General features: G+C 40.7%; 2 protein-coding genes across 3 annotated transcripts; both read right to left on the reverse strand.

Annotated features, from left to right (window-relative positions):
- Positions 1-53,044: 53,044 nt before the first annotated feature.
- Positions 53,045-309,106, reverse strand: FRY (FRY microtubule binding protein; the record flags this gene model as incomplete). 2 transcript variants are annotated; one of them, XM_079722072.1, is made up of 62 exons in its annotated part: positions 53,045-53,303; positions 53,942-54,144; positions 57,460-57,570; positions 59,331-59,348; positions 63,586-63,669; positions 65,527-65,625; positions 67,036-67,185; positions 70,942-71,131; positions 72,301-72,467; positions 75,535-75,693; positions 76,246-76,446; positions 82,472-82,642; positions 85,634-85,708; positions 88,051-88,212; positions 90,446-90,625; positions 92,906-93,046; positions 96,903-97,073; positions 97,409-97,506; positions 98,417-99,024; positions 101,033-101,127; positions 102,151-102,338; positions 105,205-105,326; positions 106,742-106,940; positions 109,118-109,303; positions 110,070-110,173; positions 110,730-110,880; positions 115,633-115,715; positions 120,812-120,902; positions 121,864-122,032; positions 123,410-123,556; positions 124,006-124,262; positions 128,564-128,735; positions 129,050-129,149; positions 136,491-136,645; positions 140,351-140,461; positions 142,022-142,182; positions 143,257-143,429; positions 143,718-143,809; positions 145,040-145,097; positions 147,288-147,412; positions 148,021-148,210; positions 148,614-148,873; positions 151,559-151,645; positions 153,938-154,120; positions 155,622-155,880; positions 166,945-167,052; positions 179,403-179,535; positions 181,122-181,293; positions 185,732-185,818; positions 187,471-187,579; positions 188,059-188,162; positions 198,481-198,582; positions 200,244-200,342; positions 200,437-200,529; positions 203,410-203,578; positions 208,626-208,706; positions 208,824-208,903; positions 209,130-209,220; positions 220,606-220,745; positions 234,358-234,411; positions 263,528-263,727; positions 309,037-309,106. In XM_079722072.1, 62 exons carry the CDS (start codon positions 309,104-309,106, stop codon positions 53,045-53,047), a joined length of 9,057 nt encoding a protein of 3,018 aa, XP_079578198.1. The 2 variants fall into 2 exon arrangements, with proteins under 2 accessions (XP_079578198.1, XP_079578197.1); XM_079722071.1 differs by lacking the exon at positions 59,331-59,348.
- Positions 309,107-507,431: 198,325 nt separating this feature from the next.
- RXFP2 (relaxin family peptide receptor 2) lies at positions 507,432-568,119 on the reverse strand (the record flags this gene model as incomplete). The annotated part of the gene is made up of 18 exons (XM_079721713.1): positions 507,432-507,691; positions 510,932-511,150; positions 517,265-517,675; positions 518,284-518,513; positions 522,022-522,093; positions 524,218-524,289; positions 524,397-524,468; positions 527,779-527,850; positions 529,710-529,781; positions 532,911-532,982; positions 534,052-534,123; positions 535,716-535,787; positions 536,368-536,439; positions 544,568-544,639; positions 545,451-545,556; positions 549,239-549,316; positions 552,389-552,535; positions 568,077-568,119. 18 exons carry the CDS (start codon positions 568,117-568,119, stop codon positions 507,432-507,434), a joined length of 2,214 nt encoding a protein of 737 aa, XP_079577839.1.
- Between the last annotated feature and the right edge of the window lie 8,597 nt (positions 568,120-576,716).

Here is a 576,716-nt window from a genome sequence, read left to right on the forward strand (position 1 = left end):
TGTCTATTCTATTTCCAAGATTATGGATCTTGGAAAAAGAATCTTGGATCAGCTTTACTATCATTATTCTGAATTCTTTTTCAGGTAGACTGCCTATTACCTCTTCATTTGTTAGGTCTGGTAGGTTTTTATCTTGCTCCTTCACCTGATGTGTGTTTTTCTGTCTTCTCATTTTGCTTATGTTACTGTGTTTGGGGTCTCCTTTTTGCAGGCTGCAGATTCGTAGTTCCCGTTGTTTTTGGTGTCTGTCCCCAGTGGCTAAGGTTGTTTCAGTAGGTTGTGTAGGCTTCCTGGTGGGGGGGGGACTAATGCCTGTGTTCTGGTGGTTGAGGCTCGATCTTGTCTTTCTGGTGGACAGGTCCACGTCTGGTGGTGTGTTTTGGGGTGCCTATGGCCTTATTATGTTTTTAGGTAGCCTCTCTGCTAATGGGTGGGGTTGTGTTCCTGCCTTGTTAGTTGCTTGGCATAGGGTGACCAGCACTGTAGCTTGCTGGTCGTTGACTGAAGCTGGGTGCTGGTGTTGAGATGGAGATCTCTGGGAGATTTTCGCTGCTTGATATTATGTGGAGCTGGGAGGTCTCTTGTGGACCCGTGTCCTGAAGTTGGCTCTCCCACTTCAGAGGCACAGCACTGACTCCTGGCTGCAGCACCAAGAGCCTTTCATCCACCCGGCTCAGAATAACAGGGAGAAAAAGTAGAAAGAAAGAATTAGTAGAAGAAAGAAAGAGAGAGGGAAAGAAAGGAAGAAGGGAAGAAAGGAATGAAGGAAGGAAGAGAGAAAGAAAGGAGGGAGGGAGGGAGGAAGGATGGAAAGAAGGAAAGAAAGGAGGGAGGGAGGGAGGAATGAAAGCAAAAGGAAGAGTGAATGGAAGAAGGGAGGGAGGGAGGAAGGAAAGAAAGAAAGAAAGAAGGGAGGGAGGGAGGGAGGAAGGAAAGAAAAAGAAAGTGGAAAGAAGAAGGGTGGGAGGGAGGGAGGGAGGAAAGAAAAAGAAAGAAGGAAAGGAGGAGCGGAGGGAGGGAGGGAGGAAGGGAAGGTAGGAAAAAAAGAAAGAGCAGGTAAAGTAAAAATAGAATAAAGTATGAAATATAGTAGTGTTATTAAAATTAAAAAGTAATTATTGAAAAAAAACACGGACCGATAGAACCCTGGGACATATGGTGGAAGCAAAGCTATACAGAGAGAATCTTACACAGAAGATTACACATACATATTCACAAAAAGAGAGCAGGGGAAAAATCAAAAATCTTGCTCTCCAAGTCCACCTCCTCAATTTGGGATAATTCGTTGTAAAAAGAGGAAACGGGCGAGAAGTCTGAAATCTTGCTAAGTCCATCTCCTTAATTTTGGATAATTCGTTGTAAAAAGAGGAAAAAGGGGGGAAAGTCTTAAATCTTGTCCTCAAAGTCCACTTCCTCAATTTGGGATGATTCTCTGTCCATTCATGCACTCCACAGACGCAGGGCACATCAAATGGACCGTGGAGCTTTAATCCGCTGCCTCCGAGGCTGCACAGAGAGATTTCCCTGTCTCTGCTCTCACAACTCCCGGGTCTCAGCCTTGGACCTGGCCCCGCCTCTGCGCGTAGGTCGCCGGAGGGCGTCCGTTCTTCGCTCAGACAGGACGGGTTTAAAGGAGCCGCTGATTCGGGGGCTCTGGCTCACTCAGGCAGAGGGGAGGGAGGGGCGCGCAGTGTGGGGCGGGCCTGCGGCGGCAGAGGCCGGCGTGACGTTGCAGCAGCCCGTGGCGCTCCGTGCGCTTTCCCGGGAAAGCCGTCCCCGGGTCCTGGGACCCCGGCAGTGGCGGGGTGCACAGGCCCCCCGGAAGGCGGGGCGGACAGTGACCCGCGCTCGCACACAGGCGCGGCGGCGGCGGTGGCGGCGGCGGCGGCGGTCGCCGCCGCCCCAGCGTCCCACGCCCGTCTCCGAGGTCCGCGCCTTACCCGTGGCTCGCGCCTGTCTCCGGCGCTTCCCCAAGCAGCCCTCTTAATGCCCTCTCCTCGCGCACCAGGAAACAAAAGGGAAAAAAGTCTCTTGCCTCTTCGGTAGCTCCAGACCCTTTCCCCGGACTCCCTCCGGGCTAGCCGTGGTGCACTAACCCCTTCAGGCTCTCTTCCTGCCGCCAGCCCCAGTCCTCTCCCTGCGCTCCGACTGAAAGCCGATACCCGAGCCTCAGCTCCCAGCCCCGCCCGCCCCGGCGGCCGAACAGACAAGCCTCTCGGGCTGGTGTGTGCCTGAGGGCACCGATCCTCTGTGCCGGAATCTCTCCGCTTTGCCCTCCGCACCCCTGTTGCTGTGCTCTCCTCCGCTACTCCGAAGCTTTCCCCCTCCGCCACCTGCAGTCTCCACCCGCGAAAGGGGTTGTAGTGTGTAGAAACCTTCCCTCCTTCACGGCTCCCTCCCACTGGTGCAGGTCCCGTCCCTATCCTAGTCTCTGTTTATTCTTTTTTTCTTTTGCCCTACCCAGGTATGTGGGGAGTTTCTTGCCTTTTGGGGGGTCTGAGGTCTTCTGTCAGCGTTCAGTAGGTGTTCTGTTGGAGTTGTTCCACGTGTAGATGAATTTCTGATGTATCTGTGGGGAGGAAGGTGATCTCCGCGTCTTACTCTTCCGCCATCTTCCTCCGGGTCCTTGTTAGGGAGTGTTCTAATTTCATTCTTTTACATGTAGCTGTCCAGTTTTCCCAGCACCACTTATTGAAGAGACTTGTATATCCTTGCCTCCTTTTTCATAGCTTAGTTGACCACAGGTGTGTAGGTTTATCTCTGGGCTTTCTATCTTGTTCCATTGATCTATGTTTCTGTTTTTGTGCCAGTACCATAATTTCTTGATTACTGTAGCTTTGTAGTATAGTCTGAAGTCAAGGATTCTGACTCCTCCAGCTCCGTTCTTTTCCCTCAAGACTGCTTTGGCTATTCGGGGTCTTTTGTGTCTCCATACAAATTTTAAGATGATTTGTTCTAGTTCCATAAAAAATGCCATTGGTAATTTGATAGGGATTGCATTGAATCTGTCTATTGTTTTGGGTAGTATAGTCATTTTCACAATATTGATTCTTCCAATCCAAGAACATAGTATATCTCTCCATCTATTTGTATCATCTTTAATTTCTTTCATCAGTGTCTTATAGTTTTCTGCATACAGGTCTTTTATCTCCCTAGGTAGGTTTATTCCTAGGTATTTTATTCTTTTTGTTGCAATGGTAAATGGGATTGTTTCCTTAATTTCTCTTTCAGATTTTTCATCATTAGTGTCTAGGAATTCAAGTGATCATTGTGCATTAATTTTGTATCCTGCAACTTTACCAGATTCGTTGATTAGCTCTAGTAGTTTTCTGGTGGCATTTTTAGGATTCTCTAGGTATAGTATCATGTCATCTGCAAACAGTGACAGTTTTTACTTCTTATTTTCCAATTTGTATTTCTTTTATTTCTTTTTCTCCTCTGATTGCCATGGCTAGGCCTTCCAAAACTATGTTGAATACTAGTGTTGAGAGCGGACATCCTTGTCTTGTTCCATATCTTGGAGGAAATGCTTTCAGTTTTTCACCATTGAGAATGATGTTTGCTGTGGGTTTGTCATATATGGCCTTTATTATGTTGAGGTAGTGTCCCTCTATGCCCACTTTCTGGAGAGTTTTTTATCATAAATGGGTGTTGAGTTTTGTCAACAGCGTTTTCGGCATCTATTGAGATGATCATTTGGTTTTTATTCTTCAGTTTGTTAATATGTTGTATCACATTGATCGATTTGTGTGTATTGAAGAATCCTTGCATCCCTGGGATAAATCCCACTTGATCATGATGTGTGATACTTTCAGTGTGTTATTGGGTTCTGTTTGCTAGTATTTTTCTTGAAAATTTTTGTATCTATATTCATCAGTCATAATGGTCTATAATATTCTTTTTTTATAGTATCTTTGGCTTTGGTATCAGGGTGATGGTGGCCTCATAGAATGAGTTTGGGGGTGTTCCTTCCTCTGCAGTTTTTACCTGTGAAGCCATCTGCTCCTGGACATTTCTTTGTTGGAAGATTTTTTTTTTTTTTTTTGGCGGTATGCAGTCCTCTCACTGCTGTGGCCTCTCCCATTGCGGAGCACAGGCTCCGGGCACGCAGGCTCAGCGGCCATGGCTCACAGGCCCAGCCGCTCCATGGCATGTGGGATCTTCCCGGACTGGGGCATGAACCCGTGTCCCCTGCATCAGCAGGTGGACTCTAAACCACTGCGCCACCAGGGAAGCCCTGTTGGAAGATTTTTAATCACAGTTTCAATTTCACTAGTTGTTATTGGTCTGGTCATATTTTCTATTTCTTCCTGGTTCAGTCTTGGAAGGTTGTACCTTTCTAAGAATTTATCCATTTCTTCCATGTTGTCCATTTTATTGGCATAGAGTTGCTTGTAGTATTCTCTTAGCATGCTTTGTAGTTCTATGCTGCCTGTTGTAACTTCTCCTTTTTCATTTCTTTCTTACTGAATTGAGTCCTCTCTCTCTTTTTCTTGACGAGTCTCGCTAATGGTTTATCCATCTTGTTTATCTTCTCAAAGAACCAGCTTTTAGTTTTGTTGATCTTTCCTATTGTTTTCTTTTTTTCTGTTTCATTTATTTCTTCTCTGATCTTTATGATTTCTTTCCTTCTGCTAATGTTGGGTTTTGTTTGTTGTTCTTTCTCTAGTTCCTTTAGGTGTAAGGTTAGATTGTTTGTTTGAGATTTTTCTTATTTCTTGAGGTAGGCTTGTACTGCTGTAAACTTCCCTCTTAGAACTGCTTTTGCTGCATCCCATAGGTTTTGGATTATCATGTTTTCATTGACATTTGTCTCTAGGTATGTTTTGTTCTTTGATTTCTTCAGTGATCTCTTGGTTATTTAGTAGTGTATTGTTTAGCCTTCATTTGTTTGTGTTTTTTTTTCAGTTTTTCCCCTGTAATTGATTTGTAGTCTCATAGCGTTGTGGTCAGAAAAGAAGCTTGATAGGATTTCAATTTTCTTAAATTAACCGAGGCTTGATTTGTGACCAAAGATGTGATCTATCCTGGAGAATGGTCTGTGCACACTTGAGAAGAAAGTGTAATCTGCTGTTTTTGGATGGAATGTCCTATGAATATCAATTAAATCTATCTGGTCTATTCTGTCATTTTTTTAACATCTTTATTGGAGTAAAATTGCTTTATAATGGTGTGTTAGTTTCTGCTTTATAACAAAGTGAATCAGTTATACATATACATATGTTCTCATAACTCTTCCCTCTTGCATCTCCCTCCCTCCCACCCTCCCTATCCCAGCCCTCTAGGTGGTCACAAACCACCGAGCTGATCTCCCTGTGCTGTGCGGCTGCTTCCCACTAGCTATCTACCTTACGTTTGGTAGTGTATATATGTCCATTCCACTCTCTCACTTTGTCACAGCTCACCATTCCTCCTCCCCATATCCTCAAGTCCATTCTCTAGTAGGTCTGTGTCCTTATTCCCGTCTTACCCCTAGGTTCTTCGTGACCTTTTTTTTTCTTAGATTCCATATATATGTGTTGGAATATATATTGGCATATATGTTGGCTTTCTGACTTACTTCATTCTATATGACAGACTCGAGGTCCATCCACCTCACTACAAATAACTCAATTTTGTTTCTTTTTATGGCTGAGTAATATTCCATTGTATATATGTGCCACATCTTCTGTATCCATTCATCTGTTGATGGACACTTAGGGTGCTTCCATGTCCTGGATATTGTAAATAGTGCTGCAGTGAACATAGTGGTACACGACTCTTTTTGAATTATGGTTTTCTCAGGATATATGCCCAGTAGTGGGATTACTGGGTCATATGATAGTTCTATTATCAGTTTTTTAAGGAAGCTCCATTCTGTTCTCCATAGTGGCTGTATCAATTTACATTCCCCCCAGTGGTGCAAGAGGGTTCCCTTTTCTCCACACCCTCTCCAGCATTTATTGTTTCTAGATTTTTTGATGATGGCCATTCTGACTGGTGTGAAATGATATCTCATTGTAGTTTTGATTTGCATTTCTCTAATGATTAATGATGTTGAGCATTCTTTCATGTGTTTGTTGGCAGTCTGTATATCTTCTGTGGAGAAATTTCTATTTAGGTCTTCTGCCCATTTTTGGATTGGGTTGTTTGTTTTTTTGTTATTGAGCTGCATGAGCTGCTTGTAAATTTTGGAGATTAATCCTTTGTCAGTTGCTTCATTTGCAAATGTTTTCTCCCATTCTGAGGGTTGTCTTTTGGTCTTGTTTATGGTTTCCTTTGCTGTGCAAAAGCTTTTAAGTGTTATTAGGTCCCATTTGTTTATTTTTGTTTTTATTTCCATTTCTCTAGGAGGTGGGTCAAAAAGGATCTTGCTGTGATTTATGTCATAGAGTGTTCTGCCTATGTTTTCCTCTAAGAGTTTGATAGTTTCTGGCCTTACATTTAGGTCTTTAATCCATTTTGAGCTTATTTTTTTGTATGGTGTTAGGGAGTGTTCTAATCTCATACTTTTACATGTAGCTGTCCAGTTTTCCCAGCACCACTTATTGAAGAGGCTGCCTTTTCTCCACTGTATGTTCTTGCCTCCTTTATCAAAGATAAGGTTACCATATGTGCGTGGGTTTATCTCTGGGCTTTCTATCCTGTTTCATTGATCTATATTTCTGTTTTAGTGCCAGTACCATACTGTCTTGATTACTGTAGCTTGTAGTATAGTCTGAATTCAGGGAGCCTGATTCCTCCAGCTCCATTTCTCGTTCTCAAGATTGCATTGGCTATTCGGGGTCTTTTGTGTTTCCATACAAATTGTGAAATTTTTTGTTCTGGTTCTGTGAAAAATGCCAGTGGCAGTTTGATAGGGATTGCATTGAATCTGTAGATTGCTTTGGATTGTAGAGTCATTTTCACAATGTTGATTCTTCCAATCTAAGAACATGGTATATCTCTCCATCTATTTGTATTATCTTTAATTTCTCTCATCAGTGTCTTATAATTTTCTGCATACAGGTCTTTTGTCTCCTTAGGTAGGTTTATTCCTAGATATTTTATTCTTTTTGTTGCAATGGTAAATGGGAGTGTTTTCTTAATTTCACTTTCAGATTTTTCATCATTAGTGTATAGGAATGCCAGAGATTTCTGTGCATTAATTTTGTATCCTGCTACTTTACCAAATTCATTGATTAGCTCTAGTAGTTTTCTGGTAGCATCTTTAGGATTCTCTATGTATAGTATCATGTCATCTGCAAACAGTGACAGCTTTACTTCTCCTTTTCTGATTTGGATTCCTTTTATTTCTTTTTCTTCTCAGATTGCTGTGGTGAAAACTTCCAAAGTTTTGTTGAATAAGAGTGGTGAGAGTGGGCAACCTTGTCTTCTTCCTGATCTTAGTGGAAATGGTTTCAGTATTTCACCATTGAGGATGATGTTGGCTGTGGGTTTGTCATATATGGCCTTTATTATGTTGAGGAAAGTTCCCTCTATGCCTACTTTCTGCAGGTTTTTTTTTTTTATCATAAATGGGTGTTGAATTTTGTCGAAAGCTTTCTCTGCATCTATTGAGATGATCATATGGTTTTTCTCCTTCAGTTTGTTAATATGATGTATCACGTTGATTGATTTTCATATATTGAAGAATCCTTGCATTCCTGGAATAAACCCCACTTGATCATGGTGTATGATCCCTTTAATGTGCTGTTGGATTCTGTTAGCTAGTATTTTGTTGAGGATTTTTGCATCTATGTTCATCAGTGATATTGGCCTGTAGTTTTCTTTCTTTGTGACATCTTTGTCTGGTTTTGGTATCAGGGTGATGATGGTCTCGTAGAATGAGTTTGGGAGTGCTCCTCCATCCACTATATTTTGGAAGAGTTTGAGAAGGATAGGTGTAAGCTCTTCTCGAAATATTTGTTAGAATTTGCCTGTGAAGCCCTCTCGTCGTGGGCTTTTGTTTGTTGGAAGATTTTTAATCACAGTTTCAATTTCAGTGCTGTGATTGGTATGTTCATATTTTCTGTTTCTTCCTGGTTCAGTCTCAGCATGTTGTGCGTTTCTAAGAATTTGTCCATTTCTTCCAGGTTGTCCATTTTATTGGCATAGAGTTGCTTGTAGTAATCTCTCATGGTCCTTTGTATTTCTGCAGTGTCAGTTGTTACTTCTCCTTTTTCATTTCTAATTCTATTGATTTGAGTCTTCTCCCTTTTTTTATTGATGAGTCTGCCTAATGGTTTATCAAATTTGTTTATCTTCTCAAAGAACCAGCTTTTAGTTTTATTGACCTTTGCTATCGTTTCCTTTATTTTTTTTCATTTATTTCTGACCTGATCTTTATGATTTCTTTCCTTCTGCTAATGTTGGGTTTTGTTTGTTCTTCTTTCTCTAATTGCTTTAGGTGCAAGGTCAGGTTGTTTATTCGAGATGTTTCCTGTTTCTTAAGGTGGGAGTGTATTGTTATAAACTTCCCTGTTAGAACTGCTTTTGCTGCATCCTATAGGATTTTGGTCATCGTGTCTCCATTGTCATTTGTTTTTAGTTATTTTTTTATTTCCTCTTTGATTTCTTCAGTGATCACTTCGTTATTAAGTAGTGTATTGTTTAGCCTCCACGTGTTTGTATTTTTTACAGATCTTTTCCTGTAATTGATATCTAGTCTCATAGCGCTGTGGTCCGAAAAGATACTTGATATGATTTCAATTTTCTTAAATATACCAAGGCTTGATTTGTGACCCAAGATATGATCTATCCTGGAGAATGTTACATGAGCCCTTGAGAAAAATGTGTATTCTGTTGTTTTTGGATGGAATGTCCTATAAATATCAATTAAGTCCATCTTGTTTAATGTAGCATTTAAAGCTTGTGTTTCCTTATTTATTTTCATTTTGGATGATCATTCCATTGGTGAAAGGGGCGTATTAAAGTCCAATACAATGATTGTGTTACTGTTGATTTCCCCTTTTATGGCTGTTAGTATTTGCCTTATGTATTGAGGTGCTTCTAGTCTGGGTGCATAAATATTTATAATTGTTATATCTTCTTCTTGATCGATCCCTTGATCATTATGTAGTGTCCTTGTTTGTCTCTTGTAATAGTCTTTATTTTAAAGTCTATTTTGTCTGATATGACAATTGCTACTCCAGCTTTCTTCTGATTTCCATTTGCATGGAATATCTTTTTCCATCCCCTCACTTTCAGTCTGTATGTGTCCCTAGGTCTGAAGTGGGTCTCTTGTAGACAGCATATAGATGGATCTTGTTTTTGTATCCATTCAGCCAGTCTGTGTCTTTTGGTGGGAGCGTTTATTCCACTTACATTTAAGGTAATTATCGATATGTATGTTCCTATTCCCATTTTGTTAATTGTTTTGGGTTTGTTATTGTAGGTCTTTTCCTTCTCTTGTGTTTCTTGCCTAGAGAAGTTCCTTTAGCATTTGTTGTAAAGCTGGTTTGGTGGTGCTGAACTCTTTGAGCTTTTGCTTGTCTGTAAAGGTTTTAATTTCTCCATCAAATCTGAATGAATTCCTTGCTGTGTAAAGTAATCTTGGTTGTAGGTTTTTCTCCTTCATCACTTTCAATATGTCCTGCCACTCCCTTTGGGCTTGCAGAGTTTCTGCTGAAAGATCAGCTGTTAACCTTACGGGGATGCTCTTGTGTGTTATTTGTTGTTTTTCCATTGCTGCTTTTAATATGTTTACTTCGTATTTAATTTTTGATAGTTTGATTAATATGTGTCTTGCCGTGTTTCTCCTTGGGTTTATCCTTATGGGACTCTCTGTGCTCCCTGGACTTGATTAACTATTTCCTTTCCCATATTAGGGAAATTTTCAACTATAATCTCTTCAAATATTTTCTCAGTCCATTTCTTTTTCTCTTCTTCTTCTGGTACCCCTATAATTTGAATGTTGGTGCATTTAATGTTGTCCCAGAGGTCTCTGAGACTGTCCTCAGTTCTTTTCATTCTTTTTCCTTTATTTTGCTCTGCAGTAGTTATTTCCACTATTTTATCTTCCAGATCAGTTGTCCCTTCTTCTGCCTCAGTTATTCTGGTATTGATCCCTTCTAGAGTATTTTTAATTTCATTTATTGTGTTGTTCATCGTTGCTTGTTTCCTCTTTAGTTCTTCTAATTCCTTGTTAAATGTTTTTTTGCCTTTTCTCTGTTCTATTTCCAAGATTTTGGATCATCTTTAATATCATTATTCCGAATTCTTTTTCAGGTAGACTGCCTATTTCCTCTTCATTTGTTAGGTTTGGTGGGTTTTTACCTTGCTCCTTCACCTGCTGTGTGTTTTTCTGTCTTCTCATTTTGCTTATCTTAATGTGTTTGGGGTCTCCTTTTTGCAGGCTGCATGTTCGTAGTTCCCGTTGTTTTTGGTGTCTATCCTGAGTGGCTAAAGTTGGTTCAGTGGGTTGTGTAGGCTTTCTGGTGGAGGGGACTAGTGCCTGTGTTCTGGTGGATGAGGCTGGATCTTGTCTTTCTGTTGGGCAGGTCCACGTCTGGTGGTGTGTTTTGGGGTGTCTGTGGCCTTATTATGATTTTCAGCAGCCTCTCTGCTAATGGGTGGGGTTGTGTTCCTGTTTTGCTAGTTGTTTGGCATAGTGTGTCCAGCACTGTAGCTTGCTGGTCGTTGAGTGAAGCTGGGTGTTGGCATTGAGATGGAGATCTCTGGGAGATTCTCGCCGTTTGATATTACATGGAGCTGGGAGGTCTCTTGTGGCCCAGTGTCCTGAAGTTGGCTCTCCCACCTCAGAGGCACAGCCCTGACGCCTTGCTGACGCCAAGAGACTGTCCTCCACACGGCTCACCATAAGAGGGAGAAAAAGTAGAAAGAAAGAAAGAAAGAAAGAAAGAGGATAAAATAAAATAAAGTTAATAAAATAAAAAATAATTATTAAGAAAAAGTTTTTTTATATAGAAAACAAACCAAAAAGGGAAAAAAAACGGACGGACAGAACCCTAGGACTAGTGGTGAAAGCAAAGCTATACAGACAAAATCTCATACAGAAGCATACACATACACACTCACAAAAAGAGGAAAAGGGGAAAAAAATAATATATCTTGCTCTCAAAATCTGCCTCCTCAATTTGGGATGATTCATTGTCTATTCAGTTATTCCACAGATGCAGGTTACATTAAGTTGATTGTGGAGATTTAATCCACTGCTCCCGAGGCTGCTGGGAGAAATTTACCTGTCTTTTCTTTGCACAGCTCCTGGGGTTCAGCTGTGGATTTGGCCCCACCTCTGCTTGTAGGTCGCCTGAGGGCGTCTGTTCTTCGCTCAGACAGGACAGTGTTAAAGGAGCAGCTGATTCGGGGGCTCTGGTTCACTGAGGCCGGGGGGAGGGAGGGGTATGGATAGGGGGTGAGCCTGTGGCTGCAGAGGCCAGCAGGAGGTTGCACCAGCCTGAGGTGCGCCATGCGTTCTCCTGGGGAAGTTGTCCGTGGATCCCGGGACCCTGGCAGTGGCAGGCTGCACAGGCTCCCGGAAGGGAGGTGTGGAGAGTGACCTGTTCTTGCACACAGGCTTCTTGGTGGCGGCAGCAGCAGCCTTAGCATCTCATGCCCATCTCTGGGGTCTGCGCTTTTAGCCGCGGCTCGCACCCATCTCTGGAGCTCCTTTAAGTGGCGCTCTTAATCCCCTCTCCTTGCGCACCAGGAAACAAAGAGGGAAGAAGAAGTCTCTTGCCTCTTCGGCAGCTCGAGACCTTTTCCAGGACTCCCTCCCGGTTAGCCGTGGCGCACTATCCCCTTCAGGCAGTGTTCACACAGCCAACCCCAGTCCTCTCCCTGGGATCCAACCGAAGCCGGAGCCTCAGCTCCCAGCTCCGCCCGCCCCGGCGGGTGAGCAGACAAGCCTCTCGGGCCGGTGAGTTCTGGTCAGCACCAATCCTCCATGCGGGAATCTCTCCGCTTTGCCCTCCGCACCCTTGTTGCTGCGCTCTCCTCCGCGGCTCCGAAGCTTCCCCCTCCGCCACCTGCAGTCTCCACCCGCGAAGGGGCTTCCTAGTGTGTGGAAACCTTTCCTCCTTCACAGCTCCCTCCCACTGGTGCAGGTCCCATCCCTATCCTTTTGTCTCTGTTTATTCTTTTTTCTTTTGCCCTACCCAGGTACGTGGGGAGTTTCTTTCCTTTTGGGAGGTCTGAGGTCTTCTGCCAGCGTTCAGTGGGTGTTCTATAGGAGCAGTTCCACGTGTAGATGTATTTCTGATGTATTTGTGGGGAGGAAGGTGATCTCCGCGTCTTACTCTTCCACCATCTTCCTCAACTCCCTACCTGTTTCCTCTTTTGGAGGCTGATACACTTAAGGATGACAAGTGAAATTTGTGAGCCTGCTAGAAGAAGAAGCAAACTGAATCCAGCCTGCCTCAGAAAAGAACTCTTGAATCTCGAGCAGCGGAGATGTACGTAGAGCTCATTGGAGCCAATACATTACTTTGCTTGGGAAGAAACTGAGGATGTCTCGTCCAAGGCTAAGGTGCTTAAGGACCAGTTGTTGTGTCATTTAAAGGTTGTGTTTCCTTATTAATTTTCAGTTTGGGTGATCTGTCCATTGGTGTAAGTGAGGTGTTAAAGTCTCTCACTTTTATTGTGTTACTGTTGATTTCCTCTTTTATAGTTGTTAGCAATTGCATTATGTATTGAGATGCTCCTATGTTGGATGTATATATATTTATAATTGTGAAATCTTCTTCTTGGCTTGATCCCGTGATCATTATGTAGTGTCCTTCTTTGTCTCTTGTAATAGTCTTTATTTTAAAGGCTATTTTATCTGATATGAGTATTGCTACTTCAGCTTTCTTTTGATTTCCATTTGCATGGAAAATCTTTTTCCATCCTCTCACTTTCAGTCTGTATGTGTCCCTAGGTCTGAAGTGGGTCTCTTGTAGACAGCATATATATGGGTCTTGTTTTTGTATCTATTCAGCGAGCCTGTGTCTTTTGGTTGGAACATTTAATCCTCTCACTTTTAAGGTAATTATCGATATATGTGTTCTTATTACAATTTTCTTAATTGTTTTGGGTTTGTTTTTGTAGGTCCTTTTCTTCTCTTGTGTTTCCCACTTAGAGAAGTTCTTTTAGTATTTGTTGTAGAGCTGGTTTGGTGGTGCCGAATTCTCTTAGATTTTGCTTCTCTGTAAAGCTTTTGACTTCTCCATCGAATCTGAATGAGATCCTTGCCGGGTAGGTTCTTCCCTTTCATCACTTTAAATATGTCATGCAACTCCCTTCTGGCTTGTAGAGTTTCTGCTGAGAAGTCAGCTGTTAACCTTATGGGAGTTCCCTTGTATGTTATTTGTCATTTTTCCCTTGCTGCTTTCAATAATTTTTCTTTGTCTTTAATTTTTGCCAATTTGATTACTGTGTGTCTCGGCGTGTTTCTCCTTGGGTTTATCCTGTATGGGATTCGCTGCACTTCCTGGACTTGGGTGGCTATTTCCTTTCCCATGTTAGGGAAGTTTTCGACTATAATCTCTTCAAATATTTTCTCTGGGCCTTTCTCTCTCTCTTCTCCTTCTGGGACCCCTATAATGTGAATGTTGTTGCGTTTAATGTTGTCCCAGAGGTCTCTTAGGCTGTCTTCCTTTCTTTTCATTCTTTTTTCTTTATTCTGTTCTGCAGCAGTGAATTCCACCATTCTGTCTTCCAGGTCACTTATCCGTTCTTCTGCCTCCCTTATTCTGCTATTGATTCCTTCTAGTGTAGTTTTCATTTCAGTTATTGTATTGATCATCTCTGGTTTTTTGTTCTTTAATTCTTCTAAGTCTTTGTTAAACATTTCTTGCATCTTCTCGATCTTTGCCTCCATTCTTTTTCCCAGGTCCTGGATCATCTTCACTATCATTATTCTGAATTCTTTTTCTGGAAGGTAGCCTGTCTCCACTTCATTTAGTTGTTTTTCTGGGGTTTTATCTTTTTCCTTCATCTGGTACATCGCCCTCTGCCTTTCATCTTGTTTATTTTTCTGTGAATGTGGTTTTTGTTCCACAGGCTGCAGGATTGTAGTTCTTCTTGCTTCTGCTGCCTGCCCTCTGGTGGATGAGTCTGTCTAAAAGACTTGTGCAAGCTTTCTGATGGGAGGGAATGGTGGTGGGTTGAGCTGGCTGTTCCTCTGGTGGACAGAGCTCAGTAAAACTTTAATCTGCTTGTCTGATGATGGGTGGGGTTGAGTTCCCTCCCTGTTGGTTGTTGGCCTGAGGCTACCCAACACTGGACCCTACTTGGGCTCTTTGGTGGGACTAATGGCAGACTCTGCCAGGACTCACGCCAAGGAGTACTTCCCAGAACTTCTGCTGCCAGTGTCCTTGTACTCACAGTGAGACACAGCCACCCTCCACCTCTGTAGCAGACCCTCCAACCCTAGCAGGTAGGTCCGGTTCAGTCTCCTATGGGGTCACTGCTCCTTCCCTTGGGTCCTAATGCACACACTACTTTGTGCGTGCCCTCCAGGAGTGGAGTCTGTGTTCCCCCCAGTCCTGTCAAAGTCCTGCAATCAAATCCCACTAGCCTTCAAAGTCTGATTCTCTAGGAATTCCTCCTCCTGTTCTCAGACCCCCAAGTTGGGAAGCCTGAAATGGGGCTCACAACCTTCACTCCAGTGGGTGGAGTTCTATGGTATAAGTGTTCTCCAGTTTGTGAGTCACCCACCTAGCAGTTACGGGATTTGATTTTATTGTAATTGCACCCTTCCTACCGTCTCATTGTGGCTTCTCCTTTTTCTTTGGATGTGGGGTATCGTTATTGATGAGTTCCAGTGTCTTCCTGTCGATGATTGTTCAGCAGTTAGTTGTGATTCTGGTGTTCTCACAAGAGGGAGTCTCCATCCAAATTTTAAAATACTTTGTTTTAGTCCTGTGAAAAATGACATTGGTCATTTGATAGGGGTTGTGTTGAATCTGTAGATTGCCTTGGGTAGTATAGTCAGTTTTATGATATTGATTCTTCCAATCCAAGGACATGGTATATCTTTCCATCTGTTGGTGTCATCTTCGATTTCTTTTATCAGCGTCTTACAGTTTTTGGAGTACAGGTCTTTTGTCTCCTTAGGTAGGTTTATTCCTACGTATTTTATTCTTTTTGATGAGATGGTAAATGAGATTGTTTCTTTAATTTCTCTTTCTGATCTTTTGTTGTTAGTGTATAGACATGCAAGAGATTTCTGTGTACTCATTTTGTATCATGCAACTTTACCGAATTCATTGATGAGCTCTAGTAGTTTTCTGGTAATGTCTTTAGGGTTTTCTTTGTATAATATCATGTCATCTGGAAGCCGTGACAGTTTTACTTTTTCTTTTCTAGTTGGGATTCCTTTTATTTCTTTTTCTTCTCTGTTTGCTCTGCCTAGGACTTCCAAAGCAATGTTGAATAAAAGTGGTGACAGTGGATATCCTGTGCTGTTCCTGATATTAGAGGAAATGCTTTCAGCTTTTCAGAAGATAAACAAAATTGATAAACCTTTAGCAGGGAGAGGGCCCAAATATTTAAAATTACCAATTAAAAAGGAGAAGTTACAGCTGATACCATGGAAATACAAAGGATCATAAGAGACTACTACAAGTAAGTATATGCCAATAAAATGGACACTCTAGAAGGAATGAACAACTTCTTAGAAACGTACAATCTCCCAAGACTGAACCAGGAAGAGGTAGAAAATATAAACAAACCAATTACAGATACTGAAGTTTAATCTGTGATTTAAAAGCTTCGAAAAAGCAAAAGTCCATGACCAGTTCGCTTCACAGGTGAATTCTATCAAACATTTAGAGAAGAGTTAATACCTGTGGTTATGAAAGTATTCCAATAGGAAAGAACATTTTCAAACTCATTCTATGAGGCCACCACACCCTGATACCGAAACCAGATAAATATTCCACAAAAAAGAAAATTATTGGCTAGTATCAGTGATGAACTTAGATGCAAAAACATTCAACATAATACTAGCAAACCAAATGCAACAAGATGTTAAAAATGATCATATGCCATTAACAAGTGTGATTTATCTCAGGGATGCAAGCATTTTTCAGTATCTGCAAATCAATCAGTGTTATACATCACATTAACAAATTGAAGAATAAAAACCTTATGATCATCTCAATAGATGTAGAAAAAGCTTTCGACAAAGTTCCACACCCATTTATAACAAGAGTCTTTAGAAAGTGGGCATAGCAGGAACATACCTCATTGTAATAAAGGCCATGTTACAGATCCACAGGTATTATTATCATACTCAACAGATTATCTGTTTCTTTCTGATTCAGTCTTGGATGATTGTATGGTTCTAAGAGTTTATGCGTTTCTTATAATTTGTCCAATTTGTTGGCATATAACTGTTCATAGTATCCTCTTATAATTATTTGTATTTCTGTGATACCAGTTTTGATATCCCTTTCTTATTATGTTTATTTGGGTCCTTTTTATTTTTTACATGAGCCTGGCTAAAGGCTTATCAGCTTTATTTATCTTTTCAAAAATCCAGTTCTTCGTTTCTTTGATCTATTTTTTTGGCCTCTATTTTATTTCTTTTAAAAGAAATAAAAGAATTAAAAATAATTATTTTTATTATTTCCTTCCTTACGCTGACTTTGGACTATTTGTTCTTTTTCTCATTCTTTTTTTTTTTTTTGCAGTACGCGGGCCTCTCACTGTTGTGGCCTCTCCCATTGCGGAGCACAGGCTCTGGACACGCAGGCTCAGCAGCCATGGCTCACAGGCCCAGCCGCTCCGCAGCATGTGGGATCTTCCCAGACCAGGGCACGAACCCGTGTCCCCTGCATCGGCAGGTGGACTCTCAACCACTGTGCCACCAGGGAAACCCTCTTATTCTTTTAGCTGTTAGGTTATGTTGAGATTTTTGTTGTATCTTGAGGCATGCCTGTATCACTATAAACTTCCGTCTTAGAATTGCTTTTGCTGTGTGTCACAGATTTTGGAAAGTTGTGCTTTTTTTTTTTTTAAACAACTTTATTGGAGTATAATTGCTTCCCAATGGTGTGTTAGTTTCTGCTTTATAACAAAGTGAATCAGTTATACATATACCTCTGTTCCCATATCCCTTCCCTCTTGCGTCTCCCTCCCTCCCACCCTCCCTATCCCACCCCTCCAGTCGGTCACAAAGCACCAATCTGATCTCCTGTGCTATGCGGCTGCTTCCCACTAGCTATCTACCTTAAGTTTGGTAGTGTATATATGTCCATGCCTCTCTCTCGCTTTGTCACAGCTTACCCTTCCCCCTCCCCATATCCTCAAGTCCATTCTCAAGTATGTCTGTGTCTTTATTCCTGTTTTACCCCTAGGTTCTTCATGACATTTTTTTCTTAAATTCCATATATATGTGTTAGCATATGGTATTTGTCTTTCTCTTTCTGACTTACTTCACTCTGTATGAGAGAGCCTAGGTCTATCCACCTCATTACAAATAGCTCAATTTCGTTTCTTTTTATGGCTGAGTAATATTCCATTGTATATATGTGCCACATCTTCTTTATCCATTCATCCGATGATTGACACTTAGGTTGCTTCCATCTCCTGGCTATTGTAAATAGGGCTGCTATGAACATTTTGGTACATGACTCCTTTTGAATTATGGTTTTCTCAGGGTATATGCCCAGTAGTGGGCTTGCTGGGTCATATGGTAGTTCTATTTGTAGTTTTTTAAGGAACCTCCATACTGTTCTCCATAGTGGCTGTACCAATTCACATTCCCACCAGCAGTGCAAGAGTGTTCCCTTTTCTCCACACCCTCTCCAGCATTTATTGTTTCTAGATTTTTTGATGATGGCCATTCTGACTGGTGTGAAATGATATCTCATTGTAGTTTTGATTTGCATTTCTCTAATGATTAATGATGTTGAGCATTCTTTCATGTGTTTGTTGGCAGTCTGTATATCTTCTGTGGAGAAATTTCTATTTAGGTCTTCTGCCCATTTTTGGATTGGGTTGTTTGTTTTTTTGTTATTGAGCTGCATGAGCTGCTTATAAATTTTGGAGATTAATCCTTTGTCAGTTGCTTCATTTGGAAATATTTTCTCCCATTCTGAGGGTTGTCTTTTGGTCTTGTTTATGGCTTCCTTTGCTGTGCAAAAGCTTTTAAGTGTTATTAGGTCCCATTTGTTTATCCTTGTTTTTATTTCCATTTCTCTAGCAGGTGGGTCCAAAATGATCTTGCTGTGATTTATGTCATAGAGTGTTCTGCCTTTAAGAGTTTTTTCCTCTAAGAGTTTGATAGTTTCTGGACTTACATTTAGGTCTTTAATCCATTTTGAGCTTATTTTTTTGTATGGTGTTAGGGAGTGATCTAATCTCATACTTTTACATATCCCTGTCCAGTTTTCCCAGCACCACTTATTGAAGAGGCTGTCCTTTCTCCACTGTGCATTCCTGCCTCCTTTATCAAAGATAAGGTGACCATATGTGTGTGGGTTTATCTCTAGGTTTTCTATCCTGTTCCACTGATCTATCTTTCTGCTTTTGTGCCCGTACCATACTGCCTTGATTACTGTAGCTTGTAGTATAGTCTGAAGTCAGGGAGCCTGATTCCTCCAGCTCCATTTCTCGTTCTCAAGATTGCATTGGCTATTCGGGGTCTTTTGTGTTTCCATACAAATTGTGAAATTTTTTGTTCTAGTTCTGTGAAAAATGCCAGTGGCAGTTTGATAGGGATTGCATTGAATCTGTAGATTGCTTTGGATTGTAGAGTCATTTTCACAATCTTGATTCTTCCAATCCAAGAACATGGTATATCTCTCCATCTATTTGTATTATCTTTAATTTCTCTCATCAGTGTCTTATAATTTTCTGCATACAGGTCTTTTGTCTCCTTAGGTAGGTTTATTCCTAGATATTTTATTCTTTTTGTTGCAATGGTAAATGGGAGTTTTCTTAATTTCACTTTCAGAATTTTCATCATTAGTGTATAGGAATGCCAGAGATTTCTGTGCATTAATTTTGTATCCTGCTACTTTACCAGATCCATTGATTAGCTCTAGTAGTTTTCTGGTAGCATCTTTAGGATTCTCTATGTATAGTATCATGTCATCTGCAAACAGTGACAGCTTTACTTCTTCTTTTCCGATTTGGATTCCTTTTATTTCCTTTTCTTCTCTGATTGCTGTGGCTAAAACTTCCAAAGTTTTGTTGAATAATAGTGGTGAGAGTGGGCAACGTTGTCTTCTTCCTGATCTTAGTGGAAATGGTTTCAGTTTTTCACCATTGAGGACGATGTTGGCTGTGGTTTTGTCATATATGGCCTTTATTATGTTGAGGAAAGTTCCCTCTGTGCCTACTTTCTGGAGGGTTTTTATTATAAATTGGTGTTGAATTTTGTCGAAAGCTTTCTCTGCATCTATTGAGAAGATCATATGGTTTTTCTCTTTCAATTTGTTAATATGGTGTATCACGTTGATTGATTTGCGTATATTGAAGAATCCTTGCATTCCTGGAATAAACTCCACTTGATCATGATGTATGATCCTTTTTTTTTTTTTTTGCGGTATGCGGGCCTCTCACTCTTGTGGCCTCTCCCATTGCGGAGCACAGGCTCCGGGCGCGCAGGCCCAACGGCCATGGCTAATGGGCCCAGCCGCTCCGCAGCATGTGGGATCTTCCCAGACCGGGACACGAACCAGTGCCCTCTGCATTGGCAGGCGGACTCTCAATCACTGCGCCACCAGGGAAGCCCCGGTGTATGATCCTTTTAATGTGCTATTGGATTCTGTTTGCTAGTATTTTGTTGAGGATTTTTGCATCTATGTTCCTCAGTGATATTGTCCTGTACTTTTCTTTCTTTGTGACATCCTTGTCTGGTTTTGGTATCAAGGTGATGGTGGCCTCGTAGAATGAGTTTGGGAGTGTTCCTCCATTTACTATATTTTGGAAGAGTTTGAGAAGGATACTTGTTAGCTCCGCTCTAAATGTTTGATAGAATTCGCCTGTGAAGCCATCTGGTCCTGGGCTTTTGTTTGTTGGAAGATTTTTAATCAGAGTTTCAAATTCAGTGCTTGTGATTGGTCTGTTCATATTTTCTAGTTCTTCCTGATTCAGTTTTGGCAGGTTGTGCATTTCTAAGAATTTGTCCATTTCTTCCAGGTTGTCCATTTTATTGGCATAGAGTTTTTGTTGTAATCTCTTATGATCTTTTGTATTTCTGCAGTGCCAGTTGTTACTTCTCCTTTTTCATTTGTACTTCTATTGATTTGAGTCTTCTCCCTTTTTTTCTTGGTGAGTCTGGCTAATGGTTTATCAAGTTTGTTTATCTTCTCAAAGAACCAGCTTTTAGTTTTATTGATCTTTGCTTTCGTTTCCTTCATTTGTTTTTCATTTACTTCAGATCTGATTTTTATGATTTCTTTCCTTGTGCTAACTTTGGGTTTTTTTGTTCTTCTTTCTCTAATTGCTTTAGGTGCAGGGTCAGGTTGTTTATTCGAGATGTTTCCCATTTCTTAAGGTGGGTTGTATTTTTATAAACGTCCCTCTCAGAACTGCTTTTGCTGCATCCCATAGGATTTTGGTCGTCGTGTCTCCATTGTCATTTGTTTTTAGTTATTTTTTTATTTCCTCTTTGATTTCTTCAGTGATCACTTCGTTTGTAAGTACTGTATTGTTTAGCCTCCATGTGTTTGTATTTTTTACATATCTTTTCCTGTAATTGATATCTAGTCTCATAGCGTTGTGGTTGGAAAAGATACTTGATACAATTTCAATTTTCTTAAATTTACCAAGGCTTGATTTGTAATCCAAGATATGATCTATCCTGGATAATGTTGCATGAGCACTTGAGAAAAATGTGTGTTCTGTTGTTTTTGGATGGAATGTCCTATAAATATCAATTAGGTCCATCTTGTTTCATGTGTCATTTAAAGCTTGTGTTTCCTCATTTGTTTCCATTTTGGATGATCTGCCCATTGGTGAAAGTGGGGTGTTAAAGTCCCCTACTATGAATGTGTTACTGTCGATTTCCCCTTTTATGGCTGTTAGTATTTGCCTTATGTGTTGAAGTACTCCTATGTTGGGTGCATAAATATTTAGAATTGTTTTATCTTCTTCTTGGATTGATCCCTTGATCATTATGTAGTGTCCTTCTTTGTCTCTTCTAATAGTCTTTATTTTAAAGTCTATTTTGTCTGATATGAGAATTGTTATTCCAGCTTTCTTTTGGTTTGCTTTTTCCATCCCCTTACTTTAAGTCTGTATGTGTCTCTAGGTCTGAAGTGGGTCTCTCGTAGACAGCATATATATGGGTCTTGTTTTTGTATCCATTCAGCCAGTCTGTATCTTTTGGTGGGAGCATTCAGTCCATTTACATTTAAGGTAATTATTGATATGTATGTTCCTATTCCCATTTTCTTAATTTTTTTTGGTTTGTTATTTTAGGTCTTTTCCTTCTCTTGTGTTTCTTGCCTAGAGAAGTTCCTTTAGCATTTGTTGTAAAGCTGGTTTGGTGGTGCTGAACTCTCTCAGCTTTTGCTTGTCTGTGAAGGTTTTAATTTCTCCATCAAATCTGAATGAGATCCTTGCTGGGTAGAGTAATCTAGGTTGCAGGTTTTTCTCCATCATCACTTTAAGTATGTCCTGCCAGTCCCTTCTGGTTTGCAGAGTTTCTGCTGAAAGATCAGCTGTTAACCTGATGGGGATTCCCTTGTGTGTTATTTATTGTTTTTCCCTTGCTGCTTTTAATATGTTTTCTTTGTATTTAATTTTTGACAGTTTGATTAATATGTGTCTTGGCGTATTTCTCCTTGGATTTATTCTGTATGGGACTCTCTGTGTCTCCTGGACTTGATTAACTATTTCCTTCCCCATATTAGGGAAGTTTTCAACTATAATCTTTTCAAATATTTTCTCAGTCCCTTTCTTTTTCTCTTCTTCTTCTGGAACCCCTATAATTCGAATGTTGGTGTGTTTAATGTTGTCCCAGAGGTCTCTGAGACTGTCCTCAGTTCTTTTCATTCTTTTTTCTTTATTCTGCTCTGCAGTAGTTATTTCCACTATTTTATCTTCCATCTCACTTATCCGTTCTTCTGCCTCAGTTATTCTGCTACTGATCCCATCTAGAGTATTTTAATTTCATTTTTTGTGTTGTTCATCATTGCTTGTTTCATCTTTAGTTCTTCTAGTTTCTTGTTAAATGTTTCTTGGATTTTGTCTATTCTATTTCCAAGATTTTGGGTCATCTTTACTATCATTATTCTGAATTCTTTTTCAGGTAGACTGCCTATTTCCTCTTCATTTGTTAGGTCTGGTGGGTTTTTTTCTTGCTCCTTCACCTGCTGTGTGTTTTTCTGTCTTCTCATTTTGCTTATCTTACTGTGTTTGGGGTCTCCTTTTTGCAGGCTGCAGGTTCATAGTTCCCATTGTTTTTGGTGTCTGTTCCCAGTGGCTAAGGTTGGTTCAGTGGGTTGTGTAGGCTTCCTGGTGGAGGGGACTAGTGCCTGTGTTCTGGTGGATGAGGCTGGATCTTGTCTTTCTGGTGGGCAGGTCCACGTCTGGTGGTGTGTTTTGGGGTGTCTGTGGCCTTATTATGATTTTAGGCAGCCTCTCTGCTAATGGGTGGGGTTGTGTTCCTGTTTTGCTAGTTGTTTGGCATAGTGTGTCCAGCACTGTAACTTGCTGGTCGTTGAGTGAAGCTGGGTGCTGGTGTTGAGATGGAGATCTCTGGAGCTTGGAGGTCTCTTGTGGACCAGAGTCTTGTGGGCCAGAGTCCTGAAGTTGGCTTTCCCACCTCAGAGGCACAGCACATTCTCCTGGCTGCAGCACCAAGAGCCTTTCATCCATGCAGCTCAGAATAAAAAGGAGCAAAAGTAGAAAAAAATAATTAGTAGAAAAAGAAAGAAAGAAAGGAGGGAGGGAAGAAGGAGGGAAGGAAGGAGGGAAGGAAGGAAAAAAAGAAAGAAAGAGGATAATGTAAAATAAAATAAAGTATGGTAAAATATAATAAAGTTATTAAAATAAAAAATAATTATTAAGGAAAAAAAACGGACAGATAGAACCCTGTGACAAATGGTGGAAGCAAAGCTGTATAGACAAAATCTCACACAGAAGCATACACATACACACTCACAAAGGAGGAAAAGGGGAAAAAATCATAAATCTTGCTCTCCAAGTCCACCTCCTCAGTTTGGGATGATTCGTTGTCTATTCATTTATTCCACAGATGCACGGTACATCAAGTTGATTGTGGAGCTTTAATCCCTTGCTTCTGAGGCTGCTGGGAGAGATTTCCCTTTCTCTTATTTATTCTCACAGCTCCCGGGTCTCAGCTTTGGCTTTGGCCTCGCCTCTGCATGTCGGTCTCCGGAGGGCATCTGTTCTTCGCTCAGAGAGGACGGGGTTAAAGGAGCAGCCGCTTTGGTGACTCTGGCTTACTCAGGCCAGGGGGAGGGAGGGGTACGGAGTGCGGGGCGAGCCTGTTGCAGCAGAGACCGGCGTGACATTGCACCTGCCCGAGGCGCGCTGTGCGGTCTCCCGGGGAAGCTGTCCCTGGATCCCGGGATCCCGGCAGTGGCGGGCTGCACAGGCTCCCCGGAAGCAGGGTGTGGACAGTGACCTGCGTTCGCACACAGGCCTCTTAGTAGCGTCAGCAGTAGCCTCAGTGTCCCACGCCCGTCTCTCGGGTCCGCGCTCTTAGCCGTGGCTCGCGCCCGTCTCTGGAGCTCCTTTAAGCAGCACTCTTAATCCCCTCTCCTCACGCACCAGGAAACAAAGAGGGAAGAAAAAGTCTCTTGCCTCTTAGGCAGGTCCAGACTTTTCCCCAGACTCCCTCCAGGCTAGCTGTGGCACACTAGCCCCCTTCAGGCTGTGTTCATGCCGCCAACCCCAGTTCTCTCCTTGCGCTCCGACCGAAGCTCGACCCTCAGGTCCCAGCCCCGCCCACCCCAGCGGGTGAGCAGACAAACCTCTCCGGCTGTTGAGTGCTGGTCAGCACTGATCCTCTGTGCGGGAATCTCTCCGCTTTGCCCTCCACACCCCTGTTGCTGTGCTCTCCTCCGCGACTCTGAAGCTTCCCCCTCCGCCACCCACAGTCTCCGCCCCCGAAGGGGCTTCCTAGTGTGTCGAAACCTTTCCTCCTTCACGGCTCCCTCCCACTGGTGCAGGTCCCATCCCTATTCTTTTGTCTCTGTTTATTCTTTTTTCTTTTGCCCTACCCAGGTACATGGGGAGTTTCTTTCCTTTTGGGAGGTCTGAGGCCTTCTGCCAGCGTTCAGTGGGTGTTCTGTAGGAGTTGTTCCACATGTAGATATATTTCTCGTGTATCTGTGGGGAGGAAAGTGATCTCCGCTTCTTATTCTTCCACCATCTTCCATGGAAGTTGAAAGTTGTGCTTTTATTTTTATTTGCCTCAAGGTGTTTTCTGATTTCGTTTTTGACTCATTGACCCACTGGTTTTTTAGTAGCTTGTTGCTTACTCTCCACATGTTTTTGTTTTTCCCATTTTTCTTCCCATTTTTCTTCCTGTTATTGATTTTTAGTTTCATACTGGTGTAGTTGGAAAAGATGCTTGATATAATTTTTACATTCTTAAATTTGTTGAGACTTGTTTTGTGGCCTAGCTTGTGATCTGTCCTGGAGAATGTTCCATGTGCACGTGAAAAGAATTTGTATTCTGTGTTTGAATGGAATGTCATGTAGATATTTATTAAGTATAACTGGTCTAACGTGTCATGTAAGTCCACTGTTTCTTTATTAATTTTCCATCTGGATGATCTGTCCATTGATGTAACTAGGGTGTTAAAGTCCCCAACTATTACTTATTCTCTTTTTCTCCCTTCATATCTGTTAATATTAGTTTTCTATATTTAGGTGCTCCTATATTGGGGTGCGTATGTGTTAATGAGTGTTGTATCATCTTTTTGTATTCATCCCTTTATCATTATATAATGCCCTTCTATGTTTCTGTTATAGACTTTGATTTGCAATCCATTTTCTCTGATATGAGTATTGCTATCCTCACTTCCTTGTCATTTCCACTTGTGTGAAATATCTTTTTCTGTTCCCTCACTTTCAGTCTGTATTTGTCTTTTGCTCTGGATTGGAAGAGTTAATATTGTTAAAATGTCCATATTACCCAAAGCAATCTACAGATTCAATGCAATCCCTACCAAACTACCCATGACATTTTTCACAAAAATTGAACAAACCAAAAATTTATACAGAATCACAACAGTTTATGAAAGCCAAAGCAATATTTGGAAATAAGCACAAAGCTAAGCACCACACTCCTGATTTCAATCTATATTACAAAGCTATAGTAATCAGAATCATTATGGTATTGGCACAAAAACAGACACACAAATCAATGGAACAAAATAGAGAGCCCAGAATAAACTCATGCACATATGGTCAATTAATCTACAACAAAAGGGTCAAGAATATCCAGTGGGAAAAGAACAGTCTTTTGAATAAATGATGTTGAGACAACTGGACAGCCATGTAGAAGAGAATGAAACTGCACCACTATCTTACATGATACACAAAAATTAACTCTAAATGGATTAAGGACTTGAATGTAAAAACCTTAAGACTCCTAGAAGAGAACCAGGTCATAATCTCCTTGATGTTGATCTCGGTGATATTTTTTTGGATTTGACTCCAAAGGCAATGGCAACAAAAGGAAAAATAAACAAATGGGACTACAAACAAGAAAGCTTTTGCACAGGGAAGGATACCATTAATGAAATAAAAAGCCAACCTACTGGACTTCCTTGGTGGCACAGTGGTTAAGAATCTGCCTGCCAACAAAAAGAATAAAATACCTAGGAGTAAACCTACCTAAGGAGACAAAAGACCTGTATGCAGAAATCTATAAGACACCGATGAAAGAAATTAAAGATGATACAAACAGATAGACAGATACACCATTTTCTTGTATTGGAAAAATCAGCATTGTGAAAATGACTATACTACCCAAAGCAATCTACAGATTCAATGTAATCCCTATCAAAATACCAATAGCATTTTTCACAGAACTAGAACAAAAAATTTCACAATTTGTATGGAAACACAAATGACCCTGAAAAGCCAAAGCAATCTTGAGAAAGAAAAACGGAGCTGGAAGAATCATGCTCCTGGACTTCAGACTATACTACAAAGCTAAAGTAATCAAGACAGTATAGTACTTGCACAAAAACAGAAATATAGATCAATGGAGTAGGATAGAAAGCCCAGAGGTAAACCCACACACATATGGTCACCTTATCTTTGATAAAGGAGGCAAGACTATACAGTGGAGAAAAGACAGCCTCTTCAATAAGTGGTGCTGGGAAAACTGGACAGCTACATTTAAAAGAATGAAATTAGAACACTCCCTAACACCATACACAAAAATAAACTCAAAATGGATTAAAGACCTAAATGTAAGCCCAGACACTAGCAAACTCTTAGAGGAAAACATAGGCAGAACACTCTATGACATAAATCACAGCAAGATCCTTTTTGACCCACCTCCTAGAGAAATGGAAATAAAACAAAAATAAACAAATGGGACCTAATGAAACTTCAAAGCTTTTGCACAACAAAGGAAACCATAACTGAGATGAAAAGGCAAACCTCAGAATGGGGGAAAATATTTGCAAACGAAGCAACTGACAAAGGATTAATCTCCAAAATATACAAGCGGCTCATGCAGCTCAAAATCAAAAAAACAAACAATCCAATTCAGAAATAGGCAGAAGACCTAAATAGACATTTCTCCAAGGAAGATATACAGATTGCCAACCAACACATGAAAGGATGCTGAACATCACTAATCATTAGAGAAATGCAAATCAAAACTACAATTAGGTATCACCCCACACTAGTCAGAATGACCATCATCAAAAAATCTAGAAACAATAAATGCTGGAGAGGGTGTGGAGAAAAGGGAACCTTCTTGCACTGTTGGTGGGAATGTAAATTGATACAGCCACTATGGAGAACAGTATGGAGGTTCCTTAAAAAACTAAAAATAGAACTACCATGCAACCCAGCAATCCCACTACTGGGCATATACCCTGAGAAAACCATAATTCAAAAAGAGTCATGTACCACGATGTTCACTGCAGCACTATTTACAAGAGCCAGGACATGGAAGCACCCTAAGTGTCCATCAACAGATGAATGGATAAAGAAGATGTGGCACATATATACAGTGGAATATTACTCAGCCATAAAAAGAAACGAAATTGAGTTATTTGTAGTGAGGTGGATGGACCTAGAGAGTGTCATACAGAATGAAGTAAGTCAGAAAGAGAAACAAATACCATATGCTAACACCCATATATGGAATCTAAAAAAAAAATAAAATAGTGGTTCTGAAGAACCTAGGGGCAGGACAGGAATAAAGACACAGACTTAGAGAATGGACTTGACATGGGGAGGGGGAAGGGTAAGCTGGATGAATTGAGAGAGTGGCATGGACATATTTATATTACCAGATGTAAAATAGGTAGCTAGTGGGAAGCAGCCGCGTAGCACAGGGAGATCAGCTCGGTGCTTTTGTGTCCATCTAGAGGGGTAGGGTAGGGAGGGTGGGAGGGAGATGCAAGAGGGAGGAGATATGAGGATATATGTATACATATAGGTGATTCACTTTGTTATACAGCAGAAACTAACACACCATTGTAAAGCAATCATACTCCAATAAAGATGTTAAAAAGTAAAAGAATCTGCCTGCCAATGCTGGGGACATGGGCTTGAGCCCTGGTCCAGGAAGATCCCACATGCCATGGAGCAACTAAGCCCATGAGTCACAACTAATGAGCCTGTGTGCCAGAACTACTGAAGCCTGCGTGCCTAGAGCCCGTGCTCTGCAACAAGAGAAGCCACCACAATGAGATGCCCACGCACCACAGCAAGGAGTAGCTCCTGCTCATCGCAGCTCGAGATAGCCTGCATGCAGCAATGAAGACCTAATGCAGCCAAAAAAAAAAAAAAAAAAGCCAGCTTAGTGAGTGGAAGAAGATATTTGCAAATCATATATCTGATAGGGGTTAATATGCAAAATATATAAAGAAGTCATACAACTCAATAATAAAAAAATAAACCAATCCATTTAAAAAATGAGCAGAGGATATAAATAGACATTTTTTCAAGGATGACATAGAGATGTCTGACAGGCACATGATACGATGCTCAACATCACGAACCATCAGGGAAATGTAAATCAAAACCACGTGAGATATCACCTCATATGTTTCAGAATGGCTACTATTAAAAGGGTAAGAAATAACAAGTGTTGTCAAGGATGTGGAGAAATGGAAACTCTCATGCATTGTTGATGAGAATGTAAATTGGTGCAGCCACTATGGAAAACAGTATGGAGTTTCCTCAGAAAATTAAAAATAGAACTACCATATGATCCAGCAATATGACCTCTGTTATTTATTCAAAGAAAATGAAAACACTAATTCGAAAACATAAAGGTACCCCAATGTTTATAGCAGCATTATTTACAATAGCTAATATATGTAAACAACCTAAGTGTCCATTGGTGGATGAATGGAGAGAGAAGATGTAGTACATATATACACAATGGAGTACTACTCAGCCATAAAAAAGAATGAAATCTTGCCAATTGAGAGAACATGGATAGCCCTTGAGAGTATCATGCTAAGTGAAATAAGAGAGTCAAGGACCATATGATTTCACTTACCTGTAGAATCTAAAAAACAAAACAGGTAGACAAAACTGAGCAAAACTCATAGACACAGAGAAAAGATTGGTGATTGCCAGAGTTGGGGGAGGTGGTTGGAGGGTGAGCAAAATGGGTGAAGGAGATCAAGAAATATAACTTCTAATCATAATATAAATAAGTTATTGGGATGTAATATACTGCATGGTCTATAATGTTATGTTGCAAATTTGAAAGATGCTAAGAAATTAAATCTTAAAAGTTCTCATCACAAGAAGAAAAATTTATTTTAAGATTTAATTTTTATTTTTTGGCTGCGTTAGGTTTTTGTTGCTCCATGCAGGCTTTCTGTAGTTGTGGCAAGCGGGAGCTACTCATTGCGATGGCTTCTTTTGTTGTGGAGCACGGGCTCTAGGCACATGGGCTCAGTAGTTGTGGCTCACGGGCCCTAGAGCGCAGGCTCAGAAGTTGCGGCGCACGGGCTTAGTTGCTCCGCGGCATGTGGGATCTTCCCAGACTAGGGCTTGAACCCATGTCCCCTGCGTTGGCAGGCAGATTCTTAACCACTGTGCCACCAGGGAAGTCCCGAAAATAATTTTTTTTGTAACTTTGTGTGGTGACAGATGGTAAATAGACTTATTGGGGTGATCACTTTTCAGTGCACACAGATGTCAAATCATGTTCTATAACTGAAACTAATGTTGTATGTCAATTATACCTTAATAATAATAAATACAGGCTGGAAAACTGCGGAGGGAGAGCAAGATATGAAATAATGATCTCATAATAGGAATTTGAAATTATCAGGGAGCATAATTGTATTATAGGATTGTCTGATAGCATTGAGGGCTCATTGTGAGATTTGGCACTCTAAGATATGCTTGGTTGCATTTGTGGTCTAGTAATGGCACATTTCAACACGTGCAGATGTGGAAAGGTTTTAACTAGTTGATATTTTTGATTGTCATCAAGGGAGTGATTATAATCCATGGAATTTAAACTTGTTTGGAAGAGGAGTGAAGATGGGTGGTGGGTAGTGGAAAAAGTAGCGAGGTCTACAGATTGTTATTGATGATGGGAGAAGAATTTTTGAAAAGGGTGGGGGGCTAGAGCAAAAGGGGCCTGGAAGCATATCTGAGTGGGATGCTTAAGCATGAGATTCTGGAGCTGATACACTTATTGCTATGGATGGGGTTTTGGTGTAGCCATGAAATTGGGTGGCCAAGGTGGGATGGAGGGGGGCAGAGATTTCCTGGAGGTAAGAATGTTAAAACTGAAGGAAAAAGATACTGTTTGGGTTAGCCACGAGGATGTTGCAGTCCCTGAGAATGACATCAGACATTGGGTTGGATAGGAAGACAGTGAGCAATAAGCTATTGTTTATTCAATGAATAAGCCAGTGTGACCAGGAGGGCTTTAGGTCAGCGGTTCTCAGCCACAGCTGCACCTTAAGATCATATGAGGGACAGTATAAGTAACTATGGCGGGCCGCTGTCCTGAGGGTTTGATTTAAGGGATCTGGGGTGGGACCTGTGTCCCAGAGCATCTTAAAAGCTTCCCCAATGACTCAAATGTACTCCAAGGTTCACAACTACTGCTGCGGGTGATGGGGATGGCGATGGGCTTGAGGAAGGAGGATGGTTAGTGCACCTGGGCAGCGTGAATTTCAAAGTCTCTGGGCTGTTTGAAATAGAAATAAAGAAAGAAGGGTTGGAAATCTGTAGAGCGGAGCGGTGGGGGCCGGTTGTCAACCTCCTGGCCCAGGAACTCCTGGAAGTTGTTGGCAGGTGGCCAAAGTTCTTGGAACCCAAAGTTAGTGTACAATGTTAGAGAAAGAGTTTGCTGTTAAAAGCACAGTCTGGGCTAGAGGAGATGGTGACAGACAAGGAAGTGCCTGACAGGAAACTGCTTTGTAACGGTCTGCGTGAATTCTAGTCATTCACTTCCTGTGACCTCAAATACAAAACAAAGTAACAAATCAATGACAGATTTGGAGTTGAATCACTACACAAACACCCTCCATGGAAAAATGATTGAGGGTGTGAACTTTGCTGGAGAATAAATTTCTCCTAATTCAACAACTTTCAAAGTGAGGTGGCTATTAAAATGCTGGTTTGGTGGACCCTGCTCCGGATTTACCTGAGTGAGCACTTACTTTTGACTAGCCTCCTCCAGTGATTCTTAGGTTCAAGAACCACCAGAGCAGTGTTACAATCTTAGAGTGGATTAGAATCACCTGGGGAACTTTAAACATCCCTGGAGTTGCACACTTCAGACCAGTTAAATCAATCTCTGGAGGAGTGGAGTGGTTATTGGAGTTTGTAGTTCCCCACATGATTTAATGTGCAACTAAGGTTTCAATCTCACTGCACTACACTCTGATTCTTACAGGAGAGACAGGTGTGTATCCTGTTTTTTCCTCAGAGGCTTTGCATACTACCTCTATGTTTTTAGACTTCTCAATAGCAGACTCATACATCCATCCATTTGCTCGCCATTTGTCTGGGGTGTCTAATTAGGCAAATCAAAGTTAACATGTCTAAAATTAAATCTTGATTTCCACTTTCCAAATGTGCACCTCCTTGTGTTGGTAAATAGCAACTCTATTCTTCTAGTTATTTGGGCCAGATTTTGGAGTCTCTCACATTTCCATGTGTCATCATCAAGTCCTGTCAGCTCTATCTCTGAAATGTTTCCAGAATAGGCCCACTTCTAATAACCTCCGTTGCTACGCCCCTAGCCCAAGCCAACATAACTCGTGAGTGCAGTGTTGCAATAGCCTTCTAACTGATCTTCCTGCTTCTGTGGTCCTATAGTCTATTCTGCAACACAGCAGCCAGAGTGATCCTTTTTTAAAAATTTACTTTTATTGTGGTAAAAGATGTATAACCTGAAATTTACCATCTAAGTACACAGTTAAGCGACATTAAGTACATTCACCATGTAGTGTAACCATACCACTGTCTATTTCCAGAGTTTTTTCATCATACAGATCAATGGAACAGGATAGAAAGCCCAGAGATAAACCCACGCACATATGGTCAACTTACCTTTGATAAAGGAGGCAAGAATATACAGTGGAGAAAAGACAGCATCTTCAATAAGTGGTGCTGGGAAAACTGGACAGCTACGTGTAAAAGAATGAAATTAGAACACTCCCTAACACCATACACAAAAGTAAACTCAAAATGGATTAAAGACCTAAATGTAAGCCCAGACACTATCAAACTCTTAGAGGAAAACATAGCAGAACACTCTATGACATAAATCACAGCAAGATCCTTTTGGACCCACCTCCTAAAGAAATGGAAATAAAAACAAAAATAAACAAATGAGACCTAATGAAACTTAAAAGCTTTTGCACATCAAAGGAAACCATAAACAAGACGAAAGGACAACCCTCAGAATGGGAGAATATATTTGCAAATGAAGCAACTGACAAAGGATTAACCTCCAAAATTTACAAGCAGCTCATGCAGCTCAATATAAAAAAAACAACCCAATCCCAAAACGGGCAGAAGATCTGAATAGACATTTCTCCAAAGAAGATATACAGATTGCCAACAAACACATGAAAGGATGCTCAACATCATTAATCATTAGAGACATGCAAATCAAAATGACAATGAGATATCACCTCTGTCCTGTTTTCTTGTTCTTCATGGCCTGGCATAGACAAACAAGCATATCTCCTCTCCATGAAAATATAAAATCTTTGAGAACAGGGATATATCTGTTTTGGTAACTGCAGTATCCCCTGAAACAGTGCCTAGCCCAGAGTGGGTACATAATAAATATTTGCTGAATGAAGGAAAAAACTCAGCTCATGATGGGCATTCAAATATTAATTAATTGTGAGTAAGTGTATAAAAAAGCTTAAAAAAACCCCGGCTTTAGTGAGATATAATTAAGATACTGTAAAACCACCCATGGACACTAATGTCTATGTTCTTCAGGCAGGTATTTGGAAGCAGGTGTAAGCTATTGATGTAAGCAGCCTGGAGGTCCCCTTATTTCTTTTTTTTAATTTGTTTTTTAAATTTTATATTGGACAATATTTGATTTACAATGTCATGTTTCAGTTGTACAGCAAACTGATTTAGTTATACATATACGTGTCTCTACTCTTTTTCAGATTCTTTCCCCATATAGGTCATTACAGAGTATCAAATAGAGTTCCCTGTGCTATACAGTAGGTCCTTGTTGATTAGTTTATATACAGTAGTGTATGTATGTTAATCCCAAACTCCTAACTTATCCCTGCCCTCCACCTTTCCACTGTGGTAACCATAAGATTGTTTTCTAAGTCTGTGAGTCTGTTTCTGTTTTGTAAATAAGTTCATTGTATCATTTTTAAAGATTCTACATATAAGTGATATCACATGATATTTGTCTTTTCTCTGTCTGGCTTACTTCACTTAGTATGATAATCTCTAGGTCCATCCATGTTGCTGCAAGTGGCATTATTTTGTTCTTTTTAATGGCTGAGTAGTATTCAATTGTCTATATATACACCACATCTTCTTTATCCAGTCATCTGTCGATGGACCCTTAGGTTGCTTTCATATCTTGGCTACTGTAAATAGTGCTGCAGTGAACATTGGGGTCCATGTATCTTTTTGAAGTATGGTTTTCTCCAGATATATATCCAGGAGTGTGATTGCTGCATCATATGGTAGCTCTATTTTTACTTTTTTAAGAACCTCCATACTGGCTCCCTCGGCGCCCCCGCCGCCGCCGCCGCTGCCTAGCACCGAGCAGCCTGGCTGCTGCGGCCGCCTCGCCACCAAACTTTCCCGGGAGCCGGCGCCAGTGTCGTGTAGGAGGCCTGCTGCTGAGTGGTTATCACTCACAGGAATCCCTGACAGCCCCACATAAATTCCCTAATCTGACCCAGGGCTAGTTGGATCCTCACACAGAAGCCTGAGGCTGCCTGAGACTACCCTGCTGTCTCAAGAGGTTCTCTCTTCATGGTCATTTCTCAGGGACAAGTGTGGGCCTCTTGATGGTTGTGGGAAGGCAGAAGTCATAATGCATGAGAATCACATGGGCCAGGATCGAAGCTGACAGCTCTCAATTTGTGCAGCAGCTTGGATGGCAAGACCCATTGAAACTTGTTGCTGCCAGCAGAGTGGATGTTAGAAACCATTACATCACAACGGAGAGGATGGAGCAGAGGAAGTTGAGGAAGGCACCTCGGGGAGTGGTTAAAAGCATGGATTCTCATGTCCAGCAGACCTGAGTTTGAATCTCGGTTCTGCCAGCTTGTTAGTTGTGCTATGATTTTTGTCTGTCTTCCCACCTCGACTGTCAGTTCTGAAAGAGCAGGGACCATGTCCATCTTACTCACCAGGGTATTCACAACTCTTGGTACATAGAAGGGGTTCATGAATGTCTAATGAATGAATGAATATATGAATGACAAGTTGCTTGTTTGAGCCTCAGCTTTCTCATCTGTAAAATGGGGCTAACATAGCACCCACCTTATAGGTTGCTGTGAGCACTGAATGAAAAAATGTTGTACATAGAATAAGCACTCAACAGTGCCTTGATGACAAGTTGATGAGCAAAAGCAAAGACACAGCTGGCCTAATCTGGGAGAGAGAGCTTTTTCCCTACCCTTAGACCAACAAGGGGCAAAAATGCTAGTCATAAGAATCCCTGTTTTTATACAGCACTCTGCAAAGTGCTTTCTTTCTTTTTTTTAAGTATAGTTGATTTACAATGTTTCAGGTGTACAGCATAGTAATTCAGTCATATATATATATATATATATATATATAAAACAGGTATTGAATATAGTTTCCTATTAGGTCCTTGTTCTTTATTTATTTTATATATAGTAGTGTGTTTCTGTTAATCCCAAATTCCAAATTTATCCCTCCCCTCCCCCCACAAAGTGCTTTATTATCTATTGACTCCTCACAACTAGGCAGGAATGGCTATCCATGTTTTACAGGTGAGGAAACTGGGGTTCAGAGGGCTTGGTCAAACACACCAGAGTCACACATTTTAGAAGCAACAGGAGGTAGAATATAAGCCCAGGTTACTCTGATCTGCCAGGTGTTCCTGCTGAGCTCTCTATTGCCCCTTGGGGGTGGAGGGTGCAGTATTTAGACTTCCATGAACATGGTATCTCTCTTCATTATTTAGGATACAGTTTAGGTCCAGTTTCTTAATGTCCCTTGGTGGTCTTGCACATCTTTTGTTAGATATATTCCTAGATATTTGATATTTTGTATGCTATTGTAAATTGTATATCTATATCTATCTACACATGTATATTTTTAAAATTATGCTATGTTGGTTGCTTTTTTGGAGAAATATTTTTGCATTTTGCACATTGATTTTGTATCCAGAAATCTTGCTAAACTTTCTAATTCCAAAAAAATGTATTTGTAGATTATTTTGGAGATACTGTGTATACAGTTACAGGCGGTGCAAATAAGTTTTGTTTCTTCCTTTCCAATCCTTTCTTCCCTTTGGGTTTTTTTTTTTTTTCCTCTCTCTCTCTCTTATGGAAGAGCTGTCTACATTTGACAGTTAGGTATAATGTTTATCTAGGGTTTTGGCAGATAATCTTGTGAGATCTTAGTTCCCTGACCAGGGATTGAATCCAGGTCCTGGCAGTGAAAGTGCTGAGCCCTAGCCACTGGATGGCCAGGGAATTTCCTTGGCAGATAATCTTTACTAGATTAAAGAAGCTCCTTTCTATTCCCAGTTTGCCAAGTGTTTCTTTTCTTTTTAGTCATAAACGAAAGTAGATGTTTTTCCTGCTTCTGCTCGGATGGTCATGATTTTTCTTTTTCAATCTGTTAACATGGTGAACTACATTGATTTTTGCATTTCTGGAATAAACCCAACTTGAGTTAAAAAAAAAAAAAAACCTCCATACTGTTTTCCATAGTGGCTTCACCAATTTGCATTCCCACCAACAGTGTAAGAGCGTTCCCTTTTCTCCACACCCTCTCCAGCATTTATTGTTTGTAGATTTTTTGATGATGGCCATTCTGACCAGTGGGAGGTGATACCTCATTGTAGTTTTGATTTGCATTTCTCTAATAATTAGTGATGTTGAGCAGCTTTTCATGTGCCTCTTGGCCATCTGTATGTCTTCTTTGGAGAAGTGTCTATTTAGATCTTCTGCCCATTTTTTAATTGCGTTGTTTGTTTTTTTCATATAGAGCTGCATGAGCTGTTTGTATATTTTGAAGATTAATCCCTTGTCGGTTGCATCGTTTGCAAATATTTTCTCCCATTCTGTGGGTTGTCTTTTCATTTTGTTTATGGCTTCCTTTGCTGTGCAAAAGCTTTTAAGTTTAATTATGTCCCATTTGTTTTTGCTTTTATTTTCATTACTCTGGGAGGTGGATCCAAAAAGATATTGCTGTGATTCATGTCATAGAGTGTTCTGCCTATGTTTTCCTCTGAGAGTTTTATAGTATCCAGCCTTACATTTAGGTCTTTAATCCATATTGAGTTTTTTTTGTGTATGGTGTTAGAGAATGTTCTAATTTCATTCTTTTACATGTAGGTGCCCAGTTTTCCCAGCACCACTTACTGAAGAGACTGTCTTTTCTCTATTGTATATTCTTGCCTCTTTTGTTGTAGATTAATTGACCATAAGTGTGTGGGTTTACTTATGGGCTTTCTATCCTATACCACTGACCTATATTTCTGTCTTTGTGCCAGTACCACGCTGCTTTGATTACTGTAGCTTTATAGTATAGTCTGAAATCAGGGAACCTGATTCCTCCATCTCTGTTTTTCTTTCTCAAGATTGATTTGGATATTCAGGATCTTCTGTGTTTCCATACAAATTTTAAGATTTTTTTGTTCTAAACCTGCAAAAAATCCCATTGGTCATTTGATAGGGATTGCATTGAATCTGTAGATTGCCTTGCATAGTATAGTCATTGTGACGATATTGATTTTTCCAATCCAAGAACATAGTATATTTTTCCATCTGTTTGTGTCTTTGATTTCTTTCATCAGCATCTTACAGTTTTCAGAGTACAGGTCTTTTGCCTCCTTAGGTAGGTTTATTCCTAGGTATTTTATTCTTTTTATTGTGATAGTAAATGGGATTGTTTCTATGTTTTGTGGGGGGAGATCTTGTCTTTGTGCAACAAAGTCCATGTTTAATTTTTTAAAATTATTTAATATGATTTTCTTTTTGTATGAAACACGAAACTTGACAGGTTTCAAAACTAATTATCCCATTATTGTAGGACTATGGGAATTACTCTTTGATTTTCAAAAGAGAAAGTTAGATTTTTATTTTATTTTTTATTGTTTTAAGTTATTTTGGAGATATAAATTTTAAAGTAATAACTAGAATTATGACTTATAACATTATATCAGAACATATGATTTTTAGAAATTTCATGTAATGTTTGAAACATTTATATTAACATATTTCCATACAAATAAGCAAAGAAAGTTTAGTATTAGTTTTTGTTTGTTTGTTTCTTTTCTTATACTGCAGGTTCTTATTACTCATCAATTTTATACACATCAGTGTATACATGTCAAACCCAATTGCCCAATTCAGCACACCACCATCCCCACCCCACCGTGGTTTCCCCCCTTGGTGTCCATACATTTGTTCTCTACATCTGTGTCTCAACTTCTGCCCTGCAAACCGGTTCATCTGTACCATTTTTCTAGGTTCCACATACATGCATTAATATACGATATTTGTTTTTCTCTTTCTGACTTACTTCACTCTGTATGACAGTCTCTAGATCCATCCACGTCTCAACAAATGACTCAATTTCATTCCTTTTTATGGCTGAGTAAATTCCATTGTATATATGTACAACAACTTCTTTATCCATTTGTCTGTTGACAGGCATTTAGGTTGCTTCCATGACCTGGATATTGTAAATAGTGCTGCAATGAACATTGGGGTGCATGTGTCTTTTTGAATTATGGTTTTCTCTGGGTATATGCCCAGGAGTGGGATTTCTGGATCATATGGTAATTCTATTTTAGTTTTTTAAGGAACCTCCATACTGTTCTCCATAGTGGCTGTATCAGTTTACATTCCCACCAACAGTGCAAGAGGGTTCCCTTTTCTCCACACCCTCTCCAGCATTTGTTGTTTGTAGATTTTCTGATGATGCCCATTCTAACAGGTGTGAGGTGATACCTCATTGTAGTTTTGATTTGCGTTTCTCTAAAAATTAGTGATGTTGAGCAGCTTTTCATGTGCTTGTTGGCCATCTGTATGTCTTCTTTGGAGAAATGTCTATTTAGGTCTTCGGCCCATTTTTGAATTGGGTCGTTTGTTTCTTTAATATTGAGCTGCATGAGCTGCTTATATATTTTGGAGATTAATCCTTTGTCCGTTGATTCATTTGCAAATATTTTCTCCCATTCTGAGGGTTGTCTTTTTGTCTTCTTTATGGTTTCCTTTGCTGTGCAAAAGCTTTGAAGGTTCATTAGGTCCCATTTGTTTGTTTTTATTTCCATTACTCTAGGAGGTGGATCAAAAAATATCTTGCTGTGATTTATGTCAAAGAGTGTTCTACCTATGTTTTCCTCTAAGGTTTTATAGTGTCCGGTCTTACATATAGGTCTCAAATACATTTTGAGCTTATTTTTGTGTATGGTGTTAGGGAATGTTCTAATTTCATTCTTTTACATGTAGCTGTCCAGTTTTCCCAGCACCACTTATTGAAGAGACTGTCTTTTCTCCATTGTATATCTTTGCCTCCTTTGTCATAGATTAGTTGACCATAGGTGTGTGGGTTTATCTCTGGGCTTTCTATCCTGTTCCATTGATCTATGTTTCTGTTTTTGTGCCAGTACCATATTGTCTTGATTACTGTAGCTTTGAATATAGTCTGAAGTCAGGGAGTCTGATTCCTCCAGCTCCGTTCTTTTACCTCAAGACTGCTTTGGCTATTCAGGGTCTTTTGTGTCTCCATACAAATTTTAAGATGATTTGTTCTAGTTCTGTAAAAAATGCCATTGGTAATTTGATAGGGATTGCATTGAATCTGTAGATTGCTTTGGGTAGTATAGTCATTTTCACAATCTTGATTCTTCTAATCCAAGAACATGGTATATCTCTCCATCTGTTGGTATCATCTTTAATTTCTTTCATCAGTGTCTTATAGTTTTCCGCATACAGGTCTTTTGTCTCCCTAGGTAGGTTTATACCTAGGTATTTTATTCTTTTTGTTGCAATGGTGAATGGGAGTGTTTCCATAATTTCTCTTTCAGATTTTTCATCATTAGTGTATAGGGATGCAACAGATTTCTGAGCATTAATTTTGTATCCTGCAACTCTACCAAATTCATTGATTATCTCTAGTAGTTTTCTGGTGGCTTTTTTAGGATTCTCTATGTATAGTATCATGTCAGCTGCAAACAGTGACAGTTTTACTTCTTCGTTTCCAATTTGTATTCCTTTTATTTCTTTTACTTTTCTGACTGCCATGGCTAGGGCTTCCAAAACTATGTTGAAAAATAGTGGTGAGAGTGGACATACTTCTCTCATTCCTGATCTTAGAGGAAATGCTTTCAGTTTTTCACCATTGAGAATGATGTTTGCTGTGGGTTTGTTGTATATGGCCTTTATTATGTTGAGGTAGGTTCCCTCTGTGCCCACTTTCTGGAGAGTTTTTATCATAAATGAGCGTTGACTTCTGTCAGAAGCTTTTTTCTGCATCTATTGAGATGATCATATGCTTTTTACTCTTCAGTTTGTTAAAATGGTGTATCACATTGATTGATTTGTGTATATTGAAGAATCCTTGCATCCCTGGGATAAATCCCACTTGATCATGGTGTATGTTCCTTTTAATGTGTTATTGGATTCTGTTTGCTAATATTTTGTTGAATATTTTTGCATCTATGTTCATCAGTGATATTGGTCTGTAATTTTCTTTTTTTTTGTAGTATCTTTGTCTGGTTTTGGTATCAGGGTGATGGCGGCCTCATAAAATGAGTTTGGGAGTGTTCCTTCCTCTGCAGTTTTTTGGAAGAGTTTGAGAAGGATGGATGTTAGCTCTTCTCTAAATGTTTGACAGAATTCACCTGTGAAGCTATGTGGTCCTGGACTTTTGTTTGTTGGAAGATTTTTTTTTTTTTTTTTTTTTTTTTTCAGTACGTGGGCCTCTCACTGTTGTGGCTTCTCCCGTTATGGAGCACAGGCTCCGGACGTGCAGGCTCAGTGGCCATGGCTCACGGGCCTAGCTGCTCCGTGGCAGGTGGGATCTTCCCGGACTGGGGCACCAACCTGTGTCCCCTGCATTGGCAGGCGGACTCTCAACCACTGGGCCACCAGGGAAACCCTGTTGGAAGATTTTTAATCACAGTTTCAATGTCATTAGTTGTTATTGGTCTGTTCATATTTTCCATTTCTTCCTGGTTCACTTTTGGAAGGTTATACCTTTCTAAGAATTTGTCCATTTCTTCCAGGTTGTCCATTTTAATTGGCATAGAGTTGCTTGTAGTATTCTCTTAGGATGATTTGTAGTTCTGTGCTGCCTGTTGTAACTTCTCCTTTTTCATTTCTAACTTTACTGATTTGAGTCCTCTTCCTCTTTTTCTTGATGAGTCTGGCTAACGGTTTATCCATTTTGTTTATCTTCTCAAAGAACCAGGTTTTAGTTTTATTGATCTTTGCTATTGTTTTCTTTGTTTCTATTTCATTTATTTCTGTTCTGATCTTTATGATTTCTTTCCTTCTGCTAACGTTGGGTTTTGTTTGTTCTTCTTTCTCTAGTTCCTTTATGTGTAAGTTTAGATTGTTTACTTGAGATTTTTCTTGTTTCTTGTATAGCTATAAACTTCCCTCATAGAACTGCTTTTGCTGCATCCCATAGGTTTTGGATCGTCTTGTTTTCATTGTCATTTGTCTCTAGGTATTTTTTGATTTCCTCTTTGATTTCTTCAGTGATCTCTTGGTTATTTAGTAACGTATTGTTTAGCCTCCATGTGTTTGTGTTTTTTACTTTTTTTTCCCTGTAATTCATTTCTAATCTCATAGTGTTGTGGTCAGAAAAGATGCTTGATATGACTTCAATTTTCTTAAATTTACTGAGGCTTGATTTGTGACCCAAGATGTGATCTATCCTGGAGAATGTTCCATGCGCACTTGAGAAGAAAGTGTAATCTGCTGTTTTTGGATGGAATGTCTTATAAATATCAATTAAATCTATCTGGTCTATTGTGTCATTTAAAGCTTATATTTCCTTATTAATTTTCTGTTTGGATGATCTGTCCATTGGTGTAAGTGAGGTGTTAAAGTCCCCCACTATTACTGTGTTACTGTCGATTTCCTCTTTTATAGCTGTTAGCAGTTGCCTTATGTACTGAGGTGCTCCTATGTTGGGTGCATATATATTTATAATTGTTATATCTTCTTCTTGGATTGATCCCTTGATCATTATGTAGTGTCCTTCCTTGTCCCTTGTAACATTCTTTATTTTAGTCTATTTTATCTGATATGAGTATTGCTACTCTAGCTTTCTTTTGATTTCCATTTGCATAGAATATCTTTTTCCATCCCCTCACTTTCAGTCTGTATGTGTCCCTAGGTCTGAAGTGGGTCTCTTGTAGACAGCATATCTATGGGTCTTGTTTTTGTATCCTTTCAGCAAGCCTGTGTCTTTTGGTTGGAGCATTTAATCCATTTATGTTTAAGGTAATTATTGATATATATGTTCCTATTACCATTTTCTTAATTATTTTAGGTTTGTTTTTGTAGGTTCTTTTCTTCTCTTGTGTTTCCCACTTAAAGAAGTTCCTTTAGCATTTGTTGTAGAGCTGGTTTGGTGGTGCTGAATTCTCTTAGCTTTTGCTTCTCTGTAAAGCTTTTGATTTCTCCATCGAATTTGAATGAGATCCTTGCTGGGTAATCTTGGTTGTAGGTTCTTCCCTTTCATCAGTTTAAGTATATCATGCCACTCCCTTCTGGTTTGTAGAGTTTCTGCTGAGAAGTCAGCTGTTTACCTTATGGGAGTTCCCTTGTATGTTATTTGTCATTTTTCCCTTGCTGCTTTCAATAATTTTTCTTTGTCTTTAATTTTTGCCAATTTGATTACTATGTGTCTCAGCATGTTTCTCCTTGGGTTTATCCTGTATGGGATTCACTGCACTTCCTGGACTTGGGTGGCTATTTCCTTTCCCATGTTAGGGAAGTTTTCGACTATAATCTCTTCAAATATTTTCTCTGGTCCTTTCTTTCTCTCTTCTCCTTCTGGGATCCCTATAATGCGAATGTTGTTGAGTTTAATGTTGTCCCAGAGGTCTCTTAGGCTGTCTTCCTTTCTTTTCATTCTTTTTTCTTTTGTGTGTTCTGCAGCAGTGAATTCAACCATTCTGTCTTCCAGGTCACTTATCTGTTCTTCTGCCTCCCTTATTCTGCTATTGATTCCTTCTAGTGTAGTTTTCATTTCAGTTATTGTTGTTCATCTCTGTTTGTTCTTTAATTCTTCTAGGTCTTTGTTAAACATTTCTTGCATCTTCTCGATCTTTGCCTCCATTCTTTTTCCCAGGTCCTGGATCAACTTCACTATCATTATTCTGAATTCTTTTTCTGGAAGGTAGCCTGTCTCCACTTCATTTAGTTGTTTTTCTGGGGTTATATCTTGTTCCTTTATCTGCTATATAGCCCTCTACCTTTTCATCTTGTCTATCTTTCTGTGAATGTAGTTTTTGTTCCACATGCTGCAGGATTGTAGTTCTCCTTGCTTCTCCTGTCTGCCCTCTGGTGGATGAGGCTATCTAAGAGGCTTGATGGGAGGGACTGGTCGGGATTGTTTCTTTAATTTCTCTTTCTAACCTTTCGTTATTAGTGTATAGAAATGCAACCGTTTTCTGTGTATTTATTTTGTATCCTGCAACTTTACTGAATTCATTGATGAGCTCTAGTAGTTTTTTGATAGCGTCTTTAGGGTTTTCTATGTATAATATCATGTCATCTGCCAACAGTGACAGTTTTACTTCTTCTTTTCCAATTTGGATTCCTTTTATTTCTTTGTTTTCTCTGATGCCATGGCTAGATTTTACAAAAGTAGATTGAATAAAAGTGAGGAGAGTGGACATCCTAATCTCGTTCCTGATCTTTCCGCTTTTCATCATTGAGCATGATGTTAGCTGTAGGTTTGTTGTATATGGCCTTTATTATGTTGAGGTATGTTCCTGCCATGCCCACTTTCTGGAGAGTTTTTTTTTTTATCATAAATTGGTGTTGGATTTTGTCAAAAGCTTTTTCTGCATACATTGAGGTGATCATATCGGGTTTTTTTTTACATCTTTATTGGAGTATAATTGCTTTACAATGGTGTGTTAGTTTCTGCTTTATAACAGAGTGAATCGGTTATACATATGTTCCCATATCTCTTCCCTCTTGCATCTCCCTCCCTCCCACCCTCCCTATCCCACCCCTCTAGGTGGTCACAAAGCACCGAGCTCATCTCCCTGTGCTAGGCAGCGGCTTCCCACTAGCTATCTATTTTACGTTTGGTAGTGTATATATGTCCATGCCACTCTCTCACTTTGTCACAGCTCACCATTTCCCTTCCACATATCCTCAAGTCCATTCTCTAGTAGGTCTCTGTCTTTATTCCTGTTTTACCCCTAGGTTCTTCATGACATTTTTTTTCTTAAATTCCATATATATGTGTTAGCATATGGTATTTGTCTTTCTCTTTCTGACTTCACTCTGTATGACAGACTCTAGGTCCATCCACCTCATTACAAATAGCTCGCTTTCGTTTCTTTTTATGGCTGAGTAATATTCCATTGTATATATGTGCCACATTTTCTTTATCCATTCATCGGATGATGGACACTTAGGTTGTTTCCACTTCTGGGCTATTATAAATAGAGCTGCAATGAACATTTTGGTACATGACTCTTTTTGAATTATGGTTTTCTTAGGATATATGCCCAGTAGTGGGATTGCTGGGTCGTATGGTAGTTCTATTTTTAGTTTTTTAAGGAACCTCCATACTGTTCTCCATAGTGGCTGTACCAATTCACATTCCCACCAGCAGTGCAAGAGTGTACCCTTTTATCCACACCCTCTCCAGCATGTATTGTTTCTAGATTTTTTGAGGATAGCCATTCTGACTGGTGTGAGATGATATCTCATTTTAGTTTTGGTTTGCATTTCTCTAATGATTAATGATGTTGAGCATTCTTTCATGTGTTTCTTGGCAGTCTGTATATCTTCTTTGGAGAAATGTCTATTTAGGTCTTCTGCCTATTTTTGGATTGGGTTGTTTTTTTGTTATTGAGCTGCATAAGCTTCTTGTAAATTTTGGAGATTAATCCTTTGTCAGTTGCTTCATTTGCAAATATTTTCTCCCATTCTGAGGGTTGTCTTTTGGTCTTGTTTATGGTTTCCTTTGTGGTGCAAAAGCTTTTAAGTTTCGTTAGGTCCCACTTGTTTATTTTTGTTTTTATTTCCATTTCTCTAGGAGGTGGGTCAAAAAGGATCTTGCTGTGATTTATGTCATAGAGTGTTCTGCCTATGTTTTCCTCTAAGAGTTTGATAGTTTCTGTCATTACATTTAGGTCTTTAATCCATTTTGAGCTTATTTTTGTATATGGTGTTAGGGAGTGATCTAATCTCATACTTTTACATGTCCCTGTCCAGTTTTCCCAGCTCCACTTATTGAAGAGGCTGTCCGTTCTCCACTGTACATTCCTGCCTTCTTTATCAAAGATAAGGTGACCATATGTGCGTGGGTTTATCTCTGGGCTTTCTATCCTGTTCCATTGAACTGTATTTCTGTTTTTGTGCCAGTACCATACTTTAAAAAAAATTTTTTTTTATTAGTTTCTGCATTATAACAAAATGAATCAGTTATACATATACATCTGTTCCCATATCCCTTCCCTCTTGCGTCTCCCTCCATCCCACCCTCCATATCCCACCCCTCCAGTCGGTCACAAAGCACCGATCTGATCTCCCTGTGCTATGTGGCTGCTTCCCACTAGCTATCTACCTTACATCTGGTAGTGTATATATGTCCGTGCCTCTCTCTTGCTTTGTCACAGCTTACCCTTCCCGCTCCCCATATCCTCAAGTCCATTCTCAAGTAGGTCTGTGTCTTTATTCCTGTTTTACCCCTAGGTTCTTCATGACATTTTTTTTCTTAAATTCCATATATATGTGTTAGCATACGGTATTTGTCTTTCTCTTTCTGACTTACTTCACTCTGTGTGACAGACTCTAGGTCTATCCACCTCATTACAAATAGCTCAATTTCGTTTCTTTTTATGGCTGAGTAATATTCCATTGTATATATGTGCCACATCTTCTTTATCCATTCATCGGATGATGGACACTTAGGTTGTTTCCATCTCTGGGCTATTGTAAATAGAGCTGCAATGAATATTTTGGTACATGACTGTTTTTGAATTATGTTTTTCTCAGGGTATATGCCCAGTAGTGGGCTTGCTGGGTCATATGGTAGTTCTATTTGTAGTTTTTTAAGGAACCTCCATACTGTTCTCCATAGTGGCTGTACCAATTCACATTCCCACCAGCAGTGCAAGAGTGTACCCTTTTATCCACACCCTCTCCGGCATTTATTGTTTCTAGATTTTTTATGATGGCCATTCTGACTGGTGTGAGATGATATCTCATTGTAGTTTTGATTTGCATTTCTCTAATGATTAATGATGTTGAGCATTCTCTCATGTGTTTCTTGGCAGTCTGTATATCTTCTTTGGAGAAATGTCTATTTAGGTCTTGTGCCCATATTTGGATTGGGTTGTTTGTTTTTTTGCTATCGAGCTGCATGAGCTGCTTATAAATTTTGGAGATTAATGCTTTGTCAGTTGCTTCACTTGCAAATATTTTCTCCCATTCTGAGGGTTGTCTTTTGGTCTTGTTTATGGTTTCCTTTGCTCTGCAAAAGCTTTTAAGTTTCATTAGGTCTCATTTGTTTATTTTTGTTTTTATTTCCATTTCTCTAGGAGGTGGGTCAAAAAGGATGTTGCTGTGATTTATGTCATAGAGTGTTCTGCCTATGTTTTCCTCTAAGAGTTTGCTAGTGTCTGGGCTTACATTTAGGTCTTTAATCCATTTTGAGCTTATTTTTGTGTATGGTGTTAGGGAGTGACCTAATCTCATACTTTTACATGTACCTGTCCAGTTTTCCCAGCAGCACTTATTGAAGAGGCTGTCCTTTCTCCACTGTACATTCCTGCCTTCTTTATCAGATGTAAGGTGACCATATGCGTGTGGGTTTATCTCTTGGCTTTCTATCCTGTTCCATTGATCTATCTTCCTGTTTCTGTGCCAGTACCATACTCTCTTGATTACTGTAGCTTTGTAGTATAGTCTGAAGTCAGGGTGCCTGATTTCTCAAGCTCCGTTTTTCGTTCTCAGGATTGCTTTGGCTATTCGCGGTCTTTTGTGCTTCCATACAAATTGTGAAGTTTTTTGTTCTAGTTCTGTGAAAAATGCCAGTGGTAGTTTGATAGGGATTGCATTGAATCTGTAGATTGCTTTGGGTAGTAGAATCATTTTCACAATCTTGATTCTTCCAATCCTAGATCATGGTATATCTCTCCATCTATTTGTATCATCTTTAATTTCTCTCATCAGTGTTTTATAATTTTCTGCATACAGGTCTTTTGTCTCCTTAGGAAGGTTTATTCCTAGATATTTTATTCTTTTTGTTGCAATGGTGAATGGGAGTGTTTTCTTGATTTCACTTTCAGATTTTTCATCATTAGTGTATAGGAATGCCAGAGATTTCTGTGCATTAATTTTGTATCCTGCTACTTTACCAAATTCATTGATTAGCTCTAGTAGTTTTCTGGTAGCATCTTTAGGATTCTCTATGTATAGCATCATGTCATGTGCAAACAGTGACAGCTTTACTTCTTCTTTTCTGATTTGGATTCCTTTTATTTCCCTTTCTTCTCTGACTGCTCTGGCTAAAACTTCCAAAACTATGTTGAATAAGAGTGGTGACAGTTGTTTTGTTCCTGATCTTAGTGGAAATGGTTTCAGTTTTTCACCATTGAGGACGATGTTGGCTGTGGGTTTGTCATATATGGCCTTTATTATATTGAGGAAAGTTCCCTCTATGACTACTTTGTACAGGGTGTTTATCATAAATGGGTGTTGAATTTTGTCGAAAGCTTTCTCTGCATCTATTGAGATGGTCATATGGTTTTTCTCCTTCAATTTGTTAATATGGTGTATCACATTGATTGATTTGCATATATTGAGGAATCTTTGCATTCCTGGAATAAACCCCACTTGATCATGGTGTATGATCCTTTTAATGTGCTGTTGGAATCTGTTTGCTAGTATTTTGTTGAGGATTTTTGCATCTATGTTCATCAGTGATATTGGCCTGTAGTTTTCTTTCTTTGTGACATCCTTGTCTGGCTTTGGTATGAATGTGATGGTGGCCTCGTAGAATGAGTTTGGGAGTGTTCCTCCCTCTGCTATATCTTGGAAGAGTTTGAGAAGGATAGGTGTTAGCTGTTCTCTAAATGATTGATAGCATTCGCCTGTGAAGCCATCTGGTCCTGGGCTTTTGTTTGTTGGAAGATTTTTAATCAGAGTTTCAATTTCAGGGCTTGTGATTTGTCTGTTCATATTTTCTATTTCTTCCTGTTTCAGTCTTGGCAGGTTGTGCATTTCTAAGAATTTGTCCATTTCTTCCAGGTTTTCCATTTTATTGGCATAGAGTTGCTAGTAGTAATCTTTCATGATCCTTTGTATTTCTGCAGTGTCAGTTGTTACTTCTCCTTTTTCATTTCTAATTCTATTGAGTTGAGTCTTCTCCCTTTTTTTCTTGATGAGTCTGGCTAATGGTTTATCAATTTTGTTTATCTTCTCAAAGAACCAGCTTTTACTTTTATTGATCTTTGCTATCGTTTCATTTATTTCTAATCTGATTTTTATGATTTCTTTCCTTGTGCTAACTTTTGGTTTTTTTGTTCTTCTTTCTCTAATTGCTTTAGGTGCAAGGTCAGGTTGTTTATTCGAGATGTTTCCTGTTTCTTAAGGTGGGATTGTATTGCTATAAACTTCTCTCTTAGAACTGCTTTTGCAGCATCCCATAGGTTTTCGGTCGTCGTGTCTCCATTGTCATTTGTTTCTAGGTATTTTTTGATTTCCTCTTTGATTTCTTATTGATCACTTCGTTATTATTTAGTGTATTGTTTAGCCTCCATGTGTTTGTATTTTTTACAGGTGTTTTCCTGTAATTGATATCTAGTCTCATAGCGTTGTGGTCAGAAAAGATAGTTGATACAATTTGAGTTTTCTTAAATTTACCAAGGCTCGATTTGTGACCCAAGATATGATCTATCCTCGAGAATGTTCCATGAGCACTTGAGAAAAATGTGTATTCTGTTGTTTTTGGATGGAATGTCCTATAAATATCAATTAAGTCCATCTTGTTTAATGTATCATTTAAAGCTTTTGTTTCCTTATTTATTTTCATTTTGGATAATCTGTCCATTGATGAAAGTGGGGTGTTACAATTTTTGTATCTTCTTCTTGGATCGATCCCTTGATCATTATGTAGTGTCCTCCTTTGTCTCTTCTAATAGTCTTTATTTTAAAGTCTATTTTGTCTGATATGAGAATTGCTACTCCAGCTTTCTTTTGATTTCCATTTGCATGGAATATCTTTTTCCATCCCTTTCTTTCAGTCTGTATGTGTCTCTAGGTCTGAAGTGGGTCTCTTATTGACAGCATATATATGGGTCTTGTTTTTGTATCCATTCATCCAATCTGTGTCTTTTGGTGGCAGCATTTAGTCCATTTACATTTAAGGTAATTATCGATATATATGTTCCTATTCCCATTTTCTTAATTGTTTTGGGTTCATTATTGTAGGTCTTTTCCTTCTGTTTTGTTTCTTGCCTAGAGAAGTTCCTTTAGCATTTGTTGAAAAGCTGGTTTGGTGGTGCTGAACTCTCTCAGCTTTTGCTTGTCTCTAAAGGTTTTAATTTCTCCATCAAATCTGAATGAGATCCTTGCTGGATAGAGTAATCTTGGTTGCAGGTTTTTCTCCTTCATCACTTTAAATATGTCCTGCCAGTCCCTTCTGGCTTGCAGAGTTTCTGTTGAAAGATGAGCTGTTAACTTTATGGGGATTCCCTTGTGTGTTATTTGTTGCTTTTCCCTTGCTTCTTTTAATATGTTTTCTTTGTATTTAATTTTTGACAGTTTGATTTATATGTGTCTTGGCATATTTCTCCTTGGATTTATTCTGTATGGGACTCCCTGTGCCTCCTGTACTTGATTAACTATTCCCTTTCCTATATTAGGGAAGTTTTCAACTATAATCTCTTCAAATATTTTCTCAGTTCTTTTTCTCTTCTTCTTCTCGAACCCCTATAATTCCAATGTTGGTGCGTTTAATGTTGTCCCAGAGGTCTCTGAGACTATCCTCAGTTCTTTTCATTCTTTTTTCTTTCTTCTGCTCTGCAGTAGTTATTTCCACTATTTTATCTTCCACATCACTTATCCCTTCCTCTGCCTCAGTTATTCTGCTATTGATCCCATCAAGAGTATTTTTAATTTCATTTATTGTGTTGTTCATCATTGCTTGTTTCATCTTTAGTTCTTCTAGGTCCTTGTGAAATGTTTCTTGAATTTTGTCTATTCTATTTCCAAGATTTTGTATCATGTTTACTATCATTATTGTGAATTCTTTTTCAGGTAGACTGCCTATTTCCTCTTAATTTGTTAGGTCTGGTGGGTTATCTTGCTCCTTCACCTGCTGTGTGTTTTTCTGTCTTCTCATTTTGCTTATATTACTGTGTTTGGGGTCTCTTTTTTGCAGGCTGCTGGTTCGTAGTTCCCGTTGGTTTTGGTGTCTGTCCCCAGTGGCTAATATTGTCCCCACAGTGAGCCACAGCCACCTCCTGCCTCTCCAGGACACTCTCCAAGATCAGCAGGTAGGTCTTGCCCAGGCTTTTATGAAGTCACTGCTTTTTCCACTGGGTCCCAGTGCACATGAAATCTTGTGTGCGCCCAAGAGTGACATTTCTGTTTCCCCCAGTTCTGTGGAGTTTCTGCGATCAAGCCCCTCTGACCTTCAAAGCCAAATGCTCTGGGGGCTCCTCCCCCCAATTCCAGATCCCCATAGTAAGGAGCCTGACCTGGGGCTCAGAACTCTCACTGCAATATGATTATTTTACAGCTTGGGGGTCGCCCACCTGGTGGGTATGGGATTTGATTATATCGCGAATGGAATCCTCCTACCGTCTCATTGTGTCTTCTTTTTTGTCTTTGGAAGTTGATTATCTTTTTGGTAGGTTCCAGTCATTTTTGTCGATGGTCGTTCAGCTGTTAGTTTTGATGTTGGTGTTTTCGTGAGATGGGTGAGCTCAGGTCCTTCTACTCTCCCATCTTTCTGGGGATCTCTCTGAGGGTTCTGTCAAAATGCAGATTCTAAATCTTTAGGTCTGCAGTAGGACCTGAGAGTCTGTGTTTCTTCCAGGCTCCCAGAAGAGGTAGCTAATATTGGTCTGTGTGCTTTGAGCAGCAAGACTGTAGTGAGGATAACACCAAGCTTCTGAAAGGAATTTGTCTTAAATGCTAATACTGTTACTGGTTTGTTCTTAAAGGATATAAGATACAGATGAACATCCATGTGGAACAGCTGTGTAGGGCAGGGCTTGGGGAAAGTGTGCAGAGCTTCAATGACCTCTCTGGGCACCCCTGCTTGTTCCCCTCCCTAGATGCTCCCCGCTTGTTTCTGTAATTTGCAATTCACTGAAAAGAACAGCATTAGGATTTGGAACCTGAAGAGCCTTAAGACCTAACTCTGTGCATGTTTGTGGACATGTGTGCAGGCGCAGTGCTAAGTTACAAGCATCCTTATTTCACAGCTGTACTAACATATTAACGGTCTCACCTATTTGTGAGAATAAGACATTCGCATGCCTCTAAAATGTATGGTGCTTTTTCTAAAATACTCGATTTGGACACTACAATTTTAATCAAGTTATGTCTAAGTTGCAGTGCACCTGTCTGAATTGTTTAATGCCCGTGGGTAAAGTGTATCATGTTTTGGAACTAGAAAGCATGGAGGTATGAGGAGGTATTTCTCTTACCCCAGAAACATCTGTTGGACATCTGCCCTCTCCTTTGGGTGGACAGCTCTACCTCTCCTCTCTTCGCCATCCCTGTTCCTTGCGAAGTGAAAATTAACACTTCAGTAACAGAGGCACAACACAATACCCAACGAGATTGGACTGCAGCTCTGAAGTCATTGATTGTTGGGCTCAAATGGGGCAGGTCTGCAGCTTCAAAGGGCCTTTCTTTTATACTCAAGGGAGAGAAGGTTAAGAAATAGTGGAAAAGTAGAAGAAATCTTTCACATTAACAAATCTGTTTTTTAAAAAAATAAACAGAAAAAACCCCATTATTTCCCATGACTACAGATTATATTACTGAAATCTCCGTTTTTTAAAAGAGTAACCCATCATGGTGGTTCTTTGCTGGATAAGAGACCATGGTGGAAAATTCAGTCACGACCAGTCAGTCCTTTCTACTGTGGGTCCCGGCAGAACTCTGAGTTGGCTAGTGTTGTTAACCACAGAGACCTGCATTATGTAAGACTTTTTTTCAGAGAGATTGTGATTCAGTTTCTTTTCTACACATCATGGATAATCATCTTTAAGGTAAGGTGAAAATCATCAGAAGAGTATGTTGACAGCAATGTCCAGAAAGTCTTTAAAATGAGTGAATAGTTGTACCTATGGTAACATTAAAAAAATCTTGGGTCAGGCTCTGTCGCAGGGTACTTCTAGAAAATTACTACTTATGATTTAGTTGGTGCATGTTAGGAAAGCAAGTTATATTTGTTAATCTAAGAAGTATGAGTAGGAAGACCATAGAGATTAGATTGTTATGTGTCCATGACCCTGTTTTTTGAGTGGGGTGAAGAATAGATGGGTTTTGGTGAAAGAACAAAATTCTTACTACTTTTTCCTGATCATTATGGGTCTATTTCAAAATTTTAAGGATGACAACCTAATGATAGGTTATGGACAATTCGAGCTCTTGTTCTTCTCTGATTCTTCTCTGATTTCTCTCTTTGATCACAGTGAGCACTGGTTGAGGGTCACAGTCTTTGGTGTCCACTTCAAGAGGTTACAGAGGCCTCCTGCTCCTCAGGGTCACTGTACTGCCTCACAACCCCACTGGCTGCCATTCATGGAACACATATGAGTGTGGCGCCCCTTGGAGTTGTCACCGTGGCAACCCAGACACAAAACTATAAATGTGTCAACGGCAAAAACCTTCATTAAGCAGAAATAAAACCTGTGGTCAATATGTATTTTTTTCTTTTAGTCTAAAGGAAGTTCTGAACAGAATATTAACCGAGATTACATCACAAAAACTTTAAATGTATTTACAGAGTGAATAAGTTACACAGATAAACTTTGAATATGTTTCTAATGTGCAACAGGTTTACATGCACACAGCTAACACTTGACAGCATTAAGTTTAAGGAGAAAACTTAAGAATGGCCCTTTACATATATATTACAAATAAAATGACATTTCTTAAGAAACAAAGTAACAACTCATATTTTACCATTATGATTCTACTTCCAGCTATCCAAACGAATATTAAAATATGCATGCGTAACAGGTGGAAAGAAAGACTTGGAATTTATAATGTTGAATGTCTTTAACTTTTTTCTACAAAATGGCCAAGTTGGTTAAAATTAACACTCATCATTCTGTAGTATAAATATGCTCATAAAAGCAACCTTATAGTAAAAAGCAGCCAAGAGCCTTTAAAAAAAGGTCTCTCTGGACCATTTTTGGTGCAAGGGTCCTAATCACAGACCCCTGCAAAGAGATCCAGGGCTTTCGAAACAGTAGCCTAGCAACATAAGAAAGGTACTTCCTAGCAGCTCCTTTTAGATACAGTAATTGTATTCAAATTTCAGTGTACATTAAATTGTCCATTTACAATTCCCTTTTCATATATACAGGCTGTCAGCTTTTGGCCGTCTTACAGTTTGCAGTGGCCAGCTTCATTCTGCCTGCCCCTTCCTCAGCCCACCAAACAAAGAAAAAAAAAAAAAAGGAAAGAATGTACAAGTTTTAGAATATAAAATATTTTTAGCAAAGAAAACATTGCACTTTTGCCAATCTAAAATTGTTTCTAGAAAGGAAGGTACTGTTCAGAGTAGTCGGCTTTGGTATGCAATGGAAGTCACATCTTCAGTAGTGAGTTGCATTTGCTCAGTAAAATAACACATTTGTGCCACACAGCATGACGGATGGAGGCTGTTCCAGAATGTCCTATGCTACCTTGTTTCTTATAGTATTGCTACACGTGGGAAGTTCTGCCATCCTCTTTAGAAAAAGTACTACAGGTAACAAGAGGGAGAACAGTCTGACCAAGCCTTTTGAAGGCTGAGAAGACACTGAATGACGTCACCCCAGCATGGCAGCACCCCCAGCTTGGCACCCATGGGGGATGGAAGGCTCCTGTCAGAGACTAGTGCCGGAAACACTGGAGTCTGGAAGGAAAGCGGTGAGGACCCGGTAGCTCTGGGCCCTGCGGATCATGTCCCGGATCTCCATGTTCAGCTCCATCAGTTTGGTGCAGATCTCGGTCAGGCTCTGGTTAGACCCCACCAGTGCGTAAGTACCTGTTTGTCCCAGAGTTTGATGACGGAAATAAATATTCAGTAGTGTCTGGACCTCATCGTCAGAGCTGCTTCCAAAGATGTCATTGGGCCACAGACTTCTGCAGTCAGAAAAGAAGAGCAGATTAGAGGCACTATTATTCACAAGTTTGAGAGGTTATGAGTCTTTATTAGTATAAGAAAATTGCTTTTAATACAAAAGCTTTTGTTGAGATATAATTCACAAACTATACAATTCAGCTATCTAAAATATATAGTTCTGTGGCTTTTTTAGTAATATTCAGAGTTGCGCAGACATCACATGATCAGTTTTAGAATATTGAATATTACTGGTTTTGATAAAATATCTAAAGTAAAAAAATATCAGAATGGAATCCCATAATCTTAAAATATTTATTTGCTATAGCATTCTGGTTACAATGAATGTGAATATACTATCAAAATGTAGGAAGAAAAAACCCAAAGAGGCTACATTCAAATAATTAGTTTTAAAATTATGTTGGCATATACTTTGAAGCGTTTGAACATTTTAGAGATGACTAGAACCGAAACCAACACTTCAAACAATAAGTCCTGAAATCTGATGTTTCTGGCATGGTAATGGGAAGCATCTGAGAAGGGTTTATATAAACATCTCGGTGTTCCTTCCGTAGTGATTTAGTCCCCAACCATGACAAAGTAACTAACTATTAGGCATGCATTTCCTTTAACCGTCTCTAGATAGAAATAGTAGTGTCACCTGCATTCCCGGATTTGCCGTAAAGCCTTGCCAAGTTCGTTGTTCTTCAAGCACTCGAGCATGGACTGGATGGCTGCTTCAGTGGACGTGAAGGTCGGCTCAGACCACACCCCCTCTATGTAGAGAGGGTCGGCTGTGATGGCTGCAGTAGCCTCCTTCAGGTTTTTCTTTAGGTCACTCAGTTCCCTGGACATATTTAGCAGCTGTTAAAAAAAAAAAAGTATTTTTACTGTATTTAGTTGCAGGCTGGATTTTACATCCCCAAAGTAAAAAACAATTTGACTGTATGAGGTCTGGTTAAGCAGAAGCTTAATATCTCGGTAAACTAAAATAAGACAGATGAAACCGTACTGCGTGGTATATGTAGGGTTATGGGGCTGAATGCATTGTATTCAACTGTATCAACAGTTGGGATGCTCTCCTTATATAAAAGATCGACTCCTTTTAAAATGTCATCTATTTAAGCAGAAGGGCATACGTAGAAGTAAAATGCACAAGGGAACAGGCGCGGGAGTTGGCTAAAGCTGGGTTTATTAGATGCCAGTTCTGCACTCTTGACTACTGCATAGTCAAGTAACCAAACTTTTACGTGCCTTAGTTTTATCATCTGTGAGACTGAAGATATTACCCACCTCTCAGGTTATTTTAAAGGTTAAACAAACAGCTTGGCACAAATTACCCACCTCTCAGGTTATTTTAAAGGTTAAACAAACAGCTTGGCACGAAAGTGCCCAATAAATTTAATTATGAACACGGATGCTGTTTGAAGAATAAACTTTTCTCCCTACTCCTATGCCACGGGAAAAGATGAAAGACATAATTTTAAGAGGGAGGAGGAAAAATCTCAATGTAATGTTAGTATTCATGTTACAGGTAAGAGAGATTTTCCCTCAGAATTACTGGAACCAAAAGATTCTGAGTTGTTAAAAAGTAAATCGTGAAGAGAACCTGTGTCACTTCTTAGTGCCTCCAAAGTGTAGAGCGGGAGACAGCTCTTTTGCAGTTTGACCTCAAGAGCATTTAAAAGAAACTGAGATGAATTTAAAGGTTTTTTGTTTCCCTTAGTCATGTAAGCTGAGGAGGTCCAGTTTCTTTGAAAAGTTCATTTACCCAGCATCTTTACCTGTCTTCATTCCCAGCTTGCTCACTGTACAAGGTATAGAACTGAAGCCCTCAAGGACTGTCTTCACACAGATGCCGATTAAATACAACTCTGTACTCCAGCCCCAGGTTCAAAATTCAAGGAGGTAATCCTTTTACATAAGTTGTTAGAGTGTCTTAGACATATAGTTTTTAAGTGTGAAAGTGAATTTCTTATTTTAAATCTAGGTTAAGTTTTAAATTATGTGTGTGTATTTAAAACTTACCTAGATTTAAAATAATTAGGGAAAAATTCACTTTAAATTTATTAGATTTTAAATAATTATATACACACACACGGTATGCAACATGTAATTTACTACTCTTAAGTGAAACGTGAATTACTTTTTTAATATGGAAAATGACATGTGAATTGCATGTGCACTGTCCTCTAGTTTTGGAGCAAAGAACGGACTGAGGTTTCGGTTCCTACTTTCCAGAAGAGTAAAGCTTATCTTGACAATGGGGCAAATCCCAGTCATCAACTGTCTTTTCTTTTATCTGATAATTTGTGATTCTGTGGAGGAAAACTCGTTTGTGAAGAGCTCTTCATAAACAAAGATGTCTGACTCCTGTCTCCCTTGAAATTGGGATCTGTGAAAGGACAGTTGACCCTTGAACAACTCGGGGTTAGGGGCACAGTCTAACTTTGCCCCCCCGCCCCTAGAACTTAACTACTAATAGCCTCCTGTTGACCAGAAGCCTTACTGATAACACACAGTCCATTAATACATATTTTGTATATTATATGTATGTCTGTATATTTTATGCAGTCACGACATATCTATTTCTAGGTATGTTTGCGAGATTTTTCAAATTTCCAATATATTTATTGAAAATATCCACATATGTAAGTGGACTCACAGTTCAGACTCATGTTGTTCAAGGGCGAACTGTATATTTAAAAACTATAGTCACTTTCCTTTTTTCCACACTGAGTAATAACTATGGTTAAATGGCTGTCATTCTGTCTCCTCCTCCCCTACCCCCAACTCAGACATGAGGTTTCTGGGCTCCATCCTCACTCCGCTGCTTGCAATGGGATTGTTTCATGGACTCATGACTGTTCCCTGACAGTTAGCACATCTGCACCTTTAGCAGCAGATCCTTGTATTTAACTACATGCAAGATGGGATCTAGCAGGCAGAGTTGGTAACTGACGAGCAGGCAGGAGCTGTGGATGTACAATTGTCTCAGGCCTCCTCTGACATCCCTGTCTTAGCTGTGGCACTGTGGTTACGTAGTTCATCTGAGAGGACCTGAGCATCGTCCGCCACTCCTCCCTCTCCTCCCCCCACAACCCAATCAGTTTCAGTGACCTTTTGTCCTAAAATATCTCCCACGTTTCCTCCCTCTCCTTACTTAGCACTTCTGTCCTAGTTCAAACTCTCACCTCTTATCTGAGCTATTTCCGCGGCCTCGTAACTGACTGGTCTGTCTGTCTCCAGTCTAGTTGTCACCAAATCCACCCTCCACATCCCTGCCGTGAAGATCTAACTAAAATACTCACAGGTGCAGCTCTTGCGTGATCTCACCTCACTTATCTCTTCCGCCTTTGTCCATCGTTACTTTTGGTTTGCATTTTATAGTCTAGCAATCCTCAACTGCCCGTACTTGTAGTTCCTCTTTCTCACTACCATGTTTATGCCCATGCTGTTGTTTCTTACTGGAACATTCCTCCTAACCCCCCACTTCATCTAATTCTAACTCATCCTTTAAGAATCAGGTGTGACCTCCTCCAGAAAGTTTCCTCTTTCAACCTCCTTGTCTCCAGATGAACTAGGCACTAACCCTGAGCTTCCACAATATCCAGTGTACGCCACCACTATTTCATCTACTACACTGCAGTAGTAGTTTTTCAAGTCTAGGAAAAATTTGGCTCACTCAGAAGCTGTATGCTCAAGTTACTTTACCTTTTACATTAAAAATATTAATGCATCCAGATGCTAAGCAGAGCAGGGAAGCTGAAGAGAATCAAACATCATGTAGTTATTTCCTTTATACCTCAATGTAGGATCAAGTATGAACAGCTAGAGGTAAGAAAAACCGTAACACAAGGAGCTTTTTCAAATAAGGATCCCCAGACACAGGGCCAGGGGGAGGCAAGTGAGGCCCTGGGCACAGCATTCAGGGAGGGGCTCACCCTCAAGGTCGTCCTTGTATTTTGTGTCCAGGTGTCACTTGCCTCACCCTAGTCCTGGCACTGCCACATGAGCACGGAAATAAATATAAGACACTGGTATTTAAGACTTGTGTTTGAGTGAAAGGATTATGTGGGAACAAAATCACTTGGACATTTATCAACTGGCAGGAGGGAGAACAAAAGGAAAGCAGTGATACTCATGGCAGGACCTGGGGTCGGGAGTGGGCAGGCTCACCTCTGGCATGGAGCTGACTTCGTGCACCTGGCCGATGAGCTTACAGTACGACTGAAAAAGGAGCAGCAGCTGGAAGTGTAGCTTATACAACCTCTGACACAGTTCCAGTTGCTAAAGAGAGAATTTGCATGGGAAGAAAGAGTTATTAAGGGTCATTCTTGTATAGTAAGTGAAATCTTAGTGGAGACTAAGGCACCTTTTTTTTTTTTTAAATCAAGGAACCATAACTAGTTGTTACCATTCTAAATAAAACAGCTCCTGGAGGATGACTAATTAGAAAGTAGTAGCTAGCTATCAAGGGACTTAGTGAACTGCCAAATTTCCATTATATTTGCCAATTAAATTACAGGTTTAATAGCTACAAATTATAGCTGTAGTTGTCTTAATTTTTATAAGCTATACATCTTTCAACACAGTTTCTTTTTATTAAAAGTATATTTGAAAGGCACAGCATTAAGTGGCTCTAGGTGTTAAATTTATAAATCCAGCAGACACTTGGGAGATTATTCCTTGTGACAACTCTGGCTGCCATTTAGGGTGTAGGCACTCATCCTAAAGTCTGTGTAAACACAAGAGTCACGTGACTGTCTAAGGTGCTGCATCAGGTTTAATGATGATGCTTCTACTCAGTGCTCAACAAATTTGTTGAATTAGATATAAAAAGGGCCCAAAATGCTTACAAAAAGGAGAAATCATGAAAGCATACAAAACTTTCTGTGGAAAGAATGTTAAAAAATATGCACACAAAATGGCCCTGGAGCTCTACAGACACCTCTGGAATTGAAAATGTTTTCATTATATAGCTTACATGTACTGCAAGGGAAGAATAAACCGTGAGTAATTCCAACACCAGTGATCATAGTACTCTTTGAGCTGTATCTGCTCAATGGCCTCTAAACTTTGCCTGTTTTATCCCAAGAAAGGGTTAGCTCCTAGGTAGCAGATGGGATTCTGCTAGAGGAAAAGGACAGCCTTCACTAGATAGAATTTAATGGCTCAGCAGTCACCACTGAAAGTGGGTGAGATATGTGGCTTAAACCAAACACTTCACTGTTCAGTTTTCAAATGTGGTGAAGTAAGGATAAATAGGCCTTTCTTTCACTAATGGGCTATAAAGAACTCAGTAAGAACTGAGAGCCACTGAAGTGACTTAAAATTGTTCCCCCCAAATCAGTTTAAGGAGAGAAATGACAAGCATTTAAATTTAGATTTTTAGGAAGCATATTCCATTAATAGTATTATTAACATACTCTTGACCCTAATTTTAAAAGTGACTAAAGTTCATGCTAAGACCATGATGGGTGGAGTTTTCTTTCTCCTCTCTCCCTGGCCCTTAGGGGGAAAAAACAATTCTACTTAGATTTCTTTGATCTCTCCATGCTGGTAACCAGCCTAAGTGTAAAGAAGTAGCTACACTCATTTGCTAACCCAAACTAGATGTTTGGTTGTTTTGTAACACATTTATGATAATTTAAACTTGCCTTTGTGGAAACCTTTTCAAAATCTGGTATAAAAGACAACTGCCAGAGACTCTCAGACAAAAAAAGTATTGTTTAAAAACAAAATGTTACCTCTCACAATTTAGGGTGGAACCTAGCTATGAAAACTCTGACTTTTCTAAGTGTCAGATAATGGTAGTTGTTTCTAAAAATATTCTAGTGATAACATGAGAGTTCATAGCAACATAGGTTTCTACTTTGGGAGGAAAGCAGCCCAGAATGCTAATAAACTACATGTCTCAGTCTACCAAATAAAAGAAAATGAAACAAAAAAGGGAAAACATGCTAAGAGATATAATAGTAACAGTAAAAATAAGATTGTTATGGGTCCATGCCTAAATGGACAAAGAGTATGAAAGAAAGTTAACTTACTGCAAGAGATTCCATTTGCTACACAGCAAGCATGGCACAGGAAACAAAGGAAAGGAAAGAAAGTACAGGGTCAGTGTAATGCATGCAACAGAAAGCACGGACGGCCCTCTTCTAAGAGCAGAACCGTCAGCCGTCAGCCGTATTAGCATCGCTTGCCCCAACGTGATAAATGGTTGCAAATGTTGTACCCATTCAACATGCACAGCAGTCCAGTTAAAAACAAGCTCTAATGGGAAACATGTCATTGAAAAAACATAATTTGTGATCTTTTAGGTTCTCTGATTAGTTCATTTAGACTTTGTCAGTCTTAGAGACCGTAAGTGAAAACTTATATTGCTTGAAGATTTTAGTGTTTAAATGTGAATAGTAACATAGTAAACATAGTAAAACTGTGAGGAGACCAACTGATTAATCTGAAAGAACTACAGCCCCAAACAAATTACACTATTGCTAAGTTAAGGCAGAGTTGTTTTTTTTTTTTTTTTTTTTTTGCTTTTTTGCAGTACAGGGGCCTCTCACTGTTGTGGCCTCTCCTGTTGCGGAGCACAGGCTCCAGACGCGCAGGCTCAGCGGCCATGGCTCATGGGCCCAGCCGCTCCGCGGCATGTGGGATATTCCCGGACCGGGGCACGAACCCATGTCCCCTGCATCGGCAGGTGGACTCTCAACCACTGCGCCACCAGGGAAGCCCCAGGCAGAGTCTTTAATATGTTTGGCTTCATATCTACTACACTATGACTATCCAATTAGCATAGGATATAATTAACAATCTAAGTGGCATTTTCTTCAGAGTCAGATGGCCTTCCACGTTGAGAATATTTTACAGGACTGCTAGATGTTGTTACTTCAAAGGACTGAACACTGTCTTTATACTCCCAAACAGTGTGAGATATGACAAGTAATCTTACATTTTAGTTTTTATAATTTTTTCCCCAGTAGACAATTTCTAAAAGTAATCTAGAACTGATGTTAGTCTAGTAAATTTGTAACTGGGCCATGTTACAGATTACACAACCCGAGGTATTTACTATTTTCAAGAAAACTTTAACTGTGCTAGAAGTTTTATTTGTTTTTTTTTTTGCGGTATGAGGGCCTCTCACTGTTGTGGCCTCTCCCGTTGTGGAGCACAGGCTCCAGACGCACAGGCTCAGGGGCCATGGCTCACGGGCCCAGCCGCTCCGCAGCATGTGGGATCTTCCAGGACTGGGGCATGAACCCGTGTCCCCTGCATCGGCAGGCGGACTCTCAACCACTGAGCCACCAGGGAAGCCCAAGTTAAAAGCTTTTGCACAGCAAAGGAAACCATAAACAAGACCAAAAGACAACCCTCAGAATGGGAGAAAATATTTGCAAATGAAGCAACTGACAAAGGATTAATCTCCAAAACATACAAGCAACTCATGCAGCTCAATATCAAAAAAACAAACAACCCAATCCAAAAATGGGCAGAAGACCTAAATAGACATTCCTCCAAAGAAGATATACAGATTGCCAACAAACACATGAAAGAATGCTCAACATCATTAATCATTAGAGAAATGCAAATCAAAACTACAATGAGATAATCATCTCACATCAGTCAGAATGGCCATCATCAAAAAATGTACAAAGAATAAATGCTGGAGAGGGTGTGGAGAAAAGGGAACCCTCTTGCACTGTTGGTGGGAATGTAAATTGATACAGCCACTATGGAGAACAGTATGGAGGTTCCTTAAAAAACTAAAAATAGAACTACCATACGACCCAGCAATCCCACTACTGGGCATATACCCTGAGAAAACCATAATTCAAAAAGAGTCATGTACCAAAATGTTCATTGCAGCTCTATTTACAATAGCCAGGACATGGAAGCAACCTAAGTGTCCATCAACAGATGAATGGATAAAGAAGATGTGGCACATATATACAATGGACTGTTACTCAGCCATAAAAAGGAACGAAACTGAGTTATTTGTAGTGAGGTAGATGGACCTAGAGACTGTCATACAGAGTGAAGTAAGCCAGAAAGAGAAGAACAAATACCGTATGCTAACACATATATATGGAATCTAAAAAAGAAAAAAAAATGGTCAGAAGAACCTAGGGGCAAGTCGGTAATAAAGATGCAGACCTACTAGAGAATGGACTTGAGGATACAGGGAGGGGGAAGGGTAAGCTGGAACAAAGTGAGAGAGTGGCATGGACATATATATACACTACCAAATGTAAGGTAGATAGCTAGTGGGAGGCAGCTGCATAGCACAGGGAGATCAGCTTGGTGCTTTGTGACAACCTAGAGGGGTGGGATAGGGAGGTGAGAGGGAGGGAGACGCAAGAGGGAAGAGATATGGGGACATATGTATATGTATAACTGATTCACTTTGGTATAAAGCAGAGGCTGACACAGCATTGTAAAGCAATTATACTCCAATAAAGATGTTAAAAAAAAAGTAGCATAGCCATTCTTGTTTCTCTGTATTCTGCTCTGAAGCCAGTTCTTTGCTTATGATGTAGCCACTTAGGTAAAAATCTGAGAAATTTTCGACATGTCAGAAGAGAAGTCACAGTATACTATATTAACTATAATTTTCATCGTGTTTAATCTCTGAAAGTCACTGGTTTAAACTAAATTGGATAAAATTTAGAAAATCTAGCCAAATGTTGAAGCTTTCCTACTCAGTATTACATAGATACATGTAATCTCCTAAGCAGGTGGGTACAGTATGTACTCACCTGTTGCTTAAATCACTTGGCTCTGGCACATTCATGACTATTGCATTATATTTGTTGAGTAGTTTTTTGGACCTTGGTCATGAATATCTTTCAAAGATTTGAAAGAATCTCAGATTCTTTCAAAGATTTGAAAGAATGCTCAGAATAATTGGCAACATCAAACTATTTCAGAAGATAGAGAATCTGACTTAAAAAAGAGAGCTGGAGTGAATCAATGGAGGGTAAGCAGTGCTCTGAGGTCAAACATTTGTTGGGTTTTGCTTTGGGATGGAAGCCAAATGATAGCTCTAATCAGAAAAATAATCTCTCTTCCAACTCTGGATATAAGATCAATATTGAGATGGACTGACACTGTCATTTCTCCTCAAGGCCCACCCTGAAAACGATTTCTCATCCTCTGAAGGATGCACACTCTAACATGCTTTTCTAGGTGTGACAATGTAATTACAAGGTGACCTCTCTGCCTAGACCCATCAGCAGCCCCCTAACTTGTCTTCCCAAATCCATGCTTGCCCACTTCAGTCCACCTCCACAGGAGAGTGGGCGAGCCCCGCTCTGATCACACCCACCTGTTACAACTTTTAATTGCCCACCACTGCTGTTAAGACAAGCACCCAAAGCCCTGCACGGTCTGGCTTGTGCAGCTTCTTCAGACTTAAACTTTTCTCCCTGTCACTGTCTACATGCCCAGCCCCACAGGCTCTCGTCAGTCCTTGGAAAGGGCCAGGTTCCCTCCTGCCTCAGGACCTTCACACAGGCTCTCCACCCACCCCTCTGCACTCTAGCTCAGAGCCGAGATCTCCACTTAGATGGCACTTTGTGGAGAAGCCATCCCAGAACTGCCCTCCTGGTAGGCCAGGTTCTCTTGCTGTATTCTTTCACAGCTTTACTGTTCCTTCCTTTCCTTAATGGCGCTTGTCACGGTTTACACGTGTATGACTGTTGGTTAACGTCCATCTCCCTGAACAGATCAGAAGCTCCACCCGGGGCAGAATTCACTGTTGTACCCACCACGGGGGTCACAGGAGTAACTGCAGAATTGAATGATCTTAATCTGTTCACACTTTTCTGCCCAGTTTCCTTTACAATATGACGTACGTTTATAAGCCAGCTGGTCTGAGGTGTGTACTTAAAGCAATTCTAAATGAGGAAAAAAAAAAGTCTGAGTGATTGCTGAAAGGTCAACAAAGACTTTCTTCATTGAAGGAACTAAGTGGTTCAGTGAAGAAGTAATGACATTTGGTTTTATATTCTGAATGAAGAATAGATTTATTAGGAAATGGTTAGTATAGTTAGTGTCCAGCAGAAAGGTTATTTTTATGCTTCTACTTTTCCAAAAAGAAGACCGCCCCATCCCAAATCCCATCAACACAGTCATGCTTGGCGCGAATGTCATTCTTTCTTACTCTAGAGGTGTCGTGTGAATGTATGGGATGACCCATTCTGCCTCTTCCTTTTTCAAGTTCCACGCTTCTCGGGTAGATCAACACCAACACACAAAGTCAGAGCACAGAAAAGATAAACTCTAACAGGTTTTTATTACCTTTTCTTCTGAGTCCCCTGGTTGACAGGTAATTACTCCATCTCTTGATCCTCCTGCAAACGTTGCCTTACAGTTTGCAAGCCACTGTTGTCAGAAAGAGATACAGACATAGGTAAATTCAGTGACATCCTAAGGATGTTTTTACAATCAATTCTGTCAGGAAAAATAGATTAAGCTTCTAATCACAGTAAAATAAAATTTTTATATAACGACTTTTTGAAAACTTTTTGGTTAAAGATTAATAATTTGAAATTAAAATATCTGCTTAGATGGGTTCAGTGATGGTCATTTAAAAATTTCAACATTTATCATTTCAGTGTTGTGATGTATCACCCTGAAGAATGGTCTCACCAGACCATTCCAAATTTATGTATAGATTAAATTCACATATGGTTAGAAACCTTTCATATGACTGAGGTTAGGAGACAGGTCCAACACTTCCTCGCAGGCTGGGTCATCCTGGACAATGCACCCTGACTCATGGCACACCTTCTTCTCTGTTATTTTCAGGTGGCTTCTCGGAGGCAGGTCTATTTCACTGTAAGAAAGGCTATTATAGTAATAGCCCAGCTATTTAAAGATTCTGCCGGTCTTAAGTATCTGGAATAGTAACCAGTATAGATGTGAAAGGAACCTTTGGGCAGAAAACAATAAGCACTGAAGAATGGAAACTCACACTTGACATCAAAAGACTGGCTCATTCACCAACCAGAATGAAAGGATTACTTTTATTAACTGATGACTGAGAAGCTGGAAATCAGTGACAGCGAAAGAGCCACAGAAATAGAAGACAAGGGGAATTGTTGCAGTAGAATGTCAGAGCTCTCTCTGACAGGTCATGAGATAACAAGAAACAAAAACCCAGTAACTTTAGAATGAATATCTTCTATGTACGATGCACTTGTGCTGGGCAGTTTACATATATTATTTCTATTTTAAAGGCAATATTGTGTTGTGGTTAAGAGCATGGACCTTTGAATCCCACAGACCTGGGTTTCAATACCACTATGCTACCTCTTAGCTAATGAGAATAATAATAGCAACTCCCAGGGCAGTTGTAAGCATTACATGATTTAAGTTAAGAGATGTAACTCTTATCAGGTTGTTGGATACATAGAAAGGACTCAGGAAATGACAGCTGCTATGACTGTTATAGTCGTTATGTTCTTACAACAGTTCTGCAAATTAATTACTATTATCACTATCTTATAGATGATGAATCTGAGATGAGAGGAGGTAACTTACCCAAGGTCACTAACCCTTAAGTAACTGAGCTGCAATTTGAACTCAAGTCCACCTGACTTAAAAATCCATGCTCTTTTTACAGTGACTGGTATATGATAGGAAGTGCTCCATGGAAATTACACATGGAAGTTGTTGGAGATCAGGGGGTTTGCATGGATGGTTTCTGAATCACTTCTGGCTCTAACATTTTACAATTTACATCTTTGAAGGAAGAAAAAAGTAAAGAGCAGGAGCCGAGGCCAAGAGAAACTACGGAGACAGGGAGAAGCAGCTACCGAGAGTGGTTAAAAGGAAAAGAGAGATGAGATCCGTCTCAACCAGTTTTGGGTGAGGCGAACACTGGAAGGAAGTAATTAACAATTTTAAATTTCTGAGAAAAGAAAAGTTATAATGTTGATAAACTGACATATTAAGCAGATACCCACTTTCCCCAATTTCTTGGTAGGGAAATTATAGGGCTAAAATCGAAAGCTGAAAAATTTCTCTTTTGTAGGTATCATTTTTATATAATCCATAGTACTGACAGTTCTGCCACCATTAAGTTGGAACTGTAGTCCTTCAGAGAAGAATAGATGAAATCTGTCTTCTCCCAAAAGAGCCTCTGTTGGGTAAATCACATCGCCTGCCAAGAGCTCACAGTGGTTGGGTTCATTTGGTTTTAACTAAATGTATATGCACAGAAACATAAAAGCTTACTGAGAGGGTGGCCTCTTTTCTGTTGTTGTAGGTATCCAAATATTCTTGCAGTTCCAGAACACTGAACTTGAGCTTGTCCAAAAGTCCACAAGAAAGGAGCTAAAGACAGGAAAATAATTTGTATTAAAACAACTTCCAGAGAGACACCTAGACAAAGGCACACCTATGAAGAGAGAAAAGAGAAGTATATTTAGATGTAAAGTGTGGGGCGGGGGGGTTGGTAGCATCCATTTTAATAAGCTCTGCAGTTTGTAATTTAGCTCCACTATCAGTGGCAGTTGCATTGGATACTGCTAATCAAAATCTCCTGTGAAAATATCCATCTTCCCCATATCAGTATAGACGGACAAATCTTAACAAGTATTCCACAGAAGCCCACATTAAGATACAGCATCCATTTTATGCATGGACTCTAGTGTCTTCATCCAGTAATACTCCAAGCAATGTGAAGACAGACCGCCCAATAGGTTTTCAAATTGATTTTGTATTTAATCTGCACTTTAAATCATTAGTATTACATTTATACAGTCACGATTCAGCAGTCAGCCAGGGACTGTTTTTTGTTTTTTTTTTTTTTTTTTTTTTTTTTTTTTTTTTTTTGCGTTATGCGGGCCTCTCACTGTTGTGGCCTCTCCCGTTGCGGAGCACAGGCTCCGGACGCGCAGGCTCAGCGGCCATGGCTCACCAGCCCAGCCGCTCCGCAGCATGTGGGATCCTCCCAGACCGGGGCACGAACCCGTGTCCCCTGCATCGGCAGGCGGACTCCCAACCACTGCGCCACCAGGGAAGCCCAGCCAGGGACTGTTTTAATCAACCTTTAAACCAGCGGTCCCCAACCTTTTAGGCACCAGGGACCGGTTTCGTGGAAGACGATTTTTCCGCAGACGGGGTGGGGTGGGTGGGGGAGGGGCGGTCCAGGCGGTCATGTGAGCCGTGGGGAGCGGCAGGTGGAGCTTCCCTCGCCCGCCCGCCCACCTCCGGCTCTATGGCCTGGTTCCTAACAGGCTGCAGACTGGCACCGGTCCACGGCCTGGGGGCTGGGGACTCCTGCTTTTAAGCTCATCATTTGCAGTTAGGCTGGACAAATCCATCCAGAGGGCATTCAGTCTCTTGGAAGTGGGGAAAGTGGTAACATCGTTGCCTCTGGGGACCCACTGGCCTAGCCAACCTGGCATCGTGGGGACTGGCTAGGTCCGCTCTGGGGGGTTAGCTCACCATATTCTCAGCCTTCAAAGTCAAGAGTCATCGGACAGAAGCGACAAGGCCGCGAAGGGAGCACAGAGGGGGACCCCCTCCTGATTCCCTGCAGTGACTGCCTTGGCTTGGGCTGGCCATGCACAGCCATTCCCGTGCAGGCCCAGGCCTCTGGGACTCATAGCACAACAGAGCACTGCTCGCAAACACTGAGAGTGTCTTTCAAACAAACCACGACACACGTGTGCTTCCCTGAGTTTCCACAGCATCAGCTGGGCAGGCCATCTGCCGCAGGAGCAGGCCTGAGATACTCACGGTCTCGGCGTCCACGAAGAGCGTGGGGCACTCGGAGCAGGAGGTGAGCATCTGGGAAGAGCTGACGAACTTGGATCCGATGCCCCGGAGGTTGTCTCCAAGGTAACTGGCCGCATCACAGGTCAGGAAGCAGAACCTTTTCTGAATATTCTGAAAGGCAACATCATTACTATTTGTAAACAGCCACATTTTAACTTTTGTACTAGAAAAAACTATTTTTTAATCTTCATAAAAATATCAAATGAGCACAGGTCCTCCATGTAGTGGCGGGGGCGGGGGGTGACAGGGGCAGAGTGAACGTCTTAAGTCAAGTGAGTCATCAGCCAGTGTGAACAAAGTTTCTCCCTAAAATGTCATTTCCCAATGCGTGGGTGCTCATATCATCTTTTAAATAAATGCTGCTTTTGCTTTTTGCTGATTGTCAGCGCGGGTCAGCAGCCTGAGTCTGCCTAGCGTGTTTGTCAGATGAGTGAGAATTTCTGAGATTACTTCAATGTGGGTGCGAGGAAAAAGGTCATGAGATATAATGTTTCCCAAGATCACAGCTCCCCGAGATGGAGCACTAACGTGGGCCATAAAGCCTCTGAAGAATGAAAGAGTAAATCCATGGGACCTGTCTCCCTGTGAGAGCGCCTCTGATTAGGAGTCTGTAACTCTGTCCGATAGCTTTGCACACATCAACTCATCAATCCACGCAACCAGGTGAAGGGACTGAGGTTAAGAGAGGTTAAAGGACTCAAGGTCATGCAACTACTAAGTGAGAGAGTAAGGATGAGCTTGACTGCTAAGTTCACATCCCTCCCATAAACCTATAATGCTTCCTAAATGTTACTATTCCCCCTATACTGCCTGAAGAAAACCCATAATTAGGAAGAATCTGACTCACTGGGCCTGTGTCAGTGCCAAAATGAGAACATTTTTAGCCCCAACTTCCAACACACAACATCTTTAACAAAAGGAACAAAATATTTAACCAAAAAATAATTCCGGTTGTAGGCACTGGCTTTCCCCAGAGAGATGTCATACCTTTTGAGTTGAAGAATCTAACCCACGAGAAATCCTTTCTGCCCTGTTATGGGGCAATTAGCAGGTCCCCAAAACAGCAGCAGGCTCTTGGTTCCTTACAAGTTATACTAGAAAAATGCCTACCATGTTGCATATTATTTATTTTTTTATTTAATACCTCTGAGAATCTTGCTATAAGGCATAACATACATATGTCTTTATGGTGTTTTTAGTTTTATGTGCAATTAAAAAAAAAACTCGACAGAATGTTGCTGCTGAAAGGAACAGGAAATGCCACGTGTCACCAGCTAGTGGAGTGGCAGAGCCGGGAGTAGGATCCAGGTCCTGCAAATAGTTTGGTTTCTTTCCATCTTACTTAAGGATATGGTGAGATCTGGGCTCATTTTTGTATTTAAAAAATTTTTTTTGGCCGTTCTGAGCAGCTTGCAGGATCTTAGTTCCCTGATCAGGGATCGAACCTGTGCCCCCTGCAGTGGCAGCATGGAGTCCTAACCACTGGACCACCAGGGTAGTCCCTGGGTTTGTTTTTTACTGTACTAAGAAGCTAGATCTTTCAGGGAACTTCAGAGCCACATATGACTTCCATATAAAAATATAATTTGGTGACACTGTGTGATCAAATGACAATATTCTAACACAGGAGCAGCAGGAAGGAAATACACTGACTGAGACACTTGGAAAGCCACCCATGCTGGACCTTTAGAAACCATTTCCTTGTTTTTAAAACCAAATTATTTTTGCAATTACCTGCTCTCTACCCCGTCCAAAATCCAACCAAATACAGGGAAACGTGGTGTCCAGACTCACAGGAAAAACGTTAGAAAACAGTAAACAGCCATGGTGAGGAGATGACGAAAGATTAACAGACTGCATGTCTGACATGTGTTTCATTTCCAGCATATTTGATTAGTACCGATTTGGCTACCGATGTTGCTCTCAATCACAGAGCATTTAATGGTAGCTGAGAAAGTTCTTAAAGCTAAATGTAATATTAAAAACTGAAATAGGAGGTACACATTTGTATTATTATTATTGCAGATAAGCTCCTTAGAAATTGGTCCAATACACTGATGAAAAAAAATCCAAACCCCAATGTACTTCCCAGGGCCCAGCCCCACGTCCCAGCTCACATGACAGTCTATTGCCGTACTGGCATTAAGTCAGAAACTGTACGTTTAAGATTTACATTTAAAAGGGTTTTTTTTTCCCCATTCATTCTTTCTGCATTTACTGAGCAGCTACTGTGTGTGAGCCACTGTGTGCCAGCTGCTGAGGAATCAAAGCAAGACACCATTACCTGCCCTCTCCCGGGAGACAGACACCTAAACAAGTGTGACAAGTATAACAGATACAACTACAATTGGCTCGGGATCCCAAGTGTGTGTGTGTGGGGGGCAGGTAGAAAGAGGTAAAGGAAGGTGTCATTCACTGAAGTGACAGCCAATCAGGGATTTGCAGGTCACTGAGAGCACAGCTGTGGGAAAAGAGGAGATGACAGTTCTCGGCAGAGGGAAAAGTACTGCTCAGGACTATAAAATTGAGCATGAAGGGTAGATCTAGCAACTGTAATAAGAAAAAATTACTACAACGGCCAAACTTATACATTATTAACCATTATTTACAAATTACCTTTAGAACAATATAATAAATTACTTTGCTCCTGAATCCTTAACAATTAAATTTACCTCAAATGGTAGCTTGTGGATAGTTGTTGTTTTTAAATTTCAGTCTGGCTTAATGTTGGGGTGTTTCTGGATTCTTATCTTTCAGCAGCCCACTGTTTTCTGTCTTAAGGCTAACAGTCCCTCCAGCCCCCGGTGCATCTCAGACAGAACCTTAGTTTTTGTCCATTCAGGTTTCTAACAGGTCTCACGAAAAGTAAATTGAAAAACTTGAGAGAGAGCAGCATGAATAACACTCAGAATACTGAGAAACTAGCTATGAGTACTATTGGTATATACTTCTCCAAAAACAGAAGGGCCTCCAGGCTCAAAATCCAAGTTGACTTTTATGTTAACTAAACTATGGCTTCCTGAATTTGAAATCATTTTTTTTTTTTTGCGGTACGCGGGCCTCTCACTGTTGTGGCCTCTCCCGTTGTGGAGCACAGGCTCCGGACGCGCAGGCCCAGCGGCCATGGCTCACGGGCCCAGCCGCTCCGCGGCATGTGGGATCTTCCCGGACCGGGGCACGAACCTATGTCCCCTGCAGCGGCAGGCGGACTCTCAACCACTGCGCCACCAGGGAAGCCCCTGAATTTGAAATCATTTAAAGCAGATGATCCCAGTTTCTTCATTTCCACTTTTTATATAATTCATTTCCCTGCCTCTCCCATGGCTCTTCCAGAAGGTGATCAGAGGGCTCCATCCCTCAGTCCAGCTAAGTTACTGTGCCTCTCTCGTGATATACTCAGCAGAGCTCAACCTCTAGACAAGTTCCACTGGCTGGCATGTTGAAGGACTTCATGGTGGGGGAAGATAAAAGACAAGGAAAAACACAGTGAATTAAAAAGACAGAGGAGAGGTCTAAGCGGAAAGAAGAGATGGAGGCTGGGCTTGGCAGAAGGTGCCGCCACCCTGTGGTCCTGAAGACCTGGCTGCCTGCCTGGGACTGATGATGCCCGTGAAAACCAGAGTGGGGAAGCGAGGGGCACAGCACAGCGGCCTGAATCCCTGAGCGCAACGTCTCCACGGTGCCAGCCTGAGAAGGCTGCGTAGATGAAGCTTGAGGAGCAAGGATGAGGTCAGAGGAGACTGAAGAACGTCAGGAGGACAAAGTAGTATAAACCCGGCACGTAACCCCTTCAAGCTGGAGGCCAGCTGGCTCCCCGAGGAGACCGCAGCCCCTGCGCGTCTGGAGGCCCCTCCGGGGGCGCCGTACCTTGAACAAGGAGGAGAACACGTGGAACGTGTACACGGCGCAGGAGCCGTCCGAGTCGCACAGCAGCTGGTTGACGTGACTGCGCCACGCCTCCTCCGCGTCGTCCCAGGCCGCGGGCTGAAACGCAGCCAGGATGGCGGAGAAGAAGGGCGAGGGCGGCGGCGACACTCCCCTCTCCCCGTCTCCAAAGCTGCAACAGAGGCACGCGGCAGCGTCAGGAGGCGGCGTCCCCTCCCCTGTGCCAGCCTGCGTCAGTTCTCGCCCCGAGGCCCCCTTTCTGACCACTCCTCCCGCTGGGGTCGCTTTGGGAGCCTGGCTCCCATTCAGAGGTTCTCCGAGATTCTTTTCTGACGCCAGAAAAGAGGATTTTCACCTGTAGAATTTCTGGGATTCCTCCCACTCAGATTTCCTTTATAGAGTCGGTGCCTCTTTCAGCCTTCAGTAACCGCCCCTCACTTTCCTGGACAGCCTTTCCCGGACACAGCATACATTCATTCCTGTGCTGTGGCCCATCGCAGTCCTTTTCATTTTTCAATACAATAAGTGATAAGAAGATTTCTGAATCTTTTCACTTTTCGTTTGTGGAGGGACAGTATTAGTGGGTGCAGAGACATAAATGCCCAGAAGAAAAGGGCAGAGAGAGGAAAGGAAATGAAAGAAGAGAAATGCAGGGGGAGACAGAGAGGAACGAAGAAAGGAGAGAAGAGTGAACGAACTGTGAAAAGTCGAAGTTCTTCTCCAGGTATCACCGTAAGCTGTTTCTCTGATGAACGGATAAGGGTCACCATAACAGAAGGCCTCTGTCCAGCCACATCAGAAGCTTTTACTTAATTCTTATTTTCAACATTCGGAGGAGTGATTTTAGGATTCTGACTTTGTTCTCCTAAAGTAAATCTGTAGCATTATTATTTGTGATTTATTCTAGACGCCACATTAGTGGGGTTTTAAAAAAATCTATCCTCTTTATATTTTTTCCTCAGAAATGTCAGCCACGAGGCTGAAAGCCACCCACTTAAAAAGAGAGTAGGTATTTGGCTTATAAGGGGCCTCTTGTTCTGGTCTTTTAACTCAAAATGAAAAGAACTCCTTATTTCCAAGCCTTGCCAAGCTTGCTTATTTTCAAAGCTTACAAGGCCTGGACCATGTCCCCAGGCTCCCCTCTGGCTTTTTACGTTACTCTAGGGCTTTATGGGTTCCGCATAAGGCCCTGCTCTGGGGTTGGATGATTCCCACCCGCCAAGAGCCCTCCAAGTTATATGTCCGCTTGGACTCCTTTGTTAGGAAGTCCCAGCAGCACAAGCCTGACATTTAACTGGAGTTAGAGCGAAGCCAGTACGATGTGCCCTGTACACTGTTCACCTGGCAAGAGTAAACTGGTCCAGCACTCGACTGCCTTTTTCTTCTGCCTCGGTCATATCCAGGCTAAAGCTATCGCTGCATTCAAAAGTTGCCGGGAGCTCATTGATGGAGCTGGAGAGATCATCCTCATGCACGGTGGTGTCCTCCTCCTCCTGGGCAGCGCTGACCTGGGAGCATAAAGAGAGAAAAGAATCCCCCCAGTATGTAAGACTGTCCATAGGAAAATCCGCAATCCTGAGAGTAATAGAAATTGCGGGCATTTGTCTTCTAGCTATGGTAGAGTCAATTTCTATAACTGAACTCAAGAATTCTCTGAAGTACTGTTCTTTCTTGATCTTCTTTTCAGTCTTTTCCAGGAGAGTTCCCAAAGAGGCTCTCAGTAGATTACCATGTTTGACCCACACTTATGAAGTATAAAATGCTAAACTTGGAAGAGACCGTAGAGACCCCCTGGTCCAACCTCCATATTTTATAGACGAGGAAACAGTTGCTCCACGTGGGAAAAGGACGTGCCTAATGTCAGGTATATAATCAGAGCCAGAGCTGGGACTAGAGACACCATCTCTGATTCAGAACTCTTTTCATTGTACAACCCCAGTCTTCTAAAGCAAGTTATCTGGAGTTAACTCCCCAATATATTATATAATACATCCAATAGTACCTATGGAAACTAGAATTTAGAATTGTCAGTGCCTGGCATAGTAAAGGCTCCAGAACTGTCTGCGGTGCTCACAAGTGATCCAGAGTTATTCACCAAGCCTGCCACGTTGACAGGCCTTTCCATGCTGAAAATCCTCCGAGATCCATATACGCATATGCTTTACTCTTGGGAATATCCCTTGAAGATAATAGATATGAGAGGCTGCTCTCACATTGCTATAAAATGTAGAATGATCTGCGAGATGAAAGGGCTCTAGGGCAGGCAGAGCTGGGATCACCGAGGGGCAGGAAAAAGACGTAGCAAGTCAAATGGAAAAAGAGGCTGGGCTTGAACCTGGGCCAGGGGGAAATCATCTGGAGAACTGATTGTTCTTCGGGAGAGGAAGGAAGGCAACTGGATCACAGAGCAGAAGAGGAGAGGAAGAAATCACACATACGTGGTTCAGTGAGTCATTTTCTTAAAACAAAAACAAAATCAAGGCGAAATAGATGTATATATGAATTAGAGAGTTATCGTGGGTTGACATCTGGCTGCCCATTTAGTATTTTGAGTCTAGGATTAAATAGGGAAATTAGAAATGTTTACAGATATGTTAGGGAAATAGGTTATCTCATGTCTTTGAAGGAATTGCTCATAAATACTGCGTTTCAGAGGCGTATCCATATCTGCTGCTTCTTGCTTTTTATTTATTTTATTTTTTTATCTTTAAAACATTTACTATTGCCATTAAAAAAATATTTAGTTTCTGTCCAGTTAGAATTTCATTAGTGGTCCACTTCATATAATTTTTGTTGTTGTTGTTAAAAACTCATTTATCCTTTACCCCAATTTTTGAATGTAAACAGTAACTGTCTAGGTTGATAGCCATGCAGTTAACCAGCTTAATTTTGGGTAGAAGAGTCACTGCTTTCTCGTGTCTGATGAGTTGGGCAGAACACTATATTTTATTTTATTATTTATTTAGTTTTTAAAGTAATTTGTATTGGAGTGTAGTTGATTTACATCGTCCTGCTTTTTAACACTAGAGTGGTTCCAACGAGACTGCTGACTGGCCTGGGTTATTAGTGTGTATAGACTTAATCTATTAGGGGCGGGCTGAGTTCTTATAAAAATATTTTCTATTTTCTCTTTCTAACATCACAGATACATCAAACATTGCAGAAGCCCAGCTGATGTGAAAAACAGATATAGCTTTTCAGAACTTAGACTCAGCCTTTCCTTGACAGAATTCCTTGATAGATTTCTCTGTGAGTCCATGCAAATATTACTCCTTAGGCAATGCTTTGTATAAGGAATTACATAACTTAGCATTCAAAATAGAAAAGTTGAGAAAATGACTATTGCAAGACTGAGAAATAATAAATGCTAATAACTGCACATTTATTTTGTGATGTCCTTTCCATGAAGTTTATTTCTTGATATTAAGATTCTGGCTTTAATCTCAGACAGTTTTCTTTCTGGCCCCTTTTTTGGCTAAAAAAGGACTCTGCTAATTCTAAGAATCTTGATCATAGTCCTTTTGCAATGGGGAAGTCTTAGAAATAATTATTTTTTAAGCTTCAATATTTTTAGGTGATTGCAGTTTCATTGGTTGCCCTTGGTTTAAAGTAGATTAGATTTTGCTAGATTGCAGACATATTTTTTAGCACACTGTAAAAGAATACAGAATAGCCAGTATTATATTTTTCTAGTAGAAGCATCAGAAAGAATATACTTTTGCAAATTTTTTTGTTTCATTTTCTCCTTAAACTTATACCACCATAACCAAACTAAAGATAAAGAAAACTTTATCCTAACAGCAATAGGTTATTTTGGTATTTCTAATATAAGAAAATAAAATTCTGTACTAATGGGCATTTATGTGGGCACATATGTGAACACAGTGTGGGAGTTGATAGTTTTATGGACAAGGTAGTTTATGGAAATATTGATAAAATAAACCTTAAATGAAATACACATTTTTAGATTTTTTTTTTTAAAGCTGACCTTTTAAATAAGGAAATTGTATCCATTACTTACTTTTCTCCTCAGAGAGCCTGGCTAGGACAGTTTTGTGCATAATACTGTGATTGATATTGAAAATTCTGATAGTCTGCCAAAGGCGAGAACAGAATCAATGTACAGATTGTAAAATTGGTTCCTACCTAGGAAAAAATTTCCCCCCGATACATGCATACACCCACACCTCACTTAGCAGATTGTTTTATAAAAGTCATGACAAAGAACAGCAGTTTCCCAGTCTCAGCAATCTCCGACATATACCAGTTTGTTTTGCCATTAATCAAATGGCAAAGCACGAGCAGTGTTTGTGCTCTATGGAAAATGCAAAATGTTTCATTTTAAAAGGAACTCAAATCAAATCTCCTTCAACCAATAGGAAGATGGCCACTCAGGTCTGTGAGAGTAAAGCAACTTCAAAACCTAGGTTTAGGGGCATAAACTCAACTACTTCAAAAAAGAAAGAAAAGAAAGATAGTCCCTTCGCTTATAACCTGCTAAGAATGCTCAGAAAATTGGAAGTACATTTTTTTTTTAAAGAAAACTACAATCAACGATTGCCAAAATCTCTTCACCTTTGAACCCTCAGAAATCTGAAGATTATTCATATCAGGCAGAGAAGCGTCAAAGCTAGCCATTCTGGTGTTAAAGGCATGAGGGTCAGCGGGGGTCATATCGCAGGTGGTCGTGAGTTCCATGGGATGAGTCTCCTCAGAAGGGGAGAGATTCATGATCTGTTGAGAAAGCATAGGAAATAAAACAGAGCATAACGTTCCCATTCTTTAAAAGCTCTAATTATTCTTTACATAAGAGTACAAACCAGTGTACAAGCTAGTTTTTTGTGGACAGGTAATAACTGTTTAACATACATACTTCACTGTCATTAGAACTTAAGCACACTAGCTGGCAAGGCCCAGCACTGAAAAAACAAACACCCCTATTTCCAGATAACCCCATCAAAATGTCTGTGTCATATTTCCTCAAACTTCAGATGTCTGAGGAATTAAAAAAAAAAAGATTTCAGCAAAATAAAAGTTTTTTGGGGAAAAATCTAGGCCTGAACGATTTGATGGCATTCAGGGCTTATAAAAACCCCAGTGTTTGTTTCCATTTGCAACCTACAGAGAAGAGACTGGTTAGAATCAGACACCACCTCATGTTTCAGCGTTGAGTTTAGCAGCTGTAGCAAGTTTCTTTAGCTGCAACTGGAAACTGCACTACTGCTTGAATCACAAAAAGAAGTCTCCCAATGTCTTGGGAAGAGTAGGTGGAGAGTTCCTACTTACTAGGTCAGAGTGCTCCAGGATCTGGCTGGTGGTGAGATCCTCCTCTTCGGAGGATTCATCGGAATCCTCGTGGTTCATTTTATTTAGGCTGGGAGAACTTCCTGAAAGTTGGCGCTCTTCCAGAAGCTGCATATCGCACTTGTCCAGACTATCCAGAGAACGCCTGCGGACTCCCCAGTTGAAATTGTCCATACTCTCGCCCTGAAATCACAGCATCAGCTGCTTTTTTAAGGCCAAAATCCTCCTGCACTCACGCCTTTACACAGTCGATTAGCCATAGCTTAGTAATAAAAATTTTCATTATGAACTCCCAAGCCCTCATGGTCTTGGGCACCAAACATTTTGCTTACATGATGTGAAAAGTAGTAAGAAGCACACTGTTTTCACCAAAATGAGTATTAAATCATAGGTAGACATGATTATACACTTTACTCTGGCACAGTGGGTAACCTCTTGTGTTTTAACAAGTTGATTTTGGGATACTCTATAAATGATCCGTGTTAACAAAAATCTGTCAGAAAGAGACTGTTAATATTAAAACAACTTCAAAAGAGATGTTCCCTCCCCAAACCCCGCCCCTGTTTAGTACTCTTTTCAGAAGGAGAAAAAGTAGGAGCTACGCTTGTGGCACGTTCCACACCCTCTGGGTATTAAGTAGAAGATCATTAGGTAAACATTCCAGGCTGTTTCTGCCGCAGCAGTTTTCACAGATAAAATGCAGAGTTAAAGGATATCAGAGAGCAGCTGGGCACAGTCGGACAATCATGCACTATGCAGAGGCCAGAGCAGCAAGGCTTCAGTTTTGCTTTCGGCTCATCTTTAAATAATTGTCCCAACACAGAAAATAGTTCCTTCCCTAGACCTGAATGGACTGACTCGGTACCAAGGATTATTGCTGAATTGTACATTTGCACTGAGAACTGGGCTAAGTAGCAATGTAAAGTGTTAAAGATTTTAGATATAGCTCAGACTTTCTCTACAAACCATCAGATATTAAATAAGCTTATTTGATGAACATAATTTTTTTTTCTGAAAACCAATCTGGGTTTTATTTTTCTCTCTGTTAAGATAGGAATAAAGCTAGAGAAATATTACTAGCTCAATGGTGAGCAAATTTTAACCTAAACAAATAGGTAATCTGAATAAAGTCTAGCACAGAATCTTATTTATATTAGTCATTTGAAACACTGATGGTTCACTGACATAAATAACTTTTTTTTAAATGTGGTATTTTATTTATTTTTATTTTATTTTATTTTTTTGTATTCTGGCCATACCGCAAGACATGTGGGATGGTTCCCCGACCAGGGATTGAACCTGGGCCTCTGCAGTGAAAGCACCGAATCCTAACCACTATGCCACCAGGGAACTCCCATAAATAACTTTCTGATGAGAGCTCAGTAAGTAGCATAATAATATAATTTCAGTGAGAGATGTAAATTACTATTAAAATTAATGAGCATTAAATTTATTAATTTTCCTCTGGTTTTAAGGGTCTCTTTTTTCTGGCTCCTAATGAAATGAATCTTACCATTCTCACGGATCTCTCATATAATAGATGCTTAGCTTTTCCAAAGTCTGTTTTGGCTATTCATGGTGGAAGGCAACAGGTAAGAATCCTGAACACATTCTGGATATGTTATGGGAATTAGCATTATTCACCCCATTTATGATTGTTCTTAGGACTGTTTGATTTTAAGACTCAGAATATGCTTTCCATAGTTTATAGCTGTATTTGTACCTTTTATCTGTAAGTGCTGTGATAAATTACCACCAAATGATTTTATTTCCTGGTAGAACAGGCTGACTGTTGTGCTGGTATTTTAAAATAGCTGTTTCAGTGAAAAAATGAAAAGAATGTGGAAGAGGCGAGAGTTCTGGGAAGAAAAATAAAACTCAATGTGTGAAGAAATAAAGAGGGTAAAGAAAAATGAGATTACAATACAGAGAAAAAAAGAATGTAAAAGTTACTGGCAAAAACGTACAACTGTAAAACATAATTCAAAAAACTGATTCTCTTGTACCAAATCAATGGATGGGTTAGATGAACTGTCTCAGGCAACAGTTCTGGAAGTCTCCCACACTGAACCTGGGTTGCACTGAGCTTGCAGAGAAATACAGACACCTAGGGCCAGAGAATGCTACACTGGGTATAGATTGCCATTGCTGTTAATTTGATTGCAGCTCAGGTGAAGATCTGAATCAATCAGGCATAGGAACTGGGAGTCAGGGAAGTTGTTCTTGCAGGAATATCTGGTGTCTTGCAAGAGGATGCAATAACTCCATTAGAGGCAAAGATGTTGCAACTGTTTCCTTGGTGGTAGCTGAGGGGTTGAGATGGAACAGTAGCCTAGCCTACATTAAAGTCGGTGGTGATTAAAAGTCAACTGGGCCTTCTCATAGCACAGGAATACCCCTATTGGGAGAGCCACCTTCCAACTTCCCCACACCCAAATGTCAGATTTGCATTTTATGTTACCTACAAGGTCAAAAGCCAAAAGAGTGTTTCACTGATTAAGTGAGATTTTCTATGTGTGAGAAAATTTAGAAGATGGCTAACTATTCCTGATGGACAATTTGCATATGTCAGTTATCAAACTTAAATAACCACTCAGGATTTATACTGAGATGAGAAAGTATTCACAACTGAATGTTCCAGAAATGTTGGAAATCGTATTCTTTGATATTGGAGTTCCAAAAAATAAGAATTATTGTTGAAGGAACTTGGATGGTCAAAATATGTTCCCCCAAGTGTACCTACTTAGAGTAAGTCTATATGACATAGATACAGGGTGATCATAGGTCAGTTTGCCCAGGATAATGCCAGCTTATGCCTGTTGTCTGGGTGTAATTATTACCGGACCCCTTTTACTTGAAAAGGGTCCTCATTTGGATGAAATTTTATATAGTCACCATCCAAAGATAGCTCCTAATTCCTGGAAAATAAAAGGAATTGATTGGCAGTATATGTGGTATATTGTTAGATGCAGCTTCTTGATTTCACTTTTAATAAAAGAAGTTAACAGCAAAAGCAATCCAGCTGTGCAACTGCCTAATGAGAAATTATAGGATTTCCATGGATCATATTTAAAAACTCACTCTCTCTCAAGAGATATAATCATGCAACTTCCAGAACTAAACATATAAAGATTTTAAAACTATCTCATATTTATACTTCAGAAAATATTTCCCTTCTACAGCAACCAGGAAAAATACTTCTATCACACACATCTCAGTGTAAATGTGCAAATAGGCATACATACTCTCGAAGGGGGGAAAAAGCAGTTATGCAGTTATAAATCTGCAATGATGCAAAACATCTACTAGTGCATCTGAATTGAAAATAGCATCATCTTACCTGAAGTTCCTGTGTAGCAGATTGAATGGACAGAAAAACAAATAAGAGGTCTATTTAAAATGATTATATTAGATACTCAAGTGCATTTGTCTTAGTTTTAACACAACAGCAACTAACAGTGCTAACAGTATATACGTCAGTAGATGGAACTTAAAGAAAAAGGCAAAGATACACAAACCCCATAAAGAAATATTAGTACAAAACACCGGAAATTCCAAACCTCTTAGCAGTGGATGATGTAGTTGGTAACAAATCATAAATACAATTTCTGAAATAGCTTTCCACTTCAGTGACAACTTTGGTCTCCTCAATCCTTTTTTTTTGGAATGCCTGAATTTTTATTTGTGAGAAAATCATGAAATGTCATGGAAAGACTAATGAGGGTCATCAGCTGGGAAAAAAAGGTGGCATCACCTGATCCTGCTCACAAAACCAGAAGTGTTTGTGATCATGATCTGTTTCACTGCTGAGGTGCAATTAATAGCAAAGACACAGCACCCTTTAAAGATTCTGAGAAGTACAAAGGCAAACCCTTAAAGATATTAGTCAATAAATTCTGAGACTATTTAATGAAAAGGAATAGACATGACAAAAACCTTGTCTTTTTTTTTTTTTTTTTTTTTAGTAAATGTGTGTTGATCTAGAAGCCAAATATGCTTACCTTTCGCAGATGAGGAAATACGGAAATTATTCACCAAAGACAGTACAAAGGAACAGATATTTAGAATGCCTACTGCCTGAAATTATGCTAAAAGCTTTACATAGGACATCTTACTTGGTCCTTACAACAACTCTATAGGCAGGTATTATCACTCCCATTCGACAGATGAGGATGCCAAGAGAAACTGCATCCAGGCTTGAGCTGGGTCAGTGGCAGAGCTGAAAGTCAGAGTTGGACCTGCCTGACTCCAAAGCCCTTGCATTTTCACTCTACCACTCTGTAAGCTCACTAAAATCCCTTATTATTACCTTATTGAGAAGTAGCAAAATATTCTCAAATGGTTTATTTGGATAAAATATATACTTTCACATTCTTGAACTTCTTATAAAATCTTAATCATACAAGATAAAATGATCACTATGATTTTTTAGTTCTTGTTGGCTAGGACAATAGCGAGAACACTAGAAGGAAGGCATAGTAATCATTATTTATTGTCCTTGAAAAATACTAGTATAATATTTATTTTCAAGTGATGGGCATCTATGGTTTTCCTTACTTTATTTTGATAGAAATTAAATTTGTTAGTTGTTCTGATATTGTTTCTGATTTCTCTGACACCATTCCTCCTAGGTCCCTTCACGTAACACATTTTTCTTTGGCTGACACTGAAAAATGATGCCTCTCTTGTTTCATCAATTTTTCTCTCCGTAGTTTAACCCTTGAAGAGGGTGCCCAAGCTTGAATTCTAGCCTAAGAGCAAAGATTAGGTCAGTTGCTCAGACCAGGAAGCTAAACTTTTGACATTCCATATACCTCTGGATCATTTCGAAAGTACTCAAAACAGCTGTATTTTGCATTAGACTTTTTAAACAATCCTCACCGCATTTAGCAATTGATTTCTTTATCACTAATTATGGTTAACAGTCAGAAAACTCTGCAATGCTTTTTACTGGTTTGAGAACAATTCAAGATGAAAGCTTACACATTTTAAAGATGCCTGGCAGTTGGTGCCTTTATACTCTTAAAGGACTGGATCTGCTAAACTTGCTTCCAGGGAAAGAATTGGTAAAGAAAACATTCTTCATTCTGAGGACATGATTTTTCCTTGCTGGCACAGACAGCCAGGGTAGTCAGTGGCCAGTAAGGACAAAAATAGAGCTCAGTAGAGCTTGTCCAGCTCCGTGGCCTTGCCTTGACATAAGTGGATTGGTCAGCAATCATATCCTTTTAGGGAAGGTGAGCAGTTACTTGAAGCATCATTTCCCACAAGTTTATCGTTAAATTAGGAGGTGCCTACCTGCCATAGGATATGATAAACTTTGAACTTGAGCCTCCGTTTTAACTGTACGGCTAGCAGAAAGCCCTTTCTTTGTCTGGGAAATAGAGCGTGCTTGGTTAAATGTGAGCTGAAGTACGTGGATCCCACCATATGCCAGGCTAGGTACCAGGCTTTATTACAGATGCCAACCCCACTTCAGGGAACATAGTGTCCACCCCAGGAGGAAAAAGCCTGCCTCTCAGCTGGAACATGCCCCTGAGCTACTGAAATGATGCTCCTCCTTGCAATCCCAGGTTTTCAAAAACATGACTCATAACGGAAAGGGTCTTATTACCATGATTATCATTCAGATAAACAGATCTGCATCTGCCTGTTGATACTTGAATTCAGCTGCTCCAGGTGTCAAGAACCAACTGAAAGCAGAGCCAAGAGCTCTTGTATGTTAAATCTAGTTTCAAGTTCTGAGGATTTCATCCAACAGCACAAAGATGCCGGGGCCCTCGGGCTCTGATCGCAGGTTGCAGCAGGCAAGCTTTGACGTCAACCCATGAGAGCAATTTCACATTGAAAATAATAAAATGCTTAGCCTGTTTTACCCAGGTACCAGAGAACAGGCTCAGACCTTGAATGTTTCTGTGATTTTTTTTTAAAGTTCACCTCTGGACTACACACACACAGAGTCTCTGTGTGGTCATTCAAAGTCAGATCTTTGCCATTTAGAAAGAACTTGGTGGCTTTGGCGTGGGCTTAGACAGGAAGGTTGTGGTGACTTTTGCCAAAGTTAAGCTGCTGTACTTTGAATAAATTGATTAAAAATAAAGTTTACAGTTTTCTAATGAAAGAACTCATTATTTAGCAGAGAGAAGGAAACTGTTCTGTTAGTCAAGGAAAAGGCTGAGCGGATGGCTTCCACCGAGCCTGGCCGTACCTCTCCATCCTCCAGCTCCACGTCTAGGAAATCGAAGTCTCTAAAGACGCGGAACTGCTGCTCACTGTTGGTGTCATCCATGTTCTCCTGGTCCCGGGTGCCGTCCTCGGAGGACACTAGGCTCGTCTGATGCTCCAGCAGATCCAAGTCCCCACACGACGAGAAAATCACCTACGAACCAAGAGTCCTCCCCTGAGAAACCGCTCTCCCTTCTTTGTTTGTGCTACAAAAACTGTAACTGGCTCCTCAGAGCACTGTATTTCCAGTACACACCTAATTCCTTAAGTGGGTATTTTTAGAATGCTCTTTTATTATTTATGTTGGACAGGCGCCTTCAGATTAAACTCATTGCAAAGATGCAAGTTCACACGCTAGGAAAGTGTTCAAGAGTCAAATCGCTGCTTCTTAATGAAAGGTGTATCCTACATGCGCGTGTGTGTGTGTGTGTGTGTGTGACAACTGAGTGTGTGTTCACAGACAGTCTACAGCAGCCAAGAAATTTTCCACTGTTACTGCACTTACCGAGGTTAGAAACTATACAGATTCACACACACATACACATCACATACATATTATCATGAAAGCTTTTAAGGACTACTGATGCCAAGATATGTTATTGTAGAACGAACTGTGAGAGCAAAGTATTTAACCCTCTTAGAGATAAACCAGGAACTGGTAGGGAAAAAGAAATATAAGTCAGGAAGTACAGTACTTGTTCATGTGAATTACAGAGGGGAAGCTGAGCAGCCGTGCTCATAATTCATACTTAAAAGTCCTGTCCTGTTGATTCAAACAGAACTTTTTTTCTATTAAAATTTTAGTATGTTAATATTTTTATTATTTATTTATTTATATATTTTTTTGCGGTACGTGGGCCTCTCACTGTTGTGGCCTCTCCCGTTGTGGAGCACAGGCTCCGGACGCGCAGGCTCAGCCGCCATGGCTCACGGGCCCAGCCGCTCCGCGGCATGTGGGATCTTCCTGGGCCGGGGCACGAACCCGTGTCCCCTGCATCGGCAGGCGGACTCTCAACCACTGCATCACCAGGGAAGCCCTATGTTAATATTTTTAAATTAACTTCTATGTTTAGGTTCATTTCACTTGGGCCATTTTAATATAACTTTGTAGAAATAACAGGCTTCAAATAAATCTAAATGTTTTGCTCTCCAGCCTCTCCTGAACATAGACTGATATTAAATAAAATGAACAGTATTCTTTATTTAACTGTTATAACGTCTTGGTCTTCCTTGAAAGTAAGCAAGTCATTTATAAGAATTTAAATATAACAAATATCTCTCAAAAGGAAAAAAAAGGGGGGGGGATGGATTTTATTTTTTTTAGTTATTTTAAAAAAATTTCTTTCTTTCTTTTTTTATTTTTGGCTGTGTTGGGTCTTTGTTGCTGAGCGTGGGCTTTTTCTCTAGTTGTGGCGAGCGGGGGCTACTCTTCGTTGCGGTGCGCGGGCTTCTCATTGCAGGGGCTTCTCTTGTTGTGGAGCACAGGCTCTAGGGGCGTGGGCTTCAGTAGTTGTGGCGCACGGGCTTAGTTGCTCCGCGGCATGTGGGATCTTCCCAGACCAGGGCTCGAACCCGTGTCCTCTGCATTGGCGGGTGGATTCTCAACCACTGTGCCACCAGGGAAGCCCGGGAATGGATTTTAAACATTCTTTTTTTTCTCCAGTGTTTCAGAGCAGTCATAGGATTTGCACTAGCTTTTCATAAAATGGTACAAGACACACAGTCTGTACAGGGATTGCAAATGGGTATATGAGATAAATAGCACTGAGGACCAGCCAACTAGTCAGTGAGAGATGAGAGACTAGAATTCTGATTTCCTCAGCAGAGGCCTCCCTTTCCTTGTTGGTGCCACTTTTCTTATTTGTAACATAGTAAACATTTCTAGCTAGAAAGGCCTGGCACAGAAGCAGGCGGTTTGGATCTGAAGGAGACAGTGTACCCACAGGGGTGGTAAGAAACGGACGTCTCTGGCTGTGCCACTGCAGAGGTAAAGGGCTCTCATTCCTCTCCCTTTCAGGCTGGGAGGCTCAATCTGCCCCACACTATCTCCTTGTCCCTCTGCCCTCAGTGATGTCACAGGAGCAGCAGCAAACCCACTGATCAATAACTCAGAAGGTGACTTCAACAGAGGCCACCCTTCTGGCTGGGGCACATTCCCAGACGATTACAAGTACCAACTTGCACTTTAGCACGAATCTATGAGTCTCATATTTCACCTGCTCATGAACTACATTAGTATATACATTTTGGAATTTGAAAAGTAGTTCCACAGAGACACTGTTTGCTACTTCTTATTTGGGAAATTACTTAGTTTGCTATTTTCTTTTCTGGTTACTAATAAAGATGCTGTGATATAGATGAAATAAAAATACCTGGTAAAACCAAACCCGGAGATTTTTATTGCTTTTGCTACAATATTCTCACACACACAATTTGAATTTTCTAAATTTTATAGAAGCTTCAGAAGCTAACTTCTAATACTTCAATTATTCATTTATTTCAAAGCCCAATGGCATTTTTGTGCAACTGTATCATCAGTAGAAGTTTTGTTTGTTGGTCTGTGGTTTTTTTTTGGCCGTGCTTTACACGGGATCTTACTTCCCTGACCAGGGCTCGAACCCATGCCCCCTGAAGTGGAAGCATGGAGTCCTAACCACTGGACTGCCAGGGAAGTCCCTCAGTGGAAGTTTATATGACAAAAAACATGGTAATATATCACTATTTTCACCTTTATTGTACATGAGTAAAATAGTGACATCACGGTAAGAGATGTGTGTACAGAGAGTAAAATTACACCCAAAAGGAACGTGTATCATATATGGTGGTGCAGAAGACAGTCACATATACATATTTTAAGAAAGTCTGGGCATATTTATTAAAAAGATCCAAGATATTAAAAAAATTAAAATAACTGAGTTTTTATTTACCAACTGGAGCAAATAGCCAATAACATCTTTCATTGTTTCTGAACTGAGATTAAAAATCATACTATGGAGAGAAATAATCTAAGGGTTTGATCTAGATGATGGATATCATACTTGTAATTCATAGTTGAAACCTCCAAACTACATGACCAAAGGCAAAAACCGACCAAAGGTAAAAAGGTTATGACACCAAAATAAATGTGATATAGGACAGAACTTACCGATGGATTTTTGCTTAATCCTACTTCTTGGCCACACAGAGAAAGGACGTGTACCAACTTCTCTTTCGTCCTCTTCTGGAAAAGAAACACACAGGCAGGTTTTAATCATGGGGTCCTGTGATCAAATCTATTCCAATACTGTAGCCATCAGCCACAAAGGGCTAACCCACCTGAAATGTGGCCAGTGAGAATGGAGATATAAAATACATGAAGAGTTGGTATGAAAAAAGAATGTAAAATACCTCACCAATAATTGTAAAATATTGAATTTATGTTAAAAAATATTTTAGATATATTATATATTTAGATATAATATATATAGATATATATTAGATATATATTACATATAATAAATGTGTTATTAAAATTAATTTTACCTTTTTTTCTTTTTCTCAAAAGGTGACTATTAGAAAATTTTAAATGAGGCTCACATTATGTTTCTACTGGACAGTGCTGATCTAAGTTTTCCCAAGGGAGGGGATGTGAAAGTCAACCCCTTGGTTCTTTAGCAGGTATTCATTACTCCCCTTGATAATCTTTCTTGTGTGCTACAACTTTCAATCATTAGCAAGCCTTTCCTTACACCTAAATTAAATCTATTATATTACAACACAATTCTCTTTTCCTCAAATGGAAGGATAAATTTACTTTCTGCAGAATTAAATTCGATTATTTGCAAGGCATATTAAATCTTTCTCAATTTATTCTTCCTATAGTTAAATGGATAGAATTCCTTTTGCTTTTCTTCGTAAACCTTACTTTTCAGTTCCTTAAGCACGGGGATTCTTCTACAAACCATCACATTTCCCAGTGACATAGACAAACTAGGTCTCAGAATGACTGGTGAGCTGCGAATGAAAAGGATGAGTAACCAGAGCCTAAAAAACGTTCATGTGCCTCAGAATTGCTCTTAAAGCACTCGTCCTCCTCTCCTGAAAATGATTTTTTTTCCCTTTTAATCTGATTTAATATGGAGACTGCAAGGAGGCCAATATCACTCATAGATTTTCCTTCTTAATGGAACTCGGTTCCCTGCATCCTTCTTTTCAAATTATAGACGGGACACTCAATATGGTGTCATTTCAAGGTCAAAGACAGGAGGACCTCGATGTTGAAGAATGGCAAGAGAGTCACTAACCTATCTCCCTAAGTTTTAGTGGGCACTTTACAATTCTGGGAAGGAAGGAATGTAGAGGAGCATGGAATTGGGCTGTACATTCGTCTTCTCTTTTCCAAATTCCCAAGAAAGTAGAGCGGGCTCTCTATTCAGGCACGCAGTGAGCACACACTGAGAACCAGCTCTGCGCCAGCAGGCGCTGTGCTCTAAGCTCCATTTCCCTAACCTCTGAGAGTGAGGATGAGACCTGCTGGGCGTGCAAACAAAGGGTTTCTCTCTGCGCAGCACCCACTTTGCCTTTCTCCCGTAAGGCAGTCCCTCTTTTTATCTTGGGACGGCTCTTCTCCCGCCAAATGGGGCTGTGCCTTTCTTGCACAGAGCCCTTTCTCCAGAATTGCGATGACGCTGGGGAGGGGAGGCCTCTGTCCTGAAATCGTCAGAGCCAAAGACCATGTAAATCTGGAGCTGCAAGAGGTTGTTGGGCCTCACGTGGGAACAGTCTGCCTGAGAATGAAGTCAGCAGGGAGGAAAGCAGGCCTAAGACTTTGGGAGGAGAAGGTGGGGACAGTGAGAAGGACAGAGAGGGTCTAAGGATTGTGTGTGCACAGTCCAGTTCTGCTTGAAGTTACGATATAGGAGTTAACACATTCCCCTTCCACTTAAGGTAGTTTTTCACTGGGCTTCTGGCACATGTCACCAAAAGAGCCCCAAATAATGCATGGGTTTCACTTGACAGTAAGTCCAATGACATCAATGCTGTGATGCAGTCACCCAGAAAGTGAATACAGATAACAGAACCACAGAGAAATCTGGCCACCCACCATGCTCTGCAGGGTCAGGTGTGCATGGAGCCCACTGACTGGAGGGCAGGCTCGTGGGACTGCAGCCAGAATTGTCATTGGGGTGTGACCCTGTTATGCAGGATTGGTTAGGAGAACTAAGGATGTATTACTTGGAGAAAAGATGACTGATTTGGGTGAGTGGCAGAGGGGGGAGGGTTTCTTTAAGTGTTTGAAGGGCTGCCCTGTGAAAGACAGATCCAACTGCATTTTCTAAGCCTTAAGAGAACTAGGACCAATGAGAAGAAGCAATAGAGTGTCAGACTTCAACTCAACGTAATGAACTGTTCAAAGATAAAATGGGTTCCCTCGGGATACAGGGTACCGTGACATCATCATCACTGAAGTGTTGATGCCCAGACGGGAATATTGGGATGGTGGATGCAGGAATCCCATATCACAGTTGGGTTCAATAGGTCCCCTAAGCTCCCTTCCAATCCTGGGAGTTGAGGACTCTTTACCTGAGAATACTGGGGCCTTTTCCAGCTTACAGGAACAAGGACATTGGAGTTGGAGCCTGATGAGGTGGAGGATGCACTCCGGGTGACGGCCATGGCCCTGGGCTTCCCATCACGCCCAGCAGAGTTCTGCAGTTCATCATATCGCCTCCCGATGATGGGCGTCTTGAGAAAAAAGAATAGAGAAGCACACGTTCTGCTATCTCATTCATACTTCTGGGGGATATGGATCGCTCTATCCCAGCAGCAACCAAGAACTGCTTATCTGATTAAAACTTAGATTAGAGAAGTTCAGTGTTACAAGGAGGCTCATTTTCCTTATGTTCAAATACATATTCCAGATCATTTTGCATCTTCAACACTTTCTCACCCTCTTTAGCAGCTGAAAACAAATCCAATTTCTTGTTTTTTTTTTTTTCAATTTCTTGTTCTTTTTAAAAAATTTTTTTAAATATATTTCATTTATTTATTATTATTATTATTTTTTGCGGTACATGGGCCTCTCACTGTTGTGGCCTCTCCTGTTGTGGAGCACAGGCTCCGGACGCGCAGGCTCAGCGGCCATGGCTCACGGGCCCAGCCGCTCTGCGGCATGTGGGATCTTCCCAGACCGGGGCACAAACCCATGTCCCCTGCATCCGCAGGCGGACTCTCAACCACTGCGCCACCAGAGAAGTCCCAATTGCCTGTTCTTAAACACACTTTAGAAATGATTGTAAAGATAAGAAGGAAGACATGCAGGAAAGCAAAATAGTTTTCAGATGTTTAAGCTTGAAAGACTTTCTTTATAGTTAAAACAAGACCAAAATTCCTTCCCCTCATCCCAACCTGTAATCACCAATCTTGATACACTCTCAATTATTTAAAAATTTATTTAAATTATTTATATCTTTTCAATTATTTTAATGAATGAGGTCAGGGCCAGGTTCTTGACAACACTTCAGAAATTTCACTTCCTGCGAGTCCTGGAGTGTGGTGGCTGGGTAGGCAGCACCTCCCAAACTTTAGCCCCAGGGAGGTCTCTGCAGAAACCTGTTCGTAGGCCTACATTCAGAGATGGCAGATGCTGGCTGGTAATTCTCCACCTGCCTCTCAAGGCACATCTTTCTGGAGCAGCTGGGTCTCCGGGGCATGCAGCTGAGTGGCTACAGGTTTTCTGTACCTCTTTGGGACAGAGTAAACTTAAGTCAAAGAGTAAGCTTCCCCCACCCCCAGCAATGAAAAAAAATGTTAACAATTGAAAAATACTGAGCTGATACCTTAATATCATATACATACTAAATATCATGATGGTAGCACAACAGCATCTCATCCTGAGTACTGAAATGATGAATGGTCAGTGAGACTACTGTGTGAAAAAACCCAATCTAGCTATAACCTAATTAATAGAGTAAGTTCCATGTAAGCAGATCTAGTTTATTCCTTTAGTGAATGAATCCATTCAGCCGTGTTGAAGAATATTTATGAAGTACCTAACATGCATCAGACACTGTACAGACCCTGCTTACCAAGTGGACAGGCCGTTGTTTCTGCTTTGGGGGGGGTTTATGGGTCATGGGGTAAAGGAGACAGGAAAGCAAATGTATTTTTACATCTTAGACTAAAAGAGTTAAGTACAGGCCTCCCAAAAGTTTGTTCATGGACCAGCAGGTAAACCTGACTATTTTCTGTCTTCTTCTCTTCCTAACTCCTTAGTTTCTAAGTCTCTTCCCTCCTCACACCCATCTCCCTCAAGGCAAGCATTTAGATAGTTATACTGGTTTAAAAAGCAGTGTGGTTTGGGGAAGTGACCATAAAGGCAGATTCCGTATTCCTGTAAATCTCAGGCATCCGCTGGTTTGGCTGCAGTTCAGGAAACAAGGTTGTGGATACAAGATAGGACGTGACAGCTGTCAGATGAAGAATGAGTGAAGGTCATGGTTTAAAAGGCTTAAGATAATTCCATTTTAAAGTTATCTTTTTGGGGGAAATCATTTTTATATAACTGAGGCTAGCTTCTTTTTTTTTTTTTTTTTTTTTGCAGTACACGGGCCTCTCACTGTTGTGGCCTCCCCCGTTGCTGAGCACAGGCTCCAGACGTGCAGGCCCAGCGGCCATGGCTCACGGGCCCAGCCGCTCCGCGGCACACGGGATCCTCCTGGACCGGGGCACGAACCCACGCCCCCTGCATCGGCAGGCGGACCCCCAACCACTGCGCCACCAGGGAAGCCCTAGCTTCTATTTTTAAAAGCTGCCAGAGAAGAACCCCAGTGAATAGGACAATGCATTGAACCTAATTTAGGCCTTAGGAGCTTTCGCTTGACATAACTGTAAAATAAGTCTCCCCTTCTCCAGGCAACTAGTTCTGACCTTTGCCACTATATATTCATGCTAAAGTTTACAGAAAGAGTTAACATACCTCTGAAATATCAAAGTGAAAGTCCAGGGTTTTCCCGGGTAATTCCTTAGACGCACTGGTCCATACTCGATGTATTTCTATCTTTGAAAGGTCACTGTGTTGGTAGGAAGGTAACACTAGGCTGGCAGATCGAGAAACTACTAGCTTCAAGATATTCAAGGCTTCTCTCCAGTGGACGCTCTGAAGGAAATAAAACAGTCAATGGGTAAAAATAATTTAAAAAACAAAACAAAACACACTATGCCGCTAGCTACCGAAACTTCTGGTCAGGACTCATTGATTTAAAACAGTGCAGGAAATTCTGTAATAAGTAAAAGGCAAATGACATAAAAAGATAATTTATGCATAAGATGAGCTACATTTAGGAAACGAGAATAAAAAAAGACCCGTGTTGTCCGCATTCAAATAAGTAAAAGTTTAAAATGACAAGGTACCATTTTTGCTAATGAGGTATTTCTTCAGTTTGAAAAACAAAACAGAAAACAAACAACTGCCCCCCGTCCCGTGCAGCGACCCTCGCTGCGTTTTATGCTACTGTCTCCTCACTCTTTCTCAAGATTCTCCCCACCTCCAGCTTCCAAGCGTCCTTGGTCCTCCTCCTCCTCCGCTGGTTCTTCCCGCCTCACCTTCTCCTGGGCATCTGATCTCTGCCCTCAGCCCTCTTCTCTTCTTCTCCACATCTTCCTCATGACCTAACCCAGGAATCTGGGAGCCATTCTCACCTCCCCTCTTTCCCTCCCTCCTGAGAACTTGATCCCCACCCCCCTCCATTGCTGTTGGCACTGGCTCAGCTGAATCCTCTCTGGCCTCTGCCTGGACTATTTCAATGGCCTCTTAACTGGTTTCCCCAGTTGCAGCCTCTCCTTGGGTCAGTCATCAAACCCACTGCAGCTACAGTGATCTTTCTAGAATCTTCAGCTCAAGCCACTTCCCTGCTTAAACTCCTTCAAGGGCTCCCTCTGGTGGACAAGGTGGAGTCCACACTCCTTGAGCAAGGCCTGCAGGGGTAATCTCCCCCAGGCAACTCCTGGAGTTGCCCAAACCAGCCAAGGTCTCTAAGCCTTTGTGCCTTTCCTCATGCTACTCCCTCATCCTGGAATGCCCTTCCTCTCCTTATTGCCTTACCAAACTCCTACTCTTCCTGTAAGTCTCATTTGTTTCACCCTTTCTGTATCCCTGACAACCCCAAGCTGACTGAGGTACTTCTCCCACAAAAATATTGAACACAGATAAACTAGCATGATAAAAGTTATTATTTGCCTAGGCCTTGGAATAAAGTGCATGAAATAAAACACATTTCCTTCACTGTTAAATTCTACACATGGGAGGTCATGGTTTGAATATGAAATTAGCCACCATTCAAGATAAGATCTTGAGCACCAGGGATGGCCCACAGGCCTAAGAATAGGTAGCCTAATAAAACAATCACTTTTTTTTTTAAACTAGGGGCACATGATTAGTAGAAACATGTGAACTGACCCTCTGTCTCTCATGAGTGTAAAGTGAGAAAGTGGTAATGAATGCCTACCACATGGTACAACTATTACTGGAGCAACACCACTCGAAAAAAAAAAAAAGCTTGAAAATCATTTTTAGCATTAAGTAATTTTCTTTTTTTTTTTTTTTTTTTTTACGGTACGCGGGCCTCTCACTGTCGCGGCCTCTCCCGTTGTGGAGCACAGGCTCCGAACGCGCAGGCTCAGCGGCCATGGCTCACGGGCCCAGCCGCTCCGCAGCATGTGGGATCCTCCCGGACCGGGGCACGAACCCGTGTCCCCTGCATCGGCAGGCAGACTCTCAACCACTGCGCCACCAGGGAAGCCCTAGCATTAAGTAATTTTCTGCAAGTAATGTGACTGGTGAAGTGAGGATGGAAAAAAAAAAGTTTAAAATTGTACGGCTTAGTCAATGAGTTTAACCAGAGAAAAACCTAGCATTTGCCCTTGAACTCTGAAACTTACCAAGTACACTACGTTTGTTTGCTGGAGTATTTTCAAGTACATTTATGCCACTTTCTTAACCTTAATTCCTTCAACTCTAAAGGGACAATTTGAACCTCTGAATTAACTGTTCGCATTTGAAACGCCTGGCCTAGAACCAGGCACAAGCAAGTTGCTTCTTCCTTCTCCATTGAAATAGGACCCCTCAAATGAGACCCTGCCCCTGCCCTCCCAGCCAGGAGTGTGCTTTCAATACCCAGCCTAGAAGCCCAAGAGGCAGAGAGGTGTCCTCCGAAGGCTCAGAAACGCACTGCGGCCTGGTCCTGCCTTTTTCCTCAGGATACCACTCAGGGTGTGGTCGGCCACCGTCTCAGCCGCTCTCAGCACGTTATGGATATCAATGAATGAACTTGCAGCCTGGCATCCATATAGCTCTGTGGCCAAGTACAAAGAAAGCTCCATGCAAAGCCTCAGTCTTTCTGGAATGACTTTCTGGAAACATCCTGGATCAAATACTCACTTGCACGTATTTTTCAATGGTTTTCAGAACTTCCACATTGAACTGCTTTACTGGAACGACAGAAAGGTCCATGTAGCTGAGCAGACTGTAGATCACTTGCAGGAGGGGCTGCTGCATGCTGGGGAGGCCCTTCTCTAGCAGCTGTGGGGAAAAGCACAGCGTGAGTCAGTTTGACACCAGATTTTCACACAGAAGCACCAGGGTTTCCTAGTACCTTTACGATTGCACATTTCCTTAGGAGGGAAAAGAAAATCCTAACTACTGAAGAAATGGAGGTATTATCAAAGGCAATGCAGGTAGGTCTGAGTATATAAATATAATATTACACAATGGAATGCAACAAAATAAACCTCAAAAGGAAAGCATCAAACACCACTAATGACTGAAAAATATAAATGAAAATGAAAGATACATTTATCAGTTATCGAATTGGCAAAGATTAGAAATTGATGATAGTACTGGTGAGGACATAAGAAGAGTGTTCTTACACATCAGCGGAAATGTAAATTGGATAATTTGGCAATTGAGATCAACAGTACTAAAAGGGTTCATATCTTTTGAAATACTAATTACACTTTTAGGAACTTTTCCAAACCTAGAGATAAATACTAAGATTTAAATAAGAGATTTCACCAAGGCATTATTTATAATGGTAAAAAAAACAAAACAAAAAACCCCACACAAAACAAGAAAGCTCTGTAAGCAATTTAAATGTCAAACACTAGGGAAATGGATACATAAATTATGGTAAATTGTATGATGAAATACCATGCAGTCAATAGAATGACATTTTTAAAGATAGTAAAGGATATCAGATAATATTAAGTGAAAGAGGAAGGATATATAATTTCTATATAATAGATGATGCCAACATTGATGTGAATGGGTGTGTGTTACATAGAAATAATGCTGGAAGTAAACCCAACAAAATGTTGATAGTGTTTCTCCCTAGATAATATAATTATTTTTGAACACATACTGCTTTTATAATCAGGGGGAAAAATCAATGACATTTTCAAAAAGGAAAGCAAAATAGTGAGAAAACTGATGTGACAGACATAATGAAAAAGGTTACTGTTCAAAATTAAAAATTAATAGAAATGATTCAAATAAATGCTGAAATTCCACATCAAAAGTGGCCCAGGGCTTCCCTGGTGGTGCAATGGTTAAGAATCCGCCTGCCAATGCAGGGGACATGGGTTCGAGCCCTGGTCCAGGAAGATCACACATGCCACGGAGCAACTAAGCCCGTGCACCACAACTACTGAGCCTGCGCTCTAGAGCCCGCGAGCCACAACTACTGAAGCCCAAGCGCCTAGAGCACGTGCTCTGCAACGAGAGAAGCCACTGCAATGAGAAACCTGCACACTGCAACGAAGAATAGCCCCCGCTCGCCACAACTGGAGGAAGCCCACATGCAGCAACAAAGACCCAACGCAGCCAAAAATACAATAAATAAATTTTTTAAAAAAGTGGCCCAAAGAAATAACTGAACAGTTAACAGATGAGGAAATATACAATTCCACAAATCTATTGTATGAAAAAAGGAATATCTTCACTAGAAAGGAAATACATAAAGAGATGAATTTTAAAGTACCAATAAAAATATTCAACTGAAAACATGTATAAATGGAATGATAGAATTTAGTGGGGATATGGGATAACCTGAATATTTATACATTGTTTGTAGTATTGTAAATTGGGAAAATCTCTGTGAAGACCAATTTCCCAAATGCATACATTTTCCCAAATGTATCCATGAGCTTTACCTGGATAGATTTTTTGGGAAATGCCACCAGGAAAAATGAGCTAAATATAATCTGATAAAAAGTCTGCATCAAAGGACTATTTAAAAAAATTATGAATACAAGCAACAAAAGGTAGATGGTTAACGATATAATTCCATAGTTATTGAAAGTGACAAGATGTGAGCTATGTCAAGACATACACACATACAAAGTTAGTGTGAAGTGAGCACAGCAGGTTCAGTGGAAACAGTGACCACAGCTGCCTAAAATTATATGTAGGTACCTGGCCAACACCTGAAAGAACATGGGACTAACTGAAATAGCAGTTAATTTATATCATATGTAGTGAGTAGGTAAGTTTATAATAAAATTTTTGGTGACAATTGTTGATAAGGGCAGCATAGAACAAATTAGGATATCCAGTTTAATTTATTTTTTTATTGTGGTAAAATACATATAATATAAAATTTACCATTTTAACTATTTCTAGGTGTACAATTTAGCGGCATTAAGTACACCCACATTGTTGCACAACCATGACCACTATTTATTTCCAGGACTTGTTCATCATCCCAAACTGAAACTCTATAACTGTAAAACAGTGGCTATAAATTTGCCGCTTCTATGTTCCTCATATAAGTGGAATCATGTATGTGTCCTCTTGTGTCTGGCTGATTTCACTTAGCATAATATTTTCAAGGTTCCTCTATGTTGTAGCATGTGTCAGCACTTCATTCCTTTTGAAGCCTAAATAATATTCCATCGTATGTACAGACCACAGCCCATTTGTATTTTTGAAACTTTTATGTCTAGTGAACCAAACAAATTTTGCCTCCTTCTTCTCTCCCAGCTCACCTTGTTTTAAAACAGGCATTGGCTGCCTTGGTAAGCAGGGTGTTTGCATTGTTTGTCCCGGTACTTCTTGTGTGCTAAGGTATGTGTGGGCTGGATTAGTAACTCTTGCAGGGACAGATGTGACCAAGGTGATTATCAAAAGCAGTAGGTGGCACTTAAGAGAGGTTCTTTAAATGCCAGGGATGGGGGGTGTGAAAAGAGCAAAATAATCCTCGGCTGTTGACAGTGCGAATACAGCCCAATATTGCTGATCTGTGTTGCAAACCAAAATCCTGCAGGGTCAACTATATATGCTGGTGGATGAAGCAGCTACCTACTTTTTCTAGGTAGAGGCTTTCAGTCTTATGGAGCCTTTCCAAAAATGACTGATTCTTAACCTATCTGCATTCTGAATTGGTGATATAATACAAGAAAAATTAGAATGGACTGTCTTCATCACTTCTGAAAAGGCCCCAGCAAGAGGCATGAACACAGATCCAGAGAGGAAAAGCAAACGCTGAAAATGCTAAAACAAGGTAATACTATCAATCACTTGCCTCATAGATTTCATGACCTTGTATAGTAAACTAGTTGGGGTCTGGGGGTGCTAAAGAATAACATTTCATCACTTGCCGAAAGTGGTATGTATTTCTAGCATCAGCGTACACAGAAGTCAGAGTAGGGGTTTGCAATGAATGTGCTAGGAACACACTGGTATGAGGACAAAAATCCCACCCCAGTTTTAAAAACAAACACAAAAGATGAAGATAAAAGGTTTTTTTGGGGCTTCCCTGGCGGCGCAGTGGTTGAGAGTCCGCCTGCCGATGCAGGGGACACGAGTTCGTGCCCCGGTCCGGGAAGATCCCACATGCTGCGGAGTGGCTGGGCCCGTGAGCCATGGCCACTGAGCCTGCGCGTCCGGAGCCTGTGCTCCGCAACAGGAGAGACCACAACAGTGAGAGGCCCGCATACCGCAAAAGAAAAAAAAAAGTTTTTTTCAAAAATATATGCTTTGTTAATGAGTTCAGAGCAAACAACCATTAAACATACAAGCCACACAATAACTCTTTAAATAAGATTTGAACACCCAGAATAATGCAGATAAAATCTCCTCATCTCTGCCATGTCTGGCAGGTATTAGTGTAGTAAAAAGGAGTTTAAGCTTCGGAGGCAGCTATACCTCATTTCACCTTAAACTTGTGGCGGATTACTTAACCTGGCTGAGCCTCGGAATCTTTGTTAAAATAAAGAATCCTACATCACTGGGTTGTTGTGAGGATTTTAAATGATTCCATACAGCATCTGTGCCAGTAGATAATAGGTGATGAGTAGGTTAAGGCTATTGTTATCAGTTTTACATACATATTTTACCCATAGAAACTATAACGGATTTTATCCTTAATTGAAGAGCTTACCTCTGCCAGGTAGGTAACCATATTCAAGGTAATGTCAGCATATGCTTCATGAAGGTATCGACAGACCACGTTGACCCATGTGGTACAGTCCCTCGTGTAGCTGTGTGTTTTATAAAGAGTCATGACATGTGCAAGATTGGAAAGTTTGGGGTTCTTCTCTTCCAGACAAACCTTTTACAGGAAGAAAATCAATTAGGGATAAAATAGCCTGATGAAAAGGAAGAAATGTCAGCAATTTTGCTATAAGCCCCAGCAGCCTGGAAAATTGATCGATACATTTTTTGGGTAGCTGCAGAGGTGCTTAGTAATTTAATTTTCATAATTTTTTTCCACTTGTTTTCTCAATAATGAAATGACAATGCAAATCAGCCACCCAGAGATGTGAATTACTAGTGATATCAGTTATCATTTTCAGGTTTGTGAAACTCATCACCCTGTCTGAGCCTGGTAATCTCTGTCCACCATTAGGCCTTGGATCTCCCTGAGGGTGAAACTGTAAGGCATACCTGAGCAATCCTTTCGGCTATATCCTTACAGAACTGGCCGGGGTTTTCAAAATGCTGTATCAGCTGGGGCAGAAGACACAAGACATTCAGTGGAAACCCTGGATTAGAGAAGATGCAATGGAGACAAGTGAATATGGTGCATTTGAACCATTAATAGCGGGAAGGCATATTACAGATTTTATTCTGAGGTGATGCAAAAGCAGCCTTTTGAAGCAGCTTTGATCTGAACTAACATAAATCCAGGAAAAATGTACGACTGCAATGGCACCGTTTCAAAGGAGGCACTGAAGTACATTTGTAATTTGCAGGTTCAGCGGCTGTTTTGTTACGGACTGTTGCAAATAAGAATGATTGGCACAGATTTTAAAAAGCAGATTAAAATGAACTGAAGCACTAGTTTGAATTTTTATCAAAAATGTATTTTAAGGAAAACCTGCTTGAGAAGACACAGGCCAATCAATTTAAGTCTTACTCATGTAATCAGAAAGACTCTTTAAAATGATGAGTAGCTTAGTTCCACTGTATCAAGCTTTGGCTTTCTGGAAAGAATTCTGGGCCACATGCCATGGTATTAAAAATCTGGTTTGTTGTTGGCTTAATTCAAAACGATAGAGAACCAAGGGAATTTTCAAGAGGAAAAGAAAGGCTTAGAAAAATAAAAGATTTAGGAGTTAAGAAAAAAGGGAAAAAAGTCTGTACAACAGCAATGGAATAAACCAACACTGTCTGCAATTTGATCTGGAAAGCATAAAGAAATGATTACTGTCTTATGTATTACTCCTGCCCCTTTATGCTACTGCCTTAAAAATATCTCTTACAATATACATAACTAAGACTTATATAGAATTTTAAGACTTATATAGAATTTTAAAAGAAAGAACAAAGTATTCCCAAAGAACCATTTTTAAGCAGAATCCTTAGAAGTACTAAGCCCACATTATCTTATTACATGAAACTTGAGTCCCACCATGACCAGAACTGTAAGAGTGTGAGTGATGTGGGCTTTACCAATGGCTTGGGATGAGTCCACCATGGATACTCTGGACACCGGTGTCAGCAAACTGAACAGCTGCAGGGTAAGGTCGGTGGTGGTGACGGAGGTGAATCCCTTCAGGAGCAGCTGCTGCAACCCTGAGAAGTCCGCCCACTTGAGCTGTGCCTGGAGTTTCTCCAGTTTTTCTCGGTTCTCAGCTTTATCGAGTGGCATGTGAGCCAGCAGTCTGTTCAACAGCCTTAAGGCCATTAGGTATTCAAACTCAAAATCGGATTCCATCAAGGCCACCGTGACCCAAAAGATGGTGGCCAACAGGTTGGTTGGATGGTTTATGTGTGATGGGTCCGTGAGGCTGTCCTTCAAGGAAGATGAGCTTCTGGTTTTTGAGGAGAGGCCTTGTTGGGTACAGGCCTGAATTCTGTCCAGGGTGGCACTCCGAGGTGGGTCTGAGGACCGGTCGACAACACCAAACTTCTTGGGCACAGAGAAGCTCCTTTGATGTCGGCTGCGCTCTGCAGTTGCTGTGCTGCCGCTGGCTGTTCCAGGGTTCACATTGAGTTGTCCTGTGCTCTTTCTGCTTGCTGTTAGTTTAGCACTAGAGCTTAAGTCTGGTGATGAAGAGCTGGGTATAAAAGTTAAAAAGTTCAATAGGAAGCCAACACATTTCAGTGAAAGGCTAGTCCTCTCAAGATCCATAAACAAACAATGAGGAAGGGAAATCATTCTTTGGAAATATTACTTTCTCTTTACTTTTCCATATTCTTAAACTGAAAGAATATGTTTCCTTATTATTAAACATAAAGCTATGAAAAACAAAACTTAGTCAGAACAACCCTCACCAACAAAACCAAATACTGATTTCCACTTATCAAAAAGTTAAAGAAATAAGCAGTTGTCTGTAAAGTTTACTGATCTTTCATTTATTTTTTGTTTGGATTTGGGTAAGAGTAATTACAAAATAAAATGTACCTGATAGGTACAAATGCTAATATTCTATTAACTGACTGATAAAAAGAACAGATAAAGAAATATCTAGGAAAAAAAAGTAAATGTTTGTGTCAAAGGAAAATTTTTGCACTTATAAACATTTATGAAAAATGATTTCTAAATCTATTTCAGGCTGAAAAGATAGAACTCTTTATGAACATTCTTGTTAAATTTTTACTGATTTAGATTAATCTGTAGGTTTCTATAGATAAGTATGTATGATGTTAGTAATCACACTAAAATTACATATGCATAAAAATGTTCAACTTAAAAATGAAACAAAGCTCAACGTGATATAACATTACCGACTGAATTTCAAGCAAGATGATCTTAATTACACAAACAGAATACAAAATTGTGAATGATTTGAAATGGGCTATTAAACATTGCCAAAAGCAAAAGGAATTGAAAAATTTTTAAAAAGAAAGATCCTAAGGCAGAAATTTCTTCAAGTAAAATCAACATTTATTCCAACTGTTTTTATAGTGATTGGTCAGTTGTGTTTCATATATATTCATTTAAAAAATAATACTTTGGGGCTTCCCTGGTGGCACAGTGGTTAAGAATCTGCCTGCCAATGCAGGGGACGTGGGTTTGATCCACGGCCTGGGAAGATCCCACATGCTGCGGAGTGACTGAGCCCATGTGCCACAACTACTGAGCCCACGTGCCCCAACTACTGAAGTTCGTGCACCTAGAGCCCATGCTCTGCCACAGGAGAGGCCACTGCAATGAGAAGCCTGCACACCGCAAGGAAAAGTAGCCCCCACTCTCCGCAATTAGAGAAAGCCCGCACGCAGCAGCGAAGGCCCAATGCAGCCAAAAATAAATAATAGGACTTCCAGGTGGTGCAGTGGTTAAGAATCCTCCTGCCAATGCAGGGGACATGGGTTCGAGCCCTGGTCCAGGAAGATCCCACATGCCACGGAGCAACTAAGCCCATGCGCCACAACTACTGAGCCCACATGCCACAACGACTGAAGCCCGTGCGCTTAGAGCCCATGCTGCACAACCAGAGAAGCCACCATGATGAGAAGCCAGCCAAAATAAAAAAATTTTTTTAAATGAAAAAATAAAATACTTTGTTTCTATAGAATGTAATAAATAGGATAATTACATAAACTTTGAAAAAATACTCAAAGAAATAGGAAATGAAAAATCATTAATATTTGTATTATTTAGAAATAACATTTATTGTCTATTATTATTATTTTTTTTTTGCGGTACGCGGGCCTCTCACTGTTGTGGCCTCTCCTGTTGCGGAGCACAGGCTCCAGACGCGCAGACCCAGCGGCCATGGCTCACAGGCCCAGCCGCTCTGCGGCATGTGGGATCTTCCCAGACCGGGGCACGAACCCGTGTCCCCTGCATTGGCAGACGGACTCTCAACCACTGCACCACCAGGGAAGCCCCATTTATTGTCTATCTTGCTGATGTTTTAAAATACTTATCTACTCTGTGTGTGTGTGTGTGTTGTAACTTCTTTTTTTTTAACTTAAGGAAATGTCATACGTACTTTCTTGGATCACACACAGACTTCCAAAACTGGATTTGTTCTTTAGACATTGCCCAAAGTCCAGGCATTTCCCAAATATTCAGTACCGCATATTTGATTTTCAAAACGAAGTTAAACTGATTCTCACCGAGATAACACAGTTAAGAGATCACTGTTCTTCAGGCAGTCGGACAAGTTACCCACAGCAGCTTCCAAGGTAAGGAGTGCTTCCATTACATAACCCTGCCGAACAGGCAAAGACAACGTTCTGTACTGCTTATAACTATTGTTAACTTCCTGAAGATACATTTAATCAAAGCAAACTATTCAAATAATGGTAATATTGAAAGTTAGACAGTCATGGTTACTTTAATGTACAAAGGCTACAAACAAGTTTTAAGGGCCACTTAGGAAATTCAGATGGCTTAGGAGTTAGATAATCATGAAGATGTGTTTCCCTAGCTGTGAGGTCTTCCACAGACCAATCTCCTTGGACATCCAACAGGGAGGGGCAAGGGACAAGCATGGCCCCTTGTTGGGGGGGATGGTGGGCATCTGAAATACAGAGTGGCAACGTCTGAAAGCCAGAGATTAAGAGATGAAGTATGAGAAGGGCTGTGTCCCAAGGGCACTCTATAGTGTACTGCCAATGGCCAGGAGGAGGAAAAGAAGCTGAAGTCCACAGGCGTGCAGGTCCTCTGAGATGCAGAACATTTCTGGTGGAAAAGAAGGGCTTGGTCCAAGCTACAGAGCTTGTAATGCCCCTGGCTTTCCAGCTCCCTGGTCTCTGGGGTCCCCAGTCCACAGGGTCTTCCTGTGGCATCTATTCTCCCCACTATTTCTTTCACTCTTCCCAGTTTATGGAAGGCTAACCACACAGACAGGTGTGGTGCTTTGCACAGATACAATAGCGATCCCTTCTCTGGGTGGGCAGGTTGCACAACTGCATCTTAGGTTGTTAGTAGAAAAGACAAAACGAGACAACTCCCTCAGCCCCCACCAAGTAAAATCAATAAAGACCAAACAACACGAAGAGTCACCACAGGATTTCAGTTGTTGGCTCAATAAAAGTGTCCACTGAATTTCTAGCACAATGCCCCCTGGAGTGATTTTTGTAAAAATAAAAGTCAACCTCTAGAATTTAAAAATAAATTTTACACATCCAAATGGTTGGGATACTTGGCGAGAGGAAGAAAGCTCAAAGAAAGCTATTAACACCCCATCTTTGAGCCAAGAGAAGGGTGTTCCTGGACTTTGCTTCCGTACCTGAATCTCATCTCCATGCTCACCAATCACCTCCACCAGCCTCGAGAGAAGGTCCGACAAGGCGTGCGCTGACAGTGGCTGTTTGAGGGCCCGGAATATCTGGAAGGAGCGGCCGGCATAGTGTCTGGAAGAGCTGGCGAGGGCTGTCTGCAGAGCAACTTCACTCAGGTGCTGCTCCAGGTGGAAACCTAGGGCACAGGGGTGGGAGCAGGTCAGCCGCTCCTCTGCAAACCTCGGACACCAGTTATCCGCATGTTTACAGCAGGCTAGCGGCACAGCGCTACCTCCTGGTGGTACTTATTTAAAAATAAAACCCAAGTCTGAATCAGTCTTAAGGGGGCATAGTGGAGTACAGTCAGAAGCTCTGGAGCAAGGTGGTCCTAGCTTTGAATGGGGGATTTGGGACTCTGGGAAAGAAGCTAATTCTCTGTGAGCCTGCTTCCGTGTCTTTACCTTGTGAATAGCAGCATTTACCTCAGAAGGGTTGTGAAACTCAAACAACTTAAAAAGGGCTTAGTACTGTCTCTGATACATAATATGTGCTCACAAGTGTATTATTATTTATTACGCTGCTATTGTTTGACATTGTTCTTCTGTACTTTTTACATAGAATACTTTCACTCCTGTTTTCATAAGAGAATTTGTTAGAAACAAGTTTTTGGAGGGCTTGTGTATGCAGAGGAAAGCGAAGCACAGCCAAGGCCTGGGCCAAAGTCTTTGCTCTTCAGAATAGTCCATAAACATGCAGATATGGAGGTGTAGGCCCTGCAGAGAAGGCAGGCATCATTTAAACTTTCACCTGAATATTTGTTCTTCCACCAGCATGAAGGTAATCTCAGTCCTCAGAAAACCAGGTGATCAGACAGAAATGAAAGCAAAAGGGAAAGTCCATGACTGAATTCTGGGCCACTAAACCCTACACTTGCTGTGCCTCTTTACAGGGAGAAAATCAGGCTACGAGAGTCACAGGACATGATGAAAACATTGACTTGAGCTGTCTCCGTGGTCTAGAGGCTCTGTGGCACGTTCGATTGTCTCACGAATGAGGACCAGGAGGGATAATTCAGCGTTATTGTTGTTAGCTGCTGCTTGGCTGTCTCACCCCAGGGACACGTAGACCATATAAGAAAATGTTCCTGCAGAGTCAACAAAGGGTCCTGGAAAATGGACTTCGACACATTCAGGGTAGTAAATACAGGATGAAACCCATATAGGCAGTTTACAACCTATGAACGGATGTTTCAAAATAGTTTTTTACGTCTTTATTTTGCTTTTCAAAACATATTTTTCTACTTAAGCCATTTAATATATGGGGGTTAGGTCCCCTGGCAATGAACAAAAGCTTATTTAAACCATACTGCTGGAACTGTACTAGTAGGATTGCAGAATCCTACCCCGTCCCACCACCACTAAGACGATGTCCTTTGGGAAAAGCTATTTAATGGGTGGCAGAGAAAAGAAAAAGGTTTCCTTTACTCCCTGTTACACACTGAACGTACATTTCCCAGCCTTCCTTGAAATCAGGCGTGACCTCGTGCCTGAGCTCTGGCCAGTGGAATGCAGGAAGAAGCACTGGACGTCACATGCAAAGCTAGCATGTAAACTCCTCCCGAAAAATCCTCCACACACTCTCTTCCTTCACCTGCCCCATGGACACAGAGGGCTGAGACCTCCGAGCCTAGGGGATGACAGGGCCACAGAGCAGAGGGTCCCTGAAGCACCAGGTGGAAGGCTGTCTCCCAAATGTCCACATTGAACTGTTATGTGATCCAGAAATAGCCTCTTGTGTTAGGTCTCTGAGCTTTGGGGGTTATTTGTTATAGCAGCTATGCTGCCCTGACTAATACAAGTGTTTCCAGGAACACATTTTATTGTGCTGGATTGGAAACAGGCAGAAAGTAGCGATGTACAAGGCAACTGAGGTGGGTAAAAGTATCTCGTGCAAGATGTGAAAAGACATACAATATTCTAAGCAGCCTGAAATACCCTCTGAGAATACGCTGTATAAGGTATTCATACATTTTCTCATTTTTAGTATCTTCATACAATCAAGAGTGTTACACAAATGAAGAGTTCACATGCATCATAAATTTCTTCCTTTAGGCTATTAAGTGACTTTTAAGTGGGGGAGATACCAATAAAAGCAGTCTTAATATTTTAAAGAAATTCCAAAGGGGAAACTCAAAATAAGAAATGGCAATCCTATTCCTAGAACAACTTTCCCATTTCAGTTTAACAGTATTTTTTGTTTTTTAGTAAGTATCCTCTGATAATGGAAAGAGATGTGGCTAATCTGGAATGTTTCAAACTGTGAAATGTGCTCATTATCAGAGCAGCCAGGAGAGGTGGTGAGCCCTATTTACTGTGGCCAGCCTGCTGTGTGAAAAAAGGCAGGGATAGCTGTTGTATCGTGCTGAGGAACCAAATTTAAATTTCACACACATATCAGCCCAGGCCAAGCTGAATCTGAATGGAATGCAGCTAAGAGCTTAAATGTTGTGACGGTACTACTGTCTAAATTAGAATCAGACTGTGTTCAGAATATTGAGTGGTCACTGGCACAGGACTTGCCAGTGAATACTTGTAAAGCCGAAAACATTTTATCACAAAATTCTTTTTTTAAAAAAAAAACAGTTTGCAAGGCTGACAGTTTTCACAGTTGAGTCTGACAGTCAGTGACTACGACTTCTTTCTCATGGCCTTCTTTAAATAAAATTAAGATAGGCACAGTTTAATTCTAGTAAGGTAAATGAAGCAAGGAGAACAGGGACACTGGGGAAATTATTTGATAGAGCATAATGCAGGTATCATTATATGTGACATTAACCATCACTCAGGCACATCTGAAAAAGCTTCAATATCCTCTATGAATATTCCTTTGCTATTGCTTCCGAATGCAGGATTTTACACACACACACACACACACACACACACACACACACACACACACACTGCCACACACAAATACATACACAGTGTGTGGTTATATGGGGAGAATGAGCTCCATTATAGAAAAATGCTGAAAGTGGGATTTGGAGAAACAGGATGAAGTACCTGATTTGGAATCTCTAAACACGGATACAACATGACGTAGAAAATTAGTGAGTTGTTCAGCACTCTTTGAATTCTGATTTTTGGGTGTGATGTCCTCATGGCACCAAAGTGGACCAAATGCCCTTCAACAAAACACACAAAATGTCAAAAATGTAACTGTCATTTTGCATTTTTAAAACCATATACACAGTTCTAACTCCAAAGGTACAACATACATTTAAAAAATTTTTACATATTAATTTGGTGGTAAATTTCAGTCTTCTAAAGCTTAAGAGCATACTCAAAACACATCTAGCTAATTGATGGAGACACACTTTTTCTTATGTTTTACCCACAAAATTAAAACCTCTCAATTCACCAGGATAGTGTTTATTTAGCACATAGTAGGTGCTATGTGTTTGTTAAACAAAATGATATAATGTTAAATAAAATATAGATTTAGACACAGACTCAATTTCTATGTCTTAGAATTTGCAGAGATAATGCTTTTATCAGGATCACATCATTAGGTTGCCAAATACTGTAGCACCAATCTGAAGATACAACCTGTGTTGTCTATTTGGTTTTCTACAGTAAGAATGGGATGGATCCAGGGGTGAGAATTTTAGAGAACACCCTTCCCGACACTGACAGCAGTGAGTGGTGACAATACCTTTCTTCTCCACAAACGAGTCAGGTCTCTGAGGTACCCAGTATGGAGGCACCACCAGCCCCTCCCTGAGCTTCCTGTACATTAAATTCTGTATTGAGTTGAGTGCACACAATACTCTAAACCATTAATTGAAAAAGAAAATGCTCTCTCTTCATTTTTTGCATTACTTGATGCATTAGTTGAATAAAGAAAAATCATGTGAGATACTAGATAACAAATATTTATATAGACTAGACTTCCAGGACTTAACTCACTGAGGAAGGTCAGCATGCCCCAGGTCACAGGTAAGCATGCGTTTATACAAATACCGGACCTCAGGGGACTAGAGATTTGGAAGCCTTCCAAGTTAAATTGTTCCTTAGAAGAGCCAGAAGACCTGCAAAAAACAGGACTGCTCACAGTTTTTCTCGATTTTTATTTATTCTTAGTTTGATCCCTTTCCTATCATGCATCCTTATTGTTTCTGGTTTCTGAATTCCATTTAGAAATGACTCTTTGGACTACAGGAGCAGACAGCTGTCCTCTCTGCAGCTGCCACTGGGTTGACCGTGGCTAATATCTTTGGTTTCCAGAGTGATGTTCTTTGCCAAGTCTCAACTCCCAGATCCTGGCAGCTCCAATAGATGGTGAAAGTCACGCTCACCTCTGGGAGCTACTTCTCCCGCCTCCATCTGCTGCAGGGTCTTTAGGCACAAAATCTCCTTGTCCCTCAACTGTGACAATGCCTACCAGTGTCTGCCTTGCACACAGACTCCAGCAGACACAATTTAGAAGAGAGAAGACTTTGCTAGAACTCCAGGCTTGCTTTTCCATCTGTGGTTTTAAAGTGATGTCCCTTTTCCAACAGACCTGAAAACAGCAGCCCATCTCCTGAACCCTCATTACCTGGTGGTCAGAAACTCAATGAGCTTGTTTGCCTTCTCGTCTGTTTCAGCAGCTGTGTCCACATCTTCAACCTCTTGGGTCATCTGCGGGAGGTTCCCACTGCTGTCTCCCAGACTGATGCTGGAGGAGGTGGAGCTGGAGCTCAGCCCCGAGTCTGGCACCGGGGAGGACTGGTCCTCTCTCAGGAAGTCAAAGCCACCTGGTGGAAGACAAGGTCAAGGTGGAATTTGCAGGCCGGGCACTTAATGAGGTCAGGAGGTACGCATAAAGAAGTGTGTAGTTATTTAATTTGCGGGGGGCGGGGGGGAACGCTTCATTTTGGCTATGGCTATGGTTAAATAAGACGGACACTCTTTCCCTGCTTATGGATTAGTTGCATTGCTGTGTAAACGAGAGAGCATTTGGTAATAGAGGGTGATCTGCTATTTTCTACTCTGGTGTTTTAATTGACGCTTTCTACAAAAGAAGCGTGTGTGTGTGTCTGTGTGTGCATTCTCACACACATGCACAGGCTGATGAATAGTTCCTCTATGTATGTGCACCTAACTGTGCTGTTAGTAAATTATTCTTGGGTAATAGACCACTTAAATATGTGAAATGATACCATTTTTGAGGATATCAACACTAACCAGCGATAAGTAGATTATACATAATGTTTTGAGTAAATGTACCCAGAATTGTGAATACTGTGTGTATATTAATATATTTTAATAAAATATGTCTCAAGGTAGGCAAAATAAATATGGTATAAGTAAATACTACAGTTAGCATTCTACATCTCTGGGTAGGTTGTGGGTTTGAAAATGTATACACACGACCATTCCTTTTCTCCTACTTAATAATTATAAAAAGTACATAGTTCTGGTGTGTCTGACAGATATATTAAATTAGGAGTAAGAAGCCCTGGGTCTGAGTATTATCTCTGCCATTTAATGTGTAATCTCAGGGAGTCACGTAACTTCCCTGTACCTCAGTTTCCTATTACAATAAGATGAAGACAGTAATTTTTATCACATAGGTTTTTAGCATGGATTTGAAAGCAACTATAGTTGAAACTGGGTGTTCAATAAACATTTAACAAATGTTTATAAAAAGAAGATACTTCTCAAAGTTTTTGTACACCTAGTCCATGTGTACTATATAGAGATTCAATCATTTTACCAGGTCTTGCCTACGGTATATTGTGTTTGGTTTGGTTTTGTAAATCCCCACTCTAAACCATTTTATGCCACATCAGTGGTATAGTGAATACAAAACTGATGCATTCAGAGATATACAGCTTAACAGAGATTACAATTTTCTCATTCTAAGGCCATGTGCTTAACGGAATACATCCCTACCTTGGGGAGCTAGAACAGCCAGAGTCTTCAGAATCTTTTAATTAAGCATCATCTATAGTAAAGAGAGTTTTGTGTCTCTGAGAGGCTATTGATGGATTACTTTCAATTAGGTGTAGCTTGGTTCAAAATAAAGAGCTTAAACTGAGGTCAGTAGTCCTTACATTTCAGAGTTAATGACTTCAGATTTGTTTTCCAGAGAAATATTCAACGTCTGTCAGAAGACAAGACAGGGCCCAGGACAAGAGTGCGTAAAAGGTCCTTCCTTTTCAAGGTAATGAGAGAAGTACGTGGTGACTTATGAAATGCCAGCCCATATCCAGTGCCAGTGTGATGTACAAAATAACGAGGTAAAGAAAAGTAGCCCCAGAACTCTGTCAGTTCATCACCATTTTAAGATATTTTAAATGTCCTGGTTCTCAATGAGAACCGCTGGTCAACCCTTTTGGGAAAGTTTTCATGAGTAGCTTGGACACAACAGGGTCATTTCTTTGACTCAGCTAATGCTTTCTGTCCTCATTTCTAAGAAGAAATTTTTGGTTTTAAAACAGCAATGATTTTTAATAGACTTCCACTAATGGTGCCTTCAGGAAAAAAGTCAGTCATTTAATAGATTCCTTCAAGGGAACTAGAAGGTACACAGTGAAACATCGGGCACCTTGGTGACGCCTGCTCTTGAGGTGATGGAGACGGTCACTGTTTTCTGCATATTCCTCCACAGGTGTTCTACACTCATGCTCTTGGGTCAATGGACATTTTAATTTTCAATGTACCAATAGGAACATATTTAATGAAAACAGCAATCATCATAATAATTTTAAAAGTATATTTGAAAATATTTACTAATGAAGAAAGATTTTGAGAGGTAAGTTCACATCAAGTGAAATGGTGCATATTTACAGTCCTGTCATTTACCACTTAGAAAGCTGGGGGGTGGGTAATAGCACCCGAGAAGTTAATTTGGGCTCCAGTGACACCTCGAGTTATCCTCATACTTGTGACTCTGTCTCAGGTTCCCTGCCACTCCTTCTTTTGTTACCTGTGTAGAGATACTCAGGTTGATAAGCTGGCTGCACTGTTAGAGTCTTGGCTTCACCCATCTCTCGAGTCTGCAGGAGCACGGAAGCGATTGCATGGAAATTGCTGTTGCAAGAGAGGGCGATCAAGAGGTGAAGAAGCAATTTTTTGCTGTGTTCAAAGACTTCAGGCCGGTAATGGTCCAAACCTGGAAGAAAATGGTGGAATCTCTTAGCATAAACAAATCTTCAGCTCGTTTAGATTCCAGGGATAGTAAAGATTCCAAGATACCCAGGAGGAACATGTTAAAAGAATGTTTAGCTTTCTTCATTATTGTTTGTGTTACCGACGTAAAGAAGTTGGTCTTAGGCAAAATAAAATGTTTTATTCCTTAAATCAAATGTTCTCATAAAGCACTGATAGACGGACTTTTCTTGACCTCTCCATAGCATCTGACATGCTTAGCATTCCTCTTTCCTGAGATGTTCTCTCCCCTGGATCTCCCTGTTACTGAAAAATTCTAATTTTCTCTCTCTCTCTCTAACTGAACTTTTGAGTCTCCCTGCCTGGCTGGTTCCTCTTCCCATTTTTTCGCTCTACAACTTGAGTATTTTAAAATCTCAGTGCTTGGCCCACCATGCTCTACATTCTTTCTCTCTGTGCATCGACTGTGTCCCATGGCTTAAAATTTATCACGTCGAACCAAAGACCCACAAAGAGGCCCAACTTGTTTTGGATATCTTTATAGAAATAGCACGGGCAAGGTACCACTCTATATTGTAGTGATAGTACAATTTTAAACAATGACTGAACAACTAGAATTTTAGAGATGTCACAGAAAGTGAAAAACGGAAGAGACTAGATATTTTGGAAATGAGGAAAAGCAGGATGTCCATGTAAAAGGAAAGCTCTATGGGTGACGTCTGTAGGTTTCTGACCCTATTGGCTAGAATTCCTCTTGGTTCCAGTCTTACCTAAGAAGACAGCATGGAGTAGCAATGGGAGATGAAGAGCCCAATCTTCTCTTACACTGTGATCCACCACCATCTCAGTCATAAAAATGACAGCAATATTGCACCTAATCAATGAAATGATGAAATTAATGCAACTTCTGAAGAGGATGAAAATATACTGATAGGTCATTAGGTCACAATTACATCCAACTTGTAAACCTTGTTGAAGAATTATGTAAGGCCCTTATTCCAGGGAAATGGAGTTTAACTTCTGACACAGCACACAGCTCTATGAGGAGAAGAAACTGCAGTTGAGCTAATTCACATAATGGGGATTCTACTAGTTACTAGGCAATAAAAGCTGAGGAATGAAGAGAAACAGAAGACAAGGGCTCTCTCTTCAAGCTGCTCCCAATCTACAAAGCATAACAGAATGAAGACCCATACCAAGGTGACATCAAGGAAAAATTCAGAGGGCTACAAGGCAGCTTTTCACCCTGGTTAATGGCTGACCAGACTCTGCCAATATGCTGATAGCTGCCGATCAGGTTAGCATGTTCCCTCTGATTTCGAAGGTCATTTCATTTGATGGGACCTGGAATACCTTTCCCTCTTTTCATAGGAAGAAAAATCCATTCAAAGTTAAGTGATCATTTCCTTCTACCTGTACATGCTGCTCACCTATGGAGTGGCCCCCGGGGAGTGACGGTCTCTGGAAGGTAGTCCACCAGGGGGGCCCAGCATCCTCCAGTACAAGGCATGGGTAAGGGCTGTGGTTGTTTGGTCTCTGTAATAGTCAACAGCCAGCCAGTATAGGGAGAAATTGGGTCATCTACAGCGTGAGAAAGACAAGCGTGCTTTAGTTTCAGGGAGAGGAGGTTTTTGTGTTCCCTACTTGACTTTTTTAGAAAATTACAAATTCATGCTTGTAAAAATAACTTTCTAACCATTCCATTTGGTGAGTATGAAATTATATGATCAAATGGGTTGGAATTACTTGATTCAGTTTCTTTCATTTCTTTGTTTCTTGGATACCTAATTTATGGTTATTCATTATAGAGTGATTAAAAATATGAAAATACAGATACATAAAAAGAAAAACATTAAATCACATGAATTCCCATCACTGAGACAACTCGCTCTTTCTCTCATCTCCTCCATCTCAGTAAAATGCGATTCCTTATTTCCAGTTCACTCAGGACAGGAGCCTTGGAGTCCTCCCTGACTTCTCCCTTACGTCTCATATCCAACTTCTAATCATGATGGTCATGATGGTGGTGACAGTCATAATTAAAGTAACAACATTTGAACTAGCATAGCGAGTGCTTACTTTATGCCAGGTGCTGGTCTATGCATCTCACATATTAATAACCCAATGATGGGTACCTGTTATCCCTATTTTATAAAGGGGACGCTAAGGTTAAGTAACTTGCTACCATCCACATATTCAGTGAGCTCTACCTCGTAACAAACCTAGGATACGACCACCTCCATCACTACTATCCTAGGCTAAGCTCCCACCATCTCTCCCTGCTTCCCTCCTTGGCCCTCAACAGTCTATTCTCTGCAGAGCAGGCAGAGTCATCCTTTTAAAACAGAAGTTCATTCAGAGCCCCTTTCTCTGCTTACCACTGGCCAGTAGTTCCCCTTAAACTCAAAATGAAATCCAGCATCCCCATCAGGGCCTTTAAGGCCTGATAAGATCTTTCTCCTGTTTCTTGGCTTATCCCCTTCTGCTGTCCCCTTTGCTCACTGCACGCCAGTCACCTTGGCTTTCTTGCTGTTCTGTGACCATGCCAGGTGCCGTCCACCTACCGTCCACCCCATAGCTGCAGTGTTCTTCCCCAGATGGCTGTGTGGCTCACTCCTTTACTTCATGCAAGTCTCTGCCCAAGTATCACTTTATCGCAGAGGATTTCTGTGACCACTCCATTTAAAATCCACCCCATCCCCAGTCACTTTCTCTCCCTCTCTCTGCTTTAGTTCCCCTGCAGCACAGATTCCCCAGCACTGACGGCTTCCCCCTCCTCTGCCTCGAACACAAGCTCCCCGAGAGCGGGACTTTCTCTATTTTGTTCCTAGTACATAGAGTAAGTATCTGGCACGTCGTAGGAGATCCGTACATATATATTTTGAATGAATTAATGAACTTCCTCAACAAAATATTTTTAACGTAAGCACAGCGACAAATTTCATGGAGTTATTTTTTATAACGCTCTCAACATAGGCCAGTGGCATTCAAGACAAGCCACTGTACTTGGGGCCACCTGATATGATCCATGCATATGGCTTCAGACAAGCTGGCTTAATCCTGGGATAGGCTTTAGTGTATGAAGAGGAAGGATGTTTTTATAACACCATTAGGCAGTTTCTCCAAAATATAGTTTTTCTTGGTTGCACTTTTGAAGGTAGTGAGAGGTAGCTGATTCGATGCTGCTGGTCCAGTGTTGGACGCTGGCCTTAACAGTTAGCAGAGCTGATGGAGGGGATGCCTTCCTAGGGCGAAAACTGAGGCTCCAAACCCAGACAGGGACTAGAACCAAGCACAGCCCACTTCTCCTGGGATGTGAGCTAAGGGAGTCTCCAGGGGTTAAGATCAGGAGTCACCTCAGAAAGTGACTCTTGACTCTAACACACAAGCAAATGAGCAACTAGAAACCTGTCACTCTGTGCCATGAAATGTGCTTGGCCACATTTTTAGCCCAGAAAAAATTTTAAGCAGGTATAATAGTCACCCAACTTAGTCCACTCGGTAAACTACCTACAGGATGCATCACTTTCAGCAAATCACCTTCTTGAATAACTGTCCAAGGTGAGTTAGTGGCAAAATGCACTTCTAAATAATTAGTTACTCTACAAAACTAGAAAGCGGAGCAAAAATGGGAGGACACTGAAGAATTAAAAAAAAAAAAAAAAAAAACTTGTGAGATTTCTGTTAGGAAAGGACATGCTATTTTTTGTTTCTGATGTTCTCAGATACATATCCAGTCAGCAAAAATGTGCTGCGAGGGATTAAGTTGACCTAAAACTGACTTTCTACAGTTGGGCCTAAACTGCTATGACTCAGCTGCTATCCAACTTAACTAGTTGTATCCTTACTGTGGGGTTACATACATTAGCATATGGCCTTGGAAAATAATCCAGATATGTTAAGTAGTTCTGGGGAAAAAAAAAAGCTTACATAACATTGGTAGAAAACTGCTTTATAGACCAGGTCTAAATCAGTTTGCTTGTCCATTTTACTCAAGGTGGTATGGTTTTTTAATAAAAAATACATTTAGGAGGTACACATCATCCTTATTTTTGGATAACCCACACCATGAAGCCCGGGGCCACGAGGTCTCTCCTGATCCCTTCTCACTATTCTTACCCTTGCTAATACCCTCAGGAATTCAGGGAGGAAATAACTGCCCTTAACATGTACCAGACGCCTGGCCATAAGGTTTTGGAATTGAGCCTGCTAACCTTTGCTTCTCTTGTGGCATACTCTGTATCCATCATTGGGTAGCTGGAACCAAACATGCATCTGGGAGGACCCAGTTACCAAAGTCCTGAGGGTATTCGTGCCTTATTAGACACACTGCTTCATCCAAGACAGCCAAAGTCAAGTTCTAGTACTTGAATGCCTGGGAAAGGATCTTAGCATATAGTTTATGTACTTTCTGTGATGAGGATCTGTTTGAGAAGCTTGATTCCATTTTTCTCTTTCAGTGAGTAATTTAAGATTTGAGCTCTCAGCGCCCAAATTACTTTTCTGTGAACTCCAATTTCCCTAGTTAATATTAGTAACCTTGTGAAAAATATTACTGACACCTGACTCAATTAACTTCAAGTTCTGTACCCAAAATTTCCCATTAAAATGTTGTTTATGCTGGTATGACAAATTTATAAACATTTCTGGGTAAAATAGAGGCCATAATGATAATGCTAGACTACTCTTTATGCCTTATCTGCATTCACAATAGTCTTTCTTTCCCTTTATAAATACTTCTATTACTTTTTCTTTTTGTCCCTAAAGTCAGTGATATGAATTTATATAATGACACAACTATTAGCTTATTTTGTTATGATTATCCCCTGAAATTCTCTACTTTAAAATACGTAAGAAATATGAAGTTTTAATACCAGAGGTCTCTGAAGATGTATTTTCAAAATGATTGCTACTTTGTTACGGCATTTTCTACCAAATTCTGGGTCGTATACCCAGAACAAAGGGATACACTTTGAAGGAGTCAACTGGCCAAAGTGCAACAATATTCCTAATGTAAAATCCACAGTCACAGAGTGCTTTGCTTTGTTATATCATGCCTGTCACATTCTGGGGGAGTCAGGATTTGACTGCCTAACTTTTCCATGATTCAGTTTTTCTGTCCTCAAATTCTGTGTTACCAAATATTGCATAGCAATGACTTTCCTTGAACCAACAGCTCCATTCCTCAGGTACTGCTCTCCTCATCTCTAAAATCTGGTCCTGTCTAGATCCAACGGTTTGGTGTCTGGATGGCAGAGTCCCTTGACGGGGCACAGAAAGGAGGGAAAATGCAAATAGCTTTTTTTCCCCCCCTAATTTCATACTGACCTTTCTAGAAAAAGGTTTTATAGGGACATAGTTAAAACTTAACCCAAGTATGGCAATATATATGGATTTTAGACATTCTTCCAATTGGTATTTTGAATGGCAGGGAATTGCCTATCTATATCTGCATTAAGAAGTAAAGTAAGGGCAACTGAAATGTGGTGTCATTAGAACTGCTAAGCTCTTACCCCACTCTGCACATTTCCCATAAGAAACAAAACAACTCAAAACAACCACTACAAAGGCCCAATGCACTGACTTACAAAACGAACCTAACTCATGAGATATCATATTACGATTTCCACCAAAATAGGCAAATAAGTTCGACCAGATAGTTTACCGATTTCCTTAGCATACCTAAATGTCACTGGGAGTGTTCTTTGGTTCCAGGATTTCTGTAACTTGTGAACAAGTAATACCCATCACCTTCTGAGTATCTACACAACCTGTCCAGGGCTTAAACAAAATTAACGAATGCATTGACCTTTTTGGTTTTTCCAACTTCCCAAGGTACAATGAAATTTCTGTGATAATTTTATCTCCCAGTCTGGCAAGGTTTTCACTTGGCCACTGAGACTGTGCCATTGAGATATTCAATGTGAAAACAAATCTATCCTGGGTGAGCTGACTCACAAAGCTTAAAGGTTAAATCCACTCCCAAGACAGGTCAAAAAACTGAATGGAAACCTTTGTTTTCTCATGAGACAATTTCTTACTAGCCTTTCCCCAACTGCATTACCAAGGAAACGGGCCAAGAATACAAAAATATGGTTTTAGGTAGTAGCTTGGAGTTTTAACAGTTTTGATTCATGCACTGCTTGGCTTCTTTTTACTTTTAAGAGGCTGACTTGCCCATCTACATAGTTGGATTAAATGGTTACTTAATACTTATGGGCCCCTTTTTAGTGATTAGAACAAGAATAATCAAAATACTCATTTTCTATTCTCCAACCCTTTGCCTTCCATCTGAACCCCCCCAGCCTGCCCCCCCAGTCTGATGGTACTTACTTTTATCCTCATCGTACGAGCCTCCAGAGCTATTGCTGTATCTCGACTCCAGACGGGTATGGGCTCTAATGACGTTACTGAACCTTCAAATACAAGAACAACCATCATGAGATACTGACATGCGTGTTTGTGCTGTGACACAAAAAAACATACTGTTTTTGGGCAGCTAGTTCTCATGATCCTTTTCCTAAAAGAATACTGTAAAAAGTGTACACCAAACATTCCTTTTGTCTTCAAGAGGGCCAGTGGTCACTCTTGCTCAGGAGCACAAGTTCAAACCTTGCAAAGAAACATTTTAAGACTAATATTTGAATTAAACTAGAAAATTATAACATTTGTTGGGAAATAAAATGGGCATGATACTGAATAACATGAATCCTTTATTCACATGGTAACCTGGCATATGGGAGGTGGTCAAGAAAGAATTGCTGAATGATTGAATAAGTGAAAGGAGATAGAATTGGAAATAGTTGGAAACAAAAATAATTTCATAACAAATTTTGGACTTAACCAGCTTTAAAGTTTTCCTTAAAGTGTTTTTAGGAAAAGGTACTAGTTGAGGTATGATATAACCAGAGGGACTCCTTCTGTCTGGTCTCTCTTGTGGCTTAAGAAGTATCAAAAAAAAAAAAAAAAAGAGAAAACAAGGTTGAAGTATAATAACTTCCCATACATTAACTCATTTAATCTCACTCACTCAACTTTGAGATAAGCATCATTTACTTTGCAAATGAGGAAACAGGCCGAGTGAGGCTAAGCAACTTGTCCAGTGTCAGGCCGAGGAAGGTGGCAGTACAGGGATGCTTTTATTGCCGTGTTGCCTCCAAGAAGGGGGGACATGTGATCTCAGGCTGAGCTCTCGCTCACTAGCTTGGTGACCCTGGGCAAGTCCTTTACCTCCTTGGGGACCCTGTTTCCACACCTGCCAAAAAGGAATAATAATAACACCTCACCATTTATTTCACCCAATCTTTTGTTGGGACTGCTGTGGGAATCAAAAGAAATGATGTGAGAATTTCCAAAGCTGCAAGTCGCCATCCAACTATAAGGTATTAATTACTATACCTTTACCTTGGATTTCTAGAATACCTTTTCAGGGCACCAAAGACTTACAAATCAATAGCATTTTTACCATCTAAAGAGCTACAAGGTCAGGCAAGGGTGTGGATGAGGGGAAGTGTGGGTGAAATGGTACCTCTATATTTACTTTACATAAAATGATACAAAGTGGGTTTTATCTACATTACTGACTGGGTGTTCCATCCGAACTGATAGCAGATCAACACTCTATTTCCCTCTGGAACACTAGAAAATACACGGCTATAGCTGTCCTCATCAATGTATGGAGAAAGAGTGATATTTCAGGAAAATGTACTGGACGTACCATTAAGATGCTACCTTGTCCCAGGGTGTAACCTCGGAACACTGCAACGATGATTTGGATTTTCTGAATATAGAAATGTACTGAGTATAAAGCCTTTGGTTTTATTCACTCTGTAGATATTTGCAGCAGCTTTTTATTTTTTGGTCCTGACAAGTCATCTTTCTCCCAGTAACTTTGTATTTCAAACATTCTCCATTCTGCTATCTTTTAGGCTATTAATTTGTGAATCCATGACACAGAAGATGGAGGACATCTGCTTAGTTTCATATAAATCAGGCCACGTAATTGTCTAAATCAGACTGGTACTTATGAAATTGGAAAAGTGACAAACCTATTACCTTCTGAAGAAGTTCTACAATCATATTTATGCTGATAAATGCAAAGATATAAACAGTATATGCAGAGACCAGACATCATTTAACAGGGAATAAAAACAGGGTGATGAAAGAATTCCACATCTGGAGATTTCCACAGGACAGAGAGCTTTGCAGCCTTCCTAGCTACTCAAGAATTGTGATATATGTCGGTTTTACAATCGTGCTCAGGAAGGCCAGGCAGGGAAGAATTATAGAATGGATGTCAATTCTTCTCTTTTCCTTTTGAGATAGATCTAAAGGATTGCTAGGAGGAGTTTATGAGGCCAAGATGAAGGGAAGGAGCAAGCCCCTTCCAAACTATTCTCTTTATTCTGGAGAAGGTTGAAACCACAGAGCAGGGAAGTGTACACTTGGCAAAAAGAAAAAGTAAAAAACTGATTCCCAAGAGTAAAATCTGCTGTGTTCATTTGCTTTCCTGGGTTGAAGAAAATAATTTTGGGTCTAGGTCCTAGAGGAATTTCAAGGACTAAGTAGACTGAACAGTCTTTTAATATAAAGGTACATGTCTTAGAAATGTATCATAAAAATAGCTCTGCTAAGAGAAAAACGAGAAGCACTAAGTGTTTCCCTAAATTTTCTCTTGCTGACTTTGCTCAAATTAATACTCACACAACTTTCTGTGGATTACTAATCTCTATCACTGTATCAACACAGATCACCAGAAACTTACATAGCTGAAGTTTATTGCTTTTAGCTCCTTATGAACAATCCTTTCATGGCTTTTATTAATGGTTGATGTATTAAAAATACTTAAACGGTTTGTTTCTGCATATTTTATGAACTGTTATTTTAATTAAAAATATGTGTTCACTTTATTGTTTAATTTTAAAAACTATATGATAAATACTTCTTAGAGCTTAGGAATACTTATTTAGTAGCTTCCAATGAATTGCTTTTGTTTGTTTATTTTTTGATGTACTGAAAGTTACAAAATTTGCTCTATTGTTCTTACTTTGACTATTGAGGAACTCAATGTTAGGTTAATATTAACTTTTAGTAGTTCTCTTTAGGACTTTTGACATAACTATCTTACTTTGTTTTTAGCTTGACTCATTCTTTTACCCTGGTTTTACTATAAGTTATCTAAATTTTATGTCAGTAGGTATGGTATTATTAAATATTTCTGAATTATATCTAAGAACCATTAACTAGTTGTAAAGAACATGGCACCAGGGCTGCCGCTTTGCACAACTCCATGGTGCCCCCTGGAGCCCAACAATGCTTTCTGGTGACTTGTACCCCCAGGAATTATGTCACACAGCAGCCAGGTCATCAGTATTTGTGACCAAGATTATCTCTGTAGGCTCTTTGTCTAGAAGGATTGTAAAGAACAGAGTAAATAACTGTCTTGTGTAATGGGGTTAGTAAGAGGGAGGGAGAAAGGCGGGCTGGAGGGTGTCTGGATAGCTTATCCACCTCTGGGGCTGTGATGTTTCTCCAATTTTCATTCACATACTGAATAAACATTTAAAAAAATTATTACTATGTGCAGCACAGTAGGGTCATCACTGAGGATAGACATATGTATAAGAGCTACATAATCTGTTTTCTAAGAATGAAAATCTAGTGGTCGAGACACAAGTATGCTTACAAGGATCTATAAATCAACATGACAGGGAGGAAGGTGGTAAGTAGATGGCAGAGAAAAAGGATACTTTAGGCTGACGGCACAGTCTACCTTCAAAGAAAAGACAGACTATATTAGAGAAATAGCATAGGTGGAATATAGGGTCAATGGAATAATAGTATCCTTTGTGAGAGAACATTCATATAGGTATGATCATATAGATAAATATGACCAATTAATCTACCTACAGGTAGATAAACAGATATAGTCAGTATGAAATAATAGATGTGTACAAATGTGTAAAAATGTGGGTAGCATCAGGCTTTGTAATGACCAACAGAGATGTGGTGACAGAGCAGGAAAGCAAGAGATAAACAAGAAAGCCTAGTACAGGTATTCTCTGACTTCTTCATTTTAAAGGCTACCACTAAAAATTTAGGCAGGACACTCAGAACTCTGGTCCTAAAGGGGCCTTTGTAATGAGATGTTAATGTATGGAAATGTATCACCTTTCTACCCTTAATACAATTAAGATGAAAAATTCAGACTACACATTAAATGATAAGAATGTTACACTCCCACCAGAAAGTAGAAATATCTTTAGAGAAATATGTGATTTTTTTTTTTTTTTTTTTTTTTTACCATGAGGGAGTTTTCCAAAGAAGGTACTGGCAAATATAGATGAAAAAATAACACGTTAATTAATAATCTTGTACTGCCATTGATGCATAGAGTATGAAAATTATCCATTTCTGAGAAGGGCCTTTATTAGAGAACTGTAAAGGAAAAGGTCTATAATTCATGACCTACTGAGTTAGAGCTTTTGATCTGAAGGCAAGCTCACAGGATGAGCATCTGCCTAAAGTCAGTGCAGCCAGCCAGTGATAAACATGTTGAGGAATTTGATAAATGCCTAAATTAGAGAATGAACTTTCAGAACTCCAGCCCCATGTCAGATAATCTTCCACCTGTAGCCCCTGATGTATTCTCGCGTACAGGATGAAATCCTGAGGATGGTCATGAAGCATCTAGGGGCTTTTTAGGCTAAATGAATTACTTTCATTATTTGATCCACTAAATTTTCTCCAGTATGAACTTGTGAATATCTCATCCTTGTTATTAATTTCTTAAGTGAAAGGGCTCCCCATTACTTTTCACTAGAAAATATTCAACCTAAGGAGTTTTCAACACCATGAGAATCATTCTAATTTTAATTTTCAAATTTGAGTCCTGTTATCTCTTTTGGTTTGTCTCTCTGCTCTGCACAACCAACTGCAGGAAACAGTGATCCAGATTTTGCTTATTTATGGGTAGTTCCCAGACAACGTGAAGGCAGAAATACGAACAAGAGAAATAGTACCATTAAAGCGCTAATAGGCAGGGGATTGAGACTTCTTTTAGACAGTGTTCTTGGTTAACCCAGATGTGACAGAGTAAAGGTAAAAGAAGAATCATGATGTTTCATAGAATTCACCTCAAGATAACTACTCTGTCTCTAAGAAATTATTCAAGACCCAGATTTGAACATTTCACGTGGAAATTCCCTCTAACTCCAGATGGTCTGTGCCCACTAGCAGAACAACTTGTGGTTTTTATTAAGCCCTGGGGTAAGCAGGCTTCAGCCACCAGAACAACATCTCTCTTAATCTTTCTCTCCTCTGGCTTTGCTCAGCAGGAAATTGTTATCTTTAGGGATACACAGAGCGGAGTCTGAAAGTCAATCTGTGTTTCTAAAAAACAAAGAAGGATGTGTGTGTGTGAAATTTATGAAGCCCCACAAATTTTGCTAATGCTTTGTATAGACAACTGCTGAAAGTTAAGCTGGATGTTAAACCAAATTTGTGCACCAACCTCTCATCAGATTCTTTCAATATCTTGTTCTCCTCAGCGTCTGGGAAGCCGTCCTGGCCAGCAACCACTGTATTGCTGCTGGAGGTGGTTCCTGTAGATGGGATTAAAGAACCACACTTAGAAAGAAATGCCTGCGATGGGGTCAAGCTCAAGTCTCCAGTAATTCCAGGAAAGGATTTCCTGTAAAATCTGTTTGTGAGATTCCTTACATCTTCTGCATAATCTCAGACATTCTAAACAACCTTCCAAGCCTACCCCACTGAAATGGAGAATCCCAGACATCTGTTATGGTCAAACCAAATTCCTCAACTCTCTTATAAAGGGAGGCTACAACATTCTTGAAACCCTTTCTTCCTGGCTGCTTAGGTAACAAGCTTATTTATAGTGGCCAGCCCTGCTGTTAGCTGCTTTAGCATTTCTGGGTCCAGGAGTTATTAAATGAATGTTAGTGAAGCATTTCCAAGTTCCTAGAGCTTCTGATCCCTAGGCCACTGCTTCTTTGCAAGAACACTGCTCTGGCAGCAGGATGTGGAGCACATAGAGGGCATAAGAGACCAGAGGAGGAGAGAGGTTTGAAGGTAGTTACAGTGTTAGGTGAACTGAAAGGAAGATAGCATCAAGGAATTTGAGGAGGGTGGTACATATTTCATAAAATGATGCTGAGAGACCAATTTATCGAAAGTGATAACACTGGTCAGGGGACATTTTAGTAAACCCTGCGAGAATATTAGCCAAGAGAATTCTATCAATACAAGAAGGAAGGTCCAGAAATGAGATACCTAAATGACTAGTGTCCACTCTAAGCTCAGCCTAAAGCAAAAAGCTCTGTGCATATGAGTCCCTGCCTCCTGACTATTGGTTATCCTTAAAAATCATTTCATTAATCAGACAAGGCCCTGAGAGTCTCAGCTATCCTTAAGCCATCTTTTAAATGAGTGTATATGTAGGTATAAGAGAAAGTAACAAACACATACTCATATCCTTTCAATGCTCTACATAAAGTAAATCCAGAGCTCCACGACAAGGTGTCTACCCAGCCACCTGTCCCCTACCGGAGGCAGCTGCCGAGGCCTTGCTGCTGGCCGCAAAGCGGTAGAAAGGCGGGTTGTCACAGTGCTGGACAATGGGGTTCACCGGCTCCGTCTGCTGTAGCTCAAACAGAAGCTCCTCCATGGTTTGAATGGTGTTATTACGGCACAAGTATATGGCCACCTTTTTAATCTGAGACGAGAAACAGAACACAAGGGATATTTTCCAGAGCGCGCCTGCAAGAATGTTAGGCTGTCGACAGCGGAGATGGTAACCCATTCATTTTGTTGACCACGTCATCCCCCAAGGAGCGCACACCCTGATGGCTCCTCCTCCTTCTCTCCCAGGAGGAGTCAAGTGTCTGGGTTAAAATGCACCTCTTTTCACATGCACAGTGTGTGGTTAAAGGTCTTACCTTCCCCAATGGCTGAGTTTACGAAAGTTACTTTGGGGATAACTTGTGGGCTAAACATGATTCTATCTAAACTAAAAACTTGCCACGTAAGGTCTTATCTTTTTTTTTTTTTTTTTTTTTTGCGGTACGTGGGCCTCTCACTGTTGTGACCTCTCCCGTTGCGGAGCACAGGCTCCGGACGCGCAGGCTCGGCGGCCATGGCTCACGGGCCCAGCCACTCTGCGGCATGTGGGATCTTCCTGGACCAGGGCACGAACCCGTGTCCCCTGCATCGGCAGGCGGACTCTCAACCACTGTGCCACCAGGGAAGCCCAGGTCTTTTCTTGAGAAAGTATTTTATTTATACAGAACCATGGGGGAAAAACTGCTAGCTGTTTCTGTTAAAAAAAAAAAAAAAAAACCCAACAACTCAGTCTCCTGCTACCCAAGAAACAAACGAGTCTGAGCTGTTTGCATAGTTTTAAGTTGTAAAAGTAACCCTGGACTAAAGCTCTGCATCACCATAGCCCCCAAACCTGAGGCATGGAAGCTGTAATGTGGCTGATGTGGCCCAGAACAGCAGGCAGGCACAAAATCTCTCAGAAGAGCAACCAGCACACAGATGCCAACTGAGTCAGGGTTTTAAACATGTAGTGGTTTTGTGGGTCACCTCACCTTTAAATACAAACACTAAGTGGTAGGAATCTCAGTAGGATTTCCCTTTGTTTCTTTCTCTCTCTTACCACCTGCATTTGAAGAGACAAACTGGGATATTCTGCATTTTTATTGTTTTAAGAGCATCAGGATGTAAACATGAAACACTTTATTAGTAAAAATATCATGTGTCACCTAGTTTCTCTTACGTAACGGGTGGGTCTAATGATTCTAGAAGACAGATTTAGGTAATTGTTAGAAAAATGTCTACGCCTAAATTCATAGGTTTCCATGTCCAAAGTCTTAGAGGATGACAGAGGTGTCACTAGGACACTAGTCCGCATCTCAGAGGGGCAGAAGGGAACTTTTATATAATATCTAGAAAGCTCACAGGAGATTAGCGTGACTGATGAAATCTGACATCTCTATTCTACTTGGAGCAAAGAGCACATTCCGACTTGCAAACCGCTGCTGGAAGCACTGAGAGAATAATGACCGCTCAGCGTCAGAGGGGCACTCACGTAGGGCAGGAGCAGCGTGTCACTGCTGACCCCGCACAGGCTGATCAGGAACTGCAAGGTGATCCTCAGGTTGTTGCTCCATTTCTCGTTGTTGGCTAAAGCATTCCAGGCATTTTCCATTTCTTGTCCAGGAACTTCATCTCCATACTGTAACCAACAAATTGAAAACCGGCTCGGGAGACACATAGAAAAAACGTGAGGATGCAAAATGTCCGATTAAAAGTCATTTTAAGGGTCACGGTCATCTCAAAATCATAAGAAGGGGGAAAATGGCCATTCATCAGAAAGATGCCTCTTTTTAGGAATTTATAATGCGCAATATTTATTCATATGATTTTTCAAATGTTAGGATGATGATGATGATTAGGATCACGATTAAAATTGTGGTAAAATAAACATGAAGTTTCCCATCTTAACCATTTTTACGTGTACAGTTCAGTGGCATGAAGCACATTCACACTGTTGTGAAACCGTCACCACCAACCACACCCTATTTTTGTGACTTTTAATGGTAGATGACACTTCCCCCCAGATATAATCCCGGGTTTCCTGGGATGTGGGAGCACAGGAGGGAGGCATGATTCCTTGGAGTTTACCTTGGCTGTCATGTACATGAGGTTATTTAGCACCAGGGACGTAGCTTCCGGGGAGCCCCAGCCATTGCCTTTCAGCCCCCGAGAAGCCGTCCCCTCTCCTTCCCGGTCCTTGATGTCGTCCTCTGGGCTGCTGGGACTCGACCCTGGGAGGAGCAGCCTGCTATCCACCAGCTCGATGTTGTGCAGCCAGGGCAGCAGGTAGGTGAGCATGATCTGACGCCCGTTCGGGTGCGTCGTGGGAAACCGCTGGCTGACCTCTAGAGGGAAGAGCAGTGACCGAGAGCCATGTCATCTCATTGAACTAAACGGCAAGATGAACAGCAACTGACAGATCCGACAGAGCCCTCCGTTTACAAAGCGTTTTCATATACAGCAGCTCCCCAAGGCCATACAATCTTACAGCTGAGGCTTGTCCTCAAGCCCCTCACTTCTCAGCAGGTGCTCCGTGGAGGAAAGTGAGAGCCCGGCAGGGAGAGCACAGGCTTGGTGGGATGGGATGGAAGACCTCCTGGATTCACATCCACTGCTAGTGGGAGAGGTACGTTAGGGTGGACAAAACAGGGGACTTGGAATCAAAAGGACATGTGACCAGATCCCAGTTCCTCCACCTATTAGCTGCATGAGACTCTGGGATAGTTATTTAACCTCTCTGTTCCTCAGTTTCCTCATCTGTAAAATGGGGCCCAGCAGGTCCTGCCTTGGGCAATTATGAGGATGAAAAGACACCATCATAATGTGTATAATATACTCAGCACAGCACCTGTCATCCAGCGGGCTCTTAATAAACAGCAGTTACGATTATTATAACAATGACTTACCTTTCAACTATGCCTATATTTTACAAAGTGCCTTGTATGAACCATTAGCTGTTAAAAAGTGAAATGCAAACTTCCAGGAAGAACAAACCCAGTGTGTGGACTCATGTCCGTGGTGTCTACTTGTAAACTGCCAACTATGTGGCAAGCGTGCTTTCAATGCCACGCTTTGTTTTATGAAATAAGGAGTCAAAAGGGTAAAACTATATGACCAGCCCAGTCATCTCACCATTACTTCCTCTGATAGCATTTTTACATTGTTTCACTGCCAGCAGCATTTAATTTTACAATCTGAATAAGCTTTCTATAGAAATAAAAGCACAGCTTTATGTATATGCTGCAAGTTCTAAGTCATCTCCTATTTCTAATATTTATGGAAGAAACTGTTTTATCCTAAGGGAAATTAGAAAGCTTGGCCTGATGCATTTGCTATCATCCAGCGAGGCATGTAATCTCATTTAGACAGCTCATGCCTGCTACACAATAGAACAACATGGATGCCAGGAATTATACCGAGATAATCCACCGCATCCCTGAAACAGTAGCTTTAATTGATTTGGCCCTTTTCCTGAAATTAAAATGACAATTTTTTATTTTGAAGAATAAGAATATACTTAATGCTGTGCACAATAATGTTATGCTGTTATATTTCACACAGGTCAAAATTTCAAAATTTACTTAATTTCTAAACTTACATGAATGTGATGACTGATATCATGGATTTTTATGACACAAAAAATTTATTGGAACTTTGAAGAGAAATAAACCTTTCCAATCAGAGGGACAACTGCTTTAAGAATACCTGTCGTCTTTCAACAGCGGTATAAAAATCTACGTAGCAATAATCACCTTCTATCATATTACTCATCTGTGTAAAATAAGTTTATATTTATAGCTTTATATTTATAAAATTTACAAATAATTTGCTTATTTATGTTTATTTTATCTTGTCTGTCAGACATAAGGTCCAAGGGGGTGGGGATGTCTGTCTGTGGTATCCCAGGCACCTAGATCAGGGCCTGGATTTTTAGAGATGTTTTAAAGGGAAAAGAGAAAAAAAAAAAATGCCACAGCACACAAACAACCCCTCATTCACCTCTTTAGAAACAAATTAAATAAACTGTGAGACAACGTCAGTGGGATCCCATATACATTTGCTGGCTTTTGGGAGAGACCTGAACAACTGGCCTGGCTACGTACAAGGAATTAAGTCATCTGAAATTACAGGCAGTAAAAATCTCACCACAGGGTTTTTTTTTTTTTTGCGGTACACGGGCCTCTCACTGTTGTGGCCTCTCCCGTTGCGGAGCACAGGCTCCGGATGCGCAGGCTCAGCGGCCATGGCTCACAGGCCCTGCCGCTCCGCGGCATGTGGGATCTTCCCAGACCGGGGCACGAACCCGTGTCCCCTGCATCGGCAGGCGGACTCTCAAGCACTGCGCCACCAGGGAAGCCCTCACCACAGGGTTTTTAATGGTAAAGGCAGTATAAACAAAAGCGAGGAATCTATTAAAAACTCCTTATTTTTCCATGTTATTTTTAACAACTTATTCCTCGTAAATCAAAATGGCCAAAAGGTCAGTTCTTGACAGAAATTTAGCTTGAACTTGCAACTCATTACATGAGCTTCTTTTCTTATTAAATTTGCTGGACTGTTTATCTTCTCTCTCCCAAATTGTCAGTCTCTCCCTCTTTACAGGCTTCTCCCTCTCAGCCAAGAAACAAGCTCGAGTCTCGCTCATCCTCTGACTCTGCATCCTACTATAGCCCCATCCTCTCTTTTTTTTTGCTTCTTTTTAGCCAAGCCCCTGAGATCTGGCTTCTGCTGCTACTTCTCCATGGAAACTACTGACAGTTAGCGATGAACTGTGAAATCCACAGGGTAATCTTTAGACCTTATCTCCTGGGAGCCATAGGACTGTGGACTGCTCCACTCCGTCTTCCTAGGTCCTGTCTTCTCTAGGTTTCCATGAAACACACCTTCTAGGTGCTCTCCTTCTATAAACATGCCTCTCGTCCCTCTCTGCTCCCTCGCCCTTCCTTGGCCTGGTCCTTAAAAGTTGGGGGTCCAGGTTCTTTCTTTCACTCTGTACGCTCTCCATTCAGGACCTCATTCATTCCCATGGTTCTGACCGCTCTGGTCTTCCATGAGTCTCTACCGCTGGCCTTCCCTTGACCCTGGTCTGTCTATACTCAGGATGTCCAACAGATGCCTTCACTCAATAACCCAAACCGAGCTCATGATCTCTGCCTTGGCCTGACCCTCCTCTTCTCCCCGAATCGGCTCTCCAGGTGGGGTTACCACCACCCATTTCCCAGATATGGCACTAGGCACTCCCTTCTGTGCACTCTGCCCAGTAGCTCTTGACTCTGGTCTCTCCCCTCTGCTCTCACGGGGCTGTCTGAGCTCAGGTCCTCTTCATTTCCTCCGTGGACTACTGTCATCATTTCTCAACTGGTCTCTTCTCTCTAGATTGGATGTTCTCTAATCCATTCACCACACTGCAGTCAGTCTTTCTAAAATGCACTCTGATCTCGTCCCCTCTCTTCTTGTTTGAAACGGATGAGTGGCTTTCAAAACCCAAGCAGCTTGCTTGGATGCCCTTCCTGTTCACAGGCTTCTGAGGGGTTTCAAGGAGCACGTATGTGGTCACTGGCCTACAAACTCCTTAGGGTACAATACAAGGCCTTCCAAGATGGACTTCTGCCTCTCTGCCTGTCTGTGACCATCTCAAACTTTCCCCCTTCCCTGCATGTTGTAGTAGCCAAACTGACTACTATATAATCTCTCAAATGCATCATTGTATTTTATACCTCTAAGCCAATGCATATGATATTTCCTTGGCCAGTAATGCCTGTCTGCTTGCCAACTGCAATGTCAACTATTTATCTGCTTTGCAAATTTCTACTCTTCTTTCAAATTACAGCTCAGACATCAACTTCTCTGGGAAGTCTTTTCTGATATTCCTGGCCCAGTAACTGATTACTCCCTGATCCTCCATCTCATACAGAGAATGTGCTTTTTAAAAATTGTACTTGCTACACTCCCTGATCTTCCATCTCATACACAGAATGTGCTTTTTAAACATTGTATCATAATCATATGATTGCACAGCTTTCTTTATTACTAGACAATGAAACTTTGATGGGAGAGGCTGTTTAATTCACCTCGGTATTCCTAGGATCCAATCACAGTGCCTGGCATACAGGCGGCATTCAAATCGGTTGAAGTGAATAAAAGTAAATTTTAGTTTTCCAAGAAGAAAATCAATTTATCAAAAAGGTTTTCCTTGAGTCCTTCCACTGTTTCAGGCACAATGCAAGGATGTGACTATGTCTGTCTCAGATAAATGGATTTTCCAAAACATGATTCACAAAGATTACTCGTAAAGGTGTGCCCCGATTCAAACTCTCAACAACTAATACATGTAGCATTCAAGCTACTGATACATGTAACATTCAAGCTACAAAATACCATCATCACCACCACCAAAAAACAACTTACAGCAATTATTTGTATTAGAAGTTATACCACCCATATTTATACCTACACTATTTTAGATCCACTGTTTTAAAGATACTCTAGAATTTACTTTTATATGTAACTGAACTTAGCCCAGAGTAATTTTGAGCTACAAATTTAGCATCAATAATTTTGATTCTAAATTACACTAGAATTTAAAAAGTAAGAAAACTTAGAGCAGAAATGATCACACATGTCATGACTGACTATCACATGGTACCTGAGAAGAGAGGGAGAGTGAGCTCGGGGTACATCCTGGCCAGTTCGCATGACAAGAGGGCTAGTGACAGGCTGTACAGGGGCGGCAACGGGCCGTGTGTTCCATAGAGAATACTTCCAGGTCTTTGTTCAGCTACTTTCTTCGAGTACACAAAAAGCTTTGCTTCAAGGATCTATAAAGAAGTAGTAGGAAAGTAATAAACAGTATGAAAAAACATTGGCTGGCTATCTCAGGAGTATTTATATTGAATAAAGTTTTGTAATAAAAACTAATGAATGAATATTTTAATGTTGTATTAAAGGTAAACCATCAGCTGCTTCCTATGTTTACAGAAGATTATGTAATTGTTTTCTCACTCATCATATCCACCGGTGATATGCAGAAATAAATAAATACATATCAATAAATAGCAATCCAGTAGATCAACTACCATTTCTATTTTTTGTGCTCGAGGATGGAAATGTCAACATAGTCAATGATACGTGCCTGCATAAGCTGCATGGAGATTTCATAAATCTCTCTGTTGGTGTCAGAAGCCTTGAATAGAACAAGGTTTAACAATGTCACTATGTCAAAGGGATAGTTCCTAAAAAAAAAATAAACAGCATAGTTTATGAGACAGCCTGGCTAGTAATCTTGATAAATCATTACCTCTCAAAATTCTAGATGGCACACTGACCTCGGTCACACTTACTAATGACATTCCCAAGCCCATGTGGCCATTCCCCCACCCCCCTCATTCTTTTAATGTTTATTAGCAGGTGAAGGGAAATAGCTCTATTATGGGTTAAAATTGAATATAGTCACACCAGGATAAATGAACACAAAAGTCTATCTACTGCAAACAGATTTCAATGAAAACCAAATACAAGAGGAAAAGAAGAAGACAATATATCTAAATTTCTCAACAGCTCACTGACTTACTATTTTCATTCAATCTATCTAAATTTATTAAACACCAAACATCTATCAGAAACAACTGCAAAGTACAGATGATACTAAGTTAGTAAGGCTGGTGCCCTCCCCTAAGGAAGGCTTACAGTTTAGCTAGGGAGACAAACTATACAGTCTAGTTTTGATGAGCTATGATGGGATTATCCACAGCATGATACAGAATCCCAACAAGGGACACCTCCATCAGACTTGGGTTAGAGGAGGCTTTTTGAAGGAGGAAACAAGTAAACTAAGCCCTGAAGCGCCAAGAGACATGGTAATTGTTAGCAAGGCCATGGAAGGGGTAGCATGGGGCAGAGAGAACACCACTTTGAAAGGTTATATATGAAAATACCTCTCCCCCGTTACACAGAATTTTAAACGTAAATGTAATTATACTACCTACATGTATTGTTTGGGGATTCGCTTTTTCACTGGACAGTGAGGCCAGTCTTTCTAGTAGCTGGACTGTGTTCCATAGTATGGACATACCATAAATAACCACTCTTGTAATGGATGCTGTGGTGTGCCACCTAGTTCCCCCTTCAGGACTGAGGCACTCAATCTCCCACCACAGTGTTGCAGGCTGATACCTTTGGCTGAATACCCCTCTGGGAATTGCCTAGGCCAACGTCATGCCTACTCCCCAGGAGCACCCCTGGGGGATTGGCTGAGGGTTCTTTCCTCTGCCCAGTCCTGTTTCCCTCACTTCCCCACAGATGTTGATCTCAAGGGCATTCCCTAATAAATTTCCTGGACTCAAATCTCCACCTCAGAGTCTTGCTTCCTGGGGAAGCCAAACTTTGACATGTGTTGACGGACATTTAAAGGTTATTTTCATTTTTTTCACTATGATAATACCACAAACACCAAATGTGCAAGTATTTCTTTAGAACAGATTTCTAGAAGAGGTCATGCAGGGTCAAAGGGCACATTAAAATTCTGGTAGATACTGCTATTTTGCCCTCCAAAGTGGCTTTACCAATTAGCACTCCCAAATGATTGCTTTTCTAGAACTTTAATTTTAAGTGAGCAAAAATGCATGAGGTTGATGTGTTAGGTGAGAAATTGGGCAAAGCCCCCAAATAATGGTGGTGAGGATGATGATAAACAATGGATAACATTTATGTTATGATGTGCTTGCTTTGTGCTAGTTATTGTACCAAGTCCTTTATCTAGATTTGTTATTTAATATTCACAACAAGCTTGTGAGGCTTAAAGAAGTTAAGTACTTGCCAAAGGTTAGGGAGAAGTAGTGGAGCCTAGATTCCATCCTGGATTTGTATGACTCCAAAGAATTCAAACACTTATCCACAGTGCTATCAGCCTCTTGGACACCTCACAATAGATCATTTCATGGCCAGTCTAATTTGGAATTCTTACAAACTGCAGTATCTGGAAACAGACCTTTCTGACTGTGAAAATAGAAAGGTAACTTTCTCCTGAGCTCCACAGTAGCAGAGACGTCTTACCTACATTGCTGTCTCTGACACTGGGATTTAATACATATGTTTTTAATATAAATAAACACTGGAAACTACTAAGGATCACTGGGGATTTAAAGGCAGTAGAAGGGTAGACAAAGCCTCCCTCTTAGGCAGGGCTATGCACTTAACCAAGTAATTAGGGAATTCAATTAGCTGCTTAAGACTGAGCTACGGAGTTTAAGGGGAACAAAATTGAAAGAAATAACACAGACACAGAAAATGAAAGAAACCCAGAGAAGGAAAAAATTAGAAAGCTCTCAAATGAGTACAAGAGCATAAATAAAACATCTGTACTTAGATGTTTAAAATAGGCTTAGAAACCAAATCTCACACTTTTCAGCATTTAATTATTCAATGTAGGCAGTGGAAGGGTAAAAGAAATAAAGACAGCTGTGCTCATACAGAATAAAAATAAAATGGTAAAATAAATATGAAAGGTAAATATGGTTCAGAAAGTAAACAAGAAATAAAACTGTTTTTTCAATCTGAAAGAGAGATTTAGAAGAATTTGAGAAATACCCACTAGCTCTGGCTTGCTTAGAACTAAATGACGAAGCTCAGAATAATTTTATTCTAAAGAGAAGCAGATTTTACCAGCTGATATGATTACATCATAGCTCTTTGCCTCCAATAGCTGTTGAAAAATAATCGTGTTTACAGGGTGCTTACTATGTGCTAGACGTTAGGTCAAGAGATTGGTTTTATTTAATTCTTACCCTAACCCTATTATCACTGCTATTTCACAAATGAGTAAGCATTTGTAGTACCTTGTTCAAGAGCACACAGCTTAATGGGAGGCGGAGCTAGAATTCAAACTCAAGACAGTATGTGTCCAGAGCCCAAATTCCCAAACTCTGTGCTGTCCTGAAATTCTCCAGCTGAGTGACACAACCAAATGAGGCTCTACATCACCAGTTAGGGAGTATGACTGAGATTCATGAATCATAAGCTTCCCTTGTCTTCCTTGGCAATACATGGATGCTATTCCCTTAAGAAATGTGGGCCATTTACTTTTAAGGATTCAAGTTTGCAGTGCCTGATTCAAATTAAGGTTAAGGCAAGGCAGACATGCAAAGAACAATGAAAACAAAAACCACCTCCAAAAATAAACCCAACAAAATTCTTTAAAAATTAAAACTTTGATCTTGCATATAATTCTAAGACATCTATTAACTATATTCTAGTAGTACGTTACAGAGTAAGAGTAAAAACAATGGCATTCTTAAGTATTTAATTAAATGTGAAGAGAATTCTGTTGAGTTAAGCTAGTGATTGGAAGCGGTCTGTACTTTTAATATAGAGCATATTATTTACCTTGATTTATAACCTTGGAAAGCCACTGAATCTCTCTCAATTTCCCTATCTCTTCCAAACTGATATAACTTGGAGTTGAGGGGAAAATTAATAAGAACACACATAGAACCCAAACAGTTATTTGAACTAATGCTGCCTGACAGGTGAGCTATTTTCTTTTGTGCTAAATTATAGTACTGAGCTGCATTTAATAGATTTTAATCAAATATGAAACGTACCTTATGAAAAATGCTTCAAAACTAATATTATTAGTTCTACCATCACTTTCTACTTTTATACTCGCTTCCCCTGGTCCTATTCACATTCCACTCTGACTTCCAAATCTCTCAACGTCACCAGAGTCAGATCGTAGTTATAGTTACAGTTATAGTTTTGACTGGAGACCAGCAAGTTCACAACACACGCGCGCACACACACACACACACACACACACAGAGTCATTTATACAAATAAACTAAAAAGAAAAATGCAGAGAACCATTTTTTCCCATTATCACAGCTGTTGAATATAAGGATTGATACATTAACTATGTAAAAATTGCTTTAGTTCTAAAACTAAAGGTAGAAAATTTTAATCCACAAGAGCATTTTTTAAATGTTAAATCTTTTAGGTATTTTAAGGTCAGTTATAAGTGGTTCCTTAATAAATGAGTCTGCTTATAAACTGTCATATTCCTACAAAAATAAATACAGAGTATGATCATTCTCATTTGACAAGGAAGAGGTAATTCTTTTCTTTACAGGAAGAATTCTTCACTTTAGGGTATGTCTTGTTGCAGGAGTTACTGCACAGATACCTTGTTTGAGGAATTTAAAATATGATCCAGTTTATGTATGATTGTTTAGGAACAGATTATTTCATAAGTTATTTAGGTGTTTTTTAGAAGCAAACTTGCAGAAAACAAAGTCTAAAACACCAGAATTGCTTTTGAAAAAAGTACTGAAAACTGAAGTGCGAGGACTGCGCAAACAAATCTGGAGGCTTATCCAGACTACACAGACTGAGAACTTATGGGAAAAGAGGGCACATTTAAGCCACAGCTGAAACGTTAAATTCTGAACGTGCCCTGTGGTGAGAAACGACCACCATTTGTGGTCACATGTTGGCTACTGTCTTGGCAGTGAGGTTGTAGCCATGGCATTGCCTGGCCCTCTGACCTTCCCTCTGAACAGATGAGTATTGTGAAATAAGCTGATAGGCGATATGTGTTTAAGAAACCAAAGTATTTTAGGATGCTATCTTAAAAAATCTACTCTAAACATAGAGGGCTTTATATCCTAATGTTTTTGTGACTGAGATATTATTGGAATTGAGACTATATTGCTAAAGTCATAAAACATTTATTTGTGCTCCCTAAAAAAAATACCTAGATTTATCCAGAGGAATTTACTGTGATATTTTATGAGAGGGCCATGCAACGAAATAAATGTGACTAGGATAGTTCAAACCAAGTTCAATGGGAGAAGGGCAGTGAAGAGAGCAAACTTTTATTACTCTCATGTTTGTCAAATGAATCTATGGTCTAAGTCACAGATTCTAAATACATTTTTAAAAATCAAAGAACAGAAATTTATTTTTAGAATGTTGAAATACCTGAAAATAAAACAACACTCCAGAGAAAGACACTCCTATAAAAAATGTTATTTTGGTAATATCCAATAGGATAAATAAATTACTTAGTATTGCTAACATCAAGAAATAAACCAATAGGGCTTCCCTGGTAGCGCAGTGGTTGAAAGTCCGCCTGCCGATGCAGGGAACACGGGTTCGTGCCCCGGTCCGGGAAGATCCCACATGCCGCGGAGCGGCTGGGCCCGTGAGCCACGGCCGCTGGGCCTGCACTTCCGGAGCCTGTGCTCCGCAACAGGAGAAGCCACAAGAGTGAGAGGCCCGCGTACCGCAAAAAAAAAAACCAATGGAAAATCAGACAGTTTAGATTATGTTCATCTGATATGACTTTTATGGAAATTAATGTATATATATAATAAAAATTTTACTACTAAGATTATGGAAAACGAAAGCTTTAGACATGAAATGTTATCTACTATCTTTATAAAAGAAAGAAAAATATTAAAGAGAAACTTGCCTCTTTAAAAAGCATGTTAGTTTTAGGTTGACTGAAAGTAGATGTCTTCTAAAATACTGTTCATATTAATTAAGAACCATAACAGGTTGGAATTTACAACTAATTTACATTTATTCCCTTCACCCTGTAGCTCAAGATAGCTATTTAAAATGCAATATTTAATTAAAAGGGACAATCAACAGCCTATATCAGTCCTTTCAAAAATAAACTTGATGACATAAATAACAGCAAGATCCTCTTTGACCCACCTCCTAGAGAAATGGAAATAAAAACAAAAATAAACAAATGGGACTTAATGAAACTTAAAAGCTTTTGCACAGGAAAGGAAACCATAAACAAGATGAAAAGACAACCCTCAGAATGGGAGAAAATATTTGCAAAGGAAGCAACTGACAAAGGATTAATCCCCAAAATTTACAAGCAGCTCAATATAAAAAAACAACCCAGTCCAAAAATGGGCAGAGGACCTAAACAGACATTTCTCCAAAGAAGATATACAGATTGCCAACAAACACATGAAAGGATGCTCAATATCACTAATCATTAGAGAAATGCAAATCAAAACTACAGATGAGGTATCACCTCACACCAGTCAGGATGGCCATCATCAAAAAATCTACAAACGATAAATGCTGGAGAGGGTGTGGAGAAAGGGGAACCCTCTTGCACTGTTGGTGGGAATGTAAATTGATACAGCTACTATGGAGAACAGTATGGAGGTTCCTTAAAAAACTAAAAATAGAACTACCATACGACCCAGCAATCCCACTACTGGGCATATATCCAGAGAAAACCATAATTCAAAAAGAGTCATGTACCACAATGTTTATTGCAGCTCTATTTACAATAGCCAGGACATGGAAGCAACCTAAGTGTCCATCGACAGATGAATGGATAAAGAAGATGTGGCACATATACACAATGGAATATTACTCAGCCATAAAAAGAAACGAAATTGAGTTATTTGTAGTGAGGTGGATGGACGTATAGTCTATCATACAGAGTGAAGTAAGTCAAAAAGAGAAAAACAAATACCGTATGCTAACACATATATATGGAATCTAAAGAGAAAAAAAAAGGTTCTGAAGAACCTAGGGGCACGACAGGAATAAAGATGCAGACGTAGAGAATGGACTTGAGGAGACGGGGAGGGGGAAGGGTAAGCTGGGATGAAATGAGAGAGTGGCATGGACATATACACACTATCAAATGTAAAATAGCTAGCTAGTGGGAAGCAGCTGCATAGCACAGGGAGATCAGCTGGGCGCTTTGTGACCACCTAGAGGGGTGGGATAGGGAGGGTGGGAGGGAGGGAGACGCAAGAGGGAGGAGATATGGGGATATATGTATATGTATAGCTGATTCACTTTGTTATAAAGCAGAAACTAACACACCATTGTAAAGCAATTATACTCCATAAAGATGTTAAAAAAATAAAATAAAATAAATTTGAGCTGCCTTCTCTCGATTTCTAATACATGATAAGCTCTTTCTTGGGAATAGCTTTTGCAATGTGGGGAGGCTTCATTAACCCTTTTGTCTTAGTTATGAAAAAATTTCTTTCAATAAATTATAGAACTGAAATACTCCACTGAATGACTAATTTACACAGCTAGGGCACTGGTTTTAAAAGTATAATCCATGGAATCCCAGGAGAGACATTTTCCTTTCTTTTTTTCCTTTCTCAAGGTTTGGGCAAGAGAAAGTTAACATTTTTAGGTTGCTTCCCGAGTTTAGTCTGGTCTCAAAATGGCTGAAGTGCTTACAGTTCACACCTGTCACAAACATTTCTAGAAATTCCTTTCAGGTATCTTTACCATTTTCAAATCCTGCTCTAATACTTCATGATAAATTTCCAGGCAATTAAAAAAAAATTTCCAGGCTAGAACTACAAACCATTCTCCTAGTAGAATGAAACATCAACATAGCTGTAGACTTAGAGGGAATAGGCTATCTGCTGGGGAAAGATAGGCCATTTTGTATTTCCTTAGAATTTACTCTGTTCAAATATTTGCAAAAACCGTCAGCTCTCAATTATTCATATGATGAAGAGTAACCTTAATTGCACTCGCCAGTGCCCAGTACCTTCCACTTAAAGAATTCATACCTGCTTCCACACACAGTTGCTATGGCTTTGAAGCAGCCGGATGCGAGTTGGTAGGAACCAGTGTAGCATCGGTCAATTGCCCAGTTGAAAAGATTTATTTGGTCAGGATTTAGTTCCAACAGCAAGACAACAACTTCGCAGCCAAGTTGATGAACCTGAACACACGGAGGAAAGCAATCATTCACGCTTAATGAAAGATTATTCCATGGAAAGACACAAAATCAAGCTTAGTGAATATAAATTGTGGAAAAGGAAAGTGAACACTAAACATTTATCTTGATTAGTTTTTATTCCAGGAATTCCTCTTTAAGAGGATGCAACGTTGCAACTGAAAACTGAAATGTATAAACTAAATTTGACTCAGTGTAAATCTGTCATATAGGCTCCACTCCTTCTCGATTTTTAACTCTGAAAAGGTGATAAAGACTTCATTGGCAATGTTTCTTTGTTGTATTTAAAATATTTTTGAAAAATACATGTATTTGGTTTAAAAATTTTAAATATATAAAAGGATAGCCTTCATGAATGCAAAGTCTTTTAAGGAAAAAGATCAGAGGGAATATGTTTATGAAGCTTGATTACTAAATACACGGTGTACAGCTTAGCTGGCAATCTTTTAAAAAGAAATACAATATCAATAAGCTCTTTTTAATCAGACTTTCATATGAAAAGATTATCATGCTAGATAGAATTAATAGGATCATTAACTGATGATTCTTGAAGCTACTGTTAAATACTGGATGGTCACATTTGTCCAGGACAAGCCTGGGGTCTGGAGGCTATATTCCCCTCAGAAAGTAACATTTTCCTGACTCTTCCTGAAGTTGTCCATTCTCCTGCCAGTAACAAGGTGGAGAAGCAAAGATTATGCCTTGTTTGTTCTTATATTATAGGGTATGGGCCCAGATGGGAGCTATATTCTTTTCCTTTCTTTCTTTTTTTTTTTTGCTTTTTTTTAAACTAAAAAACTTTATTGTGTACCAAAATTACCATTTTTAAAAATTAATTTTTATTGGAGTATAGTTGGGGAGATATATTCTAATTGGATGGTCAAATATCATCAACCTAGTTCCCCATGGGCTTAAGTACTTAGAAGCAGATAAAAGCTGGTGATACTATTGCAAAGGACTTAAAAATAACATCTCATTAAAAACTTAGTTCAACTTGAAAGAAAATCAGCAAGTTTTTATTGTGCTTTAGAAACTTTATAAAATGTAGATAGTACATAATTCACAAGTAAATGGTGAGTTATGTTAACTAAACACACTAGTGTGAATACCAGAAGAAACCAGATCACCAGCACCACTGAAGCCTGCTTTGTGTATTCTCTTCATCACTAGCCTCTCTTCCTCAAAATAACCACTATCTGGATTTCTACCACCATTGGTTAGTTTGAGCTGTTTTGAACTCTGTGTAAGTAGAATTATATAGTATATAATTTTGTGTCTTTCTTTCACTCAACTTATGTTTAAAAGTCATCAACATTTACTCATTTTCATTGTTGTATAGTGTTCTAATTTATGATTGCTCCACAATTTATTCATTCTACTACTGATGAACATCTGGGTTGTTTCCAGCTTTTGACTTTATAATACTGCTTTGAATATTTCTATACATGTCTTACATTGCACATACTGGATAACTTCTTTTGTAAATTGCTTGTTTAAGTCTCTTGCTCATTTTTCTATGAGTGTCTTTACCTTATTTATTTGTAGAGGTCCTTTATATATTCTAGATAAGAACTCTGTTGGCTTTATGTTGCAAATATCTTTTTTTACTCTACAGCTAGCCTGTTTTCACTCTTAATTGTGTCTTTTGGTGAACAGAAGTTACTAGTCTCCCCTTATGGTTAGTAATTTTTGCATCCTATTTAATAAATCTTTCCCTAACCCCAGGGATTAAAATAGCCTCCTGTTTTATTTTCTAGGAACTTCAGTTTTTCAGCTTTCACATTTAGATCTACAAACTATTTCTTTTTTTTTTCAATTTTTATTTTATATTGGAGTATAGTTGATTAACAATGTTGTGTTAGTTTCAGGTGTACAGCAGGGTGATTCAGTTATACATATTCATGTATCTATTCTTTTTCAAATTCTTTTCCCATGTAGGTTATTACAGAGCATTGAGCAGAGTTCCCTGTGCTATACTGTAGGCCCTTGTTGGTTATCTATTTTAAATATAGCAGTATGTACATGTCAATCTCAAACTCCCAATCTATCCCTCCTCCCCCATAACCATAAATTCATTCTCTAAGTCTGTGAGTCTGTTTCTCTAGAAACTATTTCTTCTTTTTCACTCGTGATATCTTATTTTTTCTCTTCTAAAACATTGGCTAGGATCTTTAGTATAATGTTGATAGAAGTAATGAAAATGGGCTTCCTTGGTCATTCTAATCTCAGAGAACACTTTCAATATTCACAATTTAGTGTGATGTTTACTACTGGGTTTTTTTTTTAAGACACCCTTTATCAAACTAAGGAAGTTCTTTTTTATTCTTAGTTTCATTAGTTTCTCTCATGAATGAATGTAGAATTTTATTAAATGCTTTTTCTGCATCTATTGAAATGATCAGATGATATTTCCTTCTTGTGACTTTAATATAATTAACATACAAATGAATTGAAGGACATTTGAATATTAAACCAGTCTTGTAGTTCTTGAATAATCCCAACTTGATCATGATGAATCATCTTTTTAATATATCACTGAATTCAATTTTATAATATTTTGTTTAAAGTTTCTGTATCTATGTTCATGAATGAATTTGCCTTTTAACTGTCTTTCTTGTTAAATTCTTGTCAGGTTTTAGTATGAAGGTTATGTGGGTCTCATAAAACATGTTGAAATATGTTTCCTCTTGATCTGTTTTCTCTTTGAGGATTTGCATTAAATCAATGCAATCTGTTCCTTAAATGTTGAATTAATCCATAAAGTCATCTGGTCCTAAAGTTTTCTTTGTGGGAAGACCTTCAACTACAGATTAAATTTCTTTGTTACTTATATGACTATTCTGATTTTCTTTTCTTCTTGTGCTGTGTTTTTCTAGGAATTTGTCTATTTTATCTAAAATTTGAAGTTTATTGGCACAAAGATGTTCATATGTTCTCTTATTTTTAATATCTGTAGCATCTGTAGCAATGTCCCCTTACATTTCTGAGGTTGGTGACATACACCTTCTCCCTCTTAATCAGACTTGCCATGGATATACTAATTTTATTAGTCTTTTAACAAATTCAACTTTTGGCTTAAATGATCATTTCCAGTAATTTTTTCTCTTTAATTAGTTTCTGCTCTTATCTCTATTATTTCTTCAATGTAATTTTTTTGAGTTTGATATGCTATTCTTTTTCTAACTTCTTGAAATGGATGCATAGGTCATCAGCCTTTTTTCTTTCCAATATATGCCCTTAAGGCCATATTCTAAGCAAGGTTTTATTTAAAACCCACAAGTGTAGTATGTAGTGGTTTCATTATTCTTCAGTTAAAAATATTTTTCAGTTTCTATTTTTATTTATTCTTTGACTCATTGGTTATCTGGAAGAGCATTTTTTAATTATCTTTTTTATTATTGATTACTGGCTTAATGCCACTGTGATCAGAGAACAGAGTCTGTATCTTTCAATCATCTGAACTTTGTGGAGACTTGCGTTATGGCCTAGTTTATAGTCAATTTTGGTAAATGTTACTGCATTTTTTATCCTGATGCATCGTAGTGTAATGTGAACAACACATAAGCCTACAGTTCTGTGGCTGATGTGTGAAGAGACTGTGCTGTGAACAATGCTTAGACAGGTCAGTAACCCAACTGAGGCAGGATAACCAAGACATTTAAAAACAATGTATTTTTGGCTAGTACTTACTCGTAAATCTTGACAAGCCAGAATGTTGTCAAGCCACTTATACAGGTAGCCATCTGGGGAAAGGCCCACATTGTCAAACACTGGGCCACAGCACAACACTGCTGACATTGCCTGATGACAAAACAGAACACAACCTGGGATGACTGAATGGTACACAACTGACTTTAAAACACATACTACTAGATTTATAAATGATGAGGGTCTTTTTTTTTTTTAATTAATTAATTAATTAATTAATTTTTATTTTTGGCTGCGTTGGGTCCTTGCTGCTGCGCGCAGGGCCTCTCTAGCCATGGCAAGCGGGGGCCACCCTTCACTGCGGTGCACTGGCCTCACACTGCAGTGGCCTCTCCTGCTGTGGAGCATGAGCTCCAGGCACGTGGGCCTCAGCAGTTGTGGCACGCGGGCTCGGTAGTTGTGGTTTGCGGGCTCTAGAGCACAGGCTCAGCAGCTGTGGCAGAGGGGCCCAGCTGCTCCGTGGCATGTGGGATCTTCCCGGACCAGGGCTTGAACCCTTGTCCCCTGCATTGGCAGGAGGACTCTCAACCACTGTGCCACCACGGAAGTCCTGATGAGGGTCTTTTAAAGCAGTTATTTCCACAGGATTTTAAAGTATTCCTTAGTAGATTCAATAAAAAATACCAGATTCCCAATTTTGTCTCTTTTTATAAGAGTTAAAACCCATAAATTGAACTTTGTAGACATATAATTTTATAATAAATCTTTATAATGAAAGGCTGAGATATTCAAGACAAAATGACCATTTCACAGGACTTAAACTTACCATCAGTGACTTCAAGTGAATGAATTCTGCTTATGATAAATATAGCTTTCAAATTTTGTGTTGATGACAAATATTTAACTAATATACTGAACCGACAAACTTGACAAATATTTGACTGATGCACTGAATTGGCAAACTATGAAAAATGTAGAAATAAATAATTGTGATTCTTAATCAAAGATAAAGAAAATGAAGAATATGAACTTTAGTTCCTTTGAGGTGGGGAGAAAGCAAGAGAAGGGAAGAGAAGGGAAGATCTTGATTCACTTTGTAATCCGTAGGTCCAAATGATTATCAGGGCCATGGCTTATATTAGCTCCATAAAGTCAAAAGTCAACTTGACAGTTAGCAACTCCTGGTATATATGACTAAGACAATATATAGTTAGTTTTCTAAAGGAAATTAAACTGTAAGGAATAATGGTTCTGGAAATGTTGAACAGTCCTAGAATTGTAGAAACTTATTTCTGGGAGTCTTCTAGGATAGGAGGAGACTAAAAAGGGAATATATATATTTTAAGTTGGAAGTTAATTGGCAAGGCAGTTACTTAAAGGGTAAATAAGCAAAAACTATGGTTTTCATATAGTAGAAACCTTTTATCTAGTGGGATCTTGGAAAAGTTTTGCATTTTGAAATTGTGAACACAATTGGAATATTTACATGTTTATACATAGCTATCTATTTAGTTTATGTATGGATATTTTAGAATTTATAGAGTTAGCTTATGTATTTATATACGTGTATATATTTGGGTTTTTTTTGCATGTGTGCTTATATTTTATCATGTCATATTATATTATTTATTTTAATCTTATTTAAGGCATGGTTGTTTAAGGAAAGAGACCATCAATCTGACAAAAGTCATTCATGAGGCAAAGGTGACCTACCTTTAATGCACAATACTGGTATCTTGTAATCTGATGATTTCTATCACTATAACGATCCAGAGGAGTGAACATAATGCTGAAGGGTCCTGCCCACTGGCTAAATAAGATGAAAAGATGGTGCCTCAGGCTTTGCTGGGGGAAGAGAAATCTTCGGTGGTGAACTAGAGAGAAAACAGAGCTAAGAGTCTACTAGACTGAAAAATACAGTGAATACAGTTTACGTTGCTATTATGCATGATTCTTAAGTTTTGGGGAAAGGAGTAATTTCGTTTTCTAACTAAAGTTTTCTTTACGTAATGAAATATGTATTTAAAAAGTCAAGCTTAATTTTCTTTCCTCTCCTCATGTTTCAGTTAACAGTACCTTGTCTCAGAGCAGAAAGTAGAGATAGAAAATGGACTCACAGACACTGTTTTCTAAGCATTATCTAGAAAAACTGCAACACCTTCCACTCGGCTGCTGATTACATATAAAACGTTCTCTTGACTGCTGCTGCGTCTTTAGGAAGAATTGTGAAATACAACGGATAGACTGTCTATTTCAAACAAACATTCTTTAACTGAAGAAGGTAAATCTTAATTTAGGCTCATCAAAAATGAGGAGGATTGGTAAGAATGTTTTACAACATCATAATGTTAAATCATAATGAAAAAGCAGAAACAGATGAGCTGCAGCTTTTTGTAATTATATCAAAACATTTTAATTCCATCAACTAATTTTTATACCAAACTGACCAGCTATTTTTATTCTCTATGCTTCTATTATATGAAAATGTTTCAGACCCATTTGTTCTATGAAAAAAATCCCAATAATATAATTTCTTAAGCTATATAGAATTCTATATAATGTGTTGACTGGATAGAGTCAAGAGCAGGAATATTGCTGAGATTATATGTTCACAGATTAGCACAGTGAGAATGAAAAAATAGAGCCTTTGTGAACTTTCCCTCTGAATTACTTCCTTTCTATGGAAATCATACAGGTTCATTTTCAGGTGGGAACCAAAACAAAGAACAGAAATAATGACGAGCACAAAGCCAAAGTTAATTTCTATTGTTGCCCTTCCAACTCTGTGCTGCATGCCCACGATCTGTTCCAAGGATTTCCAAACAAATAGACGATCCCATCCCAGACCTGCAAACAGGTCAGTAGGTTTAAAGAGGAAAGCACAGTAATGAGGAACATAAATGATATTTCAAGCACAAAAGGTAATTTGCAGTGATGCATCACTGTACCTGGAACGCGTTGAATCAAGTTGGCAACCATGGCACTAAAATGTGCCCGGATATCTTTAAGAATTTCCACTTCTTTATCATTTTCAGCTTCTAGGAGCATGCGGGTCAGGTCCACGTATTCTAAGAACAAAGCTCCAAGGGCTAAAGTATCCCGTTCTAAGGCTCCATTGGTGCTGGAATAAAAGGAAATTAAACTTTTAGATGATTAGTCTTGATGTCAAAGTAGTGCACGCTTCATGGAAAATAAGATTCACTGTCAGAACTCGCACACTAAATTTGTCCTGACATATATGCAGTGTAAACAGAATATGAAAAAAACAAGGTTTTTTGGACTTTTCTAAGTAAAAGTTAAAGGTAATATATATATATATATTTTTTTTTAAAAAGACAGAATGAAAAAAGGAGAGGCAAAAACATCAGTTTGGTGAGGAAAGATCAACTCAGCAGAATTTCCACCTTACCTGTCACTTATTACACCAGCATCAGCCAGAAGTTCAAAAATTCGAAGTAGCTGTAGCCTTAACAAGTCTCGCCGTTCTCGGCGTTTTTTGTTCTGTGCAGAAAGAGGTAATACCACTTATAAACATGGGCACAATAATGTTAACTGTGCTTTAAAGGAAGATGTAATCTAGTCATTTTCAATTTTCTAAACACAAAGGACAGAAAGTATTTTTCTTTCTTCCTAATCCTTAGAGAAAACGCTTGTTATCACAGGCTATAAGAGAAACAGATCAAAAGTGGGCCAATAAATATCTGTAACTTGGAAATGTTGAGAGTCAACAAGCCTCATTTCCTAGAGGCCTCCAGCAGCTGCTGAAAAACTAAAGCATCAGAAAGAAGCGGCAAAGGACAGTGGACACTAACAGTCCCACCAGTTCTGGTCATAGAGGTAACACTGTTCTTACTTAAATTGCCAAACTTCCGCTACTTCTTGTATCTTATCTACTACATGGGAAGTCTCTTTTTTAGTCTTATTCTATTTTATTTAATTTTTTATCCTGCTACATTCTAACTTTATCCTTTTCAGAGTTCACTTCAGGGAAGATAATGTTGAGGAAAGTGCTTTATATACCAGATGAAACAAATAACGTTCTTGGCTATTCAACCCCTTATAAAAAAAAGCAAACTAACTAAAACCCCAAATTCAATCTTAACTCAAACCTCTTACAAAAGAATATAATATCTTAATATACATATGACTATTTACGTTGCTTTTCTTTCATAAGTTTAGGACTTAAAATCTTTTAAAATCGGAACCAGATTATACTAAATACTCAAATCTCAAAAATTAATGAAAATAACAAAAGTTAAAATAGTAAGATTCATTGTTAAAAGCATGTTGGTATGTTTGTATTCTTTAGGGGAAACCACTGGGTATGGTTTAAATTCACACTACTGTCCAAATAAACCAAGGCATTAATTATTATTTTTTAATAGATCTTTATTGGAGTATAATTGCTTCACAATACTGTTAGTTTCTGTTGTACAACAAAGTGAATCAGCCACATGCATACACATGTCCCCATATCCTCTCCCTCTTGAGCCTCCCTCCCACCCTCCCTATCCCACCCCTCTAGGTCATCACAAAGCACTGAGCCAATCTCCCTGTGCTATGCTGCTGCTTCCCACCAGCCAACTATTTTACATTCTGTAGTGTATATATGTCGATGCTACTCTCACTTCGCCCCAGCTTCGCCCTCCCACCCCATGTCCTCAAATCCATTCTTTATGTCTAAGTCTTTATTCCTGCCAAGGCATTAATTATATAAATTCAAAATCTTACCTCTGGTCTTCGTTCCAGAGCCTCTTTCATTAATGGATGAAGTTCTTCCACCAATTCTCTATGAATGAAAAAGGTGAGTATTTAGAATTCATTATTGTTGACACCAAATTTGTCACAAAATATAGCCATTCAATCCCAAATCATCTGCTTTTTAAACTTCTCTTCTGACATCAAAATCTCCTCTGGCCTTTCCATTTCTGTATCATGTGGTGAAATGGAAATTGCCATTGGCTTGTACTTTGTATTATCAGTCTTAACTCCAATGCTACGTATATAATTTGGGCTCAATACATATTTGTTGACTTGATTTTGATTTAATGTTCCAGAGAGTCTATGGCAAAAATCCCTACCTGAACAACTAAACCAACAATATTTTGTAAGTGCTTACTAAATTGAAAGCACTTTCCCACAGGCTGAGGGACTGAAGAGAAATAAAATTGATTCCCTAAACAGAAGAAATTTTCAGTCTAATTGGAGCAAAAGAAACAGGTGTAGTAACTATGGCACTACCTTTGGGATCTGTGCTCAGAGGACTGTTGATTTTAAAATAAAGTCTTTTTGGAATTTCAGAGATAAATTCCTTTATTTGAGCTACATGATAAATGCAAATTATGGCAACCACTTTAATAGTGAGGTTCTCATCAAAACCTTTTCTCTTGTGTAGTAAAACTAAAAAATTTTATTAGATTAATCCATGTCTGATATTACATGTATATACTTCATCTGTCCCCATTTTCTCCAATTCTCAGCTTTATACCTGGTAATCTAACCAGCTGTCATCTTTAGGAACTGACTTCTGAATTGCTTTGTCAAAACAGACAAAATTAGGGGATCTAGCCTGTGGCTAGGTATTTCATCTATAGTCTGCTCCGTGTCTGAAAATCTTGTATTTTCTGGTAGAATATTTTGTGCTATTAGACATCACCCTCCAGGGAAATCCAAGGACACGAAGGCAAAAACTCTATGGCATTCTGTACTGAAGAACAGAAATCCTGTATTCCATTGCAGATTTCTCCAACACAGATGCTAGAATTTCTTCAAAAAATGGAAATAACGCTAATGGTCTCCTTCATCTAATAGCAATCATTTATCAAATATTTACGTGCATTTTTACATTTAATCCTCTTGATACATCTATAAGATAGATTCTATAATTACACCATGTTTTTAAAAATTAGAGAGATACAGTTTATTTTTATTATGACAATTTTACAGGTAAAGGAACTGAGTCCCAGGGACAGTGTTTTCCACACCCACGTGGCCAGTACATTGCGTAATCTTACTTGCTCCTAGGAGTACTCAGACGGTAAGATATGCAAAAGAGCCTTAGGTTCTTTGGGAAAGACATTAGGTAATTCCAGGAATTGTTTTTATTATCTTCTTGTAGTATTTCTGTATGATGCTTTGTCTTAACTAATTAATCAGTGAAAACACTGGTTAACTGGCACTTAAGTGGTCAGAACTCACAATTGCTTTTTTTAAGGATAAAATTTGACTCTATACTGTAACAGATCTTTTTCAGTTGCTTCTAAAACGTCTCGTTAATCTTTATTTTTCAGATAGGGTTTCTCACAGATGCTTGGAGCTTTCCCTTTTCTGTGTATAGGAAAAACTAAGATTTTCTTTGTCTTTATAGGTTTTCGTTGCTAGATAAAATCATCAGAGGCAGCCTGAAATAAAATTTTATGATGACTCTTGGAAAAGGCTTTGACACTGCCTCAGATGGAAGGGTTATTTGATTAAAGGTGTGAAATGAGTAAGGAATCCAGAAAGTGAGACATAATGGTTCTCTTAAGGCAGATACAGCATCTTATAGAAAGACCAGCAAGCGTGACACATAACAGACACCCCTGAAAGTGTTCTGTCAAAGTCTAACCTTTGAGAGTCTGTTGTATAAGCGGCTGATGAGCAGACGCTCATTATTTTGACTTTATAGCCTCTGAACAGTCTGGCTAACTGGGGATTGACATGGAATTATCTTCATTTATGGTTATCTAAAACAAAGCTTGCAAGTGAGAGAAAACCTGAGACGTAAAATCGAAGTTGCAACGTCTAAAAGTGAAATTCGAGGCAGTTGCAGGGAATGCTTGTCACATGCATGTCAACCAACGAGGACATGAAGGGAATTGTGCAAAGCCTGCAGACCTCCAGACACATGCCAAACACGAACTCAAACTTGAGTTAGAAGCAGGAACTACGATAGCAGCAGTATACAGGAGTTTAGAACAACTCATTAAGACTACCGTACCTGAAAACAAGGGAATTTGTCCTTCCAAATCCTAAAACTAAGGACTCTGTGATCTCAATGCCCTCTAGTCTCATCAAAGGCACCAACTGCTTTAACAGAACTCCCACCGATGGGGTGCCTATGGCCTGAAACAAGTTGTTAAAAGTGAAAAAGAGGTAACATGATAACTGATGCTTCTTTTAATCAATGATTCCATTATAACAGTTTTAAAGTACTGAACCACATCCCAAGGCACTGCCATCATTTCAGGAAAAAAAAAAAAACACATAAATTTGAAAACAGCACAATGAATGCATTTTTTACCTGGGACACAAATTCTAAAGAATATTCATATTATAATAGTCTTCTTTTTTTTAAAAATACTTAAATCTACAAAACCATCTTTAACAAGATAAGTTAATCAAGACATGGTTTAAAGGTGAACACTCGGTGAGGAGTGAGAGACATGTGATATGTAGAACATGAAGCAAACCTCAGGGCGCTAATAAATATAAGTGACTCTACGACCTTAGGCAAGTTTCTTAACTTCCTTTTATTTTCAGTTCCCCACTTGTCAGGGAGGAATAATAAATTATTCACACAAACGCTCAATGGAATTTAGAAATGTGTAGGATGAAAATCTGATCCCATATATTCCAGATGGCAGGCACAGTGCAATTCACACTGTGAAATCTAGACAAACAAGCTAAAAAAAAACCTTACAGAATAATTCTTCTGAAGCATGTCATGTCACCTTGTTATCGTAGCTCACGGTACCATCAGGTGTAGTCGCCATTATTTCTGGAGTGGAAGCTCTTAAGTGTCCCGGGCTCATAATACTGGGTTTTGCGACTCCAAAACAAAGAATAAGGTAATTTCTCCACAATGTAACATAGTTGTCTCCGCTGCCGGCAGTGCTGGTTTTCTTGGCGTTAATTGGGCTGCTAAAAATACAAAGTCAAAAACAAGAGTGAAACTAAGTTCCGGATTTTAGGTATCACTTATTAAATAAAGATCCTGGGAAGCGCTCCAACTGAGTTGAACAATTGTCTGTCAAGGACTGTCTGTCTGAACAGGGAATGTCTCTATGGGATGGAAAGCTGAATAGAACTTTTCACCAGTAAGGGGCTGAGATTCTGTACTCAGACAATCATAATGATTATTAAGGGAGGGAAAAAAATTAGCTCTAGACAAGAACTTTTAACCTGTATTTACTCAATGTGAAGACTTCTGTAGTAAGATGGTCAGAAACTAGAGAATTATAGCCCGACCTCATATATAAAACGAAAATGTAAGAGGGCAAATGGTGAAACAAACAAAACAGAGGGAAGCGTAGGGGTCCCTTACTTCGGGTCCACCAGAGGCATCACGGACTGCAGCCGCGTGAAGGCGTAAGGCCAGGCATAGCTGAGGGCAGTGGGGCAGTGCTTGGGCAAGTTCTCCTGCTGGAGAAAGCTGCAGAGGCAGAGGACCCAGGGGTCTCTGACAGACTGAGCGAAAATCCAGACGTGGGACGGGCTCTTCACATCGTAATGGCTGTTGACCAGGACGGCGTTCCACTCCACCAGCCACTGCAGGTCCACGCTGTGGGTCAGGGGTAAGGTCGCCTGCAGGTGCAAGAAGCAGGCGATGAGTCGGTGCTGAACGGCAAGCTCCACGTCCTCGTCCTGCCTCAGCCCAATGCCCCTTCCTCCACGATGCTTTTCCCGTCCACCTCTGCAATGGGTCCAGCTCGGAACCTGAAGCACCCTTCCCACACCTCCCACGCCGGACCTGGGTTTGCGGTCATGGCCATTCCTATGGGAGACTGCAGGCAGCGGAAGTGCGGAGTTTAAGGGCAGGGGTCAATGTCGCAGAGCCCCACACATGAGTACCCAGGAGCTGCCCACTAAATACTTGTCGAACAAATATACAGCATGAGCTAATTTGAACTTGACCATGGATTTGCCAACTTAAAATTCTGAAAAGTTATTAATCTCTGAGATTCATAAGTGTGTTATTATCCCTGTAATTAGCATTTTTTTTAAAGCCATGATCTTGTTTACCTTTACTTGGACCGAAATACGTTCTCCCTGGCTTAGGGAGATGGCTAAGTGCAATCTCTTTTATGAAGGGTATTTTACTAAAGATTTTTGAGGTAAGATACCTACTTATTCTTGTCCTATGATATCAAGCCAAAATAATACATTCTAAAACCTTTGGAAAGATATCTATATCCACATTGAATCTATATTATATAGAGAGATATATTTATATATTGATACCACATAATGTCTTATATTTCATTCTCTTTTAAGTCCAGAGTATCAAAGCTGAGGGAAGACCAAGTTTCAAATAATCTAGCTGCTGTACGTGGAGAGAAAATCGCCATTACGTTTGTCAGGCATTTAAAGTGACCCATTTTATCTGCTGGGTCTCTGAGCTCCCATGCGCCAGAGTGCTGCACCTGTGGCCTCCATGGTTAATGGGCTGAAGAGGCGCAGCTTCAGCTTCAGAGCCAGAGACTTAAGGCTCCAACACTGGCTCGGCCCAAAGCCCCTGACCTGGGAACATTTCTGAACACCCCAGAGTCTCTGTCTGCTTAATTTATGACTTGGAAATTATAATGCTGATCGCACTTAATCTTTAAGTGGATGACATGCGATAAGGGATGTCAAAACCTGGCACAAAGCAGGTGCTACTTCCCCCCACGCCTCTTCTCCCCCTCAGTGCATCTTCCTACGTGCAGTACTCTGCTGATCTGGTTACCCAGGCTCAAGATTCAGACTCTGATAAACACAGAACAAAATCACAGGAACAGAACATAAGCTGCAGGGAAACAAGATATGTATATAAAACAATTACGCCTGACTCTTCCATTCAGTGTCAAAACAATCTGAATTTCTAAAACAGGTAGAGGTATTCACTATCACTGTTAAGGTCTGCACTACTTGGCTAACAGTTTTAGTAATTATCATTAATATTCCAACCATAAGCAAGAACAGGGGGGCTTCCCTGGTGGCGCAGTGGTTGGGAGTCCGCCTGCCGATGCAGGGGATACGGGTTCATGCCCCGGTCTGGGAGGATCCCACATGCCGCAGAGCGGCTGGGCCCGTGAGCCATGGCCGCTGGGCCTGCGCGTCCGGAGCCTGTGCTCCGCAACGGGAGAGGCCACAACAGTGAGAGGCCCGCGTACTGCAAAAAACAAAAAACAAAAAACAAAACATAAGCAAGAACAGGGTTGCTAAAAATAGGGATCTGTCTTCACTCTCGGCGAGAAAAGGTCATTAAAAAGCTCACAGGTGCCTTTAGGTTTTATATTTATTTATAGCTCTCTGTCAAATATGTTTATATTCATTTACAGTTATTTGATCAGAATATACAAGGCGCATCAGCAACGTGGATTCTGCAGATGTGCCCTGCCCCTCTCTTCAGCTATTTAGCTAAAATCAATCCAAGTCCCATTACTGTGTTTTACTAATTTTTTTAAAAAATCAGGTAATTAAAATCGGTTTCAATTTTCATTCTACTTCATCAGAAATTGAAAGCTGCCAATATGCTCTTTAAAGCAAAGAATGTATTTGTTTTTTTTTTTTTTTTTTTTTTTTTTTTTGCTGTACGCGGGCCTCTCATTGCTGTGGCCTCTCCCGTTGCGGAGCACAGGCTCCGAACGCACAGGCTCCGCGGCCATGGCTCGCGGGCCCAGCCGCCTCACGGCACGTGGGATCTTCCGGGATCGGGGCACGAACCCGTGTCCCCTGCATCGGCAGGCGGACTCTCAACCACTGCGCCACCAGGGAAGCCCCAAAGAATGTATTTGTGTAGCAGATAAACTTCTACGAGATTCAGAGTCCAGAGAGGGTCAAGTCCAGGCCCTGAGACTCTGTGTGACTACAGCCCTGCCCCTTAATGTTTCTGAGTTTCAATACCTATGAGGGTCAAAATAGATAATAAATGTGAAAGCACCTTGTAAACTGTAAAACAACACATAAATATAGGTTATATAGCATTAAGTGTAATAAATAAAGCAAATTAATTTTCTGAAAGAATCCTGAGCAATTCTTGAAATTGCAATTTGCAAAGCTTTATCTATCTTCCTCAGACTCAAATTTTGATTTAAATTTATCTGAAGGTCTCCTGAGCTAGTATTTGAAAAGCTAGTCTTGTTTCCCTAAGTACTTTTGTTCTGGTTTATTAACCTGACATAAAATCCCAGAATTCTTCCATATCATTTTTCTTTGTGTCTCTTTTCCAGCCAGGCCCAGAGCTTATACTTAAGAACTATCAGCAATCAGGATCAAACATGTACTTACCGAATCCAAAGCTGCTACGTGAATAAAACTTTCGAGAATGGAAGAACTTAGCTGATCCATGACATCAATCATAGGCCTGTCATCGTCCTGTACATAAAGGAGACGATTACTCTCCATGGGAAAATGAATCCTTCCACCCTCTCCACCGCCTTTGTCCAGCATGTGAAGCATAACAGCTTGCAAGGTAGTGATAAGGGTTTTCTCACAGAAAAGTGAGCGCCACGGTGGTGAAAGGTAGTGGGTAAAACTCTCTATAATTCTCTGTTTAGTCTTACAAGTTTCAGTGGAAGATAATTAGAGCTCCAATTTGACATTGTAGTGAAAAGACATGTACCTGAATTTCAAAAACTCATGCACATACACTTATTTAGACTGGAATCTAAATCTCAGCATCACACATTATTCACTGAAGTGTTCATGTTGTCATTAATTTTAAAAAATGGAAAAGCCATGAAAATGCTACTTACTTAAGTCACTGATCTGCTAAAATAACTGGTAAATTGTTGACTGTGATTGCATTTCAGTCCCAAAGAAACTGCACAGGAGACTGACCACACACTCTCTGTAGTATCTATGTTGTGCACAGCTATTTGGTAAAAGAAGCAAATTGGAAAAAAGCACAGGAGAGAGTATCTTATAGGAAATTCTCCTACATGATAGTGCGTATATACATGAACATGTGTGTTTGCCATCCTTTATCATAGAAAGGCTCAGAAATATGAAATTATTTACTTAGCAGCCTTATAGGAAAGCTTCGGAATGTCCTTATTCATGTACGAATGAGAATGGTTTCAAAAAGGTTGTGACTGAAAAGAACCCAAACAACAAAAAAGCAAGCTTGTAGACACAGAGACCGGATTGGTTGGTTCCCAGAGGCAGGGGGGAGGGGTGGCGAAATGGGTAAAGGAATCAAAAGGTATAAACTTCCAGGTATGAAATAAATATGTCATGCAGATGTAATGCACAGCATGGCGACTAGAGTGAACAACACTGTATCGCATATTTGAAAGCTGCTAAGACAGTAGATCTTAAAAGCTCTCATCACAAGAAAAAAAATCCTGTAGCTGTGAATGGTGATGGATATTAACTACTTGTTGTGGTGAACATTTCATAATATGTACAACTATGGAATCATTATATTGTACACTTGAGACTAATAATGTTGTATGTCAATTATACCTCAATAAAAAAAATTACACACACAAAAAAGCTGTGGCTGGTCAAAGAAAGCACCGTATGAGAAATATTCTTAACACAGTCTGCTGGAATAGCAGTTAAGAACCTGGGCTGAAGAGGCATGTATATCTGGTTTTCAATTCTAGCTCTACCACATCCTAGTTGTTGATTTTGGGTAAGGCATTTAATCCCCCTAAACCTCAGTCTCAGAATCTGCACTATGAGGAAAATAACAGTACCAATTCTTACGTTATTGTGAGGGTTCAGTGAGATAATATGTATAAAGCACAGCTCACTGCCTGAAACATACATGGTAATTATTATTATCGTTATTATCAAAATTAGAGACTTAATGGAGGCTTATCAAAATACAGCAAGTCCTAGAGATCCATTTACCAGATCCCAGAGATGTCCTAAAATACATCAGAAAGCTTGCTGCAGAAATGTGAACAGAAAGGATTGGGATACATTTGAAAATATTTTGTGAAGACGCTGATCATTTTAAGGATCATGAAACCAAGATTAGTGACTTAAAACAAGAAAACAGAAAGTAGAATTTTTCTAAAGAAGTATGTCACATAAAAAGCTGGTCCTTCTTTCATCAACTTGTGGATAGAGTTTGGCCACCTGTGCCGACAGGCAATGAAACTTAACGTCTAAACAAGGGTGTAGAGCCCTTGACTGAGTGCAGGAGAATAACTGGAGTCAATCATGGTTGTTAGTCAGCTTACTTCTCCCATCAAGTGGACATATTTTCTTGTGATGCCATTTTTCTACCACTATTGAGATTAAACAATTTTCAGTAAGCCAGACTATTTGCTACCTTGCTCATTTTAAATGGGATGCATGGTTTTCTCAAGTTCATTCTCTAATATAAATGTAATATCTTCTTAATTATATGTACATTGAACATTATGAAAGAAAATGATCTATAACTGAAGCTTAAGATTCACTTCTTCACAAAGCACCACCTCTTAGAGAATCATGAATGGTCTATTCTCGTGCCCTCAGAATATATGACTTAGCTCTTGTAGGTCAAGAGTACGATTTCATAATTAAAAACCCACCCTGAGTCAAAAATTATTTGTTGACATCATGGGACATGAAAGTACATAAAATGGTAAGGCATTCTTTACAGTTTTTAACCTAACTTTGAAACTGTTGAAAGATATGAATTGGAAAATTCAGAAAAATAATCCATACCTCAGGCTGACCCAGGGCGATGAATAAAGCTCGAATTTCCTTGAGTATTAAAACAGACAGTTTGCGTGTGGCCACCTGGAAACTGCAGAGTAAAACCAGAGCAAAGCCTTCCACGGCATGGAGCACACTGCAGTGGGGACCTCGCTCCGAATGGATTCGGTGGCTGGAGCCATTGGCAATGAGCTATTGTGCAATAAGAACAACATTCTATGTTCAGAAAAACAACAGTGGAAGAAGCAGCCACTCTTCTATGTACATCTTCTGGCACGTTTGACCTTGTAATACTAAAATAAATTATACCGGCTTAGAACCAGACATGCCTATGAATTCATTATTATTCATGAAATATCATAGATCCCTTTTTATTTTCAGACCAACTGTCACTTTGGAATACCATCAGCCCTCTGTTACCTCTGATAAGGAATAACTTTTCAAAGGTTATTAGCAGGAATAAAACCAAAACCGCTTCCATCCATACCATTTGAGATGACACTGTATATTTAATTAAAGTGTCCTAATTTGGCTTTACTTAAATTCTCTATAGAGAATTCTCTATTTTAAATTCTCTATTTTAGTTACCACTAAATTGAATTTTCAAGCATTGATTTTCTAATCAGACTTCTTTTCATGTTAGATTTTAATCTGGGTTTTGCATGTTAATGAGATGGATTCTGAAAGTTCCCAAACCAAGTGAGTCTCAAACAAAAGCAAGGCAGACAACAGGGCAGATTCTACCTCCATTTCAGTCTCCCTTTTTCAAGCATAGGTAATCCTTGTTTTCCTCCCTGTCATCTTTTGGCAAGTGTAGGACACAAGGCAGGAGTAATGCCCTGAAGCTCATCTCTGAGGTCAGCCCATCTGGGATCCTAAACGCTATCATACTTCCCAAGCCTCGACGCTCCTCAGACCCTCAGCCAAACTCTCCAGCCAGACCCCTTCTCTGTCTGCTCACTGCCAACACCAAGTCACACAGCCCTGGTTTTCATTTGACAACACTCCTCCTCAACCTGCTCTTCAAAATGGTATCATTAATTTTTACCATTCAGGACTGAGGCAGGAAAGAATAAAGAAACCACAAGACTACTTTCTTCTCTGGATATTGGAGAAAGCGACCAATTTGTTGTTGACTAGGGGGAAAAAACGGGTGGGCAGCTAACTTTCATATATCCATATCTAACTCTATATGCATATTCATATCTATATCCATATCTGCTCTAGTCATATCCAGATCTAGATCCATATCCATATTCATATCCAGATCTAAATACAAATCCATATTCATATCCAAATCTAGATACACATCCATATCCAGCTCTAGATCCATATCCACTTCCAGCTTTATATCCACATCCATATCTAGATCCATATTCATACCCAGCTCTATATCTTTTCCCTATGGTCATTTGCTCTTACAAACAGATTTATAATCATAATTCTCTGAAAAAAACATCATTTTCTACTCCGTAAATGGCCTTGCTCATGTTAATAAATCTAACCTGCTGTGGCATACGATGCCCTGAATTTCTTGGCCACAATTTAAGCAGATGGAAAAACTTAGGGCCATCACCAGGGAGAAAGTTCCTAGGTAGCTGAAAGTAAGAACCACAAGGTTCTCTGGGCTGCAACTTATTTATATATGTGCGACATAAAGAATATAAATTAGTGGGCAAAGGGTGAAAATCACCTCTGAATTTCTGATTTTGTTGGCTTGTTCGTAGACTTTTCCTTGAGTTTGTATGACCAGTTTCCACTGGGTAAGGAGCTGGAGCAGTAACTTGAGGGATGAATCAAGGAGTGTGTGATGCATGTCATTCACTTCCCGGAGCAGGAAGTTGGTAAAGCCAAATAGGACATCTTCCCTCCAGTCTGAGAAGTCAACAAGTAAACCCTGAAGAGAATTTTGTGCAATATGTCGCAGTTCATCGTCCATGTGAATAGAGAGCCTGTGAGATGAATAAAGACAATGAAGTCATTTACTTTATCAGTTTTTCTTCTATATCTGTAAAGGAACATATATAAGGCCAGAGCCTTTTACTGTATCTGAAAAATGGGTCACTCTCCCCTAATATATTATGATAATTTTCACTCAGCTCCCCTTAATGTTAACATCTTATATAACCATGGTACGTGATCAAAACTGAGAAGTTAACATTGGTACAGTGCTATTAACTAAAATACAGATTCTATTCAGATTTCACCAGTTTTCCATCAATGTCCTTTCTGTTTCGGAATGCAATCCGAGATACCATGTTGCACTTAGCCGTACATGAATTCTTTTTAATACATTACTGACTACAGAATAAATTAGTATCAAACCTTACCACTTTTAAGGATGGTCCTGGAGAAACTAAGGGACTCATCCAGAAGTTCAGTGAAAATGAGTAATTAAAAGTTAGGCCAGTTGTCCTCAATTGCTTTGGCCCCCATGAAGGGAATTTTGGTAACGTCTACAAACATTATTGGTTGTCACAACTTGGAGCATGCTCCTGGTATCTATGTAGTAGGTAGAAGCCAGGGATGCTGTTAAACATCCTACAATGCACATGACAACTCCTATGACGAAGAATTATCTGACCTAAAATGCTGACAGTGGCAAAGTTGGGAAATACTGAGTTTGTCAACTGAAATAATATCAGTGTATTTGTGGTTTAAGCCAGAACATCATCATAATATTATTAAATAAATCTCAACATTGGCATGGAGCGTTATAGTTAATATCATGCTTTATAGATTCATTCATTCACTTATTTAATAAACAAATGTTTTTGAGGTCCTCCTAAGATTCAGGCCCTCCTAAGATTCAGCCCTTAGGATATGGAGTACGGTACGGCTATGTTTACTGGGTAGGGTGTTAGCAAGAGCGAGGTATGAGACAGTCCTGGAGAGAGAACAGGAGTGGCTTGCTGGAGGGTCTGTGGGCCACCCAAGGAGGCAACACAGCAGGAAGAGGTTGAGTGTGAGTGTTGTGGGATCAGAATGCCTGATCACTGCCTTGTCTCTGTCATGCATTAGCTATGTGACCTCATGCCAGTTACTTAACCTCTCTAAGCCTCAGAGCCTCATTTGGAACATGGGGATCATAGTTGTACTTGTATCTCATAAACCTGTTGTGAGGTTCATTGAGATGATCTATGAACAGTGCTTAGTACCACACAGAGCATGCAGTAAGCACTCAGTACAGGTTACCTCTTACTATGAGAAGAAAATGAACTGTATTCAGAAAGTTACAGGGGAAGTAACATGATTAGATTCACATCTGAGAAAAGAAAGTTAGGCAGGAATATGCAGGATGCCTTGGAGGAGTCACAAGACTGAGGGCAGAGACCGGCTGGGAGGTCATTGCAGTGACTCAGGCACCAAGTGGCGGGGGCCTGACCCAAGGCAGAGAAGTACTAAGGAAGGGAGAGATGGAAAGCAGAGATACCCAGGAGATAGAATTTCCAGGACTCAGCAGCCTGGAATTGTTCCGTGGCAAAGAAGAAGCTGGCCAAGTCAACAGGGGCCCCCATTAAACAGGACATAATATCTTCAACCAACAGAAAAAGAAACTGTGAACCGGAGCGGTTAAGGAATTTCCTCAAAGACCAGGATTCCAACCCAGGACTTCTCATCTTTAATCCAAAGTTTTCTCCATAAAACAGGTCTGATACAGTTACATATTTTTGAATAGATAGTATTTCAAAAACTTGATACTGAATACCCTTCTTATTCTCTAGGGTATAAAGTACACTAATTGGTCCAAATTTGACAATATAAACCAGACAAAAGCTCATTAATGAGCAGATATATACCAAGTCAAGGAAGATATATTTTCTGTTCCAAAAGCAAGTTAAGCTCTACAAAACTGCTGAGAAGGAAGAGCTGAGCTAATTCTTCAGGGCAGACTTGCTATTAAGTCTATAGTTATTAAGTAGGTCATAGTTGCTGAAATAACACACAGAGGTCTTTAACCTGGGCTTCTAGTTAAGGACTAAGGCAGGAATTTACAAATTTTCTTTGTATTTTAATCAGCAGCTCCATTTTTTTCCAAAAAATTTTATGTAGAACTCTAGTATATAGTACAACCGAGTTGTAGGACTTCCCTGGTGGCGCAGTAGTTGAGAATCCGCCTGCCAATGCAGGGGACAGGGGTTTGAGCCCTGGTCCTGGAAGATCCCACATGCTGCGGAGCAACTGAGCCCGTGCACCTAGAGCCTGTGCTCCGCAACAAGAGAAGCCACTGCAATTAGAAGCCCGCACACTGTAACAAAGAGTAGCCCCTGCTCGCCGCAACTAGAGAAAGCCTGCCCACAGCAACAAAGACCCAATGCAGCCATAAATAAATAAATAAATTTATTTATTTATTAAAAAGAAAAAAACGAGTTGTTCTGGTTGAAGCTGGGTAAGGGACCTGAAGCCCCCCATGTGAGAGGAAACATTCCTTCAATCTACAAGCAGCTTCCAGTCACCTTTGCAGCCCATGGTTTGAAAACACTAATTTATGGAAAACACTTGAGGTCATGTTTCCATCTTAAGTTTAGTGTTCCAATTTATTACATTTATACCTGTCTATAGTCCTGAATGTCTTAGAGAATAAGCTTCTGCAGATGATGAACCACCTTTTAAAGACAGAAACAAGAGGCACTCAGCAAATGTTAACTGATGGTAATGATATTGTTCATTGTTACAGGTTGTGTCTCCTCCCAAATTCACATGTTGAAATCCAAACACTCGGCACCTGAGAATATTACATTATTTGGATATAAGGTCACTGCAGATGGAATTAGCTAAATTAGGATGAGGTCATGCTGGAGTAAGGTAAAATCCACATGGCTGGTGTCCTTATAAGAAGGGGAGATTTGGAGACAGACACACACAGGGAGAACACCATGTAAAGATAAAGGCAGAGATCAGGGTGATGCTTCTATGAACCAAGGAAGGCCAAACTATGCCAGAAACCCCCAGAAGCTAGGAGAGAGGCCTAAAAGAGATTCTCTCTCACAGCCTCAGAAGGAAGCAACCCTGATGACTTCTAGCCTGTGGAACTGTGAGACAATAAATTTGATCTTGGACTTCTAGCCTGGACTTCTAGCCTGTGGAACTGTGAGACGATAAATTTCTGTTATTTAAGCCACCCAGTTTGCGCTATTTTATTACACACATGAAACTAGGCAAGCACATATCTTTAGGGTCAAAAGTCAAAATAAAAACCATGCCATGGTCTATTTAGCTGAAGCTTTTAAAGAAGGGCCAATACTTTCAGATTTCCAATGAGATGAATTCTACTCTTCGTCTAACTTTGGCATCATTCGCAATTTGCAATCTGGAAGCTTCCTTAACTTTAAACCAACAGTGCAGGATCATTTTAAGGACTCTGAGACCCCGAGGTGGTGCAGCTCTTGCTATTTTTGGTGACCACTCCTCTTGAAATCATGGTATTCACATGCCTTACCAGTGAGAACACTCAAAAATATTCCTGGAGTACGAAGAGACAGGACCAGGGAGGGGAGGGAGCTTTGGGAATAAAAGGCCCAGTTGATAATAAACGTGGAATATTTGTGGAAGAAAAAGGTCCAGTGTCACAGAACTGAGATGGAATGAAAATGACGTATCAAGGCAAGTCTGGGTGGCAACAGGCAAGGGAGAGGGAGAAGTAGAAGAAGTTGCGAGAAGAGCCAGAGCCGCGCCCCTGTGTCATTCCTTGGAGAGTAAGTAGGGAGCTGCCTATCAGATACAGCCGCCGTTTCTTCCACCCAGATCTTCCTCATTTTTACTTTTGTTAGATTTTAACCAGATAATCACAGATCACCTTGTGAAGCGCATGGGATTTAATATTATAAAACAGAAAACAGGAAAAAAAAATTTTAGTTAACGAAAAAGGAAAAGAAGATTCAGTTAAAGGAGAAAGATGCTCAGCCATCCTGAGGATGCAGGACGTGCAGGGAAGCTGCATGATGCTGGCCGACCTGTTTACAGTCTCACGACGCCTGCTGGTCCGGCGAGCAAGGAGTGGCTGAGGAGAAGACATCCCCCAAACTCCTGCAGGGTCATCCCATTGAGACGCCAGAAAAGAAAGGACGGGTTCTTGCCTGTGAACAACTATGAGGACAATAAACAACAGTCCTGTGAGAGTCTGGTGGCAGCAATTGAAAGAGAAGAGAGACATTCAGAGAAGGCAGCTTAGGAAGTCTGACGAGGTTGGGGGACCCGAGGAAAAATTTCTAAGATGCTGATCTTAGGCCCACCAAGGGGGCCTGAAGGGACTCCACCGTGACACAGCAGTGAAGCATACCGAAAGAAACCGTTACTGCCAACATCAACTGCATCTGTCCTTCCCCAGCAGCTGGCATGAGGCGCGTGGACCAGCTTGGCCTGATTAACCAGGCGGCAACCTTCTGCATGAGCCAGCAGGCCCGAGGCCCTGCTTGGAGTAATCTAGGAGGGGGATGCGGTGTGAGGGGCACTTACACTAAGTAAGGATGTGGGTAAAAGGGGGAAAACCCAGAACGTGAGCGAGGCCGCCTTCCTGGTTGGTCAGATCAGACAAACGACTGAACAGAAACACTTTCATAAAGGTGAGCTCAGGTTCAGATGGAATCAGCTCAGTCGCTTTGAAGAATGTTGTTGCTAGAGGTGCATGGAGGAAAAGGGAGTGACTTCAAATTCACAAACTATACCCAGAAGAAAAGATCCATTAGGAGGAACAGCCTCCTCTCAGCTCTGGCAGGACTGACACAAGGTTATCAGGCAGCAGAGAGGGACCTGCTGCCCCATAACGTCACCACGGGCAGCAGAGGAAGAAATGGTTTAGAAGTGAAGGCCTGGAGACAAAGGTTTCCAAAAGGAGGGACTTGCTGACCAGTGGACTCTTAACCTCTGGCATGTTCACCAGAAGGGGCGGAAACTTCTTCTCTAAGGTATTAAAGAATGAACTCCCGGGACTTCCCTGGTGGTCCAGTGGTTAAGACTCTGTGCTCCTTGTGTCCACCTAGAGGGGTGGGAGGGAGACGCTAGAGGGAGGGGATATGGGAACATATGTATATGTATAACTGATTCACTTTGTTATACAGCAGAAACTAACACACCATTGTGAAGCAATTATACTCCAATAAAGACGTTAAAAAAAAAAAAAAGACTCCATGCTTCCACTTTAGGGGGTGCGGGTTCAACCCTGGTCGGGGAACTAAGATCCCACATGCCGCGTGGTGTGGCCCCTCCCTAAAAAATAAATAAATAAAATAAAATGGGAACTTTATTAAAAAAAAAAAAAGAATGAGCTCCCACCTATCTACAGGGCTTTGAATTGCATCTCAATTAAAATAAAGTAATAAGATTAAGTGGTTTATCGAGGCAATGTATGCAATTGAGTCTACAGTTCTCACCCAGCTACTCAAAACAGCTAGCCACCCTCCACTACACAGACAAAGCTGTGAAGACTGAATGATAAACAGTAAATGATAAATAGTTTCCAGATACCACTAAAGATCATGAAATTGTATATGCATTACCTCAGAAAGTTCCACAAGTTATAAAGAAACATTGCACAAAATGTTTGCCATTTTGTATAAAACCAACGACATTTGTCACTTCTATTTGGCTTCTGGAAAATTCTGTACATTTGGGCAACCAACTTTACTCTTCTGAAGTTCAATCTCTTTGTCCGAAAATAGGAATGAATATGTACCCAGCTTTCCTAACATAAAGTATATGAAAGTGCATTGTACATCGTGGATAATATGTTATTCATGTTTAAAGATGCCTAAAAATAATAACTAACATTTGCTGAGAGCTTACTGTGTTCTAGGCACGATGGTAAGTGATTTATATGCATTGTTTAATTCTCACAACCCTATTTCAGATTTTTGAAAGGAGGGCAAACATGGAACAGCAAACCCTTAGTGCATCTACAGTGCTGCAGAAAGGGACGGAGGACAGGAGCCTGTAGACTGTTGGGGGAAAAGGTCCTTCCTGTGGTCAAGGGTAGAGCAGGAAACACCTGGGAGGAGACAGAGAAAAATCATGGCGACTGCCAAGGAGAAAAGTGAGCTCCACCTTCTTTGTCTGTTTCGTTCTGTAAACCATTGTTATGGTAAACATACTAATACAAGTCTGAGATTAGAGTGTCTGGGGTGTTTAGCCAATACGTGAACAGGTGGGAAGGGAGCCTGGGGGCAGTTACGGGGGACATAACCTTGAAACTCCTGTCACCTACAAACTGGCACTTGCCATCTACCTCTACAAGGATTAAATCATGAGCCGCTGCAGCTGCTGAACTTCGACACCCCTTGAAAGGAGTTCAGGGTGGAGATCAGGAGTGAGGCGCTCTGTGCTCTGGGAAAAACTGGCAGAACGGGTCTTTAGAAAATTAGATATTTTCAGGAAAAGATTTTATGAGCCCAATGGTTGCATCTCCTTGTATCTAGAAAAGCACTAAAATCCTTCATGGTGACGTCCACTTCTCGTGACTAGCAGAAACCTTCTGCAAAAAATATGTGCTCCTGCTGGTGGGAATGTGAATTGGTACAGCCACTATGGAGAACAGTATGGAGGTTCCTTAAAAAACTAAAAATAGAACTACCATATGACCCAGCAATCCCACTACTAGGCATATACCCTGAGAAAACCATAATTCAAAAAGAGACATGTACCAAAATGTTCATTGCAGCTCTATTCACAATAGCCTGGAGCTGGAAACAACCTAAGTGTCCATCATCGGATGAATGGATAAAGAAGATGTGGCACATATATACAATGGAATATTACTCAGCCATAAAAAGAAACGAAACTGAGCTATTTGTAATGAGGTGGATAGACCTAGAGTCTGTCATACAGAGTGAAGTAAGTCAGAAAGAGAAAGACAAATACCGTATGCTAACACATATATATGGAATTAAAAAAAAAAAAATGTCATGAAGAACCTAGGGGTAAAACGGGAATAAAGACACAGACCTACTTGAGAATGGACTTGAGGATATGGGGAAGGGGAAGGGTAAGCTGTGACAAAGGGAAAGAGAGGCATGGACATATATACACTACCAAACGTAAGGTAGATAGATAGTGGGAAGCAGCCGCAGAGCACAGGGAGATCAGCTCGGTGCTTTGTGACCGCCTGGAGGGGTGGGATGGGGAGGGTGGGAGGGAGGGAGATGCATGAGGGAAGGGATGTGGGAACAGATGTATATGTATGACTGATTCACTTTGTTATAAAGCAGAAACTAATAAAAAAAAAAAATATGTGCTCGATTGCACGTACTCCCCCTCCACCAAAATCACATATATCCTGAGCATCCCCCCACCTCTTTGGAGCAGTTTCTCAGAGCTGCTCTTTGGAGCAGTTTCTCAGAGCTGCTCTTTGGAGCAGTTCCTCAGAGCTATCTGAAATGCCGTCTCCCAGGCTATAGTCCTCATTTTGCCCCAAATAAAACTTAACTCACAACTCTCACGTTGTGCATTTTTTTTCAGTCGACCCTCCTTATTCAGGGAACCGAGCTGTGAGGGGCAGTTGAGCCTGCGTGGCATTTGGTCTTATTTTGCCAAGTATGAAGAAAACCAAGATTTTCTCCAGTAAAAAAAAGCACCATGGATGCAACCAGGAAGTGTCTGAAATAAAAGGTCTCACACCTCTCTGACTAGACTGTGTCAGGAGTCAAATGAGTCCAAATGTGACTGGACGACTGGGGGACAAAGCGACTAAAGACTTGAAACCCACATTTACTGCTCTTCAATTTCTTCACTTCTGTCCTCTGACCCTCTTGAGATCTAGAAGGGGCTCGTTTTCTCATAGGGTAATGGACCCAGTGTGAGGGCCAGCTCTCCAACTTATCCTTCCCCTGAGGAGAACGGCCTCTGGCTTCTTTTGAAGCGTATGAAAAAGGCCTCTTCACAGGCTTCCCATATAAGTCCCGTCATTTTCTTGACTTTGCCCTAAGACTTGAACTCTCAAGTATATTTATTTTTTCCTTCCCCTCATAAAAACAGTACCCATGGCTTTGGGCTTTGTAAGAATGTACATAATAATAAACACGAGGCACTATAAATAGCAGTATAAATAGCACTGCCATTCCAACCGTGTCTCACAGAATTCCCTCCTGACGTGCCTGGCACCGCGGCTGCAGATCCAGGCGTCACTGGATGAGGCTACCAAGGTGATTTCAGAGGTAAGAGTCTCCCACACAGATTTACAGCAAAACAGCATTAGAGACGGTACCAGAAGGCTGCATGACATTTAAAACACTTAGCATTTCAAAGGGCTTAGTTATATAATCATCACCAATTAGGACTTCAATGAAAGAAGTGAACTTTCCTTTTACTTCAGCTTAACTGAGAACTGTCTTTTCCCTGCGGACACATTTTCTCTCCGATTAACCAAAGTGCCATGTCATTTTGCCCTTTCAACAGTCTTATGAGATAGGCAGCATTATTCCAACTCTACCAAGGAAAAAAAGACAGGGGGTTAAATATTGGGTTGGCCAAAAAGTTCGTTCGGGCTTTTCTGTACCACCTGGTGGAAAAACCCGAACAAACTTTGTGGCCAACCCAATAATTTGTCAGCATCACATGGCTAGGAAAACGGCAAAGCAGGGAAGCAAAAATCAGGATTTCCAAAGGAGTCAGTATTATTCCCATCTGGGGGGCGCCTCCTGCACATCTCTCAGATGGCGGCCCCTCATCCTCTGGCCCCTTGTTCCTCAATGCCCCCTGCAGCCCTTTCACTCAGCGCCCCTCCACTGTGCAAATACTTGTCTCCTAGGCACACCACCCTCCCCATTGTTGTCCATGGCCAATGTACAGGCCGCTCCTGTACATTTCTGGGTAATTCGGGCCCTTGTCTCACAGCTTTTCTTTATCTTCAGCACTTCCCCATCATCCCGGGAGACCCCACAGCAGCGTGGATGGCCCTTTATAGTATCTTGATTTCTTTGTTCCTCAGCTCCCCGACCCCCAAATCCCCAAGTCTGTTATTCACTAGGAATCCACCCTTTGCTCCTCCTTAAATCTTGTCCCCCCAGAACTGGAAGCCCTTTGTGATCCAGGCTTGTTCCTCCGTCTTTCCCCACGGCTCCCCTACTTAGGATAAGGGGATCTAGGCTCACATTCTGGTTGCTAGGCTTCAGCAAAAGCCTAGACTGTAGTTTGTTTTAAGTTCATATTCTTCTTCAAATGCATCCTACACATGGAATGGAAGAAAGAAGAACCCATGGCCTGGAGACGGCTGACTGTAGCAAAGAACCGGTTATAGGTCACAGGTGATAGAAGTCAGCTAGAAGGGTAGGCGGCTGTGGCCAGAGAACACCAAAGCTCGACACCATGGTTCTCAGAGCAATGGCTCTTCAGTAAACCTCAGGAGCCAGCACCATCCTGAGCTAGTGTGACCAGAAGAGGGAAGGGAGTGGCTTTGTCCACACTTGGAGTGAAGAGAATGGGGAAGGACAGCAGGCTATGGAAGCTATTAACTGAGAGCAGGAAGTGATCAACCATGGGATTTGGCCCCCTCTGCACAGGAGTCCAAACGGCTGTGCAGAGCAGAGAGCATGACGACCATGATCACCAGGACACACTGCGCACCATGCGGACACTCAGAGCCGTGGGCAGGCCGCTGGGTGATCTGCAGTCACGGGGGACTGGGGCTTGGCCTACTTTTTGGATATTGATGGGAAGGGTGCTCTCTGAAGGCTAGAGGATGTGGGTAAAAGATTATGTATAAAGCATCTTTCATCCAATCAGCATCAATATATATATTTTTTTCTTGGGGTATACGGGCCTCTCACCGCTGTGGCCTCTCCCGCTGCGGAGCACAGGCTCTGGACACGCAGGCTCAGCGGCCATGGCTCACGGGCCCAGCCACTCCGCGGCATGTGGGATCTTCCCGGACAGGGGCACGAACCCGTGTCCCCTGTATTGGCAGGCGGACTCTCAACCACTGCGCCACCAGGGAAGCCCCAGCATCAATATTTGTTATCCTTCTCTGGCCTTTCCCCTATTCCACCATTATCAGATGAACCAGCGGAAATGACATTTTTTTATCATGTTATTCTCCTGCTTAGAAACTCCATTAGTCCAAATGCCTCAGTTAATAGTAAAGATTCATTAAATATCTACCTCTAAAGTCTTATTTCTATTTATTTTTATCATTGGGTTTTCTAAAATCCTTTTTCTTTCTTTTTTTTCCGAATCAAGGATGACTTGTCTTCCTCCTCATTCCATTTCCTCCAAGGACCCCGTTTCTAATGATTTTGCCTTCTAAATGCACTTAGATAATAAGTCACTTTTGATTCTTAAATTAAAGACATGCATAACTGTCAGCTAGAACTTCAGATCAGCATGAGAAAAATCAAGCTTATTTAACTACAATAATATCATTTCATTCAAAGCAAAGCAAGTTAACTTTGGGTTTTAGTTGGACTGTGCATTCTTACGGAGGATGGGGAGTGGGATAAATGTATGATCTATGGAAGTGAAGTACAAAAATTTCCTTAGGATCCCTGTTACCCACCTTCTTGCCTCCCTGGGGGTGTGCTGATCTCAGATTGGGAATCACATCCTGAATGAACTTTTTCCCAGCCAGGCTCATCTCCTCATTTCCTGGTCCCACCTCTGTGCTTGTCCTCATGGCATTCCCTTTACATTTCTATATCCTATCTTTCCTTCAAAGGGCCATTCAAGTTCCACCATCTCCCAGGAGTCATCTGCTGACATCCCCAGTCCACAGTAATCCTTCTACCCTCTGATTTTATGTATCACATTTTTTTGGTGCCATTAATTTGCACAGTTTCAAGCCTTGGATTGCTAGTTACCTTATGTCCTTACGGATTTGCTTCTACATTGAATTTTAAACCCCATGAGCACAGGGAAAACAAAAAAAAGCCCCAAATCAAAACCATCTCTTTATTCCTCCTGGGAACTCCAAATAGTACCTAGAATTAGTAAATATCTGTCCATTTTTAATAATCATTCTATTTTTTGAGGAATCATGACAAAGGATTAAAATCAATTTTGATCAAATAATGCCCACTACAGCTCTCACCTACCTCGCCAGCAAGTCAATAAGTTCAAGTTTTGACATCCCATCAGGAAGCAGTCGAGGAATAGCAGCAACACAGGTCCTGAAAAGATCTATTTTTGGCTTTCTCTCACCCCTGGAATTTGAAGACAAAGTTTAAACCTAAGTCAAAGGTTATGAAAAAAATTTTAAAAATTGGTCAAATATGTGAACAAAGACTAAAATCAATGCCTTCTGAATCACTGCCTGGTGATTGCTTCCTATTATTCTTAAAGGTTTATGCCTTTTATAGCTTGGCCAGTTCTAAGAGAACTTATGAAGATTTAAATACTAGTTAGAGGTATGTATCTGAAAAGAAAAATGCTGATAGCAATAGCATTCTATTGCTATCATATGTCTTGCCATTCAGCTGGGTTCCATGGGGTTTGGTCCCTGTGGGCTGCATTTAAGGCACTGAATTCACTGAATTGCCCAGACACATTAGTATGTAAGAAATACATTGCAGCCATTACCACATTCAGCATTTAAAAATGGGATTTTAATGTATACAACTAATGGTGCCTTTAACAAGCATGACATCTGGAAGTTTCTCTCTCTGATGAGTTAGGCTTCTCCTCTCAAGAGTGCCCACCCCTGATTTTTTTTTAAATTAAATGCTTCCAAAAATAAGTCTTTCATAATGTCAAGTAAAATCCTGAAATGTATATAATTGTGCACCCATTTCTGATTTTTAAAATTACTCTGATGGTCCTGACCTCTATGGAGATATCTTCTTTCTACTTTCTTGAGAGTATGAATGTTTTAAAGGTAATTAATACCTTCTATATCCTGTTGTAAAATCTGAAGGAAAAATATAAATTCAGTGACAAATTATTTCAATTTTTACTTATTTAAATAGATAACTGATTCTTAACCACATATTTATCAATAACCTTTATGGAAAAACTAAACGACACATCAAATCTTTCAAATAACTTGTGATATAATATAACAGCATATTTAAATTTTGATGATTTAGTCCTCTGAGAATAAATATAAAATTGGTACCAAATTAACGCAATCATAGGACACAAACACAATAATGAAAATGCAAAGTAGCGTAGAAGTAATTCCTTCTTGGAACAGTAACTGTGTCAGAATAGAAATGTAACAGGCGGAATCCATGCTCTCTATAAACTAAAGACAATAATCAGACAGCAATTTTGCTGTGTGACATGATTTTTAGCATGTATTTTTAAGTTTGTTAGGAATAAATACGAAACTTTTTTGTATTTTGTGAAAAACAAAACACATATATGTTAATTTCTAAAATACTCTTCTTCTGGGAAGTCGTAAGATTATTTTCTCTCCTTTTCCATAGTCCTTTTGCATGGGACGTACAAGGACTTCAGAGAGGACTTCACTGTACAGTGGTTTCCAATCAGCTGAAGGAAAGAGAAGTCTTCAAATGACATCCTCGATGGCTAGACAGAGTTAAAGCCTAGTGATCTGATTGTTCATGTGTGGCACAGAGTCTTTTAAATAGCTCTCTTAACATGCTCACCAGATGTTTTAAACAGCTGGGATTATTTTCATATCTGTTGGAAAACAGATGACCCTGCCTGGCTTGAAGTGTAAGGAAAATTCTGCCAGCTGATAGACTGGCAGACTTCCCAGCTGATAAAGCAAGCCTAGATTAGAAACTCTAATTGGTGCATGGTTTCCTTTTACTGCAGCCCGGTGCCTGGGATTTTAGAGGAAGCATCTGAGTCCCCCAAATAACAATTTTTATTAACAGATATTATATAATTATTATTTACAGTCATTATATTATTATACTTACTGCTACTATTATAATTTGCCAGCATAAAGCATAAAAGGGATGAGGAATGGAAATAGAGCAACACAGAATGTTTTATTTTCAAGTTCATACCCTAAGCAAGGTCTGGAAAAATGGTAGACCAGCCTCAAATATCAACTCCAATAACTATTTCCATTAGTGTGGTGTGGACCTCAACTCTCTTTTCCTAAATGCTTACATGATTCTCTAATGTTTATCTTTGTTTTTTCTTTCTGTTTTTAACATCTTTATTGGAGTATATAATTGTTTTACAATGGTGTGTTAGCTTCTGCTTTATAACAAAGTGAATCAGCTATACATATACATATATTCTCATATCTCCTCCCTCTTACGTCTCCCTCCCACCCTCCCTATCCCACCCCTCTAGGTGGTCTTAAGCACGGAGCTGATCTCCCTGTCCTATGCAGATGCTTCTCACTAGCTATCTATTTTACATTTGGTAGTATATATAAATCCATGCCACTCTCTCACTTCGGCCCAGCTTACCCTTCCCCCTCCTGGTGTCCTCAAGTCCATTCTCTACATCTGCATCTTTATTCCTGTCCTGTCCCTAGGTTCTTCAGAACCATTTTTTTTAGATTCCATGTATGTGTTAGCATATGGTATTTGTCTCTTTCTAACTTACTTCACTCTGTATGACAGTCTCTAGGTCCATCCACCTCTCTAAAAAGAACTCAATTTCGTTTCTTTTTATGGCTGAGTAATATTCCATTGCATATATGTGCCACATCTTCTTTATCCATTCATCTGTTGGTGGACACTTACATTGCTTCCATGTCCTGGTTATTGTAAATAGAGCTGCAATGAACATTGTGGTACATGACTCTTTTTGAATTATGGTTTTCTCAGGGTATATGCCCAATAGTGGGATTGCGGGGTCATATGGTAGTTCTATTTTTAGTTTTTTAAGGAAGCTCCATACTGTTCTCCATAGTGGCTGTATCAATTTACATTCCCACCAACAGTGCAAGAGGGTTCCCTTTTATCCACACCCTCTCCAGCATTTATTCTTTGTAGATTTTTTGATGATGGCCATTCTGACTGGTTTGAGGTGATACCTCATTGTAGTTTTGATTTGCATTTCTCTAATTACTAGTGATGTTGAGCATCCTTTTCATGTGTTTCTTGCCAATCTATATATCTTCTTTGGAGAAATGTCTGTTTAGGTCTTCTGCCCATTTTTGAACTGGGTTCTTTGTTTTTTTGATATTGAGCTGCCTGAGCTGCTTGTAAAGTTTGGAGATTAATCCTTTGTCAGTTGCTTCATTTGCAAATATTTTCTCCCATTCTGAGGGTTGTCTTTTCGTCTTCTTATGGTTTCCTTTGCTGTGCAAAAGCTTTTAAGTTTCATTAGGTCCCATTTGTTTATTTTTATTTCCATTTCTCTAGGACGTGAGTCAAAAAGGATCTTGCTGTGATTTGTGTTATAGAGTGTTCTGCCTATGTTTTCCTCTAAGTGTTTTACAGTGTCTGGCCTTACATTTAGGTCTTTAATCCATTTTGAGTTTATTTTTGTGTATGGTGTTAGGGAGTGTTCCAATTTCATTCTTTTACATGTATCTGTCCAGTTTTCCCAGCACCGCTTACTGAAGAGGCTGTCTTTTCTCCACTGTATATTCTTGCCTCCTTTATCAAAGGTGACCATATATGCGTGGGTCTATCTCTGTGCTTTCTATCCTGTTCCATTCATCTATATTTCTGTTTTTGTGCCAGTACCATATTGTCTTGATTACTGTAGCTTTGTAGTACAGACTGAAATCCAGGAGCCTGATTCCTCCAGCTCCATTTTTCTTTCGCAAGATTACTTTGGCTATTCGGGGTCTTTTGTATTTCCATACAAATTGTGCAATTTTTTGTTCTACTTCTGTGAAAAATGCCATTGGTAGTTTGATAGGGATTGCAGTGAATGTGTAGACTGCTTTGGGTAGTATAGGCATTTTCATAATGTTGATTCTTCCAATCCAAGAACATGGTATATCTCTCCATCTGTTTCTATCATCTTTAGTTTCTTTCATCAGTGTCTTATAGTTTTCTGCATGCAGGTCTTTTGTCTCCTTAGGTAGGTTTATTCCTAGGTATTTTATTCTTTTTGTTGCAATGGTAAATGGGAGTGTTTCCTTAATTTCTCTTGCAGATTTTTCATCATTAGTGTATAGGAATGCAAGAGATTTCTGTGCATTAATTTTGTATCCTGCAACTTTACCAGATTCATTGATTAGCTCTAGTAGTTTTCTGGTGGCATCATTAGGATTCTCTGTGTATAGTATCATGTCATCTGCAAAAGTGACAGTTTTACCTCTTCTTTTCTGATTTGGAATCCTTTTATTTCTTTTTCTTCTCTGATTGCTGTGGCTAAAACTTCCAAAACTATGTTGAATAATAGTCGTGAGAGTGGGCAACATTGTCTTGTTCCTGATCTTAGTGGAAATGGTTTCAGTTTTGCACCACTGAGAACAATGCTGGCTGTGGGTTTGTCATATATGGCCTTTATTATGCTGAGGTCAGTTCCCTCTATGACTACTTTCTGGAGGGGTTTTATCATAAATCGGTGTTGAATTTTGTCGAAAGCTTTTTCTTCACCTACTGAGATCAACATATGGTTTTTATCCTTTAATTTGTTACTCTGGTGTATCACATTGATTGATTTGTGTATATTGAAGAATCCTTGCATTCCTGGGAAAAACCCCACTTGATCATGGTGTATGATCCTTTTAATGTGCTGATGGATTCTCTTTGCTAGTATTTTGTTAAGGATTTTTACATCTATGTTCATCAGTGATATTGGCCTGTAGTTTTCTTTCTTTATGACATCTTTGTGTGTTTTTGGTATCAGGGTGATGGTGGCCTCATAGAATGAGTTTCGGAGTGTTCCTCCTTCTGCTATATTTTGGAAGAGTTTGAGAAGGGTAGGTGTTAGCTCTTCTATAAATGTTTGGTAGAATTCGCCTGTGAAGCCATCTGGTCCTGGGCTTTTGTTTGTTGGAAGATTTTTAATCAGAGTTTCAATTTCAGTGCTTGTGATTGGTCTGTTCATATTTTCTATTTCTTCCTGGTTCAGTCTCAGAAGGTTGTGCTTTTCTACGAATTTGTCCATTTCGTCCAGATTGTCTATTTTATTGGCATAGAGTTGCTTGTAGTAATCTCTCATGATCCTTTGTATTTCTGCAGTGTCAGTTGTTAGTTCTCCTTTTCCATTTCTAATTCTATTGATTTGAGTCTTCTCCCTTTTTTTATTGATGAGTCTGGCTAATGGTTTATCAGTTTTGTTTATCTTCTCAAAGAACCAGCTTTTAATTTTACTGATCTTCGCTATCCTTTCCTTCCTTTCTTTTTCATTTATTTCTGATCTGATCTTTATGGTTTCTTTCCTTCTGCTAACTTTGGGGTTTTTTTGTTCTTTCTCTAATTGCTTTAGGTGTAAGGTTAGGTTGTTTATTTGAGATGTTTCTTGTTTCTTGAGGTAGGATTGTATTGCTATAAAGTTCCCTCTTAGAACTGCTTTTGTTGCATCCCATAGATTTTGAGTCATTGTGTTTTCATTGTCATTTGTTTCTAGGTATGTTTTGATTTCCTCTTTGATTTCCTCAGTGATCTCTTGGTTATTTAGTAGTGTATTGTTTAGGCTCCATGTGTTTGCATCTTTTTTTTTTTTTTTTTTTTTTTTTTGTGGTACGCGGGCTTCTCACTGCTGTGGCCTCTCCCGTTGCGGAGCACAGGCTCCGGATGCGCAGGCTCAGTGGCCATGGCACACGGACCCAGCCGCTCCACGGCATGTGGGATCTTCCCAGACCGGAGAACGAACCCGTGTCCCCTGCATCGGCAGGCGGACTCTCAACCACTGCGCCACCAGGGAAGCCCCTTGTGTTTGTATTTTTTACAGATCTCTTCCTGTAATTGATATCTAGTCTCATAGCGTTGTGGTCAGAAAAGATACTTGATACGGTTTCCATTTTCTTAAGTTTACCAAGGTTTGATGTGTGACCCAAGATATGATCTATCGTGGAGAATGTTCCATGAGCACTTGTGAAGAAAGTGTATTCTGTTGTTCTTTTGGATGGAATGTCCTATAAATATGAATTAAGTCCATCTTGTTTAACGCATCATTTAAAGCTTGTGTTTTCTTATTTATTCTCAGTTTGGATGATCTGTCCATTGGTGAAAGTGGGGTGTTAAAGTCCCCTATTATGATTGTGTTACTGTTGATTTCCTCTTTTATGGCTGTTAGCATCTGCCTTATGTATTGATGTGCTCCTGTGTTGGGTTCATAAATATGTACAATTGTTATATCTTCTTCTTGGATTGGTCCCTTGATCGTTATGCAGTGTCCTTCTTTGTCTCTTGTAAGAGTCTTTATTTTAATGTCTATTTGGTCTGATATGAGTATTGCTACTCCAGCTTTCTTCTGATTTCCATTTGCATGGAATATCTTTTTCCATCCCCTCACTTTCAGTCTGTATGTGTCCCTAGGTCTGAAGTGGGTCTCTTGTAGACAGCATATATACAGGTCTTGTTTTTGTTTCCATTCAGCCAGTCTGTGTCTTTTGGCTGGAACATTTAATCCATTTACATTTAAGGTATTTATTGATATGTATGTTCCTATTACCATTTTCTTAATTGTTTTGGGTTTATTATTGTAGGTCTTTTCCTTCTCTTGGGTTTCCTGCCTAGAGAAGTTGCTTTAGCATTTGTTGTAAAGCTGGTTTGGTGGTGCTGAATTCTCTTACTTTTTGCTTGTCTATAAAGGTTTTTATTTCTCCATCGAATCTAAATGAGATTTTTGTGAAATCTGAAATTTTTTTCAGGTTTTTCCCTCTCATCATGTTAAATATGTCCAGCTACTCCCTTCTGGCTTGCAGAGTTTTTGCTGAAAGAGCAGCTGTTAACCTTATGGGGATTCCCTTGTATGTTATTTGTTGTTTTTCCCTTGCTGCTTTTAATATTTTTTCTTTGTACTTAATTTTTGATAGTTTGATTAATGTGTGTCTTGGCGTGTTTCTCCTTTGATTTATCCTGTATGGGACTCTCTGCATTTCCTGGACTTGATAGACTATTTCCTTTTCCATATTAGGGAAGTTTTCAACTATAATCTCTTCAAATATTTTCTCAGTCTCTTTCTTTTCCTCTTCTTCTTCTGGGACCCCTATAATTCGAATGTTGGTGCATTTAATTTTGTCCCAGAGGTCTCAAAGACCGTTCTCAATTCTTTTCATTCTTTTGTCTTTATTTTGCTCTGAAGTAGTTATTTCCACTATTTTATCTTCCAGGTCACTTATCCTTTCTTTTGCCTCAGTTATTCTGCTATTGATTCCTTCCTGAGAATTTTTAATTTCATTTATTGTGTTGTTCATCATTGTTTGTTTGCTCTTTAGTTCTTCTAGGTCCTTGTTAAACGTTTCTTTTATTTTCTCCATTCTATTTCCAAGATTTTGGATCATCTTTACTATCATTACTCTGAATTCTTTTTCAGGTAGACTGTCTATTTCCTCTTCATTTGTTTGGTCTGGTGGGTTTTTACCTTGCTCCTTCATCTGCTGCGTATTTCTCTGTCTTCTCATTTTGCTTATCTTACTGTGTTTGGGGTCTCCTTTTCGCAGGCTGCAGGTTTGTAGTTCCCGACGTTTTTGGTGTCTGCCCACAGTGGGTAATGTTGGTTCAGTGGGTTGTGTAGGCTTCCTGGTGGAGGGGACTGCTGCCTGTGTCCTGGTGTATGAGGCTGGATCTTGTCTTTCTGTTGGGCAGGTCCACGTCTGGTGGTGTGTTTTGGGGTGTCCGTGGCCTTATTATGATCTTAGGCAGCCTCTCTGCTAATGGGTGGGGTTGGTTGCTGTCTTGCTAGTTGTTTGGCATAGGGTGTCCAGCACTGTAGCTTGCTGGTTGTTGAGTGGAGCTGGGTCTTAGCGCTGAGATGGAGATCTCTGGGAGAGCATTTGTTCTTTGATATTACATGGAGCCAGGAGGTCTCTCGTGGACCAATGTCCTGAACTCGGCTCTCCCACCTCTGAGGCACAGGCCTGATACCCTGCTGGAGCACTGAGACCCTGTCAGCCAGACGGCTCAGAAGAAAAGGGAGAAAAAAAGGAAGACAGAAAGAAAAAATAAAATGAAATAAAGTTATTAAAATAAAAAATAATTATTAAACACGAAAAAGTTAAAAAGTAATAAAAAAAAGAAAGAAAGAAAGAAGAGAGCAACCAAACCAAAAAACAAATCCACCAATGATAACAAGCACTAAAAACTGTACTAAAAAAGAAAAACAGACAGATAGAACCCTAGGACAAATGGTAAAAGGAAAGCTATACAGACAAAATCACACAAAGAAGCATACACATACACACTCACAGAAGGAGAACAAGGAAAAAAATATATCTATATATATAAAAAAAAGGAAGAGTGCAACCAAATCAATAAACAAATCTACCAATGATAATAAACTCTAAATACTAAAGTAAGATAAACATAAAACCAGAAACAAATTAGATGCAGAAAGCAAACCCCAAGTCTACAGTTGTTCCGAAAGTCTACTGCCTCAATTTCGGGATAATTCGTTGTCTAGTCAGGTATTCCAGAAATGCAGGGCACATCAAGTTGATTGTGGAGATTTAATCCGCTGCTCCTGAGGCTGCTGGGAGAGATTTCCCTTTCACTCCTTTTTTCGTACAGCTCCTGGGGTTCAGCTTTGGATTTGGCCCCCTCTCTGTGTGTAGGTTGCCTGAGGGCATCTGTTCCCCGCCCAGACTGGATGGGGTTAAAGGAGCAGCTGATTAGGGGCTCTGGCTCACTCAGGCCGAGGGGAGGGAGGGGTACAGAATGTGGGGTGAGCCCGCAGCGACAAGGCCGGTGTGATGTTGCACCAGCTTGAGGCGCCGTGTGTTCTCCTGGGTAAGTTGTCCCTGGATCACGGGACCCTGGCAGTGGCAGGCTGCACAGGCTCCTGGGAGGGGAGGTGTGGATAGTGACCTGTGCTTGCACATATTGATTTTTGGTGGCGGCAGCAGCAGCCTTAGCATCTCATGCCCGTCTCTGGGGTCTGCGCTGATAGCTGCAGCTCGCGCCCATCTCTGGAGCTCATTTAGGTGGTGCTCTGCATCCCCTCTCCTCACACATCCCGAAACAATGGCCTCTTGCCTCTTAGGCAGGTCCAGACTTTTTCCCGGACTCCCTCCCGATTAGCTGTGGCTCACTAGCCCCCTTCAGACTGTGTTCATGCAGCCAACCCCAGTCTTCTCCCTGGGGTCTGACCTCCGAAGGCCAAGCCTCAGCTCCCAGCCCCCGCCCGTCCCGGTGGGGGAGCAGACAAGCCTCTCAGGCTGGTGAGTGCTGGTCGGCACCGATCCCCTGTGCGGGAATCTCTCCGCTTTGCTCTCCGCACCCCTGTTGCTGCGCTCTCCTCCGCGGCTTCGAAGCTTCCCCGCTCTGCCACCTGCAGTCTCTGCCCGTGAAAGGGGCTTCCTAGTGTGTAGAAACCTTTCCTTCTTCACAGCTCCCTCCCAGAGGTGCAGGTCCCGTCCCTATTCTTTTGTCTCTGTTTTTTTCTTTTTTCTTTTGCTCTACCCAGGTACATGAGGAGTTTCTTGCCTTTTGGGAAGTCTGAGGTCTTCTGCCAGCATTCAGTAGGTGTTCTATAGGAGTTGTTCCACGTGTAGACGTATTTCTGCTGTATTTGTGGGGAGGAAGGTGATCTCCACGTCTTATTCCTCTGCCATGTTGAAGGTCTCCCTATCTCTTTGTTTTTTAGAAATGTAGCCATGAGCCATTTTCCACTCAGAGATCTGCTTTAAAGTCTAGCATGAGAACTATTTCTAGCCCTATTTGGGGGGCGGGGCATCTTAAGACAGTTGAATAGGAAAAAGTAAAGATTCACTGAATCACCTTAGAAAAAGTTTAAGGTATTGTGAAAATAAAAATGAAATGTTAACATTTACATTTAAACCTGTACCTTTTACGGTTTTTTTTTTTTTTTTTTTTTTTTTTGCTTTATAACAAATTTAATCAGTTATACATATACATATGTTCCCATATCCCCTCCCTTTTGCATCTCCCTCCCACCCTCCCTATCCCACCCCTCCAGGCGGTCACAAAGCACCGAGCTGATCTCCCTGTGCTATGCGGCTGCTTCCCACTAGCTATCTACCTTACGTTTGGTAGTGTATATATGTCCATGCCGCTCTTTCACTTTGTCACAGCTTACCCTTCCCCCTCCCCATATCCTCAAGTCCATTCTCTAGTAGGTCTGTGTCTTTATTCCTGTCTTACCCCTATGTTCTTCATGACATTTTTTTTTCTTAAATTCCATATATGTGTCAGCATACAGTATTTGTCTTTCTCTTTCTGACTTACTTCACTCTGTATGACAGGCTCTAGGTCCATCCACCTCATTACAAATAGCTCAATTTCGTTTCTTTTTATGGCTGAGTAATATTCCATTGTATATATGTGCCACATCTTCTTTACCCATTCATCCGATGATGGACATTTAGGTTGTTTCCATCTCCGGGCTATTGTAAATAGGGCTGCTATGAACATTTTGGTACATGTCTCTTTTTGAATTATGGTTTTCTCAGGGTATATGCCCAGTAGTGGGCTTGCTGGGTCATATGGTAGTTGTATTTGTAGTTTTTTAAGGAACCTCCATACCGTTCTCCATAGTGGCTGTACCAATTCACATTCCCACCAGCAGTGCAAGAGTGTTCCCTTTTCTCCACACCCTCTCCAGCATTTATTGTTTCTAGATTTTTTGATGATGGCCATTCTGACTGGTGTGAGATGATATCTCATTGTAGTTTTGATTTGCATTTCTCTAATGAGTAAAGATGTTGAGCATCCTTTCATGTGTTTGTTGGCAGTCTGTATATCTTCTGTGGAGAAATGTCTATTTAGGTCTTCTGCCCATTTTTGGATTGGGTTGTTTGTTTTTTTGTTATTGAGCTGCATGAGCTGCTTATAAATTTTGGAGATTAATCCTTTGTCAGTTGCTTCATTTGCAAATATTTTCTCCCATTCTGAGGGTTGTCTTTTGGTCTTGTTTATGGTTTCCTTTGCTGTGCAAAAGCTTTGAAGTTTCATTAGGTCCCATGTGTTTATTTTTGTCTTTATTTCCATTTCTCTAGGAGGTGGGTCAAAAAGGATCTTGCTGTGATTTATGTCATAGAGTGTTCTGCCTATGTTTTCCTCTAAGAGTTTGATAGTGTCTGGCCTTACATTTAGGTCTTTAATCCACCTTTTATGGTTTTGAATGTACTGTTTTGGTCCTGACCCTGTCTTATGATCTCTGAATTATAAACATAGTTTTCCTTTCAAGACCTTTCATTTCCTTACTATTTTAGAGGAAACAACTCTATGGCAGAAGTTTTCAAAGCATTTCTTACATCTTCTACATTGTAAACTGAAAATTGCTTTAATATATTCAGAGAGTATGCAGTAAGGAGGTTAAAGGTTTATGGACAATCTGGCAATTTGTGAGGTAAGTACCAGAGCTGTAGACAAGATATTTAATGCCATTAACTTTGGTCAATTTCAATTCTGCTATCATTTTGGTTGAAAAATCTAAAGCAACATGCTCTCCATATCATTTAAATGAAGTGACTGGCAAGCTGCAGGATGATATACATTGTACAACTCCATTTTTGTAAAAAAGAAAATGTATATATGTATTTGTGCTGACATTGGGAAAGGTCTGGAAGAAATCACACTGAACCAAGGAATGGATGCAGATTTCAAGTGGAGCTCTGTGGAGGAGGCTTTCATTTTAACTTGCCATACTGCTAAATATGTATTTAAAATAATTCTGTATTTTTAACTTTATTTTATGTTTTGTTTCACTGTAGCTTGTTTTTGACATACTACCATTGTAATAAAAATACACACCCATAATATGAACTTCCCTATATAGGTAACAACCTTCCAGCTAACTGTGATATTTGGAATTGGACACACTGAGCGACAAAGAAAATTTTCCTAATTATATGTTTAGAAATGTATGCCACAGGTGCCAAATATAATTTAATTCATAGTTCAACAACAAAGTCCAAACTGTCTTAAAACATAGTCATAACCTAACCTGCGTTCCTGCCATAATTAATCACAAGCAGCAAATACAACTTGTGTGAGTTTCTAATGCGGAGCTCTAATTACAAATCTGGATCTTGGATTTTGGCTAAGAACATCTGATTTCTACATTCCAAGCTACAAAAGCATTCTTAAAATCCAGTATTTTTATGACACAGTTACACAGAGAATATTAAGCAGGTTTAACTCTCACTGTTCAGGAACGCTCACTAGAAACAAGTTAACTTGAGATTCATAAAGAAGGAACATCTCTAAGCTGGTGATGACGCTATATCACATGGGCTTGAGAGCAAGACATTACTTCTGAAAAATGTGGACCAGTAAAAGTGTCTCGGGCCCATTTTCTAACTTACTGGCCTAATGATATTTGAAATATTATCAAAACAGATCAATCTCAGGTTTGACTTTATTTTTACAGTTAGTCAAATATTATCAAATGATGTTTTTACTATGCCTAACACTTCTTAGAACTCAGACTCTAATAACATGAGAACAAAATACAGAATAAAGGGGAAGAACCTCTGCTGGTGTCTTTTGGTTCATTAATCCTTCATTGAAAACTTAGTCCTCACTATACTCACGTGATCATGTCTTCGGGTTCTTTGTTTAACATCTGGACGTTAGTTAGCATCATACACCTTCCTACTTCTTTATCAAGGTGCCTTAAAATGTTGTCCACAGCTTTTCGTACTTGAGAGTAATACAATGACATGCCTGAAAAATGCGCATTACAGTTACATCTTTGACTAAATCTATCAAAGAGTGAAATCCCATTTTATTCATCCTCTGTGATATATTTTTACTGAAGACCTTGTGTGGGTCAGTGAATTCTCTGAGCAGAGTCTAATTTAATCTCTTATCTGCAGGACTCTTAGCTTAGTACCCAAATGTAGTGGATGTTCCCGAAAGAATCATCTAAATTTAACACATAGAAATTCTAATACTTCAAAGGGAAATATTTTCCAGAAGAGTAAAAATAAACAAGGAAACAGAAAGTTCCACACTAGAATTTTTATGTTTCTGGTTAGTATAAAAAAATTCACCATAATGAGTGGTTATGTGAATAAAAGATAATTCTCATTTGGGGTTAGAATTTTAATAACTTTATATTATTCTCTGAAATATATGTGTGGGTTTTTTTAGTAAAGGCAACAAATGACTTCACATCATAAATTTTTAAATGAAGGGAAATTTACCTCAGGTATATTATTATTATTATTATTTTTATTTTTATTTTTTTTTTGCGGTACACGGGCCTCTCACTGTTGTGGCCTCTCCCGCTGCAGAGCACAGGCTCCGGACGCACAGGCTCAGCAGCCATGGCTCACGGGCCTAGCCGCTCCGCGGCATGTGGGATCTTCCCGGACCGGGGCACGAACGCGTGTCCCCTACATCGGCAGGCGGACTCTCAACCACTGCGCCACCAGGGAAGCCCCCTCAGGTATATTATTTTTACTGCTCTCATTAATACAGTGGAAGAAAATGTGTCCAGAATATGTATTTCATACATGTATATGCATTTTATGTATTTATGTATATAATACAAATGTAAATTGCTTTGTGTTTAAAATTTGTACTTTAATGAAATAATTATTCATAGTTACTTGTCATGTATTAAATATTGATATTTTTGAACTCATTTAAGCATTGCATAACTAAAGATAAATATTTTAAAGGAAAAAGTTTCCTCTAGGTCTTTGGAATCCAGGAACTAACTTAACAAGTTTGAAGTAGGTTTCTAAATTCAGGAACTCAGTAAAAGAGAAACAAATGCAAAAAATCATCTCTTTGGGTTAAGATAGTTAAATTAAAAAGAAAATAGTCTCACGTAGGATAAACCCACAATATACCCTGGCATGTATGGGACTTGGCATGTTTGAAACACAGACTGAACTAATTTTACTGAAAAAAAAAAAAGAAAAAAAGGAACTATAAAAATGAATGAGGGAATGAATAAATGAATGAATATATTTATATGTTTGCTTTATAAACAGGATTATCTACCAAAGCACACAGATGTCTTAGAAATTTACTGTAAACTGCAAATAATCAATATTAGAAGTTTGAAAAGACCACAGATAAAAATCTAACATTTAAACGGCAAAATGTTTACCAGGAAGTTCCAAGGAGTTTAAAGGGCAGTAAAACAAACCACAGCATGAATCAAAGCAATTAATGTTGAAATGTCTTATCAGCTACTTTTATGAAGATTTAAAAAATATATCTCACTAAGGGTCAGTGTCTATTGGTCATTTTAAAGGCTTAATAAGGCCCAGTGCAAACACATCTTTGAAACCCACCTATCATTTTGGCTTCCTCTTCAGTTAGTGTTTTACTCAAATATGTCTTCTTCACCCTCAGTGTGTTTCCTGAAGGGAGAACGGCTCCGGTAACCGGCATGGGAGGTTCCCCATCTTTCTGCTGCAAGCTATCAGCTATGACCAAGAATGCCCGTAAACCAATGTTCATCCTCTGTAAGAGACAATATGTTCATGGTAAAGAGAAAGACCCAATTATTGTGAAATTAAGCCATCAGTCTTTCAAAGAAGTTAAGCATGGTTTGCCTTCTAGATTAGTGTGGGAAAATCATTTAAAAGGGTTTAGGTCAAATCTAAGAAAATGAAATTAAGTTTCTGACACTCTTTGTTGCTGCATCACAAGAAAACAACGGGGAAGATTTTCACCAAACTTGGAGGGTATGTTTGAGATGGTCAGACTCATTCTGTTTGGGGGATACTGGGATCCCTACCTCCAAGGGATAGGCAGTCACCCTCTGGAGCAGCTGCAAGTAAGGTAAACTGAGGTCAACAAAAATCTCTTTGTCTCCTGGGAGGAGACATGTGTTAACTCACAAAGGCTGAATGAAAACAAATGGGAGTTCCAAATGTGAATAATAAAAATGTAAGTCGTCTGCTCTGAATTGTAGGTTGTTGACTTCTGATTCACAAAGGCTGGCAAGTTTGAAAATAAATTTAAAGAATTCGAAGCCACAGAACCTGTTACTTATAAAAACACATAAACTCATAAGAAGAAATGTCATTCTGGGCCAGATCATTATCTTCCCCAGGCTCAGATAAGGCATAATATTGGCTCTGAAAGATGACTCAGTAAGATAGTTGCTCCCAGCAGCAATAATCTTAAAAGGTCAGAAGGTACTAAAACATCTGTAGTTCCTTAAACAGCCATGTGTAAACATTTACACTCATATTTTCAAACCACATCAAGTAATAAGTTCCCTAAGTAGACCGCTACCTAATGCAGAAAGTAATTACTGTTACTAACAATGATAATCTAATTACAATTTATTGAGTTCTTAAAATATATCCAGAACTGCTCATTAACTCTCATCTTTAAAACAGCCATGCAAGGAAGGTATGATTATTCCCATTTTTTAGGTGAGGAAACTGAGGGCCACATAACTAGTAGGTGGGAAGCTATACATTCAAGTTGGGTTTGCCCAAATCACCTATTCTGTAGTACATGATTATATCTTAGAACATGAAGTAATATCGACTTCTAAACTATTTATTCAAGCTTCAAGGAGCAGGGGTATTTCAACCAGGGTGTGGTATTCATTTCTCTGGCCCATTCATACCCAATCCAATGTGTATTTTATGATTTTATGGTCTTCAGTAATATTCTTTCTCCATTTTCTAAAATGAAAGAGTATTCATTTTAAAAAGTTTAAAGTCCATTAGTTTCCTCATTTATTTTAGTAGTTCTTTCATGAAATGTTTTCTAGATTTGTGGATATTTTTCAAGACACAGCACTGTTTTGGGTGAGGAAATAACAGTGTTTAATTCAGGAGATGCAGTATCAATAGGATGACTGTGAATTGACTTAAATGATCAAGCTTCAATTATTTGCAAATGGATTATCCAATTTATGAGCCATCCTTGCCAGTTCTCTTAGTTTTCCTTTTCTCTGAATAATTCTAAGGGCAGAAGTAAGTTGGGATAGTTTGGGAAATATATTTTTAACTTAATTTCAAAAACAATTTCTTCTTATGTTTTATATAGCTCTGCATCATACCTCTCCTTCTATTATCTGTCTGGTCTTGAGAAATTACTTAACTTTTCCAAGTCCAAGTCTCAGCTTCCTTTCTGTTGAATGAGAATAATAATACCTATTGATCATATAGGGCTATGGTGAGGATTAATACCTGAAAAGTTCCCGCTGGCAAATATATATTGTAGGCTAGAATCTCCACTGTTTTCTACTGAAGTCAAGTTTATTGAGATATAATTCACATGTAGTAAAATACACTCCTCTTAGTTGTACAGTTCTTTGAATTTTGAGAAACATATATAGTCAGGTAACTATCATCACAGTCAAGATATAAAATATTTCCATCATCCCCAAAAGTTCCTTTGTGCCTCTTTACAGTCGGTCCTCTCCTCCAACCTCAGCACCTGATAATCAGTGTCTAATTTCTGCCTATAATTTTGCATTTTCCAGAATGTGATATAAATGGAAGCAAACAGACACAACCTTTTGTGTCTTGCTTCTTTCACTTAGCTTAATGCTTTTGAGGTGTTGCTGCAGTATCAGTAGTTTGTTCCTTTTTATGGCTGAATAGTATTCCATTGTGTTGATGATTCACAAGTTGTTTTGACATTCACCAGCTGTTTGAACATGAGTTGCTTTCCTGTTTTTAGTGATCATGAATAAAGGTGCTATAAACGTTGATACAAATCTTTGTGGACAAATGTTTTAATTTCTCTTGGATAAACACCCTGGGGTAGAACTGCTGGATCATATGCCAAGTGTATGTTTAACCTTACAAGAAATTGCCAAACTTTTTTCTAAAGTGGTTGTACCATTTTGCATTCTCACTCAAACATCAATAGTATAAAGTTCCAATCGCTCTGTATCCTTCTCAGCACATCTCACTGTGGTTTTAACTTGCATTTCCCTAATGACTAAGGATGTTGAACATCTTTTCATAGGTTTATTCGTCATTTGTATCTCTTCTTTGGTAAAGAGGCTCTTCATTTTGTCCATTTAAAAAATTGGGTTATTGAGTTGGGAGTTCTTTATATATTCTGGATAGAAGAGTTTGTCAATATGTGTTTTACAAATATTTTCTCCCAGTCTGTGGCTCTACACTTTATTAACATTAACTTTTAAAGTGCATACTTTTGTATTTTATCAACTTCTTCTTTTGTAATTCATGCTTTTTGTATCTTATCTAAGAAAATTTTGCCTACCCAAAGGTCGCAAAGATTTTTATCTTCTGTTTTCTTCTGGAAGATTTATGATGTCGGATTTCACATTTAGGCTTATGATTCATTTTGAGTTCATTTTTCCTGACAGGGCAAATTATGGGTTGATGTTGATTATTTTGCAAGTGGATGTCCAACTATTTAGTACCATTTATTAGAAAAACTATCCTGGGAATTCCCTAGTGGCACAGTGGTTAGGACTCTGCTCTTTCACTGCCAGGGGCCAGGGTTCAATCCCAGGTTGGGGAACTAAGATCCCGTAAGTCACATGGCGCAGCCAAAAAAAAAAAAAAAAAAAGACTATCCTTCATCCATTGAAAAGCATGGAACCACTGTTCCCAAGCAAGAGAAGACTCTTTAGTACTTGGGCCATGGGCCTCCTTCCAGCCAAAATGCCCTGAATTTGCACTGGCTTTGTCCCCCTCCCATTGGCCCACTGACCCTGGCTGCAGCCATTCCAGAAGCCTGTGATGTCATTAAACACCAGACAGAAACTCCCATTTTTGGGCATGTTGGGCTGTCCTTACATACATGGCAATCTTAGCACCAAGAAGAGAATTCAGGGTGTGGTGGGAAGAAGCATGAGGGTGCAGGGAGACCTGGGTTCCCCTTGCTGCTAACCAGCTGCCTATTCTGAGCCTCTGGGCTCTGGGTCTCCTTCCTCACTGACAGAATGAAGGAGCCAGACAATATCAGAGTGATGAGAGGAACAACATTTAAAATTTTTTTCTGGTGTGCAATTTCTTTCTTTTTTTGCTTATGAATTTGTAATATCACGATGATTCTGTGAGGTGATCTAGAAAAGTAGTTTGTCCCTTTTACTAGTAAAAAAGCTGAAGTTCAGAGAGGTCAATGTCTTACAGCTAGTGGTTAGGACTCTGCACTTTGTTGGTGGGAATTCCCACCAACAGTCTTTTTAGAAGTTTAAAATTGCATGTGCTTGGGCTTCCCTGGTGGTGCAGTGGTTGAGAGTCTGCCTGCCGATGCAGGGGACACTGATTCGTGCCCCAATCCGGGAGGATCCCACATGCTGCGGAGCGGCTGGGCCCGTGGGCCATGGCCGCTGGGCCTGCGTGTCCGGAGCCTGTGCTCCGCAATGGGAGAGGCCACAACAGTGAGAGGCCCGCGTACCGCAAAAAAAAAAAAAAAAAAAAAAAAAAATTGCACGTGCTTTTCATTTGCCTAAGCCGCCCCCACCATGAGGTACATCATACCCATTATACACTCATTTCCATGATTTGCCTGGCCCTTGAATTGTGATGCTGTCACAGAATCAAAGATGCATAATTACTTATTTAATTTCACCAGATTTTAGTATTTTATCATTGCATCTATTTATTCTTCTCTGTTTCATCACTTTCAATACTCCTCAACTTGCTAATCTGCATCAAAATAGTTACAAGTACTGAGACGTTTCTATAATAAACAACCAGACATACAGAGACAGATTACCTTTCAGGGCAAGGTTTACTCCCTTCTACAAGAACAGAATGTGGTAGGACGTCAACTTTTCATCATTCTAAGTTTATTCACCCATAAATCTTACTTCTCTACTATTTTAGTCAAATAACACGGACAGAAACAAACAGAAGACTTTTTTGGAGAAGATGGCCTTCACCCCATCCCCCAAGGTTGCAAAGCAAAGGTAGCCTTCTGTGGATAAACGCAAAAGGGTCATTCTTACCTCTGGATTGAGACTGAAAGCTTTTGCTGGTTTTCCCACACAAAGAAAATCAAAAATGATTTCTTTCATTGCAAAATCTAAACGTTCCTATAGTGAAAAAGGGAAATCAAAACAAAGCATTATTTTAATTCAACATGAAAATGTCTGTTTTTGTCATATGCACCAAACAGGTGGCTTCTGAAGGAAGAGGGGTATCGCTTAGTTTGATGCACCACAGAGAATCCCTGAAGGAAAACCACGTCCATCCGAACCTTCGGTGGAGCTGCTCCTGTTTCCATGTGGCATGTGGAGATGCTTTATATAATATATGTAATTAGGCCCTAAAGCACAGAATGACTAATAACTAAAAACCAAAAAATGAAAAACCAAAACACTCTGAGTATCTGGGCTTCTACACAGTACAAACTCTTCCTGCTTGTCCTGCAAATGCTGACACCTTCTTGAAACTCAGTTTAAAATATATTTTAAAAAATACCACTGCAAAATGACCATTTTCTTCTATTCTCTAACACTTCCAATCCCTTGACTCGTACTACAACAGACAATCCTGCAAGTGAAATGAATAATCAACAAATAAGAACTATTAAGGTTACTTAAATGAGAACGTTTAAGCCAGATTCTAATAATATGAGACAGTGACTACTAAGATATGTCACGTTCATTTTATACAATATATTCCAGAATAATCAAAGCACATTCTCAGCCATATGATAACTACATGTAGAAAAGTTCTGTTAATTCATCCACCTGCAAAGCAAGTACTGTCCTTTCCCTAAGTACAAATATTACAGAGACACTTTCTTGCACTAAACACACAGAGAGATATTATATTTTAAATGGTCTGTGAAGTAGCCATTGAACCTTATGTCTTTATAGCAATATCAATTACACTTCAACAGTACTTTCATGCCTATTATTTCCCTTTATCCACACAACGTTCTGAGGGATACTGGGTAAGCACTTTCATCCACATTTTATAGATAAAGACACTGAGAATAAAGATGTTCTATGACTTCTTTAGGGTATGGAGCTGGCTCACGGCAGAGGCTGGACTGGACTAACCGGCTTTTCATGCTTCTCTATAAATCACCAGGAAGCCAAAGTTGGGATAAGAACCATTTATACACAAAGTGTTTTAAAAACTAAAAGTCCTGGGTCTAAATAGTAAACACTAAATGTTTAATATCGCTGGACCCAGTTCTTAAGTAAAATAGTATGTATGAAGTGCTTAGAACAGTTCTTGGCAAAGAATAAGTGCTTGATAAAAGCTAATATTCCTGTTACATTCTTCTTTTTCACAGGGTGAAAGAGCATTATGATTTATTTACTCCTCCAGGTTCACTAAATTATCGTCTTCTTATTTCCTCCAAACATCAGACTCAATTTCCTCCTGACTTGAAGAATCTAGAGCAGAGAAGCAGGAAAAAACAGGGCCTAGGAGTCAAGAGACCCTCTTATGAATAGGCTCTGTGACCTCAGATCAGTCACTTAAATCCTGCCTCTCAGTTCTTTCATTGGTCAAATGCTGAAAACACTTGGCACACCATGTCACAATTTGTTTTGAAGCAAAAAAAAAAAAAAAAAAAAAAAGCTATGTGTGAAAACACTTGCAAAACCATCCTGAAAAGTCTACACACGTGAGATTATTTTAGACTCTTCATCTGTTAGTACTTCATAAGAAGGAGGTGGCTACTTAGAGGCAATTAGAAGACTCTCACTGCCAGAAGCATCTCCGTTACCTGGGCAATGAACTGGATGATTTTCACAAAGATGTTCAGAGGCATGTCCCTCGGCACCACACCACGGGACCCTTTGGGGAAAAGTGTTGTGATGATGGTTATAAGACGGCTGAAAGATAAGGGAAAAAAAGAGAAAACAAGCAAGATTGGCTGAGCTCCTGTGCATTAAGGGAAAATGGCAGATGCTTCATCTTATCTAAGTATCAGAGAGAATTCAGAGAAAGAAAACAAACCACTTCATCTCTTTTCCATTAGCATAATTACTCTCTGAAAAGGTTTTCTGGAAAACTAAGGGCAGGTGGAAAATTATAGCCATTTCCTTTGTTAAAGTGGTGAATGTAGTCCTGACACAGAACTTGGCAATCCTGGTGGAGGCTGGAGTTTCTGTAATGGCTGTTGAGCCAATGTCTAAGGAAAGCCTGAAAATGTCCGGAGGACTCAGAGCTTTTACAAACTGTCAGCTTTGAACAGCTTCTAGTTTGGTTAGCGTCGGTGGCAATGAAACAAAACACCCTTTTCATTGGCTGAGCGACGTGTTTACAGTTAACTCAATGATGGGGTTACCATTAACCCAAGCCAGCTCCTTACCTCTGAGTGGCTGTGTTGCTTTCACATTTAATTCGAATCATGTAAACCCAAAGTAATCTGTACAAAGATTCCAGTGCAACTCGAGCCATCTTGGGGTCTTTATTCTACAACAGAAACCAAGATAAAAGATTTCAGATTCAATGGTACTGTACAGAGGTTATTCTTTTCTGAATGCCTGGTAATGGAGGGCCACAGGTGGGTGGCAGGGTGCCTATGAGGTACACTGCACCACCTGGGACTTAGGGGGTATCTGCCTCTTGGTGCCCATTGGGTAAATAATCTCTGAGGATGGATCCAAATAGCCAAGAGGGCAGGACTGAGTAGTTCTGGGAGAAGTCACGTCTTTCCCTCCTTTCTAAGGTGAATACTGGCAATTGCCTTCTTCCTCCAGGTCCGAGGGAACCGCATGCCCCGGCGCCAAGAGGAGAATCAATCCGTCCTACTGTTGACTATGCCCTTGTAAACACCACCCACCTTCACCTCCCATCTCTTTACCCTCCAACATCTGTTGAGACTAATATATAATAAGCACTGGGATATAGAGATAAAAGTTGATCCTTTTTCCCTAAGATGTCCACAGTCTATGGGGAGGGGGTGGCAGTTGGGAGACAAATAATAAACAGTCAACTCAAAGACACGGTGAAAACCTGGCGGGGACAGGAGCTAGAGGATAGAAAGAAGGGCAACCTATGGCAAACACAAGGACTGGGGTCAGGAAAGGTTTCCGGGGCAGACGAAAACTCAGACGAGCTTAAATCCATTCACTCATTTGTTCATTAAGCAAACATTCGAGGGGCTACGCTGGGCCAGGTACTATGCTTGACACTAGAAAGCAAGATGGTGGGGAGTGAAGAGCATTTTACGGAGAGGCAACAGCACAAAGAAGCTGAGAGAGCAGGTGAAGAGGAGTCCTGTTTCAGAAACTGGGGATGGTCTGTCTGCCAGGACATAGGGCCAGGCGAAGGAGCAGCGGCCGATGAGGCTTGAGAGGAAGGCAGGGGTCACACGAAGAACCCTACGTGCCATGCTAAATAATGGGACCAGGGTTCTCATGATGGTGACCCGAAGCCATGAAGCTCAAGGAGACCATGTGAGAAGTCTGCAGCGTGGGGCACGGGGCAGGGGCAGGCAGGCAGGCAGCCAGAGCGCAGCTGCCAGCTTCCAGGGTCTAACAAACAGGCCCGGGGGAGGGAATGGATTTCATCCCTGGATGGACATCATCTTCATTCCTCCCTTTCTGACTCTCATTCCATCCTTTCAACTGATTTTATAGGTTTTATCTACAAAATATGTTTTGAATTTGGCATCTTCTCCATTCCCACTTCCTCTGTTACAGTTCAGGCTTCCAGCACCTTCTCCTGGGATGCTGCAGTAACCTCCTAAACAGTCTCCCTAAATTGATTCCCTCACTGCTGTCCTATCTTACACTGATTATAATCCTTTCTATTTAAAAATCACAGATTGGGTGGTTTTCCTGATGCCTCTGGGATCAAGCTGACATTTCTTGCACGGCATACCTGACCAGACAGTATCTGGCTCTAACCTACCAGTGAAGGATGCCACCCATCCTGTTTTTCTCCCACAAGCCCCCCAAACTCTAGCGAGGCCACGTTCATTCCATCTCTGCATCGGGAGTGGGTTTCCTACCCTCCCCTGTGTCCTTCTTTTCTACCAGGTGAACCCCACTCTTTCACAGCCTACTTGAATGTTCCCAGCTCCGTGCAGGCTTTCTCTGTTCCTCCTCAGTATCCTGAATCCCATCCCATTAAAATGAATTATTCCCTCCTGAGTGTCCCCTGACCCGCATACAAACATGTAACATAGCCTTTCAGCTCTTGTGGTCTTGCATAGACATCAGCTCCCACATGAAGGTGGGTCCTCTGAAAGTGAGGGGCATTATTTACCCAACATCTATTAGAATTCCTGCCACTCTGCAGGGGATCAATACATGTTTGCTAAACAGTCTTCAAACCTCACTCAACTTTCCTACAGGTCTTTTGCTTTTACATTACTTCTCTTCCCTACTCATTTATTATCTCGTCACAACCATTTCTGCTGTTTTATTCTTAGTGTAGATAATTCGGGTCCTGATTTGTTAAGAATTCTTAACGGTTTAGACATAATCTAGGATAAGTTTACCTTTAAGCTACTTGCTGAATAAAGATGAGTCACATAAATAACTTCTATGGAAAAGACTGTAGGGGGTAGTTTTTTAGATTTAGGAAAGATTTCTTATGCCTAAAGTTTTAAAATAACTTTTTGGCGTGATCATTATTATGAAATTTCTACATGCATTTTGGTCTCATTCTGGATTTTTTTCTTCTATTAATCTAAATAAGTAAATAAAATGATAAAACACATCATTTTAATTTTTGAGGCTTTATGATGTGTTTTACTATCTGGTATGGCCTATCTTCCACCATCCACTGCTCTTTTTCTTTTCTTTCTATTTTTAGGGTTTTCCCAGATATTCCTGTATATTTATTCTTCCAAAAAACTTTATAACTACTTTTCTAGCTCCAGGAAAAAAAAAAGTCCCAACTTTTTAGAAGCATACATTTATACATAAAAGATTTTTTTTGTCTGTTAGTAAAACAAGTGATACACCTTATAACTTGTTGAATGTCTTGGTTACGTAAAGGAATTTTAATAAACTACTAAAATAGTAAAGTTGCATTTAAAATATTCCATCAGTTAAGCATTTCAGGAATTCTAATGATCTGTCCTCTAATCACTCCAGATCAGCAAATGTCTATGCTGTTAACACAGTGGTTAAAAGCAGACTCTAGACACACACTGCCTGGGTTTAAACCCATCCTTGCTCTGCAATTTATTAGCTGTGTGGCCAACCTCAGGGAACCTCTGTCATCTCTCTGGGCCTGATTTTCCCTGACTGTGAAACGCAGATGCTAATCCTCCCTCCCTCCTAGGAGTGTTAAGAGAACTTACGAGTTAGCGCATAGAGGGAAGTTAGCACTGTTCCTGCCCATAGTAACTATTATTACGTACAAGGTGCAGATTCAGCAGCAAACAAAGGAGATTAGTCTCTGACTTCAGGGAGCTTCCTTTATAGTGGGAATGTCTCCTCCTTTGTGAATTTCCCTTTATTGGTGTATATATAAGTATTTTATATTCATATTTGCATAGTGTGTCATTCAAAATTCTCTCTTGTGCCTTATCTCGCACTGTGAATCATGGCCAGGTAGGGCAAGTAACATCTAACTTTCATTTAGGAGCTTAACTAAGATCTCTAGTTTAAACGATTCATATTACTGTCTTCTGTTTAACTTCAACTTCTTTTACACTTTTTTCCTGTCCTCCTTCCCACAATTATCTTTTGGGGGCATGTTGCTGTGACTGATGTGCTTTTACTCTTAAGAATATGTTTGAGATTGTCTATTTTTGCTCCCATAGAGACAGAAGAGCAAAGTGGCTGGCTTAAGTTTTTATTTTGTTTTAACCGTGGATCCTGTACCGGTAATTGCTTTGTAGCATTTCAAGATGGTATCACTGATCACTGCAATTCTCTCCTAAAATGATTTCCCTTGTTTCTCTTCCATTCTTGGCATTATCATATGATATTCTTAAACTGCAACCATGATTGTTTACTTCCCTGCGTTTAAAGCACTTAAGTGGCTTCTAATCACCTCCTGGACGACGTCCAAATTCCATGATGTGGTGCATGAGGGGCCTTTGGTGACCTGGCTCCCCCATCACCACCCTCCGCCTCCACCCCCACTGTGCTCTGTGCCATAACATCCCTTCTGCAATTCATCGAATGCCTGGAATGCCTTCCTACCCTTGTTTTACTTGGAAAATTCCTACTCCCCAGCAAGATTCATCAGGTGTCACTCCTGTGTTACGTTCCCCTGCCCGTCCACTCCTTCCTCCATCCCAGACAGATTACCAAGTGTTCCTGCTCTCTGACTTCTAAAATGTTGTTCTATGCCTTTACTTGTATTGATATGTTTCCTACCAGACTGTGAGCTCCAGGAATTTTGGACTGTTCATCCCTGTGCCCTCAGTGACTGCCGTACAGCAGGTTATCAGTAAATATCAATTTTTTTTAAAAAAAAGCAAACTGTGAGTAGTAGCTGAACAACGTGATGCACAAGCAAAATGTCTTTATATAGAAACTGTACAAAAGGCAACCCTTAGTACATAGCTGAAGCTAATGGACATGATATTACTAAACGTCTTACACTTGTACAGCATTCTGATATTTCAAAAGTACTTTCATAGACCATGACATCAATTGGGGGATTCTGTCATTGACAGAAGCCAAATCACTGGCTCAAGTCTTCAAGCCAGTAAATAACAGGTGGGATAGAAACTGACTTCTGGTCCAGTAAGGGCTGTTTTCTCAGAAACTGGAATGTGTATATTACAGGACGCTTACTATATCAGGCATTGTTATCAAAGTTGTACACATATTAACTCTTTTTAATTCTCAGAATCATAAAGTTGATACTGTTATTGTATCCTTTCACAGATGAGGAAATCAAGGCCCAGAGGGGCTAATAAGTGGCGGAGCCAGCATCTGAACCTAAGCAATCTGGCCCCGGTGTCTTCCAAAATGAATTTTCCCACTTCAGTGGAAATATTATATGGAGGCTGATCAAATATGCTGCTAGCACCTACTAGACTGTACTCTACTTGAAAATAGGACTTCTTCCTCATTGTCTTTGTATGTCAACAGCAGCTAACATAACAAGGTCTTGATACATAGTTTCAGGATTTTGACACTTCTAACCTGTCTCAAACCACCGACTTCTGTGTCAAAAGTCTCCACTCCAAGATGGAAAGACTATTCTATTCTTCCACTGGAATACTCTTCTCAATTAATTAATTAACCAACAACTTATTTATCCCAGCTCTGAGGTTACAGTGATAAAACTGTTCAAGAATCTAGTAGGTTTCAGAGTGGATCTTCCCTGGTCTCCTGCATCTCATCTCAGTGCTGGTCACGGACAGACTTCATGTGACATGTCAACCTGCCCAACACCATGCCCACCTTCTTTCAATTGTGCTTTTGATTGAGTTAAAGCAATTCAGTGTTAACAGTAACAAGTAGGGAGCACTAAATTCACTGATAACTTGGCTAGTGACAGGGTCACTGGACGGACCCATGTTTCCCATGATCCATCAGCTGACCACCTGCACCCAGTCACCCAGGCTGCTTATGAATATGCAAATTCCTCGGCTGCACCCAGACATTCTAAACCAGAATCTCTGGAGGTAGGTTTCAACAAGTTGCATTTGTAACAGGCTTCCTTAGAGATCCTTATGCACAGAGATAAAGATCCATTGATTACAGATCAATAAATAATTTTAGTCTTTTGATCTTGTTATACTCAAAACTCTTCTAGATTTCTCTTGCACTGCAACTAAAGCAATTGAAGTAAACCTATTTCTTTCTCATATTTCCTTGCACATATCACAGTCAACACCTTCCTTCCTTTTGGCATTTCCTTTTGATACCTGAATCAATTTACTCTGATCATAATTCAATCTTTTTGATGACTGTATTATCCAAATAACATATGTGCTATAGTTTAGGATAACCTCTAAAATTCCTGTACCAAAAATTTACAGGGATTATTTTTCTATTCATTGGCTGAATAAATAAGGCACACCTGCCATCTGATCACTAATTTTCGGACTCAATTTGTGTGCACTATTAGAATTTATAAATTCCACTTTGAAATGTGCCTTTGACAGATCTGAAACATAGATAAGAGATTTTCTCAAGTTTATAGAAATAAAGTTAATATTAAAGCAGTATAAATATTTCTTGAAAATTAATATTTAAATAGCTAATACTGCATCACTTACATTTGATATTTGCAAAGAGGATAGTAGTTGTTTTAAATGGTACCATACATTTTAATGGATTCAGGCAATGTCTGTGGAATCCTTCATATATTACTCAGTCCTTCCCCTCATAAAATAAAGATATCATTAATACCCTTACTTTTATGTGAAAAGTTAAGAAAAAGCACTCCTTTAATTTCATAGTGATTATTACACACAAAGATATATTAAGTGCCAAACACAAGTTTCATCAAAAAATTTATGGCAACGAAACTTTGAGACTCTTAGTAGAAAGCAAAAGACCTTCCTTGTCCCCTCCTCTTCCCTGCCCCTCCTGAATCCGTAATTCTCTATCATCATATCCTATTTGATTTTCTTCATAGCAGTTATCACTATCTGAAGTTTTTTTCCTCATCTACTTGTTTACTTGTTTCCTGTCTGTTTCCTCCACTAAATTACAAGGTCTAAGAGACCAGAGTGTTACTATCTCATTCATCACTTATTCCCAGCACATGGAACAGTGCCTGGTACACTTCTAGTGAAGAATTGTTGACCAAATGACTAAGTGAATGCATTCAAGTCCCAGTGCAAATAGTGACTGAGACAAAAGAAGAATCCTTTTTAATTCTGTACTTTGGCTTCTAGTACTATGAAGCTAAGCTGGCTAATGTCTAACCTTCAGATGATATACCTTCAATATTGCTATCTGAGCAAAATTTTTAGAAAAACATAACTAATATCATGAAAGCACAGAGGGAGGTCAATGCAGCCTGTGACATTGTCATGATAATCCATGACATGTATGTAAAGGCCCTACTGCTGGCCTGGCTCATAACAGATCTCCAATTAATAAGACTGTTGTTATTAATTATACAGTAAATAGATTTCTTAACTTTTGAGGTTTCCTTTTTTGTTTGTTTCTGTGATCAAGACCTCACTGGTATATTATATTCATTATTTTAAGAAAAAGGAAATTTAAAGATTCTCCCAATTATATTATCCATTTTCGAGGATAAGAAACGTGTACATAGTTATTATGAATACAATAATTAGGACATTTTAAAAGAACTATTAATAAATGGGGATTCATGACAAAAAAAGGACTATTAAGTCAATTTTTCAAAACATATTTCCCTTTTTCAGAATGAGATATATTATGGCAGATGTGAAGGGAACGTAACATTTTAAAATAGCTCAATATGTTCAGATTCTGACATAAAATACATAGAAGCAAAAAGTATTGGTCACTACTTACCAGGGGTTCCTGAAAGATGTCAAGGTCGTGGTGAGAAGGTGTTGTAAACTTCTCACCACTTTACAAGGGTCTATCGCTAATACGTGGTTGACTGAGTTAACAAGTGTAAATAAAGACTTCACGTTCGTGTTACCAAAGCAGCCTGCTTCTGACAGCCTGACGCTGAGGATAAACCAGGGCACTGACGTTAAATGAGCATTGAATCTGAGAGCCTGTTTACTTTGAAAGCAGATTTTTCACACTCACACACATTTCTATTCTGCTCTATGTCATGCTGCCACCTGGATGGCTCTCCCCTGCAGAACACATCCAAGGTGGCTACCAAGTTCAACATGTAAGGTTCAAACACTGGGTTCATTATACTTGAGTACATATAGGGGATGGGGAGACCAGTAGGGGAGGGGTGCAGGGAAAAGGGATGGTGACCAGAGGAAAGAGCTGGATTGCTGGTCCTTTCTGAAATGATACGTTTGGCTCTAAATCCCACAAAATATTGAAGCCATTCAAGACAAAGTGTACTCCTAAAGCCATGTTAGTTTTTCCTCAGGTATTTCTTCCCTGTCGAGGACACTTGAGGAGGTTTGGAAGGTTTTCTGTATATTTTCAAATAGTCCCATTTAATCCCTACTGGGTTTAGTTCTAAATACGTGTGATACAATTTTATTCCGATTGTAACTCATCAAGGAGCTTTCTGTATCTTTTACCCTTGAGAAGGTGAATTCCAACAATTTATTACCCATAAAGTGAAATATCATTGCCTTTCCGTTGCCTAATAACTACCTCTTTCATGCTTCATGGATCACCAGACCTCCAGAAATGGCACAGGTAGCTCCCTACTCCCAACTTTTACATCCCTCTTTGTCTGCATCACGCGTTTTGAAACTTCATTACATATCCCCCAATGAAATGCCAAGTTCCTTGAGAACAGGGACCCTAGATCTAATTTTTTTTTTTTTTCTCAGTACGCGGGCCTCTCACTGCTGTGGCCTCTCCCGTTGTGGAGCACAGGCTCCGGATGCGCAGGCTCAGCAGCCATGGCTCACCGGCCCAACAGCTCCGCGGCACGTGGGATCTTCCCGGACCAGGGCACGAAACCGTGTCCCCTGCATCGGCAGGCGGACTCTCAACCACTGCGCCACCAGGGAATCCCCTAGATCTAATTTTTATATAACTGACATCCCTATCTTTCCCATTTCCGGCACCTTCCCTAGGACCTCTACTCTTTCTGATCCTATTGCCTTTCCCTTTGAGAAATCCCGATGCTTGAAATGTTTGCACAGGGAAACAGCGTGCAGCCCTTCTCTCTAGGGCTGTGTGTAACCCTGTTATTAAGTTTTTTTGGTGGGCTTCGACCAGACCTTCAAACAACATTCTAACTTTAAAGCAATTAAGTGCAAAGTAAGATTATGCTGCTGTATTTCAAAAGCAACTCCGGACACCAAGAACTTTGGTATTTTTGGCCACAACAGTAAATTGTCAGGCAAAACACTATTTTGATTCTAACTAAAATTCATCACAAACACATTTAGCATAATATATACAGAAAAATGAACATTCTTCATCATTTCTCTTTTTGTTTTGTTTTGAACAAAATGAGCTTTTCCTCTTTGTGTAAAATGTAGAAGAAAAAAATATTTAAATGGAATAGCTGAATAACTTAAAAATGGACCAATATAACAAAAAAATGACATTGAGCTACGTGTTGGAGGCGTTTGACAGATGGATAAATCCCTGAATCAAACATCTGAAAGTGGCCATTATATAATAGCTGATACCCTGAAAAACACTGTGTTTTCCAGAATTCTTAAAAGCTAATTCTATATCCACTGCTATTATATTTCCCTGCCAATTTGAAGAAAATAAACGATTCTAATCTTGGATTTCACAATCAGCTTTTAGAGCCAGTACATAGCTGGTGCTTAAAACAGCCCCAATGCAGACTATTGTGTCATTATATGGTAAATGCCAAAATAATATAATTAATCTTGACCATTTCACCAAATTAAAGGGTCTTAGAACAAAAAAGACAAGGCAATATGTATAAGCACATACAGCATTTTATAACTAAGTGCATTTCAAAAATTCTAAAGAAGTATTAACCTTGTAAAAGGAATTCAACATCTTTGGACACAACTGAGAACAACTGTGAAAAATATGTGCTATTTGCACATATCAGAAACAGTGTTCATTTAGTTGTCTTTTATCAATAGGTCATTAAAACTTAAAATATGTTCACAACATTAAAAGTTATAAAGCCGGGCTTCACTGGTGGAGCAGTGGTTGAGAGTCCACCTGCCGATGCAGGGGACACGGGTTCGTGCCCTGGTCCGGGAGGATCCCACCTGCCGCGGAGCGGCTGGGCCCATGAGCCATGGCCGCTGAGCCTGTGCGTCCGGAGCCTGTGCTCCGCAACGGGAGAGGCCACAACAGTGAGAGGCCCGCGTACCGCAAAAAAAAAAAAAAAAAAAAAAAGTTATAAAGCCAATTTTAAAGCTAACCATTACAGTTGTTTTAACTGTAGGTTCCTCGGTTTCAGGCACCATGACTTGGTTCTCACGTCACCCAGGATCTGAACAGCTGTTGTTCAGTGAATGCTTAGGACTGACTGGCACATGGCTTTAACAGAACATCTTCAAACAATCACAAATAACAGGGACAGGAAATAAGCGTTCTCTGCTACTAGGTAAATCCTCCCACAGAATGGAATGTTTTCCCCCCCAAATATTTCCCTAGCCTGGAGGAGGTTAGAGAAAGGCTGGAGGAGGTTTAGGTGAGCTTCTGCCAGTGAAGTGTGGCCTCCCTTTTTTTAATCACTTAGAAATAGTGTGACCATAGATGCATACAGAGGGGTATTTAATTCTACCTTTAAAATGATCCTTCTTAGGGACCTCCCTGGTGGTCCAGTGGCTAAGACTCCACACTCCCAATGCAAGGGGCCCGGGTTCACTCCCTGATCAGGGAACTAGATCCTACGTGCTGCAACTAAGACCCGTTACAGCAAAATAAATATTAAAAAAAAAAAAAAAAAGCTTCTGAAGTGATCCTTCTTAGACGAGGTTTTACAACATTGTAAATTGACTATATACTTCAAGAAGAAAATTAAAATTAAAAAAAATGTTTAAAAGAAAAGATTCCCCCCCACAATTTGACATGATTTCTCTTAACCCCAGTCGCCTTCTAAAACTGACTATATTTAATAAGGAAAACTCTTCTTAATATTTTTTTCATTATTCCAAAATAGTACAGGATCATTTCCCCTGCAGACATCAGGAGTCACTCTCAGAAACACACAAACCAGCCTCAGACTCATACATATTTTTATAAAAGACTTTTCTGAGCTGACAAATACTAACTTTAAGGTTGGATAAGCAGTTGTTGAGGAAAATGTGCCACCTGTTCAGGAACAGCTGCTTCTGGCTGACGCAGAGCAGACAGGTCACCAGCGGGTACAAGGCCTGAGGAGAAAGAAGATGAAGTCACAGGATGATGTCTATTTCAACCAACCAGGTAACACACGCTCTCTGGACCCACCACCCATACATCTCCCCCTGTGTGCTGAGTGGGCCAGAACAAACAGGACACTTTGTAACACACCCAGGCGCAACAAGTGCCATGCAGAGGTGGGTATTTTGCAAATGCTTTCTGAGGACGATGGGGATGGAATACTCTAGAGTTATGTAGAGGGTAGAGAGTGAGTTTCATGGAGCATAAGTGGAAATCTGATTCACTGATTTAGTCTTCACTCATAAATTTTAAAAACAAACTATCATAGATCACTCTCAATCCTCAGGAAAAAAAGCAGGAAGGCACACTGATTTTGAAAATGTTACTAGCTTTTTTGCTCATAAACATCTACCAGTTTGTCCCTGTCTTAGAGGTAGGTGTATGTGTTTTCTTTTGCATGCAATCTTCCTGTAATTAAGGAAGATTCCTAAAAGAAATGTTACTGCACTGGTAAACTCCACCCAGACAAATTTAACCGCAGGAGGAATCTGCTTACGAGCGAATAAACAGAGGTGCTACTGTGCTTTTCCTGCCTAACTGGGCAGGTTTCCCACAGCAACTGGAGAAGACAGAAAAGCTTGTGGGCGGCCACCTAAACGATATACCATTTTGCTGAACCAGATTATGGCGCTCCCCAAAATTAGGGCTAGTGAAGATTAAAACAAAAATATAACTCGCTCATCCATTAACTTGAATTAGCAAAAATCTATTGCCACAATGAGATTCAGTGCTTAACAATCCATACACTTATTTTGTTGTTGTTGTTAACTTAGTTTTAAACTGACTTTGAACTATTACTGCCATTGAGTGCAACTCTAATTCCAGCCAGTAATTTAAAAACAAAAATACAAGCAGTCACAACGACCACAGAATGTAGACAAATGAGCAAATCTGTCACCACTGCCAGCAAAGCAACTGAGTATTTGCTCAAATAATGGTGGTAATGTTCATACTTTAAAGATTAGCATAAACAATGCTAGAAACCAGCTACCTAAGCAACCTGCTTCCTCCATACTATCACAATTACAGCTGGTCTACCACCTGCTGATTCATAAACCAGAGCTTTATTTACCATGGAGGAAAAAAGTTGTGGTAATTTAAAAGACTTTTCTATGCTGCTCTTCAGTACAAAAGCATTCCCCAAAACTGTTTTCTCAGCCTTCAGAGAATCTTTCCAATGGCCAACTATCTGTGTCCCAACTCCCTTTCCTGCCTGGTTCCATTTTGATTCTGAATATCAGGATGGGAATTAGCCAGTGAAGCTTCCTGGGGATTGAGAAAAGAAACTGTTTTTATAAACTTTAGCCTTCAGACTGAAAAAATACTCAGCAATTAAAATAAAAATTAAGTTAAACCCATCTTGAAAATAAACAGCGGAATCTTTAGGACTAGAAGGGTCCTTGAGGTGACATGGTCTAATCCCCTTATGTTACCATGATTCAGTCATGGTCAATAATAGGTGAAAGCTCCAAAATTTGAAATGCTATCTCTCTTTGGGGAAGCTGTAGGTAATTCTCCCATCTGTGGAACCCTTATGACTCTCAAATAGATTTCAGCCTAGGAATTTTAGTCTCTGCAGTTTTGTCTTTTGAATTTTCTCAGAGTTACTAACCAAGGAATGCTTCTTTCGAGAAGAAAGTTCCAGCGTGGTATCATATAGGCTTTCAACAAAGTTCCTGAGGCAGGGAACATTTACTTCATTTTTAACAGCCTGAAATAGAGATGCATGTTTATATTATATTAATGAAATTGTTGCTTCTCTAATCCAATTTGAAGAAGTTCTTAAAAATGAAAATGTAACTCACAGCAGCAACTGGGACAAGAATTTCAACAAAAAGCCCAGCCAAGGCATGCTTGATATCTTTGTCTTTGACCTCGAGGAAGTAATGTGCACATTCCTAAGAAGTAGAAACAGAGTAAAGGGAGGGAGAAAGATTGAAATGTGCACAGAAAATGTATGTAAGCAAATATAAGCAAACAGATCTTAATTTAATCACACCCAATAACACAGCATATTCCATAATCTATTAAAAAAATCACTGGATTCAAGCATTTATACTTAAGTTCACAATATCTTCCAATGACATTTTACAAGGCTGGTTTTCTCACTCTCCCTCTAACTTCTATCCCCAAATCACTGAAAATCACTTTGTCCTTTGTTGAAAGGACAAAGCATCTATAACCAGCAGCCAGACATTCATCCACTGACTTACTGGTTGGTTCATTCAGTGACTCATTTGCAAGAAGTTTCTATTGACTACCTACTGTGTGGGGGGCCCTGGGGCCTTGATTAACCCACAAGCACAGATCCCCAGAGAAGGTAACCATGGGAAGAGAGGCAGAAGACATTAACCTTATTTTAGGCCCTGACAGCCCTGGGCACAGAGCTGTTTACTTGTGAGGCCCTGACATTTTAGGCGTTTATTATTCAGCTAGTTTCATGAGCAAGTCTGGAATGCTTCCCCTCCCCACCTCAGACAAGAAACCTTTATAATAATTTCTTAAGCAAGGATGTCTCTGCTCGTGGACTCCTGTCTACAAAAGGGTATTTTGGGTTGCCCAGGGAGTAATATATTAGAAGACTTGGCCTGTCCAGCATTCTGCCAGCCGCTTTCCCCTTCCGGGCCTTTTGGGTGGTAACTTACTGTGGTCTTTTTTAGATGCTGCTTTCATGGAAAGGTCCAAGGCTACATGTATTTGTGATGACACTTTAATATCTGTATCAGCTATTACCTCTTATTTTCAGTCCACATTGGGACTATCACCAGCAACAGTTACTCAAGTTCCCAGTATATCAATATCATACTAAGACATCAGTCCAAGATAGGCACTGCCAGCATGGGAAGTCTTTTGAGAGTTTCCCAGTACAGAATGGAGCTTTATGGTCCCCAGAATTGTGGCCCTTTTCCTACATTATTTTGCATATATATGTAAATACTGTCTCAAATCTTAATTCAAGTACATAGATACACAAATCATTAGCATGAGAGAGAGATAAAAATAGTGAGCATTTAGTGAGTCCAAGAATGCTCAGAACCACCTTCCAAAGTGAGTGTCATTATTACCACTCTGCAGACAAGGTAAGTGACACTGGGAGGGGTTAAGTGTGACTTGTCCAAGGTCACAAAGCTGGTAAGTGTTGAAGCTTGAATTCAAACCCAAGAAAGTTGATACAGGGCCTATATTCTTTTTTTTTTTTAACTGCTTTTTTTTTTTTTTTTTTTTTTTGCGGTACGCGGGCCTCTCACTGCTGTGGCCTCTCCCGTTGCGGAGCACAGGCTCCGGACGGGCAGGCTCAGAGGCCATGGCTCACGGGCCCAGCTGCTCCGCGGCATGTGGGATCTTCCTGGGCCGGGGCACGAACCCGTGTCCCCTGCATCAGCAGATGGACTCTCAACCACTCTGCCACCAGGGAAGCCCTAAACTGCTTTTTTGAGATACAGTTCACATACCATGCAATTCACCCTTATAAAGTATATAACTTGATAGCTTTTAATATATTCACAATTGTACATCTTTCACCACAATCAAATTTAGAACCTTTTCATTATCCCAGAAAGAAACTTTGCACCTGTTAGCAGGCATCCCTGACCTCTGCATCCACAGCGTCCTCCTCCAGCCCTACACAACTAATCTACTTTCTGTCTCTACCGATTTGCCTATCCTGGACATTTGCTATTATGAATAATGCTGCTATGAACGTTTGCATTCAAGTTTTTGTGTGGACATGTATTTTCATTTCTCTTGGCTATATACCTAGAATTGGAATTACTGGATTATATAGTAATTCTAGATTTAAACATTTGAGGAACTGCCAAACTGTTTCAGAAGCTGCTGTGCTGTTTTACATTCCTACCAGCAGTGTATGAGGGTTCCAATTTCTCTGCATCCCCACCAACAGATAACTTGCTGTTGTCTGTCCTTTTGCTCATAGCCATCCTAGTGGGTATGAAGTGGTACAACCTACACTCCTAACCCCTGTATCTAAACTCTTTATTAAGATCCTTACTAGATCTAATTCACAGCAGCATTAGAAAAAAAAATCCCTTTAGATACTAAAGTTTTATAAAATCTAATAGAGCTGTGCGGACTTCCCTGGCATTCCAGTGGTTAAGACTCTGCGCTTCCAATGCAGGGGGCACAAGTTGGATGCCTGGTCGGGGAACTCAGATCCCACACGCCTGCCTCGTGGCCAAAAAACAAGACAAAACAAAACACACACACACACACACACACACACACAGAAAAACTAATAGAGCTGTGTATTCTGGGAAATCCTCATTAGCAATAATTCTTTTTTTAGTACATAATGGTGAACACTGTGTCACAGACACCTAAACCTGTATGGTTTAGTTGATTTTTTAAAAATTGATTCCTTTTTATAGCATGAGTAAAAAAGATATCATTACTTAAAGTTCTGATGCCTGGAAATATTAACATCGCCAACTCAATGCTATCGATCTCCAAAAGTAAAAAATCAGCTATATTTTATTGACAGAACAATATGCAGCCAATGGGTAAAAAAGAGAAAAAAGAAGTCTACAAATAAGATTCCACTGTATACCCTACTCCAAAGGTGATATGAGTTTAAAAATGAAATTAAGTGCCTGAAACTCTATTACTTCGTTACGAAGCCCTGTATGAATTATTGAGGAAAAAGCATAGGATTTTTTTCCATAAGGGCGAGCGAATGGGTTCTCACAGTCCAGGTCAGTCACTCTGAGGAAGGCAGATGCTTCAAGCTGGCAGCCCCTTAGTTCTCCTGCCCAAGACAGTACCTGCATAAACTGGAGAGAGGCCTCGAAGTCCTCCACCGGATACATCTTAATTCGAAAGAACTTCATCCCCATTATCAAGCTGATAATGCTTTGCACAACATACGGGCTCTGTTCTTTGTGTCGTAATTCTTTGAGCTCTGCCATGAATTTCTTCTTTACAGCAGGGAATCTAACAAGAGAACGTGAGTGATTTATCAAATAATGGCTAGGAAAGTAACTGTAATGCAGGTCCCCAGCATCTAAGAGTGACAGGGCACAGTGACCGGGACCTTCGAATCAGCTGAAGTACAATGGCTGTCATCTTGTAAAGGTTTTCATATGGAGGATTTAGTAAAGAGTTCCATCTTCTCCTTTCTTCTCTTATTCTATCAGATGCTCAACGTCTCCTTCAGGCTAGGGAGAAGATCCAAGATTATTTAGAGCCTCTCAAAATGGTTCAGCTCTTAAACTGAGCGGGATGAAAAGCTCCATTTCCTCAGGCTTAGCAATTTCCCAGGTACTTACAGACCCCGAGGGCCTGAAGTATCGAACTGTGAGAAGATGAGCCATAACATAGGAGGCCAGGTATTTCTGACAATGACAGCAAATAACGCTAAGTAATAGTCCTACATCCATTTCCACAGTTTTCTGTTGTTGCTTCTTTTATAGTTTTAGGTTAATGATTATTGAAAAAAATATTTTCAGGTTGAAGGAAAATCTAGTAATGGGAAAATTCAAATCATCTCTAAAAGCTCTCTAATCATGTATGGGATTTTACAAATAAAAAGACACAGTCCCCAAGGAACTTAAGGTATTTATATTGTTTGAAAGTAAAATAATATTAATAATTAACAACATTATTACAACAACATCATCATAAAGAGTTTAAAAAGAGAATAGATCCTAAGAGGATGGAAAGTAGCAGATTGTCAAAGTGCCTAAGGGTAAAGGAACATATACAAACAAGTTATCCAAACTATTTCTGAGATGGCTGGTTTGACTTGGTTAAAAAAAGGAAAAACAAGGAAAGCATTCTAAAACTCATTGTATTTTGTTTCCTGAAACTATCAGCCTGAGTTTCTGCAAAGGATCAATTAGGAGCAAGGCATGATCACAGAGGGTAATAATCACAGACTATAAAAGTTAAAGGCCAATTAATAGAATCCCAGAAGTTTGGGAATCGCAACTTTTGACACCTCAAAGCAGAAATTTTAGGACATATAAGGGAGGTGGTAAACATACAGATATGGTGTCACCAAAAGGCAGTGCAAGAGGTGTATAATTGGCAAGTTGCCAGCTTCATGAGAGCTGGCAATTTTCTTGTTCTCAGCTGGAATGCAGGAGGTTACATGGAGTTCATTTGGTAACAATCTGTTAAAATTGTTTGTATTTTCTAAACAACTTATGGATTTTTCTTTACGTTTGCTGCACACAAAAGAAAAAGATTTTAAGAAGGCGATGGAGCAGAAAATAGGTAGTGAATGCGTTTCCATTTTATGAATGAAGAAACAGATTGGAAGGTCAAAGTGAAAAAGATGAGACTTTGTGATCTTCTGATGTGAATTCCAGGAATTTCCACTATTTTGTAGCTGCCTTAGACAGTCATGAGCTGTGAAATGTAGTCCCTGTCTATTTAGAACAGTATACAGTTTAACTGGAAAGATAAGACAATGTAGCACTGACCATGAGCCATGGGAATAATAGTAATAATTTTAATAAGAATAATAACCAGTATTATTATTTATGAGGTATGTTAGCATGGGCTTGGGACTTTGCCTGGATCTCTCTGGTCCTTCAGGGAGGTTAAATGCCCCAGGCCAAATCACTTTCTCATATTTCACACTGTCCTTTATGTGAATAATACACCTGAAGAGGCTCCAGGGGCACTGGAGAAGGAAGGAGCTCTTTCCAGCTGGATAATCAGATTTCAGAGGTGATTTTTGTTAGGGTAAAGGGTGAACAGAGGTTTTAGGCAGAGACAGATGAAGGACAGGAAGCAGAAATGGCATAGCAAAGCGAAGGAAGTGACACTTTCAATCAAGATTATAAAAATTTATAAAATCTATAAAAACTAGATTTTTAAAAATTATATTTTATTTCAAATTATTTCCAAACAGTTAAAAAAAAAAATCTATGGTTTTAATTTTGAAATGTGAGACTTTAAAAGAAAAAAGTAACTTTACAGGTTAGAGTTATATTGTTTTAAGGATCACATGATACTTAGAAAGTGTGTTTTCCTTTTCTAATCCGTGACTAAAACAAGGAGAGGGAGGAAAAGGCAGGTTATTTGTACACCTCACTATTTCAGTATTCTCACGAGTTAGTGGCTAAAACTCTATTTATTTCTCATTTAAAAATAAATATAGCTATCTTTTACTTTATTTTTTATTTTTTATTTTTTTTGCAGTATGCGGGCCTCTCACTGTTGTGGCCTCTCCCGTTGCGGAGCACAGGCTCCGGATGCGCAGGCTCAGCGGCCATGGCTCACGGGCCCAGCTGCTCCGCGGCATATGGGATCCTCCCAGACCGGGGCACGAACCCGTATCCCCTGCATCGGCAGGCGGACTCTCAACCACTGCGCCACCAGGGAGGCCCTATCTTTTACTTTAAAAAGTCCCACATGACATAAACATGTTATTTTAAAATAAAAATAATCCAAAAATCTGTTTGCACTTAAAATCTATTTTCCCTTAAAATAATTTTAGGGAAAAATAAATTTCTTTTCAATGACCACACCTAGAGTGTTTAGTATTCTTTAGTAAATACAGTAACTAAATGATTACTCAGTCTTCTGCTTTAAAATGTATAGTATATATTATTAAAGTGAGAGTATAAGAATATATATATTAAAATTATATCACATAAAGACAGAGCAGTTTTGGAATGAATCTTACAAGCAATCATTGCTATTTAAATGAATATGTTAGATTTTAATCCAAAAAACTTACCTTAAAAAATCTAATTTTAACTTAATTGACTTTGAAAAAGTCAAGACCCTGAGTGAATATCACTTAATAGCAAACAATGACAGGAATTGAGCACATTATCACTAGTAAGATTAAAAATAGTGATTCTGCTAAAACGTAAAGACCAAACTAAATATTAATATCTAAAGTCAGAATGAAGAAGATATTTTATGTACATTACCCCTGTGATCTAGATATAAAATCTAAAATTAGAATTGTTACACTACTCAAGTTTATTTTTTAAAAAAGATAACCATCCTATACCAAATAGGCATACATCCTTTTTTTCCCCACTGAGAACAAAGGAAACAGTAATTTTCTAAGGCGACAATAAAGTAATGGTCCTGGTGTACTTATGAGAAGAATGCAATGTGATAATTTGTAGTATGACACCAGTTTAAGACTGTACTGTCTATCAATAAAGGTTAACTCTATACTGACTGGTTAAGAATTTATCAGTGGGATTACTATATATTACTGCAATTACTGCAAGAAGCCACTGGTGAAAGCATTTTCTTGTGACTAAAAAGTACTAGAGCATTATCCAAATTGAGGCATTTACTATAGCCTACTATTGCAGAATTGAGACAAATACTGACATGAAAATTTTAAAAAGTCCTTGTTGGCAAGAAAACACTGGCTCAGTGGATCATCAATCAGACCTAATACGGAAATTCCTACAACCTTAGAATGTTGCTTTAATTATGACGTTGTCTCTCAATTCATTCTCAACCAACTGAAAATCGGTGTAGCTAAGGCAAGTCATTCTATAGTAACTGATATTGTTATGAACAGTTCACAAAACTAAGAAAAACACAAGAAGTCATTTCTGGCATATTAAACTTTCCAAATGATTGTATAAGAGAGTTAGCCTGGGGTAATTACAAAGGAATATGATGAGATTTCCAGGGTTTGACAAAGCAGCCAAAATATATATTAACAACTCATTTTTCTGATCTTTTCTAGGAATGAGGTAGAGACACATGAGTTAATTTGCCAGATAACTGTAGATTATTCCTTCAAAAAGCCAATACTTTTATTATTTAATTGCAATGGAAATCTCTCCAAAACGCATTACACTTTTTTTTTCATGAACTACAATTATTACAATGGGCTATAATAAAAGTACAATATATATTCTCATGCAAAATGGTCCAGGTAACTCTAATGTTTAGTTCTTATGTATGCTTTGGCCAGTTTCTCTTTCCTCTCTGTTGCTGTCAGTTTTTGAGCTTGATATTTCTCAGGGAGACAGTGCATAAGTCTCTTCCATCTAGTACTGATGTTTTATGTGTTAGAAAAAAATAGGTAGTCAAGATGAATAGACAAACGGGGTTAGATTAAATAAGTCACCTCAAGGAGTTTTGGGGGTCTGTTTCCTGAGTTCTTGACTATGCTTTGGCTAGCTAAAGGTGTTGAGTAAGTACTTTAAAACATTTTTGTTTTGTGATAAATTGAGTGTTTCCACACTGCTAAGTTAGGAAATTCCATCTCTTGAAGATACAAATCTTTCTGAGGGTTTCAATTTCACAAAGATCAGGGCATCACTGTTGCTCCAAGCTGGCCTCTTGGCTTGGATTCACATTATGTCTCTGGCTTCCTTTGCCTAACCTAGAAATTCAGGATCTTGCCTGATTTGCCTCAGGGTTGAATAAGATGAAGATGGGTGAATAGGGTGTGACATCACTTTTGGAAGAAGTATATTATTGCTAATAGTCTAATACCACTTTGTTCTAGCCTGCTAAGTAGTGTTATGGGGCCAGATATATTTAGCAATGAGAATTTTCTGACTTGTTTCCATGACAGAGTCTTGGACATTTTTAGCTCAGCTGAATTAAGTAAGGTCTATAGTAAAGGCACATTCTAGAATGGAATTTTCCCACTCATGGATGCTATATCATAACCACCCACTCATGGAATATAGAAAACAAAACTTTTAAAACTGATAAACTTCTTTGGAAAATTAAGCAGGAAGAAAAGTACTTTGGTTAGTTCATTTCTTTCTCGGATGCAATAGTCTGAAACTCATGGACTCTTGGTAGGATCTGGCCCAATTGCCAAGTGAAAAAGCTAAAGGAGAAAACAAATTGGAAAAAGACTTGGTACTTGCCCTGGGGAGCTTCTTGTGAGGCTCAGAGACAGGGCACACACAGCATAAATAAACCCTAGTTTCTGGTAAGTTCACACCCTCCCCCTTCCTGAGAGTAGGGCTGGGTTGGTGCAGAAGAGGCACTCATGTTCTTATGGTGAACAATTCTGAGGTTCACTTACTTAGCTTGTGCCAACACTCCAATGACTTCTGCATACAGGTCTGCCACAATGTGCATATTCGCAGTGTTAGGACCAAGGTACCTAAATAACATACAATTAGACAAGTTAGGAATCCCCCCAGGTCATCTGAAAAGAGCAAACTTGATTTAGTTTTAAGTACCCAACTTCTTCAAATTCGAAGATGACAAATTACTTTACCCTTCTTTGTACTTAAAGTGCTTGAAAGCCAAGTTAATAACATCATGTATTAAACTGTCTATTACAGGATGAAGTGGAATCTGGAAAAAAAAAAAAGATGGCTCTTAACTTGGAAGGGAATATTAAAGATCAAATCAGTAAGAGTACTTACAATGAACTATATATGGCCTTTAACAATCAATAAATATAATTCATATGACATAGTATTTGAAATTCATGAACAATTTAATAAACTTGACCTTAAAAACGTAAGTAGTTTTTAGATAAATAAATCTTATCTAAAGTAACATTAAATTAATGACCTACCTGTTTCAAAACTTCTATTAATACTAAAGAAAAAATAAAATCAATGGCGAGGTCCCGTCTTTCCATTAAATAATCTCGCTGCTGTTCATCACTGTAAAATTTAAAATATTCACATTAAATGGGCACTGAAAATATCCTCAGAGTGATGTAATTCACCCAAAAATCTAGGACTCATCCCCAGTGGACTGCAAACCAATTGTGTTACGAAGAAACTGCAGTGGTAAATACACACTGAAGTTATTCCTATGATCAGTCTGGTGCAGTGGACAAACACTGGATTTGAATATTTGACTTCATGTTTTACATATCCAACCATGTCAACTTGGGTAGCGTGAGTCTACAGTTTCATCTTGTGGACTTTTCTAAGGTACCTTTCCACACAGGAAACCTATCATCTGTAAAATGGAAACAAACATGATACAGGGCTCCGGTGCTAAAGGTAGACCCTGAGAGGATCTTGTGAAGAGTTAAACAACGGAAAGAAATAATATGATTACCTATGGAATCAGGACTGCAGTGGGAGGAGAAAGGATCAGCATTACATTTCGTTTCTTTCCCCCTGTCCCTTTCCTCTTGACCTTTTGCCACTTGAGATTTATGAGAGGAAGAAAGAAGATGTGAGGGGGTGGTGGAAGAGAGAAAGATTACAAAGCAGATAGAAGAAGAGGTAGGAGGAGCAAAGTGGAGTCATTGGAACTTATTCCAAAGTTAGGGAGCAGAATTAGCACCGTCAGGAGGACAGAAATGTGAGTTCATACCCCCTTTCCTGCATTTCCTGCTTCTCTAATGTACTGAGGACTAATTTGGAACTGAGCAACTGAAGTGACTGCAAAGTTCCTTAGCACAGAATAGTGGTAAAGAGAGTTGGTTTGGGGGGGGTGGTGTGATGAATTGGGCAATTGGGATTGACATGTATACACTGATGTGTATAAAATTGATAACTAATAAGAACCTGCTGTATAAAAAATAAACTAAAAAAAAAAAAGAGTGTTGGTTTTGGTGTAGAACAGTCCTGGGTGAAAATTACGCCTCTTCTACTTACCAGTAATTTTTCCATCTACAAAATGGAAATAATAATAGTAATTATAGTAAGGTTTGCTTGAGTATTAAGAGAAAACGTGTCTTTAGTGGAGTCTCCCAAACATACAACTGCTCAGTACTTGCATATTAGATACAAGCAATGAGAAAGGATGACAGAATTTGGATTTGTCAGGCAGATATTTTCAAAATAAATCAAGACTATTTTAAATATGGAATGTTTTTCTCTTCAGTCAAGGGGGAATGAGAGGAAAGCATATAAAAGATATAAAAAAAGAACTCTGGAGGAGCTCTGCAGCCTTGAGCAAGTCCAGTTAAGCCTGGTAGGTGACAGAGCAGGTCAACGAGGGAAGCTGCAGCTTGAACTTTCAAGGGGAAACGTATGGAGCGGGCAGGAACTCATTCATTCAGGATCATTTACAAACAGTCCTGCCAGGAGAAAGAGCAATGGACCAAACCATCCATCTGGAGCCCTCCAAGACCCACTAGAACTAGAAAGTGCTGCTGCCAGACGAAGGGAGGAGAGGAAAACATATGGAGCTGCATTAAAAAGAGGGCATCCACAAGTCTGACCCAGAAATTACATCATGGAGAAGAGAAACAGGAAGTCTGAAGACCACAGGGAGGGAAAACTCTCAAAGACAGCCAGCAGCAGTAGAGAGAAGAGGGCTATAGTAAGGGGTCTCCAAAAGGGGCCAGAGGAACTTGAAAAAGTAGCAAAAAAATCTTGGTAGAAACAAAATTTTAAACTCCTGATTCTGTTTTATTTAATAAGCCCATTTATGCTTTCAAATAAAAGGAAGACATATATCTTTCCAATAATGAATTCAACTTTATTGCTGGTTTGACGTCTAACTGCCAGGAGGAGCCAGAGGCATCTGACAAATTTACTTGGCAGTCAAAATGTTGATACTATACTAATCTTAGAAATCATAACCCAACAAATAGAACTACCATACGACCCAGCAATCCCACTACTGGGCATATACCCTGAGAAAACCATAATTCAAAAAAAGTCATGTACCAAAATGTTCATTGCAGCTCTATTTACAATAGCCAGGAGATGGAAGCAACCTAAGTGTCCATCATCGGATGAATGGATAAAGAAGATGTGGCACATATATACAATGCAATATTACTCAGCCATAAAAAGAAACGAAATTGAGTTATTTGTAGTGAGGTGGATGGACCTAGAGTCTGTCCTACAGAGTGAAGTAAGTCAGAAAGAGAAAAACAAATACCGTATGCTAACACATATATATGGAATCTAAGAAAAAAAAAAGGTCATGAAGAACCTAGGGGTAAGACGGGAATAAAGACACAGACCTACTAGAGAATGGACTTGAGGATACGGGGAGGGGGAAGGGTAAGCTGTGACAAAGTGAGAGAGTGGCATGGACATATATACACTACTAAACGTAAAATAGATAGCTAGTGGGAAGCAGCCGCAAAGCACAGGGAGATCAGCTCGGTGCTTTGTGACCACCTAGAGGGGTGGGATAGGGAGAGTGAGAGGGAGACACAAGAGGGAGGAGATATAGAGATACATGTATATGTATAACTGATTCACTTTGTTATAAAGCAGAAACTAACATACCACTGTAAAGCAATTATACTCCAATAAAGATGTTAAAAATAAAAAAGGAATCATAACCCAAATACACATCCATCACATTTGACTGTTTTCAGTTGCTTATGCTTCTTCCTTAAGTTCCTCTTTTCTTGTTTCTATTAAGAGAAACCCTCATTATTAGCTACGTCATGTTCTAGAGACCCTCATTCTTTTGGCTTTGTCCCAAACACACATTCTCTCTCTCTTATTTTAAACTTTCAAGTGCTAACTAAAATGCAATTGAGTTGAATTTCACTGTCCCGATTCTCTGTTTGATCTCGGCAATTACTCTGATCTCCTGGAAATTATCAGTAATACAACCTAAAAAGCTATTCTTTTCAATCCATAAAGAAATCAATTCATGAACAATCTAGTTTTAGTAACTAAATTCTGACAAAACAGGACAAAACTAAAACTCACTTAATTCAACTCACTAAAACTGCGCCACTCTCCACCCCTAGAAAGTTTTAGTATCTATTCATAAGCTAACATGAAATAGGGGGAAATACTAAAATGACGCCATTAATTTATTTTTTTTTTTTTTTTTTTTTTTTTTTTTTTTTTCTGCTCTTTTTTTTTTTTTTTATTTTTTTTATTTTTTATTTTTTATTTTTTGCTTTATCACAAATTTAATCAGTTATATGTATACATATGTTCCCATATCCCCTCCCTTTTGCGTCTCCCTCCAACCCTCCCTATCCCACCCCTCCAGGCGGTCACAAAGCACCGAGCTGATCTCCCTGTGCTATGCGGCTGCTTCCCACTAGCTATCTACCTTACGTTTGGTAGTGTATATATGTCCATGCCGCTCTTTCACTTTGTCACAGCTTACCCTTCCCCCTCCCCATATCCTCAAGTCCATTCTCTAGTAGGTCTGTGTCTTTATTCCTGTCTTACCCCTATGTTCTTCATGACCTTTTTTTTTCTTAAATTCCATATATATGTGTCAGCATACAGTATTTGTCTTTCTCTTTCTGACTTACTTCACTCTGTATGACAGACTCTAGGTCCATCCACCTCATTACAAATAGTTCAATTTCATTTCTTTTTATGGCTGAGTAATATTCCATTGTATGTATGTGCCACATCTTCTTTACCCATTCATCCAATGATGGACACTTAGGTTGTTTCCATCTCCGGGCTATTGTAAATAGGGCTGCTATGAACATTTTGGTACATGTCTCTTTTTGAATTATGGTTTTCTCAGGGTATATGCCCAGTAGTGGGATTGCAGGGTCATATGGTAGTTCTATTTGTAGTTTTTTAAGGAACCTCCATACCGTTCTCCATAGTGGCTGTACCAATTCACATTCCCACCAGCAGTGCAAGAGTGTTCCCTTTTTTCCACACCCTCTCCAGCATTTATTGTTTCTAGATTTTTTGATGATGGCCATTCTGACTGGTGTGAGATGATATCTCATTGTAGTTTTGATTTGCATTTCTCTAATTAGTAAAGATGTTGAGCATCCTTTCATGTGTTTGTTGGCAGTCTGTATATCTTCTGTGGAGAAATGTCTATTTAGGTCTTCTGCCCATTTTTGGATTGGGTTGTTTGTTTTTTTGTTATTGAGCTGCATGAGCTGCTTATAAATTTTGGAGATTAATCCTTTGTCAGTTGCTTCATTTGCAAATATTTTCTCCCATTCTGAGGGTTGTCTTTTGGTCTTGTTTATGGTTTCCTTTGCTGTGCAAAAGCTTTTAAGTTTCATTAGGTCCCATGTGTTTATTTTTGTCTTTATTTCCATTTCTCTAGGAGGTGGGTCAAAAAGGATCTTGCTGTGATTTATGTCATAGAGTGTTCTGCCTATGTTGTCCTCTAAGAGTTTGATAGTGTCTGGCCTTACATTTAGGTCTTTAATCCATTTTGAGCTTATTTTTGTGTATGGTGTTAGGGAGTGATCGAATCTCATACTTTTACATGTCCCTGTCCAGTTTTCCCAACACCACTTATTGAAGAGACTGTCCTTTCTCCACTGTACATTCCTGCCTCCTTTATCAAAGATAAGGTGACCATATGTCCGTGGGTTTATCTCTGGGCTTTCTATCCTGTTCCATTGATCTATCTTTCTGTTTCTGTGCCAGTACCATACTGTCTTGATTACTGCAGCTTTGTAGTATAGTCTGAAGTCAGGGAGCCTGATTCCTCCAGCTCCATTTTTCGTTCTCAAGATTGCTTTGGCTATTCGGGGTCTTTTGTGTTTCCATACAAATTGTGAAATTTTTTGTTCTAGTTCTGTGAAAAATGCCAGTGGTAGTTTGATAGGGATTGCATTGAATCTGTAGATTGCTTTGGGTAGTAGAGTCATTTTCACAATGTTGATTCTTCCAATCCAAGAACATGGTACATCTCTCCATCTATTTGTATCATCTTTAATTTCTTTCATCAGTGTCTTATAATTTTCTGCATACAGGTCTTTTGTCTCCTTAGGTAGGTTTATTCCTAGATATTTTATTCTTTTTGTTGCAATGGTAAATGGGAGTGTTTCCTTGATTTCACTTTCAGATTTTTCATCATTAGTATATAGGAATGCCAGAGATTTCTGTGCATTAATTTTGTATCCTGCAACTTTACCAAATTCATTGATTAGCTCTAGTAGTTTTCTGGTAGCATCTTTAGGATTCTCTATGTATAGTATCATGTCATCTGCAAACAGTGACAGCTTTACTTCTTCTTTTCCAATTTGGATTCCTTTTATTTGCTTTTCTTCTCTGATTGCTGTGGCTAAAACTTCCAAAACTATGTTGAATAAGAGTGGTGAGAGTGGGCAACCTTGTCTTGTTCCTGATCTTAGTGGAAATGGTTTCAGTTTTTCACCATTGAGGACGATGCTGGCTGTGGGTTTGTCATATATGGCCCTTATTATGTTGAGGAAAGTTCCCTCTATGCCTACTTTCTGCAGGGTTTTTATCATGAATGGGTGTTGAATTTTGTCGAAAGCTTTCTCTGCATCTATTGAGATGATCATATGGTTTTTCTCCTTCAATTTGTTAATATGGTGTATCACGTTGATTGATTTGCGTATATTGAAGAATCCTTGCATTCCTGGGATAAACCCCACTTGATCATGGTGTATGATCCTTTTAATGTGCTGTTGGATTCTGTTTGCTAGTATTTTGTTGAGGATTTTTGCATCTATGTTCATCAGTGATATTGGCCTGTAGTTTTCTTTCTTTGTGACATCCTTGTCTGGTTTTGGTATCAAGGTGATGGTGGCCTCGTAGAATGAGTTTGGGAGTGTTCCTCCCTCTGCTATATTTTGGAAGAGTTTGAGAAGGATAGGCGTTAGCTCTTCTCTAAATGCTTGATAGAATTCGCCTGTGAAGCCATCTGGTCCTGGGCTTTTGTTTGTTGGAAGATTTTTTATCACAGTTTCAATTTCAGTGCTTGTGATTGGTCTGTTCATATGTTCTATTTCTTCCTGATTCAGTCTTGGCAGGTTGTGCATTTCTAAGAATTTGTCCATTTCTTCCAGGTTGTCCATTTTATTGGCATAGAGTTGCTTATAGTAATCTCTCACGATCTTTTGTATTTCTGCAGTGTCAGTTGTTACTTCTCCTTTTTCATTTCTAATTCTATTGATTTGAGTCTTCTCCCTTTTTTTCTTGATGAGTCTGGCTAATGGTTTATCAATTTTGTTTATCTTCTCAAAGAACCAGCTTTTAGTTTTATTGATCTTTGCTATTGTTTCCTTCATTTCTTTTTCATTTATTTCTGATCTGATTTTTATGATTTCTTTCCTTCTGCTAACTTTGGGATGTTTTTGTTCTTCTTTCTCTAATTGCTTTAGGTGCAAGGTTAGGTTGTTTAGTCGAGATATTTCCTGTTTCTTAAGGTGGGATTGTATTGCTATAAACTTCCCTCTTAGAACTGCTTTTGCTGCATCCCATAGGTTTTGGGTCGTCGTGTCTCCATTGTCATTTGTTTCTAGGTATTTTTTTATTTCCTCTTTGATTTCTTCAGTGATCACTTCGTTATTAAGTAATGTATTGTTTAGCCTCCATGTGTTTGTATTTTTTATAGCTCTTTTCCTGTAATTGATATCTAGTCTCATAGCATTGTGGTCGGAAAAGATACTTGATACAATTTCAATTTTCTTAAATTTACCAAGGCTTGATTTGTGACCCAAGATATGATCTATCCTGGAGAATGTTCCATGAGCACTTGAGAAAAATGTGTATTCTGTTGTTTTTGGATGGAATGTCCTATAAATATCAATTAAGTCCATCTTGTTTAATGTATCATTTAAAGCTTGTGTTTCCTTATTTATTTTCATTTTGGATGATCTGTCCATTGGTGAAAGTGGGGTGTTAAAGTCCCCTACTATGATTGTGTTACTGTCGATTTCTCCTTTTATGGCTGTTAGTGTTTGCCTTATGTATTGAGGTGCTCCTATGTTGGGTGCATAAATATTTACAATTGTTATATCTTCTTCTTGGATCGATCCCTTGATCATTATGTAGTGTCCTTCTTTGTCTCTTCTAGTAGTCTTTATTTTAAAGTCTATTTTGTCTGATATGAGAATTGCTACTCCAGCTTTCTTTTGGTTTCCATTTGCATGGAATATCTTTTTCCATCCCCTTACTTTCAGTCTGTATGTGTCTCTAGGTCTGAAGTGGGTCTCTTGTAGACAGCATATATATGGGTCTTGTTTTTGTATCCATTCAGCCAATCTGTGTCTTTTGGTGGGAGCGTTTAGTCCATTTACATTTAAGGTAATTATCGATATGTATGTTCCTATTCCCATTTTCTTAATTGTTTTGGGTTCGTTATTGTAGGTCTTTTCCTTCTGTTGTGTTTCTTGCTTAGAGAAGTTCCTTTAGCATTTGTTGTAAAGCTGGTTTGGTGGTGCTGAACTCTCTCAGCTTTTGCTTGTCTGTAAAGGTTTTAATTTCTCCATCAAATCTGAATGAGATCCTTGCTGGGTAGAGTAATCTTGGTTGCAGGTTTCTCTCCTTCATCACTTTAATTATGTCCTGCCACTCCCTTCTGGCTTGTAGAGTTTCTGCTGAGAGATCAGCTGTTATCCTGATGGGGATTCCCTTGTGTGTTATTTGTTGTTTTTGCCTTGCTGCTTTTAATATGATTTCTTTGTGTTTAATTTTTGACAGTTTGATTAATATGTGTCTTGGCGTATTTCTCCTTGGATTTATTCTGTATGGGACTCTCTGTGCTTCTTGGACTTGATTAACTATTTCCTTTCCCATATTAGGGAAGTTTTCAACTATAATCTCTTCAAATATTTTCTCAGTCCCTTTCTTTTTCTCTTCTTCTTCTGGAACCCCTATAATTCGAATGTTGGTGCGTTTAATGTTGTCCCAGAGGTCTCTGATATTGTCCTCTGTTCTTTTCATTCTTTTCTCTTTATTTTGCTCTGCATTAGTTATTTCCACTATTTTATCTTCCACCTCACTTATCCGTTCTTCTGCCTCAGTTATTCTGCTATTGATCCCATCTAGAGTATTTTTCATTTCATTTATTGTGTTTTTAATCGATGCTTGATTCATCTTTAGTTCTACTAGGTCCTTGTTAACTGTTTCTTGCATTTTGTCTATTCTATTTCCAAGATTTTGGATCATCTTTACTATCATTATTCTGAATTCTTTTTCAGATAGACTGCCTATTACCTCTTCATTTGTTAGGTCTGGTGGGTTTTTATCTTGCTCCTTCTCCTGCTGTGTGTTTTTCTGTCTTCTCATTTTGCTTATGTTACTGTGTTTGGGGTCTCCTTTTTGCCGGCTGCAGGTTCGTAGTTCCTGTTGTTTTTGGTGTCTGTCCCCAGTGGCTAAGGTTGGTTTAGTGGGTTGTGTAGGTTTCCTGGTCGAGGGGACTAGTGCCTGTGTTCTGGTGGATGAGGCTGGATCTTGTCTTTCTGGTGGGCAGGTCCACGTCTGGTGGTGTGTTTTGGGGTGTCTGCAGACTTTTTATGATTTTAGGCCACCTCTCTGCTAATGGGTGGCGTTGTGTTCCTGTCTTGCTAGTTGTTTGGCATAGGGTGTCCAGCACTGTAGCTTGCTGGTCGTTGAGTGAAGCTGGGTGCTGGTGTTGAGATGGAGATCTCTGGAAGATTTTCGCCGTTTGATATTATGTGGAGCTGGGAGGTCTCTTGTGGACCAGTGTCCTGAAGTTGGCTCTCCCACCTCAGAGGCACAGTACTGACTCCTGGCTCCTCAATTTGGGATGATTTGTTGTCTATTCATGTATTCCACAGATGCAGGGTACATCAAGTTGATTGTGGAGCTTTAATCCGCTGCTTCTGAGGCTGCTGGGAGAGGTTTCCCTTTCTCTTCTTTGTTCTCACAGCTCCCGGGTCTCAGCTTTGGATTTGGCCCCGCCTCTGCGTGTAGGTCGCCGGAGGGCGTCTGTTCTTCGCTCAGACAGGAAAGGGTTAAAGGAGCAGCCTCTTCGGGAACTCTGGCTCACTCAGGCCGGGCGGGAGGGAGGGGCACGGAGTGCGGGGCGAGCCTGCAGCGGCAGAGGTCGGCGTGACGTTGCACCAGCCCGAGGCGCGCCGTGCGTTCTCCCAGGGAAGCCGCCCCTGGATCCCGGGACCCCGGCAGTGGCGGGCTGCTCAGGCTCCCGGAAGGGCGGTGTGGACAGTGACCTGCGCTCGCACACGGGCTTCTTGGCGGCGGCAGCAGCAGCCCCAGCGTCCCACGCCCGTCACTGGGCTCCGCGCTTTCAGTCGCGACTCGCGCCCGTCTGTGGAGCCCCTTTAAGCAGCGCTCTTAATCCCCTCTCCTCGCGCAGCAGGAAACCAAGAGGGAAGAACAAGTCTCTTGCCTCTTCGGCAGCTCCAGAGTTCTCCCGGACTCCCTCCCGGCCAGCTGTGGCACACTAGCCCCCTTCAGGCTGAGTTCTCGCCGCCAGCCCCAGTCCTCTCCCTGCGCTCTGACCGAAGCCCGAGCCTCAGCTTCCAGCGCCGCCCGCCCCGGCGGTCGAGCAGACAAGCCTCTCGGGCTGGTGAGTGCCGCTCGGCACCGATCCTCTGTGCGGGAATCTCTCCGCTTTGCCCTACCCAGGTATGTGGGGAGTTTCTTGCCTTTTGGGAGGTCTGGGGTCTTCTGCCAGCGTTCAGTAGGTGTTCTGTAGGAGTTGTTCCACGTGTAGCTGTATTTCTGGTGTATCCGTGAGGAGGAAGGTGATCTCCGCGTCTTACTCTTCCGCCATCTTACCCGGAAGTCGCCATTAATTTATTAATCATACAGGCTGAACCGTTTTCAGACACAGGATTGAAATTTTACCTTTAACTTTGATACATTAAAAATATTTATGAGAGATTGCTAATTGGTATGGGGTTTCTTTTGGGGGTGATAAAAATATTCTTGAATTAGGCAGTGGTGATGGCTGCACAACCTTGTGAATATACTAAAAACACTGAGTTACACACTTTAAAAGGACGCAGTTTATGGTATGTGAATTATATCTCCATTTAAAAAAACTCTTCTTCAACTAAAATAATTATTCAATATGCAAAAGTTATTAATCTCTCCCCCAAACAAAATGATAAGTAAATGAATCTTGAATAGACTCAAGCATATTACAAAATGAAATTACAAGTTCAGATGAAATGTAATTTGGTAAAATAACAGGTCTTCAATTTCAAGAGAAGTTTACATATTTTTGAGTACTAGGAGTGTCAAGAAGTAGGAGTTAATATCTGATTTTCTGAGTGATTAATTTCAGTTATATTGTCTTTAAAAGCATTAAAAAATGTATAACCCATGTGGAGAAATCTAAGTGCTTTGAAAAATCTCGTTTTTTTTAAAGAAAGGTAAATGTATTAAACTTTCTTATATTTGCTACCTTGCTATAATAGGTTGATTTCAAACATATGAAATTATACATATTCACCTAAAATTCTGGGGGACATACATTCATTGGACAGAATGAGAATCTTAAGTTTTATGGCTGAAGAACTCATGTAGCAGCAAGTTCCACTTTTCAAATCCAATCAACAAAATTCTCAGCTAGAAGGGAAGTTAGAGACGGGGTGATCTGACTTCCCCCTTTGTCACGAAAAGGCTGGGAGCTGGGGAGCTGCTGGGGAGCTCGCCAAAGTCACATGGCTAATTAGTGGCAGCTCCATGACTACCTCTAAGGTCCAACCCAGCGTCCTTTGCACTACAGTACCCTGGGCACTCAAGGTTACGAACGCAGATCCAAATATCTAGGCAATGTCGTGCAGGGCCTGCTGCAGGCTTTCTGCCTTCAGGTGCAGACTGGAGGAGAGAGGGCTCAGGACAGAAGCAGGCAAGAGGGTTACCTAGGGTCCTTGACACCCTGCCCCCACCACTGTCAAAATAAGGCCGTGTAAGAATTTTCAACCTGTGACGGCTGGCAGTGACAAATTCTCCAACTGTGCCACCTGCTAGACAAGGTGGTGCTCGTGTAAAGAGGCCGGAAGATCTAGAAGCCACCCAACTCCCACTTTGATTTGTTTCAAGAAAGAAAAGAAAAGAAAAGAAAGAAAGAAAGAGAGAGAAAAGAAAGAAAGAAAGAGAAAGGAAGGAAAGAAAGAAAGAGAAAGAAGGAAAGAAAAAGAAAGTAAAGAAAGGAAAGAGAAAGAAAGGAAAGAAAGAAAAAGAAGGAAAGAAAGAACGAGAAAGAGGGTTTCCCTGGTGGCGCAGTGGTTGAGAGTCCGCCTGCCGATGCAGGGGACACGGGTTCGTGCCCTGGTCCGGGAAGATCCCACATGCCACGGAGCGGCTGGGCCCGCGAGCCACAACAGTGAGAGGCCCATGTACCACAAAAAAAAAAAAAAAAGAAAGAAAAAGAAAGACAGAAAAAACTACAATCCTCATAATCCTTACAGAAGAGAAGTGTACCTTTTGGATTTATTGCTGGTTCTTGGTCTGTATTCATGCGATTCATCCTCAATGCCATTTTGCCTTTTATACCAGTCAAATAACGTACGTAGAATGGAAGGCAGGCAGTACTCAGAAAGGGAGCTCATTGAACTGATGACCTACAGAGAAAAGCAGGCGATTAAAAAGCTTTGGTGGCACTGCCAATTACTGAGAAACTTTTTATTTCACAATAACTCCAAACCGTAGTCACTACAAAATTTTCTTATTTATCACAGTCCTCTCCTTAATAATCTTTAATAGTACATTCACAAGAACCCGTTTCTTACTGTTGACAGATGTTCCTAATATAATAACTTTGTGGTTTAAGAAAGATAATTACTTTGACTCCCTTTCATTCTAGAAGTCAGATGTTAATTGCATACAGGTTATTCATGGACTGCAAAGAAATTATTTTCCCACAGCATCTAAGAAATACAGTGACTGGTACTACTTAGGTCCTCAAAAATGCTTGTTATATAAATAAATACATTAATTAATATGATTACCTTAATGGCTTAGGTGAAATAAGCAATTCTATCCCCCAAACAAATAACCTAAGTGGTAATGCAATGTATGGTTTTCTGCCAATAATCATTCATAAACTAATCTGAGGTGTACCCCAAATTAGACTCAATGAATCAGTAGCAGTAATTTACTCTGTATTACATCAAAGGCAAACATCTCCCCTCTTTAAACAACAAACATACCTTTGATAGATGAGTTAATCTACTTTCCTTATTTTGGAAAGATTCCTGATCTTTCACTAAGTATCACTCCTCAACTGAACTTCAGTCCATATCTCATATTATAATACATGCAAAAATGAACTCAGAATGGGTCATAGACCTAAGTATAACACCTAAAACTATAAAACTTCTGAAAAAAACATAGGGGAAAATCCTTGTGACTTTGGGGTAGGTGAGGATTTCTTAGGGATCAAACCAAAAGCAAATTCCATGAGAATTCGATATACTGAAAATCATCAAAATTAAAAGTTTAAGCTTTTAGAAGGATGCTGTTAAGTGATGAAAGGACCAGCCACAGACTGGGAGAAAATATTTGCAGAATACCTCTCTGATAAAGGTCTTATAACCAGAATGTGTCAAAGTACAATGAGATAGGTTTTAATTACTTAATTAACAAACAGTATAGGCAAATCATAACACCCAGCACTGATGAGAGAGGAATTTATCTCAAGTACATAATTAGAGATGAGTAAGAATGTTCAGGACAGCATTACTTATTATAGCAAAAAAATGGAAACAAATGTCCTGCTATAGGTAAATGCCTGAATCCAATGTGGAATTTGATGGAGATTATCTATGAAACCGTTAAAAATCTCATTTCAAAAATATTTAATGCTATGAAAATGTTCATGATACGCTAAGTGAAAAAAGAGTGAAAAATCATTTAATTAGTATGATCCCAATTTGATAGAGACCCATATAAGTATGCATATATAGAAAATAAGGCCAGAAGAAAATATACCAACATATTAAGAGTACATATTGCAATCAGGAGAGATCTCAGGAGAGAGATCACCAGAGGGACAGGGTAAGTGGGAGTTTAAAAAAAATGAAGGTAGGATTTTACCTGGGCCTTTTTAAAAGAAAGGGTAGAAATTTGAAATGAGAGTCAAGAAAGAAACTAAGCAAGGAGCCTAAGCAGGAAATCCTACCGTCATGAAGCTGCAAAATAATTGTTTGTTGATAATGATTATGTGATTAACGAAGGTTTTGAAGGAACTGAAAGAAGAAATATCTGACTGATGTAGGGACTTTGGTTCACCAGAGTGGAGAGAAATAATGTTGAAAATTTTAAGTTGGAACTAAATCATAAAAGGTACTTTTAATGCCGGTCTATACAATTTCAGTTTTCTTCTCTAGAAAATGAGAAGCTCCTAAAGATTTCTGAGTAGGATACTCAGCCCATAAATATGGTGTTTGGGGAGGTTTAATCTAGCAGTGACACGTAGGCTGGACCGAAGTGGTTTGCAAACAGAGGCAGTTAAGAGAATACACAACACATGCTTGAATCTAATGAGGTTATTACTGCAACAGTTCCAGGAGTGCAGGGCTCAGAGCCTGAGCTGGGGAGGTGGCAGAAGAAACGGAAAACGTTAGTTAACTTGAAGTATTTCTGTAGTTAAGCAGGCTAGGCTTAACTTCCTTTTACAAAAGCAGGAAACTAGAGCAATGAAAGCGCAAGTGCTTCATGTCAACAGGACTTTCCACTGTCACCTTTAAAACAAGCCCTAAGACTGAGCAAAGCAATGACTGCTTTCTTTCTCAGATTCTATGTCTTGATAGCATATTTCATGCTCTCTCTCTTATAATTATGGTTATAGGTACATCATACAAAATTGTGCATTATCTTTAATTATGGGTTAAGTTAAAAAAAAATAAACAGGCTATTGCATTTAGCCTGCCTGGTGAACCTAGTCACCATTATAGGGTTCTGTAATTTTAAAATATCTGATTTTTTTTTATTAAAAAAGAGCCCTCCCCTCCAGGCTGTAACATCCACAGGCACAACAAATTTTCCTGCTCTTCCTTTGGATATAACGGCAGTAAATTTTTGGAGGAAAGCCGACCATGGTGTGCCAAGGGGGTAATTTCCTAGTTCTCTCTAAAGTTACCCCAGGTAATCTCCTACCTCTCTAAAGTTATCCAGAAAGGATATTTCTTCAAGTTGTCATCATCTAAAATATTTTGAATTGGGAAACAAAGAGGGTTCCTCCCACATGGGCATTCAGAGTCCCTGACCAAGGGTTAATTCTGTCTTAATTACTGAATAGGTAATAAAATCCCAAAGCCACTACGATTATGTTTCAGTAATTTAAAAATACTTGTGCAAGTCTGGATGAGACTTAAGGAGACATGATGACTAAACGTACTGTGGCATCCTCGATGGTATCCTGGAACGGAAGACACATATCAGGGAAAACCAAACGAAATACAAATGAAGTATAGAATTTAGTTCATAATAATGTACTGATATTGGTTTCTTAGTTATGACAAATGTACCCTGGTAATGTAAGATGTTAATAGGAAAAACTGGGTACGGGGTATAGGACAACTGTCTGTACTATCTTTGCAACTTTTCCATAAATCCAAAACTATTCTGAAATAAAATGTTTATTTAAAAAACATTACAGAATATTGAGTAGAGTTCCCAATATTCTATAATAACCTAAATGGGAAAAGAATTTGAAAAATATTCGAATAGATACATGGATATGTATAACTGAATTACTTTGCTGTACACCTGAAACTAATACAACATTGTTAATCAACTACACTCCAATATAAAATAAAAATGTTAAAAAATTTCTGTGTGACATTTACAAGCTCCTTTATTTACTTCAGACCCATAAAGGTGATATAAACCTGTGTTTGACTCCTATAAACCTCTCTGGGTAGAGCATTCTCCAACAGAGCATTCAGCTACTTCACTTAGGTGTAACCCACATTCTCCATAGAGCACGTCAAGAGTGTTCTTCAAACCTCAGCTGTAATAATTTTTTTCTACCCGTTAAAAAGTCATCCCGAAGCCATTCTTGGTATTATATCTATTGGGCATGCTTTCCATGGCAAATACACTGAGACCATCTTAGAGGAGATGAAAGGTCAGCAGGGGGTGGATGTGCGTGTTTTTTCCATCTCTCTGTTACTGCCCTTTTGAGTTCAGACTTTCAGGAAGGAAGGGTGGAATTTGCAAAGACCTGGCCCTCAAAGCTCAGGAAGGGAGGAAGGTCTAGCTGGCTTCTTGGTTACTCAGCTCCTTCATGTATGGGAAGCAGAGCCAATGGTGAGATGAATTCTAGCTCTGTGCTGCTGTGCAAGGGGAGGCCCATTTACAAAGATGTTCTTGTTGCATTTAAATGATCATATTCTTCCATCACAGAGGAGCTAGGTACTGTGCAGCTTGAGGAGATGAAGTTCACAGAATCACGGAACTATTTCATACTGGTGTTTTCTTTTGGAGGGGTGATAGAGGGGGATACTAAATGTACTTTGCAAATGTTTTCTTAACATTTATTTTGGCGTTTTATATATAAATAGGCCAAAAGAAACTGTCCATTATGCTGTACCTAAGACATTAATTTTTCATAAGCATTTTATTATACTGGCTGAATGCAGAGAAGGAAACTTCACGCATAAATATTTGAATAATTACTCAGTGGAGTCATTCCACATTTTACAGTAATAAGGCTGACTTGTCATGAGTGGTGCATTTAACGAATAATTTTAAAGTAACGTCACTGATGGCTTAATTTCTCAAACTAGTTCAGGTGGCCAAGCACCTGGGGGCCAGGGGACTCTCTGTGTACCTGATCTATTATAGCAATTCAGAGGCAATATTTTTTTTTTTTACTCGATCACATTTCATACTATTGCTAGCTTACAGTATTTGATGAGTGATGATAGACACTGCAGGTTTAAGAATAATTTATTATAAAAACTTAAAATTATAAAAATCTATATGTTAAATATGTTTTTCTTGCAAATTAGGAAAAGATCTTCATTATTTGATTTTACCATCTTGGTCCATTTTATGGAACTCACTGTTCCACTGCAGAATAAGAAACACTGAATAACACTAATGTGAATCCAATGCTACCTAATTTGTTTTTACTCTCTTAATTGCTTATATTTTTCACTCATATATTTTAAATAGATTTTAAAAAATAAAATAAATAAATAAATAAATAGATTTTCATTGAATTGAAGCATTAGAATCCATGTTAAAGCACTAGAATTTCACCTGCCTCCTTTTGCAGGAAAATATTACTACCCAAGATGATAAAAAGTTATTTTAGTTCTATTATAGATTTATAATAGATTTATTTTACCATGTGTTTCCTGTTTATAGATAGCATTTTTAACACATCAGGAAACTAAGGTGCCACAAAAGGACATAAACATATACCATCTAGAAGAAAATCCCAAAAGAAGTTACTTAGAATGTATGAGCAAATTATCTCTAATTTAAAGAATAGGTCACACTGAATTGCAAATAACTGCAACTTAATGTTCTCAGAACAGCATATCTGAAGCCTGATCTCCAAAAGCCACATTTTCATAATTTCATCAGTGCACTGGGAAGATCAGGCAGGTTTGGGGTTCAAGTTACAACTCTGCCCTTTATTGGCTGTATGAGCTTGGCCATGTTGCTGTTTCTTTGAAGCTCTGTTTTCAGCTTTAAAACAGGACTTAAGAATACTTCCCTCACTGGGCTTTTATGGAGACTAAAGGAGAAACTCTGAAGTGTGGGACATATAACAGACCTTCAAAAGTGTCTGTTTCTTTTTTCCCTCTTCCATTTCCAAATATTGAAACTGAAGCACAGACACAAAATATTTTGACTCTGATAAGATCACAGGCTAAGTTAATGACGGAAGGAATGACAGAGGTTGATGACAGATGTTAGCAGAGCTGATAAATGTTGCTTTTAGGTACAGAGTCAGCCCTCTATCTGCAGATTCAACCGATCACAAATCAAACATATTCAGAAAATTAAAATGCCACAAGTTCCAAAAAGCAAAACTTGAGTTTGCCACTCTCTGGCAATGACTTACACACCATTATATTGTATCTAAAACTACTTACATATCATTTACACTGTAATAGGTATTATAAGTAATCTAGAGATGATTTAAAGTATATGGGAGGATGTGTGTAGGTTATATGCAAACGCTACACCGTTTTATATAAGGGACTTGAGCATCTGTGGATTTTGGCATCCATGTAGGTCAGAGGCCCTGGAACCAATGCCCCGTGGATACCCTGGACAACCATAGTGGGAAAAAATTAAGACCCACCTATCTCTTACCCAAGCACAAACTACCAAGGCCTCCATTAGAACCTTTCTGCTTAGTTTGTATTCCCAAACTAAGCCAACTTTTCTGGCCCCAGCAGATGTAAACACAGTGCCTTCCAGACGCTTACTGTAGAGGCCTCTGAGGAACGCCTGTCCTACATCAGCTCCTTAAGAGAAAGGCAGCAACACTGGACTCCCCGAGTTTGCTACAGGCACACCTGGCTCTAAAGCAAATGGGAAAGGACACCGAGAAAGTAACTATTCTGGAACCACAATCAATCTGTTGAAGAAAAACCAATAACTGTACGTCCTGACTCATCTACAAGTCTGGCTCTCAGGAACCTCCAGCATCCTGAAAAAGGTGTCGAGCCCAAATGTAAGTGAAGAACGAACACACACACACACACAAACACACACAAATAAATGAGCAAACCAAACCAAACAAAAATGAACACATAGATACTGAAGAGGCAACGGGGAGGGTGAAATGGGTACAGGGAGTTAGCTGTATGGTGACAGATGGAAACTAAACTTTGGTGGTGAGCGTGCTGTAGTGAATACAGAAGTCGAATTATAATACTGAACACAGGACACATATACTGTTATAAGCCAGTTTATAAAAAAAAAAGAAGAATGGATACAACCCTTGGCAGAAAGGCACAGCATTAAGCTCTCGGATTTCTCCTATTTCTGTAAACACACCCAGCCCCCTTTGACTCCGCTCTCCCCTCTCTGACCCACTGACGGGTCCCTCTTCTGGCCGACAGCTCAATCAGCCATGGACTAGAGATGCTTCGTCTTTCTGCCTCACTTCTTCTTCCTGAGACCTGATTTCTACTCTTGCTACAGCACCGACACTTTTCTATGAAAGATCAGAAAGGACAAACCCACGACCAGCCAATGGCCTTCCTGCAATCATTTCCCTTGAAGTCTCCTGAGCACGTGACAACAGTTATCAGATTCTGCCGGAAATGCTTTCCTCCTCGGGATTCTGCGATGCTGCCAGGCAGTTCCTAGCCTGGCACTTTCTGCCATCTCCTATATGTTTATTTAAACACCACCAGAGTACAGTAAGACAATGCACCTGCGAAAAGAAGGGGCTGGATTCTAATGCTGGTTGTTCTGGCACAAGCCCCTTTGGGGAGTAAGCATACTTTCCTACGCAAAGAGGAAGTAACTTCCACTTACTCTATGAGACTGTTTTAAGAAACAAAGTTGGAGCAATACTTCAAACAGAAGCACATCGTGCAGTGTACGATTGTTTGCATCATTTAATTTACTGCATGTTTATGCCACCATTAGGTATAAGCAAAGGTCTAAAAGCCAAGGGGCAGAGAAAATAGGCAAGAAGCATAGGTAGCTGGAAGGTATGTGAAATAATAAAGATTCAGTTGTTACTTTACTCAAGCAAGACTTTTCATCTGTGTGTAAATGTATCTAGTGACTGTCATCAGTACATACTGTACCAGGTAAGGGTTACGTACTCCCTCAGGTGAGGGTTATTTTGGAAAGATGTTTTTCACTTTTTAAAATGGCGAGCTGCATTTGATCACCATCTACTCAGGTCCACACACATCACAGGTTAGCTGTTGTTTCACTGGAAGATCCAAAATAAAATGCCTTGGCCTTTATATTTTAAAAGAATATCCGTAAACTTTGATAACAGAGGAAAGTCACTTGAAGTTAAAATGGGGAGCCCCATGCCCTCCACTCACAGGGTACTCTGCACAGATCACAGAGAGGGAACCCACCATTGGTACCATGACTGTGTCCTGGTATAAAGCTTTTTAATTTAAATGTTGCCAATCATGACCAGCCACTATAACTTGGCTGTGAAAGTAAGTCTCTTAAACTATTTAACATTAATCCAGCAATATGAAAATGTATTCTACATGGCAATGAATCATAGCCACTGCAGCAAAAGGCCTTCTCAAAGCTGGCTTCCCACACGCTTCTAACTTCTAACCTCTCATTCTTCCGTGAGGGTCCCTGCACAGGCTGCCATCTTGGGCCACCTCTGCCCTGGGGAAGATGCATCTTCTTAGGCTTCTCTCACTTTTTGGGGCACTCCTCTTCTGGGCTTTCTTTTGTGGATGCCACTTTCTGGTCCTAAACGAACTATGTTTCCCTATGATATACCTCACCCACTTTCTCTACCCTCATCTTTCCGTGTTTGTTGGGTGACCATATAAATGAATGAGCCCTGGTTATTTCTCCCGAGGTATTTCACCCGCACTGAAAATTCAGTACGTGTAAAACTAATGTATCCCCTCCCCCCAAGCACAGCATTCCTCTGAAAAACTCCTTATCCATAGAAATCAGTCCAGACTCCTCAGTATGGCTCCCATGGTCACGGGAGCAATGGGCTCCGGTCGGTCTTCCCAGCTTCCTCCCGGCCACGCCCCAGAACTCGGCTGTTCTCTCCTTCAACTCCTTTGTCCACTCAGCTCTACCTGGCTGGCACGACCCAGCCCATCTTGTCCATCAGATATCTTTAGTATGTCACTGCCCCTTAACTGCTTCCTATGACACTCCTCCACTCCCCCACCTTTCTAGCATCCTTAACGACTCCCTTACCTGAGTTCCCACAGCGCTTGAACTGTACCTTCTTATTATATTTACATCACAGTACTATTTGTTTAGGTATCTGTCTTCCTCCTGGGACTGAGAATTTCTGGAGGGCAGAAACGCTTTCTTACTGCTTTGTAACCCCAGCACCTTGCACAGACCTTGGCATGATTCAGGTGCTCGATGTGTGTTAAACTGAATGGAAATGGCTCCAAATCATGGCTGAAAACTGCAGTTACCTTTTGTTTCTCCTTCTCTCAACCAATATTGATTCTTCTTCTATAATGTTGCTTATAGTCATTCTTTCTTTCTAGTTCCACCGTCTCCATTTTAGCCTCAAATCTTTATCGATGCCCCAACTCCCAAAATGCCTCCAAACTTTAAGGATCTCTCCAGTCGGGGTTTAACATCAAGGCTGCACTTGGATCTCTTTGATACTGGCATGTAGAGGATAAGGCCCCACCCGCTGGCATCAAGGTCTTCCACAGTCTGACCCTTCCTACCTGGAATGCAGGGACCACATTCTTACATCTCTGTCCCACACAGGGCTTTGTTGTATATGTATACACACACACACACACACACACACACACACACCACGCTCTCACTCACCTAATAAATGTTTGCTAAAATAACTTTATTACCAGGACAATTTTGCATTTATTTTGCTTTCTAAGTGCTCAGGGTTAATTTAGGCATTTAAAATAAATGAGTGGCAGTGCACATTTTCAAAATGCTGTTGGAAATCTCGTCACCTTTATTAATTCTCATTACCGTACGACTTTCTCACCAGCAGGAACTGAGAACCCTCCCTGGCTCCCTAGGATAGGGCAAAGCTTGCTCTCGGGTTCATACCACGCCTGCTTCTTCCACTGTGAGCTTCCTTACTAGACTGACGTTATAATTTATCTGATTTACATCTTTCTTCTTTGTTTCTCACACTAGACTGGGGGCCTCTCCAGGGCAGGCACTGTGTTTCCTTCATGTTTATTTCCCCAAGCTGGCATAATGTTGGGCACATGGCTGCCACAAGGTAGGTACTGTGTACGAATGGGTCAAGTTCACATTCATAACATTTGTAAAAGTGAAATTCTGGGAATTAGGGTAGAAACTCCTAGCTCTCCAATATACAAAGTGGTCACTGGTACAGTTCTTCTCCCACTAACAGTGAGCTTCAAAAAATTAATCCTGTTTAGACATCTTGTCATTTATGAAACAAGAGGGTTTTTTTTTTTAACCAAGTCTATTCTATACGTGTTTAGATTGTAATTAGGTTAAATAAGAGATATTAAACCAATAGTTAATTAAATAGAAAAGCAACAGAAAACTTAAGGAAACACAAAGCTTTAACCTCTAAATATACGTTTTAAAGTTCAAACTGGAAACCGACAAATTCTCAGAGATTTCCACAATGGAAAAAAAAAAGAGGTAGAGAATTGTACATAATACTCTTTACTGGGAATTTTGACAAAAAAATAGGCTATATAATATCTAGTAGAGACAGGTAATACCCAGTATCCACTCTTCTCTTCTTCCTTAGTTATAAAATACCTCATTTTTATTTTTATTTATTTATTTATTTTTTCTTTTTAATTTTTAAATTGTTAAAATTCACGCGGGCTTTCTCTAGTTGTGGCGAGCAGGAGCCACTCCTCGTCGCAGTGTGTGGGCTTCCCACTGCGGCGGCCTCCCCCGCTGCAGAGCATGGGCTCCAGGCGTGCAGGCTTCAGCAGTTGTAGCACGAGGGCTCAGTAGTTGTAGCTCGCAGGCTCTAGAGCGCAGGCTCAGCAGCTGTGGCGCACGGGCCTAATCGCTCCATGGCATGTGGGATCTTCCCGGACCAGGGCCCGAACCCATGCCCCCCGCATTGGCAGGCAGACTCCCAACCACTGCGCCACCAGGGAAGCCCCAAATACCTCATTTTTAGATGGACACATGGTTGCCCAAAATAAAATTTCCTAATCTTTCTTATAGGTATATGTGGCTGTGTGATTAAGATCCGGTCAACTGGACATAAGCAGAAGTAGTGTGTGCAGTACAAGGATGTTCTGTTTTTTTATTTGTTTTTTTTTTTCTGTGATTCTTTTTCCATTTCACCTTCCTGCTGCCTGGAGCACAGATGTAACGGCTGAGCTCCAGAAGCCAAAGTGGACCATGAGATGACCTTGGGAATGTAAGCCATACACAGGAAAACAAAAATATAAAGACACGGGACTGATTTTCTTTGTGCTTCTTCAATGTGAGAGAGAAATAAACTTTTATCTTGTTTAAGCCACTGTTATTTTTATGTGCCATTTGCCGCCAAACCTAATCTTAACTGATATGGGATCTTAGATCCATTACCTGTTGAAAACTCCCCTCTAAATTCTCACCAACTTAGTTTTTAAAAATATAAGCATGTTACAGAGTAAAAAGCAGGCTTTATAGTTAGAACATATGGATTCCAGTCTCGGACCCTTCAGGCTTTAGTCATATAATATAGGGCAACCTCTCCAGGACTCATTTCCATTAGCTGTAACACAGAGATGATGATGAGACCTTCTTCTTGGGCTTGTTGGAAGGGTTGAGTAATGTCAGGTGACACGATACGTGAGAAGGGGTTTGGTAAGGCACTTCCCTGGTGGTCCAGTGGTTAAGACTCTGCGCTTCCACTGCAAGGGGTACAGGTTCGATCCCTGCTCAGGGAACTAAGATCCCGCATGCCACGCAGTGTGACCAAAATAATAAAAATGATAATATAAAAAAATTAAGAAGAGGCTTGGTAAATTATAAAGTATTACATGATTCTTGTTATTTTGTTTTTGCTTCTATTTCTAACAGGAGAAAAATGAATCCTGGGCTTGGCAAGTGGAGGATTAAACAGGGCCACCCAGGATCAGGCACTGAAAGTGAAGCCCAGCTCTCTTTAGCCTATCACTCATGCCAGGGACATTTAAAAGGGAGAAACTGATAAAAATATTCTCTAAACAGGGACCAGTTGTCTGTTGTCCAAAGGATGCACTTAGCACAGTGCCTCCCCTATGGTAAGTACTAAATAAATGTCACTTCTGTGGGTACCACTGCTCCCGGGAGTATAGCAATGGAGTCTATAGCTCCAAGGAGGTGTCACCAGCGTGTTCTTCTCCCGTAGATGGACCTGTGTGACTCCAGACTAACATCCTCCTGCTTGGAATCAGAATGAGGGGAATTACAGAATTTGGACCTTTGATATCAAAACCCTAAGAGAGCTTGATACATTCACGGCCTTGCCAATAGAACCACAATTCTTATAATTTGCTGTTGAAACAGTGGACGGGCACTTTCAAAGGTGACTTGGCTGACTTTCTTTTTCACTGAATCCACAGAAGAACCAACTTCAGTCACATTTCCTTGGCCTGGGGATGTTGCTATCTCTTTAAAATGAGACCAACTTCATAGGTGGTCTTCTCTCATGGTTCACGCATAAATTTATGATTATACAATCAGAGGATAATTTCATGTGCCTTATTTGAAAGTCCTCAGTGACCACCTCGCTACTGGTTCACCCCTAAAGTGTCTTTAATACACAGAGATGTGTTACAAGCAGTGGTTTTCAAGCATCAGTGTGGGTGGGCGTCACCTGGAGATCTCGTTAAGCTGCAGAATCTGACTCAGTAGATCAGGGCAGGGCAGTGATTCTGCATTTCAACATTTTGAGCAGCAAGGTTAAAAGTATTATAGCTAATTAAGTGGCAAAGTTGGGATTTAAACCCCAAAGTCTATCTCTTTCCCACAGTGCTGAAATGCAGAAATAGAGTGCTGAATAATAAATGAGACACTGTGTCTAAGCCAAATTATTTGGGATAACTATTATATGTAATGTTAAAATGCTAAAGTACTATTCCCCCAGAGGAAAAAGAAAGAAGTACACTAAGCTGGAGAAAAAGAAAACACAATTTTTTTGAGGAAAGGACAGTGATAATCTAAGAGGATAGAGACAAAGAAAATAAAATAGAGTGAAAAATTATGGAAGACAGATAATATTTACGTTCTTAAGGAGAACGGAAAGAGCCACACTTGCCACATTTCGAAAATAATGACCCCAAACATTCACCCCAGGTCCCTGACCTCCCAGGCGGGACCAGGTAACAGCAACTAAGGATAATGTGAGGAGAGAAGACACAGCTCCATGGCACAGAGAGACAAAGCCCATACTCCATTCCACCAGCGTTCCAGAGAACAGCCAGCTCTGCCAGCAACAGAGTGCAAAGCCAGGGCCGCACCAGCCTTCCAAGACCCGCCGTGACTGCAGACTTGTGAGGTCTCCCTCAGCCAACAGTTTATAAAATAGAGAATGGAGGATTCTGTCTCTATAGTCAGGCCTTAACATTTTTGGATGGAACAAGTCTGAACTTTAACACCCAAAGCATTTCCTCTTGATTCCACATTAAAGGCAATTTCAAAGAACCGCAGAAAGCGTACTCTCTGTGTGTTCTCCATAAGATAATATAAAAATCCCACTGTATTAGATCAGGCCATGGTGCATCCAGTGGGATTTTGCCTCTGCTACTGGCACCAAATGAGGTTTATAAAGAAGACCATGTGTCCTCTTTGTCATTAAATGCAGACATTTAGGAAACACCACAAACACATTTCCGACCTCCTCTGATGTCCTGTTATCCATCATTCTAAACACATCTAAAGCCCCCCTGAAGTGACTCAACCAGGATTGATAAGATTCTAGTTTCCTATGTTTATTACCTGCTGTTTAGAGTTGGAAGTCCTTTTACTAGTCCTGATCTATTTTCAAAGGACCTTCTTTGTATTTATTCTGTCTTAAACTGTTTTGTTCATGTATCACTTTATTAGAATCTAAGTTACTATACTGTTTTATAATTATTGCTTAGGTGGTCTCTCTCTCACACAGGATTGCTAAAATTTGTCCTAGATTTTGTATCACCAGAGCCTAGTGCTGTGTCAAGCATAGAGCTGGCATTCAACAAAACGCTGGTTAAAATATAAGAAAGCTCTAGGGCAGAGATCTGATCGTCATATGGTACCATTTATTCAGAAGAACCCAAATAAGTTTTTGAATGGAAATTCCTTTATCTTTTCTGGTAACCAAAGACTGATGACCTCCTCATATTAATTGATGACCTCCTCCTATTATTTCAACACTTCAGTTCTTTCCAATTCAAACCAACAGACATTTACTAAACATCTACGACAAGCTGTCACTGGAAAAGCTGCAGGACAGTTCCTAAGATCACACTCCTGTACCCTCTTTGAGGAAGTTCATCAATACACCATAGTGAGCATTCAGCCCTTGCCTTTGTACATCTTCAAACAAATAAAAAGCAGTATATAACATATATTACATACTTGATCAAACTGGGGGTCTTCTCCACGTTGTAGAGATTTTGTCAACGGCTTTTCCTAGAAAGAAATACAGGCAAGAAAAATTACTAGAGGCTTTTAAATATTACAAACAAAATGTCATTATTATTAAAATTGTTCTCATCTATTTCTCCCTTTCTGGGATGAAGAGACGCCAGTTTTCAAATATGTGAGAAACTCTTCCTTACTATTCAAACCTTAAAGTATAGTGTTTGATCATCACCACCAGGATTTTTACTATTCATCTTCACACGTTTGACCAAGACATTCAAATCTGATGCTATAAGTGATACTGTGTTTTCAATGGAAACCACATAATAAAACCTAGGGAAATTCTTTGAAATTTTATTACCTATCTTGGGACTTGACAGATAATAAAAAGTTGAAAGTGATACACTATTCCAGGTCCTAAGATTTAGAAACAAAATAAGGTATAATTATTAGTCTGAAGGATGGACAGCCTACCAATTACACACTTACTAGGTGTAATCGGTGATTTTTGAGCATGATATTTTGACCTGCGACACATCCAAATCTCTGCAAAAACAATCTGGAAAGTGACAAAGGTCTACAGAAATAAATTTTCCTAAAGATTATTTCTTCGTTTACATTAGGAAGCCTTAACTGACTTTTCAGGAAGGCATTTTATAGCTATTTAGCCTTACCTGTATCTTTCTCTTTTTTTGGAAGTTAATATTGACCCCAATTTGACTTAGTATTAGAAACCATGCAAAAAGTTACACATCAAAAAATAGTGTTTTCGACCTGCGCGGAAGGGGAGAGGAAGCACGGCCAGAGGAGGGCCTCTGGAGCGTGGAGTTCCGGAGTTTGGAGTCATGTGGCTGACAGGGTCTTGGTGCTCCGGCTGGATGTCAGGCCAAGTTCAGAACATTGGTCCACCAGAGACCTCCTGGCACCATGTAACATCAAACGGTGAAAGCTCTCCCAGAGATCTCCATCTCAACGCTAAGACCGCTAAGACCCAGCTTTACTCAACGACCAGCAAGCTACAGTGCCAGATACCCCATGCCAAAAAATTAGCAAGACAGGAACACAACCCCACCCACTAGCAGAGAGGCTGCCTAAAACCACAGTAAGTTCACAGACACCCCAAAACATACCATCGGACGCCGTCCTGCCCACCAGAAAGAAGTTTCAGCCTCATCCACCAGAACGCAGGCAACAGTCCCCTCCACCAGGAAGCCTACACAACCCACTGAACCAACATTACCCACTGGGGACAGACACCAAAAACAATGGGAAGTACAAACCTGCAGCCTGCAAAAGGGAGACCCCAAATGCAGTAAGTTAAGCAAAATGAGAAGACAGAGAAATACACAGCAGATGAAGAAGCAAGGAAAAACCTACCAGACTAAACAAGTGAAGAGGAAATAGGCAGTTTACTTGAAAAAGAATTCAGAGTAATGATAGTAAAGATGATCCAAAATCTTGGAAATAGAATGGAGAAAATACAAGAAATGTGTAACAAGGACCTAGAAGAACTAAAGAGCAAACAAACAATGATGAACAACACAATAAATGAAATTAAAAATTCTCTACAAGGAACCAATAGCAGAATAACTGAGGAAGAAGAATGGATAAGTGACCTGGAAGATAAAACAGTGGAAATAACTACTGCAGAGCAGAATAAAGAAAAAAGAATGAAAAGAATTGAGGACAGTCTCAGAGACCTCTGGGACAACATTAAACACACCAACATTCGAATTATAGGGGGTCCCAGAAGAAGAAGAGAAAAATGAAGGGATTGAGAAAATATTTGAAGAGATTTAGTTGGAAAATTCCCTAATATGGAAAAGGAAATAGTCTATAAGTCCAGGAAGGGCAGAGAGTCCTATACAGGATAAATCCAAGGAGAAACACGCCAAGACACATATTAATCAAACTAACGAAAATTAGATGCAAAGAAAAAATATTAAAAGCATCAAGGGAAAAGCAACAAATAACATACAAGGGAATCCCCATAAGGTTAACAGCCAATCTTTCGGCAGAAACTCTGCAAGTCAGAAGGAAGTGACAGGACATATTTAAAGTGATGAAAGGGAAAAACCTACAACCAAGATTACTCTACCCAGCAAGGATCTCATTCAGATTTGACAGAGAAATTAAAACCTTTACAAACAACCAAAAGCTAAGAGAATTCAGCACCACCAAACCAGCTTGACAAAAAATGCTAAAGGAACTTCTCTAGGCAGGAAACACAAGAGAAGGAAAACACCTACAATAACAAACACCCCAAAATTAAGACAACGGTAATAGGAACATACATATTGATAATTACCTTAAATGTAAATGGATTAAATGCCCCAACCAAAAGACACAGACTGGCTGAATGGATACACAAACTAGACCTATATATATGCTGTCTACAAGAGACCCACTTCAGACCTAGGGACACATACAGACTGAAAGTGAGGGGATGGAAAAAGATATTCCATGCAAATGGAAGTCAAAAGAAAGCTGGAGTAGCAATTCTCATATCAGACAAAATAGACTTTAAAATAAAGACTATTACAAGAGACAAAGAAGGACACTACATAATGACCACAGGATCAATCCAAGAAGAAGATATAACAACTGTAAATATTTATGCACCCAACATAAGAGCACCTCAATACATAAGGGAAATGCTATCAGCCATAAAAGGGGAAATCAACAGTTACACAATCATAGTAGGGGGCTTTAACACACTACTTTCACCAATGGACAGATCATCCAAACTGAAAATAAATAAGGAAACACAAGCTTTAAATGATACATTAAACAAGATGGACTTAATTGATATTTATAGGACATTTATAGGATATTCCAGCCAAAAAAACAGAATACACTTTCTTCTCAAGTGCTCATGGGAACATTCTCCAGGACAGATCATATCATGGTTCACAAATCAAGCCTTGGTAAATTTAAGAAAAATGAAATCATATCAAGTATCTTTTCTGACTACAGTGCTATGAGATTAGATATAAATTATAGGAATATATCTGTAAAAAATACAAACACATGGAGGCTAAACATATGCTACTAAGTAACCAAGATATCACTGAAGAAATCAAAGAGGAAATCAAAAAATACCTAGAAATAAATAACAATGAAAACACAGCAACCCAAAACCTATGGGATGCAGCCAAAGCAGTTCTAAGAAGGAAGTTTAAAGCAATACAATCCCACCTCAAGAAACAAGAAACAACTCAAATAAACAACCTAATCTTACACCTAAAGCAATTAGAGAAAGAAGAACAAAAATCCCTGCAACGTTAGCAGAAAGAAAGAAATCATAAAGATCAGATCAGAAATATATGAAAAAGAAATGAAGGAAAGGATAGTAAAGATCAATAAAGTTAAAAGCTGGTTCTTTGAGAAGATAAACAAAACTGATAAACCATTAGCCAGACTCATCAAGAAAAAAAGGGAGGAAACTCAAATCAATAGAATTAGAAATGAAAAAAGGAGACGTAACAACTGACACTGCAGAAATACAAAGGACAAAGGATCATGAGAGATTACTACAAGCAATTATATGCCAAAAAAATGGACAACCTGGAAGAAATGGACAAATTCTTAGAAAAGCACAACCTTCCAAGACTGAACCAGGGAGAAATAGAAAATATAAACAGACCAATCACAAGCAGTGAAATTGAAACTGTGATTAAAAACCTTCCAACAAACAAAAGCCCAGGACCAGACGGCTTCACAGGCGAATTCTATCAAACATTGACAGAAGAGCTAACACCTATCCTTCTCAAACTCTTCCAAAATATAGCAGAGGGAGGAACACTCCCAAACTCATTCCACGAGGGCACCACTGCCCCAATACCAAAACCAGACAAAGATGTCACAAAGAAAGAATACTACAGGCCAATACCACTGATGAACACAGATGCAAACATCCTCAACAAAATACTAGCAAATGGAATCTAACAGCACATTAAAAGGATCATACAACATGATCAAGTGGGGTTTATCCCAAGAATGCAAGGATTCTTCAGTATAGGCAAATCAATCAATGTGATAAACCATATTAACCAGCTGAAGGAGAAAAACCATATGATCATCTCAATAGATGCAGAAAAAGCTTTTGACAAAATTCAACACTCATTTATGATAAAACCCCTCCAGAAAGTGGGCATAGAAGGAACTTACCTCAACATAATAAAGGCCATATATGACAAACCCACAGCCAACATGGTTCTCAATGGTGAAAAATGAAAACATTTCCACTAAGATCAGGAACAAGACAAGGTTGCCCACTCTCACCACTATTATTCCACATAGTTTTGGAGGTTTTAGCCACAGCAATCAGAGAAGAAAAAGAAATAAAAGGAATCCAAATCGGAAAGGAAGACGTAAAACTGTCACTCTTTGCATATGACATGATACTATACATAGAGAATCCTAAAGATGCTACCAGAAAACTACTAGAGCTAATCAGTGAATTTGGAAAGTAGCAGAATACAAAATTAATGCACAGAAATCTCTTGCATTCCTATACACTAATGATGAAAAACCTGAAAGACAAATTAAGGAAACACTCCCATTTACCACTGCAACAAAAAGAATAAAATACCTAGGAATAAACCTACCTAAGGAGACAAAACACCTGTATGCAGAAAACTATAAGACACTGATGAAAGAAATTAAAAATGGTACAAACAGATGGAGAGATATACCGTGTTCTTGGATTGGAAGAATCAACACTGTGAAAATGACTATACTACCCAAAGCAATCTACAGATTCAGTGCAATGCCTATCAAATTACCAATGGCATTTTTCACAGAACTACAACACAAAAGTTCACAATTTGTATGGAAACACAAAAGACCCTGATAAGCTAAAGCAATCTTGAGAAAGAAAAATGGAGCTGGAGGATTCAGGCTCCCGGACTTCAGACTATACTACAAAGCTACAGTAATTAAGACAGTATGGTACTGGCACAAAAACAAAAATATAGATCAATGGAACAGGATAGAAAGTGCAGAGATAAACCCATGCACATATGGTCACCTTATCTTTCATAAAGGAGGCAAGAATATACAATGGAGAAAAGACAACCTCTTCAAATAAGTGGTGCTGGGAAAACTGGACAACTACATGTAAAAGAATGAAATTAGAACACTCCCTAACACCATACAAAAAAATAAACTCAAAATCGATTAAAGACCTAAATGTAAGGCCAGACACTATAAAACTCTTAGAGGAAAACATAGGCAGAACACTCTATGACATAAATTACAGCAAGATCCTTTTTGACCCACCACCTAGAGAAATGGAAAAAACAAAAATAAACAAATGGGACCTAATGAAACTTCAAAGCTTTTGCACAGCAAAGGAAACCATAAAAAAGACAACCCTCAGAATGGGAGAAAATATTTGCAAATGAAGCAACTGACAAAGGATTAATCTCCAAAATATACAGGCAGCTCAGGCAGCTCAATATCAAAAAAACAAACAACCCAAGCCCATAATGGGCAGAAGACCTAAATAGACATTTCTCCAAAGAAGATATAGAGATTGCCAACAAACACATGAAAGGATGCTCAACATCACTAATCATTAGAGAGATGCAAATCAAAAGTACAAATGAGGTATCACCTCACAGCAGTCAGAATGGCCATTATCAAAAAATCTACAAACAATAAATGCTGGAGAGGGTGTGGAGAAAAGGGAACCCTCCTGCACTGTTGGTGGGAATGTAAATTGATACAGCCACTATGGAGAATGGTATGGAGGTTCCTTAAAAAACTAAAAAATAGAACTAACATGCAACCCAGCAATCCCACTACTGGGCATATACCCTGAGAAAACCATAATTCAAAAAGAGACACGTACCACAATGTTCACTGCAGCACTATTTACAATAGCCAGGACATGGAAGCAACCTAAGTGTCCATTGATAGATAAATGGGTAAAGAAGATGTGGCACATATGTAGAACGGAATATTACTCAGCCATAAAAGGAAACGAAATTGAGTTATTTGTAGTGAGGTGGATGGACCTAGAGATTGTCATACAGAGTGAAGTAAGTCAGAAAGAGAAAAACAAATACCGTATGCTAACACATATATATGGAATCTAAAAAAGAAAAAAAAAAAGGTTCTGAAGAACTTAGGAGCAGGACAGGAATAAAGACGCAGACGTAGAGAATGGACTTGAGGACATGGGGAGGGGGAAGGTTAAGCTTGGACGAAGTGAGAGAGTGGCATGGACATATATACACTACCAAACGTAAAATAGATAGCTAGTGGGAAGCAGCCACATAGCACAGGGAGATCACTCGGTGCTTTGTGACCACCTAGAGGGGTGGGATAGGGAGGATGAGAGGGAGACGCAAGAGGGAGGGGATATGGGGATAAATGGACATGTATACCTTATTCACTTTGTTATACAGCAGAACCTAACACACCATTGTAAAGCAATTATACTCCAATAAAGACGTTAAAAAAAAACAGTGTTTTACTTTAGCTAATGATGATGTCCCAGAAAGATTCCATTTACATTTTGCTGATCGCATAGACCCTTTCCCTGCCTCGGTTCTCCATTCCTCTCCACTGAAAAGGTGACATATACCCTACGGTGGATGCAAGCCCCACCCCACCCCATAGAGTCTCTGTTCTTGAAGAGATTGGCTCAGTCTGGTATCTAAAGCTTTACCAGGAACCATATGAATTAATTGCTGTCTCATTTGCAAAATACACAGCTTCAAAATGCATATTCACCTAAAATAAAAAGAACGCTGCCTTCTTAAGGGCTAATAAACATTGCCTCTTCAAAGTATATTATAGTTTTCCTTTTATAGCACTTACCAAGAGTGATGAGCTGACTGCCACCCCCAGTAGACTACAAGCTGCAGAAATGCAGTCCCCTCTATTTTTCCCGAGCACTTAAAGTTACAGGGCAGGGCTCTGCTTGGTAACGGTTAAACATTTGCCAAATTAATCAAAGCTGTAGGCTAATGATGTCCAGTTTCTTCAACTATGAGATCCTCTTATTGGCATGTGTGCGTTTTGCTGTAAGTTAAAGGAATTTTTTAATATACTTTTTCACTGTGGCAAAATACATATGATGCAAGATTTACCATTTTTATGATTTTTATGTGTACAATTCTGTGACACTAAGTGCATTTACAATGTTGGCTAACCTTCACCACTCTATTATAAGGACCCCTTTTAATGTCAAAAATTTTCAAGGAATTCTTAACCATCAAGCATAGACTTATACCCCAAACATACAAGACAGTAATTCTATCTTGTTGTTTAAAACCATACATAATGACAGAGCTAAAACTATGATTTCAATGATACTTTTAAATGGTTTTGTACTATAATAGCAACAATATTTATTTTATATACATTAGGAAAGCGGGGCTACATCTACATGGGAAACTATAATATACTCAGTCAAACGCTAATGGCTGGGACTTCCCTGGAGGTCCAGTGGTTAAGACTCTGTGCGCCCAATGCAGGGGGCATGGGTTTGATCCCTGATCAGGGAACTAAGATCCCACATGCTGCATGGTGTGGCCTTAAAAAAAAAAAAGAAAAAAAAAACCTAAATGGCTGAGGCACATGTGGATCTGTAGACCTCTGCAATAACTCAGCAATCCTTACCTTGGGAATCTGCCATCCTTTCATCCTAAAAGATGAGATCCTATCACAGTGGGGGATGGAAGGTGACTCTGTCCACCCACATCCTGGAACGTCCCATGCCTAAAAGTCATTTTTTCCCACTACTATCTGTGTGGGAATGGTGATAAACATGATATTTTATGCTCACATATTTGCATACATATGAAGGAAATAGCCTATAGCAAGTCTCACTATGTCTAGCAAGCAAAGTTAATATGGTAAGTTGTTGTTATACTCAAAAGTCAAGTCCATTAGCCAATTATTTGAATTCCATGTCCCAGTAAAACAACATACTTTTACACTAAGTTCTCCTGAACGGTTCTTACACAAATATGCTGTCTTAATCATATTCTTTGAAGACTTAGTTTAAATGTCACTTCCAAGACTAAGCCATTCCCCACTATTCCCAGGCAGAGGCATCTGTTCCTTGTCACACGGCACTTTGCATCGATTCTTGTCAGCATTTCCACTGTGTTGTAACTTGTCTGTCTCCCTACACTCCTAGTACAGAGTGGAAACTTATTATTAGGGTTTATTAAATGAATATATCCTTATTCATTTGGAAAGGGAGCTTTGGGTACAGAGAATCAAGTTCACATTTTAACATTCCCAAGATTATCTGTGCATCAACATAGATTTTATCAGTGTCAAGAGGTTAAAAACTAGACCTGGGGAAGACAGTATCACGCAGGCTTAAAAGTAAAGAGAAAAGGAAGAAGGGGGCTTCCCTGGTGGCGCAGTGGTTGAGAGTCCGCCTGCCCATGCAGCGGACGTGTGTTTGACCCCTGATCTTGGAAAATCCCACATGCCGCGGAGCAACTAGGCCCGTGAGCCACAACTACTGAGCCTGCGTGTCTGGAGCCTGTGCTCCGCAACAAGAGAGTCCGCGATAGTGAGAGGCCCGCGCACCACGATGAGGAGTGGCCCCCACTTGCCGCAACTAGGGAAAGCCCTCGCACAGAAACGAAGACGCAACACAGCCAAAAATAAATAATAAAATAAATTTTAAAAAAAAAGGAAGAAGGAAGGAAGGGAGGGAGGGAAGGAGGGGAGAATGGAAAAGAGGAGAGAAGCCCACTTGCTCAAGCTCAGGAGAGAGCCATCTGAAAACAAGGCAGAGCAGTAAGGCTCATGCCCACTTGAGAAAAGAGATCTGCAGAGGCCCGGTTCTGCTTGAGGTTCTCCTGCAGGAGATCAGCGCACGGAATCTAAGGTCTGCAAGAATCCAAGGTCTGCACATTCAAGACATCATGGGTCTCAAGGAGCATTAAATAAGTAGTAAAATGAAATTAACACAGAGTAAACAATGGATACTTAAAGAACAAGTAGAAACAGACGATGACAGAGGAGGCTCAAAAGAATGGTCTCACTTGTCCAATAAGAACAGTGTGCGATGTATAGTTTTCAAATTTGTCTTTGTTCTGTATTTTAGTACAGATTGACTTATTTAATAAAGGTTCACTAATTGAAGGATATGTTTTTCAAAAATCATTCTAAAAAACCAAAACTTTGGGGTCATGGATCCCCGAAAATTCTTAGTGGTCCAAAGCTAGAAGACCTCAGCGTGTGACTCGACCTTGCCCAGAAGCCCCCGCTTACTGGGTCACAGTGAACAGAAGAGATGGGCAAACCAAAAACATCGTGAGACTTGGCACTGAACATCAGGGGTTGCTAACAGCCCAAAGAGAACAAAATAGACATTAAGCCCCTCCTGGTGGAAGCAAACACTATGAAATAGTTTTGACAAAAACAAACAGAAAAAAAAAACCCTATAACTAACCAAGCCTTTAGATATAATTTCCAATTTTCAGAAAATACAAGAGTTAGGAAACAGTAAGAGGAATATGTTACACTAAGCCACAGGGATGCAATCAGCAGGACTCAGACTGAAGGAAACTGAAGTAAAAAAAAGATATTTTTTCAATAAAAAGTTGCAAAGAGTAAAAGATAAAGAAATGGAGGTGGAGCCTATTGATTTTTGTTTTAAAGGCTATTGCACTATGTGGATCTGATCTGGGGCTGGATTCAAGTAATCTGTTAAGAGAAAGTATGACATTCATGAAACCACTGGTGATTTGAACACATTAGATATTTGATGATGTTATGGGATTATTTTAATTTTTTAGGTGTGATAATGGTCTCTGTTTAAAAAAGAATGTTTATCTTTTGGAGATACATGCTGAAATACTTATGAGATTAAATGATATGGTTTCTAGCATTTGCTTCAAATACTACTGGGGAGAGGGGTTGGGAGTGTGACAAATTGGCCATGAGTTGATAACTGCTGCTGATGGTCACTGTGTTCATTACACGGTCTTCCCACTTTAGTACATGTTTGAAATTCTCCACAAACAAACAAACAAACAAAAACTAAGAACAGGGGAACATGATGTATCACTTCTGTCACCATGAAAAAAATTTTTTATAATATCTCACTTTCCAAGATGGCATAAGTCACTTAAAACTGATTTCTATAGTACTTACACAACTCTTTTATCTTTTCCTGCCGGAGCTGCAGAAGGAACCCAACCCCACCCCATTTCTTCATATTTCCAGGCGGGATCTGGGTGGCGAGCATCTCGCCTGCTGTGTGAACAGCAAGCTGCCCCTCTCAGTCTGCACTGTGCGCTTTTCTTCCAGTTTGCTTCCCCTGAATCAAAGAGCACTGCTGTCCCAACCCATCCAACAGGAATTTTCTCCTGTCACGAAGAAACCTGTAGGGGTTTCAAACATTTCCATAGGAAAAGAGAAAGGTCCCTGTTTGTGCTTCTCAAACCTTGGGACGTTCCAACCTCTCCCTCACTTAAGAAAACACAAACTCTAAAAGCTCTTTGTGCCCATACCTACCTAAAAAGGCCATTGACTTCTACCTCAAGTTTCGAACAATTTCAGTGCATACTAGCTACATTTTCACTTTATAATTGTTTCGCACTGGGTTTCTCTGTAATCTGTAAGAGAAAAGATGGCCATAGCACAGCAGGACATGGCAGTGAGACAAGTCTAGAGAGACTCTTCTGTATCAAAAGGTGTTTTATTTGGGGAATACAAGGGGCTTACTTAATAAATCACTTTCTACCTCTGAAGTTTGAGTGGCCTAAAAAAATCCACAATGTGCCCCACACAGGTAGGACTTCACTAATGTCAAACGATCCCAGGATTACTGTCCTCAGAGATATTTCAATAAACATGTCACCCAGCAATGTCACTAGAGTTAATAGGAGCTTATTCAGTTTGTTAACTATCTCACCAGCCTTGCTTATGAGATACTATTTTAACATCTTTTAATTATTATATAACAGTTCAGTGCACAGACTTTGGAACCTGAGAGATTTGACTTTGACTCCTAGGTCCCTTATTGGATCTTACTTAACCTCTCTAAGCTTCAGTTAACTTTTAGGTAACATAAGGATACATAATGCCAACCTACCTCATAGAACCTAAAGATGAATGACACAGAGTACTCAATAATTGAGAGTCATTACTACTATTAAAATTCCTTTTAGTACCATTATTATTGGAACTAGAAAGATTAAAATGTGTAACCTCTTGCATAATGTTCAGGAGCTGAAACTAAGTTCCACCTCTTTTCCTGGGGCAACGCACACTCCCACTAACGTTAATTAAAGCTTTAATTTTACCTTCCTGGAAGCTTCCAAGTGTAACTAGAAAGCTGTATTACAGAAAGTAGGAAAGAAACATTATAAAGGGTAATTGTCCCTCTCTCTTAAAAGAAAATCTAACATGACTACAGTGACTTTAATTTTTAATATGTAATTTAGAGGAAACCTTTTAATTTAGTGGTAGGATGCTATAAAAGCAACCAAGTTAAAAAAAAAAAAAAAGAAACACCAAACTTCTCAAGTCTTAAAACCAGTGTTTTTGATTATAAGAACTTGTTTATGCATCACTGACTCAGGATTTTGATACCATCAGCAGTGAAATTTTATAATACACATGTCTGTTCTGAGTAGTCAACAAAAAATTTTCAGATCTGAAGTTCCGCAACTGGGATCCCTCTCCTTCACCAGAACACAAAGAGGATGTGTAGTGAGCTGCCCCCTTCAGAGCAGCTGTGGGCTCGACTGTTGAGATGCCGCTAAGGCATTTCATCCAGAACAATCAGCACACAGTGGCAGGCACCTTTCTCAGGCTGAGCCAAAGAAAAGTGAGGTTCAAAATATCTTCACGTCTGACACATATTTTTTTTCTTCAGATCTTATTTGTGCCAACTGTGATTCAACCTTGGAAACAAATCTAAGGAATAAGCCTGAGAAATCACAGTTCTGAATACTGACCATTTCTCCCCAAAAGTCTCTCCCTACATGATGAGGGGCAATCAGGGACCTGGGGGTTGGAATCATCTTGCAGATACACTCCGGTCATTTTGTTTGCCTGCAGGGATCACTGAACTTCTGGTGGAAGACTCAGCCTCCTTGATGGTGCCTCAGTTTGCCCACAGGTAAAAATGAGCATCACTTCACACTGACCTGGCTAGGTTTCTAATACGAATTCATGAGCACTAGTTAAAACCACTGGAGATCTATGGAAGGAGGGGGCTAACAGAAATGGATGACACTGTGTTTCCCTTTTATTGTCTTCAGTTACAAACGGATTTCTTTAAACAAGACAATACATGCTGATTCTTACCCAGAATATTGGGGAGAAATCCCCAGATCAAGAGAATGATAGAGAGTATCTCAAATCAGTTCAGGTATTAGCAAGTCAGATGCTGCCTGTTACCCTGTGATACGAAATGAGATGCAAATCTGGAGGAATATTTTGGCACTTTTTCTAAGAACTAAAAACTCTTGAGAGAACCTGTCCTATTTGCAGCTGGCTTTGCACATTTCAGAGAAGCCAATTCTCTGCCAAATCTAACAGTCCCAAGGACAAATCCATTATTTGAACACTGGAGGGGAAACTTCAATTAAATTTGACTACAAAGTTAATCTTCATTTTAATTGAACAAAAGAACATCTCCCACAGGCATTTTTGTAAAAACTACAGCAGCTACTGAGAAATGCAAGATGGCACCTTTACTCATCTGTTTCTGGCTTTGTTGGTGTTTTGGATTTTTTCGTCCCAATATATACACCAGTTGTGCACGTTATGTCCATTGAGTGGACCTCTACACACGGATGGATCTTTCCCTGCCTCCTCTGGGACTCTGCATGGTCACCCAGCTCCCCATTCCCCGGATGCCAGCCTCCCCCACGCTCCTGGCTCTTTTTCGCAGCTATCAACATGGTTAGAGCTTTTCATCTTAGCATCTGCCTTCACCACACTTCCACCTCTGGCTACTGTTTTCTTTCCACCCCCTTCCATCCTTAGTTCGCCAATAAGCGGTCTACACTTCCTGTCTTCCCTTCCTCCCCTACTTCTCATCCTTAGTTCGCCAATGAGCGGTCTACACTTCCTGTCTTCCCTTCCTCCCGTACTCCTTTTTCAACCACCTGCAATCTGACTTTTCTGTCACCACTAAAGATAGTCCCCCTGGAAGCCCCAGTGAATTTCCAAACAATAAATCTGGTGGACATCTTTCAGTACTTTTCTTTCTGGTTTTTCAGCTGCAACAAAACACTATCGATGATTCCCTTCTTTCTACTTGACTCATGCCATCCCCCACTTTTTCTCCTCCTACTTCTTTAGACATCCCTTTTCTGTGTCCTTCATAGGCTGGTCTTTCTCAAATGTTTACATTCCCCAGGGATGTTCTTGGGGACTTGAAATCAATCATGTTCTGATTTATCCCCTGGCACCACTAACACACACACACACACTCTCACACTCTTCTCAGACCCAACCAAACCACCTCTCATAAAAAAATCGTACTTGTCCCTTAACGTTCATTCACTCCACGGCACTTTCCCTGGTCACTCCTACAAGAAGTGACAGATTTCACTCTTAGGAGCTCTTTTGGTATTCTCTAGTTCTTGTGTACCTAACCAAAGTCATCCTGGTTATTCACATACACATCCTTTCCCGAGTAGATTGGAGCTTGGACTTTGGAGTCAATCAAACCAGGATTTGAATCAGGACATTAACCCTAACTCCACCACCTTTGGTAAGGTTTTATTAAATCTCCCAGGTTCAGCATCTCCGACTAAAAATGAAGGGGGCCATGAGTGTAGTGGTTAAGAGCAAGGATCCAGGAGATCCAGAGATGGGTGGTCTACACTGAGTGCCAGCCCCACCACTTACTAACTGTGTGACTTTTGACAAGTTTTTTCCTTGTATGTGAAGTGGGGTATAAGAGTGCATATCTCATGATGTTGATGTGAAAAATTAGGTGACTTGATGTTATTTAAGGATTCAGAACAGTGCCTGGCACTCAGTAGGCACTAGAGAAACATGAACTATTATTATTACCTATCTGCTAGGGTTAATGTGAAAACTAGTATGTCTGAAACATGACAGGTAAGCCAAAAAATGGCAGTTATTCTTATAAAAATCTGTCTTATTCCTCTTTGTATAATGCATAGCCTCAAGTACAGTCACACTTGGAAGTTACTATAGAAAGTACTGTCTATCTACCTACCTACCTATCTATAAGCTACTATCAAAAATAACTTAAATATATGTATAACTGAGTCACTTTGCCATACAGAAGAAATGAACACAAGATTGTAAATGAACTATACTTCAATAAAACTTAAAAACATACCCTGTAAAATATACATTGTTATAATTATTAGCATGATCTATGGAAATCAAGACTTGTGCTGGCTACTCAAAGACATAGAAAATAAACTCATGGTTACCAAAGGGGGAAGGGGGTGGGGAGGGATAATAGGAGTTTGGGATTAGCAGATGCAAACTACTGTATATATAAGAGATAAACAACAAGGACCTACTGTAGAGCACAGGGAACTGTATTCAATACCTTATAATAACCTATAATGGAAAAGAATCTGAAAAAGAATAGGAAAAAAAAAGACTGGTGCTGGTTAAAACTGTACTCAAAACACTGTTTTTTGACCCAAAGGCCATTCAAAGGTAACTAAAGAAACACATTGTGGTATATACATTAAATGGAATTCTACTCAGCAATAAAAATGAATGAATTACTGATAAATAATAAATGGAAGCACCTTAAATACATTATGGTGAATGAAACAAACTAGAGCTTCCATTTATACAAAATTCTAGAAAATGGGAATTAATCTATATATAGATCAATAGTTGCCTGAGGCCCTGGGTGGTGGTCTGGGCTGTCTGCACAGGGGCACAGGAAACTCCTGGGGATGATGGAAATGTTCTGTATCTGGACTGAGGTGATGCTGACACCAGCGTACAAATTTATCAAAATTCATCAAATCATAGATTTTAAACCCCTGTAGCTTATTGTATTGTATACTTTTTTTTTTTTTCGGTATGCAGGCCTCTCACTGTTGTGGCCTCTCCCGCTGCGGAGCACAGGCTCCGGACGCGCAGGCTCAGCGGCCATGGCTCAAGGGCCCAGCCACTCCGCGGCATGTGGGATCTTCCCAGACCGGGGCACGAACCTGTATCCCCTGCATCGGCAGGCAGACTCTCAACCACTGTGCTACCAGGGAAGCCCTGTATTGTATACTTTAAGCATACTGATTAAAGTAAAAATTTTCACTGAATGTATGGGAAGAAGAATCCCTAATCTGTCTGAAAGGCATTTTATTTTCTTGGACACCAAAGGGAGGAGGCGAGGCAATTCTGATAGTAACAACCTACTTTTAGGAGTGGGAAACACTGTCTCATTCCCACTCTCCATCCTGAGCATAAGCATGATAGTTTTTGCCTTTGAGAAGTTCACCATTTATTATGCTACCCACTGGGAATCCCAGAAAACCTTGGGAAGTGGGTATGCATGAAGCCACAGAGCTGATATTTATGGGGTAAGACATTGATCCCAACGTGCTGGCTCTAAATCTCTGGAATTAGAACATCCTAACTGACCAATCTGGTATGTATGGGGCATTATTTAGATGGAAAGGAATGTGACACACACTCTACAAGCCTTTCCAGCCAAGTGCCTCTCAGGGTGTTACTGACAGGTCCGTAGCCAACACTAGAGAATGGAAACCACCTCACTGAGCACCACAGAGAAGCCTCTTCTCAGGTGGGATCTGGTGACACAGCGCCGTTATCTGAACCAACAGCTAGAACCCGAGTGAAGGGGGGTGCGGCCCTTGCTGCCATTTCTGAATTGGAATTTGGCTTGACTCACGGGTAAGCATTTTCATTCTTGTCGAAGTTCCACAGCCCCTAAGTACCTTGAATTTTTGTTTTACACATGAGATAAAAAAAGGCAATTTCATAGGCAGCATCCTCTTCATGATAATCATCATATAGTATTCATTACGTACCCAGAGTCATGCAGCCAATCAAAATTTCCCAGTTAAAACTGAAATGACCCAATTACTTTAACTAAGAAAAAAAAAGGTTTGGTTTTCTGGTAAAAAATAAAAGGAAAACTCCAGGGGGTAAAGAGTTGAAAAAAAAATAGATGAACATCTACTCACCTATTCTCTCTTTTGAAGTGTTATTAAAAGGCAACATTCTGGAATTAAGGGTACAGCTTTGTGAATACTCACTGAATTGCACAATTTTAAAGGATAGATTTCATGGTATGTGAACATACCTCAATTAAAAAGAAGCAATACCTACATTTTAGGTCAATCAAAATATTTAAAGATTATAGTATCTAACCACCACCAAACTTCCGTGATTACAACTTATGAATTGAGTAGAAACCCCTAAAGGCATCAGGAAATACCATCATATGGAATGCTGAATTTTAAGAATCATTTAAGTTGGAAATACTAGATACGTACGTAAGTGATCATCAAAATTACCTAATAAAATATGTCTTCTTATTGTTAGCATGACCTGTGGAATTTTAGCCAGTTAAAATGACTACAGTGCTAAAGATTGCTGCTGCCTAAAACTGTATCAATGACTTTCAGGAAAGTCAAAATGCAAAATGCTGTGTGGAAATACAGTGATATTATATTATAGTGATTGTAGGAATGGGCCTTCAATGCTTATTATGTCATATTAATAAACTTACTTTTTAATGTGGACCATTTGTTTTTAGTCTTTATTGAATTTGTTACAATATTGCTTCTGTTTTATTTTTTTTGGTTTTTTGGCCACGAGGCATGTGGGATCTTAGCTCCCTGACCAGGCATCGAACCTGCACCCTCTGCATTGGAAGGCCAAGTCTTAACCACTGGACCACAAGGGAAGTCCCTGAATTTACTTTTATTGGTATTTTCTGTCACTTAAAAAATCATGATGTATTTTCAAATGATCTTTTGTGTTAAAAATGATGTCTCTATAAATAGTAAGAAGAAGCCTATAATCAGAAAAGGCTAGACTGAAAATAACTTGAGGAATAATCTTCACCTGATTTTGTACTCTCAAAAACAAGAAACTTTGATAATCTTCTCATAGTCACTGGACATAAAAATTATGGCCTCACCCATGGATGAACTGAATTGGATACGATTAAGTTGAAGTAAAAACCCCTTTGGGTTTTTTTTTTTTTTTTTGGTATTACTTCATGATACTTTCCATATGTTTTATTTGCTATAAGGTTCAGTGAAACTTTTACTCTCACGGTGCATTAAATTTCATTTCATGGCCGAAAAAGTTCCATTTAACAGTCACAAAAGAACAACTTTTCATCTGTATGAAACCAAGCATATTCATAACAAGGAAAACAAACTTCAAGTTGAACAGTACACAGAAAAAAGTGAGTTTGTGAGCTCATTGGAAAGATCACCTCACTCGGCGGCTAAATGCAACCTTTCAACAATTATGTCTGGTTTTAGCTATTAATACTATTTACTTTCTGAGTTAGGGTGAGTTTTCAGATTTCTGGTGAAAGTCTTACTAGAGTAAGTAAGGGGTGCCAGGCTGAGCTGCTCTGCTAAGAAATAGCTATTTTTAAAGTTATTTTTAAATTTATAATTTGGAAAATAAGCTAGTACTTTGTCAAGTGTAACATAAATATTCCTTATCTGATCTGAACTGTTTCTGAGTCTCCTTAACAGACAGCATTGCTTTGATTCTATCACTATACTCAGTAGGCAGCTAAATCTAGAAATTATTTTTATTCTCTTTATATTTCCCTTACTAGGTTTGTTGAAGTAAGAGGAACCTCTATTTAAAGAGAAGTTTGGCGAAAAACACTAGCTGGTTGTCCTTTTGGGAAGCTGACTTGAATCCACAGTGCACAGAGGTATTAAAGCTGCTGTTTCTGCTATTTACACATCCTTAGATGACAGACATGTAACAGTTGGGTGGTATAGGAAGACTTACACATACAACAGTGCAAAACACCCACCGACGTGCAAATCTGAGTATGATGAAATACTATCTTGAAATATCAACACCGAGGTTAGGGAATGGCTGGCTATCAGGCTATAATAAGCATGACTAATTATAACAGTTTTCATGAAATTCACCATATGAAGATTCAAATTTAATTAGAGGTAGTAATTCTGCCTTTCAATTAGTACAGCAGGATTCCCGAATTCACAAATTCCTTAAATATTAAAAAAGTTCCTGATTAATCTCCAAAATTTATAAGCAGCTCATGCAGCTCAATAACAAAAAAACAAACAACCCAATCCAAAAATGGGCAGAAGACCTAAACAGACATTTCTCCACAGAAGATATACAGACTGCCAACAAACACATGAAAGGATGCTCAACATCTTTACTCATTAGAGAAATGCAAATCAAAACTACAATGAGATATCATCTCACACCAGTCAGAATGGCCATCATCAAAAAATCTAGAAACAATAAATGCCGGAGAGGGTGTGGAAAAAAGGGAACACTCTTGCACTGCTGGTGGGAATGTGAATTGGTACAGCCACTATGGAGAACAGTATGGAGGTTCCTTAAAAAACTACAAATAGAACTACCATATGACCCAGCAATCCCACTACTGGGCATATACCCTGAGAAAACCATAATTCAAAAAGAGACATGTACCAAAATGTTCATAGCAGCCCTATTTACAATAGCCCGGAGATGGAAACAACCTAAGTGTCCATCATCAGATGAATGGGTAAAGAAGATGTGGCACATATATACAATGGAATATTACTCAGCCATAAAAAGAAATGAAATTGAGCTATTTGTAATGAGGTGGATGGACCTAGAGTCTGTCATACAGAGTGAAGTAAGTCAGAAAGAGAAAGACAAATACTGTATGCTGACACATATATATGGAATTTAAGAAAAAAAAATGTCATGAAGAACATTGGGGTAAGACAGGAATAAAGACACAGACCTACTAGAGAATGGACTTGAGGATATGGGGAGGGGGAAGGGTAAGCTGTGACAAAGTGAAAGAGCGGCATGGACATATATACACTACCAAACGTAAGGTAGATAGCTAGTGGGAAGCAGCCGCATAGCACAGGGAGATCAGCTCGGTGCTTTGTGACTGCCTGGAGGGGTGGGATAGGGAGGGTGGGAGGGAGACGCAAAAGGGAGGGGATATGGGAACATATGTATATGTATAACTGATTAAATTTGTTATAAAGCAAAAAATAAAAAAATTTAAAAAAAGAAAAAAAAAAAGTTCCTGATTAAAGAATCTGATAGTTTCTGGTATCTAGACATCAAGAGTCTATTCAGAGGTGAAACACAAGACTACAGCAGAACGTGCAATCTGTATATGGGCCAGAGGCAAAAAAAAAAAAAAAAAGAGCTCTTTTTTTTTTTTTTTTTTTCCCGGTACGCGGGCCTCTCACTGTTGTGGCCTCTCGTATTGCGGAGCACAGGCTCCGGCGCAGGCTCAGCGGCCATGGCTCACGGGCCCAGCCGCTCTGTGGCATGTGGGATCTTCCCGGACCAGGGCACGAACCCGTGTCCCCTGCATTGGCAGGCGGACTCCCAACCACTGTGCCACCAGGGAAGCCCAAAAGAGCTCTTTTATAACTACAAGTAGACTGTATCCCAACCATAGTCTCTTACCTCTCATCAGACCCGGTCTAAAATCCTAAGAGGAGGCTGGAGTGAGTGTGTATTTCACTTACTAAAGGCTTTGCTTACTTAGAGCCACAGTCAGATTCATTAAAACAATTAGAACCACTCACCGTACTTATTTTGTTGGTGGTGGATCACCTGTGTCTATTATAGCACAATGTCCAGCTTAAGTTTGGGGTTAACTGGAGAGCTGTCCTGATGCCAGCCCTGCGACATCAGGTGGGGGAGGAGCTGAAAGCCTGAGATGCAGGGCCAAGAAACAAGTGTTCGTCAACAGGCAGTAGTACTTCGTGAACCTAGAACCACATTAGCTTGCGGTAATGTGGCCATTAGCTAATTGCTCAGCCTTCCCAGGTTTGTGCCAGCTGGCCGTGACCACTGTCCCTACAGGCTTAGTCTCATGGCATGACACGTTCACTACAGGTTGGTGGTGTGGGTGCAATAGACATTGGCATCCTGGATTCTTTAAACTCGTGCACACCAAGAAACTATTTTGTGTTACTTCTAGTTTATTTTTAGTCTTATATTAAAACAGAAATTCCCTGACTTGTGTCTCTTATGTTAGCAAACCAGCTAGATCATGTTACATGATTGTTAAGGCTCCATCCCAGCATCCCCCAGTTAGCATCTCTATGAGTGAGTATCTGTCACCCCTCCCTCACCTATGCTCCAAGCTCAACACAGGGATAACGTCTGAAAGCTCCTGCCTGTATCTCATCCATTAGCTATTTTGTGAGCAGGGGCTATCAAAGCTCAAGCAATCCCAATAATAAAATCTTCCCACTGTCACATCACCTTTCATCCGAAATATGTTTTTTTTTTTTTTTTGGCAGTACGCGGGCCTCTCACTGCTGTGGCCTCTCCCGTTGCGGAGCACAGGCTCCGGACGCGAAGGCCCAGCGGCCATGGCTCATGGGCCCAGCCACTCCGCGGCATGTGGGATCCTCCTGGACCGGGGCACGAACCCGTGTCCCCTGCATCGGCAGGCTGACTCTCAACCACTGCACCACCAGGGAAGCCCCGAAATATGTTTTTAAATGTGGGAACATTACAGGAAGGCAAGCTCTGCCCTCCTGCTCAGTCATAGGCTCTGCTAGAGGACAAGATGAAAGGTGTGTGTTCTTCTTTTGAGGTTATGCAGATCTTTTCCTCTCTCCAGGTTTCAATTAAAGTAGAGAATACATTACTTGCTTTCTAAGTCTTAGGTGAGTTAGAATTTCTTCTTCTTCCTGTTGACACTTTATGCTGTTAGGCTGCAGATCCAGATGAAACCCCTGGTCCAGCACCCAGTTTAGCTTCACTGCAGCTCCTCTCAAGGACAATGGAAGCTTTAACCTAGGTGGATTCAGTGGGATATGACTAATTCACTCAGAGATGTGGAGAGTTAATGCTTATATTTCATTTGTTATCCACATTAGAGCTAAAACTGGGCTTGACTGTGAACATTTCATAGAAGAAAAAACAATGATGGATCACATTTAAGTGACTTTGTTGGAAGCAGAGGCTAGTAGCAGGGCTGTGATGAAAAACCAAGTTTTTTGTGTATTGGTCAAATTATAGGAAGGAGGGTGGACAAAACAGGCAGCCTGAGGAGTGTGGCTGAAAATTCTTGAAGGTACACACTTCCAGTTACTACAAACATAAGTTCTGAGAATGAACATATAGCATGGTGACAACAGCTAACAATACCATGTTGTAGATTTGAAAGTTGCTAAGATAGTAGATCTTAAAAGTTCTCATCACAAGAAAAAAAATTTGTAACCATGTGAGGTGATGGATGCTAATGAAACTTATTGCGGTGATCATTTCACAATACATCAAATCATTATGTTGTATATCTGAAACTAATAACAATGTTATACATCAGTTATAGCTCAATAAAACAGGAAAAAAGGAAAAATTAGTTTGATTTGATGACTAACTTTAAGAAAATTAGATATTTCTCCCTCTGACGTTTTCAATAAATTTAAACATACGAATGAGAAAAAAGAAAGTTCTGAAGTTTTCTGAACTTGCTTTACTTAGTTGAATAATCCAGCTTTTCACATTTTGGGTCACTGGCTTCCCAGCACGACCTGGCACGACAATGTTCCTACTTGTCTCCGAGACCCCGATCCTCCAGGGCCTGTGAAATTTCCCCTTGGAAAGCCTTGGAAAACCATTCTATGTGGACTCGCCTCAAATCCCTGGTTTCATTTCCTAGGTCCTCACAACTTATACCCGCTAAGTATTTCGCGGGAGATAACAGTGAGCCAGTGGGGCTGCTGCCTTCTCTTGTAGACTTTTGTTTGCCTCCGTCACCTCCCAGAGCATAAATCCCTAAAGGGTCCAGACCAGGTCTGCTTAAACCAGCTTTGGCTATACCTTTCCCATTGCCAAGGCAGAGATCAGAACAACCATCTGACAATAACAGGGCATGGCAACAGCAGGCATCCAACCACCCTGTTCAAGCTTCCACTCCTCCTGAATGAACACAAAGAGAGGAAGCACCAGGCTGGCCACCAGAGAAACATACCAGAAGATGAGGTTATTGATACCAATTCCTCGATGACAATGAGGATGATGATGGTGGTGAAAACTGAGCACCTAGAACGTGCTAAGAATTGCGTCACAGCTCCACACATTACCTCGACTTCTCTCACCCACCCCATGAGCTGGGCTCTTGCAAATGAGAAACAAGGGAGACTGACTAGCTGGCCCAAGGCCTCACAACACTAAAGAGGCAGAATCAGGATTCAGATCCAGATCAAGCTGAATGAAAAGTTGTTTTATCTCTTCTTTTCCATTAAATTTGCAAAGTCAAGATTATGCGAGCTCTTGAATTTCGAAAAGCTGGAGAGCCTTGTCTTTTGGAAGAGAGTTTATTGAGAAGGTAATTGCCTGTGACTCCAGTGACAGATGCTATATAACCGGAGAGACTCAGAGATAATGAGAGCGTATATTCTGAGGCTGAGTCCGACCGCTAAGAGTCAGCCTGATCCTCCTCTTCACACACTGCTCCGGTGAAATGGGAGCAGGTGACCGTATCAATGAATAATGAGGTATCCTTAGATGCCCCAAGGCAGAAGGCTGAGAATTAACGTCGCTTGTACTCTGCAGATTGTAGGGCATTCATCTGCCAAGGGTACAAAGGACAGAACAAAATCCATTATTATCCGTTTAGAGGTTGGCAAGACGACCCTCAGAAACACACAGGATCCTACATTTCTTCTGAGCTACTATATTAATATTTTTTTATAGTTTTTTTCTTTTTTTTTTTTTTTTTTGGCTGCATTGGGTCTTCATTGCTGCGTGCAGGCTTTCTCTAGTTGCGGCGAGCAGGGGCTACTCTTCGTTGCAATGCGCAGCTTTCTCATTGTGGTGGCTTCTCTTGTTGTGGAGCACAGGATCCAGGGATGCGGGCTTCAGTAGTTGCGGCACGTGGGCTCAGTAGTTGTGGCTCACGGGCTTAGTTGCTCTGCGGCATGTGGGATCTTCCTGGACCAGGGCTTGAACCCGTGTCCCCTGCATTAGCAGGTGGATTCTTAACCACTGCGCCACCAGGGAAGTTCCTATTAATATTTTTTTCATCCATTCATTCATCTATCCATTCATTCATTCATATACTCAAAAAACACTGTCTACTGTATATAAAGGAGATTTTCTAGACACAGGGACGTGTGTGTGTGTGTGTGTGTAGATAAGACACAGTTAATGCCTGTAGGAACTTAGACTAGTAACATGCTTCTTTAGCTTACAAAAAGTCTGTATCCTCCACCCCTAAAATATAAATTTTATACCATAAAAATATACATTTAAACCAAGGTCTGATATATATACACACAACTGAAAGTTCCATAAAACAACATCTACCCTTAAAATCTATAACATTCTCTGATATTTTCTATTCTAGTCTACTCGAATACTCTTATTTAATGAAGGCAGTTTGCTTGAGATAATGATATGGCGGTTCAGATAAAATAGAGATTTGCAAGTGTGTATATCCACAACTGCGTAATTGTGTGGAGTCAGCAGAGAAGAAATCAAGTAAACCTTTCAAAGGTGTTTGAGTTGGGCCTTGAAAGATAGGCAGGATGGAGAGATGAGGGGCATTCCAGGAAGAGGGGACAGTGTGCTATATACGCGTTGGCAGGCAAGCACAGAATTGAAACATGGCCCATAGAGATCCATGGAGGAAGAAAGGTAGGCTGGAGCTAAATCAAGGAGCAGAAGGGTGTGATGTGAAGGATCTGAATAAGAGAGTGAAAGGGACAGGTTGTATTTAGGGGAAACTCATCAGGCAGGATCAGAAGAGGAAGACTTGGTGACAATCCCCTCACTCTCCCTTTTATTCATCTTGGGGACAACCCACCTCGCCATGGGAACGTCTGCTTGCACAGGAACCTCACAGCGCAAAGACCCACCCTGCCCTTATCTGCATGAAAGGCAAACTAAGAATTCTGCAGAGGGCTTTGGCAGGATAATGGCCAAAGACAATGCAAAAACTCACATGCTACAGACACTTGGAAATGTTGAATGGAGTATAAGATTTTTCTTTTTTTAAGGCAGAAGTGAGTTCACAAGAAAGGAAAAGGGAAATGAAAGGCAGAAAGATATGAGGTGATGTAATGGCTACACAGGGAGAGGACTACTGGTCTTGTTATGCTGGAGGCTTTTTTTTGTTGTCCACTTGGGCACATGAAACAAAGCTGTGAGCCTTGAGAGGTGGGACACTGGAAATAAGACACCTATAAAAACCCTGGTCCTAAACAATGAAACAGTGGACTAGGGACAAATCTATGCACTGGCACAGGAAGATGAAAACATATTCCAATGACCCCTGCCTGGGTTCTAGGCAAAAACAACAACAACAAAATCCTCCCCAAGAATTTGAAACCACAGTCTCAAGTCTTGTACAAGAGTTTGGAGCTTACATTTATATCACCTTCTAGGTGCAGAAACTTGCAAACCAAGAAATTAATGTAATATTTGGCCCAGATGGTGAAGACTCTGGGGCTAACCTAAAAGAGGACACACACAAAAATGTATGTTTAAGGTGATCAAAGACAGAAAAAAGAAATGCTAAACATAAGGAAAAAAAAACTAAAAAAATAAAACCCACTTAAATAGATTTTAAAACAGTATTTCTAGAAATAAAAAATTCTATCACCAAAATTATAATTCTCACTGGGCACATTAAACAACAGATTAGACATAGCCCAAGATAAGATTAATAAATTGAAGATAGACCTGAGAAAATTACTCAGAATGCAGTAGCCAGAGACAGAGAGGTAGAAATAATTAAAGAAGGGTAAAAAGATATGTAATATCACGAGAAGGTCCAATGTACATCTAATATGAATGCCAGAAAAAGAGAAGAGGATAAGTGGAGAAATGGCAATATTCAAATAATTAATGGCTAAGGATTTTCCAGAACTGATGAAAGATATGAACACTCAATTCAAGAAACATGAGTCTCAAACAAGAAAATAAAAATAAATCCAGGGGCTTCCCTGGTGGCGCAGTGGTTAAGAATCCACCTGCCAACGCAGGGCACACGGGTTCGAGCCCTGGTCCAGGAAGATCTCACATGCCGCAGAGCAACTAAGCCCGCGTGCCACAACGACTGAGCCCATGCACCTAGAGCCTGCGCTCTGCAACAAGAGAGGCCACTGCAATGAGAAGACCGCTCATTGCAACGAAGGGTAGCCCCCGCTCACCTCAACTAGAGAAAAGCCTGTGTGCAGCCAAAAATAAAATTAAGAAAATAAAATATAAAAAATAAATAAATCCACATCTAAACACACAATGTAGTGAAACTGCAGAACACTATACACAAAGCAAAAAACCATAAAAGCAAACAGAGAAAAAAGTAAATAATCCACAAACAAATAGCAAATCAACCACAGACTCTTCAACAGCAGTGTTTGAGGCAACATGATGAAATATATTGTCAAAAGTCTAGAAGGAGAATAAATGTCAAACTAGAATTCTATTCCTAGCTGAACTATCACTGATAACTGAGGGGAAAATATGGGTATCCAAGATAAACAAGACTGAGTGATTTACCACCCACTGACTGTTCCTTAAAGAACTACAAAAAGATATACTTTGGGAAAAAGAAAATTTAAACCAGAAGAATGGAGTAGGAGGCAAGAGGGAAAGCATCTGTTACATTGTTTTCTGTACTTTTTCTGTTTTGAAATAAAAATATAAAAAAGATACAGATGACCCAATTTACCTTGTTTAAAACACTTCGCTTGGGAAAGGTGAAATAATGGTACCAGCCAAGAGCAAATGCTATCAAATGACCCCATGAAGCAACAAAAGTAGAATAAAATTATCGACTTATCCATAAATATTAATGAATATGATCTGAGCATCTTCTGGATACAAAGAACAATACTGCTGAACCAGTGAAAGATGTTTTACAAGAAAAATATCTAATATTTTATTTTGGTAGAACATTTTTGGTTCCTGTCCTTTCTTCCCCATTTAAGTTACCTATTTGGATACTGGTAATTCGTAAATACAACTTTAATTTAATATTGTATATAATCAATCCCACGCAGTCTAACTGATGTGGAATTCTGAAGGACTCAGTTTTTTAAATAAAACTAAAAAATACAGATTCTTGAGTAGCCCCATAGATAATAAATCTATACTACAAAATTAAAAAAAAATTACCTTTGCTATTCCATAGAAGTTTTAATTATATTAGAGATAACAGAATGCAACTTTGTGATATGATACAAGCCCATATAAATCTAGGTTTTTAAAAGATTCAACGTCTTTCTAAATAAAGCCAACCTCAGCAAAAGAAATAGTAGGGCACATTTATTTGGAGTTCCCTTTAAATGTACTACACATGCATCAAAAATAACACCTCTTCTTGCTATGGCTACAGAACAAAATGCCAAATGCACATTTACATTAGAATCAGGTAACAAGCCACAGAATCTACTCACATTTATTGTCCCATAAGTAAGCAAATACAAGGGCAAAAATTACTAAGCACTTTTCAGTAGACAAGAAATGGAAATGGCACAGAAGCTTACATCTCTGCCAAAAAATACAAGGGGAGTAAATAGTCTCTTTTTATAAAAAGCAGCGATACTGAAAATTGATTGAATACATTTCTTCAGCTAAAAACACAATGTTCATCTACTTGGCCATCAGCATCTAATAAACTCTCTCACCCTGGACACACAATGAAAATTTGCTGATGAAGAGGACTTGCACTTTTTCTTTTCCATTTTTCTTGTTTGGGGACCTTTAAGTTGTCTCTAGAAAGGAACAAAAATGGCTACCTCTAATTAAAAGAATGCTGTGGTACATGTTACTTTTTCAGACATAATGTTTACTCCAGGAAGAAAAATGTCATGCAAACACATGCCAAACTGAGTAAACTAAAGATGAAAAAGTTAAACCCAAACGATTTTACTTCATAAATTCTTAAGTAACAGTATCTAAACGATTATTTTGGAAATAGGGATGGCTCAGGATCTAGTCTTCTAAGCACCTCTTTCAACTACTGTACAACTTCCCAGTTTCTTGGGAAAGTCCACCATAATACACAATTTCAGAGAGCCCTGGCCTATTACTTTGGCAATGTTCCACTGTCAAGGAGTGAAACGATTCTTTTTTGTGCCTTCCCACTCTCTCCTCCTTAACTCCCCCATGATCTCTGGAACCCAGGTGGCTTCCGACCCGCACTGGCAGGGGGAGGGGGCCTGGGCTGCCTCAGCACCCCTCAAGGAGCTCAGTGGGTTCCATGGATCAGCACTGTTTGGAGCAATGGGAATTTGGGCACCTGAGTTTTGGACTCAAGTTATGGGGAGCCCTATATTGGCTTGTTTAAAAAAGTGAAAGAAGGTATCTTTCCATGAAAATGACTGGCAGTAGAGTGTAGAATGGTTCAGAGGTGGGCTCTGAAGAGAACGAGCTTGAATTCAAATCAATGCTGTGTGACCTTGGGCCATTACTTTCCCCTCTCTGTGCCAGCTTTTCCCAGCTATAAACAGGGATATAAATACTACCTACCTAAGGTCACTGTGAAGATTAAAGGAGATAATAAGTTAAGCACAGTGCTTGGCACACAGTAAGTGCTCCAGAAATATTAGCTATTATTAGTAGCAAGAGTACTAAAAACACGGGTGAATGGGGAAAAGGTACAGTACTAAGATTTCATTTATTATAAATGATTTAAACAGTAAAACCAATAAAACATTTTCCTTAATAGGAAGTTAGTATTCACTGATCTAATAAAAATGTTAAAATGCAAAGTTTGTAACTTTCGGGCAACCATACACTTAAATATTCTTGAATTTTGATTCCCAAACCTTAAATTGTGATTCTTATAAAGGTTATTTTTAACAGATGATGACAAATATCATCCGTTATGTATTTTTTTGAGACTTGGGCAGTGGGCTCAATATTACATTCAATTATTTTAAGCTATGATGCCTTAAAGCAGCAGTCCCCAACATTTTTGGCACCAGGGACTGGTTTCGTAGAAGACAGTTTTTCCACAGAAAAGTGGGGGCAGGGGATGGTTCAGGCGGTAATGCGAGCAATGGGGAGCGGCGGATGAAGCTTCACTGGCTCACCCGCTGCTCACCCCCTGCTGTGCGGCCTGGTTCCTAACAAGACAGCTCAGCAGCCCGGGGGTTGGGGACCCCTGCCTTAAAGCCAACCCCAGACCTCTTCTCCTGTCCCAGTCTCCTCACAGGAGGTACAAAACCAAGCTTCATACAAAGAGCTGCGTCACTCTGAATTCCTTTCCTTTCTCTTATTGTGTGTGGCTTGCCAAGGTCAGAAAACAAGTAATCTGAATCTTCCATTTGGACTTTCTCCCTTTCTGACTGTCCTTTGGAGATTTAGCACACTGTCCTTACAGCCCTTGTTGAAGTAATGAACATAAGGCTGAAGCCACAAGCCTTATTTTGCAGCAGAATCGTTTGCAAAGAAAGATACTGACTACTGACGTTGAAGGGCATTATCTATCTAAGAGTGGACCTAAAGGTAACTGAGTCAAGAATACCCGGTCTTCCAATTTTCAGATAACAGAGTGGTATTTCTGAATGACTCACCAAAAAATTTCCTCCGATAAGATGTCACTGAGACCATATGTTCTCAAACTGGGAGCTCAGGCCAGCCCTTGAAGAATGATGATTTTTTTTTCTTTTACTTTAAAAATAGGACAAAAGATTTTGACTAAAGTATATGACACAGCAGAGGCTATGAACACAATCTTTCTATGATTAATAACGTTAAATTATGCGTAACGTTAAATTATGCTTATTTGTCCTAAATGCAGTGGTGAAGCGTGCTGCTGAACTGTATTGGCTAAGCGTTGTTTTGAAGTCCAGGATCCACAATTTTTTTCTTAAATCAGCAAACTGAACTATTATCTTTTAAAAATTACCTATGGTATCAAACATTTGGAAACTAGGGGGAAAGCCATCCATCCTTTCTGAGAGCTGTAAAATCTATATTCAGTGTCAAGATGAATTTAAGAAGACGCAAGTCTCCTGTGCGTACTCACCAGGGGTTCTGCCATAATGATTCGAATCTTGCGCTCAGCCTGAGCGGTGAAGTTGACAAATAAACTCTTGAGGACATATTCTCCGGGTTTGCTGTCTGGGTCCACACTGATGGGTAACATGGTTGGTGGCCCTTTCTCCTTCTGTGTGCCAGATACAGGTGGAACGGGAGGCTTGATATAACCGTTGCCAACTGGAGAAGCTGAAAAAAACAGAATGGATATTCTTACTGGCTGAAAATAACATCATCAATATTCAGATTGGCTATGTTAAACTGTAAATATAAGGATATGAATCACATGAAGAAGGCTATACTCAATGTCATAACCTGGCTTTACGGTGTTAGGATTTAACTATTTTGATTATATAAGTGTGTGTTATGCCATATTTATCTTGAAATACTTCTGGTTACCACATTGCTTTAGGTAAATTGTGTTGCAAAGACATAATACAGCTGATAAACCCTAAAACATTTAGGATGTTTCTAGCTTCTTTTTTATGTTCCAGGGAAATGGACTAAGAAAATGCATAGGGGAAAACAAGTGATTCCTTGTCCTGGTTTTCCTGATAACCAGAAGCATTCTGTCTTCTGTGATTCATTCTAATAATGGAAAAGACTCTGGGGTCGTCCCTTCCAGAAGTTTCCAAGAACCAATTTTCAGAAGCCCAGCTGGCTCTTGCTCCTGAAAGGGATGCCCCTCTTGAAAGATAAAAGGCTCAAGCAGTGCCATCTATGCCATCCAAGGTGTGGGTTCTTTTCCCTCTCACCATCCTTTGGTTCAAGTTGGGATGCCTCTCCTCATCCTTTATAAAATGTGCAGATTCCCTACTTGGATTAGATCTTAAACAGAGGCCATTATCAGAATCTCCAGTCAGTGGTTTCCTTTCAGGATGCAACAGACGGACCACTGCTTTAATTTGACAGTTACAGAAAAAAATGTTTTTATTCATAAATGAAAATTTCATGTCTCTCTACTTTTGACTATCCTTTGACATGTTGAATTCTAACAAGGACTAGCCCCTTCCACCTAAGTACCTGTAAGATGGTCAGTTAACAATATTCAATGAAAGAACTATGAGAGGAGGTGAGCTTAGGTGACAGGCATTAGGTATGCTGAGGACGATGATAATGAAGTAGACTTTTAGAAGGAAAACTAGATAGTTTGGGTGACTGGATACAGAGATTAAGGAGAGGAGTGAAGAAAAACAAAAGCAGATGTCCAGTTTGGACGTTGGTTTGGCTGTCAAGAGAATGGGGGTATGTCATCGATAATAAAGGAGGGAAAAGTTCTCCATGAAAGCTGAACACTCTTCTCTCAAAACTACAAATGAACTCAAGGCTTCTCTTAAACTTCTTTCTATCTCAAGCTAAATTCTGAGGAAGCCAGGCAAAAATTTTATGAATTTTATGGAATTACCAGCATGTCCTCACGTCATGTAGATTCTCTATCATCTTTCTTACGCTTTCCTAACGTCCCCTCCTCTCTACTTCATTTAACCTGCCCTACAGTCGGGGACTCCCTTACATCTGGAGGGTCTTCCCATGTCTCAACTACCACTAAACTTTAAGAATATGGCCTCTAGGGCTTCCCTGGTGGCACAGTGGTTGAGAGTCCGCCTGCCGATGCAGGGGACACGGGTTCGTGCCCCGGTCCGGGAAGATCCCAGATGCCATGGAGCAGCTGGGCCCGTGAGCCATGGCCGCTGAGCCTGCGCGTCCGGAGCCTGTGCTCTGCAATGGGAGAGGCCACAGCAGTGAGAGGCCCGCGTACCGCAAAAAAAAAAAAAAAAAAAAAAAAAAAAAAGGCCTCTCAGGTTATAAAAATAAAATAAAATCGGTTGTATATGATTCCCTTTTCTCATTTCTCCATTCTCACTAGCTCCATCCTGGTCTAGGCCTTTGGAAACCTATGGCTAGATTATTACGGCAGCCCCCCTGCTGGCTTAATTTCACTCGTTTCACATAGCAAACGAACCTTCCTTTTCAGCTTAATTCTAACACATTTCTGCTCAAAATGTTCAACGGCTCTCAATTCTCCTCATCCTGCTTCAAACACATGGCCTGGTTCTGAATGCACCCAAGTCGCGCTGATGGCCCCGGCTGGCCCAGGAGTACCCCGTTCTCACCTGCGCCTTCCTGCTGTCCCTCAGCTGCTGCTTTCCGCTCTTCTCGGCTCATCTAATCCTCCTGGCCTTTCAGAACCACTCTTACTCTCATCTCCATGAAACCTACTCCACCAGGCCCATCCTCACTGCTCAGTTTGTTTGACAAGGTTTAAACGTTTAACTCTCGCGCTTTGGCCTTGTACATCCTGCATGACCTAAGGAAGGCTCCAGAGATAGCTGACAAGTGAAATCATTGTCAATTAGTCACGCAGTTCTGCTGAGGGTTGGCTCTGTAACTGAACCATGTACTTTTCTGTGTCCCCGCACAAGACTGTAGCCTCCCAGATCTAACAGAGTTCTTCGTACAAGTAATATTTAATAAATCTCTTTAAATAAATAAATGACATCTAACTTTATTTCTGTATGTCTTGAAGTGATTCATAAGGAGGGAACGCTATGAGAAGAATCAGTGGTCACAGTTTTAAAGGAACAGGGTGAAACATTTGCAGTGAAGAGTCGTTAGTAAATGGCACTCCTTGCAGCTTACTGAAAGGTACTATTAATTCTAAAGGGCATATTCAAAATCAGGTGATGCAGATGAAGTCCATTCCTCTGCCTTACCTCCCACCCTAAGTGCAAGAACCTGGTGGAAGTAGGAAGCCTCCCAGGTCCAACCTACAGAAGGACGTGGGATCTCCACGAGATATCATTCTAATGTATCAAGGGCACTGTGCCATAGGACTGAGACTGAAACAGAAACCGAAGAAGTCTAAGTGGAGGACTTTTTATCCCCTTTAGTTTTCCACAGGACTTAATCCATTTCTAGAAGACAGCAATAATCAGGTTGATGGGATACAACTGCAAGACCAGATCCATAATCATAAGGCTCTGGGGCTTAAAAGTCCTAACTATAGTGAGAGAATTTTCCTAACAGTGACCTGTAGCAGTCCTCCTGCAAAGCTGCATTTTCAACCAGAAGAGCTGAAATGCAGATATCAGAATGTCTCCCAGACAACTCTTCCATTTAAAAGGCCAAAGTACCAATTCACTGCTATCATAAAAAAACGGTATCTGCCAATACTTCAAAGCCCAGACATCCTTGTGAGTACAAAAGTCTGTGTGCACAGCCTTAGCGAGCTGGAACTATCCAAGCCCAGCGGAGCCCTGTGTCAGGGCTGAAAGCGACTCAAGGAGAGGGTGCCCATCATTCTGGCTGCAAACAGACCAGCCGGGCAGATGGAGATGCCGTGAGAGTTAATGGGTAAGTGTCCTTGAACCGGATCCACTCCCAAGTTTTAGAAACCCCTCTTCATCCCACCAAAATTCATAACAAATTCTAGCTTTTTGTTAGGATAATTTTCATGGCACCTTTCAGTGACTCAAATTATATATTGTTACCAAATATAGTTGAGAAGCAGAAAATACATGTTCCTGGTCCTGGAAATTTAGTCACATAGTTCACACTAAACGTTAGGCCACTACCATTGGAAAAAAATCGTTATATCCCCCCTCAGCACTTGCTTGCCCTTAATCTACACATAATTAAGATCAACTGTCCAGTTTCTAAGTTCATAATAGTCTGGAAACAGAAAATTATAAGGGAAAGGTACAACATCTATGGGTAGATGCACTAACAGCAAAAGAAGAAAAAAAGGCACAACTCTGAGAAGCCACCAGAACTTAAAAATGCAGTTGCCTGAAGCCATTTAGTACAGGGCCACAGAATATGACACTGGGGGCAAGGATATCTCCATTCTGCAGGTTGTCATGATTACCGTTCACGATGATAACCCTGAGTCCCATGGAAAGGTTAGAATAAGTTCAACATCTAGTCTCGTATTTGAGAAGGTGAGGAAAAAGAACAATATAAATTTGCAAAAGGTTTCCATTTCAAAAGGAAAACACTAAAAAAGTTTTGGTATATTAAGGGGTAAACTTTGCTCTCAAAAATTAAATCTAGGGCCTCCCTGGTGGCGCAGTGGTTGAGAGTCCGCCTGCCGATGCAGGGGACACGGGTTCGTGCCCCGGTCCAGGAAGATCCCACGTGCTGCGGAGCGGCTGGGCCCGTGAGCCATGGCTGCTGAGCCTGCGCGTCCGGAGCCTGTGCTCCGCAACGGGAGAGGCCACAACAGTGAGAGGCCCGCGTACCGCAAAAAATAAAAATAAAAATAAATCTATTTCTTCATAGGTCTGATTTTTAACTAAAACTTCTTTTTCATTGAAACATATAAACCAACCACGAATTCAGTAATTGCCACACAAAGGCCCCATTTTCCAGCTCTGCAAATGTAGGCGGTTACAGTATGACCTCTGTCTCCTCTGCTTCCGCATTTGTAGATTCAACCAACCCTGGATGGAAAATATTAAAAAAAAAAAAAATTCAAGAAAGTTCCAAAAAGCAAGACTTGAATTTGCCACGGGCTGGTGACTACTTACATAGTATTTACATTGATTGTCCTTACAACTACTTACATAGCATTTACATTGTATTAGGTATTATAAGTAATCTAGAGATGAACTAAAATATACGGGAGGATGTGCATGGGTTATATGTAAATACTACACCATTTTATATAAGGGACTTGAGCATCCATGGATTTTGGAATCTGCAGGGCTCCTGGAAGCAATCCCCCATGGACACTGAGGGACGACCCTACAGTTTGAGTCTGTTCCTCTCCACTGCTTTCCCTGCTTTCTATCCAGCCGGGCAAGCAAGCCCGTCTACACTTTAGGGTCTGGTCACTACCCTCTCCTCCACTGGCTGGGTCTAGGCCCTGCCCTCCACTGGGCTCTGCCACAGTCCACCCAGCTGCTCTGGATGGTCAGCATCCTCTTAACATGGGACCTCTGGAAATATGGATCCCTGAGGATAAAAGGGTCTTGACAGGTCATCATCTCCTCTTCCCCACCTAAATACAAGTCCAAGGAACAATTTAACTTGGAGTAAACACTTTTCTCATTTAAATTTCTTGTATGTGATGGATTTTTAAGCTTCAACTCCATCTGCCTTTATCCTCTCTCCTTTTCTTCTTCATCTCATCTTATTTTCACACAACAGCTCAATGTCCCTAGAAAGTCACTGAAACCAGTGTTCCTAGGGGCGGGTGGGGAGCTGAGGCAGGGCTGAAAAGAAGAGCATCACTTTCAGATATTAATCAGGCCTCTAACTATTGAATCTTTGGAAATTTGCTTTGCTTATATTTTCCCATTTACATTTTAATCTCGGATGAAACATGTTCTAATTCTTCTTTTGCCTTAAATGGGTTTTGTTGATGCTATTTTATTACTTTCATTCTAAATTCTGTTTCAGTTGGTTCTGCTGGATGGTTTCAGCAGGTGTTTTCCCCCTTTTACTGGGTGTCTACTTCTTCTATCCAGCAGGCTCCATTCCTTAATCTGTTAGAAGTCTGTTTCAGGCTTTTGCGGCCCATTCGTTACCTCTTTATTAGATCTATTTCTGACCGCAAGTGATGATCTTTTGAAGGTGACTATTTTTTCTGCTAATTTCATCAACTAATACCTTAATGTTTAGCCTGACTGCTCTTAGCTGGCTATGGTCTTCAGTACAATTTCCCTGAGTTACCCACATCTTCACGAATTCTTAACCTCCTAGCTGCAACACCAGCACAAACAGCCCCAAAATGCATGGTGCAGCTACATTTTTATTGTGACACTAAGGAAAGGAAAGGCTGTAACGAGTTTCCTTGTGTAAGTGCCCTGGAGGCTAGAAGTGGCGATCTATGTTACAGGACAGCAACTGGTTTTCTCAGTTAGGTGTTCAGACACGTTAATACCATTCTCATTATAGCCTACCATCCATTCATTCTTTCACCCATTCACTTCAACCAATATTTAATGAATGAGGGCTGAGGCTTCAGGTTCTGTTCTAGGCACTGGGAAGACAGCAGTGAACAGATGGGTCCTGCCCTCATGGAGTTTACAGTTTACTGAGGCAGGGTCACATAATCAGCAATTTCATGTGTGTGTACACACACACACACACACACACACACAAAATGTGTTAGATCGCAATACGTTCTAAAAGACGAAGGGAAAATCAAATTGAGTGAGCAAATAGAGGAACCTGCTCTTGTCTATCTGCCCAAAGGTGCTTAGATGTTACAGTCTACAACTGTTGTGGAGAGGGGTGAAAGACACGTGCATTCTTGGTGTCCAGAACACCCAGAGCACTTGGCTCAGGCAGGGTCTGCTTTTCTGATCCAGCCCTATGGTCTGCCTGTATCTGTGTCAGTTGGATTGGAAATGACAATTTTAACCAGACTGTGAAGAGCATGAATCAAAATGCTGACCAGACACACGGCTTCTTCACCTCCTCCACAAAGTACAGGACTCAGAAAAGGGGACACCTCTGCCAGCTCTTCAGCAGCTTACAAAGACAGACAAGCAAAGAGCCAGCTTTTCAAAACACTCAATGCTTTTTCTGATGTTTCCATTACTGGAACCACACCCTGAGCATTTGAAAAAGAAAATGGTTTACTTTTTTTTTTTTTTTTTTAAGTATCCTGAGATAGTATGTAGTAACTGTTCAAAGTAGGTACTCCTCCTAGAAATGAAGGTCTATTTAAACAACTTTACTTTCTAGAGATCTAAGTAACCTTATCTTTCAAAATAGGAGTAAACTGATGAGATTTCTTTGTTCACAGTTGGATATACATTATTCTTTCTGCCAGTTCTCGGTGCCTCGTTCATTTTGGAGGTTTGGAGAGCAAACCCCTTTTGTAACCAAGAACTGGGTCCTTCTTAGGGCCATACGTCTCCCCCTCAATCCCTCCTTTCCTGTAAGACTTATTTTGTTTACTGGGATTACAGGAACATTTCATAAAACATAAACCAAGGATGACGCAGTTACTGTGAGAACATGTCACACTGTGTATAGACCAATAATAAATTGTCCACTAATGCATTTATGAGTGTGCTTAAGAAATGGCATTTTAAAGGGACTGCAAGTACTCAAAATGACCAGAAACCCTGAAGGTCATGGAAAGTAAATTAGGATGAAAAGAAAAAACCCTCCAACTATGATCACATGAATTATTTTCCTCTGAAGAGTACTGTTAAGAAGCACAGGGCTTCACTGGCGGCGCAGTGGTTAAGAATCCGCTTGCCAATGCAGGGAACATGGGTTCGAGCCCTGGGCTGGGAAGATCCCACATGCCGCGGAGCAACTAAGCCCGTGTGCCACAACTACTGAGCCTGCGCTCTAGAGCCTGCAAGCCACAACTGCTGAGCCCGTGTGCCACAACTACTGAAGCCCGTGTGCCTAGACCCTGTGCTCTGCAACAAGAGAAGCCACTGAAATGAGAAGCCCACGCACCACAACGAAGAGTAGCCCCCGACTTGCCGCAACTAGAGAAAGCCCGCATGCAGCAACGAAGACCCAATGCAGCCAAAAATAAATAAATTTTAAAAAGGAGAAGTGAAAGATATTGGGATAAGAAGAAACAATTAGCTTGAGCAACATAAAAATATTTCTTAAGGGATAGAAGATTCCTAAATAATAGTATATATTTCAAACTAGGTCAAGAAAAGACTACTAGGCAAAAATACTCAGAAATAATTTTTGCCTTGGAAGAGAAATATATTCAATGACATGTTAAGTTCTGCTTAATTAATTTCCATAAAGTTCTAATAATGTGAAGTGTTCCTCCCATTTTTGTTGATTAAATACATTCTTGCTTTCTCTTACACTATTTAGCTCTCAATTCTATAGTTCTCAAATTGTGTTCCCTTCAAGTTTCAGGGTTCACAAGATATCTCTAGGACAATTAATATCTTTAATCCTCAAAAATAATCCTAGAAGGTCAAACGATCTCCCTTTTACAAATAAGACCATGTAGGTTCAGAGAGGTTACATGATTTGCCCAAGGTCACAGAGTGGTTGACTCCGGATGTGAACACGTTTATCTGACAGCATATCTTGTGAGCTCCCTGTATCACCCTGTATTAAAACATAGCAGCTGCTTGCAATGAAAACTAAATAATATAAGTCCCTTTACCCACCCACAAGGTTTTTTCCCCTGGTATAAACTAGTTTGGGGACTTCAAGGGATAACAAGATAAAATATAAATGTTGTAATTTGGAGAATGAGGCTTCCTATGGATTAGTATAGATGGTTATTTTCTAGAAGGACTCATACAACCTCCAGACATGGGCCCCATGCCAAGCTGTATATCTTCTTCACCTTGAATGCATCTTTTAGGCATTAGAGGAGGCTGAGAAAGGATAGGAGTACAAAAAAGAATCAAGAATTGAAGACCCGGGGCTTCTCTGGTAGTCCAGTGGTTAAGACTTCGCCTTCCAACGCAGGGGGTGCGGGTTTGATCCCTGGTCGGGAAGCTAAGATCTCACGTGCCTCACGGCCAAAAAACCAAAACATAAAACAGAAGCAATATTGTAACAAATCCAATAAAGACCTTAAAAAATGGTCCACATCAAAAAAAAATCTTAAAAAAAAAAGAATTGAGGACCCATATAAATATATGAAATCTGATTAATGACACACCTTAGAAAGGTCTAGAGACTATTCTTTCCTGATGATATAACCTTTAACTGGCTGTTAATCCTAAGAAGAAGCAAGTGAACTTGAAGGCACAGTTCTCTGTGTTTACTTCAATCTGCTGCCTCTCAAAACCGTTTTTGTCTTTGGTCTCCCAAAGACTGAATACCTTGGAGAGAGTGAAAAAGTTCAGTAAAGAGAGAGTAAGCATCAAGTCACTGCCCTGTTTTCTTTCTCTCTTCCTTTACCTTCCAGTATTTTATCTTAGAGAAATGACAGTAACACTTCAGTGATTTCCTTTATAAATGTCTGTCATCTGCTAAGATGCAATTACATGGACTTTCCCCGATCTTCAAAGTAAGTACTGTCATCAGAGCCTGAAAGAATGTTTGCCAAGATCTGTGAGCAAAAGAAGATGAGGTTACATTGACATTTCAAGGTCCTTTCTCACCAAAAGGAGATAGAATAACCTGCTAGAGGAGGGATAATCCTCAATTTCAACTTCCGTCTTCTCCCGAACAGAACTGACAAGTGGCTTTCATTCATGTGGCCCTCGCTGGCCATCCTCTCCTCCTCTTTCTTGTATTTTCTCCTTTCTACTGTCTTCCTCTTATGGCTCATTTTATGCAGTAAAGTCTCATTAATTTGAAATTCCTTAATTTAAAATTGATGATACATTGGACAAGGCCTTGCATTCTTTTATGTTAGCTTTGAAAAAGATTTGCTGCCTTTTGATGTGAATCAGGGGTGCTCAGAAACTCTGCACATCAGATTCTCCTGGAAGGCTGGGCCCTACCTGATTCAGGGGCTCTGGGGTGGGGCTCAATAATTTGCATTTCTAACCAGTTCCCAGGTTATGCCAATGTTGCTGGCCTGGGGACCATATTCTGAGATCTCTAAGGAAAGCAAAGGGGACCAATTAATCCAATTGATAGAAGTGGTTTTTTTTTTTTGAAAATGCAAGTTTTTATTATCATTACTATTTTTTTTTCACTCTGTTTCTACATTGTGTTTTTTAGAAGTGTTTTTCATTCCTTTTGCCTATAGCAAAACTGATATGCTTCATGAACTCCCACTAAGTTAATGCTTTGAGGGCAAAACAGAGGAAAAGCACTGAATGGAGAGTGCAAGGTCTGAGTCCCAGCACAGCTGTGTGTGTCCCTGGGAGAGGAACCTGCAGCAACTGGTCTTTGCTCTCCTTACCTGTCCTTTTTTTTTTTTTTTGGCTGTATGTGGGCCTCTCACTGTTGTGGCCTCTCCCGTTGCGGAGCACAGGCTCCGGACGCGCAGGCTCAGCGGCCATGGCTCACGGGCCCAGCCGCTCCGAGGCATGCGGGATCTTCCCGGACCGGGGCACGAACCCGTGTCCCCTGCATCGGCAGGCGGACTCTCAACCACTGTGCCACCAGGGAAGCCCCTTACCTGTCCTTCTTAAAGAGGCCAGGCCTCGTTGTCCTTTCTAGCTCCAGTATTCTGTGACTGTATAAAAATATGCACTGACGGGCTTCCCTGGTGGCGCAGTGGTTGAGAGTCCACCTGCCGATGCAGGGGACACGGGTTCGTGCCCCGGTCCGGGAAGATCCCGCATGCCTCGGAGCGGCTGGGCCCGTGAGCCATGGCCGCTGAGCCTGCGCGTCCGGAGCCTGTGCTCCGCAACGGGAGAGGCCACAACAGTGAGAGGCCCGCGTACCGCAAAAAAACCCCAAAAAACAAAACAAAACAAAAAAATGCACTGATGCCGCATAAAACGTCACTTATTCAAACACTTAGTAATCAACACTTGCCTTCCCTGGAATTAACATAAATCAGTGAGATTCCATTGTCTGTCTTCTCTCTAGAGGAAACCTTGACAAACACTCCTGACCCTTCCAGTTCTACCTCCATTTCTGCTCTGGTTCCCACCCACCTTCCTGAGGCTGGCAACTTCCCTACACTCCAGGTAGACACAAGAGGAAACCTGGCTTCATGCCTAGCTGTAAATTCAGGACTCATGTCAACATTTTTTCAAAAACATTAGGTGCTGAGTCTTCCTTTCACAAAACCCTGCAGTAGACCTAGAAGGACAGAGGCATCAACTCTGTTCCGGGCCACCGATTCGCCAGACTTTGTGGAATAGATGGCATCTGACCCAAGGCTTAAAGGACAGGTAGGACTCGGACAGGTAGAGATGAGAAAGGCGCCACCCAGGCGAGGGCTCAGCATGGCAGGTGCCTGGAGGCATCTGCTGAGGGCCTGTCCTTGTCCTCTCCTCCCTCACCCTCCCACCACGCATCCCCATCACAGCACACATGCACAGACTCTGTCTTCACCGAGGAACTGAGAAATCCTCAAGAACAGGACCACATCTTGTCTTTATCTCAAGCACTGAGCACAATGACTAGCATAATTGTACAATTGTGCTTACTTAATGGAACTACACCCATCTGATTCCACAGTACACAGTCTTTGTGTGAATGAAATCACTGAACAAGTATATATATGAAAAACTTAGGGCTTCCCTGGTGGTGCAGTGGTTGAGGGTCCGCCTGCCGATGCAGGGGACATGGGTTCATGCCCTGGTCCAGGAAGATCCCACATGCCGCGGAGGGGCTGGGCCTGTGAGCCATGGCCGCTGAGCCTGCGTGTCCGGAGCCTGTGCTCCGCGACGGGAGAGGCCACAACAGTGAGAGGCCCACGTACCGCAAAAAAAAAAACACAAAAAAACCGAACTTAAACTCCTAAGTCCTGTAAAAATGTAGGTTTTGGGCTTCCCTGGTGGCGCAGTGGTTGAGAGTCCGCCTGCCGATGCAGGGGATGCAGGTTCATGCCCCGGTCCGGGAAGATCCCACATGCCGCAGAGGGGCTGGGCCCGTGAGCCATGGCCACTGAGCCTGCGCATCCGGAGCCTGTGCTCCCCAACAGGAGAGGCCACAACAGTGAGAGGCCCGCGTACCGCAAAAAAAAAAGTAGGTTTTTGTCTTTCTCCAAGTCTCCAGTTGGTTTGCAGTGGGAGCTGTTCCGCATGTACATGTATTGTTGATGAGATCACTGAGGGAGGTGAGTTCCTCGACCTCCTACTCTACCATCTTGACCTCCTCCTGTGCAAATTTTTTTTTAATTTATTTTATTTATTTATTTTTGGCTGCATTGGGTCTTCGTTGCTGTGTGCGGGCTTTCTCTAGTTGTGGCGAGCGGGGGCTACTCTTCCTTGGGGTGCACGGGCTTCTAGTTGCGGTGGCTTCTCTTGTTGCAGGGAACGGGCTCCAGGCACACAGGCTTCAGTAGTTATGGCTCGCGGGCTCTAGAGCGCAGGCTCAGTAGCTGTGGTGCACGGGCTTATTTGCTCCGTGGCATGTGGGATCTTCCCAGACCAGGGCTCGAACCCGTGTCCCCTGCATTGGCAGGCAGATTCTTAACCACTGTGCCACCAGGGAAGCCCCTGTGCATAATTTTTTAATGAGGAGGCAATAAGGGGAATTTTCTATCCAAATGACAACTTCCTCTTCCCTAGTCTTTCTCCTTTGCCATTATATCATGTCAATAATAAATATTCAGTGCCTTACCCACTTTTTATATCATTTAAAAGTATTCAGTACTTCACAGTTTTTTCATCATCCTAATAAAAACCTTTGACTCTTGAAAAAATGTAGTCTTTTAATTCTTATTATTAGAATTAAGGTCTTGGATGACAAGTCAACGAGTTTGGATTCTATTTGGAGCTAGCAGGTTTCTGGGAGGAATGTTGATCGGTATTGTTGTGTAGGATGGGCTAAAAAAGGGCTGTTTGAGGGACAACACAAATTAAAGGCCACTGTACCAACTCTGAAAAAAACAATGAAGGTGGGAACCTGTATGGGGCCCATCAGAGCAGAAAGGAAGGTCCTACATCTTACAGAGATGATCTGAAATCCTGTCACATCACGATTTTCCAATAAGAAAATCATGCAAGATATGTTTCCCTGGTGAGGTGTTATAATGATTAAGGCGTTGGAGAAACTTTTTTAGAATACTGACTCTAGAAGCTTTCTCAAAATTCCCCCCCTGTGGCAGGATACTGGTCAGAGTTCTTGTCCCCCCAAGCACTGAAAACTGTTGGCTAGGTATTCCTGGGAATAGCAGAGGGGTTCCCAGTCTCCTAACACTAGAACAGAGCAGCAGGGCAGAGGGGGAATTGTATCTTGCCCTACATCCATGCTCATCAAGTTTTCAAAACAGCAGAGCTAATATCCATTTACAAGAAACAATGGGGTTGTAGGAACAAGTTAAATGTCACCCTAAGGAAGCAAAAGAAATAATCCAGAATTAGGTCCATTTTATAAGAAAAGTGCACTAATGTCTACCAATCAATGGAAGAGATAAAAATAGTATGATTAAAGGAGCCTTAGGAGACAGAACAACCAAATATAATGTGCAGACCTTCTCTGAATCGTGACTTGAGCAAACCAACTGTTAGGAGACATTTAAAAAAATGACAATCAAAGCAATTTGAATATGAACTGGATATTAGGTAATATCAAAGAATCATGGTTAACTTTGTTAGGAATGATAACAGCATTGTGGGTAGGTTAGAAAATACCTATATCTTCTAGACTGTATACTGATTATATGGAGTTCAATGAAATGATGCCCATATTTGATTCAAAATACTTAAGAGAAAAAAGGTGTACATGAAGTAAACATGATTAAATCTGGATAACTGTTAAATCTGAGTGATGGAGATGTGTTGTATAGTGTACTATTCTTTCTCCTTTTGTGTTTGCTTGAAAAGTTTTCATAATAAAACATTTGTAAAAGATAAAATCATTTGTAAAAAGTTTCCATTATTGCCTTAGAGCGGGCAATAATGAAGGAATGCTATCTTAGAACCTCAATTCAAAAAATAAATTATTATATGAGAAAACTGAACACCATCCAGAATCTAGGTTTGATCACATACGTTAGAATGTTCACTAAGATTTCAAGTCCAGCTACATCCTTTCACATGAACTGTGTTGGACCGAATGGTGTGTATCTTGGAGCATTTACACTTACAACACACAGCAAGGGTGAATACAGGTGGGATGTCATTTCCCCAGGTGTCCTTTTTCATACTTATGTTATGATATTTCAGAAATATTTTTGTCTGAAAATACTATGAATGCGATCAGTTAATCAATTTGCTACAAATGAGTCCTTTATATGGATAAGGCGCTCTGCAGAGTTCAGTGGAGAATACAAAGATAAATTTAAAGTGACAATTTGAAAGATTTTTAAAATTTAGTACATTCAGTCACAAGGTGCCACGAGCCAGTGTCAGGTTGATGAGCCAATGGACGAACACATGAATTTAGGAGAACGTTCATTAATTTGTTCATTGATTCGGTCATCAACTATTTACTAAAAGCCCACTCTGCTCTAAGCAGTGTGCCAGCTGCAGTGGGGGAAGGCAGGTACGACTCCTGTCCTCATACAGCTGATGGTACGTGGGGTATGTGGGGGAGACAGGCATTACATAATAAACACGCCCAGAAAGAGAATCACAAATTGAAGTGCTATGAGGGCTGCTGAAGACAGAAACAGGGGAAAAGACTCAGAGACATAGAAAACAAACTTATGGTTACCAAAGGAGAAAGTGCGGCAGGGGAGGGATAAATTACAAACTTGGGATTAACAGATACACACTACTGTACATAAAATAGATAAACAACAAGGACCTACTGTATAGCAAAGGGAACTATATTCAATATCTTGTAATAACCTATAATGGAAAAGGCTCTGAAAAAGAACATACATATATATAACGGAATCATTTTGCTGTATACCTGAAACACTGTAAATCAACTATACTCCAATGAAAAAAAAATGCTACGAGACAGACAGGGCGGACATATCTGTGACTATGGGGTCAGGGCAGGACCATCTGGGGTGGTGACATTGACACCGAGACCTAGAAATTACTGATGATAGATACAGTCAGAGAAGCCTTCAAGGCAGAAGAGAATGAGGGCAAAGTGGGGGAAAAGGATGCCTCATGGTGGCTCACTGGCTCACTTCCTTCTGGTTTTATTAGAGGCTCTTCTGGCCAGACACTCCTTGGCACTTCCTTTTACTGACAGCCTCCATCCCCTTTACCCAGCTTTGCCCTCCTGCAGAGTGCCGTCCACCTCTTGATATTTAGTGATATATTCTGCATTTGTTTTCTGTCTGTCTCCTCTACTACACTTAAGTACAACAAGGGCAAAGAATTTGTGTAATTCCTCTCGTATCCTCACTTTCCAGCTTAATAGCCAGTACTCAGTAAATATTTTTTGTATTAAGGAGGAAGGAAGCATTAAGGTATATATGGTCATGAACTGTCTCCAGCCTAGCCCCTCTATATTCAACCCAAGACTCACATCAAGTCTACTGGGAGAGCTCTTTCTGCCACCTAACAGGACGCTGACAAATAAAGCACCAAGATGCCCAGGAGCAGAATATTATATCAAGGACGACAGCACGTCATTTCAGTAGAGAAGGTGACTAATGGTGTGTTGAGGATGCCTGGCTTATGAAATCTTTACAGCAGAGTTTGTCAAGTGCAGGTTGTGACCCATTACTCAATCATGAAACCAACCGAGTGGGTACTGACCAGCATGACTGCAATGAAATAGAATAGAAAACTGTAGAAGAAAAAACAGCAGAGCGATGACACCCCACATAGTGAGGCAAAGCACTGTTTCATGATACTTTTGTTTCCAGTCTCTGTCTGTGCCCACAGATATGTATGTGTGTGTGTGCTCTGGGTCATAATGCAAAATGTGTTTCTCACTGTGGGTCACGGCCAAGAAGGCTCTAGAGGCTGCAGGAACAGCAGTCATTTGTAGGCTGCTGTCTAGGTGTCAGACTCAGGTCCACCCAAAAGGACAGACCCAGCTTCTTGAACTATTTTATTAGAACCATATTTAAGCCAGAACCAAGGGTAAGAGAACAGAAGTTTCTGCGGCTGCATTAGTGGGCGCATGACACAGGGACCCAACCTGAAGGGACAATGAAGACAGGGCAGGCTGGATGTGTGGGGACGGCCACCAGAAAGCAGGGCCAGGCACTGCCCTTTTTTGACACTAAAGGTCACGAACCAAAGTTTTAGCTGTTCCCTTCAGGATACCCTTGGAGACTACATGATGCAGGGCGGGAGGTGAGGGGACGTGAAAAGGAGTCCGATCCTACATATGTCTTTGTTAATATAATATATATCACAAGACAATATACATACAGGGGGTGGGATGAGTTGGGAGATTGGGATTGACATACATACACTAATATGTATAAAATAGATAACTAATGAGAACATGCTGTATAGCACAGGGAACTCTACATCACTTTGCTGTACAGTAGGAACTAACACAGCATTGTAAAACAACTATACCCCAATTAAATACATAAATAAATAAAGCATGTTACTGTGCAAAAAAAATACATACACATCAGTATAATACACATTACAATATGCATTCTACTATAAAATATATACACATATATATGTATGCAATAATCTACATATACATATGTATAATATAGATGTTATGCATATACATTATTAATACATATGATAACACAAGATATGCTTGCAACATCTGGAGTGAGAGAAGGACTTCCAGTGCAGGGTATACAATAGAAACTCTATAATTTGTCCATGAACTAACTGAAATCCTTTATAGTCTGGTTAGTTTTTGATTTTGTCAAGATCAAAATATTTATTCAATTCCTGGTTCATATGTGCTTATTTAGATGTCAACTCATTTAATAAAAAATATTTTAGGTTTTCTTAAATTCTTAAGTAGTTATGGAACTGTACAATGACTGTAAAATTCACTTGATACATGCCTACCACAAGTCTATCATCTAAGGCAATGATAAATCTACCAATTCACAGAAAACATATTAGTTGTTACTGATCTCTTAGCAGTTAAGTTTATATACTGTGAGCAAGAAAGACAATGAGTTAAAGAGAAGTTGAGATGGCTAGCAGAGCATGGGAGTGGTCTGGCCAGTGGTAACACAGCAAGGGTCGGTAACATTTCCAAGAGACACCAAACAACAAAAGTATTAAGCATTTCACATAAGTCCTATTACAATGCAGCATTTTTTCCAAATGCATCCATATGTTTTGTCTTTTAACTTGTATGCTTGTTATACATGAAAAAAAATCTCTTGAGAGAAAAAAAGTTTCCTAACATACACTCCACTTTTATAAACCATAAGGGGTAAATTAATGACTAATAGAGATTTTATTCCTAGAAACAGAATGGTATTATATGTAAATATCTAATAGTCTCATTAGAGGTAGTGCAGAATAATTAACAAGTAATTAAATCTCCCAAATCATTAATAAACAAAATGTTTCTTCTCTATTAGAGCAGTATGTTGCGCCTTTACCATTTACAAATTAACTTTTCCTCCACCTTCATTAAATAGAAAGTTAAATGGTGGATATCCAAGATGCATGTAATTAACTCTGTGTCATGGACGTTTCCTCTCATTAAATTTTTGGAACTCCTGTACAATATTGCTTACAAGGTTATGCTAGAGCTAATGTAACCAGGCTATTACTTGGATACAGAAAAAGCAGCGGCATGTAATTTGGACCCAGTTAATGTTGGTTAACATATGGTATCCTGTTTTTTAGTTCATAAAAAACATTTTTTAAATGTTGGAGAAGGCTAGGCCAAAAGCAAAGGAAAAACTGCTTTAGGCCCATTTCAATGTTTGAAAGAAAACAAATAAGGATATTTACAACAGTATTTAGAAGAAATCAAGCATAAACCCTACCTCTGCTGTCATATTAAATGTATTGACTATTTTCCAAATACATGTTAGCAGTTGTTACAGATTAGCAATTTTATAGAACAGATAGTCATATCGAATCTTTTAGTGAAACTTCAGTGCACAGAAAAATTCCATGACATCATGGCTTTGTTGTTCCACAGACTCATGTATAAAACTGACCAAATCTTACCTCAGAAACACTGCAATCCCAAACAGAAACCCTAAAGGGTATTATTCTTGTCTCTGAACAGTGACATTATAAGTAATTCCCTGCATGGAGATGCAGGTGCCCCTCCCACCCCCATCCATGGTAACCTGTAGGAAAATCCTCCCTACACCCGGCGCTTAATAACCAGTTACCCACTCTGCACAATTAACAGCCTTTCATACCTACCAAGCCCTTTTATGAAGCTGATCACACAGGATCGTCTCCAACAAGCTGTCGTAATCTCCATGAGCCTGAAAAGGAACCCGAACTCACAGTCTGGAACTGTTACACAGACTATGTTCCAAAGCAGAAAAACAGAATGACCAAGTCCATGACCCTGCTGCTCTCTGCCACCATAAGTGTCTCGGCCACAAGGTAGGGCTCTTTTATTTCTGGCCCAAGGTGTATTTTTAGTCAGGTACTAAGGACCTACAGTAGAAGACAAACTAAAACAGGCCTTCCGTCCAGGGCACACTGTTCATACCAATGCGACAATTTTTAGCTGCACAGTAAGACAGTGACCCACAACTAGCAAAGTGCCTGTATGTCTATATTTAACCGCAAGAACATACTATGCTGCCAGATCAGTCAAGCTGCTTAGAGCACTCCAGGAACATGAGCCTGACCTCCACAGCTCACCACAAACAGTTCATGCATTCCGATTCCACGCACGACCCATGGAGCCGACCCACCGGGCCGCAAGAGCGTTCCTGTGACCAAAGAAATACAAGAGCAAAGATAACACTGGGTGGGTGATAAACTGTTGCTTTGGGAACCAGGATCTCTTGGCCACAAGTGTGAACAGCTTTAAACAGCTTAAGTTCTTACAGACAAAACCAACAGCAGAGAATCCCTGTTTGAAGCCAAGAGTCAGTGAGAAACTATACACCCTTAAGGAAAACGAAACACTGAACATCTGTTAACATAACGAGTAAAGGAAAGTGATTGGGTTTCAATCTATAGTTATATTATTTTAAAAGGCACAGCCGAAATCGACTTGTTAAAAACTTAATTTGTAACACCAAGAAGGAGCCAACATTGGTGAGCCGTTGAGGGTTCTATCTTCAAAAGAAAACAGGTTTAGGCCAATGAGGAGACAGAGAAGGAAAATGCAAAGTCACTTAAAAACGAAATAGAAGTGTAACTAACTGATCTTTCAATGGGCATTATTTCCAACAGAAAAAATTTGTGAGGGTCAGTGAAAATCTATTTCTTCACTAACACAGCTGTGAGGAGCACAAAACCCAAGTCATTTTCTGTTTTTGATTTGCTCAGGGTAACTGAAGGTTTGTTCTAGCAATATAGGTTGGAATTACAAAACAGCATGGTATGGGGAATTGACTGATGAATGGAAACATTTCACAGGAAAGAGAAAAATGTCCACATTACCAAAATGAACACTCCAAGTGTCTTCAGGCAAGCTAAACGCCAGCAAAGATGCCCCCATGGTACCACTGTGTACCACACATCCAGGGTTTGTAACGCCTTTTTTTAAGAGTTGACTGAGGTGCCTATATGTGGCATTTGGTTTATGTTTTACTAAAAGGGGCCAAAACAATTACAAGTGTGCCCAGGGAGGTATCTGAGTTTTGAGTAATAAGAATTCTTCAATTTTCCTCTTTCTGGATCTAAATTGGAATCAAGACTCAACTGAAAATTTGCACTTTGTCAGCTTCAAGTCTCTAGTGCTATTATTAGATCAACCTTTCAAACGATGTGACTGTCATTCAATTAAAAAAAGGTACTTAAAAGAGCCTCATACAAATAAGAAAAAAAGTATCTATCATTTTATTTTTTCACTCTTTTTACAGATACCAATTACCAAACAGCATTTAAGGGAAGTGCAAGAGAGAAAGAGGTAGAAAAAAGAACTAACATTAGTGAGACATGGAACTGGATTCAGGTACTCTGCCAGGCACTTTTCATGTATTACTTCATTCAGTCCTCACAGCAACCTTATAAGGTAGGCATTACCAACTCCATTTTACAGTTGATGAAAAGGATTAAAAATAAGATTGCTCAAGGTCATTCAAATACAGGGTTGTCAGACTCCAGAGTCACTACACTTATTTTTATTCTAGCACCTTCCTTACTATGAATTGGAACTTCTAAACAATGGTAACCTTAGAGTATTTGTTTTTGTATACATTTAGGAGGAGCCCCCAAGTAACCGACTTTTTAATCCAGAAATCTCACATATCCCAAACCCAGCTGAATGCCAGAGAGTCTAGTCTCCTCTGATGCCCTCCACGGTTTGTTCGTGCTTCTGTGGTACCCTGGCCCTTAACCAGTTTGGGGAACGTCCTTAGGGCATAAACCACATTGTTCTCATCTTTGGATGCCTAGTCGAGTTGAATTAATGAATAATAGAAGGTGTCTTTTAGAGTCAAAACAGATGACACAAAGTCCATCCATTAAAGCTCAGCGTCTTTGTTACTAAGAATTCCCACCTCACCTCACCCATCTCCACTCAGAGCTTATTTGTCCTAGGGTACACATCATTTTAACCATCTTGACCTTGCCTCAATTTATGTTAGACTGAAAACATCAGATCACGGATGGGTGAAGGCTTCTACGGCACACTAACAGTTGAGTAAGTGACAGCTGTCAGCTCATGGCTGATATTGAAAGAAAAATCAGAAAACAACGACAAAAAGCAGACATAAAACTCTGGAAGGATAGCAGCCTTAGGATATTTTAGTATAACAAGAGAGAGCCCTTAACATTTCAAGAGCCCTAAAGGTAGTCATATATGATGAATCTTTAATAATTAATACATGTGCTGATGATCTGAATTCATTTAGACATGGTTAAATTATGACAGCATACAATAGCACAGATACAATACAGGGAATAATAAAGTATGCTTTAGAAAGAATTCTATTCAAAATTATTAAATTGAAATGTTTTGATACTTCAAGGGTTAAGCTTCATGACTTGGAGAAATTTACTCAGAGATCATTTGTTCCCCGATGATGTTACATAAATGTCATGCATTTTAAACGATATTAATGTAATCTAACTTTAATCAATAACATACACTGGACTGCTGGCAGGCTTGATAGTACCATAATAACCCTCAAATATTAATTGAATGATGACTTTAAAAGTTGATGCTTTTTATTACTTTAAAAGTTAATCTAATCATCTCACACCGGTCAGAATGGCCATCATCAAAAAATCTACAAACAATAAATGCTGGAGAGGGTGTGGAGAAAAGGGAACCCTCTTGCACTGTTGGTGGGAATGTAAATTGATACAGCCACTATGGAGAACAGTATGGAGGTTCCTTAAAAAACTAAAAATAGAACTACCATATGACCCAGCAATCCCACTACTGGGCATATACCCTGAGAAAACCATAATTCAAAAAACCATAATTCAAAAAGAGTCATATACCAAAATGTTCATTGCAGCTCTATTTACAATAGCCAGGACATGGAAGCAACCTCAGTGTCCATCAACAGATGAATGGATACAGAAGATGTGGCACATATATACAAAGCAATATTACTCAGCCATGAAAAGAAACAAAATTGAGTTATTTGTAGTGAGGTGGATGGACCTAGAGTCTGTCATACAGAGTGAAGTAAGTCAGAAAGAGAAAAACAAATACCGTATGCTAACACATATACATGGAATCTAAAAAAAAAAAAAAAGGTCACGAAGAACCTAGGGGCAAGATGGGAATAAAGACACAGATGTAGAGAATGGACCTGAGGACACGGGGAGGGGGAAGGGTAAGCTGGGACAAAGTCAGAGAGTGGTATGGACATATATACACTATCAAACGTAAAATAGCTAGTGGGAAGCAGCCGCATAGCACAGGGAGATCAGCTCAGTGCTTTGTGACCACCTAGAGGGGTGGGATAGGGAATGTAGGAGGGAGATGCAAGAGGGAAGAGATATGGGGACATATGTATATGTATAACTGATTCACTTCGTTATAAAGAAGAAACTAACACACCATTGTAAAGCAATTATACTCCAATAAAGATGTTTAAAAAAAGTTAATCTAATAGTCATTAAAATTTCCTTTCTGTTTCTGTGTGGCATGGTGGCTTAACTGCAAATATTTTTAAGGGCAAGTGAAAGTCCAAACTGGTTGCTTCTATCTTCACAAGCTTACAAGTTGCGAGGACGTTCCTCAGTGTGTCTAGTTAACCTTATTGTTTTGGCAAAGACTGTTTCTAGGCTACTGACAGATTGATACTACTTCATGCTACTTTACTGCCATGAAGGTTAGGTTATATAACCAGTCTCATCAAATGTAGCCTATTAGACTGTATTCACCTTCCTTACTGTACAGTCAATCTACTCTATTATATTATGGGAAGCAAAAAATATCCTTTAGACACCAACTCAAGAAAATTTTTCCAGCTTGAAGAAAAAGTCAGCATTTAAAGTGGTGACACTGAACACAACCTATATCAATCAAAACCCTAAAGTCAGGGCCTCCCTGGTGGCGCAGTGGTTGAGAGTCCGCCTGCCGATGCAGGGGATACGGGTTCATGCCCCGGTCTGGGAGGATCCCATATGCCGCGGAGCGGCTGGGCCCGTGAGCCATGGCTGCTGAGCCTGTGCGTCCGGAGCCTGTGCGTCCGGAGCCTGTGCTCCGCAACGGGAGAGGCCACAACAGTGAGAGGCCCGCGTTCCACACACACAAAAAAAAAAACCCTAAAGTCATAAGAAACTCAAGCTGATAATTCTTCCTTTTTTTTTTTTTTTTTTTTTTTTGCGGTACGCGGGCCTCTCACTGCTGTGGCCTCTCCCATTGCGGAGCGCAGGCTCTGGACGCGCAGGCCCAGCGGCCATGGCTCACGGGCCCAGCCGCTCCGCGGCATGTGAGATCTTCCCAGACCAGGGCACGAACCCGTGTCCCCTGCATCAGCAGGCGGACTCTCAACCACTGCGCCACCAGGGAAGCTCTAAGCTGATAATTCTTTTTTTTTCCCCATCATTGGCCTTAAACACTCAGCATTTCTCACTGAGGCTTTAGAACCAATTTGGGATATATTTAATGAAATATTTCAGTAATAAGACGTTACATTTTATTTGCATAATCACATGCACACTAGTCTTTCTAGAAATTTAGTAAATACAAGTGTTAAAATATTACCACAGAAATGTGGCAGTTAATGATAGATGCCAGTGTCAAAAGGATTATCTCTTTTCACTAGTTTTCCATGAGATAACATAGTACAGAATATATTCATTCACTTGGATTAACAAATCTTTCAGAGACAAAGAACCTCTGAGGCTGCCTTAGGGTAGGAACCAAATTAAGTACAACATAAGCAAACATCACGTGCAGCCTTGCCCCTTCCCTGTGGAAACCATAAGGGCAGAGAACCTTTAAAAGACAATGTGTCATTATGCTTGGAGGTAATGGCTATCAAACAGGCTTCTAGTTGTAGGTAGCCACTGCCAAGCATGTCATTACCTGAAGACATATGCAACAAACAAATGCAATCCCAAAATGTTTGCCAGGAAGGCCTCTAGGAAAATACTGGTTTGTTTTGGTACAGGGAGTCTCTGGAACCCAGACACTGTTAAAGCAGTATTCTACCAACAGGTGTGCAATACTTATTATATACAGATTGTCTGAACCTATACAGGGGCTCTCTGTAAACCTGTGCATCACCCATACTCTTGTAAATTACCAGGTGCACTTAAGCCCAACCTTAGAGAGGAAAATCAGAAGGGGTTCTACGCTACCGAGAAGGGAAGAACTTACGTGTGTTAGCAATACTCTAAATGCTTTCTCTCCAAAAACTTTTCTCTGATGATGAATCAGCTTAGAGACATTCCCCAGTCCCACAACTATAAGTGCAATCCCTAACTGGGTCTTTCCCTGGCCTACAGTCTTTTAATTCTATATTGGAGGAACATTGCATTGATCCTGTTTCTTGCGTTTAACTCATTTATTTTGGGGGGGGAGGGACCTGACAAAAGCCCATTTACGCAAAGCTGGGGAGCTCTTAAAAAGTACAAATTCCAGTACAAATTTCACCGACTTCTGGTGAGGCTGGAATCTGTCTTTTTTAAAGGCTCCACAGGTGATTCTGATATACAGCCAGGTTTGGAAGCTATTGATGGCCTCTGGGAATATTTAATAATAAATGATAATTGAGTATCCTGTAAAACTGTCTCCCCAGACAGGGGAATGCATAGGAGAGTTTAAAATAGTTACCATCTTGAACAGAGCTATCAAGCTGGTAACCTCATACTTACAACTCAAAACATAATGAAGAATCAGGAAGTAACCCCCCAAAACTTGGGGTTTACTTACATTGTCCTGAATGTGTTTTTCATCTTAAAACAGCCTCACAGCTTCTTTGCCCAAATAGATGTCACAAAATCCAAGTACTTTATACAGAGTCTAATCCAAGTTCTTACTCCAAGTCTAACTTTTGTTTACACACAAATCAAGCAGGTTTTTGTTCAGTTTTTAAACCCTCAGCAAACTGGATGCAGAAAATCAAAAGGTAAGATGTGTAACAAATGATCACTTCATAGCTGCAAAAATTCTAAAAAGCATTCACACAATTAATGACCATGCCAAAGGCAGGGCAATACCTGCTTTTAGTTTAGAGTAAGCCTCTGGAAACCCTTAATAGTCCGTAAGGACATTTCTGACTAGCGGCCCAGAACAGAAAATGGGACGTCTTCATGATGTACTAGTGTGTCAATAGTAGGGGGTGAAAACGTCTAGGATTTTCATATTTTTATCCAAAACATCTATATTCTTAATACAAGAAACTTGACAAGAGGAGCTCAGATAGGTACATTTAAAATGAGAGTAAACAACTACTTGCGGGCTTCCCTGGTGGCGCAGTGGTTGAGAGTCCGCCTGCTGATGCAGGGGACATGGGTTTGTGCCCCAGTCCGGGAAGATCTCACATGCCGCGGAGCGGCTGGGCCCGTAAGCCATGGCCACTGAGTCTGCACGTCCGGAGCCTGTGCTCCGCAACGGGAGAGGCCACAACAGTGAGAGGCCCGTGTACCGCAAAACAAACAAACAAACAAACAAAAACCAAGAAAAACCCCAACTACTTGCGTCTAAGAAAGCATCATTTAAACAAAGATTTCCGAACTTGAAGTTTTGACTGGTCCTGAAAACATTAATCTTTTCTATAAAGTATGTAAATTCTGATGAAATAGTTAATGCCAGGAGCTCAAGGAATTAGCTCATATCCCTTTTGACTATTCATTAAGAAAGCATATAGGAGCCAACAGTGTCTAAAAGCCAGTCACATTGAACATTTAGGAATCATTCAGCTAAGTATCCCATATCCATTTCCACCCAATGCTTATGAGTCATCTTTACTGGTTTTATTTAGCAGCAAAAAAGAGACTTTTCCAAAAGAGAACTTTATACAATAGAAATGTACATAGTAAGAGCACCACTATTTTGAGGACTATAATGGTTGTTTTTCTATTAAGTTAAAATTTGCCTTTACAAGTCAGGGAAGGAGCAGGAAGAAGGCACTTAGCCACATACATTTTTACTACTAAGGAAGCCTCTTTCTCCACGACCTTCATCTCCACAACCTTGCTCTGCCCAAGGATTCTTTGAGACAATTCAGTCTATACAATATGGTCTCCACACTCCACTTTGGATTGGGGGTTGATGATATTTTTGAGAATCAAAAAATATGGCCTGAGAAAGGGTCCTCCTTCAGGTAAGACGTTAAGTGGCCAAAGCCGGGCATCAGGGATCCACCTGCACCTAAACGAGGCAAAACAAGGAGCAGCAAGGACCCCTAAGTCCAGGTTTAAGGGATACCTGCCCCGCAACTAGCCATGGGATCTTGGGCAAGTCAAGCAGCTGGAGACCCAGACTATTCATCTGCAAAGATAATGGATTCAGATGCTTACTACGAAAAAACACCGATCTTTCTGCAGCATTTTAAAAGCAACTAAACATTCCTCAGGCTAATCTAGAGAGCTTCATTCAAAGGAGATGTCATAAATCTAGCAGGCAGAACAAGCTGAGTGCCAGAAATCACCACTAAGCATAGTCAGTTTAAGGCAACTCCCAAAATGAAATCCAGGTTTAGAACATCTTTATTTTTTTTTATGAAATGATTCTGCTGCCTAAAAGTCTGGGGACCTACTGAAAAATAATTCAAGATAATTTTACCTGTGCTGTTCACTACCAGGCAAATATAGCTATTAAGCGCTTGAAATGTGGTTAGTGCAACTGAGTTACTGAATTTTAATCAGTTTAAAATTGAAAACCTGATGCTTGATTCAGTTACTGGAAAAATTTTAGGTACATTTGTAAATAATTTGCATACGTAAAACTACTTTTATTTTATTTTATTTTTTTATTTTTTTGCGGTATGCGGGCTTCTCACTGTTGTGGCCTCTCCCCTTCCGGAGCACAGGCTCCGGACGCGGACGCACAGGCTCAGCGGCCATGGCTCACGGGCCCAGCCGCTCCACGGCATGTGGGATCTTCCCGGACCGGGGCACGAACCCGTGTCCCCTGCATCGGCAGGCGGACTGTCAACCATTGCGCCACCAGGGAAGCCCAAAACTACTTTTTTTAAACTATAAGTTTTATGAAATCTAAATAGAGATCAAGTATTTTTGACTAATCTGGTATTCAAATTTAGATGTGCTGGTGGTGCGAGATAAATACACACTGAATTATTCCCCCAAAAGAGAATATAACATATTTCATTAATAATTTTTATGCTGATTACATGGCAAAATGATAATATTTTAGATATACTGGACTAGGTAAAATACTAAAATTAATTTCAGATGCTTTTAAACTCTGTTTAATGTAGCCTCAAGAAAACTTTAAATTGCATAAAGGCTTTGCATTATATTTCTATTGTACATGCTGTTCTCTAGACCAATTACCACTTTATAAACATATTGGAAACAATTTTTGTGAATAAACATGGAAAGCCATTAAGAAAAGCCACAGTGTTGCATATCTATGAATTAGTAAATATCTGTAGTCATAAATATTCACAAATAGGTAGTAAAAATATTGATTTACTGACTCAATAAGCAAACATCTATTAATCACTTGAAAAACGAGCAGGCTAGGGGGACTTCCCTGGCGGTCCAGTGGTTAAGACTCTGAGCTTTTACTACAGGGGACGTGGGTTCGATCCCTGGTTGGGGAACTAAGGTCTCACATGCCACCTGGTGTGGCCAAAAAAAGAAAGAAAAAAAAAAAAAAAAAAAAAACCAAAAAAACCATCAGGCTGGGTAAGACTGGGAACTTGGTTTCAGGACTGAGGGGTGGTTACTTTTATCCCCGCCGAGAAAATTAAAGTAACTTGTCCAAGATCGCACACTCAATTGATGCCAGAAAAAAAGGAGTCAAATACAGCTCTCCTGACTCAGAAGTCTGTACTCTCTCCGCTCTACCAGACTGCCTCCTAGATGCTGAGACGCAAAAACACCATAAGAGATATCTCGGATATTAAATGCTTCCACATGGCAGCCAAATCCATATAAAACCAAAAATATAAAACTGACTAGGAAACAGATTTTTAAACATCTTAATACTCCCTGAGCCCTGTCTCACTATACTGCCCACATTACAGTTGAGTACACATGGATTTGTGATAGCCACTGTATCACCACCGTCATTCTTACTAAATATACATTTCCACCTTGCCTGCCTCTTTGGGGTCAGCACCTCACACTTCTTTGCAATTCACCTGGCTCCTACTGCAGTGTTTTGCACACAGTGTATTCTCAATGAATATTTATTCATTCGTTTATGTCTTTAATTTTTAAGCCATATCAACGTGGGAAGAAAAACTGGTAAAACAGTCTGACAATATGTCAATTCCTCATGCAGACTTGCATTAGCAATACAGGCACACCACAATCTCGATTCACACTGTTCCCACAGCAGAATCATTTCATCAGTTAATCTCCACCTGAAACCTCAGAAGTACTTTGAGCGCTGGGGAAAATGGGCTCCTATTCAAGTAGAAAGCTAAACTGGCAAATGTGCATCTGAATCTTTGGTGGGCTTCTATTTTATTCCAGGAGGTAGTTCTGGAATTCCCTTCAGCTGCTCTGGCCAGCCATCCCACCTCCTCTCCTTTGCTTCTTCACTCCAGCTACACACTTTTTGCTTGACATACCTTTTCCTCCCAATCCTGCCAACACATCTTCTCTTTCAAAGACGTTTTACAAATCCGACTTGTACCACAAAACCTCCCTTAACCAAATAAAAGGGAAACAGTTCTTTTCCTCACCCAATTACATCCTGGGATGCAATAACTTTGCGCTCTAAGACTGGAAAGGGATGCAAATATTTAAATATTTATCTATATGAGTGGAGTTTTGTTTCTGTATAACTTCTCCATTTAAAGTATCAATATTGGGGGCTTCCCTGGTGGCGCAGTGGTTGAGAGTCCGCCTGCCGATGCAGGGGACACGGGTTCGTGCCCCGGTCTGGGAGGATCCCGCATGCCGCGGAGCGGCTGGGCCCGTGAGCCATGGCCGCTGGGCCTGTGCGTCCGGAGCCTGTGCTCCGCAACGGGAGAGGCCACAACAGTGAGAGGCCCACATAACGCAAAAAAAAAAAATAAAATAAATAAAAATAAAAATAAAAAAAAAAAAAATAAAATAAAGTATCAATATTGGGCTTCCCTGGTGGCGTAGTGGTTGAGAGTCCGCCTGCCAATGCAGGGGACGCAGGTTCGTGCCCCGGTCCAGGAGGATCCCACATGCCGCGGAGCGGCTGGGCCCGTGAGCCATGGCCGCTGGGCCTCGCGTCCGGAGCCTGTGCTCCGCAACGGGAGGGGCCACAACAGTGAGAGGCCCACGTACCACACACACACACACACACACACACACACACACACACACACACACACACACACACACACACACACACACACACACACACACACACACACACACACACACACACACACACACACACACACACACACACACACACACACACACACACACACACACACACACACACACACACACACACACACACACACACACACACACACACGCTGTGGGGCTCGCCCGATGCTTTCAGGATAAAGCCCAGACCCTTCAGCAGCTCATGAACGCTCCTCATGACCTGACCCCATTTGTCTATGGCTACCGTCCATCACTCTCCTTCTGGGACCCTGTGATCCCTGTGTCGCTCCCTGAACACATGAATTTCATACCTCCCAGCATCTGATCATGCTCTTCCCTCTGCCCTCTCCCTTCTTTTCTGTGGCATTCTTCAAGTTCAAATGTCACAGCCTCTTAGAAGGCTCTGCCTTCTTCCACATAAAAAGATGAATCACTTTATCCTCTGGATGATTATTTATGTCAGTAACCCTGAGTCCAAGCAAAAGGCCTGGCACAGATAGAACATTTATCTAATCAGCATTTTTGTTCTCTGTGACTTCCTTATACCTCTCCTTTCATCAAAGCCAGCTGTCTTTGACTGTAAAGCCCATAGAAGGCTGGAGGCAGGCCTGCCGAGTGTGCTCTATCCAGCCCGGTGCCCTACTCAAGTAGGCATCTAATAATTTATAACAGAAGGGGAAGACTGTTGATTCACTTGCAGGAACTTCCTGAAGCCCATTCAGGCATGACCAATTGGGGTGATGCTCCAAGTACATCCACCATAATCATCGTGATGAAATCTTTGGGTTCAGAACTTTTTTTCTACTAAGGCAATCAATTTCTCCAAATGTGAAACAGCGGCATCCCTCTCATGGAAAAAGACCCTGATCAGTAAAGAATTAAATTAGCTCAGTAACTTCACTGAGAATGGTTTCCTTCCAATTTGGCAAAAGTGGCTGGAAGGTTTAAAAGTTAAATTCGACGAATGTAGGAATAAGTTAATACTTTTTTTTATAGAGAGCAATCTTTGACGGTGTTCACTGATTGAAAACAAAAACAAAAAACCCCACCACAGAAATATTCCCTGAAGTTGGCTGATTACTACGTAATTATTTCACTGTCACTTCATTATGAGTTTCGTGGACACATCGGCCCTGAGTTCTGTGAACACAAAGGTGCAATTTAACAGGTTAAATCCACTCCAAGAACACAGGTGAGGGTCACAGAAGGAAAGAGACTTTATAGCTGAGAGTGGATGATGAGTTACTGCTTGGAGTAAAAGAAAGAACCTCCAAATACAAAAACATTGTTACTGCTTCCTGGAGGCTGATCCAAGATGGGATAAATGCTTAGTTAAGTTTGGCCATAAGCCTCCCACACCCATTCAGGTAATTTTATTCACTCTGTCAACATTTGACAGTTTATTAACAAGAGCCAGGGTGCCCCAAAAGGTCTGGGGAATATAATGATGAACAGACAGAGGATTCTTATCCCAGGAGGGACCTAGACCACAAAGCACGCTTACACAACAATGTGGCCATTGCTACAATGGGGGTATGTAGAAAGGGCAGGGGAAGTGGGGCAATCAAAGAAGACTACACCCTGAAGGTGACAACTGAACTCACACTTGCGAGAGGACTTTGGCTCAGGTCCAAAATACACGTGCTTATGGTTTAATTCATGTGACACTTACAGGAAAGGCTGCAACTGTAGCACATAGTAATACCTTGCTGTATTAGCAGTCACTCCACACAACTCTGAATTTGAAAGGAAGGTATTTCAACCTGGACCTCTTCAGATGGTTTATTTTCTGAAGTTCCAGAAACATACTTCTTTACCAAAATGTCTGCTATAGGGAGTGGTAAAGACCAGATATCCAAGCCAAGAAGATGTCACAAAGAGACTCCGGGACTCTTTGGCCCCTGTCTTATTGTCTTGGCAATGAGCAAACATGATAAAACCATTAACTCACAGAGGAATTTAGACAAGCATTCATTAGATAAATTCATAATAATAATGGCTACCATTTATCAAGCAATTACAATAGTGAGGCTGTATACTAAGCATTTCATAAACATTAACTCATTTAATTAGTAAGGCTTGATGGTAGGCATATTAAATATACATGTATACCTTTTATTTATGAAGATATATATGATGTATATTAAAACCTTTCTACAGAATCAGAGTTGAAGCACCTTAGGCTCAAGGTCACATAGCAAGTTAGGGGCTAAGGCAAAGCACAAGTTCATAACTCTCCCAAATCATACAGAAAAAGTATATCAAACAAGCTTAAATCAATTGTTCCCATACTTTGTATTACAATCAAAATTAATGAATCCAATGGGAAAAGGCAGAAGAATAAAAAAGAGACAAAAATGAAGTAAACCATGGTTCCTCCGTGTAGAAAAAGGATCCACGTTTAAGAACCCCAGTTCCCTGTTGCTTCCCCGCGTAGGGATTGAACCTCTCCTTACACCAGAACACAATGAAGATCTAGGTTTGCATAATGGGCCTTCGTGCCACGTGACCCACATTGCATCATTTCCTTCAGCAGCAGGGCTCCGTGAAGAGTGTGATTCACTTCTGTTTTCAGCAAGCAAACAATAAAAGCAAATAAAACGGGATGACACTCCTGGCTGACTCTTCTGCACGTGGCTTACTTTCCACTTACAAGGAAGGAGATGGAGGCTTGGACTCAAGCTCTGAGCGCACATGACTTTGCCCGCCCAGCACCATCAAGCCTGGGTTGTTCTTTGGCGTTAGTTGAACCCGGTCCAGAAAGAACATTCTAACCTCCTCTCCATTGTGCGGGTCTCTAGCAGAAACTTCACGGAAACACTGCTGAATAAATCAGCCAAGTAGTCATCTTTCAATATAACACACGGTCCAATCAGACAGACGGAGATGGGAGGGATGGCCTAGGAACGGTATCCACAACTTCTCTCTATCTTTTTCCCAGAGCCTGAAGAGTACTTTCATTCTCCCGGCCCAAGAAGTGACAGTCTCTGAGTCAATCCCTAAAACAAGAGCCTTATCTGGCAAAACAATATGATATTTAATGAGCTCATTGGGCCACTTTGATGACTGTTATTTCGTGTATAAGGGACACTTGAGAATTGTTGAGTGGGCCTTCCATCATTGGAGTGTGGACACTCCATGCGTAGTTAGATCCTCTCCCTGAGTTCATTTACTTTATTAGCAGATAATTACACTTAGATCGTGGTCTTTTAACTTAACTTTAAGCCAGCTTTTCCTTAATTTCTGCATCATGCCCGTCAAATCCAGACTCTTCAAATCTCAGCAGCATGAAAATGCACAGAGTAATATGTGTTACTCCTTTTACCTTAAAGTGCAGGCCCAGCACTACAATAACCCTCCATCCCACCCCTGGGCCATGACTGTGATTACAGAGCATGGGTCAGAGATGGAGTCCATTTCTGCATTCTAAAGAACTCTTAAACCTACCAAGACAAATGCTTTGGATATACATGGTCAAGACAATGAATTCAGATGATGACTTTGAGCTCATAATGACACTTTAATTATTCGGGGTGCTTGCTACCATAGACATCGTGCCAACCTTGCCTGTGGAAACCTCACCCTCAGTGCCGGCACACAGTTAAAAGAACAAAGGTGAAGGTCATCACTCAAGGATGTGGCAAGGACCAGAGCGTCCTGGAAAGGCAGCCAGGTGGTGGCAGCAGAAAGTCTGGAGAGGAAGAGTTTTGATGCTCCAGATGGGAGGTGAGGAAGACCTGGAACAAGGCTGTGGCAGAGGTGATGGTGACAGAGATCCAGAAGCAGAAAGGGAAGCACAAGAAGTTTCAGCCACGTTTTGAACGAACGACAGAGAAGGGTTGAAAAGGACTCAGTTGCTTGCCTGGGCCTGACCAACAGAGAAACTGCAGCATCTGTGATGAGGAAATGAGCACACTGAGGGACCTGGAGGAGAGAGCTGAAGTCATAGCTTCACCAGGCTGCTGAGAAAAGATTCAGCTTTGGAGATGACTATCAGCAAAGCAGGAAAATAACAGAGAAAAGCTGGCCTTCGGGGTCAGTGAGAGATATTTATGTACAAACTATAGTCACTCTTACTCAGAGATGCATTTCTTCTTACATGGGGTTGGTTCCTGGTCATATTTGATTGTAATTATTGATTTATGTAGGTCTCCTTCACTAGACAATCCTCTCCTTAAGAGCAGGAACTTGAGCCATGTCCAGCTTAAAGTCATCTCTGGGTATTAGAATTTAGTAGGGTTTTGTTGGGGTTTTTTCTGCTGTCTACACAGATTGTGTCCAAAGGCTGGATGCAACAGGTCAATCAGAGTGGCAAAGAATGAATTTTTCCTATTTTCAGGAAGAAACATGCATTCCAGAAGTTCCCCCAGCGACTGAATCACAGTTGCAAGCTTGCACTGACGGCTGAACAAGCGAGGACCTGCCTCTTTCAAACATTCTGGTGGGAAATCATCACAGGAGAAGGGGGCTGGGCATGACTCCTGCTGGGCTGCCAACAGGAATAGAGGCTCCAGAGCCAGAAGCAAATCGAATCCAGGTGCCAGTACTTATTCACACACTTCCCTTGGGCAAGTCTCTGTGTGCGTATGTGTGTATTATTTATTTAGTTATTTGCTTTAGGTTTCTTCATCTATGAGACGAGATTTGCCTCAGTGGGATTTGATTTAAGTTTAAATGAGATAGTGCTTAGCACATTGGCTGAAACACAGCCAATTCTTATTATTGGACCATTGCAAGATTAGCTTATGGGGGCCGTGGATAGGTAAAGTGAGTCAAGCTAAGGCCCTTTCAAATTAGTAGCTGAATCTGAACAATGAGATTGAAATCTAAACCTCATTGGAAAATACTGACATTTCTACATAAGTGGAAATATCTGAAAACAGGAAAACATTTTGTCATTCTTGGGTAATGACAAGATTAAGGGTATTTCATCTACTACTGTCAGATGGCCCTCAAATTACTACTGTATTTGTTCATTTTAATCTAACAACAGATTTTAATAAACCTATTACATTCCTTTGGTTTTTTTCTCTTTCAGCTGAGAACTGGGTACAATCTTCAAGGGCCCAAGTTTCTGATCTAGTAATATTCTTCCTTACAATTAGTTTTTTTAAAAAAAAGCAGACTCAAGTTCTTATTGAATGGGCATAAGAAAGAAAACATCAGAAAATTCTCCCCTTTCTGAAACTGGAGGCAAAGAGATAGAGAATTTTTATTTTGAGTGTTCTCGAACTCTGCCGCTGCTTCTTGACAAACACCACTGAGGTAACTTATTAGGAATTACATGTCAATATACTTCTGCTCCTACCTGAGGTTCATCAATTTCACCTACTGTTAATCAATACCTTTATATTACAAATAAGGATGAGAGGTAGCATAAGTTAGTGTTTATCCTAGAGTCTAGGTTTGATTCCCGGCTCTGTCACTTACAAATGGTATACGCCAAGTTGGGTCATGGTGAAGATTCGAGGAAATGATGCAGGTAAAGCATTTAATACAGCACTGATACGTCATAAGGGTTTATAAATATCAGCTACTATTATTACATTTAATGCAATGTTATATAACAACAGGTGGTGATTAATAGTCATCTAGCATTGTACAGTTTATATTTTATGGGGGTTGTTATTGGTTGCTACCCTTTTCTCTTGGTAAAAGAGTATTCTGTTCAGGTAGCAGGTAGAAGTCTTGTCTAACAGAAGGTGGACCCACCCCAGTGCAGGGTATGCATCACGATTTGTCGAAGCCAACATGGTAATTCCATTCAACTGTGCCAGTAATTGGCATGGGACCCAATTCCAGTCAGAGGAATGCAAGAGGAAGTTTGCTGGGGTTTTCAGCAAAATCTTCTCCTTCCTGCCAGAAGACAGCCCTAAACTGGGCCTCATTCCTTCCTCTTAAGTAAAGCAAAGATATTTGGAACTGAGGTGGCCATTTTGTAATCATGCAGTGACAAGTCTAAAGACTGAATGGTCTGGGTCCTCCAGCTTCTAAAGCCATTCAGAACCTCCCAGCTCCATCCAGGCTGTGGTTAGGCAAGCTAATTAAGTCTTTATTCTTTCAGCCATTATAAAGTTATCTATTACATATAGCGAAAGCATCCTAAAATGACACATTTCAAACAGATGGCAAAGTTAGTTCTATGTATTAACCATACCATTATGGCAGGTATGTTACTGTATTTTGAGTTGTGACAAGAAGGATTTAGGATTTAGAAATGAAAGTCACTGATCTTCAGAATCCTACTCTGTAGTTCCCAATTTATATATATATTTTTCCTTTTTTCTTAAATAAGTAAAGCGGTTGACTAATTACAATAATAATTTGAATTTCAACTTCTTTGCCCCCCTAAGAAAATGGTACTAATCACTGAAATGGCAAATAGACCAGTTAACAAGAAAAAGAAAAGAAGCTAAGGTAAAACAGATTTTTGGATATTTAAACTGTGATAGAATCTTCATTCTCATTCATAATTGTGACCTTTCTTAAAGTTCAAGCATTTAAATTGTTAGTTAAAAAAATAGTTTTATTCAGTTGAAAATGGGCCACGTTTTAAAACACCTTCAAAACTGATACCTCAGTTGGCATAAACTAGGATTAACTTTCCCATAATGAATAAGGACTGGGGGTTTGTTTAGTAAATGGAATGCAAAATGAGAAGACTAAAATGTCTCATTTTCCTATTTGCTTGCAATTGTATTCAGTCAAGTAAAACAAAGAGGACAGGTTGTCTTAGAAGAAAAGATGAGGACAGGCCTCAGGGCCACTATCAAATCATGAGGGAAGGGAGACCAAACACCCAGTGTGGCCCAACAGGGGGTGGGCTTCTCTATAAACTCCCCAAGGAAGCTATGATTCTCATTAGAAAAACAGAAGATCAATATAGAGGTAGGGGATGAAGAGGTACAAACTATTATGCATAAAAAAAGCTACAAGGATATGTTATATAACCCAGAGAATATAGCCAATTCTTTACAATAACTACAAATGGAGTATAGCCTTTAAAAACTGTGAATCACTATATTACACACCTGCAACATATAATATGGTACATCAACTATACTTCAATTAAAAAAAAAAGAGGGCTTCCCTGGTGGCGCAGTGGTTGAGTCTGCCTGCCGATGCAGGGGACACAGGTTCATGCCCCGGTCCAGGAAGATCCCACATGCCGCGGAGCGGCTGGGCCTGTGAGCCATGACCGCTGAGCCTGTGCGTCTGGAGACTGTGCTCCACAACGGGAGAGGCCACAGTAGTGAGAGGCCCGTGTACCGCAACAACAACAACAACAACAGCAACAAAAAGAAAAAGAAAAGATTAATTCTGGGGCGCTGAAATAGTACAAGTGATACTAAGGCTAAGTCCATGTTATCATTCAACTGCAAGGCCTCATTTTTAGTGAAGGTTTGTTAAAAATGTGGTTTTCAAAAACTAAAAGTTGAAAAGCAGGTTTTTTTTTTCTAAGAAAAACTGCAATTTATCTTCTCATTGGTGCTCCAACCTGCAAACTTTAAACTAACTGCTTATAATTTGCTAAAGTCACAGGCAGTATGCTTATCTAGAGCAACTTTTCTAGTTTTACAATTCTTTAAAGCTGTCACAGAGCTTTCTACCTAGCTGCAGGCATTAAGTAAAGGTGAACAGTATAATAAACCAAACGATGTTTCAGACAGATTTTTTAATAGCATCTTGCATCCTTACGAACTACTTTATTTCAACATAGCTTAACTAAAACACAATATCTACCAGAACCTAGGAGCGTATCCTCTGGCTGTACGATCCTATGTTATAAAACCTCCAGGATGCCAGCAGTCTCCATAAACACCATATCTTACTGTGCAGAAAGAAATGCCCATCTCTGGATCAAGAATGCCACACTTCAGATTGGAGACAACCCTGTTCAAATTCACTGAGCTAGACACAGTCACTTTGCTGTAAAAATAACAATAGAAAGAACCCGATAGGCTGTGTAGTGTGACAACTTTTTCTTATTCGGAATACTGAAGAGCGAGCTAGTCCAAGAAACTGACCAAGCTTAGAAAGTCAGAGACTGGTCTCTACTTATCAGTCAAGTTCAAGAATGTACAGCTCACCCTCCTTTGGTCTGGCTTTAATGGGGCAGGAGAAATAACCGACAAGTATTACGATGTTTACATAAACCTCTCTTTTCAGTGGAGGCATTCAAAACCCTTCATACAAAACAGCTAGAGACAGTGTGAGCTTTGCTCCTTTCACACAAGGAAGTAAGGGAAGGAGACGATCAAGGTCACACACAGAAAATTAACAGAAAAACAGGGAAGGAAAACCTAATCTTGTATTTGCACAATTGAAGCATTTTATTGATTTGACGGTTACATAATAAATCATTTTATTGATTTGCTGAATCCTTCCTACATAAATATAACATTCAAATGGAATTTTACTAAAGTATTGCCCTAGTTAATCTAATACCCTCTCCTTTTCATGGCTGCCAAAATATATATTTACCTGTTTAAATCCAGACTCAAAGAAGTCAGCCTAGTGTTTGTTAAGCTTAGGACAAAAGAATTTAATGGAGATTTAATTGTATATTCCCATAATGTTATGCTTGTGGCATTAGCCGAGAAATACTAGAAATTTCAAAGCTGTCTTCCACTGCTAAACTACTTTGCACTTTGCAATTGATTGAGAACAGCAGAGGCAGTTAGAGTTGTATATCAAATTAGAGTTGATAAAAGCCCTTAATGTAGATTTGAATGTCTTCTTGGAAAAGATTTCAACTCCCTTAAATTGACATGACAACAAGTCCTTACAGTAGCATAAAAAGTACTGGCTGAAATATTATGGTTTTGGCTTAAATTTCCATCTGCAGCTCATCAAATGACTAAACAGTAGAAAGGAATTAAACCAAAATCAGACTCATTACAGAGCCTGATATGCTAGCAGAATATAAACTTTCACTACTTAGCATCTGGAGTTTTGGATGACTAACATTTAAATGCTTGTGCTTGTATGTTCTGTAAAAAGAAGTGTTTGTAAGAACATAGGTGAGATATATGATCATTAAACAACGTACAGAATATATAATTCACATATACACATACATACATACACATTCCTTCTCTCTAATCCCCCAAATATGCTGAAGAGTGAGAGGACCACTCCAAATGAAGTATAATGGCTTTAAATTAGCCCCACGCCAAAATTCTGATAAACATCGTAACTCTTCGTCACTTTTTTTTTTTTTTTGCGGTAGGCGGGCCTCTCACTGCTGTGGCCTCTCCCGTTGCGGAGCACAGGCTCCAGACGCTCAGGCTCAGCGGCCATGGCTCACGGGCCCAGCCGCTCTGCGGCATGTGGGATCTTCCCGGACTGGGGCACGAACCCGCGTCCCCTGCATCGGCAGGCGGACTCTCAACCACTGCGCTACCAGGGAAGCCCTCCTTCACATTTTTCTAAGGTAAAGAATGCCTATGTGAAACCCTTGCTCTCCCAAATACTGACATCTGGTCAAGTGTTCCTGAGTAAATAATTTACATTTCCTTTTCTCCTTCAGCCATCCTGCTAGGAGGAATATTGGAAAATGTCCTCACAGGACTCTGCCTGCAAACACCAGGCTTCCAATAGTTCTCTGATGCAGTGAAAGTACAAATCCAGAAAGTTAAAGTCAACAGAATCTATCAAACACATCCTCCCAAATAAAATTCTCCGGGGCATACAGTGTCTCTGAAATATCACCGGATCCTCTCCTAGTCCTGGGAACTTGTGCGCTAATAGTCCTGAATTTGGACTCTAATAAGGAAGGAAGAAGGGAAGCTCTGAGACCCCTGATGGTGGGATCCAGGTCTGATTCAGCTATGAAGCTCTCAAAGCAGAGTGTCTCGTGCACAGAAGGTGCTCAAGAAAGAAGTAATGCATAGCGTTTGCCTTGCGTCTTTGCCACTGTCAAGCAGTAAGACATTTTGGAGTAATAACCAAGAAAAGCTGATGCTAAGATAGTAAGTTTTTTAGTATAAGGCAGCATTGAAAAGTAAGCAAAGGTGTTCTAATGGAAAAGGCTATTCCCACTGCTCCTCCAAAACTGGGAGATACATTGCAACTCAAAGAAAGAGCATTCTTTTATTCATATAGCCAACAGTTCTACAATGGAACAATACTGAAATGAATATGATGAATGGGATCTATCAAATGAGAGAGATTAGTAAGAAAAAAAAGAGATAAAGCTGTGTACTATCTTATCCATAAATGCCACTCTCCAGGAAGTTGGTGCCTGCTAAACCTTCTTCTGCCCTGGGGTCATCTGCAAATAGTGGGTGATTCCCAAAAGGCACCATATTGCAAAAAAGTAGAAATGTTTAAGTGTTTAAAAAAAGAGGACTAAGAAATGCTAGGGTACAAATAAATTCGGGAATTTTTAATACATACGTTTTTTTGGATGGACTCACCTCTGTATATCTTATGTGATAAATGCCAAGGTATACTGCACTTAAAAAGTCCCATTCAAAGGTCAAGACCATGGACTAAGATCATTATTTGTTCATTTGATCTGAAACCTCACAAAATATATCTATGTGATGCCGTATGGGTATCTCATACCACAGAAGCTGAACTTTGGGAGAATTAAGCCTTTTCATTCCAAACCAGGAACATTTAAGAAGAAGCTAGTTTATTCAGAATCAATGCATCTCATTCATCAAATGAGGTAATGTGGTGTCTGAAGGCGCTAAGCAAACTACAAGGCACTAAATAAATTTAAGGTTTAGTACTAACAAAGAACCTGCACAAAAGGCTCATATTCAGGGCTGTCAATCTATAGAACACCTCCAACACAAGGAAAATGCCATTTCTCATCAGGCCAAACTTACTTCTGAGCCCAGCACATTCTGAATATCTCACTGGGCTCAAAAATATAGATGTAATAAGATGATCAGGACACATGGAATCTATTCAATTCCTTGAACTGTACCCAAAAGTGAACTAATGAGTCATGGGTATTAAACTGTTTTGAAACAGATGTCTTTTAAATAAAGGGCATATTTGCATGTTATATCAGTTGAAACATCTAAATACTGGCAACTTTCTCAAATATCCTGGGCTGTTCCCACATTGTAAAAATATCCAGGTCATTTCTCCTTCTTGCCTACTGCTGTTTGCCTTTCTGACTATTTCGGTTCTTGTTGGCAACTTCTGCAAGCAGCATGCAAAAGTAGGCAAAGAAGTTGAAATTGAATCATTTTGTGTGGCCAGTCTGGTGGGGAGTTTTATGGTGGCGGAAACCAGAGCTATCAGGTAAAATGAGATACCCGAATTATAGACAGATTTCCATCATCCCTGGAAACGGTCTCCCTGTTCTCACTGCTGAAGATAATTAGGGGTTTGCTACTGTTTCCCAAAAAGAACACAACAGAGCAGAGAAACCCCAACAAGATAAGCAAAGGACAACTCTAAAAGAAGACCATTAATATATTCTTATTTATTTGAGCTATTTAATTATTTACAGGTACTTTTTAAAATGGGGGTAATCAACATAAAATATTCTACCAGAAGAAATGTACCTTTTTACTATAATCCTGTGTGTGTGTGTGTGTGTGTGTGAAATCAAATGACCATAGGGCACAGAACTGGCTGCGTATTATATTTAATAATGAGAATGAAGAGCTGTTAATACTTAGGTCTTTCAAACAGGTCTGTGCTAAGGGGATGGTATTCTCCAGCACTGCATCTGGAGAGAGATGGCAGGGCAGGGGGCGGTTTCAGAAGTAGACAGGGAAGGAGGAGGAGGAGAAGAATTGGGAGTGTCATCAGCCAACAAGAATGAAAGTACCCGTAAAGCACTAAATTCCCCAAAGTGTTCTTGATCCTTTGCTCATTCGGTGGGTAATTTTTAAAAAATGAGATTATCGACTGCATTGGGGGAGGGATTTACGGCACTTACTACCATCCTGGCTTTGAGCAAACCACTTATTCAACTCTCATTTTTTCATTTTTCTCATTTTCATCTGTAAGATGTAGAGAATACATAACCTTGCAGGGTTACTGGAAAGAGTAAAGATAATAAACAGAGCGGTCACATGGCCTCCTTTGCCCAGGGCAGTCCCCGTTTATACCTAGTGTCCCAGCATAATTATTAACTCTCACTCTTAAAGGTGTCTCAGTTTGGACAAATAGTGATGTGGTTTGCCCTACATCTAATTTACCAAGCATAACATTTGACACAGGGGTGCCCTCAGGCACTGTGGCAGCTACTGCTATTCTAGATTCTAGGATTATTCATGCATTTTAACCAAAAAAATAAAAAAGCCAAAACAAAACCCAAAAAAACCCCCAAAAAACAAAAGCAAATACAAACCTCAAATTTTCCTCCATCATAAACCCAGGATACATCAACTTTTTCTACTTAGAGAGAGCGGGTATTGATCTGGGGTTCTGTTTCTCACAACTTTGGCAGAGGTGACCATGGCTACAGGAACACGGGAGTAACTCTCCTCTAAGTGCCTGGGACAGTGCTGGGTGCGCCCCACTGTTAGAAGAATGAGGTGGGTGTGCTTGCACTTGAGCTGTACTGCTCTGCTGGACTTAGGCAATTGGTTAACCTCTTTAGTTTTCTACTTCTTTAAACCAACTCTACAAAACTAACTGAACTAACATCTTGAGATTTTTCTTAAGGCTTTCTCATAGCATCTTTGCAGTATCCTGGTGACATAAATAGGGATCAGTGAGTACTGTTCTGCAGTGAATCGGACATGTTTTCAATCCTTACTTGAACGTGGTTTCGCTTCGTCCCCAGAGCTTACCATATACTAACCAGCATTTCTATGTTGGACAGAAATACTGTCCTCACCACCATGACTTATCTCACTACAACGTATCTGAAAAATGCCACACCCAATTCTTCCAATAAAGCAAGTTTTTCTACAGCACCATGAATCATTTTATAATGTACAGCAGTCCCTTCCAAAACAGGCCAGGGGCTTGTTCAGTTCCCCGGAGCAGTTTGTCAATGGAATTCTCATTCCCTGGAAGCGTTAACAGGCATTCAAAGATTTCTCTCTATGGGGTAGCGAGGTTTGTCAACATTGCAGGAAAGATACAAACTGTCCTGCCCTGGAAAGATGGAGATGTTGAATGGACCCTGAATGCCCCTTCATCCACTGGGCCCCGTGTTCACTGGCTATTATGGGGTGGATAGAAACCCAAGGAACGCCGGTTAGAAGTTTCAGATCAGCAGGAGAGCCTACCCAGCAGCTCTGTGCATCAATACAAAGCAAGCCCTCCTCTCCTGTGAAATAGCTTGGAACTATTTGCTCTAAACATTTTCTGTAGTAAACCTGAAATGCCAAGGTGACTTTCTGCCACCGAGAATACTCCCAGGCCATCTCCCACGCTGCTGGAAGGTATGTACTTAGGGAAGGTAGGCATAGTCCACTAGAAGCTGAGGTGGAAAAAGGGGTAAAGATAAAAAGTAAATCTAGAAAAAAGAATGGCCCAAAGCAGGGGCTGTAATGAATGTTGACTATTCATGGAATACTCCAGAGAGGCTGTCAATACTAAGGTGAAAAATGGTCTAAGTTTGGTTTTAAGTGGGTTTAGAAGAAAGGGAAGCACTGGAATACATTAATATTATTTTAAAATTTATTGAGATTCACAATGTGCCAGATATTGTGCTAAGTACTTGACATCTTAATGCCTCATTTACTCCTGTGAGGTATTCATTATTGTTGCCTCCATTTTACAGATGGGAAAATTGAGGCAGAGAGTAGTTAACTGATTTTCCAAGGCCTCACAAATGCAGGAATCAGAGATCTGAACCAGGCCTATGTGGTTCTGCAGCTTGTGTGTTCTAGGTGAGGGCGTGCCAGGTTAGGGGGCTGACGTGTACGGGCGTGGACTGGAGAGCAAGTTAGTGAAATGCAGAGGGGGGAGCAGATTAACTATGGCTGGACAGAGGAACAACATGAGAGAATACGAACAAGGAATTCAAAGAGGGTCCTGTATGGTGGTCCCTGACACTCGGGGGCAGAGGAGGCTGTGATATAGTCTTTGAAAAGCTGGCAGAAGCCTCTCCAGGCTGCTCTATGTCAGGTGAACCGTGAGGAGACCACTGCAATATTCCAGGTTAAATTGAAGAGGGCCCATGGTGGCCACAGCCATGAACATCAAGACGGTGCAGCTGTGAGAATCACTGACCAGCTGGGGAAGGCCTGGATAAGAGTGGGGAAGAAGCAACAGGACAGGTGTCCAAGCGGATAAGGAACGCAGTGAAGTCTACAAAGGACACTTTATTTCCAGACATCAAGGCCATTTGAATTCCCAACTCCAGTAAAATGAAAGGGCAGCCTGACAGGGCAGGCCAGGGAAGAAGGGAGTGTCAAAATGAACAGTGAGGGCTTCCCTGGTGGCGCAGTGGTTGAGAGTCCGCCTGCCGATGCAGGGGACACGGGTTCGTGCCCCGGTCCGGGAAGATCCCACATGCCGCGGAGCGGCTGGGCCCGTGAGCCATGGCCGCTGAGCCTGCGCGTCCGGAGCCTGTGCTCCGCAACGGGAGAGGCCACAGCAGTGAGAGGCCCGCGTACCGCAAAAAAAAAAAAAAAAAAAGAACAGTGAGCAAAAAGCTAATACATCTCACCAGGCAATGACTGCTATAATTGACTTGTTAGTTCTTCAGAGGAGACAAACATATACAAAATTACAATGTGCCATTAAAAAAAAAATGGAAATCTTAACCTGGAAATGCTCACAGAATCATCTTTCCTCTTACTACCACCTTGCAAAGCAGTCAGCCATGGTTATAGAGTTGGTTTTATTGCTTTTTAATTGTTGTACTTTTATAAATAAGCACCACTACATAATTAGAGGCCTGATTCTCCATTCGGGTATGTGGCAGAGGGGGGCTTCCTCACCTCTCAAACTTGTGATGCTGGGCCCATGAGCTGCCGACCCCACGGTGCATCCTCTCAGCCCCGGTGCCCTGAGTAGGCTGAGCGTCCTAAGGCTTCTGTTTTTTACTTTGTCTTCCACACAGACAAATTCCTTTCTCTTTTTTGCCACTGAAAATATGTAAAACTGAGAGCTATGCTAGTGTTGCAACAAGCTTAAGGAAGCCTAAGCATAAGGTGTATTTCCTCTTCCTCTTTTAAGAAAGGCCTGAAAAACATTCTGACCCCCAAAGGCAGGTTAGAGAATCACCAAGTTCACTCTTCTGCCATAAAGAAATTAAGATAGAGGGCAGGTGCTGTGTCTTAGTCACCTTTGTAGCTCCACAGCCTGGCATGTAGTAGGTGTGGAATAAATATTTGCTGAATGAATTGAAAGAATTCAAAATTGTGTCCCAGACACTCTCAAAGTAGAAATGGACAGTCATTTTGAACCATCTCCTGATGTGAAGGGGGGCGGGGAGGGGAATGGAGAATTTAGGAAGGGTGGAGAGAACATAGACTTTGTCTAGAGTAATTTGAAAACAGACAAAAGGGGAGAAAGATTTTAAAAGAAATCCCATTGGCCTCAGGATTGTCACAACATAACTTTCTATCTAATGAGGCAATGACAGAAATTGATGGAAGAAAATAATCTGGCCTTAAAGTACTCAAAATAATGATTCAAAACCACACACTGATGTCAAACAGTAAGTCTCTCCAGATATTGGAAAACTGCTCCATAAAGAACCTAGTATGTCAAATTCTTTTCATTAATCAAAGGGTAAACAGACAAAGGAATATTCACCCTTTGAGTGTGAAGTATTACACAAGTAATGAATCCAAGATAAATGAATTATGACTATAACAAAGGAATGCCGTGTTAGGGTGACAGTATTACTCCCAAATGGCTTCCCACTTGTAGAAAAACAGCTTCAGACAAGCCCCATAGTGTATACAGTGGTGCAAAATGATCTGGAAGAGAAGGTTTCTATGGATATCATTTAGAGATGAATACCCCTGAATACCTTCAGGCTGAAGGTACTTTGGCTCTTTTCTCAAAGCAATTATGGCACAGGTTCTCCTGCCCGGCTTTTGTTTACATAAGAACAATCTTGGCCACAGGTCATTTGTGGAGGAGATAATTAATCACCAGCTCTCTGAGCACAGGTAGGTTAATTAGTATGCACAGAATGCAACATACATTTTTTTCTTGGAAAATTTTTTAAAATGTCAAACAATTAGGGATCTGTAACACCAGCCGGTCGTTTATCCAAAACAAGTACAAAGGCTGGTTGGTGAAATAAAGAAGACTTTGTTTTTAAACTGTTCAGAAAATACAAGGCATCACTGATCACCTGAAGGCCTCATTTTAATTTGATTCCAGATCCATGATGCCTTAGAGGTTGTCTTTTGGAAATATCTGACTGCAAAAACCTTTAAGTAGGTCAGAAATGGAACTTCAGAAGCCATAACATTCTGGTATCCTAATAAATGATTTTACGGTCAGCACCTCACTTGTTTATGTTTCAGAAAAGCGCATTATTGGCACTATAACAAACGTCACGATTTTTCAAAAACTCAAATACTGTAACAGCATTCTGAACATCATCCACATGGACAGGGAGAGATCAAATAAATCTGCAAATGCCTCTATAGTCAAAAAAAAAAAAAAGATGAGTCAGGCTTTGGACTATTAAGTACTTTTTTTCTTCAGACAATACCCTAATAAAACAATTATGAAGTACTCTGAAACCCTGCCACACCCCTTTGATTAAACCACGCTTCACAAAATATTTCGATAAAACCTGAACACATTAAACAAACACCAAGGCAGGAGATGCAGCCTAGAATGCCCCATCCTGCGCTGGCCAGGGTCTGAAGGGCCATCTCACTTGAAAATTTAATCAAACCAAAGCTACTGTAATTCCACCGCAGCCTGTGCACTTCAGGAAAGCTAGTTCAGTCTCTGACATTTTGATTTTCATAGCAGATGGAAGCAAAAAAAAAAAAAAAAAAAAAAAAAAAAAAACCCAAAAAACAAAAAAAAAAACTTGCTAGGCTCACAAGCCTATGCGTCCAGTTGAGATTTCATTTCTCGGACCTCAGGCAACACCCAGCAAACAAAAACAAACAAACGGTTATTTTCTATTACTCACTATTACTCCAGGATTTCAGTAAATATTTGATACTGATCTCAAAGAAGCCGGAGTCCTGCTGGCTGGCCATGTCGGCGGCATACAAAGAGGCTGCTCCTCGGACTGGACCGGGAGCCGCCGTGGGAGCAGGTACCGGGCGTGGAGATGCGCTTGTCACAGGTTAGTGATGTAAGCGGGGTCAGCGGCCGGGAGGGAGGCTCTGTAGATCTACCTCTGGCGCCGGCAGCAAGTCCTCATTTAAAGGACACGGAGGCGCCGGAGAGAGAGATGCTCGGCCGCTCCTCCTCCTTCGGGTCCAGAACTGGCTCCTTATTTGCTGGGGGCTGATCCCCAGCCCTGAGAGGCGGCGGCGGCCACTGCTTTCATTTCTGAGCTGCTAGAACTAGCCACGCCCGCTGCCTGCCGCCCACAGGTTCGGCCCGGCAGGTACGGGACCGAGGAAGTCCCCACCTGCCCCGGGAGGGAGGGTCTCTCGGCCGGCCTGCCGGACGCGGCCCCCAAGGCTCCTCCGGGCCGCCGCAGGGCTGAGGGATGGGCTGGGAGGGCAGCCTCCGCCCCCGTGCTCAACCTGAGCCACTCCTCAGCCCCGACTCAGCTGCGGGAGGGAGCTCGCGGCTTCAGCACGGCGGCCGCCGGTGAGCCGCCCGCGGCTGCATCGCTGCGGCTCCCCCGGTGTCTGCCCCCCGAAATCCACACAACCGCGTCGCCGCAGGAAGCCAAGCGGCACCCCTGGGTCTGGTTTGCAGCGACGTTTTCTGAAAAGCCCCCTCCGTCCGCCCCGCTGCAGCAGGAAGGCTTGATAACAGGATATCGGCCTGGGCTTTTTCCTCCCCTCCTTTCACGGGCACAGTGGAAGCTGCACTTCGTGCTGCGCCCTCCCAGAAATGCTGTCATTTTGAGGGGCACCCGCTCCCCCGCCCCAACGTGTGCGTCCAAAGGGGACGGTACGAACTGCTTAGGCTTGTTTACCGAATGCCAGGCTCCACAATGGATCTTCAAGCCTGTCTTTTCTAGGAGCCACCGAGCCCAGGAAAGCTTATTTTTATTTGTTATCAAAAGATAAGAAGCAAAGCGTTATATTCCTTGCTGCACAATGGCTTTTTACTCCATGAAATCTTGATATCAGGTGTCCTGATTTAAGTTAGCTTTGTTTCATGTTATTATTTAGCTGGACTAGGCGATTAAACAAGAGAACTTTAATCTTGATGGGCTACGTTTGAGCAGGTGGGATTTGACTAAGCATCTCATCAACCATGAATCCTTCCCCCTCCCCAGCACACTTAACGACTAACATTTTCCAAAGGCGTTAATAAACTATATTAATAATTATTTCACAACAAAAGTGAGCACCCCTCCCCCACTCAAAATCAACACACAAATAGGACTTTCCAGACTAACAGTTCATTTGAGAAACAGTAGGGAAAGAGTACACTTTTTCTAAGACTAAGAATTTTTAAAAATTCAACACTAAAGAGAACTTTTAGGACTATGTCCTGAAATGCCCTAAGACACGCTATCAATACAATGAGCTTTTCGAACTCCTTATACAAAACGTAAGCACTCCACTGCCAAGATTTCCAACTCCACTCACAGCACTTGCTTCTCATGAAGTCTCCTCAGATTGACTTCTGTTTCCTGAGCTAATATAGTTCTATCACCTGTACTTTGAATATATGGATGCCAGGTGAAACAGGACCCAAAGGATTTACCAAAATGGCTGTCACATCTGAAAACAAAAATATCCAAGCCCGCCTTTCTGGTGCCTCTCTCACTGTGGTTGGCAGTGAGTGAACAGGGAGGCCACTGGGTGCCTTGGAGTTAATGAGCACAAAGCCTCTCAAAACTCATCAGAATTTCCTAGCTTTGAGACCTAGGGCAAGCTCTTAACCTTGCTAAGCCTTAGTTTGCTCATCTGTAAAATGGGGATCCATAGTGGTACTGACCTCATTGTGTTGTTGGAAAGATTAAATGACATTATGAACGAAAGGGTTCAGCATACTGTCTTGCATACAGTAAATGCTTAATTAAATGTTAGCTATCTTGATATTTATTATGAACCCTTAGGGACTCTAGAACTTTTAAATTTAGGTTAAATACATTTTTGTACCATTTAAGCTCTATCACCTTTGAACACCAGTGGTAACTATGGGGACTGCAAGGTGGAGACATTTAAAACAGCTCAATAACCACACATGCTATTATATACTGTTACTCAAGCAGACAGATTTTTCTCTGTTGATTTTATAAAAGAGATCTTAACTGGATTTTCAAAGTTTTCAATCCTACTATAAACATATTAATTTGCTGAGAATGTCACTCATATATGTTATTTCAAAAGGACGCTCTCATAAAATTTTAAATGCTATTTAGAAAAGAAAGTGTTTAATGGCATCTAGTTTTCCCTGTGAAGAGTGAATCAGAAACTAAGAGCCCAGGTTCTGTCTGTTAGAAGCCGAAATCTTGTCCAGTGTAGGCTTTTTTTTTTTTTTTCCTCATTCGAGTACCTTTAAAGAGAGCATATATTGTAAAAGGACAGAAAAGGCCTTTTGTTTTGCTGAAAGCCCTGCAAACCAAATAGCATGACACCTGCTGCAAACTGGGATAAGACATATTTACCCTTTGGTTTCCTCTCTCTCTAGGTGGGTGGGGGAGGCTTATGAAAAATGTAGTCAGAATGGGCACCTGGATGGAGGTGTTTAAAATACAAAATAAAATCTGAATTCGTCCCTGGCTTGTTATGAGACTTCAGTTGTCATTTAAGATGAACTAAAACTATTTCAGCTTTCATATCTGTAAAAAAGAGGAACCCTTCCTTAAGAATCTTAGGAGAACATGAATCTTTAGGCAAGGAATTAGGCAGAGATGTTGGAGGCTGAGAGAAAAGTAGCAGTAATACAGAAAAAGTGGGAGGCCTCAGGAAATGGTATCAAGGTAGGGGTGGGCGGGAGTCGGAAAGTGACCTGAGACAGTGATAACAATTAATGACACCATCTACATTTGTTGAAAAGTAATATTGTCCTGAAAATCCCTACTTTGTCATATTTAAAGGTGCCCATTCTTACCCCAACCCTATGAAGTACTATTAATAGCCCCATTTTACAGATGAGAAAATGGAGGTTTAAAGAGGCATAAAATAAGACCAAAGGTCAAAGTCACATGGCTGGTAAAATTGAGGTCCAGCAAATTTTAGAGCCTGAGTCATTTATTCTAAATTTTATTTATTTACTTTAACCACAAGCAAGGCCAGAATCATGCTTACCAACCTCTTTAGCAAAAGTCCAGGAAGAGGTGCTAAAACCCTTGTTATCACTAAGAGGAGTGCTGCAGGCCTGGCTTTCCAGGACTACACACTGCCTTCCCATCTGGCTTTAGTCTGGAGGAGGAATTGTCCCCTGGGGGGCTGTAGCCCTATCTAAAAGGAACCCAGAGAAGAATGCCATGATTTTTCACATTAATTTGATTCATCCCACAGGTTGTGTTCCGTATAAGGGACGCCTGACCTGGGATGGGAGTGGGGCAATTAAGGGTGGACATCTAGTCCAAACTCCACTCTCCAAGCTGTCAACGGGTGGTAATCGGCTGTGTCCACCCTGGTGTGGGACTGCATCTACCCAATACTCAACCCACAGGAAGGGGTGCCTATTTGTGATCAAGATACCTAATGGGCTGGGGATAGCCTGGGTGGTGCAGCAGGAACTAAGAAAACAAGAGTGTTTCAGGAAGGCAGAGGCCAAGTGGTCACCCAGGTCCCAGGTTGCTGAGTGGCAGTGGGATGAGGGCGGTAAAGGGCTCATGGATTGTGTCTTACAATCCATGGCATTTACCCACATCCTACCTGGATTCCTACTATAACCATCTGTCCCATGTCCCCCCAGAAGAGCTGTGTGACACTCTGTTGTGTACCCCCCCCACCTCTTAGCACATGGTAAGACCTCCTGCAAAATACATACATTGAGTGAGTCAGTGAATGAACAGACTTGTCATGCCTGCCTAGTGCTGGCTGTTGCCTGTGACAAAAACGTGCAACAGAAGTGCAATCGGTTTGTGCTCTAATTCTTATTCAATTTTCCCTTTCTTAGCATTTTTGACAATTTTTTTGGAGACCAAAATGTGTGGTATTAAAAACAAATGTGAAAACAAAGCGAGGCAAACCATCTGGATGCTTGCCAACATGGAGAGCCATTATCTAATGATTTTAAAGCATCTGAGTGAGTTGATTGGGTTAGGACTGGGATCCGCTCCCTTTCCCTGTGGATGGCTGCACGTGGCTACACACATGTAATTATTGTCACAGAGTGACATGTACATTCATGCACAGAATGTATGAGGCAGAGGAGAAGTGTTTTATCAGCATCCTGAGGAAACAAAGGAAAATTGCTTAATGTAAGAAAAATTCCTGTATCAATTTTTGATCTGGACTTTCAAATTCCAAAACAGCACTAAATATATTATAGCCCTACTAGTATATATTGTTTCTTAATAAGAACAGTTCCAAGTCAAATTAAGCATCGCCTGGATTGAGTTAGAAAGACAGCAGCTGAGATCAATGGAGACAATTGTGGAGAAAGGGTTTTGTCTTTCTTTAAGCAGTAGAATAAGAGGCCTTTTAGAGATAACCTAAAGAACAAATGATTGACATACATTACAAGCTGCTATTTTGGTCTATGCATAATTTGGGCCGATCTATCCTATGCTAAGAAATTAGAGAAAAAAATAGGAAGTGATGGCACACAACGTTCATTTCGTAAACACGGAACGCAATCATCATTCCCTTAAAAAAATCCAACCCACACATACAAATCTTCACAAAAATAGATTCCGCAAGTTTTGAAAACATTTACTCCATTACTATCCAGTACAAATAATTCTTTGAAATGAATTGAAAGACATTTAAATTTTTTGAATGTGACAGAACTTCATTAAAGCACAGCTTGTTGGTGCACAGATTCAGACGTAAACAAGGAAAATCATGTCTCCTAAAATTGTTTTCACTAAAAAACAGCAGCAGAACCCATTTTTCTTCCCCACTCCTCTCTCCTGGCCATGACAAAGGAACTGAACGTTGGTCTAGGGCAATGGGAAGCCCTAAAAGATTTAAGCAGGAGGAGAGGACAAGCCTGAAGTCCTCCCCTTGCTGCTCTCACAGGGAAGGCCTCCTTCCCTCACGAGCTCATGTCACCCAGGGTGTTTCACAAGTTCAGAGTCAGGTAGAAGGATGGACATTTACTGAGCCCTTGGTGTAAATGCGCTGTAACTAGAGGACCTGTACAGGCAAAGCTGAACAGAGGGGTAGGTCTAGACGCTGGGCACCTGTGGGGTGCCTTTCTACAACTGGCACTGAGACACCAGCACAAGGAATTGGGACTAAAGCGTCCCTTAACTCAGGTCTCCACCCCAGCACCTTCCTAACTGGCGAACTGAAAACTGGGCTTCTCCCTCGACACTGCTCCAGACAAATGAATGGAGACTTTGAGAGCAAATATTCAAGGGATATTAATTAGAAGGGGAGCAACATAGGAGACCAGAGTCTTGAACACCTACCTCGTGGTCTCGGTTTCCTTGTCTGAAAAATAGCGCTTACCTCACAGGTTCTTTTATAAGAATTAAATGAACGCACCGGAAGAGGACAACTGTTAAGTAGCAGATCTACAGCTAGCAATGAACCCAGAATACCCAGTGCACAATGCCCCCTTCACTCCAGGGCCAGAGTAGGGAAAGGGGGAGAGAGGAACGCTGCCCATCACACAGGGTCCTCCCGGTCCAGCCACCCACCCCTGCTGGCCACCAGGGGGAGGCTGAACTTCTCAAAGAGAAAAACCTAAATGCACACGTACAAAAAAAAGAGTATTGGGCTTCCCTGGTGGCGCAGTGGTTGAGAGTCCGCCTGCCAATGCAGGGGACACGGGTTCGTGCCCCGGTCCGAGAAGATCCCACATGCCGCGGAGCGGCTGGGCCCGTGAGCCATGGCCGCTGAGCCTGCGCGTCCGGAGCCTGTGCTCCGCAGCGGGAGAGGCCACAGCAGTGAGAGGCCCGCGTACCGCAAAAAAAAAAAAAAAAAAAAAAAGAGTATTATTTAATACTTTAGTGCTTCTAACTTCCGGTGCCCAGAGTAAAGTTAGCAGGGTTCTGGTTGGCTTAGTATCAGCTCAATATTTACCTAATTTATTCTTCCCATTAACCTCTCAAGGTAGGGCCTGCATGTTTGGATATTATTAACCTAGAGCTCAACCCAGGAGATGCTGTGGTTCATATATATTTTGCACGTAGAAAGATTTGACCTCAATTTCTGCAGAGTAAATGCAAGGCACACGTAGTATTTAATACTGTTCTGACAGATATGCGTGTAAAGAGAAAATGTGGAAAGGTTTCCTCCACTTACCTTTATCACAAAGGTACTACTTTCCTACCCTATTTTCATATACCACCAGCAACCTGAAAAATTATTTACACTGAGATACAAACAGCTCCAGTATAACTAGCTACAATAACAATTAATATATGATTATAAAATATTAAGTCCTTTCTGAAGAAGTAAAAAATGGCATTTGCTTCACATATTATTTACCAAAAATGCACAGATAATACTTAAAGTAAAAAACAATTCTATTTACCTTAATCATCACTCTTCCCCAAACACTATTTGCCACCTAAATGAGAACTAAGAAAATGTTGGTTCTTCTCCATAAGAATGATAATTTAACAAGCCCAAAAGGAGCATTTTCATAGTTACATTAAAATTTTTGAGATGTGGTAGGCTATTTCCATTATTTAGTGATAAAAATTAAGTCCTTTTTAGGGCTAGAGCTAATATTCCCACTAATGGTCCTAATTTCATGCATAAAAATAAATATGAGAGTTTAAGTCATAAGGGTCAGATCAACTGGACAATGAATGAAACTGGACAAAATTAGAAGTTTTGATTAGCTTTTTATATACTTACTAGTTAAATTTTACAAACACTAAAATTTTTTTCCTTCTTCTAGCTATGATCCTATGTTTATAGTTGCCTACAAACAGAAGTTGAAGGACTGAGAATCAGGAAACTATTGTGCTCCTAATTTTGACCTTGATACTATGACCCTGGACAAGTTACTTTTCTACTGAATGAAGGATGCTGCTTCTCATCACCAAACTGCCTCATCTCTTGGGCAGGCCAGCCTTTGATTCACCACACTAGTGAGAGGAACCACGGCATGGTGAAAGCAGAACACTGGGCAATCAATTATTTTATGTAAGTCTTTGGCATTTATTATTTAAATTTTTTGGCAACAGGTTCACCTTCTCAACTATGTTTTGATAAAGCTAGTACTGAAGACATCCAATATAAAGCACACACTGCCTGACTAGTAGGAGAAGTTGACACAGGACCAAAAAATAATTGGGAATTAGAAAGAGATAAATTGATATGAAAATAATGGAGTTGTCTACTGGGAAATTAATGAGCCAACGTCAGAGTGCTTTGTTCAGGTTAGAGGAAAACTAGGAACTATACACCTATACTACTGTATAGGAACTATACAACTGGATGCATCCTATAAACCAGGGATAAGCCATAGCTGAAGCCAGATCATCACCACTGAGATTAAGAATAGTTGAGCTAAGGAATTAAAGCCATATTGAATATCCCTTTGTTCGGAAATAATGCTTTAAAAACAAGTGTCTGCCTCACTGAGCATCACTGACTAAACCTTCAGAATCTTCAAAGTGACCATCTGTTCTTGGGGTCGTGTGGTTCGGACCCTCTGATTCCTAACTTGAGAAGACTGTGGTCTGAGCCCAGCAACAGTGAATCAGAGAAACACCTACATCGTATGCTTCTTCCAACAGGCACAGTTCAAATGTAGTGGAAAATGTAACTGTGAAGGGGCAAGTATATTTTGGAGGATAGAGAAAATCTTTTGCAAGGCATGTTTTCAGAAAGGGTGGGGAACTCACCACCCTGCTTCGACCAGACAGGCGGTGCTTTGTGTAGGAGGGTGCGGCTGTTAGAAACCGGCTGAATGATGGAAGGGAGCTACTTAACAGGCTGGTGGGGAGAGCAGTTCCAAATGCTTAGGAGCCAGAAGGGAGAACAACGATCCCTGCAGACGGTTGGGGTGGGTGAGGTCACTCTACGAAGCCTAGGGAAACAGAGGTGGAAGGTCACGCTCTGACCCTCGCGGTGTTAGCTATGGAGAAACCCAAGCTCACAGTCAGCCCCCCTCCCACCAGGTACTGGCCACAGAGATCCACTTCTGTGCTTGAGCTATTCCCTTCTCATCCATAAGATGCACGCGATACACTACTATCTGCTGTCCACAGAAAGTTATTTCATGATCTCAGAGGCGATTCTGTAGATGAAAGGGCTTTGGATTCCCAGGGCACTAGTGTTAAGATGCTCAGGGCTCCATCAGTTTAAGGATCAGACAAACAAAAGGGTGGTATGTCCCTCCTCAGCCCTTTCCTCTTAAAGAAACACACTGTCACCTTCCCAGCTATTGAACATAGCCTGCTGGACTTTTAGTTTAGGAACACACCAGGGCTGTCCCGCTATCTGAGCAGCCATTTCCAAATTCCAGGGATCTGCTGGTGGTTTGCTTGGGTCTTACCCAAATGCCACTTGAGTCTCTCTGGATAAATACAGGATGAGTGAGTGACATCTGTAGTCTGTCTAGGACTCCACCCGACCTCAAAACTTATTTCCATCTTCTTCACTCTCCAGGGGAATATCCCTTGGAATTTCTCTTTTTCTCTTATTCTTTAAATGAAAAAAAGTTCACTTTGTCTATGAATTCTTATACCCTCACCTTTGTATATCACTCTCATGTATATAATTAAATTTTTTTGTTCATTAAGACAACAAGTAGCAGAAGAATAAGGAAAAGGGATATGGCTGTGGGGCTTCTGCTGGACTTCTGGGTAAGATACGGTGGCAGGGCATTCCTGAGAGTAAGAAATGTATTAGGAAGAAGCCTCAATCTGAATGAACATAGCAATACTCTTCTTCTGCTCTCTATCTGCCCTTAGAGATGAGGAAATGGCAATTGATGGGGATCTGACAGCTAGGACATGGTGGAATAATAATAACAATAATGAAGATAGGGCTTTCCTGGTGGTGCAGTGGCTGAGAGTCCGCCTGCCGATGCAGGGGACACGGGTTTGTGCCCCGGTCCGGGAGGATCCCGCATGCCACGGAGCGGCTGGACACGTGAGCCATGGCCGCTGAGCCTGCACGTCCAGAGCCTGTGCTCCGCAATGGGAGAGACCACAACAGTGAGAGGCCCGCGTACCGCAAAAATAAAATAAAATAAAATAATGAAGATAATTGCTGGTTATGTGGTCAACCCAGGATTGGTGCTCAGGTCTGACACTAGGCCAGTGATGTCCACATATGCAATTTAAAATTTTCTAGTACCTACATTTATAATAACTAAAAATAAACAGGTTAGATTCAACTTAATATATTTTATTTAACCCAATATACCCCCATTATTACCATTTCAACATGCAATAAATATAAATTAGTGGAATTTTTTTTGCACTAAATATTTGAAATGTGTTGTGTATTTTACAGTGCGTCTCAGTTTGGACCAGCCACGATAGTCCACGTGCTCAGGAGCTGCATGCGGCCACTGGCTCTTACTGGGAGGACAGCTCTAGGGGGTTCTTAACTATTTTAGGGCATGAACCCCTTTGGTAAAGCCAATGGCTCCTTCTCAGAATGCGTTTACATGAATGAGACCGAAGACGTGGGATTATAAGGGAACCAGTTATTTTGAATTAGTGTTTCCATTTTTTCCTAAATATATACCCAGGAGTGGAATTGATTGATCATATGGTAGCTCTATTTTAAATTTTTTAAGGAACTTCCATACTGTTTTCCACAGTGGCTGTATCAATTTACATTCCCACCAGCAGTGTCTGAGGAGGGGGAATCAGTTATTCTGAAATACAGTTGTCAAATTATTTTAAAAACCAGATTAAAAAAAATTATTTTAAATTATGGTATTGTATGTATGCATTTCTTTAACAAGGCACTAAACATAATCTAGAGACAAGTCTAATGGTTATAATTTTTAAATGAAATAATGAACATAAACAATATTGAAATCTACCTAAAGTAACTGTAATGGAATGAAACTTATCTCTGATTTCAATTAGTAGTGAAGTCGCAGGTACTGCTAATACTAGGTTTCTTGCCTATGTTCATAAATGAAGAAAATACAAAATTTCAGTTAGAGGTTAATGAGAAGTAAAATGTCATTTTTTTCCCCATCTGCCCAAGGAGTGGACCTGTTTGTATCAGCCCTTCATTCTTTCTAAAAGAATTTCCTCCAACCCCTAGTCTCTACCGCTCCCAAACACCTCGCCTTCCAGGAAAGCTCACAGTTGCAGGTTCTCGAAGAGGGTCATAAATTATCACTGCAGATTTGGGAAGCTTCTAATGCCTTTCTCCCAATTCTTTTTTTTTCCTAATACTTTTTTGGTCACACCACACAGCATGTGGGATCTTAGTTCCCCCACCAGGGATGGAACCCACACCCCTTGCATTGGAAGTGCGGAGTCTTAACCACTGGACTGCCAGGGAAGTCCCTCTTCCAATTCTTTTTTTACCACTTGCTCTTTCTGTCATCTTTTACCACTTGCTCTTTCTGTCATCCCATGACACGCTGCAGTATCTTACTCTACTATGAAATATTCAAGTGATATATAAAGAACTGAACCATTCAATAAATGAAAATAACATGTATCACAGGACTTTCCCTAGAAACCACAGGTACGATACCCACCCAAAAATTCATTGCTTGACTATAGAATAACATCTAATTACAATCCTCACATTGTCAAGTACATGCAGTACAACTTATATGTGTATATGATCTAAATTGTCCATGTTTGAGAATATACTATATAAAATGTCATTTTCATAAGTTAAATAAGCTCCCCCCCCCAACTTGTGCATTGCTAAACGGATGAATGATAGCCTAAATTCTTTGACTATCCAAATGGAAAGGAGATATGTTATTACTTACATTTAGAATAGTACTCTGATCTTAACAGCTAAGATTTCATTTTGCTTTGAGTTGTGGAACTAATTTGGTGGATCAAAACCAGCCTATTTTTCTATTAAAATAGAACAGGAAGGACACATAAGAGTGTATCATCAAGAGTGTAGGAATAAGGGTGAGCACTATTTCATAAAACTTCTGTTTTCATATATATATGTATGATATATAAATATGTATGATATATACATATGTTATATAAACACATACACACATGTGAATGCTGGGTTGCAATGTAAAATATATTTCTCATTGTGCATCTTGGTCAAAAAGTTTAAAAAATCTTATACACTGCTGGCGAGAATGCAAAATGGTTCAGCTGTGGAAAAGTTTAGGAGTTCCTCAGAAAGTTAAATGTAGACTTACCAAATGATCCCACAATGCTATTCTTGGTATATACCCCAAAGAATTGAAAACAGGGACTCAACCAAATAGAAGTACACCCATGCTCATAGAAGCACTATCCACAATTGCCAAAAGGGGGAAACAGCCCAAATGTCCATCAATGGATGAATGAATAAACAAATTGTCATATACCCATATAATGGAATATTATTCAGCCATAAAAAGGAAGTACTGACACATGCTACGTGGATAAGCCTCGAGAACATTATGCTAAGAGAACGAGGCCAGACACAAAAGGTCACATATCGTATGACTCTATTCATTAAAAACACCCAGAATAGGTAAATTCATAAAGACAGAATGCAGATTGGCTGTCGCCAAGGGTACAGAGATGGGGGAATTGGGGAGAATCTGCTTAATGGTTAAGGGGTTTTACTTTGGAGCCATAGATAGAGGCAGTGGTTGCACACCACTGTGAATGTACTAAATGCCACTGAATTGTCACTTCAAAATGGTTAGTTTTATGTCAGGAAATTATTTAAAGAGGAAAAAAAAAGTTCGAATGCCCTAGCCCTAAAAGGCTTGTCCCCAGGTCTACTTTTCCATTTACACGGAGACCACTTGCGGTGCTGCTACATCTCCACCTAGTGGTGAAGGAGATTCCTGTCCGGACTCGAGGGCTAAAGACTCCTGATTGCCAGGCAGGCACCCTCACATCAGAGGGAGTGCAGTATCTGAAGCAAGTCAAGGTCCTTAACCGGGCCTCTCCTTCATAAGTGTCCAGAGGATGCACAGTGATAACCTCCAGTCCCCTTGAGCTTTAGGCACGGAAGAAGGACAGTTTCCAGTCCTGGCCCTGAAATATTTCTCAAGAAGTCACGAATGTCTCTGGGACTTGTTTATCTGTCTATGAACTGGGACCCACACTCCCTACAGCAGGATTACCATAAGGGTTCATACAACATGAGGAATGCACCTAGCAGGTAAGTGCTCACCAAGTGTTAGTTCCCTTCCTCAACCTTCATTATTTCTAAAGCTACTTGGTATGGACTTATGAACCCCAAACAAGAGGACTCATACCTCCAAGGGGGCTCCCCTGCTCAGACTGTCATCCAGAAGAAAAACAGACTCTGGGTGTTTGGAGCAAAGAGACAGGGATCTGGAGAGTGCAAGCACAGGACACGGAGTGGAAACAACAAATACAAAGCCCAGAGGTGAAAGCAGCAGGGCCTGGTGAGTGCCAGGTGGCTAACAGCAATGGGAAGAGGGAAGGAGAGGAAAGATCGAGCAGACATTCTAGCTATTGCCACAAATGTTGCCTGAAAGCTCCTAATCATAGAGAGAGGGGGTGTTGGGGCAGAGAAAGGCCAAAACATACACAAGGCAAAGTATCTGGATATTTGTGCAAGTGGGCTTGCGTGAAAGATTCCAACTTCATTATGTGTTCTATAAAAATGGGGTGGAAGGCAGACTGAACTGTGAGATGTTGTTACAAAAAACAACCAGAAAAGACAGACACAAAATCATGTGCTGTTCAGATTACAAGGCCAAAGGGTATAAGCAATGTAAAGGGTAAAAGCAAGAATACGGAGGGGGGAGGATCATGAAATTAATCAGAAATAAAACAGGGAAGAAAAATTACCAGAGCGAAATGCACTGCTCCGATGGCAGAATATTCTGGATTCATAAGGAAATTACATAAAGCGGTGTCATTTGGCATTGGAAAACCACAGGAAACAAACTCAAAACACCTTCCTTATACACTTCTAAGAACGCTGACAGGATCAATGGGACAGACGGTGAGGAGAAAAGAGCCCTGCCAGCAGGTACAGGGGACCAGGCTGCCCCGCCAGGGGTCGCGGGGTAAGCAGGGCTCCCTCCTCTGCAGCTGTCGTGTCTTGCATTCTCCCCTCCTGCCATCCCATTCGCAGGGATGACTTTGCCTCACAGGTGGCCTCGGATGTGAAGGCTCCCATTTTTCTGCCACCAGATCCCCCAAACCACCGTCCGGCGTCTCCTGTTAGGATGCAGGAAACGCCGCTTCTGACCCATCTCTGCCGCCTTGCTGGGACCTCACTCCTTCAGTCTCTTGTATCTTAACCTTTCTCTTTCTATGAGATCTTTCCTGTCTTTACTAAAACGCTGAATAAACCTCTCATCTGAAAAGCAAGCAACAGACCATACGCAACGCTTCCTTTTATTCCACATTTCCTTCCAATTTCTGCCTTCTCTTCCCGACTTCCCCATCACAGCTTAGTGTCTTAGCGCGGCTGCCTTTACACCTGTCCCCGCATTTCCTCTTCGGTCTCCTGTGGCCACACTCCCGCTAAGGTAACCAGGAGCCTCCAGTGAGCCAGCGTACGCTGCTCAGTCTTTAACTGAAATGGCATCTCAGCAGCACTTGCTGCCCTGACCTCCACTCTTCTTCTCAAACTTTCCTAGTTTTGCAGCTCTTGCCCAGTTGGCCACACCTGTGTCTCCCGTCTCCCCTTCTCTCCCTCCCCCCAGCCTACATGCTTTCTCTGTTCTCTTTGTTTGGATAAATCCTGTTTGTCTTCCTATCTAAGCATCATTTCTTCAGAGAAGCCTTCCCTTGACATCCTGGTCTAAATCCAGACCTACTCTTAAAATGCCTCATTGTTACTTTTACTTTTTTTTTTTAATAGCCCTTATCACAATTTGTAGTTATGCTTTTATTGTGTAACTTTTCCCAATATTCTTTCCTCCCTCTTTGGACTATCAACTCCACTAGGGCAGATTCCATGTTCATTGTGTTCACCTTTTCAGGCCGGCGCACTGGGACCCCAGGTGAGCCCAATAAACAGCACACAGGAGGCTCTCGGTAAGCAATCACTGAATGAGCAGCTACTGGGGTAAATGAACGAATGACCAAATATTCTAACCAATGGCAGGGGGTCAAAGCACGTTAGTGACTTGATCCTGGCGGCTCCAGGCCTTGAATCTCCCCCATGGAGAAGCGGTCCATAATTTTTCAGGCTCCCAGATATCTGTTTGAACAAACTCCTCCCATTCTGGCCAAGAGGAGGAGTAAGCTGGCAGCCCAAAGAGGCGAAAAGCCAAGGAGAAAGTAAGCTGGAAGAAAGTAGTCTCAGTTCTCTTGGTGTTTGGTTTCTCATTCCCCTGCCACCATTTCCAACCGTGTCAGTTGTAGATGGGGCTCTTTCCTAGCAGTGTATTGTAAACCCAAAACTACAGAAACCATGCCTGTAGAAGAAGCAAAGCATGGGAGGGATGTGGGGAAGGGAAAACAAAAAGAAACTCTGACGACAGAGTCAAAGTCTGGTGAACCTGGAGGAGTGGGTCCTGTAAGGCATACAGTCAAATCCACTTATATATGGAGGGAAAACCCAAGCCTAAGCTGGAAGGGACTCACCCCAGGTCTCCAGTGGTGGAAGAACTCGATGGACTGAAATCCAGGACTTTTTTACAAACTACCAAGTGCCTGTTAAGGGTAGGAGGCCAGGTGTTCCTTCTGACGTGATAAGGAGAGATTTCTCAGCGGACCTATCCCACACCCATCCTATTCAAAGAATCAAGACCAGAACATCTCTAATGAGATTTCACTGTTGTGGCCTCTCCCGTTGCGGAGCACAGGCTCCGGATGCGCAGGCTAAGCGGCCATGGCTCACGGGCCCAGCCGCTCCGCGGCACGTGGGATCCTCCCGGACTGGAGCACGAACCCACATCCCTTGCATCGGCAGGCGGACTCTCAACCACTGCGCCACCAGGGAAGCCCTCTAATGAGATTTTGAAACTCTTTTTCTACTCAGGAATAGCAGGAGGTGTTAGAAAGTCCCAGACAGTTGTCTGACCTTGATTGACTTTTAATGTACAAATTTCGACCCTTATCCTCTAAAACAGTGCTGCGAGGAGCCTGTTGATTTGATGATGATAGAGAATGCCTTGACGCACATGGCCAGTTAGGCTGGAAAAGTCCATTTTATGGATTCAGCAGCACCTGATGAAACAACGCACCACCTTCTCCTCCTTACAGCCGAGTTTCTTAAATACACACACCCTTTCTGAATAGGCTTCCTAATCCCTTTCGCTCTCCAATTTACAGGTCCTGAGTTATTTCTACGCTTCTGCTCTTCCACTGAGGTCTCCATCCATGTGTACCTTTTTACATTTTGTGGTCTGTCTCCACCTAGATACCACGCAAGTGCCTGAAATTCAACATCTTTAAATCTGAACTCACCACTTCCCTTCCCCAGTTCCCACTGTCTTCCTTTACTGCCTGAATGGCACCGCCATTTACTAAGTCACTCAAGTTAGAAAGCCAAGAACTCCGTTCTTTCTCATCCCTCACATCCAAAGACTCAGCCAGCCCTGTCAATTCTCCCTCTTAAATATTTCTTTTATCTGTCTTCTCACCTTCATTCCCACCACCATTGTCTTAACTCAGGTCCTGAGGATTCCTTGCAGGGCTCAATGCAACAGTCTTCTCATTGGTCTTGCAGTCCTGCCTACAGCTGCAGATTGTTCAATGGTCCTCTATCACTTTGGAGATAAAGCTCAACCTTTGGTTGTCATCCTAGGCCCTTTCCTACTTCTCTAACTTCATGCAACCCTGTACTTCAGCCAAAGGGAACTGTCCGCAGCTCCCCCAAACATCACTTCACCATACTGCTGTGCTCTGCCCTGTATATTCTCCTCTTTCCCTTTTTCTCATCTCTAACCCTCTCCCAGTCTCCTCATTGGGCTGCAGTTGCACTTGTTACACAGTCTTGAGATTATTAATTTGTCCGCCTCCCACTAAACTGAGAGCTCCTTCAAAGAAGTGGAAGGTCGTGCCCCTCATCTCTGAATTACCAGCCTCTAGCACGGTGCCTGGAACATCACAGATTCTATAAAACGCTTGCTTAAGTTTATTTTTGTGGGTTAGCCCACAAGCAACGGCTATGATAACATCCCTTCCAATACATTAAATATACAAAATGTATTCTTCGGTTGTGCATTTGTTGAGTGGTTTTCTGTAAAAGTCCACAGACACAATAAAACGGAGAACAACTAATTGTTTCATACAAACCAAAGACTAAAAATCACATGCCTGTTTTTACTAAAATATCCAAGCAGAGAGATGTAATTCTAGAGATTAATTCTGATATATTCTGCCATCACCACAAAATTTCTTTAAATGCCATTTGTTCAGCCCTTAGAAACAACCAGAGTGATACAGGATGTGATCCATGAAATCTTATAATGCTCTGAAAACACTTATCAAGGACAAGACTTAATTTTACTGGGACACACTTACCCAGCCGGTCATTCACAGAGAAGCAGCTCCAACCAAGAAGGACCACCGCGGCTCACTGTGACGTTTTTTTTTCCTGAGAAGATACCAATTAATTAGCGTACCTTCACATCACGTGAAGGTCCACCACATCACTGAATTTCACCAATGGAGAGACTGAAGCATTAAAATATTTAATAAAATATGAAATATTTAAATATTGGTTATGGCCAAAGAATGAGTCCAAACGCTGTTCTTAAATTTGCAAATTTTGCTCTCAGGACCAATTGAAGCTACATTGGTACATTTCAGAGTCTAATTCTGAAGCAGGTAGTTTGATTCATTTGCTCTTCCGGTACCTCAAGTGTTCTGGCGTCCTCTGAGGTCACGGCCATGGCCCCGTTGGGCTGTCAGAACCACTCCCGCTAGACGAGCTGAGCGAGGTTCACCAGCACAGCATCACCTGCATGCACTCTGTTCCCAACACAGGTCACCCCTCAGAATCTGACACATGGAAACGCTTGGAAGCATGAGAGCAGTTATCTTCGTAACCGAAAAAAAAAAATTCCCAACATTTCTCAGGATGTGTAGCACCCAGAAGCGGGCCAGCAGGAGGTCAGGGAAGGCTGCGCGTGCAAAGAAGACTGGCGTCAGGAAGTAACCTCCCCCACCTCAGGTTTTGCTTATAAAATTGTCTGCACCAATGGGATTGCGCCTGTGGCAGTTTAACACAGGTGTGCGGCATCCTGCCAAGAAGCAGAGCTCTTATTTACATTTCTAACTGCTTTGGCCCTTACGCAACTCCTGTGCTTTATTTGGAGGATGAAAAGGATAGCACTGGCCGGAGTGATTGCTAAGAGCAGACTGCATCACAGGCTACAAAGGGCTTTTTTTTTTTAACCAGGTAGATGAGTCTCACTCTCACATTTAAACATAAAAACGTATGTCTCCACTGCTCTCCTAATTTCATTAAACTTGTATATATGTAGCTATACAGACATACATGTCTGTACACACACACACACCTGCCTGGGATTACCCACTCAGCCAGTTAACACAGACTTAGTAGAACTAACATACCCTTTTCTCACATACTTTTAGTTAGCAACAAGAACAGCAGTAACAAAACAGAGCAAGTCTAGTGAAGAATTGATCTAATGTTCTGTTACACTTTCTGAAACACCAGCAATGAAGAAGCACTAGGTCCACTGCGGCCACAGTGGCCTCCCTGCTGCTCCTCAAACAGGCCAAGCCCAGGGCCTTTGCACTTGCTCTTTCCTCTCCCTGAACTCTCTCTATCCAGACGTCCACATGCCTTACTGCTTCTCTTTCTTCAAGGCTCTGCCTATCAGCAAAATCTGCCCTGACCACCACCATCTATAAGGTAAGATTTCATTCCCCTGTCACTGTATCTTCCTTTCCTTCCTTTATTTTATTCAAAGCATGTTTCACTTTCTAAAGAATACATATGTCTGCATTCATAGTCTGTCTCCCATCCTCGCTAGAATATAAGATCTGTGAGGGCAGGGCTTATGCCTGTTTTATTCCCGGCTGTAATCTTAGTAACTCAGAAGAATACAGGGACAAGATAGGTGCTCAAGGAATATTGAATGAATGAATAAATGAATGAATAAATTTTGTTGCAATTTAACTTACTCTATGTATATTGTGGATTATAATGGGCCGATTCAATAAGCAAACTAATGTCAAATAATACCTACGTGAACAAATGCTTACCACAGTACCTCTCTGCTCAGGAAGCTTGACAAGCCGTGGTCCATGCTAAATTAAAGGTGAGGTTTGACTGTGTATGAAAGTATTTCATTTTCTCTACTGCTCTCAGTATGCTGCCACAGATGTGAAGGCAACATCACCTTGGGGTCGGTAGCCCGGTGACGGTCTAGGCTGACGTACTTGTTGGATGAACTGCTCAGTCCCCAATTCTCTGAATTTGATTGCACTCTCCCTACCCTGACCAGAAAGAGAGTCAGTTCAGGGGACTGGCAGCCAAGCAATCTGGGGTACCTTTTACCAAATATTGGGTGTGCTGGCTGAGGACAAAGACAGAGGCTGTGTCTGTGGGGGAAACCAGGATGAACCAGAGCAACAAGTGCAGAACTACTTGTTAAGATGCCAAGGATGGGCTTCCCTGGTGGCTCAGTGGTTAAGAATCCACCTGCCAATGCAGGGGACACGGGTTCGAGCCCTGGTCCGGGAAATTCCCACCCGCCGCGGATCAACGAAGCCCCTGCGCCACAACTACCGAGCCTGCGCTCTAGAGCCCGTGAGCCACAACTCCTGAGCCCGTGAGCCACAACTCCTGAGCCCGTGAGCCACAACTACTGAAGCCCACGCGTCTAGAGCTCGCACTCCACAACAAGAGAAGCCACCGCACCACACCGAAGAGTAGCCCCCGCTCGCCACAACTAGAGAAAGCCCGCACGCAGCAAGGAAGACCCAACACAGCCAAAAATAAGTAAATAAATTTAAAAAAATGCCAAGGATGCCCAAGGTAAGAAGAGAGAGGGCACCATGGAGCTGGTCTGGGTGAGGGCTGGCCTTGGACCCACACTGCCTTGGACCCAGATTTCTGGAGTAGCCCCACATGGGCAGGTCAGGTCCATTTGAAAGAAGTTGATGGACATCACCTTTGAGCCTTGATACCATAAACATGGGCATTTTGTTTTGCAAATGGTGTTCTTTCTGTTTAAACTGAAAACAACTTTCATTTCCCCACATTATGAGTGAAACACTTTAAATGGACTTGACCTTTTTTTTTTTTTTTTTTTTTTTTGCGGTACGCGGGCCTCTCACTGTTGTGGCCTCTCCCATTGTGTAGCACAGGCTCCGGACACGCAGGCTCAGTGGCCATGGCTCACGGGCCCAGCCGCTCCGCGGCATGTGGGATCTTCCCGGACCGGGGCACGAACCCGGACTCTCAACCACTGCGCCACCAGGGAAGCCCTGGACTCGACCTTTTAAGAATCATCAAACAGACAACTTCAAAGGCCTTTTGGGATAAATGTGGCACAACCAGAGGAACATTTAAGGCTCAGGCTAGTGATACAGACAACTTAGCAGTGGGCAGCTTGATTCTTGTTAATATTTCTAATTCGAGTCCCACTTTATATATGATGGCTAGACCTTTAGTTATGTATAGCTAATGGATATTATTGTTAGTTCTATGACATTTTACAATGGTATTGTTCTGATCTGGGAGACAGGGGAGGCACTGTATACAATAAATGACAGCCAGGATCTCTCCTGTAAATGACCGGGACAGGATGGAGTATGGGCCAAACCTAAAATTAATATTTTATTTCAAACTCTGTACTTTGGCCACCCCCCAAAAAAACTATCAGAAGTAGGGTGCCTCTCTTATATGTTCATTTGCTTCGTAGCACGTATCAATTTAAAATACATATTTGTTTGTTTACTTGTTTATTGAAAGCCTTCACGGACATAATTTAAGCTCCAAAGAAGGCAGGGACATTGCCTGTTGCCCTGCTGCATACACAGTGTGTGCAGTACCTCCAAAGCAGCAGGTGCTCAGGACAGATTCACTGAATGAATAGCTGAACGAATGAATCATCTATGCAAAGAATGGAAGAAGATGTGACTTAAAACCAAGTCATTTAATTATACACTACCAAATGTAAAATTGATAGCTAGTGGGAAGCTGCTGCATAGGACAGGGTGCTTTGTGACCACCTAGAGGGGTGGGATAGGGAGGGTGGGATATGGGGATATATGTACACATATAGCTGATTCACTTTGTTATACAGCAGAAACTAACACAACATTGTAAAGCAATTATACTCCAATAAAGATGTAAAAAAAACCCCAAAACTGAGTCATTTAAAGCAGCGGTCCCCAACCTATTTTTTTAAAATTAATTTATTTCGTTTTGGCTGCATTGGGTCTTCATTGCTGCGTGCGGGCTTCCCCTAGTTGTGTTGAGCAGGGGCTACTCTTCGTTGCGGTGCGCAGGCTTCTCATTGCAGTGGCTTCTCTTGTTGCGGAGCACGGGCTCTAGGTGCATGGGCTTCAGTAGTTGTGGCACGTGGGCTCTAAAGCGCAGGCTCAGTACTTGTGGCACACAGGCTTAGTTGCTCTGCGGCGTGTGGGATCTTCCCGGCCCAGGGCTCAAACCCGTGTCCCCTGCATTGGCAGGTGGATTCTTAACCACTGCACCACCAGGGAAGCTCCCCAACCTTTTTGGCACCAGGGACCGGTTTCATGGAAGACAATTTTTCCACAGACGGGGGTGGGGGGAAGGAGGGGGACGGTTTCAAGATGATTCGAGCACATTACATTTATTGTGCACTTTATTATTATTACATTGTAATATGTAATGAAATAATTATACAACTCACCATAATGCAGAATGAGTGGGAGCCCTGAGCTTGTTTTCACTTGCCGCTCACTGATAGGGTTTTGATATGAGTCTGCAAGCAATTGTTTATTATGGTCTCTGTGCAGTCAAACCTCTCTGCTAATGATAATCTGTACCTGCAGCCGCTCCCCAGCGCTAGCCTCACCGCCTCAGCTCCACCTCAGATCATCAGGCATTAGATTCTTATAAGGAGCGCACAACCTAGATCCCCCGCATGCGCAGTTCACAGTAGGGTTTCCACTCCTGTGAGAATCTAATGTTGAACGAAAGCGATGGGGAGCGGCTGTAAATACAGACGAAGCTTTGTTAGATGGCCTGCTGCTCACCTCCTGCTGTGTGGCCTGGTTCCTAACAGGCCACGGACCAGTACCGTGGGTTGGGGACCCCTGATTTAAAGACTTGGCACTTCTTGTTGACTGCAAGTTCAATGTCAGTCAATATGCTGGGGCTTTCAAAGGTAATCTAGCTGTCTAGCACATGGGATGTGACCACCCTGCCTGATTCTTTCTGTGGAGTACTTTGCCTGCTTGTGGCTGCTCCAGTTTAAGAATCTATGTTATGAGCTGAATTGTGTCCCCCATTAAATTCATATGTTGAAGTCCTAATCCCCAGGACTACAGAATGTGACTGTTGGAGTAGGGTCTTTAAAGAGGTAATTAGGTTAAAATGACACCAGTGTCCTAATCCAATCTGACTGGTGTCCTGATAAGAAGAGATTAGGACACAGACATACACAGAGAAAAGATCACGTGAAGACACAGGGAGAAGATGGCCATCTGCAAGCCAACAAGAGAGGCCTTAAAGAAACCAACCCTGCCAACATCTTGATCTTGGACTTCCAGCCTCCAGAACTCTGAGCCAGCTTCTGTTGTTTACCCCACCTAGTCTGTGGTCCTTTGTTATGACTGCTGTAGCAAACTGGTAGGTATTAAGTAGCTGCTTAACCAACTAAGAGTGTATAATTTGAAAATGAGGTGAATCAAGAGGGCAATGAGCACTTTCTTCAAATACCTAAACAATCATTATAGGAAAGGAACTATAAGGGAAAACTTTCTGGCAAAAAGAGACATCTGAAAATGGAATGAATGAACACCCTAACATATAATTTACTTAAGTACTGAATTTACCATTTATGGCTGACTCCTCTGGCTAGAAGTAAGCTCCACAAAGACAGTTACTTAGTAAGTGCTCAGTAAATATGCTGAGTGAATGAATTTCCTCTGGAGATAATGAGTTTCCTGTCACTGGAGGTATGTGAACAGAAGCCAAACATGCTGTCTATGAGGATATTATTGAGAAGTTTCTGTCAGAGGGCACAGGGTTAGGCTACTTCAGGGTCCTTTTTCAAAGTTGAAATTTTATTAATCTGATTCTACTACTGATGAATGAAATACAGGTAAAGGTCCACATTTAAACAGCTGTCTTCATGTGTGGATTTTAGTCAAAGTTTCAGGCCCACACACTTATATTTTGCATTTCTTCAGCCTGAATGTATTATCTCCTAACACAGAGAACAAAAATTTTAAGTATAGTTTACTATATATTGTTTGCTTAAAGTCAGCTCTTTTCAGGTTTTTTTTTTTTTTTTTGAGGAAGATAGACATTTCTGTTTCTTATGTCTGTTTAATTTAGTGCATGAGCTCCAACAGCAGAAGACTGTGGTATCTTATTAAATGTCTCATGATGAATAATTAATAATATTAACAATCATCATCTTCTTCTTATACTCCCAAGAGTAGTGGCAGATGGTGAATTCTGGCTGTGCCTAATTCTTGCTGTGCTGTGCCTGTGGCTGCCCATAGATCTTTCAAGAAGCCAGCATTCAAAGTACATAGTGAAACTCACAAGAATCTCATGAATTTTGCTGCTATTGTTCCAAATATTCTTCTGGCACAGACTCTGGTCTAGCAGATGAGCCTGTATACTTTCAATCACGGCCATTCAGTTAAAAAATAATCACCAGATGACCTTACAGAGATTTTGAAAAGTAGGTCTGTCCTTGAATACAAAAGAGTAAGGGGGACAGGCCACCCTCCTTCTTCCATCCCATGGAAGATGCTGAGTCCCAATGTCACGATTTCAGGCCCATTCACATAGCTCAGAAATACTGAGCATTACAATGTTCAGGTCATTGAAAAGCACCAACATTTTCAATAAAGAAAATTTTTGTTTCATTATTCACTTTGGCAGATGTTTAACATTTGTTGGCTTCCAGAAACTTCATTTCCAATTTGCTGAAATTCTTCCATGTGCCCAGAGCAGCACTACATATGCAGCCAAGATGGCAACTTCTGCAACCCAACGTACGTCGAGGTCTGTAGTGTCTCCACTTGCATGTTTGTTTATATTCTAACTGTACCTCCAAAATATTTATTTTCATAAGGAATATCACCACTCTGAATGGAACCAAAGAAATGATCAACAGTGATTGGCAACCAGCTTAAAAAACTCTGCTATGACATAGATGGGGATGAGTCATACGTGTTTACAGCCCCAGGTAGCAGTGCTCAGTACTGCAAGGTAAACTGTGTTGAATTATTCCCAGCAGGCAAATTTCCCACCCAACTCCCACAGCCCATGACGCCAGCATGAAGGCGTTGGGAGACATGCACAGACAACAAAGAGGAGTTGCCAAGAATAGGGTTATCCGTTCCATCTTTATCTTCATCATTGGAAAAGCAGGGCTTGTACTAGGCAGGACTGGTACTATATTTAAAATGTCACTTGAGGCTCTGGGGTCTCAAGAAACATTTGTTATTCTGTCCAGTGGTTTCCAAACTGTCCTATGAATCATTTTCTCAGTGGGCTTTGAAGGAAAGGGTTATCCTGGCACATTACAAAGGCTCGAGGCAGCACAGGCAGGATGGAAAACACTCCAGACTTGGAATTGGAAGATCTGTGTTCAAGTCCAACTTCGCCAGTTAACCAATGGGTGACCCTGAGCAGGCCATTTAATTTCCCCATTCTTCAGCTCCTGCCCATATAAAATTAGGAACATTAATAATACATACCATGGGGTGTGTTAATTAACTAGATGAGTGGAATATTTTCACAGTGTGTATGTATATCAAATCACCATAATGTGAAATTTAAATATCTTCCAATGTTATATGTCAGTTACACCTCAGTAAAGATGAAATTTTAAAAACACACACCACTTAGGACTCTAAGAAAGATAGAGATAGGACATGTACATAGCATGTAGCAGGCATCACCATGATACTAATAACATAATGGCACCAATGATAACATTTATTAAGAGATTGCTTTGTGCCCGTGACTATGCTAAGCATTTTTCATGCACCACCTCACTTAATTCTCATAATAACTCTCTGAGCTTGGTATATTATCCCTATCTTAAGATGAGAAAACGGAAGTTCAGAGAATCCAAGGTCACTCAGATAATAAACACTTGCTTAGCTGACGAGACGTAATTTTTATAAGCTTTGCTTGTTCCATGACTGAACACAAATTTCACCTAACCTGAAAGGGGTTAAATATCTTATTTTAATCTAATAAGAGACCTAATATTTATTAAGTGTCTTCTATGTGCCACATAATGGGCTATTTGACAGGTTACTACACTTAATCCAAAGACCTGTGTGTGTTTATGAACCAGGTATTACCCCATTTTAAAGATGGGAAAGCTGAGGTTCATCAGTGTTAAGTTATTGCCTAAGGTGGCACAGCTGCAAGTGATTTCTGATCCCAAACCTAAGCAGAGCTCGGAACATAGCCTTCCTTTAACTTCGTGTGCTCAGCTATTCTAACATTAGTTATCTGAATGAAGGTAATAAAAAAATAATAATCTAAAATAATAATAAAATAAACTAAAAACAAAAGATAACATTTTCTCTTTTCTAATTCTTGTTTTTCACTTGCTAAACGTGATTACTAAGCATTCAATCCCAAATCAGACCATGAACATTGTATTTTCAATGACACAAAGAAGTAAGATGAAAAAATAAATCTCTAAGAATATTTTTTTTAATGGAACTTACAGTTAACATCAGGTCTTTTAAAAGAATTCTGGTCAACAGTAGATAATCAGTCTGGTCCCCACTCTGCCAAACAACTTTCTCTACATTTTTTCCCCATCAGGCAAACTTCTTCTACACACCATTACCACCACCACTATCTTCTCCCCACTGTGACCTGGACCACTCCCCTGATGCCTCTCTTCCAACCTATCATGTTCGTTGCCACCTCCAAACCTTTGTTACACTCACCTCCCTTTGCCTAGTAGGACGTGGTCCTGTTTACCAGTCCAAATTCTCTCCATCACTTATGTTGGTGTTCCAGCCCTCCCGTTCCAGGGAGGAATGATGATCTCTTCCTAGTCTCTCACTGTATTTAATGGCATCCCTATTCCTCATGGCACTTGCTTATTAGCTTTAATGCTTCTAGATGCGTAGCCCATCTCTCCAAATGGATAATAATGTCCTTGCAGATAGACTATCTTTGTTGTTTTTCTCAGCCCTATTGTATTCAAAAAGCTCTTAATTGTTTTATAACAACATAATAGTATTTTCTTAAGGGAAAACACCACAGGGTCTGTGGTTGCTAGCATCTTTTTTCTTATGTTATGTTTAAAAAATTCAACAAAGAAAGAAAGATAACCTTCTCCAGCTAGGCACAGATCATTGACTATTTTCTAGGTTTGCACAATCTAGCATTTAATAGCTTAAGAGTGATATCTTAACAATGAAGTTTGATAAATGCAGCATGTATTACTTAGGAAAGTGCTATCAGTTCCTTTGAAAATAGGGTAGATGTTCATGTCTTTATTTTTTGAACGGATAGCTACTGAGCACCAGTTAATTGCCTGAGACCCTGCTGGACACTCTGCATACAGTAAGATATGGTCTTAACCCTCCATAGGCTTACAGTCTAGTAGCAAGACAAATGGTGATCATTCAGTACAATGGTGGCTATAATGTAAGTTCCTATAATAATTACACTCTTTAATAAAATAGAATCAAATTTATTACCAGGCATCCTTAATGTTCGATAGCAGTGGTTCTTAAAGGGTGTGAAACCGCACTTTAGGGGGGTTTTTCAAAATGTGTGGAGATGTTTTTGGTCATACCAGTGCTGGGGGAGGGGTTGCTGACATTACATGGGTGGGGGGGCAGAACTGCTCAATGTCCTGCAACGCCTGGAGCTTTCCTGCCCACAAAGAATTTTCTCCCGTCCCACCGACATTCAAACGCTCCCCCTGACATCCTTGTACATGAAAAACTCACTTATAATGATCTAAGTCTGGAAGCTAACTGTTGTACATGTGAACAAAGTGTTTTCGCACAAGTTAAATATCTTCTAAATTTTCAAGGAATGCAACTACTTAACGTAAGTGGAGGAGAGACTGTACTTTATTGTGTTGGAGCTTTAACAAGAATTGGTCATCAATTTGGAAAATCATAACATCCAAGGCAATGCCATGCCTGGGTCAGTCTGCGTGGAGAGCTGTGCATTCACGGTGGCTCTGGGACAGGTGTGTGCATCTGACTATTTCAGCATATCTCTCCATGTGACAGTATCAGAGGACGGGATGTGTTGACAGTCAGGGTAGTTTATCATGAATTACTTTCCTTACCTTTCTCTTTTTATATTACGGATATGAGATACAGATACATATATTTAAATACAGATTTTTTAAAAGAAATTATATGGATAGGTGAGTTGTACTATCTTTCAATTTCGTTTCAGGATAATAAAGGAGATGTGACAAAATATTTGTGATAAAAGGGAGAGTGGACCTAATAGGTTGAGAATCACTAGTTCTAGGCTCCTAAAGAAATGTAAACACAAAGTTCCTAACATTGAGGTCAAATGCCTTTTTTTTTTTTTTTTTTTAGTTTTTCCTCTTTTATCTTTGCATGTCATGACAGGGCTTCCTACAGTCAGCTATGTTTCTGCATCATGGGTATTTTTAGCAGGCCCCATTTGATCTCTGTGTTCTTCCTGCAGTGAGTGGCATTGGTGTGGATTTGGGAAAAGAAAAGAAAGGCAGACATATATAAAGAGAAAATTTTTACTGTCAACTACTGCATTGAACAAGCCATTACCGTCCACCTAAGAGGAATGAAAAAATTCATTCAAAAGAGGAGTCAGAAAGTAAGAAGATATAATAATTTAAACCATTAAGACCTATTTATTAAAAATGGGAACCCAGAGAAGTATAAAATAAATCCCTGCCCTCACATGCTTGCAACATATCTCAACATGCAATATACTATGTGCAGTTTCCTTCACACCAGGAGGACCCTGACACTAAGTACCCTGAATTCAACAGAGAAGGGATGCATATTTCACCTAATTCCCATGGGTACACGTGCTGGTGGGCTACCAGGAAGATGGCTCAACAAGAGAAGTGATGTAGGCTAAGACTTGGGGATGGAGGGAGAAAAGGACAGTAAACAGCCAAGGGACTGTCTCACTGAGAGGGAAAAGGCAAGATGGGGAATATTCACGAGAAGGTTACAACTGAACTGACTGATTTTATATCAATATCAAAATTAAAGTCATATTTATATATATTCAGTAAATAATTATAATAGAGATTCATTTGGGGCAGTTACACAAGTCTGTTTTTTAAGCACTTTTACCATAAGCATAAATATGATCTTAAGCATTCGGAAACAGAAACTCTGTTTTAAATAAAGGATCTGCATGTTGATTATTTTGAGGTACATGATTTTGGAATTTTGGATTAATATATGATGGTAGCGTAGGCAAGTTTAAACAGGAACTGAGCCACATTGACAGTCATGGCACTTGTATAAGGCTAAACAAAATCACATTGCTTAGGTTACAACACAATAATTTGAACAAAAAGTTACAGCTCAAAAAATTATTTTACTGGGAAGAAAAGGAAAATGCTAATTCACAAAATGGTTCTTTAATATGTCACCAGCTAAACCCAAATCTAACCCTGACTGTTTCTGGAGTAGAAGACGATGTCTCATTTTTTGAGAGACTGAAACAATTTCTCCTTTTTTTTTTTTTTTTGATAAAGGTTTGACTGAGTTTAAGAAAGGTGATCCATCCTAATTTGTTGTCAGTTTTAATCTTTTTATTGAACAGATTTGCTGCTTCTAAGATCGAGAGCATCCTGGCCTGTTGTCCATTTCTGAGGTGACACTTGATTCCTCCCGTGGCTGCTGGGTGGAGACTCTCAGCAGCTTAATCTGTGTAATGAGGCGACTCTGTCCTGGCCCTGCTGTGACACTCACTAATGTGCAGGAGATGAGATTTGATTTACTATGTTCTTCTGACTCAACCATGTAACTCACATTCTAGAATATTCTGGGAGAAAGAGTGACCTCCAGGAGAGAGCTTTTGTCATGGACAAATAAGGTAACCATTAAGGCCTGGAAGCATATTTCCCCTTGGCCTCTGCTCTTAAAAGAATTTATTCTACATGATTAAGAATTCATCTCAAAATGCTCTCTTACACTAGGCTGAATGAGGACATCAGTACAGCCTTGGGAGGGGAGATGCTCAATTAAATGCCATCTTAGAGACAAGCAAGGAAGCGCTCGAAATTTGCTTTTCAATGGTGTACTCCCCCCACCCCTTCCTTTCCAGAGGAAACACAAAACTCACAAAATATCTGTCAGGAAGCAAAATACAATCTAGATATTTTTGAAAGAACAAAAAAGTAATTATCAGAAAGTGGCGTGGTAATTTCAAGTAAAAATATAATTCAGGCCGTATCTATTTATTAAAGCTGAATTATAAGAGAGAATTACAATAACACCTGGTATGAGATAATGCATTATAGTTTCATGAGCACAGGACTATACATTATGGAGATGCTTATACGTTTTAGATTTTAAGTAGAGAAAAAAATTAAACCCATTTTACAAATTAGGAGACTGGGGCTCGGAAAAACCAATTCCTCCTTTGAAATGGGTGGTAGAAAGAAGACTCAAAGGTGAAAGCCCATGTCATGTATTTACGGGGTCAGGGACCTCCCTCCAGGACTGCTAGCCTGTGACATGCTCCCGCCATACTGTCTTTGGGGACATGACGGGCTCCAGGCACAGACTCAGGCGAGCATATGCCTCCTGAGAAGCACGGTGGTGAGATGCCCTAGAGGAGAGTCTGGAGTCCTCCGGCCCCACTGAGAATCCTGCTCGGTCACACCGTAGCCATGTCACTGGGAAAATTACTAAACCCTCCTGTGCTTCCACTATTATTCCTTTTGCAAATACTGGAAAGCTCTCTCATCACCAAATACACTTCTAATATAAAAAAATAAACCTACTCAGAACTGTCATGGCAGAGCTGAAACAGGAAACAGGATCTGATTATAAATGATGTTCAAAAAAGATATGGGCATCTGCACAGATCACAGGGTTTTACTACTACATGAATTTATGTTCTAGACATAAGCCAAGACTCACCAGCAAGGGAACAGGTCTTTGACTAAGAAACAGGTCCCTGCCAGCCGAGGGAAGGGCCTGGGGCCCATGGGGTATTCACAGATCCCGGTCTCCCCTTAGATTACGGGGACAAGCCTGCATTACCTTTACATCTTCTGCATTCCTTCACTACTTAATTTTTTATTGCATTATCTGCTTGGGTAAATGTTTTTTGTAAAAAACACAACTAATTTGTTTTCCTGTAATTTCTTCATATTCTAATGCCTTTTTGAGAAAGTCATAAAAGGTTGCAGACTTCAGCTTCTGGGGATAATTCTCAAGACTGATTTTCTCATAATACATGGTAAGAAAAAAAAAGCACTTCACTTATAATTCACTTTCTACATTTTTCTGTGTGTTTTTTAAATACTGAAGCCTTCCGTATACCACTAAGCTGTTGAAACATCAGTGATCTCTGTACAGAGATGATATGAATTAGTAAAATACACTGTTTAACTTGTGAAGTCTGTATTTTCCTCGGTGGCATTGGTTTGTAAAGACACGGGCAGTTACTGCTTGAGGAGTTTGATGATAAGGGTCTAGCGCTAAAAAAGCACGTATGAACATCACAGCTCATTCACCACAACAGATAACAACAGATACTCAGCATCGATTTACAGCTGTTGTCTCTTTTTCAGCCTGCACCCTACATCCTGCAGGAGAAGCTCTTCATGGCAAACGTTCTCCTTTGCAAGTCAGTTGTGTTCTATCAGGCGCCTGCAGCAGTCCTGGGTTCAAGTCCACAGAGGTTCTGCCCCCTCATGCCAGCTTCCTGACCTAGAAACCTGGGGGCTCCGAGGTGTAGCTAAAGTTCATTTGTTTGACCCAGTGAAGAACAACAGTGAGCCTGGTCCGCCCCTGAGAGCCAAGTTTCACAGGGGCCTTTGTAACAAAGAACTCCACCACTCTACCTGGGACCCTGAACATCGGCACTTTGGTTTTCGTTTTGGCTCGTACCGTCCACTCCTGTCTCGATGGTGCCAAGTCACGTGCTGAGGCTGGCAGCCCGGCCAGAACCAGCCGGGCCACCGGATTTTGGTGAAGGAGGCCAAAGGCATGACAAATGCATCCCACCCCCTTTCCTCACCACCCCCCCACCACCACCACCTCCTACCGCACTGATGAGAAGCCCCTTCCCAGAGCGAATGTGTGGCTCGCACCTTTGGGAGAGCTGGATTCCTCAAGGTCCCTCCAAGCTTCCGAATCCCCAGGGACCAGGAACTCGAATTCTGGACTCCACAACAGGGAGGGGTAGCACAGATATCCGTCCAAATCAGCCCCGAGACAGAGGAAACAGCCACCAGGAACTGATCTTCTCCCAAGCTGTGTAAGTGACACCTAGCGGCAGCAAGTAATAAAACCCCCAGGAGGAGAGATGTTTGTTGGATGTCACTGACCTGCCTAAGATGATCCGGCTTGTGAGCAGTGGCAGTGGATTTCAATGTCCAAATGGGTGAATCTGTGCTCATTTCCAGCTCTTTATATTTACGACACATTTCCTTATTCTTAATACCATGAGTGTCTAGCAATAATCCTGTGAGGTGATGATGATTTCACAATAAAATTATACCTTCGTGAAAAAACGTCTCCTTAATTATATCCCTGTTGGCTCCAAGAGATGACGTAGCAGGCAAAATTTCTATAATTGTCCTGCAGAGCTGCCCTGCTTTAATCTCCAGAACCCATGAATTTGATAGGCTATCACTTCCAGGATCATGTTATGTAATGTTATGTCACACGGCAGAAATGACCTTAAAACAGGGAGATTATCCAAGTGGGCCTGATCTGACCACAGGAGCCCTTCAAAGCAGAGGGCTTTCTCGGGCTGGTGGCAGAAGAAGAGAGTGGAAGATTGGAAGCAAATGGGGGGTTTAACATGTCATTGCTGGCTTGAAAGTGCAAAGCGCCCCAGCTCACAGCCAACAAGGAAACAGTCTTCAGTTCTACAGTAACAGGACCTGGGTTCCACCAACAGCCTGAATAAGCCTGAAGAGGGATGCATCCCTCGAGCCTCCAGGTCAGAGCCCAGCTCAGTCAAAACCTTGATTCTGGGGCTTCCCTGGTGGCTCAGTGGTTGAGAGTCCGCCTGCCGATGCAGCGGACACGGGTTCATGCCCCGGTCCGGGAAGATCCCACACGCTGCGGAGTGGCTGGGCCCGTGAGCCATGGCCGCTGAGCCTGCACGTCCGGAGCCTGTGCTCTGCAATGGGAGAGGCCACAGCAGTGAGAGGCCCGCGTACCGCAAAAAAAACCAAAAAACAAAAAAACCTTGATTCTGGCCCATGGAGCCTCAAGCAGAGATCAAGGTTTGACCCATGCCCCTGACTCCTCATCCAAGGAAACTGTGAGATAACAAGTGGGTGTTGTTTTAAATTGCTAAGTTAGTGGCAACCTGCCACTCAATAATAGAAAACGAATACAGATGATTATCAATTTTTTGGATTAGACCAAAGCGGAAGCCTCAGAATTAGGACACCATCCTTTCCCTACACTTACACACACACACACACACACACACACACACACACAGCCCGTCCTATCCTGGTACTAAATGCTACTCTGAGTTAGTTATCATATTTCCCTGCTCCCTCACTATCTCAGTAGTCCCTTCATGTTCTCTCATTATCTTTTATCTGGATTCTTACCTGGCTTCCCTCCCCCTAGTCTTCCCACCCTTTTCTCTAATCCGAGGCAATGGTGCCAGATTCAGTTTCATAACATCATAATTCCCAACGCTGTTCTCTAGAATAATGGGGACAGGAATGAAGTTTTCAACAGTCCCTGGTATCAGTAATAATAATAGGAAGAGAAATAATAAAAGACTATGTGGTGGTGAGGGTTTTTTTCATAAAGCTAAATATTTTACATTTGAGGAACTTTTATTCTAACATTTTTTTCTGGTAAGATGCTTTTTTTCTATGAAATGATCATTATAATTGTAGTAGACTGCAGCAGAAATGGTCACAATTCTCACCTGTTTGTTCATCCCTTTGCAATGTGACCGGCAGCTCCTTCCAGCAAGAGGAGGACTGCATCTCTCTAGCCCTTGAATCTGAGCTCGCCATGTGCCTTGTTTTGGGCAGTGGGACTTGTGTGCTGGGGCTTCCTCTCTTGCTGCTGAGACCCTGTGACCCCATGGGAACAAGCCTGAGCTGGCCTCCTGGGATTACAGGCCAAGTGAAGAAAGGCCCTGTCCATCCATCCTAGCTGCCCACCCTGAGGGCCCAAACATATGGATGAGGGCATCTTGGACTGCTCAGCCCCAGGCCAGCAGGTCCAGACAAGAAGATCCTCTGAGGCACGATGATAATAAATGTCGCTGTTTTAAGCCGCTGCATTTAGGGTGGTTTCTTATGCAGCAAACTGATAAAACAGCAGAAACTAGGCTGCAGTTGTTTAAAAATATACATTCATACTTAGAAAAGAAAATAGTGAATACTCTTTGTAAGCACTGTTTTTTTGTAGGGTCTTTTTAAAAAATTTATTTCTTTATTTATTTTTGGCTGCGTTGGGTCTTCGTTGCTGCGTGCGGGCTTTCTCTAGTTGCGGCAAGCGGGGGCTACTCTTCGTTGCAGTGCGCGGGCTTCTCATTGTGGTGGCTACTCTTGTTGTGGAGCACGGGCTCTAGGTGCTTGGGCTTCAGTAGTTGTAGCATGCGGGCTCAGTAGTTGTGGCTCGTGGGCTCTAGAGTGCAGGCTCAGTAGTTGTGGCACATGGGCTTAGTTCCTCCGCAGCACGTGGGATCTTCCTGGACCAGGGCTCGAACCTGTGTCCCCTACATTGGCAGGTGGATTCTTAACCACTGGGCCACCAGGGAAGCCCAGCACTTTTAATTTTCTAAGTATTTAACTGGTTCAGGAAATGTTTTTTAAGAAACCTTAAAACTATTGCCTTAACTTACAGCTCCCAATATGTCTCTGTCTTGCTCAAAAGGCTATGAAAATTGTTCCATAGAGAAAGATTTCGATGCCTACTTATATAGATATTTATCTGCTTAATAAATGACATCGGCCTAAGAATAGCAGAGGGCTGAGGAAGAAAGCTGCAGCCCAAGGGGGTGGAAGTTGTGGTTGGGGGCAGTAGGGTCAAGGTGAAAGGATCTTCTGTCAAGAGCCTAGAGAGCTGCCGAGAAGCTTAGTTAACCCAGATCTAACTTTCTTGTTGCTTTCTGGGGAAAACACCTGCTGGTCTATTAGCCCTTTGCTCTTTGAACTTCTTGGATATGCTCCACCGTATCCCAAAGAGTCTACTTAACACTCCCATCCCTCCCCATTGTCTGCCTGCCCTTCTAGTGTGGACGACTCTCACTCTGATATTCAGCAGTTCTGGACCCTACAAGCCAGAGGTTGAGGGCCCTATATATCTTATGGAGTGATGGTGGCTTGAACAATGTGTGCCTGGATGGATCAGTCTGAGGCTGCTCTCTGGGCAAGGAAGGACCAGTGTGATTGCCACCCCTGTTAGACAGTTACCATGTAGTGATTGTAGAGTTAGCTCAGGTGCATAAACAGTATAATCTTCTAAAAGGAATAACTTAGTTGATTGCTTAACCATATTTTTCTGATGTTATTGAATCAATTTTTTTTCCTACTGGTTGCCAATTGTACCAAATTTGTACCAAATTTGAAACGAAGATGGAATTGGTAAAAATATGGGTAGGGACTTCTGCTTTGAGCAATATGGAGAATAGGTACATGGACTGACCTTCCTTCTGGAAACAGCTTAAATATTCTGGATAAAATATTTAAATTCTTGGACCTAAAACCTAAGAGAAGGAACTCAGAGTTACGTGCAGCACTGCAGCTGACTTTCTCTCTCTGAGGGCACTTGCTAAAGTGCATGAACTTTAACTTTGATCTTTATGACAACATAGGGTGTGGGTAAAAAGTCTAGGGGATTGCTCCTAGATTGTGTGTGGGGGGGTAGTTTGAGTTCCTCTCCAACATAAAGTTGAGATTGCAAAAGGTTACACCCTTAGTGTAAGTGAATGGAAAATGACACCCACTCCTCCACACCCAGGGGAATGCCAAATAATTAGGAGATTTTCAAATTTAGGCAATAAGCTGGGAAGAATCATTGCTGAAAATCTGGGCTCACAAACCAGTTCTTATGTTACTTTGGAGCTCAAATTCACACTACTTAGGTAGTCCAAAGTATTTCAGGCCAAAAATCTGATTTTGAGTGATCCTTGATGGGTAGTGCCCTAAGGTAGTGTTCTGGTAGAAACAGATTCCAAACCTCTCTGAAGGAATGCATCTTTGCCTTGGATTCAAAGAATTGTCACACATAAAATTCCAAGGAAAATAAGTAGTTCACAGTAAAAAAAAAAAAAACTAACTAGCTAACTAGCTAAATACACAAGGAAATAAGGCATCATAAGAAACAATTAGCAGAAACAACAGACAGCAAAAATAGACCCCCAAGGATTTCAGATAAATGACCATATTTACTATGTTTAAATACGTACAAGACAAGATTGAAGATATGTTCAGGGAACCAGAAATATTAAAGGATATCCAAATGGTTTAGGCAAGAAAACAAATAATCTTCTAGAAATAAAAATATAATAATTGAAGTTAGAAATGGACAGATTTAACAACAAATTCAACACAGCTAGAAGAATTGTGAATGTACCTGAAGACATTATCTAGAATACAGCACAGACGGAACAGACAGGAAATATGAAAGAGCTTAAGACACCAGTAGAATAGAATGAGAAATTCTAATATACATCTAATTACAGTTCCTGAAGAATAGGATTGACATTTTTTGACTTATTACTTGAGAATTTCCCCAACTGTGTCAATTAAATTGAATTATAAGCAGGGGAAATTCATACTATGAAAGAAATGGAAGAAGACTGACTCTCAGTATGGTAAAAATGGGATTCCAAGATTATTGCTAGGTGTGGTAAGAGAGTACCAAACAGAAATATTGAGTATGGGGGGCTCATGCATGGTTAGATAGCTTTGCCTAAGAGAGTTAGTGGTGGGAAAAACGAGAAGAAAGACCAGACAGACATTCAGAACTTGAGGGTTAAAAGAGTTGAAATCTCATGTCAGCTCAAAACATTTCCTTAAGAATTGTTCTGAGGGCTTCCCTGGTGGCGCAGTGGTTGAGAGTCCGCCTGCCGATGCAGGGGACACAGGTTCGTGCCCCGGTCCGGGAGGATCCCACATGCCGCGGAGCGGCTGGGCCCGTGAGCCATGGCCGCTGAGCCTGCGTGTCCGGAGCCTGTGCTCCACAACGGGAGAGGCCACAACAGTGAGAGGCCTGCATACAGCAAAAAAAAAAAGAATGGCTCTGAGAAAAAAAATAAAAATAGCTAACACTTATTGAGTGGATTACTGCATGCTTGAACTTTACAAGTATGGTCTGATTTAATCTTCACAATCCCCAGAGGTAGGTCAATCATCATATGGACGTTATGGTCTTAGGGTGTGAGGCTTTGAGAGGTCAAGTACCTCTTGTCCAGGCCACATTTTTAGTTATTGGTGGGAATGGGATTTAAATTCAGGCCTCCTGATTCCAGAGCCATACTGCTTCAGAGAAACATTAAAAAGTAATAATTTTTGGGCTTCCCTGGTGGCGCAGTGGTTGAGAGTCTGCCTGCCGATGCAGGGGACGCGGGTTCGTGCCCCGGTCTGGGAGGATCCCACATGCCGCGGAGTGGCTGGGCCCGTGAGCCATGGCCACTGAGCCTGCACGTCCGGAGCCTGTGCTCCGCAACGGGAGAGGCCGCGATAGTGAGAGGCCCGCGCACCGCGATGAGGAGTGGCCCCCACTTGCCGCAACTAGAGAAAGCCCTCGCACAGAAACGAGGAGCCAACACAGCCATAAATAAATAAATAAATAAAAATTAAAAAAAAAAAAGTAATAATTTTTAAGGAAAAAATAGAATCAGTGCTGGATTTGGAGTCAAAACAATTTGATTTGAACTCAGCTCTGCCAATTATAGGTGTGTTTCTTAGTAAGTTACATAACACTTAGAGTCTCAGTTTTTTCATTTGCAAATTGGGAATAATAGTATTATTTGATTCCTATGATTAGCTTGATAATTAAATATCAGGCTACATATGAATGTATAATATGCTCTATAAATAGAAGATGCTATTCCTCACTATGATCTTCTATAACTTGGGCATGTTCCAGTGGTAGATCCATTTAATATAACCAATCATATTCTAAATATTCCAAAAGTAATAGCTAAACCATTCATGTATAAAACAGACACAGAAAATTTGAGGCAAAAACTTTTAGCTAAACAATATAATATGTGGAACACTTTTTTTTTTTTGTCAGAGCTAAACGTTCTTCCCCATAAACTCTAGGGGCTGGGAAAATCAGTATGAATAGGCAATAGTTAAGCCACAAACCGAATGTTATGGATGGAGAGAGGGTAATTTACATTCCAGAATGTACTTCATCATTTCAGGTAAGTTTTCACATCATCTATTCACCATTGTCCAAGTAATGAACTTAAAAGAAAGTATTTCCTTCTCGTGACAAGTTTATGAAACATCATTATAGAAAAGAGTAAAACCTGTGGGAAACTAATTGAAGTCGTATCATAGAAATCATGGAATTTAAATTGATACATTTTGTTATGCCTCTCTTTTTCAAAATAAATATCTATTAAAATACTCCAGCCAAGAGAAGAGTACTCATGTACGATTGGGGATATTAACTTAAGACGCATTCAGCATCTCCCCAGGGATGTTTCTGTCCTTTGGGACACCATCATCTTTGCCCATCCAGATTTAATCTCTTGGGAAAATGAAAACTCTGGCCTTTGTTTTTCTTATATAGTTTTTGTTCTAATTGGATACAGTCCAGTGTATTGTTCTTCCCTCCTTTGGCACCTATGTTGGAAGAGAAAAAACATCATGTTCACATGCCTACATCCAGGTTTTCTCAAGCTATGACCCATATGCTGTTTAATGCCCTATTTTGGCTAAATTAGCTCTCCCATGACATGCCGTTTCAAGCTTTTCATGCTCCATAATCAAAGATGCAATGGACTGGAAAAAGGGACTTTGAGAGATCCTGCATCAGAGTATGCGGCCTTTTAGCTATTGTTTTTACTAAAAAAGGTGTGAGGTACCACAATGGATGATAAGGGATTGTTATTGTTTCATATTTTAAGCAAACAAAGATTGTGTCAATGAGGCAAACACAAAAAAGTCTTCAAAACATTTTTCAATCACTTGTACTCTGGAATCCTTCCAAACAGATGTAAAGAAGCATCCATAAAATCAAATAACTTTCACAACTGAAGATGAGCCTTTCTTCTTGGAAAACTAGTTCTCTTAGCTTCTTTCAGAATTACAGGCTTTTTTTGGATCCATGACCTATTCATCTTTGGATTCCTAGGACCAAACATCATACCTGGCGTGTTTGGTGAGTATTTGTTGGGTGAACGAATGAATATATCAGGTCAAGAAATGACAAGGTATTTAATCGTTTGATTAGATGCAAAATGGAATTATTTTTTACTGAGATTTCAAATATTTATGTGGTTCAGGAAGATACTGGCTCAAGAGACAGCAAGTGGAGGAGAAATAGGGAGATAGGAAGGAGAGGAAAGGACAGCAGGTCTGCTGGAAGTAAGAGTCAAAGGCTCTTTAGGTTCTTTAATGAATCCCCACACATGGAACCCATTAAAAATCCCAAACTGGCATCTGCCCATTGTCACCACAGAGTAAAGGCAGAGAGATAGCCAAGCAGAAATCACATCAGGGAACGGCAATGGAACCAGGGTGGCTGGAAGAAGGCAGTAAATGAAACTCCAAGGAAAGATTTGGAGCTTCACGTAGAGAGCCTGCAATGCCAGAAAAACTGTTTTAGATTTTTTTTATTTCTGTGGGCAATGAAGAACCATTGATATTTTTTATAGGATATTAGACATGCATTGCTCCACAACACATGACGGTCAAGTTATACCACACTTCTAAATTTTCTCCAATAAATCAGAGCTGGTACCAGCTCATTTGAGAACCCCTGGTGGCTTTGACGGCTACAACAAGGTCTGCCAGACTTCCAGTTCTTGAGCTGAGCAGGGTTAAGTCCTCACCACTAAGCCTTATTTTTCTTAAGTGAAGTGAAATTCACATGTATAAAATCAACCGTTTGAAAGTGAACAAGTCCCATTAAGTCCTCTGACCCCATCCCCGTCCCACATGCTGCTTTTGAGCTCAGAGCCTCTTTGCCATCTGAAGTTGCTCCTCCATGTGGAGGTCAAGTCTCAACCGCTCCCCTTTCTGCCGCAAATGGGGTTGTATTTTGAAGTGAAGTGCCCCACAGGAACTCCATTCCTTTTGCTTGAAGCTGACCTCAGATTGCCCCTGCTCAGACTCCCAAGGTCAAAGCTCCATGGACCCAAACCCCACTCCCTCTGAGGTTCTACCTCACCGATGGATCCAAGCACACAGGCATCCACCTCTCCCAGGACCTGCAACTCTGTCCCCTTCCTGCCCAAGGGGATCAACAGAGCCACTTTCCACTGATTCCCACCCCACCTTCCACCCAAACCAAAAAATTAATTCCATCCCTTTTTGACAGCTCATCAGGAAGAAGGCCAGCCTTTAGGACCCCCAACCCTCAAAAAACACCCCATCTTTAGTTCTGAGAAAGAGCAGCCAATTGCTCTTGATAAATCTTAACCTTCCTTGTGAATTAATTCATCCTCCTCAACCCATGAAAAGAGCAGACAGCAAGACTCCTTGTCATATTAGAAACAGACACGCAGACGTACACAGGAGCCTCCATTGTTCAAGCCTTTGATGAGGCTTTGTTCTATCAGTTTCATGTAAAAGTTTCAGATCATTTCTTGAGGGCATTTTGGTAGGGATAGGATATGGAGAACACAGGCATTTGTGGGATAATGAAAGCTTCATTAGAGGAGGGTACACAGTGGGGAAGATGGTGACCCCAACTAGCCACTCGGTAGGTACCGAGCGTGTGCAACCATGTACATCGAAAGCTGTTGAACGCCTGAGGTAAAAAATGGAGGATGTAGCCCTCAGTGTATTTTATACATTCCATAAATACGAAATAATAAGATCACATGGAAAGGCAAAAGAAACCTCAGTGGTTTATTCCAGGAGGCTATACCAAGCACCTCTTTTTTACATTTCTGATTAGAAAGCTAAGAGGAAACCAAGAATTTAACTAAAGTGTTCAATTTCTTATTTCACAGATGGCATCTCACATTGTCTTCTAGTTCACCTTAAATTTGCATGCTCCCCGGGGAACCATCAGCCTCAATCTAGAGGCTGACATCAATTTCTCAGTTGTAGGTACACTGAAATGTCTGTGAACGCTTTCTTCAAATGGGACCATTAGGGCAGTTTCAGGGAATACTGGATTCATCCCACCATCAAAAATGACTTGATATAATTACTTAAAACTTAGCACTTTACCAATTAAGCATGTAATTGGAAAAAAAAATCAGACTTGGAGCTTTCAAGAGGCGCCTCATACAGTCATGGAGAAAATGTTCCCTTCTGAGGGGGATCGATTAGTAGGTACCTGGCAGGGCAGGTAACTTCAGAGTCTGCCCTGGGAACGTAGCTCAGAATAGTCTCGTAGGCATTCTCTAAATTCAATACCTGTTTGTTCAGCTGCCCTCTTTTACCATGTGCATCCTACCTGGCCTTAATGATCTTTTCTAGTAACTCAAAGAGCAACCAATCAGCCCTTTGTCTTCACTCACCCTATCCTTCCTCCCTAGCATTCTCCTACGTTTATTATCTTACAACATTTTTTCAGAGTGTTAGAACATTCTAAATGGGTCAAAGGTGGAGCAAGAATCCACATGTTAAAGAAGCTCTTGTGTAGATGGCCAAAAACCTGGAAAATGATTTGTGAATTTTATCATTCTTAATTTTTAAATTAGGACATTTGTTCCTTACCCTGCAGTACAGTATTTTTTATCTAAACACTCCCTAACCAGGTCTCAGTTTCATTAAAATCATTTGGCCACCTTGCATAGTGATATTTCTTTTGTTAATTTCTTATTATAGCCTAAATATATTAACACATAGTTCTGTATACTACATACAAAACTCCTTTTATTATCACTGAGGACAGGTAGGTATTTCTTGGACGTGTTGAATTATAAGCAGATTTTAGTATATCTGATAGTCTGTAAGATCTAAATTTTGATAGGTCAATGAGAGCTAAAAAATATTAAAAATCACTTTTCTTGCTTAAGCTAATAAACAAACTTGGCTTTGGATGTCAGAAAGGTAAATAACAATTCCTTCTTTCACTTCGTATTTCTGCTGCAACCCTCTCTAAGCACATCCCTTGCACAATAGGGCAGTTTTGAACATAAGGAAATGTAAAAGAGAAAAACACCTGAATAAATATGATACTTGTTACACATGCAGGTGATTTGCAGATTGCTCCCTTCCACTCTTCTACTTCCACATTTATTGAGTATCTACTACATGCCAGGTCCTGGGCTTTGTGCCAGGGACACAAGACCTGGTTTGTGTCCTCACTGAGTCATAGGCTAGACCTGTACTATCCAATATGGTATCCAATAGTCCCACGTGGCTACTGAGCACTTGAGATGTGCTGTGTAAAACACACATCACATTTCAAAGACTTAGGAGAAAAAAAGAGTGTAAAATATCTCAAGAGTAGTTTTTATATTGACCACATGTTCCCATGGTAACATACTGGACGTACTGGGTTAAATAGAAAATGTTATTAAAATCAATTTGCCCTCTTCCTTTTCCTTTTTTATTATGACTATTAGAAAATTGAAAATTGTATACGTGATTTGGGTAATGTGGTAAGTGCAGGCATAGAGGCAGCCACTGGGAGCCACGTGGGAGGAGAGCGAGGAGTTCCCATCTCAGCTTGTGTGGGGCAGGGATGCAGTGGGTGGTGTGTTGCTTAATAAACACCCGCTAGTGGGGGTTACACGTGAGCTAAGTCTGGAGGGATGACGAGGAGCTAACTGTGTGAAGGGAATGAGGACAAAGAAGGCCATTCAGTTGGGGCGAGGCATATGATTTCCATGGCTCAGGACTTGGCGTGTAATAGGTTTTCAATCAATGAAAGCTTTTACAGACACGGACAGGAGATGTGACATGGAGAACGAAGGGAGCTGAAATCAACTGGAGTCACTGGAATAAAAGTGAGGGGGCAAGACGTGGCAAAAGGAGACTGGAGAGGTGGAGGACCCAGACCATAAGTGGCTGTTCATCAAGGGTTAGGGAGTTTAGGTTTCATTCTGTAGTTGGTAGATATATGTGAAGGGTTTTAAGATGGTAAGATTTTCACATCAGGGAACACAGCTAGTGAATGATGCATTAACGGGGACAAGAAGGTAGACGGGAGATGAGTTAAAAGACTGTTGCAAAAGATCTCAGGTAAGGAATGCTGAGGACTTGAACCAGGCCAGGAGTAGCCGGGGTGCAGAGTCGATGAATAGTTACGAGGTAACTGAAAGCCACTGATTAGATTTGGGGTGAGGGAGAGAGATGACTAAGGACTACTCCCTGAGTTCTAGTTTGGGCGATCAGGTGAATAGTGAGGTCACCAACTGAGAGAGGGTGCCAGGAGATAAACCGGTGTAGATGGGAAGCTGGGCTCAATTGTGAGCTTGTTGCCTTTGAGACAATAAGACTCTGGGAATCTGTGTCTCGCAGGCAATCAGATAAACAGTATTGGGATTGTAAAGACGGCTGTGCTGGGCTCTCCTTTGGGGATTCATCTGTGACATAGAATAGGACAGGAGCAGATGTGACTTGCTTATTATTTACAAGAGAAGAGTAAGAATTCACATACATTATGTTACATCACAACACAATTCTCTACAGAGCCTCTGGATTGGATCTCTTCACAACAGAAGACCTCTTAAGGTCTATCAATAGACCATACCTTGAAAATGGATGCTTCAGGGAAACAGGGTGCCGAGGGAGGGTTTTCTCATTTACTAATTTTAAATAAGGGGAGTGGGAGCGCACTCATGGGTGTTGGGAAGAAACAGAAAGCAACATCAGGAGATTCAGAAGAGCAAGAGGATGATGAGAAGCTAAGTCCTGACAGCTTTAGGGGAACAAGGTTGAAACCTAGAACATGACAAGGGGCACCTTATGCTCTGAAATTAGGGGAAATTAGGTAAGCAATGGTGTGCTCCCCACAAAGGGCGTGAAGGAATGTCATAGCTATAGGAATCAGGGAAATTTAAAATTTTGTTGGTTATGAATGAGTTTATAATAAGCTTTAATAATAAATTAAGTTGGACAATACATCTGCTGGTGAGATTATGGGAAAATAGGTACTCTCATGTTATTGGCAGATCCATGTTACTGACAACTTCAATCCAAATTACAAATACATGTAATTCCACTTTGGAAATTGGTTCTGCAGATATACTAGCTTATATTTGCAATAATATATATACCAGGTTATTCATTGCAGCACTGTTTGTCATAACGAAATGTTGGAAACGACATAAATGTCCATCAGTAGGGTAGTAGGTAAGTAAAGAATAGAACATGTATAGGGACTTCCCTGGTGGCACAGTGGTTAAGAATCCACCTGCCAGTGCAGAGGACACGGGTTCGGTCCCTGGTCTGGGAAGATCCCACATGCCATGCCACGGAGCCACTAAGCCACAACTACTGAGCCTGTGCTCTGGAGCCCGCAAGCCACAACTACTGAAGCCCACAGACCTAGAGCCCATGCTCCGCAACAAGAGAAGCCACTGCAATGAAAAGCCTGCGCACTGCAATGAAGAGTAGCCCCGCTCGCTACCCGCACGCAGCAACGAAGACCCAACACAGCCAAAAATAAATAAATTAATAAATTATAAAAAATAGTACACGTATCAAGGGAATACATGTATCTTTAAGAAACAGCAAAGACCTTCTCTATTACTGACATGGAAAAATCTCTAAGATATATTAAGTGTAAAAAAGCGAGTTGCAAAACCACTTTTATCATATGCTACCTTTTGCGTAAAAGAGAGGTAAAGTAATCTATATTCATATTTATTTACATATGGATAAAGAAAACAATAATTGTGGTAACTTGAGGGGGTAGGGGAGGATGGGAAACTGGATGGATAGGGTATAGGGAAAGGAGGAAGGCTTTCACTGTATAGTTTTTATACTTCTTATGTTTTATATCATGTGAATATCTATTATATTAAAAAATATATACTCAGGGCTTCCCTGGTGGCACAGTGGTTGAGAGTCCGCCTGCCAATGCAGGGGACACGGGTTCGTGCCCCGGTCCGGGAAGATCCCACATGCCGCGGAGCGGCTGGGCCCATGAGCCATGGCCCCTGAGCCTGCGCGTCTGGAGCCTGTGCTCTGCAACGGGAGAGGCCACAGCAGTGACAGGCCCACATACTGCAAAAAAAAAAATATATATATATATATATATATACTCAAAAAATAACTTAAGCACTAAAAGAAAAAAATCAAGCATATTTAAGGCAGGGAGCTACCCTCACAACTCTTGGTCATATATAGACTAGCTTCAACCTAATGCTGTGCGTAGACCATTGTTTATTCTTTTGCACATTAACCTTGTAACGTTCCCCCCAACCCCTAAATTTGCCTAAAGGTATTCTATAGTCTTTTCTTTTTTTTGTCGCACCATGTGGCTTGTGGGATCTTAGTTCCCTGACCAGGGACTGAACACGGGCCCTCAGCAGTGAAAGCGCCGAGTCCTAGCCACTAAACTGCCAGGGAGTTCCCTATATTCTTTTCTTATCATTTATTACTATTTCAAAGAAAAGATAATTATGCTTTTTTTTTTGGCCAGGAAGTTTAAAAAGAAAACAGCTTAAAAAATATTCTGAACCCACATCCCAAATGATACTAATGAAAAATAAAAACAGAGACAGATAAAGATACTCATGTAATTGCAAAGTGACCTCTTTGGGGAGCAAGAATTTCAGAAGCAGATATACAGAAGCAGCTCAAATCTGTGCATTCTATGGTAGGAAGGCTAGAAGCCCAGCATGAACCAAAGTTAAGGGTATAAAGGAACAATGTGTTGAGCTAAAGATGTCTGTTTTCAGATACATCCAAAGCCAGCGTCTGGGTCGCAACTCATGAATATGCACTGAATGAAGGAGGGGTGGATTCAGGACTGGGGTGAGAGTACTGAGTTACTCAAGTATTTTGTGTCTATCTTCTTAATCAGTCAGCCTTATTTTTAAATTACATGAGTTAGAGGGAATAAAAGCCTAGTATAAGTAAGAGATAGTAAGAGAGGGTCCAGCCGCTCTGAGTTCCAGTCCTCAAACCCAAATAAATCATAAATGAGCATCCTGAAAAAGCTGTAGATGTGATCATGAAACTGCTGTTATTAGTCTTGGAAAAATTACAACAAAAGGAAGAAGTAGTAGATTCCAAAGAAAGGAGAGAAGCATATTCCAAAAACTGCAAAACTATAACATGGATTTTATGTTCAAATCCAAGAGCGAATTATAACACAAGTCGTTTTTCAGTACTTTGAAAAGAAATCAGTAATCATTACGAACTAATAGTTGTTCATGAAATTAACCTCTTCTCATATTGGTAGATTAAAAGATCACAGAAATGTAGCAAGGAAGTTTGCAAAATCTTTCATTAAACTTTCACAGATAATCCAGAAAAATATAGGCCTGATACCATACTTGGGGGATTCATAATCATACAAATGAGTGTCTATTTATGCGCCTCACACATAGAAGATTCTCGGTAAACACTGACTTACTGAATGAATGTATGAATGATTAGTCTTTACTAGTTGCCCCTCCCCAAGGCAGTTCATTCGCTTTCCTATGTTCTTAGAGCACTGAGTTCACAGATATATCACACGTCATATTGTAATTATTTTTTATGTGTCTGTCACTCCCACTAGCACATCATAAAATCCTCCAGCCAGAATCTTATTCATCTTTTGTCCTCAGGGCCCAGCATTATGCCTGAAATAGCATAATTAGCAAACATAATTAGTGTTCGTAAACAAACCAAACAAAAACCCTAGAATAGACATACCCAAAGCTCAGAAAGGTTGGGAATGAAAGTACTAAACTCTCTTTATAAACAATGACACGATAGGACTACCCTTCAAAAGGAAATATAATCTTGAGCTGGATGAATAAAGAGCTCATCTGTCATTCCAGCAGCGCTCAGACCACAACGGAGGTGTTGGCACCATATTTTAAAAGGAAACTTGATAAACTGAGGCTCACAATGTTGAAAAGTATCAAAACAAGCTCCTATGAAGAATGATTTGAGGGACTTCCCTGGTGGCGCAGTGGTTAAGAGTCTGCCTGCCAGTGCAGGGGACACGGGTTCGAGCCTTGGTCCAGGAGGATCCCACATGCCGCGGAGCAACTAAGCCCATGAGCCACAACTGCTGAGCCTGTGCTCTGGAGCCCACGAGCCACAACTACTGAAGCCTGTGCGCCTGGAGCCTGTGCTCTGCAACAAGAGAAGCCGCCACAATAAGAGGCCCGCACACCACAATGAAGAGTAGCCCCCGCTCGCCGCAACTAGAGAAAGCCTGCACACAGCAACGAAGACCCAATGCAGCCAAAAAAAAAAAAAGAATTACTTGAAAACTGGGAGATATTTAGGTTGAGAAGAGAAACTCAAAAGAAACATGACCAGTTTCTTCAAGTATTTACAAAGGAGCTGTCACAACGAAGAAAGACTGGATTTACTTCATGTGTCTTCAGAGCCCAGAACCAGGTAGACGGTACAGGAGGGTGAATTTGGTTATGTCACAAGGACTAGGTTCTAGCAATTAGAGCTGTTCATTAATGCAATAGACTGATTTTTTAAAAGTATGAAAATCCTTGTAACTGAAAATTTCCAGAAGACGTCAAAGAACCATTTAACAATCCAACAGGTTGTTAAACATTGGGGGTATTACGTAGGGTATTCTTGGGTTGGAAGAAAAAACAGCTGAGGCCACTGCCCAGCTTCCTTCTAATGCATGATTCTATTATTATCTTCCGTTTACATACCTCACATTTCTGTATAATTTTTATTATAGGCACTGTGTTTTCTATCTTAAAATTCTTTCCTACTTTTACTTTGGTTAAGCTGTTTGAATCTAACTACTTCTATATGTGGAACTATCAATAAACATGTTAACCGTTACTTCCTTTCATCAGTAGATACTGGTTTTCTTAAATGTAAGTGCTCCCCTCTTTTCCAGTTAAACTACACAGGTAAAGTGGTTGTGTTCTTTTCAGAAAAATATGGTATTTAATTGCCATCTTTCATCACACCTTCATCCAGATTTCTTTTCCTGCTTTTTCTCTTCACAAACTCACATCCTTGATTTCTAGCTACCCTCTAAACAAATCTCACATCTCCAGAGTATGCCTCAAAATTAGGTGTTCAAATACCTCTAGAGTAAGCCATTAAGAATATAAATAAACATTTGAATAAACCCAACTGTAAATATAATTGGTCGACTGTTACATTTTTATCTCTAATTTTTGTTATGTCTTTTCTAGTAAGTACAATGTCTCAGAGAGAACTTTTCTTTGTGGAGCGGTTTCCAAATGTAGCTTACTTCTCAATATTTTCCATACAATGTCCATTTGAGAAAAAAGAAATAAAAGTAAGTACCATTTTATGAAGAAACTGGATGGGAGATAGAGAAGGAAGCGACTAGATATACTTCAGTGAATAACTAGAGTACAAAGTAGAAGAAATTGTTCAATAATATGGAAACAAGTAAAGAGCTATCATCATCATCATTTACCGGCTGATAGTGTCTGAGGAACATAACAGAGGAAAGAACTGCCTTCTGTGTGGATCTCATGACACCGTGTTGACCTTTACTGGAGAAGTGTTCACAATACTGTGTTCATGACTAAGGAATGCATTCTCCGTCCACTTTGCAACCTCAGTCTGAGCCTTTGTAGGGCTTGGAAAATTGGAGATGCTTAATGTTTGTTGAATGAATACATGGATGAATAAATGGACCCAGATGCAGGGCAGTAGCATGGTGGGAGGGTTGAAATATCAGCAATAGATGCCCTGGCAGATAAACTAGATTAGAGGAGTGAAAAAGTTAATGTCCGCACTGAACTAATGCAAAGACCTGGAGGAACGAATCTCAGGGGAACAGAATGGTTTCCAGGGAACAGTGGGGCGGGCCACTCAATCCTGTGTAAGTCAACGAGGTGAAGAGAGTGCGTCTATGGAATCAAGGCAGCAGGTGTGTGCCAGACCTCCACAGCTGGCTCACCTGTACTAAAGGAAACAGTTGAAATCAGCTACATTTGGAAAGGATCTGCTGTGTACATGCTCCTTGGAGATGGAAGAGAACTCCCAAGGTCATCACCCTGACCTCAGCAGAACTCCAGACAGAGGCGACCGTGGACCAACAGGGTCTGTGTCTTGCCCTGTATCCTAAGATGGCACTTTGAGGCAGAACTGGGATTGGAATCCAGATTTCCTGTCCCTCGGTCGGGATGTCACTTCAATGCTTTTCCCCATACTGCAAAAGAGAGCCCCATCTACAACTCCCGTGTGACAAGGGACCTCAAAGAGCTCACCTTCCCCCCAGGCTCTCAGGACTGATAGACTTCTACCTCAAGATTTCTTTAAAACTCCCAGAATCATTTGCCAGGGTTCTCCCACCACACTGCCCTTTTAACAGGCCCTTCGTTTTCCATCATAATCAGTTCTCCTAAGCTTATGTTCATCCCTTATGTATTTCCAACCATTTTATAACGGGGGACTATAACTACCCTGTTACAGTGTTAAAAAGGCTTCCAGTCATGGTTTGAAACTGAGTGCAAACCTTGTGCTGGGAATAGGGAGCTGGCTGGCAGAGGTGTGGCCGGTGGTCCTGAAGCTCCATACATGTAAATGGTACGCTATGCAACAACTCCCGTGCTGGGGGGAACGGGGTGTACGGAGCTGATGCTGACAGTCTGGGACTGGGCCTCGGTGCGCGGTTCCGGGCAGTGAAGCCCAAGGAATGCGTTATCTCAACCGATCTCACAAGGACACATTTAATCAGGAAGGATTTTAAATTACTCAGTGTTAGTTCTCAGTTTGGCTAAGAACCCACCGTGTACCTTACGTTTACTGGCCTTGAAGAGAACAAATGGAGATTGTAGAAAGCATTAGAGACCTTGGAAAACATAGGTGTTAAGTCGGCCTAGGGGAGGGAGTCCTATGCCAGGTTTTCTCAAAGGAAAAATGACTCTGTAGGAACAGAATGTTTCGGGTGAAACTTTACTTAACTGGGATTTCTAGTTTTATCCTTCCAGGAATCAGCCAGGATTCATCTCCTTCAACCTATGAAGTAAGCTACTTTATAATTAAAAACTTGGCAGTGGTCTTGACTAAGGAGTGGATAAGGGCAAAAGAAGCTTTGTTAAAGAAAAAGATTATAAAATACCCATTGTTAAGGAAAAGAATGCAAACATTTGAGGTAATTTGCTCAAACCAACATATTCATTTATTAAACAAATCATTTTGCTTCATGACCATACGTGTCTTTTTAAGAAAATATCTATGGTCACTTCTAGAAAGTACTCTTAACAATGGAAATGAAATTTGTTTTTACAATAAAATTGCTATAAAATATTTTATGCCATATTATGTTAACATTTATTAGTTCATCTTATTGAAAAAAAACTTCTGTCAAGTCCTAAATTCTCGTCATCTCATGTTACATACAGTTCATAACAATCACAGAATCTTACAGTTAGAAGGTAACTGAGGAAACGGGCCTGGGAGACTCGCTCTTCTAGATGAGGGTTCTAGATAAGGGTCCTAATACACACTGATGCAAAACACGGTACATAATTATTCATAGTCCCATCAAAATATTAACATGAGATATGAAAGAATTATTACAGGAGAATGACTGGGCCATGAAAATGAAGTTAGAACTTCTGCTTTCAGCAGCGTTGTGGAGAACATCACCAGAAAACACTCCTGTTAAAATCACTCAGATGTGCTTGCTGAAGTACAATAAGCAATTCTTAACATGTGCGGCTAAGTCTGTAAGAGAGAAGGGGCAATTTCAGGGTTCCTAAAATGCCCCAGGAACTGACAACCAGTGAGACGTGAGGTGACATGACGATGGCCCTGGGACACAGTAGCAGGGAGCAGTGGCTGGTCTTGGGAACCTAGGAGCTTGGTCAGTGTGGAGTCAGGAAATCAGAGTTGGGGCTCATGGCAAGACATAATTTTGAGGAGATGTATAAATATATAGTAGCACTACTAAGACATTTCATAGAAATGAAGTTTACCAATGACCGGAAATGATGGTTATTTCTTTGGAGGGAGAAATGGGGAAGAGACAGAGATGGAGATTTAGCTGTACTTGCAAAGTTTAATTTCTTACATTATCAGCATTTGTTTTATTTTGAGGGTGGGTGCATAGGTATTTGATATTGTATATTTTTATTCTTTTTTTTGAAGCACTTCATAATTATTTTTTTAATTTAAAGGAAAAGCTCTAAAGCTATATAAACCACAAATAAAATAAAGGAAAGATATGTTATGAGTTAAAGGAAAAGCACATCCATTCTTGGGAGAGTCAAGGAAGCTGGTGTCCTGATCTGATGATGAAGAGCTTGGGGGTCCACTTGCCAGTCGGCAGGTATTTTCATAATCAACTTTCAGACTTTATAAGGTTGGAGGTGCTCTTTAAATGATGGAAGAGTGCTTGGAAAATCAGAAAGAAAGGCTTGGCGGGGTCAGTGCTGACAGCAATCCATGAGTATGAAAGGACAGGAGAATAAGGAGGAGTCTTTGAGCAGATCAGCACAGGAATTGCAGACAGTGTTGTTGTTACTGTTGTTTACTTAGTTTTTTTTTGTTTTTAAGAGTCCTCAACCAGCATCTGCGATATGTAACACTATTTTACTGAAGTGTGTGCGTGCACGTGCGCGCACACACACACACACACACACCCCTAAGTGGAGTACACTATACCTAAAAAAAGGGACAAATGAGGATTCTGGGCTTCTTACCAAATTGTAATTTCTATTTTATGCCAAATTAGTCTTCTAAAAAGATTTCTAGGAAGCATGCTGGAAACCAAATAAGAGTTTCAAAATAAACTTCATGTGCTCTAAAAAATGGCAAGATCTACTTAAAGACAATCCTTCAAAATCTCTATATTATAAAATCTGTTTCCTATTTATGTGAGTTATAACATACTTGGGGTAAAAAAGAAACCAGTATGAAAAAAATGAGATTACCCATAGAAGGGGCTAAAATGTCAACAAGTGGGAAATAACTAATCAGTTTTGTAAGGATCAGAAATGCTGATTCTGGGACTTCCCTGGAGGTCCAGTGGTTAAGACTCCATGCTTCCACAGTAGGGGGCACAGGTTCAATCCCTGGTCGGGGACCTAAAATCCTGTATGCTGTGTGGCGAGGCCTAAATAAATACATAAATCAATGGAGACGCTGGTTCTTTCCCTTTCTAGTACATTTCTGGCGAGTTTCTGCCACACATTATACCTATTTTTCTGCAGCTTTCTTACTTTTAGGTGAAGTTATGTTTCCTGCATACTCCTCTCCCACCTATTTCCCTCTTACTTGAGACACTGTTCTGCTAGAGGCAATCTTTGGATCTCCTCCTCACCCTGCGATTACCTCCTGCTTACTGTAATCATGACACACCCAAGCAGCATGTAAATCACCAGGCCAGGTAAATCATATCGTCCTCTTTTTTTTTTTTTTTTTTTTGCGGTACGCAGGCCTCTCACCCTCGTGGCCTCTCCCGTTGCGGAGCACAGGCTCCGGACGCGCAGGCTCAGCGGCCATGGCTCGCGGGCCCAGCCCCTCCATGGCATGTGGGATCTTCCCGGACCGGGGCATGAACCCGTGTCCCCTGCATTGGCAGGCGGACTCTCAACCACTGTGTCACCAGGGGAGCCCATATTTTCCTCATTTTACATGAGGAAATGGAAGCTCTGAGAGGTTAAGTCACTTGTCCAAGGCCGGTTAGTGCATCAGTGATAGATACAAGTCTCAAACCCCACTCTTTCTGATTCTAAAGCATTTGCTCTCTGCCCCACCCATGGCTTCATTTAAACAAATATTTAATTAGCACCTCCTATGCGCCAAGTATTGTGTTACGTGCTTGATATACGGTGTTGCACACAAACTACAAAAACAGAAATGACCCCTATCTTCATACAGACAACAGTCTCCTCTCTGAAATGTTTCAATAAATCTAGCTCTACAGTGGCTCTGGAGCCACCTGGGCCAGGAGGCCAACATCAGTGACACTAGCTGGCAGGGTTTTGTTTTTTGTTTTAAATTTCTGAGATTTTCAGCATAATGTCCCCAGGGACCACCAAAAAGATGCAGGCATATTTTGCAGTCTGGGCTACCCCTCTCTTCCACACAGACATCTCATGTGTACATGGTCCCTTTTTGACAATTTCCCCCGACCTTTATTTGCAGCCATGATGGATGCCAGTTTTCACCAGATTTTATTCTGTGTTGTATCAATAATATGGCACAGACTATGGGTTCTTCCACGACTGTACTCTGTGCTGTTGGACCTGGGGCACTTCCCCACCAGGGCAGACTGAGTGTAAAGGGCTCAACAAATCTAAAGTTGAAATCTGTCTGCATGGTGGGATCTTGGTCATTTAACTTTCCTGTGTCTCGATTTTCTCATTCATAGAATGGGGACAATAAGATATGTGACTCATAGAGTTGTTAAAAGGATTAGATGAGAGAATGCCTCTAAAAAGCCCAACACCTTGCTGGGCACATAGAAGAAACTTGGTAAGAGTTATTTATAATTCTTGTCAATATTTCATTTACAGACCAGGATGAAATCAATCATTCATTTGTCCACTTATTCATTCAACACATGTTTGTTGAGTGCCCCCAGATGCCAGGCAGTATTCTAGGTATTCTTAATAAAAAGACAAGGTTGATAGTTTTTATCTTCAGGAAGCTCACTATCAAATGGGGAAGAGAAGCAAGTGACTAGAATGTTAAAACCAAGGTTTGCAGAGGGCTCTTGGGAGTGCTTAGAAAGGGACCCAACCTAGCATGGATATTAAGCTTCCCAGAAGGGCTCATGCCCAAGCAGAGTTCTGAAGGAGCCTGGAAATTATAGGGCAAGGAGGGCATTGGTGGAGTCTATCTCAGCCAGTGGGGAGGGACAGCGTGAAGGTGAGGGATGGTGCATGAATGCTGGGTCGGGGGTGCACATGGTGAGGAAAATGGTGTAACTGCTTTGGGTTCAGTGTGCCTGGAGTGCAGAGGTGAGTCTGGAAAGTTGGCAGTTATCCAGATGGGCACCTGCCTCATGACATCAGGCCTTTGTGAGGCAACCTTATCACCTGAGCCAGGCCTTTCAAGAGATAAGGCTTTAAGAGGCAAAACTGTTCTCTGTGTCTGTGAGTGTCCATGTATCATCTCTGAGAAATGCAGCCCTATGATCTGCTGGAGTCAAATCTCTGAATAACAATCACGTGTGAAAATAGATAAAGACATCACTTGCTGAACAATTGTGACTTTCCAGCCATCAGGAATTTGCTAAAGAAAAACATCTCTAAGTGCATAGCAATGAGTTATGATAAGAATTCCATCAGTGTTTCATCATTTTCAGCACCCAAAAAACATGGTCATTATTTTCTCTATGGGAGGTGACATTTGATGACATATTTGGCTATTTCACTAGGTAAGAAATGAGATGCAGGAAATGTACCACAGCTATAGGATGAGCAGAAACGAATTAGCTGCTGCTACTTGATATTTTTACAGTTTTTATTTTTCTTGAAAATACTTCAAAACATATGATTAATAAAGTACAGGATTCTGGAAAATTCCATATCTTGGTGGTGTGGGAAAGGGGCGTATGACTTAGAGGGAAGAACCCAGGGGTACAGTTGCAAGAACTGCCTACGTCATTCTCCAGCTAGAAGCCTGGATCATCCCAATTTCTCAGATTTCGTATTTTACAAGCCAATAGATTTTTCTCCTATCCGAATGGAATATCTGGATATATAGTGATCATCTTTTCAAATTTAACACATAGATCTTAACTACAGCATTATTTCCCAAGGGTTAAACACACTATTTTGATTATTCTACAATATTTCAAGAAGAGGTTTTTAAATTGTCCTTTTTTTATCTTTTATAAGCTACTACATTATGATTTGTTAAGCTAGACATCGTCTGTACAAAATAGTAGTTGCATGAAAACCAACATTCTCTGGTAGTGATAGCACTTTGAATCTTGGCCTATAGAAACATAATTTATAAAAAGGTCAGTACCCTGAGGGGGGAAAAAAGGGCTAGTTGAAATTCCTTTTTCTATTTTCCTTTCATAATCTCTAAACATAACATTTAAACTGTCATCATGAATGCACACATCTATTTACATGGCTGTAAATCTGTCAAACTAGAGCCATTTGCAGAGATTCTCACAGAATTTTTTAAAAGCCTCAGAGTTGATAACAAAGTATTGGCTCAAGAGCCAGGAGACAGAAGTTATTTTTATCACTTTGCTCCAAATATACTGAAATACCTGGAACCAACCAGTGTGCTAAAAGTGACCTTGCTTCCTGCCTAATTTTATGGGCATATTCTGGGAATCAGAAAATAATTTTAGGACACTTAGGACAGCTTGTTTGAGAAAGATAAACATTAATGCAAACATGTCCTTATACAGAATCTGTCTAATGTGTATTACTGCTGAAGAGTAGGAGTTTAAAAAAAACCCAACAAACCCAGAGATTTAAAAGATTGGCTTGCACTTTTCCTATTCTACATTTTAGTTAGCAGCGCCACCATCCACAAACTGCAAAATCTAGTAATGTTGGTTAGAGGTAGGGGGATGGGAAAAAAAGAAACTAACTCTTATTAGCTGCCTACAATATACTACACTTACATGTGTTATCTCTTTTAATCTTCACAACCATCTTACTTAATACATGAGAAAATGAGCTCAGAATGGCTAAGAAACATGCTTAAAATCAGAGTTACTGGGATCTACTTGTCTGTGTCTTGATTCCATATTTCCTCTGTCTTCACATCCCTGGAGCATGCTTCCAATAGGCCACTGAGCCTTAGAACTGTACCTCCTCAATATCTCTTGAACGCATGCCTCTGTCTTAGTTCAGGCTCTTATCATTTCTCACCTAGTCTAATACACAGGTTTCCAATGGTTTCTCCAGCTCTGAAGTTTATTTTCTCTTGTACAAGTATGTGTAATCTTAAGAGTTATTTTTTTCAGGAACACAAAGCTGTTTATGTCATTCTTATTGTATGTCTTTCTTTCTCCCTGGATCATGAGTTACTTATTAATAAGGGTGACATCAGCAAGATGACAGAATAGGAAGCTCCAGGCCCTTGTTCTCCCATGGAAATACCAAATGAACAACAACATATGGACCAAAGTAGCTTTGTGGGAACTCTAGAACCAGTTAAGAAGCCACTGCAACCAAGTGAATGCCTAACCAAGAAAAAGCCACACTCAAAACCACAGGACATTTGTGACTTTTTTGCTCACCTTTACCCCACCCCCTTCCCAGTGTAGCATGATGTGGTCAGGAGGATGCCATCCAATTTCTGGTCCCTCCTTCAAGACAGAAGGAAAGAGGAGAACTTGCTTGCAACATTTTGGTTTGTCTGGGGAACTGGTTTCTTTCTGGCCTGACTCAGAGCATTGATGGGAAGGGTGACATATTCTGTATATCAGGTTGGAGGCTGCTGAAAGCAGTGGTGGGTGAAGTGGCCTGTGACAACGTCAGGTAACTGCAGACCCACGGGCACCTGGGGGCAAGAGATTACAGGCAGAGGAATACAACAGAACATCTAAAGTCCTGAGAATGAGCAGGGATAAGACTCAGAAAAAATTAAGAGATTTAAAAACAGCCATGTATAAGAGAATTGGAGGGGGAAAAAAGCAGGGAAGACATATCCCCAGAAAAAGTCTGAGAAACTTAAGCCTTCATTCCAGGCTGATTAGTGAAGATCCTCCTCTGTGCAGAGCCCGTCCACAAAGACTGACTGAGAAAATCGTTTTTCAAATGCCCAATTTTCAACAGAAGATCACAAGACATACAGAGAAAGAGGAAAACATGGTCCATTCAAAGGAACAAAATAAATCTCCAGAAACCAACCCTAAAGAAACACAAGTCTTGGACTTGCTTAACGAAGATTTTAAAACAATGTTCTTAAGTGTGCTCAATGAGATAAAGGAGAACACAGAAAGACAAACAAATTTAGCAAAAAAATTCATGAACAAAATGAGACTATCAACAAAGAGATCAAAATTATTAAAAAAAAAAGAACCAAACAGAAATTATGGAGATGAAAATAGCTTGATTGAAAAATTCACTAGAGGGGTTCAGCAATGAATTCAAACAAGCAGAAAAAAAGAATGAGAAAACTTGAAGATGGGTCCTTTGAAATTATTCAATCTGAGGAACAAAAAGAAAAAAGAATGAAGAAAAGTGAAGAGAGCCTACAGGACTTACGAGATACCACTAAGCAGATTAATATATGCATATGGGAGTGCCAGAAGGAGAAGAGAGAGAGAGAAAGGGGCAGAGAAGTTATTTGAAGAAAAAATGGCAAAAATGTCCCAAAGTTGAGGAAGGACATGGATATACACATACAAACATCTTAATAAACTCTAAGTAGGATAAACCCAAAGAGACCTACACTGAGACATATTATTATCAAACTGTAGAAAGTCAAAGACAAAGAGAGAATCTTGAAAGCAGCAAGAGAAATGTGGCTTGTCATATACAAGGAATCATCAACAATATCATCAGTGGATTTCTCAGCAGAAATCTTGCAGGCTAGAAAGGGATGGGATGATATATTTAAAGTACTGAAAGAAAAACCTGTCAACTGAGAATAGTGTATCAGGCAAAACTGTTGTTCAAAAAGGAGAGAGAAATTGAGACATTCCCGGGTAAACAAAAGCTGAGGGAGTTAACACTAGACCTGCCCTACAAGAAATGCTAAAGGGAGTCCTTAAAGTTGAGACAAAAGGAGGCGATTAATAGATAGTAACTTGAAACCACATGGCTGTAAAAGTCCTCTGGTAAAAGTCAATATATGGACAAATATAAAAACTTGAATTCTTGCAATTTTGGTTTGTAACTCCACCATTCATTTTAAAATAGGATTTAAAAGACAAAAGCATAAACAATGATTATAAATCTATGTTAACAGGTACACAGTATATAAAGATGTAATTTGTGACATCAATAATGTAAACTAGGGGTGGGGCAGAGATGTAAATGAGTAGAGTTTTTGTATGCAATTGAAGTTAAGTTGTTATCAGTTTAAAATAGATTGTTATAACTCTAGGATGTTTTGTAACCTCATGGTAACCACAAAGAAAATATCTATAGAATATACACAAAAGGAAATGAGAAGGAAATCAAAACATGTCACTGAAAAAAAATAAACTAAACACAAAGGAAGGCAAGGAAGGAAATGAGCGACAAAAAGCTATAAAACTTACAGAAAACAAATAACAAAATGGCAATAGTAAGTCCTTCTCTATAAGTAATTGCTTTAAATGTAAATGGCTTAAACTCCCCAAATCAAAAGATGTAGATTGGCTTAATAGATTAAACAAAACAAAACAGGATCCACCTATATGCTTTCTACAAGAGACTTACTTTAGATCTAAGGATTTAAGGACACAAATAGTTGAAAGTGAAAGTATGGAAAAGGAGAATCCATCCTAATAGTAATCAAAAGAGAGCGGGGGGTGGCATAGTAATAACAAAAAAAAAAACCTTTAAGTCAAAAACTGTTACAAGAGACAAAGAACTTTATATAATGATAAAAAGGTCAATTTACCAAGAAGATATAACAATTATGTATGCACCAAACGTCAGGGCTCCCCAAAATATGAAACAAATTGACAGAATGGAAGGGAGAAATACAGGCATACCTTGTTTTATTGCACTTGACTTTATTGCACTTTGTAGATATTGGCTACTTTACAAACCGAAGGTCTGTGGCAACCCTGATCAAGCAAGTCTATTAGTACCATTTTCCCAACGGCATTTGCTCACTTTGTGTCTCTGTGTTACATTTTGGAAATTCTTGCAATATTTAAAACTTTTTATTATTATTATATTTGTTATGGTGATCTATGATCAGTGATCTTTGATGTCACTAATATGGGTCACTGAAGGCTCAGCTGAGGTATGCGTACCTCAGATATTGCAGGTTCAGTTCCAGACCACCACAGTGAAGCGAATATCGCAATAAAGCGAGTCCCCAAAATTTTTTGGTTTCCTAGTGCATATACAAGTTATGTTTACACTATACTGTAGTCTGTCATGTGCAACAGCATTATGTTTACATGCCTGTCTTCATTAAAAAATACTTTATTGCTAAAAATGCTAAGCATTGTCTGACAATGCAGGATTCCTACAAACCTTCAATTTGTAAAAACTGCAGTATCCGTGAAGCACAATAAATCGAAGCATGATAAAATGAGGTATACCTGTCGTAGGACACTTTAATACTTATGAACAAGTTCTAGTCCACTGCCTGGCATGTAGTAGGTACTCAAAAAGAATTTACAGAATGAATGAATGGATGAACTGGTCCATGATTCTTCTATGAATCGCAGCTATTGGTAGGGGAATCAATGTGGAAAAATTATCATAACAATACAAATGACAAGATTTACTAATATAGAAATGAAGCTCGGATTAAGCAAGGTGATCCTAGTCAATGATGGAGAGGTCAAAATCAGTATTTGGGGACTTGGAAGAAGTATACATTTTTAAAGGCATTCAGAGGAATAAATAAGACATATCGCACTTAGAAACAGTGTCAGTGGCTTATATGATAATATATCCATGTATTAATATATTAATAGATTATATTAATAATTTAAACTTGAGAGTAACATAGGTGTAAATCGTTGTAATGGGAAGCACAATAGTTACTGTTAGGTGTTGGTCACCTGACTGTGAAGATTCAGTGCAGTAGACAGAGCTCTCTGTGTTCCTGCAGGAAAACCTACCTGGGGTTCACTTCCCTGAATGATTGTTTAACTCTGTGAAAGTGAAAGTGACTATAGGTAGAAATAATCCTGATGTTGGCCTGGACCAAAGAACTTTTCAGGTTTACCCAAGTCACCCTTGGAAACCTCAGTGTGCACAAACAAAACTTCTGCAGACTGGGAGTTCCCAGATAGGAGAGGAAGACAAGGTGAATAAAACCAAAAGGATTTGCACAGCTTTCTTATGGGGCCTTAACTACTTCACTTTTGGCAAATAAACTTGGGGCTTTGGAGGAAGCTGTTGATGGAACCAAAAGACAGATTAAATCCTTCTGTGGGCTCATTAGTGTTGCTGCACCACCGATGACAAATATCGCTTTGCATGAGCAAAGATGGTAGCTCTAAAGGAAGCCAGACATAAAGGAATTGTGGCAAAAGTCATGAGAGGGATCGGGACAGAAAGTGTGAGGGACGAAGATGAAGACACTAGCACCATCAGAAAACTCGAAACACCAGCCTTGGAAGTATCTTTTTAAAAGAAAGTTTCCAGTTGAAACTCCTGTAACTGCCCATAATGGCCCTTTACATCTTTTTTTCTTTTTTAATATTTATTTATTTATTTATTTAGGCTGTGCTGGGTCTTAGTTGTGGCACACAGGATCTTTAGTTGCGGCATGCGGACTCTTAGTTGCGGCATGCATGAGGGATCCAATTCCCCGATCAGGGACTGAACCTGGGCCCGCTGCACTGGGAGCGTGGAGTCACTGCACCACCAGGGACGTCCCCCTTTACGTCTTCATCTCATTTTACTGATGAAGAAACCAAGGGACAGAGTTCACACGATTAGCAGAGTTTTGTCTCCCAGAGCCAGTAGATTTTGTTCTTTCTGATCACTTTAAAGGTGTTATTCTTTTAAAATTCACATAATTAAATAGCTATGGTATTCTATATGTATGTGCTTTGGAATTCCAATCTGTTCCCATAATGATTCTCTTCTTCTGTATAGTGAATATTGGGTAAATTCCTCTTAAAGAAAAAAGTCTGACAACAGATAAAATATTTAAGTAGTAGCACATTTCTCATATTCACTAGAAGGACAGACTTAAGAATGAGCTAATGTCTTCTGAGTAAAGAAGCACCAATATTATATCTGGAAATAGGCAGTATGCTAAAACTTTGGGGCCAGAATCAACATGTGCAATTAGATCTTTTTGAGATGAGCAAACTGACCTCAGGAGAGGTAAAGTGAGCTCACCAGAGTCTAGCTGTGAGTTACAGAGCCTGGATGAAGAAGCCCAGGTATTGGTGTAACCTCCACAAAGGTGATTATTTCACCTTTAGGAGAAAATATAGCTCACTCTGTAAGTCACTGAACTCTAAAAATGAAGAGTTTTTTTCACAGCTATTTATCTATATTCCAGTCATCCAGAGCACACCCCAAGCCTAGAGAAGATGGGTGGTCCCAGAGGAACCAGCCTAAGAGTGGCACCACACCTCAAAAGATTAATGTGGAAAAATATATTTGATTACAGACATGACAAGTCAGGAAGGCTTGACCTGCCAGGAATAGGTGTGGGAGGAACTGTTATTAAATATTTATACAGCACTGATACACAATAAGTATAATTGTGCCAAACGTATAAAGTCCTGGCCCGAAGGCTTTTGCTGTCAGCTGTAAAGCTGGTTATTCCTTACATATCTGTTGTGTTGCTTCATCAGGTAAACAATCCATTCCATACATCAAAGAACCATCATTCTGATGAGCTATCTTAGGAATAAGACTTTATATCCGATGATTTAATACAGAAGTTGCAGATACTTGTCACCATATTAATAATTTTAGGAAATTCACTTTGATTCTCTGACAAGCTTACAGTTACCTCTTTTTGTTGGGTCTCTTTTCCTTCTTTCTACTTAACTCTTCCACACTGTTGCACAAAACACAATTATATTCTCTGCTATTGCAGCATGCATAATGGTACCAGCAAAAGCGAAGTGCATTAGAAAGTTTTGTTTTGTAAATCTATGTTAGCCAAAAAGAAGTTGTCAAATAATTCTAGCCAATCATGGATGCAGGAGCAAAATAAGTTAATAAAGGGTACTGACTCAAAACCTTAGGCAACTTGATGGACTCATACAGAGCTGACATCTGTTTTAACCAGGATACAGTAAGTGGGGAAGGGAAGTAGAAAAAATGATGCAGCCTTTGATGGAAAAAGATTTTATTCAGCTCACATGAGGCTCAGAAGATGCTGCATTATACTTCTCACTTACTTAAGTCTGCAAAGGATTTGAAGTAGCTAATACTATAAGCAAAAAATCCTCTCGAAATGGGATATATTAAGGCAAGAGTAAAATAACAGGAGTCCAGGTGATGAGGGATTTGGAGAGAGGAAAATAAACCACTTTCACTGGAAAACTAATACTAAGGATGACTATCAATTCTTGGGAAATAGTTTAGCTTTGTGCATGTTACTGATTGCTAAGACAGACCAGGCAGTTAATATATAGACAGATAGGAAAAGCATCCATTCATTCATTTACTCACTCATTCATTCATGCATGGGATACACAGTATCTGCCTTCAGGTGCAGTGGTTGAGAATCCACCTGCCAATGCAGGGGACATGGGTTCGAGCCCTGGTCCGGGAAGATCCCACATGCCGTGGAGCAACTAAGCCCATGCACCACAACTACTGAGCCCGTGTGCCACAACTACTGAAGCTCACGCGCCTAGAGCCCATGTTCCGCAACAAGAGAAGCCACCGCAATGAGAAGCCCACACACTGCAATGAAGAGTAGCCCCCGCTCGCCGCAACTAGAGAAAGCCTGCGAGCAGCAACGAAGACTCAACGCAGCCAAAAATAAATAAATAAATTTATAAAAAAGAAAAAGGCTTGGAACAGAGGGGATGGTACTAACGATACAAACAGCATTAAACACCATAACAGTGTGTGAAGACGTACGAAACAAAAGGTAAGATACAACTAAACCGTCTGAGGGTGGGAGTGTTAAGGGACAGTTTGAGAGATAAGGTAACATTTGAGCTCAGCCTTGACAAAGAATATGACAGAGAAAAGCAAGCTGGGCAGATTTACAAGTACGCCTGTGTGAAGACCCGCCCCAGAGAGAGGGGAACAGGGCCAGAGGGCTTCAGTGGTTCCATGTGGCTGGAACGTGTGCAGGAAGGTCAGGGGCAGGGACTAAGCGTTCCCTCTGGGCACGGGGCCAGCCCGGGAGGGCTCCTGGGTCTTCAAAGCCACGCTCAAGAGTGTAGGCTTGGGGGCTTCCCTGGTGGCGCAGTGGTTGAGAGTCCGCCTGCCGATGCAGGGGACACGGGTTCGTGCCCCGGTCTGGGAGGATCCCACATGCCGCGGAGCGGTTGGGCCCGTGGGCCATGGCCGTTGAGCCTGCGCGTCCGGAGCCTGTGCTCCGCAATGGGAGGGGCCACAACAGTGAGAGGCCCACGTACAGCAAAAAAAAAAAAAAAAAAAAAAAAAAAAAAAAAAAAAAAAAAAGAGTGTAGGCTTGATCCTGAAAGTAAAGGGGCTAAAACACCACAGAGGCACTGTCAGAAAGAAGGTGCGGGGTGTTACAGAATATCTCAATGTTTAAGAGAATTAAAGCTCCCAGCGGATGAGAGAACTACTTTGGGGATGCAGTTCCAGACTCCACAGGGGTCCTTAAAATAGTAGAGATTTTAGAGATTAGATACTATTTTTATCCCACTTTTCAGGGAATATTCTAGGGTGTACAGGGTGGCTCAAGTACGTATCTAGGTCCACACACTGTTACTGAAAGAGGGAAGAGTACGACACAGCTCTGGCTGGGGCGTAAGCATTTTGCTGAACATCCACTGAGGGCAGAAATCATTAGATAAATGTCTCAGGGACATTAAAAAAAAATAGAAAATTTAGCTCTTTTAATCCAAAAGCTAAGAGTTGAGGTAGAAGGATGACAGAAACTAGACAAAAGACAGTAAATGTATTAGGAAGGATAGTATAGATATATACAAATTTCTTATCACAACACAGTTGGCAGCTTCCTGAAAGGTGCACCACATTTGTGTAAAACAAGTTATTTAAAATGCATTATATTATGTAAGAGAATTTATTAGTTCATAGTACGGATAATTTATACACTTTATAATAAGCCTCTGATCAGTGTCTGGTTTGTAATTAAATTATCTTTTAAAAGGGACATAGCTCTCTTGTAAACTGAGTGGAAAACAAAGCTAATCTCATTGAATAATGCTGCCCAAATCAATAAGAAATTATCACAACTAGTCTGGGTATTAAAAATATAAAATAATGTGAACACCTGCTAACCCAAGATGGTCTTGATTCCTGATCCCTTAAGACCGTCTTCTGTTCTACATCTTTGGAGGATGGGAAGCAAAGTTCCCTGGGTTGTTCCAGAGCAAGCTGCGTCCTCTATGTAATTTAGCTACATGGGTCACTGGCCCTGTTCAAGTGAATACAAACATGTTTGACAAGATAAATCCTATTAAGACAGGAAATATGAGTCTTATCCCCTACTAATGAGTCTAGCAAAGTTTTAACTGACAGAGCTTCTAAGCAGAGTGATCTTGGGCTTACACCATAAGATGGTAAAGCAATAGGATGATAGGGAGATGTTTCACCCGAATCACAGCAGGGTCTTTGCAGGATTTTGTAGGTACACTCTATATGTAAAGGAGGAAAAACCCTGTTATCTAGAATCCAGCTGCCTCCTATAGAGGATGACTCTTATTAGACTACAGAGATTCTCAAAGAATGAGTGGAAGATCCCTCAATCAGAATCAAATCATGACTATTAATAGTAAGTACTCCCAGGGCTTCCCTGGTGGCACAGTGGTTGAGAGTCCGCCTGCCGATGCAGGGGACACGGGTTCGTGCCCCGGTCCGGGAAGATCCCACATGCCACGGAGCGGCTGGGCCCGTGAGCCATGGCCGCTGAGGCTGCGCGTCCGGAGCCTGTGCCCTGCAACGGGAGAGGCCACAACAGTGAGAGGCTCGCGTAACGCAAAAAAAAAAAAAAAAAAAAAAAAAAGTAAGTACTCCCAGGCCAACCCCAAACCAGATGAGCCAGCATCTGAATTTAATTTTAACAAAATTTGAGATGGTTCTCATGTACCCTTATGATGACCATGGGCTTAAAGGAAGTAATCTCAAATGGCCCTTTGATTTTGCTGAGCACCTAGATTGGTTTTGGATGTGCTGTGACAGGCCAAAGGAAGAGCTGGGGGTAGCAGCTGGTAAGATCAGAATTGCTCTCTATGACAGAGAGAGAAGAACATGAAATTCTGGGGATGGTGTGGTAGAAAGGAATTTGAAAGAATCGATGGGAAAAGAAAAGAAGAAAGAAGTCACCAAGATGTCCAGGGGTTAAGAATACTGGTAGAGTAGGCACTGGGAAATCTCAAATGTCAGGGTGGCTGAAAGAGCTTTTCAAGAACAGGGACATCTAATATTAAATCAGCGTTGTCTGTGCTGAATGAATATCTAAAACCTACATCCTCTTTGTCTCTCTGGACATCCACAGAATCTGCTGTACACACAGGCTTTTATGGTTGAGTTTTTGTTTGTGGAAATCAAGGAAAGAGGATGAGCTTTCCTTCTGAATTCACACAGCATAAGAAGATAATGGGAAAATCCATAAATGGCAAAAGAGAACAAACAAACAAAACATTAGCAGAATTTACAGGGTGTTTACTTATGCTTCTTTGGATTCAGGCTGAGGAAGGCCTTATCTTGACATCAATTTCTACAATCAACGAAGTAGAACAAAGGGGATATGATGTCTCAGATATGGTGCTTAAAATTTCCACCCAATCATGACACACCGAATTGTGACTCTCAAAATTCCCTGGCCACAAAATGTCAAATGGTTATACTAACTTCTAGGGGAAAGGAAGTAAAATCCTGTCGTATGCCTAGAAAGAAATAAAAACTGGAAATATTTGAAAAAGAAAAATTAGCAGAAGCAGGAACTTAAGCAGAAGGACAGTGCCTCTGAAGTTATAGAGATCTGGGGGCTGGGCCTGGGACTTTCTGTAGGTATTGGCATGGAAGCTTGATCAATCTTTACTTAAATTTTAAGAGCAAATTGCTCCCAGCTGACTTTTAGGTTATGTGAGGTTATATGATCTTCTCCTTCTATTACTTTAAAACTTTAAAACAGAAAAAAAAATTCTTCTGTATTTTCAAACCCTAGTGCTTAGAAGACATTAGCTTTAAAAGAAAACCTTTTTTTGCTTTATTTTGAGCTCTTCTAAAATCCTTTTCCCAAAGTAATGATTATTTATTACATACCCCTTCAGAGGTATAGAACTTGCGGTTAGATAATTTTTTAAACTGAGGACCACACAAAACAACAGGGTGACCTATTTTTCAAAGATTAAATTGAGCCCTGACAACCTTAAAAAGTAATACATTTCCCTCAATTGAGCAAAGTATTTACTTTTCAATGATAGATGCAGGCACACAGCTGCTCCACAAGCGCAGTCAGGCTAAGTCTACTGTCTACCTTCGATGCCCCATTAATCAGGGGCCTTATTAGCTGATTTTTAATTAGGGATTTGGTTATACCCTGTGTGGAAGAAAAAGACATATACATTTTTTGTTCAATCACTAAGATATAGGGTTTTAAAGCTGCTTTGGGTTATAACTTTTTGAACACGAGAATGGAATAAACCTCAGAGAATATTTGGTGAAGGAGAACTGGAAACTGAAAAGTTGTGAAATCTTATCTTGTCTCAAATTTGCCCTCTTAACGTTGAACAGATTATTTCCATATGCTTTAGCTTCCCCACTGTGACACGGGAATGGTGATCTTAGTCTGTGAGGACAATGACAATTTAGTAGACCTTTTCACCGTTCAAGAGGAAAATATTCCTACAGCTTCCCCCCGACAAAAGAAATGTTTATATAGGGTTTAGGTTTTCCCCTGGATCACATCTCTGAGGACAATCATGTTTCCTGTGCATTTCCTTGAACAAAAGTTTCCCCAAACTTAAATTCCCCCTCTCTCGCTTGATTCCTTTCATCAAAGAAACGGACTTTTCATCTCTAAAGGACAGAATGAAAAATAAAGCCAGCTGAGATCTTTTTTTTTTTTTTTTTTTTTTTTTTTGCGGTACGCGGGCCTCTCACTGTTGTGGCCTCTCCCGTTGCAGAGTACAGGCTCCGGATGCGCAGGCTCAGCGGCCATGGCTCAGGGGCCCAGCCGCTCCACGGCATGTGGGATCTTCCCAGATCGGGTCACGAACCCGTGTCCCTTGCATCGGCAGGCGGACTCTCAACCACTGCGCCACCAGGGAAGCCCCAGCTGAGATCTTGATGCCGTGCACTGGACCAGGCTCGCCCTTCAGCTGGGTGTGTCACCACCTGTGACTGACATGGACCTTTTAAAGCTTCAACCTCCCCCTGCCCTGCCTCTCCACTGCAGTGTCCTGTGCAGAAGGGTGGGTGTGTGGAGGCTGAATAAACACAGGCTGGTGCGTGGGTTGCTTGCCTCTGGGACCCACAAGGAAAGCTGTGGGCATCATTTTCTCCTCACTTTCTTGTTCACAAAAAATGACCCCAGAGGTTCTTAAACTAGGTTTTGGTGATGATCTCATGAAGATTATGCTGGGAAGCAGGAGACCCTCAATGTAAAGCTGTCTGTGTAGGTCTGTATTTCTTCATCTGTAAAATGAGTGCATTGGATTAGATGCTCTCTAAGATTTCTTTCAGACCCGTAATTCAACGATGCTCTGATTTTCCACTGCGCTCCCTGCCAAGTGAGTTATTTGCTTGTCTAAGTTCTTCAACAACACAACCACCAAGCACTTTTTGCAGTGTGAGCCCTGAAAAAACAGTAAATCCCAGGACTCAAAGACATATCTATAAGATGAATAATTAGCAAGGAATTAAGAATTCAACTTTTGGAGAAACACCATAAGTCTTCTAAGATGCCCTCTCATTGAACAAAACAATAGCAATGATGAACAAAAAGCTGAATTAGCTCATTAATGCCCAGAATTGGCAAGATCGCAGCTTGAAGAATCCCCAAGACTTTAAAATGGGTGTCCTTCCAATTGTCTCAATGATGAAATTAAAATATTTTGAAAGTGAGGTATACTCCTCATCTAATCATATTCCTTAAAAACTGACTGGAGAAATATTGCCACTTGGGATGAAATTCATGACATTTTATAACTTTTAAAACTTAAAGTCCTAAACTATGGAATAGTTTATTATGCTGCTTTTAAACAGATGTTATGAGCCATTCCATTCAGTAATGAGTGGCGTACAGCAACGTGGGATGTTAAGATGGTAACTGTACTGTACAGTAAGCAAGATCCCAGGCTTGTAAACACTCTGGTCCAGAGCAGGGACAGTCGGCTGATTAACCTGTATTTTGTGCACAACAATTACATATTAATCTATTTTACAGTGTTAATCTCAAATGTCCACACTTTAAAGAAGCAGAACCATATATGTACCCCTCTACTGTAGCCCCTGAAAGAGTGTGGTGGATTTTTTATTTGTTTGTTTGTTTGTTTGTTTTGCGGTACGCGGGCCTCTCACTGTTGTGGCCTCTCTCGTTGCGGAGCACAGTCTCCGGACGCACAGGCTCAGAGGCCATGGCTCACAGGCCCAGCCGCTCCGCGGCATGTGGGATCTTCCTGGACCGGGGCACGAGCCCGTGTCCCCTGCATCAGCAGGCGGACTCTCAACCACTGTGCCACCAGGGAAGCCCCTGTGGTGGATTTTTGAGTAAATTTTTCATCAACTTCTATGCACTGTGTTTTCCAACTTAATGAAAGCAACGTGCAATGCTGGACTTCTGTCTGAACATCAACAGCTCATATGTTGGTCATTTCTACCTCTGCTGCGCAAATACAACTGAGCCAGATCCTAACATTGTTTTAAAGCAATAATGTGCAGGCTGAGCTGGGGAGCCTTTCAAGGAGGAGTGTGACAATGAGAAGCCAATGGACTCTTCCCGGCTGGCTCTCCCTCCCTCCCACTGCTTCGATTTCCTATAAGTCGATCCCCCGAGGCAGTGGTTGGATAGAGAGATAGAATCCGTTGTTGTCTGGAGGAGAGGATGGAACAGAAACTTTCCACCCTTTCTATCTCACTCTATCCAGTCTTATGTTCACTCATCATTACTTTTTTTTTTTTTTTGCGGTACGCGGGCCTCTCACTGTTGTGGCCTCTCCCGTTGCGGAGCACAGGCTCCGGACGCGCAGGCTCAGCGGCCATGGCTCACGGGCCCAGCCGCTCCGCGGCATGTGGGATCTTCCCGGACCGGGGCACGAACCCCTGTCCCCTGCATCGGCAGGCGGACTCTCAACCACTGCGCCACCAGGGAAGCCCCACTCATCATTACTTTTAAGTCTGGGAAACTTTAAAAGAGCCTTTTAAGGAGAGAACCATTACTTATCACATAAACAAGGATTACACTCCTGCCACCACCCACCCTCTTCACCATCTCGGTGACATTCAGGGAGCTTCCCCACTCCACAGAGGCAAGCACCAAACACAGTTTCATTTCTGCAAGTCATTTTGCCCCGTCCATAGCAGTAAAATGTTCAAAATAAAAACCACCCCGCAAATTCCGTGCTGTGGGGAACAGATGTAAGTGTAATATTATTTTCTTTTTGCTTGCTTTTTTTTTTCTTAGGTTCCCTCTGCTGAGCATGTTAGATAAATGCCTTCTGGGCCTCCTCTGTACCCCCTTACACCCAACCAGCACCCCACTGATGGGGATTTTGCATCTTCATTTCAGGTTGTCCATGACGGATATGCTTCCAGACCACTTCCCTGCCTCCTGCCCAACCATGTTTGTGCTGGTGGGAGTGTTTGGTGTGGAAATCAGAAGCTGATTTACCACCAGTAAAATGGCTTCTATCATTATAAACATTCATCAAGCATGATTAAGCACACAGACTTTAGTCACCTACTTTTTTGCTGAAGGACTGAATAGCACGGGTATATGTGAAACAGCAAAGCCCTTTCTAATTCAGCAGAAATTAAGACAAAGTACAAGGTCACAACATCGGGATGTTTACAGTCTTCCAAAACTGCATGGCCTTTTGTTTAAATAATTATGTAGTGATTTGTGGCATCTTTATTAAAAGTAATTACATTTTGGCAATATTTCTTTTGAGAAGTTGCCCAACTGCTATTTATTTTGGATGGATGTGATTCAATAACAAAAGAAAATAAGTCGCTATAGTTTATTTCTGAATAATGCAATTTCTGGGCAGTACTAAGTATCGTGCATGATATTCATCAACTTTCATTCATTGAACATTTCTATATTTTATTCTATTATTTGTATTGTTTGTTGTATTAAGAGTTTTTCTTCTTTTATGGACTCAAATATTTCTCATTCATCCAGTTGGCTTAGTCAATTCAGGCTGCTATAGCCGATTAATATAGACCGGGTGGCTTTGACAACAAACATTTACATCTCACAGTTCTGGGGGCTGGGAAGTCCACGATCAAGGTGCTGGCTGATTTGGTGTCTAGTGAGAACCCTCTTCCTGACTTCTTGCTGTGTCCTCATATGGCAGACAGAGAGAGAGAAATCGAGAGAGATCATCTCTCTCCTGTCTTTTTTTCACAAGGGTACTAACTAATCCCATTGATGAGGGCTCCATCCACATGACCTAACTGCCTCCCAAAGGCCCCATCTCCAAATGCCATCCCATTGGGGATTATTCAACATATGGATTCTGGCGGCGGGGGGCGGACACAAACATTCAGCACATCGTTAACATTTTAAAAATTGATCAAGGGGTGGCAGAAACAGTCATAGTGTTTTACCCTCTGATGTGAGCAGGGGTTACAACAAAGACCTAGATGGGTCGTGTGTAAGATTATGAGGGGGAACCAGGAGGAAGCCTGTATATAATGGAACTCAAATCCAGGCACTATTAGGAGAGAAAATACAGGTTCTCTTCCTGCGCAAGAACACACTGACCTTTGAGGGTGGTGATGGCGGGGTATGTGGGAGAGAGGACTGAATGACAAGGGGCAGGGCCGGGGGCCTGCCATGAATAGATGCCTGCTGCTTCCTACATGGGAACCGGGGATAGGTTAAGAATGATCTTTGAGGATCTTTTCCTCTTCCTTTAAGTCTGCAGTTCTCAACTAGGGGATGGGACAAATGTCCCATGTACCTGGGGATAATTTTCACAAAGCGGTTAGAAGCCCAGCCCCAGCCTAGACTTCCTCAATCAAATCTCCAGGGCTGGTGCCTGTGGATTCTGAAAAACCTTCTCCAGTAATTTGCATTTGTGCAGTTAATTGAAAATGAATGCCTTAAGTTGCTCAGTTAATATTCCCTTAGTTGTACAAGCATTTGAAAATCTCAGAAGACTGGAAACCCTTCCTGAGGTGGGCCCTGGGGAGGAACACTCAACTTATAACTCTTTCTCACTGAGTTCTGTTTTTGTTTTTGTTTTTGGCCTCCAGGAGGCTTGATCTTTATTTTGTTTCCAGCCCAGATGAGGGAGATCAGCGGAGTGTGGCCTGAAGGGGAGCACAGAGATGCCAGCAGTGCCCCAGGATCTGCCTGCCCTGCCCAGAGGCCCAGAGCTTAGGGAGGGGCGTGGCTTTCTTCCACCTGTCCTTCCCAGAGCTGGATCTGAACTCAAGGCAGTCCCCAGGCCCTGGTGTTCTTTCCTCATTGTCCTCAGGTTCCTTAGCTGAAAAAATTCAAGTCCAGGTGACTGATCAGGCCAGAAGTGTTTTAGAGGGTGCGGAAGAATCACAATTTACAAAAGGTGAACAATCTCCCAGCAAAGAAACCCTGATGCAGAGGACAATTAAGATCCCCTGGGACTTTCCTGTAGGGAGATGCTTCACTGCCAATTAGGGTTTCTGTGCCAGATGACACGGTGTCAGTATTGCCATTAGCTGGTGCAACACAGAGCTTAAACACTTGTGCCAGAGAAGCACGAACACCCAAATTAGTGCACCCTGGTCTCCTAGTAAAAAATTAGAAAGGAGAACAAATTGCTGTGTATCAATGTCTTAACCATCAACCTGTCCTTCGCAGCATTTTGCATCTGGTAGTCATTCAGCAAGATAGCTTAGATTTTTGTTGAATAGGTGTTGTAGTCTTTCTCATATGCATATCTTCCATTTATCCTTGGGCACTATTTTGATACTTAAAATTAAAGAATGTTTCTTTGAATTGAATCTTTCTGGCCCACAATTACTCCAAAACACCATCCAGTATTGATTATCCATCAAGATGACTTAGTCTTTCTTAAGTATCAGGGTGGGAGAGAAAAGTATGATTTGATAGCCGAGGGAGCACCATGGAGAAATCTGATCTACTGACAAAGTACATACCACCTTTGTGGTTCCTGCATCTCTGTGCTAGGAACTCCCAGGATGTTCAAAGGTAAATCTGATAATCTGTTGTTTGGCACAAAAAAATTAACTCATGCCCCACTTAGGATGGAAAGGTTTGGAAATCGTGACCTAAAACACTCTGACCATCTTGTAATGAGAGTTTTTACATGCATGTCACCCAAAAATGACTACCTGTTTAAGCTCCTAGATTTTAAAGAAACGCTGGAGGTATTCTAATTAAAATTTGAAGGTAAACATTCTGTACAGAGTCCCAAGGTATTTGAAGCAAAAAAATGTTGGGGTATGGTCATTTCTCTGCATAACTGAGTAACTGGATGGCCATACCCCCTGCTAAATATTTGTTAAAAGTACATTATTTATGAAAACAATTAAAATGCTTAAAATTATCACTGAAGTATCTTGAGTAAATATAAAGTTATGTGGATGTAAAAACACAATCTATTCATAGTCTAGATGTGACTACTAGACCTTAGAGTGTTAGATTTAAGAATGGGAAGAAAAGTGTGTGGGAGCTCTCAAATCTGAAAAGTTATACATTTGCTATAAATCAGCAAATGGAAATGAACTGCTTTTAGAACAGGAGCATTTAAGCCACTTCTCAATATACTTATATCATAAGTCCTGTATTCAGAACTGTATATTTGTATTTATTTATTTTTTTATGACAAGGAGAAAAAGCCTGAAGTCAAGCCATAAATCTAATGCCTTCTGCTTATTCTGTGTCCCTGCATAAAGGTAAAACATATTTCCCTTTGGTTATCACACATGTGACTAGTATTAGCATTTTTGTTTGCCTTAAAAGTAACTGGGTTACCACTAATATCCTCATTAAGTTTTTGGTTTTGTTTCTTTTTAGAAAAAAAAAACAAAGCAAAACAAGAACAGAAATTTTACCTCCCTGAATAAACTTTTCCAAAAAACAAATACAATTATGTAAGGAAACAGGATAACTCAGTTTTTGTTGCATTAGTATTTTTGAGTAAGAAATGCTATAAATATTTTTAATATTTTAAATCAAAATGTCAAACGTTGACTTTCAAAACTTTTGGAAATCTAAATACGCCTAATATTTAAAAAGATTAATTTCAAGTGGTGAATTATTTATAATCTTATATATAAGCTATACATTATATGTAATTGTGAATGAACTACCATCCTATTCCAACTTTTAGTTCAAAGAAAAGCCTAAGCTGGGACTTCCCTGGTGGTCCAGTCATTAGGGCTCCGTGCTTCCATTGCAGGGAGCACAGGTTTGATCCCTGGTCAGGGAACTAAGATCCCACATGCCACGAGGTGCAACCGAAAAAAAAAAAAAAAAAAAAGCTTAAGCTGAATTTCCAAAAGCAAGGTGTTAGACAAAGTTAGGCAAAATCATTAAACACAAGGCCACAAGTAAGTTTTGAAATCACAGATAGTGTTGTTTCTAATACAGAACAATTTTCAGAGGCCTGACATGACAATACTCTCAAGTTTAATGGGTTCATGTTGAGAAAATATATGGATATTTTTATTATTAAGAAGAGCTTCCATGTTACCCTCTTTTCATGGAGAATTAAGAGGTCTTTTAGTTGTGTCTCATTATATAGAATTTACCTTAGCAGAGGGTTTGATTGATGACTTAGGATAACTTTCCATCCATGAAGATTTGTAAAAGTGTTCCAATTACACTTACCACCCACCCATGTAAAGTACAAATTATGTGAAACAAAACCTTTGATATCAACAAAGAATAAGCGAACACAGTCAGTTCCAGCTGTGTGTCATTTCATCCTCACCTACTATCTCATTTGCATTTCATGTAACCCTGTGACACTGGTGTTTTCCCTCCCATTTCACAGATGAAGAAATAAACAGGTTCCCAGGGATCAGGTGACTCGTCCATTACACATTTAGTAAGATGGGGGATCAGAACGTGAACCCAGTTGTGAGGTAGATACTTCCTTGGTGAAATCCGTTGTCTGAAATCCTTTCATGAGAGGACAAGTTCAGACTCGTGCCTTTGAGGCTCCCTTGTCTTAGGCCCTGAGCACAGCCACCTCTGGAAGCAGCCATGGTAGGAAGTCACACCACCAGATAGACGGGGATGCGGCTCCGGAGAGGTCGTGACATGGTCCTTCTCACGTGCCTCCACCCTGCCTGCACACCTCACCACCTCCAGGGCACCTCCCACATCAAAGACACCCAGGTGTACGAAACATGGGTCCTGTCATCACCAAGAGGAGCCACTGAATCCAACTGCACACGATCCCAGGAAGCACTGTTTACAGTGCGACCTTAAGGAGGTCCTCCCCGTCCTCATTGTCCCTGGAAGGCCCTGCTGAAACATCATCAAATCACTACTCAGCTGGGATCCTGAGTGACAGAATTCCTTTTTTTTTTTTATTCTTTAAAGATTTTTTGGGGGGCGGGGGATGTGGACCATTTTTAAAGTCTTTATTGAATCTGTTACCATATTGCTTCTGTTTTATGTTCTGGTTTTTGGCCGCGAGGCATGTGGGATCTTAGTCCCCCGATTGGGGATCGAACCCACACCCCCTGCATTGGAAGGCGAAGCCAGGAAAGTCCCCAGAGTGACAGAATTCTAACATCAAGCACACAACTGGAGGAGGCGCGCTTAATTACAGAGTGTCTTTCCCTGTGCCTGGGATACGCAGGCGTCCAGGAGGGAGCCCGAACCCAACTGCCAGCTGCACTGTCTCCTTCTGGCCACCCTCAGGGAGGCTAGAACCATCTAGCTGCCAGTGTTCTTACTACTTCCGTGTGTTTCCAATAAAATCCTACATACAGCAAGAAAAAAAAAAAAAGCAGTTTTACTTTAGAAAATGTTCAAAATCTGTTTTTTTTATTAAAATGATTTTAAATAACTTTTTTTAGATTGTTTAGGATTTTTTTTTAAAAAATCCCTTTGGAACAGAACTGACTTAAAAATGAGAATGGAGGTTAGTTTACGTGCTGGCCTATCTGCCACGTGAGTCCTGACCAGAGGGCCCTCCTCCTCGAGGTCCCACACTCATCCTCTGACTAAGCAACAAGGAAGTACGTGGAACTGCCTGTTTCCTCCAAGCAGATGGCTCCTGGCTTTTCAAACAGATGATTGTAAAATCAGTAGGATATTTTAAGAATGAGCTGATCAAACACACCAACTTGCTTGCCTACGAGGGCTGAGTGAACAACCCATGACACCTGGCACCTGAGCCCCACTTTCTTCTAGGTGCAGGATGAGATGCTCATTTCAATCTGACGCCGCCTATGGATGGGGTATGTGTAAGGACCACACCTCTCTCCTTTGCTTTCTTTCACAGAGCTGAGCCCTCTGCCCTGGAGCTGCTGGAGTCCTTTCAGGAGGACGAGGAAGCAAGGTTAGCTGCCCGCTAGAGACCTACCTACACTCTTAATCCCTGGTCTGGTGAAGCCGAGATGGAAGAACTTCAACTGAGCAACTCAAACTAGTTCTACTGTTGAGGCTTCTTCAAGGGAAGAAAAACGGTTAGTTTTTGATGTTTTTGGAAAAATCATAAAAATATGATTTTTAAATGTATTGGTTTTGATTTTTAAGATTCACTGCTGTGAGTATGGTACCCCCTTCACTCCTTTTCTCAAGAGGTATTTATTGGTTTGCACAATATGCAAGGCATCCTGCTAGGAAAATTCTTTCCCATCAGCCACATAAGAAACTGTCTTATTTTCTGCTCTCTTCCCAAGGTCTAGAATAGATCCTGGCATATAGCAGAATCCTAACACATGTTTTAACAAATGAATTACACACTGAGACAAGGGGTACCTGCATTTCCCCCACCAGGAGTTCCTATACGGTGATGAAAATCAGTATAAAGACCTTCCCCTTTGATAGTCTCTACTGCCAACTAGTTATTTCCTGGAGCTAGAATCAGATAGGCCCCACAGGACGGACACAGCCTCACAGCAAATTAGTAAATTTACCACCAGATGTTAAGTGACCACCTACTATGTGCAATTCCCTCACCGATACAATTGGGCCATATAAGATATTGCCCGTTTTCAAAGAGTTTCTATACAAATAGAAACTTAGTTGCCACAAAGTGACCACCGAACCCATTCACAACCTAAGACAACTGAACACGATCCCAGGAAGAAAGGGAAGGACTCTTTATGCAGTACTGAGGCCAAGGAGGTGAGTGGTAGGCATGAGAGGAGAACTCAAAGAGATCGGAAGATGGCGCGATTACAGAAGACAGGAGTCTTGAGTTAGGCCTCGGAGCCCAGGTGGAGAATGGAAGAAAGGGCATAACAGGAACACAGGCGTGTGTGTGTGCACCTGTGTGTGTGCTGGGAGGTGAGGGAGATGCGAAAGTGGAAGAAAGCAGAGCACACGAGGTCTGCCAAGAGTTCATTCTGTCCATCACGATTTGAGTCAACTGAATAAATATTTATTAGTTCACGCTATGTGCCAAGCATTGTGATAGGTACAAGAGACACAATGGTTAACAAGACCAATATGGTCCCTGGCTCACTGGCTAGTGGAAGATACAGACAAGTTAACAGATAATTACAATACAACGTGATAAGTGCTGTGATAGGGAAAAGTCCAGGTGTTATGAGAAGGACGGAGAATGGACCCCACCCAGATGGGAGGGTCAGGAAACCTTCCTAGACATTCCCTACAAGGGCTGTCAAGCTGACACCTGAAGCCAAGGTAGGAATTAGTTGGGTGAAACTATGCAGGTAGGTTATATAGCACCTACCCTAGAAGAGCAAGCATGATGGACCACGGGGATCTAAAGTGGGCTGAGTGTGCAGGACTGCAAGGGGAGGAGAGCAAAGAGATGGGCCGGGGACGGAAGCAGCAGCCGGGTAGGCAGTCTCGTGTACTTCACTTTAAGGAGTCTGGGCTTTATCCGAAGAGCGAGGGTAGCCACTGAAGAATTGTAAGGGAATGACCCAAATGTATTTGCATTTTGGGTAGATAACTATCTGCAGTGTGAGATGGCCCTTAGAGGAGAAACGGGAGATAAGAACACAAGAGTAACATGTAGCTCGGTTCTTCAAGGTCCATCCTAGACCAGTGCAAGGACTCAATGAATATTTCATGAGTGAATGAATGAGCTGATCCACCCATCAGTCAATCATTCAGTGCAGGACTGAAAACGGGAGACTTGAGAGAGAGGATAAAGTTGTCTGTGTGTATGGAAGGGTCAGAGTGAATGCACATCGGAACGCTGACATGTCTTCAATCTTGCATCTCATCAGACAAATGAGGACAACAGTTGACAACGCAGCACAGGGTAATAGAGGGAAACAGCTTCAACACTGGAGTTAAAAGCCCCACGTCTGACCCGTAGTTTTTTTTTTTTTTTTTTTTTTTTTTTTCGGTACGCGGGCCTCTCACTGCTGTGGCCTCTCCCGTTGCGGAGCACAGGCTCCGGACGCGCAGGCTCAGCGGCCATGGCTCACGGGCCCAGCCGCTCCGCGGCATGTGGGATCTTCCCAGACCGGGGCACGAACCCGTGTCCCCTGCATCGGCAGGCGGACTCGCAACCACTGCGCCACCAGGGAAGCCCCTGACCCGTAGTTTTGCCAGTTATTAATTCTGAGTTGCGTCTTAATTTCTCTGACGCTCAGGTCCCATGTTATATCTGCTCTTTATGTGTAACCACACAGCATATAACATAGGAATGGTTATCACAACCTATGTACATTTCTGTTTTCAGCTGATGTTTAGGAGCTGTATGGGACTTGTAGCCTGGTGGCATTTCCAAGTCAACCACTGTAAAAAGAAGTTAGTGAGACCTACATGACAATGAGGTTGTGGCTCATGTGAAAGGGAATTTAGAAATAAAAGTAGCCACTATTGTTCAAACTTTGGGCAGGCAACTCTCTACCTTGTCAACTGGAGACCCTAGCAGATAGGGAGGACGTTAAGAGTTCATCTCCTGTTGCTGTCCCCAAGGAGGGGAATGGCAGCAGAAATAGGCAGAAAAAATAGTGTACCTGAAGGCCACAGGGGTCGGTGAGGTGGCTTGGAGACCATTTAGGGACACAGTCTAGACGAGAATCCATTGAGCTACCACCTCAGTATAAAGACTCAGCTGTGGGACTTCCCTGGTGGCGCAGTGGATAAGACTCTGCGCTCCCAATGCAGGGGGCTCACGTCCGATACCTGGTCAGGGAACTACATCCCACGTGCATGCCGCAACTAAGAGTTCGCATGCCGCAACTAAGAAGCTGGCAAGCTGCAACTAAGGAGCCAGCTGCCACAACTAAGACCCCGTACAACCAAATAAATAGATAGATATTTTTTAAAAAGACTCAACTGTTAGGGGGGTTCATTTCATTTTCATGATGACATAAAGCTTGAATGAATTATTCTTGTTTATTTTCTATCATCACAGAGTTAGCCCTAAGCAGTTGGGTCTAATCTATCCTCCTTAAAGACTCCAATCAATCAATCACAAACAAAAAGGCCACTTTCAGTTTCTCCAGGAGATTCCAATGCAAACAGTATTGAAATAAGTTGACTAAATAATTCAACCTCTCCAGTGACCATGCACCCACCAGTGACACCTCAGTGAGAGTGCACAATCACAGGCGTCTTATACAAGCTACACACCTCTAATACCAGGCGTGGACATCTAAAGCTGCCATCAGAATCTCTTTATCAAGATTGAAATCTCTGAGTCTTCTGTGCTCCAATACATTTCACCATCCACATTGTTTAATTGAGCCCTTTACTACGAATGTTTTAGGCTCTGATGCAAGACAGGAATTTGAAGTATGCATTCGAGTATTTAATGGTGTTAATTTCTGGGGCACACAAATATCAGCTTCACTCAACAATCCAATAATGCAAAATAAAGAAAATACACCAGAGAATGAAATGCAGCATGGAATTCTCCAGGATTGCAAGCAAAGCAGTTCCCTGATCGTGCTGCCAGATAATAAAACAGCCGCCTATTTACAGAGCCTTAAAGATATGAAAATAAATAAAGAAAATAAAAGAAAAAAAGATGGGGGTGCTTTCAGATGAAAGAATCATTCTATATTTTATACTCAAACATGTTTAGTTGGCTGCTTCAAGCTCTCAGACATGTCCCAAGTTAATTTTAAATGTAACACATCTGATCATTACAAACGAAATACAGTCCTTGTTGCTTTTGGTTTGTTTTTTTAACTGGCAGCATCAACTGAAACAAATCCTACCTGGAAATATGGATGGTCTCTTTTTCGGGCGCCTCAGGTGAATGGGTTCCAAGTTTTTAATGTTTCTTTGAAGTCTTCCTTTAATGTCATTTCCTATGAGTAGTTCAGGTGGCAGGCTACTCCGTCTTGATGATTTACAATCATTTTGAGATGAATTTAGTTTGTTCTTCGTCCTGGAATATAAATTGCCGTCATCAACTGCCATGGTAGGAAATACATTAGATTTTCTTAACAAAATCTGAAAAGCCAAACCCAGCCTCAGCCATCTGCGTCTCCACCCCAGATTCAGATGTTCTCATGCTTTACCCTGCACTTGTTTGGGAAGCTTAGCAAGTTGATAGGCGTGGATTTGAACAGGTGTAGAATTACGAAGGAGCCCCTCCTATCCACAGCTAATAGCACCAGCGAGGAGAGATCCAAAAGATCATTAGGTTCAGAAGACTGAGGAATTTGAACAGATGTGGCACACGGGTAATAAAAGTGATGGTTACTGTGTGAAATTTCTGTTTTATTACTGCGATGTCATAAAGCAAACACAACTTACTCTTTAAGAATGAACACCTATGCAAATCGCAAGCCTAATTATTATCACTTCCCAAACTATTCAAGATTTTTTACAAGCTTTTGGGAAACATTTTACATTTCCTCCTACCTTTTTGCTTCAGACTACACACGCAGAACAAACATCTGTCTTTATTAAATCCCTTATCTGGCAGGCAGCCGACTGGAAGTTGGCTGGACGAAGGAGATGAGAGATGGCTGGGGAGATGAGGAAGGAACCCGTGGTGGGCGTGAACCGAGCAGCAGTGCCGGGAACCCAGCGCCGCTTCCTACCCACCCCTTCCATCCTGCGCTCTACCTGGCAGACGGCTTCTTGAAAAGGTCAGCTGTCTGGCGGCGAAGTCAGAGGTCTAGCAAATGAGCTGTGACCTATCAGTGATGGCAGCCTCCACTCAGCAAATGGAAAGGAAACTCTGTGATCTTTGCGGGGATTCTGCCTTGCTCTCGACTAACGTGGTCAGCTGGTTTGGTGGTCTGAGAAAAAGCAGCATTTACTAGATTCCTGCCTGACCCGTCCCATACTTTCTTTCCTTCTCTTCCGGAGTCTGCATTTGGTGTCCTGTGTTCCCTTCCCCCTTGCTCTATTTATGTGGAAATGTTCTGCCCTTTTTTCTTTCATTGACTGTGCAGAAATCATAACTCGTCATTTATTCCCTCATGTCCCAGGGCTGGGTCTCCTCTCCCCCACCCACCCCCCTCTGTCTCTCTCTGTCTCGGTCTCTCACACACACACACACACACACACACACACACCCCTCTTATGTTCTGTCTGGTTGCAGTGTGAGTCAGAAGATAAAGAAGATAAAATCTGCCTTTTCTCTTCCCAGCACCTGGACTCAGTAGATACATACCATTATAAAGGATTTAGGGGTTGTTTCAGAAATCACTGTTTACTTAGGTTTCCTGGCTGCCAAGTAGGTTGTATTACTTGGTAGAATTTAGGAGCTGGGTCTTTTCACCTAACTCAGGATACACTTCAACACAAGTATAAGTTTCATTCTCTTTTCTCCTTTTAGCAAATAGGTCTTCAAACGACAACAGATTTTCTGAAGAGAAAAGTATTTTTTTAACAAGTGTGTCCAGATTAGGGTTGCATTATAACCCATAAATTATAATTATAATCCAGCAAACTATTTACATATTAGATTATTAAATTATTTTACTGATTCTGAGAAACATCTACACCATTTCCCTTGCAGGACTTAAAACTATTTTGTCAAGTTGGAACGTATCATGAACTTCAAAACAATGAGTGGCTTGTACAAAACTATTTTGAAAAGCCCACGAGACTTCTTGAATCTCCCTTAGCTTAATGAAAATACATTTTTTTCTAGTAAAGAAATAAAAAGTAAAGCATTACTTAAAGTTTGAGATAACGATTTAATAGAAGAAAGAATATATTTCCATAATGTAAATCTCAAGAATGGTGTTTAAGTTTTGAAAACCTAACAGGGTAGAGCCCTAGGGTACAAAATACTGGATGCTAACAGGGAGAAATCTAGCAAAAGACAAGCTGAAAGTCGAGCTATTCAGTGACTTTCTTTCCCAATTCACGGTATCCTCACGGGGCTAAATAAGAGTGTGTATGAGATGAAATGGAGTCTTAGAGGAAAGGTGTTATTATCACACAGAGTGTGGAATAGGTACGGCTGCACCTTGGAGAGGCTGGCTGCAAACACAGGGTTAAGAGTGTATGCATCTGGAAGGCACTGTAACAATAGCTGTGGTTTATTGCATGCTTAATACCAGCCAGGTTCTGTGCTAAGCTTTGGACATGCATCATCTCATTGATTCTTCCTAATCCCCCTGTTCTACAGATGAGCACACTGAGACTGCCAAATGCCCAGGGAACTGGGGGAGAGATCTGAACACAGCTTTGACCTGACTCTCAACGCTTATGCCTAAGGCCATGCTTTAAACTACACCACACTGAAAAAACAAAAACAAAAACAAAAAACTACACCATACTCAAAAGAACACCATGTTGCATTATTAAATGTATATATGAAATCTGAAAGAACTCTAAAGTCTTTCTCTATTTTCCTAGCACAACTCTTTGTTTTAGGCAGATTTCCATTGCATCACTGAGTGAGGGAGGAATGGTCTGGCTGATCTAACTGGGCCTTCCCTGTGTAACCCAGCTGTCAGGACGTCTTTAAGATCCATGGAATGAAAGTATGAAAAAACAGAAGGAGAATTCCGATTTATGCTTTAAAAATAAAGTATTCATGTTGAGACTTTGCATATTAAAATGCATTTTAGATACACGTATTCCATTTTCCTGAGATTTAAATCATAATTAGGGAAAAAAATCCTACCCTACTTGTGAAGGCGCCCCTAATCTCCTGATCCTCTAAAAATAAAACGATGTAAGAGAGGGCTCAGGGGCTTCCCTGGTGGCGCAGTGGTTGGGAGTCTGCCTGCCGATGCAGGGGACGCGGGTTTGTGCCCGGGTCTGGGAGGATCCCACGTGCCGCAGAGCGGCTGGGCCCGTGAGCCATGGCTGCTGGGCCTGCGCGTCCGGAGCCCGTGCTCTGCAACGGGAAAGGCCACAACAGTGAGAGGCCCGCGTATCGCAAAAAAAAAAAAAAAAAAAAAAAAAGAGAGGGCTCAGGGTTCCTGATATGCGCAATTTAATTCCTCTCCTGCCCGACTATTCTCCACTCATTGGGAATATAAACAGATATGAATCTAGCTCATTTACTATACTTTCTCAAAGAGAAAAGTGAGAACAGCTTGAATTTACTATTATTCAAATTTTAGGGTAATGAAAAAAGGACAATTTTTATTTATTTTAAAATAGTATTAAATTTGTGAACATAAAAAAAGTAACTTTCTTTTCAAAATATTTAAACTGGCTGACAACAGGAGTGATAATCAGCCACAGATAATTTAGCTTGGTTTGGGCTAAACGAGAATATTCACAACCTGTAATGTTAAGTCCATTCCTCCCTCTTCATACTACCAGCAAAAGTGGAATTTCATTGTTTTTCAGGTAATCAAAGGAATGATGATATATTAGGCTCTGAGCTAAAAGAAATCTTAAACTTATAGCATAGTTAAGTAATTTAAAATATATAACTGGACATTTTCTATTCCTATACCTTTAATAACCATTACGTTTTAAAAGTTTCCATTCTCCTAAAAATCAAATATATTAATCTCTTTTGAATTATTTTAATTTCTTATTCTTCAAGAACTTGTGTTTTGTGTGTTTTTTTTTTTTTTTGACCAAAATGGATTAAATTTAATCTGTGTGGTACCAAAAGCCTTAGAGCTTTCTTTGTTTTTTTAATTAATTTTTATTGGAGTATAGTTGACTTACAATGTTGTGTTCGTTTCTGCTCTACAGCAAAGTGAATCAGTTATACATATACATATATCCACTCTTTTTTAGATTCTTTTCCCATATAGGTCATTACTGAGTATTGAGTAGAGTTCCCTGTGGTATACAGTAGGTCCTAATTAGTTATCTATTTTACATACAGTAGTGTGTATGTGTCAATCCCAGTCTCCCAATTTATACCTCCCTTGTTTTCCCCCTTGGTAACCATAAGTTTATTTTCTACATCTGTGACTCTATTCTTTTAAGAAGTTGTGTATTTTTTATTAAATGCTGTTACCATCTCATGAACATTTTATTCCTCCTGCTAATAAGACACTGTCTTCTTTCTCTTAGAATGTTTAAATATTCCATAGAAAGACATCTATTTCATTTGCAGCTATAATTTCCTTGTGAATTTTGATAGCTTTTACATAGCACTACTAAATTATTTGGATTTTTTGAGAAGGCTGCAAGTTGAGAACTGTACACTTTTACAACTGTAACCACCTTGCTCATTATCACCTTTTTTTTTTTTTTTTGCGGTACACGGGCCTCTCACTGTTGTGGCCTCTCCCGTTGCGGAGCACAGGCTCCGGACACACAGACCCAGTGGCCATGGCTCACAGGCCCAGCCGCTCTGCGGCACGTGGGATCTTCCCGGACCGGGGCACGAACCCATGTCCCCTGCATCGGCAGGCGGACTCTCAACCACTGCGCCACCAGGGAAGCCCCATTATCACCTTTTGAGAAATGATCCACCAAGATTTTAGGCCTGTTAAGATTCAACCAATTAGCTTCCAAATCTCAATCTGACTCTGCTGTACTGTATATCCTGCAAATATTTCTGATTTTTGAACTCTTTATTCAGTTTGTAAACCGAGAGGACCAATTATTCAGTGGGTTTGCCACCAGGAAAAAAAAAAAAAATCATCGTACAGAATGTCAGAATGAAGGATATCACCAAGCCAAGGAACTCCACTGATGCATCCCTCTGAGAGGTCACTTGCCACCACTTACTGCCAACACATCTTTGCTTGGTGTTGTTAACACACCTGCAGTATTACCTAGGGTGTGACCATGGCTGAGGAAATCTTTTCTCAGTTCCTAACAATACAATGGAGATTTTCAGTACTTATCTCATTGGCTCTCCCTGGCAATTAGCACTAATGACCAGCCTTTCCCTCTTCAAATTCTCAGCTCCCTTGGCGTCCATGACACTATTATCTCTTGTTTTCCTCCTATGTCTCAGGTCCCTTCTGCTCAGATTCTTCAGGGGCTCCTTAGAAGGGTATTTTCTTCTCTCCTTCCCTCGTTCCTTCTCTTTGGCGAGCCCCCTGACTGGACCATCTACTATGTGTCTGACACCATGCAAAGTCCAAGGTCTCTGCTCTCAAGAACCTCTTCATCTAGGAAGGGAGCAGACCTAAAACAAACGAGTTACTGGAACACAGAGAGAACACTCTGTGCAGAGGTGACATAAAAAAAGCTACTTGGTCAGCTCTTCCTGATGGGTGGGGGGGGGAATGGGAAGTGAAGCGTTTTCAGGGGAGAAGAGGAGAGTTCACAAGGCAGACGAAGGGAAACGGTGCAAAGGCACTAAGACGTGACATCACCCCAAATGCCCACAAAATGGCAAGCACAGCAATCCCGTGCCTACACTGGGGCATTATATCATGCAAAAGTACAGACATTGGAAAAGTGAGATTGAGCAATCCTAGCAAATAGGGAACAGAAGGAAAAACCATAAGTTGGCATTATTACATATTTTTTCAAACACCACCACAAATTGGACATACAGAAGACACCTCCTTTAAAAAAAAAATCAGTATTAAAAACCTGGCTCCAACCTGCTCAAACAATTTGGTAATTCCTAACAAAATGTAAAAAGACATTTAAAGAAAATCTGGCTCCAGTAAATAACCCTTCTCCTGAATCATCTTTATTCCAGAATCTATGATACAGAGATTTGCTGAAGCAGACTCTTATGCAAGTTTTTAATGTCATGCAGACTGTACCTTTAAAAAAAATCTTTAGAACCAGGTCTTACTAGCTTGAAATCCTACTTCATTTGCACTTGCATTCCTCTTTGTTCAATTTTGCAAGTCTCAGCAAAATGCCAGCATAACTGCAGGGCCTTTTCGCAAATTAAGGTAGGGCTTAAGGACACATTTTTCTGGCTTGTTGTGGAGTTCTCTGGTGAGAAAGTACAGCATAAACAAATCTCCCTCCCTGTACTACGTCCCTGACACACCCACATGGTCTCTGAGAGGAAGGACGGACAGTTAATTCTTCGGCTTAAGGAACTAAACTGAAATTTGCATTCATAAGAGAATCGAAGCTTTTAAAATATTTTGTCCAAATACTAGATGGTGTAACCTCAGAAATGCGGTAGCTAAAACCAGGTTGGCAAGAGACTGCTGTCACTCAGATGGCAGCAGTTATTAGTGGCGCTCAGCAGACGTTCTCAGCCACGACTGCAACTTTCATCTGTGTGCCGATGACGTGAAGTCCAAAGCCCCATCCCAAACTTCTCCGTAGTGTTCTAGATTTGAAATGTTGGGGGGCGATGGATTCATAGGTGTACACATATGTCCAAACTAATCAACTTCTATACTTCAAATATAAGCAATTTATTGGGCTTCCCTGGTGGAGCAGTGGTTGAGAATCTGCCTGCTAATGCAGGGGACACGGGTTCGAGCCCTGGTCTGGGAAGGTCGCACATGCCGTGGAGCAACTAGGCCCGTGAGCCACAACTACCGAGCCTGTGCGTCTGGAGCCTGCGCTCCGCAACAAGAGAGGCTGCGATAGTGAGAGGCCCGCGCAACGCGATGAAGACTGGCCCTCGCTTGCCACAACTAGAGAAAGCCCTCACACAGAAATGAAGACCCAACACAGCATAAATAAATAAATAAATTACTAAACTCCTACCCCCAACATCTTTAAAAAAAAATGTAACCTATTTTCTAAAAAAAAAAAAAAGCAATTTATTATATGTCAATTATACCTCAATAAAACTTTTTTTAAAAAGGCAACGTTATACCTCCCCCCAGTGCATTCGGCCAGGATTCAGACATGTTCCAGGTTTCAGCTAATAAAATTAATAAATAAAAGTGAAAACAATCTTCTTATTCCATCATCTACATCAAGAGTGAGAGAAAAATATACATGGACTCAAGTGTTATGTGAGTCATTTTCACTTAAGAATTTTCTTATCCCGAACTATGTCCTTAGTGTTTAATTTACACACTGTAGAACTCCAAGAATGCCTGAAAGATGTCTACATGATACTTCCAGGTAACACATTCACTGTTACAGTGAGTAGCCCAGAGAAGGTGCTCAATAAATATTACAGAATGAACGGAGAAGTAAAAGAGTAAAAAACTGCAATGAAAAAAAAAAAAGAAGGCACTTCTTAACAGGAAGTTTCCTCACAAGCCAACAAGAAAAAGTGTGCAATCCTTTAGGGCAAAGAACTTCAAGATCAGGATAAACATCGGTTATCTTAGGTGACTTAGGTGCAGCCTTGCTAAACACCCAAGGACTGGATGAAATGACCTAGTCTGAAGATTTTTCCCACCATTTCCGACACTGCTGATGTTCTTTAGATTCTACGATTTGAACTTTCCAGAGATAAGTGGCAGCATGAATGCCTTCAATGGCTTTGGAGCTGGATCAAACACTGCACTGATTATTCAGGTGACGCCACCCATTTAATGAAAAAATGTGAAATGTCCTAGTCATTGAGCTAGCTCTATTCTGTGCAAATTCAGGTGTGAGCAATAGAAAAACTTTATAACTCACGGCCATTTAAATCCCAGTTTAGCTTCATATGGTTAGCATTTTTACGAACATCGTATTGCTTCTTATGCAAACAAAAGTAAAAGTAAAGTTTTTCAGAAACTGATATTAAGCAGCCAAAAAAAAAAAAAAGCAACTGTAAGAGAACAGATTTAAATATCACAATTAAAAAGCCTGATCCAGTGGGCCGAGAACTCTGTACCCAAAAACAGTGTCTTAAATTTATGTAGGACATCTAAAAAATGATGGATCATGTACAAACAAGGCCATGAAACAAATCTCAAAATACCAATTTGTTTTTTGTTGTCATACCCTATGAGACATTCTCTTATCACTACCCAAAAACTGGGAGTCAATATAAAACATAGCAACATTTTCTTTTAATCCAATGCTGGTAATAGTATTTATTGTGTATTCCCTCTAGTCACGTTCTATGCTCAGTATTGACATTTCTCATGCAGTACTACCATTTTCTGTACTTGACAGAGGAGGAAACTCGTTAAGAGAGGCCAAGAAACTGCAGCAGTAACTGATTACAACCAAGCCTAGTCTTCCTTTAATACCAAACTCTCTAAAATATACATTTCCCCTCTGATTCTTTGTTTCCCAGCTACCTCCAGGCTTTTCCCTTTTGATTTTGTCTTCCCTCTCCCTGGTTCCTTATCCTTATCCACAAAGCATCTCCTTTGCCCCACCCTCATTTCTGGGCCTTCTTTTATGACCAGGAAAGAGCAACTGAATCAAACGAGAAATTTCAAATGGTGTCCTTCCAGTATCTCTCCCTCAGGCCCTCAGGTACTGAAAGGAGCCACCCTTTTATTTCCTTTGTCCAGGAATTAAATTCCAACTCAGGATTCCTTCCAAATGTCTGTTTCATGCAAGATTTAAGAATATGTCATGTTTGTTTACTCACTGTTGAGTCCTAGCCAGCTTGGAGGAAATTTTATCACAACTTGGAACTATCTTCACCAGTAAGTAAGGTGGGCCTTAATTTTCCACTTCAATTCTCCCAGCTTCCTCTATCATCTCAGAAAGATCTAACTATCCTTCCACTTATTTATTTTTATCGTTTTCCATATAAAAGGTGATTTATTTTTTTTATCATATTCTAGAAGCTAGGAAACGTCCAAGTATCAGAAACCAAACTTCGTATCAGCCAAACCAACATCTTTCAACGCCACCTCCATAAAATATAACTACAAATTTATATCATTAAGTCATGATGAATAGCTAAGAGACAGGATCTTAAGACAACCTTGAAGCAGACCTATTTTTGGTTTCTTGCCTAAATGCACGCTTCGCTTACTGGTTTTATAAGTTCTATTAGTAATCAGGATTTAAAGGAAGGGAGATGTTTTCATAGCAGCTAAATCTCAAAAAAAAAAAATCCCTATTTCAGATTCTTTCTAGCTGTTTGTTTTTTTAATTCTATTTTTTATTACAAAGGAAATATGTTTGTTGCAGAATATTTGGAAAGCACAGAAAAGTAAATAAAAAGAAGCGGAAAACATTTTATAACCTCATGAATCATGACAACCACTGTCAGTCCACATTTTGGCATATTTGGTTCCAGATTCCAGGCTTTGTCCTGCCATCCACCACCCGCCCAGATTCAACCTCAGAGCCCCCTCTCATCCGTGTGAAGGGTACCATGTGGCTGGGAGGGGCCAGTGTGTCTGGAGCCATCCAAGGGAGATCAATGAGTGAAGCTGTCGTGTGTACGGAAACGGGGTGGGTAGACAGTGATGAATGGGGTGAACGTCTCTCCCCTGAAGGGCATTGGCTTCCCAAGGTCCAGTGGACTGTGCTTGTGGAGGACCGAAGGCCCAGTTTGCCTCGGCCTCTGATTTTTCAAGAGAAGTTTGCAACCCTGATTTTTGTATTGAAATATCCTGATTTGTAAATGGTGGCTTCATGTTTTTAAAGACAGTGTATAGGCCGAAGAAACCAAAGTTGTGTATCAGTTGAGGCCTCTGGTTTAACCCCCTTCCCCAGGCCACGCGGTCAAGTGTGTACAGAACTTCTGGAGTCCGTGCCTTAACCCACGATTTTCAAACAGTGGGTCTGTGTAACAAAGCTGTGCCCAGGTGAGAGATGTCTAGGAAATTCTGCGAACAAATCTCTTTTGTAGCGTCACCATGCAGGGGTCCATGTTGAAGACTCTTGAATCTTGCAGCAAAGAATCAATCCTACTTAACTCTGTTTAACTGGCATTTTCCAAACTTGGCTGAATAGAGAATTTCTTTCCCCCTGTTTTCTAGGTAACAAACAACTATTAGTATCTTTTGACCCTAATGTTCTGCAAAACAAAAAGCCGTTTGTTAATGGCCTCTTGGGCATCGTGACTGCCCATGTAGAAAAAACGAACAAGCTTTAAATCCCTGCACATTGTTTGCCAGGTCCCCGCTCCCCTACAAGGAGAACAGACCTCGGTGCTATGCAATCAATACAAAATCAACTACTTTTGCCTGTGCTAAAGAAGATGGACCAGAGAAAGTAACTTCAAACAATTTATATCAGGCTCAGGAGTCCAATACAAGCCACAGAAACTGTCTTTATGGGCTCCCCGGTGGCGCAGTGGTTGAGAGTCCGCCTGCCGATGCCGGGGACACGGGTTCGTGCCCCGGTCCGGGAAGATCCCACATGCCATGGAGCGGCTGGGCCCGTGGGCCATGGCCGCTGAGCCTGTGTGTCCGGAGCCTGTGCTCTGCAACGGGAGAGGCCACAGCAGTGAGAGGCACACATACCGAAAAAAAAAAAAAAAATCAAAAGAAACTGTCTTTATAATTTATCCAGGCAACTGAAGAAGTGAGTTTCTCCTCTTGCAACACATGCCAATGGTTGAAAGGGGGCAAGGGAAGTCAAAATATAATTATATTTTTCTACAGATTGTCCTCAAAGTAGACAGAAGGTAACTGAAACTCGACAGTGTTCTCACTCAATCAGTAGTTACTCTGTTATACACAAACCTGTATTCTTCTTGTTGTTGAACAAGTTTCTCCACAAAGATCAGTTATCACACCACCTTGATGAAATGCTACCCTATTAGGGAAGTCAGTTTTTTTCCATCTATGATCGCCTGTGGTTTCATTTTGGTCTTTGCAGAGATGTAGAAGTTTGACTAGGAATTTAATAAATGCTGTTTTGTGGTTTTCCATTTTCCCACAGTAATTCTTCTGAAATTCTCAAAAGATGAACCATTACCTCAGCTCCAGCATTTGTATGTCTTTATTTTTGTCAGGCCTTTATTTTTATTTACTGTTGACCTGAAAGGCCAAGTATTTATAACTGTAGTTTCTCTAATTCCCTTTTCCTACACTGAGAGAGAATTCTTACAGTAATGAAATGTTTAAGAATTCTGGAAAATTTTAGAGTCTTGGAGAAACTAGCATAGGATTCTCAGTGTAATTAAGACTTGAAAAAATGATATAATATTCATCAACTGTTACAAATGTTTTATTTCTTTGCCACTCCAGGAGAGGAGACATAAGAAATAAAATTCTTTAAATCACATAATACAAGAATTCCCTGTATGGAGTTGTCGTTTAGTAAGGTAACACCGTCATCCTCAGTATCCAAGGGGCCCTGGTTCCAGGACCCCCAAAAGCTGATACCAAAATCAACAGATGCTCAAGTCTCTTTGTAAAATGCCGCAGTTGGCTGAATCCGAGAATGCAGAACCCGCAGATAACGGAGGGCCAGCTGTGTATATCGTGCTATACAGATATCCATACGAAGCTTCTTTTCCCTAGAAAGCATCTACAGTTTAACTTCCACTTTGAAATATCAAAATGACCTTAGTGATTGCCCAGATCTGAAAAATCGGTAGTATTTTGTACAGTTTCATACGTACGGGGGCCGGGGTGGGGGGAAGAATGGCTGGGTGAACACATTAAATACATTGTTAGGGTGAGTGGGCCGGGGATGTATTAATGGTGACTTTAATGCGATACGGAGGATGTAAGGGGGGTTCTCTTGTGACTTCATGTGAACATTCTTTTTCCCCAAACCAAACAAGCTGGTCATTTGAATCTTCTTCTCACATCCTGTAGCTGTCAAACACTCTTCCTTGACGTGGATACAAAGCTGTAATTTTCTACATGCACTGCTCTTTTTTTGGAGGAGGTATGTGGTTTCGGTTTATGTTGTTTTGTCTACATTCCTTGCAAATGCTTCTTCTGATGCAATGCTTCACAGAATATTTACTATTTTACTAATCCTCAGTGAGGGAGGGGAGCAGGGGGAATATATATATACACACACGTGTGTGTGTGTGTGTGTGTCTGTACACACGTCTATATCTTCATCCCGTATGTCTAAGCAGCCTGGAATTTTTAGACAGGTACTATTAACCAAGGGATAAAATCTAATCACCCTGTGCTCGCATCCTCAAGTAGTGGCTGTGTGTTCTTCAGATACATAAAATCCTCAGATCTACGCGACCACCTCATTGTGGGGCTCACGTCCAACTACAGGATGGATATTTCCATCTGGATACTCAAGATCACCCGAGGCTCAACAGGTCTGGAACTGAAATCATGGGCTCTAAATTGCTACCCCTCCTGAATTTTCTTGACCACTTGAATCTCTAACTTGGGACTCATTCTAAACTCGGTCCTCTCCCCGCCACCGCACGTGGCGCTTACCCAGTGCTGCCAGTTTTACCACTCTGAATTCATCGCTCCCTCTATTCCTGTCACCCTTGTCCTAAGGCAGGTCTCCGTTGACGCCTGCCTAGACTCTGCGATGGCTTTCTCTCTGCCCCTCAAACGTGTCCTAACTGTTGGTGCCAAATGGCTCCACTGAAAAGACAAATGCCAGGTCCTTCTGCTTCAGTTGTCTTCAAGGCTCCCTGGGTCTGTAGGTGGGAAGGCAGTGATGGCTCCATTCAGCACCTTGGCGCCACCAAGCCTCTCCGCCATGACCTGGTGCCAGTTGGCTTCCTTACTCTCACCTCTCACGACTGCCTTCTTTGCATTTGCCTGCTCAGCAACGCTCAGCTGCACGCGGTTGGTGGCCTGAACACTCCCCACTCCCAGCCACCGCTGAGTGCCCAGTTCACGTGGCCACCTCCTCCTGGAGTCCTTTTCTTACCCTCTCCTCACCCCTTCATTCCCTTTGCTCGCTCCCTGCACCACCCCTCTCTCCTCTCCCAACCCCAATTCCCCAGGCTCCATTAAGAAACTGTTTCTGGCTTTTCCCAGCTGCCTTAGTTGCCCCTCTGAGCTCCTAACTCCCTTGCTCAACTAGGTACCATCGCCTTTCCTACGTATAATTGATCTGCCCACGCATCCGTCTCCCTCGCCGGCATGTAACTCATGTCTCGCACACCTTTGCTTGCTCAGCTGTGGAACTGGAGGTTCACTCTCCTTACTTATTGGGGTCACCCATGCCAGGCTCCCGGGGCTAAGATCAGGGAGAGGAGGTGGATGCCAGGAGAACTGTGTCTTCTGAGTCCCTGCAGCTTCTAGAAGCAGTTTGGGGCTGCAGGAGTTATATTTTCATACACAAACACAAATACCTAACTAGTTGACATCAGCAGAAGAGAGGAAGTTAGAAAAAGAAAAATGAGTTCAATACCCACGGAAATATGTAGGTAAAAGGCTGATTTGGCAAGATAAGGCCTGAACACTTGACTGTAACCTCCTAAGGTTGATTTTCTTGATTCACAAATGGCTCAAACATGACTATAAACAACTGCTTTGGTTAAGTTTCAAAAGGAGTGAGTGCAAATAATCACACAAAAGTCTTTTTTTTTTTTTAAAGTTATACCAAGTAAAGAGAAAGACGGGAAGAGAATTCTAGTGCTAATTTAATTGACATTTAGTTTTGATTCTAAATGATACATAATAGATTTGGGCAATGACAGCAGCCCCATTCCAAGGGACCTCAGTCCACTTCTGGAAGCACTGGTCTCTGAACACACCACAGGGCTGGTGGACGGACAACCAGGACACCCACCAAGGGCTGATGGACGCTACAGTTCCATTCCATTCAATGCACCACACATTTACTGAGCTCTTTTATGTATCAGCAATGTAAGTCCAGGGAAGGGACTTGGGAATAAAAGAAGAAAAAAATTCCTGAGCTTGAGGAATTTACAATTTAATGAACCAAAGAGAACAACGCTACCTGACCAGATGAACTGTCTGGCTACTATAAAGAACAGCCAGGGTAAACCTTGAATAATAAAAAGCAGTGGTGTGTGTGGGGGCGGGTTCCCTGGTGGTGCAGTGGTTGAGAGTCCGCCTGCCGATGCAGGGGACACGGGTTCGTGCCCCGGTCTGGGAGGATCCCACGTGCCGCAGAGCGGCTGGGCCCATGAGCCATGGCTGCTGAGCCTGCGCGTCCGGAGCCTATGCTCCGCAACAGGAGAGGCCACAGCAGTGAGAGGCCTGTGTACCACAAAAAAAAGCAGTGGGGGGTCGGGGGGAGGAGGAAAGATGAAATTTTCATCATTGGTATTTAATGAACAATTGAAATAGAAAAATGAATATAAGCACACCCAAAAAAGTAAACTTAATTTGTGCCAACAAATGGTCCAGTGTTTGTGCTGAACTTTACAAATGCAGCAAACCATGCTGTCTGTTCACTAGTTCAAAGGGTTATCTATGTGCCATTCTGCGGGCAGGGTAAAATGCAATATTTTAGAAGAACATTTACTTAAAATTACATACTACTTCTGACTTGTGTAGCTTCCAACTACAAAAATTCAAATAAAGTTTTAAGATGTACATTGGTTTTCAGAAGGAAGAGAATAGGGATGAATACTTGGATTTCATTTAAAATAAGTGCTGGTGCAGATTGCTTTAACTTCGTTTTTAACTTATTAGTAACCAATCAATTTGTGACTAGAGGGAAGAACTTCTGAAAACCAGGTGAACTTCCACATGGTATATTAACCATTGTGGTGATGATCTTGACACTTGATAATAGACGCGTTTCTCATGGCACTGGGGGCAGTCCAGTGAGGTGGAAACAGCACAGGGGCTGGAGTCCCAGGATAAGTGAGAGTCCTTCTGAGGATGAAATAAGATACCTTTGGGGGAATGTAACTCATTCTGCCTGGGATATAGTATTTGCTAAGTAAAAGCAATTTCTTATTCCTTTCTCTTCAAATTCTAAATCAAATTGCATGGAATAAGTCTGGAACAAAAAACTTATTATGTAGGGTGGTGGGTCAGGAGATGGCTAGTTTTGAAAGGTCTTATAGCTTTGTTACCAGATCTCTCAAAGAATGCTCATGTAATATCTTGAAAAAATAAAAATCAATAAAAGGTAATAATCCACAACGTATATAATCTCCTGGGAAACAGCTGACAATGCACTGTATGAAGATAAATGAGGCATTATCCTAGAACTTAAGGAGTTGACCATGCAGTATGAAATGGTTTTGGTCTGGCAGGCAGATGACAGAATATCCAACCTGAAATCAGAAGATCTGGGTTTGATTTTAGATTCTGGCATTTATTAGCTGTGTGATCTAGGGTAAGTGAGTTAACCTCTCTGAGCATCTGCATCTTCATCTGTAAAGCAAGAATGACAGCATTCACTATGCAGGAAGTGGCTAAGGGAGAGTAAACAAGATAATTCTTGTGAAAACCCCTGGGCAAAGAGTTAGTCCTTACTAAACATAGGTTGACTCAGAATTTTTGTGAGCTGCACTGACTTTTACAGGTAATTCCAGGTAACAACAGTAAAACATCTCTTATCTTCATGCAGGGCAAAAAAATAGGAATAAAAAAATATACTGAGCATTATTCTATATAAAACACCCAGACAAAACAGACACTTAAAGAAGGAGTAAAATTATTCCCAAGGCAAAAACATTCATCACTTTACATAAAGATGCTCCATCACAAGATTCCCTTGGGTTTCAGACTCTTCTATGTGTGTAAAATGTGTGTGAGTATATACATATAGGTACATAGGTACCTATTTGTACATAGGTACAAATACATGTCTGTACACACACATCCATCTTTTTACATCTTCATTCTCAAAAGATCACCAATATCCAGTGTTAAATGAAAGTAATGAACTTTCATAAGCCTTTGTAAGTAAAAAGGAAGAAAAACTCATTTTTGAATCCGTGTCTACACCACTTTGTTTCCTGTCCCATTCCACCACCTTCACTGATACAAGTTAGGGCAAGAAAGGAGAAGAATGGAGGGGGCACAGTTGCACACAGGCCAGCCTGTTAATCACTCGAGCCGCTCTTATTCCATTTGCTTTTCTCCTCTCCCCACCCCCACTGCTGAGCTTCCTGGCCCTGCCCTGGGAGCTATAATTCAAGCAGATGGCAATCCTTCTTCCAGGTGGCTCTGGGGTGAAAACGCAATCAGGTCAGGATGCAGGGACAATGGGCAGGGGTGGGAGGAGTGGTCAGACTGGAACTCTGAGTGGGAAGAGGGAGGTTCTCTCACCTGGGAGGTCTGGTTCAGAGCTGGGCAGTTGAAGCAATGTGAACTCCTTTACGACAGGTGTGGCTCCACTGGTCTGAAGTCTAGTTCCAAAGCTGCCCTCTACAGGCCCTGCACCCTTCCTGAATCAACAGGTTTATTTAGTCAGCCTGTGTCAACATAAACGAACCTCTGTCCCAGAGACAGAAAAAACAGTGCTCAGAAAGCCCTTAGCTGGCTATTTTAAGTCCTGGCCTTTTGAGGGGTTTCCCAAGCTGTAAACAAGTCACTTTCCCACCAGAAATTATCCCTCTTTGCTTTATTCTCGTGTCTTTTCTAGGTTTAGCATCCAGGAAGAGTGGTGGAGTAGAAAAAGAGGATCAGGAAAATTGTTGGATCCTTTGGTTCTGCAGGTGGCTGGCTGTGAACAAGTCTTTAACCTGTTTGCTTTCCTAATATGGAAAACAAAGGGTTTGAATTATATGGGTTTGAAAATTTTCTCCAGTTCCAAAACTCTTGTGACTCTATGGGACACAATGCAACTAAGATTACTGTTATTAAATCGGAACAAATCAAAATGAACTAAATATAGCACCTAAGATGACAGAGACGTACATAAATCTAAAGAATGTGAAAGGGAAAGATTTGAGACATATAAAAGCAGAAAGTAATCAATTAGAAAACTGTAGAATTGATGAACCTAAGAATTGGCTCTTTAAAATGACAATAAAAGATCAAAGCTTCTACCAAAGGTAGATTGAACCTGGGAGAAAGTACAAATACACTACTTTAGGAATAAAACATAAAATATACGATGAAGAACAGTATATACACTCTATGTTAGCAAATTTCAAAATCTGTAAGAAATAGATGATCTCAGAGGAAGCTGTTACCAAAGTGACCCATGAAACAATTTTGACATCCCAAAATGCTGGTAATTATGAAAGAAATTGTAGCAATGATTAGAAAATAAAACCCAGTTTTCCAAAAGCCACTAGTACCAAGTTATTTTATAAGCAAATGTTAAGGAACAGAACTTCTATATTATTCAAGTCATTCTGGAGAACAGAAAAAGATGGGAAGATTTCCAATTCATTTAATAAAACTCACAGATCCTTGCTGCAAAGAACAGAAAAATACAGTGCCCCCAAACAAAAAGCAAGCAAAACAAAAATCTATAGTCTGATATCTCTTAGGAATATAGATGCAGAAATATTAATAAACTGTTAGTAAAGCAAGCGAGTGTAAAAAAAATTATAACAAAATAGATTATATTCCACAATGCAAAGACAGTTCAACGTTAGAATATTTGTTAAGAATTAATTACTTCAATCTATTATAACTAATCTCAGAAAAAAGTGGAAAACAGACTCTCATTTCAGTAGATGCTGAAAAGCACTTAATAAAATTCACTTCCTGATTAAAAAATTATAGTTTACTAAGATTAGAAGAATAAATCATTAATATAATAAAATTATAATCCCAAACCAGTCAACACCTTAAAATGGTGAAACACTCTAGAGAGTCTCAGCAAAATCAGAAACTGATAGTACTGAACAATTTGATCTAGGAATTCTGACTAATGTAATCAAACAAGAAAAAGAACTAGTTGCATTATTTGCAGATTATATGAATTTAAACCTGTAAAAAGCATTAGAATTAGTAATTTTAGTAAAAAAGCTCATTACAATAATATAGAAAAATTTATTGCTTTCCTATGTATTAGCAATAATTGGTTGGGATATAAATTTGCCACAAAGATCCAGTCCATAAAAAAAAAAAAAAAAAAACTTAATAAGTACAGGATCTATGCCGTGAATTCTGAGATTAGTTTACTATAATTTCTAAAACTAGCTTACGTATATTGAGAGCTTGATCTCTTGCTAATACTGTCCTGAGAGTTTTATATGCATTTTAGCATTTACTCTTCATAGCAGTGATATAAAGTACTTCTATACCCACTTTACAGATAAAGAAACTGTGGCTAGAAAGTGTTAATACTCAAACTAAAAACTGGTAGACTCTGAATTCAAACCCAGGAGACAAATATCATTATTTGCATGTAATAAGATTATTCACCTAAAAAATATAAGAGAATCATGAAAAACTATAAAAACTATCAGAGATGGGTAGTTATACAAATCTACAAAGAAACATTGACTTCCCATCTAGCAGCCACACAAAGAAAGAAAACATGAAGAAAAAAGAAATGCTGTTTCCAACTACAGTCAGAAATATTTAAAACCTAAGACTGAATAAGAAATTTGTAGAACTCATAAGAAGAAAAAATAATCCAAAATGTAGATGAGAGACAGAAAAGTGGAGTTAAAAATAGAGAAAACATTGAATTCTTTATAAGTTAATCTATAAATCTGGTGGATTTACAATTAAAAAAAAGATTTTTCTGGGAACGTGACAAAATAATTCTAAAATAATCAGAGAAATCTGGATGACTCTAGCTTAACCAGTGATCAGAGCTAACATCCCTCTCCTGGCACAAACTGACAGCATGTTTGATATACTATGACAAGAAGGACACAGCATTGCTACTATGATATCCCTGCCCAAAACATGCCTAACTTGAATTTAATGATGAAGAAGCGCCAGACAAACCTCAAATGAGGAACATTCTACAACTGACCTGTAGTCTTAAAAGGTCAAGAAAGACAGAGAATGAGGACCTCTTGTTCCAAAATAAAAGAGACGGAAGAGACAAAACAACTCAATGTGATGTGTGATCCTGGATTGAATCCTGGACTTGGGTGGGTGAGGCATGGGGGTGGGGAAGTGGGGAGGAGGGGAAGGTGGTGGTGATCATGATATAAATATCTATAAAGGGCATTATTGGGGCAACTGACAAATTTTGCATATGGACTTTGTCTAATTTTTCCTAATTAGGTAAATATGTACTGTAGAAATATAAGAGAAGATCCTTGATCTTAGAAAATATACATTGAAGGATTTAGGGTATCTGCACTGCAGTTGTGTGTGCAACTGATTCTCAAACAGCTAAAACTATGTGTGTGTGTGTGTGTGTGTGTGTGTGTGTGTGTACAGGGAAACAGGGACGGAGGGAGGAAGGGAAGGAAAGAAAGAGATAATGGTAATACAAACGGTAAAGTAAGTAGAGCAAAATGTAAATAATTGTTAAATCTGGGTAAAGGGTATAGAGAGTTCCTTGTAACATTCTTGCAACCCTTGTATAAGTTTGTAATCATATCAATATGAAAAGTTACAATTACATATGTATGTGATGTATACATGTATAATATGCATTATGTATAATATATATAATGAGTGGCTTATACTCCTAGGCATGAAAATATGTTTTAAAACCACGATAATTAAAACAACGTGGTAACGTAAGTAATCAGAAAGAGTAACAAAACAGAGTAGAAAGTCCAGCAGCAAATACAAGTATCAGTAAGAATTCAGAATAGGATAAAGCTGAAATATCAAACCATTAAGGAAAGTCAATCTTGGGGTACAGAGAGATTTTCAAAGTATGGCTATGAGGACAGGAATTATAAAGAAAAAGATTGGTAGGTTTGACTATGTACCTTTTTGAAAATTATGTATAAACTTCCACAGAAAAGTAAGCTAAGGTCATGAACAAGTAATTCCTCAGAGGTGAGTGAATAATAGCCAATAAATGTATGGGGAAAGTGCTCAATGTTAGTAATGATCAAAGAAATGCAAGCAAGCATGAGATTTTTCACCGATCGAACTACCAAAGAATAAAAAGAAGAGTATTTTCCTTGTTGAACACACGTACCATAGGAGACTGCACAGCTATAATGAGACAGACACACATTTATTATTATGGAAAGACGTTCACAGAGTCCCCCTTTCCTTTGGCCAACTCAGTTATCCATTCGTTCTCAATATACATACCCTTCTCCAGACCTTCCCCTGGCATCTTACACTCACCCCTCTTGTCACTCATCACAATTTACTTGTGTCTGTAACTGTCTATACCCCTCTCTCCCCAGCCGCCTCCCTTTTCCTTTTGAAGCAAACTGCCTACATCTGAGATTACAGGTTCTTCCCCACTACCTCCTAACTGCTCCGTAGCAGCCATTCTCTCCACAGTTTTAGCCATTCCTTGATCGATTCATTCATTCAAAAACATAAGGCCTGCTATGTGCCAGACTTCTAGGGATCTGAGGATCACTAGTAAAGAAAAGAGAAAAACCACTGTTTTTGTTGAGCCCACATTCTAATGAATGGGTTCAGATAACATACTAAGAAAACTTAGAGTAATTAAACTGTTAGAAGAGTTTAGTAAACATTTCTGAGTACAAAATAAAGATGGGGGGATTGAAAAAAAAAAACAGAGAAATAAGTCGTAGGAGGAGGAGGAACTACGTACGGGCCAGGCACTGTGCTGTGTATTAAAATCTTACAATGGTCCTGCTGCAGGATTCTAATGCAGATGCCCCTGCTTGCACACCCACGATCTGTTGATCTGTCCGTCCCACCCCAGAGCAGCAGGGAAGCCAGCTGAGAAAGTCTGGATGCAGGGAGACCAGTTCAAGGCAATGTGGAGCAGGTGAACCTGAGACTGGAACAGGGACAATACAGATGTGGAGAACTAAACACATAGAAAGGGATTCTGTAATTAGAATATTACAAATCCTACAAATATTCCTACCATATAGGACTAAACGACAGACTTGGGAGAACCCACATTGTGAGAAAGGGAGGGGTCAAAGATGACCCCAAGATTCCTAGCTTGAGAGATGGGTAATGCTCCTAAGATACATAAGACAGGAGGGGGCAAAAATCTGGGAAAATACAGGATGAGTTCAGCTTGAGTTACCTGAGAGACAGGCTGTGGAAATATCCAGGGACTATGGACGTGGCGTTTGGAGGAGAGTCAGAGCTGGGGCTGACGGAGCAGTCATCGGTGTACTGTACCTGGGTGATCACTGAATCCAAAGAAATAGAAGATTGCCCTCAAAAGAGACGTTAGAATAGTAAGCTAGCATGAAGCCATTAACAACAACAATGCTTACATGAAAAAGAAAGAAAAAGATCAGAACTAAAATTAGAGAAGACATGAAGACAATAATATTTTGGACTTCAAGGGAGAAGAGCTTCTTAAGGTGGGGAATTTCAAAGACTCAAAAAAGTAAATACTATGTAGAATCACTGGGCATTGGGGTGACCCTGCCCTTTGAACAAAGAGGGCCTCCAAAAGAACTTTCCACTAACTGTAAGCTGCACAAAGGCAAGAACTGTGTCTGTCTTATCCACCGCGGGACAGCACATCGCTTGGTCAGTAAGTGTTTAGTAACTGAAGACAATCACGTGAGCTGGCTAGGAATAATGCCAGAACCTGAACCCAAAACGTGTCAGCTGGTGGAAATCAATTCCCTTCTTTGGTCCCTGCATTTAATAATAGAGAGTATGGAGAGATGACTGATTCTTGTTGTTTGAAATGGTCTTTCAAATAATGCCGCCTAGCCCTGTTTTCTTCATCCTACTTTACTACTTTAGTTATGTTCAGAGGAAAGGTGTTTTTCCACCCAAATGGCTGTGATTCAGAGTACCCAAGTTAGTGTTGGCTCACATAGTTAAGAAAGTAAAATTGTCTGATTCTTTAAATTCCAGGGGGATGAAAGTACAATGAAAATATTTTTAAATAATTTAATGTGGGAAGATGTTAACCCTGAAGTTATTTAAAATTCATTCTTCCCGTCTCTAATGAGTCCCCTCTCTCTTCTAAGCAGGCTTTTTTTCCTTTCTTTTTTTCCCTTTCTTTCTTTCTTTTCTTTTTTTTTTTTTTAACTTCTGTCATATAACAAGTGGCTTAAATACCTTGTGGCTTAATGACAATCTTCTCTAAATCTACTTCAATTTTTGCAAAACTCCCTCAAATCCATATGTGAGCCATGGATTTGATATTTCAGAGAGAGCTGATGCTACCTAAGTCAAATAATCAGTGATTTCGATCATTTAAAAATTTGGTTTATGTAAGAGTTTATTTATACTGACTGTATGAAACTGTCTTTAACATGGCCATTACTTTTTCTACTCATGTTAAGGTCACAGTAAACACCTCACAAAAAAGTACCAAGAGTCACCTTTTTCGTCTTTTACCCAGCATTTATAAGTGGACAAATACATCTACAGTTTGAAGAACCAAATAGGTAAATGAAAGGAAGAACAAATTCATTCTAAAAAGGAAATGTTTGACCACGAAGATGGGTTTTGGTGCAACAGGATCCTTCTTGGACACTGGGACCTCCAAGTCCATCCCCTACCTTTAGATACATCTGAGTCTGGGAAACAGAGTCAACCAGATTTTTGAAAATTTGAGTATGGGTGCTACAGTTCAAATTAACACACTGGTTGCTATTTACTCTGGGTTAAATAAGCAGGAGATTTACTTTTAGAAAATGAAATTTTACAGTTAATGTAAAAGTTCTGAAAAAGTCATGAAATAGGAGGCTGTGTGTTTTCCAAAATAAGCTTTCAGTGTTCAGCATAATAATAATCAACATTAATAATTATTTAATTAATTATTAATTAATATTAATAATAATTAATGTTTAATATTATTATTATTATTTTGTTTTCTCCACCTTCCAAAGATTCAATTCTGTAGGCAACTTCAGCTCATCCCACTTAGAAGTCTGGCAGTTTGGTTTCTAGCAAGATCCCAGTTGGTCCAATGTAGCATAGAATGACATGCTAAGCTATTAAAAATAAATTGAAGGATGGGATAGCCCATTTCTTCCTTTCATCAATATAAAGGGAAGGTCTTTGGAAAGAGGAAAGAGAATACACTAAGAATGTGCATCTTGGGCTTCCCTGGTGGTGAGTGGTTGGGAGTCCGCCTGCTGATGTAGGGGACGCGGGTTCATGCCCCGGTCCCACATGCCGCGGAGCGGCTGGGCCCGTGAGCCATGGCCACTGAGCCTGCGCGTCCGGAGCCTGTGCTCCACAACGGGAGAGGTCACAACACTGAGAGGCCCGCATACCACAAAAAAAAAAAAAAAAAAAAAAAAAAGAATGTGCATCTTTTGAAGACAAAAAGACTGCACGGGGAAAGTAATCTTTTATCCTAGCTCTAGAATAATCTCTCAATTTTGGTGTTCCTGCTAATCTCCTCTTATTGGGTAAACTGCATAGTTAAGAATAAACAGATTAGGGACTTCCCTGGTGGTCCAGTGGTAAAGAATCCGCCTTCCAATGCAGGAAGGTTCCATTCCTGGTAGGGGAACTAAGATCCCACATGCCTCGGAGCAACTAAGCCCAGGCGCCACAACTACTGAGCCTGCGCACCTCAAAGAGAGAGCACACGTGCCACAAACTACAGAGCCCATGCGCCTGAAGCCCGTGCGCCACAACTAGAGAGAGAAAACCCACACACCACAACTAGAGGAGAGCCCAAGCGCTGCAACGAAGAGACCGCAATGAAAGATCCTGCATGCCTCAACGACCCAACGCAGCCAAAAAAAAAAAAAAAGAGAGAGAGAGAGAGAGAAAACCTCTTAAAAGAAGAGAATTTTAAAAAAAAAGAATAAATGGATTAAACATTGTAGTGTAGTGATCCACACCATTTCTTTGGGAACGGTGCTAGATTCAGTATGGACTGCTTTTCCACAGTGCTATATGAAAAAAACTCTCTATGCTTTTCACATTCTTTCTGCTTTTGTGACAATTCTATTTACATTTGAGTCATAGCTTTCTGTCAAATATGTGGTGAAGACATTGCACAAAGAACACCATACTAAAAACTAATAGCTTTCTATTTGAATTCTAAATTCCCTTTGAGCTTGTTTTCTAACGGTGGAGGCCAATTATCTTGCTCTTCAAACAGGAATCCAGTTTCTATCATCTCACATGCTGGGAACAAACCAGCTGCCTGAGAAATGTCATTCCAAGCTAAATGTGATTCAGTTCCTTAAAATATTACTTAAAGCTTTACCCCAATAGCAAATGGAAATGTCTGTGTCATGTCAGCCCCAAATTTTATAATTTATATACTGGATTCTTGGCTTTTCAAAGGAAAAACCTTTACCCATAGAGCAAATGCACACTAAAATCAATAAGTATGTATCCAATGACTACTGTGTACAAGGCAATGCGTGAAGTGCATTAAGATATGTGAGAGAGAGTTCTTGTCCGTAAGGAATCTAAAATCTATCCTGAAAAATACGATTTAAAAGTATGAGAATGTAAAAAGTAATCTGAGACTTCAATGACAGTTCACGAGACATAAATGACAGTTCAAAGCAAGTGTGGAAGAGCTGGCATAAGTCAGTATATGATTCATTTAGAAATGAATCACAGAAACAGTAGGTGCTATATGAGTTGAAATTTAAAAATAATGACTTCATTTGGGGATGAGCAGGAAAATATTAACGGAATAGACTAACTAGGAACTGGGTACCAAAATGAAGGGTTTGTTCCGGCAGAGGAACAGGAAGAGAACCTTTGGGAAGCGGCAGTGGTGGATGTGTGCAGCTGAGAGAACACTTCAGGCAATTCCGACCACTGGCTTTGGCTCTTTCTACCTGCCCACCTCTTTGTGCTAAAATGAAGAAAAGAGTGAAAACGCCTTTATGTGACAAAGGAATTCATATTTCTTGGTATAACCAGATGTATCAGAACTAAAATAAATTGGTCCAGAATAGCAAGGGGCATAAAATAACAAAACCACTTGCTGCCATTAAAGTTGCCTTAATTATAGCCAGTAGTTGCTCAGTATAAGAAATGGGCACATTTATAGCCAAGGAAGGAGTCTGAAATTCAAAATGACTTGGTAAGTGTTGCCTATAATATCTGCTCACAAGTACTACTTCCCATCGCCAAGAGATGTCCTAACTGCCTGTTACCAAGAACAGGCTGGGTGTCAATATGGCAAGAGGCCAATCCAACCGTGATGATTGGATGCAGAATTGTGAATGGAAAAGCCAGTGATTCCTAGACTCACAGCGTTTCTCAAACTTTTATATGCATAAAAATCACTGGAGAAACTGGTTAAAATACAGATTCCTTTTTTTTTTTAGTAGGGCTGGGGTGGAGTCTGAGATATATAATTTTTTTTTTTTGCAGTACGTGGGCCTCTCACTGCTGTGGCCTCTCCCGTTGCGGAGCACAGGCTTCCGGACGCACAGGCTCAGTGGCGATGGCTCACGGGCCCAGCCGCTCCGCGGCATGTGGGATCTTCCCGGACCGGGGCACGGACCCGTGTCCCCTGCATCGGCAGGCGGACTCCCAATCACTGCGCCACCAGGGAAACCCTGAGATATATAATTTACTTATTCATTTTGATTATTTATAATGTCCCCCTTCCCTCTAAAATGTAAATTCCAGGAGGACAGCGGTCTGTTTATTTTGCTCATCGGTGTGTCCCAAGCACCTAGAACATCGTCTGGCGCCCGTGAGGCACTCGATTATCACGTACTGGATGAGCAAATGGCGTTACCTACAAACCCCCGCTAATGGGTGAGGACACTGATTCTGACTTTGGGGGATTAGCCTTGCTCAAGAGTCACTGCTTACTTGTTAAGACTGAGATAGGTCTGCAACAAGGACAGAGGCGACCAGGTGGCCACAGGTTTGTACCACATCATTTTCAGAGTTACCGCCTTCCACGTGGGGTTCACCATGCCTAGAGCACCAGCCTTCACTTGCCCCACACTAAATGGGGGTTGACTCAGCATAAATTTCAGCTCGTGATCCAGTTTCCTGTGACTTTTGCTGTCCACTGGCTGTGAAGCTCCCGGGGGGTGTTCATCCCTATAGCTTTGGGATTCCCCATTTCACCAAGTCTTCATCTGAATTCTGCTTTCTCCAAAAATCCTTCATGGCTTGGCTTAAGACCTGAACTCCACATCACCCTGGCTGTGGACTTTCCAAGCTCTCGCAAAGTTGAAAGAGTTAGGTATCAACTTGGCATCTAGCTCCAAAAGCCACAGTATCACCCTGTGAACTTCTAAGGATTGTGAGCCTTCGACCTGCCACAAATGTTCCCAGGTGGCTGAGAAATTGCATGGGTATCTATAAGGCCTTGACATTACATCCTCTTAACTAGGGAGGCTTGGTGTCTTTTCACACCATTTAAATTTCTTCTGTGTATTTTAAGTTCATTTTCTTTGCCCAGTTTTATATTACACCATGTTTCTATATCTTATTTATAGTTTTAAAATACATTTTGGATACTAATTTTTAGTCACAGCCAATGCAACTATCTTTCTTCCATTTTGTAGCTTATCATTTCATTTATAGTATTTTCTGCTGAACAGACGACTTTAATTTTAATGTAGGCAGACTTATCAAATGTGATTGTGCTTTCTGTATCCTGTGAAATCCTTCTGTAATATGAGATTTTTGAAGATATTTTTCTTATGTGTTTGTTGCTAACACTGAGGTCTTCAATCCATCTGGAATTTCTTTCTTTCTTTATTTAAAAAATATTTTCAGGTGAAGTTTTATTTATTTATTTATTTATTTTTAAGTTTGTTTATTTTATTTATTTATTTTTGACTGCATTGGATCTTTGTTGCTGCGAGGGCTTTCTCTAGTTGCAGCAAGCAGGGGCTACTCTTCGTTGCAGTGCGCAGGCACCTCATTGTGGTGGCTTCTCCTATTGCAGAGCACGGGCTCTAGGCGCACAGGCTTCAGTAGTTGTGGCACGAGGGCTCAGTAGTCGCGGCTCGCAGGTTCTAGAGCACAGGCTCAGTAGTTGTGGCGCATGGGCTTAGTTGCTCCGTGGCATGTGGGATCTTCCTGGACAAGCGTTCGAACCCATGTCCCCGGCATTGGCAGGCAGATGCTTAGCCACTGTGCCACCAGGGAAGCCCCTGGAATTTATTTCTGTACATATGTGTCATGATTTAAATATCAATCATTACCCCTACTTGATCTGCAATGCCCATATCTAATGCCATAAATCAAGTTTCTATATTTGCATGAATTTTTCTCTGGGGTCTCGACTTTGTTGGGTCTGTTTCTACCCCTGTACCAATGCTCCTTTAACTAAACCAGTATGGATTTCAAATAAATTTGGGTATCTGCTATTTGGTATCTGATATCTGACAAAAATATCTAACTCATCCTAGATATTTTTGGTTTTTGTGCTTTCTATGGGAATTTGGCTTGTTAAATTCCCCACTCCCACTCACCCACACACAACCTACTAAGAGTTTGGTTGAAATTTTATTAAGTTTTAAAAGCAATTTGGTAAAAACTGGCTTTGATATTGAATCCCACCATCTAGGAATGTGGTCTATCTCTCCTTTGATTTGTATCTTATTTTACACTCTTCAGTAATGCTTTGTAATTCTATCCGTAAGGACTTGAATATCTTTTAGATTTATTCCTGCCTTTTAGCTTTTGTTACTATTGTGAATGAGAACCACCTCCTGGCCCCTATTACTTAACAGTGTTTTTTGTTGGTGCCAGAAGGCTTTAGATGTTTGCAGGCTGACCTTGCTTGTGTCTGGCTGTCTGGGTTCACGGCTTCCCTGAGGCTTAGGCGTAGGCAGCAGGTTAATATTTACTTTTGTCCATTTTCAGCTACTTTAGGGATGTCTTCTGAGCTCTGACTGACTGATCTTTCAGACCAGACCTTGCATTACTACTGACTTGGGAGCCTGTGATTTTCCTCCAGTGAGGCTGGTGAGGGGCTCACAGAAGGGACGGGCATCAATCATTTTTAGGGGTCCCACTGCACCCAGATTTCCTATCCTTAGCCTCATTTTCAGAGGCTTAAAGAAATTTATTTTTCCCAATGTTGGTAAGTCGTGCTCACTCAAACCCAAGCCTCCCGACCCCAAAGCCGAAGCTCTTACTCTGTACCGTACATCTCCTTCCACATACAGCCTCCCTGGAGGAAACCGGACACAGGCCTCAACAAGTGTGGACCCAAGACTCTAACAAAACCTGACCCCGTGGCGGCTGCACGTTCATCCAGAAACACATGGTGGAAACCGGGCATCGCAGATTTCACCGTCCGCGGTCGTTCAAGCGCGGAGCCCTGGGACTCTGCTTTCTAGCAGCTTCCAGATGTACTCCCTGCTCTGTGTCCCGGCACCATTTCACCCGGATTACTGCCAAGAGCCTCCCCACGTCTCCCCCACAGGCTCTCACCTCAAAGCTGGGCAGTCTTTTTGTTACATACACCTGATCATATCTCTGCTGTGTTTAAAATCCGCCAGTGCCTCCTTCAGCAACTAGAATAAAACTCACCTCCTTCCCATGACCTGCGAGGCCTTTGGAATCTGATTCCTGACTCTTCTCTGGCTATTTCCTACCAGTCCTGCTATACTCACCGCCCTCCAGCCCCACTGCTCTTTATTTTCTCTGCCAAGCTCTTCGTGACCTCAGTGCCTTTGTCCCTGCTCGTCTCTCTGCCCAGAATTCTCCTCCCCCAGGTCCCTGCAGGGCTGAGTCTGTCAGGTTTCAGCTTAACTGTCACCTCTTCTGAGTCCTTCTGTAACCACGTCACCTGAAGAAAGAGCCCAGTCCCCACCTGCTCCTCCAACCTGCTCTCCCCAGCATCACCTGCTTTATTGCTTCATTTAATTTACCACCATCTGTATTTAAAAAAAATTTTTTTTGGCTGCGCCATGTGGCATGAGAGATCTCAGTTCCCTGACCAGGGATCAAAGCCAGGCCCCCTGCACTGGGAACGCAGAGTCTTAACCACCGGACCACCAGGGAAGTCCCATGTATTAGTTTTTCTGCCCAGAAAAAAAATCTACCTGAAACATAGTTTTGGCCACTCTTTCTTGCATTTTGTTACCCCACAGTCTCATAGAATGTTTGGCTGTGGGGGGAATGAGGTTTTTGGGTTTCCTTTTTTAATTGTGGTATAATATACATCACATAAAATTTACCATTTTAACCATTTTACATGTGTAATTCTGTGGCATTAGGTATACTCACAATGTTGTGCAATCATCACCACTATCCATTTCAAGAACTTTTTCATCTTCTCAAACAAAAATTCTGTACCCATTAAATAGTAACTCTTCATATGTCCCTAACCTCAGTCCCTGGTAACCTTTAATCTTTCCATGCCTATAAATTTGACTACCCTAGGTACCTCATACAAGTGGAATCAGACAATATTTGTCTTTTCGTGTCTGGCTTATTTCACTTAGCATAATGTTTTCAAGGTTCATCCATGTTTTAGCATGTATCTGAATTTCCTCCCTTTTTAAGGTAGGATGTTATTCCATTGTATATATGTATACACCATATTTGGTTTATCCATTCATCTATCAATGGACATTTAGGTGGTTTCCACCTTTTGGTCATTGTGACTAATGCTGCTATTTGGTAATTTTATTTTTTTATTTTTATTTATTTTTTTTTTGGCCATGCCACACAGTTTATCGGATTTTAGTTCCCTGACCAGGGATCAAACCTGGGGCCTGGCAGTGAGAGCACCGAGTTGTAACGCTGGATCACCAGAGGACTGCCGTATTAGTTTTTTTTTTTTTTTTTTGCGGTAAGCGGGCCTCTCACTGTTGTGACCTCTCCCATTGCGGAGCACAGGCTCCGGACGCGCAGGCCCAGAGGCCATGGCTCACGGGCCCAGCCGCTCCGCGGCATGTGGGATCTTCCCGGACCGGGGCACGAACCCATGTCCCCTGCATCGGCACGCGGACTCTCAACCGCTGCACCACCAGGGAAGCCCAACCGTATTAGTTTTAAAATTGTGTTTATTGTCTGTTTCTCCTCACCTGAATGTAAGCTCCGAAAAAACACAGACTGTTTAAATAGAACAGTGCCTGACTTCTGGTATGAAGAGTCTAAGCCGAGTGCAACATTATCAGCTGAGTGTAACATAATAAACTAAATAGTCATACTAAATGAATATAAAATAAATGACTCCTTTCTCTCCTGGGTCAGCAGCAGCTCTTAGCAGGGTGACTGCAAGAGGGAACCGTCTGGCCTCTTGTCTTGGTACTTTTCCATCCATTCTGCCTACTTCTGCAAAAGTGATCTCTTTAAGACATAGATCTGATTATAACCCTCTTCTTAAAAACCGTCAGTGGATCCCTACTGTCCTTATAATAAGCCCAAACTCCTGGCCAAGGCTTCCAAGGGGCTGGGTAACCAGTCCAGCTCAGGCTGTAGCCATAGTGGGCTTCATTCAGCTCCCTGAATGTGGCATGGTGCCTCACGGGCTTTTGTAGATGCTGTTCCTTTGCCTTAGACATCTCCTGCCCTCTTTCATCAGTTCCTATTTGATTTGTTTGGACAGAACTTACAGAAGCCTTTCCCAACACTCTGAGTCTGGGTTAAATTGTTCCAACTGTGTTTGTAGGAATTGCCTGGTTTTTTTGTCTTTGATCCCTTAGACTGTAGACTTCATGAGGTCAGGAACTATTTCAATCTCTTTACCAACTGGGTCTCAGTGCCTAGCATGGTACCTGCCCTCAGTAAGGGCTCAGTAACTATTTAGTGAACAAATAAATGGATTTCTAAACCTTATCTATTGTATTGAAACAGAATCAGTAATTTTATACTTAACAGATTAGAAAATATCAGCCTAACAGTGTCTAGGTGTCCTTACACAGCATTTTAACAAATGTGGCCCGTCTGAGACCTCTGAAAAATATTTTTTAACCTAATTACCTGAATCTCATACATGACAGGTCAAACAGAGCCTTACCATCTGTCCGTCATAGCACTGTGAAACTCATTGCCACCAGGTGTCACCCAGGTGGGGGGGATCAATTAGTGATGATAATTGAAGCGGCATGCAATTAATTACTTAATTCTAAGCTGCTCAAGTTTAATTCCACTGACATTATATCATGAAACCAGGGGAACTACAGAATGTAATTGAAAGGAAAAAAAATAGATAAGAAAAAATCTTGGGCAGACTCTTTCCCTCGGGCAGCCAAGAACTTGGGAGTACTGGACCAGTTTTATCAACACATATTATGATGAAATAATGTGGGTTGGGGAGAGTTGTCTGATTATAACTTAATCACTGGTGTTAAGCGGTAAGAAAGACTGTCAGCAGACAGCAAAAGGATTCAGAGGCAAAATGGGTCCATGTGTCCACATAACCCAGTGGAGAGAGCACTAGACATGGGGACCTGAGTCATCTGGCTTCCCACACAGACACACAGATTTATGTTCCCGTGGCCCAGGAGTGAAAGAAGAAGGAAGGAAAGGCCGCTGCAGTAGTTTTAGTTCAGCCCATTTCATGGTGATCCATTCTGTGGCTTTGGGATCACACCAAAGATCCCCCTCTATCAATATTAAGCACAGATTTAAAATTTTTTATTACTAGCACTTAATAGATCAAGCGATGTTGACATTCACAGAGATTTAAAATGTTTATCATCTCGACTTGTCATGCTCGACACTAAATGATGTTTATCACCTGGCTCAAGATGAGGAAAAATTAAGCCAATACGGTTTGGTTAAATAAATTGCCGTGTATCTATACAGTGGAAATCTATCCCACCCCCTGCCCCCCTAACGATGCTGTAGATCAGTGACTAGGATTCGGGCATTTAGATACTTGCTAAAATACAAATCCCAGAGCCATAACCCTGGAGATTCTGAAGCATTTAACAAGTATTTTCCTGGAAGACTTTTTTTTTTTTAACATCTTTATTGGAGTATAATTGCTTTACCATGGTGTGTTAGTTTCTGCTTTATAACAAAGTGAATCAGCTGTACATATACATATGTCCCCATATCCCCTCCCTCTTGCCTCTCCCTCCCACCCTCCCTATCCCACCCCTCTAGGTGGTCACAAAGCACCGAGCTGATCTCCCTGTGCTATGAGGCTGCTTCCCACTAGCTATCTATTTTACTTTTGGTAGTGTCTATATGTCCTGGAAGACTTTTATGCAGCAAGTTTGTTGATAGGAATCATCATATGAAGATCAGACTTATTTATGTGGAAATGTGGAGATTATTAAATGAAAAAACCGACTATAAAATAGTGTGTGTTATGAAACTGTGTATTACAATATAATCTCATTTTGAAATACATGGATAGATAGATAGATAGATAGACAGATAGATAAAAGAAAGACAAAATGGGCTTCCCTGGTGGCGCAGTGGTTAAGAATCCGCCTGCTGGGCTTCTCTGGTGGCGCAGTGGTTGAGAGTCCGCCTGCCGATGCAGGGGACACGGGCTTGAGCCCTGGTCCAGGAAGATCCCACATGCCGCGGAGCAACTAAGCCCGCGAGCCACAACTACTGAGCCCACGTGCCTAGAAGCCGTGCTAGGGAGAAGCCACTGCAATGAGAAGCCTGCGCACCGCAATGAAGAGCATTCCCCGCTCGCGGTAACTAGAGAAAGCCCACGCGCAGCAATGAAGACCCAACGCAGCCAAAAATAAATAAATAAATTTATTTTTAAAAAAAAGAAAGAAAAACAAATGGCATTTATAACTTTGGATTGGGACCTCTCTGTGGAGGGACCAGGAGATGCCAGGTATGTTGCTGCATGTGAATTCTTACTGGTTTTCCCTTCCCACCAGGCTATTATTCTGAATCACCTGTTCTCTGCCTAACCAAATCCTACCCAGCCTTCAAACCCAGTCTACAAGTCTCCCCCAGTCCTCCAGTCCTACAGCATCTCCATCCTTTAAACACACAGCATTTTACTTGACACACATTTGCAAAATTTTATATGTTTGGTAGGTATTATTTATCTCTTGGATTATTTAAGTTGTCATGTGACAACTTCTTAAGGAGAAAATATCTTGTTTCTTCAAGTAGACTGCCAGGTCTTGAGGGCAGGAATGGTTTAAAAGACAATTCTAGGCACATAGACATATTAACATTAAGCACTAAATTCCCACTTTTAAAATAAGTTATGTTGAACAAAAATACTTTATTTAGAATTTTAAAATAGCTTACCATTGAAGAAGAAAACCTTCTTGTTAAACTAAATTGGTTGTTTAGGAATAAATGCCAGTATAATCTTCTAACTACCCATACTTATATATATTTTTAGCACTGCTAAGTTATCCTAATGCATTCATATGTTTTATTTTAAATTCAACAGTAGGCACATACTGATCTAATGACCACACTCTGTGATTATAAAAGCATGTTTGGAAATAATTCATTTCTTTAATATCTTGCAGATTAGAACTATTAAACATTTTAACACGTATGACTACCCCTTGGGAGAGGACAAAGTCAATCTTGGAAGAATAAGAACGTGCTTTCCTTAAAAAAAAAAAAAAAACTGTCTAAGAAGAGATTACTAAAGATTCTTTTCTTAGGTTCAGCATAGGAAGAAAAGACCTGCTTTTGAGAAAACGTTGATTAGAATGCTAGATAACAACAAATGTTTGACTCACATCATAAAGCTATGTTATGTAAATTCCAGCAAATGTGTTCAAGACAAGGTAGTGCATTATTTTAAAAGCTTTTAATAGGGGGAGTGGGTTGGGGGAGGGATGGAGTGGGAGGATGGGGTTAGCAGATGTAAGCTGTTATATTTAGAATGGATAAACAACAAGTTTCTACTGCATAGCACAGAGAACTATATTCAATACCCTACGATAAACCATAATGGAAAAGAATATAAAAAAAGAATGTATATATATGTATAACCGAATCACTTTGCGGTACAACAGAAATTAACAACATTGTAAATCAACTATACTTCAATAAAAATAAATAAAACTTTTATTTTTTTGATGGCAGAACTAAGGGAAAAGCAGAGACACATCACAATGTTACTCTAGCGCCCTCTGGTGTTATTTGCAGCACGCCTTTTTGAGTTCATTATTTGCTGTAGTTTCTAGAGCTATTTGCAAAGCAGCTCTTTGGGGAGCCACTGGAGGGGAACATCTCATCAAAGAAAACCAAATACCTGGATCTTACAACCTGAGGGTATGCTAATTATGCCCATACACACTGTTTATGGCTCACGGGCCCAGCCGCTCCGCGGCATGAGGGATCTTCCCAGACCGGGGCACGAACCCGTCTCCCCTGCATCGGCAGGCGGACTCTCAACCACTGCGCCACCAGGGAAGCCCAGCTCCTTTCTTTTTTTGGGGGGGGGTCAGAAATGCAAATATGCTCCTTAATACATACAGATTTAGAACTGACTCCAGATTGGGAGTCAACCTAACCTGAAATATTAAAATGATTAATAACTGCTACTCAATAAATATTCTAAAACTAAGACTAAAAGTATGTAAATTATCACTAGGCAGTAAATTATCACTAGGCATAGACAAAGAAATACCCAAACAAATCTAATCAATTTACTCTAATATAATGAATATAAATCTCTGAAGGAAATACGCACAAATGCTAATAGGGTTTGTACTAAAGTAGTAGAATTATGTTTCATTTTTTTCCTTCTATAATATCCTTTCTTCTTCTTTTTTTCTTTTGGTCATGATAGGAAATTACTTTTACACTGAGGGAAAAAACTCACTTCAATAAGTATATATTCTGAAAGGAGAATGAGCTTGCTCAGGTCTTTCTGAAAATATATGTAAAGAAAATTAGGGCCAGGGGACGGGGTATTTTGTCCTGTTTCCAAATTGTCCCAGTTGGTAACCATAAATAAAACTTTTACTTATGATAACTTCACCTATTGCCTTTTGACTCTCTCTTCATCATCTAACCTGAAATCCAAGTAATAGAAGTAGCTGTCCTCATTTCTGGCTATTGCTGCCCATATGTTCTCACTGTCACAGCTGAGTAACTGACAATTTATGCAATCCAGTTCATCTGTTTAGCAACAGGAAGGGTGGGGCTCAAAACAGAGGAAAACCACACCAGTAGCATTCTGCAGTGGTGAAAAGAGAAAGGAGGAATGTGGAACTGGCTAGAGGCCATATAAAATGATTTTCAATACTAAATAAAACAATTTTCAATGCTTTCAATAGTAAATCCCCAAAGGATAAATCCAACAAGAAGTGTTCCATACTCTTCTCATATAAAACTCTATAGTCTTAAGAGTGCCATGTGATTAGAATGCCATAAATAGTGCTTGAACGGAAATAAATAGAAAGTTCCTTACCCCTGAATCTCTAAATGGGTCAATGGGCTTGGCCTCAGAAATCTCCTTAGGGAACGGGTGTACTTTAGCTGAGAGACAGACTTAGGTTCACACAGGCGCCTTAGCCCCACAGGTGAGAACCTGCAATACAGTTAATTGTGACTGAGAACATCCCAGACCCATGCCTGCTATACTTTTTTTTCATGTTGTAGCAGAAAAAGAAGGAGGGAAGACGGGGGAGAGAACTGGGGCATCTACTAGAGTAGTTCTTAGTACTACAGACTTTCCGTTTCTGCCAAACTACTTGAAGTTTACGGCCACAATCTCATCAAATAAATGAGAATCTAGATATCATAGGTCCTAAGGATCCTGCCTTCTTCTTCCAATGGATCTAACTAGAAATGTACAATGCAGCATGCTTCTCCTTTACAGCAGCCTTGATCACAAATGCAGAAGAAAGAGGGTTCAATGAACTGAACTGGCCAAATAATAGGAAATTTGATTTTATTTTTTTGATTAGTCCTTAGGAATTCAGCTAGATTAGCCAAGACCTCACTATGAAATAAAACAGAAAATGGCATCAATTTCCCCCTTAACAGATTTCCCTGTTGCTTGAATGCATTCATTTGTTCAAAATATGTTTTTTGAGCATCTTCTACATGCACTGTTCCAAGCATGGAAGTTATCATGGCAAATAAGACCTTCAAGGCCCCACTCTCAGAGCTGACAGTACAGGGGCATATGCCCACACGCAGACTAAAAAGTAAAAATTAATAAACAGATAAGCAAGACAGTATCAGATAGTAATGAATACATAGGAGAGAATTAAAGCAGAGTGACAGGATAGGGGGTGACCGCTTTAGATGGGGTGTCATGGGAGGCATCTCCGAGGAGGTGAATTAAACTGAGATCTGAAAGTTAAGAAGGATACAGCCACTCAGAGATGAGAAGAGCTTCTAGACCAGAGACAGCTTATGCAAAAGCTCTACGGTAGGAGCATATTTGATGTGTTAGAGAACAAGTAAATAGTATAGTTGGGGTGTGAAAAAAGGCAGAGCGATAGAAAACAATGTTGGAGACCTAGGCAGAGCCCCGATGATACAGGGGCTTTATAAACCAGGGCAGAGTCTGGATGTTATGGCAGATAGAGGGGATGCCACTGGGGAATTATAAGTGGGGGAAGGAAGGCGTGATAAATATTAATGTTTGTTTCTAAAAGATCAACAGGCAAGGGTGGGAAACAATGGTTTGGACTGGGGTGTTGGTAATGGAAATGGAAAGGAGTAGATGGATTGGGTCCGTTTTGGAGGCATGGTTGATAGGATGGGCTGAATGTGGAGGGTGAAGGTAAGAAAATAATCAAGGATGAGCCCTAGATTTTTTGTCTTGATGTTGAGATGATGGTGTTATGTACTGAAATGGGGAAACTGGGGGAAGAACAGGTATGTGATGGAAAATCAACTTTGGTTTTGACCACGTTAAGTCTGAAATGCCTCTGGGACCTCCAAGTGAAGGCATTTAGAATATGAGTTGGAAACTTTGGGGAGATGCTAGGACCAGAGATTTGGGGTGTTATCCGCAGATGGGATGGGAGGAGGTTACCTCAGAGAGTGAGCAGATAATGAAGAGGAGGCTTCGGACCCAGTGTCCTGGGACACTCTGCACCAGTGGCTGGGAAAAGGGGGAGGCCCAGCAAAGAAGATGGAAAAGGAGCAGCCAGTGATGCACGAGAAAGTCAGGAGAGTGTGCGGTCCAGAGAGCAAGTGAACAACATGGGTAGATCAACATGTTGGCTACCACCAGGGGTCTTAGTAAGACAGGAAGACAAGGATGAACAGGGGATCTGGCAACATCACCAGATTGAATGGAAGAGGGTGTCTGCACAAAAACAGAGCAACTGGAATTATAGTCAAACATTGTGAACATCCTACAGTCTTTATAAACATATCTCTTCCCTAAGTTATACGAAGCATCTTTCCACCTCATATAGCTCATATCTTTTCTTATTTCTATAACCAAACCACCGAAGTATGTATTTAAATATCTCTAACCTTATAAATACATATGTTGTAATACATACACTGAAAACAGGCTTTGTCAATATTAGTTACCTTTCCATTTCTTTCCTACTTTATCTCACTTTATTCAAAATCAAGGGTATTCAGTGCAGGAAAAGGGGTAAAATTAAAATCAATTAATGGCTGCCCTTCGAAGAAAACATTTTTTTTCTGAAAAGAAAATTGAAAGCATTGGCTAAAATAACATTTGGTGATCATCTTCGGGTTTCAATGATTCAACTGATATATTATCCCCAGTTTACTACAGAATAACAGGGTCCACTTTGTGCAGACTTGCAACTGAATCTTAGTGATGGAAAAGGGACTTGTGTGTTCCACCCAAGGACTTTTATTCTTTCTATTTTTATTTAGACAATTGTCTTTATATGTTGGACAACCTCCACATTCAAAGCCTGGGCAATGTCCATTTGTGGAGCTATTGAATTGAGTTGCTGGTGGGAGCTCCTGTTCTGTCCTCTAAACTCAAGGGCTAACCAGCACACTTTCCTCTGACATAGCCCAGTCATGAGTTGTTGTCATTGTGTTGGTGACAATTTAGATTTCCCCACCACAGCTACACTCCCAAGAGCCTAATGCAGTACTCTGCAAACAGCAGTTAAAACAGCTATTCACCATTTTTCAGCGGTGAGAGAGGAGAACAAAATGTCCATTTACTTTAATTGATATTCACGCAGAGCTTCCCCAATTTGAGCAGGAACATAATAAAGAGATGAAAATTCAGTGTGAGATGGAATAATAAAAGTTAGTTAATAGACCTGTTCTTAAAGGAAATAATAAAAAAAAAAAGTGACAGCTGGCTAAGACGTTAATCAGGACAATGTTTTTCTCTACTGCCCTACATGGAGAACCGCTAAAAAACCACCCCAAAAACAAACAAACAAAACACTTCTTTTGAAAGCTTCATCTGAAAGCAGCCTTTACTTTTATTAATGTTTTCAAGTCACATCACTGGGTAAGTAAGCATAGAGTAAAAAACCAGGTGTTTCCTGCATTTCCCCAACTGGCATTCTCCAGTACCAGAAATTCCATATATGATGTTCATCACAATGGTCTTGAGGTAATACAGGATCCCAACAACATAAACAATAATACCTCACATTTACATGGAGCTTTACAATTAACAAAGTATCTGCACATGCACTGTTTCACTGGATACTGAAATCCAGTATCAGATACTGTCACTGTCATCGCACAGGTGAAAAAACTGAGGCTCAGAGACCCTGAATGACATGCCTGGGGTCGCGCCATCATTAGGAAAGAATGCTGGCACTCAACACCAGAATTTCTGACTCTGTTTTTTGTTCCCACCATGGCTTACTTAGCTCTGTAGCAACAAGAAGATAAACTGTGCAAAAAGTTTCATGATAGGTTTATTTCATCTTATCCTATTTGTTTGAAAAAGCAGCAATCGGGGTTTGAGGATTTGAGATAGAGCTCTCTGCTAGTTAACTGTGTGATCCTGGGGAGACCATCTCTCTCTACAAAAGGTAGGACTTGGATTAAAGACCCTTATGACTTCCCAAACTCTGAAATTATATTAATCAGAACATATGACTGATCACAATATTCCACTTGCCTACTAGGCTTGTACTACATATTATATTTCTCCATGTGTGTGTTTTTTTAACATCTTTATTGGAGTAAAATTGCTTTACATTGTTGTGTTAGTTTCTGCTGTATATATAACAGCAATAATACATACAACTGCTGTATGTATAACAAAGTGAATCAGCTATACGTATACATATATCCCCATATCTCCTCCCTCTTGTGTCTCCCTCCCACCCTCCCTATCCCACCCCTGTAGGTGGTCACAAAGCACCAAGCTGATCTCCCGGTGCTATGTGGCTGCTTCCCACTAGCTAGCTATTTTACATTTGGTAGTGTATATATGTCCATGCCACTCTCTCACTTGGTCCCAGCTTACCCTTCCCACTCCCTGTGTCCTCAAGCCCATCCTCTATGTGTGCGTCTTTATTCCTGTCCTGCCCCTAGATTCCTCCAAGCTTGTGATTGGTCTATTTATATTTTCTATTTCTTCCTAGCTCAGTCTCGGAAGGTTGTGCTTTTCTAAGAATTTGTCCATTTCTTCCAGGTTGTCCATTTTATTGGCATAGAGTTGCTTGTGGTAATCTCTCATGATCCTTTGTATTTCTGCAGTGTCAGTTGTTACTTCTCCTTTTCCATTTCTAATTCTATTGATTTGAGTCTTCTCCCTTTTTTTCTTGATGAGTCTGGCTAATGGTTTATCAATTTTGTTTATCTTCTCAAAGAACCAGATTTTAGTTTTACTGATCCTTGCTATCGTTTCCTTCATTTCTTTTTCATTTATTTCTGATCTGATCTTTATGATTTCTTTTCTTCTGCTTTGGGTTTTTTTTGTTCTTCTTTCTCTAATTGCTTTAGGTGTAAGGTTAGGTTGTTTATTTGAGATGTTTCTTGTTTCTTAAGGTATGATTGTATTGCTATACACTTCCCTCTTAGAGCTGCTTTTGCTGCATCCCATAGGTTTTGGGTCATCATGTTTTCGTTGTCATTTGTTTCTAGGTATTTTTTGATTTCCTCTTTGATTTCTTCAGTGATCTCTTGGTTATTTAGTAGTGTATTGTTTAGCCTCCATGTGTTTGTATTTTTTACAGATTTTTTCCTGTAATTGATGTCTAGTCTCATAGCGTTGTGGTCAGAAAAGACATTTGATACGATTTCAGTAAGGCTTGATTTGTGACCCAGGATATGATCTATTCTGGAGAATGTTCCATGAGCACTTGAGAAGAAAGTGGAGTCTGTTGTTTTTGGACGGAATGTCCTATAAATATCAACTAAGTCCATCCTGTGTAATGTGTCATTTAAAGCTTGTGTTTCCTTATTTATCTTCATTTAGGATGGTCTGTCCATTGGTGAAAGTGGGGTGTTAAAGTCCCCTACTATGATTGTGTTACTGTCAATTTCCCCTTTTATGGCTGTTAGCATTTGCCTTATGTATTGAGGTGCTCCTGTGTTGGGTGCATAAATATTTACAGTTGTTATATCTTTTCCTTGGATTGATCCCTTGATCATTATGTAGTGTCCTTCTTTGTCTCTTGTAATAGTCTTTATTTTAAAGTCTATATTGTCTGATATGAGAATTGCTACTCCAGCTTTCTTGTGATTTCCCTTTGCATGGAATATCTTTTTCCATCCCCTCACTTTCAGTCTGTATGTGTCCCTAGGTCTGAAGTGGGTCTCTTGTAGACAGCATATATACAGGTCTTCTTTTTGTTTCCATTCAGCCAGTCTATGTCTTTTGGCTGGAACACTCAATCCATTTACATTTAAGGTAGTTATCATTATGTACGTTCCTATTACCATTTTCTTAATTGTTTTGAGTTTGTTATTGTAGGTCTTTTCCTTCTCTTGTGTTTCCTGCCTAGAGAAGTTCCGTTAGCATTTGTTGTAAAGCTGGTTTGGTGGTGCTGAATTCTCTTAGCTTTTGCTTGTCTGTAAAGGTTTTAATTTCTCCATCGAATCTGAAAGAGATTTTCAGATTTTTCTGAAATCTGAAAATTTTTTCAGGTTTTTCCCTTTCCTCACTTTAAATATGTCCTGCCACTCCCTTCTGGCTTGCAGCATTTCTGCTGAAAGATCAGCTGTTAACCTTATGGGGATTTCCTTGTATGTTATTTGTTGCTTTCCCCTTGCTGCTTTTAATATTTTTTCTTTGTATTTAGTTTTTGATAGTTTGATTAATATGTGTCTTGGCATGTTGCTCCTTGGATTTATCCTGTATGGGACTCTCTGCGCTTCCTGGACTTGACTGACTATTTCCTTTCCCGTATTAGGGAAGTTTTCAACTATAATCTCTTTAAATATTTTCTCAGTCCCTTTCTTTTTCTCTTCATCTTCTGGGACCCCTATAATTCGAACGTTGGTGCGTTTAATGTTGTCCCAGAGGTCTCTGAGACTGTCCTCAATTCTTTTCATTCTTTTTTCTTTATTCTGCTCTGCGGTAGTTATTTCCACTGTTTTATCTTCCAGGTCACGTATCCGTTCTTCTGCCTCAGTTATTCTGCTATTGATTCCTTCTAGAGAATTTTTAATTTCATTTATTCTGTTGTTCATCATTGTTTGTTTGCTCTTTAGTTCTTCTAGGTCCTTGTTACACATTTCTTGTATTTTCTCCATTCTATTTCCAAGATTTTGGATCGTTTTTACTATCATTACTCTGAATTCTTTTTCAGGTAGACGGCCTATTTCCTCTTTATTTGTTTGGTCTGGTGGGTTCTTATTTGCTTCTTCATCTGCTGTTTCTCTGTCTTCTCATTTTGCTTATCTTACTGTGTTTGGGGTCTCCTTTTTGCAGGCTGCAGGCTCCTAGTTCCCACTGTTTTTGGTGTCTGCCCCCAGTGGCTAAGGTTGGTTCAGTGAGTTGTGTAGGCTTCCTGGTGGAGGGGATTCTGGTGTATGAGGCTGGATCTTGTCTTTCTGGTGGGCAGGACCATGTCCGGTGGTGTGTTGTGGGGTGTCTGTGACCTTATTATGATTTTAGGCAGCCTCTCTGCTAATGCACGGGGTTGTGTTCCTGTCCTGCTATTTGTTTGGCATAGGGTGTCCAGCACTGTAGCTTGCTGGTTGTTCAGTGGAGCTGGGTCTTAGCATTGAGATGGAGATCTCTGGGAGAGCTCTCACTGATTGATGTTACGTGGAGCTGGGAGGTCTCTGGTGGACCAGTGTCCTGAACTCAGCTCTCCCACCTCAGAGGCACAGGCCTGACACCTGGCCAGAGCACCAAGACCCTGTCAGCCACACGGCTGTTTCTCTCTCCAGCTTACACCCTCTCCATGTGTTTCTGGGCATAGCAATTTCGGTCCCACTGAGTAATGCCGTCTTAGGTCAGCTTTAAAGCAAAAGCTTGTTAAATTATTCATTTGAATGCTCTTTGGGAAATTACAGTCATCTTTATGTTGATCCTGTGTTTCCCACTAGACTATCAGCTTCCGAAAGACATTATTTTCTCCATTATTCCCTATTCAGTTATCAAGTATCAACTAAGTATTTGATGTATATCTAGGAACCAAGAGATAATTATAAAAACATAATTCAAATTTGGTTCATGAAGAGTTTATAATGCCCAATCATGGTGAAACAAGTAAAAGTCAAAAAGCTAAACTGGTATAACAGACTGTAAGGATTATATAGGCTTTTAGTTGAAGTGCAAATTAATAGCAAATGTTTGCTCTATTCATGCTTAGCACTGTGATTCATGATTAGCACTGAATGGCTGCCTCTTTTTCAGTTTTCCTAATTATGAGAGTTTGTGAATTTGTGATTTTTCCAACTATTCTGAAGGGCAAGGGTAATTCGTAAGTGTGTAAGTAGTAAGTTGAAAGCAGTGGATCTGATTTTTCTATATACCTTATGGAAAAATTATTCTCCTGAATTTAGAATTTTCATTGAAAATGAAATGTCTTCTTAAAAGAGCTGAGAAGGGGATGGTGCTTTTAGACAGAAAAAGCCTGAAGATAGGGTGGGACAGTTGTTGGGGTGAGATTTAGGGAAAAGATGCACTAGTTTCATACGTTTTCTCTCTGCTTGTGGTTCTAATCAAACAAACATTTCTGGAAGACCAACCATGGTCAGACACTGGAGTCGGGGGGAGAGGGTGACAGAGATGAAATGCTTTTTGTGCCCAGTTTCCACCAGGATGACATGTTTGCCTGAGGTCCTCCCAGGTCCCTCCATAATCAGAGCCCAGCAGACACAGTCTGTGAGGTGGAGTAAAGCTTTCTTTGTAGAGAGCTAACTTGCCTGAACAGGTTCTAGAACAATGACTATGGCTTTATTTGCACCATGTGGCACCAAACTTCTAACAGACCACTCAACAGTGCTCATTTTAGGATATAAATGTTATCTACTTATGCCACTGCAAGAAACAAATTTTCCCAATATGTCATCAACTGTAAATATTCATAGCTCTGTTACTTAATATGACATGCTTATAAGCAGAACCTTTGAAAGCCACTTTGTTTGGATTTTAAGGCTTCCTTGTACAACGAAAAAATGAAAAACTGTCAAGAGAGGAGCAATGATGGAATTAAATGCTAATCTATAGAAATCAAACTTCTTAAAAGGTAGGCATAATAACAATTAGCCAATCAGTCAGAACTGTTTTGAGTCTGGGTCTAGTTTAAAGTTAAATGGGATTAGAAGTCTCTGTGTTTGGGGTGGGAGTGGGGGACAGAGATTAATGAATCAAAGGAAAAGATGACCAAACACCCAGGCTTTGGGAGGAGAGGATCCGGGGCTGCTCCAGGGGTCCAGTCACTGAAACTAAACACTCAGACACTGCCCCATCAGTCCATTCTCTCCATAATAGACAGGCTTTGTCATGTGGATGAGAACCCTTGGCTCTGGGAGCACAAGTCAACAGGGAGAAAACATCTCTCCTTCGCCAGCTCAAGTCTGCAAATTCCCCAAGGAGGGACTCGTTTTGGTCTGATTTGAGTTGGGAGGAGCATAATGTGACTGGTTTTGTTGAGAAATCCCTCCCACTCCCACTAGAGGCACATAGTCTGGTGAAGACTCTGTCTTGGAAGACTGGTGGGTAACAATGTGAGAAGATAACACAGGAAATAACTACAGCTACCACTGATGGAGACTCTACTAGGGCTCAGGGGCTTGACATATATTATTCTGATTAATTATTCCAACAACCATCTGATACAGGTATTATCAATCCCATATCATAGATTGCACAAGTGTCAACTGGCTTTCCTAGGATCATACAACTAGATAGAAGTACAGGAGAGATTTGGACCCAGATGGATCTGATTCCAGAACCCACTCAAGTTTTTTCCATTAAGCCATGCTACCTTTAAAAGAAAAAAAAAAAGCTGTTATGCAGCCTTCATCAAGATTTTAAGAATGGTAAATATGTGGTATATATATTTCTACTCAAATTCTGCACCCATGCAGACATTACTAATTGATCACAGATCCAGAATTCTTCACACAGCAATTCTGTCATGTCAGATTGGCACCTGAGTCAGGACCTGTCTGTAGTAAATACAGTTCAAACACAGTCTGTAGGTCTTTGTGGTTCTGAGAAGTCTTGCCTTCTTTAACAGCTAACCAAATCCCAGTCATCATCCTGAGATTTTTTAGCATTATACCACTTGATGATTGAGGCAGAAACAAAGGAAATATTAATGCTTTTTATCAGAATATGCAAAACTATAGGCAATAGCAACACTTTATTCTGAAAAGCATATAACTATGGGCCTTTGATTCTGCTTGCTGACATTTCGAATTTAACGACTGTGTCTGATTAAAAAGCAATTATGGAATTTTAAAAGAAATCATGTAAAAATTAGTTTAATAATTTACTTTAACAGTGAAGTTTTGCTTGGTTTCTCTTGTCCATTGAGCCAAAAGGCGTTACTCATTAGAAGAAGTATGAGATTAACATACAGCTAAGGCAGAAATGTAAGAATAGAAATAAAAAAGAATGGAGGGATGAGAATAATGTCATGGAAGGAATGGTATCCTTTTAAGCTTTAATGGGACACAGGAAGTGAGAAAAGTGGAGATGAGCTGGCAATTATATTTGAGTGCAAAGTCTGAAAAAAAAAACCAGCCTAAGGCTACTAAACAAACACAGAATATTAAGATTTTAAAATACCACTGGAACCAAGATTAGCAATATTTTCCTTATATGGCTCAGGTCTAACGGATATGTTTATTTAGCAATAAATATAGATTCTGGCCCCGTGTGACCAGGGTTTTAAAATAAATCAGGAAAAACTGAGGAAATGGACAAAAATAAATGTAATAAAATCTGCCTACCTCTTTTTTCTGTCCACTTTGCCTGATTTTTATGGAAGCCTGTTTTGCTGCCAGAATCATGTTTCTGTTTGATACAGGTCAATTTTTATATTCTCCCAGAGTTGTGATGTAGAACGCAATTGATAGATGAGAAATAAATATGGGAATTATAATTTCTACAAGTCAAACAGAATACTTATTTTTCTGAAAAGTCCTTGCAATACTATGGTATCAACACTATCTAGGTGAATAAATATCCGTCAACTTCTTTACAATTTATCATGAATTTCTCCTCTGAATAACAAAAACAATGTATGTTTCTAGAAGCATTTACACTTCCTTTGTTTGACAAGCACAATTTTTACCGACACACAAAGCTCAGGCTCACCAGGACACACTTCTTGTTGCCCCATCCTCTTTCCTTTCTCTATCGCTCACATCTGCCTATGCTTCTGACGCCTGGCTACAGACTTTCCAACTCTCTCTCTTTTCACCTTTATCACTATTTCCTCACTCATAACTCTCCAGCTGCAATGCAGCCGCAACACTGGTAACATAATTTTGGAAGAGAACGGCATAATCCCAAGATATTCAGAATCCAGATATCAAAAGAGGAAGGAAGAGGAAGATGTGATTATGAAAAAGAGAATCAGTGAGATGGGAATATAAGAAGGATTCTGCTTGGCTTTGAAGATGGTGGAAGGGGCCCTGAGCCAAGGAAGGTGGGCAGCCTCGAGAAGGTGGAAGAGTCAAGAAAAGAGATTCTCCAGAATCTCCAGTCTCCAGAAAGGAATGATACCCTTGATCTTGGCTCAGTGAGACACATGTTGGACTTCAGATGGACAGAACTGTAAGAAAACAAACTTATATTTTGCTTTAAGCCACTAAGTTTGTGGTTCTTTGTTAGAGCATCAGTAGGAAACTCATCCATCTCTTCTCTGAGATGAATACCTTTCTGGCTTACAGTCCTGTGTCTGGTCACCGTAAATTAAAAATACAACCAAATCTCACCATAATCTATTCAGTATAGAGTTGAATTAAACATGAGCCCCTTCTAAACAAAAACACAAACCCCCAAGGTCAGGGTTGTGGAGAATCTTTATTATAATAAATTAACTTTCTCTAGTTAGTAATTATTTCTTACTCCCTTTGTTAAAGGCCTCTAAGGAACTTACTATTCTATCCATCCAAAATTTATTTCACATCCTTCACGTCACTGCTTTTCAGGTCCAGGCCCTCTGATCAGGTTTGTCACCTCCTGCCTGCCTCCCTGCATTGTCAGGACCTGTCTGTAGTAAATACAGTTCAAACACAGTCTGTAGGTCTTTGTGGTTTTGAGAAGACTTGCCTTCTTTAACCGCTAACCAAATCCCAGTCATCATCCTGAGATTTTTTAGCACGGGTCCCTGTGGCTGGGGCACTTCCCTCCTCCTGCCGACTACTTTGTCTCATTCATAGTTTCAGCCGGTACCCTCCTCACCTTCAACATTTCCTTAGACTTCTGTTTCCTGCAGGAAGTGGTGTAACCAAGCATGCTGAGCAGAGGCACTATTACACACTCAGTGAAATTTGAAGAGGTGAGGCTGTGAGGTGTCGTGTGGCATCATCCTGTCCCTTTATGAGGCATGCCAGCACCCCGAACCTCCTTTTCCTCTTGTCACAGCACCTTCTGTCCCCAAAGGCATTGAGTTTATCACTGGCTACATCTAAGTCATCTATCTTGGGCTGCAAACTCCCTGGGGAAAGGAAAGAGACTTTATCTTTCTTGGATTCATTTCTGTATTGTACCAATTACAGTGCCTTCCACAATCTTCATAAATTCCATCATTTTAGTTCCATCATCTATAAACTGGGTGTTATCCTCATATTGTATATGACAACGTATTTTCTTTTTAGAGGAACAGAGGCAGTCTGCCTGGCTGCCAACCCCGGTTGAGCTACCTACTATCTGTGCGAGCTTGGACAAACTACGTAACCCCTCCCACACGATAATGACAGGACCTACCTCGTGGGTTTTCAGAGGATTCAATGAATTAATACATGTAAAGCCCTCCTAAGTGTCTGCATTATCACTCAAGTTTCTTAAAGATCTTTACTCCAGAGCATTCAGCACCTCGTCTCCTTGGGAAGCAGCAGAGGACCGAGCACGGGCCTCTGTGTCCGGCTGCCTGCGTTCAATGCCAACTTCGCTTCTCCCTAGCTGTGTGGCCTTGGGTAAGTTACTTAATCACTCTGGGTCCCTTTTCTGTAAAAGCATCTTCAATCTATAGTTCTGAGGATTAAATGGCATAACTTCTGTAAAAAGCTAACAGTGCCTGGCACATTAGTAAATACTCACAAATATGAATTTTAATTAGGCATTAACAAATCCCCTTTATGCACTGGGCAGCACATGACACCACACGTGAGGGGTTTTCTACTGCCCACTGAGAGAGGAGGCCACAGGCACCTCAGCTCTCTCCTCTGCTCGCGTGGTTGTGTAGAGGTAGGGATGCAGAGGTCAGTGCTGGGGCCTTGGCCTGGCGCTCGCTCTTCCAGCGGGAGGAGAAGGTGAGCCCCAGCAGCCTCCAAGGAGCCGCACATGGGACAGCGCCGAGCATCATTAAGCGATCCCCAACCTTCCAGCTTCCAAACTGAGCAGGTGCCCCACCCTCCAAGCCCTCAGCTTCACACCCCAGCATGGAAGCTTCTACAGTGAGTTTTTCCGCCTGCCTTGGGAATTGAATTCTGACCTCCCCTCTGCAGGCAGCTCCCTCAGGCACTGGCAGCACATAATACTGTCACCCATCCACACCCCAACTACCTCCTCTACTGCAAGGGTGCCATCTGCGAACCCAGCCCCCCATTCCAGGATGGCAATCTACCCTGAACTGCCTTCCTGCTGCTTCTCACCACCACGAGCCACAAGAACACAAGAAGCAGCCAGGAAAACACTGTTGTACTTTAGAGGATGTGCTGTGCTAGACTGCAAATCCAGGTGCCTGCTCTGGGACAGGGCTAACAACCAATTTATATGCTAAACATAAAGCGAAGACAAACTGTAACTGAGAAGAAATGAGCTGCCTTGAGTGTAGTTTGCCTGGCGTTTAAGGCAGCATCTCGCGGCTGGTGGGCCCACAGTTACCCAGGCAGCAGAATGAGTGAGAAGATGCTCTGGACCACATGTTAAAATATTTACAGAATGTTAAGGGAAAAACTCCCTTTTTCTGAATGTACTTGAATATATTTTCATTTTTCACATATAAAATATATTAACCTATAGAATTCTGTACAGGAAAAAAATGACCTTGCACAACCTTCCATTTCCAACATTTTGCTGTTTTCTCCACTGATTGATTTCCATCTAGACTGATGGTCTAATACACTCGAAGCCTCAGTGGGGTAGCTGAATAACAGACCCTCAGAGGTCCACCTAATCCCAGGAACCTGTGAATATGTTACCTTGCGTGGCAAAATGGGCTTTGCAGATGGGATTAAGTTAAAGATCTCGAGATGGGGAGATTATCTTGAATCATTTGGGTGGGACCTATGTACAATCACAAGGGTCCTTATAAGACGGAGAGAGTAGGATCAGAGCCAGAGAGGGAGCCATGACTACGGAAGCAGAGGTCAGAGTCGGCAGGACCAGGAGCCGAGAAATGCAGGAAAAGGCAAGAAAAGGATATTCCCCTGGCGTCTCCAGAAGGAATGCAGCCCTGTTGACCCATTTTGGACTTCCAATCTCCAGAAATGTAAGAGGATAGATCCGTGTCACTCTAAGCCACTAAATTTGTGGTAACTTGTTACATCAGCCAAAGGAAACTAATACCCTCAGAGTAGGTTACGCAGGGCATTCTGTACAATCTGTACAAAGCAAAGTGTAAATACACAATAGATGTCCAAAGAGTATATAGTATTAAGCAGCTCCTAATCATCTGCCTTACACATAAAATAAACAAAAGAAATGATAGCCAGGTTAAGATGTAAACTCTCCAGTATGAGGTTTTAGGGCATTTAAAAAATTGGGTCTGGGGGCTTCCATGGTGGCGCAGTGGTTGAGAGTCCGCCTGCCGATGCAGGAGACACGGGTTCGTGCCCCGGTCCGGGAGGATCCCGCGTGCCGCGGAACGGCTGGGCCCGTGAGCCATGGCCGCTGAGCCTGCATGTCCGGAGCCTGTGCTCCGCAACGGGAGAGGCCACAACAGTGAGAGGCCTGCGTACCACAAAAAAAAAAAAAAAAAAAAAAAAATTGGGTCTGATCTTAGGACCCAGTGGTTTAAATCCTATCATTTTTCTGCTCGTTTCTTCCACTTTATTTTTCTTTCTTTATACCATTCTCCTTCTATTCACAAGGTCAAAGTTTATGGTCTAAAATTATCTCTTTTTCTTGTCTTAGAGTCATGCCCAGTCAGGAGGAAGCTCTGCTGTGGTTTTCAGCCCCCAGAAGCTCCATGAGATTACTTAGTTAGGCAGCTGTGGATGGAGTCTTCTTTATTCTGAGGGTGAAGTCCTGTTTTGAGGGTGGGAAAGCAGCCCTTTCAGGGCTATTCAGTGAGCCAGCAGGAGGCCCTGCCTCTTCCTGGGAGGCCTCAGTCACAGAAGGAGTCTCTACAGCCCCCCAGGGGGTTGCACTCAAGGACTAGGGGCTGCAGGGAGGCCTCCTCTGGTTGACAGTGTCATTTCAGATGTGTGCCCTCTGAATAAAGAGACTCTCAGAACTGAGGATCCCCGCACCCTCCTCACAACGGGCCTGCCTGTAACTCGTAATTCTAAGAGGCTGGCTATCTTCTGATTTTCTTCCAGGCAAAATGACATGAAAGAACTTTTTCTTTTTTTGGGGGGGGGAGGGTAGGAGTTTATTAATTAATTAATTTATTTTTGGCTGTGTTGGGTCTTTGTTTCTGTGCGAGGGCTTTCTCTAGTTGTGGCAAGCGGGGGCCACTCTTCATCGCGGTGCGCAGGCCTCTCACTATCACGGCCTCTCTTGTTGCAGAGCACAGGCTGCAGACGCGTAGGCTCAGTAGTTGTGGCTCACGGACCTAGTTGCTCTGCGGCATGTGGGATCCTCCCAGACCAGGGCTCGAACCTGTGTCCCCTGCATTAGGAGGCAGATTCTCAACCACTGCGCCACCAGGGAAGCCCGGAAGTGAACTTTTATAGATGTAAATACCAATAAAATGTAGTATCTCTTGACTTTAATATCTTCTGGAGATGATTTCATTTACCACTGACTTTTTTGTTTTGTTTTGTTTGTTTGTTTGTTTGTTTGTTTGCGGTACCCGGGGACTCTCACTGCTGCGGCCTCTCCGGTTGCGGAGCACAGGCTCCGGACGCGCAGGCCGAGCGGCCACGGCTCACGGACCCAGCCGCTCCGTGTCATGTGGGATCCTCCCGGACCGGGGCATGAACCCGTGTCCCCTGCATCGGCAGGCGGACTCTCAACCACTGCGCCACCAGGGAAGCCCCCTAGCACTTTTTGATGTCTGTTATAACCATTAACTCCACTTCATTGTGCTACTAACTTCGTATGTCTTTTTCCTCCACCTCCTGACCCATGAGTTTGTCAAGTTTCTCAAGGATGTATTTTATTCATCTTCTATGCAATTATTCACTAAATATTGAGTCTTTTATGTAAAGAGCACTATGCTGAATTCTGAGACCAACATTCTCAGCCCCAACACAGTGCTTAGCTTACAATAGATGCTAAAAAAGTTTACTGAACAAATGGATATTTTTTTAACATAAAAAAATGTAACAAGACACACAGATGGCCAAAAAGCACATGAAAAGATGCTCAACATCACTAATTATTAGAGACATGCAAATCGAAACTAAAATGAGGTATCACCTCACACTGGTCAGAATGGCCATCATCAAAAAATCTATACAAAGGGCTTCCCTGGTGGTGCAGTGGTTGAGAATCTGCCTGCCAATGCAGGGGACACAGGTTCGAGCCCTGGTCTGGGAAGATCCCACATGCCGCGGGGCAACCAGGCCCGTGAGCCACAATTACTGAGCCTGCACGTCTGGAGCCTGTGCTCCGCAACAAGAGAGGCCGCGATAGTGAGAGGCCTGCGCACCGCGATTTAGAGTGGCCCCCACTTGCTACAACTAGAGAAAGCCCTCGCACAGAAACGAAGACCCAACACAGCCATAAATAAATAAATAAATATTTTTTTACAAATTTATTTTTTTTTAAATCTATACAAAAAATAAGAGAGGGTGTGGAGAAAAGGGAACCCTCCGACACTGTTGGTGGGAACGTAAATTGATTGGTACAACCACTATGGAGAACAGTATGGCGGTTCCTTCAAAAATAAAAATAGAGCTGCCATATCATCCTGCAACCCCACTCCTGGGCATATATCTGGAGAAAACCATACTTTGAAAAGATACATGTACCCTAATGTTCATTGCAGCACTATTTACAATAGCCAGGACATGGAAGCAACTTAAATATCCATTGACAGAAGAATGGATAAAGAAGATGTGGTACATATATATACAATGGAATGTTACTCAGTCATAAAAAAAGAACAAAATAATGTCATTTGCAGCAACATGGATGGACCTAGAGATTGTCAGACTGAGTGAAGTCAGTCAGACAGAGAAAGACAAATATCATATGATATCACTTATATGTGGAATCTAAAAAAATGGTACAAATAAACTTATTTACAAAACAGAAATAGAATCACAGATGTAGAAAACAAACTTATGGCTACTAGGGGGGATGGGGGAGGAAGGATAAATTGGGAGACTGGGATTGACATACACACACGACTACATATAAAATAGATAACTAATAAGGACCTACTGTGTAGCACAGGGAACTCTACTCAATACTCTGTAATGACCTGTATAGGAAAAGAATCTAAAAAAGAGTGGATATATGTATAACTAATTCACTTTGCTGTACAGCAGAAACTAACAAAAGTGGAAATCAACTATGCTCCAATAAAAATTTTTAAAAAATAAATAGATAAGAGTCCACGGGAGGGTGGGGGGAACTTCACAAAAATTGGATAGATAAATATTGTCAAAAATAAAACCCAGTCATTCATGAAAATAAGTAGACGTGGATGTGTTGATAATGGGTCAGACCATTCATGTGTGAGGGCAGGGGGTACATGGGAAATCTCTTTACCTTCTCAATTTTTGCTGTAAATTTAACACTGCTCTAAAAAAACAAACTCTTATTTAAAAAATAAGTAGAAATATTTCAGAATATTCTACTTAATACAATGACCTAAACTCTCCAAGGGTGGAGTGAAAATGTTCTGTGATATTGTAACAGGACACCGAAGATGCTTTAGAATATATTTGCTGTCTAACTGTGGTGTTAATTTCCTTAGCTGGAGCCTCGATTTACTTAAACCTTAACTTATGTCCTAAAATGGCACTCATTTCAACACCTGACTCTTCAGACTGTGAAAGCGCCCTCCTGTCACTCATCTGCTGTCCTCTGACCCAGGCTGAATCAGTTCCTATGTGCCTGTTTTGTGATGTAGCAGCAGTATTACTGACGGGCAGCAACCCTGGGCCCATCTCTGGACACAAAGATACATGTGGAGCGCGTCCAATCGTGTTGTTCTGACAGCTCTTTAAGAATGTGATTTTTCTCGTGAGAAGTCATCCACCATCTAATTTTCATGACTACAAAGTGGAAGTCAGGCATTCAGCACAGACTGTCAGCAGAATGTGGACCAAGGGGCACTATTCCCCCCAAAGGTAACGTCCACATCCCCATTAAGACTATTGACATTATAATTGTAGTCTCTGTATCTTTCCTGAGCTGTCTAGACTCTCTCCAGGAACCACTAGTTCTTTTATGTGAGGCGCTCCTGTCAGGAGAGCCAACTAATGACATTATGTGGTCCCTCCCTCAACATGGTTTTGCTTGTACCCATGGTAAAAAGAAAATTAAAGCATTAAAAAAAGAACGAATTCTTTATGTCCATAGCATTTTTCTGACTATCATGGATTTATAGATTATGTTTTACATAGGAAAATATCAGAAACCTGATATCGTACACAGCTTTCTCCATATGTAGTGAAAAGGAATAATAGTATGTGTAATTGTGAATTACACTTATTTGAAAAGTGAAAACACATTTTATACTCTTGCATTCAACACTGCAGCAACATAGTACATTAAATCGATTTAAGCAGAAATTCTTGCTTATATATTTTCTCTCAAAAGCTAAACGATGGTTATGTCAGGAGTATGATCTCATAACTGATACTAAAAAGTAGAAAAGGATAGCCAGCTCTTAGTTTCTTCAACTTCATATCAAGTTTCATATAAAATAAGTGACCTTCGTATAACGTAAGGGAAGGAGAAAAAGTTTTAACGCCATTTTCAGAATCAGCTGACATTTAGAATAATCTAAAGCAGAAGAAACCTAATATTAATGTATCCGTTTCAGATTAAGATTTAAAGCAAGGTGCACTGTCGCCATGGTGAATTCTATAAGATAATGCATAAGAGGAGCCAGGCTGGTGAATAATTGATATGTGTCTAAGATTAGAAAAGCTACTTTACAGGCTGTTCCCATGTGACAGGCACCAGGAAGTCTCAAATGAGCAAGTGATGGGCCTGACAGCATCCCGTGCAATTTTATATGCTCGGTTCTATGTTGTTCATCACAGAGAAGCATGTTCCAGAGACTGAAAAAGCAGATGGCTTTATGTTAAATTATGCCGGTTATATGATATTGTTAGCTATGCAATAAAAGGACAATAAAAAAGACACTAGAAAGAGTGGCGCTCTGGGTTTAGAGCATCTTCATATACGTACCTCACTGCATACTCAGCTGCTTTGAGGATCCTTTATACCACATGCAGAAATCGTGTCTCAGAGGGGCGAGTGCCTGGGCTGAGGCTGCCTGACTGGGATAGAGCAAAGGACCAAAGGACTCATCCTCCTCTAGAAAGTCAGTCCCTCTTGTTAATAAGCTTTGGGGATGTTTTCGTGCCAACCCTTAGTTTTAGATAAACAAACGGTAGTTTTGATGCATTAAAAACATAAAGCTGGCACCTCCTTCCACCCCCGGCTAAACACAGTTCTGTTCAATTCCACGAGCAAAGGTATGGAAAGTGTCTTTAAAGATGTACTGTCTTCCTTTTATAGTTTAAGCAGGTCAGGAGACGTGACAAGAAGTCCAGGTCACAAGGAGATTCATTTTCACCTGCTTCTACCTGTTGGACTGCGCTGGTTTGTCACACCCTCATCCAGGGGCATAGAAATACGCTGAGTACCAAAGACAAGCGAATGGAGAATTAACGATGCACATCCAACCTGAAGTCCTGCCACTAACATAAGAGATTACAAAGCTGCAGAACTCTTACGCCAAGTATCTATTAATATCTATGCACAAAAGAAAGGGCTGGAAACCTGGCCCTGTTGTGTTCCTTTTCATTTAACCTCCTTTCAACTCTGAGTTCTGTTTTAAGGAAATGAATTACCGTATCTGCTAGTGATGTTTTTCAAATGCTCCGGGCACTGAAATGAGGGTTGGCATCTAGGAGGCAGACTCGGTAGCCTTTTATTGGAGTGTGCAGGCAGCAGCTGGCAGCAGAGTCAGATGCTTGAGTGCCTGTTGCTTAGTAGGAGCTTCACTGTTTGCTCGATGCTTTGTTCACTGATGCCACAGAACTGCTTCTGTAGTGCACGGAGCCTGCACCTGAGGAATTCAGCCATTCTGCAACATTCCTGAGCATTTTAGAGGGTTCTCCCTATTGACTTGCCTCAATTAATACGTAGGCAGATGGATACCTGCCAAAGATTCAGCCTTGCAAATCTTACTCAGGCAGGACCAGGTACCAAAGCACAAGTATGCATTATGCACTGGTATAGGCACGCATTCCAAACAGCAGAAATGCTACATTAAACTGAGCAACATTTAAAAATAGCAACAGGAATTATTCAAGTGACAGTGATGAAATGCCATTTCTCTACTGCCTGCTTATCACCATTCCTGGTTTTCCCTTCAGTCATCTTGCAAGAATTAAAAACTAAGGGCTCAAACGTGGCCAACCAGTCAGGAAAGTGCAATATGGCTTTGAGGAAAGAAAAAAGCATCTGCAGGTTGCAGAAAGGGTGGTGGAATTCACAGCAGCTGAGGCTGCAGGACAACAGCCCACGATGAGACATGCATGGTTTTTACAGGGAAGACACACAGGACACATGTAAATGGGTGATCTGCGTACACACGCAGGCACACACACACACAGGCTTATATAAACATACAGTAACATCTGGGCCAGCTGTGGACTCCCCAGCAGGCAGCACAGATGCCAAGACTGACCTCAGGGCAAACATAAGCACCTTGTGATTTACTGAAGTCAGCAAGGGTGGAGGGGTGGGAGGTGCCCCATCTGGACCTCCTGTTTAGGGCTGTACTTGAGGAGAAGGGGTGGCATTGCTTGTACTCAGGAAACTGGACACACCACTTTCCTTTCTTCCCTTCCCCCCCGACTGGTTCATTCACTGACAAATATTTGTGCATAATTACGAACAAAATACTGTGCTAGGATAGCTTAGAAATCAGTGATTATGAAATGGTTAAAGAGGAAAACATAATGCTGGAGAGGGCGTGGAGAAAAGGGAACCCTCTTGCACTGTTGGTGGGAATGTAAACGGATACAGCCACTATGGAGAACAGTATGGAGGTTCCTTAAAAAAACTAAAAATAGAACTACCATACAACCCAGCCATCCCACTACTGGGCATATACCCTGAGAAAACCATAATTCAAAAAGAGTCATGTACCAAAATGTTCATAGCAGCCCTATTTACAATAGTCCGGAGATGGAAACAACCTAAGTGTCCATCATCGGACGAATGGATAAAGAAGATGTGGCACATATATACAATGGAATATTACTCAGCCATAAAAAGAAACGAAATTGAGCTATTTGTAATGAGGTGGATGGACCTAGAGTCTGTCATACAGAGTGAAGTAAGTCAGAAAGAGAAAGACAAATACTGTATGCTGACACATATATATGGAATTTAAGGAAAAAAAATGTCATGAAGAACATAGGGGTAAGACAGGAATAAAGACACAGATCTACTAGAGAATGGACTTGAGGATATGGGGAGGGGGAAGGGTAAGCTGTGACAAAGCGAAAGAGTGGCATGGACATATATACACTACCAAACGTAAGGTAGATAGCTAGTGGGAAGCAGCCGCATAGCACAGGGAGATCAGCTCGGTGCTTTGTGACTGCCTGGAGGGGTGGGATAGGGAGGGCGGGAGGGAGATGCAAAAGGGAGGGGATATGGGAACATATGTATATGTATAACTGATTAAATTTGTTAATTAAAAAAATTAAAAAAAAAAGAGTCATGTACCACAATGTTCATTGCAGCTCTATTTACAATAGCCAGGACATGGAAGCAACCTAGGTGTCCATCGACAGATGAATGGATAAAGAAGATGTGGCACATATATACAATGGAATATTACTCAGCCATAAAAAGAAACGAAATTGAGTTATTTGTAGTGAGGTGGATGGACCTAGAGTCTGTCATACAGAGTGAAGTAAGTCAGAAAGAGAAAAACAAATACCGTATGCTAATGCATATATATATGGAATCTAAAAAAAAAAAAAGGACATGAAGAACCTAGGGGCAAGACGGGAATAAAGATGCAGACCTACTAGAGAATGGACTTGAGGATATGGGGAGGGGGAAGGGTAAGCTGAGACAAAGTGAGAGAGTGGTAGTGTATATATGGACATATATACACTACCAAATGTAAAATAGCTAGCTAGTGGGAAGCAGTCGCATAGCACAGGGAGATCAGCTCGGTGCTTTGTGACCAGCTAGAGGGGTGGGACAGGGAGGGTGGGAGGGAGGGAGACGCAAGATGGAAGAGATATGGGAACATATGTATATGTATAACTGATTCACTTTGTTATAAAGCAGAAACTAATACACCATTGTAAAGCAATTATACTCCAATAAAGATGTTTTAAAAAAAAAAAGTCTTGAGTGATGCATCCAGAAAGGTGTTTAAGGGTGGAACATGGGAGGTATTATAGAGTTGGGTTCATCCTTAAAACAGCTCTATTCTGCCAAAAAATGGATCAGGATATGAACCTAAAACCCTTCTCATTTGTCACAGCCCAAGAAACAAGATTAGAGAGAAGCAGTCTTGCAGAGAGAGACAGAAAGGGAGACAGAGAAAGACAAAGAGAGATGAGTGTGCATTCCTGGTGTAAAAAAACGGTTGAGGGCGTTTTCCCTGGTGGCACAGTGGTTGAGAGTCTGCCTGCCGATGCAGGGGACACGGGTTCATGCCCTGGTCCGGGAAGATCCCATATGCCACGGAGCGGCTGGGCCCGTGAGCCATGGCCGCTAAGCCTGTGTGTCCGGAGTCTGTGCTCCACAACAGGAGAGGCCGCAGCAGTGAGAGGCCCGCGTACCGCAAAAAAAAAAAACGGTTGAGCATGTATTTCCCAGAATGTTCTGAAATCCATGTGGGTAAGCTTATGCAATAGTAGAACCTCCAAGTACAGGTAACGACAACTAGATACTTTAAGGTCTGAATTGAAGCAACATGAGATAGAAGTGTCTCTGCAACCTGTCACAGGGGATCCGAGGGAACGTCAACCCTGACACTAAACAAATGTGATGCACAGGAAAGGATAAGAAATCTGAACCATAAACAAGAAGAGGTTCTGAGCAGACTGGGATGCTAATGGTCTCAGCAGTGCTAGGACAGTGAGGAATGGGGGTATTACAGGAAAGGCACGGTAAGGTGGACTATGGTATATGAGTTACCTGCTTCTGTTAGGAAAACCATGATTCAACTATTCTCAGGTAAATCTTTACTTTTCTTTAGGAAGTCTGAGCCGAAGAATTCCTACAGATAGTTTTCTAGATTCCCAAATTCCCATCAAGGTACAGGTGCTCAGAAGGAGCAGATCTGATCAGAAACAACCTTCTCTAGTCTTGTCTGAGGGGGCTACACATTACACTGGGGGTCGTGGAAAATATGCCATGGAATAAGAAGTGGAGTCTGCCTCCACGCCCCCAGTTTAACAGGAGAAGTGAACACTTTATATAAATAACGGTAATAGGATGTTAAACTGGGAAGGCCCATGGAAGTGCAGATCAAGCACTCTGAGAATTTGTAAGGAGGATAGATGACTTCTGGCTGGAGGTGGAAGCAGGGAGCATTTGGAGGCCAGAAGTTCTGTGGCCAAGAAAGTGTGGCACAAAGGCTCAAAGCCTGGGCTTTGGAGTAACACAGCTGGATCTGGGTCCCGGCTCTTCCCTCCCGGGGAAATTCACAAAACTCCTCTGAGCCTCAGCTCCTGCAGTTGGTAAATGCAGACAAGAACAATGAATGTAGCCCCCCAGAGTTACAGGCACTGATCTCCCAATAGGACACAGAGTCTGTCACTTGGTAGACGTGCTCAATCAGTGTTAGCTGCATTTACTGTTATTAACGAGGCCTTGGCTGAACCTGGCCTCACAGGCTAAAGCCGAGCTTGATCTGTGGGCATGGAGGTCGGCCATGACGCGGAAGCTGTGACAAAGCCGTGTCAGGAGAGGGTGACGTGAGAGGTCCTCACCCTCCCCCATCTCTCCCCTCTGCCCTGCCGCTCTCTTAAAGCAAACGCAGTGCTATGGTTGGAACGAGAAGCCTGTGCGTCCTTGCACGACCTCGTGGCAGCTTGCTCCTCCCACACGTGTGAGTGAGGGTGAGGGCTGGGGAGAGACAGGATTAGCGTGGTCCACCTGCTGTGCACACAGGCTGCAAGTCTCCAGTGACGTTCCTATCGTGGCCGCGCAGGTCAGTCACTCGTCCCCGGGATGTAAAACAGAAGCGTCCACAGAAGCGTCCCGATGCATGCACTGCGCTACCGCGGGCTCAAACAGGAAACAAGTGTTCATTTGCATAGCATCCCCTAGAAGCTTACGCATTAGGACTCTGTTACACTGGAAGCCGACCCGGCAGGGCTCATTTTCTCCTCTACAAAGCTATGGGCTTAGAACAAGTGAGTTTAAAAAAGCAAGAGCCTCTCACATTCCGGAATCGTGTTCTTAGAGCCTTTCAGTCAAGTTACAGTTTCAAACCAGTGGGAGGTTTGGCAAGGTCATTGCCATGACTGCTTCCGACTTAAAGAGACCCTGACTCTGGCACGCAGGAGCCACGTAGTGTGAATCCAGCCCATGCAGACGGGTTATCTGCTTCTGAAGGACATACAGTGTTGGATTAAGATGGTGGGTTCAACAGTCCCTTTCTTTTTCTCCACTTTCCCCCACAACCCAGGTCTGGATAATTAACAAAACCAGTAGGAATATTTCACAAGAGCTCTCTGTTCAATTCCATTCAATTCATGTTTACTGGTTCAACGCACAGAGTTGGGCTAGGGACGCGGCAGTGCCTACGACAGTCTCTGACCAGAGCCAGAGAGTTCCTACGTGACATTGAGCAAATGACTTGACTTTTCTGTCTCAGTTTTTCTTTCTTTTTTTCTTTCTTTCTTTCTCTTTCTTTCTTTCTTGTTTGCGTTGTGTCTTCGTTGCTGTGCAGGGGCTTTCCCTAGTTGCGGCGAGCGGGGGCTACTCTTCGTTGCGGGAGCTTGGGCTCTAGGCGCACAGGCTTCAGTAGCTGCAGCACGTGGGCTCAGTAGTTGTGGCCCGCGGGCTATAGGGCATGTGGGCTTCAGTAGTTGTGGCGCATGGGCTTGGTTGCTCCGCGGCATGTGGGATCTTCCCAGACCAGGGATCGAACCACGTCCCCTGCATTGGCAAGCAGATTCTTAACCGCTGTGCCACCAGGGAAGTCCCTGGGTCTCAGTTTCTTTATCTCTAAAAAAATACAGTTGTTTTACCTCCCTCATCGAGTGGTTGTGAGGATGAACTGAGTCAGTATGCAAAGCACTTAGAACAGAGTGTGGCATAGACTGCTAATTATTAACTATTGTTATTCCAGCTACAAAGATGTTTAAGTTCCAACCCCTCAGCACAGCGTACAGGCCATTCTGCAGCCTCAGCTCCTGCCCCTCCCCAACAATACCGAGGCACCAGCCATATCAGACGCCGCCATTGCTTTTGTCTTCTTCACCTTCAAGCAAAATGACCTTAGGGGCAAGTCGACTTGAGTTCAAATCCCGGTTCTGCCACTGGAGAACATATTTAACATAACTACCACTTATCCTACAAAATATAACTGGTTGTTTCTAACTTGCTCACCGAGCTGACTGTGAGCTACAGTAAGGCAGAGACTTGTGTTTAATTCATTTTTGTGCCCCGGATTGCCTGGCACGTGACATTTGCTCAGTAGATGTCTGCTGAATGAATAAATATACAGTTTATTGCTAGTGGAAGGAACATCATAGAGATGTGAAAGCACAGTTGCATGAGGGACAGTCTGGATGATGGGATAGGGGAGTTTGAGCACTAACATGTGAATACTAGGTGAGAGGCACGTCACCAAGAGTGGTGGACGTTGGGATCAGGATTCAAAACCCAGGGCAATGGGGCTTCCCTGGTGGCGCAGTGGTTGAGAGTCTGCCTGTCGATTCAGGGGACACGGGTTCGTGCCCCGGTCTGGGAAGATCCCACATGCCGCGGAGCGGCTGGGCCCGTGAGCCATGGCCGCTGAGCCTGCGCATCCGGAGCCTGTGCTCCGCAAAGGGAGAGGCCACAGCAGTGAGAGGCCTGCGTACCGCAAAAAAAACAAAAACAAAAACAAAAAACAAAACAAAAAAAACCAGGGCAATGGAGAGACAATGGAAGTTTTGACCAGGCCGTAAGTAATGAGAAGCTAACCCAAACTATAGGGCTGACTACAGAAGGGGAAATGAAGGGCCAGGTCTAGGAAGCATTGAGGTGGAAGATTTTATAGGACCTGGTAATTTGATGGATTTGAGGAACAAGGTGGAGTCATTAACGATGGCGATGGTGCAAGGAGAAAGTTTTCGTAAAAGATGTAGCGTCTTTTTCACAATAAATCTGTTTTGGTTGCAATTCAGTTTGTTTGTTTTTGTAAAGATTTTTTTTTAATGTGGACCATTTTTAAAGTCTTTATTGAATTTGTTACAATATTACTTCTGTTTTAATGTTTTTGGTTTTTTGGCCCCGAGGCATGTGGGATCTTAGCTCCCGGACCAGGGATTGAACCCGCACCCCCTGCATTGGAAGGTAAATTCTTAACCACTGGACAGCCAGGGAAGTCCCTTCAATTCAGTTTTTAAAAACTTTTTTTCCCATTTATAAAAATAATATATTTTTTACTGTAGAAAATCTGGAACAGTCAGAAAAGTATAAAGAAAATTGAAAGTATTTGTAATCTGGCCATCCAGGGATAACTGTTTCTAACATATTGCTGATTCCCACATAATCCCTTTTCAACCCATACGTACATATTTGCCATGTTACATCTTGGTATACAATTGTATACATTCACACAATTATACATTATATAGTTGTGCACAATTCACACTGAACACTTTAAAAAATATTCTTTGGGGGGCTTCCCTGGTGGTGCAGTTGTTGAGAGTCCGCCTGCCGATGCAGGGGACACGGGTTCATGCCCTGGTCCGGGAAGATCCCACATGCCGCGGAGCGGCTGGGCCCGTGAGCCACGGCCGCTGAGCCTGCGTGTCCGGAGCCTGTGCTCCGCAACGGGAGAGGCCACGGCAGTGAGAGGCCCGCGTACCGCAAGAAAAAAAAAATTCTTTGGGCTCTTGATTTTTAACATCGTCATTGATGAACCATAATTTATATAAATGATTCCCTATTGTTGTTCATCTGGGTTATCTTCAATTTTTCACTGCTACAAATAATGCTGCAGTGAACATCCTTACATATAAATCTTTACCAGTATTTCTAATTACTTCCTTAGAAAAGATTCTGAGTCAATGTGTATGATCACATTTAAAGCTCTTAGTATCTGTTGCTAAACAGCTTTCCAGAAAGGCTATATCAACTTCAACTTACACTTCTCCGAGCAGTATATGAATGCCAGTGTTGAAGGCTACCTTGTTAAAAAAAAAAAAAGCCAACTTAATAATAGAAATAGTCCTCATCTTACTTGCTTGCATCTCTTTAATATCTAGAGAGAACGACTTTTTCACACTAATTAGCCACTTACATTTCTTCTTTTATAAAGAAAAATCATGTCCCTAATCATGTCCTGTGTCCATCATTTTCTTGGGATGGTAAAGGTTTTTATAATTGATTACAGATTTATTTATATATTACCCTTTGCCTATCATATTTGCTTCAAATATTTTCCTAACATATTGCTTAACTTTTATATTTTTGATGTGTAGAAATTATTTGCAGTTAAATTTATCAATTTTTCTTTTGCAATTTTTTTCATTGCATTTATACCTCAACAGTCTAACTAACTTTCCATCTATATTTTCTTCTTGATTTTCATGGTTTCGTTTTCTGCATTCAACTCTTTTAATTAATCCTGAATTTATTTTAGTGCATGATGTGACTGAAAGCTCTCCCAACAACGGGAAGAATCGATTTGTAAGCAACAACATGCAAGGCATTTATCTGTATTTATTTTCAAAACATAAGGGTGGATAAACTGGGCCATCTGATTCAGAACTAGTATAGAATCTTGTTTACTTTCTCGGCTTCAAGATAATGTCCTCTTCAACAATGAGACTCAACACAGCATGTTACAGAAAGGGGAGAGCTTGCTTTCCTAATAAAGCAAATCTCTAGAGAATGGAAATATTAAAATGCTCATGCTTTCCCCTCTAATCACTGAAATCTGGTTGCTTTGAACAACAGACATTCACACAGTTCCCGAGCCGGTCACGGTCACCTGGAGATGCTGCACCTCAGGGTGGGGCGCTGCATCTTGAGACTAGATACCCTCTTGTGGTATCAGATTCTCTTCCCACCTCACTTTACTCTGAGAGCAAGAGAAGACGAATCTGATTCCAAGGGCATTTCAGCACACACGGAAGACTGCTTTGAAATAAAATCATCATCATCATAAAGACAGGCAAACTTTTACATTCAGTCGACCATTTAACTGAACTGGGGAAAGATCATGATGGGGCATCAGTTCAGCAAGGATCTTACTCAGCATAATGTCTTCAAGTTTCACCCATGTTGTAGCATGTGACAGGATTTTCTTTCTCAAGGCAGAATAATATGCCATTGTATGTATGTATGATATTTTGTTTATTCATATCAATGGACAGTTGGGTTGCTTCCACCTTTTGGCTAGCATGAATAATGCTGCTATGAACATGGGTGTACAAATATCTCTTTGTGTCCCTGCTTTCCATTTTGGGGGGTATATATCCAGAAATGGAATTGTTGGATGATATAGTAAATTTTATTTTTAATTTTTTGAGGAACTGCGATACTGCTTTCTAGTATGCACCATTTTACATCCCCACCAGCAGTGCACGAGTTCCAATTTTTCCACACCCTCACCAACATTTCCTCCTTGGGTTTTAAATTATTTATGTATTTACTCATTCATTCAGTAAACACTTGCACAAAGCCTGCCACACACCAGATGCTGGGGATACAGTGAGGAACAAGACAGATTCTGCCTGCCCTCGAGAAGTCTGCAACCTGACACAGTATAGCGACGCTGAACAAGCACTTATAGGTGGGACGGATGTTTTATAAAAAGGGGGAGTGCAGTCAGCTGGAGCAATGAGGGGCTTATACCAGAGCGTTTCCAGCTCTAGGTTCTGTGAATACATGAAATTTTCTTTCCTAAAGGCACCTGAGTTAGTTGGGAAATCACTGAATAGATTTTAATGTGGGATAGAGTCCATACATTTAAAAATATGTTCCCACACATTTGCATTGGTGAAAACCAAGGATCCTTTATTATCCTTAACCAAACGTAATACTGCATGTTGGATGAGCCAGAGAACCTGATTTAAAATATGAAATGCTGAGAACAGAGGCCACAAACTGGCAACCTAAGGGTCAGACCCACATGATGTTTTAAAAGTTTTGAATTCATTGCCAGCACTTAAAAATCAAGAAGTTTCCCACAGGACTCTGAATGTCTGGTTTCCCTGAAAAATCAGGAAACCTGGCAGCCCTAGGGCTATGGCAGGCACAGCCTGAGCTGAGAGCAGCTCAGCCCGTTCTAGAAAAGTCACAGCCTGTCACAGGCCCCATTGGCCTCTTGCTCCATTTTTCTTACATTTTAGTCCCTGTAAGTCTTGGGTCTACAAGCTGTGCTGTCCAATGCGGTAGCCACAAGCCCCATGTGGCTACTGAGCACAGGAAATGAAGCTAGTCTGAATTTGAGATGTGCTGCAGGTATAAAATACACACCAGCTTTCAAAAGGCAGGAGGAAAACAATGGAACACGTCCCATTAATATTTTTTATATTGATTACATGTCGAAATGATAATGTTTTGGATGAATTGGGTTAAAATGTATTATTAAACTTAATTCACCTGCTTTTTTTTTACTTGTTTTTATGTGTCCGCTGGAAATTTAAAATGACATATGGCTCACATTATATGCCTTTTCCAGTATAGAATATCTCTGCAACTCTTCCCCCCTATGGGGAATTACCATTTGAATTGTGTCATATTAACTCCTTCTTATAATGCATAACTGCATATTCCATTTATTAGCAAGAAAACAATCCCAAGGTGGAAATAACTGATTATTTACATAAAGTACAGTTCACATTAAAAATCTGAAATCATGGCTCTTCTACCATTTTAAAACACATTTATTCCTCTCCATACCTAACCATTGCTCTGAGACTTTATAACCACTCCAATATTTGGCTTCTATTTTCCTTTACCTAAGGTACTTACAGTAACTTATAAGGTAAATTGTTCATATTTGTTTATGTCACTTAATTCACTTTAAAATGAAATCTAATCCGTTCATGTAAACCCTTTCCACAACTCTTTTTGCAAAAGGCTAAAGACTGCTGGCATACTTAGCATTTCATAAAGGTCATTAGTTTATGGCTTTATTGGATAAATTACTTTTTAAAAATCTTTTAATTTAATTAAGTAAGTGGACTGTTAAAATTAATTTCCAGCAGGTATGGGACAAAAGGACCATAAGCCAAGACCAAGGGAATCATTCTAATTGGTCTTTTTTTTGGCAAAGATACCACTTAAATTACTATTTTCTTAGCAAATAGGATGTATTAAAATTAAGTGAGGGCTTCCCTGGTGGCGCAGTGGTTGAGAGTCCGCCTGCCGATGCAGGGGACACGGGTTCATGCCCCGGTCCGGAAGATCCCACATGCCGCGGAGCGGCTGGGCCCGTGAGCCATGGCCGCTGAGCCTGTGCGTCCAGAGCCTGTGCTCCGCAACGGGAGAGGCCACAACAGTGAGAGGCCCGCATACCACAAAAAAAAAAAAAAAAATTAAATGAGAGTCTGATTTTAGATGTGTAGAATACATAGATATATAAGGTGAAACATATGCTTCCAGATGACACTCATTCAACACACAAAGGAAAGTGAACGTTGAACAAATTATGGATCAATTCAGGTACAACTGAACAAGGAAAACACAATTCTGAAGCAAAACTGTACTTTGGACTGCACTTTCCAGTTTGCATATATACACTGATGTAATTCATCTGGTAACTGCACAACTTCCCACTCTTCTTCACCAATGAATGTAACTACTAGAGAAATTCCTGGGGGTCCTAGCCACTTCCATGGAGCACTATAGAAGTTTATCCTTTTTTGTCTTCCTTGTTTTGCTCTCCCTCCTTTTTCTCCATAAATTATTTCTACAGAAGGATCACCCTGTACAGGTCTGACTCTCAAGGAAGTAGATGACAAAATAGTAGACTCCCAGTGTGCTCACCCAATGCCTCATTTCCAGTATGTGTGAAGCAATCATTGGAGTTATTTCCATTTGGGTCATGGGACATGAAAGGACATGCTTTATAAAGTGGATAAGAGGACAGATGACATCCTGGCACAGAGCCAGTGAGGCCTGGCTGTGAGCAGAAGTCTCAACCAGTCATGAGAGAGAAAATACAACCCGTTAGTTTATCACAAGCTGGGGAAAACTCTGTTATCATAAAACTCCACGACTCTTCTAAGATAAAAGTATGTAATAAAAATGGTGTGTCAGGGGATCCATGACTAACAAGTCCCTTGACACCTTTAAAAATACTTCAACTTTTCCATCTCTTGAGGTATTTTTTCCTAAAATATATATGCTAAAATGTAGTTATGCCAACGTAGCTTCTGTCTCTGCTTAACTGCCCGCTTAATTCCATTCACTGACATTTCACAGGAGCGCTTAGAATTCACTGTATCTCAGAGATAAAACGAAGGCTTTAAAGAAATCACGTTTAACATTAGTAGTGATGAAAATAGCAAGACAAGTGCCTTGCATATGGCAGGAACTATGCTGGGTCTTCCTGTGCATTTCAGTAGGAATAATGTTTGTGTCTCACTAAACAGGAACAGAAATACTGTAGACACCTCTAAGAACCTAAAAGCGAACTGAATTTGAAGCTGAGAGGGAAGCATTCCATTTCTTTATGAACTCAACCATCAGAAGAGCCAACTATTTTCGAAACATGAAGCTGGCAGCACAAACGCAAGAGAACCTTTGCTCTTGGTTTTAAAAATAAGACACCTTAAAGTTTTCATCTGTGCTATCGTCAGCTCGATAGGTGAGAACATTTTCAGAGTGTAGGTTCTGTAAGAGGCTTCGTCCACAGTGCTGTCAGGAAGTGGCTACTGTTGACAGGCTGGGCTTTACGAGTCCTGCCCTATAGTGAATGCTGACTTCGAGCAGTAAGAAGTTCCATGAACACACAAAATTAAGTGGAGGAAAACAGTACTCACTAGACTAGTTGGGGATAGGCATGAGGTCCAGAAGAATATAAATTACTAGGATACGAGTATTTCGAATGTATGCAAAGGAGTCTGACAGTCCAGGAGAGTCCCAGAACACTGAAGCCCTACAGCATTGCTGGAGTGCCCAGATGAGAATGATTGCTAAATATGATAATAAGCAGATTGCTTGCAAGAATAATGCTTAGCATACTGTTATGCCCACGGTCTTGCTCAGAAAATACCTGTTGAATGAAAGAATGAAAATTCCTAAGGAACTTAGAAAGAGGCTTGGTACTCAAAATAGCACAGGACCCGAGCTCAAACCTTCAGTCCTCTTTCTTAGATACGTGACTCTGGTTAGTCATTTAAGCCATAAACCTCAGATTTCTCACTGGTAAAATACAGATGACATCACCTACCTCAGAGGCTACTTGTGACATTCAGTTAGGTAACACCTGTAGCACTTAGCACTTAGAGGCGCTCATCACGTTGCTCCGCTCACAGGTCTATTTTGTCCATACTACTTATTTTTTATTATCAATATAGCATTATAAATTCTTTTATTTATTTTATTATAAACTTTGTGTACTATAATTTCTTATAAATATAGAAATTGGAGACTATTATAAATACTTTTATTATAGATATTATTTTTTATTATAATACTTATAAGTACAGAAATTGGAGACTTATACCAAGATTTCACTTAAATAATCAGCTCCAAGTTGTGTGTGAATTAATGAGATTTCAGTGCATTAATAATAGTAATAACCCAAAGTCTAATTATGTTATCTAAATCACTTAATTTTTTTCTTCTAGTATATTTACAGTCATGTTTTAAGGCAATATTTAGAAATAACTTACTATACCAAACTATGTCTCTTTACTATTATATTATAATTACATAGTATAGATATTATACCATATATATCTTTACATTGGAAGCAAACCTCTAGGCTTTCCTGGCAAATAGGTACAGAATCAGAAATAGCCATCACAATATTAAAGATAAACTCGGATGCATGTGAATACTGGCGTCTCAGAGCTTATGCTCCCACTAGGTACAGGGGTTTTTCTCATCAAATAAATTTTGATTCCATGGTAATCTGAAAATTCCAGATTTAGTTCAGAACACCTCACATTTGAACCATGGGCTCCTATGGAAATTACATTTCAAAGTTAGACCTAACATCAGGACAGTGGCTTGCTCCTGGGGTTCTATGATGATGTCTCCCCTCTAAGGTTCCTGGGCCTGAGGCCAACAATTAATTCCACACACACACACACACACACACACACAAATCATTGGAAAAGCTTCCCATTGCCTTTATTTTTTTAAAAAAAGAAAAACTGTTAAAGAAAAAGCAGAAATATATTTTAATCAATAAGCTCACATATTATCTACCCAAAACTGGTAGATAATGCTTTATAAGTCTAGGGGCATTTACAACTATTTACAACTTCCCTCTTGTTCAGGAATGTACTTGAAAAGCAGGTTAACAATCTGAAAAAGATTTCCAGCCATCTGGGGTATATCTTTAAATATAAGTGTACATAAATACATGGGTATGCATACATCTTTCCACAGAATACACACACACTTGCACACATACTTGGTTGCATGCTCTGCCTGTCTCTGTCTCTCTGTCTCTGTCTCTGTCTTTCTCTCTCTCTCTCTCTCTCTATATATATATATATACATTTGAGAGGATTATCTAACGTATTTATGATCTATGATATATATGTGTACATGTATATTTACATATATACATATATATATCACAGATGGTCCTTTCTAAATAGATATACACTGAAGTATTGTACATACACATGAACAGGTCTCTCCATAGGTTGACAGCATCACATTACAGGGGCAGCTATCACAACATCAGGATCCCAGATTCCTCTTCCACACTGATCCACATCCGAGGGTAATGCTAGTGCTCTTTATCTGACTTAGCTTCACGTTTCCACTGTGTCTCAATTCCCTTTGTTACTTAATCTGCAGTCAGTTAGACCACACTGAAGCTAAAGGTACAGGTCTACTGGGAAGTATGTCCAGGCACCAATCATGGTCATGAATTGACACAGTGTACTTTGAAAACTGTCTTAGTCCTATCCACACTTCACTTAGCAAAGATAGAGACCTCAGTGCAAACAAGCTATCAAACTGAATTTGGGTCTCCCTTACAATATCTTAATAAATCAAACAACTGTTAAAACGTATTTTTAAAAAACTTTACCAAGAAACTTAAAACAAATGGCTAGTCCCACACGAATGAATCTCAGACGCATGAGCACTAACGAACCACGTGACTCTGCCTTTTCCACACAGGCCTATGTAGCATTTGTTGACCTTTAACTTGAAACCCAGAATTTTTTTTAATCCTCTGAGCAGTGGATCAAAAGCCATGCCTTGGATTAAGTAATGGCTGAATACTATTTAAAAACAGTTGGGGTTGATTCCCAAAATAGGAATTTTCCATCTGTCGAAGCAAAAGGTCCCTGTAGATTCCCGCTATTGGCAAGGGAAAAATGAGTCTATCTCAGGGTTAAAATTTCAAGTGAGCTTTCACTCTTCCCCCATTCTGATTTTTCCTAGTATGACAGTGAAGCAGAAATTTTGAAAACTCATGTAACAACTTATTTGTGGAGTAAGAGGAAAAAAGAAAACATATCCTCATTCGAATGCCAAGGATTAGAACAGAATCAGTTGGTTGTCATTTAATATATCTTAAATTCTATTCATGAGTAGCAACCCAGGTGAAGAATCTCAGAACTGAACTAGAAGTTACAGACTCACAGTCTTGCCCTCTTATGTAAGGCACATACGTACATCTATAATATGCAACTTGGACAGATAACTACTGTTGCAAAATTACCAATGCCCTGATATATCTCAGAGGATACAAGTAATTAAATTAAAAAGAAAGTGCAGGAAACGTTTTACTACCTTCATGTCATCAATTATGACTGTCACTTTCTCAAGCTAATTTTCAAAAAAGCCTCTTTTGAACCAAATGGCTACTCCTGCCTAATATGCTCTTTTTTTCCCCTCCCCTTTAACAGAAACCTCTGATATACTCTGTGATAATCATTATTTTTTTCCCTGGTGTTTTACTGAATTTTTAAATTAAAGTTTTTTCTTTGTCTTTTTTTGGTCTTAATTAAAGTTTGTATTTGGCTTCTTTTGAATAATACTAACTGCCTCTATTGTCCCTTTATCCTCATCCAACTAGGGGTAGATTTTTCTAGCTGAGACTCTCCTTGCCCTTGAGTCTCTCTCCGGGAATTTTCTTAATGACACTGCCCTTCCCAGGGTTTCCTCACAATCTTTCCAAGTTCAAGACAGGTCATGTACAAGCTTAAACTTATTAGAAAGCTCATATTTCAGAAGCCAAAGATCAAATGGAGTACCAGAACCCACTCTAGTGGATATACTAGAAAAGAATCAAAACACAAAGTAAACAGGACCCATCACAAAAATACCCTACCTGGAATGCAGATGGAGCATCCGTTTCAAAAACTTCTTGGGGAGCTCCAGGTTTCAGGATGGCGGTGAACACTAAAAGATGTTCTGGACTGTTCAACGTCACTTGTGAGTTTAGTGTAGACATAGCCTTGAAGACTTTGCTTTCTTGCTCGTGTTAATTTTTTTAAAAAAATAGATTCTACTGTGGTCTACTACCCACCTTTTTTATTGATCACCTGTACTCAAATTCTATCAACTGCCCTCTGTTTGTAGGTCCCCCATCTGACTGTCCACCCCAGATCTCTTCATCCTGTGGAATCTTAACTGTCGGTTATCTCTGCAGCATCTTCTATGTGGCAGCTCATCAGCAATTCAAATGTAACTTGACCAAGATTGTTGTCTAAAACTCAGCAGGACTTTCCCCTGTGCTGCTCAGTCTTGTCATCTGACTCTTGCCTTCTAGCATCTTTCTCTAACTCCACTCTTGTTGATTTGCCCCTTCTGGCCGCAGAGCCTCTTCTTCAATCTTCTTAAGGGTGTATTTTCAAGGAAGGTTTGACAATATTCTTAAATAACTTGTCTTTCTTTTGGAATCTGTACAAAAAAGAGGGGTCCCACTTTTCTGATTCCTTAGGATCACATTAGCACCCTAGGTATACAAAGTCAGTGCCATACCGTGTTTAAGTGGCAGGCTGAAATGACTTTTCTATCCTTTGGTTTATTAGCTGTGTTGCTGCCCAATTACACTGAACAAGAGAAAAAGCACTTGACTCTAGTAGACACGAGGCAGTGTATGCCTCACACTTTTCATTTGACGTTTATCACTGTAACTGAAGTTATCAAGCAATATTCTATTGCACAATGCAACTTGATTTTCCCTCAGTTTTATTGAGATATAATTGACATATAACACTGTATAAGTTTAGGGTGTATAGTGGAATGATTTAAGTATATTACAAAATGATTACCACAATTGGTTTAGTTAACATCCATCACCTCACATAGTTACACATTTTTTTTTCCTTGTGATGAGAACTTTCAAGCTCTCTTAGCAAATATACAATACAGTGTTGTCAGCTATAGTCCCCATGTTGTACATTACATTCCGAGGACTTGTTTTTCTTATAACTGGAAGTTTGTACTTTTGAGACACCTTCACCTATTTCCCCCACCCTTCCCAATGCCACTTTAAACAAACACTGTTTAAATCCTTTGGGTACTGTATTTCCCAAAAGGTAGCACCCACAGAGCCAAGGAAACCAAGGGCCCTGGCATCTCAAGATGCAGCTAGACAGGAGCAAAATAGGCAGAATATGTACAAACTTTGGACATTATGGCCTTTAATGATTCAAAATATGCCCATTCTTATTGAAATTGGGAGAGAAGTTATGATGACAATATGACATTCTAGAAAGGTTCTGAGGAACCAGATGTAACAGATTTTTTTGTGAACCTAGACAGATCAGGAGTGGTTCGGCAATCTAAAAAAAGAAGGGAAATAAGTAAATGACCAACAGATAGAAACCTCATTCTTACATCCTGAGTAGTGAATTCACTTTGAACTTGTCATGAGAACTGAATTCAGTTTATATTCTCTATATCCTTATGGAAATCTTTCAGTGTGGTGAGGATCTTAGAATTCATTTATTCCCACCCTCTTGTCTTATAAGCAAGGAAAAAGAAACACACTGGGCAATCCCATCACTAGAACCACAAAGCCAGGTGGGAGAAGCAGTGGGCTCAGCAGTGGGCTCAGAATTCAGGGAACCTGCCTCCTCTGCAAGACCTGTCCATGTTCTGGTAACAACCTCCTTTTCCTCTCTCAGTTACGACATTTCTGCTCTTTCCCTTTCAGATTTGAACCATCAAGCCCTTGTCTTTGAATCTTTAGGGGTTTTTTTCAGTCTTGTTTGTTTTGTTTTTTTAGATCTGGCAATTTTCCTGACTCAGGAGACAGGTGGCTGGGCAAACACAGATACCTGGTGTGTCTCAGGAAGAACAATGTGATGCCTTTTAGTTTATCTTAGGTCTTGCTTATGTTGAGGCTCTACAGGTTAGGGGTGTTGTTGTTGTTGTTCTTATTATTGTTATTGTTTTATTTCTTGGTTCCTGAACTCCTGAAACCATTTTCTATCATCTGCATGTATCCCTGCTGTCCCCATCCCGGGATTTCCCTTGCTCAGGATACAGTTTGAGAAGATGGTATTGTCATCACTTTCATTATGTTACACATGATATTCTGTGTTGATTTAATCATCTTGGTTTCTTGATCCCAACCTGGAAACTTCTCTTCTGTGCATAACTGACCCTCCTTATTTTTCTCACCAAGGCTCCCTTCCCTTCTCCTTCAACATTATTACTGAGCCCAGGAGAGTCACATAGAAGGTTAATTTCCTCCCTTTTTCCTCCAGATGGGATGCTGAGCTTCCAGCGGTATCTCCATCACCTAATAAATCAGTTTTAATTTCATTCAGTCACTTGAATTCTTCATCATAATGTTTCTCCTTTTGCATCAAATTGACTTTCTCATTTTTAGTTTCAAGGCTTAGCCTTTATTCTTCACTTGTGAATCATCTGTTACTTAATTCAAAGTCAGACTCCTTCCCAAAGCTTCTCTTCCTTTTCCTTCCCATTGTTAACTTTCTGCAGTTATATTTGGATCAAATTTCTGTCTTGCTGATGATGTTGACCATTTGGGGAGAGGTTTGTCTTTCACTTGCTTGCTTCAGCATCTCCTGCATATTTTATATAAGATAAACATATTCTCAGCTTCCGTAGACAGAGACATAGCTTGTAAGCCATCCCTGTAGTAAGAAGCATGGGGTACATATAGGTATGCAGGGGGCTAGGACATGACCCCAGCTCAGATACAGCCGTGTATGTACAGGGCTGGGTAAGATGTGGCTACATGGGCAGCTTCGTGGTCTACCTTCTCACTGTCCCATCTTGGTGTGTAGCCCAGCTGGGCACTGTGTCCCACCTGCAGAAGGTCCTTAGTTAACATGTGCTGCTTCTCCCCATGGTAGAATGCTAGTGTGAGGTCCCTAACACCACCTCCACACCCAAAGCGTAACTGACCACTTCCTCCTCTGAGCCACCATGGAAACACGTTTGTAATTTACTAGCATGCTCCTAATACTTGGAACCGCATCTGTTTTCCCATTCGGGTCCAAGCTCCTTGAGCGTCTGATTCCTATTTGGACCCTCATAGTTGCGACTTACAAGTGCTTAACAAATACGACTTCTACTTCCCTGAAACAACGCCTTTACTCGCAACACTGGGCCTCAATGCACAATTTTCATTTTGTAATACTGACTTTATGAGTAAAGACACAGCGTGACAAATTATTAGAGAAATCAGAACCATCCAGGGCTTACCTGTTCACAGATGAAATGTACTTTAGAAGATTTGTGCTACATACCTAGTATGATTAGAGAATATTTGAAGCATTTTGCAAGTATGGCAGTTGGTTTGGGAAGGGGAGGTAAGAAAGTCTATAAACTAAAGCAGTAATTTCTTTTTCTACCAATGATAGGTGGGCCAACCAACTGCAGGCTATGGAGCAGCTCTGAGAGAACCACACCTGCACCTGGAGTCCTGTGTGATCAGTTACACGTGTATCACGACTGCAGCCCTTCAACAGCTTCATTGAGACTGAACGCTTAGAGAAAAGCCGGACTAGAGAAATGGCAACAAGAAGCTTACACGAGATGGTAAGGAAAGCAAAAGCCAGGAACGAGGCTGCTTGGCTGAGGAGAAAATCCAAAATAAATGTCAACATCTGGACTTTGTTTCGACTGTGGGCAGCTAGCACTTATTTAAGAAAAGTGAGTTTTCACCCTCACTGCTCACCGCAGCTCACCCTTCCCCCTGTCACCAAATGGGCACTTTGCTTCCTCCATCACTGTCTCCTATTTACCCTTCCAGGAATTTGACCTGCCCAGTTGTACTCTTTAGATGCTGGAGGCTGCCTTTTTATCTACAGTTCAGCATTTGATCTTCTAGGTGTGATGTGAATGCTTGTTGAATTAATTTAGGTTGAGTAGGTGCCATAATGACAGCAGACACTTAGCACTTCCTAACTTGCCAGATTTATAAATATTAACTCATTTAATCCTTCTTAATACAGACACTGCTCTTTCTTCCATCTCATGGATGAAGAAAGTGAAGCACAGACAGGTTAAAGAACCAGCTCTCGGTCACATAACCCAAGCAATCTGGTTCTGGAGTGTATGTTCCTATGTTGCTTCTCTGTTTTACATATTTTAAGTAAAAATAATAATTCTTTAAAACAAAATGATCTCCCCCAACCAAAAAAAGAAATGTGCCACTGTGAATGATGAATAAAACTACTTAAATACTGAAAGTCATAGGGCTTTATAGAATTTTTATGACAATATATGAAAGAAATATATTGGTGACAGCCTTGAAATAGCCCAACTGTGTACCCTACTCCTTGGAAAAACCTATAGGCTTGCTGTTTGTGCTTTTTTAAATTAGATTTTATGTTTTATTTTTAGGGTCAAGACTCTAAATTTTGAAATGCTATTTAAAATGTTTAAATACTTAAATTATTTGCATTATCATCATTGATTTGCATACTTCAATGGCATTTACAAAAATATAGTTATAAATATAGCTTTGAAATATTTAGGATACTTAAATTAATAGCATGAGATATCAGTTTACACCTAATGTCAAATTTTTTTGGAGGATCATATAAGCATATTCATTTCTTTTGTCTAATTATAGCAACTTTAAGTGCATTCATTATTTTCCTAGAGAAGTTATTTTTCCTAAGCATAAAGAAATAAACTCTCTTGATCACTATATCTAAAATGTAATTGAAAAAAATTTTCCATATTTCAAAAAAGTTTTAAATAAAGTAATGACAAACTTCTCTGACCAAGATTAAGAAATACATATTATATTATAACTCAGTACCAACATAAGTGTACACATATTTATATGTGTATAAAAAATTTGTTTTACAAAATACTTAACCTTATAATACATGACACACTTTGATATTTCTAGTTTATTTCACTTAATTTTTTTTTTGATAGTTGGTTTTGAATCACTAAATTGATTTTCTCATCCATTAATGGGTCATGAATAACTCATGATCTGCAGTTTTTCAAGACTAAAGAAGTGGATTCTGGAATTCACAACTTCTCCCTTCGATCCTGGTAACAGCAGGTTACTTAGAGAAGCTTACTTGTAGGAAAAGGTATTTTAAGGTATTTTATGGGCCTTAAAATACCTTCTCCTTATGACCATCACCTCAGGAAGCCAGGAAAGGCAGCAAGTCAGTGTGGGGTGCCCTTAGCCCATTTTCTAGCGACAGTGGCCTCCTGATTAATTATTTTGCAAATTACTCATTAAAACTTGGCTTTGCAAAGTTAGCCGCCCTTGGTCCAGTTATTGCTGCCAGATTTCCTGTTTACACTGAGCTCAGTGTATTAGGTTATTGTCCCCACTGGAAAGTGCTTTAGACAAGGAAAAAGAGTGAATCAAAGCAAGAAGCCAGACTCCCAGCATCATTTCATGGTGCACCCTGGCAAAGAATGAGTGAACACTAAATAACTGTAGGTGAGTCTTGGAGCCCGCTGCAGACATGAGCTGACCAAGATAATTCTATAGCAAATAGTCCAAAAGGTTTGATACAGTGGGATGATGCACTGCTTTCTCCTGGCAGTCACTGACAGCACAGCCCATCAGTAACTTCAAATACCTCTTAGAGAGGTTTCACAGTGAACATTTTCTATATTCCTAAACTAAGAGCCATGGTAAAGCATTCTGCCCCAAATCATGTGGATATAGATACCCGCTTCAATTAAACTGGCTACTGCAGGCACACTTATTTTCTTAATTTTTGAGTTAAGAAAAGTTACAATAAAAAAAGCCAATTCTTAGTTTTGACATTTTCCTATTGTTTTTCTGTTTTCTATCTCATTTATTTCTGCTCTAATATTTATTTCCTTCCTTCTGCTAAATTTGGGCTTAGTTTGTTCTTTTTCTAGCTCCTTGAGGTGTAAAGTTAGATTATTTGAGATCTTTCTCCTTTTTTTAATGTAAACATTTATTGCAATGTACTTCCCTCTTCTATTTTTGCTGCATCCCATAAGTTTTGGTAATTTTCGTTTTCATTTTCATTTGTCCTGAGGTAACATCTTTTTTTATTAAAAATAATTAATTAATTAATTTTTGGCTGTGTTGGGTCTTCATTGCTGTGCGTGGGCTTTCTCTAGTTGCGGCGAGCAGGCTTCTCATCGCAGTGGCTTCTCTTGTTGTGGAGCACGGGCCCTAGAGCACACAGGCTTCAGTAGTTGGGGCACGTGGGCTCAGTAGTTGTGGCTTGTGGGCTCTAGAGTGCAGGCTCAGTAGTTGTGGTGCACAGGCTTAGTTGCTCCACGGCACGTGGGATCTTCCTGGACCAGGGCTTGAACCTGTGTACCTTGCATTGGCAGATGGATTCTTAACCACTGCGCCACCAGGGAAGTCCCTGAGGTATCTTCTAATGTCTTTTTTGATTTCTTGTTTGACCTAATGGTTGTTCAAGAGCATGCTGTTTAATCTCCACATACTTGTGAATTTTCCAGTTAGTTTTTTCAAAGATAAGCAAAATAGACAAACACCTAGTTAGACTAAGATAAAAAGAAGACTCAAATAAAATCAGAAATGAAAGAGGAGTCATTACAACTGACACTACAGAAATAAAAAGGATCCTAAGAGACCACTATGAACAACTATACACCAGCAAACTGGATAACCTAGAAGAAATGGATAAATTCCTAGAAACATACAGCCTACCAGACTAAGTCATGAAGAAATAGAAAGTCTGAACAGACCTATAATTAGTATAGCAATTGAATCAGTAATCAAAATCTCCCAAAAAAGAAAACCAGAGAAACACATGGCTTCATGGTGAATCACACCAAACAATTAAAGAAGAATGAGTGCCAATCCTTCTCAAATGCTTTCAAAAAATGGAAGATGAGTGAACACTTCCAAATATTTCATGAGGCCAGCATTAACCTGATACCCAAACCAGATAAAGACACCACAAGAAAACTATAGCCAATATCTCTGATGAATATAGATGCAAAGTTCCTCATCAAAATACTGGCAAACTGAAGGCAACAGCACATTAGAAGGATCATACACCACAACCAAGTGAGATTTATCCTTAGGATGGAAGGATGTTTCAGTATATGAAAATCAATTAATGTGATATACCATATTACCAGAATAAAGAATAAAAATCATAGATCATCTCAATAAATACAGAAAAAGCCTCTGACAAAATCTAACAGCTTTTCATGATAAAAATTCTAAACAAACTAGAAATAGAAGGAAAGTACTTCAACATAATAAAGATTAATTATGAAAAGCCCACAGGAAACATTATACTTAATGGTGAAAAACTGAAAGCTTTTCCCCTAAGATCAAACCAAAAATCTTCTTCACAGCAAAGGAAACAATCAACAGAATTAAAAGGCAACTTATGGAATGGGAGAAAATATTTGCAAACCATATATCTGACAAGGAGTTAATCTTCAAAATATATTAGGAACTCCTACAACTCTTTAAAAATGGGCTAAAGACTTAAACAGACATTTTTCCAAAGAAGACATACTGATGGCCAAGAGATATATGAAAAATGTCCAGTGTCACTAATCATCAGGGAAATGCAGATCAAAACCACAATGAGACATCACTCCACGCCTGTCAGGATGGTTATTATATTAAAAACAAAACAAAACAAGAGATAACAAGTGTTGTCAAGAATGTGGAGAAATTGGAACCCTTGCATTCTGTTGGTAGGAATGCAAAATGGTACAACTGCTATGGAGAACAGTATGGAGCTTTCTCAAAAAATTAAACATGAAACTACCCTATGATCTGGCCATCCCATTTCTGGGTATTTATCCAAAATAATTGAAATCAGAATCTTGAAGAGATATTAGCACTCCCTTGTTCATTGCATCACTACTCACAATAGCTAAATGTGGAAACAACCTAAGTGTCCTTTGAAAGATGAATGAATAAAGAAAATGTGGTAGATACAGACAATGGAATACTATTAACCTTTAAAAAAAGAAAGGAATTCTGCAATATGTGACAACATGGTTGAACCTTGAGGACAACATGCTAAATGAAATAAGCCAATCACAGAAGAATAAATACTGCATGATTCCACATACATGAGATATCTAAAATAGTCAAATTCCTAGAATCAAAGAGTGGAATGGTGGTTGCCAGGAGCTGGAGGTGGAAGAAATGGGAAGTTACTAGTCAACTGACATAAAGGTTCAGTTAAGAAAGATAACTAAGTTCTAGAGATCTTCTGTATAACGCTGTACCTAGAGTCAACAATACTGGGCTGTACACTTAAATGTTTGTTAAAAGGGTAGCTCTCATGTTACGTGCTCTACCCACAGTTAAAAAAAAAATCAGCAAAAGTGTTTCTAGGCAGGATGACATGCAAATGAGCTAGTTTATCTCTCTCCTTTCCCCATAACACCCCTAGGAGATCACAGACCAAACTTTTTGCTTATCATGTAGTTGTTTGTCAAGAGGTCGTCCATTATATATAGGTGACTCATCTTCACCTCGGATGAAGTACAGCTTCTCCACTGATGCCAAACAGCCTTTTCTAGATTGCCACAGGGTCAAGTATATGATTAGGGTGCTCAGGGATGTCAACCCATATGCTGCAGCCCTTAAAATCATGAGTCATTACTAAAAGGTACCAAGCTCTGGTCCTACGTCATATCAAACCCACCAGGGAAGCTTGGACTTCCTTATGTCTAACAAATCAACCCTACTTAAGGGTTAACCCTATTTCCTCTTGATTGGTTCTCTAAGAAAACAACTTTGAACTTCACACAGTTGAGTACTCAATTTTCCATAGTTTAGTTGGTTCCTTGTTTCTCTTATGTTCATCTCCTCTATTCTGTGGTCTTGCAATTTTCTTGTATCATCTCCACCTCCCTCAAGCAACGAGCGGCACCCATCTTACATCTCTGGTCTAATCATACGATTTCCGGGCCTACCTGGTGGGTGCTAGTGGGCAGGTGAGTGGAGTCTAGGATGGGAGCAGGTTCTGAGAGTGGGGCCCTTGAGATCCAGGGAAACCGACACTCTTCCAGAATTACCTATCAGCATAAAGATTGTCTTTGATCCATTGTAAAGTCTGAGAAAGAGGTTGTCTGCAACACTGTAATATCAAATTCATGCACCAGGCCACAGTATGCTTGTGGGAACGTGCCTAATAAAGATTATTTAGAAGGGATTATAAGGCTATGGGCCTTTAAAATTATTTCTAGTAAATGGTATATTATTTTGCACCAGTTAATTTCTAAATACCTTACGACATGACGTAGGTCTAAACAGAAAACTAACTTTACAGCACTCTAAAGCCCTGTAATCCTCATGTTCGTGTCCTGAGACACATTTTCGTGCACAGAAAATCACACTGGGCACCTTCCTTCCAGACATTTAGGATAGAGGTATTTACTGGTCATATGGGTTCAAAATGCAGCACACTTCTGTGGGCTGAAAAGTTACAATATAAATACTACAGGGAAGCCTTTCCTGCACCTTATGTTACAAAACATAGTTAATTAGTATTATATAAAAATAGAGTATACCCCAAATGGTAAATTTTGTGAATCACTTACTTTTATATTTTCTGACACCAATATGTAAATAAAATTTCTTTCTTGACCAAGAAGACAATGAACCAAACAAATATAGTACATGTGGGAGTGAAGAAAATAAGTCTGACATTTTTCCTAGTGCCTCGATCTGACTATTTATTATATTTCTAATTATAGAGCATGGACAGGGCTGTTTTAGGCTGGAATGCAAAATTAGTGAGAAGAGTTCATTTCCTGGGTAGAGTCAGAGCATTTCCTGAAGTATCATTAATCTTTTTTTTCTCTCTCTCTCAAGGCATACAACGCAATGTCTTTTAGTTTAATGATACTAGTTTCCAGGTAATCAAATTAGAAATGCAGAAACATGGCCTGATGTTGATAAGCCAATATGGTCTAGCTGATTACATCTTCCTTAGGTGATTTTCAGAATCACTAGGATGCTACTTAAACATACACACACACACTCCAAAATCGTTCTCTGAGATTCATCTCCCCCTCGCTGCCGATCTCATTAAGGCATTCTCATCAAAAGTCATATGCGATGAAATTATCATCCCCCATCAGCAGAGCAGATAAAGCGAACTCAGGTGCCTAAGTGCCTTTCCCTGACCAATAATGATGATGCTGGGGCGGTCACATAACTCATATTCTTGCTCTGACCTATTGAGTTTTCACTTCATCTAAGTAGCTTACCTAGATTACGCAGGCTCCCATCTGGACCAGCTAAATGGCATTATGATGAGGCTCTAATTTTCAAACCTAAGATGTAAAGGGACGGTTTAGGACTATCCTGTGAAGTTCATTAGTGGAGAAAACGAAATACTTCTTCTGGTCCAGGATGGTTTGGGGACCTAAACTATCTGGTTTACACCTGCACAGTAATCAGTTTTGTTGATCAACTGCCATATCTCCAGGTGACTGGCATTTGTGAAGAAAAAAACTGTAAACAACTCTAGTCAGGAACTGAAAAGGGAAAAAAAAATTAAATGCTGCTCTAGGACAAAAGGAGAAGCTGCTGTGGTGACCAGATTTTTCTATCTAACTGAAATATGTTTCCATCTAATTATGCTATTTACATCCCCTGCCAGAACAACTATACAGAAGTTCAAAGCAAGCAAACTGTAGATGTGTACATCTACGGTCTAAAGGTGTCCACTTGCAATGCTGAAAAAAGCATCGTGAAATAAATATATATTGGAAGAGGTATATGAAATACGGAGATACTGTCTCCATTCCACGAAAGAATTAATTGAAAATAAATAAAAATTACTCTTTTTGATTTTTAAGCATGTACTAGAAAAGATTCTTTTTGTAGGGATATATACACAGAAACCAATTCATCAAGCCATTTAGTGTGTGGCCAATAACTTAAATATGGGAGAAACACAACTCTAAATATATTTAAATCTCTCTGTACTTACTAAAAATTTACACTGACACGCATAGTGATGTGAGCTCTTCAAAACTCCCATTTTATTTTCCCTTAGGTCCTTACTATTTGCATTATTTTATCATTCATGTTACTTACACTACAACATGTACAACATAAATTAAGCCAAAACTTTGGGTCAAGGTACAGTTGGTAGACTGACTTCAGATGAAGCTGGATAAGGGGCTTTACACTTGCAGTTTCTAAAGAGCTCAAAAGTTTTAAATTGCAAGATATATTTTATAATTTTACCATTGTTATAATAATGAACTAGAAGCTATTCTTTAACCCAAATCCATTTTGAGAATAATTAAAACCAATAAGCATCATTCCCCTGAACTAAATGTTGTCAATCCTGGGACTTCCCTGGTGGCGCAGTGGTTGAGAATCCGCCTGCCAATGCAGGGGACGTGGGTTCGAGCCCTGGTCCGGGAAGATCCCACATGCCGTGGAGCAACTAAACCCGTGCACCACAACTACTGAGCCTGAGCTCTAGAGCCCATGAGCCACAACTACTGAGCCACGAGCCACAACTACTGAGCCCATGTGCCACAACTACTGAAGCCCGTGCACCTAGAGCCCGTGCTCTGCTACAAGAGAAGCCACCACAATGAGAAGCCCTTGCACCACAATGAAGAGTAGCCCCTGCTCGCCACAACTAGAGAAAGCCCGCACACAGCAACGAAGACCCAATGCAGTCAAAAATAAAATTAAATTAAATCTTAAAAAAAAAAAAGATTAGCAGGAGGGAATTTAGCCAATCAGATAGTGCAAAATAAAAGTTACTTAGAATCTCCCCTTTAAAATAAGGTTGAGCCTTGTCTACAATACTGATAATAATGTTGATATGAAGACATTAATAGAAAACTTTTTTTTTTTTTGGCTGCATTGGGTCTTCATTGTTGTGCTTGGGCTTTCTCTAGCTGCAGAGAGCAGGGACTACTCTTCATTGTGGTGCATGGACTTCTCATTGCAGTGGCTTTTCTTGTTGCAGAGCATGGGCTCTAGGTGCGTGGGCTTCAGTAGTTGTGGTTTGGGCTCAGTAGTTGTGGCACGCAGGCTTAGTTGCTCCGCGACACGAGGGATCTTCCTGGACCAGGGATTGAACCTGTGTCCCCTGCATTGGCAGGTGGATTCTTAACCACTGTGCCACCAGGGAAGCCTGAAAACTTTAAAAAATAAAAATGTCATAGCTTTATTTCTTTTTCCTGTATGTATATTTTGTCAATTCATCACAGTGTGTGACAATAAAGGATGGTCCTTAAACTCTCAAAACCTAATTGCTTATGAAAAGGACTTGATTATGACTTGATTTCATTCTTATTTGTGTCATTTCAGATCAGTCATTCTTTTTTTTTTTTAAAGATTTTTTTGATGTGGGCCATTTTTAGTCTTCATTGAATTTGTTACAATATTGCTTCTGTTTTGTCTTGGTTTTTTAGCCACAAGGCATATGGGACCCTAGCTCCTGGACCAGGAAGGTCCTCCACCCCCTGCATTGGAAGGTGAAGTCCTAACCACTGGACCACCAGGGAAGTCCCAGATCAGTCATTCACAAAAAGGAGACTCTGTTTAATTTATATACGTCATTCAAGCACCCATTCTTTCTATATTGACCAATAGCAATACTCTTGAGGAAATTATATCCTGAGTGGAAAACAAAATAACTATAATCAATTCTCACTATACTTATGAGCCAAGAGATCATATACTTTTATTTATTTATTTATTTATTATAAATTTATTTATTTATTTTTGGCTGTGTTGGGTCTTCGTTGCTCCGCGCAGGCTTTCTGTAGTTGCAATGAGCCAGGGCTACTCTTGATTGCAGTGCGCAGGTTTCTCATTGCAGTGGCTTCTCTTGTTGCGGAGCACGGGCTCTAGGCGCGCGGGCTTCAGTAGTAGCAGTGCGCAGGCTCAGTAGCTGTGGCTCACGGGCTTAGTTGCTCCGTGGCATGTGGGATCTTCCCAGACCAGGGATCGAACCTGTGTCCCCTGCATTGGCAGGAGGATTCTTAATCACCGTGCCACCAGGGAAGCCCCCCATATACCTTTAAATTACTGTTAGTAGGGTGTATTTTAGAATTTAGAATCCTGCAGGTGTATTTGGACTTCCAGCCGTTTGGGGCTATAGTCAAAGTTGTGGGAATTTATGCCCACTTGAGCCAAAATAATAAAGGTTCGTTCACAGAGCCAAATTGGCAGCCACTTTGCCCAGTTCTGCTACGCAGTCCAGCATCTTCCCACGGCCCTCAGACCATGTTGGGAGTGGACAGTATCACCTCCCACACACACACTGTTAAGCCTCTCTCTGATTCTGAGCAGCCTCCCTCTGGTTCTATGATTTCTTGGACTCACTGGGTGCTTAGGAAGCTGATGGTTTGGGTTTAAAAGGCCCCCTAACCCCAGTAGCTGAACTTGGAGGTTTAGAACACCTCAAACTTTGAACTTGGAGGTTTAGAACACCTCAAACTTCTTCCCTTTTAGGACAACTTGAATAAAGCTTAGAGTCAGCAAAGGGGAGGCTATTTTAAACTGGAGAGGAAAATTAGAACCATGGTTCTTAACCACTTTTTAGCCATGGGTTCCTCTAAGATCCAAGCACTTGCTCAAAGCTATAGACTCCAAAATAATAATAATAATAATAATAATAATAATAATAATAATAATAATAATAAAAGGAAAGAAAGGAAAGAATACCTACATAATTCACGATTTGTGTGAAACACAAATTTCAAGGGAGAAGTCATCAATGTCCTGAATCTCATCCAGGATGCAAGTGAAATCAATCCTGCCATGGCCATCTCCCCAGATGCCTTGATAGCTTTGAATCGTGTTCCTTGTTTTCTAGTCTGAGGTCCACCTGGCTTGGCACCTCGCTGGTCGGTGAGCCTGGGGCGCTGTGTCGGGTGGGATAGGAGGGGAGAGGTGCGGAGGGGGGCACAGATCTAGGCCCCTCTCCCCATCTCCTAATTGGCATTCCTCACACTCAGTTCTGGCTGAAAGCTTAGGAGGCTGTGCCAGCTCTGACTGGTCTTCTACTAAATAGGGGTAATTCACATAGAATTTCTTTTTAACACTTCCAGGATTCCTTTCCGGGGCTAAGGACATGATCCAACAAGAAATCGAATCCAACAGTTTCAGCAAAAACACAATTAAAAACACATACTAGGATGTGTTGCGTCCAATGGCCATTTCTGATAAATACCTTAACTGTTTAACAAACACTGAGGAGAAACTGAAAACATCCAAAAGCCACTCATCCCATTTGCACTGGCCTGTAAGTGCTGGCAAACGTCAGTGTCTGGGAAGGCTTTTAATGTTATTGACAGCTTATTCAAATAGGCTGGAGTGGTCCCACAGGGCCTGAATCACTACCACTGCTGAGGAATAAGCCACTTATACAACAAGATGGGGAGAAATCTCAGAACTAAGTGCTGGGCTGTGCCTCAATCAAAATGGCCCTTCTCAGCATCTGTGACGTAACCAGAAGGCCGTAACCCTTTCTTCAGTTACAACCGACTAGCCACGAGAGTGCCATGAAAGCCAAAGCATGGAATGGCTTCCTTTAAGAAAAAACAAAGACCGAAAACCAAAACTCTTTTCAATAGGTAGTGCTGCTTCAGGAAACTTTAACAGCTGTGATGGTTGCAGAAAATACCATGGTCTCAAAGTTTGTTCTTTCAGATACATCACACGTCCTCCCTGAGAGGACAAAAATGTCAGGGCATTGTCCAGAAGGAAAGAAGGAGGAGAAGAGACCTGACCGTGCTGAAAGAAGGCTTGAAGGTGGGGGAGGGAGGACCAGTCAGTTGAAGCAGCTGCCCGCGCTGGCCAGGGAGGAAAGGATGCCGCATGCACGGGGGCGTACTGGGTGCCCAGTGATTTCGAGGCTCCGTGTTCCTCGGTGGAGACGGTAAAAGAACAAAAATATTTGCGGCTAGAGAATGGTGACTCATTTTTTAAAATGTGTATTTGTGTGTATTATGTCTGTATATAAATATACATATAAATACACACAGATGTGTGTGTGTGTATAGAGAGTTTTTTTTTTTTTTTTTTTTGCAGGAGGGTGGAGGTAAGATGGCAGACTGAGGAAAGAGGAGAGCAAGATCGTGTTAAAAAAAGGAATGTCAATTACTTAGAACTTATTTGAAGAGCTCTGATAGGCTTTTGGGAAATCTAGGTAGCAAAAGGCAATTTATATGTTCCCGGGTAAAACGTCTGGATAAAGGACGACGAAGGCAGAGTAAGTGTCTGATTCTACTGGTATGAAATATCTTGCTTAGTAGTCTTCACAGTGAAGTCACGGGAGGTTTCAGAGACTGATACGCTCCAACTGCAGGATCGTAAAGACAGGCTGGTTGCTCGTCTGTCTGGCAACCAAATTTTGGCTATGCCATTGCTCATTAGGCTCTGAATCAGGGGCTAATCAGGGGAAATAAAAGGAGGAGAAACTCAAATCAGTCCATTTGTGAGCAGCTCTAGTCGAAAGATGGACGAGAAGGAGATTTAAACTATCATGAAGTTTGGTTCTTATCTGTGGGTTTTAATTATCTTTGGATCTTGGCTCCCAGGGGAAGCAGTAATTGAGAGCCAGCTATAGAAATGGAAATTATAAGATGGGGAGGATGTCAGCATTCTGAATGGCAGATGGTCTTGGTTTTAAGAGGCCAGTTGGCAGTGTTGTGTGTCTCCTGACGTTTATCCATCAGAAGATGCGAGGCAGAAAAAGCTCATTTGCAGTTCTGTGTCAGAGCCACCAGGATGACACTGAGACCTCTCAGTAGATAAACAGTAGGAGGCTCACGATGACAAGGGTACCGGGCAGAGGTAGGCGTCCAGGTGCAGACCTCTCCTCCCGCTTTGCAAGTGAAACCCAGCTTGGGGACTTAAAAACTCCACAAGGCAGAGAGTGTGTTTTGTATAGAGATGGACAAAGTCCTCGGCCTTGGGGCTAAGTGGAGGCTTCTCTAGTGTCTCGAAACACAAGGACCAAGGTCTGATGACTTTTTGTCTAAAAATCTATGTAATGGTTTACTGCCATGGAGAGGTATTCGGGATAAATTGTGCTATGTGAAAAAGCAGCTTATAAAACAGTATATTAAATGATTCCATCTTGTATACAATATATCTATACATGAAAAAAAGAAATCTGGGAGGAAACATGAAAAAATGCAAACTGATTCTATTTTGGAGGTGGGATTATGGACAGTTTTTATTTTCTTCTATTTGCTTAATTAAATCTTTAAAATCTTCCACGTTGAACATATATTACTTGCCTAATAAAACATATTTTAACACACATTAATATTAAAACGTATTTAATGTATTTTAAATGCATTAAAATGTATTAAAAATGTATTAATGAGGTATCACGTACCCATGGTATTGAACCCGTGAGAATAAAAAAGTAATTTCACAACTGACTTCTAAAAACTTCTATGGATGCCCCAGGATCTCCTTAAGGAAAGGTCTGGAGGAATACAATGTAGGTTTCACTGGCTACAATATATTTACAAGAATGTTTAAGGTCGCTAACTACTTAGGACCTTATGGAACTCGTAATTAAATGTCCTCTTTCTATATAGTTACGGCTTCAAGAGTACACTAGAGGTACTAGTGGCAACCAAATTGTGGCTACCCCATTGCTCATGTCTAGAACACTCTCTTCTCCCTCAAGACCGATCTTTCCTTCCTTACACAGAGTGACTGGATGTGTGGGAAGCAGCATCAGTTTTCTTCTCACTTGAGAAGATAACTAACTGATCCAGGGCTCAAAGGATAGCAAATCAAGATGATAATTCCCCAGTTTTGGGCACCAGACTGTTGAGTGAAAACTTTCCTCCTGTTTTCCTTTTGGTGGATTTAATTCCAGTGTTTTGCTGAGGGGGTGGAGGTTCCCACAGGGGAACCTAGTGCCGCCCTGCCCCTCCCTTTTAAAGTGCTTCTTCTTCCACTTCTGCTTCCCGCTCATCCAGTCACTCTGTGTGAGGAAGACCAGATCGGTCCCGGTGGAGAAGAGAGGCTTCTAGACCGGACTTAGCCGAGGTCAGTAAAGAAGCTCCTGTAGATGTGCCATGGTGAATGGCTAGGATAGAGTGGTTGCCATGGCAATGGGCGTGACTGGGCTAAATCTGAGAGACAAAGAAAATACCTGGGACTCTGATGAGACTGTTATTCAGCCATTTTCCACAGCAACAAAGACAGCAGTAACAATAGGCAACCAACCACTCTGATCAGGCCATTAGGGTGCCTGATACTTTATACATACATATTCTCTTGCAAACCCACAACAAACTTGCCCAGTAGAAATGAACGGCCCCATCTTACAGAGGAGGAAGCTAAATTTGCATACTGTCGGTGCTTAAATGCATAAGTCTGGGGTCAGACACTCTGGGTTCTTCTCTCAGCCTCTTCACTTGCTATCAGGGTGACACAGGGCAAAATACCTAACCTCTTTGTTGTTGGGTTTCCTCATCTGTAAAATAGAGATAGTAACAGGGTCGACTGCCCGGGGGGCTGTATGGGGATTAAATGGCCTAAGGAGAGGACGGAGAGCCTTTTGCTCGGTATGAGCCACACAGCCACCTTCGACTGCCACTGATGCACTTCTCATTCCATGACAAGGGGACGGCAAGCCCAGGTCAGCCTGAGTCAAAGCTCTTTCCATCCCCCAGACACACTAGATACAATGTAGCCACAGCTCCAGGGGCCTCCCAACCTCTATTTTGATCCCTTCCATGGTCCAGAAGGTCATTCTCCAGCCACATGCAACACTCACAGAGACAGAGTTTCCACCTCCACTTCCCAGAGGAATAAGGAAAACAATGCAGAAGTGAACATTTTATGAGGATCGAGACCAGGTTTCAAAACCTGAACTACTGTTTCAGGTAAGTGTGTTTTTAAGAGATACAACTAAGACAGAGACACTGTCTAATGTGCTACTAGTATCTCCAAGTGTCCAAACTGTAGTCTTTTGTCAAATTTGTTTCTATCATCTGGAAAAACAAGTAAGAGAAGAAAATTCTGATATGTAATTCTGTCTCAAGTGGTTTCTGAATAAAGCCCCTATGATTTATCTTCTCCAGTGGTGTTTCAAGGATGGTGATGGTTATTTTTGTTTTATTAGTGCAACAAATGAACAAGCAGTCAGTGGATATAGAATTCCAACTTCCCAAATTACTTTTGATCTTTGTCAAAGCACAGACTACACCTTTAAATGGTGGTAATCAATGTGTGTGTTTCATGCTCTGGGCCTATCATGTGATGATCTAACATGTGTACATCAATGTCCAAAATGTCTGCTCCTCTCCCTCAGCCCCTGGAATATGAGATCATGCCACACATTCCATATTCATATCAACCCCTTATGTATTTTAGATAAGTTTTCATTAGCTACGTTCCTTCTCATTCTGCCATTCTGCCTTTTAGAATTGTCTTATTATATTTCATTATTGAAATGATCATCAGTTTTCTGTATGCCAATGCATCTTCTTTTGTAAGATGACAAGAATATTCAGAAAAATCTTCACTGACTTCAGACTTAGGATAAAAACATTACTTTGTTTTCTTTCCCTCCCTCCCTCCCTCCCTTCCTTCCCCTCTTTTTCTTTTTCTTTAAGACTTTATTTTTTAGAGCAATTTTAGGTTCACAGCAAAACTGAGGGGAAGGTACAGAAATGTCCCATATACCCCCTGCCCCACACATGCACAGCCTCCGTCATTATCAACATCCTCCACCAGGTGGTACATTTGTTACAACTGATGAACCTACATTGACACATCATCATCACCCAAAGTCCATTGTTTACATTACGGTTCACTCATGGTGTACATTCTGTGGGTTTGGACAAATTTATAATGACATGTATCCATCATTATGGTATTTCTTTTTTTTTCTCCAACATGTAACACTATGGCGTATAGGAGATTTATCGCAATATTTGGTTATGACCAAAATATAAGTTATTCTTTTTCTTACTGTTTTCTCTTCAAACTGTTATTCTATTGTTCTAGCAAGCTTAAGTAATTGATCCTTTCTTCAAAAGCTCTATTGCTTATTTGTATGTGTTAAATTAAGTTCACTAATCTAAATCTGTAATTTCTATACTATTATTTTTAATCTGCCTGGCTTTCAATCCAACACTGGAGAATTTTAATAATGATCATTTGTAATAGATTTTTAAATTTAAGACAAGGTTATCTAGGGAGGGTGGGAGGGAGGGAGACGCAAGAGGGAAGAGATATGGGAACATATGTATATGTATAACTGATTCACTTTGTTATACAGCAGAAACTAACACACCATTGTGAAGCAATTATACTCCAATAAAGATGTAAAAAAAAAAAAGACAAGGTTATCGTCATGTCTTCCATTTGTTAAAATGTCGGTTCTGATGTTCTTGATTCCTTATTCCAGATGATTTAACTACCAAATTATAAGGTATTTGGTGAGGCTTTTATTCATAAATCTTTGAGCCAAAGAAGGATGGGAATTCCTGTGTCAACCAGTCAAAGGATATTTTTAAATTCAGCAAGTAGTTATTAAGCCCCTGCCATTTGCAGGCGGTTTTCTAGGCTCCAGGGCTGAAAAGATAAGCAACGGCATGCCTCTTTCCACTCCACCCCCAAAAGAGAGCAACTCAATCTCATAAAGGTTAAAGTTAAAATAGAGCGCAAATACCTAGAACAGCTCCGGGAAGGCTGCCGCCCTCCCTTCACTCCCCCATATGGGATTTCACTTATAAGCATCACCACAAAGAAAGAGCTCCAGGAAGCAAAGGACTCACTGATGAGTGAGAAATACCTGAAAGCAAGATACAGGTTGACGTAATTGTTCATTACATTTCTTGGATAATTCAAATGTTTCTGCATATTATCTCATTTGACTGAATATTCCGTTTCTACATGGGCCTAATTCATGTAGGGAATCAGAGGTGAAAAGGCCATAAAAGCCTGGATTATAAAATGTACGTGAGGTTAAGAGATAATGCATCGCTGGTGTGGATAAATCCAAAGACCATCCTGAGCGACATAAGCCAGGCAGAAATGCTTTCACTGGCCAGTTTAGGCTACCACTGCTAGTTTAATTAAAGAGTTATGACATCAGTGTGGAAGCACAAAGGGAGAGCAGCTGTGTTCCAGTGAAAACATTTCTGCAATTTCCATCAACACAGATAAGCTCCTACACGAACACAAAAGAGATGTGTGCAAAGTCACAAATTAGGAGGACCTGTACGCAGAGGGTGTTCGCAGAGTTTTCACAGAGAAGGAATTACCCATCTTAGATGATTAGATTGCCCTCCTGTTTATGTTTTCATTATTGTCTCTTAACGTGCATGGTCAAGATTTGAAGGAAAAGTCATAGGACTTTGAAGACGTTATAACCGGTAACCAACCACATGAAGAAAAGTCCCGAGGCTGAACAGAGGAACAACTCAATTACTTTACTTCACTGGGAGTCCAGACACGCCCACCCGCAAGCCCCCGTGCCATCCATCATTAAGAGTAATGCCTTGAGTCTAACCCCAGGCCCAGCCCACGCGTGGCCATCCTTCATCAGTGTCCTCAAAGCAGACACTTGTTAAACAGGTAGTTTTAAACATTCTATGCCTAGACGTGTTTTCCCACACGTCCTGTTAATTGCCTTCGAGTAACCCTCACCAGTACCGTGCTTTCATGCGTATGTAAATCATCTGCTCGTCTGATCAATACTGACATGTGGTTGAGAAGAAAAGTATGTTTCGTGCTATTTTGAGTAACTCACCTTTAGAAGCTTACCCCTGAGCACACCATTTGCAGCGCACAATTCACTTCCCAACTCCGATTTTACTCTGAGAAACCACCTTTTACAAAATTGCCTGTAACTTTCATGCTTCCTGACTTTTATAGATATTCCACATCCACAGTGGATAAGGAATTACCCCAAACATTCAATTATTGGATAGATTTTAAGATCTCAAAGCTGAAGATGTATTTGCTTAAGGGTTCATTTATGTTTTTAGAGACTTCAATGTTTTTCTTCCTCTTCGTCCTGGGTGGTTCATCTTTCCTCTGGGGATCCTCTACGCAGATGTACAGTTTCTCATTTTTTTCTTTTTCTGAAGATGAACAGTGCACACCTGACCGCGGTATCCAGCAAAGACTGACCGTGAGCATGGTCGGACCATCTGGCACCCGGACTCAGATTTAATGAATGTTTACTGGATGAGTACCATGTGTCAGATCCTGAGCAAGGCGCTCTGCACATTTGGCTGCACCTGGGCCTAATTCATTAATTGACTATTTTTAAAAATCCCCTTGTACTAATCATGCCTTTTATTTTCTGTATCCTGATCTTTTGACATCTTGGGGCCTTGAGAATCCTGGAGAGACTGCTCCTCCCAGGGTAAGCCAATGCCTAGAGATAATCAACTTGCCTTCCTGCAAGCCGTTCCATATGCAAACCAACCAATCCGAGTCTACACTCCTAACCGCCTACTTATTGGCTCTCACACCTCGGGCCACTCTCCACCTGCCCTCATCGCCTCAGGGCCAGGCATCAGCCTACTGGGAACAGCCCCCCTGTGGCAGAGCCTCTGAAATTCTTCAGACTGGCTAATCCCAAACCTGCTTCCCGTGCCTTTCCTGTTCCTTCCAGTGGGACCACAATAAAGACTCTTGTCCACGTTTTCCCTCCTCCCTCTGCTCTTGCTGCATGATATACCAAGGCTCCTGCTTCCAGCAGACTGTGAGTATAATAAAATCCTTCCACTATGACAGTCATTTCCATGGCTGCATGTCTCACCACACCTGATTAAAACAAATCCTGGGTACCGTTAAAACATCCCACAGAATCACAGAATCATAGAATTGGCAGCTAAGATTCTTTTGTTTTTGTTTGTTTGTTTCATTCTACCTTCTTTGCTCAGTAAAAACAAGTGTTAAGCCTTTTCTTTTTTTGACTTTTGTCATTTGTCTGGCCCATGTTAACAATACTTAATAAAAGTAATTGTATGTAAGCTCTTTAAGTATGTAACCAAAAAGATTTAACTAATTATTACTTTTTCCTGTGTGAAAGAGCCAGCTCTGGCCTATGTGCCAAGTCCCTTCACAGCCTCCACTGCCACGCCACTCTGCCACAACTGTCTGTGGAGAAGGGGTAACCAGCCTCTGCTCACAGCACTTCTCCTCTCCCCGAACAAGCAGACTAAATGAATCTTAGGGACTCAGGAGTGACCTTGGTTTGTTAGATGTGTTTCAAAGGTCCCACATTTCCCTGGACTGGAATCTGGGTGTGTCTTTGCAGGTCCAGCCATTACGTTCATAGACCCTGGGGTGATTTGGACAGTGCTAATTCACTTCAGTCCTCAGGACAGCTCCAGAGCTTGCTGCTACATCAACTTCTCTGCCATTCCTTCTGCTGGCATCTTCATCCAGCTCCCTGGCCCTGGCCTAGACGTGCATTCTGCTTGACCAGGAACAATAAGGAAGCAGAGGCACTGGCAGATGCAGGTCTGCCTCGCCCATCAAGGGTTTCTCTTTCCTTCCTTCCTCCCTCCCTCCCTCTCTTTCTTTGTTTCTCTCTTTCTCTTTATCTCTTTTCTTTCTCCCTTCCTTCCTCCCTCCCGCTTTCTTTCTCTTCCTTCCTTCCTTCCTTCCTCCCTCCCTCCCTCCTTTCTACCTTTCTCTTTCTTTCTTTCTCTTTTCATTCTCCCTTCCTTCCTTCCTCCCTCCCTCCCTCCTTTCTACCTTTCTTTCTTTCTTTTTCTTTCTTTCTCTTTTCACTCTCCCTTCCTCCCTTTCTTCCTTCCTTTCTCTCTCTCTCTTTTCTTTCCCTTTCTTTTTTTTCTTTTGTCTTTTTCTTTGCCAAATGTCGAAATATAAAGACAGCCTCTTTGGGGGGTTAAAAAGCAGACTGTAAGGCACGGCCTTTAAATAGACATATATTTTCTTGGGGATGTACATCCAGACAAGGTCACCAGCACTGAGTTTCTGTTTCAGAGGAGACTACTGAAGGAAAAGGTATTTACCTGTCACCTGGTACATGTTACATCTAGGACAAATACATGAAAATGAACTAAGCATAAAATTCAAGCAATTAATGATTTTGGATCATACAAAAGAACCAAGATATAAGTTGTTATAAATTTCTTCAGTGGTCAAAGATCAATAAAAGCTACAATGGAATTTCTTCTACCAGAAACTAGTTCTGCAATGGCATGAAATATTTTGTATTGGGCTTTGTAAATAGCAAAAAAGGACTTAATGTTGGCCTGTATTCTTTCTCTATGTTTGGCATTTCTGTCAATGTCTTCATTTTAAGAATATGTTTTCTAGGGCTTCCCTGGTGGCGCAGTGGTTGAGAATCTGCCTGCTAATGCAGGGGACATGGGTTCGAGCCCTGGTCTGGGAAGATCCCACATGCCATGGAGCAACTAGGCCCATGAGCCACAACTACTGAGCCTGCGCGTCTGGAGCCTGTGCTCCGCAACAAGAGAGGTCGCGACAGTGAGAGGCCCGCGCACCGCGATGAAGAGTGGCCCCCACTTGCCACAACTAGAGAAAGCCCTCGCACAGAAACGAAGACCCAACACAGCCAAAAATAAATAAATAAACAAATGTGGGGTTAAAAAAAAAAAAAAAAAAGAATATGTTTTCTAACCAGCAGGAGAGTAGTGAGCTGCCTGACGTGTCTCTATGTCTTCCAAAGGGGATATTCATTCACTCGTTCTACGGATATTTATTGAGTAGCTTAACTATGTGTCAGGATTATCCTAAGTGGTTGGCATTTGGCAGAGAACAAGACAGAAAAAGTCCTTGCCCTCTTGGAGCTTGGAGTTTAACAAAATGAATGACTCTATGAATGAATGACTACATGCAAGGTGGTAGGCAGGTTAGAGTTCACAAAACTGAGTGGGCACAGATTAACACATTTCATTGATACGGTTCATTTTTTCCTCACACTTGAATATCTCTGAAATCAGGATGTGTCTTAATACTGATGGTGTCTTAAAACGGCTGACAACTTGGCAGCAGTCACAGCACAATTGTCATTTCCCTGCATTTGCATAAACTTGGTCATTGCTATTCATTTTGTCATCACTTCCACTAAGTTAGGGGCATCCTTAGCACTGCACGTGTTCTGTTAAACTGCCATTTAAATGGTTTTCAGAAAGATTACGCTGTGATTTGGCACTTTAAGATGTTACTGTGTATGCACCAAGGCAAACAAACAGAGCAGTGGGGCCTGAATGTTATATCACTAGAGGAAACATTTGTCTTTGTTTGGCATTTCCACATTACCTTGCAAAGCAAAATCCAAATGCTTTACCAGACTGAAGAAAAACACAAAAGAGGAATCTGTGTTACAGTCTGTAAGTGAGACATACAAACCGATTGCCTATCACACCATAAGCAATGCTACTGAAGGTACCAGCAGGAAAAAGTACCAAAACCCATGGAAGAGATGAAGGAATCTTGAAAGCAATGAGATGCTAGTGTGACAGATTCATGCGGTGTCATGGAAGACCACTATTAAAGTGGCATGTCATAATATAATTGGCAGTATTTTCTCTTTCTTCCTGTATAACAAAAATCATGCTATGTCTTACAGCTGACATTTTCAATCCGATGAAATACAGAAATAAAGATGGATTGCTAGTTCATGAGAAGTTTTAAAACTAGAATAGAATGCAGGGTGGAAGTTTGTTGATACTGGACACTTTTAGGTTAGTGAGGCATTTGCATGCACCCAAATTCAGGCAAACTGTACCATGTCAATAATTTGGTATAGTTTTGTATGTTTTTGGTACATTTTCCATTCTGGTGCAAGAGTGACAATGAGTAAACCTCATGTTCTACTTTCCCACCTTTAATTAGTGCTGCTCCAGTTCTTGGCCATTTAGAGATATCAGAGGGGAGGTGCCAGGGCTGTCTTCTAAACTAAAACCTCACCACGCTGCAGGGGATGGAGTGAAATGATTAGACAGGAGAGCCCATTTGAAATCCCAAAGCATGCACACGGTGCACATGCGATGCTTAGCACTAGATTAACATGAGTAAAATGCCAACTACAGGGATATGCTTCCAGGCAGCATATGGTCACAGCTCAAAACGGCATTTATTTCTTTTTAGCCTTAGTACTGCATCATTTTGGAACCAGAGAGAGTTGAAGACTATACAAAGGGAGAGAATACACACACATACACACCCCACTAGGGAAGAGAAATGATAAAACAGTGGTTGTAGCTTATAATAATAAATTTTTTTAGGCACAGCTTCAAGCTTACTGTCACAACTGTGACACAAGGTTTCCATACCCTTCAGCCAAGTGACAACTGCCTCAGTGTAAAAATGAGTAATCAAATCAGAAATAGGTGTGTGGCCACATCCATCACCAATATAACTGGTAAACGCGTTTCTATATGGTGAATACATATCTCCAACAGTGTTGACAACAGGCTACACCACACAAATGACATTTTGCACTCTGGAGAAGGCCTGCTTCCTGCTCCTAGGGTCCTTAGTGAATTTCCTTTCTGGTCAGTAGAGGAGAATCCAGGGATTCCCTGGACTAACACCACCTTCCCCAGTGACCTTGTTTCAGTCTTTCGTTGTAAGTAGACAGGGCTGTGTCAGGAACTCTCTGACAGTTGGTACAGGAGGATGAGTGTGCCAGTGTGAGCGCTGCAGGAGATATGCTGCTGCCAGCTGGTGGGGGGTACTTATACGTGCACACTTAAAATAGACTTGAACAGCTGAGAGGGGAGAGACTGCTCCTAAGTGCCAGTGAGGGAAACACTTGGTTACCTGTCTTCTGGAACCAAGTTATCTGGAAGGGCAAGGAGTTTATATGTCTGGAGATTTCCATCTGATTTACATCCTGGGGATTGGGGGTGTGGGGGGAGGAGTCTACGGAGTCCCAGATGTCACCCTTGGGTGGAGGGAATACCTGCGGGGCACAGGCACGCAGTGGTGGGTTCCCAGAGGGAGAAGATACTCTACAAAGGGGTCTGATCTAGGAGGATGGGAGATGCAGTACATGTTGCCATATCTGGATTTCCTGCTATACCATAACATGGGCAACTCTCTCTCAAGAGGGGCTGGGAGACAGCATAGGATAGTGGAAAAGAGCATGGGCAGGGAGTCACACACATCCGGGGTCAAATCCCACCTCTATCATTTGACAAGTAATCTTGGGAAAATTGCAAAACTCTTTAAACCTTAAAATAGGGGAAGTAGTAATAACACGTCAGGGTGACTGTGAGAATTAAAGTTATATATAAAATACTTAGTACTATATCTGGCACGTAGTATGTGCTCGATGTACTGTGTCACCAGTACTGTGTACTGTGTGATGTACTGTGTCTTCCCTTTAATATGTAAATGTTCTCACAGAAGTGATGGGACCTGGTGTGGAGATAAATCATATGGACCAGAGCAAGGGGTTGATGTCCTTGGCTAAGGGTGTCTCCAGGGTACAAAAGTTGGCATTATCAAGTTGTCTTATGGTATGAATATTTTTGATAAGAAATAAAGTACCTTGGGCTTCCCTGGCGGTGCAATGGTTAAGAATCTGCCTGCCAATGCAGGGGACACGGGTTTGAGCCCTGGTCTGGGAAGATCCCACATGCCGTGGAGCAACTAAGCCCGTGTGTCACAACTACTGAGCCTGTGCTCTAGAGCCTGCGAGCCACAGCTACTGAGCCCGCGTGTCACAACTACTGAAGCCTGCGCGCCTAGAGCCCGTGCTCCACAACCAGAGAAGCCACCACAATAAGAAGCCTGCGCACCGCAACGAAGAGTAGCCCCCGCTCGCCACAACTAGAGAAAGCCCGCGCGCAGCAACGAAAACCCAACGCAGCCAAAAATAAAAATAAATAAATTTATATATATAAAAAGAAAGTACCTGTGAGAATCCACACACGTGATCAGAAAGGTATCAGACTCATTAGAATTAAACAGAATTCAACATACACTTGCTGAGATCTGCTCATTTCAAGTCCATAGGACATCCACATGACTACCTCTACTCTGAGCCACTTTATGACAGATTTGTTCCTACAATCATGTGTGAAACTCAACACTAACTTTATTTCTCTGCATTCGAGGAAGTTTTGTAAAGCAAATCATCCACACCTAATCCATCTATTTTGAAGGTCGAAACATTCTCCCATCTTCAAGTGGGTACGTGGGTTCTGTATTCTTTCTTCCCACCTCTCACCCTAAGAGCTGAGCCACAACTTCTACTCTCTTTCACGTGCTCCACCCCAGCACTCTGGGAAAACATGTAGCATTAAGAAAATATTCAAGATTTGACAGAAGAATCATCGGCACCTTGGACACATTGCTTAGGGACCTTTAATTAGAAGGTAAGGGAGACAACTACCTGCGGCAAAAGCCACAGTACGGGAGCTCTGAGTGCCCTGTCTCCGGAAAGTCCCCTCCCCCAGGGGGATTCCCTCAGAGGAATGTCCTCAGGGAAGAGCCTGCGTCAGGAATGCTGCTCGGGCCAGAAAGTGGCCTGCGTTCCTGCATGCCCACATTCAGGTCACGGGCGTCCCCGGCCAGGGTGACCTGTCTCCCTCTAATGGGGCGCGCCTCAGGGACCCCCGAGTCCGGCTCCTCTCGTCTCAGCATCAAACTTTCTCCTGGAACAAAACCTCTTTCAAACCACATGGGGGCAGGAGGATGGAGGATGGCAAAGCCACCAGCTGCTGCCCGGAGACAGCCCTCCTCCCCCAGCCCGCTTCCCTCAGCCGCCACCCTCTTCCTCGCAGGGAAAGCGGCCCAGACAGCGCAGCCCCGCCCAGCCCCGCCCAGCCCGCGCCCCAGCCCACCGCCCGCCCGCTGCAGCCCAGGGCTTTGAAAAGCCACTTACCGGCGCTGCGACGCCCGGGGCGACGGGGCGAGCCCAGCTGAGTACCTTTAGGAAGAGCTCAGGACACCGGCGCCCAAGGAGATCCGCAGCATCGCCCGGACGCCGCCGCTGCCGCCGCCGCCGCCGCCGCCGCGGGAGGCTACTCCGCTGCGCCAAGAGCCGGAGCGGGCTGGGACCCGGCGCCGCCGCCGCCGCCGCCGCCGCCGCCGCCGCCTGCGCCGCTCGAGCTCCCTGCGCCGCGCTGCGCTCGCTGCGCCCCGGCTCAGCTGCCCGGCGACCGCCACTGTCAAGCGGACCCCGCCCTCTGCGCGCCGGGCGAGCCGCGGCCCCCGGGACGCGCCGCCGCCCGGATTGGCTGTGGAGTCGCTGGCTCCGCCCCCATCGCCGCGCCCCTCCCGCGCTGGGGGCGCGCGCGGCGGCCGGCTCTTTCCAGGGGCGCCGCGGAGGGTGGGGTCGCGGGCTGGGCGAGACTTCCTGCGTGTAGCGAGCGCGCGCGAAGACTCCGCTACTGGGCTCTGCAGTTTCTCCTTGGCCCGCGCAGAAATAGACGACAAAGAAGGACAGGAAAAGAGAAAACATTTTCTTTAGGGCCCTTTGTGGGGAAGGCAGGGGCTGCGGCAATTCTGGTGTGAAGTCTTAATTATATAAAGACATTTATTTATTAGGAAGCCCAGAAAAGGCTACCTAGGGTGGAGTCTCGGAATTATAGACAGAGGGTTTTTTTGTTTTGTTTTTGCTTTTTTTTTTTAACCTGAAGGTGCCCTCACACACCGTCCAAACTTCTTCATTTTATGTGGAGACTAAATCCAGTTCAACAACTTATCCAAGGTCACAGAGCAAAGAGATTGATTTTGTACTTCTGTATTAAATCTAAGCTGCTTCAGCTTTTATTTCTCAGTCATGCAGAGATGCGTTCTAATAACTGAGCTATGTACACAGTGTAACAAGAAATTAAGAATCCATAGAGACAGAAAGTAGATTAGTGGTTGCTAGGGGGCGGGGAAGGGGGCCTGGGGAGTGACTGCTAATAGGTTGGGGTTTCTTTGGGGGTGATGAGACTGTTCCTCAGTTTGTTAGTGGTGATGGATGCACAATTCTGAATAAACTAATAACCACTGCATTGTACACTTTAAGTGAAATTGTGGTACAGGTTTTCCCTGCTACCCAAAGTAGAGTGTTCCTATGAAGCCTTTCATAAGCCAAGACGGCGTAAAGCACAGAAGCAATTACCTTGGGGCACATCTTGCTAACGCATACACAAAATAAATGGAGATAAAGCACAGATGCTCACAGACACAGTTCAAAACTATGGCAGATTGATGCTGCGATGCTGAGTGTAGTTCCCGGAGGAGGACCTTGGCAGGGCCACTCTCCTTGCCCAGGTTGGCGCTGCCTCCATAAGAGCTTGTTGCAAATCAAATGACAAACACTATGTGTGCTTTTTGCCTTTTACATAAAAGCAAAAACCCTCTTTGGATTTCCTTCAGTTAGTGAAAATGGTTACTAATGTAGGTTTGTCGTAAAAGCAAAGTGGTATATGGCAAACTTTTGAAAAAACTGAGGATACCTGTATGTGAATTACATCTCAGTAAAGCTGTTATAAAACCATATTGAGAGTTATAGTGCTTTAGGGAGACACACATAAGCACATAGTTGGAGTATGTCACAATTCTGTTCTTTGTGGGCAGAAATGGTTTATACGCATGCACCCATCCACTCATTCGATAAACCATGTATCTTTATCAGGTACTCTGACAGGCGTACAAAGATTGATAATACATGATCTCTGTCTTCAAAGAGTTGCCAGACTGTTAAGGGGACAGTCGTTATAATACAATAAGGTGTTACTCCAAGGAGGTAAGACAGTGCCAGGTTTAGGGTACTAAGACCTAAGGCAGGACCTTGGCACAGGTGTGGAGGGGGTGGTGTTGTGTTGTCTTTTAGCAATGTCTGATGTGGCCCTGTGTGGGAGGTGTGGCAGGAAGTGAAGCTGGACAGTTACTCACAGGACAAACTATTACCGTGGATTAGAGCTCAGTTCAAGAGGGGCAGCCTAATCAGGAAGTGAAAATTTGAATTCCTCTGGGTCTTTCTTATCCCTCCTGTAGTGTGTGATTTTGGTGGTCTTAATCTAAGTCCAGTTTTGTCATCTCTGAGGGGAATAGTAGTATCATTAGCTGGCCTTTGTTTCTACCTTTTTAGTACACGAAGGGCTTTCTCACTTTCTCTCCTGAAAGTGGAGAGGTGAGGGGATGCACTTAAGGCCGTATGGTTTCTAACTGATGGAGCTGAGACAGAACTCATTTCCTGGCTCTGAGAAAGCTTTTTTTTCTTTTTTTAATTTTATGTATTTATTTATTTTTGGCTGCGTTGGGTCCTCATTGCTGCGCGTGGTCTTTCTTTAGTTGCGGCGAGCAGGGGCTACTCTTCATTGTGGTGCACGGGCTTATTGCAGTGGCTTCTCTTGTTGCAGAGCACGGACTCAAGGCGTGCAGGCTTCAGTAGTTGTGGCACGTGGGCTCAGTAGCTGTGGCTCGCGGGCTCTAGAACACAGGCTCAGTAGTTGTGGCGCACGGGCTTAGTTGCTCCGTGGCATTTGGGATCTTCCTGGACCAGGGCTCGAACCCGTGTCCCCTGCATTGGCAGGCTGATTCTTAACCATTGTGCCACCAGGGAAGTCCCCAACAGCATTTTACTTTTCCTCCACCTTTTCTCTCAACTCTCATGGGATCATGAACACCTTTGAAAGTGGGTACTGTGCTTTGTTAATTTCCTTATTTCCCCTCCCCCCCACCTGCATCCCCCATCTATCCTTACCCTGTCCACTTCCTCACCCCCTTCCCCATCCATAACCAGGTACTGAGAGTGCCTGGGACCCAATAGGCCCTCAGTGGATGTCTGTTAAATGTTCAGTATCATTTACCATCAAAAAGGGTATCATCTTTTTGTTGTTGTTACTAATTGTTTATAGTGCTGACATACATTATGAAGTTTGGAAATTAATTGGGCCATATAGTGTGTACACTCTGGAGTTTTGGGACATAGTTGTAAGAACATTAGAGAATCACATCCCACACTTTAATAAGCTGGGAGTTGAACCCTAAATCTAAATGCCTGAAATTTAAAAGTTAGTCTCAATCTACGGAAGCACAATTTTAATATTTTAACAGTAAATAAGCTAAGTGCTTGACAGCAGAATAATTTTAATACTTATTATAGAAATTTTTTTCGCTCTGAGGAGATAATTTCCTAGTAGTTCTTTTTGTTTTTGTTTTTGTTTTTTTTTTTTGCGGTACGCGGGCCTCTCACTGTTGTGGCCTCTCCCGCTGCGGAGCACAGGCTCCGGACGCGCAGGCTCAGCGGCCATGGCTCACGGGCCCAGCCACTCCGCGGCACGTGGGATCTTCCCAGACCGGGGCACGAACCCGTCCCCTAGCATCGGCAGGCAGACTCTCAACCACTGCGCCACCAGGGAAGCCCTCCTAGTAGTTTTAAAGATCTTCTAAATCTTTTCTAAACCTTCCTTGCTTCTTTTCTTTTTCTTTTTTCAGGTCATCCTTTTATTCTCATTTTTATCCTTCACAGGATTGTAATATCTAATTAACACCGCAGCATTACAATTCTCTTTTCCATAAATTTCTGTGCAAAAATCTAGGGAATCCAGAAGAATGGGGGAGTGCTGATCTCCGTGGAGTCCTTAGGCAGGGGAGAACCAATGAGAAGGCTGGAGCTACTCCTCTTGCAGGAGCAGATGTTGTCCCTCCCTGAGGAGTTATGATGTACTGGAAGAAATGAGATAATGAAAATAAGCAAGCTACTTTGTGAATGTTATCAAATATCATCAGCCCCAGCCAGATCGATCCCCAAATAAGTATTCTTTACTGATCAAAGTAAAAGCAGATGAACATGACAGTTTTCCTAATATATTTAGAAAAAAAATGATTTGTGCGAAAGGACCAACTTAATTGGACCACACATAACAGTGTGTGGGAAACAGTCCTCGGGAAGAGGAAAGTGGTGTCACTGGAGGGGTTCAGCCGCTGTCAGCCGTCCACTGGCCCCAGCCATGGCTCCACAGCCTTCTCAAGCAGGCTTCCTCCTTTCCAGGTCACTTGGCAGAGAGCTATTGGGACAGTGATCGGCTACTGCCCCTTGGGATATTTACGGGACCTGCTTCTACAGATGAAAAGACAATCAAAGGTAGAGAGGAGGAACCAGAACATTCCCCTGCTGAGCCATCTGCCAGATCCTGGTGTTTCTAGTCAGCTAGCCTGGGGTCCCTTGCCGTTCTAGGAGAATCAACGTACCTTATGACAAAATTTCAGGAAAGGAAGGATACCAGCAGACAGTGACTGCAAACGTTGGTAGCCCCATGAAAAAGAACAATTCTGTAAGTAGTGTAAATGTGAAAATTGTGAATTTTTTTTAATCAAAACTAATGCTAAAATTGTATACTCTAAACAGTTAACAGGGGGGACCCATTCCCTAGCTGAGAAAAGAACACATCATCCTGTCTGGATGATCAGGGGAAAAGGCATCATGATGGAGATGGATTTTGAGCTGACAATGAAAGATGAGTGAGGAACAGTAGTCTGAGAATGAGGGGGAGGGCAGAGCAGGAGTAAACAGCACCTGGAAAGCCCCGGGGTGTGAATATGTATATGGTTTCAGAAGAAAGCAAGCTGACTTGGTGTGGATGAAGCGTGGAGGGGATACATGTTTCTGTTCATCTACACTGATTATACGTTCTCTGCCTTTGCATATTACAGGTCCCCCACCTCCACTTCCAGAAAAATAGCTTTGTATTTAAGAGAGAAAAGAAACAGGCTTGAAGTAACTTGGCTGTTTCCTAGAGAATGAGAAAATAAAAATTTTCATATTATGTGAAAGTAAAGTCAAGCATGATATGCAATTATGCAGAGTAAACCACTTAAAAGGCCCTTCAGTACAATAAAGAAGAATAGTTATCCCAAAGGAAGCTACTGTTTTGACATTTAACTGGGAAGACATCCAAAAATTTAGACTAGGGTGATAGCCCTTGCCTTTCTTTGGAAGACTTCATAGTGATTATTCAGAGAAGCTGATGTTTCCAGTTCTAGTTACCTTCAAATGATAATAAAATAAAACAAAACCCAACAGATGCATGTGTTTAAAGGAGACAAATCATTTCTATCTTTTAAATAATTGACTTGAAGCGTTTTTTTGATGTAGCTAAACTTCTCTCAGAAATGAACTCAAGGGCTTCCCTGGTGGCACAGTGGTTGAGGGTCCGCCTGCCGATGCAGGGGACACGGGTTCATGCCCCGGTCTGGGAAGATCCCACATGCCGCGGAGCGGCTGGGCCCGTGAGCCATGGCTGCTGAGCCTGCGCATCCGGAGCCTGTGCTCCGCGCAACGGGAGAGGCCACAACAGTGAGAGGCCCGCGTACCGCAAAAAAAAAAAAAAAAAAAAAAAGAACTCAAATTATGCTTTTTTATTTCTTACCTCTCTCTTTTTGATTACTTTTTAAAACTACTATTGCCAGGTTGTCTTGACCACTTAACATGATAACAATTACTTTACTTCTTTTGAAGGATGTCATTCTACTTATGAAATGAAACTAGAGGAGCTCCAACGTTGGTGGTGGGTGGAATAGATGCAGGGCTGTCCCAGGACTGGTTTGGAGTCAGGCAGATTTGAATGATCTAAGCTAGTTTTGCAGATTCGGTTCTCATTTCCAGCTAGCACTTTTGTGCTTTTATCAGGTTAAAAGACACGTGACTACTGGAAGAACCATGTATATGTTATATTCTATACAACTAGCAACTGCAATGTTTTCAGCTTTAGGTTGGTTCCTGAGGCCTTGTACTCTGCACCCACAGCCCTCAGCATGATTCAAAATTCAGATGGATGCTTGTAGATTAGGAAGCCTGGGGGGCTTATATGGAGACTGGCCATCAGCAAGGGCCTGGAGAAGTGAAAATTAGGGCAGTTCCACCTCTACCCGTGTGCAGAGTGTGAAAAGCTCCAATAGCATTGGTCTCCCTTAACAATTTATTGAAGTGAAATCAGGTTAAACTAAACTCACAGCCACCTTGAAGACAGAAGGGTAAATTGCAGCTTGAGGGATGTGCATGGACAAGGGGAGGGAGATTCCCACCTGAGCTGGGATGTGGAGGTTGAAAGATTGTACATACGTGCATCCAGGTTTTTTTCAGCACCATCTGCAGAATTGTTCTCAGGCTCTCTCTTGCACACAGCCCATTCTCTGCCACTCCGTGGGCCAGGTATGATCCGGTGGTGGCATCATCGGGTTTGCCTACAGATATCAAACCTTGTGAATTTCTTGTGAAATATTTATGTATTTCATTAATGTTTCCCCCAAGACTATATGTTTCTAACAGATGTATTTCTATAATTATTTTTTCAAACCAGTGCCTACCACGGTCTGAAGTAAGAGGCTCTAAGTATTCTATAGTTAAAATTCCAATTTGAGTTCACTTATCACTGCTGACTAAAACCACAATGAATTGCAAATGTGTAATTTTCAGGCATGTGCTGAAGATTTACCCAAATTATAGACTTTGAAGTGGCAAAGAATCAACAAAATATATAATTTTGATGAATTTAGAAATGTTGAACAATTATTATAAATAAAAATGAAATTCTTAACACCTCTCTTTGCTCAGAAAACAAATCATTTTTAAATTCAACTAGAAAATAAAGATGAACTGTAATGAGTGTTGAATCAACTGTAACCTGATTTGTTATGAACCAGATTAATGTAGTATTAGTTTGATTATAGTCTATTTATATATCAGAGCATGAATTTTAAAATCTTGAAGTAATATGTAATTACAGAGTAAATTTTTTTTCCATAAAAATGTGTCTTAATTTCCCTAAAATTAATCATGGAAAGAAAAATTGCAAACCTCATCTAAAGCGAAATATATTTATATCTATTTGCTCTTTCAATATTCAAAAATTCCTAGGGACTTTAAACCCCTAACAAAAATATTATATTTGTTATAAATGTTGTTGCTTTATTATCTAGTGATTGTTCTTCATTTATGTAATCCCTACAACACCGTTGTTACTTGTTTCTCCAAACATACCTTAGGAAAATGAATTAAGCATTATATAATCAGTGGATAATAATACTGAACTAACAAATAATATAACTGCTCTTTTCCCTATATTTTAAAAGAAATATTAAGATAAAAGAAACTTATAGTTTTTACTTTATTCATTTCTTTGTCAGTGGTTGTGGTAGCTCCATATGACTAAGACACAGAGTTTTAGCTGTAGAAAATCTATGTCTAAGCTGTTCAAGTTTAATATTCTTTCATCATTTAGTTCATCCCCCAAGTTGGTTAAATATAAGTATTGGCCCTGCACAATCAAATCCTACAGACAGTATTGAAAATGTTGTTTTCATTTTTACAGAGTATGCCTTTGATTTTTCTAGAAAATGAGATGTGCATGCCTCTAGGATAAATAATGCCCAAGTATGCATTTAAAATACTTTTAGATATTGATTTTTAAATCACATTTAAGAAACCATTAGAGTTGTACTTACAAACACAATCTCAGACATCTCTGTAGTATTCAGTAACAGCTGTTGGGTCAGAGAAATAATGTACTTCATTTTAAAAACAATTCGATGCCAGATGTATATGCCCATTATAAATTTGGATTTAAGATATTTGATTAATAGAAATATCAAAGGAAATAGTCCTACTTTACATTCTAAGAAATTAAACTTCTTTTCTGGGTCAGTTATTAGGAGAGAGAGACCAAGTCAACAATCTGGTTTATTTTATAGTATCCATTAGGTACACTGACACCGTTGAATTTTTCTCTCAAAGGTTCTTTTTTTATAACGTTGTTCCTTAATTGGAAAAAAATTACTCAGATCCTAAGGGAAAAAAATGACAAAAAATCGGGCTTCCCTGGTGGCGCAGTGGTTGGGGATCCGCCTGCCAATGCAGGGGACGCGGGTTCACGCCCCGGTCCGGGAAGATCCCACATGCCGCGGAGCGTCTGGGCCCGTGAGCCGTGGCCGCTGGGCCTGCGCGTCCGGAGCCTGTGCTCCGCAATGGGAAAGGCCACAGCGGTGAGAGGCCCACGTACAGCAAAAAAAAAAAAAAAAAAAAAAAAAAAAATTACTAAAAAGCATACAATTTGATGGTATAAATTAATAGCACTAATTGTGCAACAAAATATTATGCTAACCAAAATAGTTAGGTAATTGCCTTGAAACATAACTGAATAAACTTTTCAATCCCCCCCAAAATCATACAATTTGTTCTCCACCTTATGAAAACTAAATCTTTAGTTAAGACTATGAAAAAATAAATTATTTCTTTCTTGCAGCTGATGGTTATTAATTTTGACAATCTGATATTAAGCAAAAGTGAGGAGCATTCTGATCTTGCAAAGACGTAAGTTTTTGTTTTTCTAAGTCTTGCATTTTAATGTGGTTGTCTTTATACAATGACAACTCAATGAACAAATCCTTCAGGAATAAAGTTTCATGATAACAAAATTGTCCAAAGTTGACAGAATTGACCTACAAAAAAACATAGGGAGTAAGCTCCTTGACACTGGTCTTGGCAATGATTTTTTTTAGATTTGACACCAAAAGCAAAAGCACCAAAAGCAAAAAAAAAAAACCAAAAAAAACAAGTGGGACTACATCAAACTAAAAAGCATCTACACAGCAAAAGAAACCATCAACAAAATGAAAGAAAATACAACCTACAGAATGGAAGAAAATATTTGCAACTCATACATCTGCTAAGGGGTTAATATCTAAAATATATTAAGAACTCACACAACTCACTAGCAAAAAATCAAACAATTCAATTTAAAAATGGGCAAAGGAACTGAATACACATTTTTCCAAAGAAGACATATAAATGATCAATAGGTACATGGAGAGGTACTCACATCCTTAATCATTAGGGAAATGCAAATCAAAACTACAATGAGATATCACCTCACACCTGGTAGAACGGCTATTATCAAAAAGACAAGAGATAACAAGTGTTGGTGAGGATGTGGAGAAAAGGGAACCCTTGTGCACTGTTGGTAGGAGTGGAAATTGGTTTAGCCTCTAAGGAAAGCAGTTTGGAGGTTCCTCAAAAAACTAAAAATAGAATTACCATATGATCCAGCAATCCCACTTCTGGATATATATCCAGAGTAAATGAAAGCAGAATATCAGAGAGATATCTGCACTTTCATGTTCATAGCAGCATTATTCACAATAGCCAAGGTATGGAAACAACGTTAAGTGTCCATCAACAGATGAATGGATAAAGAAGGTGTGGTATATGTACAGATGATCCCCAACTTATGATGGTTTGACTTATGATTTTTTGACTTTATGATGGTGCAAAAGTGATATGCATTCTGTAGAAACTGTACTTTGAATTTTTTTTTTGGCTGTGTTGGGTCTTCGTTGCTGCGCGTGGGCTTTCTCTAGTTGCGGCGAGCGGGGGCTACTCTTCGTTGCGGTGCGCAGGCTTCTCATTGCGGTGGCTTCTCTTGTTGCAGAGCACAGGCTCTAGGTGCGTGGGCTTCAGTAGTTGTGGTGCAGGCTCAATAGCTGTGGCTCACGGGCTCTAGAGCGCAGGCTCAGTAGTTGTGGCGCATGGGCTTAGTTGCTCCGCGGCATGTGGGATATTTCCGGACCAGGGGTCAAACCCATGTCCCCTGCATTGGCAGGCGGATTCTTAACCACTGTGCCACCAGGGAAGTCCCTGTACTTTGAATTTTGAATTTAGATCTTTTCCTGGGCTAGTGATAGGTTGTATGTTAGTCTCTTGTGTGATTCTGGGCAGCGACAGTGAGCCGCAGCTCCCTGTCAACCAGAGGCTCACAAGGGTGAGCAGCTGATACACCTACAACCATTCCGTACCCATAACAACCATTCTGTTTTTCACTTTCAATACAGAATCCAATACATGGCATGAGATATTCAACACTTTGTTATATTGTCACCTATTCTATAAAACAGGCTTTGTGTTAGATGATTTTGCCCAACTGTAGGCTAATGTTGTGTTCTGAGCGTGTTGAAGGTAGGCTGGGCTAAGCTGTGTTGTTCCGTGGGTTAGGGGTATTAAATACATTTTCAATTTATGATATTTTCAACATACGATGGGTTTAGGGGGCATAACCCTATCGTAAGTTGAGGAAGATCTGTATATACAATCAAATATTATTCAGACACAGCAAAGAAGGAAATGGTGCCATCTGTGACAACATGGATGAACCTGGAGGGCATTATGCTACGTGAAATAAGCCAACAGAGAAAGACAAATGCCTGTGGTATCACTTATATGTGGACTCTGAAATAAATAAGTAAATAAAATAAATAAACACACAAATAAATAAATAAATAAATTTATTTTTAAAATGTCAAACTCATAGAAACAAAGAGTAGAAAAGTGGTTGCCTTGGGGTGGGGAGGGTGGGGAAAATAGAGGCTGCTGAAAGGCCACAAACAAAAAAAAATAAGCAGAACTGACCAGATTTAAATCTTATACCTGTACATGAATCATGTGAAGCACAGCTACCCTAATATGTTAAGAGGAAAAAATATCTCTTTCAACTGCATACATGTATTACATCCATGTGTCTGGATGGCAGACGTACATAAAAATCATTCTGGAATATGTGGTAGTTGGTGAAATCTGTCTCCCCCGTCCCAATCCCCCATTTTTCCACTCCATTCATTTCACTGAATGAGTGAACGACTCGTTTTTAGTCATTTTGGATAGTCAGGACTTTGGGGCAACATTAGTGATGTGGGCCTTATATTTGCCAATTCATGAGAACAAAAGGAAAGGTCTGCCATGTTGGTTTTCACTCTTCAGGAGATGAGCAGTGGGTACGGGTTAGTAGGAGGCATTTGCTGGGCTTGTCATCCCTCTGCGGGGCTTTACTGCTTACCGTACAGCTTCTCCACTTGTCCCCCGTCATCTCCTCCCAAGAGCCCTCTGCTTGGTTTCCGCTCTTCCCTGCCTCGTCTAAATGGCAGCAGTGCTTCTCACAGGAAACTGCTGTTTAATGTCACCGCTGATCAACCTCCCCAAACCCCCTTGGCAATATCACTCTTCACACAGCTTCTACCTCAGGAAATGGAGAATGATTCTGTTGCATATTCTGGGGGAGTTTTAAAGCTTCACGATTTTTTAAAACATGTAGGTTAAAATACCGCGAGTGTGTTTGGGTACCTACGACTTATCTTTTGGGTGGCACTCAGTACGTTAATACACAATAGTCCTCACACATAAGGCACTGCTCCTCTAATTGTCTCATTTTGGCACGTTTATGCTTCAGAATTGCCAGATCAGAGGAGATCCTCATTGACAGCTCAGTCCTCTCTGTTCTGAAGCCAAGGTATACCACCAGACTGAAGGGAATCAAGGGAATCAAAAAGGCTTTTGGCAAGATGGTATCGATGTTCCCAGAACTTTGAAGGAAGGAAACCAGCAGGTAGAGGGCCTCTACATCAAGAGATTAGGGCTGGGAGGAACCTCCTCAGATTGGGGTGAAAGTGGTCATTCCAGCTGCAGTTCTCTTCGCTCCCCCCAGCCAGCCAGAGCCTGGCCCTCCTTAGCTGTCAAGTCTGAAATGTCCACCACTGGAATCTCTAATGGGGAAAATGGTTCCCATGGACCACTTGTCTTTAGGAAGTTATTATTAACATGTATTTGCTATATGTTATCTGGGAGCAGCCCCTCCCTACCCAGCCTCTTTCTGTAATCTATGTTAGCCTCCGGACTAGCTAGTTAGCCCTTAAAACCTGAGGGCATAAGACCCATTGACTAATGGGGTTATGAGTGGGGAAGGAGTGCATGCCTTAGGTCGGGGAGTGGAGGTAAATAAAGATACTGAGTCACGGACAGCCAAATTAGGGTGAGCAGTTCGGGAGGGCAAGGGATTGCAAGGGGAGAAAACCTGCACAAAGGTTGGTAGACCCTAAGGGAGAGAGAAAAGTGACATAAACAGAGAGGGGAAGAGAAGAGACACTTAAACCAACTCTGCTTTTTTCGTTTTTCTTTGTTTAGCCTGGATCTTATTCTGTTTACTGTCAAATGAACTCCCACTTTCTCTATTAATTATTTATTAATTTGGGGGGTGGAAATTAAGGATAATTTGTTCACTCCTGTTTGCTGGTGTTGACAGAGCAGCTCCACTTTCTACAGTGGGCTTTTTGAATGGGATCTGCTTTCTCCTCATCAGTGCTGGAAAAGGGCTAAGAGGAAGATTGCTGCCCCTAGCAAAGGGAAAATGCTTTAACTTTTCATTAGTATTGTGTTTTTCATTGAATTGAGATTAGGAAATCAAAGATCTCTGAAGGTTGCTGAAGGTGGAGAGAGGCTAAGACCCTCATTATAACCCCCCTAATTTTTCTTTTATAACAATTTACAGTCAGTGAATTGTTACGCTAATCTGAGACTTTCTCTCTCAAAAAACGAGATAGAGATGACAGATAGATGATACATAGATAGATAAATAAGATATAGATAGACGATTGACAGATTAGATAGATAGATGGTAGATAGATAGCCAGATAGATAGACGGAGTGTTTGCAGTGGCTGCGGTTCACTGGATGCTATGTCTTACCGACTTGGCATAGGACACGGTGGTCAGAGGAAGAGAAGTTGTGACACGGTGCTCATACCTTCTCAATGGGAGAGGCTCCCAGTGACGCTGTGCACTGAAGAGCTGCCGTCCCCACTATGTCCAGTCTCTGCATTACCAGTCTTTCCTTCCATTGAATATCGAAATGTCCATCATTCTTCTGATTTCCAGTCGAGCTACCACCTCTCTGATGAGACTCCTAATTATTATGAAGAAATTTCCACAACAGAAAGAAAAATGAACCAAGGCGTGCGTACAAAGTTCTCTAGACAGGATGGGCTGAAATATTAGCAATAGACCCCTCTCCCCATAAAATCATTATACTATAACTTCCTATCATTAACAGGACTGGGACCACATAATCTCCTTTATATCTGGTCCTGTGTCTACCTCAGACTCTCTTATGTCTTAGTTCATTTATACCCAAGACTACAGGGCTTCATGTAGCCTGGGATCTGGTGTGTAGTCATAAAATATTTTATGTAGAAATGTTTGTTGTAAATATGCAGAGTCCTAATATTCTTTCAGTGTTCCTGAACTTTTACATCTCTTTATGAGCCTTAGAGAGTTAGTTCCAGCCACCTATGAGAATAACCCAGGGAAATATTTTTCTAGAGCAATCTGAATGGTTTAATGCTGAGAAGGATGAACTTAACAGACAAAGAAAAGAACAACTCCAGAATCTACTGAATACCAACTTATCTAGCATCTTACACTCTGTAGTGCTTTCCCAAGACACATCTTATTAAATCCTCATGCCATAACCCTGTAAGATAGATGGGGAGGAACTATCCTTCTCTTAGAAACATTTGAGGTTCAAGACAGTAAGAAGCTTGTTCAAGATCACACTGCCTCTCTGTGGCTGATCTGGGACTTGAACTAGGTCTTTTGATCCCGGGTGTGAGACTTCTGTTCCATTTCTACCCAAGGGTTTGAAAAGCTCATCTTTCTTTTATGGTGTTTCACAGGTTGGTGTATTCAGAAAGCAGCCTCTGAGACAGTCTAGTGTTCAGGGGGTTTATTACGGTCTACTCTTGGGATCAACCCCTGTGGAAAGGAGAAGGAGGAAGAAGGTTAGGCAGAGGGAGAAGTGAGCTCGGATGCAAGACCAGCGCCACGGGGAGCTCTGGATCCAGGTAGTTTGGTTCCAGGTCCCCCCTTCAGTGACCACATCTCATTTCCCCTGAATTTGTCAAGAGCAGGGACTGTTTATGTCTCTAATGTTTAGTGTAGTGTTTGACACATAAAAGACACTTCATGCTTTCCGAATGAATGAACAAAGTTGGAAAGAACCAAAATGCTTCACAGCAGGGAAGTGGTTAAATCAATTAGGATTAATACTTCAATGGAAAATCACTGAATCTCAATACAGAAAATAACAATTATGAAAACTGGGGAACATGAAAAAATTGTACACTCTCACAAAAGAAAAATAGCACCATGTAATTGTATATATGCTGGGTTTGCAATGAGGGAAAACACATCTATTAACATGATAGAAAATAAATAAATGAAAATCATATTATATTAAAGTGAGGAGATTATGGGTGATTTTCATTTTTTAATTTAAGTTTCTTTCAGTGTTGCCATAGTTTAGTGTGTGCAATACTAATTACATCGTTAAAAAGAAAAGAAAACAAATCACCAGTTTGTGGCTTTTCCAGCACCACTGTCGGCCTGGGAGTGAGGCTGTTGAGCCCCAGCAGTGAGCTGGGGTTTATTAACATGGGGAGGAGATCTGGCGGTGGAAGCCATTCAGCCACTCTGGAAGTCGGGGAATGCTATATTTTACTTCCTTAATCCACCCCCAGGGAAGACGTTATCTCCTCTGCTAGAGGCTCTTCCCAAATATTTTTAACTCTTAAATTGAATCCTCAATATCTGCTGATTCAAAATTGCATTGAGTTAATGGAGTTTTGTTTCTTTTGATTCACGTTCACTTATCACAAGATGTTTGAATCCTTTAGCAAATTTTTATTCAATACAACCATACAAGTTCATTATTTGGCAGTGTTCTTTAAGCTTCTCATGGTGATAGACCACGAACCTATTCAGGGATTGCTGTCTTTTGGTGCAGAAAGAGACCCCTTTTCTCTCCTTCATATGCTTTGCAGGTGACTTAATAACACTCTGGCATTTTTGCTAGATAGATATTGATTCCATTTTTGACTAGTGTTCTAAATTCTCCAGGGTGCTTCAACCTGACTGCACTATTCGCACAGGGGTTTAAAACCTGATTCTCGGGCTTCCCTGGTGGTGCAGTGGTTGAGAGTCCGCCTGCCGATGCAGGGGACACGGGTTCGTGCCCCGGTCCGGGAGGATCCCACATGCCGCGGAGTGGCTGTGCCTGTGAGCCATGGCCGCGGAGCCTGTGCGTCCGGAGCCTGTGCTCCGCAACGGGAGAGGCCACAACAGTGAGAGGCCCGCGTACCAAAAAAAACAAAAACAAAAAACAACCTGATCCTCACTCTTCCTCTTTGGATCCCTTCTCTCTTAACTCTCTGAAGCAAATTCTGCCAAATAAAACTCTGCTGTTTGCTTAGCCACTGGGCAGTCTCTCCTGAGAGTGGGACCGAGGTCTGTTCTCTGATGCGTCCCATTCTCTGAGCAAATTTTCCCCCTCTTGTGAATCAAAGTCAAGGGTTTTACTTCACTTTACATTACCTCTGTGCTCTGCACGGCCACATTCACCCTCAGCACCAGGAAGAAGGAAGGAAGTCACATAGGTTCTCTCCTTTAAGAAAGTCTGATTTCACCAAAGATTACACAAAGGGTACTCTATTCAGTCGGTAATAAAGTTGTGAAAAAATCTTATCTGAATCTCAGTGTCTTCTTCTAGGTATGGTTTTTATAGCCCTGGGTATGTTTTCTTATATATTAATGATCTATACTTTCTAATGTGGCTTTGAAGACAAAGGATGTAGGCAAGGAAGAGAGTAATCAAGATGGGGAATTCCTGGAGATAAATATATATCTCTATACATATAAACACACCTCCCTCCATCCTGGATAGCACCATTTCAACCACCTAAAACCCTTGGGTTATTCTGGATAACTAATTAGTGATTTCAGACAGCCAGGGACATACACATTTCATTCATTCATTCAACAAATTCTTGAGCACCTACTATGCATTAGGCACTGTTCTATTCTAAAGAAGGGATTAACAGAATTTGTGGGATAAAACGGCTGGCAGTCAGGGTAGGGAGAAGGGGTGTGTGTGTGTGTGTGTGTGTATGTAACAGAAAAGCCCCAGAAGATGGAGACAGTGTGGGCCTAAATGTAGAGAGGGAAATGACTGAATGAGCTTTTAGACCACATTTTATTTAAGTTTTGTGTTCTTTTTTTTTTTTTAACTGAACTGTAATCTGTCTTCATTACCCTCAACTGTAAGTCTGTTAATGGTACACGGAGTTGAGGGATAACACAGCCCCCCCTCCAGTATCCCTCTGCTCTGTGTGTTGGTGGCAGCACCGTATCGAGGGAGGGCTGAGGCCCATGGTCCAGACGGCTGAGGCTAGAGGAGGCCCAGAGCTGGGGATCAGGGGAGAAGGAGAGTGCTCACAGAACAGGAACCGATTTAGCCAATTGTAAATCCCCTGAAAATTCAAAGAAACCTCGCTTGAAGAGATTTTTGGACATTCTAACGTTATGACATGCAGGATGAGGGCTTGAGTCATTTAAATTTTAATTCTAAAAGATGGTGGAACCACAAAAAAGTTTATGAACTAATATTGGGTTGGCCAAAAAGTTCGTTCGGGTTTTCCGTAAAATGCTATGGAAAACCTGAACAAACTTTTTGGCCAATCCAATATAACTGATAGCAATATATACACTGGCAAAATTAAACAGATAATCACATTAGTGATATTTGCTTTAGGTCTTTTTTTTTTCTTTTTTAGAACAATTGTTAAAGACAGATTAAAATTTTTTTCTCTCCTTCCCAGAAGTAAATCCTTTCTTAAAATTGCAGAATATCATTCCCATGTATAAGATATATAAGGGATATATTGTTTTGTTTTAAAATTTTGTGTAAATGACATAGTGTACTCCATCTTTTATAACTTTGTTTTCAGTCAATATTACATTCTTGACATTTCTCTATTTTGATACATGAGATCACTTTAACTGTTGTATGATAATGGATTGTTTTAATTAATAAGCCATAGTTTACCCATTCTCCTACTGCAGGACAGTTAGATTGCCTCTGCTTTTGTGCTAATACAAATATTGAACAAACATTGCAGCACTGAACATCTTTGTATTCATCTCTTTGTGCCCATGTGCTTTGATTTCTCTAGGGTGAACACCTGCAAGTTGAATTGCTGGTTTGTGGGATGTCTTAGCCTGGATCCCCTAGAAAAATCAGAGCCTGAGGCAAGGTTTAACAGCTAGTGCTTTATGAGGAAGCCAACCCTAGAGCAGTGAGGCTGAGAGAAGCAGAATGTGAGGCAGAGAAGGATAGGGAGCAAATGCAAGGTTTGTGCAAACGCCACAGCTTCAGAACAAGCCAAGACGAGCAGCTGGGCAGGTGGACCCACTTGGCCACACAAGGTGTCTCTGGATAGGCTTTAGGGGAACGTATTCCTAGGAACCGTTCCCTGGAGCAGGACAAGTGGAAATGGATCTGTTGGCTCCCTTTTCTCTTCTCTCCCCTATGGACAAAGTTCATTCAGAGGGGAGTAAATCACCCTGCACTTTCAGATTACACGCCCTGGCCTCTTCAGTAGCTGCTGGAGAAGCCAGATTCTACTACCCCTCCCCTGCTCTCACCCTCCTGTGGCCTGATGTGTCTTCCTGAACAGGAAGGGATGGAAGAGCCAGAGACTCTTGTACACCTGAAACATTGTAAATTAACTATACTTCAATGAAAAAATGTTATTTATTTTTATTGAAGTGTAACTGACATAACATTACACTAGTTTCATGTGTACAACACAGTGGTTTGGTCTTCATGAGGGCAGCTCAGTGGAGTGGTGAGGGTGGAGGTCAGTGGTTGAGAAGTCATGGGAGGTGAGATGATGATGACCAAGAATGTACTATTCTTTCAAAATGTTTAGCTATAAAGAGAAGGTGAGAATAAGACAGATGCTAAAGGAGGGTGCAGGAAGGTGGGATTGTCTTCTTTGCGGTGAGAATTCTGAGCATTGTGAGCTGAGGAGAAACAGCCAGCAGAGGGAGGGAGAGGCTGGTGACACGGGGAGGGAGTTTATAGATGATGGTGCGAAGTTGGAGGTGGAGCTGAATCCTGGGTCAGGAACCACATGTTTTCTGCTGGTTCCATGGGGTAATCAGGCATGTCATTGTCTCTTTATCCTAACAACATTTTTCCCAGGAGTGTACCCAGTCGTAAGTGCTGTACACCCCAGTGCATCTATGTCTGTTTAAGAGGATAATGCAGGTGATAGTAGACCTATTTATACACTTATGTGAAGAGATCAGTCTGATTAGTAGTTAAGAAGTTTGCTTGTTAGTTATCCTGATCTCTGCATTCCTGGATTTTGCTAGCAATAGGCCACCTAATTTTTAAGTTGTACTTACTGATGTATTGTTGTAAGTGCCTGTGTCCTAGAAAAGCTTCAATGTCTGAGGCTTTGCTTCAGTATTTTTTCCAGAATAGAAGCCTCCTGGAAGGAAATCCACTGAAAGGGGTGGATTTCTGAACATTGGTGGCTCTGTGCATTGATTCTTCCTGAGAAAAGGGAAATTGAGAATTGAATGATCTTTGAACTTTATGTAAACTTTTGCATTTTTAATCCATATCTACCTTCAGCAAGTGTTTTAATCCACATAATAGATCTTCCCAGAAATGGGCCAAGACGTCAGTTTATGTGATATAATCTTAAGGAAAGTCAGTTATAGAGAATGATAGAGATTTAAAGGTATCTGTCTGAGGTCTTGGAAGTAGTTGATGGCTGACCTTGAACTACGTCACCAGCCCCCTCACTTCTGACAGTGTATTTCCTTGTATTAAATGTGTGTTGTCTTAGCAAGAAAGTATACAGCTTTCATTACAAAACCTATACTGAATCAGACACCCTCGCACCATGAAGTCCGAGAATCACTAAACAAGTGAACGTTTTACTAGCTCCCAGATAGTCCAGAAATAATTTCTTCTGTATAAAGTAGTTATGAGTTTATAACTCAAAATTGTTATGAGTTTCTTCAGGTCCTGGGGGTAGGAGGTGTCACTATGGACGGGGACCAGGCTGTTCAGACAGCAGAAGATCCCCACTCTGGATCTGCAATTTTGTCACTTGGCCTTTTTGTTCTCTATTTCTTCATTTGTAATTTGGTTCTTCCATATGTGTCATGTGGAGAAATATCCAGAAGACTAGTGTAATGAAATACATGGAGTAATAGGTTTCAACTAGCTTTCAGGGCTTTGGGAAGTATTTCTCAAGGACTTTGAGATCTCCCACTGAAAAGCCATTTAAAAGGAGAATCATCTAATTTCATTTTCCTGGTCAGAGATCAACATTATCATTATTAAATATACATCTTCTTTCATAAACAAGATTTCAGACAACTGACATATAAACAGAAACATACATAAACAGATAAATATATAAATAGACACATAGAGAGAGATCTTTGTAATCATTCTCTCTTATCTACCAGAGTAAGGAAATAAAATACTTATCTTCAATGTTTTGTTTCTTGAGTAAAGTTGCCTAAGTCTATTTATTAAATAGAACCATATGCCCATTTACGTTATACTGCAAAAACTAAAAAGAAATATGTCTTACATGTATTCCTTGTTAATTTTGGCAGATACATTTCCTTCAGACTCCCTTGGAATATTTATCAAACGATAGGGTGGATATGATTGATGTGAAGTCTTTACCATTTCTCATCTCTAACATGTGCATTCTCTGGATTTCTGCACTGCCTATGAACTTGAGGATGGTAAAGCAGAGTGAAGAATCACCTGGGGTGAGATAAAATCTTGAAAATGTGGCATGAGTAGATAGGTAGCAAATCACCAAATGCTAATTTGATCTGGCAACCGAGTCATCCTTAGGAGACAAACACTGGGGAGATGGGCCCGCTTCTGTGGCTCCTTGATTTTATAGAGACCAGGTAGATGAAGCCGCAGAATTGGGGTGTAAGATGGGATTGGGGGAAGGTGATACTACTATTTATACAAAAGCTCAGATATGCCTAATTTCACTTAAAGTACCTTACCATCAAGAAGCTATTTCAGCAACTGTGATTGGCATAAAATAGTTTAACTTTAATTAGATATAAAACTTAAGAATAAAACAAAGTGATGTAGAAAAGCTTGGCTATGTCTAGTACAGATAAACCACAAAGCCTCTCTTTGTACTGATGTCTGAGGTTCCGTATTGATTTTTTAGAATATCTTTTTCTTTTCAAGACAAGATACGTTATACACAAAGGCATAATAGGTCGTGGATCAGGTAATTTGCCCTCACCCTCTCCTACTCAGAGATGGCACAGTCCGTGGCCTCTTAAATTCTAGAGTGACATTTAATTGATGTTTATCTTGTCATGGTAAATGGCTCATGAACAGAGGTGGTATTTTCACAACCACATAGAAATGCTGGGTTTAGAAAACAAGTCTGACCCAACACAAAAGACTTCACTCAGCCCAGATAAAACACTATCATTAGCTAAAATCAAACATATTTCTGATGGTTTTCTATTTATATAGCAGTATAGAATAAGATTGTAAATCACTAAGCTATTAGAATTCAATTTTATACTATTTGTCATGCTGCTGACCAATATAGAGCTTCCATTTTTCTGTGAAATATGCTGCCAAATTCCCTGGTGCATCTGACCTTGTGCTTCTCCTCATGTCCAAAGCTCAACAGTAAGAGTGCAGACATTCACAAACACAGTTCCCAGATCCTTGCTTCTTGGCCCATGCCTGAGGCTCGAGAATGGGAAACTGGGAGACACATTTGTGCTAAGATTGAGATACCCTACGCTCAGGGTCTATTCCTTATTTATGCTTTTGATGTTGGGAAATATATTAGAAATAAATCATGTGATTTTCAAGGACTGGCAAAGGACATTTAAAAAAACAGACAAGTTGGGAAGCAACTAATCATAGTGAGGAGATAAGACAGAGGGAATTTTGAAACTATAAGGAAAAAGGGTGGCCTAGTCAATGGGTAGGGACATTATTTCTAGAATAAGAGTGAAAAGACTGCCCTAGTGTAAGAAATATCTCACTTGATCAAAATAAAGGAACTCCCATGATGGTTTTAGTCAATATTAGATACTAACAGGTAAATTACCGACACAGCTGTGATGCATAAACTCTGGGATTCTTTCTTTCCTGGATGCTACTGGATAAAAGGGCATCTCATTCAATATGCAGTAGGAGGTGATGTGGAGTTCTTAGTCAGCTGCTTACATTTCATCTCATTAAAGGAACTCAGAATGAAGTGAAGAGTAAAGAAATTAAGTTACTGCTTCATGCTTTGGAAGAGGGGGGAAGAGAAAGAAAAATGTAAAGAAGTGTCTTGTTAATTGCGGTGCTGTGTTTGTTTCCTAGTTATATTCTCTACCAAGAAAAACATGGGTAACAGTCAATAAGCCCTATCTGTGGTCTTTATTGAATTTAAATAGACAAATGCAAAATATAATTTTATTTACCTGATTCTTTTTTTTGACATATAAGCTTTCCATATAAAAACATGTCCAGGACTTCACAACTACTTTTCATTTTCAAAAAACAAATCCAAACTTATCAGCCTTTCTGTTAAAAACAATAGGAATTGATCTGAGTCCAGTGTTCTTAAATCCCCCTTAACGCTTCTTATCTGTGTGTTCTATGATGGCAGAACTTGCCAGCAATAGGGATACTGCTCTTAAGAAATTATACTTTAAAACACAATAAAATGTAGTTTTTGGCAGTTGGAGTTCCCAATTTTCCTTTATGGCATGCGCAACCTTAAGAAAAGTATTTTGAGGGCTCAGTTCTTCTCACATTAAATACAAGCTGAAAAGGTGAATGGTACTAGGCGAATGGTCAGCGTGCCTCTCTGGTCATATGTTCGACTTTGAACCTTGTATGAAGTTTTGCTTTCAAAGCCGCTAATCCACGGGCCTCCATAGGGCAGGACTTGAGTGGGTGGACATCTCGGAAATCCTTCGCTATCAGTTCAGCAGGATGCTGATGATTTCATTTGACGTTGAAAAAGCAAGGAGAGAGATGTTAGGCTTATGCTATTACTGCCACGCTAGCGTTAGATGTCGTGACTGTTTTCATTTTATAGACAGCACAATTCAATTTAAAAACAGACCATGCAGCGCCAACGTGTGGGCATCCACTGGTAGGTTGGCCGCGTTGACGAGCTAGAGAACAACTGCTTATCAGCCTGCTATTTATGGATTCACTTGTGCATTTCAGGCATGTCGGTGAGGAGAACTCTCAGGTACAGTTCTCAGCCCAGCTGATAAACAGTACAGCTGCCATCGGAATGCAGTGCCTGACATCATCCTGCCGTGCCCTCTGTGCAGAAACGTTCGCCATTGGTAAAGATGAAAAGCACTGCAGATGTCATCTTCCAAATGCTGTGTTTTTTTAGGTAGTCCACCGAAAGTCCAGTGCTCCAAAACCATGACTAGGAAACTGGTTGCACTACATTCTCCTCGAGGTTTATTTTGTTCAAAATGCCAAGTTTCAGTGAAGAGGAGTCATCGGCCCGCACGATGGATGTAGACAAACGTTTTTTTTTAGTTCTGAAAATCGATTTCCTCTGATGTTTGTGCAGCAGCTGTTTCAACTTGTCTTTGAAAAAGCTGGTTGTGAGAGTGTAGAGGATTGGGTTCAAGGCACTGTTTACTGGGAGGAAACAAATGACGACCCAGGAAGTGATCGCTTCTGAGAAGGAAACCAAGTGTGAAAGAAAGCTGAGGTTTTCATAGACACGAGACACAGAACATTTTATAGTCAAAGCTACTTTTGAGACGGCCACCTGGCTCGTTTACGTCCTCTCTCACCTCATGGAAAAGCTCTCTGCTGGAAGAGCATGGGAGCTACGAATTCAAGGTCCTACCACCGACTTTTCTGAGTTTCAGAAACTACTTCGCACTTTGTTACGAAACAACATGGGAGGAGATATGTGAAAACACTTCATACACTATAAATTGATACATAATGTATTTTTGTTTTTATTGCCCTTCCTTATAGAAAAATAAGAAAATGAGGAAATAATTCATAATCAATAGGACAGTGTCCAGAACTAGAAGGTTCTGGTCCAGAGTCAGCTCTGACCTTGGTCTGAATTTCAGTCCTGAAGGTCTTCCTGCCCTGCCCTCATATCCCCACTGCTATATTCAGAGTGCAGTCAGAAGATTTGAAGAGCAAAAAAGAATATATCTCCAAACTCAATGAATTCCTTCTGTGTGAAGGCTTACAAAGGCTAATAGAATATTAAGGGAAATATGCCAGAAAAAGTGAGGAGAAATTTTGGATGGCAGTGTCCTTTCTGAATTCAGTTGTCCCTCAGTATCCACCATGGAAGTGGTTCCAGGAGCTCCACAGACACCGAAATCCACAGGTTCTCAAGTCCGTTAAATAAAGTGGCATAGTATTTGCATATAACCTATGCACATCCCCCCCGTATACTTTACATCATCTCTAGATTACTTCACCTAATACAAGGTACAGCCATGTAAAGAGTTGTAAATACAATGTAAATGCTATGTAAATATTTGCCAGCACAAGGCAAATTAACGTTTTGCTTTTTGGAACTTTCTGCAAATTTTTTTCCAATATTTTCCGTCTGCAGTTGGTTGAATGCATGGATTTGGAACGCAGGGCTATGGAGGGCCGACGGTACATCAGTTGCTTGGTTAGAATGAAATCTATTTTCTCTCTTAAACAGAGCCTGCTCCCAGGGCTACACACTTCTTAGCTGTGTGACTGTGGGCAAATCCCCTAAACTCCCCAGACCTCAACTGCCTTATCTGTGAAAGGGGCTGACGATAACTTACATGACTGAAGTCAGTGAGCTGGGCCGGCTCTGCGGACAACCATTTTCAGCACATTTTCAGAACCTGGGGTTCTCCAGTCCCACCACACTCTGCTGTCTCCTCCCCCATCTTCAAAAGTCTGAGAACTGCCAGCTCAGGTGAGAGCTGGACATAAGCCTAGCATCCTTCCTCTCCCCCTCTCCTTTGTGACCCCCTCCTTCCCCCCCCATCCTGTAAATTTCTCATCCTTCAGACACTGTTACTTGTTCTTCTCTTAGCCCTGCTCTGTTCCCTACATCGTGTTTGTTCTTCCTCTGGTTTACTTTTCCACTTCTTCTCTGACTTTATCTGCCCTTTCCTCCTTCCCTTTGATCTCTCCCTTCTCCTTTTTCTATGTTTGCCTTTCCTCTTCTCCACCCCATTTTCTCTTTCTTTCCCTTATTTCCTTTTAACTGGAAAGAATACGAAAGAAATACGTTTGTATTTAGCATACCTTAGATTTATTAAATGAAGTTTTATATTACTATATTATGTCCTTAATTTAAAAAAAAATTAGATACGAACAGTTTGTGACTGAAGCAAAACGGTCAGTTGTTTTTTGTCTGTTGTATCCCCAAAGGAGGTTGTGATCAGGAATGAGACTTCCTGTTCGTCTCAGGATGACTCACTGATGTAAGGTTAGCAGGTAAGTCCTGAGATGGGAGGGCTGAAGCCAGCTTATCTTTGGGGCTGACCCCATGTACTCTCAGGGACCTACCATCATGGCGCAGACCCCAGAGTTCTTGGAGGGTGGGGACGGGGCATTTAGGTCCACGAATGTAGCAATTTCTACAACACCATGGGAAGTTGGGCAAGCAAGGAGGGGCTTAGTCAAGTGTGGTAAAGACTTCTCTCCTAGGTGCACTGAGGTATTCAAGACAAACCTCAAAGGACTGAACTATAAAATGTAGAGAAAGACCAATGTGTGGCCCAATAACATTTTCATGATTTTTTTTCCTGTTCTAGTTCCATATCATGATCTGAAATGTCTTAGACTCTCACCAAGAATAATGATTACTTCCCCTGCTTATCAGAAAACCTTGTTGTGAGACTAAGCTCATAGGTTAAGGGGATGCTGCAAATGTTGTATGTCATTTTGCAGTGAGGCATTTGGCAAGGCAGAGGGACATAAATAGTTGTAGGTGTTTGTTACTTGTACATTCATCACTCTTTTATAAGGGCTTCTGATGTGTCAACCCCACGCTTGACACTTCTTTTGTTTTTATCCAAAAGATTTCATATTCCATGGAATCTCATTATAAAGTCATACAAAGAGAATTTCACAAAATCGATTTATCTTAGGCCTATTGTCAGAAAGTTTAGTTAAGAATAAAATAAAATGACTGCTAAAGATGTTCCTCTGGTACAAATCCTGAAAACATCTTCTACCAAGATGAAGAAGACAATTCCTGCCCTGGAGGAACACTCCAAATAGATTTGCAATAGGCTGAAAAAGTGAGTTGAAGATGATCCCAAAGTTTGTTTCCCTGAGGGCTGGGCAAAAGCCCTGGGTGGACCCTAGGATGGCTACAATTTCTAGGTCCCAGAAAGGCCTTCAAGCAAAATCCTAACTAATGAAAGGTGATTTTCTCTGGTTGAAGTAGGGCTGTGGCCTTTTAGATAGGCACTTGCATGGAACATTAGACCTCCCCAGGGCACAGTGTGACAACCACATGGCTAGGGCCATGAAATAGACTGGTGGTTCTTAACCAGGGGTGTGCACCTTAGAATCACAAAACACCCATGTAGAGCTCTTGGCCCCTACAGACTAAATTCAGAGGCCCAGGGTGAAACCTGGGCATGTATATTTTGTTTTGTTTTAGGTACTCTTGGTGAAGCACCACTATGTAGCTCAAGTGGAAGCAAGACACTAAGACTTAGTTTTTCTCTGTCTCCTGTGTTTTTGTTATTCTTGTCTGGGTTGCACCATTACTCAGTTCCTATCTTAGAATACTGATTATAAAACACTTAGGAAATCCTAAACCTTTGTATTCAAGTTGTAGGTATTTATGGAGAACTCACTATATGTGACGGACTGTATTCTCGCCTCGTCAAACAAAGGACATAAGAAAGCACAGCGTACTTGGGAATAACAGAAGGGACTGACCTGGTATTTCCACCCGGAAGAGGGAAAGGATTTTAATTACAAATACAGGAATCCAGCAGATGGCATCAGAGAACACTATAAAAAAGAAACGGTTTGCGACGGCCGCCTCTCTTCCAGTGTTATTCCTCACTTCTGAAGTCTGCAAGGCAGTTTTTTGAATGGAACAGAACATAATAGTATAGGAAAACACAATGATGAGAAAAGCCAGCAAATTCACACCTGTTGGGAAAAGCACACCTCTTAACGTCTCCGGTGTATAAATCAACAGTAGAAATATTGTGTTACTTAGATGTTCAATATGGTGCCTCTCCCCCTCCCCTGTACTTCCAGGAAGCATTCTTGTTATAAGCCCAGTGGTAAATCGGCTAAAACCCTGAATCCAAGGCTATAAACTGGAACAAGTTAAAAAAACTGGGTTTGCCAGATCAAAAAGGTATTTTAAATACATCAACACTTTTCCAAGAATTGTAGACTTTGAAATTCAGATCTATGTATATCATGAGGTAAATTTTAGCGTTTTTAAAGCAGGAAAAAAGCTATTTCATTTTTAGTTCTCTGCAAATTCAAACCTTAAGGGATTACTGTAATCACATGTACAGCTCAAGAAATCAATATGCCCCTACTCCTTTAACTTATGAATATGAATAAGATATCCTTGGAATATCAAGAAGACAACAGCCTCAGAAACATTATTTCTTATGTTTTCTGGTCTTAAAAATAATAATACACAGGACTAAAATACATTTTTATTTCTTCTTCAGATTGCCCACAGTAATCTAAACTAAAATTCAGAACCTTTTAGACTTGTTTTAGAAAAATAAGGAAAAAAAAAAAATTAAAAATTCAACTATGTAAATTACTCTTTCAGGGTCAAATATGTTCAGAAGATTCTCACTTATCATTATCGTATAATAATGACTTCTTTGTTGCTCTGTTATATTCTTGCTATTATAAAAATCCTAAAAGTGATCATCTTATTCCTTATAGTGAACATAAAATTTCCATATAATTTCAAAGTTGTTTAAAAAATGTTCATCTGATTAGACTGTATGTAAGACTGGTGAAGTCTAGGGAAAAATTCTACAAATTCAAGGTGTTCCATTGTTTTTATCCAAAAGATTTCATATTCCATGGAATCTCATTATAAATTCATACAAATAGAATTTCACAAAATTAATTTATCTCAGGCCTATTGTCAGAAAGTTTAGTTAAGAATAGAATAGAGAGTAACTTCAAGATGGCTGAAGAGTAAGATGCGGAGATCACCTTCCTTCCCACAAATACATCAGAAATACATCTACACGTGGAACAACTCCTACAGAACACCTACTGAACGCTGGCAGAAGACCTCAGACCTCCCCAAAGGCAAGAAACTCCCCACGTACCTGGGTAGGGCAAAAGAAAAAAGGAAAAACAGAGACAAAAGAATAGGGACGGGACCTGCACCAGTGGGAGGGAGCCGTGAAGGAGGAAATGTTTCCACACACTAGGAGCCCCTTCGTGGGCGGAGACTGCGGGTGGCGGAGTGGGGGAGCTTCGAAGCCACGGAAGAGAGCACAGCCACAGGGGTGCGGAGGGAAAAGTGGAGAGATTCCCGCACGGAGGATCGGTGCCGACCGGCACTCACCAGCCCGAGAGGCTTGTCTGCTCACCCACCGGGGCGGTCGGGGCTGGGAGCTGAGGCTCGGGCTTCGGTAAGATCCCAGGGAGAGGACTGTGGTTGGCGGCGTTAACACAGCCAGAAGGGGGCTAGTGCGCTACAGCTAGCCGGGAGGGAGTCCGGGACAAAGTCTGGAGCTGCCGAAGAGGCAAGAGGCCATTGTTTCGGGGTGCGCGAGGAGACGGGATTCAGAGCGCTGCTTAAAGGAGCTCCAGAGACGGGCGTGAGCCGTGGCTTCAGTGCGGACCCCAGAGACGGGCATGAGACGCTAAGGCTGCTGCTGCTGCCACCAAGAAGCCTGTGTGCAAGCACAGGTCACTGTCCACACCTCCCTTCCCGGGAGCCTGTGCAGCCCGCCACTGCCAAGGTCTCGGGATCCAGGGACAGCTTCCCCAGGAGAACACACGGCGCGCCTCGGGCTGGTGCAACGTCACGCCGGCCTCTGCCGCCGCAGGCTCGCCCCGCACTCCGTGCCCCTCCCTCTCCCCGGCCTGAGTGAGCCAGAGCCCCCGAATCAGCGGCTCCTTTAACCCCGTCCTGTCTGAGCGGGGAACAGATGCCCTCAGGCGACCTACACGCAGAGGCGGGGCCAAATCCAAGCTGAACCCCAGGAGCTGTGCGAACAAAAAAGAGAAAGGGAAATCTCTCCCAGCAGCCTCAGGAGCAGCGGATTAAATCTCCACAATCAACTTGATGTACCCTGCATCTGTGGAATACCTGAATAGACAACGAATCATCCCAAATTGAGGAGGTGGACTTTGGGAGCAAAGTTATGTATATAGTTTTTTCCTTTCTCTCTTTTTGTGAGCATGTATGTGTATGCTTCTGTGTGTGATTTTGTCTTTATAGCTTTCCTTTTACCATTTGTCCTAGGGTTCTGTCTGTCCATTTTTTGTGTGTTTTCTTTTTATTACTTAAATTTTTTTCATAATAATTCTTTTTTCTTTTAATAACTTTATTTTATATCATTTTACTTTATTTTATTATACCTTCTTTCTCTCTTGCTTTCTATTTTTTCTCCCTTTTGTTCTGAGCCGTGCGGATGAAAGGCTCTTGGTGCTCCAGCCAGGCGTCAAGGCTGTGCCTCTGAGGTGGGAGAGCCAAGTTCAGGACACTGCTCCACAAGAGACCTCCCAGATCCAAGTAATATCAAATGGCGAAAATCTCCCAGAGATCTCCATCTCAACGCCAAGACCCAGGTTCACTCAACAACCAGCAAGCTACAGTGCTGGACACCCGATGTCAAACAATTAGCACGACAGGAACACAACCCCACCCATTAGCAGAGAGGCTGCCTAAAATCATAATAAGGCCACAGACACCCCAAAACACACCACCAGAAAGACAAGATCCAGCCTCATCCACCAGAACACAGGCACTAGTCCCCTCCACCAGGAAGCCTACACAACCCACTGAACCAAACTTAGCCACTGCAGACAGACACCAAAAACAACGGGAACTACGAACCTCCAGCCTGCGAAACGGAGACCCCAAACACAGTAAGTTAAGCAAAATGAGAAGACAGAGAAACACACAGCAGTTGAAGGAGCAAGGCAAAAACCCACCAGACCTAACAAATGAAGAGGAAATAGGCAGTCTACCTGAAAAAGAATTCAGAATAATGATAGTAAAGATGATCCAAAACCTTTTCTATACCCTGAGAAAACCATAATTCAAAAACAGTCATGTACCACAATGTTCATTGCAGCTCTATTTACAATAGCCAGGACATGGAAGCAACCTAAGTGTCCATCAACAGAGGAATGGATAAAGAAGATGTGGCACATATATACAATGGAATATTACTCAGCCATAAAAAGAAACGAAATTGAGTCATTTGTAGTGAGGTGGATGGACCTAGAATCTGTCATACAGAGTGAAGTAAGTCAGAAAGAGAAAAACAAATACCATATGCTAACACATATATATGGAATCTAAGGGGAAAAAAAAGGTCATGAAGAACCTAGGGGCAAGACGGGAATGAAGACACAGACTTACTAGAGAATGGACTTGAGGATATGGGGAGGGGGAAGGGTAAGCTGTGACAAAGTGAGAGAGTGGCATGGACATATATACACTACCAAACGTAAAACAGATAGCTAGTGGGAAGCAGCTGCATAGCACAGGGAGATCAGCTTGGTTCTTTGTGACCACCTAGAGGGGTGGGATAGGGAGGGTGGGAGGGAGGGAGACGCAAGAGGGAAGAGATATGGCAACATATGTATATGTATAGCTGATTCACTTTGTTATAAAGCAGAAACTAACACACCATTGTAAAGCAATTATACTCCAATAAAGGTGTTAAAAAAAAGAATAAAATAAAATGACTGTTAAAGATGTTCCTCTGGTACAAATCCTGAAAACAGACTTATAGAAAGGTTAGGAAGTGTGTGTTCTGAGAGCACCATAGGAACGTGAGATGTTAACAGTAGGGGAACCTGGGTGAGGGGTATAAGGAAACTGTACTGTCCTGGCAAATTTTCTCTAGATCTAAATATATTCTAAAATAAAAAAATTATTTAAAAACTATATATTCTTATATTTTTTAAGCAAAAGAAGGGGCCCTAGGACTCCATCTCTCACAGATAAGCTATGTATATGTAGATGATGTTTATGTGTGTGTGCTAAACCCTTGTAGTGACGCCCACACCTTAACTGTAAGATCCAGCCATGCCATAGTTCTTTTTTTTTTTTCCACACCATAGTTCTTTTGCCCTTTATCTGGGCCTGTTCCCTGGCTGTGGGTCTCTAGCTCCTGGAACACGACCTCTGCCTTCACTTGGCTAATGTGTCCTCATCCTCTGGGCCTCCGTTTGGATTCATTTCTACTGGGATGTCTTCCCTGGTCCTCAGATCTGGGGCTCCTAGAACATCCTGTACTCCTCCTTCGTGGCATCTGTCAGCCTGTGACGTGAGGATGTGTTTCCTTGGCTTCATTCTTCTTTCTGGCTGCAGATCTGTGGGGCCAATCTGTTTTTTCTCCAGTTCCCAAAATAGTGCCTGGTCTATAGGAGGTGCTTAATAAACACTGTTTGAACCAATGAATGTACAGTAGCGTGTGTGCATATGTGTGTGTGAGGGACAGAGGGTTTCCACGAAGTGCACCTATGCCAGGAACGGCTTACAACATTGTAGGTGTGCCATAGCCATGAAAAAATGGCTATCAAACAGGGTTTATGTGAGGAGTATTATTAAAATGGTACAAATAAAGTGTTTTCTTTTTCAGAGGAAGAAGAGAAGGAATAGATGGAGAATAGCTGGGAGTGATGGTTAGGGCCATTTTGTGATGGGCTTTAAGTGACTAATTTAAACTTGACCTTGGTTGTAGGGAGTTCCTGAAGGTCTCTGAGCAGAAGATACTCAGTCCTTTTGGTACTCAGGTAGTGAACAGATAAATAGGAAAGAGAAGACCCCAGAAGCCAAAAGACCAGTGAGGGCTAATGTAATAATTCAGGGCAGAGGTCATAAGGCTTTAAGCAAAGGTGACAGCAGTAGGTAGAGACTGGAAGAAAGAGAAGACAAAGGTGTATTTCGAGGGAAAAGTATTTGATGAAAAAGAAAGGATGAGGACTTCTCCGGTGGCACACTGGTTAAGAACCTGCCTGCCAATGCAGGGGACATAGGTTCAATCCCTGGTCCGGGAAGATCCCACAGTGCAACTAAGCCCATGCACCACAACTACTGAGCCTGTGCTCCAGAGCCCGCGAGCCACAACTATTGAGCCCACGCACCTAGAGCCCGTGCTCCACAACAAGAGAAGCCACCGCAATGAGAAGCCTGCGCACCGCAACAAAGAGTAGCCCCTGCTCACCACAACGAGAGAAAGCCCGCGCACAGCAACAAAGACCCAAAGCAGCCAAAAATAAATTAATTAATTTTAAAAAAAGGTAATGAATATTAAAAAAAATGAAAGGATGATGGAGCTTATTGACTTCTTAGATGAGGGGACAAGATGAGAAGGGGGAATCGAAATGATAATACTGCCCTAGTTAAAGAGGGGACATGGGAATGGCCTTAGTTTTAAGCAAGAGAGATACCTACTAGACAATTTTAAAAGTCTTTTTAATCTTTAAGGGCTAAACTTCTCATTCATTTGTAATAGAGAAGGTAGCGTTTCTTTTCTAAAACCCTTAATTCTCCCTCTTTAATTAGGGAGAATTAAGAAAACTAAAAAGCAAAGAGTTTTATTAAGCACCCTTCCTTTGCAGACTTTGGAACTGCATTTACAAAAGGTAATAAACCTTCCTGGTATTTCCATTCAGATAATCTCCTGCTAGTCAGTTTCAAGAATTTTATTATTATTTATTTAGCTCATATCTAGACTGTAAAAAAATGAGTTCAAATAACTTGGTAGCGTCACAGGAAGAGACAGTGAATTAGAATTCCTCCAGCTCATTGTCACTTTGTATGAACGTGAAATCAAAGGGTCTTACAGATAATAAAAATATCATTCAGAGATCCTGACAGTATGTTTTTGTTTTCCATACTAAATCTCTATAATAAAAAATTTAATAAAACCTCCTATAAATACACAGCAAGGACTTTTCTTTAAAAAAAGAAACAGTCTTGACTATATTTGTTTACTTTCTGAAATGGAGAAATATGGCTTTACTGAAATCCATGGTATTGCTACAAAAATAACGTTTGTCCAGCAAATGAAAAATATAATTTACCTAGGAAAATTCCAAGAGAATACCCTTTGCTTCCAATATCTTCTGTTTGATCATAATAAAGTGGGAAACATACTCCATTTTTTCCATAAAAGTTTCCAAAATAATCCTCCTTCCAAAATGGAATCACAGCTATGAAAAATCCCACAATCCAGATGCAAATGAGGATGACCGAGGTCTGCCATTTTCCAGGACGGATGTTACTGAAGGGAAAGACAACGGCCAGGAACTTCTCCAAAGTCAAGTATGTCAGCAAGAGGACGGAGACCTCGGTGGACAGCATGGCCAGGAAGCCCAGGAGGCGGCACTGTAAGCTCTCCATCCACAGCAACGCGTACTTCTGATACTGCCCGCGGTATTTTAGATCAAAAAAGCCAACGAAGAACAAATAAACACCCATCAGGCAGTCCGCACCTATTGAAGAGTCACAGAAAGTATGTTGGTAGTTCCAGCATCTCCGTCTTAGTTTTCTGATTTAGGTCTGCTTCCTTCTTCCTGTATTAAATGAACTAACGTAAAACCTACAATAGTGCCTAGAAGCCAATGGACTTCAAAAGGTGTACTATTTCTAAAGTACTACACTGCATCTTTGTTTTATAATTTTGAAAAAAATGGTGGTGGGGAGATAATTTGCGGGGGTATGGGAGGGGGTCTAGGTTTTAGACAGTAAAAAATATTACTAACATAGTTAATAAAAGGAATAATTTTCTGGGCTTGAGGAGCATGGATGCTATTGCAATTGAAGGTTAAACAAAACATAGTTCTGTAACCCACAACCTGTTCTCTATAATCCATCCCTTAACTCATCGGCTCCCTGTTACCCCATTTCGAAGACATAAATCACTGCAGATTCATGCAATCCAGAAAAGAGTAGCGAAAGAGAACAACAGTACCTTCATACTTTAAAAAAATTGCCCAGCATATATAATTCATATTAAACGCCATCTGTTGAATGCCAATATAATCTAGAGCACAGCTCTCCGAAGATATACTTAATTCATTTATATAGGAAACATACTTACAACAAAGGATTTTGATGGACGTAGCGTGGGTCATGTTTTCAGCTTTAATGAAAGATCTCATGCCAATGACAAAAAGATTTCCAAAGCAGGTTAGAGAAGCTATAACCCAGACAAATATCCTGAGGATATTGTTAGCCAAGAGGTCCTCAAATGAAGAAATGCCGTCAGTCAAGGGCATACATATTCGGACATGGGAAGCATAGGAGCAGTATCGAAAGTTTTTGAAATAACTAAAGTCAAAGGGAAAAAAGAGTCATTTAAAGCAATGACACAGAAACGACAGTTGCAGTCCTATTGGGGCTGCAGCTGTGTTAGGTATGCGGCTTCACTAGGCTTGGTTATTTTTGTTTAGTAGTGATTATGTAATTACAGAATTCTTCATTAAACATTACATTACTCTAGGCAGTGTTCTTCCTTTAAAGGTGAAGAACCTAAAGAACATAGGTATCTGCTGTGGCTTGTCCGCGGTGAGTCAGGGGAGGACATGAGAATGGGAAATCTCCAGGACTCTACTTTTCCCCATCACATTGGGTGATTCTCTAGGGTATTACAAGAAAGTAGATTGTCGCTGTTAAATTGATCTTTAGCAAACATTCAGGGGCTTCGGTTTGGGATATAAGGGACCCACGGAGTAGCTCACTAAAAACATTCCTGTCTTGTACTTAGTTTTAAGTATATTCACTTAAACTAGCCTTCTTTTCCCTGATACAGGCTGGAAGGGAAGGTCCCTGAGACGAGAAAAATTCCATCTCACTGAAGTGAGGAGGAGAAGCAGCTGCTTTAAACACAGATTCCTTAATAGGGCCTGGAAGGACTTAAACCATTTCTAGAGAAAAATACAGGCCTGTCTGTGATCAATGTGTTTATGGTCTAAGTGTGTGGAATCTTGAAGGGTTGGAATTGGGGAGATCATTTGGTTTACTGCCGTTCTCCAAACCTGTTATGTTTAGGATTTTCTCCCATAAAACCCATTTTAGTTTATACTCGTTCACCACCTCTTTTAGTTCTTTTCTCTTCATCTAATATTGTTTTGTCATCTCCCCATTCAATTGCTAAACTAGCAAGTTAAAGAAAGTTTGTTTGTATTTTTTTACATTTACATGTGTAGATAAAACTGCTTTGGTAAAAAAAATTCCATTGGGGCTTCCCTGGTGGCGCAGTGGTTGAGAGTCCGCCTGCCGATGCAGGGGACACGGGTTCGTGCCCCGGTCCGGGAAGATCCCACATGCCACGGAGCGGCTGGGCCCGTGAGCCATGGCCGCTAAGCCTGCGCGTCCGGAGCCTGTGCTCCACAACGGGAGAGGCCACAACAGTGAGAGGCCCGCGTACCGCAAAAAAAAAAAAAAAAAATTCATTGGATACAATTAAAAGAGCAATGAACTGTTTTATTTTAAAAAGCCAATGTTCTCAACATATGAATACTATATCCTCTGCACTTTTTTAAAACTTCTGACGTTCAATATAATACAACAATTAAAAAACATCTGAAAGATAAGGTACAGCATGGTGATTATAGTTAATAATATTGGCTTGTATATTTGAAAGTAGCTAAGAGAGTAGATCTTAAAAGTTCTTATCACAAGAAAAAAAAATTTGTAACAATGAGTGGTGATGGATGTTAACTAGAGTCATTGTGGTGATCACTTTGCAATATATACAAATATTGAATCATTATGTTGTACACAGGAAACTATAATGTTGGATGTCAATTATATCTCAGTAAAAAAGTGAAAATAAAAATAAAGAAGAAAATTTGAAAAAAAAAAAGAGGCAGGGAAAAAAAAAAAAAGAATGCTTTACTTTGCCCCAGCTTCCAGGCCTCCCATGATTGGACCCCTGGCTACCCTGATCCGCCTCAGCACTTCCCTTCCGTGCTCACTCCAACCAGACACATCAGCTCCCTTCTAATCCTCGAAACAAGCCAGGCTCACCCCCTTCTCAGTGCAGTGCTTTTGCTTTTCTCTCTTCCTGGAAGGATCTTCCAGGAAGAATTCTCTCCTTCCACTCAGGGCTGCTTGACTGTCACATCTCTGACTTCTAGGTGAACTACCTACATCCTCCTTCCTTCCCTTTATCTTGCTATACTTTTCTTCCCAGCATTTCTTAATGATTTATTTGTTAACTAGTTGACTTCCTGGTTCCCAAAGCTAAACGGAAGCTCCGTGAGGCAGACACTTCTCTCCCCCATTCATCCCTGTGTTCTCCCCGGCACGAGGGAAGTACTCAACAGATACTTGTTAGATGGCAAATGAATGATGCACGGTTTAGTGCTGGGTATATGTCACACAGAGATACTGAAGGCTATCCCTGCCCTCAAGTAGCTTACGGTGGTCCAACCTCTCCTCCCACTGGGACCAGGGCACTGGTTGGCAGGTGGACGTGTTTCAATAAACGATGGGCAAGGAAGATGGAAGAAGAATCACTAGGTCACTTAGTAGGGAAGTAACTAAGTCCACACATTTTCTGTTAATTGTTGGCTCCTTCTTGACCTCAACCTGCGGTTCATATTTAAAGCAGCAGCTTCTCTATCAAGCTCTACAAAGGTTGAATTTCTCCATTCTAAGGAGACTTCACATTCTGCCTGCAGCAAGGAAATTATAGCCTCATGAAACATTTATCTACTAGAGCCACAGAAAGAGCATTTATGAAAACCATGTGGATATACATCAAATACTTGTCTTTGGGTAATCACACCTACTGCATAGACATAAACAAAATATTCTCCCAAAAGGTCACCTTCACACCAACCATTTCAGCCCCTTGCTGATCCCAACTTCATATCTTACATCGAATCCTCCCTATTTTTGTGGATAATAATGGTTGATTTTTGAGGTCATGAACACATTAGATCACAGTTGATAAAGAAATGATCATGTCATAAACTCCTATATTAAGACAACTTACACAGTGCACTTTAGCCAAATATATTAATGTGACTTATCAGAACTACTATAAAGATTAATTACCTCCGTTTTGCAGTGCACTCAGTAACAGAAACAACACCTGGAATTTATATAGCAACTTTCCTCTTAAGGGCTCAAATCTTAGAGTAGCTGACTGCTCACTCATGTGAGGTGAATTAATGTTTCCAGGTCTCCTGAGTACCATTAGCCAGTGACTTCATCTTGTGTCATATGTGGCATTCTGGTACCCTAATCTCTTATTGGGCCTCAACTGGATAAAAAGCATGTTTCCAGAGAGAAGTGTCATTCATGTCAGCACATCATAATATTGAGCTCTATTTGAACAGGGACCAAAGGTGACAAAATTTAAAAGTTCTCAATAAAAAGACTTTTCTTGCATAAAAACACATTGCAGGGGCTTCCCTGGTGGCGCAGTGGTTAAGAATCCACCTGCCAAGGCAGGGGACACAGGTTCGAGCCCTGGTCCGGGAAGATCCCACATGCCGCAGAGCAACTAAGCCCGTGCACCACAACTACTGAGCCTGCGTGCTATAACTACTGAAGCCTGCACGCCTAGAGCCCATGTTCCTCAACAAGAGAAGCCACCGCAACAATGAGTAGCCCCCACTCGCCACAAATAAAGAAAGCCCATGCGCAGCGATGAAGACCCAACGCAGCCAAAAATTAATTAATTAATTAATTAACTAAAAAAACCCACATTGCAGTGATACATCAGACAGTTTAAAAGAGAACATCAGCAACATTTCACCATGCTTTCTTCCCCATCGGCAACAGTTCACCATACTTTTTTCCCCATTCTTTCATACATACATACATGTGAGAAAGATTCTTCATGGGCTGAAACATTTGTGTGTTTATACTTGGAATCTCTATCCTTTCCAGGTCTCTGGAAAATATGCACAATAGGTTTCATGTTTTTAGGATTTAACTTTTAAATCATTGTACTCTTTGTCAATCTTAAAAACCATGCTTCAAAATCTTGTTATAAATTCAAATTAGGATGAAAATTTTACAATAAACTGTCTTAGAAAACTGCCATTTCTATTTATGCCTCCTGTAACCTGGAGCTGATTTATCACTTTCATATGCAGAACAACCTTCTAATAAAACACGTTCATTCATTTCTTTGATTTAAAAATGACAGTTGTGATTTGTATGATTGTGAAACTAACTGGCTCTGTAGTTTGATTTTATAAACCACAAAATATGAGTTAGAGGGTTTCAGACAGGACTTGATATTTTCAACCTGAGTTTTGTCAGAATCTGGATTTAAATACAGTAATTTCTTCCTGGCCTATGTATCTTTAAGGTAGAAAACCATGGAAGCAATAATAAAAGGAGCTCCGATTCAGGACAATCATTTTCTAAGACAACAGTGGGAAGCATAATTCCTGTAATTCCTCCAACCCCATAAAATGTCCACACAGGGCTCCAAGGATAACCCCTAACACTCCTCATTTATCCAGAAGCTTCTTCAAATATGGCTTCTTAGAAGACACTTTAGGATGGCATGAATTAAGGGAGTCTGCCATGTTCTCAGGAAACACAGACGGAAAGAGGATAATCTAAAAAGATAGAAACCTTTTGCTTTTTAAACGCTTATTTTGAAAGATGTTTGATTCTCACTCAGCTTCTTTTGGGCAAATCTGAATAAGGATTTCTGGACAAGGTTCTGAGTTTTCCTTTGCATATTGAGTCCTTTACAGAGGACCTTGGTGGTCAGAAATGAGACTTAGGGAACAATTCTACCACTGAATCATCACAGGGCCCCTCCTGCAGGAAACTCTGGAGTCCTTTTTAAAGGATTCCGCCCCCCCACTTCTTTCTTTTGCTCTCTAGCTTCTCCTGAACTTATCACAATTTTACCATTACATGGATTATGTGATTATTTGATGAATAGCCTGTGGTTTTCAAAAGAGCAGAGGCTACTTACTATATACTGAGTGCCCAAGACAGTGCTATGATTAAGTTGGTGGCTCATAAATGCTTGTAAAATAAATGTGTAAATGAATCTTTAGAGAAAAGAAAATGAGACAATAAAGAAAGAAAAGAAATGAAGAAAGGGAAGTATGGGGTAAATAGTTACTACTTTGACTTTTCAGAAAGGCGTGATGTGTAACTTGATACTTTGCCTTTCGGAATTCAGTACGTAGTGAGTGAAGGGAAGATCATTTTGTCCACATCTTCTGGCTTCTTGAGAGCAGGAACCAAGTCTTTTTCATCACTGGATGTTCACTAATATCTATGGAGAATCTAAATCTTGTATTAATTTCCAACAGAAAACTATTTAGCAAGAATAAAAAGTGATATTAAGGATTGGTCTTTGGAATTAAATGAAGAAAGGCTTTGGGCTGGGAGGAGGTAAAGTAATATGTACTCTGTGGGGAAAAAAAACCCAAACTTTAACCAACAATGGCTATTCATGGGAGAGGAATTGATGAGGTTCAAAGAACAACTGGCAGAGTTCTTGGCACCATTTAAAATCTAGTATGTTTGAAATTTTAAAATACTAAACAATATTAATTGTCTGAATGTTCATATTTATGGGATAATTTTTTCTTTGCTGATTGAAAAGTAAAAAGCATGCTCTGAGGACTGATATCAAGTAGACTATTGTAGGAAAGAAGAAAGGGAAAAAGGGAAAAAGTAGAGAAGTCTTATATAATCTGTTATTTTTTTTTTACCGACTGCTTAGTAACAAAACTATTGCAAATTTAATTCTTTGTGAAAACTGTAAGAGATTTTTCCATGTGAATCCTGTTTTCAGGAAGGAGCTATATGTAGCTTCAAACACAGAAATGGTCTTTACACACACTGAATGGTAAAAAATGAGATTTTGTTGTCATTCAGTACATACTTGATGGTAATCATGATATTAACAACTGTCTGAGGATGCATGCTCAAATGAAAAGCCCTCCTGTGTGTCAAATACCTGTTTAAAAATAAATGTGGTCCTAGGTAAAGCACACACACTAAACTTATAATCAACATATGGTTACATTTGACTTACAGAGACTGAAGTTGTTTAAGACTTTCAAACTGGTTCTTGTGGAGATACAAAAGAGGATTGGACGACAGATTCCTTTTGTGCCATTAGAAGGGAGGAGGAAAGAAGCAGGAGGATATTATTATTTTGGAAACTCAAGATGTTGCCATTTAAATCTGATGACTGTGGGAAGAAGGACTTACAGTTTTTGAAGAAGCTTCAGGTCTTTGAAGATGTGGGGTGGTAGCTCCATTATCATATTGCTCGACAGGTCCCTGTTGGTGACAGTGAAAACCGAAAGCAATTACATTGGAAATAAATGACATAGTTCTTACTCCTCACAACCGTCATCATCCCATTTGATGTAACAGAAAATACAATCCAATTTAACCAGCCTGATAGCTTGTTACCCAACAAAGTCACGTGAGGCAGCCAAATGGATATGTGTTCCATCACTTTCAGACAGGTGACATTTTGCTCATCCAGTTCCCATCTGGAATTTCCTCTCAGCCCCTCTCCAACACACTCCCAACATGGCTTCAATGTCTACTTTGATTAATTCCCTCTGTTTTAGGTACTCTTTGTACCTTCAACCATTCATTGTTTCTGTGATTCCTATTCGGTTCATGTATGTGATATCTTGTGTATCCAACTACATTAGAAGCTTTCTGAGATCAAGACCTATGTCTCTACTTATTTTGCATTCCAACTAAGAGAGTTTTGACCACATAATATCTGCCCAGATGATCTTGAATGGATAAGTTCACATATTTTTAGTCTACTTTTATATGGTACTTTTTTTTTTAGAAGAAATTGAGAATCTAGATCTAAATATAATAGGGCTGTCCGATCCAGAAAGAATTGCAGGGCAGTGTCCCTACAGAATGTGAAAAAGAGATTTGTCAGGATAAGAAGGAATCAGGAATCTTGAAGGGTCCAAAATATCCTCTGAGCCAGAGAAGATGTTAAAAGTGAAACAGATGTGAAATCGCCTAGGAGTCAAACAAAAGATCTTTTCTATTTTTGATTTTGTGGTGCTCCTGATGGATATATGGGAGTGACAAATAACTAGGACTTAGTTCTTTCTCTAAAAAAGCTTACAGTTAGAGTAAACAACTAGATTGTGAAACAAAAGAATGAAACAAGTGTTATTACACAAGTACAGATGAAAAACAGAGGAAGGAATCATCAAACTTGGCCTGGGAAATTAGGAAGCGTTTGAGCAAAGTTTGATGATTTTTATAGGTGGAGTCAAAGAAGAGCAGATTTTCAAGTGAGGATTAAGCAGGACCAGAGAAACAGATGCTGGGAAGTCAGTGACATCTCCAGGAGTCAGCAAGTCGTCCAACGTGGGTGGAGGATAGAAAGGATGGGGAGATGCAGAGGAGGTGAGCCTGGAAAAGAGCCTGGAGACAAAATGGGAAGGCCATGAATGCATTCCGAGGCAGTATTTCCCAGAGTACACTTCAGGCATCAGAATCAAGGAAGATGCTTATAATAAGAGCACTTTCCTGGTGCCATTCCAGAAGTATCATACTCGAATCTCTGGAAGGGAGGCTGGTAACATGCATTTAAAGCCAGCATTCCTTGTGATTCTTCTGAACGTTAACATTTGAGAACTATGTCAAGGACTGTGCTTTATGGCAGGCAACAAGGAAGGAGAATGTTAAACAGGACAGTGGGAAAATATGCTCTGGGTTATGGGATGATAATTCTGTTAGAAGAATGAAAGATAGGATGAAATGCCAGAGATTCAGAGGAGGGAGACCTGGCAGGAGGCTGTGACCCTGGACCGGGTGAGAGCTGATACGGGTTGAAGGAGGCACTGGCAGGGTTTACGGTCTGATAGGACATCAAGTGTAGAGTTAGAAGGAAAGGGAACAGTCTTCTAGCCAGGCTGCCAGAAAGAATGCAGATTCCACTAAGATAGGCAAGCCTAGGGGAAGAAGCTGGCTGTGGGGTAAGGGTCATCTGTAAATTAACTTAAAGAAATAGATTTTGAGGGATGTCATGACATCCAAGTGTAGACAGCCTGCCAGCTGGTGTTCTGATCTGGTGCTCCAGATGCAAGGAGCACGAGTGGGTCATGGCACAGAAGAAAGCCACAGGTGTGCACAGATCAGAGGGAGAGTGACAACAAAACAAGATGACGATGATCTCGTACACCTGGAGAACGTCCTGCAAAGTGTTACCTTGAAAAAGAAAGTACAGTCTTCTGTGCGGAAAGGACCTGAGTGGCCTCATCTAAGTGCTTATTCCTCTCCGGAAGGGGTTTGTGGTCAAGAAGGCACAGTAAAATTATCTAACATTTTTGTAAACTTAAGAAACGTAAATGCCTTGTTCAAGTTAATTCTACTGAGTTCTGAATTTCTTCTATCATACTGGTGCCATCTGGATTGGAATGAATTATTGGTGGTCCTAAAAGAAGAAAGCTAGCGTCTCTTATTTAGGCTCTTTTTTTTTTTGGTGGGGGCAAGGGGTTGGCTTTGCCTAAGTGTAGTATAAGAGGAGGATTAGGAAAATGTTCAGAATGTGGACTCCACACCACTGTCTCCTTTAGTTTGTATAAAAACACACTCCTGTTTGTCCTGGGCTACTCCTCCATTCCACCCCCGTAACCCAAATCTGTATCCATCCTCCAAGGTCTGATCAGGAATGCCCCTGAGTGAGCTGTCTTTAATTTTTTGCCATAGAATGATAATATTTTAGTTCTAATGCGGTGCTTTGCACATTACAGTCACTTAAATATTTGTGGATTTGGTTTATGATACTCATTCATTAGATTAAATTATCTTAATTATTTGTGAATTGTTTTTCAAATTACTCTTATTGAACTACTTTTCACAGTCCTTTCTGGATTTCAAAGCAAGGTATAAAGAATGGGGGAGAAGGTGATTAAGAAACTAATTTTCATTTTTTAGACTTCAGATCAGGAGGAGATCTCTACCCTAATCACCACTATTTGTAATGTAACAGACAATTTTAAATGCCAATGATACACCATTTTGCGGGCAGCGATGAATTAACAGCAAGACAGATGATTTTCAAAAGGTTTAGATCTACACAACATATATTTGAACAGAAAAATGTACGTGAGCTCTCTGAATATTTTGCAATGAGCCTCTTTCTAGACATTTCTATTTGCGTCATCTGCTCTGGATGTTATAATATCTTAAGGGATAATAAGCATGTTCATTCTTTTGTTTAGTTATAATTGATTAATATTATTTCAGTCATTTATTCATTCAGCAAGCATGTACTGAGAATTAATTGTACTCCAGACATTAGAGAGGAGAATCCCAGAGTTTAAGGAGCCATGGAAAACTCATTTACTCCCAAACACACATATGTATGAAATCAGTCAAAGAAAATAGGCAGAGAAATTAGAGTAGGCTAAATCCATATTAAGCCCACTGTCTGATTTTTAATTTGCTTTTAGGATAATGTTGGTTTTCTTAATTGATTTTGAATATCCAGTAGTCTACAGGATTTTGATTGCTACTAATGAAAAGCAGTCTCACTAGTCATTTAGATTTGTAATCCTGAAGAAGCAATCATATTTTCCCAGTAGACAATGCTACTTACAGTTCTCCTAAATGTTTTAATGAAGAAAATGTCTTCTCTGGAACAAAATCAATTTGATTTCTAGGCAGAAACCTGTAAGACATGGTAAGAGTCAGCATTGTTGATTTGTGTCTGCTGTAGTAATCAGTTCTCATTGGGAGATGCCATTGATCCGGGTGTAATTTAATAAGCCTCCTTTTTTTTTTTTTTTTTTTTTTTGCGGTACGCGGGCCTCTCACAGTTGTGGCCTCTCCTGTTGCAGAGCACAGGCTCCGGACGCGCAGGCTCAGCGGCCATGGCTCACGGGCCCAGCCGCTCCGCGGCACGTGGGATCTTCCCGGACCGGGGCATGAACCCGTGTCTCCTGCATCAGCAGGCGGACTCTCAACCACTGCACCACCAGGGAAGCCCTAATAAGCCTCCTTTAAAGTCTCAAAGCAAGGCATGTTCTGGTGTGGAACACAGGCAGGAGTTTCTTACAGAGAATGTATCCATATGCTCTCTCCAGGACATGCTCCCGTAAGGAACTTGAGGTGCTGAGTGTGGTTTACGGAGCTGCACTTCATTTGGATTCTGATTACTTTAGAAAGTGTTTCTTTCCCAACATACACACATGCAATGTCAAATTTGGACCCTGTTAATAATTCCGTGAAGGCTTTGAGAGGATCTCTGGGTAAGGCACATTCCTTATAAGAAGAAGTCCAGAAAAAGAGCAAAGCTTGAACCAACCCCATTTGGGCCACAAACAAATTTTTTTTTTTTTTTTTGCGGTACGCGGGCCTCTCACTGTTGTGGCCTCTCCCGTTGCAGAGCACAGGTTCCGGATGCACAGGCTCAGCGGCCATGGCTCACGGGCCCAGCCGCTCCGCAGCATGTGGGATTTTCCCGGACCAGGGCACGAACCCGTGTCCCCTGCATCGGCAGGCGGACTCTCAACCACTGTGTCACCAGGGAAGCCCCACAAACAAATTTTAAAATTGGTGGGGGAACAGTGATTTTACATTTCCTGTGTCTAGAAATGGAATCCTCCAGGACAAATGGCAAAAAAGAGGGGGTCGTCAGCTAACTACCTTACAGGGGTGTAAACAAATGAGATAATGAGTATGAAGGTGACTCAAAAGCTACATGGTGTTATAAAATAGGAGGCGTGGATGGTATTTGTTTATCTTCCAGTGTTCTCTCTCATTATCCATGAGACAAAGAATAAACTCTTTGCATCTCCTATGTGGGATAGTCTCTTTTCTTACTAAATATGCTAATCTTCAATCTGATTGATAAATCTGCAACCTGGCAACAGCCTTAGCTCTTAGTCTGTTGGAGAAAAGTGGTTAGATTACTACAAATGCATATGCTCTGAATTTTCTTTTCCAACCACCCATCCAAGCAACAAACATTACTAAGTACTTACTATATATGGAGAACTATGATTAAAACAAAAGCACATTCTTGTGTTTTTAAGCTTACCAGTGCAAATGTGCCAATTAACCGATCCATCTGCCTTCCTGCCCCCATAAAAAACACAGGCAGCAATCAGAATCACCAGTCAGAATCTTTGGCCAATCAGAATACATTAGAGGTTCTTCTCTTTAGAATAAAATTTTGTTTTCTTTAAAGAGAGAGACATCAAGTGATAAGTGTCATTAGCAGTAACCACTTTCACATACATTATCTCATTTCCTTGTTGACCATGGGGTTAGGTACGAGTTCAGCAGAGAGAGTGCACAGAAATGATGATTGCCCTCAGAAAGGAGGAGGCTTAAATGGTTGGCAGCTAAACATAAGGCTTGGCCCTAGCATCCAAGTCAATAGATCCATGTGTACATTTTCTAGTACTGCAGTTTCAGACCAAGGCTGTAAACAAAACATACTTTAAAATTCCTTGCCAATATTTTCTTTCGATTTCCAAAGCTACTGGGTTTCCCCTCATTTACTGAATTACATTGTATACTTACAGCACTGTGAGTGAATCGCACGACAGAAAGGTGGAATTCGTAAGGTATTTTATTCCATTGCCTTCCAAATCCCTAAAAGGCAGGGAGGAAAAATATTTTTAATGTTTTTGCACAAATCATATGTCTAAAGGAAGTTTTTGGTGATATAACAGTTCTGAACTTTATTTTTACTTCATTCCAATTTTTAGGCTTTCCTCCTACTTATTGCAGGGTCAGCATAATTAATATTCTGCATTTTTTCCCCTTCTAATTAGTGTTAGAACTTAATAAAATTGAGCAAAAGGGCAGTCCGCCATTTAGTGAATGTGTCTCTGTGCCAGATACCATGCTATTAATTAGCATAAAATTTGTACTATAGTTAATAGTAACTCCCATATATTGGGCTTTTATAGGGTCAGGTACTGTTCTGAGTGCATAATACACACTCCCACAAAGTTGGCATTATTACCTCCCATTTAACATATGAGGAATCCGAGGATCTTGGAAATTTACTTTTCTTCTGGTCACACAGCTATTGAGGGATAGAACTGACCTTCTAACTCACATCCGTCTGAATCTAATGCCTAGACACTTAAGTCATGGCATCCTAGATCGCTATATTCTCCCCTCCCCTCCCCCAGGGTCAGGTGGATATTTGTGTCTCTATTTTGCTGCAGGAGAAACTCAGGCCAAACTATCTACCAAATACTGGATGCCAGAGTCAGGATGGTGAGTCCCAAGCTGTGTGAAGGAAAGTGCCTGCTCTTTCTACCTCCCTCCACGATGCTGATGCTGAGTGCAGTGCTGCTCCGAGGGTCCCGGGTCCCAGCATCATCTGGGAACTTGTCAAAATGCAGATTTCCAGGCTCCACCCCAGACCCACTGAATCAGAAACCCTAGGACTGAGGTCCAGCAGTCTGTCCTAAGTCTTTGCGTTGCTTGCGCTGTACGCTGACGTTGGAGAAGCACTGGTGGAGAGCTTACGTTCTGCCAAGGTGAACCTTATGAGAGCAGCACCCACATCGTCAGGGAACAACCTCAGGAACACTCTGACATGGCCGCTTCCAGCAGCACCAAGGACAGAGAGGAATGGCTCTTCTGCCAACTCTGTTCATTCCGTTTACCGCTGGCTTCCTACAGGCTTCCCGCACACGACAATAGCTGTTTTGCTGCCTCTGAACCTTTCTCACATTCACGTTAATATCACCAGTTCCTTTGTCATTGCCTTTAAAATCCTGTTTTAAAGCCATCTTGGAGGTCTTGCAGGAACTCAACTTTTTTTTTCACTCTTAAAATACAGCAATTACAAATAATAAACAGTGTAGTCCCTTGAAAGTCCAAATATGGTTCAGTAGAATAGGGAAAATGTTTTTACATCTCAGAACACTTTGCAGTTGTGAGCAACAGTCCTAGCTGGTAGCAAGTGAGGGAGGAGAAGCAGGGCCAAGGCGGGGTTTTTTCTGCCTTTGAACTGGGGCGATTTGGGGTTGACCTCTCAGCTCTCATTTGTGATCAGCCAATCTTGCTAACGACATCTTTTCACTGAGTGTCTACTTTTTCCCTCGTGTCTGTGGGAGCCTAGAGTGAAAATGAGTGTCCCCAGAACCCAGGGCTTGGATGTTGCTTCCTGGTCTCCTCCTTGTTGCTGATGCCCATTTTGGGGACGGGATGGGTACAGGCTGGAGGCCTGATATTTTTCTGTTAACTTTACTCCTTCCTGTTGCTTTCCCATTGTGTGGATGTACCTGCTTAGTTTCTAAGTATTTTCCACCTATTCTTTTTTTTTTTTTTTTTTTTTTTTTTGTGGTAGGCGGGCCTCTCACTGTTGTGGCCTCTCCCCTTGCAGAGCACAGGCTCCGGACGCGCAGGCTCAGCGGCCATGGCTCACGGGCCTAGCCGCTCTGCGGCATGTGGGATCTTCCCAGACCGGGGCACGAACCCGTGTCCCCTGCATCGGCAGGCGGACTCTCAACCACTGCGCCACCAGGGAAGCCCCCACCTATTCTTAATGAGTTTTATTCTCATGTTTTTCAGATCATCAATTCCCCCCCACCTTTGTTTTTTTTAAGGCAGCTCTGCACGGCATGTGGGATCTTAGTTCCCTGACCAGGGATCAAACCTGTGCCCCCTGCATTGGGAGCATGGAGTCTAAATCACTGGACTGCCAGGGAAGTCCCATCGTTCCAATTTTTAACATTTAGCACACTTACATGAGACCCCCATTGCCTTAAAATAAAAGCCTTTTGATAACAGGTATGTAAATAATTTTTTAAGTCAGTAAAAAAATACAAGGTCATCTGATAGTGTTGTAACAAGCGAGGCTAGTTCAGAGAGGATCCAAAGCTGAAGTACTAAAAATTTTATCATATTATGGGTATTGAGTCCCCTGATTCGACAATGGGGAGAGCTCTGGGGGGACAGTACAACTGGCATTTTCCCAGGACAGGAAGTCGCTCCTGTGCCAATCCTGCCTGTCTCAGGAGACCGTGAATATGAACATGGTGGAATGGCAGGTAGTGGTGGTGAAACCAAATGAATGGTTTAAATGTGTATTGGTCGAAAGCTACCAAGGAGTGGAAATGGTTTAGCACGTTCATTTACAGAGTTTTTTTTGAGCACTATTATGTGCTGATCCTTGTGCTGGGTATAAAATCACAGAATTTACTGAATGGTAGGGGATAAACAGGTAAACAGATGATTCTGTGATGACAGTGCCCTGAGGCAGCGGTGCAGTGGGAGGAGGGGAGGCGTGGTGGAGGCTCTCCTGTTAATCGGGGCACAGAGGCAGCCACTGAACTGGTGGGTGTGTCAGAGACGGCTTCCTGAAGGTGACGCTTGAATTGATTTTTGAAAGAAATGTCAGAGAATAAAGAAGCAAGACCTTTCAAGTTGAAGGAACAACATGTGTTCAGGGAACTAACTGAAGGAGCAGTAGTTTGGTGTATCTGAAAGGAAGGCACAAGAGGAGAAGGGGCTGGCAAAGAGACCAGGTGGAGTAAGGGATAGAGGACAACGGTCTCTGGTGCTACAGTGGGAGGCTTGAACTTTACCCTCACACCTGTGGGGATTCCCCAAAGATGTTTCAACCAGGAAGTGACATGATCAGATTTTGGTTTTAGAAAGAAAAGCAGAGATGAGCTCTTTGTATAATTGTGAATTAACTTCAGGGCTAGTTTCCTGAATCTGGGTGAATAACAAATTAGCTGCTAAGTGCATACTCACATCCAGTTGAGTTGAGGCATTTGGGCACACATCTGCTTGGGAAGGGCTTCTAAGTAGTTATTCACCATAGACCTTTACACAAGAAGAGATTAATTAGAAATGAAATGATATGCCACTTTAAGAACAGTATTTTTACTATTTCCACAGTTTGGGAACTTGTATGCTAAAATCAATATATTAGGATGAAGAATATAAACATAACTACCTCTTCAAAATGGTCTCTAGATATGTGTGTGGCACGGATAAGGGAGCAGATGTCAGAGAAACTATGAATGCATAAGTGTGATACATAACCTAGGAATAAATATGAAACAGTTTGACTTTATGAGATGAAACAAAAGTATATACTGGGTAATAATTTTGAAGTTCATGGTAATTTTCCTTGTAAACTTCAAATCTGCAATCATTTCCAGCATCATACATCCAAAGTTGCATTTTAAGAGAAATGTTAATCATTTACAATATTAAAAGGCCACATTGGAAACTGCATTAAATCTAAGAAGTGATAGTGGGAGGCATTTGGGGAAGAAAACAACTCATGAGCATGTTAAGCTGCATGATTAAATTTATGATACTGTGGTCCCTTTTCACAAATGGAAAATTAATGATGCTATATGATCAACTGTAAAGGAACATAATAATCCCCTGCTGATAAATCATCCCAGTATATTAATAAACACTGAAAATGTAATTATGAGAAAAGCTTAGTTGCTAAGACAAAGATTTTGGAATTTTCAGTTACTCTTGCTGGATAAAGACACATTTTCCTTTGTTAAAAATGTAGTTGGAGATTAACTCCTGGAAGACTCTAACAAATTTAAATGTAGTAAGGAGATAAAAATGAATACTATGTTTGGTGAACCACTGCAAATAAAAACATGCCTTAAAAAAACAAAACAGAACATGCCTTAGAACTAAAGGGAATTAAAGCAGATCAAAAGGAATTGAACTAGTCGGCTTAAAATATACCATGAGCCATGGACAGGAAGTAGCAACAGTAATTGTGGTTTGAAATACAGGAAAAGTTTTGACTAGTATAAATCTTAGGGGGCTTGATTTTCTTAAAGCTCTTTTTGTAAGCTAGTTTTAGATGTCACTGCAATTTATAGACAGATGGATTGAAAGGTAGATGAATACTTACAGGAAAAACAAGGAATTTAATCCAGTAAACAACCGCTGTGAAATTCTGGTTATGGGATTGTCATCTAGAATTCTGACAAAACATATCACAAACATTTCCAATGTTACATACATTAGCGAAATTAAACCAGGAAGAAATAAAAGGCCGTGTCAATCCTGTCTCCCCCCAACACCTGCTCTCCTCCTTCCTGTCTGTCCACACTTGGCTCAGGGCTCTTCCCAGAGAGCTTTTCCTTCACCCCGTGGCTGGAGCAGCACTTTCCTCCAAACCCTCATAATCCCATCCCAGGATTTATCAAGTCCATCCCGATAGTCTTCGCTCCCTGTATCCACCTCCCTTTGGACTTAAGAACCTTCACCTCTGGGTTCCTGCGTCCAGACAAGCTGCACTTAGCTATTGGCTGATTATGGGCTCCATAAATGCTTTGACCTACTGACTGACTGAATGAAAAATGAATGAAAAAAATTCTTAGGAAATCACAAATGGTTCCTTGGTCTCACGGTGTTTAAATGATGTAATTAGTGGGGTCTAAGCAAACAAACTTATTAGAAGCTTTGAGGGTGAAAGACTGAAAAGACTTATAAATTCAAATCACTGTTTTTAATTCTATATGGTATTCTCCTAGAAAAAAATAGATAAGAGGAAATATGCCTTCTTTTCTCTCGTTGCCTTTGAAGCCAGGTACCATTTCCTCTTACTTTCAGAGGTACCTGAGGGTAGGATTTGGAGAAGGGGGCTTCTGAGCACCTACTATATGCCAGGCATTCTGCATGTGACACTTTATATATGTTATATGATTTAATTCTCACAACATCCCTCTTAGAAAAAAGGAATTATGATTATAGTTTAAAGATGAGGAAAAAGAGGCCTAGGAAGATCAAGAAAATTGCCTGGAACATTAAGCATGGGGCCATGGCATACACAAGGATCTGGATGAAGCTGAAGTCCTAGCTTTTTCCACTAGACCAGGCTGACCTACAGCAAATGGGAAAACTAACACAGCCTTCTAACTGCCCTTCGTTCATTTTTCCTGATGAAAACACAGACCTCTGATGTGAGACTCCTTAGGATGGAGCTGGTGGCTCAGCTTGATAAGTGATGAAACACAACAAGCTCACATATTTTCAGTCTTTTCTATGAATCCTCTGGAAATCAAAAAGGGCCTTATCTTGCTTACTTTCTAGGTCTGTGGTTTTCAACAGAGGGCACTCTTTCCCCCAAGGCATATTTGGGATTGTCTGGAGACATTTTTGATTGTCACAACTCTGGGAACGAGTACTGTTGGCATCTAGTGGGGTAGAGGCCACAGATGGCACTAAACATCCTAAAATGCACGCCCCCCCCATCAAAGAATTATCTGGGCCAAAATGCCAGTAGAGCTGGGCTGAGACACCCTGCTATAGGTAAACGCCAGGTGGATGGATGACTTAGCAAGCCGACTTCTGGGCACAGAGGCCACCTGAAAAAACATAGCACTGATTTCTCTTCACACAACCACCATTTGGCATGCCATTATCTGAACTGCTTGGGTAACATGCTCCAGATTATGTGACAAGCAGAAAAATAAGTATAATAAAGAAGATACATAAATAGATGGAAACTATGAGCCTTGATGAGTATCATTAGGACTGTGATCCGAGGGAAGGAAAAGCTAGAATACTTACAGCCAAGTTAGATGATGTAAGTCTTTGAATACTCCAGGTCTGAGAGTTGTAATGCAGTTGTGGTTGAGATATCTACAAATAGCACGGGTGAGTAAATTAGGCAAACTTAATACTCCACTTTAGTCACATATAATTACTGGACATCTATTTCTGAAAGCACTCTACTGGATGAGCAGGGGCCAGAAAATCAAAGAACAGGCAGGAGATACAGATAACCAAAAGGCCAGTGTGACAAGCACCAGGGCCAGGACCAGGAAAGTGGCCAAAAATAATGTATTGGGACATTATATTATGTTAGAGTGTAACGGTAGAATAAATACGTGAGGTGATTTTTGCTTTTGTCCTTTTGGTCACATCCTTAGTAGACTAACATTTTAAGAAAGTGTATAGGTAAGATATGTATTTTCTATTTGTGGAAATGACCCAAACTTGGGGAGACAAGATTAAAGAGAGCCTTTATACCTGTCTTCTGGTAAAACTTGGAATTTTTTAGCAGTTCTTTCAGCGTAATAACTAATTACACTGTACTTTGTGAAAACTTATTTCTCCCATTTCTCTATATCCAAAGTCGAGCCTTTAAAAAAGTACCATTCATTCTACCCTTTTAATTGTCACTTAAAATTGTACTCATAATTATAAAGAAGTTACTCACAGTATTTGCAGATTATGTAATCCCAAGAATGCTTTCCTGGATATATGTCTAATACAATTATGCTGAAGGAATCTGGTAGGAATAAGATAGAAGAGTCCTGTGATTATGGCTCATGTATTTGTTAGGTTGTTTCTTCACCTAAAGACAATTTGTGCGCCTGGCTCATAAAATCCTGTCTTATTCTCATGTTGGGAGGTAGAAGCATTGCCAGTGAGAGAAGGCTGTGAGCCCAGCTGTGCCTGCTGTCCTGATAGCGCCCGTGCAATGAGACCCCGACATCTCTGACTTGAACCACTGAGGTCCAGTATGCTGTGTGTGGGGACAGAACTCGTCTTATTTCTGCACACTGGCATTCTGGTGGTCTTCCTTCTCTGACATGCAGGAGGTGCCCACCATGTGAGACTAGCCAGGCTCCCACTGCTGAGCTTTCTTGCTCTTTCAGTACAGAGTTCCACCTTCAACTCCTCATTTCTCTTCATTCTATTCCCATGAAACAAGGTGAGGGCAAGTCTCGTTCTGTTTCAAGATGCAGAGTGAGAAGGATGCAGCTAGTTAGAGAGGGGCTCAAGGTCACAAATGGCATCAGTGGCTGAACTGGGGCCAGTGTACCAACTTCAGCTCAGAGGGCTATGAGCTACTCAACCGCTGAAGCAATCTAGCAAGAGTGCATGGATTCAATAATAGCACTTTCGGGCTTCCCTGGTGGCGCAGTGGTTGAGAGTCCGCCTGCCGATGCAGGGGATGCGGGTTCGTGCCCCGGTCCGGGAGGATCCCACGTGCCACGGAGCGGCTGGGCCCGTGAGCCATGGCCGCTGAGCCTGCGCGTCCGGAGCCTGTGCTCCGCAACGGGAGAGGCCACAACAGTGAGAGGCCCGCGTACCGCAAAAAAAATAAAATTAAATAAATAATAATAGCACTTTCAGGAGTATCTAAGTAAACAACTTCCATTTCCTGTGCTCATTATATTAATACAATGGGAGGTTAGCCTTGATTTCATATTTTCTAAAGAACTTTAGGCAGGAAATATTCACGCTATTAACAGTAACTAGTGTCTACATAATCTTCTGAGTGGCTTCCCTGTCTCTTGATTTGATTTGATTTGGGTCCTAAAGTTTTGTTTTGATTTGTTTTGTTTTTGGCCATGTGGCTTGTGGGATCTTAGTTTCCCCAACCAGGGACTGAACCCATGCCCCCTGCAGTGGAAGTGCAGAGTCCTAACCACTGGACCGCCAGGGAATTCCTGCTTCCTAAAATATTTTACACTTTCTCATTGCTATGATACTTCACTGCAAAACTATTGGTAGATCTTTTGCTTGTTCAGCATCTGGCTGTACTCTGAATTTTGTTACACCACAATTATTCCCAGTGAAGCTTCCCAGCCTTTGAGTCATGACTGCGTTGTAGCTGTGCTGGGATGTTGATGTCCTCAGCCCACAAGGTGGCAAAGTAAAGCCAAGATTAGCTTCCAGTTATTAACAAACCCATCTTTTATCCCAAATATTGAACAAATATTGTCATTTTCTCTGTGTACCACCATGTGGAAAAGCTGCATACTACAGAGCACATGCATTACAATTATAGTGACACACAAAGCAACAATTTCAATCCTACAAAGTAAACTTGAAACCCTGTAAGAACTCGTGCCATTCCATCCCCTTCTCCCTGCTGCAACATGTCTGTAAGGAGATGCTTCACATTGTAGCATAAATTCTGCTTTTGCTTTAAAGTTCTGCTATGAATAGAATGAACCCACACATATCAATATCTGTTTTAGCATTTTCAAAGCCCTTAGAGTGATGTAATGAAAGTTAATATGGTGAATTATATTACAATAGCAAAGGAAAAGAGAAAAAGAATAATACCATAATCTACATATTTGAAGTTCCTCTTAAATATAAAAATTTACTACCTAACTAGTGTTATTTACATTTCATTTAAGATAATTAAGTCAAAAGTGCATTGCACATTTTACCTACACGTTGTCAATCTTGAAGAGAGATGGGGGCGGTTGTAAACTGTGAATTTGACCTTGTGCTTTTGATCTGCACGACTCACCTGATACGTTCAGTCTAACTGCCTTCACTGACACCAGTTAAGACTCCAACTTCTTAAATAATAAAGAAGCTCTAGTCTTCTATTTAGCCAGTTTGCTGGCACCCCACGGAGAACTAGAGCCCCAGGTCTCTCGTCTCAGACTTAGGCTGCTGAATTTTTTAACTTGATCCTTCAGTATCTGCTTTCTTTTTTACAGAATAGTAGCTTGGTGAATATGAGAGGAAATTTGGAAACATGACAGTTTGGCAAGTGGTGTCCTCTTTTTCTTCACAGCTGAGATATGAGCCCGTTGGATATACTTTACACTGAATGGTTTTTCTAAGAATAACTTACTGGTTCATGAATTCCTGCTGTTTCAGCTGTCAGGACTTTTCAAGCAGAAACGCCAGGAATTTATGTACCTGAAACTAAAGCAAATAAATGCTTTAATGGCATGCATGTTTATAGGCTATTTTTTTAATGCAACATTTTGTACTCATGAGCCAGGCAGACTCCTTGAATTACATTCTGTTGCCAATGATTGCGTCGAAAAGGAACCCAGTTTAAGAAGGAATTCCTAATTTATATAAAATTTATGTCACAGTGAGGAGAGGACCTGCTGTTGGTTTCCGTGGTAGCAGTGATGAAGTACTATGGTGACGCTCATAAACTGTATTTTATTTCTTTCTCTCAAAGATCCTCTTAAATTGCTTCTTACCCCCTCATGTTAGAAAGTTTAAAAGAATATTAAAAATAATAAACTGATCGCTAGTGAAAGCATTCAGATAAGTGACATTTGTTCATCTAGCAATTAACATTTTATTTTGACTTAGGAATTTCTTTTTCTGGATGCCTAACTGACCTTAATTTCACTGTGAATATTTAGAGCATGCAAGACCGGAGACGCACTTGACGTTAAATTGGGTGATCCCTTAGGATATATCCCAATACAACTTAAAGATGCATATCAACTTTATAAGCTCAATACAATCTAAAACACATATTCACACGTGTCTTTTCCCTGGTCAAACAGAATAAAGCCCAGATGCTCTAGCCTAGCGTTCAAAGGTCCTACAATCAGGATTCAATGTCCTCTCCAGCATACACTCCATCATTCCTGTGGGAACTCTTTTCCTTTAGACAAACTTCCCTGGTCACCCTCTTCCTAACATCCTTTGAGTGTTTCTGCTGATGCTTCTTTGGTCCTCCTTGCTGAAGATGCTCGCCACCTTCTCTTTAGCCCGGTTAGTCCCACACACCATTCCTTTAACAAATGCACACTGATCCTCATATATGTTTCAGCGTGTGTGACAATGAGGGGTGCTGGCAGTGGCGGTACATGGTAGTAAGAGAGAGCCAGAGGACCATCCAGTTCAGGAAGAGGACAGGATGGTAATAAGGGGCTTCTTCAAAGTCCAAGGATGAAGGTGAGGGGTTCACAAAATGGAATCGTAATTGAAAGAATGACCTAAGACATGTTCAAAACTCAGACAGTGAAGAATACAATGGGCAGTAGAAATGAATTTCTACTTATATTTTGGAAACAAGAAAATGCTAAGGAAAAGCCCAAGCCTGCTGTATGGGACATGTTTTATATTATCATGAAATAATAAAAAAAAATGTAAATTCTTAACTCCTACATTGTTCTTGTCTTCTTGGTCAATGAAGGTGATCTCAGGACTGAAGTGAATACATAGGATACAGCGTTGTGGCAGTGAAAGCCCAAAATGGTAGAATAAGTTAATCAAAATGAGTTAAAGCCTCTGGTTTGGACAATTTCTCCTAGAAACTGAGAAACACTGAAAATGCGTACACTCAGTTGTGATCAGTGGAATCTGCAAAAAGATTCTAGAAAAAGATCTGGAAAAAAATAGTTGGATGAGCTTGAAGTTGGTTCTGGGCGGGATCGTAGGACAGGATATTTTGATGCTGCTTTGTGAGCTCCTCAAAGAGAACAGGAACAGGGTAGTTCACGAAAAACAGGGCACGTCAGACCAACTTGACTTTCTTCATTCAAAGACTGATCAGATAAAACTGTGTGGTCGACTTTGCTTATATGTCTACCAGGCATTGATTAAGTGGTTTTATGATGCTTTTATAGACAAAATAAAGAATATTGGCAGGGTCCTGCTCAATATCCTGCTCCATGACTTAGGTAAAGACGGCTCATCTTATTTTCAGATAACAGAGTGCTGGGATGAAGAGTGAATCTGCTGGATGAGCCAAAAAGATCTTCCCAGTCTGGTAAGAAAAGCTGAATCTAACAGGGTGAAATTGAACAGGGATAAATCTGAAGTGCCACAACTAGCTCTCAGACGCTAAGCGCACAAGTACAGGATGCAGAAGCCGTCACTTGTCAGTTATGCATATGGTACAGGACGAGGGATTTTAGAGACACAATCACTAGGAGTTAAGAATATGAAGTAGCCACAAAAAGAACAAATGTAACCTCAGGGCATAAGGAGTTTAGAAAGGAAGGGTTGCTAGCTTCCCCCTGCTCTGCCCTTGTATGTGTCATACAAGTGATCATATTACATTTATTCTAGATACTACACGTAAGGAATATGTAGGTGACCATATACAGAGTGACAAACAGATGTGAAACCAGGCCCTTTGGGGAAGAAGTTAAGGATTCGAGGCTGCATGGGGAGAAACCTGTGGTGGGGTGCATGGTGATAACGGCCAGCTTTGAATATCAGAGGAGTTACATAGAAGACTTATTGGGTGTGTTCTGATCAGTCTCATGGGGCAACGCTCAGAATCATGGCGAGCTTTTCAGATGTTTTGGGCAGTAGTAGAGTTATGTGACAGGACAGTTCATTAGCATAGCATTTGAAATTCCTTTCCCTCAGCAGCTCCTAATTCCCTTCCTGGTTTATTTTTTTCCCCCATAATCATGATCTAACATACTACGCATTTTTATCTTTCTCCATGGGAAGTTGAGCTCCTTGAGGAGAGGGCTTTTCATATGTGTTGTTTACCGCTATATCCTTGACACCTCATAGGTATCAATGAATATTTGTTGAAAGAATGAACGAACATGTGGGCTTGGCCAGCTTTCACCCTCCTGCTGTCTCTACCAAGAGTTCTGGGGGTGTCCATCCAGTTTCTTCCTTCCCCTGACACCTTTTCCTGGGGATGGTTTGTGTTTTGCTACGTTGGTTGTTTGGACTGTTTTAATGCAGGATGAGGAAGAAAAGGGACAGGACAAGGGCTTGCCTGACACTGGGGAGATTTTTCTGCGGCTTCCGGAGAGTGACAGGAGGAGCTGAGTGGTGTGAAAAGGGGATGGGGGAGGGGAAGGAGATTTAAAGAAGAGTTGCTGAGCTTATGAACTGCTTTAGGATATTTGAATAATGTTTATAAGGAACTTGAGTTATTTTGAAACCAAAGTTTGTTTTCTGGACACTTTCATCGATGGTAACAATATTCTGAGATTGGCCCATGGGGGTGGACTTCCAGAGGACTATAGTCAGAGGTCTGGCTTTGAAGCCAAGTTCTAATGCTTGTCAGCTGGCTGACTTTGGACCAACAACCTTTCTTCTCCAAGGATGGTTTCCTCATTCCTGAAAGGAACCTGACGCTGTCTGCCCTACCTCACAGACCTTGAGGGTCAAAGTCCAAATGAGAATTCCAAATGTTGGAAGTCTTTGTCAACTTTAAAAAGTGACAGATGAATGTAAGAAATTGTGTTTAATCCCCCTTGATGTGCCTTGCATGTAAGAGACACTTGGTGAATGTTTATTGATAAGAGTCTTATAATTTTTTTCTGAGTCTCTGGGAGAATCAAATTGCCTCAAAAGCATCAAATAACAGCTTGCAATTAAGAGAACCCCTGCTGAGTGATACTCAGGTTATGATGTGGTACCTAAGTTTTCTCAGACTTAGGAGAAATTAAACATTTAATTGGAGAAATTCCCAGCTGATCTGGGCAATCTGGTGGGAAAAAAATCTCTACTTTTTTTCACTAGGGAAAACTGGGGCCTGTATTATCAATAGCACTTCCACATTCTTCCCTTCAGTGGGCTACCAGATACTGAGAGAGAAGTATTGACACAGAACAAAGCTACGAATCCGTGGTCCAGGGGAGGACTTGGCCTGTGAAGTCTAATTTTAAATCTCCTTGCTTAACCTTCTAGTGATACCTCTGCCTCCCCAGAAGTCAGCTTTCCCCAAATTCGGGGGCAAAAGATATAGAAGGGAGTCCTGCGTGGGACAGAAGAGTATGTGTTGGTAGAAGATTCAGTTAGATTCTAGAGCAACTTCTTTCCATCTCTAGGTGTCTGGTTATTGTAGAATAAACACTGCACTGGGCATCAGAAGATATGGGCGGTAATTCTAGCTCTTCTACTAGTTAGTTGTAGATCTTAGGTAAGTCATTTAACTGTTGCAGACTTTAGTTACCTTGTAAATAATGAGAAGACTTAACTAGGAATTCATAAGACTTCTATGACTCTAGATAATAGTTTTAAACAGCTACTCTAAAACATGAATATTTTTCCTTCCTTTCTGCTAGGCTATTTTAGTTTTTTTTTCCCTTCAGCATTATTCAGGGAGTGCAAGGGCAATACTGATTTGTAGAAATGAACAGGCTGTGATTCTAAGCATTTCCAGTAAGACCAGAAGCAGTATAGTTAAGATTTCTTCTCTAGAGGAATCTGGAACCCCAGAGCCAATGCACAGCTACTCCAGGGGACAATGACAACATGACCACGTTCTCCAGGATGGAGAAGAAGGAGCTCACTGAATCACGAAGGCTACAATCAAACACAGGCATGATTCTCTAGGTTCACACAAGATTCTTCCTCACTAATGGACTTTCTTCAGGGACTTCCTTTCTTGTATAAGGGAGTCTGTACCTAAATTCATGAGCAGCACAGAACTGTTGATGGTATTTCAAACCAAATGTGTTTGTCCAGTATCAGCAAAGGATCAGATTATTTTTTATCCTGAATTTTAATATATATCACATTTCTAGAAACTTTCCCTTCTATTCTGAATGTTAAAGGGCAAAATTGTAAGATGATGGTACTACCTAGGGGCCTTACAACATTGTCTTGCTAATTTTCTAATCTAGTCTAATGATCATCTTGGCAAGCGCAGAAAGTTGACCTCTCCATTATCCCAGAGTGACTCAGGCTCAGAGGGACTGACACATAGTAACCAAACTCTCAAGAGGTTGAATATTTAATTGCTTTATTTATTTATCTATCTACCTATCTATTTATTTATTGGCCATGCCGTGCAGCATGTGGGATTTCAGTTCCCCGACCAGGGATCGAACCCATGCCCCCTACAGTGGAAGTGTGAAGCCTTAACCACTGGACTGCCAGGGAATTCCCTAATTGCTTTATTTAAATAGGATGTATTCCACTCCACTAATTAGAATGTTAGTATTCCCCATCCAAGGTAACCTCCCAGATACTTTAGTATGAATAATTTGGTAAGTTAATGTAGTCATCATAAGGTTGATTGATGAGCCGGGAATCAAAGCAAAGAGATTCTCCATCTTGATATGAACAGTGTCACAATAAAGTTCATGGGAGTCATGGTGGAGATGCACAATCCATCCCTGCCCCCCAACAGAGATTATCTCTAGGGATTGTATCTCTCAGATCCTGGTTTTCTTTTTTTGATGATGCTGGAAGCATCCTGACACTTTGTTTCTCATGGCTGACCGTGTCCTATTTGTTATTTTCTTTTCTCAGATATGCTAATATCACCGATTTCTCCAAGATTGTGTTTTTGCTCTTTTTGTCCTGGGAGACAGTCCATATCCTATCATTATATGTTTTAAACGATGGTTCTTGTCTATGCTAACACTCTTCCCGGTTAAAAAGTGCATCTAGTGCCTCTGAATCTTCAATGTCATTTTCCAAATGATCTGGAGTAAAACCGTGGAACTATGTATTTTCTTACTGAGATGCTCAATCCAGTTTAACTCTCTACGGAAGGTTTAAGTAAAACCAGTTGTTATTTTAAATTATGAAATGGAAAGAAAGCATACTTTTCAATGCTTTATTGTCTAATCTTAATTACATTTAGAAAAATAACTTTAATGATAAAGGTAATCAACCTTATATTTCATTTTACTCTTAGATTAAAAACATTTTAAACAAAACATCCCATAGATTTCCCCATAAAAACACTATTAATAGCTACTTACATCTTTTTAAGTTCTGTGTATTTGATGAAAACTTTATCTGAAAGACTGTGAATATTGTTTTTCTTAAGAGACCTAAAATAACATGGAAAGAAAACATTATTATGGATTTTATGACCAACCAAACTCTTCCCTAGAAGCTGCATGCTTGAGAATATTTGATGATGCTCCATACTACGTCACACACGTTTGAAAATGCCCATAATAAATAAGAACCTTCATGTGAGAATGAAAAGTCCATAAAGCAAAATTAAAGCAGTTTGCGAATATCTGACAAGGTTAGCCAGTTAGTGCAATATAATAGACAGGAACATCTATGGTGATTTAACTTTTTCTTCTCTAGATAATTTAACAAAACACAACAAAAATCCTAACCAACTCATGCATGCCCAAATTATGATATGTCCGCAGGCAAATTCCTGAGGCTCTCAAAACTTCTATGCAGAGTTCAGAAAAACTTGCACAATTATGTCACAGCTAGCTTCGTGGATCTTTTATACCTTAAAGTCTTGGACAAATTACCACTATTTAAAATGAGATAGAATAAATGAGTACCTTTCCTTTTCTTCAAATTTTTATTTTTACTTGTATGGTACTGGCATATCAGTAATAATATATGAATTGGAAAATAATTGAAAATAACTCCAGGCCACAGACATTTGTGAGCTAAATGATAACCTGGCTAATCTAACATACAGTGTTTAAAACATTTTTTTCCCTGGAGAAGAAGCGTGCAGAGTTCTCTGATGGCTGGTGGTTTTAAAGGGACTTTCTATGATTTTGCTAATGTATAAGTAGCATAAAACAGAACAAAGAGAGTTTAGATTAGACTACACGGTTTTCATGTGACTTTAAGAGCAAATATCAAGATGTGAATTTTACTCACAGTAATGTCACATTGCTGGAAACGGTTGGCACAGACTTCAAGCCAGCATTTATACATTCCAACTCAGTTTCTTTGCAGTCACAGCGTTGTGGGTACTGATTTAATACTAGGGGGCAAAAAGAGTAATGATTCAATAGAAAAATAACCCTCTTTAATTATGACTTTATTTCTAGTAACTGGCATTGTTCTTTTTCCATTGAATGTATAACATTCACATCTTGTTAAATGAACTTATTCTGGCCCATAATAAAAGCAAACAAGAATTTTCTCCTAGTCAGATATAGACTTGGGACTTCCCTGGTGGCGCAGTGGTTAAGAATCCGCCTGCCAATGCAAGGGACATGGGTTCGAGCCCTGGTCTGGGAAGATCCCACATGCTGCGGAGCAACTAAGCCCATGCGCCACAACTACTGAGCCTGCGCACTAGAGCCCATGAGCCACAACTAGTGAGCCTGCGTGCTGCACCTACTGAAGCCCGTGTGCCTAGAGCCCGTGCTCCGCAACAAGAGAAGCCACCGCAATGAGAAGCCCATGCACTGCAACAGGAGTAGCCCCTGCTCACCACAACTAGAGAAAGCCTGTGCACAGCAGTAAAGACCCAATGCAGCCAAAAATAAATAAATAAATAAAGTATGAAAAACAAAACCAAAAACAAATATAGACTCATGTGGTATTCATCTCAGTTCTAGCTTCCAGTGGTCATTTCAGAGGCATTTAACAAGGGATTAGAAAGAAACCACAGGGATGTTTAAATAGCATAAAAGCATATGGTGAACAAGATTAAGTTCTTCTCAATGAAAAACATGAGTATGATTGAGTAAATCTTTAATGGGTATAACGGAGTCAATTCCATTTAATTCAATGGCACAAAGAGGTGGCTCAGTAAATGCTTGTTGTTTAAAATTAAACTCAATTATTTCCCCCCTTTCAAACTCCTCTTAGAGCTGCGACAAGAGTGAGATGCAGGCTGGGCAGTGGCCATCACGGTGCCTTAGTGAAATCAACCAACCCAGACACCATATCATTCCGGCTCTTAGCTTTTCATTACTATGAAGTTAATGTGGTAGGTAAAAGTTGTAGAGAAACTGTAAAGCAGAAAAAGACCAAAGATCCATCTATCTGAAGCATTCAGAAGGAAGAAGAACACTTTAGGATTTACTTTGAAGGAACTCACATAATTATTAATACAATGGCATATTACCATAATTAGTAAGATTTATCATAATATATTAATAATATATAAACACTATCACATAATTCTTTTTTTTTTTTTTTTTTTTTTTTTTTTTTTTTGTGGTACGCGGGCCTCTCACTGTTGTGGCCTCTCCCGTTGCGGAGCACAGGCTCCGGATGCGCAGGCTCAGCAGCCATGGCTCACGGGCCCAGCCGCTCCGCGGCATATGGGATCCTCCCAGACCGGGGCACGAACCCGTATCCCCTGCATCGGCAGGCGGACTCTCAACCACTGCGCCACCAGGGAGGCCCACATAATTCTTTTATTTATATATTATGTAGTTATTAATTATGTTAATTGTTAAAATAATGGCATATGAGAAATCTATGGAGAAACCAGGCCAAGTTGGTCCACAGAACAATGACTGTGTGTGTGTGTATGTGTGTGTGTGTGTGTGTGTGTGTGAGAGAGAGAGAGAGAGAGAGATGGAGAGAGAGAGACAGAAAGTTGGGGGATGATATTAATGGAGCATTTGATGTTGCCTCTGGTCCTGTGGGTATTTTTTTTGAAGGAGCTAAAACACGTGAGAGTTATTTTCCAATGTTTATATTTATTATTTACTTAAATCTGATTATAAGTTCTTTCTAATTGCTCTGCTTCTTTTAGATCACTTTTATTCAAACCTCATTTTTAAAATCAATTACCAAATTTTAGTACATCCAACAAAGTTTTATTGAGTGCCTCCCTAACCCAAAAGATGCATTCGAGTGCGTAAGTGTTTAGAAAATATTCTGTGGTGTTCGTAGGCTTATGCTAATCATCTCAACTTCCTAAAGATAACTCCAGATTGTTTACTTCAATGTTTAATTGACACTGAAAATAGCGGTTACATTATTAGATTGAAAGCCTAGGATTGGAAGCTCTTATTCACCCATAAGAGAATCTCGCATACTCCAAGCTGAGCCAGTTGACTAAACCAGAAATGTGAGCCTAACTCCCTCACCTGCAGGTCAGTCAAACCCCAGCCTCTGGATTCTTCTTCTGAAGCGCCTCTTGAAGCTCTCTCTACCTCACTCTTCCCAGAGGTCTTTTCTGGGCTCAGGTTCTTAGTATTAGTCTGGAGCATTGCGAGAAACATAATGTTCAGTGCCTCTTTCACCAAGCTTTCTCCTCAACCTTGGCAAAGCTGACATTGGGGTCAGATCAGGATCATTCTCTGTCCTGAGGAGCTGTCCTGTGCGCTGTAGAAGGTTCAGCAGCAGCCTTGGCCTCCCTCCGCTAGAGGCCAGCAGTCACCCACCCCTCTCCAGCTGTGACAACCCAGGATGTCTCCAGACATTGACAAATGTTCTCCAGGGGCAGAATTGTCTCAGGGTGAGAACACTGTTCTAATCCATTCTTTAAAGTTCTGGTAGAAGAATCATTTTCACATACACTTCTTATCACTTCATCTTCCTCTTCACTAAATGGAAATAAGCTCACAACTTTGGTGGTTGCCCCCTTGTACACAGCAGTGACCTCCACAATGGCATGTGTACAAGATGACCCATTGTGGTTCCGGAAGAAAATGTTAGAATTTTCAGTTATATTTATTTTTAAGCTTTTTAGTGTACTCTTTTCAATTTCTAACTTTATGTATGATATATTTGTGTATAATAAAGTATATAATAAGTGGTAATTATAACCAGGTATTATAAAGTGCATAATATACTATAGTGTAGTATTTAATATATGGACTTTATATATTATGTATACATACTAATGTATGCTTGTAATTGTACATACACCTACATAATTATATCTATGTATATACATATTATATGTAATATAATAATATATTAACATATAATATAATCTGTGTATATAGAGAGATATAATTCTATCTCTGGGATAGAGGCCAGACTCCAAAGAGTGCACCCAAAACCCTTTGCGGGCTGGCCCCATCCTTACAACGCATGTACTAGAACGAATGTGAAGCAGGCTCCGACTGACCCCACTGTTTTGCTGATCGTCCTCCCCTGCTCATCCTGTCACCTCTTCCCCTTCCCTCCATCCAAGGACTTCCAAGCCCATCTCAAGGTCACCTTGTCTGTGGATTTTTCCCCATCCCTGGCACAGCCATCATTTCTCCCAAAGGGCTTCCACATTCCCTTGTGCAAACATCCTTCCTTCAGTTTCGCACAAATATTGTACCATTCCTGCTTCTATAAGGGTCTGTCTTTCCCGCAACAGTGTGAAGTATTTGAGGACCTTAGTCATCCTTGCACTCTCAGTGCCTAACATAGGTCCTGGAAAGTAGCTGGTGCTTAATATCTTTATTAAAGAAAGTAAGCAAAGGGAGTAAGATCTTTATTATTTGTCACAAGTATTCAGTACCTATGTATTCTTGCACTCACAGGCTAATACAAAGAATGAGCATGAATGGAGCATGTTGTTTTCTTCTTTCTATCTTTTCAGTCCCAAGAGCAGATAACAGACCAGTTGACCACTGAAATACATTGAACTGAAATTGAAATTCTAAAGGGAATTTATCACACTACCCATATAAATCCATGCCCCATACATAATGTTGCTCGCAAAGCTGAGGCTGAGTCTTCAAACCAATGCCACTTACAGCACTCCTGTGTTAATGCCACATTATTAGCATCTCCATGGACCGTGCCAAACAGAGTCGCCCATCCACTAGTGTCTCCTGTGAAACACACGGCGATGAACATGTGTCAGTTATTCTAGAAATAAAATATCAAATTACAAAAGTATAAAAATTTGATCATGAAATCAATTTTAAAAATTTAAGTAACAGAAAGATAACAAGGGAGGAAAAGGTAGGCAAACATCTGGAGTCTTGTCTTTTTCTGCAATTACAAATAGTTTAAATGTGTGTATCATAAAATATATAATGAAAATAGATGATTATTTTCCATACATGTATCCATCTTGAAAAAGATCACCTGTTTCTAATGCTGACATTTTAAATGTTTGATCTTAATTTTGAGGTCCTCAGAAGAAAATATAATCTGAATTTTATTTTATCATATGCATGCATGTATGTAGATACATACTTGATATATGTAATGAGTTCTGACAAAGTTTATGGCACCTGACCTTTTTAATAAGGAAAAAACCAAGTTCCTTTTAATAAAGCCTGTCTAGTCCTGATGAGAAAAATATTTTCTCAACTTGTCAGATGATATAATCTGCTTATTTGCCAAGTTTTCCATTTTTTGCAATAAAATTGTATTCTTTTAAAAAAGAAGGCTTGGGCTTCCCTGGTGGCGCAGTGGTTGAGAATCTGCCTGCCAATGCAGGGGACATGGGTTCGAGCCCTGGTCTGGGAAGATCCCGCATGCTGCGGAGCAACTAGGCCCGTGAGCCACAACTACTGAGCCTGCACGACTGGAGCCTGTACTCCGCAACAAGAGAGGCCGCGATAGTGAGAGGCCCGCGCACCGTGATGAAGAGTGGCCCCCACTTGCCGCAAATAGAGAAAGCCCTCGCACAGAAATGAAGACCCAACACAGCCAAAAATAAATAAATAAATAAATAAGGCTTGAGTTTTGAAGCATCATTACTTTAGCATAAGCTATTAAAGTGATAAAACACACAATATGATGTATGATACTAAAGTTCATACAAATAGAAAAGTAAATTTCAATAACTGCCCACAGGTCCCTTTGATCTCTGAAAATTTTAGTTTATTTTTATTTCTTGCTGATAACCTCAGTGGTTTTTAAAATTATTCTATTTGATGCCTTTACATGAATTATTTCATTTGCGTTCCTAACACCCTCATGAGGTAGATAACATGTACGGTCTAAGATTTCCCCTGAAGAGGAAAGGCCAAGAATTTGAGTGACTTGCCACTGGCACCCAGAGAGCTGCCCCATCATGAGCACCGATTGTATTCTACTGTTCTAGGATCTGGTGACACCAAAACAAGTAAGAACTCTCCTCAAGGAGTTTATGTCCAGTGAGAGAAGTACAGTGTAAAGACAAGGCAGTCCTTAGTACAGTCGTCCGGGTATACCCAGGGTGCTATGGCAACAGAGAGAAAGGGTGCTTGTCCTAGACCTGGGGTAGAGCTTCAGAGTGGGGAGGCATGGCTGGGAAAGCCAAGCTTCTCAGGAGAGGAGGGGACACCTAAACTGCACCCTACAGGCTGAGTAGGAGTGATTCACAGGTGGTGAAGGCAGTGGTGCTGGGAGCACACAGGGGTTGCCAGGGGCAGGAGAGCAGACTCTAGAGACGCACACTGGCACCCCTGGACTTTGCTGTCGCCTCTGATTGCTAGCTGGGCAGTGCCAAGGAGTGGCAGCTCTGTGTGGTATAAAACGCACAGGATTCATTCAGATTCAGGAGACCTGGCTTCTAGTGTATACTCTGTGACTAACTAGACATGTCAACCTCTCTTGGCTTCAGTTTCTTCGAGAGAAAAATACGCGGGTTAGATGAGATGACATGTACAGTCCTGATATACAGACCTAAAATGGCCTATAAGACCTTTCGGGATCTGATCCCTGTTACCTCTTTACCCTCTTTATCCTTGCTCACTCCGCCTGAGCCAATCAGGCTTTGCCTTCCCACAAACACATTGTCTTGGTTCATTCAGCCTCAGGGCCTTTGCATTTGCTGTCTCCTTTGCCTGGAAGTTTGCCAGAATAGTTCATGGTTTCTTTCTTCTTTTCATTTCATTCTCAATTCAAATGTCATCATCTCAGAGAGGGTTTTTCTGGCTATATCTTTAAAGTAGCCTCTCCCCCAACTCACTTTCTATCCCATTATTCTGTTCTATATACTTCATGGCACTTATCGCTCTCTGAAATTATTTGTTTACGTACAAGTTTACTGTCCTCCTTCACATGGTCCCTTGTCTCCCCTGAGCCTGCTGAGTCCTGGTGACTTGAAGAGCACACAACGGGCACTGGATACAGGTCTACTGAATAACTTAATTCTCCAGGCAGGCCCATTTGCACTTTAAGGATATTCCTGAAGCTGAACCAAATTAGCAAGCCATAGGGAAGTGGTCATAGTAAGCCATTTAAAATTAAAATATGGGTATCCAAGTAGAACTTTAAATAATTTTATTTTTTCATCAAATACAGCTTTTTGTAATACTGTATTTCTGATTTAAGTAACCTCAATATATGAAAATTCTGGTAATTATCACAAATCCATTGGGGAGCAATTAGTTGTGTCACAATAGGATTCCCTATAGAATACCAAATCCCCTTTTCCCCTTTTTCATCACCATTAGCATTTTTTTTCATGTTTCTTTTTTTTTTTTTTTACATCTTTATTGGAGTATAATTGCTTTACAATGGTGTGTTGGTTTCTGCTTTATAACAAAGTGAATCAGTTATACATATACATATGTCCCTGTATCTCTTCCCTCTTGCGTCTCCCTCCCTCCCACCCCTCTAGGTGGTCATAAAGCACCGAGCTGATCTCCCTGTGCTATGTGGCTGCTTCCCACTAGCTATCTATTTTACATTTGGTAGTGTATATATGTCCATGCCACTCTCTCACTTTGTCCCAGCTTACCCTTCCTCCTCCCCATATCCTCAAGTCCATACAGAGTGAATAAGTCAGAAAGACAAATATCATATGCTAACATATATATATGGAATTTAAGAAGAAAGAAAAAAAAATGTCATGAAGAAGCTAGGGGTAGGACAGGAATAAAGACCATTAGCATTTGATCCACCCACAGTTCTGGGCGGTTCACAAGGGGTGCTGTCCGTATGGAGCTGAGCCCAGGACTCACCACAGTTCTCCTCGTCAGCTCCGTTCCCGCAGTCGTCCATGCCGTCACAGTGAAAAGCACGGGGTAAGCACTGGGTCAGGTTCCCACAGGGAAAATATCCTTTTGGGCACAAAGGAGTGACTGTACTTCCTTCGGTCAGTGCAAAATCTATGTGAAAGAGGGGACACAAGTCTTAGGTAATGGGAAGAAATTGTTAATACGGCCAAACTCTTTGTGTGTTATCTCATTTAATTTTCACAAAATGCCATGAGTTGAGTTTGTCTGGTGTTATTCTTAGTGTACAGTTTCTCTGAAAAAAATATAATGTTATAATTTTAATTATAACATTAATTATAACATAATTATATTATATATATTATATTATATTATATATTATATTATATATATTATATTATAATTATAATTAGAACATAATTTTAATTATAACATTTAAAATAATCACAATCATACCAAACACCAGCTATACCAAGAGTGGAATCAAGGCTCATTTTGAATTTGCTTCAGGAAGGCAACGGTAAACAAAACTAAAGCAATTGTCCTACTTTTGTATGAAATTAAAGACCTGTTCACTCCTGGAAACAAAAAGGTAAAACTATGAGCTAACAGGACAAAATAGGTGGATTTATTTACTTATTAATCCTTTATAAGGAGGATTTGAGGTGACATAATGAAAATACATATGCAAAAGGACAGTTTAAGTGTGCATGACAGTGAAATCCAGAACCACATTGGAACAAGGAGAGATAATACTGAGTAATAACATCTAATGCTTATTGGACTTACTGTGTGCCAGGTAGCTTGCACAGTGGTTAATCTCAGTTATTCCTTCAACAAGTCTCTGTGTGGGTGATAGTATCCTTCCTATTTCAGGGTTAGGGAACTTGAATGCATTTCACACAGGTAGATTTGATCATCCCTCTGACCCCAGAGGCCCATTTTTAACCGACTTGCTAGGGGTAATCAGGGACCTGCATTTCAAGGAGCATAAGGCCTCTATGAGGATGAATTAAAAACAGTCTTCTTGTGCTGGGAATGTAAGAGAAAATGAATGAGAGTTGAACAGCTGCTGGGTTGAATGAGAAAGCACAGAAAGGAAATATAATTAACATTTACAAAGTTACTCTATCTGTGGATAGGATGACCAAAGAAATTCCAGAATTTTAGATGCAAGAGACACTCTTTTAATTTTGAAAGATCACTTTCCAGAAAATAAAGAGATGTGGTTTTTTTGTAAATACTTTAGTAAAAATTTGCAAGTCATGTATTTTTTTTTTTAAAAAGGGAGTATGGGTTGGACAGAAATAGGCGAGGGAGATTAAGAGGTACAAACTTCCAGCTGCAAAATAAATGAGTCAAGGGTATAAAATGTGAGTGGGGGTGGGGGAAAAGGAGTGCAAGATGAAACTTCACAGAAACAGATTTAAGGAGCATGTAGACTCAGGCAGAGAGTAGTGTAGTAGTCTACTCAGTACAGACTCATCATGACTAACTGAAGGGAACAAGGGTTGTTGGCAAAGTTTTCCTAACCGCACCACTGAAGGTTGGCTTCATGGCCAGGAATTTTCTTGGGTTGGGGGTACGGGGCTTTTTAATACTGCAGCGGACTAGAGAATCAACCTTCGTGGAGCATCTTCTACTGTGGGCTGGGTGTTTCCTAATTATTTCACTTAATCCTAACAGCAACTTTGTGTCGTTGGTATTATTGTCTCCACATAAAGGTGAGGAATGAAGGCTGAGAATATGAAGGCACTTCTACTCTGGTTCTTGGGAAAACACCCTGGCGAGGTCTGGGCCCTCCAAGCAAATGTTGCCTTGCATTGAGGTGTTCTCCCACCAGACGGATCACCAGGCTCTCCTGAAGTCGGTGAAGGCTGCTGGCCTTCCTTGTTTCACGAATCATGCCGTTTGTAAAAGGGCAGGGGTTTGCTACAGGCACTAAAGCTATGTCTGAGTTACAGTGCACGCCAAGCTTTTAGTGATATTGTTAGAGAGGATGAGTAGATTATGTGATTTTTTGAGCTTTAGTCCTTTAGTCATGATGGCCCTCAAGATCCAGCAAACACATAAAGGAGCGGCATCTGGCCCTTTCCTGGGGACAGCCAGATGAAGCAGTGTCCATTCTCCCATGGAAGCTGCTGCTGCTGCATCCACTAGGCCTTCCTTGAGTGGCGAGTGTGGCTCTCAGATTCTTTTCTACCCACTGGATTTTTTTTTTTTCTGCCGTACGCGGGCGTCTCACTGTTGTGGCCTCTCCCGTTGTGGAGCACAGGCTCCGGACGCGCAGGCTCAGCGGCCATGGCTCACGGGCCCAGCCACTCCGCGGCATGTGGGATCTTCCCGGACCGGGGCACGAACCCGTGTCCCCTGCATCGGCAGGCGGACTCTCAACCACTGCGCCACCAGGGAAGCCCTGGATTTTTTTTTTTTTTTGCCGTACGTGGGCGTCTCACTGTTGTGGCCTCTCTCGTTGCGGAGCACAGGCTCCGGACGCGCAGGCTCAGCGGCCATGGCTCACGGGCCCAGCCACTCCGCGGCATGTGGGATCTTCCCGGACCGGGGCACGAACCCGCGTCCCCTGCATCGGCAGGCGGACTCTCAACCACTGCGCCACCAGGGAAGCCCTATGGTTTCTATTCTAAGCAGCCTCCAATCTCTTTTGAAAGCTGAAGGGGGGGTGTGAATGATTGAGCAACAACACTGTCCTTACAACTTCCTAGTAATAGTTTTTATCGATCTAGAAGAGGTGATTAAGCATTTGATTAAAGACAGTGTTGAAACAGAAAACTGAGGCTGTGTAAGATATTTTGAAGGTGGAATATTGTCTTCCGTTATAGGGTTTTATCATGAAGATAACCTTGCGTTCTCTGAGGGTTGGACTCAACTGAATGTGCATCCTCACAGGTGCAGACTCATTCCGAGGGAGACAAACAATCAAGTGTCACAGACAAGAAGGATCAAGATTATTTCCTTTTCCCTGGGGAAAAGATGGGTTTCACCTAGCAAGTACGGGTGAAGGACGGGCAGGAGAAAGACTGACCATGTACAAACGGCACCTACCAACTGTATTTCTCAAAATTCTCCATTTTCACCCCAGAATGGAATATTCCTGAAAACAACTCAAGGTATAAATTTTGTGTGGAAGGAAAATAAATAAATAGAATCTATTCCCTACCTAGCCCTGGCCTTCTGTATCCTAAGTGCCAGTTGTCTAACCTAGTGCCTCGTACTTACTTGGTGCTCAATAAAATTTTTTTAATGAACAAATGAATTAATGGGTGATTTAGGAATAAAAGAAGAGTTGAAGGAATAGCCCCTTTAAAAATGTAGAATTCCCATAGTTGCAGGGTAATGTTTTTATTTTGATGAGAAAGTATTTTTTAGTCTTCAAGGTATTTATCATTTATCGTTCGGTTATTATACAATTTAGAAAACGATTAAGAATCCTTGCTGTATTTGGCACATACTGAAAAAGAATCAATACCCATCTGTAGACAGCATATGATGCTGTCTATTCTTCCTGCCATCTGTGGAAGTGGAGATAGTTTTACTGAAACTTGGGGATTATAAAAACGGAGGATGCCTACATACAAGCTGTGTCAGTAGTTTCTGCAGCAGTTTCTATGGGACCTGTGTCAAACACACGGCTGAGAGGAGGTTTGAACATATGAAAGAAAATTTCTCCATAATGGTCTTTCTCGTCTCTCTTCTGGTCAATGTTCTGGACATATCTGTGCAAAGGGATTCTAAAATGACTCCTTGATAGCTTTTGGAAACCAACTGACTGCTGCCTAAGGACATACTTTGTTGCCCACAAACCCCTTCCTTGTTGGGAAACTACCGGTGAGAATGATCTTACAGGTGCTCAGTTTGAGAATCGATGGAGGTGATCAAGACCCTCTCTGCTTTCTCTGATTCTCTGCCAATGCTTGTCCTGCATGAAGCTGAAGAAAGCCTTTATCGTCTCAGCCTGGTCTTCTGGCTGAGACTCTCTGAACAGCCCTGCCAGGGATGAAGGTCCCACCACCCACAGGGAGCCCAAAGGATCCTGGCCAGTGAGGCCATTTCCCAGCGTGCACTGCTCCTAGTGGGGTTCAATCCAGTTTGGATGCAGGGGAGCCTCTGCCATTTACTCTAAAGAGCCAGTTACTGCAGCACAGGAAGAAACATTCATTTAACGTCTAGGAAATTTTAGCTGAGTGCGTACTACGTGCTACCTCAACAAGGCAGACAACATGCATTCCCACCTGGAGCTCAGGTGGCAGGATCTCCAAGAGGAGCAGCAGCGCTACTCAGTGAAGCAAAGGTGAATCCAGTTCATTCGCTGAGTCCACCTACTGGACGCCCCCCTCCTTCTGGGAAGAGTCTGAGCGCCACTAAAACCTCACCTTTCTAGGGCACCCAATTTATTATTTGTTTGAAGGAAACTAGTAAAGTCTGCCTTAAAAAGTGGTTATGTTAAGGTGAGTGGACAGAAATTACCCTCTTGGTGGTTGTTTTTTGAAGTTAGAAATCTTGTCCCTTTACGCTACGGGTCAGACCTCCCAGCTTTCACAATACTGTGTGGCCATATCAGTCAGTATGTGTAGAATTCAGATCCAGTTGCATGCACACATTTACCCCAACTTCTTCCCATTTCAAAGATTCTTACCTTAACTGAGTTTCTCTAAGCCCCTATTTTCTGTAGTGTTCTTCTGAGACAAACCCACCACCTCTGACTGGTGAACGTCCTTCAGGATCCTACTCACAGATTTTCTGCAGAAACCATCACCCCATCTCCCTCTTCAGACTATTGCCCAATGTTCAGGCAGATTTGGGGAAATGATGCTTAAACTATGTGGGACAGAGTATAGGTTCAATACGTGTTGATTTAAATAGGAAAAAACCAGAATTTTAAATTGCCAACATCATCCTCACCAGGGATGGATTTCCATCCTATGTCCCCCTTGGCTGGGTGCTTTTATGTGGGTCACAAACTGAACACCATGGTTCTTGGTGGGTTCTAAGGTATATGCAGGCACAAGAAAGATTTCTCTTCCCAAAACATCTCTTCTACTGACCAGTAAAAACTGCTTAAGCTTCATTTTAAGGGATGCATTCTTTTAGGTTCATATCTTGTCTTTTAGTATTGAAATTCCTATCTTGTGCTGCATGAGTTTGAGAGACTGGCTTCTTCCTAAAATCTGCCTGTGTACAATCAACTCAGAGAATGGACACTGTGGTGGATGAAGGGAAGAAGAACATGGAAGGGGTGATTATGAAAGAGACAGGGTGACACCTGACAGACACTTGGCGTGGGACATGTGGAGAGGAGAGAAGATGATAGCTTTTTCCTTTCACGGCTCTCTTCCAATTCCTCTCTGAGTGGTTGACTGCTCTGTCTCTAGGGACTTTCACTGGCTGTTCTTCTTGGCGGTAATTCTCTCAAATTCTAGTCAAATCAACTTACATATTAACCTGTATCCTAGGCTGCTGCATATGACTGGGCAGGATGTACCTCGCACAAGTATGGGGCACTGTTCACACAGCTGCTAGTGTTGAGCTGTGTAGAAGCCACACGGTACAAGGCTGAGGCCCTGGATGCTTATTTTATGATGCACCAAGGTTGATGGGCTCCCTTCCTGCCCACGGGAAAGCCTCGCGTCTGTGTTCTATATTCCACTTCATCTCCTCTTCTCAGAAACTCTCTCCATTATCTCCTTTCTCTCCTGTATTTCCAATATTCCTGTCTCTCCACTGGTTTTTCTGTTCACACTAATCTTATTCAATCATCCCCCATCTTCAAAACAAACAAATCAATCAACCAACTAACCAGTCAAGCAAGCAAGCAAGCAAGCAACCAACCAACCAACCAACCAACCAACCAACCAACTAACCAACCCAAATGCTATTATAGTCACACTGGAACTGAGACACCCTTCTCTCTTCAAAGTTAAATTTCTCAGAAAAATCATACTAGCCAGTGTTTCCACTTCCTCACCAGCCTTTCTTCAGCTCACAGCATTCGGTCTTGGGCTCCACTGAAATCCTTCCCACTGGGATCACTAATGGCCTCTTTGTTACTAACACCAGACATACCTTATAGTCTTCACGTTACTTAGTTCTCTGCAGCATCTGACCCGGCCAATCACAGTCACCAGGTTGAAACCTTTTCTCCCTTGGCTTTGTGATCTCTCACTGCCCTGGTTTACTTCCTTCTTCTCCACGCTCTCTAATGGCCCTGTCTCTATTCCCACCCATCTCCTTAATGCACTGGCTCTTTTTTTTTTGTCAATATCCTGAATGTCACTGATATGCATTGGGTCAGAATCAAATCAATCAGAGAATTTGGAGGGGCCTGCAAAGAGTTACTAGTATTTTAGTTTGTCAAACAAGAACATTAAAAAAACCTAAATTACCACTATTATAATAATGATTATAAGAAAAATGGTATTTTATTGCTAAAAATTTGAGAGAATATATGCACAGAAGAAAAGACAAGCCTTTGAAAGGAATACATTTAGCTTCACAAAAAAACTAACTTATTTTTGCTCACGGACTGGTGAAACTTTCATTCCTGACAGCAGTGGCCTGGAACACTGTGTTTGGAACGCTGTGTGAGAAAACCAAATCTGGCAATGTTGATCAGAATTCTTCACGGCAGTTAGCCCTCTGTTCCATAACTCACAAATATTTTCTCCCAGTTTGTCACTTGTCTTTAACTTTGCTTACAACAGTGGCTCCAGAGAGGAAACGATCTGTTCCTGACTTTAAAATAACTATGCAAACTAAAAATAGAAAACATGCTATTTTTAGAATATTCTATATAAAATATTTAAATATTCTATAATAAAAACCCATAGCATATAATATACTTAATGGTAACTTTTTGAAGACATTTAGTTTGAGGTTGGGATCAGGGCAGTGATGTCCATCATTACTACATCTTTTCAAGGCTGTCGTGGAGGACTGAGCAAATGTAGTGAGGCAAGGCAAGCAAATCAATCATATACAAGTTGCGAGAAATAAAACTGTCATTATTCATGAATGATATGAGTGTGAACATAAAAAACCAAAATAATAAATTATTAGTGCCAGAGAGTTTATCAAGGTTTCTGTAAAATCAATTTAATTTCTATATGTCATCTACAAACAATGAGAAAGTGAAATGTTTAAAAAATACTTTTACTATAGCATCAACTGTGTCATATTTAGGAATACATCGAACAAAAGTCTGCAAGACATTTATGTAAAGTATATAAAATTATTGATAGACATTAAAGACCTAAATAAATGGAGTTCATTCTCTCAAACTGGGGGATCCTCTGGGGGTCCAATAGTAAAGAATCAGCCTTCCAATGCAGGGGACGCGGGTTCGATCCCTGGTCGGGGCACTAAGATCCCACATGCCGCCGGGGCAATTAAGCCCGCGTTCCACAACTACTGAGCTCACGTGCCTCAATGAGACAGCTGTGTGCCGCAAAGTACAGAGCCTATGTGCCCTGGAGCCCACCTGCCAGGACTAGAGAGAAAATCTGCACGCCACAACTAGAGAGAAGCCCAAGCGCCACAACGAAGATCCCATGTGCCGCAACTAAGACCCGACACGGCCAAAAAAATAAATAAATATTTTTTAAAAAACAGCTTTATATACATATAATTGAAAAGCTGACATTAAAAAAAAAGACCTAAATAAATGGAGTTAATTCTTTTCTCAGATTGATCTATGGGTTCACAGCAATTCCAATAAGAATCCAGGAGTGTACATGTATATGTATGTGTGCATAGAAACGGATAAGCTGTTTTATATACATGGTGGCGATAAAGGACAGGAGGAGCTAGCTGTGTCTTGAAGAAGGAACACAAGGTGAGAGAACTGCTTACCTGTATATCAGGACTTATGATAATGATACAATAATTCAGAAAGTTCAGAAAAATACAGATACACCCAGACATCTGATTTAGGACCAAGTGGCACTGCAGAGCAGTAGTGGGGGTTAGTCACCCCTAAGTAGATTATGGATCTAAAGATTAAAGGTGAGACAATAGAGTTTCTGGAAGATGATATAGGAGAAAAGATTTATCACTTTAGGGGTAGGATTTTAAGGGAAATAAAAAACAAAACAAAAAATGAAAGCATTAATCATAAAAGATAGCTAAATTAGACTATATTAAAATTCAGAACTTCTGTTAACCCAAAAATAAAAATAAAACAAAGTCACCATTAAGAACATGTAGAGGCAAGCCTCAGAGTAGAAGATGTTTTTGCAGAAAGGTTTGTAATTAGGAGAGAGAGAAAGAGAGAGAGAGAGAGGTCAGTCCTACAAATTAATAAGGAAAAGACGAACAGTAAATAGAAAAATGGGCAAGAGACTTGAACAGACACTAAACAAAAGAGGATATCCAAATGGCCAAAAACATCTGAAAAGGCATAAATCTTATTAGTAGTCAGGGAAATGCAAATTACCATATGCAAAAATAAATGACCAATATGGTTATGTATAATTTAAAAAACTACCAATCATACACTGGTGAGAATGTCAAGCTATGCAAACTCTCCTGCACTGATAGAAAGTGTTAACTGCAACAACTGCTTTGGGAAACAGTTTGTCATTATCTACTAAACTTGACGATTGAGAACCTTATGAGTCAGCAGTTTTAGGTCTCGGTACATGCCCATAGAAATGCATGCACGTGTGCACCAAGAGACTCAGACAGACAGCAATATTCACAGAAGCATTACTTATAATAGCCCCAAACTGGAAACAATACAGACGTCCTTGAAAAAAATAAAGTGGATAAAAATTGTGGTGTATTTTTCAATGGTATACTATATAGTATTGAAAATGAACAAAAAGTCACTCAAAGTGATTTTAGATCAAGCATAGCCAGTGAGCAGTTCTCCTTTACTTTTTTTTTTTTTAAACATCTTTATCAGAGTGTAATTGCTTTACAATGGTGTGTTAGTTTCTGCTTTATAACAAAGTGAATCAGCTATACATATACATATATCCCCATATCTCCTCCCTCTTGAGTCTCCCTCCCACCCCTCTACGTGGACACAAAGCACCGAGCTGATCTCCCTGTGCTATGTGGCTGCTTCCCACTAGCTATCTAATTTACATTTGGTAATGTATATATGTCCATGCCACTCTCTCACTTCGTCCCAGCTTACCCTTCCCACTCCCTGTGTCCTCAAGTGCATTCTCTACATGCGTCTTTATTCCTGTCCTGCCCCTAGGTTCATCAGAACCATTTTTTTTTTAGATTCCATATATATGTGTTAGCATATGGTATTTGTTTTTCTCTTTCTGACTTACTTCACTCTATGTGACAGACTCTAGGTCCATCCACCTCACTACAAATGACTCAATTTCGTTTCTTTTTATGGCCGAGTAATATTCCATTGTATATATGTGCCACATCTTCTTTATCCATTCATCTGTTGGTGAACACTTAGGTTCCTTCCATGACCTGGTTACTGTAAATAGAGCTGCAATGAACATTGTGGTACATGACTCTTTTTGAATTATGGTTTTCTCAGTGTATATACCCAGTAGTGGGATTCCTGGGTCGTATGGTAGTTCTATTTTTAGTTTTTTAAGGAACCTCCATCCTGTTCTCCATAGTGGCTGTATCAATTTACATTCCCACCAACAGTACAAGAGGGTTCCCTTTTGTCCACACCCTCTCCAGCATTTACTGTTTCTAGATTTTTTGATGATGGCCATTCTGACTGGTGTGAGGTGATACCTCATTGTAGTTTTGATTTGCATTTCTCTAATGATTAGTGATGTTGAGCATCCTTTCATGTGTTTGTTGGCAATCTGTATATCTTCTTTGGAGAAATGTCTATTTAGGTTTTCTGCCCATTTTTGGATTGGGTTGTTGGGTTTTTTTGATATTGAGCTGCATGAGCTGCTTGTAAATTTTGGAGAATAATCCTTTGTTAGTTGCTTCATTTGCAAATAGTTTCTCCCATTCTGAGGGCTGTCTTTTAGTGTTGTTTGTTCTCCTTTGCTGTGCAAAAGCTTTTAAGTTTCATTAGGTCCCATTTGTTTATTTTTGTTTTTATTTCCATTTCTCTAGGAGGTAGGTTAAAAAGGATCTTGTTGTGATTTATGTCATAGAGCATTCTACCTATGTTTTCCTCTAAGAGTTTTATAGTGTCTGGCCTTACATTTAGGTCTTTAATCCATTTTGAGTTTATTTTTGTGTATGGTGTTAGGGAGTGTTCTAATTTCATTCTTTTACATGTAGCTGTCCAGTTTTCCCAGCACCACTTACTGAAGAGGCTGTCTTTTCTCCATTGTATATTCTTGCCTCCTTTGTCAAAAATAAGGTGACCATAGGTGCGTGGGTTTACCTCTGGGCTTTCTATCCTGTTCCATTGATCTATATTTCTGTTTTTGTGCCAGTACCATACTGCCTTGATTATGGTAGCTTTGTAATATAGTCTGAAGTCTGGGAGCCTGATTCCTCCAGCTCCATTTTTCTTTCTCAAGATTGCTTTGGCTGTTCGGGATCTTTTGTGTTTCCATACAAATTGTGAAATTTTTTGTTCTAGTTCTGTGAAAAATGCCAGTGGTAGTTTGATAGGGATTGCATTGAATCTGTAGATTGCTTTGGGTAGTAGTCATTTTCACAATGTTGATTCTTCTAATCCAAGAACATGGTATATCTCTCCATCTGTTTGTGTCATCTTTAATTTCTTGTGTACTCAGCAAAACCATTGTGTCGTTGGTTTACTAATTTCTTATTTCTTGAGGGAGTAGTAATTAGCATCAAGACTACTTTATAGCTAAAGTTGTGTATTAATTATACTTTTTTGAATTTTACTGTCCATTCAGTATATTGATCATTAGATCAGCTATTCCCTTGCCTAATACTTAATTTGTCCTTATAACCCCCAAAATTGAAAAAAAGAAGACTTTTCAGGTAGTATTAACATGTCAAATAATCCAAGTGAATCCAATTAGCAATCCTGGTATGCACAAAGAGTATAACAAGGAATTAGCATCCCTTACAGAAAAAAACCCTACTCATATTTTGATGTGCTAACTGCAATACCAGTGTTTCCAGAGGTGTGACCTATGGGGCAGATTCATCAGACGACCTAGAATGCTTCTTAAGTGTACAGAGTCCCACACCCCACCCTAGACTTATCAGATCTATGGGGGTGGCTAGAGTCCTAGAGTCTATTTCTTTACCATAATCACAAGTGATTCTTAGCAATTCAGTAATTGCACTGATGTTTGGCTATGGCTGAGAGGTTCTCTGGTATGCTGAAGGTCAAAGGCTTCAGAGGATCAGGGCTGTGACTTGACCACAGGTCGGCTCACCCCTAAATCTAGCATCCTTGCCACTCTGCTGCCTCTCCTATCCTAACCCTTTCCATCGTGTAGCACTCTACTTCATTATTTCAAATCTCTGGTGTGTATGCCCTTTCATGTCCAATCTCTGATTAAGCAAAATCTGAAGAATTAAAACCTACCTTGTTTTCTAAGCTTTGGGTCAAAGATGATCTATTGTGAGCAAATCCTAAATATGCTTCCCACAACATTTACTTTTCCAAAGATAGAGAAGACTGTTACTATGTTTTTTCACTGAAATGTTTAGTTTATTGAAGAGAGAATCTCCACAGAACGTGAACAGAGAAAAAGCTGCTGTTGTGAGAGCAGCTAAGCCCACTTGGTGGACAGGAGCCTAGATTGGATGAGCAGTTAGATCTGGCTCCCATGCTTGTTTGAGAAAGTGGCTGAATGCAGACTGACCAGCAGAGGCTGGGACCTACATGAAGCTACCCGCTGGGACAGAGCCCCTAACAATGCATGGGGGATGAAATGCCTCTGCTGACCACCTGAGGTTGTGATTTGAATACTGCCCCTTGCCCATGGCCTGTAGGGAAAGCAGTGGTGGTATCTCTGCAAACTGAGCATGAGATTTGGAACTGGATCACCCACAAGGTAAAATCCCTGAGATACTCATAAACTACGGCTCAGAACTGAACACTCCAATGGACTCTGTTGAGGCAATTCTGAGACCACTCATAGGGAGACATGTGCAGGAGAAAAATCCCTCCAACTTCATGAAAATGTCCAGGCCTCCAAAAAAGAAAGAATTCATACCTGGGGAACTGGGAGATAACATTATCTTCCCCTTATCAAACATATTCTATTAACACAGAACTCCCCTGGGCAAAAAAAAAAAAAAAAAAAGTGATATACCATTGATGAGAACAATATTTATTGCAAGCTTAGTTTTCTTCTATACATACACAACATCTAGAATTATAGGGATGAAGAATTGATGCACGTGAACAAAGCACTTAAAAATGTTTCCTCTAACTCCACTATGATTTCTTTTTAATTAATTAATTAATTAATTATTGGCTGCATTGGACCTTCATTGCTGTGTATGGGCTTTTTCTAGTTGTGGCGAGCAGGGGCCACCCCTCGTTGCAGTGAGCTGGCTTCTTATTGCGGTGGCTTCTCCCGTTGCGGAGCATGGGCTCTAGGTGCACAGGCTTCAGTAGTTGTGGTGCACGGGCTCAGTACTTGTGGCACACGGGCTCTAGAGCATAGGCTCAGGAGTTGTGGCGCACGGGCTTTGTTGCTCCGCGGCATGTGGGCTCTTCCCCGACCAGGGCTCGAACCCATGTCCTCCGCACTGGCAGGCGGACTCTCAACCACTGCGCCACCAGGGAAGCCCTCCACTATGATTTCTTATATAAACCAAGTACATTCCTTTTGCCTGGTGAATGGTAAGTTACATTTTTACCAAACGAGGAAACCAAGCTGTTTTGGGTTCTCAAACATATATATACTCCTAAAAAGTCTGTGCATTTATCATCATATAACTATGTACACAAAAACTATTCTTAGTTAATTGAATTTTATTCAAGCCACAATTTCTTAGGACGAATGTGCCATTTTTCAACATCAGCTTATTTGAAGCAACATCCCCATTTTCGCATTAAAATTCAGGTGACAGCCAATTTTGTCACTTCAAGTGAGAGTCCTTAAAAATCTTTTATTGCATCTGGTCACATTCATTCACAGTAAGATGAACAAATGAATAAACATCTGTTGTGAGATGTATTTAGTTAGTGCCTTTAGAGATAACTTATCTCAAATGGCCTTAACTTCTGGGTTTCTGATATTTTTCCTCTTCCCTCACAGCAGGCTCCATTCAGCCCTGAAGCAGGTGAGTTTCTTTTTCATTAGTGGTGCTGCTTTAGCCTCTCAGTATGACTGTCCTGCAATATAATTGATTTTCACAGCTATCGGCAGCATGGATATAATTGTGTGAAATTAAAATTTAGTTCAAAAACGTTTTCTTAAGTCACAGCATCCAAGTCGAACTGACATTACTGAGAAAGGACCAAGATGAGATTTGAACTAGTCCATTAGGGGGCAGTCAAATACTGTTCACATCCAAATGCTGCTCTAGCCCTGCTTTTGATGACTACCTTTTTCAAGGTTAGCTTTGAATAAGTAGCAACTGGTAGTTATCCAGTAGCATTCTCAATACTTCATGCTTTCAGTTTCCCATATAAGCCCATGTTTTTTGGTTTGCAATATTGTTCATAATTAGTCCATAAAAAACTTTTTTTGGAGGGAGTTTGAAGCTGGTTAACAAGAATACCCAGTGAATAAATGGATGATAAAATACATGAAAAAAGTGATAATAAGACATGTTATCTTTACTTATCATTTAATGTCTGTAGCTTAAGATGGTTGTATCATTTATTCATTAGGCATGCAAGGGTGATCATGGCCGGAAGGGAAAAGATAATCATATAATTGTTAACTTTTCCCTTTGTTTAGATCTGGTCTAAGAATCTATCACAAATATTCATTTAAATTTAAAAAGCAATTTTTACTCTTACATAATTCTAAATGACTTTTCTTTGTTTATGATAAAGAGCCTTACTGCTTTAACTGTATAATTTTAACTGCTTTAATTTAACTCTAATTTTATTGTGAAAAAGAAAAAAGTTTTGTTAATATATATAGCAAATTATTATTTTTATAAGTAGGAATAAGATATCAAAGCATTGGTTAACATATCTAACTTTGAAAATAAATGATTTTAAATATAAATTATCAATTGAAAATAATATAAAATTAGAAAGTAAAAATTTCCAGGGAATTACAATTAAATATCAGATTGATACTATGGATTTTAAATGACATTTACTTAGAAATAAAAAAAAAATCATGTTTAAAATTTCTTTCCTTCTTTTTTTAAAGAACACCATTACTTTGTGGTAAATCTTGAAACATTATTTTAGTAATAGATATTTTTCTTCTCATAAAGATTTTGTTTTTCTAAGGCAAATCAATTAGATGCATTACCATAAGCAAAAGTAGTTAAAGCTGGTTAACTATAGTTACTGTCTTGTACATTAAAGAATTTTTTAAGGGCATAGATAACCTCTATGAAATGTGTTGAATCCAAGAACCTATTTTTTAACTGTCTATCCTTAAAAATCATAAAGAATTGAATATTATAAATGTGCATAGGGCATGAACTTCTGAGGGAAGAGGACCTTATATCAAGAGGAGACTGCTTTCTACAACTGTATTACATGCTAAATGAGTTCATATATTGTTTCTCCTTAGATAACACTTAAGTTTTCATGTAAGAAAGATTAAAATGTAAGATAAAAATCATGTTACATGTATCAAAATATTTTAAAATAATTTGCAACAAAGTTTTAGTATTTCAAATTCAAACTAAAATTTAAATATTAAAAAAATATTTTATCCGTTAGAAGTTCTTAAATAACTGTTCATAAATACTGCATTTTATTTCAATATTTAAAATATTCAGTTGACTTCATTTAATAAAATTAAACATTTTAAAAACCTAAAACGAATTTCTCAGAAAAGAAAAATAATTTTGAATTCTAACTTTAGTCTCAGAGGTTTATCATAAGTCTTTAAGAAGGACTATGAACTTAAATACATTTTAAAATAATAATAATAAACCCAACGTGCCTTGGGTATGATGAATAGATTATTTACAAGTGTACACGCTCATAAAAAAACAAGTCTGTATTTTTCTTTAAAACCAGGGGAAGATTAAATTTTATTTTATTTTTTCAGCTTTACAATAAAAATACTGCCAACTTGAAAATGAGCAGTTGCTAAAATGAAAAGTTTAAAAGTAAAAAATAGAAAATAGAATTATCTGAATAGGTAACTTTTGTCCATTTTTAATTATTTTATTTTACATAGGTTTGCTCTTAGGGAGAGATACTGATTTTTAGATTTGTCTTGGGCTTTGCAGTTCCCAGTTTAACTATGTTAACAATGAAACATAGCAACTAACAATTATATAAAATTTATGAACAGATTTCAACAGGTTGAAATTTCATAAGGCAAAATTTTAAGTTATTAATTGTCACACATTTTTTCAAATACTAAAAAAAATTTCTCCATTATAATTGATTTCTTCAACATTGTTTTTTAAAGCTATCTTATTACAATTTTAACAACATTTGAAGGCAAGTTTCCATGAAAAATTTGTTGCATCTAGAAATTGCTAGGATGGGACTATAGGCAACTAGTGATAATGACAATGCAAACTGGATGTCTGTTTATCAAACACTGCAATGAGTGTATTGTAAATATGATAGAACCAAGTAGAAGTATTCTGTTCTTTTGGAATTGCACTCATTCAAGCAAGAAAGCAGTAGCCTTACCTTTGACATCCATCAGAACGATGAAATGAAGTAGAAGGAACATTGCAATCAATCTGCAGCTGAAGAGACGCTTAATACCAGAAAAATAACAACGGGTTCACAGCAATTGAGTTATTAGATGTATGCTCCTTAACCTCAGAAGGAGTTCTGATATAGTAACTTCAGTGCCTCCCCTGTGTCTGAGCATGCTCAACAGCTAGAACTTCACTGGCACGAGAGGAGACGGTCTCTGTCACTATGCAGCCTATCTTTTTCATTCTTTCTTTTTTGGTTTCATTTTATTTTAAATCTACAGTTGTATGCTTGGTCGATAATTCATTATAGTATGTACAGAGAGACATATATAAGACTCTGGTATTATTAGATAAGAAACATTTTTTTACATCACTCTAAAAATATGTTCCCCTTAGAGCATGTAGTACAATTTGCTCTTAATTTAAATCCAAACATATACAGAAATTCTCAAATAGAAAGGGATATAGATTTACACTGAAAAGGTGATGAAACTCTTTGAAAGTGTATTTTTCATGCAATAAAAAAGTGACAAAAAAATACTCACTGGCAAATACGTGAAGAACTCCTACTTCCATTCAAATGCACTTAAATGTTTTCAAATGACATACAGAAAGTAATAACTAAAATATACGGCCCTGTGTTTAATAGTTACTTATTGTAAGACATTCACACAATATTTTAAACTTCATTTACTTCCTCTATAATCATATTCTTTTTTTAAAATGGATTTTATTCTTGCTTTCAATCCCATGTTGCATACCTATTAGAAAATATTAATTATAATTCAGTTCTTACATCCTGAAAGCAGCTTTTAAAACAGCATAGTTAGTGCAAGTTAAAGTATAGAAAAGGACTTTGGTTGTAGGATTCAGTTGATCCTAGTGTAATGATAACGAGTCTACAAAAGGACATTGTAGAATTTCATTGTCTATGAAATTCTGAGAAATGTCTATGTAGACATATGAAACATTTTGTAGTTCTGATTTGGACATAGGATTTTGTAAGGGAATGATACAGGTTCTCTTATATGTTATTAACCATAACAACACTGAAACAACACTGAAAAACTATCCTGTGACAAATGGCTATCGTCATCACAAATCATAAGAGATGGGGTTTTCATTGCTCTTTCTTTCATTCCAGCCTTTGATAGAATAAAGATTCAAAGGGAATTTCAAATAGAAAATATTTTATTTATCACATAATGTAGTTAATTCTTTTCTCTTTTAAGAAGTGAGCTAAATTCCCTAAGACTTTTTCCAGATACATTTAGATGTGTTCTCATCTTATTTTTCAAACCAAAAGAGAAAGCAACAAAGAAAATAAAGGAAAAACAATGAAAAGAAGTATTTCAAGGTTTTTTCTTACATTTCAAGCACCTTTTTCTCTTCATTAACCTCGGGGTCTTTTTAGATAAAATTTGCCTTAGTTCATGTAAAAAAAATTCAGAGTGATCAGTTTTTCTTACATTTTGTGTTCTACTAACAAGATCATGGGTGCTAGTTTCTGGCACTGAAACTTTGAGCATGAATTTTTAAGTGCAATTAAATACCATGAATTGCCCATCACAAGCCTATTTGAAATTTAAATATATACTCCATGAAAACACAATTTTTGGAGAAAGAAGAAATGTCAAGATTTCAAAGAACTTAATTTCGACTTCTTCATGAATATTAAGCCTTAGAAATAGATTTAAATTGTTAAAAAGTTGAATCACCATCCCTTTGTGTTAAGCTTTTCAAAGTTGATCTTTGAAATATTAACATAAAAAATTCAGAACTCCATAATTATAAATAATAGTTAAGAACATGCTAGGCTCATTCATCATTATTGGTTTCTAAAGATGGAGAGTGCAAGTACTGAAACGTGTTTCATTTAATATGTTTTAACTTTGATTTACTTAGTATGAGTATCCAGCATTTTGAACTGAAACCCAAATGGTTGAAAGGTACACAAGGATACAATATATGTGTTTAAATAAGGGTGAATGGATTTACTCTTTCCTTGGAGACACGGTTGGTAAGGAAGCTCCAGAGAGTGCTTCATGCAGAGCTGAGAGGAAGACTTGTACAAACTGATTCAACCCTGGATATTAAGTCCAAATTTGCACAAGTGTATTTTATTGATCCTTGCCTGAATCAATTTATTCCTTCATTCCAATCTCCTGTGGGTAGCACTCGTATTTTTGGCAATAACACTATAAAAGCTCATATAAATATAGTATTTAATAAATAGCATAATTCAATATAATTCTCGCTAATTCAAGGGAATTTATTTACTGAAAGGACTAATTACCTAGTTTAACAGTGGGGGGGCGAGGTTGGCGCAGAGGTAGGGGCATTTTCTTAGCCTCTACTGTAACTTTTATTCACATCTTAGAAGCCATTGTTACATATAAAGTTCTGAAATCCAGAACATAATTTAAAGATGGTCAGAAAACCCTGATATTAACTCACTTTCAGAAGTGTGTGATTGTTTTTCATATAAGCTATAATTTACTATCTTGCTAAATCAATATTTTCAATCAAGATATTTGCTAAACACTCACACTGTATAGGCTTGTTAAATGCCTCTTATTTCCACAGTCTCTAGTCTTTCATTCACAAAACCTATTCATTAGCTGTTTAGTATCACTTTCTGTTTTGAGGGAAAGGACATAGGATAGTCAATGAAGGAATTATATTAATAGATAAGATTTTCCCCAAAAAGATAAATTATAGAAAAATAAATATAAGAATCCCACGCTCATGGTATTAGGCCAACAACGGCAATGTTCACTTGAATAGCCTCCATATATGAAGTTATAGTAAAACCTTAGATATTCAGCTATACCAGCTAAGTATTTGTGATTATAATTATGTTAGCCTTTCTTCATGAGATTATATCATTAACTCGTCATTCAGTAAGACTGATATTTTGAGTAACCTTTTCAGCAACGGTTGCAGACTTATTTGCACTCTGTAGACAGAGCAAACCTAACTGAATCACATCATCTCATTAGCATAGAGTGTCAGTCAATTAAGCAAACCAGTCCTGATATAGGGTCCATTTTGAGAAGAGAAGTCTCAGTTAGGTGTTCTAACTCTGATATTTTACATTTAAAATAATTTAAGTCATGCTCCATTTATCTGGGAATTTCAGCTCTTGGCAAGCTCAGTGATTAGGAGCATAGCTACAAACCCAGAGTAAAAAATATCACCAAGACGTCCACTCCTGGCAGGATGGTAGATTAGATACTCTGAAAAAGCCTTCTTGCTTGAAAATAATAGCTCCTGCATAAAACAATTTTCACTGCATTTCTGGAGTGTTAAAAATGAGAAGAATTAAGTCTAAAGGAAAAGCACAAGACAAAACAAAAATAAAATGCTGAAACGGCAATGCAGAACAGTAAACAAGTAAACAGTAAACAAACATAAAAGGCAAGACGTGCCTACAAACAAATGCGGAACTCAACTTTTAGACCAAGCTTGTGTCAGTGGCAGGGTTTCAGGGCTCAGCCTCAGCCTCCCCAGAGGATTAAGCTGAGCAATGTCAAAGAGGCACCCTGTAGCACCGTGAAAGAGAAACAAACTCTGTAGAAAACATCCTTAATTTAGTTCCTTAGGGTTTACCCAGATTAACATCAACCAAATATAGGCTCATTATCAAAGATCAACCAAGCACACTTGGGTGACACTTAGCAGAAATAAAAGCAATGGATTTAGAACCCCAAGAACTTCAAATATTGACATTATCAGTTATGGAATATAAAATGTTTACAGGAAGAAACACATGGAATCACAAAAATGAGTAAGAAATAAGAAACCATTCAAAAGAACCAAAGAGAATTTTCAGACACGAACAACATATTTGTGGAACTTAAGAACTCAATGGATGGGTGAAAGTAGTCATTAAGACGTAGTTGAGGAAAAAAGTTGTAGATTGGAATAAAGAGGTAAAGAAATTATCCAGAATGTAGCACAGATAAACAGGGAACGAATAAAATTAAAGAAGTTGAGTTAGGAGGAAAGAGTGAAAAGTTTCAACATAAAGCTAATTAGAGTCCCAGAAGGAGTGAGTTGTGAGAATAAGGAAGAGAGAATATGTGGGGGAGATCATGACTAAGAATTTTCTAGAAATGATAAAATATAAATTTTACAGATGTAGGAAGAACAATTTCTAGTAGGCAGTGCAAATAAAAATAAATCCACATCTGGACATTTGGTGTTGAAATGGGGTAATACCAAATATACAGAGAAGGCTTTAAAGGAAAGCAGAGAGAAAAAAACAGGTGAGCTACAAAGGGAAAACTAGAACACTAGCAGACTTCTCAGCAACGATGATGGAAGCCAGAATAGGTGCAATAGCATTTAAATTCTGAGAGAAAATGACTGGCAACTAAAAACCGTGTTCCTAGGAAAACTATATTTTAAAGGGAGCAAAAGATATATTAAAAAGTTAAGTAAGAACCCAAATGAAGGATACAGATAAGAAGTTAACTGGCCTTTCAGAGAAGGGAACAATCTGTTTGAGATGCAAAGACCATTAGATGAAACCTGTGCTCTGCATATCTTGAATATAACGGATTGAGAGATTAAGAAGTCATGTCAGCTATTCTACAGAGGTATTAAGATACTCTCAAGTCAGGCTGATGGCAGAAGGAAGTAAAGCAGATTCTTGTACCTGAGTGAGACTGAGAGAATACTGCCCACACAGACATGGCCAGACCAAAAAGAGGATAGTTACTCAAAAAGCATATGAGAGATACTGTGGTACATTAGATTAGCATTCCCGATTATTCCACTTTCTGCAAAAGGATTATGCACTCTCACTTTTTGCCATGTGACTTGGCAGTACCTCTTATAGGTAGTGTATATTTCTCTGCTGCATTGACTTTTGCCTTTGTCGTGAGACTGATTTTGACCGATTAAATGTGACTAGATGTAGCATGTGCCACGTTCCAGCAGAGGCTTTAAATGTGCTTGTGTGGTGCGGCTTGGCTCCCCCCACACTCCCTAGCCAGAACGAGAGTCACGTGCAGCATGCTTGAACCTGAGTCCAGCCAAGCCCAGAAGAGCCACAGATGACCCACAGACCCGTGAGCAAGGCTTACATGTTTACTGTTGTAAGCCACTGAGATTTCTATTTTATTGCTGCTGTTTTGGTTGCCACAACAAACCCTAACTCAGACAGATGGATCTGGAGGTCATTGGTCCTGATCTTAGTTTTTCAGGACAAAAACTGAGGATATTGGGTTAGCAGCATGTGCTACATATATTGAATAAATTAGTGCACAAATTCCATTTTTATTTGAAGAAATTTTCTTCTTTTGGAATGTCTTTTACATTATATATTATTCCGAAATTTCTTAGAGTAAATTATTAAGGTATTACTTGCAGAGGTGACATTCCCTTCATTATTGACAAAATCATTCCTAAAGTTACTAAGTTCTTTTGTTTTTCTGAAATTCTGTATAATATGACTGAGCTTAAATAAACAAATAGGTGCTGTTTTCTAGTGCATGTGTACCGTGGTCTCTAATTGCCTTCATTTTAAAGCTTCAGGTAACATAAAATAAACTAGAACACTATTTGGTGAATGTTTTAATTTTCAGGTCTGTGTATTGAGTTTACCCTGAATGAACGTACCTTTATTTATAAAATACAATCCTGTATATTGCTGAGTAATGATCTTTGATGTAAAGTGAAAAGCCACAAATCATTTTTATCTAAATTCTTCTTGCATTCGTTACGCCAGCCCTTCGTTTTATAGGATCATAAAAACACAAACCTGGCAGAGCCTACCAATGCCCTCAAATCAGCCCGAATGCTCACGACGGCCATTATTCTCATCCTGTTCTCTTATTTTGCCTTTTGCTTGAGTATGAACACTGATCTGTGCACTGCTTCTTCATTCTATAATTTTACATTCTGACAGCTGGATGCAGTATCCAGAAAAGTGCCCAAATTGTTGGCCTTAGATGGGAGAGTGAGCAGAAGACCCTAAATAGGTAATAAACCGGTTAATTTCTGGACAGCCGAGTTAACGCTGTTCACCTTTGGGCAACTCTTTGTTAACTCATGATGGATATTTTCATTTCACTTGTGGACTTATTCATTCAACAAATCTTTATTGAGCTTACTTATGTTGGAGCTGAAAAGTGGGGGGCGTGTGGCCTTACAGAGGGTGGACTGAACGGGGCTGTGGGAAGATGCCCAATGCTTTCGTGGAACAGGGACAAGCTTAGGAAGTGCTTTTTAAGCCATGGGAAGAAACGTAGACTTTATGTGGCGGGAAAGGGAGAGTTGTTGAGAAGCTTTAATCAAATAGAAGGGGAAGTGGGCTGGCCATTGTGTGGAGGGTATGCTGGAGAGGATACAGCCTGGAAGCAGGAGGACCCATTAGATCCACTGCAGTAGCCCAGGAAGGCATGGACCAAGGCAGAAGGAACAGAGAAGAGGGAACAAATCTGAGATATACTTAGGAGGTAAAATTAAAGGGATATGGTGAGCAATGGAAGGAAGGGAGAGAAAGATGCCTCAGGTGATTCTCAGATCTCTAAACTGAGCCACTGGGTAGCAGACCCAGGAGGAGGAGTGTTTTATCAGAGGCAACGTTGACTGAATATTTCCATGTGCTGAACCTGAGGGGCCTGAGGCACATCCAGATAGCAATGTCTAGCCAACAGTTGGAAATAGAAGTTAGAATTCAGGAAAGAGGTATGGTGTGGGAAACAAGGAGTCTCATTCATAGAATAATTACCTAAAATACTTTAAAATAAAGAGATTGAAAAGCTACAATTAAAAAATTTTAATCATATAGTTGCTATACATATGTATAAGAAGATACTCATTGGAAGCTTCACTTAAAAGTCATTAAAATTCTAAGGCACTAGAGCTACACACAGCTAATTTCAGATTACTATCTAATGAACATTCATTATAGGACCAGCATACCTGGTCTCCATTTGGGTAAACCAAAGTAAAAGATCCACACAAAAAAAATGACAATATCACAGAGAGTAGGTGAAGTAATTATATGTACACATGCATATTCCAAGCACATATGCAGAAAATTAGTTAGATCCTGTCAATACAATGGTACTGGATTTTAGAATGTATACTTCAGGCACATAAAGCTGACAAATGAATAGGAGTAAACACTAAACTTCGTGAAAATATCGAAAAGTTTTATGTTGTGGGATCTGATACAGCAGCTGACTTCAGAATCAAGTTGATGAATCCAAATAAGTAGGGCCAAGCACAAGGCTAGATAAAGGCTAAAATTCTCTATTAAATCACAGAGCTGTCCCTGAGGCAGGTGCATGTAAGGATGACTTCTCTAGGTATTTTAGGAGTCCCCTGAGCTCCAATGAGAACCAAGGGAGCTCAAAGAGACTCTGGAAGGCAGCCTGGATAGGAGCTGAGGTGAGAGAGAGAGAAAGAGAAATGATTTCACTGGCTAGTGCCAACAGTGGCCTAAAGTTCTTACGTGAGTCATGCAGCACAGCAGGCTGCCTGGAATCAATACTTTCTTCCTGTCCACATGCCTCTGTAGGCTTAAGACATCTCCCATTCTTTTAGTCATATTTAACATATATATGTGTGTGTGTATACACACACAGACACACATATGACATAGGAAGATGGTAGAGGGAGGGGATGCACCATCAGAGTACAGTATTTGAAAAGCAAATAGGCCAAGAGGAAGGAACTAAGTAGTAGAACAATTGATAATAAGAACTTATGAAGTGAACATGTACACTGGAGAACAGCGAAGAAAAATAGGCTAAAATAAAGAGATGTTTCCAAATGTCATAGCCATACTTAAGAGTAAGCCCATGGAAGAAAAGGGAAAATCCAGAATTGTATACTTATATACATTTTTTTCTTTTCTGCTCCGGAAAGCTCAGAGAGTGAAAAAGCTTCCAAAAATATGTTAATAATAATGACAGTTTTTGTTCATCTCACATCTGGTGGTGTTATTTTTCTATTCGACACAGTTAATAACCAGTTACTCTGGAAGTCACACAACCATACCAGGCAGGATCATATACAGGTAATTGTTAATAAAACAACAATCCAAGGCTCAGCAATAAACAGCAGTCTTCCCAGGGGTGGCTTGGATGCTGATTTTTGAGGAAGGCCAAAGCTTACGTCATCACAGACTACTATGACATTTACATGAACTGGTGCTCAAGAAATATTTAGCTCTCCTATAAAATTTCCCAAAAAAATTCCTATAAAATTTTCCAAAAATTTTTCCAAAGAATTTTGACTTTCCTATAGCAGAGTTCTTTTGTCATTTCCTTATCTTTATGTTGTTCAATTTTTACGTTCAGTTTTTTGCTGTTGAAGTTTTTCAGAAAAAATCTGAAACTCATATTATAATTTTGTAACAACTGCCAAATGTAGCAATGAAGTCGCCAATGGATATAAGATACATACAGGAAATCCCTAAAAAATTAAAACAGAATATGCAACTCTGTGTTTCTTATAAAATGGAGATACTTGATTTCTAAGACTTTCCCAGGACAGACCTCTGGGTCCTAAATGAGCTCATGGTCTGAACGGAGCACTCCGTAAAACACTATCTTCCCAGGGGAAAATCACTTCTAACTCACTCTTCTATTAGACTCAATGTAAA

This window comes from Hyperoodon ampullatus (assembly GCF_949752795.1).
Source record: "Hyperoodon ampullatus genome assembly, chromosome: 16".
Taxonomy (NCBI): Eukaryota; Metazoa; Chordata; class Mammalia; order Artiodactyla; family Ziphiidae; genus Hyperoodon; species Hyperoodon ampullatus.